The sequence below is a fragment of the Schistocerca serialis genome, chromosome 10, assembly GCF_023864345.2.
Source record: "Schistocerca serialis cubense isolate TAMUIC-IGC-003099 chromosome 10, iqSchSeri2.2, whole genome shotgun sequence".
NCBI lineage: Eukaryota > Metazoa > Arthropoda > Insecta > Orthoptera > Acrididae > Schistocerca > Schistocerca serialis.
This window is the reverse complement of record NC_064647.1, coordinates 142,140,543-142,594,906: the sequence shown is the minus strand read 5'-3', so window position 1 is coordinate 142,594,906 and position 454,364 is coordinate 142,140,543. Positions and strand designations below refer to the sequence as shown.

The 454,364-nt window shown below is 40.4% G+C and overlaps 1 protein-coding gene across 3 annotated transcripts; it reads right to left on the bottom strand.

Moving 5' to 3' along the window:
* Positions 1-45,245: 45,245 nt before the first annotated feature.
* On the bottom strand, positions 45,246-435,249 carry LOC126425288 (uncharacterized). 3 transcript variants are annotated; one of them, XM_050088259.1, is made up of 28 exons: positions 434,731-435,249; positions 419,891-420,036; positions 394,193-394,254; positions 333,253-333,331; positions 331,425-331,561; positions 320,868-321,073; positions 309,474-309,615; positions 307,529-307,790; positions 286,501-286,610; positions 279,197-279,378; positions 236,110-236,260; positions 229,201-229,510; positions 227,138-227,310; positions 219,192-219,317; positions 211,440-211,647; positions 206,761-206,994; positions 194,386-194,516; positions 182,232-182,419; positions 166,838-166,994; positions 157,895-158,142; positions 144,627-144,858; positions 139,893-140,211; positions 123,202-123,595; positions 99,066-99,191; positions 84,737-85,001; positions 74,738-74,841; positions 51,474-51,766; positions 45,246-47,477 (listed from the first exon to the last, which is right to left on the bottom strand). In XM_050088259.1, exons 5-28 carry the CDS (start codon positions 331,533-331,535, stop codon positions 47,320-47,322), a joined length of 4,830 nt encoding a protein of 1,609 aa, XP_049944216.1. In that variant the 5' UTR covers positions 331,536-331,561; positions 333,253-333,331; positions 394,193-394,254; positions 419,891-420,036; positions 434,731-435,249; the 3' UTR covers positions 45,246-47,319. The 3 variants fall into 3 exon arrangements, with proteins under 3 accessions (XP_049944216.1, XP_049944217.1, XP_049944218.1); XM_050088260.1 differs by lacking the exon at positions 394,193-394,254; XM_050088261.1 differs by lacking the exons at positions 320,868-321,073; positions 331,425-331,561; positions 333,253-333,331; ... (1 more) ...; positions 419,891-420,036; positions 434,731-435,249 and adding an exon at positions 310,521-310,682.
* Positions 435,250-454,364: the final 19,115 nt, after the last annotated feature.

Genomic DNA, 454,364 nt, shown 5'->3' with positions numbered 1-454,364 from the left:
CAATCCATTCAAAATTATGAAGTTGTGCGAGTTGTTTCCTGTTGACCTGCCAGCAACAGAGACCTTTGCTTCAAAATTTCTTGCTCGCTTGGAAGTGGACAATAATTGGTCGTGGAAAATTTTTTGGACAGACGAAGCCCACTTCCATGTGACAGGATATGTCAGTACACTGAATTGTCGAATATGGGCAATGGAAAATCCACACGCAAATCAACCAGTACCATTTCATCCTGAAAAGTCACTGTGTGGTGTGGGTTTACTGCATCATTTATCATTAGGGCCATATTTCTTCGAAGAGACTGGTGCTTCTGGTCCTGTTACCTGTACCGTCACTGGTAAGTGTTATGAGTGTCCTTTGCACAACCACATCGTTCCAGCTCTCCGACAGTGTGGATGAGATCATTTTTATGCAAGATGGCACACCTCCACACATTGAAAATCCAGTTGAGCAGCTACTGAAGCACCATTTCAGAAATGCTAGAATTATCAGCCACCATTTCCTTACAGCCTGGCCATCCTGATCACCTGCCTTAATCCATGTGACTTCTGGCTGTGGGGCCATCTGAAAGATGTTGTGTTCAGTTTTCTGACTACAAACTTAGCTGCTTCGAATGTGACCCCGGAAACACTTTGATCAGTTGTGGAAAATGTTGTTTCTTGATTTCAACTTGTTGCAGAAGATGATTGGCAGCATATTGAACACGTTTTGCACCAGTCACATGGAAATTAATAATCTGATTTGATTTTGATTGATGCTTTTATGTAGCTATTGGGCTCAGGACAATTAAAAACCAACATGATTGATGCTTTTTATGTTGTTTTTGGCCTCAGGAAAATTAAAAACCGATTTGATTGATGCTTTTTATGTGATTTTTGGCCTCAGGACGATTAAAAACTGATGTGAGTGATGCTTTTTATGCGGTTTGTGGTCTCAGGACAATTGAAAACCAATTTTTCCCATCTGATGTGATATGACCTTGCCATGGTGGATGAACTTACAGAACTAACAGTATCACACCTGTACACCCATGCACACTGAGTAATACAGTTTGTTTAATGTATATCTTAGGCATTGTTGTGTGATTCACTTGTCATATGTAATTGACCACTATTAAATTATGATGCTTACAGTGCCATCTATTGCCACATTTTGTAACTATTTATTTTTATTTTGCCTTATGTTTTCCCCTTCTCAGATAATATTTCATTGCAATTTGATGTCATTCTCAGCAGAGGTGCTATTTCTACAGTGGATGAAAGTATAACTTTAAGTATAATCACCCTGTATTTTGATATATAATACGTACATATATTGTACATAAACTACGAATAATGCAAGGTGTCCACTATGTAACTATTACCCTATTTTAGCTTAAGTTTAACTGAGACAGACAGATATCAGTTGATGTATACTAATAACTGTAACCGGTCACAATTCTTTATCTTTACAAGATGGGTTTTGGATAATTATTCTTCCATCCTGGTAAACGTTCTGGAGCACAACTGAAAGGTTGATAAAAGTGACTGGTTGTGGTTATTTGTGTGTTTCAAATTACATTACATAATTTTTGTTTGAAGGCATCATATGCTTCACATTGCCAGCTGCTTTTACATAAGTCTGTGGGAAGGTTGAGGCATTCACATGATTGGTGGTTCCATATTTAGGGATATTGACATTACATAATGTTCTTGTGTTGGGCACTTGGAAATGATGGCAGCCTGTGGTTACTTATAGTAGTATTTTTGAAGTGAAGATCGGGGTTTTTCCCATGCTATTTGATATAAACAAATATCGGCTGCGACAAATACATCTACATCTGTGTCTACATATGTACTCCAAAGCCTTGAGAGTACCAAGCACTAGTAGTTATTTCCTTTACTGCTCCACTTGCAAATCGAGCAAGGGAGAAATGAGCCAATGTACAAGCTCTAATTTCTCTCATCTTAGTATATTTGTGGCAGTAGAATCGATGTGCAGTTGGCCCCAAATGTTGTTCCCTAAGTATTTGCAAAAGTGCCTTGCGAAAAGAGCTGCACCTTCCATTCAGCATTTCCCATTTGAGATCACGAAGCGTTTCCAAAATACTTGTGTGCTGGTTGAATCCACTAGTAACAAAACTAGCAGCCTGCCTGTGAATGTCTTCCATTACTCTGATGTGGTGGGGTCTCAAACTCTGGAGCAGCACTCAACAGTGGGTTGCAGTAGCATTCTGTATGCTGTCTCATTGATATATGAGCTACACGTCCCCAAAATTCTCCAATAAAACTAAGTCAAGTTTTCAGCTTCCCGACAACCAGTCTGATGCGATCATTCCATTTCATATTACTTTTCAACATTACAATGATGTGAATGTTTCCTACAGCACACTATTACTGCTGCATTTGTACATTACAGGATTGTTTATCCTACTCATCCTCATTAACTTACTTTTTTTTTGCTACACTTAGAGCAAGCTGCCATTCAGCATACCAACTAGAAATTCTGCCTAAGTCCTGTTGTACTACATACTGACACTCAACGATGACATCTTCCCATACACCACAGCATCAGCAGCAAACAGCCGTAAATTGCTGTGCCTATTCTCCAGATCATTTATTTATATAGAGAATAAGAGTAGTCTATCACACTTCCCAGGGGCACTCCTAACAGTACCCTTATCTGTGATGAACACTCACCATCGAGGACAATATACTGGGTTCTATTACCTAAAACGTCTTTGAGTGACTCTCACCTCTGGGAACATAATCAATATACTTGGCCTTTCATCAACAGTGTACTCCCATAACGGCGTAAGGTATCAGCACAGGTATTTTGATGTTTAGGGTAAGACTTATAAGGCCACTTTTGTATAGATATTAGGACCGCAACAAACAAAAACTTCAAAGTCCTGTTCAGATGCACGGCCATAGGGCATCTAGATAATGGCATCTTGGGTAGAGAGACCTCCCAATCAGTGTGGAAAGTATAGAGTTTCATTCAGGCTTGAGAAAGAAAAGTATGCAAACCATCAACTCTTAGCTGCTATCTCATTTCACTCCCATTTCGATTCACACAGAAATATTTCACAAAAATATGTGCTATCAGCACCTATAAAACTCTCACCTATGTGGTCCTTTGAAAACAAAACAATGAAGATTGTCAGTTATTGGATGTCTGTCTTAAACTTACTGCAATTAAGAGTTTTGCACCAGACAGTTTTGTTTTTATTTGTAAAGCATCTTGTGTGGTCATTCTGGATATGTGAATATGTAATATGTTCCTACATTTTCGCTTTTATAGATTAAAAATAGTTTTTCCTTATAAAATTGGTGTACAGTTTACTGACAGGATTTGTGCACCTTGTTCACACTTTCTGCAAACCACTGCTTTATCCCTCATTGTTAGCGGAGATTGAGGTCAAAAGAAACTTGGTTGCAGATTCACTTTGACATTTTTGTCTCCCCCCTCCCAACCTCACTTCACTTCTTTAAAACATCAAAAGAGAAGTAGTATAGCAATTTTGCATGTTACACTTGAGCAACCAATTTTCTTCCAATCTCGACCTCTGCCAACAACATAGGAAAAAGCAGTGGTTTGTAGAATATGTAAACAGGAAGTGAAAACACTGTAAGTAAATTGTACTCTGATTTTATAAGGAAATACTGTTTTTAATTTATGAATACCAACATGTAGACACAGATTATGTATCCATATTTCCATAATGGTCATAGAAAATGCTTGATAAACAAAAGCAAAACACATATTGCAAAAAATATTCTAATTCCAGCAATCTTAAGATGGAAAAACCAGTAATAATTGATTATAGTAGCTGCTGTGGAAGATTGCCATGAAAAAAGGGGGGGGGGGGGCAACATATTACTTTCATATGTCCAAAGTGACCATTGCATTGTCACAACCTGTAGTTAAAACTCACACCTCAAAAATAAATTGAATTATAAATCAAGTTGTGTTCTCATAAATTATTGTCTTTCCTGTCTGTCAACGTCTACGAGGCTCCTCTCCCACACTTCCCAAAACTGATAACTCACCCACGACATTATTTACCATCTCAGCAAAACCATACATCATCAAATAAGAGTGCATCAGTGCTACTAATATACTGTACCTTAGATGTACACCTGATAGCACAAAAAAAAAAAAAAAAAAAAAAAAAAAAAAAAAAAAAAAAAAAAAAATTGGTGTGGCTGAAAGATGTTACGCAGGCCCAATCCCATTATGAGTTGTACAGATCTGCTCATAAAAGTGAAGAATACATGTAGCTGTGCATGTAGTTAAAGATTTAACATCTTTTTGACACACTAGTATGAGACACCCTCAAAAATCCTAAAAGAAAACTGTGCCACAACATTCGTAGTATTACAGATCTAGTAAAGGCACTGCATTTTGAGATGTGAAGTTGAGAGTAGTAAGAGGAATCCAAATGTTAGCAGCTGTAGTGTAATGTATTCATAGCTCAGTGGAATAGTCGGTGATTTAGTAAGCTGCTGCCTGGCACAAGGTTTAATTCTTGTCTGGCTTGTGCAATTTTTTTTTCAGTACTGCATTAATTTGTTTAGTAATGAAATTAATAGAACAAATAGTTCAAGGTACTTGAAATATTTTTGGTCCTCAAAAAGACACAGCATATGACTGCTTTACCACTTTATATCCCTTCCTAAGACATTCAACTTCAGTGACTGACTGCAATCTGGGAGGAAGGGAGCATTTGAGGTGGGTAATAAATCCCTCATTTTCTGCCCTGCCAGCTCTTCCCTAGCAGCTAGGATGATATTCCAAAGCTCATCACATGTTCTTGGTGCGGAGCCCATTGTTTTCAATTGGGATTTAATGCAGGAGGAGGCCAATCGAGAAATCTCATTCTGTTCTGCAAACCACTCTTGCACCAGCCATGACGTGTAGGTCTATAGGAGACTGGTCTCCTGGAAACAGATTACTGCTTCAGGATATAGTTGTTGAACTAATGAGACCATAATATTACTCATAATATGGATACATGGGGCTGCACCCAGTCAACCATCTATTCTGTGAAGCATTCCAAGTCCATGGGAACACATCCAGCCCACTGCCACTGACACAGGGTAATGTGAGATGACACAGATGTATTTGGGATCAAAACGGAAACCTTGCAGTTTGTAACTCATTCTAAACAATCATTTATTGATTTATCAGGAAAAATCACTCTACCAGCCACAATTGACATTGTCCTTAGCCTATACTAACCAGTACCTGATGATCATCAAAAATCATCTCTGTGATGGCCACATATTTGCAAAGTAGTCCGACAACCAGAAGCCAGTGCTGAACCATGTCCACCAACCCGAGAAACGTAATAGTATGTTTCCAATGCACCATGTTTAAAAAAGAATTTTGCAGTGATGTGTGGGCAATTTCATTATAATGGCCTGGTGTTGTTACATGCCAAAGTGCAGTTCCTGCACACTTATTGGATTCTCTAGTATCTCAATAACATTTTATCCATTGTCGTGCAGTGCAGTCAGGTATGCCATACCATGTCCTGCCCTCTGGCACCGTCAAATTAAGTTCATCCACAACAGCAATGACACAGTCATGAATAGCTAATTGATAATGAGACATGCCACACAAATAACATGACTTGACTGAAAGTGATGTGGTGGATGTTTTTGAACTTGCTAATATACTGTCATTGGCTATTACAGAGCGAATGATACCGTCGCAGACCTAACTTGCAACAGACTGTCAGTCTGATACTGTGTAATAATAATGAAGCTGTGTGAATTTATTCTCACTTGTTATGCCAAATAAAAGTAGTAAATTCAAGTATTAAACTACAGGAAGGTCATTCTCCACCAAAAGTGACTCTTTATTTTATACCCAAAATTCTGTTGCATCTTCTTTGGAAAATTAGCAGTTCATCATCTAAATGTGTTTCATATAACACAATGGAGGGCTTCATGGACAACAAATGATTGAAGCAGAAGAATGTGTCTCTTAAGGCAGTGGAAAAAAGAAATTCACATGGATTTGAATATGAGATACTTGATGTATAAAGCGTGCATGTTGTTTATTGAGCTGCAGTGAGCATTTACAAACTTATATCTATAGATAATACCAGCATATTCTATTTGCAGAAAATATTTTGTGCCTTCGTGCAACAGATCTGGAATACGGACAAGATCAGTTTCTTGTAATTTTTGAAGTAATATTTCCTTGTCTTCATGTTACCAAGATAAACAGAAAAATATGGCATATTGCTTTTCATTCATGTCAATGTCACACACACACACACACACACACACACAACACACACACACACACAAGACTGCCATCACCAGGCAGAATGCAACAGAAATGCATGGACATCTGGAGTGGGGTGGGAAAGGAGATGAAGAACATAAGAGCAGAGAAGACTGTGATACGAAGTCAGCCAATAGCCTGCTGACTAGGACTGCACCATGACAGGAGCGGCCTCTATACGGAGAGAATATAAGCACTGCTCCTGCCAGCCTCGGCCGCACAGGAGTAGACCTGCACTATCAGACCAGCAAAGTAGAAGATGCACACTAGTAGCGTCGACATACTAACTGTTATACTGAGACTTGTGCCTTATATTAATTGCTTGTATGGACATTGTCTATAGCAAAGAACATTGATTATTTGCATGTTGTCCATCACTTGTAACAACTCATTGTAAGCCAAAGTTAAATATTGTCAATCTACTTTATTATAATAAAAACCATTAATATGATTTGCTTGAATTGTTGTATAGCTATCCGAGAAAGCAGCATCCTTTAGGCCCCTTATAAGAGACAAGGACCCCATAGAAGGAATCAGTGCTGCCTGGTGGAGCGTGTAGGGAATAGAGCTGGCAGGACAGGGTTCTCCGATGCAGTGTCAGGAGGCTGTGGGGGAGGCAACGAAGGGAAAAAATGGAGCAGAATGAGAGGAGCAGTGAAGAGGAAAATATGGGTGGGTGTACTGGTAGAGAGTAGCACACAATGAGGGCTAGGGGAGGCTAATTGTGAGGAGGTGACAGGGCAGAGGGTGCAGAAACAGTTGGGTGGGGTGTGGGGGCAATGAGTTACTGTAGGTTCAGGCTGGGATGAATTCAGGAGTGGAGAATATCTTGCAAGCATAACTCCCATCTGCACTGCCCAGAGAAGCTGGTGGTGGAGGGGAGGATCCAGGTGGTCCAGTTTGTGAAGCAGCCATTGAAATCAAGCATTTTATATACAGCTGCAAGTTTTATTACAGGATGGTCCACTTTGTTCTTGGCTATAGTCTGCTGGTGGCCATTCATCCTGGTGGACAGCAGGTTGGTAGTCATACCAACATAAGCAGTTACAGGTGTAGACAGGGCACAACAAACTTTCAGCAGCAAATTGAAAAGTAAGAATGTAGGGAAATCAGTAAAGAGAAAGAAAGTGTTGTTGTTAGGTAGTTCCCATGGAAGAGGTGTTGGCCAACTCTTGCAGGATGAACTAGGATCAGAATACCAGGTCACCAATTTTTTTAAACCTAGTGCTGGTCTGGAGCATGTGACAGAGGATTTAGGATCACTTTGCAAAGATTTCACTAAGGAAGACACCGTGGTTATAGTGGGTGGGGCAGGTAACAGTATTGACAGAGATCCTGGGTACAGCATAGAGTGTGACCTGGCGAAGATTGCATCAGCATCGAGGCATACCAGTGTTGAGTTTGTATCTGTTCTTGGGCGCCATGACCGACCTCATTTGAACTCTTCTGTCAAGAGAGTTAATTTGGAGCTGGAACGGCTGCTCATGTCGGGTGCGGGGTCACACATTGGTGTGGTTCATGTTGATTCTGTCAGTAGGTGGGATTATACTAGGCATGGCCTTCACCTCAACAGGAAGGGGAAGGGTAAATTGGCTGGGGAAATAGCAGGAAAGTTAAAGGGGGGAGGCACTGTCATGAGTGGTAAAATACCAGTGGTTATAGGATTCAGAAAAGACCCTTTTTTAGGGTAGGGAGGACAGAAAGAAAACAAATTTTAAGAGAGGTTAGAACTGAGACAAACCTTCAGTTTGAGAAAGAAATCAAAAAACATAATTCCAGCTTATTTCATCAACATAAACAGCCATTGGTTAAGAATTTTCAACTGTCAGCAGATATTTTAACTCCATCCAATTTTAAGTCAGTCAATGTGAAATGTCAGCTATCTTTATTGCATCAAAATATTCGAGGACTGAGAAATAAAATTAATGAATTAACTATCTGCATAGATGAATTAGAGTCTTCAAACCCAGCTGACATAATCTGCCTCTCTGAACATCATGTGACCACTGGTATAGAACTTTTAAGTGTTACAGGGTTTAGGTTAGCATCTCACTATTGTAGATCAGAAATGGAGAAAGGAGGAGTTGCCACATTCATCAGGAACTGTCATAAATTTAAGAACATAGACATTCATAAATTTTGCCTAGAACAGCATATGGAAGCATGTGCAACAGAATTAGATTTTCACAAAAAATCTTTCATAATATTAAGTGTATATCGAGCACCTGCAGGTAACTTTAATCTGTTTGTAAACCACCTTGAAGCTGTACTGGCCCATTTAACAACCAAAAACAAAGAAATAGTGGTTGCTGGTGATTTCAATGTAGATTTCCTTAAAGACTCTCCCAATAAGAACCTATTTGAGTTAGTAACACTATCATTCAACTTAATTCCCACAGTAAAGTTCCCCACTAGGATAACCACTTGCTCACAAACAGCCATTGATAATATCTTTATAGAAAAGTCAAATGAACAAAATTATATTACAAAACCAATAGTCAATGGCCTCTCAGACCATGACATGCAGTTCCTTCTGTTAAATGTTAATACTGAACAGGATATAAAATCTGTTAAATCTGAGCTCAAGAGGGTAATCAGTAAGCCAAAAATTGATTATTTTAGGACACTCCTCAGAGACATTCACTGGACTGATGTTTACAGTGCTCATGGCATGAATGAAAAATATAACATTTTTGCTAATAAAGTGCTTACCTTATTTGAACACTGCTTTCCCCCAAAACTTACCAAGGTTAGAGCAAAGTCTACAAAGAAGTCATGGATTACTCGAGGAATAGGGGTATCTTGTAAAACAAAAAGAAAACTGTATCTGTCAATCCGAAACATTTCCAATGTTGATGCTATAGCACATTATAAGAAATACTGCAAAATATTAAAGACTGTAATACGGATGTCAAAGCAAATATATTACAAGGAAAAGATAGTCATATCAGATAACAAAATAAAGACAATATGGGATATAGTGAAGGAGGAGACCGGTAGAACCAGACATGAAGAGGAACAAATAGCATTAAGAGTAAATGATGCATTGGTGACAGATGTGTATAGTGTTGCAGAACTTTTTAACAAACATTTTATAACCGTTACTGAAAAGATGGGGTTGTCAGGTTCGGTAGATGCTGCTATGGATTACCTTAGACCAGACATTTCAAGTAACTTCCATAATATGAATTTGACCCTCACTACCCCAACAGAAATAATGTCCATCATAAAATCTTTAAAATCAAAAACATCTAGTGGGTATGATGAAATATCAACAAAGTTAATTAAAGAATGTGATTCTGAGCTAAGTAACATATTAAGCTATCTGTGTAACCAGTCGTTTATCAGTGGAATATTTCCCGAATGGCTGAAATATGCTGAAGTTAAGCCACTGTTTAAGAAGGGAGATAAAGAAATAGCATCAAATTTCCGTCCAATTTCACTGTTGCCAGCATTCTCAAAAATTTTCGAAAAAGTAATGTACAGTCGTCTTTATAACCATCTTATCTCAAATAACATACTGTCAAAGTCACAGTTTGGATTTCTAAAAGGTTCTGATATTGAGAAGGCTATCTACACTTACAGTGAAAATGTACTTAATTCATTAGACAAAAAATTGCAGGCAACTGGTATATTTTGTGATCTGTCAAAGGCATTTGACTGTGTAAATCACAATATCCTTTTAAGTAAACTAGAATATTATAGTGTAACAGGAAATGCTGCAAAATGGTTCAAATCTTATATCTCTGGCAGGAAACAAAGGGTGTTATTAGGAAAGAGACATGTATCAAGCTATCAGGCATCATCCAACTGGGAACTAATTACATGTGGGGTCCCACAAGGTTCCATTTTGGGGCCCTTACTTTTTCTTGTGTATATCAATGACCTTTCATCAGTAACATTACCAGATGCCAAGTTTGTTTTGTTTGCTGATGATACAAACATTGCAATAAATAGCAAATCAAGTGTAGTCTTAGAAAGATCAGCCAATAAAATATTTGTAGACATTAATCACTGGTTCCTAGCCAATTCTTTGTCACTAAACTTTGAAAAAACACACTACATGCAGTTCAGAACTTGTAAGGGGTGTCCCAAGAGTATATGTCTAACATATGATGACAAGAAGATAGAAGAAGTGGACGGTGTTAAATTCTTGGGATTACAGCTTGATAATAAATTCAACTGGGAGGAGCACACCACAGAACTGCTGAAGCGTCTTAACAAATCTCTGTTTGCAATGCGAATTTTGTCAGACATAGGGGATATAAAAATGAAAAAGCTGGCATACTATGCTTACTTTCATTCCATAATGTCATATGGGATTATTTTCTGGGGTAATTCATCAAGCCAAGCTAAAGTTTTCCGGGCACAAAAACGTGCAGTAAGAATTATATGTGGTGTGAACTCAAGAACATCCTGCAGAAGCCTGTTTAGGGAACTAGGGATACTAACTACAGCTTCCCAATATATTTATTCCTTAATGAAATTTGTCATTAAAAATATATCACTTTTTCAAACCAACAGCTCAATTCATGGAATCAATACTAGAAATAAGAATAATCTTCACAAGGATTTAAAGTCACTTAGTCTTGTACAAAAAGGTGTGCATTATTCAGGAACACACATTTTCAATAACTTGCCAGCAGCCATAAAAAGCTTAACAACCAATGAAATTCAGTTTAAGAGAAGCCTAAAGGATTTATTGGTGGCCAACTCCTTCTACTCCATTGATGAATTTCTGAGGAAAACCAACTGATTTGTATATAAGTACAACATAACTTCTGCACAATTTCAGTGCAGTAATGTGTTCACTGAAAATTTGTGTGTGTGTGTGTGTGTGTGTGTGTGTGTGTGTGTGTGTGTGTGTGTGTGTGTAAGTATAATCTAACTTCTGCACCATTTCAGTGCAGTAATGTGTTCATTGTAAATAAGTATTACAGTAGTTGTATTACATGTTTCTTACCTTATAAATAAATATAAAATTTTTTTATTTTAAATTCAGTGCAATAGTATTTGTAAAATGACTCTTAGTGTTCATTAAAAAATGACGATCATTCCACTTGGGACCAGTGGAATGGTACATTAGCTTATTTGTTTTAGTTTAAATATTTGTCATGTATTGTTGTTTTTCTGACATGTTCCACATCCTGGAGGACCTCCTCACTACGGATCAATTGGAATGAAAGTAAATCTAATCTAATCTAATCTAAAAAAAAAAAACTGTACAGGGTGCATTCAAGTTCTAAGGCCTCCGATATTTTTTCTCCGGGCTGGAAAGAGATAGAAACATGCGCATTGTTTTAAAATGAGGCCGCGTTCATTGTCAATATGTCCCAGAGATGGCAGCACCATACGGCAGATGGAATTTTACCGCCAGCGGCGAGAATGAGAACTGTTTTAAATACTTAAAATGGTGACGTTTTCCTTACTTGAACAGCGTGCAATCATTCGTTTTCTGAATTTGTGTGGTGTGAAACCAATTGAAATTCATCGACAGTTGAAGGAGACCTGTGGTGATGGAGTTATGGATGTGTTGAAAGTGCATTCGTGGGTGCAACAGTTTAATGAAGGCAGAACATCGTGTAACAACAAACCGAAACAACCTCGAGCTCGCACAAGCCGGTCTCAAAACATGATCAAGAAAGTGGAGAGAATTGTTTTGGGGGATCGTCGAATGACTGTTGAACAGATTGCCTCCAGAGTTGGCATTTCTGTGGGTTCTGTGCACACAATCCTGCATGACGACCTGAAAATGCGAAAAGTGTCATCCAGGTGGGTGCCACGAATGCTGACGGACGACCACATGGCTGCCCGTGTGGCATGTTGCCGAGCAATGTTGACACGCAACGACAGCATGAATGGGACTTTCTTTTCGTCGGTTGTGACAATGGATGAGACGTGGATGCCATTTTTCAATCCAGAAACAAAGCGCCAGTCAGCTCAATGGAAGCACGCAGATTCACCGCCACCAAAAAAATTTCGGGTAACCGCCAGTGCTGAAAAAATGATGGTGTCCATGTTCTGGGACAGCGAGGGAGTAATCCTTACCCATTGCATTCCAAAGGGCACTACGGTAACAGGTGCATCCTACGAAAATGTTTTGAAGAACAAATTCCTTCCTGCACTGCAACAAAAACGTCCGGGAAGGGCTGCGCGTGTGCTGTTTCACGAAGACAACGCACCCGCACATCGAGCTAACGTTACGCAACAGTTTCTTCGTGATAACAACTTTGAAGTGATTCCTCATCCTCCCTACTCACCTGACCTGGCTCCTAGTGACTTTTGGCTTTTTCCAACAATGAAAGACACTCTCCGTGGCCGCACATTCAGCAGCCGTGCTGCTATTGCCTCAGCGATTTTCCAGTGGTCAAAACAGACTCCTAAAGAAGCCTTCGCCGCTGCCATGGAATCATGGCATCAGCGTTGTGAAAAATGTGTACGTCTGCAGGCAATTACGTCGAGAAGTAATGCCAGTTTCATCGATTTCGGGTGAGTAGTTAATTAGAAAAAAAATCGGAGGCCTTAGAACTTGAATGCACCTCATACAATGATTGCAGAGCAGAGCTGGTACATGACATGGCTGCTTTTAAAGGTGGGCCAGCCTCTAATAGGGTGGGATAAGCTTACGGCAGGACTGGAATAGGAAGTGCTGGGTGGGTGGATTGGGCAGGTCTTATACAGGGCCGTGATCCCTTTGGCAAGGGGATGTTGTCGAGGTTGGGTGGGCAATGGAAGACCACCTTAGGAGGTATGGGAAGGATCTTGGGAGGAAGTCAATGTCCAGGAAGGCAACATGCTGGGTTGAGGAGGAAGAAGTGAAGTAAATGAGAGGAAGGTGTTGGGGTTTTGAAGGAATGAGGATTGACTCTCCTGGCCCCAGAGATCAGATCATGAAGATACTATGAATGAATCTGAACCAGACCATTGGTTTGGCATTTTGGGAGGCAAGGAAGGTTTCATCTAGATGGCACATAAACAGGTTGGCATAGGAGGGTGCCTTGTGGGAGTCCTTGTCTGTTCCCCATATTACTTTGTATACCTTCCCTTCAAAGGAGAAGTAGTTGTGCGTTAGGATATTGTTAACAATGTGTATGAGGAACAAAGTAGTGGGTTTGAAGGACATTGGGTGAGGTAATGTTTAATACCGGCAAAACCATGGACACAAGGGTTGCTGGTGTACAGAGAAGTGGTGCCAATAGTGACAAGTATGGATCCAGGAAGTAAAGGGTTGGAGATGGTAGAGAGTCAATGAAGGAAGGGTTGGTATATTTGATCTGAGAGGCTAGATTTCGAGCAGTAGATTGAAGGTGTTGGTCTGACAGCCGAAATCCCTTCATTGGGAATGCAATAACCAATTACCATGGAGCATGCAAGCTTCGCTTTTGGGCTCGGGGAGCATGTAGAAGGTGGATGTGCATAGTGTCGTAGGATGAAAAGGGAAATGGATTCAGGGAAGGACCTAAGGCTTTAAGCAGGGATTTAAGGCTATGTTGGACATCTGGGACAGGGTCACTCTGGCAGATTTTATAGGTGAGGAGTGAGACAACTGGCGAAGGCCTTCGCCCAGTAGTCCCTGCGATTCATAACGACAGTGAGGGAAGCTGTGGCTAAACTACATCATCAGGTAAGAACAGAACTTCGTTGCCCATGGAATGACAGGTGACACAAAGCAGAAAGCTTTTCTGCTTGCACATACTGGTGCAGACATTTAAAGATTTATATGGAAACCTAATCCAGAAGTAGACTTTAGTTCATTAACATGTACTCAATTGATTAAGAAGTAAGCAGAATATTATCACTCACTAATTCATGTAGCTGTTCAAGGCACAAATTTTTCAGTTCCTTTAAGAAAAGGGGGCATTGTTAAAGAACATCAATTGCTCATTTGCAAGGATTGACATGTGATTCCAAATTTCAGTACTTTAATGATGAATGTAAACAATTTTATGAAACAATGGAAAATCCAGGATGGAATGTAACAATATTATGAAAAGGATAACTGCTACTAGCACTGAACAGATATTTGAATGTTGTGCAGAGGTAGTTGAATTTAGTGGAACTAAACTTCTAATTGTTGTTGTTTAGAGGTCCCCTAACTACGACTTAAGAGCATTTCTGCTCAAGCTAGAGAGGGCTCTTGATTCACTTTGTAGGAAGTACAAGAAATTAGTTATATGTGGTGACTTCAATATAAATTTTGTGTATGATGGTGCAAGAAAAAGGATGTTGGTAGATCTCCTAAATTGATATGATCGTAGCACAGCCATAGACAATATTTTTATTCATTCTTCATTATTAGATGGGCATTCTGTTAGTAATAGCGTGAATGGCCTTTCAGACTGTGATGCACAAATTTTAACACTAAAAAGCTTTGTACTCAAAGAAGTGTCACATGTAATTACGGACTATGTAGGAAAGTTAATCCAAAGGCAATAGAAAGTTTTTTTAAAATCTTGTCAAGGAACAAGAATGGCAGGATGTTTATAGTGCCGATAACATAGATGATAAATATAATGCTTTCTTTAACACATTTCTCATGCTCTTTGAGATTTGCTTTTTCTTAGAACATTCTAAATGGGGTACTAGCAGTAATAGGCAGCCCAGGTGGCTGACCAGTGGGATAAGGATATCATGTAGAACAAAGCGGGAATTATATCAAAATGTTAGAAGTAGTCACAATCAAGCTACAGTAGCCCATTACAAACAGTATTGTAAGGTACTTAAAAATTTTAGGAGGACAACAAGTATGTGGTATGCAAATAGAATAGCTAATTCACAGGATAAAATTAAAACCATATGCTCAGTTGTGAAGGAAGTATCTGGTCAGCAGCACAATGTCGACAATATAGTCAGTTTGCAGTAAAAATATTTCTGTTACTGATAAATCAGATATATGTATAGTATTTAACAATCAATTTCTGGGCATTGCTGGTGAATTAAATAAAAATTTAGCTTCTACAGGGAATCATGTAACTTCCATGGCAAATGCCTTTCAGAGATCGATGTTTGAAATACTCCTCTGTGATACAGAGAAGGGGGAGATTGAGTCAATAATTAAATTACTGAAGACCAAGGACTCTCATGGTCATGATGGAGTCCCTAGCATAATATTAAAGTACTGTGCTGCACATGTTAGCTCTGTATTTAGCCATACTTGTAATTTTTCCTTTGGGAATGGTCAGTTTCCTGAACGATTAAAGTACTCAGTAGTAAAGCTGCTTTATAAAAAGAGAGAAAGGGATAATATAGACAATTTTAGACCTATTTCTATGCCATTAGTGTTCGATAAAGTTATTGAAAAGGCTGTGTATGTAAGGATAATTGATCATTTTATATCACATGATTTGTTATCAAATGTACAATTTAGCTTTAGACATTGCTTAACAACTGAAAGTGCTATATTATCTGTGAGGTACTGGATGGGTTAAACAAAAGGTTTCGAATGCTAGGCATATTTTTTGATTTAATGAAGGTGGTTGATTGTGTTGATCACAAGATATTGCTCCAGAAATTGAACCATTACGGAATATGGGGAGTAGCTCACAATTGGTTCACCTCTTACTTTAGCAACAGACAGCAGAAGGTCATTATTCACAATGTTGCGAATGGCTGCGATGTGGGGTCTGAGTGGGGTATGGTCAAGTAGGGGGTGCCCCAGGGATCAGTGTTGGGGCCACTCCTCTTCCTTATTTATATAAATGATGTGCCCTCTAGTATTATGGGTAAATCTAAAATGTTTCTGTTTGCTGATGACACTAGCTTGGTAGTAAAGGATGTTGTATGCAACATTGGCTCAGTTTCAAATAGTGCAGTTCATGACATAAGCTCATGGCTTGTAGAAAATAAATTAATGCTAAATCACAGTAAGACTCAGTTTTTACAGTTTCTAACAAACAATTCAACAAAACCTCACATTTCATTTTCACAGAATGGGCATATGATTAGTGAAACTGAACAGTTCAAATTTCTACGTGTTCAGATAGATAGTAAGCTATTGTGCAAAGCCCACTTCAGGATCTTGTTCAAAGGATTAATGCTGCCATTGTTACTATTTGAATGGGATCTGAAGTGAGTGATCATTCAACATGAAAATGAGTCTACTTTGCTTATTTTCATTCACTTATGTTATATTGGAACACGTGAGGCAATACTGACCTTATGAGGTATCTTAGAAGCTAGATTAAGGAAAGGCAAACCTACATTTCTAGCATTTGTAGACTTAGAGAAAGCTTTTGACAATGTTGACTGGAATACTCTCTTTCAAATTCTGAAGGTGGCAGGGGTAAAATATAGGGAGCGAAAGGCTATTTACAATTTGTATAGAAACCAAATGGCAGTTATAAGAGTTGAGGGGCATGAAAGGGAAGCAGTGGTTGGGAAGGCAGTGAGACAGGGTTGTAGCCTCTCCCCAATGTTATTCAATCTGTATATTGAGCAAGCAGTGAAGGAAACAAAAGAAAAATTCGGAGTAGGTATTAAAATCCATGGAGAAGAAATAAAAACTTTGAGGTTCGCCGATGACATTGTAATTCTGACATAGACAGCAAAGGACTTGGAAGAGCAGTTGAATGGAATGGATAGTGTCTTGAAAGGAGGATATAAGATGAACATCAACAAAAGCAAAACGAATTAATGGAATGTAGTCGAATCTAGTCAGGTGATGCTGAGGGTATTAGATTAGGAAATGAGACACTTAAAGTAGTAAAGGAGTTTTGCTATTTGGGGAGCAAAATAACTGATGATGGTCGAAGTAGAGAGGATATAAAATGTAGACTGGCAATGGGAAGGAAAGCGTTCCTGAAGAAGAGAAATTTGTTAACATCGAGTATAGATTTAAGTGTCAGGAAGTCGTTTCTGAAAGTATTTGTATGGAGTGTAGCCATGTATGGAAGTGAAACATGGACGATAAATAGTTTAGACAAGGAGAGAATAGAAACTTTCGAAATGTGGTGCTACAGAAGAATGCTGAAGATTAGATGGGTAGATCACATAACTAATGAGGAGGTGTTGAATAGGATTGGGGAGAAGAGAAGTGTGTGGCACAACTTGACTAGAAGAAGGGATCGGTTGGTACGACATGTTCTGAGGCATCAAGGGATCACCAATTTAGTATTGGAGGGCAGCGTGGAGGGTAAAAATCGTAGAGGGAGACCAAGAGATGAATACACCAAGCAGATTCAGAAGGATGTAGGTTGCAGTAGGTACTGGGAGATGAAGAAGCTTGCACAGGGTAGAGTAGCATGGAGAGCTGCATTGAACCAGTCTCAGGACTGAGGACTACAACAACAACAACAACATGTTATATGGTATTATATTCTGGGGTAACTCTTCCCATTCTACAAGGATATTTTTGGCTCAGAAACGGGCAGTTCTGGCAATAAGTGGTGTAAGTCCACGAACCTCTCGTCGACCCCTGTTCACGAGTTGGGTATTTTGACATTAGCCTCTCAATATACATATTCCTTACTGTTATGTCTTGTTAAGAATATTAGCGTATTCCCAAGAATAATCAGCTTTCACTCAGTTAATAATCGGCAGAAATCAAACCTGCATTTGGATCGGAGTTCCTTAACTCTTGTGCAGGAAGGTGTGCAGTATACTGCTGCATCCATTTTCAGTATGCTACCACTCGGATTCAAAAATCTTAGCAGTAATCTGCACACTTTAAAATCAAAATTGAAGAGTTTTCTCATGGGTCACTCCTATTCTGTCAAGAAGTTGCTTGAAAAAGAAAGCTGATTCTTGTTGTATTGTTGATTGCTCTTACTTAAACTTATAGATTGACTTTTTTGGGTTCATAAACATTTTATATCTGTTATTACCTTTATGTTTTAATTTCATGTACTGACATGTTCCATGACCTTGGAGATTTGCTACTCGATTTGGTCCTGTGGATGGTACCTGTTCTTTCAGTAACAGATACCATCTTCACATGGTCCTACGGTACTTGATGTGTAAATAAAAAAATAAAATAAACCATATAGTGGAGATGCTGAATCACAGATAGCCACAACAAAAAGACTGTCAGAAAGTGAGATTTTGGGCAATAAGGCATTTGTTGGGACACACACACACACACACACACACACACACACACACACACACACACACACAATCACAGTCTCTGGCTGTTGAGGCCAGATTGCAAGCAGCAGCGCATGATGGGAAAGGCAGCCAGATGGGAGGGGGAGGGGGGGGAGGGAGAAGGAGGAGGCTAGGGTGGGGAGAGGATAGATAGTTAGCAGGGTAAGGGTGGGGGACAGTAAAGTGCTGCTTGTGGGAGCGTACAGGGACAATGTGGAGAGAGGGTAGGGCAGCTAGGTGCAGTCGGGAGGTTAGACAGAGGGCAAGAGGGGTCCAGGGAAGGGGGGTAGCGGGAAAACAGAGAAATAAAAAGAGTGTGGGTGCGTTGGTGGAACAGAAGACTGTGTAGTTTTGGAATGGAAACAGGAAAGGGGCTAGATGGGTAAGAACAATGGAATGACTAACGAAGGTTGAGGTGAGGAGGGCTACGGGAACATAGGATATATCGCAAGGAGAGTTCCCACGTGCACAATTCAAAAAGGCTAGTGTTGGTGGGAAGGTGCCAAATGATACAGGCTGTGAAACTGTCATTGAAATGAAGAACATCATGTTGGGTGGTGTGCTCAGCAACAGGGTGGTGCAGCAATTTCTTTGCCACAGTTTGTCGGTGGTCATTCATGCGGACAGACAGCTTGTTGGTTGTCATGCCCACATAGAGTATAACACACTGGTTGCAGCTTAGCTTGTAGATCACATGACTGGTTTCACAGACAGCCCTGCCTTTGGTGGGATAGGTGATGCTTGTGACCAGACTGGAGTAGGTGGTGGTGGTGATGGGAGGATGTATGGGACAGGTCTTGAATCTTTGTCTATTACAGGGATATAAGCCATGAGGCAAGGTGTTGGGAGCAGGGGTTGTGTATGGATGGATGAGGATATTGTGTAGCTTGGTTGGGTGGTGGAATACCATGGTGGGAGGGATGGGAAGGCTAGTGGGTAGGACATTCCTCATTTCAGGGCACCACAAGAGGTATTCGAAATCCTGACAGAGAATGTGATTGCTCCTCTTTGGCTGGATGGTGGGACTTTGGGAGGTGGTGGTTGACTGGAGACACAAGGCATGGGAGATCTGTTTGGGTACAATTTTGGGAGGATAATTACGGTCTGTGAAGGCTTCAGTGAGACCCTTAGCATATTTTAAGAGGGACCACTTATCACTAAAGATGCGACAGCCACAAGTGGCTAGGCTGTAGGGAAGGAGCTTGTTGATGTGGAATGAGTGGCAGCTGTTGAAGTGAGAGGTAAACGTCTCATGTGAAACCACCTTCCATTGTAAATAGTCTTTTATTTATATATGTTTCCAATAGCTTCATACTAACTGTCCAATATTCAGTGAAAAATTTATAGAATACAGTGATCATTAATGCTGTAAGAAAATCTTAGTCATGCTATGTGGAAAAAGCACAGAAGCTTTTCAGTGTAAATAAACTAATAATGGGAAGTCTTTGGTACAACAGAAATAATGGAAGGTGTAAAGGAAACAAATCACAACCAAGTCATATTATATTAAACAAGAATAGATGTACTTTTTGTTCCATAGATCTGTAGCGAAAGACTTACCTTAGGGGGAAAAAAGGACAGGTATACACTCGCGCACACACACACACACACATATCCATCTGCACATACACAGACAGAAGCAGACATTCGTAAAGGCAAAGAGTTTGGGCAGAGATGTCAGTCGAGGCGGAAGTACAGAGGCAAAGATGTTGTTGAATGACAGGTGAGGTATGAGCGGCGGCAACTTGAAATTAGCGGAGGTTGAGGCCTGGTGGGTAAAGGGAAGAGAGGATATACTGAAAGGCAAGTTCCCATCTCCAGAGTTCTGATAGGTTGGTGTTAGTGGGAAGTATCCAGATAACCTGAATGGTGTAACACTGTGCCAAGATGTGCTGGCCGTGCACCAAGGCATGTTTAGCCACAGGGCTACCAACAAACAATGTCTGCCTGTGTCCATTCATGTGAATGGACAGTTTGTTGCTGGTCATTCCCACATAGAAAGCTTCACAGTGTAGCCAGGTCAGTTGGTAAATCACGTGGGTGCTTTCACCTACGTGGCTCTGCCTTTGATTGTGTGCACCTTCTGGGTTACAGGACTGGAGTAGATCGTGGTGGGAGGGTGCATGGGACAGGTTTTACACCGGGGGCGGTTACAAGGGTAGGAGCCAGAGGGTAGGGAAGGTGGTTTGGGGATTTCATAGTGATGAACCAAGAGGTTACGAAGGTTAGGTAGACGGCGGAAAGACACTCTTGGTGGAGTGGGGAGGATTTCATGAGGGATGGATCTCATTTCAGGGCAGTATTTGAGGAATTCCTATCCCTGCTGGAGAGCCACATTCAAAGTCTGATCCAGTCCCGGAATGTATCCTGTCACAAGTGGGGCGCTTTTGGGGTTCTTCTGTGGGAGGTTCTGGGTTTGAGGGGATGAGGAAGTGGCTTTGGTAACTTGCTTCTGTACCAGGTCGGGAGGGTAGTTGCAGGATGCGAAAGCTGTTTTCAGGTTGTTGGTGTAATGGTTCAGGGATTCTGGACTGGAGCAGATTCATTTGCCACGAAGACCTAGGCTGTAGGGAAGGGACCGTTTGATGTGGAATGGGTGGCAGCTGTCATAATGGAGGTACTGTTGCTTATTGGTGGGTTTGATGTGGACGGATGTGTGAAGCTGGCCATTTGACAGATGGAGGTCAACATCAAGGAAAGTGTCATGGGATTTGGAGTAGGACCAGGTGAATCTGATGGAACCAAAGGAGTTGAGGTTGGAGAGGAAATTCTGGAGTTATTCTTCACTGTGAGTCCAGATCATGAAGATGTCATCAATAAATCTGTACCAAACTTTGGGTTGGCAGGCCTGGGTAACCAAGAAGGCTTCCTCTAAGCGACTCAAAAATGGGTTGGCGTATGAGGGGGCCATCCTGGTACCCATGGCTGTTCCCTTTAATAGTTGGTATGTCTGGCCTTCGAAAGTGAAGAAGTTGTGAGTCAGGATGAAGCTGGCTAAGGTAATGAGGAAAGAGGTTTTAGGTAGGTTGGCAGGTGATCGGCGTGAAAGGAAGTGCTCCATCGCAGCGAGGCCCTGGACGTACGGAATATTTGTGTATAAGGGACATGCCAGCGCTTTTGTTTGGTAAGTTACATCATCTTTGTTTTTAAATAAATTTTTCCCATGTGGAATGTTTCCCTCTATTATATTCATATCATTAATTTGAACCCAACAATTACGTTTGTTATTGTCACTGTTGCATTTCGAAATCTTTTCTGTCATCTTACTTTCTCTTTCTGTTTTTGCAAGTAGTTTCACTTTGTATTCACCTTCTCCTTTTTACTGTAATCTACCATACAATTTCATTCCATCTATATATACTCAATAATAGTAACCCACTTCCAAACCATAACCAAAAAATTTTTTTTACGATTTCAACACTACCGCTGCTATAAAATCGACTGTTTCCAGTTCACAAACAGTTCCTTTCACCTATTAAACAACCATTTCGGCTAGTTCTAATAACTTTTGCTTTATTTCCATTTCCCAAGATTTTAAACATGGCTGCAGCAGCAACTGTTAAAATTCTTCACAATAAAGGATGGCAGCCAAAAACAGTTGCAGGATAGAATTTTTTTATTAAAATTCTTGACCAAGGTTTCGGTACATATAAATATACATTCATCAGAAGTAAAACTTCCTGAACAGAAAGACACATTCATTAGAAAAGCCATATCAAAGAAAGTGAAAGCTTAAATAACGGTGAAATTGCTAAAGTAATACAGGCACACAATCTTTAGTACTTACTAAAAATTACATCATGCACTGGAGAATAATAAAACAATTATGCCAAAGGCGTCGTCAGTAATTAAAATATCATCTCCATTTGTACAACATGTGTAATGGGCACAGGATCAAAGCGAACAGTTTAACAATGTTACTTCGCCTATGAACTATTGAGACACGAGTGTGAAGGCACTAAGGCAGATTGTTTCGCCGAGAGAGGGCCCTTGCATGTGCCAGACTCGCGCATATTACAATCCATAAATACATACATAAGCGCATAAAAAATTATTAAAGGTTGTGTTAATTCAAACTTTGTCTTAATAAATAAAGCGTATCACGCCAATTAAAGACATTTATGTAAACTAGAAATATAGAACCAAATTTACCTGTGTCCTAGTGTCAAACGGATAAAGCTTGCGCTTCCATTTCCGTTTTTCCCACATCACTGATCATTTTTAGCCGCTTCCCACATGTTTTAACGTCATTATTTCTTCGTCAGACAATTGTTAGCCTCATTTTTATAATCTGCCACCACATAACCACTCCTTTTAATACATTTACACGCAGTTTTTTCGAAATTTTCCCAAATTTCTCCACCCTTTAACGTGTTTTGGCGGCAACACAACCACCTAACCTTTGCGCACATTGCTGTTTACCAACCCAAGTTCACCACAGGATCAACATAGCTCAGCTTTAACCAACATTTTTTCGACTTTTTTCACACCAGATCTCCAGTTGCTTTCTAGTTCACCTTTATCTCTCCCCATATATTTTTATTTTCATTTTCATGTCAGCCTCATGTTACACTTTCCACCTTGTAATACCATGTGACCCTCACAACATCCCCAGAACGACCCCATTAAGTTTTATTTACATTCCCTCCGCAAACATGCCTTCGCACTAGCCAAATTACGCTCCCATATTTTATTTACTCAGGCTTGTCTGACATTTGGCATACCCCCAAAGGCCTCACACTTAAAGTTCCCATCTCTGGCTGTAACCCTTCTTTCCATCAGTCCCTATACCAGTTCCAAACTGAACAATCCATTGCTCTCACCCACCTAATCCTTCACCTACACATCAACTCAGCCAATGAACACACCCATCAACCCCTATCCTTAATAAAAGTCCTCAATTTTTCCGCTCCCACATCCACACCAGCTGTTCAGAGCATCCTCCAAACCTCTCTCCCAATCCGAAACCTCTGTCCTATCCAAAGACCTACTCCCAGATTCAACCAAACAGCCCTCGTCAAAGATTTACTGTTGTACACTCGTACTCTCTGCTGGAAATATCACTTTGCCACGAAGGAAAATGATCCTAATCCTATTCCTAATGATCCAACTCCCCAAGACACTATCCAAATTGAACCCTGTCTGGAACAGTTCTGTCCTCCGTCACAGCGGGACCCACCTCCTCTTCCTCAAAATCACCCTCTCCAAACCTTCCACGAATTTCTCACTTCCAGCTTTGCCTCTCAATCCTTCTAAAAAAACCTTAATTCTACTCCCAACATCACCACTGCTGAAGCCCAGGCTATCCGTGATCTGAAGGCTGACCGATCCATCGTCATTCTTCCGGCGGACAAGGGTTCCACGACCGTGGTACGTGATCGTCGGGAGTATGTGGCTAAGGGACTGCGTCAGCTTTCAGACAACACTACATACAAAGTTTGCCAAGGTAATCCCATTCCTGAGGTCCAGGCGGAGCTTCAAGGAATCTTAGGCCCCCTACAAAACCTTTCACCTGACTCCATCAACCTCCTGACCCCACCGACACCCCTCACTCCTACCTTCTACCTACTTCCTAAAATTCACAAACCCAATCATCCTGGCCGCCCCATTGTAGCTGGTTACCAAGCCCCCACAGAACGTATCTCTGCCTACGTAGATTAACACCTTCAACCTATTACATGCAGTCTCCCATCCTCCATCAAAGACACCAACCACTTTCTCGAACGCCTGGAATCCTTACCCAATCTGTTACCCCCGGAAACCATCCTTGTAACCACACTTCCTTATACACAAATATTCCACATACCCAGGGCCTCACTGCGATGGAGCACTTCCTTTCACGTCGATCACCTGCCACCCTACCTAAAACCTCTTTCCTCATTACCTTAGCCAGCTTCATCCTGACTCACAACTTCTTCACTTTCGAAGGCCAGACATACCAACTACACTCCTGGAAATGGAAAAAAGAACACATTGACACCGGTGTGTCATACCCACCATACTTGCTCCGGACACTGCGAGAGGGCTGTACAAGCAATGATCACACGCACGGCACAGTGGACACACCAGGAACCGCGGTGTTGGCCGTCGAATGGCGCTAGCTGCGCAGCATTTGTGCACCGCCGCCGTCAGTGTCAGCCAGTTTGCCGTGGCATACGGAGCTCCATCGCAGTCTTTAACACTGGTAGCATGTCGCGACAGCGTGGACGTGAACCGTATGTGCAGTTGACGGACTTTGAGCGAGGGCGTATAGTGGGCATGCGGGAGGCCGGGTGGACGTACCGCCGAATTGCTCAACACGTGGGGCGTGAGGTCTCCACAGTACATCGATGTTGTCGCCAGTGGTCGGCGGAAGGTGCACGTGCCCGTCGACCTGGGACCGGACCGCAGCGACGCACGGATGCACGCCAAGAGCGTAGGATCCTACGCAGTGCCGTAGGGGACCGCACCGCCACTTCCCAGCAAATTAGGGACACTGTTGCTCCTGGGGTATCGGCGAGGACCATTCTCAACTGTCTCCATGAAGCTGGGCTACGGTCCCGCACACCGTTAGGCCGTTTTCCGCTCACGCCTCAACATCGTGCAACCCGCCTCCAGTGGTGTCGCGACAGGCGTGAATGGAGGGACGAATGGAGACATGTCATCTTCAGCGATGAGAGTCGCTTCTGCCTTGGTGCCAATGATGGTCGTATGCGTGTTTGGCGCCGTGCAGGTGAGCGCCACAATCAGGACTGCGTACGTCCGAGGCACACAGGGCCAACACCCGGCATCATGGTGTGGGGAGCGATCTCCAACACTGGCCGTACACCACTGGTGATCGTCGAGGGGACACTGAATAGTGCACGGTACATCCAAACCGTCATCGAACCCATCGTTCTACCATTCCTAGACCGGCAAGGGAACTTGCTGTTCCAACAGGACAATGCACGTCCGCATGTATCCCGTGCCACCCAACGTGCTCTAGAAGGTGTAAGTCAACTACCCTGGCCAGCAAGATCTCCGGATCTGTCCCCCATTGAGCATGTTTGGGACTGGATGAAGCGTCGTCTCACGTGGTCTGCACGTCCAGCACGAACGCTGGTCCAACTGAGGCGCCAGGTGGAAATGGCATGGCAAGCCGTTCCACAGGACTACATCCAGCATCTCTACGATCGTCTCCATGGGAGAATAGCAGCCTGCATTGCTGCGAAAGGTGGCTATACACTGTACTAGTGCCGACATTGTGCATGCTCTGTTGCCTGTGTCTATGTGCCTGTGGTTCTGTCAGTGTGATCATGTGATGTATCTGACCCCAGGAATGTGTCAATAAAGTTTCCCCTTCCTGGGACAATGAATTCATGGTGTTCTTATTTCAATTTCCAGGAGTGTATTAAAGGGAACAGCCATGGGTACCAGGATGGCCCCCTCATACGCCAACCTATTTATGGGTCGCTTAGGGGAAGCCTTCTTGGTTACCCAGGCCTGCCAACCCAAAGTTTGGTACAGATTTATTGATGACATCTTAATGATCTGGACTCACAGTGAAGAATAACTCCAGAATTTCCTCTCCAACCTCAACTCCTTTGGTTCCATCAGAGTCACCTGGTCCTACTCCATATCCCATGACACTTTCCTTGATGTTGACCTCCATCTGTCCAATGACCAGCTTCACACATCCGTCCACATCAAACCCACCAACAAGCAACAGTACCTCCATTATGACAGCTGCCACCCATTCCACATCAAACGGTCCCTTCCCTACAGCCTAGGTCCTTGTGGCAAATGAATCTGCTCCAGTCCGGAATCCCTGAACCATTACACCAACAACCTGAAAACAGCTTTCGCATCCTGCAACTACCCTCCCGACCTGGTACAGAAGCAAATTACCAGAGCCACTTCCTCATCCCCTCAAACCCAGAACCTCCCACAGAAGAACCCCAAAAGTGCCCCACTTGTGACAGGATACTTTCCGGGACTGGATCAGACTTTGAATGTGGCTCTCCAGCAGGGATAGGACTTCCTCAAATACTGCAATGAAATGAGATCCATCCTTCATGAAATCCTCTCCACTCCACCAAGAGTGTCTTTCCGCCGTCCACCTAACCTTCGTAACCTCTTGGTTCATCCCTATGAAATCCCCAAACCACCTTCCCTACCCTCTGGCTCCTACCCTTGTAACTGCCCCCAGTGTAAAACCTGTCCCATGCACCCCCCCACCACCACCTACTCCAGTCCTGTAACCCGGAAGGTGTACACGATCAAAGGCAGAGCCACGTGTGAAAGCACCCATGTGATTTACCAACTGACCTGGCTACACTGTGAAGCTTTCTATGTGAGAATGATGAGCAACGAACTGTCCATTCGCATGAATGGACACAGGCAGACATTGTTTGTTGGTAATGAGGATCACCCTGTGGCTAAACATACCTTGGTGCACGGCCAGCACGTCTTGGCATAGTGTTACACCATTCAGGTTATCTGGATACTTCCCACTAACACCAACCTGTCAGAACTCCGGAGATGGGAACTTGCCCTTCAGTATATCCTCTCTTCCCTTTACCCACCAGGCCTCAACCTCTGCTAATTTCAAGTTGCTGCCGTCATACCTCACCTGTCATTCAACAACATCTTTGCCTCTGTACTTCCGCCTCGACTGACATCTCTGCCCAAACTCTTCGCCTTTACAAATGTCTGCTTGTGTCTGTGTATGTGCAGATGGATATGTGTGTGTGTGCCAGTGTATACCTGTCCTTTTTTCCCCCTAAGGTAAGTCTTTCCGCTCCCGGGATTGGAATGACTCCTTACCCTCTCCTTTGAAACCCACATCCTTTCGTCTTTCCCTCTCCTTCCCTCTTTCCTGATGAAGCAACCGTTGGTTTCGAAAGCTTGAATTTTGTGTGTATGTTTGTGTTTGTTTGTGTAAATAAACAATGGAAACTCCAGCTAGGCATATGAATGATGTATGAAAATATAGCTTGCTACTTAATGTGTCATCTTTATGGTAAGTATCAATGTATCTTTTCCTACATTGTTGTTGTCTTTTAATGTAAGAAGAAATAACAAACTTGTCACAAAACATGTTAATTTACAATACATTGAGATGCTTATGATAATTTTTAGTTCACAGTAACCACACAGCATCAAAGAGAAAATTAGTGTATAACATATTATGTAGGTTGAAGGAAGACGGGGGAGAAAGGAAAGGAAAGTGAAGGAACTGTTGATATCAGCTGCATCAGGACTTTGTATGGCATCAGTGGCAAGAAGGGAAAATGTGGGCCATACTGGAATTCAAACCCTAGATCTTCTGCTTACTAGGCAGTTGTGATAATTACCGTGCCACCCAGATACAGTGTTTACTGGTACTCCATGGACTATCTCAGCATGCCTCTTGCCCCCCTGTGGGTCCGGGGGCTAGAATTGGCCTGAGGTATTCCTGCCTGTCATATGAGGCAAGTAAAAGGAGATTCACACATTTCGGCCTTTATGTGATGGTCCCCTGTAGGGTTTGATCTCCATTCTTCAAAATTTTCCCAAAGAGCCAGCCAATTGGGGAATGGCACCTTACAAGGTGCATCATGTCCATTGTGCATTGAGATCTTTAGCCCACTTTCTTGTCGTTGCATTGCATTCCTGCCCATTCTCCATCTCCTGGGTGAGGACACCTTCCTGGGTGCGTTTTCCACCATGCACTATGCAGTGTCGATTTCTGAGTCGACGATGACCTTGGACTTCTTTGCACCTGATATGCAGCACGGTAGCCAGTCCATTGTGGTGGGGCCGCCATGTACCCTTTTGGTTGTAGCCCCCTGACCGCACAGGGATTGCTCTGCTGACACCTGCGCCGTTTACTCCTCATGTATACGAAGGGGTAGATGTCCATACCCCTGGAGCATCAGGATTCCCGGTAGTGGCCATCCTGTCAGGTGGCCTTTGCTGCGGCTGGGTGGCACCCGTGGGGAGGCCCCCTGGTCGGAGGGGTGGCATCAGGACAGATGACGTGCGATGAAGTGTAGTCCATCATCTCTTGCTGGTGGTGAAACACTAGCAGTCTCTAAGCGATCACGAGCTAAATTCAACGCACAGAAGTACGACCAAAAATTGTTCCCCTCCCTGGCCACACTATGGGAGGAACATCAGGCTAAGGATGGCAGTGGATCTTACTTGCACTGGTACCTTGTATGTTTGAGAGCTGATGGGGAATCTTTCATAATGGTGAAGCCTCAGTTTTTTGTTGAGAATTTAGAGGGCAAGTTTGGGGAGGTGGAGGGCTTGTCCAAAATGATATCTGGGTCAGTCTTGATCAAAACAGCATCCTCTGCCCAGTCATGGGAGTTACTCGCTTGTGACAAGCTGGGGGATGTTTCTGTAACCATCAAGCCCCATAAGAGCTTAAATATGGTCTAGGGTATCATATTTCACAGAGACCTTCTTTTGCAGTCCGACGATGAGCTGTACACCAATTTAGAGTGGCGAGGTGTACATTTTGTCCGGCGTGTCCATCGGCATCCTAAGGTTGGTCAGGTTACCACTGGTACCTTCATCTTGGCCTTTGAGGGTGATGCATTGACCGAGAAGGTCAAGGTGATGGTATACTGGTGTGATGTAACGCCCTATATCCCTCCTCCGATGCGGTGCTTTAAGTGCTGGAAGTTCGGCCATATGTCTTCCTGCTGTACTTCCAGCGTCACATGCTGAGGTTGCAAACACCCATCACATCCCAACACTCCATGTCCCCTGCCTCCTATCTGTGTCAACTGCGGAGAGCACCATTCACCTTGCTCACCTGACTGCAGGATTCTCCAGAAAGAAAGGAAAAATCATGGAGTACAAGACCCTGGACAGAGTGACATACACTGAGACTAAGAGAAAATTTGATTGCCTGCATCTTGTGTGTATGACATTGTCTTACGCCTCCGCTAAAACATTTCTGTCACCATCAGCTCCGCCAACTGAGGTCACCTCTCAGAGCCAGAAGACTACATCTGCCCCCTTGATGGTGGGGGGCATTTCCCTCCCTGTTGCTCCTGCACCACCTACTTCAGGAGCCCCCCCCCCCCCCCCCCCCGCCCCCAACCCTCGGGGACGTGCGTCCCCACTTCTAAGCCGAAGAAGCGTAAGTCTTCTTCAGCTTCTCTCACTAGGAAGGGGTCCGTTGGGTCACTCCCATCCCAGGTTTCTTCTAGTGGGAAAGACGACACCCACCAGTGGCTGTAGAGCCAAAAGCAGCTGGTCGTAGGGCTTCACACTCATCCTCAGTCCCAGAGACTGAGCCAGTGAAGTCCTCCCAGCCAGGGAGACCCAAGGAGCAGCGAGAGAAATCCAAAAAGAAAACCCCTAAGGCCAAGGCAATTGCGGTGACACCCACACCACTGCTACCTACAAGCTCTGCAGCTGAGGATGGGGTGGAGAATTTGGCATCCACTGAGGACCTAGATCTCGCCAGACCCTCAGACTCAATGGATATAGACTGCTCAGGCAATAAATTGGTGGCAGCAGGTGACTCCGAGGCGTAAACTGCCTCATTGAATGTTCCATGCCTTCCCAGTCTCACGATGTCATCCTCCAGTGGAATTGTGGCTGAGCTACTGCAACTGTTAAGCTTTACACCTGCTATCTACATTGCCCTCCAGGAAACCTGGTTCCCAGCAATGTGGACCCCTGCCCTCCACAGCTATAAGGGATATTACAGGAACCGTAGCGACTATAATTGAGTGTCAGATGGAGTTTGCGTTTATGCCCTAAACTTGGTGTGCAGTGAACATGTGCCCCTTCAAACCCCTCTTGAAGCTGTGGCTGTCAGGATAAGGACAATGCAGAAAATAACTGTCTGCAATGTATATCTTCCTCCAGATGGTCCAGTACCCCTGAATGTATTAGCTGCACTGATTGATCAACTCCCTAAACTTCTCCTACTCCTGGGAGATTTTAATGCCCATAACCCCTTGTGGGGTGGTACCATGCTTACTGGCGGAGGCAGAGATGTCGAAACTTTACTGTCGCAATTTGACCTCTGCCTCTTAAATACTGGGGCCGCCACACATTTCAGTGTGGCTCATGGTAGTTACTCGGCCATTGATTTATCAATTTGCAGCCCAGTACTTCTCCCATCTATCCACTGGAGAGCACATGATGACCTGTGTGGTAGTGACCACTTCCCCATCTTCCTGTCACTGCCCCAGCATCAGGCACATGGACACCTGCCCAGATAGGCTTTGAACAAGGCAGACTGGGGAACTTTCACCTCTGCTGTTGCCACTGAATCTCCCCCACACAGTAACATCGATGTGATGGTTGAGCATGTGGCTAGCACAATTGTTTGTACAGCAGAAAATGTGATCCCTCGCTCTTTAGGGTGCCCGAGGCGTAAGGCAGTCCCTTGGTGGTAGCCAGAAGTTGCTGGAGCAATTAAGGAGTGTCGGCTAGCTCTACAACACCATAAGTTGCTCCCTTTCCTGGAGCACCTCATAGCCTTTAAACGGCTCTGTGCCCGCGTTTGCTACCTTATCAAACAACAGAAGAAGGAGTGTTGGGAGAGATAAGTCTCCACCATTGGGTGCCACACGTCACCTTCCCAAGTCTAGGCAACGATCAAACGTCCTTTCGGGTACCAGGCCCCATAAATGGCATATTATGTACTGATGCAAATGCGATTGCCGAGCACTTTGCTCGAGCCTCTGCGTCGGGGAGAATTACCCCCCAGCCTTCGCACACCCAAACAGTGGCTGGAAGAAAACATCCTCTCATTCACTACACACTACAGTGAATTCTATAATGCCCCATTTACAGAGTGGGAGCTCCTCAGTGCCCTTGCACATTGCCTCGACACAACTCCTAGGCCTGATCGCATCCACAGCCTGATGATTAAACATCTCTTATCTGACTACAAGCGACATCTTCTCATCATCTTCAATCGGATGTGGTGTGATGGCGTCTTTCTGTCGCAATGGTGGGAGAGCACCATCATTCCGGTGCGCAAACCCAGTAAAAACCCGCCTGATGTGGATAGCTATCAGCCTCACCAACATTCTTTGTAAGCTGCTGGAACGTATGGTATGTCGGCAGTTGGGATGTGTCCTGGAGTCACGTGGCTTGCTGGCTCCATGTGAGGGCGGCTTCCGCCAGGATCACTGTACCACTGATAATCTTGTGTCCATCAAGTCTGCCACCCGAACAGCCTTTACCAGACATTGCGGTTAGCGCGCGGTCCCATCTCTCCGAACTGGAGTCATTCCCTTTACCACCTCTACTTGCGGTCTGTTCACATACACCTCCATGGTGTACGCCTCGGTTGCAGCTTTGTCTGGACCTTTCACATGGTCCTAAGGACTTTTTTAACCCAGCGGCTCCCCACTGACACTTCCTCTTGATTCTTTAAGTGTTCCGGGGCTCTGAAGTGGTTTACACTGATGGCTCAATGGCTAATGATCACGTAGGCTTCACATACATTCATGGAGGACATATTGATCAGCACTCCTTGCTAGTTGGCTGCAGCGTTTTCACTGCAGAGCTGGTGGCCATCTGGAGATAGGCATCTCTGAAGCTGACCTCCCTGCCGCCGTTGGATAAGCAGCTGAGCAGCAAGTCGTATACTCCTAGCTCAGTCGTTTGTTACATAGTTTAATTCTTAATTTCTTTGCGTGTTTTTGGTACTTGCATTGTTTAATTCATAAATTTCGGGCGTATTATAGTATTTGAGAGTTGTAGCATCGCGGTTTAGTACCTGAATAGTGTAAATTCGCGTAGTCGTTTGTCTACTGTTTTTGTTTTGAACGGCCAGTGTCGGTTGGTCACAGTCAGTGCGCTCCCTGCCGCCGTTGGATAAGCAGCTGAGCAGCAAGTCGTATACTCCTAGCTCACTCGTTTGTTACATAGTTTAATTCTTAATTTCTTTGCGTGTTTTTGGTACTTGCATTGTGTAATTCATAAATTTCGGGCGTATTATAGTATTTGAGAGTTGTAGCATCGCGTTTTAGTACCTGAATAGTGTAAATTCGCGTAGTCGTTTGTCTACTGTTTTTGTTTTGAACGGCCAGTGTCGGTTGGTCACAGTCAGTGTGCTCCCTGCCGCCGTTGGATAAGCAGCTGAGCAGCAAGTCGTATACTCCTAGCTCACTCATTTGTTACATAGTTTAACTCTTAATTTCTTTGCGTGTTTTTGGTACTTGCATTGTTTAATTCATAAATTTCGGGCGTATTATAGTATTTGAGAGTGTAGCATCGCGTTTTAGTACCTGAATAGTGTAATTTCGCTTAGTCTCCTTCCGCCGCCGAGCAGTGTCAGCAGTGCGCAAGTAGCAGCATTACTGCATTTACTAGGCAATCTTGTATTTTAATAACCGTTTAAATTTTGTCGATTTGTTTGCGCTCTCTGTAGATTAGTTCAGACGTTCTTTGCAAAACAGTTTTTAGCATGGATAGGGACTGCAACTGCTGTGTTCGGATGCAGGCTGAGTTGGCATCCCTTCGCTCCCAGCTTCAGGCAGTGTTGGCTTCGGTCACACAGCTTGAGGCTGCTGCCAATGGGCATCACTGTGGGGGTCCGGATGGGGGTTTGTCGGGGACGGCCAGCTCGTCCCACGCATCCCCTGATCGGACTACGACTGTGGTTGCCCGGGATACTGTCCGCATTGAGGCTGATCCCTCACCTGTGGTAGAGTGGGAGGTCGTTTCAAGGTGTGGCAGGGGGCGAAAGACATTCCGGAGGGCTGAACGGAAAGCCTCTCCAGTTTGTCTGACGAACCGGTTTCAGGCTCTGTCTCAGGCTGATACTGATCTTCGGCCTGACATGGCTGCTTGTCCTGTTCCAGAGGTTGCCCCTCAGTCTGCAAGATTCGGGCAGTTGCAGAGGGTGGGCTTACTGGTAGTTGGGAGCTCCAACGTCAGACGCGTAATGGGGCCCCTTAGGGAAATGGCAGCAAGAGAGGGGAAGAAAACCAATGTGCACTCCGTGTGCATACCGGAGGGAGTCATTCCAGATGTGGAAAGGGTCCTTCCGGATGCCATGAAGGGTACAGGGTGCACCCATCTGCAGGTGGTCGCTCATGTCGGCACCAATGATGTGTGTCGCTATGGATCGGAGGAAATCCTCTCTGGCTTCCGGCGGCTATGTGATTTGGTGAAGACTGCCAGTCTCGCTAGCGGGATGAAAGCAGAGCTCACCATCTGCAGCATCGTCGACAGGACTGACTGCGGACTTTTGGTACAGAGCCGAGTGGAGGGTCTGAATCAGAGGCTGAGACGGTTCTGCGACTATGTGGGCTGCAGATTCCTCGACTTGCGCCATAGGGTGGTGGGGTTTCGGGTTCCGCTGGATAGGTCAGGAGTCCACTACACGCAACAAGCGGCTACACGGGTAGCGGGGGTTGTGTGGCGTGGGCTGGGCGGTTTTTTAGGTTAGATGGCCTTGGGCAAGTACAGAAAGGGCAACAGCCTCAACGGGTGCGGGGAAAAGTCAGGACATGCGGGGACCAAGCAGCAATCGGTATTGTAATTGTCAACTGTCGAAGCTGCGTTGGTAAAGTACCGGAACTTCAAGCGCTGATAGAAAGCACCGAAGCTGAAATCGTTATAGGTACAGAAAGCTGGCTTAAGCCAGAGATAAATTCTGCCGATATTTTTACAAAGGTACAGACGGTGTTTAGAAAGGATAGATTGCATGCAACCGGTGGTGGAGTGTTCATCGCTGTTAGTAGTAGTTTATCCTGTAGTGAAGTAGAAGTGGATAGTTCCTGTGAATTATTATGGGTGGAGGTTACACTAAACAACCGAACTAGGTTAATAATTGGCTCCTTTTACCGACCTCCCGACTCAGCAGCATTAGTGGCAGAACAACTGAGAGAAAATTTGGAATACATTTCACATAAATTTTCTCAGCATGTTATAGTCTTAGGTGGAGATTTCAATTTACCAGATATAGACTGGGACACTCAGATGTTTAGGACGGGTGGTAGGGACAGAGCATCGAGTGACATTATACTGAGTGCACTATCCGAAAATTACCTCGAGCAATTAAACAGAGAACTGACTCGTGGAGATAACATCTTGGACCTACTGATAACAAACAGACCCGAACTGTTCGACTCTGTATGTACAGAACAGGGAATCAGTGATCATAAGGCCATTGCAGCATCCCTGAATATGGAAGTTAATAGGAATATAAAAAAAGGGAGGAAGGTTTATCTGTTTAGCAAGAGTAATAGAAGGCAGATTTCAGACTACCTAACAGATCAAAACGAAAATTTCTGTTCTGACACTGACAATGTTGAGTGTTTATGGAAAAAGTTCAAGGCAATCGTAAAATGCGTTTTAGACAGGTACGTGCCGAGTAAAACTGTGAGGGACGGGAAAAACCCACTGTGGTACAACAACAAAATTAGGAAACTACTGCAAAAGCAAAGAGAGCTCCACTCCAAGTTTAAACGCAGCCAAAACCTCTCAGACAAACAGAAGCTAAACGATGTCAAAGTTAGTGTAAGGAGGGCCATGCGTGAAGCGTTCATTGAATTCGAAAGTAAAATTCTATGTACCGTCTTGACAGAAAATCCTAGGAAGTTCTGGTCTTACGTTAAATCAGTAAGTGGCTCGAAACAGCATATCCAGACACTACGGGATGATGATGGCATTGAAACAGAGGATGACACGCGTAAAGCTGAAATACTAAACACCTTTTTCCAAAGCTGTTTCACAGAGGAAGACCGCACTGCAGTTCCTTCTCTAAATCCTCGCACAAACGAAAAAATGGCTGACATCGAAATAAGTGTCCAAGGAATAGAAAAGCAACTGGAATCACTCAATAGAGGAAAGTCCACTGGACCTGACGGGATACCAATTCGATTCTACACAGAGTACGCGAAAGAACTTGCCCCCCTTCTAACAGCCGTGTACCGCAAGTCTCTAGAGGAACGGAGGGTTCCAAATGATTGGAAAAGAGCACAGATAGTCCCAGTCTTCAAGAAGGGTCGTCGAACAGATGCGCAAAACTATAGACCTATATCTCTTACGTCGATCTCTTGTAGAATTTTAGAACATGTTTTGTGCTCACGTATCATGTCATTTCTGGAAACCCAGAATCTACTATGTAGGAATCAACATGGATTCCGGAAACAGCGATCGTGTGAGACCCAACTCGCCTTATTTGTTCATGAGACCCAGAAAATATTAGATACAGGCTCCCAGGTAGATGCTATTTTTCTTGACTTCCGGAAGGCGTTCGATACAGTTCCGCACTGTCGCCTGATAAACAAAGTAAGAGCCTAAGGAATATCAGACCAGCTGTGTGGCTGGATTGAAGAGTATTTAGCAAACAGAACACAGCATGTTGTTATCAATGGAGAGACGTCTACAGACGTTAAAGTAACCTCTGGCGTGCCACATGGGAGTGTTATGGGACCATTGCTTTTCACAATATATATAAATGACTTAGTAGATAGTGTCGGAAGTTCCATGCGGCTTTTCGTGGATGATGCTGTAGTATACAGAGAAGTTGCAGCATTAGAAAATTGTAGCGAAATGCAGGAAGATCTGCAGCGGATAGGCACTTGGTGCAGGGAGTGGCAACTGACCCTTAACATAGACAAATGTAATGTATTGCGAATACATAGAAAGAAGGATCCTTTATTGTATGATTATATGATAGCGGAACAAACACTGGTAGCTGTTACGTCTGTAAAATATCTGGGAGTATGCGTGCGGAACGATTTGAAGTGGAATGATCATATAAAATTAATTGTTGGTAAGGCGGGTACCAGGTTGAGATTCATTGGGAGAGTGCTTAGAAAATGTAGTCCATCAACAAAGGAGGTGGCTTACAAAACACTCGTTCGACCTATACTTGAGTACTGCTCATCAGTGTGGGATCCGTACCAGGTCGGGTTGACGGAGGAGATAGAGAAGATCCAAAGAAGAGCGGCGCGTTTCGTCACCGGGTTATTTGGTAACTGTGATAGCGTTACGGAGATGTTTAATAAACTCAAGTGGCAGACTCTGCAAGAGAGGCGCTCTGCATCGCGGCGTAGCTTGCTCACCAGGTTTCGAGAGGGTGCGTTTCTGGATGAGGTATCGAATATATTGCTTCCCCCTACTTATACCTCCCGAGGAGATCACGAATGTAAAATTAGAGAGATTAGAGCGCGCACGGAGGCTTTCAGACAGTCGTTCTTCCCGCGAACCATACGCGACTGGAACAGGAAAGGGAGGTAATGACAGTGGCACGTAAAGTGCCCTCCGCCACACACCGTTGGGTGGCTTGCGGAGTATCAATGTAGATGTAGATGTAGATGTAGACCTGCGCTCTGTCTTACATGGCAGTGTTTTCCAGCTTTGGGAGATGGAACAACATAACAGCATGCACAACAAACTGTGTGTCATTAAGGAGACTATGAATGTGTGGAAGTCTTCCATGCAGGCCTCTCGCAGGGAATCAGTTGTCCTCTGCCAGCTCCGCATTGGCCATACGTGGCTAATGCACGGTTACCTACTGCGTCGCGAGGACCCATCTCAGTGTTACTGTGACTCCCAAATGACAGTCGTCCACCTCTTGCTGGACTGCCCACTTTTAGCTGCTCTGCGGCAGACTTTTAACTTCCCCAGCACCCTGCCTTGGTGTTGGGCAACAGCACCTCCACAGCAGCTTTAGTTTTATGTTTTATCCATGAGAGTGGGTTTTATACTTCTATGTAGGTTTTAGCGCATGTCCTTTGTCCCTCTGTGTCCTCCACTGTAGTGCTTTTAGGATGGAGGTTTTAATGTATTGCAAAGTGGCTGGCTTTTCCTTTTTATTCTCGAGGTTGGCCAGCCACTGTTATCTGCTTTCATGTTTTACTCTCTTCTGTCTCTAGCATCTCTCTGTTGTTTTCTTGTCCTCTTTTGTTCCTTTTAGTGTTCGCTGCCTTCCCTTCGTTCTTGTGGCTTTTCCTTTCTTTCCGTTTTATATGTTTCGTCCGTTTTATTCTCACACTTGTGGCATTGTTTTATTAGGAACAAGGGACTGATGACCTCGTAGTTTGGTCCCTTCTACCACCTTCAAACCAACCAACCAACCATGCCTCTTGGCCGACCCACATCCCCACATAGCCCAACTTAACTGCAGTCCCTGTCCATGTCCTCAACGCTCGCCACTTTGAGATTCCAGCTGGAGGGTGGATTAATTGCACATCCACAGTGAATGTGGTGGATTCATTGCCCATCAAGGGGAATGAATTACTGTATCAGAAATTTTAGGCCCAGATGGTAACCCCAAAAAATTGCGTGTCCATGTGAAAAAGGTGGTGTATGTCGGTTTTGATGCTTGAAGTTACCTTAGTGGATCTTTTCTGGGCTGTTACAAATTATTACTGCTTACTGGTGTTTTTATGCCAGTAAGCTGGTGATTCTGTTATATAAGGTGGTTTGCAAATGTGTTGTATGTTTTGCTACTTCTCAGTGGTTTAGGCAGCGATATTCCACACATTATGCAACTAATAAGTGATTCAGTATTTAAAATGTAGAATCTTGTGTGAAGGAGGCAAGGGAGAGGAGACTGTTATGGGTGTCTGGTATCCTCTTTCTACGACATAAATGCACACGAAGATTAACGTGGTTCTTTATTTACATGAACAAATGGCTGCTACTTAACTTTAATAGAGTCCATCTGTTGTGGTGCAAACTCATCCGTAATAGTCCTCTTGCAGACAATATCGGTAATCTTGCTATAATCCGACGTTATGTACTGTCGTAACTTGAGACGTGACCAGAGCCCACACTGCAAATGAATGAAGCTAGGCTGCAGCGTGGCTTAGTTGATCAGTGACTGAGCGAGTCGGACATTATGGTCAGCAGTGGTAGTCTAAATACTTGCAGCCAAGAGGGTGTTGATGGTGTGTTGTTTGCAAGCCTGTCTCTGGCCTCTCTTGTGATAGGCATGCTTGGTCGATTCCCTGCTATCGATCTTCATGCTACATCTTTGCTGACCGGTGTGCTGTCAACAGCTTATGCCAGCACATAAGTACTAAATTCAAGTGACAAACCTTTTTAACAGCTAGTCCTATGTGTGAACAGGTTCTGTAAATAATGTAGACAACGCCAGGCAGGAAACTAACTTTTTTGGCATTTATTACAGACACTTCTTCGCACAGAACAAAATATGAATTCACAAAGACGTAATAAAAATACAAGTTTTAGTGACATGGACCCTAAGTACCTTTTGATGTGCATGCAGCAGCCAATTGACTGAGTGACTGGCAGGTGCAGCCACTGCCTGTAAGCGCATAAAGACAATCACTGTTTTTTATTACACTTTTTGGACATGATCAAAATTGAAATTACAGTTGACATTTATAGAACATTGGCAAATTCTGCAAAACTTTTGTTGCTGCAAAATACAATAATAAGTTTTTTTGGCCAGAATTTAAGTGGAAGTATATTTTGATGTTAAAAGTGATAAAATATATTTTGTATTTTGCAAACAATGATGTGAAAATAATTTTAATTTATATTAATTACATATTTCATTTATTTACTGACTTCAAACAGACACCCCCCCACCCCACCCCCCCAGCCAATGAACCATGGACCTTGCTGTTGGTGGGGAGGCTTGCGTGCCTCAACGATACAGATAGCCGTACCGTAGGTGCAACCACAATGGAGGGGTATCTGTTGAGAGGCCAGACAAACATGTGGTTCCTGAAGAGGGGCAGCAGCTTTTTCAGTAGTTGCAGGGGCAACAGTCTGGATGATTGATCCGGCCTTGTAACACTAACCAAAACGGTCTTGCTGTGCTGGTACTGCGAACGGCTGAAAGCAAGGGGAAACTACAGCCATAATTTTTCCTGAGGGCATGCAGCTTTTCTGTATGGTTAAATGATGATGGTGTTTTCTTGGGTAAAATATTCCGGAGGTAAAATAGTCCCCCATTCGGATCTCTGGGCGGGGACTACTCAGGAGGGCGTCGTTATCAGGAGAAAGAAAACTGGCATTCTACGGGTCGGAGAGTGGAATGTCAGATCCCTTAATTGGGCAAGTAGGTTAGAAAATTGAAAAAGGGAAATGGATAGGTTAAAGTTAGATATAGTGGGAATTAGTGAAGTTCAGTGGCAGGAGGTACAAGACTTCTGGTCAGGTGAATACAGGTTTGTAAATACAAAATCAAATAGGGGTAATGCAGGAGTAGGTTTAATAATGAACAAAAAAATAGGAGTGCGGGTAAGCTACTACAAACAGCATAGTGAACGCATTATTGTGGCCAAGACAGATATGAAGCCCACACCTACCACAGTAGTACAAGTTTATATGCCGACTAGCTCCACAGATGACAAAGAGGTTGATGAAATGTATGATGAGATAAAAGAAATTATTTAGGTAGTGAAGGGAGACAAAAATTTAATAGTCATGGGTGACTGGAATTCGATCATAGGAAAAGGAAGAGAAGGAAACGTAGTAGGTGAATATGGAGTGGGGGTAAGGAAAGAAAGAGGAAGCCACCCGGTAGAATTTTGCACAGAGCATAACTTAATCATTGCTAACACTTGGTTCAAGAATCATAAAAGACGGTTGTATACATGGAGAATCCTGGAGATACTGACAGGTTTCGGATAGATTGTATAATGGTAAGACAGAGATTTAGGAACCAGGTTTTAAATTGTAAGACATTTCCAGGGGCAGATGTGGACTCTGACCACAATCTATTGGTTATGAACTGTAGATTAAAACTAAGAAAACTGCAAAAAGTTGGGGATTTAAGGAGATGGGACATGGATAAACTGACAGAACCAGAGGTTGTAGAGAGTTTCAGGGAGAGCATTAGGGAACGATTGACAGGAATGGGGGAAAGAAATACAGTAGAAGAAGAATGGGTAGCTTTGAGAGATGAAATAGTGAAGGCAGTAGGTAAAAAGACAAGAGCTAATAGAAATCCTTGGGTAACAGAAGAGATACTGAATTTAATTTATGAAAGGAGAAAATACAAAAATGCAATAAATGAAGCAGGAAAAAAGGAATACAAGAGTCCCAAAAATGAGACTGACAGGAAGTGCAAATTGGCTAAGCAGGGATGGCTAGAGGACAAATGTAAGGACGTAGAGGTAAGATAGATACTGCCTCAGGAAAATTAAAGAGACCTTTGGAGAAAAGAGAACCACCTGCATGAATATCAAGAGCCCAGATGGAAACCCAGTTCTAAGCAAAGAAGGGAAAGCAGAAAGGTGGAAGAAGTATATAGAGGGTCAATACAAGGGCGATGTTCTTGAGGACAATATTATGGTAATGGAAGAGGATGTAGATGAAGATGGAATGGGAGATACGATACTGCGTGAAGAGTTTGACAGAGCACTGAAAGTCCTAAGTCAAAACAAGGTCCCGGGAGTAGACAACATTCCATTATAACTACGGATAGCCTTGGGAGAGCCAGCCCTGACAAAACTCTACCATCTGGTGAGCAAGATGTATGAGACAGGCGAAATACCCTCAGACTTCAAGAAGATGATAATAATTCCAATCCCAAAGAAAGCAGGTGTTGACAGATGTGAAAATTACTGAAGTATTAGTTTAATAAGCAACGGCTGCATCACACTAACACGAATTCTTTACAGACGAATGGAAAAACTGGTAGAAGCCGACCTCGGGGAAGATCAATTTGGATTCCACAGAAATGTTGGAACACGTGAGGCAATACTGACCCTATGACATATCTTAGAAAATAGATTAAAAAAGGCAAACCTATGTTTCTAGCATACTTAGACTTAGAGAAAGCTTTTGACAGTGTTGAGTGGAATACTCTCTTTCAAATTCTGAAGGTGTCAGGGGTAAAATACAGGGAGCAAAAGGCTATTTACAATTTGTACAGAAACCAGATGGCAGTTATAAGGGTCAAGGGGCATGAAAGGGAAGCAGTGGTAGGGAAAGGAGTGAGACAGGGTTGTAGCCTATCCCCGATGTCATTCAATCTGTAGATTGAGCAAGCAGTAAAGGAAACAAAAGAAAAATTCGGAGTAGGAATTAAAATCCATGGAGAAGAAATTAAAACCTTGAGGTTCGCCGATGACATTTTAATTCTGTCAGAGACAGCAAAGGACTTGGAAGAGCAGTTGAACAGAATGGACAGTGTCATGAAAGGAGGGTATAAGATGAACATCAACAAAAGCAAAACGAGGATAATGGAATGTAGTCGAATTAAGTTGGGTGATGCTGAGGAATTTAGTTTACGAAATGAGACACTTAAAGTAGTAAAGGAGTTTTGCTATTTGGGGAGCAAAATAACTGATGATGGTCGAAGTAGAGAGGATATAATATGTAGACTGGCATTGGCAAGGAAAGCGTTTCTGAAGAAGAGAAATTTGTTAACATCGATTTAAGTGTCAGAAAGTCGTTTCTGAAAGTTTTTGTATGGAGTGTAGCCATGTATGGAAGTGAAACATGGATGATAAATAGTTTAGACAAAAAGAGAATAGAAGTTTTCGAAGTGTGGTGCTACAGAAGAATGCTGAAGATTAGATGGGTAGATCACGTAACTAATGAGGAGGTACTGAATAGAATTGGGGAGAAGAGAAATTTGTGGTACTAGAAGAAGGGATCAATTGGTATTACATATTCTGAGGCATCAAGGGATCACCAGTTTAGTATTGGAGGGCAGCACGTAGCATAAAAATTGTAGACAGAGACCAAGGGTTGAATACACTAAACAGATTCAGAAGGATGTAGGTTGCAGTAGGTACTGGGAGATGAAGAAGCTTGCACAGGATAGAGTAGCATGGAGAGCTGCATCAAACCAGTCTCTGGACTGAAGACCACAACAATAACAATTCAAACATGTTGCTGCTCTAGATATGAGTAAACTGAGTAGTTACTTTTTGATAGCATAATTTTAAGTAAAAGATTTTTGTGAATATGGGTGTTTGTTTACACAATTTTGAACTTGACAGTGCCAAGTACATACACTCTTGACTTTTACAATTCTTGATGATTTTATACTGCACAACCTAGCTTAGAGAATCTGGTATTGATCTAGCTACTAGAATGTTGCATTGCACCATTCATTGTATCCAACTTGGCCCGTCATGTTACTGGGCATTCAGTGTATTGTATTCTAAAATTTATGTTTGTCTTTCACACATATGATGAATGGCAGTCATTGGAGGTTAATTGATACAGCCTATGTCTGTCTTGCTGAGTTGGTTCGACATAGTGCAGTTTCTGTAATTTTGGTTTTGTATGTCACCACAAACCACCTCGAATATGCAGTAGACTGTTTCTCTCTTCCTCTTATATAATTGTAAGCCTTGTCTGGTTATTTCAGTAACTGAGGAAAGAGTGTACAGTATTCATCATGTTACAACAGATTCCGAACTCCTTGATCCTGGCACACACTGATGAAGTGTGGGCACACTGTGACCAGCTGTTGGTTGATGTTATTGGGTGACCTTTGGCATTGGTGTATGGTGACTGTTGCGACAACTGTGACTGTAGCCTTAGCAACAGGTGGGCAGCCCAACCAGCCAAGGTTGTCTCACCCTGAGAATCTTAATCTGTTGACTGCTGTAGTCCTCAATACAAAGAAATTTTAGTTTACAAGGAAAAGCTAGGTTGTACTTACACTCAAGAGAGAAGTTGTCTACAACTTACATGATTATTGTAGGTTACTGCCAAAATGGTTTATACAACAAAATCACAGCCAATTTCCTTCACCATCTAGGTCAACTTAGTCCATGCTCTCCATCCAGTGGGCTTAATGTGAATAGGATGTTAGAACTGTAATATTCCTTCTTCTTTTATACTGATAAAGTTCTTGTTGTAGGTTACATTCTAACAACAAAGCCATGTGCTTGAGTACTGTCATTAGAATACCTTACTCTTCTAGTCTCGATTGTATGATTCTATCACACTTCCTTGGAAATTAAATCTATGTGATGGACCAGGACATGAACCTGGGACTTTTGCCATTTGCAGAGAAGTGCTCTACTGACTGATCTGTCTGACTACAACTTTTGACACTCCCTTACAGCCTTACATCCACCAGTACAGCTCTCCTGGAAGAAGTGATACTTTGGAAACATGGTGTAGCCATAGCCTAGGGTAGGTCACAAGTCATACTTGGACAATCCTGTTGGTAGAACACTTGCCTGTAAAAGGCACAGGTTGCACGTTTAAGTCGCAGTCTGACATGCAGTTTTAATCTTTCAGGAAGTCTCAAATTGGTGCACACTCTGCTTAAGAATGAAAATACATTATGGAAGCAATGCACTTAAGCTGTGGCTAAGCTTCATTTCCATAGTATTCTTTCTTCCAGGAGTGCTGGTCATGCAAGGTATACAGGTGATTTTTTGTGAAGTTTGGAAGGTAGGGGTGAGGTATTGGCGGATGTAAAGTTGTGACGGGGTGTCATAAATTGTGCCTGGACAGCTCAGCTGGTAGAGCACTTGCTGACAAAAATCAAATATCCCACATTTAGAAGTTTAAACTCCATGCAAACTACGGAGCAGAGTGAAAATTCATTCTGGAATGATTCCATCATTGCACCCATGAGATATTATCTGGTTTGATATCTACCTCAATTTCCTCTTTTTTCAAATCAGTCTATTTCTCAAGTACCCTTTTAAAGTTTGCTACCCTGACTCCTTTGGGTTCTTCTTCTGCTGCTACTGCTGTGATCGCATAATTTTGTCATATTCACAACTGGAAATTTATTTTCTGAGCTCTTCGCCTGTTCAAGGCTCAGTTTTTATATAGGGCTCTACCTTCTTGCACTGTAGGTTCCAATGGCCGCATGTCTTTGTATGGTCTCTTGCTTCTTAACTGCTGATGTAAACTGAAACAGCCTTTCTCATTGCAGTAGGTACTGCATGTGTAGTGATGACTTTATTTCTACCTGAGACCACCACAGTCTCAGCACTGTAACAAGATGAAGGTCTTTTACACTAGGTAGAGTATACACAGTATCCACCAGAGTAAGTATAAAATAATTTCGTTTCTGTTGCTGAGATTCAGTCCTCTCTAGACAAAGCAAGCCCACAGAATCATGAAGAGTCACTGTAAAGTTTGTAACGAGTGTAAAGTATGGTGTCACGTATTGATACTACCCCACGGGCATCGAAGGTGGCAACACAATTGCACCATTCCATCAGACACTGACAGCAATCGTGGAGGATCCGGTGGACTGATTGGAGCACACCCGCTGAGTGGCCAGATGGCCCTCTCGCAATTGGAATCAGTTCACTACACGATGCTATGCAGACGCCACCTAGACACGGCTCTGACGTCATTGTTTGTGCTTTAATTCAGAAAGTCTCATTCTTGTTGCCATTGTATGAACTGGACTCCAATTCTTGCTGTATTATTTTTAATGAGTGTTTGTACAATTGGAGAAATACAAGTTAAGAATATATTCTGTTTACTGTGTTACCTTGTTTGCTAATCATTTGTGCTCCTGTCCACTTCCATATGATGACATTTGCAGCAGCATTTTGTAGCTCATCTCTCCCTTCCATTATGTATGAAGTTGCATACAACATAAAGAAGGCAGTGATTAGCTGAAGCCCATAGTTTGTCTGTGATGTGTACTTGGATGCTGCAGTTGGAATAATACAGCCCAGAAAGACAAGTATATATGCTCCAGTCCTGGTCAGGCACATTATTTTCATTTGTTACACAAATGATGGATACAATGTATACTGGACCAAAAGTTGAACTCACTCTCGTTCAAGAAGAAGGAATACATTATAAAACTTGGAATTCACCACATATTTAAGCTGTCTTCCTTACCAAAAGCAGAAAAAGACTTTACCCATCATTTGGAACTTGCACGTTTTTCCGACAAAGAGGATAAAGAAGACTTTGGAAAGGAGGCAGGGCACACATTGGCAGGGGCACAAAGTAGCCAAAGATCCAATTACAAACAAGTTTACCAAAATCCTTTTTATTTATGGAATGCATTACAAATAATTTACTACCAGAGATACAAATTAGTTGAAAACATGTTCTGGTCAGTTACAGTACTTTCACTTTACTTGCTTATAAAAGAATTTAATCAAATTGAGGAAAAGATGCTTCAAATTACTAGGACACAAAAACAAATGTACATTTCCTTTTTATGCAGATGTGCTTTTGAAATATATAGCACTTCCTTTTTTCAAAAACAAATCAAAACAAAACTGGCTGATGAGTAAACATCATTACAACTGCTCACTGACTTAAAGGAACAGAACGTGCAAGTTAAAAATGTTGACATAGTGTGACACCGCAATTGGGCCCTCTTCTTGAGGGTGAGATTTAGAGAAGCTTCATCTTACTTGCTCATGAAATTCAAAGCACCTTAATTTATAAAAGTACCAGCAATGGTCCTGTGTTTTGAGAAAATATGAGTGTCTTTCGGAGAAACTTCGCTCCATAATGCAGTGTCAGTTTACTAAATAATAAACTAGAAGCCACTCACGAAAAGCTCTAGCATTGCCCTTTCAATAAAATTCTTTTCTTGCAGATACAAAAACACTTGGTGATTACCATTCTGACAGCTTATGGAATGTTGTAAAATTAATGAAAAAGTAATTTTTAAATGGTGTAACATTGTAAAGTTGAACATGAAACTGTGAAAAACATAACAAACGTACATTTACATAAAAGGAGCTGCTTTAAATGCTTGGGAGAGGAGAAATAATAAAAAGATTGAAAATACAGTGCGTATAGGTAATATGTTCTAAGAAGTTACTAAAATCCTACTGCAGTGTTGACAATAAGCAACAGTAGCATCAAAGGAAGACTGTTGAGTCTGTTGGTCTGTATGTTAATACTAAAGCAAACAAATTTAACATCAATAAACAATACGTAAAATAAGGGAAAGGCAACCACTCCCCTATGGTAGATTGATGTGTGATGCACAGACGCACATAAAAGAAAACAGTGTTCACTAACTTTCAAGTTGTATCTCTTTTTTGGCATGCACGCGCGCGTGATCGTTTTTTTTTTTTTTTTTTTTTTTTTTCTTTTTTGTGTGTGTGTGTGTGTGTGTGTGTGGGTGTGTGTATTCCAGTTTTCCCAGCTGTCTGATGAGTAATGGCCTTTTCTCATATGCATATTTATACTGTTATTATCCAGTTATTTAAAGTTTTAAGCTGTGTAATTAAAAACAATGTCCCTCTAAGGACAGACATTTAGGACACTGTTCTGTACATTTTCACAAAAGGTCAGTTATTCCATAATAAAATCATTACATGAGTTTACATTCCTTGTTTGGATTTTATTCAGAATCTGAATATAACATGCCTTTAATGACTCAACATTGTTTTTTCAATGTTTTGTCCACATGTACATTCTTTTAAATGTGAGTCTAATGCAAATTCTGATCATATTTAAGAAATGTTAACATTTCATGTTCCTTGTCTCCCATTATGTTGAAACATAATAACAGCATGAAAAGGAAATATTACCATTCACCACATAAAGGAGGCATTGAGTCACTGGTGTGCACAATGAGAAAGAATGCTAGAAATATTTAAGATTTTGGACAAATTCCTTCTTCAGAAGTAGAAAAAACCTGACACACACACAGCCACTGTCTGCAGTCTGTTTTGGGTCTTAGCACCCAGATACAATGGCTTTGTATATGTGAGCTGTGGTTGTGTGAATGTCTGTGAGTTTTCAGCTTCTGAAGATGGGCTTTGTCTGAAAGCTAAAATGTTTCCAGCATTATTTTTCATTTTGTCTGTCTGTGACTCAGCACCTACTCTATGTTGTGAGAAGCAACCTACCCTTTTGATATTGTTGTTTATTCCATCCCAGACTTTCCATTGTTTGATTATGTTAAAATGTACACAGTTCACGAGCATACGTATACAAGTTTATACATTGCACAACCACAAAGATTAATCTCAGTAAGACATTGATACAAAATCGAATGTGCTCTCGAAGAAAAATATTCACCAGCAAGATGAACAGTATTTCTTATCACCTAAGAGAACTGTTTGTGGAGATTAATGTTTACAATAGGCGAGAACACCAGGAACTAACTGATGCTGCTATACATTTGTTGGCAGAAGCAGCTGCCTGACACTCTGACTCAGTTCCAGTAATGGTTCCAGTTCCACACTGTCACATCCCATCTGCCACAGTGCACTGGCCAGGGCTTCCAGTTTATTTGCTATAGCTGCCAATGCGATTGACTGTACCTCAGGGACTGCATGCAAAATAATAAGACAAACAATTAAACGTGATATAGGAGACTTATACCGACATCTGTTTTAAGGGGATCAGGTAAACATGTGACGATAAAATAAATGGTGGAAGGAGTAAACATAAGAAATCACTGTGTAGTTGAGTCATTGAGAGGTACATAAATCAGATTGAGAACACTGCAACTTTCAGATAAATCTTTATCAGCATTAACTGAAACACGTAAACTTGCACAATGAGGTATTATGGTATAAGAGATCTCATTGATCAAATGATAACAGGATTGGAAAGGTTATAATGGAAAGGATACAAAAAGAAAACAGAGCTTAATTTTGAAATCCTAAACTCTTCAGAAACAGCCTTCTTATGAGAAGACCGAAACTCTTTGTATGCAGGATGAACCAAAACTCTACAGACAAACTTCCAGAAGTGGTAGTCTGGTAAACATGGACTCTTAAATGCACACTATAAGATCTATGAGCTCTTGTTCAGTGGAAGAGATGTCGTTCACAGTAGCAAAGGTGAACAAGTGCCCATAGCTCTTAAGGTATGCACTTTAGAGCCCATGTTTACTGGACATTTTTCCTTGATTTGGTCCATACTATCACCACTGAAAGTGTATTCGTGGAGTTCTGTCTCGCCCTGTATAACTGCCCAGTTCATCCAGTTTCACGTATGAATCAGAGGTATGGACATTGACAAATAACGACAAAAATAGTTTAAGAAACGTTGCTCAAAAAGTACACTGTACTGCAAGCATTATTACAAGGAAAAGATATAGTACAACTTTTTCAAATTGCAACAAATATAATGGATAGGAGATATGAAGAGAATAGTAGAGGACAGAATATAAAAGAAAATGCTGGAAAGTGTGATCCATGCTACTAGACATAAGGGGATAACTAGAAGAAGATAAATTGATGACAGGTGATGTAATATAAGATCTCATTCGTGTGGGCTCTGGAGAAGGAAAAGAGCTGCAAAAAACTGACAAGCATGGCGGAAAATACCGTAGCTGAAGAAGTCAAGGCTAACCAAGGGCTGTAGCACTACAGAAGATGATCTCACTGATAACAGATTTCCATTCTATTTAACTAAAAGAATATCGACTGTCATATTAAGAAACCGAAGAGAGTGTACACAATGAATGAACATCTCCAGATGGGGGAGTAATTCAAATTCAAATGGCTCTGAGCACTATGGGACTTAACATCTGAGGTCATCAGTCCCCTAGAACTTAAAACTACTTAAACCTAACCAAGCTAAGGGCATCACACACATCCATGCCAGAGGCAGGATTCGAACCTGCGACCGTAGCAGTCGCGCGGTTCCGGACTGAAGCGCCTAAAACCGCTCAGCCACCACAGCCAGCGGGGAGTAATTGATAATGCTGTACCACAGAGATTGATATTGAACTCATCTTGTTCTTGTTGTATAGGGTGTTTCTGCAAAGTTGTTCACTTCAAGCATTTTTGTAACCATTTTCCACCCAGATGAATTGTGAAAAAGAACTCACTAAAGGAAGTATGTCCTGGGTTCATGTAGCTGCATTAATTAAAGAGATCTTGGTGCCAACTTCAGTTTTTTAAATTGGAAATTAGTAATTTGTGCTGGTAATACCATAGTTTTAAAAGAGAAAAAAGTCGACAGTGTTTCACTGTTCAAAATTTGATTACTAGTTTCAGAGCAATTAAAATATTCAGAAGTTAGGATTTATCTGTTTTCCACATAAAATTGATTGCTGTCTTATGTGGAAGTTCATGATTTCATAGCAAAATACATCACGTCGGATAATTAGGAAACAGTGAATTGCACCACTGCACTACCAGCATAAAGGGGGCACAGAGGAAATGTAGCTTTCATTGTCTCCACTGTTTACATGTGTTCAGCAGTGATTTGTTTAAAAAGTAAACTTATTTCACAAACTGGGGGAAACTAGATATGCTACTTACTTATGGAGAATGTATCCCAACAGATGGTGCCCAGTGAGAACGGCAATTCAGTGAATGTGCAAAAAACTGATATTGGAATGGCACTAGAAAACTGCACAGAGGGTAAGGAAAAAGCCTGGAATAATCATAATGAATGTTCTGTCAGTTGTTGCTCATAATCCACATGTTAGCTCAAGAGAAATTGCGAGTCCCACTGGAATAAGTCAGCCTAGTGCTGTTGTCGCAGAATTCTGGCACTCGGTTCCGATGCAACATTAGGACTATATGTTCTTTCTTTGAAGAATTCTCTTTGTTGATAAAGCCACTTTTAACAGTCATGAAAAGCTGAATGTACGAAATATGCATTATTGGGACACTGAAAATCTATGGCAGATTGAGTGTAAATATGAATGTTTGGTGTAGGATTATTTAAGACTACGAGATTAGTCCTTACTTTATTGAAGAAACCTTAACGTGTAAAATATTTGTACAATTTCCTACCAAAGTGCTACCAGTTCTCCTAGAGAGAGCACCACATCAGATATGTAAATGTTATGTTTTACCATCATAATGTGTGCTCTCGCATGTGGCTATGAAGGTGTTCACAGAGTTCTTTTCTGGTCAGATTGGATGTAAAGGCATAATCAGTTGGTCCATATGTTCACTCAGTTTGATGCCGATGTATCTTATCCTCAAGGGTAAATTCAATCATGAAGTTTATGTAGAAGTTCCAACAACCAAATAGCATTTAAAGCACAGCCATATTGCAGCGTTTACAATGAGATCAGAGGAGTCTCTTCAGTTCACACATAAGTCCTTGAACGAGTGAGAGCAAATGTGTATTGAAGTAGGTGGTGGGTATTTTGAATACTTGATGATATAGATGGAATTTAGGGAAGTGTTTATGACCACATGCCTTTTGATTTTCATATTACTGTTACTGGTTTAATTTTGCAATGTAAGTGTGTATCTCAACATTAAAGTGATGACACAAAGTTATTATTTAATAATATTTATACTGAAATCCTGTGTTTTGCAGATACATTCAATTTCTGATGTACACCTTTCTTTCAAAATTCTGGCAGAAATAAGACCAGAATTGTTGCTGTGGTTAATTGCTGAATGATCCTTAGATGCCACCTCCATTGCCTTCCAGTTTTTGTGTTAGTTCAGGCACATGTAGTCAAGTATGATTAGTATCAGTTTCCAATTAAACTTATTTGCACTATTCTATTTTTGTAAGCAGAATTTCTTAACTTTGTCAAGTTGGAGAGCTCTGTCAGCCTGACGCAACTGTTCTGTATAACAACATGAACTTCCACATAACACAGTAATTGGTTTCATATTCAAGACAGATAAATCCTAATCATATTTTGAAGAGTGAAATGCTGTTGAATTTGTTTCTTTTATAACTATGATACTAGCAAGAGAAATCACTATTATTTCATTTGAAAAAGTGAAGTTGATACTGATACCTCTGTAATTAATGTAACTATGAAAACAGACTATACATCGTTTAATGAGGACTGTTTCAAAATTACTTTGGGTGAAAATGGAGTTATGATATTTAAACAGATGGGGAAATGTCTGAAGGAAACAGGGAATCTGAATCATCCTGTACCTAAAAATATCTGCCATCATACACCCAAGAAGCTGGAATAGTTCTCTTTTGCTGATGCATTCTACAAAATTGTGTGATAAAGATAATATATGACTTCCACACTAGGTCCTCTTGTACATAGTGCATAATACAGTTGGGCATACTAGAAAGAGACTCACAGTATATTTACTCTTTCATGAAGTTAATTTTCAACGATCAGTCACAGAATTTCAAACACAGTTTGATGGGAAAATGTATCATAATTGTAAACTAACTGACTTGTTCCTCATCATAGTGAAAGAATACAGTTTTAACCTGTGGAACAATCACATGTGCAGTAACCCTTCAAAATTCAACAGCTGCAATTAAATTAAATGAGAAAAGCAATTTGAACTAATATCGATACACACAATAAATAAAACATTTAACATCAATGAGAGTTTTTAGTGGTGATTCTGAAAGCACTTACCTGAATTTTCTTTCAGTTTGGACAGAGCATTTTCAGAGATCTCCTGTATGTTAATTTTGTGTCTAATAGCTTCCAGATCACTTTGTTCACAGCATATTACGAAGTCATTACTAGCTTGTTCCAGTTGTCTGATGACAACTGAAGGCTCTTCAAACATATCTGCTGCTGCCTCAAGAAAAGGGTTTCTTACTGTTGTCAATGGAGGAATGAAATAATTGTCATCAAAGCAGCATAACCAATCCAACACCTTTGTGTATGCTACTAGGGCTGAGCCAAATGTATTTGTCAGAAAGCTGTAAAATATTTTAATATTTTCCATTAAGGCACAGCTATGGAAATATCACAGAGAGCAGGAAGCTTTTTATTTACTATCTGTTCCTACATGTAATTTTACATGCATGGCATTGCTAACAATGTATAAACTCTTTGCGATCACAAATATTTTACAATATCTTATAATTACTATAAATGTTTCTACTACATGATTGTTTCTTACAACACTATTCTTGTTAAATCCAAGCTATATGGGCATTCTTGGATAAACTGTTGTTTGAGTCACTTTTTAAAAGTATCCCCTGACAACATCTTAACTTAATCTGGTTACAAATTATAAAAAACAGTTCCTTTGACATAGGGGTTTCTGCTGTTAAAGTTAATGTTCTCTTAACCATGTGAAAGTCAGTTTTGTGCCTTGTATCATGGTTGTGAATTTCCATACTTCTTGTTCTTTCACTAGCATGATGGTTTCCAGCTTATACATGGCAATTACTGTGAGACAATTTAATCTAGAGAATAGGCTTGTGCAGTATGTTCATTGTTTTACCTTTGCTTTGATTCTCGAGGCCCTCTTCTGCCTTACAAAAACCCTTTTCATATTAGTGTAGCAAGACACAGTACTATTCCATTACACAAGAAAGCGTACAGTAATCCAAAATATACAGACCTTAGGGTGTCAGAATTAAAGTATGGTGATAATCTCCTTAATATATATAGACTGGATTTTTTTTATGACATACTCAACTTGCTGCTTCCACAAAAGTCAGTCATCTGTGTATAAACCCAAAAATTTACATACAAATGGGTTTTTGATATAATTTTATTGATCACAACATTTTGCCTATTTGGAAAACGGTTTAAAGTGAATAACATTTGTTTTTCCTATATTGACTTTTAAGTTGTCTCTCTGAAAGTGAGCTCTAGCCATTTCAATAAAGGTTTGAATCTCTTCAATTAGGTTGAGCTCACTGCCTGCGAAACAGACACCAGATATCCCATCAGTATGCATATTATCTAGAGAACTTGGGAAATCATTTACATAACATATAAATAGAAATTGACCTAAAATTGAGCCCTGAGGAACACCAACATGTATATTTCTTATTCTTGACCATTTCCTCTCCAGTATTTATCCTTACCATGTATAATTTCTGTTCGCTGTTGTCTACCTTTTCAAATATGTTTCCAGCAACTGCACAAGTTTTTCAGTGACTCCACTCATCACAATTTTTGATAAGAGGATATCATGTTGTGCTTTGGAGAGTTCCAGGAATACTCCCACTGCTTGGGACTTTTCATTTATTTTTTAAGTATATAATGGACAAATTGTACAGTTGCTGACTTGGTACTTCGACCTCTTCTGAAACCACGCTGGAAATCACTGAAGTGACAAAAGTTATGAGACACATCCTAATATCCTGTTCGACCTCCTTTTGCCCAGCATATTGCAGCACCTTGATGCGGCATGGACTCAACAAGTCACTGGAAATTTCGTTCAAAAATATTGAGGAATGCTACCTCTATAACCATCCATAATTGCTAAAGTGTTGCAGATGCAGGATGTTGTGCACGAACTGAACTTTCGATATTGTTGGGGTTCATGTCAGGTAATCTGGATAGCCAAATAATTCACTCCAATGGTTCAGAATTCTTTGAAGGAACTGTGAACAACTTTGACCTGGTGACTTGGCATATTGCCATCCATAAAAATTCAATCATTGCTTGGGAACATGATGTCTATGAATGGCTTGTCTCCAAGTAGTTGAACATCCAGAGAACCCAGTCCATTCATGTAAACACAGCACACAAAATTATGGAGCCACCACCACCTTGCACAATACCTTGTTGACAATGTGGGTGCATTGTTTCATATGGTCTGAACCACACTCAAACCCTACTGTCACCTCATAATAACTAAAATTGGGACTCATCTGACCAGGCCACGGTTTTACAGTCATGTAGGGTCCAACTGTGGTCACGAGCCCAGGAGAGGTACTACAGGTGATGCCATGCTGTTAGCAAAGGCACTAGTGTCAGTTGCCTGCTGATGTAATCCACTAATGCCTAATTTCATCACACTGTCCTAATGGGTACATTTGGCATATGTCCCACATTGATTTCTGTGGTTACATCATGCAGTGTTGCTTGTCTGTTAGCACAGACAAATCTATGCAAATGCCACTGCTCCCAGTTGTTACATGAAGGCATTTGGCCACTGCATTCCATTTTAAGAATGTTACTTCTTATTTTAGTTATGTTGGTGGATAACTGCTACAATGTTAAGGATAAGCTGGGCCTTGAATCTTTCAATGCCTGTGACATGCTTATGGCACATTTCAAACATCAGAAGTTTTTAATAGGGACTTTTGAATGCCATACTTCAGTTCTAGTATGCCACTAGCTGTAAGGACTTGTAATCTTTGTAAGCCTAATGAGACTGAGTCTATTTTTGTATGGGTTAAAGGTGATGGTTGTTGTGCAAAAGTAAAAACTGTAGCTGATTTTACAAAGTAGTATAAGAATTAATAAAGTTCTCTCTCATGAAAATATAGTGTAGATACATGAAAAAAAAAATCTACACACTGATCTTGCCAAAAGCTGACAAGCGATTCTTCTTGATGTTGTAGCTCTCAAGGGCATCCTGGGTGTGCTCTCTCCATGAGGCACCTCAGGGCTGCTCTGCGAGTTGTTCTGGCACTAGTGACGTCATGGTCCAGGAAGCGGTGAAATGTGTTTTATTCATCTTATAACGTACACAATTTCAGAACATATGTCTGATGTGCAGGAGACATGTCAAGATTACAATTTGCTTATTTAAAATTTTGTCACACTTACAATAATACTTTGTGGAGAGTTTACTTACTTGAAATTTGTCAGACTTACAGTATGTACATCTTCTATAACTATCATAAATTTTTATTCCATTTTAGAGATCCAGCGCAAAGTATCACTTTTGTCCTTCATGAAATCTTCCACTGAGTGATAACATCGTTCAATTAGAAAATCATGTAACTTGCTTTTTAAAATATTTATCTTCATGTTATGTCACACCCTTCTATTGTATTGTGAATTTTCATGGCTATATACTGAGGAGTCTGAGCATGCAGTTTTAAGCAGTGAGGGGGAAGCATAAAGTTCTCTTTATGTCTTGTGTCATATGAGTGTTCAAAATGATATTTTTTTGAATAGCTCAGCTCTGCTGCGTAGGAAAAGAACCACCTCAAAGATATATAAAGAGGGGACAGTTAATATTTTTTCGTCTTTAGATTGCACAAGACTGCAGCTCTCTACTGGAAGTGGTTACATGTAAGCCACAGCTATATAAGTAATGAATTTGGAAAGATGGCTGCAGTCGTCGTGCAGCTGCATGTGCAACACCATTGGAGGACTTGCAGAGATGCCATGTTGTTACAGGAGGAGAAGGCGGTCATGTAGAACCCTTTATAAGTCAGTTGACAAGATATCAATTACTACTCAGGGTCAATTGGGGTCCCAACATGCTCTTCATGGGCCATCTGTTTTTGTTGGAGGAATTTTGAACTTTATGTTTACAAAGACTGTTTAAGAATGTTACTTTTGTTCAAAAGAAAAGATGAATAATTTCATCAATGATCTAACTGATGCTGTGAATACTAGGAATTTAGTATGAGATAATATTCCTGAAGGTGATATGCATCCCAGTGTACTCTCAGGTCACCTATTTGACAAATCTGTTGGAGATAATGGTCTGCATGCTAATGCTTGTGAGTGTGTGTGTAATAATGTTGGCAACACTGATAGTGGTAAAGAATCTTTGCCTTGTGGGCAAAGAGTTATGGAAGAAACCAGTACAAGGAGCTCTGAAATACGCAACTCTTCTGCTATGTTTAGGAGCTCTGGCACCAGTGATGTCATGGCGCAGGAGGTGATTGTGCACTTAAAAGGAAAGTAAAAAGTCGGTGAGCCGTGTATCGACTCGTGCTACACCTAGTGTTTAGATTGCATTGGTTTTCCTTTTCTTCCCCTGACATGTTTGTTTGATATGTTGTCTGTCATTAAGTGGCTGCTTGGTTATCTTTTCCCTCTGTTATCGATATCTGCGTTTTTGCTTCTGGGAAACTGCTATGGAGGAAGTGAGATCTTTGACCGGTGGTAACCTCGTGTGGTGGCGTGGAAGTAGGGGATTGCGCCCAGAGAGTGTGGCGGACACGGGAGGGCAGTGTGGCTCTCCAGCATGAAGCAGGCGTGGTCGGTTGTACCGAGTCACAACGTGATGCATGTCGGTTGTGTATAAAGAGCGGATTGAGTTGACGGAAGAGCTCCCTGCGTGTTGGTTGTATACAGAATTGCCCCACGAGTAGTTACTGTTCATTTCACCTTGGTGGGACATTAACAAGCTTATTTAAATGCTCCACTTCAACACTAGAGTTAAAAGGAGACACCTAACATGAAGGAGTGGTCACTACCCGTCAACGTTGCAGAGAAGACGTGAACTCCGGTGACGGAGCATGTTGTCACGTGATTGTGGCGTGTTCGGTTCGCTGGCGACGCGTCCGTGGTCTGATGTGTGGATCCTTGCCATTGGAGGTCGTGTACTGACTGTTTGAGCATAATTGCAAGTTAAATTCATGGAAGGTTTAGTCATTAAGTAATAATTTGTGTAACCAGTGTCTCTTCTGCCTTGTGGCCTCCAGCAACCGGGTTTCCTGTCCCTGGCACCGGTGTAATTGAAGACAGTGATCTTTCCTCCTCCTATAGTTACTGTCTGATGGGAGGTGTAGTTTTGGCAGTTTAATTGTTTCGCTATTCTGTCGTGGGTTATGAGTAAATTCATGCTTCTTGTTAGTTGATCATGTGGTCACTCATTCAGGATTGTGTCGTGTAATGTTTCCTTGCACGAGGTTAGCTCTAATTCTGTCAGCAAGTTAAGCCATCTTATAACAAGTTTTCGCTGGCTAAAAGTCAGTGCAGTGACCAGCCTGAGAGTGGCAAATGTGTTTATGGGCATATTTAAATTGGTCAGTATTCTGTCTAGCCTGAGCATCCCTGAGTGGTTGATTTGTGGCCACCTTACACGGGTCCGTCATATCTGTGATGTTCTAATGATATTCCAGGACACTTTTGTTTAAAATTTTTTAAAATTCCTCAAAGTTTGTAAATTCCTTTTATTGCCATTAATCGTGTTTGCTGAGACCTGTTTAATTTTTTTAATGGCAGTGTTGGTAGCTTCACTACCTCACCGTACTTTATTAACAAAGTTCTGTATTTACTTCAGTAGCCTGTTTACTAATGTTCTTTAAATTTTTTTAAATTGTTGTATTGCTATAAATTACTTTGACTGGCATTAGCGGTGTGTTTTAAAAGGTAGTTTATTGCTGTACTGCTAGCTTCTGTGTTTTTTAAAAAAAATTTTTTAACTGTTGTATTGCTATAAATTACTTGATTGCCATTAGTGGTGTGTTTTAAAAGGTTGTTTATTGCCGTACTGCTAGCTTCTGTGTTTTTTTAAAAATTTTTTAAAAATTGTTGTATTGCTATAAATTACTTCATTGCTGTTAGCGGCGTGTTTAAAAGGCTGTTTACTGCCGTACTGCTAGTTTCTGTAAGATACGAATAAAACATTTGTGAAAATCTTAACTCGACAGTAAACTACTAGAAATTTGGCCCCATTTCCCAACTTGTGGTGTGGCTTGTAGTAACCATAACCACTGTGGGTGTCAGCACTGGTAGCGGAGCGTGGTTACGGTCTCTTGGTCAGTTGCTTACTGTCGAGTTCGAGAAATTGTTTCACTGTCTGATATCTTTGTGTGGTGCAAAGCTGATTAGTTTTTTCTGTTTTGGCGTCCTAGTAATTATGGAACCGCGAAAGTGCCTGGGAATAAACTTGTTGAAGAGGGAACATTTTTTGTATGAATTGGCCAGCAGCCCACAGAAGGAAGTGTGTCATAGCTGTCAGCGCGTTTACAGTCTGCACTTTTGTCTCCGGTGGTCATCACGCTGGAAGTGATTGGTGAGTGTAAGGCAGCAGCAAAATTCTTGGGTGAGGCGCTTGATCATCTCAGAGATACTACATTCTTCTTCGAGGATGCTCAGCCAGTGGTAGGCAATTAGATAGGGTGTGGGCGCAGTTAGCTCACCTCGGTAATCGGGTACGTGATTTAGGGTCAGTTGAATTAAGAGGCTCAGATAAGCACTCGTGGGTGGTGTTGCAGGAGAGAATAAGTGCATTGAAACTTGATCTTGCTTGTTTGGAACTAAGAAAGGGACTCCCTGAGGGAAGAGAGGAATCAGAGTTTCGCGATGGGATGAGTCGTGAGGGTGGTTGTGACTCTGTGAGTGCAGGTCAGGCGGTGTATTCCAAGTTAGCTAATCCGATCATGTATTTGTTTAAGGATATCAGGGAGTTAAGTATAGATCATCTTGAACAAGTAGAAGATTTCTTGTAGTTGTTGGTTCGGCTCGAACAGCATGCACAAGCATTTAGAGTTTCTCATCAGCTGATTTTGGGGCTCTTGTATCCGTTAGTGGGAGATGAGTTAAGGTAATTTATCTCACAAGCAATGGAAGGAGGTTTGTCTTTAACTCAGTTAAGGCAGCGGGTCATTGATAAAAAATTAACCAGCGGACTCCGGCAACAGCTAGAGTGTAATTATATTTGGCATATGTAACGGAAGGATGAGGGGTTGCGATAGTATGTTGATGGAGTCAGATTAGCATCATCGGCGTTGTTAATAGGGCTTCCGGAGGAAGAACTGGTTTTGATAGTTTTAAGAGGCATGCGAGTGGTGGATAAATCTGATTTTGTCTTCAGGCAGCATGCTGTCAATTGGCAGGAGTCGGAGGAGGCAGTGGGTAGTATCTGTGCATTGTCTCTTGAGAACCGGCTGCCCGATGAGGGTTGGAAGCAGTTATCTCAAACTGATCTACAGGTTAAGGAGAGACGGGGAACTTCCAGTGGTGTGAATAAGCAGGAGGATCGATGATGTTTCAGATGTGGAAGCGTGGGGCATTTTGTTAGGGAATCTAGTGCTCCTCGAATGCTGAGAGCTAACAGATGACATCAGGTTGTTGGTAAAAGAGGAACTCGGAGTTATCGAGCCAGGTGTGCCCGAGTGATTGCCGCCCCGATCTCCTCGTTGCCATATATTTGCTGTAGTGTGGGAGGTGAGCCTGTCTGTGGGATGTTGGATTCCGGAAGTTCCATTTCCTTGTTGAATTTAGATTGGTACTTGGAGTTTGCACATATTACTCGCCTTAGATCGATTCCATCCATGGTTCAGTGATGTCGTTTGGCTGATGGGCAGCTGTTACCTCTGCAAGGATGGGTTCGTGGGGTTTTGTCCGTGGGAGAATTTTCTTGGCCCATATGTTTTGCCTCGGTGAAAGGATTGGCGGCTAACTTGGTTCTGGGGTGTGACTTTATTAATAAAACTTGTTTGGTTTTGGATAGTGCGGGGCATACCTTTTTCTTTAAGTTTAAGCCTGAACTGATGTTTGGTTTTTGTGAATGTAAGCAGTGAGTGCAATGTGCGGGTCCTAAGACATTGGCGGTCGAAGCAGGCAAGTTTGATCTGCGGCATCTCTCGGTGGAGCAGGCTTCTCGTCTTGGTAGGTTGTTAGCTGATTTTCCCCAGCTTGTCTGTGATCGCCTAGGAGTTACCAAAGTTCTTCAGTATAAGATTCACCTTAGTGACCCAATTCCTGTTAGTCAGTCTCCTAATCGTTTGTCACCACCTAAGGTCAAGGTTTTGAGGTCTAAAATATCTAAAATGCTAGAAGAGGGAGACATTAGACCCTCGACTTTGTCCTACATGTCTCCGGTGTTCCTCGTGCCCGAGGATCAAGGGGGGGGACTTCAGAGTTGTTGTTGGTTATCGTTGCCTGAATAACAAGGTGGTGTTGGAGTCAGTTCCTCTTCCTGACCTTCATAATTCGTTCACTTGGTTTGTGGGTGCAAATTGGTTCACGGTCCTTAATCTTAATCAGGCGTATTACCAAATTCCTCTAATGGAGTACTGTAAGCATGTTACCGCCTTTTGCACATATTGGAATCTGAAACTTCCTGGTGGATTAAAATTGTGTGCCGGACTGAGACTCGAACTCGGGACCCCGAGTTCGAGTCTCGGTCCGGCACACAGTTTTAATCTGCCAGGAAGTTTCATATCAGCACACACTCCGCTGTAGAGTGAAAATTTCATTCGAGATTGGAATCTGTTTGAATTTAATAGGGTTCCCTTTGGTCTCGCTACCGGGGGAGCTGTATTGACGCGATTGTTGGACAATGTCTTAGGTGATTTGAAGTTGGTTTGTGTGTATAACTATTTAGACGACTTGGTCATCTAAAGTAAGTCATTTGAAGAACATCTTGAACATTGTTGTTGTTGTTGTGGTCTTCAGTCCTGAGACTGGTTTGATGCAGCTCTTCATGCTACTCTATCCTGTGCAAGCTTTTTCATCTCCCAGTACCTACTGCAACCTACATCCTTCTGAATCTGCTTAGTGTATTCATCTCTTGGTCTCCCTCTACGATTTTTACCCTCCACGCTGCCCTCCAATACTAAATTGGTGATCCCTTGATGCCTCAGAACATGTCCTACCAACCGATCCCTTCTTCTGGTCAAGTTGTGCCACAAACTTCTCTTCTCCCCAATCCTATTCAATACTTCCTCATTAGTTATGTGATCTACCCATCTAATCTTTAGCATTCTTCTGTAGCACCACATTTCGAAAGCTTCTATTCTCTTCTTGTCCAAACTATTTATCGTCCATGTTTCACTTCCATACATGGCTACACTCCATACGAATACTTTGAGAAATGACTTCCTGACACTTAAATCAATACTGGATGTTAACAAATTTCTCTTCTTCAGAAACGCTTTCCTTGCCATTGCCAGCCTACATTTTATATCCTCTCTACTTCGACCATCATCAGTTATTTTGCTCCCCAAATAGCAAAACTCCTTTACTACTTTAAGTGCCTCATTTCCTAATCTAATTCCCTCAGCATCACCCGACTTAATTAGACTACATTCCATTATCCTTGTTTTGCTTTTGTTGATGTTCATCTTATATCCTCCTTTCAAGACACTGTTGATTCCATTCAACTGCTCTTCCAAGTCCTTTGCTGTCTCTGACAGAATTACAATGTCATCAGCGAACCTCAAAGTTTTATTTCTTCTCCATGAATTTTAATACCTACTCCGAATTTTTCTTTTGTTTCCTTTACTGCTTGCTCAATATACAGATTGAACAACATCGGGGAGAGGCTACAACCCTGTCTTACTCCCTTCCCAACCACTGCTTCCCTTTCATGCCCCTCGACTCTTATAACTGCCATCTGGTTTCTGTAAAAATTGTAAATAGCCTTTCGCTCCCTGTATTTTACCCCTGCCACCTTTAGAATTTGAAAGAGAGTATTCCAGTCAACATTGTCAAAAGCTTTCTCTAAGTCTACAAATGCTAGAAACGTAGGTTTGCCTTTCCTTAATCATTCTTCTAAGATAAGTCGTAAGGTCAGTATTGCCTCACGTGTTCCAGTGTTTCTACGGAATCCAAACTGATCTTCCCCGAGGTTGGCTTCTACTAGTTTTTCCATTCGTCTGTAAAGAATTCGTGTTAGTATTTTGCAGCTGTGACTTATTAAGCTGATAGTTCGGTAATTTTCACATCTGTCAACACCTGCTTTCTTTGGGATTGGAATTATTATATTCTTCTTGAAGTCTGAGGGTATTTCGCCTGTTTCATACATCTTGCTCACCAGATGGTAGAGTTTTGTCAGGAATGGCTCTCCCACGGCCGTCAGTAGTTCCAATGGAATATTGTCTACTCCGGGGGCCTTGTTTCGACTCAGGTCTTTCAGTGCTCTGTCAAACTCTTCACGCAGTATCATATCTCCCATTTCATCTTCATCTACATCCTCTTCCATTTCCATAATATTGTCCTCAAGTACATCGCCCTTGTATAGACCCTCTATATACTCCTTCCACCTTTCTGCTTTCCCTTCTTTGCTTAGAACTGGGTTTCCATCTGAGCTCTTGATATTCATACAAGTCGTTCTCTTATCTCCAAAGGTCTCTTTAATTCTCCTGTAGGCGGTATCTATCTTATCCCTAGTGAGATAGACCTCTACATCCTTACATTTGTCCTTTAGCCATCCCTGCTTAGCCATTTTGCACTTCCTGTCGATCTCATTTTTGAGGCGTTTGTATTCCTTTTTGCCTGTTTCACTTACTGCATTTTTATATTTTCTCCTTTCATCAATTAAATTCAATATTTCTTCTGTTACCCAAGGATTTCTACTAGCCCTCGTCTTTTTACCTACTTGATCCTCTGCTGCCTTCACTACTTCATCCCTCAAAGCTACCCATTCTTCTTCTACTGTATTTATTTCCCCCATTCCAGTCAATTGCTCCCTTATGCTCTCCCTGAATCTCTGTACAACCTCTGGTTCTTTTAGTTTATCCAGATCCCATCTCCTTAAATTCCCACCTTTTTGCAGTTTCTTCAGTTTTAATCTACAGGTCATAACCAATAGATTGTGGTCAGAGTCCACATCTGCCCCTGGAAATGTCTTACAATTTAAAACCTGGTTCCTAAATCTCTGTCTTACCATTATATAATCTATCTGATACCTTTTAGTATCTCCAGGGTTCTTCCATGTATACAACCTTCTTTCATGATTCTTAAACCAAGTGTTAGTTATGATTATGTTGTGCTCTGTGCAAAATTCTACCAGGCGGCTTCCTCTTTCATTTCTGTCCCCCAATCCATATTCACCTACTATGTTTCCTTCTCTCCCTTTTCCTACACTCGAATTCCAGTCACCCATGACTATTAAATTTTCGTCTCCCTTCACAATCTGAATAATTTCTTTTATTTCATCATACATTTCTTCAATTTCTTCGTCATCTGCAGAGCTAGTTGGCATATAAACTTGTACTACTGTAGTAGGTGTGGGCTTCGTATCTATCTTGGCCACAATAATGCGTTCACTATGCTGTTTGTAGTAGCTTACCCGCATTCCTATTTTCCTATTCATTATTAAACCTACTCCTGCATTACCCCTATTTGATTTTGTGTTTATAACCCTGTAGTCACCTGACCAGAAGTCTTGTTCCTCCTGCCACCGAACTTCACTAATTCCCACTATATCTAACTTCAACCTATCCATTTCCCTTTTTAAATTTTCTAACCTACCTGCCCGATTAAGGGATCGGACATTCCACGCTCCGATCCGTAGAACGCCAGTTTTCTTTCTCCTGATAATGACATCCTCTTGAGTAGTCCCCGCCCGGAGATTTGAATGGGGGACTATTTTACCTCCGGAATATTTTACCCAAGAGGACGCCATCATCATGTAATCATACAGTAAAGCTGCATGCCCTCGGGAAAAATTACGGCTGTAGTTTCCCCTTGCTTTCAGCCGTTCGCAGTACCAGCACAGCAAGGCCATTTTGGTTATTGTTACAAGGCCAGATCAGTCAATCATCCAGACTGTTGCCCTTGCAACTACTGAAAAGGCTGCTGCCCCTCTTCAGGAACCACACGTTTGTCTGGCCTCTCAACAGATACCCCTCCGTTGTGGTTGCACCTACGGTACGGCTATCTGTATCGCTGAGGCACGCAAGCCTCCCCACCAACGGCAAGGTCCATGGTTCATGGGGGGGATCTTGAACATATCCGGCCGGTATTCATTAGGCTGCAAAATGCCGGTTTGACAGTCAAACCCAAAAAGGTCACCTTCGCTCGTCCGCAGGTCTCGTTTTTGGGACACCTGGTATCGGGCCGAAGTATATGTATTGAGCAGGACCATACAAAGGCCTTAAGAACACTACTGCCCCCTAGAGATAAAAGGGGAATTGCCAAATTTATTGGCATGGCTAATTATTTTAGGCGCTTTGTCCCCCACTTCGCTCAATTGGCGGCACTCCTTAATGAACTTCGTTGGAAGGGAGTTAAGTTTGAATAGGGAACCGCACACCAAGGAACCGCACACCAGGCGGCCTTTGACCAGATCAAAGAAGCCATTGCCAATCCTCCAGTATTGGGCGTTCCTGATTTTAGTAAAAGGTTTATTGTGCAATCTGATGCTTCTAACTCCGGAGTTTCTGCGGTTCTTCTCCAAGAAGGGGATGGGCAGAGGCAGTCGCTAGCGTATGCGTCTCGCCGGTTAACGAATGCCGAACTCAAGTATTCGGTGTATGAGTGCGAGGTGCTGGCGGTCCTCTTTGCTTTAGAAAAGTATCGATTCTATTTGGAGCATCGACCCTTTGATCGTGAAACTGATAATCAGGCCCTGAGTTGGGTTTTGGCTCGCCCACGTAAAACAGGGAGAATCGCGAGGTGGGCTGTATGAATTTCTGCCTTTCAATTTACTATTAAACATATCAGGGGAACTGACAGTGTCATGGCCGACGTGCTAAGTCGGATGTTTGCTAGTTCACCCAGAGTTGATCACAATCAGGAGAGTGGGGAAGACGATTTTATTTGTACGGCGTTAGGAGAGATTCCCCAGCTTTTTGTTGATCTACATATGCAACAGGAAGAGGACCCTAACCTTGGTCACAGTAGGAGAAGGCTGAAATTGGGCGAGGAGGTAGGCCCCTATGTTGTGAACAAACGGGTTCTGTGTAAAAAAGTGGGAGACGGTCGGAAACTTAGAATTTGTTTACCAGCAACCTTAGTACGACCAGTGTTTCAGTATTTTCATCAATCTGTTCTCGGGGGACATTTAGGCACCTATAAGACATTACAGAAAGTGAAGGAATTTCTCACTTGGCCTCGTATGGAGCGAGATATAAGACGGATGGTAGCACAGTGTCGGGAATGCTGTATTGCTAAGCCTAGTAATTCATTGGGGCAAGGGTTGCTCAGTTCGGAGCATGAGGCTTACCCTATGGACAAATTGTACATCGATTATGTGGGTCTGTTACCCCGGACTAAGCAGGGTAATCAGTATATTCTGGTAGTGATCGATGCCTTTTCTAGGTTTACTTGGCTTATACCAAGTCGAAATGTAAATGCTGTCACTACCATTGTCAATTTACTCAACATCTTCAGTGTATTCGGACCGCCTAAACAATTGGTTAGCGATAACGCTCCCGCTTTTCGTTCGGTTCAGTTTAGAACATTTACCTTCCAGAACGGGATAAAGCATATTACCACAACTCCATATTATCCTCAGGGATCTTTTGCGCAAAGGGTGAACCGCAATTTGAAATCCGCTCTTATTATTTACCATCAGGATTCTCGTAGGAAGTGGGATTCAAATATCTGGTGGATTAGTTTCGCCTTTAACACCGCGTGTCATGAATCCATCAAGGCAGGGGTTGCTTCTCTGATGTTTACTTTTCCTGTTAATTCTCCCCTTACTAATTTGTGGAAGATTCAAGACCTAATTCCGGCAGTTATTACTCCCCACCTTATTAAAGAAAACTGGGGTAGGGCCAGGCATAATATTCTCACTGCTCATAACAGACAAGCCGTTCGTTATAACCGGGGTTGGTGTCAGTTTCAGGGCAGGCCTGGTGATCAAGTTTATATTCGTAATTACCCGGGGAGAGACGCACGAGTCGACAGGCTGGGAAAATTGACTCCTCATTTTATTGGGCCGTGTACCATTGAGAGACAATTGGGTCCAGTGAATCTCTTAGTTCGGGACAATCAAGCAGGAAAGTAGTATCGAGTTCATCTGAGTCAGGTTAAGTTGAGGTGAACATTTCTCTTGTAGGGTTTGGGAAGCTATGCTTCCAGTTTAAAGAGGGGGAGGTTGAGCCATGTATCGACTCGTGCTACACCTTGTGTTTGGATTGCATTGGTTTTCATTTTCTTCCCCTGACATGTTTGCTTGATATGTTGTCTGTCATTAAGTGGCTGCTTGGTTGTCTTTTCCCTCTGCTATCGGTATCTGCGTGATGTATGTCGGTTGTGTGTAACGAGTGGGTTGAGTTGACGGAAGAGCTCCCTGAGTGTTGGTTGTATACAGAACTGCCCCACGAGTAGTTGCTGTCCATTTCGCCTTGGTGGGACATTAACAAGCTTCTTTAAATCCTCTATTTCAACACTGGAGTTAAAAGGAGACACCTAACATGAAGGAGTGGTCACTACCCGTCAACGTTGCAGAGAAGACATGAACTCCGGTGACAGAGCGTGTTGTCACGCGACCATGGCGTGTTCGGTTCGCTGGCGACGCGTCCGTGGTCTGATGTGTGGATCCTTGCCATCGGAGGTCGTGTACTGCCTGTTTGAGCATAATTGCAAGTTAAGTTCATGGAAGGTTTAATCATTAAGTAATAATTTGTGTAACCAGCGTCTCTTCTGCCTTGTGGCCTCCAGCGACCGGGTTTCCTGTCCCTGGCACCGGTGTAATTGAAGACAGTGATCTTTCCTCCTCCTCTAGTTGCTGTCTGATGGGAGGTGTAGTTTTTGCAGTTTAATTGTTTCACTATTCTGTTGTGGGTTATGAGTAAATTCATGATTCTTGTTGGTTGATCATGTGGTTGCTCATTCAGGACTGTGTGGTGTAATGTTTCCTTGCATGAGGTTAGCTCTAATTCTGTCAGCAAGTTAAGCCATCTCATAACAAGTTTTGCTGGCTAGAAGTTGGTGTAGTGACCAGCCTGACAGTGGCAAATGTGTTTATGGGCATATTTAAATTGGTCAGTATTCTGTCTAGCCTGAGCATCCCTGAGTGGTTGATTTGTGGCCACCTTACACGGGTCCGTCATATCTGTGATGTTCTAATGATATTCCAGGACACTTTTGTTTAAAATTTTTTAAAATTCCTCAAAGTTTGTAAATTCCTTTTATTGCCATTAATCGTGTTTGCTGAGACCTGTTTAATTTTTTTAATGGCAGTGTTGGTAGCTTCACTACCTCACCGTACTTTATTAACAAAGTTCTGTATTTACTTTAGTAGCCTGTTTACTAATGTTCTTTAAATTTTTTAAAATTATTGTATTGCTATAAATTACTTGATTGCTGTTAGCGGCGTGTTTGAGAGGCTGTTTATTGCTGTACTGCTAGTTTCTGTAAGATATGAATAAAACATTTGTGAAAATCTCAACTCGACAGTAAACTGCTAGAAATTTGGCCCCATTTCCCAACTTGTGGTGTGGCTTGTAGTAACCGTAACTGCTGTGTGTGTCAGTCAGAGAGTAACAGTCAATGTTAAGAATAAACCAGGCATGGACATAGAACATTGTGGACTCGTAACATTTGTGTCTAATTAGTTCAAAATTCGTGTGTGTGTATGGTAATGATGCAGGTGTTAGGAGTACTGTTGGGTACAAAGAGAGCTAAAGCATTGGGAAGTGCAGAAACTGAGCTCCACAATATGCCATGTTTGGGACTCCTGTCATAGGCATTGATCCCCATACAGTGAATCATGCAGGTGCCATTATTTGTGCAGACCTATGCATCACGACTGGAGAACTGGCTCTACAACTACTGGAATGATACCACCTTCAATCACCAAAAAAGGAGAAATGTGAGGCAACTCTCTCTGCTGCCAAAGCCACAATCACAGTTTTTTTGGATAGCATTTGCACCACTGTCTTGGATGTGGTGCCAGATGGGTTGACCATTAATTCACAGGCATGTGAGAAGACTCTAAACAAACTCAAGAACTGTTTCCAACTTGTTCCATTTGATAGTAATCTAAAAGAAATTTTGATCCAACACCATAATGCGTGACTGGGATGCAGGAACACATTGTTAGATTGGGTCGGATGTCACTGCCTCACCCACCATATAGCTCAACCAGGTGGCCTTGGGGCACTTAAGAATTCTCCACTCAGGCACACTTTGAAGATAATGAGAGTGTATTTCCTGCAGTGAAAACATGGCTACAAGCACAGAACAAGAGAATTTACCAGCAGGGGAAATACGCTCTCACAACATGCTGGCAAACAGCCATAGAACATGAAAGTGACAGTGTAGAAAAATAGTGTGTGTAAAAGAAATGTTGATTGACATTGTCACCAGATTCTAACCCTTAAGAATAATCATTTTCTGAGAAAAAAAATTGTGGGGCATTATTTATTGATCAGCCTGCATAAAAATCTCTCAGGTCTTATTTTGTGTCGAACAGCCATGAATCCTGGCTAATAGCTAGCCTCAAATTGACTACATATTTTCTTGAGGCACCATCAAAATCAAAGAAGCTTAGCCAAGCCAGACCTAAACCCGAGCAGCATCAAGATTACCTAGCAGTAGTAACAACACTTTGAAAGTGTTCCACATTTGGAATTTGAGGACTTTCACATCACAGAAAAATTGTGATTTGACACAGACACATGAACTCAAGTTCTACAGTGTCAAAGATACCATTAGTAGCAAGATAAAACATACAAAAGCAAAATCATTCTACTTTTGATATGGTCTGACTCATGTTACAGTTCCTTTTTCTGTTTCTCCTCCCCATTTTTGATGAACTGAGAGCCTGGATGTCCATTTTACAAAAAACACAAATCAATGAGGGATAATTAATTGAAAGATCAGAAAACTGCTTTCCAGTAAGGTGTAGGTTTCAGACTGGGCCATAATGGTGTGTAGGTATCTCTAGACCTAATGGTGGCAACATCTTTTGGTGCCACAGAGAAGTACAGGGAATATGAGGTTACACTCGAATTCTATGCCTCCACATAGGCGTCAGCACGTAGATTCTGTGGAAGAAAAAAATCACCAATTGCCTAATGTTGGCACTTAGATCAATTAGCTTTTTGACTCTAAAAATTATATCAAGTGTATGTAAAGGCATATTTCATGTTGAAATGTTTAAAAAATAATGTTATTAGAAAGAACAGAATTGTATAATATATTGGAGACATTTCACGATTCGTGCTAAGTTTGATGTTTATTTGTATAGACTTTTTGATTGAAAGACCTGTCTCCAAGAGGAGCCACAAGCAAGTAAGTCAATTTCCTTTCTGATGTGTCTACAGTGCATATTTGATTGAAGAACGACATATTACATAAATTCTTACAAGTTTTTGCTGCTGTTTTACTGATACTTTATTAATTCATTGTGTGTCCGTCACAACATGCCTGTTTCAGCATTTTTGCAATTTTCAAGTGATCCTGCAATTATGGTACAATTTTCTGTAAAATGTATTCAAAAGTATGTTGCTTATATCTATATTATTATAGAATTTTATGGCCTACATATATGTTAGTAGTTACTTGTTCTGTGTCTCAAATGATATGATGTATATTATGTATTGTGTGCTGGACCATCTTGATCACTTTTATAATAACATTTATACATTGTGATTCAAAAATAACTGTACACACTTTGTAAGCGTAAAGTGTGCATCAAAATAAGTGTCAAATGTTAAATAAAGTTTTGTCTCAAATTGCTTTATTTCAGAGTTGTGCAGTACCAGTAGAGTATGAATCACAAGTGCAGCACAAACAATCTGAATGTAATTATTCTCAGAAAGCAATAACACAAAGGGATCCAAAATTCAACACAGCTATGTATATACATTTATCTGATAATATGTTCAAAATGGTGTCCATGTAGACAAAGACAGTGACATGCTCAATGTCTTTCCACTCTCAGAATGTTGTAGGCTCTATTCATCTCATTCTGCACAGCCATTTTTACTTTGCTGCTGTGTGATATGTTCTCAATTGAACACCTTACATGAGCTTCTTGAGACAGCCCCAAAAGTAGAAGTCTATGCCCGCATGTACATGTTACAAGCACTCATGACAACTGCATGGGTAAAGAGGCTCTCATCCATAAACAGTACACAATGCCCAAACAGTGGATCAGCAGCACAGAGCTTCAATAACCACTGACAGGAATTATGATGTCTAGGGTCGTCTACAGGTGTCAGCTCCTGGACCTCCTGCAGGTAAAATGAGTGGAATTGCTGTTTCTGAAGCAGGTACCATACAGTTGTTTGAGTACTCTTACAGTGGAACTTATATGGTGAGTACTTATAGTCGGATCTTCATCTACCATTTCCGTACAATTGATGCCAACCTAACCATGGTGCACCACAAATGCCATATACCCTTAAACACCTGTTCACAGCTGTGAGAGTCTGATGGTTTGGTATTCTTCTGTTTGGAGATACTTCCATATACTCCTGTCTTGCTGCTCGATCATTTCTTTCTCCTGTGCCGTAAAGCAGGTGCGTACTCGTGTATTCAATGTATGAGTATGTCACTATACCATACACAACGACTGCAGTCTGTGGACAATTGACAGCAGGTTTGGTGCCACTACACTACAACAGTGCCATAGAGTACAATGGACCACACAGAAGTCAAGTAAACAAAGGCACTTCATTCCAGAATCAACTGAGCCGTGTAGAGGGGTGTACAAAGCAACATCAGTTGATATACAGGCAAACACAACACACCAAAAACCTGTACTGGGCCATGATGTAATGCTTGCCACAACTGACATTATACATGATAACTAAGAAATAAAGGAATTGCAGACAAACTTAATTTAACATTTTACTCTTATTTTGATGTATACGTTACATCCATGAAGTGCATGCAGTTACTTTTGTATCATCTTGTATAGCACTTATGTATGTTTGACAGTTTTCTCCAGTAATGCTTATACGTTTCAAAAAGGAATTTTACTTGCAGAAAATTAGCAGTAGTAAGTAAGTCACATCATATATCTATAATTTTCTCATACAAAGAAATTTGTGTTGACTGTTCTATTGTCTCTTATGTATCATGAAGTGCTGAACTTTTTTTTTCTTTTATGATGTCATTAAAGTTTGCTAGACATTTTTATGCTTTAATTTTGTTTGTTCATTTAGGATTTGGTTTGGATACGCATTTGCCTGGGTGTAAATATCTAGTTCTTCCAGGACATTGATTGTGTATTCTTTGGGTACCCTATCTAAAATTTTTATAGCATTTTAAACAATGGAAAATCCAGGCTGGAATGTAACAATATTATGAGAAGGAAAGTTGCTACTCACCATATAGTGGAGATGCTGAGTCACAGATAGGCACAACAAAAAGAGAATCTCACAATTTTAGTTTTCAGCCATTAAGGCCTTCTTCAACAATAGACACTCTCTCTCTCTCTGACACACACACACACACACACACACACACACACACACACACACACACACACACACACTTGACTCAGCTGGTAACCCGAGAAGACTTTATCATCGAAATTCACCATGAAAGCCTGCATCCCCATATAGGCTGTTCAGTTTACCCAAAATTTGGCCAATGTTTGGTGCTGTGACATAAGCTAGTTTATTTGTGATTCCTTCGTCCTTTTCTAGCATTATTTATCTATGAATAAGGGGGCGATCAAGAAGCTTCTGTTTAAGGATGTTGCTGCAGGATATATGCAACATAGCACAACTCAAATGTGCCTAATAAGCACTGACATGTAAGCGAGGAATTATAGTGGAGTTTGTGTCTTTCCAACATGCATGCAGTAAATGCAGAAATGGGAACTATGGTGACATTATTACAAAATGCACCCAAACATTATTGGCATGCTGTTATTCTTTTCTTGGCTCCTAAAGGACAAACACTTGTAGACATTCACTGGAGAATGAAGAATGAGTATGGGGCAGCATGTCAGTCAAAACAAATGTCGTGGAATGGTGCACTAAGTTCTGTGCGATGGGGGTGCTGTTGTTTCGTGATAAAGTGTGTCCCCAATCGGAAATGTCGTAACGCAGAAGTTAAGCCAACTAAAGTGGGAGATACTTGAGCATCTGTCCAATAGCATGGATCTCTACCCATGTGGTTAACATGCCTTCGGTCCCTTAAAAAAGGCCTTGACTGGTTGACAATTCCTGCTGAATGAACATGTGCAGCAGGCAGTTATGGACTTCTTCCTGCAGCAGGACACTGTGTTTTACCAAGTAGGTTTCTTCAGCATGGGGTATCAGTAGGATGATTTCCTCAATGGTCATGGAGATTTTTCCTAATAGGCATATTGATTCTGGACTATACAGACTCTGAATGGAAACTTTTTGATCACCCCTTATATTTTGTGAGTTTTTGGCTTGGCTGCTCGTATGGTCTGAGCACCATTGTGGGGTAGAAAGCATTGAGCTGGTGCTCAGACAATATGAACAGCCAAAAAAAAAAAAAAAAAAAAAAAAAAAAAAAAAAAAAAAAAAAAAAAAAAAAAAAAAAAAAAAAAAAAACCAATCCATGTCACAGCTCCATATGTTGGCCAGATTTCAAGAAACCTGAACAGTCCATATAAAAAAAAGGTAAAACTAGCACTCATACCAATAATAACTTGAAAATAATAGTTACCATCATGAAAAGCAAGAAACCCTAATATCTAAAATCTAGAAATATAAAAAACCTCTTGCAATGATTGCAGCACACTCTACATTGGACAAAGAGGTAGAAATGTCAGAATAAGGTTCAAGGAACATATAAGGTACCCAAAGGACATACAATGAATATCATAGGAGAACAGGAAACTTGCAACAACACAGGTGCACACCCAAACCAAATTCTGAATGAACAAAAAGAACTACAGCATACAAAATATCTAGGAAACTTTATTGACACTCTAAAAGAAAGACGGTAAATTTTTGGCATTTCATAACAAGTAAAAGAAAATGGAATACTCAACACAAATATCTTTGTACAAGAAACAAAAAGTTATAGTTATACTATTCTTGTAATTTACTTATTGTTGCTGATTTTCTGCAAGTAAAATTCATTGTAAATGTATAAACATTACAAGAGAAAACTGTCAAACATACATAACTGCTACATAAATGCTATTATAAATGTTACCAATAGCACTGAGAGATAATCAAAAAGACACTCCAGGATATAACAGTTGATATACACCCTAATATCTGAGATGTAAAACAAGTAACTACTTCCACATAAAAAAGACGTATAATTCTGTATTACAATATAGAAGTAAGCAACATACTTCTAGCATACATTTTTATTAAAAGGTGCATCATTGCAGGATCACCTGAAAATTGCAAAACACCTACACAAGTTTGTCTTGATAAGACATATAATGAATTAATTAAGTATCAATAGAAAATCAGCAAGAATTTGGAAGAAATTGTGTGGGATAAGTCCGTGCTGCATGAAAGCCAACTCATACACCACTGTGAGTCATAAACATCCTATAAAGACGTCTGACATAGTCCCACACTGAAGAGGTGTCACAACTGAATGATGAAAGGGACACTAACAATGAGGCAGAGAAAGACATTTTTCAGAAGGGAGGGAATACATTCCTTCTTCTAACCTTTTAGGTCAACATTTATATCTGTTTTAACAGAAATACTGGTTGCCTCATTGTAGGTGAACACTGATGACCCAGAACATCATGACCACTGCCTTTCTCGAGGTCAAAAGCCACTTGCTGTTGATGTGGGCATGCGACATGGTAAAGAAAGTAAACAAGTGTATCAGGAAATCAGTCTACTGACAAAAGCGCCACAAATGGAGCAACAGAAATGTGTCACTTGGTCAGATGAATCACATTTCTGATTACATCAAATGGTTCAAATGGCTCTGAACACTATGGGACTTAACTTCTGAGGTCATCAGTCGCCTAGAACTTAGAACTACTTAAACCTAACTAACATAAGGACATCACACATATCCATACCCAATGCAGGATTCGAACCCGTGACTGTAACAGTCGCGCGGTTCCAGACTGAAGTGCCTAGAACCGCTCGGCCACTGCGGCCGGCTCTGATTACATCAGGTTGATAGTCGTGCCAGGATATACCATCATTGAGACGATTGGCTGCTCGAGACATGCACAGCTACACAGATGCAGGCAGGTGAGGTAGTACTATACTCTGAAGGACATTAACCTGGGCTTCCACAGGATTGTTGTGTTTATAATTTTAAGTTTATTGGTTCAAATGGATCTAAGCACTATGGGACTTAACATCTGAGGTCATCAGTCCCCTAGACTTAGAACTACTTAAACTTAACTAACCTAAGGAATCACACACATCTATGCCCGAGGCAGGATTCGAACCTGCAACTGTAGTAGCCGCATGGTTCTGGACTGATGCACCTAGAACCACTCGGCCTCAGCAGCCAGATTTTAAGTTTAACTGAGCTTTTTGTACCAAGATGAAGGATGAATCGTTACATGAGTTCCGATTCTAACACTTTGCATCATTCTCCTACCATACATGACCTCCCATTGTCTTATCACTTAATTTTTAGATATATTTTTATACATCATCCATACCCACCATTTTAGTTATATTTTTATCTTGTATCTCTTTAATCTGATGCACTCTGTCAAGTTGGCTTTTAGGCATTTTTGTCAATTCTCCACATTCATATGTTATTTTATTATTCTTATATTTGTATTTTTAGTGTGTACTGATATCATGAACCACAATTATGTAAGTGAATGGAACAGTCAACCCCAGTTGCCCACTCTTTTGTGGCTATTTACTGAAGTTTCCCACCTCGGTGGGTCCTACATCAGCGGCTTGCACCACCACGATCAGCCGGCTTCTGGGCCATTTGTACCAGTCACTTCTGTGTCATGCTGTCCAGGAGGGCGCTGTGGTTGCTGGCCCTCAGCTTGAGTTCAGTTACCTATTTATTTATGTTATTATTTTCATTTCTGTCCAAAATCCTCTCCAAAGTTAGCATTTTTGTTCCAGTCCCGTGCATTTGTTTGATGTGGGTGTGACTGGCCCATCTGACCACCACACATTTATGTTCTCATAATTTTGTGAGTACACCACTTTCCACAACAGTGGCTTTCATTTTAGTATGTCAGCCCCACGGCACTTGTACATTTGTAGCCCCTCCTCTTGTTCACAGTTGGTGGCACCTGAAGATGAAGCTTTAAGCTTCAAAACCACTCATGTAATAAATTAAGAAAATTACTGGCAACTGAAGTCAATTTTTATTCTATAAATACGTTTCCCAGCTGCAGATGTGCATCTGTGCAAATACTTTGTAATACTTTAGTTTAAGAGCCTACACAAAAATAATTAATTATTAAACAACTGCAGTTGTCACTCACAAACCTTGATGAGAGTATATTCTGGAGTGCAGTGTAAGCAGTTGCATTAGGAAAAATATTAGCTGCAGCCAAACGAACATCTGGATCTTCATCCTGGAGAAGTTTCACCTGCCAAATACAATACAGTTATACACCTGTCTGACATAAAATATTCAGTAACACAGAGGAAGCTATATTTTAATATCATGTAACAATGAAAAATGTTTTTGGTCAAAAACCCTTAAAAGTGCTGCAGAACGTTATACTGTGAGAGAAGGTGGCAGTGAAAAATCTGTTCAACTGATAGCCCTGACAACAAAAGCCTGTGTCAGTATCTAGCAGTTATGGCTTATTCACAACATCCTGGATTAAGGCTACCTACTTCTGAATCAGCTGAATCTGGTAGAAGTCAGTTGACTTCATAGACCAGTATTTCACATTCAGTTGCAGCCGACATTGGCAATCTGGCATTACAGTACTCGTGTGTACTGTACCAATTATGAACCGATTGTCGTGCTGTGCCAAACCAGTAAGTACATGCATAGTGCCAGCACTGCACGAGGAAAATGCTGCACATTTCCCCAGCGCTGTCACTCTGCCCGCATCTGTCTACGTGTTGGGCTTTGGTCAGCAGAGTCCGGTTCCTCTGCTTCCTCCAACCCAATGAAAACTCATCCAGGATGTCATGAAAAAACTATATGTAGTGTGCTGAACAAAAGTAGTTACTCAATGAGCATCAGACATACACTATCCAATCAGAAGTATCCAGACACTCATATCAAATGTGGGGTATGGACCACTAAATATCAGGAGAGATGGACATGCCAGTATAAAAAGAGGTGGGGAGTACAGTGTTGTCAGTAGAGAAGCAGAATAGCACAACAGGTTGGCCACCAGAGCTCACTGACTTTCAGAGTCATATGTAGTACGACAGTCATATGTAGACACCAAATGATGCAGGAAGCCTATGGTGATGAGGGCTTAAGCTGTATTCAGTGTTAAAAATCGTTCATACAGTTTAAAAATTGCTGGACGGAAGTTAATGGTGACTCTCGTTCAGGATGCCCTTCGACGTCTACCGACACACTTCAACCATTCTATAGCTGCCAAAGTCAACTGTCTATGACGTGACTATGAAGTGAAAACATGAAGGAACAACCAAAGCTAAACCATATCCAGGCAGACTTTGTATGCGACAGACAGGGACCACTGAGCACTGTGGAGGGTGGTTGTAAAGAATCACTTGAAATCAGTGCAAGAAGTCACTCGTGGGTAGTGCTACCAAAACTACAGCTTGCACAATAACTACAGTTAGGGTGTCAGAAAGAATGAGGAAGAATGGTCGAACAGCTTATTGTAAACCGTGTACGAGGTCTGTTAAAAAAATTCTGGAACATTCATAATTTTGTGTCAATCGTGTGTTGGAGCAAAAGGTTTGGCATGCCTACACACACATATGTTTAATGTGTAACAGCCAGAAGTTTTATTGTCATATGTCTGTTAGTCATTTTTCAGTGCTGTATCGAGTAGAATGTTGTGTCACACAGTTTGGGAATTTCGGATGGCAAAGTTCGAGGAGCAATGTGTCTGCATTAAATTTTGTGTGAATCTCAAGAAAACCTTTACAGATACACACAAAATGATGCAGGAAGCCTATGGTGATAAGTGCTTAAGTTGTATTCAATGTTACAAATTGTTCATACGGTTTGAAAATGGCTGGACAGAAGTTAATGATGACTCTCATTCAGGACGCCCTTCGACGTCTACTGACAACACTCGTGTCAGGAAGATTAGTAAAACTGTGCATGCCAACTGAAGACTGACTGTCATAGAAATTGCAGAAGAATGTAGCACTTCTGTTTGATCATGTCATGAAAACCTGACACAGCATCTTGGAATGCATCGTGTTGCAACCAAGTACGTCCCATGACTCGTGAGTCAAAACTAGAAAGACCTTCACCTCGTAATCTGTGAAGAGCTTTTGAATCGCACAAATGAGAACGAGATGTTCCTTAAGAGAATCATAATGGTGATGAGATTTGGGTCTACAGTAATGATGCTGAGACCAAGTTCAATCTTCACAATGGGGCGGGAGAGGTTCTCCAAGATCAAAAAAGGCTCACTAGGTTAGATCAAATGTCAGAGCCATGCTGATAGTTCTCTTTAACTTTGAAGAATTAGTTCATCATGAACTGATGCCGCAGGGACAAACTGTTACTCAGTGATACCATCAGGACGAGTTGTGATGCCTGCAAGAAAATGAGAGAAGGAAACGGTCTGAAATGTCGCAAGAAAATCATGGCTCTTGCATCATGATAATGCACCTGCCTATTCCTCCCTCTTGGTGTGTGATTATTGCACAAAAAACAAAATCACTGTGCTGCATCATCCCCCATACTCTCCAGACCTGGCCCCTACAGACTTTTTTTATTTCCAAAGTTGAAAATCCGAATGAAAGGATGAAGATTTGCAATGATAGATGAGATAAAGGAAAATTCGCGCGATCCAGCGAGAGCTGTACTGAGACTGCTTCCGAAAGTGGAAACAGCATTGGGAGAGGTGAATCAATTGTTGAGGAGAGTGTTTCAAAGGAGATCATGCACAATAAATAAAAGATTAGCGTAGAAAAATTTTGTGGGCAAAGTTCCAGAATTTTTTGAACAGACCTCATATTTCTGTAGTCAGTGCTAACTGATGCTTGAGGTGGTGTAAAGAATGATGCCACTGGACAGTGAATGACAGGAAATGAGTCATTTGGAGTGATGAATCACACTATACTGTGGGGCAATCTGATTGAACAATTTGGGTCTGGAAAATGCCAGGAGAACACTACCTCCCATCACGTAGTGCCAGCAGTGAAGTGCGGAGCAGATGGCAGTATGGTGTAGCGGGACTTTGAATTTTGCCGCACTACACTCGTTCCGTCAGATATAAATTATTCCGTCGCAGCTGTATGAGTGCTCGACAGCAGAGAAAATATTTATAAGAAAATGACGGTACCAAAATTGCAACTCTTTTTGTTTTCTACCGGCTATTGTCTCTTGAGAGCGAAAGCTTAACTTCACTTATTCACTAATCTTGGTACGATTCAGACGTAAAAGCTTATTTGTTAGTCTTGGTCTGATTAAGACGTAAAAACTTATTGATGTGCAGACATATAGTATTGTGGAAGCTTGTGTGAAATGTGGAAGATGGAAACAGCCGTAAAATACATTGCATTCAATATCAAGATGGTATTCATTCGTAGACATTAGTAATTCCTGGACGATGAAATTTACTGCAAGATTTTGGAGCAGCTACGACTTTTTCATGCACAAATGAAGCAGGAGATTGTTGAATAACAAGACCTGGACGCCGCACGAGAGAAGACATATTAAATTGGTAATGAATGAACTCTTATGTACGCCATTTCCCCCTGTTAATCACATTTTGTTATTCTCTGTTCTCTTTCAAATAATATTTGTAGTGGAAATTGGTTTCACTCTTGCTCAGAAACGCCACAAGGACCACCCCAACAATAGCTTTCCGAATCATGAAGTCCGATAGCTTTTCTGTAATACGAAGTTGGATTTGCGTTTCATTCTTTCCCTTTTTCACGATCATTAACGATTTTAAAACCCCCTTTTTATTCACCATTTCTTCCCACATTTTCAACCTTTTCTTTTCTTTTCTTCTCTTTTTCTTTTTTATTAACCACTACAATGGTATGGGGGTGTTTTACTTGGTTAGGTTATGGTCCCATTACTGTGCTTAAGAAGACACTAAGCGTAGAAGGTCACAAACACATTTTACAGCAATGAGTACTATGTACAGTAGAGAAACAATTTGGAGCAATGTTTGTCTGTATGCACCCTGTCATAAAGCAGCATCTGTGAGGTAGTGCTTTGTGGATAATAACATTCCTGAAATTGATTGTCCTGTCTAGAATCTCAACCTGAACCCAATGGAACACCTTTGGGAAGAATTAGAACATTGGCTTCACTCCAGACCCCACCATATAGCACCACTACATTCTCTGGTTTCAGGTGTTGAGGAAGAACAGACTACCATTCCTCCACACACATTCAGGCAAATCACTGAAAGTGTTTACAGCAGAATAAAAACTATCATAAAGGTGAAGGGGTGGACACACCCCATATTAAAGTGCACTAATAGGTGACTGGCTACTTTTGATCAGATAGCAAATAACTTTAACTTGCTATCACTGTTGGTATATGCTTTGGAATGATTTTTTTTTCAAACCTTAAGCAAATCAGCCATTCAGTAAACTGTATTTTATCTGTCACTTGCTACACTGTGTGATCAAAAGTATCTGGACACCCCTAAAAACATACGTTTTTCATATCAGGTGCACTGTGCTGCAACCTACAGCCGGGTACCCCATATCAGCAACCACAGTGGTCATTAGACATCGTGAGAGAGCAGAATGGGGAGCTCTGCAGAACTCGTGGACTTCGAACGTGGTCTGCTAATTGGGTGTCACTTGTGTCATATGTCTGTATGCAAGATCTCTACACTCCTAAACATCCCTAGGTCCACTGTTTCTGATGTGATAGTGAAGTGGAAACGTGAAGGGGACATGTACAGCACAAGAGTGTACAGGCTGACCTTGTCTGTTGACTGACAGAGACTACTGACAGTTGAAGAGGGTCCTTAATGTGTAATAGGCAGACGTCTATCCAGAACATCACACAGGAATTATTAACTGCATCAGAATCCACTGCAATTACTATGACAGTTAGGTGGAACTGAGAAAACTTGGATTTCATGGTCGAGCAGTTGCTCGTAAGCCACACATCATGCCAGTAAATTCCAAATGATGCCTCGCTTGGTGTAAGGAGCACAAACATTGGACAACTGAACAGTGGAAAAACGTTGTGTAGAGTGATGACTCACGGTACAATGGTACACAGTGTGGCAATCCGATGGCAAGGTGTGGGTATGGTGAACGTCATCTGCCCGTGTGTGTAGTGCCAACAGTAAAATTCAGAAGCGGTGGTGTTATGCCCCCTTGGGGCACTATCACAACACAGGCCCGCAATGATGTTTCAAGCACCTTCTTGCTTCCGAATGTTGAAGAGCAGTTTGGGGATGGCGATTGCATCTTTCAACATGATCGAGCACCTATTCATAATGCATGGCCTGTGGCAGAGTGGTTACATGACAATAACTTCCCTGTAATGGACTGGCTTGCACAGAGTTCTGACCTGAATCTTATAGAACACCTTGGATATGTTTTGGAATGCCAACTTTCCTAAGTTCAGCACTCCGTGAAGAATGAGCTGCCATTCCCGAACAAACCTTCCAGCACCCGACTGAACGTATGCATGTGAGAATGGAAGCTGTCATCAAGGCTAAGGGTGGGCTAACACCATATTGAATTCCAGCATTACTGATGGAGGGCACCACGAACTTGTAAGTCATTTCTGTCAAGTGTCCAAATACTTTTGATCACATAGTGTACATTTCCAAATGGTTAGAAATGATAACAACTGCATAATTATGAGATAGAATTGCTGACCTATACTTAAACGGAGAGGGTGGAACATCAGAAGTGGGAATAGGCACACCTAAATGTACATGACACCATCCTAGGTTTTGGAGCCATTAGTTACTTCCTCAGAGAGAGAAGAGAGGCAGACTGTGAAAGGTTAAAAAGGAATGCCAAATCACTCAGACCACAGACCAGAGAGAGCCATAAAACTGTGTGCTGCACTGAGACTCAAACTCGGGATCTTTGTGTTTTGAAATGCAAAGGTCTCGAGTTCGAGTCTTAGTCCGGCACACAGTTTAATCTGCCAGGAAGTTTCACGTCAGTGCACACTCCACTGCAGAGTGAAAATCTCATTCTGGAAACATCCCTGAGGCTATGGCTAAGCCATGTCTCCACAATATCCTTTCTTTCAGGAGTGGTAGTTCTGCAAGGTTCACAGGAGAGCTTCTGTAAAATTTGGAAGGTAAGAGATGAGATACTGGCAGAAGTAAAGCTGTGAGGATGGGGCGTGAGTTGTGCTTGGGTAGTTCAGATGGTAGAGCACTTGCCCGTGAAAGGCAAAGGTCCCGAGTTCAAGTCTCGGTCCAGAAGTTTCATGTCAGTGCACACTCCATTGCAGAGTGAAAATCACATTCTGCATTATAGGTTACTTTATACATCCCCAGGATATATGAAGTAACATCATGTATGCGAAGTCTATACAAGGACCAGAACTAGCTACAAATCATAAGCTATTGGTGATGAAAACTAGGTTCAGGAAACAAGCTAAACTTAAAACCAAGAAACTCAAGTCGATTAAACTGAAGGAATTTCAGAAGGAAGAGAAAATAACCTTAATATGCAGACTTGGTGAATTGATGAGGATGACGATATGAATGTCATTTGGATTTGATGGAAATCAATATTTCTACGGTCAGCAGAAGACATATGTGGGAATGTAGCAGCAGATACAAGGAAGAATAGAACAAATTGGTGGAATGAGGAAGCGAAGTGGGTGGCAGACAAATTGCAGATTTGTGGTTTATGCAGCTCATGATGTGCATTTGTAATGCATTTGGTTTGTGTAAAGGAGACATGTCAAAAATGTATAATACAGTTACAATGAATTCGACACTAATAAATAATAGCACTAAAATAAATAATAACACTGTACTGATATTTCTTAGAGTATGAAACACATAGTATGCAGCTCAAATTTCCAGTTCATCCTGCTTGAATTCATCCACTGAAAATTAACATTTTAGTGTAAGTACTTCATATAGCTTTGTTTTAAGGGGCCTAAATTCGTCTGCATTAAATTGTTCCCTTTTAATTTATTACAAGTTTTCATTCCCATGTATTGAGGTCCCTGGGCATGTAGTTTCTTCTATATCTTGGTCATTGTGAACAATCTTAATCTGTTCACATTTTGACTGTTTGGTTTTGAATTGTATCAAGTGAGTCTTAGATATGTTTAGATTCAACCCATTTACATGAAACCAAGTTTCTAAGGTACTGAGGGTACTGATCACAGATTTGGGAATTTTTTTACGAATCCTGATTTTCAACTACAACAGAAGCATCATCTGCAAATGGAACTGATGAGGAGCTGATATTTAATGGCATCTGTGAACGGAACTGATATTTAATGGTAAGTTATCAACATAGAAGAGAAATAGGACTGGGCCTAATATTGAACCTTGTGGAATACCCTGAGATACTTTTTTCAAGTCAGAAAAAAAACTTGCGTCATTTAAAGAGATGCTAACTCTTTGTTTTCTGTTTGGTAACTAAGATTCAAGCCTTTGTAGGGCACTGGTGCTAATGCTGTACTTTCGAAGTTTGTAAGTAAGCAACGCATGTTTTACAGAATCCAATGTCTTTGTTAGGTCGCAGAAAATTCCTGCCACTTTATTTCTCTTGTTTAATGATGTACTTATTTTCTCAATGAAACTGTTCACTTTATCCCTACTAAAACCAGTTGATTGTTTAGATTAATAGAATATTTTGCAATCCCGTTTTAGATTTGGACAACAACAAGTTTTTCAGATATTTTAGATATGACTGGGACAACTGGGATAGGATGATAATTTCCCATGATCTCTCTTGATCCCTTCTTGAATAGTGGTTTGACTTAAACACATTTCCGTACCTCGGGGAAACAGCCCTCTTCAAAACATTGCTTTATTATTTGAGCTATTTGGGTTTGCAATTTTATTGTGTACCACTTTAACAACTTGGATGGATATTCCATCCCAACCTGCAGATGTCTTGTTCTTTAATGTTAGTATAGCATTTTCTACATCTTCCACAGAAAATTTTTAAAAAAATTGTAAAGCTTTAAGAGTTTTCATTTGGGCCAAAGGGATTTACTTGATTGTGATAATCTGTTACATCTACATCTATGAAGAATTTGACCACATAGTCTTTGTCTTATTTTTATGGTTTCAAACTAGCCCGTTATTTGCCAGCTGTTTTGTTGCATTGACAACTCTTTTACATATGGTTTCATAGAGAATAACATATCCAATGGAATCAATATCTTTATTACACTTTAATTCTCTGTGCAGTTGCCATTTCCTTACACTGAAAATTTTTATGCGCTGGGTAATCCACTTTAATTTATTTGTAATTTTATTGCTGCAGAGGTGGAAATGTTTCATCAACATGCAAGTATTGCAGAGATGCTTCATGAAGTAAAGTGTGAATCCCTGAAAGGAAAATGACATTCTTTTCGAGGAACATTATTGAGAGAATTTAGTGTGTCAGTATTTGAAGCTAACGGAAGAATGATTCAACTGCCACCAACATTCATTTTTTGTGGGACACACAGAGATGAGATGTGCAAAGTTAGGGCTTGTACGGAGGCCTACAGTCGTGTTTCCCTCACTCTATTTGCGAGTGGAACAGGAAAGGAAATGGCTTGTAGTAGTACAAAGTAGCCTCTGCCATGCACCATATGGTGGCTTGTGGAGTGTGAATGCAGATGTAGATGCAGACACAATAATAGGACACTACTTTTCTCCATTTTGTGCAGAGCACAGTTTTACATTCCTGAAAATTTAAAACCATTTGCAAAGCTTTGCATCACTTCGAACTCTTGTCTAGAACTGGCTGGATATTTGTGCAGCTTTTTTCAGAGTGTACTTCACTTCATATAACAGCAACATCCCCAAAACATCTTAGGTTATTGGTACCATTAATATTGCCTGCCATGTCATTAATACAACATGAACAACAAGGGCCCCAGCGAACTTGTCTGGTCTGCAGCTCGTGTTCTTGCAGTCGCGTTCTTGCTTCCCGAGCGCGGGGTCCCGGGTTCGATTCCCGGTGGGATCAGGTATTTTCACCTGCCTCATCATGTCATCATCATTCATGAAAGTGGCGAGTTTGGAGTGAGCAAAGGTTGGGAATTTGTACGGGTGCCGATAAGCGTGCAGTTGAGCACCCCACAGACCAAACATCACCATCATCACATCATCGTACTTGTCTGGGACACACCTTAAGTTACTTGTACTTCTGTCAATGACTCTCTATCTGAGATAGCATGTTCTATTCTACTTACCAAGAGAAACTCAAACCAGTCACATATTTTTTATGATACCAAATGTAGCTGTACTTTTGTCAATAACGGTTGGTCTGGTACCAAGTCGAATGCTTTTTGGAAATTAAAAATACTGCATCTACCTCATGGACTTGATGTGGGACTTTTTAGGATGTCATGTGAGAAAAATGGAAGTTCGGTTTCAAACAACTGATGTTTTCAGAATATGTTGTGGTTGGCATGGGGGAAGTCACTCTGTTCAAGATAACTCATTATGTTTGAGTTCAGAACATGTTCTAGAATTCTACAACCAATGACCATCAATGACAAAGGATGGCAGTTTTGTGGATCACTTCTACTACCCTTCTTGTAGACGTGTGACCTGTGCTTTCTTCTAATCATTGGGCACCATTTTTTTCTCAACTGATCTATAGTATATTATTGTTAAAATGGGAGCTAACCAGCTGCACATTCTGTACAGCATCTGACAGGAATACACTGGACTCTGGAGCATTGTTTGCTACTTTGCACTTGGTTTACTTATGAAATATAGATGTGTATATAAACACAAAACTAGGAAATTGTAACCTTTTAATTACATATATTCTACACTTTCTGCAATCTAGTGCCAGAACAAGCTAAAGAAGGACTACACAAAAACAATTGTTTAATATATTTTATTGGATGTAATAGTCTCCTGACACAATGAATTTTTATTTTCTGTTGTGAACATCTTTTACATTGAAATGGCAGATAATGTTTCAAACAAAACATGTCTGCTTCATGAAATAAGTTGTTGAAATGACCAACATAGATAAAATAAATAATTAAAAATAAAGAAATAGCTGAAGTGTTTATCTTTCAGAATTAGAGCCCTATTTCCAAACATTTTATAGGACTAAAGTACAAAAACCTACACCAGGAGGAGAGGATGGAGATTGGTGTGTGTTCCAAGTACAAGGTAAGTGATTATACCACACAACAGACAGAGAGAAAAATATACATACTTGTGAATGTAGAAGCACGTATTTTGCATCTGTACAGGATATGCTGAATAACGGTAACACTGGCACAAGCAAACAAAGTCCATCAGCGACTCCTTTCCGCAATTCTTCATTGCTGGTAGGATTGCTGACAATTTGTGACACAACATTTGCTACCGTGAGTAGCTCCTGAAGTCTTTGACTCCCTGGTCCACTGTGTTTTGCAGAAGCAGCCAGTACACAACTTAGGAGGTGTATTGCAGCTGCCTGCATTCCACTGCTTGTACACCTACAAGAATTTTAATATAAGAACAACCTCTACACGAGACACAATATGAGGGTCATTCAATAAATAATGCAACATTTATTTATTTATTTTCTGAAAGTAGTTTGGTTTCATTCAGGATTCCAATACATCATATTATTCTCCATTATTTGGCTACAAAATCCTATTTCTCAACATAATCTCCATTCAATGCAACAGCCCTATGCCACCATATTGGGAGGGTCTATGTTCTACATGGTACGACTCTGCTGCTACATGTCAGAGCCAGTGTATTACTCCATCAATAAGATTCCCACCATCCAGGAGTGCATCCTTCATTGGGTCAAACAGGTGGAAGTCGGAAAGTGTGAGATGCAGGCTGTAGGGTGGGTCAGCAACAACAGTCCAATGAAGTTTTGTGAGCTCCTCTTAGGAGGCCTTGTGATGTGATGGAGAAGGTGAAGTTTGTTTGCATTTTTGTTGTGACAAACATGCGGAAGTAATTTCTTCAATTTCCTGAGGCTACATAATACACTCGAGAGATGATTGTTGCATCATGAAGGAGGACATATCACAGAAGCCCTTCAGACTTCCAGAAAACCATCGCCTTGACTTTACTGGCTTTTAATTATTTCTTTGGAGGAGAGGTGGTGTAGCAGCACTCCATGAATTCCATTTTGTTTCTGATTCAAAGTGATGAATCTCTCTTTCACCAGCGGTGATGAAGTTTGACAAAAAATGGTCATGATCAACCACATAACATGTTAGCAATTCCACATAGCTGGTCCTTCATTGTTCTTTATGGGGTTTTGTTAAGTGGCAAAGAGCCTAGTGGGCACACACCTTTCAGAAGCCTAACTGGTGGACAAGCACGTCAGTACTACCAACAGAGATATCCAGCTGAGAAACAAGGTAATTGATTGTCGTCTGTTGATCACCACAAATGAGAGTGTTCTCACATTCCAACATTGTAGGAATCACAGCTATGTGTGGTTGGGCGGCACGTGAGAGATTGGACAGGTCTGTGTGACCTTGTGGCAAAAATGACAGACATCTTGCCCAATGACTGACTGTGCTTTTGTTCACTGTCAGGTCTCTGTAGACATTCTGAAAGTGCTTATGAATATCTGTGCTGCTCTAATTTCTGCCAAAAGAAACTTAATGACAACTCTCTGTTTGGAATGCATCTCTGTTACAGATGCCGTTTTGAAGGCTACATATAGTGCTACCACCTATTGGAACTTCATGAAATTATAGGGGCTGAAGTGGGAATATTCCACGATGCTACACAACAAATTCCACATTTTTTAATCTGAAATTGGATGAGAAAAAGACGTATTGCATTACTTATTGTGAGCCCTTCATAATTCACTCGTTCATTCATTGTGTTAAATAGATTCTTTCAAGAAGAAGAACCTTCAGCAATGTGGAAACTAGTCAAGGTATATGTTAACAAATGACAAGCAAAGGACAGGAATTTAATCTGTAAACTGTATTAAGAGCAAACTATTACTGTGATGTTTCATGCTATTCATTTTTAAGACAGCTAAATTTAGTTAAGTAAATTAAAGCTACTGCCTCCTCAGTTATACTAGATAGCTGCTGTTAACCTGCTATTGGTGACTTAATATTACTTGATTGATTGATTTCTTTATTAATCCATGTAACAATTTACATTGTGTGGGTTTCGTCAGCAAAATCATATACAATACAATATACCTACAATTATACATATAAAATTAGTATTTACACACATTTTTGATGTATCTTAAATTAGTTTTATATCCTTATGTAATTTGTAATTTTCTTATAGTACTGTACAATTCTGGATTTCATATTATAATTATTTCCTCATGTATTACAATGCAGGCTACTTTAATTACACTACATGTTTTAATTCAGATAGTCCGTTACTGCGTAATAACTTTTATTTGATAAAAAATTGTTTAGTTTTGTTTTGAACTGTCCGATTGTGTCAATATCTTTTATTTTTTGGGGTAATTTATTATATAGTTTAACGGCATTGTACAACAAGCTCTGCTGAGTTTTAACTTTATTTTTCCTCTCTAGATGCAGATTGTATTGGTTTCTAGTTTCATAGCTGTGTACTTAAGAATTTTTTACACTGCTACTTTTCTAAGACAGTCCTATTTACAGTACATTACCACTTGCCATGTAGATACCAGAACTGATCAATCCATGAATTTAGATATTGATATAATTTGTAGAAATAGTGACTAATGAGGAATGTTTTTAATTTTCTTTTGAAGTAGTACGGATGCCCAATTCTTACTTTATGTGAGATGGGTAATTGTTGAATTTCTTTTGATGGTTCTGAACCCTAAACAATGAGGCAAGCTGTACGTGAAAATTGTATTGTGAGTGTGGGTCCCAGCCCTGCTGAAAATGATTTTTATCATCAACAACAAAAGCCATTAAGGAGTAAATGCATTGGGAAGTGCGTGTAAGAATTCCAATATCCTTACAAATGCTTCTGCAATATCCTCACTGCTCACTTCTGCTAAACAAGTACTTTGTGTACTTTACGTGCACTGTCCCAAATGACAAGCCACACACCGTCAGGTGGCTTGCGGAGTATGGATGTAGATGTAGATAATTGCATAAAACAAGTAGCGGAAATAGGCAAAATAAGCCACTACTCTTTTCATTAAGATGCTTTTAAGGACATAAGATGCTGAAATGAGATTCTTGATAAGTTTATCTGGTTGTGGATTTCCTTTTAACTCACCCAATCGGACTCTGCAGAAATTTTACACATTTCACTTAATGCATGACTATTTATGTCTGTTTCTGGTGCTGAAATATTATTATTGCCTCATAACCCTACAGCATGAGTGTGCATAATCAAACAGTGCATGATGCAAGTGCCTCCACGGCTGGCCTAACAATGTTGTCTCAAAACTGGACAGACGGCACAGCAAGTGCCGTGCTGTCTGCACAACAGCCCAGTACAAGCTCAGTGCATGGGGCCCTTGGTCTCATATGTTTTCCTGCTTCTTATATGCTCTCCTACAAGACTGTGCATTGGTGTGTTCTATAGTTATCAGACTTTGTACTAATCTGTACTTCACTCACTATGACTATGAATCTTTTCATGTGGAAGCAGAACAAAACTTGGTTGGTATTATTTCTGATATTGTGTCTGTACAACATTGCAAGATACTTGGCAACAAGTGTGGTACTCTACTTTACGTGTTTTCTTCCTAGGTTCGATATACAGCCAATATGTCAGTGGAAGAAATTCTTCAGCCTCTTGTTGAACAACAGCGTTAACTATAGAGTTACAACACATTGCTTATTATGTAACTGCATAATATACGTCTTCATAAGATTAAGGCTTAACTGTTAGCTGCAAACCACAAGTAGACCTGATTAGATAACTTAAGCACTGAGAGTGTTAAGACTTCTCTGACAGAAAGTTTTAAGTGGCACCAAAAACAACCTAGTAATGACAGCTATTGAGTAAGTTAGCAATAAAAGTAATAGCTTGTGAACAGTCACTGATACATTTCACTCACCACAAGTAATCATTCAAAGTAATACAAAGTACCACTGTCATGTTTTCTATACAGTATGCATCACAAATTATAAAATCTGAACTTGTGCATATTGACAAGAAGTTTTTTTTTTCTACATAGCACATTTGTTATTTCTTTAATGATTTTATTTTGTGATCCACACCCACAATGTGAGAGTATCATTAGGATGTAGAGCTAGTCAGAAAAATGATTTTTACTTAATTTTATCCATTTCTGTCACTTTTCTTCCATGACTGTATTACTTTTGTAAAATAAAGAACAACTGCCTTTAGTCACAATTGTGATTTTATTTAATGTAAAATCCATTTCAAGCCCTGGGGGCTCATCTTCAGGTGCTTAGACAGTTTACATCGATTATTTTTTGACATTTAGGTTAATTCTGGTTTCTTTACAATGATGGATACCTGGTTCTTGAAGCACAGTATGAGTAAAAATGTTTATGTTGCAACTCACTATATAGCGGAGATGCCGAGTCGCAGATAGGCACAACAAAAAGACTCTCACAATTAAAGCTTTCGGCCATCAAGGCCTTCATCAACAATAAACACGCATACACATACACACACACACACACACACACACACACACACACACACACACACACACACACACACACATGAAAATGCAACTCACATACATGACTGCAAGCTCAGGCAATTGACACCAGGCTGTGAGCAGCAGCACCAGTGCATGATGGGAGTGGCGACTGGGTGGGGCTAAGGAGGAGGCTGTGGTGGGGAGGGGGAGGGATAGTATGGTGGGGTCGGTGAACAGTTAAGTGCTGCAGGCTAGGCGGATGGCACGGGAGAGATGGGGACCGGTGGGGGTGGGGGGTGGGGGCAGTACTGCAAAAGTAGAGAAATAAAAAGACTAGGGGTGGTGGTGGAGTGACAGCAATGTAGTGCTGGAATGGGAACAGGGAAGGGACTGGATGGCTGAGGACAGTGACTAACAAAGGTTGAGGCCAGGAGGGTTACGAGAACATAGGACGTATTGCAGGGAAAGTTCCCACCTGTGCAATTCAGAAAAGCTGGTGTTGGTGGGAAGGATCCATTTAGCACAGATTGTGAAGCAGTCATTGAAATGATATCAAGTTTGGCAGCATGTTCAGCAACAGTGTAGTCCACTAGTTTCTTGGCCACAGTTTGTCGCTGGCCATTCATGCGGATAGACAGCTTGATGGTTGTCATGTTTACATAGAATGCAGCACAGTGGTTGCAGCTTAGCTTGTAGATCACAGGACTGGTTTCACATGTACCCTGCCTTTGATGGGATAGATGATGTTAGTGACCTGACTGGAGTAGGTGGTGGTAGGAGTTTGTATGGGACAGGTCTAGCATCTAGGTCTGTTACAGGGGTATGAGCCATGAGATAAGGGATTCGAAGCAGGGGTTGTGTATGGATGGATGATTATATTGTGTAGGTTCATGGATGGCAGAATACCACTAGAGGGTGGGCTGTTTTCTTTTGTTACTATTTTCTTTTGCATCACTATACTCAATGTCTGTCCTTCTTTCTCCTCTTTCCTTTGTTTCTCTTGTCACCTTACCAACCACACTGCATGCTCTACTTATGAGCCACAGTGTATTAAAACATCTCGGATGCACACGACGGACGGCTACAAGACCACGCTGATTGGTGGTGCAGCATATTACATCCCACATTACTCCCGCCAATCCTATATTTCAATTTGATCACTCTCCCTGCATCATTTCCCACATTTTTGTGTGTTAACTCCTGCACCTTTCCGGTGCCACACAATCTTGTGTCTCATCTTATGAACCCTTCCGCACCAAATGGTTCAAATGGCTCTGAGCATTATGGGACCTAACATCTGAGGTCATCAGTCCCCTAGAACTTAGACCTACTTAAACCTAACTAACCTAAGGACATCACACACATCCATGCCCAAGGCAGGATTCGAACCTGTGACTGTAGCGGTCGTGCAGTTCCAGACTGAAGTGCCTAAAACCGCTTGGCCACAGCGGCTGGCCCTTCCCCACCCCCTACACTTTCTCAATTCTATCCAAGTTCACACCCACTAATTCTATCTCATCCAGTCACATCTGCCATCCCCCTTCTTCTCATCCACCCACATACCTGATACCCACAGTAATATACATATATTTTATTAGTTATCCTTTACTTTGATCCTTGCCAAATTTTTTGAGTTTTCGCCTTTTGCTATCGTCAACTCCATCAGATTTCATTTTGCTTCTACCTTTTTCATCCATTTCATCCTTTTCATGAATTTTCACATTTATTTGGGTGTATTTTTGCAAATTTTTCAAATGTAATTCTACATTATTTACGTAATTTTTCGCATTTTTTCAAGCACCATGGATCCTTGCTCCTTCCACCTGCATCAATACAGAAAAGATTCCTCATCCCTAGTCAGATCCCAATCCCATATACTGTTCCTGCACTGTTGCTTGGCTCATGGAATCCCCCTGATGGCCTTACGATCAAATTACCCATCTCTCACTGCCACCCCTCCTTCCACAGTGACCTCCACCTGTTAAGATTCCATCAATCCTTTGCCCTCACCTACATAGTCCTACAAAACCATATCAACCAAGCCTGAACCTCCTTGAAGTACCTTATCTCCATTCACAAAATTCTCTTGCTATGCAATCCCAAATTCCTGGAACTGATAACACACATTGAAACTCTTGCCCTGCAGGAACTTCGACAACATGCACAATGCCACTTCTAAAAGCACTGCATCCTGGTTACTTCCTGCTCCTGCCTTGGAATACCACTGTCCACCACCTCTACAAAAACTACCAAACCTCCCCCATGTCCTCTCACAGCTGACAAACCCTATCTTGCAGAAGTACTACATTTACCCCACCCCAAAAACTCTCTCCCACCATGATACAGAATCCAGAACCTAAACTGACCTGCAACACAGTCATGAACCTATTCTCCAGAAGCCTCATCTTTTGCCTCACTCCCAAATTCAATCACGCAGGACTTGTTGAAGACCTTCTCCCAGTCCCTACAGTGGAAACACTTTTTCGCCAACAACCCTACCAATCAGACTTAACCAAAGATGAATATTGAACCTTGCCTAACTCAGTTCACTCCTCCATCCAACCGTGATCCACCTGAAGTGCCCCTAAACCACCCCTGTAAACTTTCCAGGATTTCTTAACCTCAAACCTTGCCTCACCATCATTCCCCAAATCCCTCAACATGCAAACTAACCTTACATCCTCAGAAAGAAGCGCAGTCCACCATCTACGATCTGATCCTGGCCTTATAATCCTACCTGTGGACAAAGGCTCCACCACTGTTGTTTTGAACTGCAAGGATTACCCTGCAGAAGGACTCCACCAGCTGTCAGATACTTCCACCTACAAACCTTGCCACAGTGACCCTATCCCAGTAATCCAGCGGGATCTCCAGACACTACTCAAATCCTTAGGCCTATTCCAGAACCTCTCCCCAGAGTCCTTCTCTCTGCTCACCCCTACCACTCCTTATGCTCCTACCTTCCCATGCCTCCTAAAGTCCATAAACCTAACCACCCAGGACACACCATTGTGGCTGATTACTGTGACCCCACTGAGAGAATCTCTGCTCTCATAGACCAACACCTTCAACCTATTACTTGGAACCTACCCTTCTACATAAAGATACCAATTATTTCCTCCAACGACTCTCCACAGTTCCTGTTCCTTTACCACTTGGTGCCCTGCTCGTCACGCCTCAAAGATGGCTACATCTATACCACTGTCCATATCAAACCTACTAACCACTAGCAATACCTCCACTTCGACAGCTTCCACCCATTTCATACCAATAAGTCCCTTGTGTACAGCCTAGCCACAAGTGGTCATCGCATCTGCAGAGATGAGTGGTCCCTCTCAAAATATACCAAGGGTCTCACTGAAGCCTTCACAGATCGTAATTATCCTCCCTGTACACTAACATTCCTAATGCCCATTGTCTTACCACTATAGAACACTACCGTTCCCAACACATGACAGGTTCCAAACCAACAACCTCCTTCCTAGCTGCCATGACCAATTATATCCTTACCCACAATTACTTCTCCTTTGAAGGCATTACCTACAATCAAATCCTGCTATGGGCATCTGCATGGCACCATCCTATGCCAACCTATTCATGGGCCATCTAGATGAATCCTTCCTAAAAACCCAGAATCCTAAGCCCCTCACCTGGTTCAGATTCAATGGGGACATCTTTTTTATCTGGATTGAAGGTGAGGACACTCTATCCATATTCCTCCAGAACCTCAACAACTTCTCCCCCATTTGCTTCACCAGGTCCTACTCCACCCAACAAGCCACCTTCCCAGATGTTGACCTCCACCTCAGAGATGGCTATACCTATACCACTGTCCATATCAAACCTACTAGCCACCAGCAAAATACCTCCACTTCAACAGGTTCCACCCATTCCATACCAAGAAGTCCCTTCTGTGCAGCCTAGCCACAAGTGGTCATCACATCTGCAGAGATGAGTGGTCCCTCTCAAAATATACCAAGGATCTCACTGAAGCCTTCACATATCATAATTATCCTCCCAACCTTGTACAAAAACAAATCTCCTGTGCCTTATCTTTCCAGTCTTCCACCTCCCTCCAAAGTCCCACCGTCTGGTCACTGAGGAGCAATCCCCCAACTCAGTACCACCCAGGACTGGAGCAACTGAATTACATTCTCCGCCAGGGTTTCGATTACCTCTCGTCATGCCCTGAAATGAGAAATGTCCTGCCCACTATCCTTCTCGCCCTTCCCACAGTGGTATTCCACCATCCACCAAACCTACACAATATACTTGTCCATCCTTACACAACCCCTGCTACCAATCCCTTACCTCATGGCTCATACACCTGTAATATTTCTAGATGGCAGACCTGTCCCATACCTCCACCCACCACCACCTGCTCCAGTTTGGTCACTAACATCACCTATCCCATCAGAGACAGGGCTACCTGTGAAGCTGCAACCACTGTGCTGCATTCTATGTAGGCATGACAACCAACAAGCTGTCTGTCCACGTTAATGGCCACTGACAAACTGTGGCCAAGAAACAAGTGGACCACCCTGTTGCTGAACACTGCCAAACATGATATCCATCATTTCAATGCCTGCTTCACAGCCTGTGGCACATGCTTCCTTCCCACCAACACCAGCTTCTCTGAACTGCACAGGTGGGAACTTTCCCTGGAATTCATCCTACGTTCCCGTAACCCTCCTGGCCTCAACCTTCGTTAGCCACTGTCCTTAGCCATCCAGTCCCTTCCCTGTTCCCTTTCCAGCACTACACGGCCATCATTCCACCACCACACCCAGTCTTTTTATTTCTCTCCTTTCTGCCACTCCCTGCCTCTCTCCCCACCTCTCCCATGCCATCCCTCCAGCCTGCAGCACTTCCCTGTCCACCACCTCACCATAATAGCCCTCCCCCTCCCCACCCCAGCTTCCTCCTTACCCCCACCCAGACAAGTAGCTGATATTAATTATTTTGTTCTGTTCTTTTTTTTCTACATTATAATCTCTGCATATGTGTGTGTTCTACGAGGATCATCCACAAAGTAAGTTCTGTTTCTATTTCTATCCACGGCTGTGCTACAATCGCAGTTCCGAGCATGAGCGGCAGTTACTCTGACACAAGGAGTAGACATGTATGCCATTTTCAGATTGCTGCTGCCAACATAATGCTTTGTAGTGCTTCTTTATAATGTCAGCTGTAATTGAAAATGCCGCCATGTGTGAAATCAGATCTGTGATTCATTTTCTAAATGAAAAGAAAGTTAAACCAAAGGAAATTCATCAGCAAATCTGCGAGGTTTACGGACAAAATGCTATGAGTGATTCAGTGGTTAGAAGATGAGTCAGACTGTTCAATGAAGGATGTGATCAAGTGTACAATGAAGAATGAAGTGGACACCTGTCTGTGGCTACTGATCAACTGGTTCACACAACTGAAGAGAAGACTAAGCACAACCATAAGTTTACACTTAGTGCCCTTCATGTGGAAGTTCCGCAAATCTCACGATCACTTATTCATGAAATTGTTACTGAAAAATGAAAATTTTCGAAAACTATGCTCACATAGGGTACCCAAAATTAATACTGAACAACACAAAAAACAATGGATAGGCAGTGCACTTCAGTTTTTGACACTCTACAATGAAGGAGGCAATGGGTTTCTTTCTCGGATAGTCACGGGGGATGAAACTTGGGTATCGTATGACACCCCTGAAACAAAACGACAATCAATGGAATGGAGGCACACTTCATCCCCTGTGAAGGTTAAGCCTAAGCAAATCTTAACACCTCCAAAATTCATGTGCACCATTTTTTTGCGCCAGGAAAGGCATTTTGCTGGTTGATTCCTTACCACGAGGCCAAACAATCACTGTACATGTTTACTGTGAGACCAGTAAGAAATTGCACTGCGCAATACAGAACAAGTGCCGAGGATTACTGTCAAAAGGTGTTGTTTCTTTCCACAATAATGCCCAACCTCAGATGGCGAATGTGACCAAACAACTCTTACGGGAATTTCACTGGGATGCATTTGATCATCTTTCGTACGGCCCAAACGTCGCTCCTAGCGACTTTCATCTCTTCTTACACCTAAAATCTGACAACACTTCAACGATGATGACAAGCTGAAAGAACATGTTACCGCATGGGTGAATACACAGGTGGCAACCTTCTACGAAGAAGGAATGCAAAAACTTGTGCCATGCTATGACAAGTACCTACAAAATTTCAGAAGCTATGTAGAAAAGTAATTTAACAGTTGTAGATTTTTGTACCAAAAATTTTTTTCTGTATCTGTACACATTTGTTTTATATAATCAAATGAAACTTACTTTGTGGATGTACATTGTATTTTAATGGAGGTATGTGTTATTATTATGTATCTCCATATTTAGGTACGATAGAAACAGAAAATGAAAAATATTTAGGAAGAAAACAGTGTGGAAAAATTTAAGAAAGAGGAATGAATGCAATGTGTATTTAGCTTGCATGCACTTTCTTTTAATATATGATGTTTTTGTGTACACCTTCGTAGACATACAACTGTATTCATTGATGAGTCACCAATGTTTCAATCCAATGATTGTATACGACATGCCATGTGACAGTAAAGATTCTGTTCTATTCTATTCCTCCTCCCTGTTGCTGCATTCTCTCTCTCTCTCCATCTCTCTCTCTCTCTCTCTCTCTCTCTCTCTCTCTCTCTCTCTGCCCCCCCCCCCCCCCCCTCATTCTCACTCTCCATCATCCTCTGCTTTCCTCCCCTCACTTCCCTTTCTCTCTCTCTCTACCTCTTATATGCTCTACCTTCTAACTCCTTTCATATTGTTGTGGAGCCACTGAGTCATCTATGGAAAGACCTGCCTTGGTCTATCCCACTTGCCCCTCCTCACTTCCTGCTTCCTTCCTTACCCCTTCCCACCTCCATCAGACCAGGCAACAGCTTTTAATAACCAAAAATCAGTCTCACCACGGTCACAGCAATATGTTTTTAGGTGTCTGTGTGGTTGTGTGTGTGAATGTGTGTACTTCTACACAAAGGGTGCCCTTATGGTAGTGTGTGTGTGTGTGTGTGTGTGTGTGTGTGAGGGGGGGGGGGGGGGGTCCTAGAGCTGAAATATGGTGCATTTTTAATACATTGGAAGATGAATATTCACTCATAAGTAGGCATAAAACAGTTCCAGTTCCAACATCATTAAAAAACTACATAACAGCAGCTTTTAAATCATTTTTTTAAAGAAAAACATTCAAATATACATTTTTTTTCCTTTCCTGGGAGCTAGCAGGGGAGTGGGTGGCTGCCCCTTGCCCCTAGATATAGGAACTCTTGCTTCTACTAGAGAAAGAGCACAAGCTTGAAAGATATTATAAATAGTTTTCTCTTGCATGTTTCTATATGCCACACATGTCACCTGTAAGTGAGTTCTTGCCTTTCCCTTATTTTGCGCAAATTTTCAGATACTATGTTCATATCACCAGCATTTTCATCATCCAGTGCAGGCTTTCACAGCCAATGTTTCTGTTCTTGATGATTTTTGTTAGATGTGTGTTACATCATCGTCCGTGGCATGTTTCTGTGGCAAATGTTTTGTCTCCTAATGTCCTAATGCAGGAGACATCATTAGAGGCTATAAAGACCATGGCCTAATGCCCATAAAACAAAGGTCACTGTCATCATTGACATTTGTTCTGTTCCATGGCCAAGTCTTTCATGGCAAATTCTGGGTCTTAAATTCTTTCCCCTTCCATATCATCCTTTTCATTTTGCGGTATGCTGAATATATCCTGATGTCATCTATTGGTCAATATCTTCTCCATTCTATGACCCTTTTCCATTCATGTAGTACACTTCAAATGCATCACAATTCAAAAGTATTATACAATATTACAAAAATTCTGTAAAGATAACAGTGAGTTACGCAAAAGTTTAAGATGTTTAAGTTAGTAAAGATACCAATACCAATCAGAAATGAACTAGTAGTGTGTTATATGCCTTTATGTTTACATACTGTGCTCCTTTATGTACTGTCTTGATATATTTTGTTTTTTTAACATACATCTGTTTCATCTCATAAATAACAGAACCAGACTGTATTTTAAAAAAATGCACTGCACACAGGATTGAGGTTCGCCAATGCATTGCTGAGTTCGATCACACCTCTCACCAGTGCAAAATTTATTATTTAACATAATCACTTAACATTCAATTTTTGTTCTTTGTGGCAGGTAGAACAAACACCAAAGTGCATTTGTCTTGTTCCTGTTTAGTGTTGTTACCAGACCGGGTAGGGTCATGAACAGCATCAGATGTTGAGTGATTACTGCAAAGGCCAAGGAGATGCTATATACATGTGTGAGACAGCATTATCAGCACCTGACAGAGTTTGAAAGAGGCCTCATTGTGAGCCTCAATCTGGCTGATGGGTCAAATTGTGCAATATCAAGTTTTGTGTGGTGTTTGGATGTAACAGTGACTTAATGTTGGACTGCATGGGAAGACACAATGGTCGTCTAGGTTCAAGTTCACCAATTCTGGCCATCACAAGGGAAGAATGTCATACTGTGCACCAAGCACATTGTAACCCATTCACATGTGCACCTGCCATCCGAAAACAAGTAATGGACTCCCTACAACAGGACTAGGCAGCCTTTAGTGACCCATGGGCCTGATTCACATATTTACTTAAGTTTGCACACTGGCTCAACGAGTGACGTGATGTGACAGCAGTACTCTTAGTGCACATAGTCAAAACTACAGTGACTCTGACATTAATGCATATAATGTAACATACCGATTTGAATGGCAGCCATTTCCCAACATGCCACACCAAGAAACTATTGTCTTTGAGAACATATTCATTTCTTTTTCATTGTACTTTCAGATGTTTACATTTATTTATGAATCAAGAAGATTGTTTCTTTACTTACAATGTTTTACAATATTTGTCTTAAAATCTTCCACTGCGAAATGCTCCAATGCTATTAATAACGAAAAATGTTCATGGCATGTAAACAAATTAAATCATCTGAAGATGGAATGCCAGAAACCTTGAAATGTCATCATGGAAAAATAAATATCTATAAAAGCAACTGGCTGCAGCAAATTCATAATAAATTACCTTCAGTTTCAACAGGTGCAATGTTCTAATACATCTACAATGGACAAGAATTATTTACTAATGCTAATAAAAGAAAGAAGAGAAAAACGAAATATGGTAATGAGATAGACAGTTCCAGTCAGCAAACACTTAAAAGTAACTTTGCAATTTTTGGCCGCACACAGATCATTATAATTTTCTTTTTTTAATTTAGTGTGTTAATATAAAAAAAACACAATTAGCAAACATTTTTTTAAAAATATTGGTACAAAAATACTTTTAATGGATGGTCACATAGGCATGAGACTAAATAAATTAAGCTATCCTTTTTCCATCTTAAAAAGTTTAAAGGTCTAAATCACTTGAATTTAGCATGTATTGGCTGTATTACATGCATCGAAAACTAGGAACAATAGAATGGTGAATATCCAAAAATGCAGTGTGGCCTCAGCGTCCAGAGACTATGATCACGTGTGTGTGTGTGTGTGTGTGTGTGTGTGTGTGTGTGTGTATGTGTGTGTGTGTACACACTTTCTATCTCTGACAAAGGCCTTGTTGGCTGACAGCTAACTTTCAGACAGTTTTTTTGTTGCGCCTATCTGTGATTCGGCCTCTCCACTATATGGTGAGTAGCAACTATCCTTTTCATAATACTGTTACAGTCCATCCTGGATTTTCCATTGTTGAAAAAATATGTTGATGTGACATTATGAGTAACCACTCTTGTGTGAACACAGTTCCTATGATAGTATGTAACAACATGACACGCAAACACATGTCATCTTCATTCCAACTTATTTATGAAAATCTTCTCTCAAACGTATTTTTCCCTCACATATTCACCAGATTTCCACCTACATTTATCTACAGTGAACAATATGTGGTGCTTTGCGTCTTACTTACTGCAAATCTCTTAGAATTCCTGTTGAGTCGAACTGATTAAAATAGTCATGCCTGATGATGTGTTTCCTGTAGGGGGGACATCTACCAGCTGATAATCCCAAGACAATCAGCTTGTACAAAGCATATCTGAAAAATACCACCAGTTGCTACATTTATGAGAAATGTTAAGAAAACTATAATATAGGTAAAACAAATGACAGCCATTTGCCATGCTAAGCAATGGATAGACACATACAAAAGATTTTGATTATTGTGTAGCTCAGTTATCAAAATTTTTCTTTTTATTAAAGTTCTGGTGAAACTGGACATGAAATATTTTCTGTATTAAGAGAGTAAGTAATGTAAGTACAATTATGAAGTCACTGTAGTAAAAATCACACTTTTTCTTGAACAAAATTGATCATAATACTATATGGTAAGCTAGATTGCAAACTGAATGTAATCAAAATTATTTTATTTCTGTAAAAACATTGATACTGGCACCAACAACGATAAATATAAAGTTTTTCATAATATATTGTACAAATATAAAAGTACTTGTGTTTAAATAGATTATACTAAAAATGTGCTTGATGTTTAATGAAAGTTGTGTTAAGAAGTTAATTATAACATGAGTCATTTAGTGACTCACAATATCATCTTCGGGCACTCACCATATGGCTTTTTGTTGACAAGTAGTATGTTTAGAGATGTGCGTGTGATTGACTTGAGCTACTGTTGACAATATAATTTGTTACAATCTGAAATGTATTAATGATGGAAAATGTAAGGTATGTCAATTGAAGAATTGTAGAAGCAGAAATGAAACTCTTCATTTAATCAAATATGTATTGTATTGTATTTATTTATTTATCCTGTGGATCACATATTGTACAAAGTACACATGATATAGGACAAGTCATTTTTCTTAACAAATATGTAGTTTGGAGAAAAAAAATAGGCAATGGACTGCCATTTAAAAAAATGTACACAAAATTGTTCATTGATGAATATAGTAACTTCACATACAGAGACTAAGAAACATGTAGGCAATGTAGTGCTACTTTAAATTTACACAAATAATCACTGAGATTACAGAATAGTGAAAATGTCAACTGGAAACACAACAGAAACATGTGGGCAATGTAGTGCTACTTTAAATTTACACAAATAATGACTGAGATTACAGAATAGTGAAAATGTCAACTGGGAACACAACAGAAGGACAATGTCATTTAAAAACTACATTAAACATGAAATTAACATTGAGATTTCACAGACAATTAAGTTTTAATACTAATAGAATGTGTACTTGTACATTCAAAAAGTGAGTTAAAAAACTTTGGGAAGTGAAACTGAAAAATAGTTGTGTATAGTAGAAATTAGGTTATTATTTTGCCTACAGAATGTTTTACTCTAATCACAGTATTTTACAAAGGAACTTTATAATTTTTCATTTCCAGGAATTCTTGTACTGAATAGAAACAGTGCTTTGTCAGAAATGCCTTTAGTTTATTTTTAAATATTGGATCTGGAGCAGTTTTTATTTGTTCTGGAATTTTATTGTGTAATACGACACCAAGATGAGTTATATATTTTTGGTATGATGATGTCCTTGAAAAAATTTGATGGATATTAGATTGCCCTCTGGTATAATGAGCGCGTATATCATTATTTTGGATTAATTTGCCTGTTCTTGAGAGGTATTCCCTGGTGAATAGGATTGTTTCTTGAATGAATAGGGATGGGATGCTTAGAACATTAAGTTTTATAAATTGACATTAACAGGATTCCAGCTTTTTGAGGCCACAGATTATCCTCAGTGCTCTTTTTTGTAGTTTAAATATATTTGTGCTGTGAGTTGAATTTCCCCAAAAGATGATTCCATAGCGGAGCAATGAGTGGAACTGCGTGCGCATGGTATGCTTGCATTAGTGTGGATTTACTTGTAGTAGATTTTAGTATTCTTAGTCCATAGCACAAAGATGAGAGTTTCTTTGATAAGTTGTTTATATGTGTGTCCCATTTTAAATTTTGTTGGACCCATGGACCCAAAAATTTTGTTGCATTTACATTTTCAATTTTATCATTATTTAACTTTACTTGGATAGTTTTTTGTTTGGATGTGGGAATTAGGATGAAGTTGATACATACAGTTTTCCCACTATTAACAATTAGGCCATTTTTGTTAAACCACTCAGAAAGTTTTTTCATAGAGTTATCAGATATTGTCTGAAGGGATTCAGGGCTAGATCCAGTCAACACTATGCTTGTATCATCAGCAAACAGGATAGTTTTTTGTGGGCTCATACGTTCAACAAGATCATCTATGTAAATGAGGAAAAGTAATGGCCCTAGAACAGAACCCTGGGGAACACCATATCTTATTGTTCTTTCCTCTGAGAGGAAAACTGTGTTATTTATTTTATTCTGTACATTAATATCGTATTGAAGTGACACCTTCTGTCTGCGGTTTTGTAGGTAAGAGCATAGCCAGTTGTGAGCCACACTTCTTATTCCTCTTCTTTCCAATTTAGCAAGCAGTATTTTATGATCTAGTACGTCAAAGGCTTTAGAGAGATCTAAGAAGATATGTGAAAGGCTTTAGAGAGATCTAAGAAGATATGTGAAGAGACAAGAACCTGGAAATCCACTTGCAGCAGTAATCATCAACCTACTCAACTAAGCAGAGTTTTACAAAAATGAGTGATAAAAAACTTAAGAGAACAAAAGATAAGTAAAAACTGAAAATAATGAGAATATCATAAATATTTCTAACTAGTCCACTTCTTTCTTTTTGACATTTAAGATAATAACCAGCAATATACCTCATGAAGAGTCAATATGAGGTTTGGTGAATAAATCAGTACAGTATGTTAACTAGAGATTGTTCAGAACAATACACACACTGTCTCATGTGCACACATGCATGTGTGCACTATGTCATTTTGAGGGTTATAGATAAGGACCGTATGTTTTGATTGGACATGTATAGAGAAGAAAATTAGTTCATTCATCCAATGATAGTGTTTTGCACATCTCATCAAGAAGGAGAACCTTCACTGAAACATCAAGATGTACATTTAAAATAGACAAAAAGCCTGTACTGTATTAATCACAATCAATCACCATGTGGTCATAAAAATGATATTGAATAACTTCACAAATATACCAAAACCAACGTTGTAATGAAATAAATATTATCACAGAAAAATAACAAAGACTCAGTAGTCAATTAATATGATCTGTGAATGTAACTGCAATCTCTGTTCTTTTGGGGAAAAAAATCTCTCTCTCTCTCTCTCTTCCCTTTTGTTTCTGTGTAGTGTAAGAAGCCATTTTGTGATGAGGAACAAAAACGTTTAAGTTTCATGTACTATTTAGTCTAAATATAATCAATTATTACTTACAAGTGTCGCTAATGTTTTTCTGTAACAGCTCCTATTTTCATGAAGTGATAAACTTCAATACTTTATGCAAATTTTATAGGGGAACATTGGTGCAGAGGTCAGCGCCATTTTTCTAAATGATAATGGCACAGAGTTGTAATAAATATCCTAGTATTCACTAATATATCTAAAAACAAAGATGATGTGACTTACCAAACGAAAGCGCTGGCACGTCGATAGACACACAAACAAACACAAACATACACACAAAATTCAAGCTTTCGCAACAAACCGTTGCCTCATCAGGAAAGAGGGAAGGAGAGGGAAAGACGAAAGGATGTGGCTATTAAGGGAGAGGGTAAGGAGTCATTCCAATCCCGGGAGCGGAAAGACTTACCTTAGGGGGAAAAAAGGACGGGTATACACTCGCACACACACACATATCCATCCACACATATACAGACACAAGCAGACATATTTACAGACAAAGAGTTTGGGCAGAGATGTCAGTCGAGGCAGAAGTGCAGAGGCAAAGATGTTGTTGAATGACAGGTGAGGTATGAGTGGCGGCAACTTGAAATTAGCGGAGATTGAGGCCTGGTGGATAACGGGAAGAGAGGATATATTGAAGAGCAAGTTCCCATCTCCGGAGTTCGGATAGGTTGGTGTCAGTGGTAAGTATCCAGATAACCTGGATGGTGTAACACTGTGCCAAGATGTGCTGGCCATGCACAAAGGCATGTTTAGCCACAGGGTGATCCTCATTACCAACAAACACTGTCTGCCTGTGTCCATTCATGCGAATGGACAGTTTGTTGCTGGTCATTCCCACATAGAATGTGTCACAGCGTAGGCAGGTCAGTTGGTAAATCACGTGGGTGCTTTCACATGTGGCTCTGCCTTTGATCGTGTACACCTTCCGGGTTACAGGACTGGAGTAGGTGGTGGTGGGAGGGTGCATGGGACAGGTTTTACACCGGGGGCAGTTACAAGGGTAGGAGCCAGAGGGTAGGGAAGGTGGTTTGGGGATTTCATAGGGATGAATTAAGAGGTTACGAAGGTTAGGTGGACGGTGGAAACACACTCTTGGTGGAGTGGGGAGGATTTCATGAAAGATGGAACTCATTTCAGGGCAGGATTTGAGGAAGTCGTATCCCTGCTGGAGAGCCACATTCAGAGCCTGATCCAGTCCCGGAAAGTATCCTGTCACAACTGGGGCACTTTTGTGTTTCTTCTGTGGGGGGGTCTGGGTTTGAGAGGATGAGGAAGTGGCTCTGGTTATTTGCTTCTGTACCAGGTCGGGAGGGTAGTTGCGGGATGCGAAAGCTGTTGTCAGGTTGTTGGTGTAATGGTTCAGGGGTTCCGGACTGGAGCAGATTCGTTTGCCATGAAGACCTAGGCTGTAGGGAAGGGACCGTTTGATGTGGAATGGGTGGCAGCTGTCATAATGGAGGTACTGTTGCTTGTTGGTGGGTTTGATGTGGACGGACGTGTGAAGCTGGCCACTGGACAGGTGGAGGTCAACATCAAGGAAAGTGGCATGGGATTTGGAGTAGGACCAGGTGAATCTGATGGAACCAAAGGAGTTGAGGTTGGAGAGGAAATTCTGGAGTTCTTCTTCACTGTGAGTCCAGATCATGAAGATGTCATCAATAAATCTGTACCAAACTTTGGGTTGGCAGGCTTGGGTAACCAAGAAGGCTTCCTCTAAGCGACCCATGAATAGGTTGGCGTATGAGGGGGCAATCCTGGTACCCATGGCTGTTCCCTTTAATTGTTGGTATGTCTGGCCTTCAAGAGTGAAGAAGTTGTGGGTCAGGATGAAGCTGGTTAAGGTAATGAGGAAAGAGGTTTTAGGTAGGGTGGCAGGTGATCGGCGTGAAAGGAAGTGCTCCATCGCAGCGAGGCCCTAGACGTGCGGGAAGTGGCATCAGTGGTTACAAGGATGGTTTCTGGGGGTAACGGATTGGGTAAGGATTCCAGTCGTTCGAGGAAGTGGTTGGTGTCTTTGATGAACGATGGGTGACTGCATGTAATGGGTTAAAGGTGTTGATCTACGTAGGCGGAGATACGTTCTGTGGGGGCTTGGTAACCAGCTACAATGGGGTGGTCGGGATGATTGGGTTTGTGAATTTTAGGAAGAAGGTAGAAGGTAGGGGTGCGGGGTGTCGGTGGGGTCAGGAGGTTGATGGAGTCAGGTGAAAGGTTTTGTAGGGGGCCTAAGGTTCTGAGGATTCCTTGAAGCTCCGCCTGGACATCAGGAATGGGATTACCATGGCAAACTTTGTATGTGGTGTTGTCTGAAAGCTGACGCAGTCCCTCAGCCACATACTCCCAACGATCAAGTACCACGGTCGTGGAACCCGAGTCCGCCGGAAGGATGACGATGACGATGGACCTTCAGATCACGGATAGCCTGGGCTTCAGCAGTGGTGATGTTGGGAGTAGGATTAAGGTTTTTTAAGAAGGATTGAGAGGCAAGGCTGGAAGTGAGAAATTACTGGAAGGTTTGGAGAGGGTGATTTTGAGGAAGAGGAGGTGGGTCCCGCTGTGACGGAGGACGGAACTGTTCCAGGCAGAGTTCAATTTGGATAGTGTCTTGGGGAGTTGGATCATTAGGAGTAGGATTAGGATCATTTTTTTCGTGGCAAAGTGATACTTCCAGCAGAGCTGACAACAGCTTTCGCATCCCGCAACTACCCTCCCGACCTGGTACAGAAGCAAATTACCAGAGCCACTTCCTCATCCTCTCAAACCCAGTACCCCCCACAGAAAAAACACAAAAGTGCCCCACTTGTGACAGGATACTTTCCGGGACTGGATCAGACTCTGAATGTGGCTCTCCAGCAGGAATATGACTTCCTCAAATCCTGCCCTGAAATGAGTTCCATCCTTCATCAAATCCTCCCCACTCCACCAAGAGTGTCTTTCCACCGTCCACCTAACCTACGTAACCTCTTAGTTCATCCCTATGAAATCCCCAAACCACCTTCCCTACCCTCTGGCTCCTACCCTTGTAACCGCCCCCGGTGTAAAACCTGTCCCATGCACCCTCCCACCACCACCTACTCCAGTCCTGTAACCCGGAAGGTGTACACGATCAAAGGCAGAGCCACGTGTGAAAGCACCCACGTGATTTACCAACTGACCTGCCTACACTGTGACACATTCTATGTGGGAATGACCAGCAACAAACTGTCCATTCGCATGAATGGACACAGGCAGACAGTGTTTGTTGGTAATGAGGATCACCCTGTGGCTAAACATGCCTTTGTGCATGGCCAGCACATCTTGGCACAGTGTTACACCGTCCGAGTTATCTGGATACTTACCACTAACACCAACCTATCCGAACTCCGGAGATGGGAACTTGCTCTTCAATATATCCTCTCTTCCCGTTATCCACCAGGCCTCAATCTCCGCTAATTTCAAGTTGCCGCCACTCATACCTCACCTGTCATTCAACAACATCTTTGCCTCCGCACTTCTGCCTCGACTGACATCTCTGCCCAAACTCTTTGTCTGTAAATATGTCTGCTTGTGTCTGTATATGTGTGGATGGATATGTGTGTGTGTGCGAGTGTATACCCGTCCTTTTTTCCCCCTAAGGTAAGTCTTTCCGCTCCCGGGATTGGAATGACTCCTTACCCTCTCCCTTAAAAGCCACATCCTTTCGTCTTTCCCTCTCCTTCCCTCTTTCCTGATGAGGCAACAGTTTGTTGTGAAAGCTTGAATTTTGTGTGTATGTTTGTGTTTGTTTGTGTGTCTATCGACGTGCCAGCGCTTTTGTTTGGTAAGTCACATCATCTTTGTTTTTAGATATATTTTTCCCACGTGGAATGTTTCCCTATTAATTTATATCTCTAGTATTCACTAATTTTGACAAGTAAAAATAAATGTAAATGTAGGAGAATTCTCTTGATTAGTTGTTCTTCCTTTGAAACAGTAAAGGTGGTGAGTTTTTCCAGTACTGAATCATATTTGAGTAAAGTGAGGTTAGTAAATTTGATCGATCCCCGCTTAGTGAAATTGCAAGAATCTCCTTAGCATTGCATTTTCATAAAAAAAAAAAAAAAAAAATACAAAAATTACTTTAATTTAGTGATATACAGTTATATATCTGGAATGTTTGTGTTGGCGGTGTATTTAATATAAAAAACATCATGTCGGGCAAACTAACTGTGAGAAGTACCACAACTGAGTCACTGACGTATTTAATTTTCCAGTAGTGAAGCACGCTGAATAACACTAATTCCAAATTTTCATAACATATAGATACCAATACATAAAGAACCACCACAACTATACTGCTTAATGCTGTTCACACTTATACCATCTAAATTTAATCCAGTATATTGTTAATAAAGCATCTAATTTGAAGAAAAGCAGTTTTAATTTACAGCTGCTGTTTATCTGTTATTACTGGATTAATATTTACTTAATTACACTGACCATTTTCAATGAAAATATTTTTTTACATCTGTGTATACAAGGACTGTTTATAATACACAACTACTTATCACAAAGCTTTAAAACAAGACTCTGCTACTTGTCATGTATCTAATGAGAAATATTTTAATTGTATTTTGAATTGGCAGGGATTCCCAATTTCTTTCTTTATATGAGGTGAGGACTTGTTGAGTATCTTACCAGCAAGGTACATATTGAAAAATTATTTTTGTGTCTTGTGCTGTGGCTGTGTAAATCACTGTTCAGTTGACACTGATATTTGTTAGCAGAAGTAAATGTATTGGGAAGTGAGTGTACAAATTCCAAGATCCTCAAAAACACTTCTGCATGTTGTGTGACTATTTTGCATAATATTCTGACTGCTCACTTCTGCTGAATAAACATGTTATGTACTGTTAGTATTCCGTATTTCTGGAAGGCTTTTGACATTGTACCACACAAGCAGCTCAGAGCAAAATTGTGTGCTTATAGAATATCATCTCAGTTGTTTGACTGGATTCATGATTTCCTGTCAGAGAAGTCACAGTTTGTAGTAACTGATGGAAAGTCATCAAGTAAAACAGAAGTGATTTCTGGCTTTCCCCAGGGTAGTGTTATAGGCCCTTTGCTGTTCCTTAACTATATAAACGATTTTGGAGACAATCTGAGCAGCCCTCTTCAGTTGTTTGCAGATGACACTGTCATTTATCGACTAATAATGTCATCAGAAGATCAAAACAAATTGCAAAACAATTTAGAAAAGATATCTGAATGGTGCAAAAAGTGGCAGCTGACCCTAAATAAGGAAAAGTGCGAGGTAATCCACATGAGTGCTAAAAAGAACTCGTTAAACTTCAGTTACACAATAAATCAGTCTAATCTAAAAGCCGTAAATTCAACTAAATACCTAGGTATTACAATTACAAACAACTTAATTGGAAGAAACACATAGAAAATATTGTGGAGAAGGCTAACCAAAAACTGTGTTTTATTGGCAGGACACTTAGAAAATGTAAGAGACCTACTAAGGAGACTGTCTACACTATGCTTGTCCATCCTCTTTTAGAATAGTGCTGCGCGGTGTGGTATCCTTAACAGATAGGACTGACGGAGTACATCAAAAAAATTCAAAGAAAGGCAGCACATTTTGTATTATTGTGAAATATGGTAGAGAGTGTCACAGAAATGATACAGGATTTGTGCTGGACATCATTAAAAGAAAGGCGTTTTTCATTGCAACGGAATCTTCTCATGAAATTCCAATCACCAACTTTCTCCTCCAAATGCAAAAATATTTTGTTGACACTGACCTACATAGGGAGGAACTATCACCATGATAAAATAAGGGAAATCAGAGGTCATAGAGAAAGATATAGGTGTTCATTCTTTCTGCACACTATACGAGATTGGAATAACAAAAAATTGTGAAGGTGGTTCAATGAACCCTCTGCCAGGCACTTAAATGTGATTTGCAGAGTATCCATGTAGATGTAGATACACTGCCCAGAATATAATTCTGTAAAGCAATAGAGAATGATAATAATCCTTCTTAAAGAGGAAACCTCATGACAACTACAAGCAACATATATAGATGTAAATGACTGGCTGGAGGAGATAAGCTAATAATAAATATATCTTTTCTGGACTTCAGTTTGAAGGAGGAAATCTCTGACACTTCTGTGACAATGAACTCCAGAGGAACTACACTCTCCCTGGAAACAAAATTTTAGTATATGGCTTCAATGTGATTTTAAATAGCAGACATACACATAACAGAAACAAATCTGACACTGAGGAATGTATGTTGCAACCTATGTTTACTTGCACACAAAGCAAGCTCCAAGACTCTTTGAATAGTATACTTTGCCCAGTTCTCCAGCACTCTACAGCATGGGATTATAATCTGGGGTAGAACATGTAAATGCATGAGAAAGAATTTAAAGGACATAAATAAAAACTTTCAATGAAGTACATGAATGGTTTCCAAGTGGCCTCCAAGTAGCTGAACATACTCATTTCCAATCAATTATTGGTTCAGTTGGACCAGAGGACCCAGTCCATTCCACATAAACACAGTCCACATCATTATGAGGTCACCATCAGCTTGCACAGTTTCTGGTTGTCAACCTGGGTCCTTAGCTTTGTGAGGTCTGCACCACACTTGAATCCTACAAACAGCTCTTATCACCTGAAATCAGGACTCGTCTGAGCAGGCCACAGTTTTCCAGTCATCTAGCAAAGGTACTCGTGTCACTCATCTGCTTTAGCCCATTAATACCAGATTCAACCACATTACCCTAATGGATATGTTCGCTGTACATCCCACAATCATTTCTGCAGTTATTTCATGCAGTGTTGCTTGTCCATAAGCACTGACAACTGTACAGAAATATTGCTACCCTCAATCGTTAAGTGAAGGCCGTCAGTCACTGCATTGTCTGCAGTGAGAGGTAATGCCTGAAATTTGGTATTCTTCTCTCAGCACTGTGGACCTTGTAATATTGGATTCCCTGACAATTTCCAAAATGGAACATGCCAAGTGGCTAGCTCAAACTACCATTCCATGTTCAAAGTCTGTTAATTCCCTTTGTGAGGTCATAAGCATATCAGAAACCTTTTGACCTGGATCATCTGAGTATCAGTGACATCTCTGCCAATGCACTGCCCTTTTATACATTCTCTATAGACAACCATATGTATATTGCTATACCGTAACTTTTGTACCAAACGACGTGGTGCACGGGTTAGTTCACTGGACTTCCATTCTGGAGGATGACAGTTCAAATCCGTGTCCATCCATCCTGATTTAGGTTTCCCGTGATTTCCCTAAATCACTTCAGGCAAATGTCAGGATGGGTCCTTTGAAAGGGCACACCCTTCCCCATCCCTTCCTAATCTGTAATCTGATTGGTTCCCCCCCCCCCCCCCCCCTCGCTTCCTCCCAAATCGGTCAACCATGAGTTTTGTCATGTCGATGTAATGCATAATGTAAGAGTCTCAGGGAGGCTATTTGGCTCATGTTTATAGGACAGTTGCAATGCCGGAAGACTGTAGCAAAATGCACAAAGACCTACAGAGAATCGATGATCACTCCAGGAACTGGCAGTTGACCCTGAATGTAAAAAAAATGTAACTTACTGTGCATAAACATGTGAAGATATTCAATACTGTTTAGTTACACAGTGGTCAGCAAATCTCTGGGAACAGTAACTGTTGTAAAATACCTAGCAGTAGCCTCCTAAAATGGAATGACCGCTTGAAACAAAAAGTAAGAAAAGCAGAAATTCATTCATGAAACGAGTGCCTTACAAAACACTTGTTCAACTAATTCTTGAGTGTCATTCATCAGTACGGGACCATTGCCAGGTAGGATTAATAGAAGAGATAGAGAAGATCAAATAAACATCCACACAAGACTGTGGAACGCAATCGTGACTTATCCAAAGTTAATGTCCTATATGCCCTAATCTCTTCAAAAGTTAGTGGGTCATTTTTCTTTGCAGAGGAAACTGTGACTACCTTCTTATAACTGGACATGCTGCCACAATGCCTTGGGTCACAGTTACAGTATGATAGTGGGGACTTCATATTGCGACATGGAAGCGGTACACTGTACTTGCTTCAGATTTTCATGGTTATCTCGATGCCGAACTGCCTCAGTATACCTGTTGTGACTCTCCTCTTTTTCAGTGGCCCCCAAGTTCACCTGACTTAACACTGTGATTGTAGTAGGGAAGTTCTGGTAGAATTTAAATACTTTTGGAGTAAAGGATACCACTGCCCAGAATATAATTCTGTAAAGCAATAGAGAATGATAATAATCCTTCTTAAAGAGGAAACCTCATGACAACTACAAGCAACATATATAGATGTAAATGACTGGCTGAAGGAAATAAGCTAATAATAAATATATCTTTTCTGGACTTCAGTTTGAAGGAGGAAATCTCTGACACTTCTGTGACAATGAACTCCAGAGGAACTACACTCTCCCTGTGACACTCTGAAAAGCAGAAGCAATGAGTTGTTGACAGACACACACATAAAAGAGAAGGAAAACTTGCTAGCTTTAATAAAGAATCATTTCTTGAGTTAGGTACAAATGTTGAACAGGTGGGGAGCAGTGCATGATGAAGGTGAAGTGGAGATGTGAATTGGGAGGGGGTGATAGGACAGAGCAAGAGGAAATTTTTCATTGGAATGTGCCAATTTTGTAATCACGTTTTCTGAATTCATATCAGATGGCATGGAAGAGGACATTCTGTTCAATGTACCTCATTAAGTTTGAGCTCGGGGTATGATGATTCCTTCAATTTCACAACCATTGTGATTAAAATTGTCAGTTGTCCTCGTCTTCCAAGTGCCTTCGTCCATCCTTTGCCATGGTTTCATCTTCTCCTTCCCCTTCTTAAATTTGTAGGTCTTCTCTCCTTTTACCATAATTATAATTTTTGTCCTCAGTTTCCACCCTTTGTTAATATTCCAGATCATTTCTCTCACTCACACTCCTGCACATCCCTTCCTCCTGCTCTGTTCCTCCCCTCCAACCCCCCCCCCCCTCCCCCACACCCCCACCCCCCACCCCCCACCTGCCCACCCTTCCCATATGAGTGTTCCCATCACATTTCACTGAGTTAAGTGGTGTAATAGTTGAGCATCGGATTTTCATTCTGGAGGGGCAAAGAATTCAAATTTATGTTCTGTTATTTAGTTTTAGTATTTAAGTTTTCTGTTCCATTCTTAAATCTCATATGGCAAATGCTACAATTGTGCTTTTGAAAATGACAGTTATTTTGCATACTCGAATTCAAATACTTTATTCATCCAGTAAATCTATACAGATTGTAGGATGTCAACGTAGATGACATTGAGACAAGTAAGTTAATATAAGACTCGTGTGGCTTCACAAATGTTGGGTAATATTCCAAAAGTCAATGACAGATGTAGAATACATCACATCATATGATGACATACCTCATCGCATGTGCAGTGGTTATGCCTGTCGGTCTGACACACATGATATTCCCAAGCCAAGTCAAGTATTCACATTAGTATGGCGCTATGCTTATCTGCACGACTTAAGCACTCGGGGCTCAGGGTTCGAGTCATGCTTCTAGCATGAGGCAAGTATGTTTTTACACTGAGGTATTAATTTATTTACTGTACTCATGTTTTCTTTTACTGCAAAGAACAGTACAACAAAAACCTGCCATATTGTGTCACAAATAAATAAGGATAAACTTGTGACTTGTGTCGCTACCAGTAAATGACCTATGTTTTCTCTAGTTTGTAATGTCTGCAAATAAAAAAAATAAGGGAGAAAAGGAGAAAGAAACAAAAGTAAGAACATATTTTACTTGGTTGCAGTGAGAAGAATAATTTTGGGCACAGGTAAACTCCCTTTTATAAGAGAAGAAGATACTTGTCTTTAACAGTGTACAGTCAACTGTGGAAGCCACAATATCCTGAAGGAGATCCCAATAGAGGAATCAAAACATTGGTTGTATACAAGAAATGCGATGCAGCCCAACAACTCAAAGAATTACACATTCAATAGTATAAATGAAAATGAAATGTTGTGTGGCTATGGCCTCCCATCGAGTAGACCAGTCACCTGGTGCACGTCTTTTGAGTTGACACCACTTCAGCGACTTGCGTGTCGATGGTGACGAGATGTTGATAATAAATACAACACGACTCCCAACCCCTGAGTGGAGAAAATCTCCAACCCAGCCGAAAATCAAAACTGGGACCCTTAGCACGGCATCCCATCACACTGACCTCTCAGCTGTCGAGGCGGACTATAGTATAAATAGTTCACAAAGAAATATTTTGTTTAAAGAAATATTCTAAATTTACAGTATCTGTAAACCTTGAGCACATCAAACTTCAATCCTGCTAAAAACTGTTTTGTTTTTCAATTGACACATCCTATTCTTCACACAATTTTGAAATCCCAAAGCACATTACAACATCAATGTCATAAAACAGTACCTATAATTAGTTATCAATCAGTGCACATCCAGTACTCAGTATATGGTTTTCATCACATAATTTTCTGTCATCATCTGGCACTCATTAAGCAAACATCAATGATAGTTAGTCTTTGGCACTACTGAATTTGTGGGACCACTCATAATCCACATAGGCTGCCTATTATACATAAAGTACGGGAAAGGCAACTGCTCGCCCTCTAGCAGACAGATCTGTGCAGCACAGAGACATGTAAGAGGAAACAGCATTCACACTAGCGTTCAAGCTCTTGCTCTTTTTCTATCACACATTCATATACACAACTGCATACATTTCCAAATGTGCACTGCCGTGGGCAGTCACACCACAGTCACAGGAGTGTGAATTTGGGAGTGTATATGGTTGTGTGTATGAATATGTGCACTTTTACTAGAAAAAGAGAAAGAGCTTGAAATCTAGTGTGAATGCTGTTTCCTGTTACGCATCTCTGGTGCTCCATGCATCATTCTGCTGTAGATGAGTGGTCGCCTTTTGCTTATTTTATGTATTGTTCCATCCAGGAATATCCATTAGTGTGTTAAAAAATTTATGTTAATAAGGGGGCAATATAGAAAGCTGTGAACAACCCAATGTTAAAATTCCAGTTCTAACAATGCAACAAAAATGACCTGCAGACTTTACATTTCGTGTCACTTATTATGATATCATTAGCCTCTGTCACCGACCACAGTTAGTACTGCCAAAACAAACGAAACCAATGTTTCATTTCAATAGCGACCAGTCACTGAATTCTCTGTTAAAGAAGGAAAATTTGGTTCTGAAATTCACCTCAGCCTTTACTGTTCCTATGTGGATATTTGAATGGGCACCAGCTGTGTTACAAGATGGGTGAAACATTTCAAAGATGGAAACACAAGTATCAAAGATATGGCTTGCAGTGGTTGTCATTGAACTGCCTTCAGGGAAGGCATCAAGGAAACTGTTGATGAGCTCATAAGAGAAGACAGGTGTGTCACAGTGAATGAAAACATAGCAGAACTTGCAGCAGGACACAGAGGAGCCCAAGAAATGATTCAAAGTTTATGTTATCAAAATTTTTGTACTCAATGGGTCCCACATCTATTGACCAAAGACTACAAACTTGAGAAAAGAACAATCACTCAAAACCTTCATCAGAGATTTCAAAATGAAGGTGATGGTTTTTTTATGAACATTGACACAGGTGACGAAAAGTGGTTCCATCGTTACAAGCCTGAAACAAAATGCCAGAGAAAAGGATGGCAGCATTCGGATTCACTAAGCTAGGACAGTCTCATCTGCTGGAAAAATTCTGCTGGGATGCACAGGGTTGCATTCTGATTGATTTTTTGAACCTGGACAAACCATAAATTCTGCAAACTATACTCACATGTCTGAGCTCCTTTACGCATTACAAATTTTTTAGGAATAAAGGAGAGGAATCACCAAAAGGCAGAAACAGTGCATGCATGCATGCATGCATGCACGCACGCACACGCGCACACACACACACACACACACACACACACACACACACACACACACACACACACACACACACACACACCTGTCTCCCTACATTGTGCTCAGTCAACTGCCACCTCTTTCCTGGTCCACAATGAGTGTACCGTGTGAAGTGGGGTGTGGGGGTGGGGCGAGTGATGGAGAGAAGCGGGAGGCAGGGAGGGGGTTGGGGGAAGTATTTACCGGCTCAAAGGAGAGTACTTTCACGGGTGGTCCACCCTCTCATGGGGCAGGATAGCTGCCATGATACACACCAGCTCTGCTGCAACTATTGCACAGTATTTTACATTGGTATGACAACCAACCAACTGTCAACTAGAATGAATGACCACTGTCAAACTGTTGCCAAAAATAAGGTGGACCACCCAGTGGTACAACATGCAGCACAGCACAACATCACGACTCTCCACATCAGCTAGTTGTGTGCTGTTATCTCACACCCTAGTCTATGAAATCGTATGCCCAGCCATCTGCCACCTGCCCCCTCTACCTGTACCCCTAGCTAGCCCACAGACAGCTCCCCACCCTCTCGCAAGTCACTAGATGCGGCCCCCAACCCTCTCCCTGCTGCCTGCTTCTCTCCATCTGTCACTCCCCCCACCCTCCTCCGGCAAACATCCTCACCTCAACCCAGTACATTCACTATGGGTCAGAGAAGACGTGGCACAATGTAGGGAAACAGGTATGTGCATATGTGTGTGTGTGTGTGTGTGTGTGTGTGTGTGTGTGTGTGTGTGTGTGTGTTTGTGTATGTGTGTGTTTTCCCTACAAGCTTGAAACAGGAAATGCATTGCGAGAGCCAGCAAATCTCTGCACCTTTTGTTTGTGTACCTATTGACAAAGCGGTGCTTCTGCCTTTCAGTGAGTCATCTCCTTTATTCCTCAATAATTCTTAATTCTCAACTACAACTACCCACACATTATTATACCTACATTGTGCATTCCTTCATAAACCCTATGGGAAGAAGATCATCATCCTGCAACAGGATAACACATGTTCTCACACTGCTTGTGTCACCATAGAGAAGTTCAGGCAAGGTTACAGTCCTAACTGGGCCCATCTAACTACCATCTTTCTGGTTATGTTTAGGAACAGATGCAATGACAAATTTATGAGATGGTGGAAGACGTACAGCAAGCAGTGCATCATTGTCTTCCGGAAGCTGCAATGGAGTTCTATCATAAGGGTACTTTCAGACTCGCAGAATGCTGTGAAAAATATTTGTGAAGAAATGAAGACTATGTTGAAAAGTGACAGAAAGTATTTAGATTAAGTTGAGGTACCCAGTTTGTCTAAATAATGAGGAATACTTAAAAAAACTGTTCCTTATTACTTTCAGTATGGCTCTCGTACATTTCTATATTGCTGATCATTGAAATTAAATTTAGTGTTGATAAATGTGAAGGGAATAAAAAGCCAATCTACAGTCCTGTGAACATTTACTCAGTAACTGTTTACCATATGAAATAATCAACAGGAGATTGAGTAAAGAATAAGAATATCCAGGAAACTTGTGAGGTATCGGACAGGTCAATAACACTCCACACTATATTACACACCCTTCTAGACAATTAATTCTGCCCTCTCCCCCTAGATACTGCAATTGTCACAACTGTCAGTGTTGCTGATAAACCTTTTGGAGCATAAGGTTGTAGTGCATGAAACTCATCCGGTCATGAAAGCCTTCATTCTGACAACTGTCAGCGTTCATAAACTAAAAAAAAAAAAAAAAAAAAAAAAAAAAAAAAAAAAAAAAAAAAAAAAAAAAAAAAAAAAAAATCCTACTCAGAATCAGTGTAATGACATAGCAGGATGCAGTGTGTGACTTAAATATACACTGATAGATGTTACCTGATTGGATAGGTTAATTAAGAGTAAGCCCTGGAGTTGGTGAAAAAATTATGTACGAGGGAAAGTCCTTATGCAATGAAACCCAGCACATGACATAATGCTATTATAAACATATATAAAAATACCCGATCAGTCTAAAAAGTTCTGAGGCTGGATTAACAGAAAATACAAAAAAATAGATAGTGATTTTAATGCTTCAGGTATTCTACATAGACTCCCCACACTTACGCACAATGCACAGAATGTTCATGCAGCCTGATGAAACTGCCAGAAAAATTCTTCTTTGGGGTGTTGTTAAGCTTGTATATCATGTTGCCTTGAATGTCAGTTATGTCATCAAAGTGTTGACTTTTCTATGAATTTCTGCTCTTTATCTTTTTGTGCAAAATCTCAACACCCATACTGAATTTTTTTCCAAAAATGAACTGTCCATATCTTGCATGTTAACCAAGTTCTAACAGGTAACCTTGGGTTGCTGTTTTTGTTTGGTTGTCACGATATTCAGAACAAACTTTGCACAAACTTTTCTCCTCTTTAAAACAATTTGGAGACTGTCTTGAACACTTGATTCTGAGTTCTTCCTTTGCTACAATTTATGACAATGAAAACACTGACACACTATCATGGAATATCCACTACTTATCCATCTCTGCCCACAAATGTCTGGTGGAATGCATATCTGTTGTTTACAGTAAGCAATATTACGAAAATGATAGATGCTGCTCACCACAAACATGACACATTGCATTGCAGACAGGCACAATGAAAAGAGGGTACTTCGAGTACCTCTATCGGTTCTCCCTTCTATTCCAGTCTCGTATTGTTTGTGGAAAGAAAAATTGTCAGTATGCCTCTGTGTGGGCTCTAATCTCTCTGATTTTATTCTGATGGTCTCTTCATGAGATATATATGTAGGAGGAAGCAATATACTGCTTGACTCCTTGGTGAAGGTATGTTCTCAAAACTTCAACAAAAGCCCATACCAAGCTACTGAACATCTCTCCTGCAGAGTCTTCCACTGGAGTTTATCTATCATCTCCATAACTCTTTTGTGATTACTAAATGATCCAGTAATGAAGCGTGCTGCTCTCCATTGGATCTTCTCTATCTCTTCTATCAACCCTATCTGGTACGGATCCCACACTAGTGAGCAATGTTCAAGCAGTGGGTGAACAAGTGTACTGTAGCCTACTTCCTTTGTTTTCAGATTGCATTTCCTTAGGATTCTTCCAATGAATCTGTCTGGCATCTGCTTTACCAATGATCAACTTTATATGATCATTCAATTTTAAATCACTCCTAATGCCTACTCCCAGATAATTTATGGAATTAACTGCTTCCAGTTGCTGACCTATTACATTGTAGCTAAATGATAAAGGATCTTTCTTTATATGTATTCACAGCACATTACACTTGACTACATTGAGATTCAATTGCCATTTCCTGCACCATGCGTCAATTCGTTGCAGATCCTCCTGCATTTTAGTACAATTTTCCATTGTTACAACCTCTCGATATACTACAGCATCATCCGCAAAAAGCCTCAGTGAACTTCTGATGTTATCCACAAGGTCATTTATGTATATTGTGAATAGCAAAGGTCCTACGGCACTCCCCTGTGGCACACCTGAAATCACTCTTACTTCGGAAGACTTTTCTCCATTGAGAATGACATGCTGCATTCTGTTATAAGGAACTCTTCAATCCAATTACACAATTGGTCTGATAGTCCATATGCTCTTACTTTGTTCATTAAACAACCGTGGGAACTGTATCGAACACCTTGCAGAAGTCAAGAAACACGGCATCTACCTGGGAACCCGTGTATATGGCCCTCTGAGTCTCGTGGACGAATAGCATGAACTGGGTTTCACACATTCGTCTTTTTTGAAACCCATGCTGATTCCTACAGAGTAGATTTCTAGTCTCCAGAAAAGTCATTATACTCGAACATAATACATGTTCCAAAATTCTACAACTGATCGAGGTTAGAGATATAGGTTTATAGTTCTGCACATCTGTTCGACGTCCCTTCTTGAAAATGGGGATGACCTGTGCCCTTTTCCAATCCTTCGGAATGCTACACTCTTTTAGAGACCTACAGTACACCGCTGCAAGAAGGGGGGCAAGTTCCTTCACGTACTCTGTGTAAAATAGAACTGGTATCCCATCAGGTCCAGCCGGCTTTCCTCTTTTGAAGAATTTTATTGTTTCTCTATCCTTCTGTCATCTATATTGATATCTACCATTTCATCATCTGTGCGACAATCTAGAGAAGGAACTACAGTGCAGTCTTCCTCTGTGAAACAGCTTTGGAAAAAGACATTTAGTATTTTGGACTTTAGTCTGTTGTCCTCTGTTTCAGTACCATTTTGGTCACAGAGTGTCTGGACATTTTGTTTTGATCCACCTACTACTTTGACATAAGACCAAAATTTCTTAGGATTTTCTGCCAAGTCAACTTTACTTTACTTTACTTTAGTGCCAAATTTACTTTCGAATTCATTGAGAGCCTCTCACATAGCCCTCCTCATACTACATTTCGCTTTGTGTAATTTTTGTTTGTCTGCAAGGCTTTGGCTATGTTTATGTTTGCTGTGATGTTCCCTTTGCTTCTGCAGCAGTTTTCTAACTCGGTTGTTGTATCCCAGTGGCTCTTTCCCATCTCTTATGATCTTGCTTGGCACATACTCATCTAATGCATATTGTAAATAGTTTTGAACTTTGTCCACTGATCCTCAACACTATCTGTACTTGAGACGAAACTTTTATGTTGAGCCATCAGATACTCTGAAATCTGCTTTTTGTCACTTTTGCTAATCAGAAAAATCTTCCTACCTTTTTTAATGTTTCTATTTATGACTGAAATCATCGATGCAGTAATCACTTTATGATCACTGGTTCCCTGTTCTGTGTTAACTGTTTCAAATAGTTCGGGTCTGTCACCAGAAGGTCTAATACGTTTTCATCACGAGTCAATTCCCTGTTTAACTGCTCAAGGTAGTTTTCAGATAACGCACTTAAAAAAATTTCACTGGATTCTTTGTCCCTGCCACCTGTTATAAATGTTTGAGTCTCCCAGTCTATATCTGGCAAATTAAAATCTCCACCCAGAACTATAACATGGTAGGGAAATTTACTCAAAATACTTTACAAATTTTCCTTCAGGTGCTCTGCCACAACAGCTGCTGAGCCAGGGGGCCTATAGAGACATCCAATCACCATGTTGGAGCCTGCTTTAACCATGACCTTCACCCAAATTATTTCACATTTCGGATCTCCGTCAATTTCCTTCGATACTACTGCACTTTTTATCACTATAAACACACCTCCCCCTTCACTATCCTGCCTGTCCCTGCGGTATACATTCCAATCTGAGTTTAGAATTTCATTACTGTTTACATCTGGTTTCAGCCAACTTTCTGTCCATAGTACTATATGGGCATTGTGACCGTTTATTAATGAGAGCAGTTCTGGGACCTTTCTATAGACGCTCCTGCAGTTTACTATTACTATATTAATATTGTTATTCCCTGTTGCGTTTTGCTTACTACTACCTTGTCGCATCTCAGGAGGTGTCTTGTCGGGCCTAGGGAGGGAATTCTCTAACCTAAAAAACCCACATGTGCACTCCACACATACTCCACTGCACTTGTAGCTGCTTCCTGTGTGTAGTGCACACCTGTCCAGTTCAGGGGGACCCTACATTTCTCCACCCGATAGCGGAGGTCGAGAAATTTGCACACCAGATACGCGCAGAATCGTCTGAGCCTCTGGTTTAAGCCTTCCACTCGGCTGCAATCAGTTCTGGGAATGATACTACAAATAGTTAGCTCAGATTCCACCCCACAAGCAAGGCTTTCCACCGTCATCCACTCCGCCAGCCACCTATATGAACTGAGGATGACCTCTGAACCCAGACGGCAGGAGTCATTGGTGCCAACATGAGCAACATTTTGCAGTTGGGTGCACCCAGTGCTCTCTATCGCTGATGGAAGGGCCTCCTCCATATCTCGGATAAGACCCCCCGGTAAGCACACAGAGTGAATACTGGCCTTCTTCCCCAACCTTTCCACTATTTCCCTAAGGGGCTCTCTCACCCGCCTATCATTGGAGCTCCCAATCACTAATAAAACCTTCCCACTGTGTGCCTGCTGGGACCTTGCTGAAGGAGCGGCAACATGTCAACTCACAGGCACAGCACGCAATGCCACACGGCCAGCCTCCACATTGACCCTCTGCCGCGAACGCCGCTGAACCTGCCACTCCCCTTGGGGAGAGGGTAGCCCAATCGCGCCTGGTACCCATGAAGATGTCTCGACAGCAGGGACTGTGGGTGAAGCATGTGACACCTGGGGTGTACCATGCGATGCACCAGACTCCAGCAGCCTGAAGACGGCTGACCGCAGCCATCAACACGTTCAGCTGTTCGCGAACAGCGGCCAGCTCCTCCTGCATCCATACACAGCAGTCACACATCCTATCCATCCTAAGAAGTCAACAATTTACTGTAGAGAGTTAATCAACTTTGAACTAGACTGCTAATTCACTAAAGGCAGCTGATAGCTGACTAAACTGTGGTTACTAGACGCTTCTTGTTGAAAACAATGAAAATAAGCACACCCTGTCTCTGGACTGTATTCAAAACAAACACTAGTGCTACTGGCACTACAGCTGACTAAAGGGACTCTGACTATATTCAAAACAAACACAAAATCTATGGAACACTATTATTAGTACTCGAAAATTAAAGCTTCCTGAAAGCAAAATCACACGGAAGAAGAAGTGACAAGTAAGAAAAATACGTTAATACTTAAATGGCTCTGAGCACTATGGGACTTAACATCTGTGGTCATCAGTCCCATTAATACTTAAATTAACGTAGCTCGCTGCACAGCGATGTGAAGCAGATGGCAGTTACGACGACACTGGCTTTTGGCCAGAACCTTCTTCAGTAGGGAAACAACATGTACAGTCACACAAGCAAGCACATCTCAGCACACATGATCACTGTCTTAAGCCACTCCAGCTAGAATCTATCTCCAGAATGAGTGGAGATAGCAGTCATGTGTGCTGAGGTGTGCTTGCTTGTGTGCATATGTGTGTTTTTTCCTTTCTGAAGAAGGATTTGGCCAAATACTGCAAAGTGTAACAGTCTTTCAACTATGCCTGTCTGCAACTCAACAGTGATCAGCAAACTATCCTTTTCATAATATTTTTGATATTACAACCTAGACCTCCCACTGTTTGATTTTGTTGTTGTTTGTAATTGTTAGTTCAAGCTGCCATGGTTGTCACTGTGCTGACATCGCTTATACACCAGGAATAAAATCAGTCTCACAACTTTTTGGACAGATAGTGTAAGGTAAAGTTGTTCACAACCCAACATTCGGGTTCAACACCATTGCTTCACTAGGCATGGTGCTATTGGAAGTGGTACACTCTTGGCTTCCTCCAACCACTGAGTTGACATATCCAGCCACTTACAGGTGGATCTACAGTTTCATGAGTGTTCAGAACTGTGGTACAAATCAACAGTTTTCATTTTGATACACACAGTGAGAATAGTAATGTTAAAGCTCTGCTACCAAATTGATTTGTTCACTACATTATGTATTTCAGGAGACTGTTTACCATCACTAAGTGTACAAGAAAATGTAACATTTGTCAAAAGCTTGATGGAAGGTCATGAGTAAGGTGATCCATTTCTACCACTAGGTTATGTTGGACCATTTACACAAGTTTAAGTGTTCTCTGGGGGCTCACTCAGCTTGAATAATTAATAGTGTGCTTCCAGATGTTGTGCCAAGCTGTTGTTTGCATTTTATCCACAATATTTCAACAACTGATTCAGCCATCTCTTTTAAATTCTACGAGATTTGCAGTTGTTCGTCTCCTGAACTCAAGCTTAGCCTGGTTGGAGTCCAAGCAGTGAGTATCCATAACAGCAAAACTTGTAGCATTTGATGAAGATGGCTGGATAGATAGTCAAAATATTGTGCATAAAATGGAAATAACAACTCAGCAAAACACCCAGAAGCACTCTATTACACGAGTTTATTTTGAGCTGTACATGTCATTAGGCACACGGAATGCATAAAATCTGGCTTGCTCATACATGGATTATGTTTTCTTCTTCTGTTTCAATGTAAGGTTCTAAAAATTGTCACTGTTGACCTATCTTGATTATGAATTTACAGTATGTGTTTAATTATTCACCTCACCATACGTGATGATGGGGTCCAGCCTTCTGAAAAATTTAATGCAGTGAATGGGTTAATTCAGTGGCACAGACTGCACATTTCTTTTACCTCTTCTTATTTTCAGGCTGCCATGGTCATCACTGTTCCACTTTCTCAATATAGACAGTATTAAATAGGAAATAGTTTCCTGATATTTTCTAAAATACTATTTATATGGTCACAAACTGGCTTTTGCCTTTCATAGGCCACTGTCATGGCACAGCAGAATGTTGCAACAACAGACAAAATGACATGCAGCTTACAAAGATGTTATTCATACAGAAGATACATAAAAGGTTGACATACAGATTGTTTACAAAATTATTATATTTTTATTTAATACAGAAATTGTCACAAGTATCAAAAAATGGAAAGCAATCTTTGCATCTAACAGCAGTTTAAAAATAAAATTTCCTTTTTCCCATCTGTTCAATTAATATCTCACCGTTTTGTGTATCTTTGGTGTTAGTATAAGTAATATCTGTCAAAGCAGCATGTCATTTTATCATTGTTGTGACATTCAGTTGTCACCTGATGTTGGCCTGCTAAACTGAAAGCCATTTTGTGACAAAATGAATAATATTTTGGAGAAAATCAGGAGAGTGTTTTCTATTTAATATTGTTGCACATTCTGAAAAATGCTGACAGAAAATTAAGTTAATGTCAAATGAATAACTACAAACAGGAACAACTTATTAGAAACCTTATCGTACCTCATTTCTTCCTCAGCTGAATCCAGGAGAGAAGTGACTTGCATAACTAGCTCATTCATTACACTTTCATACTCAAATTCAACCAGTCTACACCCCATGCTACAAATAGCATCTCCAAATATTTCATTCAAACCCCATGTACCATATTTTTGCGCTTTCCACATTAAGTATATCAACTCCCTCATTTCCGAGAGGTCGGTACAACTGCAGGATTGTGTAAGTCTTGACTTTGCCCACGCATGCAGACCAATCTGTGGTCTGTGCTGTAGTTCTGTTTTCAGCATGTTTAGTGTCTCCTCTGTTATGCAGGTGGCATGTTTGCAAATTTCAGGCGGAGACACTTGCTGCCATATTTCTTCACAAATCTGACGGCAAGGCCACGGTACAGTCTTATCTGTAGAAACATACCACACAAACAACATTTATGCAACATTCATTAAAGTACAATGTTTTTAAAATATAAAATACTCTGCCTGACAAAAAAAGTGAAGCACCCGGAAGGAGAGGAGGAAACAAATGGAAACTTCATGGTTTGAGAGCTTGTATGATGTCATTTCAGTGATTAAAAAATTGTGTCAAATTTACAAAAAAACTGGCAGTATGGGCATACTTATCAGTATTACATTGCACCAACTCTGGCCGAGATGCATGCACTGATTCAGTCAGGAAGGGTGTTACAAGGCTTTCGTACTTCTCCCGAGGCAAGCTGTCCCACAACTATTCTAACTGTCCTCGATATCTCGAATAGCAGCACTCGGACAGACTTTACAACTCAGCTGGTCTACACACATTCTATCGGCAAAAGTATGGAGATCTTGCTGGGCACAGGAATATGTCAATAAAATCCATACAGTTCAAAGAGACACATGCCAAATGTGGACAAAAATTGTCTTGTTGAAAAATGGCACCATAGTACTGTTGCATGAGAGTGCAGGACATCTGTGACATATGAGGGGGTACCCAAAGAAAACTGGAATAACATTGCCATGGGCGGAGCTCATGTAGTACACATTTCTGCCACTAGACATGTATAGCATATTTCATTGCCAGTTCAGAGCCGCCTCTGTTGTCGACCTGGCTCGTTCTGTTCATCTACAGTGACTGTTTCTGCTAGCACTGTTTTGTTCTTGTTTTCTTTTTGTTATGGTGGGTTTAAGTGAACCACATGCAGCTGTGAAATTTTGTTAACTGGTCAGTAAAAGAGATGCTGAAACTGTTTTAGTGTTGAAAACAGCTAACCAACATGATGCTATGGGAAAAACTCAAGGGTACAAATGCTTTGCTCGATTTAAAAATGTCGACATGTGCACTGATGACATACCTCATTCTAGATGTCCACCAACTACTCGTATCGACAAAAATATTGAAAAAAATCAAGAGCTTGTACTCACAGACTATCGACAGACAATTGATCAAGTATCAGAGATTAGAGGGTTATTTCAGAGCTTGGTTTAGCGAGTTTTAATGGAAGATTTGGGAATGAAAAGTGTTATTGCCAAGTTTTTTCCTTGGGTTCTGACAATCAGAGGGAACATCGAGTTTAAACACATTGTGTTTTGACAGAAAATCTGCATCAGTTACAGCAGATTTTTTTTTTTTTTTTTCCTTCAAAGGTATGAAGAGTCTGAAGAGTCATGGTGCTATGGTTACGACCCAGAAACAAAGCAACAGTAAAACCAATGGAAGACATCATTGTCACCCTGTCCAGAAAAATGTCAGGTCAAATCAAACATCAAAACAATGCTGATTTGCTTTTCTGATGCCAAGGGCATAGTTTGTTCAGAGTTTGTTCCCCCAATCCAGATTGTTAATAAAACCTTTTGTTTGGAAGTTTTAAGAAGATTGCGCAACAATCTTTGTCAAAAGAGACCCAATTTGTGGCAGACAGAAGACTGGTTCTTCCACTATGACAATGCACCTGCATGCACAGCCATCTCTGTTAGACAGTTTTCGGCTAAAAATGGCACACTTCCACTGTCCCATGCACATTACTTGCCTGACCTGGATCCGTGCATCTTTTTCTTACTTCCACTCATGAAAAGGGACAATAAAGGACACCGATTTAACAACATTGAAGAAGTCCAGAAAAAATGAGGGAGGAGTTGTCAGCCATTTCTAAAGATGATGAAAGCACTGGTGGGACAAATGTATTAGTTGTAATGGAGAGTATTTTAAAGGGGGTAAGCTTGTTTTGTAAACAGCTTGAAAATATATAACTTTAAGAAAAAAGAAAATTTATTTATTTATTTATTTTATTTTATTTTTGCTGGGGGTGGGTGGGGGGGGGGGGGGGGAGGGGTGGAGGTACACTCTCGTACTGTTGTGGCATCAGAGTTCCCTCAATCACTAACAGCTGTCCTCTTACCTCAATCACTACCCACCAAGATCTGAGCCATCCCAATGGCTCACAATACCATGACGCCAGCATAACATTGCTGTGCCTCTTCAAAACATTGGAAGAATGAGTCCTCCCAATATGTCACCACCATACTCACTGATGACCATCATCTGCAGTAGTGCAGAACTGTGATTCATTGCTGAGCACAATGTGATTGCATTCATCAGTATTCCATGCTTCCCAGTTATAGCACGACTCCAAATGGAGCCATTTGTGTTATGTTGTTGACAGCAGTCTACACATGGGACAGTAATTCCCTAGTCCACCTGCTGCTAGTCTCTGACCACCAGTCTGGGATGATGCAGAGTGTTGCAGGGCTCCATTACTTGCTCTCAGATGGCAGGTGTTTGGTGCACGATATGGCGATCTTCTGTCATGGTGGCCAGACACGGTCGACAGAAACCATGATAACAAGTATGGGTACCTTAATGTTCACGTGCAGTCCAATGATGGGCCACTGTTAAATCTGTATGCACTGTGACTCTACATATTGCATGATTCGACAAGCTGGCCAATTGGGAATATACAGTGGTGCGCCTTTCAAACTCTGTCAGCTGCTGATAATGCTTTTTCACATGAGAATGCAGCATCTCTGTGTCCTTCACAGTTATCACTGAACATCTGACACTGCTTATCCCCTTATATACCCTATCGGGCCTTCTAATAACACTAAACATGAAGGGGACTGATGACCATAGATGTTAAGTCCCATAGTGCTCAGAGCCATTTGAACCATTTGAACTAAACATGAACACATTTAATGCACTTTAATGGCCATTCCACCTGTTGCAGAGAATTGCAATTCTAATCATTTAAATTAAGAACTGCATTATGCAATACATAGATCAATCAATATATGTTATTAGAAATCAAACAATGGAAAATGCAGGATGTAACGTAACAGTATAATGAAAAGGACAGTTGCTACTCACTATATAGTGAAGATAACCAGTTGCAGAAAGGCACAACAAGATGACTGTCTGAAAGTCAGCTTTCAGCCAACAATGCCTCTGTCAAAAGTAGACGACATGCGCACGTGCACACACTCATGTGAATGTAACTTATGTACACATGACCACAGCTAGAGCCAGCTCTGACAGACAGACACTGTGGTCATATGCCTGGAGTTGCATTTGCAGGAGTGTGTGCATGTGTGTATGTTGTCTACTTTTGACAAAGGACTTCTTGACCAAAAGTTAACTTTCAGACAGTCTTTTTGTTGTGCCTTTCAGCGACTCAGCATCTCCACTCCATAGTGAGTAACAACTATCATTTTCATTATATATTTTATTAGAGATTATTGGTTTCAGTCTAGAATCGGACCATCATAAAGTCTGCTGTATCAAAGAAAAAAAAATACACATAACCAAGTATAATGTAATTGGATAGACAAAAACGTCTACTCATCAAGCAGTGGCAGGAGAAAACACACACAAACGCGCACACGCACGTGCCCCCCTGCCCCCCCCCCCCCCCCCCCCCCCCTCCACACACACAAGTTTAACTTATGCAAGCTTTTGGAGCCAGCTGCTCCTTCTGTCAGCAAAAGAGTTGAAGGGGAAGGAAGAGGACTGCAGAGATTTAAGAAAATTACCCATCTCTGGTTGCCACCCTTCCTTCCACAATGACCTTCACCTGTTCAGATTCCACCAATCCTTAGCCCTCACCAACACAGTCCTGCAAAACTGTATCAACCAAGCCCAATCCTCGTTGCAGTACCTTCTCTCCATTCGCAAAATTCTCCTGCTATATAATCCCAAATTCCTGGAACCCATAACACACACCAAAATTCTTGCCCTGCAGGAACTTGAGCAACACACACAACACCACCTCAAAAAGCTCTCCATCCTGCTCACTTCCTATTCCCACCTTGGAGTACCACTGTCCACCACTTCTAAAACAACCTCCAAACCTCCCCCTTGCCCCCTCATAGCTGAAAAACTCTGTCTCACAGATCTACTACACTTACCCCACCCTCCAAGACTCCCTCCTCCCACCACCACACAGAACCCAGAACCTAAACAGATCCACAACACAATTATGAACCTTTTCTCCAGAAGCCTTAGTCCCACAGAAATATCAGTCCTTTCTAAAGGCCTCACCCTTTGCCCCACTCCCAAATTCAACCATGCAGGACTATTTAAAGACCTTCTCCCAGTCCCTACAGTGGAAACACTTTTCCGCTACCAACCCGACAAATCAGATTCAACCACAGACCAATATTGAACCTTGCCTAACTCAGTTCACTCCTCTGCCCAATCCTGATCCATCCCCACTGCCTCCAAACCACCCCCTGTTAACTTTCCAGAATGTCTTAACCTCGAACCTTGCCTCACCATCATTCCCCAAATCCCTCAACATGCAAACTAACCTTACATCCGCAGAAAGAACTGCAGTCCACCATCTAAAAACTGATTCTGACCTTATAATCCTAACTGCAGACAAAGGCTCCACCACCGTTGTTTTGAACCGCAATGATTACGTGACAGAAGGACTCCATCAGCTGTCACATACTTCCACCTACAAACCATGCCACAGTGATCCCATTCCAGTAATCCAGCATCTCTTGTCACTATTCAAATCCTTAGGCCCATCCCAGAACCTCTCCCCAGAGTCCATCTCTCTACTTACCCCTACCACTCCCCGTACTCCCACCTCTACACGCTTCCTAAAGTCCGTAAACCCAACCACCCAGGATGCCCCACTGTGGCCGGTTACTGTGCCCCCACTGAAAGAATCTCTGCTCTCATGGACAAACATCTTCAACCTATTACCTGGAGCCTATCCTCCTATATAAGAGATACCAACCATTTCCTTGACCGACTCTCCACAGTTCCTGTCACTTTACCACACGGTGCACTGCTCGTCACTATTGATGCCACCTCCCTGTACATTAACATTCCTAATGCCCATGGCCTTACTGCTATTGAATACTAACCTTTCCAGATGCCCTATGGATTCCAAACCAACAACCTCCTTCCTAGTCTCCATGACCAACTATATCCTAACCCACAATTACTTTTCCTTTCAAGGAATTACCTACAAACAAATCCGCAGTACGGCTATGGGCACCCGCATGGCACCATCCTATGCTAACCTATTCATGGGCCATCTAGAGGAATCCTTCCTAAAAACCCAGAATCCTAAACCTCTCACCTGGTTCAGGTTCATTGATGACATCTTTGTTATCTGGATTGAAGGTGAGGACACCTTATTCACATTCCTCCGGAACCTCAACAACTTCTCCCCCATTTGCTTCACCTGGTCCTACTCAAACCAAAAAGCCACCTTCCTAGATGTTGAGCTCCACCTCAAAGATGGTTACAACAGTACCTCCGTCCATATCAAACCTACTAAGCACCAGCAATACCTCCACTTCAATTGCCATCCAGTCCATACCAAGAAGTCTCTTCCATACAGCCTAGCCACCCGTGGTCATCACATCTGCAGTGACAAGCAGTCCCTCTCAAAATATACTGAGGGTATCACTGAAGCCTTCACTGGCCATAATTATCATCACATCCTTGTACAAAAACAAATCTCCAGTGCCTTATCTTTCCAGTCTCCCACCACCTCCCAAAGTCCCACAGTCTGGCCACAGAGGAGCATTCCCATCATAACTCAGTACCATCCAGGACTGGAGCAACTGAATTACATCTCCGCCAGGGTTTCAATTACCTCTCGTTGTGCCCTGAAATGAGAAATGTCCTGCCCACTATCCTCCCACCCCTCCTACTGTGGTATTCCACTGTCCACTGAACTTACACAATATACTCGTCCATCCGTACGCAACCACTGCTCCTAGTCCCTTACCTCATGGCTCACACCCCTGTAATAGACCTAGATGCAAGACCTGTCCCATACATCCTCCTACCACCACCTACTCGAGTCCGGTCACTAACATCACCTACTTCATCAAAGGCAGGGCTACCTGTGAAACCAGTCATGTGATTTACAAGATAAGCTGCAACCACTGTGCTGCATTCTATGTAGGCATGACAACCAACAAGCTGTCTGTCCACATGAACGACCACCGACAAACTGTGGCCAAAAAACAAGTGGACCACCCTGTTGCTGAACATACTGCCAAACATGGTATCCCTCATCTCAATGACTGCTTCACAGCCTGTGCCATGTGGATCCTTCCCACAAACACCAGCTTTTCCGAATTGCGCGGGTGGGAACTTTCCCTGAAAATACATCCTACGTTCCTGTAACCCTCCTAGCCTCAACCTTAGTTAGTCACTGTCCTCACCCATCCAGCCCCTTTCCTGTTCCCATTCCAGCATTACACAGCCGTCATTTCACCACCACACCCAGTCTTTTAATTTCTATTTCTCTCCTTTCCACTACTTACCCCCTCCACACCTTCTCACTTGCCCTCCACCTGAACTGCAACACTTCACTGTCCGCCACTACCTCCATACTATCCCTCCCCCTTCCTGCTCCGGATGTGTGTCTACTGCTGACAAAGGCCTTAATGGCTGAAAGCTATAATTGTGTGAATCTTTTTGTTGTGCCTATCGTGACTCAGCATCTCTGCTATATGGTGAGTATCAACTTTCCTTCTCTGGTATTGTTACATTCCATCCTGGATTTTCCATTGTTTAATCAAAGTACATAGCTGTTACATGAAAAGACACTAAGTGCTAAATGCATCACATCTCCTATTAATGTTAAAAAGTAGTATAAAAACGTCTCAGCTATGCCTATGCATAATTGGAAAAACAATTATCATGTATAATTGTTCCATTATTGTTATTCTAATTATGGAAATGCTCAGCTGAATTTTTTTTGCAAATACTTTCTAACATTAATATGAGACATGGTGCATTTAATGTCCTTTCATGTAACAACTACAAACCTTAATGTTTCACACTTTATTATATGTATTTTTGTTCTTATTTGGTACTATGGACCTAATGATGGACAGATCCTAACCAGAATCAATTGTCTCTAATAAAATTATCTGATACAGCATTGTATCAGTAAAGCTGTACAATACCGTCTCCATAAAACATTTGTGATCATTTACATACCATTCAATGGAACATACATGTATGAAGTTACACTGACATCCAATCTGGGTGCTTTACTTTTTTTGTCAGGCAGTGTTTTATAGCCTCACACTCATACACAAACTTACTAGATTATGTATATTGTACCAAAAATGTTTGGTATAATTAAAATCATATAACTGCAAGTAGCTAAGTATAGCTGATGTTAGTAAAATGGTTTTGAAGGATTATGCCCAAGTACAGATTTACAGGTAAATGACACAACAAAAGATTCTGAACTGTCTGATACCAACATACTATGAACTGTAAGGTTACTCAGATTTACATATTACTGTACATTGCTTTCCGCACCTTCCTTGGAAAGTAGATGCTCATTTCTGTTTTTGTATGCAACTACCATGCACATCATTTTAAAATGTGGACATTAGTAATTAAATTTGATATGAAATTATGAAGCATATAAAAGACATACTAATAATATATAGATCACTATTTGAAAACATAATTTTCTATTAGACTTAGAGAAAGCTTTTGACAATGTTGACTGGAATACTCTCTTTCAAATTCTAAAGGTGGCAGGGGTAAAATACAGGGAGCGAAAGGCTATTTACAATTTGTACAGAAACCAGATGGCAGTTATAAGAGTCGAGGGACATGAAAGGGAAGCAGTGGTTGGGAAGGGAGTAAGACAGGGTTGTAGCCTCTCCCCGATGTTGTTCAATCTGTATATTGAGCAAGCAGTAAAGGAAACAAAAGAAAAATTCGGAGTAGGTATTAAAATTCATGGAGAAGAAATAAAAACTTTGAGGTTCGCCGATGACATTGTAATTCTGTCAGAGACAGCAAAGGACTTGGAAGAGCAGTTGAATGGAATGGACAGTGTCTTGAAAGGAGGATATAAGATGAACATCAACAAAAGCAAAACAAGGATAATGGAATGTAGTCTAATTAAGTAGGGTGATGCTGAGGGAATTAGATTAGGAAATGAGGCACTTAAAGTAGTAAAGGAGTTTTGCTATTTGGGGAGCAAAATAACTGATGATGGTCGAAGTAGAGAGGATATAAAATGTAGGCTGGCAATGGCAAGGAAAGCGTTTCTGAAGAAGAGAAATTTGTTAACATCCAGTATAGATTTAAGTGTCAGGAAGTCATTTCTGAAAGTATTCGTATGGAGTGTAGCCATGTATGGAAGTGAAACATGGACGATAAATAGTTTGGACAAGAAGAGAATAGAAGCTTTCGAAATGTGGTGCTACAGAAGAATGCTGAAGATTAGATGGGTAGATCACATAACTAATGAGGAAGTATTGAATAGGATTGGGGAGAAGAGAAGTTTGTGGCACAACTTGACCAGAAGAAGGGATCGGTTGGTAGGACATGTTCTGAGGCATCAAGGGATCACCAATTTAGTATTGGAGGGCAGCGTGGAGGGTAAAAATCGTAGAGGGAGACCAAGAGATGAATACACTAAGCAGATTCAGAAGGATGTAGGTTGCAGTAGGTACTGGGAGATGAAAAAGCTTGCACAGGATAGAGTAGCATGGAGAGCTGCATCAAACCAGTCTCAGGACTGAAGACCACAACAACAACAACAATTTTCTATATTTAAGTACATCAAGTAAGTTGTAATTAAAGTTGAGGGAGAAGAAATAAAAACTTTGAGGTTCACAGATCACACCGTAATTCTGTCATCGACAGCAAGGGCACTGGAGGAGCAGTTGATTGACACTGATTCATTCATTCATTCATCCATTGTGTTCTGCAAATCTCATCAAGGGGAAAAAGCTCTTAGGATATGGAATGAGTCAAGGTATACAGTAACACAAGAGAAAGATCTCACAGAAACTTAACCTGTATTCTGTATCTATATAAATAAAAATGTAAATGTTTGTTTGTTCAAAATCTTAAATCTCTGAAATTTCTTCACCAATTGTTTTGAAATTTTGATACAACATTGCATTTGAATATGCACTTGTTTTTATATACCTACTGAAGTTCCATCTTATAGAAACTCTCTAAAAGTACTTGAACAATTTATTCCAAATTTTTACTAAATACTCTAATGAACAGCCAAATAAACATATGCTATATAGGGGAAATGTTGTCACCAGAAATCTCAAGAAGTTCTTGACCAATTTACAAAAGTACTTTGCCAATTTACTTTAACTTTTTACATGTTACTTTAATAAGCATTCAGATGAACATAAGCTACATATTTTTAAATACACTCCTGGAAATTGAAATAAGAACACCGTGAATTCATTGTCCCAGGAAGGGGAAACTTTATTGACACATTCCTGGGGTCAGATACATCACATGATCACACTGACAGAACCACAGGCACATAGACACAGGCAACAGAGCATGCACAATGTCAGCACTAGTACAGTGTATATCCACCTTTTGCAGCAATGCAGGCTGCTATTCTCCCATGGAGACGATTGTAGAGATGCTGGATGTAGTCCTGTGGAACGGCTTGCCATGCCATTTCCACCTGGTGCCTCAGTTGGACCAGCGTTCGTGCTGGACGTGCAGACCGCGTGAGACGACGCTTCATCCAGTCCCAAACATGCTCAATGGGGGACAGATCTGGAGATCTTGCTGGCCAGGGTAGTTGACTTACACCTTCTAGAGCACGTTGGGTGGCACGGGATACATGTGGACGTGCATTGTCCTGTTGGAACAGCAAGTTCCCTTGCCGGTCTAGGAATGGTAGAACGATGGGTTCGATGACAGTTTGGATGTACCGTGCACTATTCAGTGTCCCCTCGACGATCACCAGTGGTGTACGGCCAGTGTAGGAGATCGCTCCCCACACCATGATGCCGGGTGTTGGCCCTGTGTGCCTCGGTCGTATGCAGTCCTGATTGTGGCGCTCACCTGCACGGCGCCAAACACGCATACAACCATCATTGGCACCAAGGCAGAAGCGACTCTCATCGCTGAAGACGACACGTCTCCATTCGTCCCTCCATTCACGCCTGTCGCGACACCACTGGAGGCGGGCTGCACGATGTTGGGGCGTGAGCGGAAGACGGCCTAACGGTGTGCGGGACCGTAGTCCAGCTTCATGGAAACGATTGCGAATGGTCTTCGCCGATACCCCAGGAGCAACAGTGTCCCTAATTTGCTGGGAAGTGGCGGTGCGGTCCCTTACGGCACTGCGTAGGATCCTACGGTCTTGGCGTGCATCCGTGCGTCGCTGCGGTCCGGTCCCAGGTCGACGGGCACGTGCACCTTCCGCCGACCACTGGCGACAACATCGATGTACTGTGGAGACCTCACGCCCCACGTGTTGAGCAATTCGGCGGTACGTCCACCCGACCTCCCGCATGCCCACTATATGCCCTCGCTCAAAGTCCGTCAACTGCACATACGGTTCACATCCACACTGTCGCGGCATGCTACCAGTGTTAAAGACTGCGATGGAGCTCCGTATGCCACGGCAAACTGGCTGACACCGACGGCGGCGGTGAACAAATGCTGCGCAGCTAGCGCCATTCGACGGCCAACACCGCGGTTCCTGGTGTGTCCGCTGTGCTGTGCGTGTGATCATTGCTTGTACAGCCCTCTCGCAGTGTCCGGAGCAAGTATGGTGGGTCTGACACACCGGTGTCAATGTGTTCTTTTTTCCATTTCCAGGAGTGTATATATAACATATAACAGGGAAGTGTTAGCAAAAATCTTGGAAGTTCTTGATCAATTTACTTCTAATTTTTACAAGACACTGTAATAAACATTCATATGGACACAGCCTACATATTCTTTAAACAACAATGTATAGGTTTTCTGTTAAAACTGACTGCAAGAAAGAAAATTCTGTGATTTCTCTGCTGTAAAAATGTATGGATTCATTTTCTTTTTCACAATCAGTTTTAACTACAGCAGAAGAGCATTTAAACTGTTAGAAGAATTGGTTCTCACAGACATATTTTTTCTCATCATATATATTTTTAAGGAAAAATTGTATACAAAACACTGTGCTGTTGTGTTTCCTTCCTCACAGTAAATTATCACAGAAAACATGCAAGTTGTATTTCTGGCTTATCAGCTTATGATTTTGCAATAACAATACACATGGCACAAGATCAGAGAGAGGGGGGGAGTAGATGGAAAGAGAAAGGGAAAGAGAAAATGGACAAAGAGAAAAGGAAGGAAGAGACAGACAGAGAAAGGGGGAGGAGAAGATGGTGAGAGAGGGAGGAAGAGGAGATGATGAGAGAGGGAGGAGGAGGAGATGGTTAGAGAGAGGGGGGAGGATTAGAAAATGGACAAAGTGGGGGGAGGAGATGGATAGATAGGGGTGATGAGGAGATGGACACAGATAAGGGGGATAAGGAGATTGGGGCATTTATTGAATTCCAATACATATTTGGTAATAGTGAAGCATTGCTGAGTTCACTAGTTAACAATGAACTATCACTGTATTGCTTCATACTATTCATGTTTATGCTGCTTAACTTTCATCAAGTAAATTATTAAAAAAGCTGTCAATTGGAAAAAAGTTGTTGCCCCTCTATTTATAGCCGTTGTTTACCTGCTACTACAAGCTTAATATTTACTTGATTACAACGAATTTTTCGATGAAAATATTTTTATATGTCTGTAAATACTGGGTCCTGTTTGCAGCACATTACTACTTTTCATGCAGCTTTATGGTGAGCAGTGTTGCTTACCATGTAGCTAACACAACTATTCAGTCTCTGACTCTAGATATTCGATTTGTAGAAACAGTGGTTGATGAGGTATGCTTTTGATTGTCTTTGAAATGATAGGGGTTCTGAATTTCTGGTTTTACATTAGATGGGAGCTTATTGTCTATCTTTCCACCAGATTTCATAATTCCATTTTGAACCCTAGACAAGGAGGCAAGGCTTACATGAAAATTATTTTTGTGTCTCATATTGTGACAGTGTACACGACAGTTCAGATGATTTTCTCTCTCTTTCTCTCTTTTCCTTCTTTTTAAATCAACTACACAAATCATTAAGGAGTAAATGTATTGGAAAATAAGGGTAAGTATTCCAATATCCTTCTAGGTTTCTGCTAGATGTACAGTTATCTACTTTCCACAGCATCCTTACATCTCATCTCTGCTGAATGAACACTTTATTTACTTTAGATGAACTGCCACAGAATATGTGAGGTATGACCAAAAAGCGATGGGAATTCTTGTTTTTCTTACAGAATCTTTATTTATTCATCAATGTCAGCTTTGTCCCCTTCAAAGTAATCCCCCTCAGATATAATACAGTTGTGAAAGCACTTTTTCCAATCTTGCAAGTACTTCTGAAACTCACTTTCCATTATGGCATTAAACTCCTTCGGCAATTCCATTTTTATCTCATCAGTGGTGGCAAAATGAAACTCTTTCATGATTCTTTTCTCGTCAGGAGTAGGAAGAAGTTGCTGGGGGCCATGTCCGGTTAATATGATGACTGAAACAACATGGTGGTTTTGTTTTTTGACAAAAAAATCATGAACAAACATTGAGGTGTGAGCTGAAGCATTATTGAGATGCAATTTCCATGAGAAGTTTTGCCACAGTTCTGGACACTTTCTTCAGATTGTTTCACACAAAAGCACATTACTTCCAGGTAGCATTCCTTATTGACCATACAACCTTAAGGCAGGAACTTATGATGCACTATCCTGTTGGAATTGAAAAAAAACAGTGAGAAGAACCTTCACACGTGATTGAACTTATTGAATTTTTTTCGGCCTTTGCTCTTCAGGCAATTTCCATTGGTGCGATTGGGCCTCAGTTTTGATGTCATACTCTTATACTCATGTTATGTCACCTTTTATAACCTTCTTTAGAAGATCTGTATTGTTGTCAAGTTCATTCAGCAACTTCTGAGTAGTGTCTAAGCAATGTCATTTTTCGTCAAAATTGAACAATTTCAAAACAAACTTTGCAGCTACACATTTCATGCCCAAAAAATCCAAAAAGATTGCTAGGCATGACCAAAAGAGATGCCAGCATCACCATCAATCTCTCTCATAGTGATTTGGTGATCTTGCAGGACAATTTTCTTTACTTCTTCCACAGTAATCATTGTGCTGGGGTGTCCGGGATGTTCATCATCTTCAACATCTTCTCAACCCTCTTTGAAATGTTTAGATCACATGTAAACTCTTGTCGTATTCATTAAGTTCACTAAAAGCTGCAATCAACATTTCAAATGTGGTGCTGAATTTCATTCCATTTTTCAAGCTTCCTGGCAGATTAAAACTGTGTGCCTGACCGAGACTCTCCTAGAGGAGATGAGATACTGGCAGAAGTAAAGCTGTGAGGACCGGGTGTGAATCGTGCTTCGGTAGCTCAGATGGTAGAGCACTTGTCCCCGAAAGACAAAGGTCCCGAGTTCGAGTCTCGGTCTGGCACACAGTTTTAATCTGCCAGGAAGTTTCATATCAGCGTGCACTCCGCTGCAGAGTGAAAATCTCATTCTGGAAACATCCCCCAGGCTGTGGCTAACCCATGTCTCCGCAGTATCCTTTCTTTCAGGAGTGCTAGTTCTGCAAGTTTCGCAGGAGAGCTTCTGTAAAGTTTGGAAGGTAGGAGACGAGATACTGGCATAAGTAAAGCTGTGAGGACCGGGCGTGAGTCATGATTTGGTAGCTTAGATGGTAGAGCACTTGCCCGCGAAAGACAAAGGTCCTGAGTTCGAGTCTCAGTCGGGCACACAGTTTTAATCTGCCAGGAAGTTTCAGGATATCTGTCTCTAAAAAAAATATTGGTGGGTTTTAAAAAGGCAGTGCACACTGAAACTGCCACCTGAAGAAACAGAATGTTCATTTGTACCAATTTAAGGGCATACTGCTAACTATTAATTGAAAAACTGTCTGTATCCAATGTGTATCTATATTCTACAGTTTTTCTGTTTTCCAAGTTCCTAACCATAATGTAATGACTGTTTGCTGGACTGTGACTCAAACTTGGTCCTTGTCTTTCACAGACTAATGCTCTACAAACTGAGCTATCCAAGCATGATTCACAACCCAGCCTCACAGCTTTACTTCTGCTAGTACCTCATCTCCTACCTTCTAATATCCACAGAAATTCTCCTGCGTACCTGGTGGGACTAGCACTCCTGGAAGAAAGGATCCTCCAGAGACATGGCTTAGGCACAGCCTGTGGGATTTTTTCCAGAATGGATTTTCACTAGCAGTGGAGTGTGTGCTGATCTGAAACTTCCTGGGAGTTTAAAACTGTGTCCCAGTTTTGGACTTGAACCTGATGCCTTTGCCTCTTGTGGGCAAGTGCAGTACCAACAGAGCTATCCAAGCATAAACTGGCAGAAGCAAAGCTGTGAGGGCAGGTTAAGAGTCATGTTTGGATAGCTCAGTTGGTAGATCACTTGCCCGAGAAAGACAAAGATCCCAGATTCGAGTCATGGTCTGGCACGCAGTTTTAATCTGCCAGGAAGTTTCAAATCATTACACACTCCACTGCAGGATAAAAATTTATTCAGATAAAAAGTAGTAGCTTTGGATTCTGACAATATTATGGAAAGGATAGATTGCTACTCACCATATAAAGGAGACAATGATTTGCAAACAGGTACAACAAAAAGACTGCTCTATCTTCGAGCTTTCGGGTACAAAGCCATCTCGTTAATCAGAAAACATACACAGATCCACTGTCTCTGGCTGCTGTGACCTCAGTGACCAGAGACATTGGTCATGTGTGAGAGAGTTGTGTTTGTGTTAATCTGTATGTGTTTTTCACTTTTGAAGATGGCCTCGTGACCAAAAGCTCAATTGCATAGTCAGTCTTTTTGTTGTGCATGTCTGCAACTCAGCATCTCCTCTACATGGTGAGTAGCAATCTATCCTTTCCATAATACTGTCATTATTGCAACCTTTATTTTCCATTGTTTAACTTTGTAATTTAACATTTTGTGATAAATGTGCTATGTGAGTCTTTAAACATGTATTGCACACAAAGCCACAGTCTGTGGCATGGATACACTGCATGTGTTGAGCATGACATGTGTACACATAAAAATATACATCTTTACATGCATTGAAAGCTAAAGTTCTGTGTACTGATTCTAATGGGATTAATTACTGACAGGCTGTCATGTTATCCTCTACTAATAACATAATTTAGATGTTGTATGGAGGGGCACGGGATCAGCACACCATTCTCCTAGCTGTTGTCAGTTTCCCAGACCTTGCAGTCTCTATTTCTTACTCATGATAAACATATTAGGCTTTCATATTTTTCTCTGTGACATAGTTCCTGTCTCTCAGTTCTGACAAAGATTTTCAAGAGGTTTCATTTACTTGTAAATCAAACACAGGAACTGGAACCCCCCTCCCAAGATATATATACATTAGGCCCGGTTCGCTACAAAATTCCTGACCCTCTAATGGGCCAGCCTGCAGTACCCTTAAGGGTAATGGATGTAAACTACTAAAATCACAGTCAATCCATGGTTAGCATTCAACAAGCACCAACACTATGTCAGTCAGCATTATATTTACAGTGAGTCAGCACCCCACACCCATCTTGTAAAGTTCAGTGGTGAGCTACAGCAGTGTATAAATGCAACTGCCACTTGTATGTGAGTTTACGGATCTGCTGTATTCAATTTATGAAGATTAATGGTCAGCTAATCATCATTGTGTTTGATAATGATAAAAAACATATAAACATGAAAATCAAGTCCCAAAACAGTGTGAGTGATTATTTTAAAAATCACTAAAACATACTTAATAATGGCAAAATGGTCCTTAGAAAGAGAATGCTACAAAGGAAGATAATTGGCAGTTCAGTAAATTAGTTACAGGATTAATGATAAGCACCGCTGTGGTTTCAGAAGATGACTGCACGAAGATGACTGGCATACAGAAAAGTGTTGTATTGTAGTCACAGAGTGCTCGATTAGGGGGCAGGAATGTCAGAACATGTAGACAAAGCATTACCTTCATAAAGTCTCATCAAATTATTTTGTGCTTGCAGATAGGCAGCCCAATGAATACATTACCAAAGCAAACTTCCGTTTTTGTGCCTCCCAGGTAGGAGCAACAGTGACATTAATGAGTTACACGCACGTATTGACATTTACTGCATCACAAATGGAGTCCATATTGAGCACCGTGGAGACAGTCTCTGTCCACTGATATGTGCTGTCTTCTGAAACCCCACAGGTATTTACAAATAACCCGGTAGTGTATGGTCATTAATACCTATGTCTGGTGCTAAAAGGTGTCAGTACACATCCAAAGATACAGAAAATAATGATTCTGTTTCAGTAACTTACCTTCAGACAGCTTCCCCACAATGTGCACTAATTCAGTTTTTATTCTACCTGTGCAATCATTCTCTGCCCATTTTGGTGTTCTCAGTAGGCCTTGCAGGACCAGTAACAGGCCGTGCAACTGGTTATTTGTGTCGTACGCGCCACCAGTTTGCCGGTCTTTATGCTGTATCTCCAGCTGCTTCACTATTTGGCCCACATGACACACAACATCCTCTATTGGTGTAAGGTTTGTGTAAGCCTTGGCTGCCACACGGCGCACTGCGTGCACTCGACTACTGGTCACCACTCTGAACAGAGCGTGGCAGAACTCCTCTGCTACCTGCAACACAAGTGTAAGTCACATTTAGTAAACAGCTATAGATGAGGCAACAGCCTCTAGTGCACAACGGCTATAAAGTACAACTTTAATCTAGCCTTCACCTACATCTATGTATGAAATTGCTGTAGTATGTGGGACTTGTACCAAATAGGACTTGTATGGGATATTGCATGTGTACAAAGAAGGGCAGCATGAATGGTCACAGGTTTGTTCACCAATGGGAGAGTGTCATGGAAATGTTGAGGAAACTGAACTGGAAGATGTATATCTGCATCCACACTCCACAAACCACTGTGAAGTGTGTGGCAGAGGGAAATCATGATTGTACTAGTTATTATGACTTCTTCCTGTTCCATTTATGTATGGAGTGTGTGAATAATGATTGATTAAACACCTCTGTGACCACTGTACTTAGACAAATCTTGTTCTCATGATCTCTATTAATTGTAATACTTGTATATTTCTAAAGTACATTTAAAGCTGGCTCTTGAAACTCTGTCAGATGGCTTTCTCAGGTTTGTTTGCATTTGTCTTCAAGCATCTGCCAGTTCACCTTCATCAGCATCTGTGTGATACTCTCTCATGGGCAAAACAAACTGGAGTCCATTGTGCTGCTCTTGTCTGTTATACCCCCTGTTAGTCCTACCTGGTATGGGTCCACACACTTGAGCAATACTCTAGGATGGTCACATAAGTGTGCCATAAGCAATTTCCTTTGTAGGCAGAATGCATTTTTCCAGTATCCCTACCAATGAACTGAAGTCTCCCACCCACATTACCTAGGAGTTAGCCTATGTGATTGTTCCATTTAGTATCCTCACAAATTGTTACTCCATGTATTTGTATCAGTTGACCAATTCCAGTTGTGATTCATTGATATTGTAATCATAGGATATTACATTTTTTCCAATTTCTGAAGTGCACAGTTTTACATAGTTCAAAAGTTAAAGTGCCACTTTGAAATTTTATAAAGATCCAACTGAATATTTGTGCAGCTTTTTCGAGGCAGTGCTTTTCTGTTGACAACAGCAACATCGGCAAGAAGTTTGAGGTTACTACTATTATTGCATGCAAAGTGATGAATATACAATATGAACAGCAAGGGACCCAATACATTTCCCTGCGTCACATGTGACGTAACTTTTATAAATGGCAATGACTCTACATCCGCTGATGACTGTCATCCAAGATAATGCTGCATCCTCCCTCCTCTCTGTATAAAGTAATTACCAGGAAAATTAGACACTATAATGAAATGGCCCAGTGATACACTATCAGTCTTTATTGAAGAACATGATACACCTGCACTCATAAACAACATGCTCCAATAAAACTTCTGATACAGCAACCTTTTTCACATCTGTATTTACAATGTAAATATTTTTTAATGACATTCACATGTGTGTCAACATAAAATGCACATATAAAAATTATTTTCACTCAAATGATATTATTTCAAGATTGCTGTACATATTTTGTGTATTTTTGTAACAAGATACAATGACTATTATTATTAGTATTAATAATGATTATTGAAACAATCTGAAGTTACAAATTAAAAATGAGTTGTAAGTGAAATTCTTTTCTCTCAAAATGTAAACATTATAACCACTGGAGTAACTTTATAATGTAATATCTCTGAAGTCAGTTACTTGGTGGGAAAGAGTGTTATGTCGGACATGCACTTGTAAAAGTAGTAAGTCTGAAGTTGCTGTTGTCGTCCTGAGAGAAGAACTGTATAGATTGTGGTAATGGAATGTGGAAAGTTGAATTCTAAAATATGAAAAGAAATTTGTAAGCACGAATATCATCCCATCAAACTAAAACCTGCACCAAATATTATGCTACAATTGAATGGACTATGAGCAGAAGTTAAGTTAAACTGACATGCATTTTAACCCTTTCACTGCTCCAGACGTAAATATACGCTAATTTTTTCAGTGCTCCAGATGTATATATACTATTTGCTATAAAAAATACTTACAGCGGTTCCCTGCTACAGTTGTATAGTTACGTATAACGCCGACAATCGGGCCAGCGAGTCGGAGGTAATTGTTGCGCCAGTATGCAATTTAATTGTTGGAATACTAGGAAATACCTGAACAACTATTGAATGCTGAATTCTCTTTCTGCTGAGTTCATTCGTATCGCTATTTTACCTAGTTTGTATGCGGCCATTTCCACGTTACCAAATCAAATGACGCGATGTTACCGTCCATTTACAGACGATGAGCTGCTGAGTATTCGAAACCAAAGTAACGACAAGGACATCATCATGCCCAATCCAGCTGATTATGGGTGGACAGATAATGACGATGACGAGCTGGCAGATAAATCTGTCACCACAAATATAAAAAATATTTGTGAACCAACAAACGTTGAACCAGTAAATACAGATCCAGATTTTGATGTTATCGTCGATTCTTTCTCTGACTCTGAAGAAGAGCCTGAGCATATGCCTGAAAAATCTCCTAAGAGAGTCAAAACAGTTGATTTTAGATGAAAAGACTCTGATTTGGACTCTAAAGTGTATAATTTTGATAACAGTGGTTCCAGTTGCAAAATTGTCAATTTAGATGATTTATGTACTGTATACGACTGCTTCCAAGTTTGTTTTTAGCCACGAAATTGTGAGCTACATAGCTGAGAAATGTAATTTATATTATGAACACCTTTGCAATGATGCCAGTGAAAAATCAAGACTGCGATGTTTGAAAAACACAAACAGTGATGAAGTTTATTGTTTCCTTGCTGTAAATTTTCTGATGGCTCAAGTGATAAAAAATGAAATAAACAGTTTTTGGACCAATGATCAGTTAATGTCTACTCCAATGTTTGCACAAATCATGCCGAGAGATAGATATCTTCTGTTACTTAGAATGTTACTTTTTGCTGATAACAGTAAGGACCCTGGAGATGACAAAATCTGGAAATTACGTCGAATTGTGGATCACTTGGGAAAAGTATTTCCAGGTGCTTTCTATCCTTTTAAAAATTTGTGCATTGATGAAAGTATAGTTCTCTTCAAAGGTCGTGTCTTCTTCAAGCAGTACATTCCTTCCAAACACCACAGATTTGATGTAAAATTTTTTGTGTTATGTGATTGTGGAACTGGTTATATTCTTGACTTTATTATTTATGTGAATGCAACAACAGACATAAAAAAAGAAACTGACTTTGGTGTAAATGTTGGAATACCTGGAAGCATTGTTCTTACTTTACTTGAACATTATCTTGGTAAAGGTCACACATTATATGTTGACAATTGGTACACTAGCCCAACGTTATTTTCTTATTTGCATGACAGAACTGTGAGAACAAACCACAAAGGCATGCCTGCTTTATCAAAAAGAATTTAGAAAAGGTGAGATTGAGCTTATGTCAACAGATAAACTTCTTGCTCTGAAGTGGCAGGACAAGCGGGAAGTGACAATGCTTTCAACGCTTCATACAAGTGAAATTATAGCGACTGACAAAATTGACAGAACCATGAATGAACCAAAAACAAAACCAGCTTGCATCGTAAGCTACACTGAAAATATGGGGGCCGTCGACAGGAGCGACATGATACTAAGTTTAGTAGAATGTGTACGAAAAACTGTAAAATGGTATAAAAAGTATTTTTTCATTTGGTGGACCTGTCTCTGCTCAATGCGCACACATTATATACAACTCAAATGGGATGAAATATTTCAGTATCTGATTTTCAACAGAAACTTATCAAGGAGATCCTAGAGATTCACCACCAACCACAAACAGAGGGACGATGTGGAAGGAGATCGGCTAATGGTGACAATCCCTTACACCTAACCGAGTGCCACTTTATCTCGCTAATCCCAGAAACTTCAAAGAAGAAGGCCACCCAGAGAAGGTGTATTGTATGTGCAAAACATGATAAATGAAGTGACACAAATTACATTTGTGCAAAATGTAATGTGCCTTTATGTTTGAATTTTTGTTTCGAGAGATATCACACTTTGAAGTATTACTAATGTAATATGTTTCGTATTTTTTTCTCCTAACAAAGTACCTTTTTTGAACAAAATAAGACTATCTGAACAAATATTTAAAAAAAAGGAAACGATTTCACCAACAATACTGGATTTTGCATCTCATTTTTATATCAATAATAACGGTAGATAGCTACAGTCGTATCTATACGTACCGGGTGAAAATAATGCGCACAGGGCGGGAGCCACTGAGGGTAAATGCGCAGTGACAGGATTAATAAATGTCACGGATATTCTAACGATTTCTTCTTATTTGTTGCTAATGTTTGACAAAATACCGTGCAGACATAAACACAGAAGATACATGTGAAGTTTGTTAACTAGAAATACTTTTTATGGACTGTAACTTTTGATTGAATAAAATTATACGTCGGTTGCACTGTGACAGTGTGAATGAGAACCGACCTGCATTTTTCCGAGGCTGTAGGGACAGGTGCCGTGAGCAGAGACCTGCAGGAGGAGCATGAGGGCAGGTAGGAGGGCTGCTTGCTGTGGGAGGCTCTGCCAGTCTCCCCTGAGGGTATCCAGGATACGGAGCCCCAGGCTGGGGTACTGCCGAACCAGGGACTCGAGGCTACTGCCACTGGCTGGAGCGATCTTGGAGCTGATGGCAGTCAGCAGCTGCTGGCACGCATTCCTGTAGTGATAGCACATGCATTCTCAGTGTTGCTGTTGCAGAAACTATTGATGTTCATTATGTCTAAATGTTTTCATCCTAGCATTTCCCCATTATAGAGTCACGTCTTAAGGTTGAGAGTCCCTCTTTTAATTTCAAATATGTATGGGGTATAACACATATCAGTAGAAATATTTTTATATGTTGTACTTTAATATGTACACATATCAGCATGTGAGTTGTTTTTTCCCTACAATAAACAGTCTTCCCACAAACAGGTCACAAACTTTATGGCCTGATGTTTTCCATGCAATTGTAACTACACCAGTAAGTGGACTATGGTTGTCAGTATAGACTAAACTTTTTGTGACCATGTGTCTACATGTAAACACCTTACCTGCTGCCCGGGGAAGAGTGGACATTAATGGCTTGCCCTTGCCATATGTACCTGGAGGTAATAAACAACCTAAAAACATACTGCTCCTAATAGTTACAATTATTAGCCTGCACATGAATTAAAAACTGAAGTAATATTGTACACTACACTGTCCTCAGTCACCAGTAAAAATATCTGCACTTATACCATTAAACTCTGTATATTATGTTGATAAATGTTTAGCAAATGGATGAGTCAAGTGGTTCATTACATCAGAAACGTAGGTGGCTTTGCAATAAAAATGCATATCTACAACTCTGCACTGTGCACCATGTAATTTGTGTGGCAGCCCTCATGTTAAAGCCAACAAACATTTATTGAAGATGAATTAGCATTCTATAATAAAATATGAAATTGTTCACATTACAAAGCCAATGGGAACTTTTAATAAGTTCCCATTGAAATCGATGTAAGTCTGAGCACAACTACTTAGTGGTGCATGCGTATTCCAATTATAATATTAAGTGTAGTTCAAAAGAAGTCTTAAACTGATGGAAGCCGCATGGTCATCAAATAGAGAAATGTTATATCAGCTTGAGAAGTGCAAATAACAGCCCCATGACTCTGGTCATGCAGTAAATCAGAAATCACGACAGCCACTGTCCGTAGACAAGCCCAATTTGGTGCAAGTTAACTACAGCAGCAGTCAAAGTAGGATGATAGCAGCTAGTGAAGGAAATTCTGAGTGTGAGCCAGCTACAGGATTGCCTTCTATTCACCCACTATGAAATTTCATGTGATGGGTGTAAGAAGTACTGTTATCTTTGATGTTGTGATGTATCAATATTGCACTCCTTATTTATCACTGGTTTCTGGAACTTTCAAAGTGGATCATGCTTTTACTCTGATTTGCTGTACTATGGCAACAGTGCTAGTGGTCATGTGCTGATCTGGTGAACACAAGGAGAATTGTTGGGCTTTCACACAGAGTAGTCCCACCCAGCCACATCACAGATAAATTGTATGAAGAATTTGGTAGAAAGATAATTAAGAGGTGAAAGTGTTATGTTTCATCACAGAAGAAAAGTGTTTACGTAATTCAGTCATTTCATGGAAAGTTGCACAGGAATAATAATGAGAGTTAAGGTTGAAATAGTATCATCTTTGTGAATCAGTAATCGTTATGGAGGATCATATGGATACTAGAATATAAATGTAAAGGGTTCTGTGATCAGTGATTATCTATTTTATTAATTGGGAAATGCAATGTGACAATGGTCACTTCATTGTGAATATAAAACAAACATAACTGTTAACATGAGAATGGATGAGCTTTGGCATTGTTAGGGAAGAGTTTTACGTGCTAAAGGGACAATAAAACAAAGTGATTTGACTTGTACAGTTATTATTTCAAAGCGACTTTTTCCATTTTCAACTGACTATCATTGATATTTGAAAAGTCTAAGGGAAGATAGATTTCTGCTTACTGTAAAGATGACACGCGAAGTTGCAGATGCTTACACATACGCTTTCGGCCATTGCCTTGGTCGAATAAAGAGAAAAACACACCATTCATTCACACAATCAAGCACACCTCACACACACATGACTGCCAACTGGCCCGACCCACCAGAGTTTAAAGTGTGCTTACGTGTAAGTGTCTTTTAATTGTGCCTGTGTGCAACTTAGCATGTCATCTTTATGGTAAGTAGCAAGCTATCTTCTCCTACACTATTAATATTTCTACTGGAGTTTCCATTGTTTGAAAAGTATGAGAGACATGTATTTATATTAGAGACATAGCCAGGTTTATTTCATAATGGACCATGTTCTCTATGTAAAGCCCCCATACTCAACTCTGATAGTCTGATAGCTGCAAAAATAATCTAAAAATAAACTGAAAAGAAATTGATGGAAATATACTCCTCTTTCCCTGAATTACTTTCTTTTATTGTCCTTTTAGCACATAATACATTTCTCTAACAAGGCTGAAACTCGCCCAGTCTTGTTTTGACAGTTAAGCTTGTTTCACATGCATATTGAAGTAAATACTGCTAAGTAGCATTTGCACATTATTTAAACAGGTAATCCCTGATCACAGAAGTCTTTTTATTTATGTTCTACTGTCAATATGTTTCTCCACAAGAATTACTGATTCACAAACGTGTTACTATTTCAGCCATATGTCTCACAACTAATCTCATGTGTCTTTCCACAAAATAACTGAATTACTCAAACACCTTTCTCCTATGAACTGCCATAACACTATCTGCTCTTAATTATACTTTTTAGCAGATTTCTTCAAATAGTTCTCTCCTTACTGAAGCCCAACAACTCTCCTGCCACATTGAGATGGTGCGTGGCTTCTAACGCTAGGATATTGTTGCCATCATACAACAAGATGTGCTCCCTAGAGAAAAGCCATGCTCTGATACGAAAGTTTCAGAAGTAAGCAATTAGTAAAGAATACAATATCAATATATTACAATGTCAAACACAGCTGTACTCCTTACAGCAGTCTGTGATATCAGGTGACCTTGTCAGTCATGGCGACGTTACACATATTGATACGTTTGTATCTTCTATTTACAAGCCCGTTTGGGTTATTAATAGATAACTATATTTAATAACTATTCAATAAAAGTAATTCAAATGTTTATTTTAATGAGAGCAATTACATGAGCCCTAATTAGTCTCATTCATTTCAACAGAAACTTGCTGCAGAGCGATGCAGATCAGTTTATCTCAATAAGTTTGCATTGGAAAAATATTAATAACTTTATTGCTTCATACTACTGTGTATAAGAATTGTTTTGACTACAAGATTTTATACATGGAAATTATTTGTCCATGTATTACAAATGGATGCCATACACACATCATCCCAAGGTCTTCAGCTGACAGTATATTGTAATTCTTCACAATTATTTTAGAAAAAATACTTTCAATGAATTCCATATTATCTCCTTGGCACCTGATTCTTTTACTTATTATTATTGTTATTATTATTTGTTAACTGTTCCATTCTTTAAAAATTGTCTTTTTACCCAGGCACCTGGATCATAGCCTGATCATCGTATTTGACCACTCACCACCGACTCCCTCACTAAAGATGCACACGGCCTACTAGTGAATCCCCAACTATTGGCAGGAATACTCTAATGTTGACAACCTTCTAGAATACCAGTAAAATTCCAGATGCCAGAAATAAGCTGTTAACATCAGTGTCAATAGTGGTATCCTTACAAGAATTTGTAATGGCACTTTGTATGGATCACAAAATTCTACTTACTAAACTAAAGTGTTGTGGCATTAATGGTATCTCTTGCATCTCTGGAATCTTGCCATCATGACAGAAGACAGGCATGACACTTATCTCATAGTGACATAGGCATTCCTTCAAGGCTCAGTAGTGTGCCCACTTCACATCTACATCTACATCTATATTCTGCAAAACACCATGAGGTGCATGGCAGAGGGTAGATCCAATTGTATCCATTATTATGGTTTCTTCCTGTTCCATTCATGTATGGAGTGCAGGAAGAATCATTGTCTGAATGCCTCTGTCCATACAGTAATTATTCTGATCTTATCCTCACGATCCCTAAGTGAGTGATGTGTCAGGGGTTATAGTATGTCCCTAGAGCAATCATTTAAAGCCAGGTTTTGAAACTTTATTAACAGACTTTCTCAGGATAGGTTATGTCTGTTTTCAAGAGTCTGCCAGAACAGTTCCTTCTGTATCTCTGTGACACTCCCCTGTGGGTTAAACAAACATGTGACTGTTCATGCTGCCCTTCTCTTTATACATCCAATATCCCCTGTTAATGCATCACTCTTGAGCAATATTCTAGAACCAGTCTCATGAGTGATTTGCAAGCAATCTCTTTTGAGCATTGATTGCACTTGCCCAGTATTCCACCAATAAACTGAAATCTACCACCTGCTCTACCCATGACTGAACCTATGTCGTCATTCCATTACGGATTCCTACACAGTGTTATGCCCAGGTATTTGTATGAGTTATGACTCATTGATATTATAGTCATAGGATACAATGTTTTTCCATGTTGTGAAGTGCAAAATTTTACATTTATGACCATTTAGAGTAAGTTGCCAATCTCTGAACCATGTTTAAATCTTACCAAGAGATAGTTGAATATTTATGCAGCTTCTTTCAGATAGTATTTAATTATAGATAACTGCATTACCTGCAAAAGCTTGACTTACTATTAACATTGTCTGCAAGATCATTAATGTACAACACGAACAGCAAGGGTCCCAACACACTTCCCTGGAGCACAGCCTAAGTTAATTGTACAGCTGATGATGACTCTCCATCCAAGATAACATGCTGTGTCCTCCTTAGCAATAAGTTCTCGATCCAGTCACAGATTTCACTTGGTACCCCATATGATCGTACTTTTGACAATAAGCATAGGTGTGGTACTGAGCCAAATGCTTTACAGAAATCAAGAAACACTGCACCTACCTAGTTTCCTTGATCCAAAGCTTTCAGATTGCCATGTGCTGGTTGGCACTGAGAATGTCATTCTGCTCAAGATACCTCATATGTTTGAGCTTTTGTTTCTAATGTACATAAATGACCTTCCACTACTAACTTTAAAGGACAGTTCCAAACATGTAAGGTAATGTTTACTAATGACATAGACATACTCAAAGGCAAAATGAAAGCTTACCAGACACAGTTCAGATGATAACTGAACAAGACTGCAACAGTTTCACAGCAACAGTTTAACTCATAATCTCACAAAGGCACAGATTATTCAATTTCAGTCAAGAAATAATGACCAGTTATCAGCTAATGTAAACTTTACTGGTTGTACACTGATTGAAACAAACTTTTTAAAGTTCTTTGGGGTCCTGCTGAATAACAAATTAAAGTGGATTCAACACATGGACAAACTAAAAAATAAGTGCAGTTCAGTGTGTTGTTTCCTCAGCAGCATCTGTCATTGTGCTGACCAAAATAAAACAGTGTTGGTTTATTTTCCATATCTTCATTTCCTGTTCTCATATGGAATTATATTACTGGACAGTGCAAGTAAAACAAATGAAGGGCATTATTTGTGCTGACTTCAACATACATATAAGAGCTGATCAAGGTTTGCCATTTCACTGAAGGGCTTGTTATCTACAAATGGCCAAATACTAAATTTTAGCAAATTCCCTAGAGTAACAGAGTTTTCTACAAGCTGTGCAGATAATATTGTAGCAGCATAATTTATGGTACTACAAAAAGTTGATTTTAGGCTTGGGGATACCTGACCATGCATCCATTTCTGTTTAAATGCCAGTTTGAGATAAAACGTATAAAGTGAAAAGAGTCAGGAACACCAGCTAATGAAATGTGGATTTATGAAACTTCTTGGTCACTCAGAGATCAGTGTTCAATAAGTACAGTGATGGAAAAAAAAAATCCGCTACACCAAGAAGGAGTTGTGTGACATAAACAAAAGTTGACAGCCATGTTTCTACATCTGAAAGATATCTATCCGAATTTCACACTAGACACTTAAGTGTGGCACTGGTAGCACCAGATTTGCTTTAAATACATGCTGTAGCAGTCACTAGCATTATTTACTGTTGAGACTGGGTGGGTTGAGTTAAAGTTATTCAACAGTGCCTTTAAGGTGACAAAGAAGAAGCTGGATGTTCCTTCTGTGATACTGCAGAAAGTCTTGCCAGGAATGTAACCACTGTACACGACTGCTGCCAGTTGTGCCACAAGAATGTCTGGTCGCAATAAGACGGAGCTCCAGATGGTCATGTGGCACTACCGAGAAGGAAGACCATTGTGTTTGGTGTATGGTTTTGGTGCATTGTACTGCATCTGCAGCAGTTAGCACCACAGAGGCATAACATGCTGTTACAAATCAGTTACTTCAAGAACGTCTTTGACTCAGACACCCTGTAGCAAGCATTCCACTGACCCCAAACCACTGCCATTTGCGACTTCAGTGGTGTCAAGTGAGAGCTCATTGGAGGGTAGGTTGGAAGTCTGTTGTGTTTCCTGATGAAAGCTGGTTCTACCTCACTGCCAGTGATGGCTGTGAATTGGTTAGAAGGAGGACAGTTGAGGGCCAGCAACCAACCTGTCTGCATGCTAGACACACTGGACCTACGCCTGGAGTTATGGTCCAGGGCGTGATTTTTGCAGGGAAGCAGGAGCACTATTATCATTACCCCACATACCCTGACTGCAAATTTGCACATCAGTTGGGTGATTTGGCCAGTTGAGCTGTCATTCATGAACAGCATTCCAGAGGGTGTTTTCCAAGAGGATAATGCTTGCCCACATATTGCTGTTGTAACCCAACATGCTGTACAGAATGTCGACATGTTACCTTGGCCTACTTCATCACCAGATCTGTCCCCTAGCGAGCACATCATCGGATGACCACTACAGCATCATCCACAACTAACATTAACCATCCTTGTATTCACTGACCAAGTGCAACAGGCATTAAACTGCATAATAATAATAATACAAAAAGATTTTATTGTCTTTAGGCCATGAAAGCAATTGACAACATCAAAATGAAGATACAATTTATAATACAGTGTGATAAGGTATCGACTACTGAAATATTTTAGCTTATATTACAATAAATGTACAGTGGGTCATCTGTTGGATTACTGCATTTTACAGTTGAAGAATTCAGTGATATCATAGAATGGGTGGGCAATAAACCATTCATGCAGTCTTTGGTGGTGGTTAGTGTTTAACATCCTGTCGACAACGAGGTCATTAGAGACGGAGCGCAAGCTCGGGTTAGGGAAGGATTAGGAAGGAAATCGGCCGTGCCCTTTCAAAGGAACCATCCCGGCATTTGCCTGAAACGATTTAGGGAAATCACGGAAAACCTAAATCAGGATGGCTGGAGACGCGATTGAACCGTCGTTCTCCCGAATGCGAATCCAGTGTGCTAACCACTGCGCCACCTCGCTCGGTCATGCAGTCTTTCTTTGAATGTATGTTCAGGAAGATCCTGTATAGCATGTGGCAGCTTATTAAATAGTTTGTGCCCTGTGACTTCATAGCTATTTATTGATTTTGATAATCTGTGGTATGGCATGTATATGTGTTTGATGCTTCTTGTGTTGTAACAATGTACATTTTCTCTAAGTTTCACATCTTGTAGGTTCTTCTTCATAAAGATTAAGACATTATATATATATGTATATATATATATATAGAGGTTTATTACTGTCATAATTTTTTGTTTAGTAAATAAGGGTTTGCAGTGAGCCTTATGTGAAGAATTTGTAATTATCCTAATGGCTTTCTTCTGCAATAATAGGATGTCATGTATATGACTACAGTTACCCCACAAGATAATGCCATAGGATATTATACTTTGGAAAAATGCAAAATAAGATGATCTGATGTATGATTCAGGTACACAATTTCTGAGTTGTCTTAATAAATTAATTACTCTAGATAGCTTACTACTTTTCGTCTAAATAAACTCCCAGGAATTTAACAGAACTAGAGTCATCAGATAGTGGCTTGTCTCTTAGAGTGAAGATTATCTGCTGAGTTTTATTTTCACTTAGCAGGAAACCATTTGCTCTGAACCAATATGCTGCATGAGTGAGTGTATTTTCAGCACAGGTTTTAAGATTATTAAGATTTTTACTGCTATGAAGAAAAGTCGTATCATCTGTATGCAATACAGTGGTGGATCTAATAAACGAGGGGAGGTCATTGATCATTATCAGAAACAGGAAGGGGCCCAGTACAGATCCCTGAGGCACACCTACATTTACATTTTCTATGTTTGACATTTCCTGACATGTGGCACCTGTACAACACAATGCACACATGTCTGCATTCAACATTCTTGTGGTTACACATTTGCAATGGCTTATGTTGTGCTTACATTGACTTGTGATCTTGCAATGTTAATCACTTAAATAGGTTACCTCGACAAATGTACTCCCAATATTTCATTACTCTACATCAATTATTTTTTGGTCTATGATTCTTTTCTGTCACTGTACTAACTACAATGCTTTTGTATCAGTATTCATAAGTATATTCAATGGAAATTACCACTTCATAACAGCACATCATAGATCCGTTAAAACAAACTCACGAATAACTGAAGGCATAAAGATCTCTAGCAATAGAAAGAGGAAACTGCACATGGACGCAAAGAACGACCATGATGCAGAGTTTCTCACGTATGTTAACAGTTACAAAAGAACATCTGAAAGTGTTGTTAAATAGGAAAAAAATGGTGAACAGTACATTCATCTCAAATGCCACAAACAATTCCAAAGCTGTACAGCAAATTGTCAAGACTGCTGTAGGTGCTGAGAAAAAATAATCATTTTAACTCTACATTAGAAAGTGATGGAGAAACTGTTACAAGCTCCACCCAGATCTGTGAAGAATTCAACAGGTACCTTACAACTTGAAATAACGTGGATGACTTCTCTCCTCCCAACATAATGCAACACAGGTATGGAGAATTTCAATTTACTCATGTCATGAGGTGGCAGCACTATAAGATTCATTTTAAATAATCTTAAATCTGTGGGTGTGCGATGAAATTCAAACAAAAATAATAAAACCATAATGATATAATATAGCATCTAAACTCTGCCTTATAGTAAATCTGTCATTTGCTGAAGGCTGGAGGGCTGCTTCTATACAACAGGGTGAAATTCACAGGAATGTTACTCATGCACAGAAGGGGCAGACAAGATGAGATATGAAATTTCTTCCTGGTATCAATACCATTAAGTCTTTTTTCTAAAATATTTGAGTGAACAGTTTGTAATGAATTAGAAATGTATAACAAAACTCATAACATTATTCTGAATAATCAGTATGGATTTAGTAAGGAGCTAAGTACTGTGCAAAATGAACTAAAACTTCCTGGCAGATTAAAACTGTGAGCTGGACCAAAACTCAAACTCGGAACCTTTGTCTTTCCTGGGGAAGTGCTCTACCAATTGAGGTACCAAGCACAACACACATCCCATCCTCACAGCTTTACTCCTGCCAGTACCTTGTCTCCTACCTTCCAAACTTCACAGAAGCTCTCCTGTGAACTTTACAGAAGTAGCACTCCTGGAAGAAAGGATATTGCAGAGACATGGCTTAGCCACAGCCAGGGGGATGTTTTCTGAATGAGATTTTCACTCTGCAGTGGAGTGTGCGCTGATATTAAATTTCCCGGCAGATTAAAACTGTGGGTTGGACCGAGACTTGAACTCGGGACCTTTGCCTCTACCTGTAGAGCACTTGCCCATGAAAGACAAAGATCCCAAGTTTGAATTTCAGTCTGGCACACAGTTTTTATCTGCCAGGAAGTTTCATACCAGTGCACACTCTGCTGCAGAGTGAAAATCTTATTCTATTAATGAAATAACCACTAAAATAAGCAAAAGTCTTGATAACAAGCTGTATGAGTCTGGTATCTTTTGTTACTTCACTAAAGCATTTGACTGCTGCTTCACAAGATGCCTGCTTATGGTTTTCATGGAAAATCTTTCAGCTGGTTCTCATTCTATCTCAAAAATAGGAAACATACAGTAGTTATACAACAAAAGGTGAGAGAGCCTGTTCTAATCGGAAGGAGACACAAACAGGCATATCCCAAGGATTCATACTAGGTCCATTACTGCTCCTGTATTATGAATGGCATTCAGAAATGGTTTAAAATCACATTGTTTTACAAATACCTTGCAAACTATGGGTATGTCCTAGCATAGGACAATGATCTGATTCTACTACACCAAACAGACACTAGATGCAGTTATGAACAGTGTGTATAGTGAAAGCACAGTGCTCATTTGATGTTAAGCAGAGAAAGCTATGGACAAGATGGGAGGTGACTATCATGGACAAAGATGGACCACATGGTTTTTGTGAAAAGAAAGAGCCAAAAAATAGATATTTGTGAACAGCTAACTGAGGTGTACGGCCAAGGAGCTTCTACACAAAAGGCTGTTTATAACTGGATTGCTGGGTTCGCTATTAGAATGGAATTCGCATACAGTAATGTAAGTACTGGTCATCTGACTCCAGGGAACATTGATTATGGCTGATAGGTGCATAACCTTTGATGAACTGGAATAGGCCTTGACTGTGCAACCCTGCACTCCATTATTTGTGACAACTTGGATACCAGTACGTAAAAGGTGTGTGTACACTGGGTTCAATGGGACTTGACCCAGGCCCAGAAGGAGAACAGAACTGAAGTATGTTGTCAACAATTGAAAATGAAGAAGGAACATCCAGATTTTTTTTGGAGAAACTGGTGGTGAGTCATGGTGTTGCTACCATACACCTGAGAAGAAATTCCAGTCCATGTGACGGAAACATCCTGAGAGTTTAAATCTGCAGGCAACCAGATGATCTCTATCTCTCTTGACACTTGTGGACTGGCTTCCACAAAGAACAACAGTCAACAGCAAGATGTTCTGCAATGCCTTTACACAATTTAGACACAAGATTCAGCAAAGGAGACAGGCTAACTGGTCAAAAGGAGTGCTCCTTCAGCACAACAATTTGTGGCCCCACACTAGCAATGCCGTGACTGCAGAGCTGACATCACTGGTCTTCACTGTTGTGCCACAGCCACCATATTGGGTCTCGCTCCATCTGATTATGCTTTATCAATAACGTGAAGGAAACATTGCAAGGTAAGAGGTTCGGCAACAATGAAGAAATGCAAGCAGCTGTCCACAAGTGGATGCTTAGCACCTCCATACAACAGTTCTGTGATACAATACTGAAGCTGCCAGAAAGCTGGCAGCATTGTATTAACATGAATAGGGAGTATAATAAGAGATCCCATGTGTATTCACTTATGTTCATTGATAAATAAGGTACAAAAACTTACTACTGTAAATAATTTCTGATTGTTCCTCATACATAAATGCCATTTACAATAACCTCAGAAAGAATTCTGCATACAGATGACTCAAAAGCAGTAGTTTTCTACAAGACCAACAAAGAACTAGCACACAATAATAAACAAGCTCTTAAAGAATTTGAAACCTGTATAAATATTAATGCTATGGAACTGAACCTTACAGAACACAAATTGTACACTTCAGGACCAAACAAGCTGCTGAATATACATCAGAGTTAAATTATTTGGACAAAGAGGTGATTGCTGCAGACACTATTAAAATAATTAGAGTTATTTTAAGCAAAACCTTGTTATAGACTGATTGTATTCATTGCTTAGTGAAGCAATAAAACAGTTTTATATAAACAATAAGAGTTCTAAATAATGTAACTGATTTAACTGTTGCCGGCCGGAGTGGCCGAGCGGTTCTAGCCGCTAGGTCTGGAACCGCGAGACCGCTACGGTCACAGGTTCGAATCCTGCCTTGGGCATGGATGTGTGTGACGTCCTTAGGTTAGTTAGGTTTAAGTAGTTCTAAGTTCTAAGGGACTGATGACCTCAGAAGTTAAGTCCCATAGTGCTCAGAGCCATTTAACTATTAAGAAAATTTATATAATGCATATTTTGTATCTTTGGGGTCTTGAAAACACAAACCTGCTCAGAGTGTACAAGCTACAGTATAAATCATCAGAGTTATGAAGGGAATAAACAACAAGCAAGCTCGTAAACCATTATTGAAAAGCCTTGGCCTAATGACAATTCCTTGAGTGTTCATTTATGAAATACTACTCTTTGAGCTAAGAAACCAACAACTTTTCAAAGTAAATTCTTTTACACATGTTTATGAAACATCAGAATACATGATGCCTTGTCACAGACTTAGCTTGTGTAAAATGGCTTTGAAGTGTAGCAATAAACTTGATCCAAATTCAAGGGCAACAAACTAAAAACTGCAGAGAATAACACTGAAAAGTACTTAAAAAGCAAATGTTATTATAGTGTAGATTTTATGGTTGAGGAAGGTAAGCATCAGACACTGAAAGCTTCCATTGCAAACTCCCAGTCTCCGTCTGTCTGTGTATGTGTCTGCCTCTCTCTCTCTCTCTCTCTGTGTGTGTGTGTGTGTGTGTGTGTGTGTGTGTGTGTGTGTGTGTGTGTGTGTGTGTATTTTTGGGCTTGCATACATGTGTGTGTGCATACTAGAAAGAACTATAAAAATGAAAAGAACTCGAGAGGACATAGTGACTGGTTCAAAAGTATGGTGGAAACTAATAATAAGGTATAAGAAGGCCCATGGATTGCTACAACAAATGCTTAAATGCATAGAAAAATAGCTAAGATATCAAAATATGTTGTAAAATAAATTTTCTTTCATTATCTCAAACAAAATGATCTCAAGAAACAAATGTTTTTTACATTTAGAATGACCCTTATATAAAAAGTGAATCTGAACCCAAAAATACTTTCTGCAGTGAAGAATCACCACTTAAGACCACAGGTCAACAACAAAAATCATGACTTATGGAAACATAGTTGTAGACACCAGGCAGAAAGAATATTCATTTATTATAACACAAATGTTAATATAATTTCTAACTTTTCCTCTTATTTCATCTCAATGTGAGTGGGAACTGATCACAAAGCATTTCAAAGGAGGTAGTTGTGAAGTTTACAAATTAATAACATAATGGTTATTGTTTATAGCAAAGATAAGAGGGAGTTTAGAATATCCAAGCTGCAATCGTAAGCCAAACAAAGTCATCAACTGAAATAATAAAGGCTGTACCTGATAGGCCATGCAGAGCAGTCAGTAATTCTGGTAATGCAAAGGAAAGTGATGGGCTCTATGTAAGGGGTCATGCCAATCCACAGTCCAGCATCTCTTATCAGAGCGGCCAAGCACAAAATAGCTCTCATCTGTGGCAGGTCAAATGCATCAGGAACCGCCAGTTGCTTCTCTCCAGATAATGAATAATTTGGCAGCTCCTGGGATGCTATCTCAGTAAGCCTGGAAGCTGCCAACTGCAGGAGCGGCTGAAAAGAAAATCTACAAATGTATCTCCTCTCTCTCTCTCTCTCTCTCTCTCTCTTTCTCTCACTCACTCACTCACACACACACACACACACACACACACACACACACACACACACACACACACACAGATTTACATATGCTGCAAACCAAAAATTTATGACCACCAGTTTAACATCAAATTGAGCCACCTCGGAATGATGCAACATAGCAGCACTGCTGCTGATGGTATGTATTTAGCAAGTCCTTGTTAGGCTTGTGGAGGTATGTTGTGCACAGAGGTCATCCAACTACTGTAAATTACAGATTGGTGGTTTGAGGCTATGGAGCTGGCACCAAATAGCGTTCCATTGGGTTTCTATCAGGTGAATTTTGGTAGCCAAGGCACGAATGTGAGCTCCCTATCAAGCTCCCGAGTCACTGTAACATGATCCTGTCCTAGGGACACAGGCAGTTATACTGCTGGAAGATGGTACTGCCATTGGGGAAGACTTGAAACAAGACAGGATGTCCCTGGTTTGCAAAAATGATCACATAGTCCACAGCTGTCTTTGTGCCTTTGATTGCTACCACAGGTCTCACTGAAGTACATAGCATAACCCTGCCCCACCAGCCTATGTTCATTGCACTATGCACATTTTGAGCAGCTGTTTGCCTGGAAGATGGCGTATCTATGCACAACCATCAATCTGATATAACAAGAAGTGTGATTCATCTGAGAAGGCACCACATTTCCATTTATCCACTGTTCAACCTCAATGATTCCGTGCCTACTGTAATTGTAATTGACAATGTTTTTGGCTCAGCACAGTGTAATGGCACCGTGTTGTGTTGACCACTACACTGAGAGTAGTGTTGCGAGGTGGCCCCTTCTGCCCCAAGAACAGAATGCACTGGACGCTGTTGGGATGAGATCTTTCATTATCCTGGTGTGCACAGAGTCAAGAATGCTGGCCAAATCAATTTTCTTTATTATTTAATGGTTACCATATACATGCTAGGTGGACAGGGTGTGGCCCAGGAGCTGACCATGGTTAGAGGCAGTGAGTGAGCCTGATGAGGCAGCACAGTGGCGAAACAGCATAACAGTGGCTGACACCATTGGGAACCTTGCTTACACTAGACCCGTGTCTGTTCCAGAGCACACGGTGCTTACAGCTAGACTGGCATACTCTATCCACAGCCCAAAGTGGCTGGCAAGGGTGCGCAAATGCTCCGAGTCAAACGCAGGACTCTCGAAGGCTGAACGCTGGCTAGTGTGTCAGGTGGTGGCACCTGCTGTGTATGAGGCATACTCAAAAGTAAGTGTACTGTGGGTGATTTTATTTTTTTAAAGAAGTTGCCATGACTGAGTGCTACAGTATGTCCCCTGACCAGAGTGAGCATTATAGGAACTCAATAGTATGTAAACCCACGTTGTAGTGTCCCGTTGCGTGAAAGATGTCAGTAAGAAATCACACCAAGTGTAAGGCAGGTGCTTTGATCAGCTTCCGTCTTGTGGAAGAAATAACACCTACCAAACTTTTTTCATGAATCAAAATGGTTTCCAGTGAAGGTGTTACGAATAGAACTAATGTGTTTAAGTGGTGTAGACAGTTTATTGGAGGCAGAACAAATGTTCATGATGAACAGAGGAGTGGAAGACCTTTCATTTTGCATGAAGGGTTGCTGAAAAAATTGAGGAAATTGTTAGTGAAGACAGTCGATCGACAGTTGATGAAATTTCTGTGATATTCCCACAATTCTCCATAACTCTCTTACACAAGACAATCACAGAAATGCTGGGATACTGGAAACTGTGCACAACCTGGGTCCCAAAGTAGCTGACAGTGCAGAATAAGAGAAATCAGATCCATAGCACACATGAATTTCTTGAGCAACTTGAATTGGAAGATGAGGATTTTCTGAGCTCTATTGTGACTGGAGATGAAAGGTGAGTGGCTCATTATGTACCTGAAGTGAAAACGCAGTTCACAGTGTCTCCACACCATTTCCCCATCTGCCAAAAACTTCAAAACCACAATTATGGATGGAAAAAAATAGTGACTCAGTGTTTTGGGACAGAGAAAATGTTTTGGCTGAATTTCTGCTTCAGGTAGCGACCACAAGTGCACAACGATATAGTGATAAAAGACTCGAAAGGAGCATTCAAAACAAAAGGAGAGGAATGCTGACAAGAGAAGTGTACTTGTTGCACGATAACAGCTGTCCTCACACAGCCTCAGCCACCAGGGCACTCTTGGACTCATTTGGTTCGGATGTTCTAACCTCCCACCATATTTCCCTGACTTGGTGCCTTCAGATTGTCATCTGTTTACCTCCCTGAAGGTACACATGAGTGGAATTAAATTTTCAACCAATGAGCAGATGCAGAAAGAGGTTCTGAAGTGGGGAAGGAGCAGGCAGGAGAGTTCTTTGAGGAGGGGATAAAGAAGCTTGTGCCATGGTTCACTACATGCATTGAACAAAATGGTGATTATCTGGAAAAATAGTCAATAAGTATACAGCAATATCCCATAATTCTTTTTCAAATACACATTTTCTAAAAAAAAATAAAAATAAAAATCTAGTACACTTACTTTCTGAAGATGCCCTGTACATGGCAAGAGGTACACAGCAATACCACAAAATATCTACATCCATATCTACATGATTATTCTCCAATTTACAATTAAGCTCCTGGCAGAGAGTTCATGAACCTACCTTCAAGATATTTCCCCACCATTCCACTCTCAAACAGCACACAGGAAAAACAAACACTTAAATCTTTCCATGCAAGCTTTGGTTTCTATTATTTTATTGTGGTGACCATTCCTCCACAAGTAAGTGGATGCTAACAAAATAATTTCACACTTTTAAGGCAAAATTGGTGATTGAAACCTGAGAAGATACTGCCTCAACAAAAATGCCTTTGTTTTAATTATCACCACATCAATTTGTGTATCATATCTGTGGACTCTGTCCCTTATTTAGTGATAATGCAAAACTTTTTGATGTCCTTCACCATTCCTATCTGATGCAGATCCCACACTGTACAGCAATACTCCAGAAGAGGGTGCAGATGCATACTGCAAGCAGCCTTTTTAGTAGACATGTTGCCACCAAATCACAGGCTTCTGGTTTGCTGACCCCACATTACTTACATGTTCATTCTAGTTTAATTTATTTGTAATAGTAATCCCTACATATTTAGTTGAATTTACAGCCATTAGATTTCTGTTTTTTATCCTGTAACTGAAATATAGCGAATTTCTGCTAGTACTCATGTGGATGACTTCACACTTTTCATTATGTAAAGTCAATTGCCAGTTTTCACACCATACAGATGTTTCATCTAATTCATTTTGCAATTTATAACTCTACAAGAAGGTAAGTGACTGCATCATCAGCAAACAATCTAAAAGGGCTGCTCAGATTGTCTACTACAATATTTATGTAGGACCCATAACACTTCCTTGGGGATGCCAGATATTACTTCTGTTTTACTTGATGACTTTCTATCAATAACTGTGAAGTATGACCTTTCTAACAGGAAATTTTTAATGCAGTTGCAGCCCTGAGACAATACTTTATAAGCACACAATCTGATTAGAAGTCAGTAATAAGGAAAGGTCTCAAAAGCCTGATGGAAGTCTAAAAACATGGAATCAATTTGACATCCCCTGTCGATAGCACTCATTCCTTCGTGAGGATAAAGAGCTACTTGTGTTTCATGATGATGTTTACTGAATTCACATTGGCTGTTTATAGTAAATCATTTCCTTTGAGGTCATCCATAATGTTCAACCACAATATATGGCTCAAAATCCTACTGCAAATCGCTGTTAGTGATATGAATCTTGAATCTGTAATAATTCAGCAGATTACTCCTATTTCCTTTCTTGAGTACTGGTGTGACTTGAGCAAAAAAAAAAAAAAAAAAAAAAAAAAAAAAAAAAAAAAAAAAAAAAAAAAAAAAAAATATATATATATATATATATATATATATATATATATATATATATATAAAAAACAAGGATGATGTGACTTACCATATGAAAGCGCTGGCAGGTCGATAGACACACAAACATACAGACAAAATTCAAGCTTTCGCAACAAACTGTTGCCTCATCAGGAAAGAGGGAAGGAGAGGGAAAGACGAAAGGATTTGGGTTTTAAGGGAGAGGGTAAGGAGTCATTACAATCACGGGAGTGGAAGGACTTACCTTAGGGGAAAAAAATGACGGGTATACACTCGCACGCACACACACACGTATCCATCCACACATATACAGACACAATCAGACACATTTAAGGACAAAGAGCGAAACTCTTATGCCTGCAGACAAAATGTCTGCTTGTGTCTGTGTATGTGCGGATGGATATATATATATATAAAAGCAAAGATGATAAGACTTACCAAACAAAAGCGCTGGCAGGTCGATAGACACACAAACAAACACAAACACACACACAAAATTCTAGCTTTCGCAACCAACGGTTGCTTCATCAGGAAAGAGGGAAGGAGAGGGAAAGACGAAAGGATGTGGGTTTTAAGTGCACGGCCAGCACATCTTGGCACAGTGTTACACCGTCCGCGTTATCTGGATGCTTCCCACTAACACCAACCTGTCAGAACTCCGGAGATGGGAACTTGCCCTTCAGTATATCCTCTCTTCTCGTTACCTGCCAGGCCTCAACCTCCGCTAATTTCAAGTTGCCGCCACTCATACCTCACCTGTCTTTCAACAACATCTTTGCCTCTTTGCTTCCGCCTCGACTGACATCTCTGCCCATACTCTTTGCCTTTACAAATGTCTGCTTGTGTCTGTGTATGTGCGGATGGATATGTATGTGTATGCGAGTGTATACCTGTCCTTTCTTCCCCCTAAGGTAAGTCTTTCCGCTCCCGGGATTGGAATGACTCCTACCCTCTCCCTTAAAACCCACATCCTTTCGTCTTTCCCTCTCCTTCCCTCTTTCCTGATGAAGCAACCGTTGGTTGCGAAAGCTAGAATTTTGTGTGTATGTTTGTGTTTGTTTGTGTGTCTATTGACCTGCCAGCGCTTTTGTTTGGTAAGTCTCATTAGCTTTGTTTTTAGATATATTTTTCCCACAGGGAAACATTCCACGTGGGAAATATATATATATATATATATGTAGGGAAACATTCCACGTGGGAAAAATATATCTAAAAACAAAGCGGGTTGGTAGACAACGATGTGCACAAAGGTTAGGTGGTTGTGTTGCCGCCAAAACTCGTTAAACGGTGGAGCAATTCGGGAATTTATTTATTTATTTTTTTTTTCCCCATTCCTTTCAGCTATTAATCAGCCATTTCAGGTAGTTCTAATAACTTTCGCTTTTTTCCATTTCCGTTTTTCCCAAATCACTGATCTTTTTTAGTCGCTTCCCACAGGTTTTAACGTCATTATTTCTTCGTCAGACAATTGTTATCCTCATTTTCACAATCTGACACCACAAAACCACTCCTTTTAATACATTTACACGCAGTTTTTTCGAAATTATCCCGAATTGCTCCACCGTTTAACGTGTTTTGGCGGCAACACAACCAACTAACCTTTGTGCACATCGTTGTGTGTGTGTGTGTGTGTGTGTGTGTGTGTGTGTGTGTGTGTGTGTGTCTATATATATATATATATATATATATATATATATATATAAAATAGAGGGAAACATTCCACGTAGGAAAAATATATCTAAAAACAAAGATGATGTGACTTACCAAATGAAAGTGCTGGCAGGTCGACAGACACACAAACATACACACAAAATTCAAGCTTTTGCAACAAACTGTTGCCTCATCAGGAAAGAAGGAAGGAGAGGGAAAGGCGAAAGGATGTGGGTTTTAAGGGAGAGGGTAAGGAGTCATTCCAATCCCGGGAGCGGAAAGACCTACCTTAGGGGGAAAAAAGGACGGGTATACACTCGCACACACACACATATCCATCCACACATATACAGACACAAGCAGACATCTTTAAATATCTTATCCTCTCCCTTAAAACCCAAAGCCTTTCGTCTTTCCCTCTCCTTCCCTCTTTCCTGATGAGGCAACAGTTTGTTGCGAAAGCTTGAATTTTGTGTGTATGTTTGTGTTCGTTTGTGTGTCTGTCGACCTGCCAGCACTTTCATTTGGTAAGTCACATCATCTTTGTTTTTAGATATATTTTTCCTAAGTGGAATGTTTCCCTCTATTTTATATATATATATATAATAGAGGGAAACATTCCACGCAGGAAAAATATGTCTGCTTGTGTCTGTATATGTGTGGATGGATATGTGTGTGTGTGCAAGTGTATGCCTGTCCTTTTTTCCCCCTAAGGTAAGTCTTTCCGCTCCCGGGATTGGAAAGACTCCTTACCCTCTCCCTTAAAACCCACTTCCTTTCGTCTTTCCCTCTCCTTCCCTATTTCCTGATGAGGCAACAGTTTGTTGCGAAAGCTTGAATTTTGTGTGTATGTTTGTGTGTCTATCGACGTGCCAGCGCTTTCGTTTGATAAGTCACATCATCTTTGTTTTTTTAATATATATATATGAAAATGAGGAGGTATTGAATAGGATGAGGGAGAAGAGAAGTTTGTGGCACAACTTGACTAGAAGAAGGGATCGGTTGGTAGGACATGTTTTGAGGCATCAAGGGATCACAAATTTAGCATTGGAGGGCAGCGTGGAGGGTAAAAATCGTAGAGGGAGACCAAGAGATCAATACACTAAGCAGATTCAGAAGGATGTAGGTTGCAGTAGGTACTGGGAGATGAAGAAGCTTGCACAGGATAGAGTAGCATGGAGAGCTGCATCAAACCAGTCTCAGGACTGAACACCACAACAACAACATATATAGTGACAATACTGATCACGTCTTTCTGCTGGTGTATGACCAGAATCTCTTTGGATTTAAAAAGCATCTCACATTGAAGTTCATGCTGAATTTCAAGTTTCTGTAAAATTTTGCCAGTTTTGGGGGTTGTGAGTTCTTTTCAACTTGGCATGATTTTTTCTTTGCTTCCACAACAAGATTCTCAATTGTTTTATGTACCATGCAGGATCAGTACCGTGTCTTATTAGTTTGTTTGGTATACATCTCTCAACTGCCATTGATACCTTGAACCACATCAACTCTACAGTTACACAGTCAGATTGGAAGGACTGGAGACTGTAACTGGAGACTGTAGCTCTTAGGAAGGTATCAAGCAAATTTTTATCTGCTTATTTAAATAGATGTGTTTCGTGTTTACTTTTGGTGGATTTTGATGTTATGGTATTTAGACTCACTACAACAACCTTGTGGTTACTAATCCCTGTTTGCTCAGGATAATATGTTGCAAAGAGGTCAAGTATGTTTTTGCAACCATTTACACTTAGAGTGGGCTCCTGACTAGTTATTCAAAATAATTTTCTGAGAATTCATTCCAATAACATTTTATGCCTACCACCAGCTTTAAACATGTTTTTTGCTGACATATTTGATGATAGACTGGTGTCACCACAAACTACACTGAAGAGCCAAAGCGAGGTGGCATGGACTCGACTAATATTTGAAGTAGTGTTGGGGGAATTGACACCATGAATCCTGCAGCACTGTTCACAAATCTGTAAGAGTTCGAGGGGGTGGAGATTTCTTCTGAACACCACATTCCAAGGCATCCAGATGTGCTCAATAATGTTCATGTCTGGGGAGTTTGGTGGCCATCAAAGTGTTTAAACTCAGAAGAGTTTTCCAGTGTTGGTGTTGATGGTCTCAGGCGAGGGGTAAAGGTACACGAGTGGGCCTTCAGCTCCAAAAGCCCATATCAATGATGTTTTGTTGAATGGTTCACAAACTGACACTTGTTGGTGTCCCAGCATTGAAATCTGCAGAAATTTGCAGAAGGGTTGCACTTCTGTCAAGCTGAACGATTCTCTTCAGTTGCTGTTGGTCCCGTTCTTGCAAGATATTTTTCTGACCACAGCGATGTCAGAGATTTGATATTTTACTGGATTCCTGATATTCATGGTACAATTGTGAAATGGTTGAATGGGAAAATCCCCACTTCATTGCTACTCATAGATGCTGTGTTCCATCACTCATACATGGACTGTAACACCACATTCAAATTCACTTAAATCTTGTAGCAGCAGTAAGTGATTTAACAACTGCTGCAGGTACTTGTTGTCTTTTATAGGTGTTGCCTGTTTACATATCTCTGTATTTGAATACGCATGCCTATACCAGTTTCTTTGGCACTTCAGTGTATAACTATATTAGTGAGGTACCTATTTCCAATGAGATTCATGCTTTCTTTGAACTGTTCAGCAACTGTATCATCTGAGGTGGGAGTTGGTAAAATTAAACAATTGTTAATGTATTCAAGTTTTCAAGTATAATTTCTCCCCATATGAAGTTACAGAAGCTATCTACTTCAATAATTTGCAGTGGTAGATAATTTGCCTGGCCTGAATCCAATGGACCACATCTTAGATACTATTGGGCAGCAATTCTGCATCCACAAACTACTGGCGCATAATCTACAGGAATTGTGTGATCTTTGTGTAGACATATAATTCCACGTACCTCCAGACAGATGCTGAGGACTTGTTGATCCATATCACACAGAATCATTGCTGTCTAGTTTACCAAAGGTGGACCAAAACACTATTAAATATGTAGACTTAATCTTTTGGATCATCAGTGTAAGCACCAGCATTGTTACTCACCTTATCTGGACGGCAATCTGCAACAGCAACTTTATTGATCACGAGGGGCAGCCCAGGTGAGCGACGTGTTGCTGTTATTTTGGAGTTTTGAAGTAAATCCAGACATTGCAGTAACTGTTTCCTAACTGCCTGTTCCACATTTGGCCTTCGACAATTCCTATTAACAAGTAAAAAAGTAAATAACACTGTATTTAAATGACATTATTTGATCTCAACATTACTATTAAAATCTATGATATAATATAACAAAGGACACATCCAACTCAAAATAAACCTATGCTATGAGAAATCAGTCAGTTATTTCACTTTTCTGCAGCTGCAAGGGTAATTATATATCATAAAATGTATCATATTTTACATTCCTCCAGATGAGATATATCATAGAATGTATCAAAATGCACACAATATTTTATAGAAAGAAAGAAAACTGAATAATAAAAAAAGGAAACATGACCTGTCTGAATGAAAATAATACTGAAAATAATGATAATGCAATATGGTGTAATAATATACAAGATTTGGCTTATTTTAATAATAGGCTGCAAGGAGAGATGGAGGTAAGGCCACTTAAGGAAACTGTATTTCTTATTGAGGAGACTCTGAAGCAAATGAATCTGATACATTTGTTGATAAGTCCTCACTTTAAAAGGATATTTAGTGAGCAAGCTGATAAGAAATATACTGAAGCATCAAAGAAACTAGTATAGGCATCCATTTTCAAATACAAAGATATGTAAACTGGGCAAATATGGTGCTGTGATGAAGTGGCATTTTTTGTACAACCATTTCGTGAGTGTACCATGAATATCAGGAATCAGGTAAAACATCAAATCTTCAACATCACTGCGCACAGGACCAATGATGACTCAAGAGAATTGTTCAACATGGCAGAACTGCAACCCTTCTGCAAATTGCTGCAGATTTCAGTGCTGGGCTATCAACAAGTGCCAGCGTGCAAACCATTCAATGAAACATCATCAATATGGGCTTTTGGAGATGAAGGCCCACTCGTGTACCCTTGATGACTGCATGACACAAAGCTTTACACCTCACCTGGGCCCATCAAAACTGACATTGGACTGTGGATGACTGGAAATATGTTGCCTGGTTGGATGAGTCTCGTTTCTAATTGTATCGAGCAGATGGATGTGTGCAGGTATGGAGACAACCTCATGATTTCATGAACCCTACATGTCAGCAGGGGACTTTTCAAGCTGGTGGAGGCTCTGTAATGGTGTGGGGCATATGTAGTTGGACCCCTGATATGTCTAGATATGATTCTGACAGGTGACACTTACAAAAGCATTCTGTCTGCTCACCTACATCCATTCATGTCCATTGTGCATTCTGATGGATTTGGGCAATTCTATCAGGACAAGCGACACCCCAAATGTCCAGAATTGCTACAGAGTGGTTCCAGGAACACTCTTCTGAGTTTAAATACTCCCACTGGCCACCAAACTACCCAGACAAGAACATTTTTGAGTATATGTGGGATGTCTTGCAACATGCTGTTCAAAAGAGATATTCACCCCCTTGTACTCTTACAGATTTATGGACAGCCCTGCAGGATTCATGGTTGGTTGGTTGGTTTGGGGAAGGAGACCAGACAGCGAGGTCATCGGTCTCATCGGCTTAGGGAAGGACGGGGAAGGAAGTCGGCCGTGCCCTTTCAAAGGAACCATCCCGGCATTTGCCTGGAGCGATATAGGGAAATCACGGAAAACCTAAATCAGGATGGCCGGACGCGGGATTGAACCGTCGTCCTCCCGAATGCGAGTCCAGTGTCTAACCACTGCGCCACCCCGCTCGGTCAGGATTCATGGTGTCAATTTACTCCAACACTACCTCAGACATTAATCGAGTCCATGCCATGTCATGCTGCAGCACTTCTGTGTGCTCATGGGGGCCCTACACAATATTAGGCAGGTGTACCAGTGTCTGTGGCTGTACAGTGTATTATCTGCATGTGAATACACATGATAGTGAACTAATGTACTTCTTGTAAACTGCAGCTATTAATTGCACAAATGCTAGTTCTGTTTTTATCATGTATTTTATTTACTTTAAGTGCATAATTCTTCCGGAATTTTTTAAATGGAAAAGTGTCAAACTACAAAACAAAATGCTCAGCACTAGGGGAGTACTAGCATTTTTTCCTGGTGCTTACAGTTTCTTTTACCTAAAAAAAGGGGTTGTGTGTATCAAGTCTCACAGTGTTGTTCATTTTACCTGTATAACCAACCTCCCCCCTTTCTTTTTTACACCTGACCCCACCCCATAACTGGCTGGATTGATTGGTTAAGTGTATAGTAAAACTGGACGTCACTTTAATGAAGAACCCAATACACTGTTTTAATGAAAACATGACACTTTATGTCAGATTTTTGTCACTTGAAACTAGCATTTATATTAAGACTATATGATTATAGTTACAACACATTTTTAAAACTTTGCTTGTCTTCATATATTATTTACTCATGAACTTTTGAATCAATTCTCGACATATTCTGAGGACAATTTATTTAAGGATGTCATCTTTCCACTGTTCACTGCAATTTTGGCATTTAGACTGTTGTCATGTGCTTCTGCACTGTTGTTACAACTGCTAAGTTTTTGATAAGATGTAACAATTGCAACATCACATATAATGCTTGAAAAAATACATAAAAACTTAGAAAAAAGTGTTTGGCCTAAGTCAAAGCCATCCAGTCATTATACAAATATTGAGATTTTCAAAGCTGTTACCAAGAAAGCCTGGATTGCAATTTTTTTGAAAATCCTAGTATAATACATTTAATCTAGGGGAGGCTATCATTTATATAAATTTTGTCTTATAATTATAATTTTTTGGTAACTAGATTTAGTCAGTATGTTATAATTAAAATATTTTTTTAAATTTTTAATTTGGAATATTTTCTTATAAACTATCCAGGATTATGCTGTTATTGATACCACACAAGTCATAAAGGTACCTATTGCACTTGATATCAGCTACACTAAAAATTTACATTGGAAGTAGCAAAATTGATACAGACATAATTATTATTATTATTGATTTAAGCCTACTAAGGAGCACTTATGACTCATTCTTATTTGATGCTCTCTTCCGTTCCAAATATCTCTTGAGCACTGCTGATAATTTCTCCTCTCTCTCCTGAGAAAGGAGCTTCCGATGTTCAGGGACTCTAGGTGGTAGGGTCCATGAGTCTACCATAGCACAAAATTGGGAACAATCTTCTACCTCCAGATCAGAGGTCCCAGCCGAATCCAACTCCTTTAGTACTTCATTAAGCCACAGGCTTCCAGTCTTGGAGCTTTTAACCAATGAGAAGATCTTTTTGGTAAGCCTATTGTTCATTTGTTGTAGGTACCCCAAAAAATTTAGTGACTCATAAGTGTCATCCCTGGGCTCTCATCATATACAGCTTTTTTTTTTAAATTTATACGTAATCTTGTGATAGTTCTTCCTAGAATTGATTGGACTATGACATGTAATGCAGTATTGGTTAATGTGTACAATGTAGTGTCCACATATTAATGAATATGGAAATTACAATATTCACAGAAGTATTGAATCAAGCAGAATAAGATTGTTCATTTAATCAAATACATGATTTTGCAGAACCTTAAACCTTTTTGTTACAAGGATCATCAAAAGAGTTGTTTGAGTCATTATTCGACAAAGACCGATAATAGAAATGCTGCAGCAAAATAAAGAAAAAAGAATGATCACTTATCTTGATGAGGATAAAACATACATACAATGTCTAACCAATTTTCATATTTTACAAGGTATGAGGAGATTTTCAGCAAACAGTCTTTGATGTGTGTATATGAGGTTTACAAAATAATTAATTAATTATTGATCTACATGCTGTTGTAAGGATGAGGTAAGAGATGGCTGGAGGCAATAAAGAGCATACCACTTGCAATGGGAGTATTCTTATTGAAGAATTTTTGTGTTCTAGCCTATCTTCAGGTTGATGACAACTCTAATTAATGTTGAACCGATACATACTATCTGTAATCACAGAGGCTAAATTAAATATAGTAAAATTATCAGCAAAGCAATTACTTTGAAAAAAAGTTGCTGTTTCTTCTATTATACAAAATAGTTATCTCTTACAAACTACTGCTTGATTATTATTTGTATAAGTACACTGGTGTTTCTGATGGATGGCAGTCAATATGTTAAAGAATAGAAATTTGTTTATACTAAGCATTGCTGGTTATGATGCTCCCAACAGAAATCTTCAGTCCTTAAACCTCCACAACCATGTAATTTGAAGAAAGAATGGTGATATTCTTTTAATTTTATTTTGAAGCTATGGGCATTCTCATTTGCTTCCTTTACTTCAGACAAGAGCTCATTTAGAACTTTGCACCAGAATACAGAATCTCACTTGCATCCTGGTGAAGGGGGCAAAGTTTACATGGAAATTAATTTTTGTCTTTTATTGTGATTTGATAAATTACAGCCCTTTACAGACTTATTTTTACTATTAGTAACAAGTGTTGCTAAGGAATACATGTACTGCAGTATGAGTGTAAAAACTTCAAACTTTTGGAGAGGTCTTTGCAAGATGTAGCAGTTACCTAGTTTATAGAAAATTTTTACTGTTCGTATTTGTCAAATAAAAACTTTATTTGCTTTAGCAGCATTGTCCCAGAAGATAACTGCATAAGGCAACAGTGAGTGAAACTATGGGAAAAGTGATACTTATGTACATTAAGAACAGGAGTAGAACCAGTGCTGAACCTTGTGGAATCCCAGAGTGAAAGGTTATAACACATGCACAATTCTCAGCTACATTCATCTAGAATTCAGAGAATTCCCCCCCCCCCCCCCCCCCCCCCCCCTCTCCCCACCCTCCGCTTGTATGTCAAACAGTTAAAATACTATAACACATGGAACACAGTGTACATGATTCAAAGACAGGCGATACATACTGCTCCCCTGCCTGACAACCGTAATGACAGGAAGTGCATCTGGTTACAAAGTTAAATAAAATGAGTTCGCAAAATCATGAGTATGGCAGACACATAACCAAAAATAGCAGTCACTCTCTTTGTAAAGATCTGCTCCAGACACTGCAGATTTTAACTACACCATCTGAGTAAATTTACAAATCAGCTGTACAAACAAAGAATAACATCAAAACAAGGGTTGTACGAAGAGTAAGGTTCCCAATGAGCTACTGCCTTGAGGGAAGGTGCTAGGCTAAATCCGACAACAGTGCTGTGCACAGTGGTACCCCACACTCGAGCCCGCCCATCTGCAATTTGCTATGTCACTCAGTGTTGGCTTGGGAGCCTTCAGAGATGGAAGTGTTGATCACCGCTACCGCCAAGTGCGAGATTTGAGCAGTACTCCGGTTTCTCCACACAAGGAAGTTATTGCCCATGGAGATTCATTGGCAACTGACTGAGGTTTATGGTGAAGAGTGCATGGTGCAGGGCTTTTGCTGAGGGTCACACGGAAGTTCACGGTGAAGAATGGAGTGGAAGACCGCCGGTTTTGGATGCGATTGTCCATAAGATCAACAGTGAGCTGCTCAAATATCAGAGTGTCACTGTCCATGAACTTGCTGGAAGAATTCCTGAAGCTTCCATGGCACAATTGAAAGAACTTTAACAGAAAAATTGGGTTATCGCAAGGTGTGTCCTCACTGGTTGCCCGAGATTCTGACTGACGGACACAAGGAGCATGCCTCAACTGTGCTCGCAAGTTTCTTCAGCAATGTGAGGGAGGAGGCAACAAGGAGAAATTGTTGGACTTCATTGTCATGGGAGATGAAATGTGGGAGTTTCATTACACCCCTGAAACAAAACAACAATCTCATCAGTGGTGTCACTCCAGTTCACCGCCATCAAAGAAATTCAAACAAATGCAGTCGGCAGGAAAGGTTATGTCGACCGTGTTTTGGGATCAGAAGGGGGTACTCCTTCTGGTACCGTGCGCTGTGGAATTTGAATCCACAACAGATGTCATGGACGTCAAAGACCCATAGAGGTCTCTGCACCATCGTGCTGTAAGCTGTGGCGGCTCGCGCCTCCTGGCCCGCTTTTAGTATGGGGGCGCCACAGTGGAACACGTGGTCCCAGCGGCCAATAGCAGCACTCCCGATAGTGTACTTAAGCACCGGCCTCTCGCTCTGCCAGTTAGTCTAATCTCGCTTACATTGGTTTACACCTCGCCTTGCGCTAGACTGCTTACTTCCTGGTTCGTGTACAAGTGGAAGTGTTAGTTTCCTTGTGACTCTTTTGTTCGGTCTTGTTGTATCCTTTCTGTCCTTCGTTGGTTGTGTCCATCCTCTTCTGTATTGATGTTGTTCACGTGCCTCTCCGCGGGTTCTACCGCACCTTCCGTCATTGCTACCCCGCGACCATCCTGGTCGCAGTTATAACACTCCTCATAATTTTTATTCAACCTGGGATGACAATAAACTCAGACAGATATAGTCAAACATTGACCAAAATCCGGCAAGCAATCCAGAATCATCAGAGAGGACAAATGACAGAGGGAATAGTACTTCTTCATTAAAATGCTCGACCCTACGTCGTTCATCAAACACAGGAGCTTTTGAAGAAATATGGGTGGACTGTTATGCCCAAACCCCCATACAGCCTGGACTTAACCCCCAGCAATTGTTACCTCTTCCCCGAGCTAAAGGAACACTTAGGAGGCAAGTCTGATCAGAGGTCACATGCTTCCTCAACGGGTTGGTGGGAGACTTCTTCAACTTAGGAATACAAAAGCTGGAGCTCCGTCTTCAAAAGTGTGTTGAAAAAAATGAAAACTCTGTTGAAAACAAGAGAAAAGTGTAAACTTTTCAATGATGTATAAATTAATAACAATAAACAATGTCTTCTATTTGTTAAAAATATGGGAACCTTACTCTTGGTACAACCCTCGTTAGTGCTGACTAACTGCTCTGCCCGTGACCCTGCAATGAGAGCTACACAGAACTTCCATTTACCAAGAAAGAATAAACATATGACTCAAAACAGCATTTTCTAACAAGGACTAAGACTGTACAGTAAATTGCTTAAAGAGATTAGGGAGATTACTAAAACAAACTTATTTAAAAAGACAGTTACAATGTACCTGTTAAGCAATACATTCTATACATTCAAGGGTTACTTAGACAATAGAGAGTAGGGATTTGGTAAAAAATGTAACAAATACAAATAATAATGACAATAATACAACATATATCATTTCATATAATGCCTTCAAACTATGTATTTTTCCTTCTCTTTCTTTATTTTGTGGAGAAACTGTCTTCCAAAGTGATGCAAGGCATAATAGTAAAACCTTACTCTTGTTTTCCTGACACCTCATTTATTACAGAGGGATAGCAACTCAGTTTTCCCAGTTAGTGAATGGGAAGTTGTAATACACAGGACAGACACCAGCCATCATCACTACGGTCCTGAGTGAGCTGTTAGTGTGTGTAGAGCCACATTATGAAACAATGCGTACGTAGACTGTGTAGCGTGCGCAGTGACTGGGAGTGGGAAATGAATTGACAGTGTAACACTAGTATTACATTATTAAATAACTTCTTTGCAAAACACTACTGCACAGGATGTTTATAATTAAACTTCTGCTACTTGAATCAGTGTAGATGGAAAACTATTTATTATACAGGTACTGAACTTCATAGGAATGACATCCAGGCTGTGTGCTTCAGGATTTGGTTGCTAGCAGATGAGCTGCCATCAAGTACCAGTACTGGTGTGTCAGTGTGCATTATAGTTGCAGACTGTCAACATGGACCTGGACTAGGTGAACAGGACTTTAATAGTAAGGCTGTTTTTTGAAAACAACAGCAATAGTGCTGTGCTCTTCATGAGTACTGATGTGTTAAAGGAAAACAGAGAGGTCCTCTTTCCACACTGGGGTCAAAGAACACAATTTGGAAGTTTGAGTTAACTGGTGATTTGGGAATTGCTCCTGAGAGAGACCAACGCCTAATTGCAGGACAAACTGTTGAATTAGTTACTGTTATCATGACAGAATGCTGGATGCAATGTGTGATCTTCAAGCAGTGCACAAGCTGTGTTACAACAGCTGAATATTCCATGACCTACCATTTGAAAAGTGTTGCTGTTGTGGATGCAGATGATCATCACATTGAGCAACATCTGTGACCTGCAGTGTAAACATGGTACCTAATTAATAAATGTTATCCTCTCAGGTGGCATTCAAAATGAGTTTCTTTGGGTGGTTTATTTGTTATTTATCTTCCACATGTCCTTATATATGTTTCCACAAAGATTCATTGTCCTACCATCACTCGTTTTTCATGGGGGCTGTCTCAAGTAGTGAAAGTTTAATTACACTACTGGTCATTAAAACTGCTACACCACAAAGATGACGTGCTACAGACGCAAAATTTAATTGACAGGAAGAAGATGCTGTAATATACAAATGATTAGCTTTTCAGAGCATTCACACAAGGTTGGTGCCGGTGGCGACACCTACAATGTGCTGATATGAGGAAAGTTTCCAACCGATTTCTCATACACAAACAACAGTTGACTGGCGTTGCCTGGTGAAACGTTGTTGTGATGCCCCGTGTAAGGAGGAGAAATGCGTAACATCATTTTTCCGACTTTGATAATGGTCAGATTGTAGTCTATTGTGATTGCGGTTTATCCTATCGCAACATTGCTGCTCGTGTTGGTCAAGATCCAATGACTGTTAGCAGAATATGGAATCAGTGGGTTCAGGAGGGTAATACAGAACGCCGTGCTGGATCCCAACGGCCTCGTATCACTAGCAGTCGAGATGACAGGCATCTTATCAACATGGCTGTAATGGATCGTGCAGCCGTGTTTTGATCCCTGAGTCAACAGATGGGGACGTTTGCAAGACAACAACCATCTGCATGAACAGTTTGACGACATTTTCAGCAGCATGGACTATCAGCTCAGAGACCATGGCTGCAGTTACCCTTGATTCTGCATCACAGACAGGAGCACCCGTGATGGTGTAGTCAACGACGAACCTGGGTGCACAAATGGCAAAACGTCATTTTTTCGGATGAATTCAGGTTCTGTTTACAGCATCATGTTGGTTGCATCCATGTTTGGTGATATAGCGGTGAACGTACATTGGAGGTGTGTATTCGTCATTGCCATACTGGTGTATCACCCGGCGTGATGGTATGGGGTGCCACTGGTTACACGTCTCGGTCACCTCTTGTTCTCATTGACGGCACTTTGAACAGTGGACGTTACATTTCAGATGTGTTACAACCCTTGGCTCTACCCTTCATTAGATCCCTGTGAAACCCTACATTTCAGCAGGATAATGCACAACCGCATGTTGCAGGTCCTGTGCGGGCCTTTCTGGATACAGAAAATGTTCGACTGCTGCCCTGGCCAGCACATTCTCCAGATCTCTCACTAACAGAAAACTTCTGTTCAACAGTTGCCGAGCCACTGGCTTGTCACAATACGCCAGTCACTACTCTTGATGAAGTATGCAAATTCCCGTACATGTGAATTAAGTTATTTTGTCAGCCTAAAAAGTACTACGTCAGGTTCAGTATCCTTGAAAAGTGATCTACGGATGAATAAAATTACTGCTGTTACTACTACTACTACTACTACTACTACTACTACTTCTACTGTTATTATTGCTGCTATTACACTACCAAATCATGGGATGAATGGTGGAAGAGAGAGAAAGAGAGAGAGAGAGACAGAGAAAGAGAGAGAGGGATTAAGAGAAGTTACCCTAGAAGAAATATGTTCACATGAGGTACTCAGTACATTCACTCACCATTAGAATGAAAGAGGACTACACTGTTGTACTTGAAACAGATAATTTTCTTCTGTTAGAGCAAACAGTTATAATATTTTGGTGGCTAATTTTTTATCCACATAACTACAAATTCTCTCGAGACAATAAATAAATTATGAGACAGAATTGTTGATTAGTATTTACCTTTCAGAGATCAAATATGTAGTACTATGTACTAACAATAGACAAATAAAAGCAAAAGTGATCACGATGAAAGAACTAATAATTCCAAAAGGTAGGATAGTGTATGCACTTATATATGTGTCATTCATCATTCACACATTGTGTTCCATCAATTCCAACATGAGGGATGTAGAATGATTCAAGTTATACGTTCACAGGCAGAAGACAGCACTGCTGGCTGCATCTGTAAAGTACACTAACCACAAACTGTGACCAGAACTAATCAACTCAAATGGATAATTCTGGTAATTACTGCTAGATTGCTTCACACATGTATGTTAGCTGAAGAACACCTTTATAAAACGCCATTGCTATTCCACCTATACTACTCAGTTGTTGTTGTTATCTAATACTTCAAACACAGCGTTTCAACTTTAGACAAACCACCATTAGCTGTCTACACACTGACAAAGTCAAGACCGATCTTATACAAATACACTACCTGAGCAAAAGTTGTTGTATCTGCGGACCCAACCAAATAGTGCGCGTGCCCTGCCGTTGCATCGCTTGCCACTATTTCCCGTCGAGACCGCCGGCGGTGCATGGCATTGCTGCCGACTGAAAACGTTGCGCCATTGCTGAGCTGGGGCCTACAGCACCCTCTGGCTACATGATATAACAGGAGCGCTGGCCCTGAGTCAGGGAGTCTTGCAGACAGCTCGTTGCAGTAGTCAGTGCCGTCGTTCATTGTCTGGTTAGCTAGTTCGCTGTGTGGTTCAGTATTGTATAATGACCAGGCCACGAATCAGGAATATTCTTTGGACACTAATTGGAATTGTATCTATGGTACACTCTTTGCTGTCAATAAAGCTAAGTAACTGTTTTATACTAGCTGGTGCTTAATTGTCACTAATCGTTTTCCTTCAACCAGATTTTAGTCACAACCTGGTCACATCCTACTACATATCCAAATTATGGTTGCCACGCCTGGGCAGCCATAAAAGTGGCGACGAGGATGGGATTGCTCATCTCACAAGTGCTCCTTACCACCCTCAGTCCAATGGTGAGGCTGAGCAGTTTGTCCATACTTTTAAACAACAGATAAGCACACTTTGTGCCACCTACAAGAGACCAAGCTTTGCTCGCATTCCTTTCATCTTATCATTCGCAGCCTTGCGACGGCCCGTCACTGGCAGAGTTGTTTCATGGCCATCGCAACAGAACTTTGCTCACCCTGCTGCACGCGCCACCGCATACGCCAGCACTGCTGCGGCCGCATGATTGATTTGCGCCTAACACTCCTGTGTATTGCAGGTTGTTTGTCGGCTGCCACCGCTGGGGGGCAGGGTACCATTGTCCGGCAGTTGGGTTCCCATATATTTCTTGTTTCCACCCATGTCGGCTTGCAGTGCCACCACCACAATCAGCTACGGCTTTGCCGTGCTAGCGACACTTCCGCAGGCTTCCCGGTTGCAGACCCACAGGTGGACTTGCCCCGGTGCCTGGATGGCGGGCGTCCCTCATCGACCCCGCCCTCGCAGCTGTCGTCGCTGCAGGAGCCTTCCCCGATGGAAGTCGATACAGTTGTCTGGGCTGGTCCAGCCCGCCCTACGGCTCTTCCTAGCCGGGACTCCATCACTGCCTCTTCTCCTGGGTCATCTTCGCCACCGCCCAAGGCTTCATCATCGTCCTCGAGCATCCAGGCGCATTAAGTGTTGGGTCCATCGTGGCTGCTGTGCGTTGTGTCCTTGGGGTCGTTTTGGCTGATTCCGGCTTCAGCGCGGGGTGAATGCCAGGACACGGGAGTCGACGCCACCCAGCCTTGGTCCGTTGGCTCCCCGTCGTCTCACAGTAGCCACACCCCCCCTTCGTCGTCAGACCCTGGCAGCACCTGACGTCTCGGTGGCCTTTCAAGGAGGGAGGAATGTTGTATCCACAGACCCAACTGAATACTGTGCACGTCCTGCCGTCACATTGCTTGCCACAGTTTCCCATCGCGACCGCTGGTGGCATGTGGCGTTGATGCCGACTGAAGACGTCACGCCATTGCTGAGCTGGGGCCTACAGTGCCCTCTGGCTACACGATATAACAGGAGCACTGGCCCTGGGTCAGGAAGTGTTGCCGACAGCTCATTGCAGTTGACAGTGCCATCGTTCATTGTCTGGCTAGCTAGCTCGTTGTGGGATTCAGTATTGTATACCACGAATCAGGAATATTCTTTGGACACTAATTGCAACTGTATCTACGGTACACTCTTCGCTGTCAATAAAGCTAAGTAACTGTTTTATACTAGCTGGTGCTTATTTGTCACTAATTGTTTTCCTGCCACCAGATTTTAGTCACAATCTGGTCACGTCCTACTCCATATCCAAATTATGGTTGCCACACTCGGGCAGCCATAAAAAAGTGTGTGGACACCCGTATGTAATGTGGAAGTGGCCACCAGATGATGTGAGAGATGGATTCACCAGAGTGAGACGTGGAGTATGTGTTGCCAGTAGAGAAGCAATAAGAGCAGAACGGATTGGTCAGCAGAGCTCAATGACTTCGAATGTGGACCAGACATGTCACCCCAGGAACAAATCTGTCAGGGACATTTCAAATCTTCTATAGGTGCTGTAATTTGACTGTGAAGTGAGAATGCAAAGGAACAAGCTCAGCTAAACTGAGACCAGGTAGACCTCATGTACTAACATATAGGGACTGTCAACCACTGAAGAGAAGTATTGGAAAGAATTGAATGAAATCGGTGGAAGGAATCACTAGTGAGTTCCAAAGAGTTACTAGCAGTCAGGCTATGGCAATGACTATGGGTAATGAGTTGAACACAATGTGATACAGTGGTAGAGCAGCTCCTCATAAGCCACAGGTTTTTGTAGTCAGTGCTAAGTGATGCTTGAGGTGATGTAAAGTGTGATGCCACTGGATAGTGGATGACTGGAAACAAGTGAGTGATTTGGAGTGATGAACATTTTATACCCATGGCAATACAATGGAAGTGTTTAGGTGGGATATACCAGGAGAATGTTACTTGTGATCACTGTGAAGTACGCAGGATGTGGTGTTACGTTACGGGAGTGTTTTTCATGGTTATGGTGTGGTCCCCTTATTGCACTTATGAAAACACTAAATTTTGAAGGATTTCAACACATTTTACAGCATTGCGAACTGCATACAGTAGAGGAACGGTTCAGAGAGATGACTGTATCAGCTCTCTCATAAAACAGCATCTGTGAGGCAAGTTTTGTAGGCAATAACATTCCTGAAATGGACTGGCCAACTCAGAGTCCTGAACAACTGTGGAATGAGTTAGAATGTCAACTGTGCTCCACAGTTCCAGCGTCATTACTTTCTTCAGGTTTGGTTCTCGAGGAAAAAATGGGTAGCCATTCTTCCACAGACATTCAGACGCCTCACTGAAAGTGTCCCCAGTACAATTCAAGCTGTCATAAAGGTGAAGGAGTGACATACACCACATTACTGTTCACTAATAGGTGTCTGAATACTTTTGATCAGATAATGCATTACAGCTGCCCTGACTTCACATTTTGAGTCCAAGTAATCTGATGAACTGTACAAAGAGTAACTAATAATGTAGTATTTTACTTTACGTTTAAATATTCTGAGATTTTAAACCCAATGCATCCATCAAAGGAGTGGCTTACAAAACACTAAATACTGTTCATTAGCATCAGGACATTACCAGCTAGATTAATAGACGAGATAAGGGGGATTTAACAAAGAGCATCTTGTTTCATTACGGGATTCTTTAATCTGTGTGAAAGCATTACAAAATGCTCAACAAAAACCTGTGGCAGACACTACAAGAGAGGCGTGCATTGCAGAGTTTACTTTAGCTGTTCTAAATGTGTTAAATTTAAGAAGAATTAGGGCAACTTATTTCTTCTTCACATACATGTCCCTCAAAGTGAACACAATGAGAAAATCAGAAAAATTTTACTGGCCATCATTCTCCACACATGACGTTTGTGAATGGAACAGTAAAGGAGCGTAAATAGAGTGGTGCCAGAAGTAACCTCCCCCACGCACTGTAAGGTGACTTGCAACGTACACGTGTAGATGAACATGCACACTGAAGTGACAAAAGTCATTGGATAACTCCTAACATCGTGTCAGACCTCCTTTTGCCTCGCATAGTACAGCAACTGAATGTGACATGGACTCAACTATGTATTGGAAGTCCCCTGAATAAATATTGAGCCATGCTGCCTTTATAGTTGTCCCTAACTGCTAAAGTGTGCCTAGTGCAGAATTTTATGCACAAACTGACCTCTCAACTGTGTCCCATAAATGTTTGATGTCATTATGGCATTCACATTGGGCAATCTGAGTGGGCAAATGATTCACTCATATTGTCCAGAATGTTTTTCAAACAAATTGCAAACAGTTGTGGATTGGTGATATGGTGCATAATCATCCATAAAAATTTGGTCATTGTTCAGGTACGTGAAGTCCATGAGTGACTGCAGATGGTCTCTAAGTACCCAACCATTACCTTTTCCACTCAAAGAGCAGTTCAGCTGGACCAGAGGATGCAACCCATTTCATGTAAACACAGCCCATGCCATTATGGAAGCACCACCAGCTTGCAAAGTGCCTTGTTAACAACCTGGATCCATGGCTTCGTGGGGTCTGCACCACACTTGAACCCAGCTATCAGCCCTTAGCAACTGAAATCGGAGCTCATCTGATCATGCCACGGTTTTCCAATCATCTAGGATCCAAGCAATACGGTCACAAGTCGCCACACACCGTCAGGTGGCGTGTGGAGTATGGATGTAGACGTAGATGTAGATGTAGATGTAGAAGCACTGCAGATGGTGTCATGCTGTTACAATGGCGCTGACATCGACCATCTGCTGCCGTAGCCCATTAACACCAAATTTTGCCACCTGTCCAAATGGATACATTCGCCATATGACACACATCGATTTCTGCAATGTTGCTTCTCTGGTAGCAATGACAACTCTAACAGCTCTAGACTGTCACGTCCAGGCTGTTGGTCACTGTGTTGTCACTGGTGAGAGGTAATGCCTGAAATGTGGTATTCTCAGCACACTCTTCACACTGTGGATCTCAGAATATTGAATGTGTTAATGATTTCCAAAACGGAATGTCAAATGTATTTAGCCCCATCTACCATTCTGCTTTCAAAGTCTGTTAATTCCCACAGTGCGGGCATAATCATATCAGAAAATTTTACACACAAACCACCTGAGTACAGATGACAGCTCTGCCAATGCACTGACCTTTTATACCCTGTGTACACAATACTTCTGCCAATGCACTTCCCTTTTATACCATGTGTACGTGATTCTACTGCCATGTTTATTTGTACAACTGCTATCCCATTACTTTTGTCACCTCAGTGTAGGTCACGATATGAGAATTTATGTTTTGTGGCATGTACAAATCATAGAGATGCTTACCCATTTCTTTGGAGCTGTGTGGAAACTCGCACCATCTGACCGAGGGCTGCCGCTGCAGTCTCTTCGACTCCGGCATTGCTGCACCTCAACAGGATATCCACGACTACAGACACACAGCGATCTGATGCGTCACTGCTCGATGATACTGCCTCAGTTTCACTGAGTTTGAGTGCAAGATCACAGAAAGCCTGCAGTCAGGGTAATCATTTTAAGTTTATTCATTTATTATTATCATCACTATTATCATCAACATTATTTAGATATAAATTATCCATTTGATGGAAGGATCTTGGAATTCTCACACTTACTTCCGAACAGATTTATTTCTTATTGGTTTTTGTTGCTGATAAAAATCATTCAGGTGAACTGTGATTTGCACAATGACAATATAAGACCCAAAAATAATTTTCATGTAGACTTTGCCTCTTGTTCAAGTTTCAAATTTGAGTCATATACTCTGGTGATAAGATATTCAACAAGCTCCCATCTCACAAATTAAAAGATTGAAAATCCATACCAATTCAAAAGAAAATTGAAAATGTACTTCATTAGCCACTATTTCTCAAATTAACTTAATACATGGTGTACATAAAGTCTGGGAACGCTTTCAATTATTTATTGCACAGGAACTAAACATTGTACAGATGTCATACATATTGCACTTTGAAGAGAAACTCTGAAAGTTTCTTTTACAAACATTTGATATGCAAACCATGAGTGACCCAGCAGATGTCAATATGGTAATTGAATTCTTGCCATACCCGTCCCAACATGGCATCATCATATGTGGCAGTCGTGTCCCGTATTCTCTCCTGGAGCTCTGCTACATCACATGGTAGGGGCAGTACATACACCAAATCTTTAATGTGTCCTCACGGAAAAAAGTCACACGGAGTGAGATCTGATGATCGGGGAAGCCATTTCATGAAACAGCTGTCCCCTTATGAAGCACAGCCAATTGATCGATGTGGCAGCTCTGTGTTCAGGTATCCACAAACTTCATGATGCAAATGGGGTGGAGCCCCATCCTGCTGAAAGATGAATGGAAAGTCTGATTGCATTTGAGGCATCAGCCATTGCTGCAACATGTTCAAGTAGGAATAGTCAGTGACAGTGCTCTCAGCAAAGAAGAATCGCCTGTACAGTTTTCAACATGACAATGCACAAAAATCATTTACCTTTGGGGAATCATGCTCAAATTCAGTGCATTTGTGTGGATGCTTTGTACCTCAGATTCGACAATTATGCCTGTTTACTTTCCCATTAGTGTGAAAAGTGGCTTCATCACTAAAAATTAAGCGATCAAAAATGCCATCCCCATCCTCATTCAATTGTTGCAACTGCGAACAAAACTCAAAATGCTTGTCTTTGTCATCGTAATTGAGCTTCTGCACTAGCTCCAATTTGAATGGTTTTATAGACAGGTTCTGTTCCAGGACTTTCCACACTGTCATTGGAGCCACTTCGAGTTCACAGGATGCACGGCGCACCGATTTCTTTGGACTCCTTATGAATGTCTCTCATACTTGCTTCACATTCACTTCACTCACACTGGGATGTCCGCTTCTCTTTGTCAGGCACAAACAACCCATTGTAATGAATTTGTTGTGCCAGTGGTAAATGGCCTTCCTTTTTGGTGGCTTCTTACTGGACTCAATTCCAAACATCAGTTGAACAGTGGTAGCACAATTGTTTTCGTTGAACTCCAACACCCAGAAAGCTCACTCCGCACCTGAACTCGTCACGTTTGTGACTAGTGCTGAGTATCGACAAAATACCAAACCATGCTGTGGCAGTATACATGAAACAAAAGATTGCAGGGTTTCTCTTCTAAATGACATATGTATGATATCTGTACACTGTTTGGTTCTTATGCAATAAATAATTGAAAGTGTTCCCAGACTTTTTGTACACCCAGTATATAGATTGAGGTATTGAAAGTACTGTTATCTACATGGCAAGAAATAGTATTTGTTACAGGGCATCATGTCAAACAGTAAAGTGTAGCCAGTGAGATGTAGCACGATCTATGACATCAACATGCACAGTGGCCACATGTTTGTTTTGTATAGTGGTTGAAAGAGTTGGCTCTGACTTCCAGTAACTGCCTGTTAGGGATCAGAGTATGGGTTTAATGTTGCAGGCTGCATACTTTATAAATCAAGACGCCGCTATAACATCAGTTCTGTACTGCCTTGATGCCTCCCCGCCATAGTTCCGCAAGTATGATGAGTCTGAGAACTGTGGCGCTGTGGTTGCTTCCTTCTCAACCACTCATTTTCTCTTACTGAAATGCACTGAAAGATAAGTCTAGTCATGGCTTGCAAGCCAACATCCCCACCTTGACCTCATATTTTAAGGAGAAAATAGCACACTTAGAAGATATCAGACCCAGCAATTGATCCCACATGAAAATTTGGGCCATAATTGTGATAATACACAGTTATGACCTTCTGAATATATATACACATTGTATGAATAAACATCAGCAACTGAAGAAATTGTGTTGATGATTTTTGATTATCAATTTAATCACGACAGTCAAGTTGAAGAACAGTGCAATTCCTGCAAATGTACTTCAGTTTTACAATTTCAGCTTTTTATCCAAACAAAATAATACACAATAGTGATATTAGTAATTAAATAACATTATCCTTTAATGAAATACTGTCATTTCATTAATATACACTGCATTTGTGAATCATCACATAAAATTTTCAAAGCAGAATGATCTCTGTCTCCAACTACAGGTTACAAACCACATACTTTGATACAATAAACAAAGTACTACCACTTGTATCTTTGCTAACATTATGAACACTGGCATCTGCAGTGGGGTGGAGCAAGTGAAAGCAGCCAGTGCACACAAAGTTTAAGAGCTCTCCATGCAGCCAGTCATAACTGTGTGTCTTCAATATTATGGCCCAAATTTTCAAGCGGAATTGATTGCTGAGGATGATATCTTGCAAGTGAGCTTTTGATATTTCCTTGTCAGTATATAAGTTGAGTACATGATCTTGCTGTTGTAAAGTACCATTCACAGAGGGAAATGGTCAATTATTGGGATCAGATGATCTTTAACAAAGCTGTGTTTCATGACACTGTGGCAGGTGTAAGACAAAAATTTAGGGATGTAGTGTATACAATTGCAAATGTCTTCCGATGGAGGTGGAGTGATTTCTGGAAGAAGTTCCAGGCCATAGTCCACACTTCAGACAAAAAACATGTAAATTTTGTTCAGTGCAAACAAATATATATCTGCATGTTGTGTGTGTGTTTTTGTGAAGTAACAGAATGAAACAACACATAAAGAGTGAAATGCAGACCATATTGCAGTATCCGATACTAACTCCTGATGCATATGTGAACTTATGTAACTTAATGAGCAAACATTGTAATGACATTTATTTACTAAATTAATGGAATTGAGGTATCGGAAACATAATAATAATGAAATACAGTTAAAGTAAGATAAAATATAACCATATACTTTGAAGTCTTATTGAGAGTGCATACTTGTGCATCCTTCTTTGGATAGCAATTTATCGTAGATAATTACATAATTTGGAAAAAGATCTACATTACTAATATTGTCTGCCAGGTCATTAACACAAAACATGAACAGCAAGGTTTCCAACACACTTCCTTCTAGTTCACCTGAAAATTACTTATAATTCTGTCTATGGTTTTAATCCTACTTTTGTTAATAAATTTTGTTGAGTTCTCAAGAAATTATTAATCATGTTCCTTTCTTTAATTTAATTTCATCTATGGCGTCTTTACCAGTGCATCTTGGAATAACATTCCATACTGATTAAATTTTATTGGCTGGGCTAGCAGCTACAAATGAGATGTGCATGTACCTGGATTCCATAATATGTTACAGTGCTTTTTGTAATAAAGATGACACTACTTCCAGACAATTGCGTATATACTCATTTTTCTACATATCGATCATTTGATATCCACTGCTGGATAAATACCTCTATCCTGTCCATGCACTACATTATTTATCAATCCACAGCAATATTCCTCACATGTTTCCTAATGTCACCTATTCACATCCTATTGGAACCCAACAAAAGAACTTCCTCAGTGCATCGACAACCCTGATTCCCCTCCCTGTGTTATTCATTCATTCGTTCATTCATCAAGCTCCCCCCTTCAGTAATGTGGAATGCATCAAGGTATACATTAATACAAGACAAGGAAATCATAGAAAATTAATCTGTAAAATGAATTACCAATGAACATTGACTGTACTGCTTAACACTATCTGTCCTTTCATCAGCTGAATGTAAGCAAGTACATTGCAAGGAAAGACACTACTTTGACATCTACATCCACACCTACATCTGCTTCCTCAGTTATACTAAATCTTTGCTGTTTATAACATATTTGTAGCTAAATTTGTATTTTCCAAGGAAATTATTCCTCTACACCTGTAACAATGGATGTTTGTTTACAAGCCACTTCTATATGTCATTTAGCTTTACAATAAGCCCTGATATCTGCCTTGTAGTTGACAAACTCAACCTCGGCAGGCACAGTGTAAATGATAGTTGAAGAGGCCTACATGTTATTCATAGCTAAAAGGTAAAGCGTTACTCTTACAAAGAAACAAACTACACAGTTTCAAACATGCAGTAATGATCATTTAACACCAGAAGTAGACATTAATTTTCATACACTCCATGAAGCACAGTCCTTGATATGCAGCTACATAACAAAGTAAAATGAAATGAACTAATCATGAAGTTCAGTTCATCATGTTAAGTCCTTTGAAGCATCTCTCACTGTGTTGACCTAAAGACAGGACTGTTGTTTGAAAAAAGCATATCTGTGTCATTAGCTGTACAATGGTATGTTTATTCTTGAGCATTTTCAATTAATACAATCATCTCCATAGGAGAAAAACAAGGTACATCAATAGTTCAAACATATATTTGATGTATATTGTTTTTATCAACCAGTTTTGATTACTACAATCATCTACACAGGACAAAAACAGCATACATCAGTGGTTCAAACATACATTTGCAGTATACTGTTTTTCTCCTGTGAAGATGATTGTAATAATCAAAACCGGTAGAGAATAAACATACAGTTGTACAGCTGATGGATAAAGTATGCTTTTTCTTCCAAATTATCTAACAGCTCTAGACATAGTTACCTCCAGAAAGTTCTACAGAATGTTGGCTTATTTTGCATATTTTCATTCCTTGTTATCTTATGCAATTGTCTCCTGGGGCAGCGAACCTCAAACAAATGGTACTTTTGTTCAGCAGAAGCAAGCAGTAAGAATATTGTGTAAAGGAGGCAAGTGCACGTCTCACGCCTTTTTATGGATGTTGGAATTCTTACACTCATTTCTGAATGCATTTAACCCTACATGGTTTTTGCTGGTGATAATAAAAATCAGTATCAGCTAAACTGTGGTTTACACGGCCACAAGACAACACACAAAAATAATTTTCAAGTGGACTTTGCCTCCTACTCCAAGTTTCAGAATGGAGTTCCGTACTTTGATGGCAAGCTATTCTACAAGTACTTGTCTGATATAAAACAAGAAAATGGGAAACCTACCAGCTCAAAAGAAAATTAAAAAATATACCTTATTAGCCACTGTTTCAATAGTTATATGAATATTGAGATTCACAGATGTTGAAAGGTTCCGTTAACCACGTGCCAACTAATAGTTTTTGTTACAAAGCTGTACGACAAGTAATAATGTTCTAAAAAAAATACCATTGTGTATTTATGTCAGCCTGGGAGCTCCTCCCAAATCTTTCGATCAATTTCAACCATATTTGGTACACGAACAGCAAACTTCATGAGCATCAGCACTGTGTCATTTATGATCTCCAATAGGAGCAGTGATTTTGGTGAATGTGTTTTTCCAGCACCTGCCATGTAGGCTGCCCTGCACAATAGGCATGTTTTGTAGGAATAGTGTAGGCTTGCATTATCGAGCTGCTTTGCAGGGCGACCTACACTTCAGGGGCGAGAAAGGTTTTTCCAGCCCCCAGCGTGTAGGTTACCCTTTATAACAGGTGTGATATTGGACTGCCTTATCGACTTGAATTGCTGGGCAGCCTACACACCAGGGGAAAACAAATGATTTAGGCTGCCAGCACGACTGGCGTGTTGTGGGAGTAGAACTGACCTGCACTATCAACTTGTTTCGCAGCAAGGTTAGCTTACTGGCACAGCTGGGGGAAGGTTGGGATGGATAGAGAGGGAATGGAGAAAGCAGGGGTGGGGGGCAGTTTGGGATAGATAGAGAAAGAGGGGTCAGAAGGGGATGGTCAAAGAGAGAGGTGGCAGCAGGGGAGGGACAGATAGAGTGTGGGGCAAGGTGATGGACAGACAGGAGGAGGTGTGTGTGTGTGTGTGTGTGTGTGTGTGTGTGTGTGTGTGTGTGTGTGTGTGTTTGAAGCTTATCGGTGCTCAGCAGCATGGTTATCAGCACCCTTACACACACGAAAAGAAATTGATGTGGATGTATACATATATACATAGACAGTGTGGAGGATATGAGATGGACAGAGGGAGCAGAGGAGTAAGGAGGATATGGATACAGAGTAGTTGGGGGGGGGGGGGGGAGGGGAGATGACAGAGAGTGGGAGAAGATGGGCAGAGAGAGAGAGAGAACAGGTATTAGCATGCCTCACAGGGGCTACACGTGCAATGGCCATGGCTGAGCAGAGAGAGGAGAGAGGGGGGGCCGGGGGAGATAGATAATGAGACTGGCGGGAGGGGATGGGGAAGAATGAGATAGAGGTAGGAGATATGAGGAGAGGGACAGATAGAGATAGGGGAGAAGGTGATGGACAGAGAGGGAAGGATGCAAGAGGTATGTGGAAGGCGTGTAGGTTTAGATGCAAAATGAATAAGAGGAAGGTGAGATGGACATAGAGAGATGGAGGTGAATATGGAGAGATGGAGGCGTGGAAGATATAGTGAGAATTAGGGGAAGGAAGAAATAGACAGAGAGAGGAGATGATAATATGGAAAGGCAGATAGAGTGGGATGGAGGAGATGGAGTGATAAAGGTGGGAGAACAAGATGGAAGGAGGGACAGGAGAGGAAGAAATAGACAAAGAGAGGGGGGAGGAGATGGAGTGTGCAATATAGGTGTGGAATGTGTACATGAGCAAAGTCACTGGAAAAAGGCTAGTAATAGATAAACAGGACGTATGTTGTGTAATGCAGTAGGCAGCATATGTTTTCGAGGTAGCAGCTTCCTTTCTAATTTACTTGATCAGATTTAAATGGCACAAATGTGAATAGCAGTAAACAGTAGATCAGTTTGGTTGGATGCAAACAGACACGCAGCATGATTTTCAAATGCTCTGTTTATGTTATCAGTTTTTCAGTCATTCATGCCCTCAACACACCTCCTCATATATCACATACCTTTCATCATTCCACAACTCTAGTACGAAACTAGATACACCCAGCATCATGGCTATATCTTTGCTTGAGACTAGCTCCAGTATCCCTCTCCCTTTCAACCATATGATTATTGAACACTTTAGCCTGTATGAAATGTACACTCTGCAGTGGAGTGTGCACTGATATGAAACTTCCTGGCAGATTAAAACTGTGTGAAAACTGAGAAAAGTTGTGAGAATGGGTGGTGAGTTGCAGTTTGGTAGCTCAGTCAATAGAGCAATTGCCTGTGAAAGGCAAATGTCCCAAGTCTGAGTCTTCGTCTGGCACACAGTTTCAGTCTTCCAATTTAGGCAATGATTCCAATGGCTCTAAGCACTATGGGACTTAACTTCTGAGGTCATCAGTCCCCTAGAACTACTTAAACCTAACTAACCTAGGGACATCACACACATCCATGCCCGAGGCAGGATTCGAACCTGCAACCGTAGTGGTCGCGCAGTTCCAGACTGTAGCACCTAGAACCGCTCGGCCACCCTGGCTGGCCAATTTAGCCTGTAAGCTGCGTCCTACCAAAATCCATGCTGCATTCAAGAGTAGATTAAAGCTTTATCTTTTATCATTTTCAAAGCTTCCCTCTCTATACTTTTATCTTGTCTTTCTATTTCACTTTTCTTCTCTCTGCCTTATCTGCTATTCTTACCCTATTATCTCTTGTTCTTCCTCTGATCAGACAACTTCTGCAGTTGATTACTTCTGTACTCTTGTCATAGGTTTCTGTTAGATGTGCCTACTCGCATACAAGAAGAATATAATGGGGAAATTGCTTATTGTTAATGAGACTAATAGTTCTTAAATTCCACATATTATTATTACTATTATTATTATTATTATTACTGTTATTATTGATATTATACATGGCTCATGTACCACACACATTCTAAGATTTACTCACTGAGGAAGTCTGGTTACATGTAAGAAGTACCTGAAGGCATAATCTTGTCCAGTTAAATCCACACATATAAAACCACCAGACAGATTTTAACCAAACTAGGTACACATATCACTTGCTATATGGAAAGAATTGCTGTGCTGATAAGAACCATCTACCTCTCAAAGGGTTGGGGGAGTGAAATGAAGTGCAGATCATGATGTGCAGACACCCAGATTTTATACGCACAATATTTGACATTGAGAGTACTTAGTGACTTGCAAAACTTTACACATTATTTCAAAACTTTACAAAACTTTTTCTTGGTGACAAGCCCTACAAATTAATGAAAGGAAGAAAGTTTATCATTTACTAGGTTTTCACTGTTCATGCAGTAAAACAGCCACATCAAGCATGATGTTTTAATTTATTGCTCCTTTACGACTAACTGTATTCACAACACATTTTTCATACAGTATTTACAAATGCCACTGAATGTATCTGAAAAATTATGTCATTCTATGAGACATAATTCAGGAGATTTGACATTGTACATAATTGCATGAAAAATTGCTGCATCATTCATGACATTTAAATTTATTACTTCTTTGCACCAAACTCTATTCACAACATATTTTGCAGACAGCATCCACATATGCTACTGAATGCACCTGCAAAAGTATACTATTGTACTGCACATATACCAGGAGCTATGACATAATAAACATGGAGCTGCACGAAAATGAAAGTGCACAGTGGAAGTCTCCAGAGATATAGGTAAAATTTGTGCACAAATCTGCACAAAAAGTATTAAATATATGTGGCAGGTACATATGCAGACATAGCCACGAGTAGAAGGAAACCTCCGAAGCCTCTTGACTGATTTCAACCAAACTTGTTACACACTTTATTTACTATCTGGAAAGAAATATTGTGGAGGTAAGAACCACAAGCCTCCTATTTGTGGTTGGAGTGAGAACATGGAGAGAAACGGTAGGAAGAGATGGACAGAGAGAGACAGGAGGAAGGGGAATGGAGGACAAGGATAGACATGGACCCAAACAATTGAATCTCAATGTAGACAAGTGTAATGAGCTGCGAATACATAGAAAGAAAGATCCCTTAGCATTTAGCTACAATATAACAGGTCAGCAACTGGAAGCAGTTAATTCCATAAATTATCTGGGACAACGCATTAGGAGTGATTTAAAATGGAATGATCATATAAAGTTGATCGTTGGTAAAGCAGATGCCAGACTGAGATTCATTGGAAGAAACCTAAGGAAAAGCAATCTGAAAACAAAGGAAGTAGGTTACAGTACGCTTGTTTGCCCACTGCTTGAATACTGCTCAGCAGTGTGGGATCCGTACCAGATAGGGTTGATAGAAGAGATAGAGAAGATCCAATGGAGAGCAGCACACTTCATTACAGGATCATTTAGTAATCACGAAAGTGTTACGGAGATGATAGATAAACTCCAGTGGAAGACTCTGCAGGAGAGATGCTCAGTAGCTCGATACGGGCTTTTGTTGAAGTTTCGAGAACATACCTTCGCCAAGGAGTCAAGCAGTATATTGCTCCCTCCTACGTATATCTTGCGGAGAGACCATGAGGATAAAATCAGAGAGATTAGAGCCCACACAGAGGCATACCGACAATCCTTCTTTCCACAAACAATACAAGACTGGAATAGAAGGGAGAACCGATAGAGGTACTCAAGGTACCCTCCGCCACACACCGTCAGGTGACTTGCGGAGTATGGATGTAGATGTAGATGTAGAACATGTGGGAAAGGAGATGGGCAGATAGAGAGAGAGAAGAAAAGGGATGGAGAAAGAGAAAAGGAGGAGATGGGCAGTGAGAGGAGGGAGGAGGATATGTATTTTAAAAGTGGGAGGAGGAGATGAATTTTGGTAGGAGGGAAGAGGAAATGGACAGAGATGGAGAACAGGAGGTGCACAGAGACAGGGAAGAGAAGAGGGACAGACACAGTTGGAGAAGGAGGAAATGAGGGAGGAGGACATGGACAAGAGAGGGATAGGGGAGTAGATAGATGGGTTGAGAAGGCGATAGGGGGCAGTAGGAGATGGACTCGTAGGGGACAGGAGTTGATGGATTGAGAGGGGAGGAGAAGATGGACTGAGGGGGGAGGAGGAGGGGGACAGAGGGGTGGAGGGAAGGGCAGATGGCCAGAGTAAGGAGGGAGTAACAGGTGGACAGGAAGAGACGCATGAGGAAATGGACAGAGAGTGGTTGGTGGAGGGTATGGATAGCGAGAAGGGAGAAGAAGATGGACTAAAAGAATTGGAATAAATAAATCTACATCTACATTCATACTCCGCAAGCCACCTGACAATGTGTGGCGGAGGGTACCTTGAGTACCTCTATCGGTTCTCCCTTCTATTCCAATCCCGTATTGTTCGTGGAAAGAAGGATTGTCGGTATGCCTCTGATGGGCTCTAATCTCTCTGATTTTATCCTCGTGGTCTCTTCGTGAGATATATGTAGGAGGGAGCAATATACTGCTTGACTCCTTGGTGAAGGTATGTTCTCGAAACTTCAACAAAAGCCTGTACCGAGCTACTGAGCATCTCTCCTGCAGAGTCTTCCACTGGAGTTTATCTATCATCTCCATAACGCTTTCGTGATTACTAAATGATCCTGTAACGAAGCACCGCTCTCCGTTGGATCTTCTCTATCTCTTCTATCAACCCTATCTGATACGGATCCCACAATGATGGGCAGTATTCAAGCAGTGGGCGAACAAGCGTACTGTAACCTACTTCCTTTCTTTTTGGATTGCATTTACTTATGATTCATCCAATGTATCTCAGTCTGGCATCTGCTTTACCGACGATCAACTTTATATGATCATTCCATTTTAAATCACTCCTAATGCGTACTCCCAGATAATTTATGGAATTAACTGCTTCCAGTTGCTGACCTGCTTTATTGTAGCTAAATGATATGGGATCTTTCTTTCTATGAATTCACAGCACATTACAGTTGTCTACATCGAGATTCAATTGCCATTCCCTGCACCATGCGTCAATTTGCTGCAGATCCTCCTGCATTTCAGTACAATTTTCCATTATTACAGCCTCTCGATATACCACAGCATCATCCGCAAAAAGCCTCAGTGAACTTCTGAAGTCATCCACAAGGTCATTTATGTACATTGTGAATAGCAACGGTCCTACGACACTCCCCTGTGGCGCACCTGAAATCACTCTTACTTTGGAAGACTTCTCTCCATTGAGAATGACATGTTGCGCTCTGTTATCTAGGAACTCTTCAATCCAATCACACAATTGATCTGATAGTCCGTATGCTCTTACTTTGTTCATTAAACTACTGTGGGGAACTGTATTGAATGCCTTGCGGAAGTCAAGAAACACGGCATCTACCTGGGAACCCGTGTCTATGGCCCTCTGAGTCTCGTGGACGAATAGCGCACTGCAGGGTACTCAACTAGCAAACTCATAAAATAATAAATAATATTGCATTCATATTGAAAAATCCACTATAAAACACTATACGGTGGACCAAGTAAGCTGATAAACAATGTATGTGGTTTTGCAAGCTGCTAGGATGTACTGGTGGTGGGTCTGAAGTACATGGTAGTGGATGGGTCCATGAGATGGGTTGTACAGTAGGGCAGTTCCACAGATAGGAACCTGAGTGTAGGCTCAGTGGTGTGTGAATGTCATAAGAATTGACTAGGATGTTACAGAGATTGATGCATTCGAGGCCAGGTGATGAGGAGGTTCTTCTGAGTTTTTCTGAAAGTGGGAACTGTATTAATCAGATGTGCAAAATTACAATACCTTGAGATTCAGCCACACACAGTGTATTGCATATTGCATGTCCTCTGCTAGATGCTGGCTCTCTACATACAGTTCATCAGGAGATGTGCACAATACAGCATCCATGGTGTTGGGAGAGGATGATATTTTGCCTGTAACACCAATGAGCAGACATATTCAGCTGCAATAACCCAGTTTATAAGTAATTTTCTTTGCTTAACTAGCAGCCACATTAATTTTCTCTAAATATTTATTCATTTTAATATATACAATGTCAAATAAAAATGGGAAATAATCTATGATAACAGGTAAAGGCCCTGAGTTCGAGTTTTGGTCTGGCATGCAGTTTTTACCTGGCAGGAAGTTTCAATCAATCATAATGTTTAGTGTGGTTTTAGTTGCCTCAGATTCCAATCATGTATGTGAGTTGCATTTGCTTGAGTGTGTGTGTGTATGTATGTATGTCTATTGTTGACAAAGGCCATTGGCCGAAAGCTTTAAGTGTGAAAATCTTTTTGTTGTGCCTATCTGTGACTAAGCATTTTTGCTATATGGTGAGTAGCAACTTTCCTTCTCAGAATATTGTTATAATGTTTACAGAACTGGATCTGATTTTTCTAATTTGACACATTGCTTTAGTGTAATATGAAAGTCAGAAATGAATATTAGCACTCGCAGAGATGGGAGATAAGTGTCCAGTTACCAGTCTTTCAGAACTTCTAAGCAATTCTTTTCCATGAGTTCATCTTATGTGATAATGGTGATTATTGCAGTTTTAGTGTGATTTATCCAGAACCATAAGGGAGTCTGCAGAAACTGTAATGTTGCTGAGGACACAACTATATCAGTTAAGGGCCCAAACACAATGACAACATACACAGCCACAAGAATACTGGAACAGGCCTAAAACTGGCTCACAGCTAATATATTAACCCTTACACTTATAAAAACTCATATTTATCAAGTCCAAATAAACAAAAATGGCTCACAGTATGAAAAGGAGGTATCAATGCATATACACTGACAAACTGTGGGAAATGATTCCTGAGAGGAAAAGGAGCAGAAAAGATTATATGGACATATGGCTGGAAATATGTTCCACAGCTGGTACACCCACTTGAAGGTGGAGATCTTGACAGTGCAGACTTCAAGGTAACACATTCACTAAGCAGGAATGTTCTGTCTGTACTAGTGTTTCAGCTGCAAACTCAAGAGGGCAGTGATCTGGAGCTCCATCATGTAGTAGCTTTGTACCACCAAAGGCATGTCTTCCAGCAGCAGAGGCACAATCACCCACAGGAACTGCAGGTATGCTTCATCTGTGAGGCTTTCTGCGAGCACGACTGCTACCATGAGCTGATCATCAATAATATCTGTCCACATGCTGAAACTGAACAGGTGTTGATGGTTCACTGCCTCCATACACCTAAGACACAAGTACAGGCAGAATATTACTATTTGCCTGGTGTGTTCTCAAGTGTGCTTTCAATCACTGAAACCTACATTATCAAAGATCTTATGGGTGTACCTCCTTTGGAATGCCTTTCTGGAAATGTGTCCATGATAGCTTTTCTGATCCTTATCTCCTCAGGGATTGGTTCCTGCAATTTGCATCCATTCTGCAAAACCACCCTTTGTAGTGACATTTCTGGGTATCAAAATGAAACTGGTAAATTGTGTGCTCCTGTTGTTTGGTAACATGATACACTTATTACATTATATTGTCAGATAATAAAGCTTCTTGCAGAATGACATATTTTAGACCTATATTTATAATGCAGATATTATTAATACTTGAAATACCTACATGCAACTGTTTTCATTCAAATTACATATTTCAAAACTGTCGTGCAAATTTTGTGTATTTGTGTTACTGTACATTATTATTACTAGTACTATTATTATTATTATTATTATTATCAGTATTGGTATTGATTTGAAAGTTCCTGACAAATTAAAACTGTGCACTCGATCAGGACTCAAAACCCACCTTCACTTGTAGATTATCTCCTACCCACACTTGATTTCCGGTCCAGTACATTGTTTTAATCTGTCATAAAATTTCAAATCAGAGCACATTCTTCAGTGGAGAGAAAATTCATTCCAGAAACAATCCCTCAGACTGTGGCTAAGCCATGTTTCTGTGGTATCTTTTACTCCTGGATTGCTAATCCCTTAAGGTATGCAGAAGTTCTGTCTTGACTTGTGCCTGGATAGCTCAAGTGGTAGAGGAATTTCCCACAAAAAACAAAGGTGCCAGGCTCAAGTTCCCATCCAGTACATAGTTTTAATCTTCCAGGAAGTTTCAAATTACAGCACACACTGCTGCAGAGGGAAAAAATCATTCCTGATATTGATTATTGACACAATCTGAAATAGTAAATCAAAAATAAGTTGTACATGAAATATGTATTACATGTTTTTGTCTGTGATGTGACTGATAACTATACATTTGGAGTCAGTTGTTGTGGTCTTGCCAGGAAGAAATGAGATTGTGTCAGACCTGTTTTTGATGTACTAGTATTGTGTAGAGCATGATGTTATGGTGTTCTACTCTGGAACTTGTTTTAACTGGATGTGGTAATCATAGAGGACTACTAACAAAAATATGTAAAAGAATACAAAACAGCCTGTAAGATTTCATTTAACAAATTTCTATTGAAAAGTTGAAATCCTCAAATCTGTTTTGGAAGCAGGATCTTACCACTGGTTAAACTGTGCCAACAACAAAATTGACCGAGTCAACAATGAACAGAAGCTAGGTAATTTCAGTTTCTTTCAATCACAGTTTCAAACTATGAGCAGTGCTAACTTCAATCTTTTATTTCTCCACAAAGTAAGTATTCATGCTAAGTCATGCAAAATATTGTTATAATTTTGATAATTTCAATATAATACTAATAAGAGAAATGTTAGAGTATCCAGATTTATAATAGACTGAGATGGAACCAGTGCACAGACTAGTTAACCAAAAGGCTGAATTCTGCCTGTTTTGCACCCAGAAATCTCTCTCATTGTGTTGACCTGCAGAAAAAATAGCTAGCATAGTTTCACTCAGTTCTGTCTTGTGGTACAACCTTCTGCAGAATTACAGGTAATGTCAAAAAAGTATTAATTCCACACAACTGTGCAATAAGAATATTATATAACATTGATAACCACACATCTTGCAGAAGATACTTCAGGGAACTAAGGATTCTTGCATTTGTATGTCAGTACACGTTGTGAATTGTGGTTTATTAGTATCATAACACTCATAATCTAAATGCAAAACAATAGAAAATCCAGGATGTAATGTAACAATATTAGAGAAGGAAAGTTGCTACTCACCATATAGTGGAGATGCTAAGTCACGATAGGCACAGCAAACGGATTCACACAATTATAGCTGTTAGCCAATAATGCCTTTGCCAGCAATAGACGCACACACACACACACACACACACACACACACACACACACACACACACGCAAATGCAACTTGCACACACATCTGCAGTCTCAGACAGATGAAACCACACTGCGAGCAGCAGCACCAGTGCATGATGGGAGTGACGACTGGGTGGGGTTAAGGAGGAGGCGGAATGGGGAGGGATAGATTGGTGGGGGTGAGGGGGTTGCGAACAGTGAAGTGCTGCAGTTTAGATGGAGGGCAGGAGAGAAGGAGGGGAGGGGAGGAGGTGGGGCTAAGTAGTGGAAAGGAGAGAAATAAAAAGTCATTAAAAGACTGGGTGTGGTGGTGAAATGACGGCTGTGTAATGCTGGATTTGGAATAGGAAGGGGGCTGGATGGGAGTGGACAGTGACTAACGAAGATTAAGACCAGGAGGAATACGGGAATGTAGGATATATTGCAGGGAAAGTTCTCACCTCCGCAATTCAAAAAAGCTGGAGTTGGTGTGAAGGATCCATAGGGCACAGGCTGTGAAGCAGTCACTGAGATGAGGGATACCATATTTAGCAGCGTGTTCAGCAACAGGGTGGTCCACTTGTTTTTTAGCCACAGTTTGCTGATGGCCATTCATGTGGACAGACAGCTTGTTGGTTGTCATGGCTGCATAGAATGCAGCACAGTGGTTAAGCTTAGCTTGCAAATCACATGACTGGTTTCACAGCTAGGCCTGCCTTTGATGGGACAGGTGATGTTAGTGACCGGACTGCAGTAGGTGGTGGTAGGAGGATGTATGGGACAGGTCTTGCAGCTAGGTCTATTACAGGGGTATGAGCCATGAAGTAAGGGATAGGGAGCAGGGGTTGTGTAAGGATGGACGAGTATATTGTGTAGGTTCGGTGGACGGCGGAATACCAGTGTAGGAGAGGTGGGAAGGATAATGGGCAGGAAATTTTTCATTTCAGGGCATGACGAGAGGTAATCAAAACACTGGCGGAGAATGTAATTCAGTTGGATGGCGGAATACCAGTGTAGGAGAGGTGGGAAGGATAGTGGGCAGGAAATTTTTCATTCCAGGGCATGACGAGAGGTAATCAAAACACTGGCGGAGAATGTAATTCAGTTGCTCCAGTAACAGATGGTACTGAGTTACGAGGGGAATGCTCCTCTGTGGCTGGACTGTGGGACTTTGGGAAGTGGTGGGAGACGGGAAAGATAAAGCATGGGAGATTTGTTTTTGTACAAGGTTGGGAGGATAATTACGGTCAGTGAAGGCTTCAATGAGACCCGCGGTATATTTTGAGAGGGACTGCTCATCAATGCAGATACGATGACCATGGGTGGCTAGGCTGTATAGAAGGGACTTCTTGGTATGGAATGGGTGGCAGCTGTCGAAGTGGGGGGTATTGCTGGTGGTTAATAGGTTTGATATGGGCAGAGGTACTGATGTAGCCTTCTCTGAGGTGGAGGTCAACATCTAGGAAGGTAGCTTGTTGGGTTGAGTAGGACAAGGTGAAGCAAATGGGGGAGAAGTTCTTGAGGTTCTGGAGGAATGTGAATAGGATTTCCTTACCTTCAATCCAGACAGCAAAGATGTTATCAATGAATCTGAACCATGTGAGGGGTTTAGGATTCTGGGTTTTTAGGAAGGATTCCTCTAGATGGCCCATGAATAGGTTGGCATAGGATGGTGCTATGCGGGTGCCCATAGCCATACCCTGGATTTGTTTGTAGGTAATGGCTGTCGGTCAGGGTTAGAACAGAGTTGTGTGTAGTTGCGACTGCATTATTTTGGAGCTAAGTGGATTTGAACTTGGGCAAACTGTTGGTGCTCATATGACGGTTGCTTCTGTAACCAAGGCACCCAAAGTGTTAAGCATTTTGAGAGGTTTCAAGAGGCACCATATCAAAGATTTACATCACATACGAGGAAAGCAGAATAGCACCACCCACTAAGTTAGCACAAAGACGAAAAGTGTGTTTCAAATGATCATGATGGACAGTCACTGAAGAGGACTTTGATGAAAAATAAGAGGATGACAGGAGCAAAAGTTGCTTCAGAACTGAATGTTGCACTCCGGAACCCAGTAAGTACTGAGACAACATGATAGTAACTACATAAGCAGGGAATTCCAAAATGAACTGGTGTTTCAGAACCACTGATAAATGGAGCAAGTGCCCATAACAGGTAAACACAGAGCCAAAGTCATAAAAATTAGATTATGGAGCAATGGAAGGATGTCATATGGTTGGATGAGTCTTTTTTCACACTGTTTCCACCTTCTGGCCGATTTTATGCCCCAAGAGTGAAATATGGCAGGGGTTTGGTGATGATTTGGGCAGTCATATTGTGGTATTTCATAGTTCTGTGGCTGCTCTGTGAAGATGGGTTACTGCCAATAATTACACAACCATTCTGGCTCATCAGGTCCATCCCATGGTACTATGTTTGTTCCCTAATGGTGATACTGTTTTCCAAGATGATAGATCCCCTGTTCATACAGCTCACATCATCTGGGACTGGTCTTGTGAGCCGAGGATGAATTTTTTCATCTCCCCTCGCCACCACAGTCACCAGATCTCAATGTTATTGAGCCTTTGTGGTCTACTTTAGAGAGAAGGGTTTGTGATCACTATCCACTTCCATCATTGTTACAATAACTTGGTGTTACTTTGCAGGAAGAATGTTATAAGAATCCACTGAAAATCATACAGGACCTGTATTTATCCATTCTGAGATGACTGGAAGCTGTTTAGAATCCCAATGGACTTCCTACGCCATATCAAGCATGGTAATGTGTTGTGCTTGGTTTCCACATTTTGTCCATGCCCTCTACATATTCTGAAAACCACTGTGATGATGATGATGATGATTTTGGTTTCAGGGTGCTCAATGGCATGGCCTTCAGCACCCATACAAATTCCCAATTTTTTCACTTTCCAATCTCCCCAGTTCTTGAATGACAATGAAATGATGAGGACTACACAAACACCCAATTCCCACGTAGAGAAAATCCCCAACCCAGCTGGTAAACCACTGTGAAGTGCATGGCAAAAGGTACCAGTATAGTAAAACATCTTTCGGTTTCCTACAGTCTGATCGTTTATGGAATGAGAAAAGAGCGGCTACTTCATTGTCTCTGTATGTACCATAATTAGTCTACAGCCCCTACAGGAATGATCTGTGTGAGGCTGAAGAATATCTCCATATTCTTCATTTAATACTGCTTCCTGAAGTTGGCACTCAGGGAATAATATGCATTTATTTCCAAGTGTCTGCCAATTATAGTTATTCAGAATTCTGTGACACCATCCTATGAGTTAAAACAAACCTGTGATTGTTCATGTCCCCCTTCCTTATATATGTTCAGTATCTCCTGTTAGTCCTATATGGTATGGATCCCACACACTTGAGCAATGTTCTACAACAGGACACGCAAGTGGTTTGTAAGCACTCTCGTTTTGTGGGCTGACTCTACTTCTGCAGCATCCTGCCAATGACCTGAAGTCTGCCACCTGTTTTACCTATGACTGAGCTTAACTGAGCATTCTATTTCATATCCCTATAAACAGTTACGCACCGCTATTGGAAAGAGCTGGCAGACTCCGAATGTGACACATTGATATTATAATCATGGGATACTACTTTCTGCATTTTGTGAAGGGCACAGTTTCACATTTCTGAACATTCCTGTAAATAAGAAGGGCAAAAGAATGGACAGACCCACATTCTTAACATCAGTATGCTAATTCTTGAACATATTATTTATAAGTTTTAATGCAATAAATTTCGTTGAGATAGAAAACTTTTTGTCCACAAATCAGCACATATTTAGAATGCATCACTCTTGCAAAACTCAGCTTGCCCTTTTCTCACACAATATCTTGAAAATTATGAATGAAGGGCAAAAGGCCGCTCCCATATTCCTACATTTCCAGAAAGTGTTTGACATGGCGCACTGATGCAAACTGTTAACAAATATGTGAGTGGCTTGAAGGCTTCTGAAGTAATAGAACTTCATGGTGAGTGTGCATGAGGGACTAGGGTATCATCAGGAGTGCTCAGGCAAATGTGATAAGAGTGTTCTTATTCTCTATGTAATTGAATGATCTGAGGGACAGGTTAGGCAACAATGTGTGACTGTTTGCTGATGACACTGTAGTATACAGCAAAGTATCATCATTGAGTAACTGTAAATGAACACAGGACAACCTATGCAGAATTTCTGTTCAGTGTAATGAATGGCAGCTTGCTTTATGTGTAGAAAAATGTAAGTTAATGCAGAAGATTATGAAAACCAATCCCATAATGTTTGAATATAGTACTAGTGGTGTTCTGCTTTACACAGTCACATTGATTAAATATTTAGTTGTAGCACTGCAAAGCAACATGGAATGGAGATAGCACATAAGAATGGTGGTAGGGAAGGCAGTTGGTCTACTTCAGTGGACTGGGAGTGTTTCAGGAAAGTGTAGCTCATCTACAAAGGCATTCGATTACAGAATGCTATTGTGACCCATTCTTGAGCACTGCTCAAGTGTTATGAACCCCACAAGGTCATCAAAACAATTCAGAAGGCTGCTGTTAGACTTGTTACCAGTAGGTTTCATCAACACACAAGTTTCGTGCAAGTGCTTTGTCAACTCAAATGAGAATCCATGGAGGGAAGATGTTCTTTTCATGCAACACTATTGAGAAAAATTACAGAACAGGCATCTGGAGCTGACTGCAGAATGATTCAAATACAGTCAATGTACATTTTGCATAAGGGTCACAAAGGCACAATAAGGGAAATTAGGGCTTGTATGGAGGCATATAGATAATGATTTTTCCCTGACTCCATTTATGAGTGGAATATGTAAGGAAATGATTAGTAGTAGTACATGGCACCCATGATTATACATTACATAGCAGCTTGCGGACATGTATGTCGATGTAGCTGTAGAATCAGCCCAGAACATTTCAAAGTCTCCAAACAGAATTTTCTTAATTTGCTGTCACCCTTCTACATACCTAGTAGGAGTAATGTTTCAGTAAGAAAGAGTGTGACTTTTCTAATTAGTTTATAATTAATCTTGTCTCCTTTAACTCTTTCTTCTATTTTGCCAGATGAAAAAATTTCTGGTTCCAAAAACTCAGAGTGTTACATGATTGATTGTGCATTCTTGTCACTGATGCTGGATGGTGAGTAGAAAAGTGTATGCCTGTCTTCAATTGTAGATTTGTTTTTATAACAATTTTTCTTTTTTAGCCTACATATATGTAGGATGAACTGAACTCCACAAACAGAATTTTGTAGATTGTAGATGGATATTTTCCGAGTACACTGGTGCAAGGGACCTATGGTATCTAGTGGCTGATTACAGAGTAATTGCATTTGATTTGATTTCTTATCACCATTTATCTCTGTATCTGTATTGTGCTCAAGATATCTGCACATCACTAAAAACATTGGTGGTAAGGGCTGTATGCCTTGCTTGGAAACAAACTTATTCCATTCACTCACGGTACTTACCATTGACAACAGCAAAGCCCATTTTGTGATTTAAATAATAAGACTCTGCACTTGTTACATTTTTAATGCATGTTTTGAGAATTTGTTCCCATTAGCATGTGCAAACATTCACATTGGTATTTATGTAAAGTCTATGTGTGTGGTGTTCTGCCTCTTTTGGCCTGCATTTGCCTTTTTGTGATTTTACTGTACTTGGAAAATCAGAAAATATAAATCTTGTGACCTTTTTTTATGTTCTTATGTTATAAAATATTTTTTTCTCTGTGTACATACAGGTACTGTACCTCCTTTGTTGTTCCCACTTTACTCTTTGCCATCAAACTTGCACTCAGTACTGCTCAGTTCTATCTTGTGTTTGTTTTTCTGGCACAGTTAGTTACATGTGAACACAGCATACAGATAGGGTTACTGGTGAAAAGTTGGCAGACATGCACCTCATGTACAGGTTCACTGAATGCAATAGAAGAGCAGCACCACAATGCTATGCAGAGCAGTTTCAGTAGTGACGGCAACCACATCCAAATATATTTGTATCTGTATATAGGCTCTAATGAGAAACTGGAGTCTTCCATGTTGTACATTTTGTTGGTTGCACTTTACAGGCTTTACAGCTGTATTTTTTTAAAAAATGTACACAACATTTTCCCAACTAAGCTGTACTTATTTACACTTCATCTTCATTCCACAACCAGTTTTCACTTTTACGCTGAAAGGTGGAAGGAGTATATATATAGAATCTATACAAGGGAGTTGAACTTGAAGGCAATATTACAGAAATGGAAGAGGATGTAGATGAAAATTGGATGGGAGATATGATACTGCGACAAGAATTTGACAGAGCTCTGAAGGAGCTAAATTGAAACAAGTAGATGACATTCCATCATAACTAGTGATAGCCTTGGGAGAGCCAGCCATGACAAAACTCTTCCACCTGGTGCACATGATATATGAGACAGGAAAAATACCCTCAGACTTCAAGAAGATTGTAGTAATTGCAATTCCAAAGAAAGCAATTGCTGGCAGATGTGAAAATTACTGAACCATCATTTAATAAGGCATGGGTGGAATATACTAACCTGTATTCTTTACAGACAAATGGTAGAACTGGTAGAACCAACCTGAGGGGGAAGATTAGTTTGGATTCCATAGAAATGTTGGAAAACATGAGGCAGTACTAACCCTATGACTTATCTTAGAAGATAGATTGAGAAAAGGCAGACCTAGTTTATAGCATCTATAGACGAAGAGAAAGCTTTTGACAATGTTAACTAGAGCAAAAGCCTATTTACAAGTTGTATAGAAATCAGATGGCATTTTTACGAGTCAGGTGGCATGACAGGGAAGCAGTGGGTGAGAAGGGAGTGGGATTGGGTTATAGTCTCTGCCTGATGCTATTCAATCTGTACACTGAGCAAGCAGTAAAGAAAACCAAAGAAAAATTTTGAGTTGGAATTGAAAGTCCAGGGAGAAGAAATAAAATCCTTGAGGTTTGCTAAGGACAAGGTAATTTTGTCAGAGACAGCAAAAGACATGGATGAGTGACTGAATGGAATGGAGAGTGTCTTGAAAGGAGGATAAAAGAAGAACATCAACAAAAGCAAAATGGGGATAATGGAATGGAGTCGAATTAAATCAGTGGATTATATGGAAACTACATTAGGGAATGAGACACTTAAAATAGTGGATGAGTTTTACTATTTGGGGAGCAAAGTAACTGATGATGGCCAAAGTAGAGAGGATATCAAGTGTAGGCTGGCAATGGCAAGAACATCATTTCTCAAAAAGAGAAATTTGTTAACATCAAATATAGATTAAAGTGTTAGGAATTCTTTTGTGTGTAGAATGCAGTCATATATGTCAGTGAAATGTTGGACAATAAACAAGAAGATAATAGAAGCTTTTTAACTGTGGTGCTACAGATGAATGCTGAAGATTAAGTACATAGATCACCTAACTAAAGAGGAGGTGTACTGAACAGAATTGGGGAGAAAAGAAATTTGTGGCACAAGCAGACTAGAAGACAGGATTGGTTGATATCTGAGACATCATCGGATCACCAATTTAGTACCAGAAGGAAGTAGGAGGGATAAAAATTGTGACCAAGAGATGAATACAGTAAGCAGATTCAGGAGGATGTAGAGTGCAGTAGTTATTCAGTGATGAAGAGGCTCGCACAGGATAGAGTAGATGAACAGTGGCAGCAACAAACCATTATCAAGCTTTTTGACAGGATAAGGTGCCATGCGCATATAAAAGGCTGTGTGTTCATGCGATGTGCTTATGTTCATTTTTGTTTGCAAATTTTATTCTTTTCAATGGTTTGACATATAGTTGGTGCACATATAGTACAGTATGTGCAAAACTAGCTGTGGCATGAAGAAGGAATCTAAATAGATACAGCTTAAGTGGGAAATAATGCATCCATTTTACAAGATTTTCTTGTTCAAGTTCACCCAGTAGATACTCTCAATACGAAAATATACAACTACATTCTACTACTTCAGTGTGTGATGATTTTAGTGCTAACCTGTTTAACAATGTGTTCCTAGTTGTAATATAACGGACTACTGAAACTACCGATACCACCGGCTGGCAAGGTGTGCGGTGCCGTCAATCAACTTCAAGGAGCAAGTGAACTTTAACTACGTAAACATAAAGTGAAATATTATTATTTTGTTACAAAACTGTTAATATGATGATGATAATGAGGTATATTGCCACAGAACTATATTATAAACACTTTTCATTTTTCATACTATGTTTTTCATATACGTATACGTGTGATGTGTAAAATATCAATATACAACCAAGGCTGGCAGTACTGCACAGTTTGTAAGCTCTGTGAACAGGAGCTGGTTGTTGGCGGGTGTAGAGACAATGGGCAGTTGGTGTTGAGACGTCTTGTAATACGCATGCTATGAGAAGGTCAAGGATAGAGGGAACGAAATGATGTATTGGAAAAGCTGTTACATTGAAAATTATTGAATATCGTCATGATCAGCATTTATAAAATAGAAGTTGGAAGTTTAACTATGTGTCAGTTTTTATGCAGCAAAATATACACCCTAAACCTCAAATTGATTTAACAAACAGCGGATGGCGAGATTCATCACTGGACAACAAGCGTGCAACAATGACCAATAAAGGTAAGAAAGTTATATTACTCTAAATTCAAATTGTGATGATACCTATCTTTCTCCATGTCTTCAACCCTGTATGTACTCTGTTGTTAGAACGAACAGCATGATGGGGATGTGTGGTCGACTAGGCACACAGGGAGACCACAGCAGGTTTAAAATGATAATTTGTAGCTTAATATACTACTACTGATAATAATTAATATTTGTCCCCTGGAGAAAGAGGTGCATTACATAGTGTATTGTGACTTAAGTTGTCAGACTGTTTAAGAGCAATCTGTTTGCACAAGACAAATCTGAAATTATGTATTGGATGCTTAGAGTAGAGGAAAATAACATTCTAGGGAACTGACCTAGAGATTCTGATTCCAGAACGTGCAGCATGTGGTCTTTTGCCATTTCTATGAATAAGAGCATTTCTAGTGCATCTTCAGGACCGAGGAGGTGTGAATCTGTCGCCACTGAAGTAAGCACACTGTGTACTAGGTGTCCACTCTTTGCTCCTGTAATGAAATCTGTAAGTAAATTTTTCCACTGGAAAATTGCTTCTTGTTTCAGCAGTGATATCAACTGCCAGGTGTCCTCTCCTGCAAAGAATTAAACAGATAATTTCCATAATTGCTGGTAATAATACATAGTTATTTTTCAAATCACTTACAGTAACAACTAAAACAATGAAATATACACTACAGATTATGAGATTTAAACTCTAAAATGTCAATAAAAATAACCAAGGCATCTGAAGTGTATCTGCCTTGGCTAGGTTATAATGTAGTATGAGATATATGAAATTAGTTTAAGGCTTCATACATGTTTATTTTTTGATTTATTGCTTGTATTTTCAGGTTTTTAGCATTGGCATATGGTTTTGACTGGATAATGGATACTTGTCATTGTTCTTCTTCTTCTCTTTCTTCCTCTTCTGCTGTAAATGCTGTCCTCCAAGAACAATGACAATCAGTAACATGGTATGTTGTTAGCCCATGACTTTTATGACCTGCTTTCTGTGTTCAGTCTGAGCCAGTGGCTTAAGTTCTTTAACCAGGATAATCTTCTATGTCGCAGACTATGTCTGCTATCAATATTTCCTTGAAGTATTTGTTGAAACAAGTTGTATGTGTTATTGTGAATTACAACATATTTGTATTTTCTTTTCTTGCTTGGTATTGAGGATTTATAAATCTTCATTCATATGCCACAGTACTGCCACATTTGTGGATTTATTTGTCCACGGTATTCTTAATTATCTTTTGAGATGCCAACATTTCAAATGTCACCAATTTCTTACCTAATATTACAGTAAGTGTCTATGACTCAACTCCATAGAGTAGCATACTTAACACGTAGCTTCAAAGCAGTCATGTGTAAAATTTAATACTTATGTCATGGCTAGTCAGAACTTTCTTCATTACCTGAAAGAACTGCTAGACTGTTCAATTCTGCAGTGAATTTCTTGAGAGAGGACTCTGATACCATTCATTTGACACCTCAAATATTTACATGATGAAACCCTTTCAATCTTACCATTACCAAATATGAGAGGACTCTGACTTCCACTTCGGATTCTGCTGACAACCATCCACTATGTCTTACTGACATTTAAACAAAACCTCAGGTCATAATTCTCTTCTGTCCCAGCATTTAGTAGTTCTTGCAGATCATCCAACCTGGCTGCAAGTAAGACAGTGTCATCAGCATATCTAATGTTATTGATGATAACTTCATTAACCACCATTCCTCGACTTTTTCCAGAAAGAGCATCTTGGAAAATATTTTCAGAACAGATGTTGAAAAGAAATGAGAAGAGAATGCTGCCATGGTGATCTTCTACCATAATCAATATTGTTTCTGACAGCTAACCATCAACACACACACTAGCAGTTTGCTACCAGTACAGATTTCCAGGAAATCAGATGTCACAACCATCCAGCCTGTCACCTAAGATGTGGATAAGTTGTCATGCTGAACAGTCTCAAAAGCTTTTTCATAATCAATGAAACAAGCATAAAATTTGACATAAATATCACGACATCACTGTATTGATATTAAAGGATTTTTATTTAATTTTGTAATAGGCAATATTATCAATGTCTAATAAAAATAGGGAAGTATGGAGAAGCTCATTGTTTCCAGACTGAAAAATTCTAAAATTTTACATGAACTGTGACTTCTACACAAAACTAAAATTGATTATGAATTTATCTCCACATTGAACTCCCAAATTTATGTGGGTGAGTGTTGAAATTTCATATTAGCAGACTAATTAATGACATTTCAGAAAATGAAAACCAGTGTACTCAATTTGAATTTTAAGTAGTGTTACTGTAATTATGAAACAGAAAATATAATGTTGAAGTTAAAAAGGGGAACCCAAGAAATATTCTATGTTAAATAAATGTAAAATTTTTGCAGTAAGAACAGGTTGTAAATGAACTAGACAACTTGTATCAACTGGAATGCTATGGGAGCCATGTGGGCTTTCTTGTGGTTTCAGACTGAAATGGTGATGGATGACTGTATTTTTTTCTCTGGTATAACAATCTCAAACTGAAACCATCTGATGTAATTTTGTCTTACAAAAGATCCTAGAACATCACTATTTGCTATGAAAGCTACATATTACAGTTTAATCACTAACATTGCTACCTCTATCCCTGGCATGTGGTGACATGGTATAGCTTTTATGCTCCAAGACACACCTTGTTGAGTTATTTATTTCTAAAATTATTAATTCTGAAATTTTTTTTTGGATAGTGAACTTGTAGATAAGTCTCATAAATCGCCCCCTCTTTTCTGTTTGCTACCGGAGAATGTTGAAAAGTATATGGGTAGATCAAATAACTAATGAGGAGATATTGAATGAAATTGGGAGAAATGAAAATTAATGACAGCAAACAAGCTATAGTTTTCTGAGTTCAAAAACATGTAATAAGAATTATTTATAGTGTGAACTCAAGCAGGATGAGGAGATCAGTGTTTAATGTGCTGTCAATAACGAGGTCATTAGAGACAGAGCACAATTTTGGATTAGGGAAGGATGGGAAAGGAAATCAGCCATCCACTTTCAAAGGAACCATCCCAGCATTTGCCTGAAGTGATTTAGGGAAATCCTAAATCAGGATGGCCAGGCACAAGTTTGAAACATCATCCTCCTGAATGCAAGTCCAGTGAAATCAAAAACATCTTGTGGAGGCCTGTTTAGGGACCTGGGGATACTAGTTACTTTTTCCCAATACATTTATTCCTTAATGAAATTTGTCACTAAAAATATTATTTTTCCAGCCCAGCAGCTCATTTCATGGAATCAATACTAGAAATAAGAACAATCTTCAGAAAGCTTTAAAGAAACTTATTTTGGCCCATAAAGTCTTCCATCATTGAGGAGCAAATATATTCTCTAACTTTCAGGCAGCCACACAATGAAATCAGGAAGATCAATCTCAAAAAATATGCCAATGCCATTACTATTACAAGATGTTTAACAGAAGTCCACAAAAATCATTGTGTTAAGGATAGCACTAGTAACAGATGGGTTTTTTGGAGGGAGAGCTTACACTCAATTTCAATTTGAGCCAACAAGGTCCTCCAATTGAATAGAGAGCAAGGGAATTTCAAACATCTGGCCACTGTGTTCTTGGGGTAGCATGGCTTCCTCAAACCCCACATTTAAGGTGAGGCATCTACTTCACTTTAGATACTTTTTGATATGATACACGTATGTATGATCTACAGAATCATTGAAGTGTGCATGGCTATTTGTTGACATACTGGATTTTGCTTCTTGATCTTCAGCCAACATTAGTTTAACGACTTTTCTGACATTTTGGGAAAACATGTCACTGGCATTGTCAAAGATTCACACAATACTGCTGTTGGCAGTTTGAGCTCAAAGCAATGGAGGCTGAATGTTTGACAATGCCAGCCACTCTTGACAACGAAACACCACAAAAATTATCAAACAAACATTGGCCAGAGATCCTGAGATGAAATCCAGCAATGTATATGACACATATAATGATCAATTTTCACTTTGATGAACAGTCTCAATGGAATCATAAAAGAAGCTATTATTATAACATTATTGAGTACTGAGATACAGGTACCAAACTCATTTTTACAAATGAACCTATGCAAATTTTTGGATACAGACCAGTAATTTTACATGAGTTCTGCTGCATTTTATGAATTTTCCTTGAGGTAGTACATTGCCATTCATTTTTTCATTAACAAAAACTATCACAGACATAAAAAATATTTAGAAATTAATAATTCTATGACACTAAATATTTTACAAACAGCATAAGTTAAATGAACCATGTTATATGGGTCCATACCCCCGATCTATGCACACTTCGATTCAATGGTGCTTCATTCAAATGTTCAGAAAGACAATATACACTGAAGCATTTACTGTTGAGAGAAGCACAAGATTCTGTATGGAATTCAGCCCAACAAAAGAAAATCAGGAAGAAAGCTCACAGCATCTAGCAATGTACTGTCTCTGACTTACCCTCTCTGACAGCTCACCATTCATTATCAGCTACCCTCGTTCTCACTACAGGTGAGTCTGAGTGAACTAACATTCCTTTTTAATTTTCCCCTTCTTGTCTCTCTCTCTCTCTCTCTTTCTCTCCTCCCTGAAGAAGGAACTTACTTCAAAAACCTGGGATTGCCTCATGAAGGCAACACTGACCATAAATTCTGTGTCATAATTGATTAATTTTCTTTGCTGAATTTTCCTTTGATACAAATAATTAAGTATACATGCCTTGTTCATTCAAACGTCCTCTTGCAAAAGTGATTAAAGGTGGCTCATATACAGAAGTTTTTGTGCACTTATTTAATTCAACTCCATACAATTTTAGTGCTTTGCTTATCCAGACACGATTTGTGTGTCAGATCAGACACGTTTGTATTTGATCTCAAGTCTTCAGACAACAAACACACACCTAGGAATCTCACTCTTTTCGGATGGAACTGCCTGCAAGTCTCTAGTCTAACTGAATCTAACAGACACTGGGCTGTCTCATACCTGTTAGATGTTTGTTGCCATATTCTGAACAAAGGCAATTCTTGCAGATTGTACCAGTTACTCCAAGCCAGGAAGCAACCACAGAGAAGGCCACAGGTGCATTCTGTGTGCGGTGGAAAAGTACGCTCCTCGTACAGCTCAGGGCGGCACAGGTCAGGTGGCAGGGGCGGTGTTGTGAGTTCACTGTACCAGGGCGAAACTGGGATTTCTGCAAATGAAAATGCATTTTTTATTTTTACAAAATTTAGTGGAATTTTTGTGCTATATTTCCACACACTCTTTCAAATGAAAACATGACTATAATCACCCAAAATGAAAAATACAGCAATATGTATGAATGGTTCATCAAAGAGAAATTCAGAATGCACTCACGAGTAATTGATCGGGTAACGGAAACTGTGAGAATGTAAATAATTTGAGGAGTGAAGGCAACAACTCACCAAATAGTGGAGGTCCCGAGTAATCACAAGGCATATAAATAAAACTGAGACCTTTGTATTTTTTGGAGAAATTATTTTTTGAGCTATGAGTAGATGCAGATACACAGCTGCATGCCGGTACTGCAGCTCTACAGTTCAACTGCAGTGAGGCTTTGTGGCAGGTGGAGTGGACAAGGGAGAAAGTAATTGGAGAGAGGGAGTAAGGGTGTGGGAGAATGGCTGATAGCTCAGAGGGAGAGGCAGCAGTCTTGTAATAGACTTGACTTATGAGACCAGCCACATCATACAGTCAGTTAACAATAGCCACACGATACCTTCTTATATGATGTCAGACCTCCTTTTGCATGGCATTGTACAGCAACTTGACATGGCATGGAGTAAACAAGTTGCTGGAAGTTCCCTACAGAAATACTGAACCATACTGCCATAATCACAAAAGTATTGCCAATGCAGGATTTTGTGTATGAACTGACCTCTCCATTCTTGTTGTGGTCTTCAGTCCTGAGACTGGTTTGATGCAGCTCTCCATGCTACTCCATCCTGTGCAAGCTACTTCATCTCCCAGTACCTACTGCAGCCTACATCCTTCTGAATTTGCTTAGTGTAGTCATCTCTTGGTCTCCCTCTACGATTTTTACCCTCCACGCTGCCCTCCAATACTAAATTGGTGATCCCTTTATGCCTCAGAACATCTCCTACCAACCGATCCCTTCTTCTAGTCAAGTTGTGCCACAAACTTCTCTTCTCCCCAATTCTATTCAATACCTCCTCATTAGTTATGTGATCTACCCATCTAATCTTCAGCATTCTTCTGTAGCACCACATTTTGAAAGCTTCTATTCTCTTCTTGTCTAAACTATTTATCATCCATGTTTCACTTCCGTACATGGCTACACTCCATACAAATACTTTCAGAAACGACTTCCTGACAATTAAATCTATACTCGATGTTAACAAATTTCTCTTCTTCAGAAATGCTTTCCTTGCCATTGCCAGTCTTCATTTTATATCCTCTCTACTTCGACCATCATCAGTTATTTTGCTCCCTAAATAGCAAAACTCCTTTACTACTTTAAGTGTCTCATTTCCTAATCTAATTCCCTCAGCATCACCTGACTTAATTTGACTACATTCCATTATCTTCGTTTTGCTTTTGTTGATGTTCATCTTATAACCTCCTTTCAAGACACTGTCCATTCCGTTCAACTGCTCTTCCAAGTCCTTTGCTGTCTCTGACAGAATTACAATGTCATTGGCGAACCTCAAAGTTTTTATTTCTTCTCCATGGATTTTAATACCTACTCCGAATTTTTCTTTTGCTTCCTTTACTGCTTGCTCAATATACATATTGAATAGCATCGGGGAGAGGCTACAACCCTATCTCACTCCCTTCCCAACCACTGCTTCCCTTTCATGTCCCTCGACTCTTATAACTGCCATCTGCTTTTTGTACAAATTGTAAATAGCCTTTTGCTCCCTGTATTTTACCCCTGCCACCTTCAGAATTTGAACAAGAGTATTCCAGTCAACATTGTCAAAAGCTTTCTCTAAGTCTACAAATGCTAGAAACTTAGGTTTGCCTTTCCTTCATCTTTCTTCTAAGATAAATCGTACGGTCAGTATTGCCTCACATGTTCCAACATTTCTACGGAATCCAAACTGATCTTCCTCGAGGTCAGCTTCTACCAGTTTTTCCATTCATCTGTAAAGAATTCGCGTTAGTATTTTGCAGCTGTGACTTATTAAACTGATAGTTCGGTAATTTTCACATCTGTCAACACCCGCTTTCTTTGGGATTGGAATTATTATATTCTTCTTGAAGTCTGAGGGAATTTTGCCTATCTCATACATCTTGCTCACCAGATGGTAGAGTTTTGTCAGGACTGGCTCTCCCAAGGCTGTCAGTAGTTCTAATGGAATGTAGTCTACTCCTGGGGCCTTGTTTCGACTCAGGTCTTTCAGTGTTCTGTCAAATTCTTCACTTAGTATCATATCTCCCATTTCATCTTCATCTACATCCTCTTCCATTTCCATAATATTGTCCTCAAGAACATCGCCCATGTATAGACCCTCTACATACTCCTTCCACCTTTCTGCTTTCCCTTCTTTGCTTAGAACTGGGTTTCCATCTGAGCTCTTGATATTCATGCAAGTGGTTCTCTTTTGTCCAAAGGTCTCTTTAATTTCCCTGTAGGCAGTATCTATCTTACCCCTAGTGAGATAAGCCTCTACATCCTTACATTTGTCCTCTAGCCATCCCTGCTTATTTTATGAAGGCTTTCACGACCGGATGACATATCTTCTGGTAAACCTTCCGGGATGTAAGGTCCCTGCTTAGCCATTTTGCACTTCCTATCGATCTCATTTTTGTATTCCTTTTTGCCTGCTGCATTATGTCCCATAAATGTTCAATGGGATTCATGTTGGGCAGTCTGGGTGGTGAAATCATTCCCTTGAATTGTTCTGAATGTTCTTCAAACCAGTTGTGATTAACTGTAGCCTTGTAACATGGCACAATGTCATCCACAAAAATTTCATCATTGTTTGGGAATATGAAGTCCATGAATGGTTGAAAATGGTCTCCAAGTACCAGAACATAACCATTTCGAGTCAATGATTGGTTCAGATGGACCAGAGGCTCCAGTGCATTCCACATAAACACAGCCCAGATCGCTGTGGAACTACTGCCAGCTTGCACAATGTCTTGTTGACAGCTTGGGTCCACAGCTTCATGGGGTCTGCACCTCACTCAAAACCTACCCTCAGCTCTTACCAACTGAAATTGGGACTCATCTGTCAAGGCCACATTTTTGCCAGTCACATAGGGTCCAACAGATGTACTCATGAGCTCAGGAGAGGCAATGCAAGCGATGTCATGCTGTCAGCAAAGGCACTCACGTTATTTGTCTGCAGCCATAGCAGATTAATACCAAATTTCACCACGTTGTCCTAACAGATACATTCATTGTCTGTCCCATACTGGTTTCTGTGGTTATTTCATGCAGTATTGCTTGTCTATTAGCAGTGACAACTCTACACAAATACTGTTGCTCTCGGTCAGTGAAAGCCATCGACCACTTCGCTGTCTGTTGTGGAGATAATACCTGAAATTTGGTATTCTTGGCAGACTCTTGGTGCTGTGGATCTTGGAATATTGAATTCCCTAACAATTTCAAAAATAGAATGTCCCATGTGTCTAGCTCCAACTACCATTCAGCATTCCAAGCCTGTTAATTCTCATTGTGCAGCCCAATCACATAAGAAACCTTTTCACACAAATCACCTGAGTACTAGAGCACTCCCCTCTTATTACTACCATCTTTATATGGACACATGGCTATCCTATGACTTTTGTCACCTCAGTGTATACCAGCTCTGCTGGAATTTCTTAGGACAACCACTGACCAGTTGTCCAGCCAAACAAATGGACACTGCCAAACAGTGGCCAAGAGCAGAGTTAGCCACCCAGCAGCATAATACACTGCTGAAAACAACATGCTCTGTTTCAATATTTACTTCACAACTCATGATATATGGATCCTCTGGCACAACATCAACTTCCCTGAACTACTGATGGGAGTTATCCTCAGAACATGGCCTCTGATCTTGTAATCCTCCTTGTCTCACCATCTGTTAGCCCTTGCCCCACACATATCTCCTCCCCTACCCCACAACCCAGCTTCATGCATCCTACAGCAACACTTTCTTCTCCATAATCTCCCATGCCTCTATTCTGTCTCCCCCTCCTGAATGCATTTTCCATGTCACTGTCCTCATGCACTGCACAAACTCACTGATGCCACTGCCTGAGCAGCATTTCTGGTTTTGGTCAAAGATCATTTTGCAGCAAATATTTCTGATGACAGCAAGAGTTACAAACACATGGACACAAGATGCATGTTGGCTCCTGGTCACTTTTTTGTTTGTGTGTGTGTGTGTGTGTGTGTGTGTGTGTGTGTGTGTGTGTGTGTGTGTCAGAGGGAGGGGGGAAGGGGGTGGCGGAACAGTTCTTGTACCTGTCCTCAACCTTACACCCAAAATAAAATTCTTAGCACTTCTTCATAAGAGGATTAAGTTTTTGCAATTTCAGAGCTATCTACAGATATAACAATAAAAAACTACACTTTTTACACAGGTATGGAGTATTTCCACTTCTGTCCTCTTCTGAATTAACACAAACCACAAATTTTCATTAATTTAGTGGAATAAGGAGTCACTTCCAACAATTGTCAGAATTCTTGATGCTGAGATGCAAGTGGAAACAAACACAACATGAGTTTATGTGTTTAAGAATCACTCATTGGCAGTGCTGTCAAACCATCTTCATTTCCTGGATGTAGATTTATGAAGTGACTGTCTGTGTGGTAATTCCCTGTAAATATTTCAGTAAGTCTGCAGAATGTTTAAGTTAAGCCACAGTAGAAAAACTAATATGCAACGTTTTCAAAGATTCCAATAGGCAGAGGGTAGTGTGTCATAAGAAAACTGAGCCAATAACCACAAACTGATTTCATTTCTAAGTTCAGCATCCACAGCATAGAAAAAACAGCACTTGCATTCTTTCAGTCTTTGTAACAAAAATATTGTTGATGAGAGTAACCTGCACCCATTTATTCACCCACAGCACACCACAAGTGATCTGTATCTTCAGCAAATGAGGTTCTATGTAACTGCTAGTAAATTATGGCAGAATGCTTTGAGTATCTCCTAAAATATAAGAGTGATTGTGGAGGCCCCATGTTATCTGACCATAATTTTACTGAGGACGTCTGTATATTGTATCCAGCTTACACCAATCTTGACAGAGTTGTGGGAGGTGGTTTGAGTGGTCCTTGATAAGAATATTTTCACATTTCCTGAAGGCCATGCTATGACACACTGAAACTGTCAACAAACAATGTAAAGTCAATTTGCAGAAGGACACTATGAAAAAACTACTATACATCTTTCAGCCGAAAGGCCTCCACACACACACACACACACACACACACACACACACACACACACACACACACACACACACACAGAGTTATGGCCGGGACTATAGACTGCAATTGTGCCTCATGGGAGAAGTCATCTGCAATTTTCGTTGTGCCTGTCCACTTCTTAATGGCTCCTCTACATTGTGAGTAGCAGTCTGACCTTTTCATAATACTCTTGATACTGTCAGCAAGAAATTCAATTGCTCTTTTGTGTATCTGATCCAGTTAATTCAAGAAGAGATATGCATGGAGCTCAAAATATATGTTATACATTATTATTGCGAGGCAAGTAGTTTTTATCGAATGGCGCACTACACTTCCAGATGACATAGTTACATGACACTACCGTACAACATAGTCACCAAGTCTCTGTAAACAACAAATCATTCAGTTCCTTGACAGCAGAAATCAGCTGTGCAAACGTTCTTGTCATCAGAAAAGCTGAGACTGGTGTGTATCAGTTCCTAGACTGCCTGGACATTGTCACCTGTGTTCGATGTAGATGGCTTCCTAATCAACATTATGTTGGTGTGGCCTCAGCTGAATTGTTGGCACCATTTCACGTTGACTAGATGTAACATTGTATTTAATCCATACACTGCCAGAATTTTACAGTGAATCTGTGTGCAATTTAGAATTGTACTGTCCAATGTACTTCAACAATGGAGTACATTTCCAGCTGCCACATCATTTCACATCAAAACTGTGATGTACCTGTTATCCAAACACTGGCAATGCACCACTCTTGTTGTGCAAACATCTTTGTATGGGACCACGAGTGTAACTTACTTTTTGAAGTCCAGTCATACATAAGATTAAATGTAACTGCGTCAGCCAGGTTATAATGCAGTATGTGCTACAAAGAATTACTGCAGCACATGTTACATGCCTGATTTCCCATTTCTTGCATGTCTTTTCCCGATTTTGGCATTGTCTTATGGTTCTGAGTTTAGATAATGAGTACTATTGTTCCTAAATACAGAATTTTGCTACATTTTATAACTAGATTTTTTTCCATTGTTGGGAGGACTGGAACAGGGTATTTTCAGACTTATGATGCCAGCTGAGAACCTATTGAGTGAGAAGTAGTGGCTCCAAGGTCAAGAAAGCTGAAAACAGTTCGAAGATGATGCGGTTAATCCATGCCCCCAACCTCATCCCCATACTAAACCCAAAAGATGCCACATGACAGGGGATAACATGGTTGTTGGTTGGTACAGAATGTTGCTCTAGGCATGACTGCCTGGTGTGTGTGTGTGTTTGTGTGTGTGTGTGTGTGTGTGTGTGTGTGTTTTCGCCTATCCCCTCCCACTCAGGTTCACAATGTCTTAGTCACACTAATGAAATTAACTGAATTACATATACATTAGGAATTACTGAGCTGTGTGTGTTTTTAATTGTGCACAGTAACCAATTTTGGTATTATTCTGGACACTCCTGAGTGGAATACAAATTATGGAAGCAGTAAAGATAGCAACTTAGCATACAGCTGTTGATAACTTTTGTAATTTTTTAAATATGAAACATAGATGTATGTGTTGGCCAAATTTAACACAAACACACACACAAAATTCAAGCTTTTGCAACCAACAGTTGCTGCATCAGGAAAGAGGGAAGGAGAGGGAAAGACAAAAGGATGTGGGTTTTAAGGGAGAGGGTAAGGAGTCATTCTAATCCCGGGAGCGGAAAGACTTACCTTAGGGGGAGAAAAGGACAGGTATACACTCGCACACACGCACATATCCATCCGCACATATACAATATATATGTCTGTATATGTGCGGATGGATATGTGTGTGTGTGCGAGTGTATACCTGTCCTTTTCTCCCCCTAAGGTAAGTCTTTCCGCTCCCGGGATTAGAATGACTCCTTACCCTCTCCCTTAAAACCCACATCCTTTTGTCTTTCCCTCTCCTTCCCTCTTTCCTGACGAAGCAACCATTGGTTGTGAAAGCTTGAATTTTGTGTGTGTGTTTGTGTTTGTTTATGTGTCTATCAACATGCCAATGCTTTCGTTTGGTAAGTTACATCATTCCACGTGGGAAAAATATATCTAAAAACAAAGATGATGTGACTTACCAAACGAAAGCACTGGCATGTTGATAGACACAAAAACAAGCACAAACGTGTGTATATGTGTGTGTGTGTGTGTGTGTGTGTGTGTGTGTGTGTGTGTGCGTGCACGCACGTGCACCCCCAATCCTTCATCTGTAAGTAATTTGTTGTTTTCCCTATTTTTCTTTGTTTCTTCAACTCTGGAATTTCCATTTTTGTAGTACAGAAAAGTGAAGTTGGAGAATAGTACTGGTATAGTTTCACCGCACACTTACCAAAATCTCAGCAGATGCTTCAGTGATATCACTAGAGACATCCTCACACAGAATATAAGCTAAAAGATTGCAGACATCCAGCGAACTAAATTTCCAGTTTCCTTCCTCTTTTAGCCTTGACAAGACCTGAAACAAACAAACCAAAGCCACATTTTTAAGAAGACAGAAAACCTGACTTTTGAATGTGAAGAAAATTTGTTATGAGAATGATGTTTAACACACACCTGTTACCAGCTTTCTATGAAAAAGTATCTTGGAGTTCATATATGTTTCACTGTGCCTAATATTAAGAAAAGGAGCATTACCATCATTTTAGACCACTTACATTCCTACATATTTCAGGAATCACATGTGTGGAGAAATTACAGTGAAGCAAGGCTACACGGTGTTTCTTTACCCCTGACTGATTAAAAGTGCAAAACTCAGGTCTGCATTCTGATAAAATTTAATAAACGGAGCTAACAGATGAGTCTATGTATTCATGTGTATTTCATATGGTTTGTTTCATATAAAACAAAATCGAGTATAATACTGTGATGTCCATAGCAAACTGTGGTGGCTGCACCTACTGGATGCCAAGTTTGCTGTTTGGCCCATTTATGTCCATAAAGACAGGACATTATACGAACAAAAGGGTATGGTCCCAAAATATTTTGTGGAATGATTATTGTGAACAGATCTTCAGAAAGCAACAACGTGTTCAAAAATGTACATCCAGGATGGAATAACAATACAAATTAGGATAATCTACTAGTCAGCACATAAAGGAGGTGTTGAGTAGCAGACAGGCACATTTAAAAGTACACACACACACTCATGCAAAAGCAACTCACATAGACGACTCCTTACTGGCTGAAAGCTTTATTTGTGACAGTCTTTTTGTTAGCCTATCTGCAACTCAGCACCTCCACTATATGGTGAGTGGCAACTTTTCTTTTCATAATATTGATATGTATATCCTTTGTATCCCATAATTAATTTACTTACAAGTGTGTTTTTGCTTAAAAAATTCTAATTGATTGATTGATGAGTAGAAATATTATTTTAATGTAGTCAATTCTAGCAGTGGATTGGTTTTCTGTATGGAATGTTTAAAGTATTTTAAATTTATTATGATCTACTGTGACAGTCTCATTATGTCCAAAACATTTATACATTTATGAGTCATGATACATTGTTGCTCACCAGATAGAGGAGGCATTGGACAACAAAATATTAATATAATTTAAAGGGCTAATGTATACTGTAGAAATAATACCTCAGACTGAGCAGTAAACACAGCCTAAACTTTATTATATCAAAATATAAATTTTTTTTTGAAATTATGTAAGTGTTACCTAATCAAAATTACAGTAGTTGTGGTGAATGTCTAATGAAAGAAGACGCAGTCAGTTTTAGCTAGGAACAAAATGTAACACCTCAAACTTCATACAGTGGTATGATAGAAAATTATTTTTGAGGTGGTATAAAAGAAATGAAGACTGGGAGTTAATGTTCTGTCAATGATAAGGCCATGAGAGATAGAATGCAAGCTCAGGCTGGGGAAAGAAACTTCAAATGTTCAAATGTGTGTGAAATCTTATGGGATTTAACTGCTAAGGTCATCAGTCCCTAAACTTACACACTACTTAACCTAAATTATCCTAAGGACAAATACATACACCCATGCCCGAGGGAGGACTCAAACCTCCGCCGGGACCAGTCGCACAGTCCATGTCTGCAGCGCCTTAAACTGCTTGGCTAATCCCGTGCAGCAGGGAAAGAAAGAAACTGATTGCATCCTTTTCAAAGGCACCACCCTGCCGTTAGCATTAAGCTGCACTGTCTGGTAAAAATAGTGAGGCACCCAGAACAGGAGGAGGAAAAGAAACTTAATAGGTTGAGATAGTAAGTGATGTTATTACAGTGGTTATGATAAGGATTCCAATTTACAAAGAACTTGTCTGTCTGAGCCCACTTATCAGTATGGCACAGTACCCTCTCTGGTCTGGATGCATGCACTAATTCAGTTTGGAAGGTTGTTGTAATCTCATATCCTGGATACTGACAATGGGACAGAATTGGGATCTGAGGTAGGCACACACATATTCTGTTGAACATATATGGGGATGTTGCTGCCCATGTGTGTACTGCAGCATCATGCAGACAGTTCATAGACACACATGTGATATGTGGTGAACACTGCCCTGTTGAAACATGGCACTCCAGTACCATCGTATAACAAGTAAAACTTGACACAGGATGTCGGTGACATACTGCTGCACTGTCAGAGATCCCTCAATCACTACCAGATGTGTCGTAAATTCATACCCATGGCTCCACACACCATGGTGCCAGAAGTAATACTGCAGTGCCTATAAAAACATTGGAAGAACGAGACCTCTTCCCAGGTTGCCACATTACTCGTTGACAATCCAGCATTTAGTATCTGCACAGGCATACTTCACAGGTCAGCAGTGGCTAGGTAACAACCGGAAAAGAGAACCCCAAGAGAGGAAATGAACTCTACACATATGTCGAGCTACAGCAAGTAGAGCATCCGAAACCATGTAGAGATGTGTGTGGCAATAACTCAGCATGCATCTAGTGCAGGCAGCTAATGACTAAGCACAAAGTGAAAGCTGACACCCACAGTGGATGAATGCAGTGTGAGTGCTGGCCTGCTCTACTTATGTATACCCACATGTAAAAACTTACATCAGTGGATCTGCCTATACTACTCGATGCATGCACACTCTGTGGCAGGTTTCTGGCCTACTCTGCTGTGCTACCCTTGCCAGTTCATCTGCCTCCATCTTGATGTCTGCTAGTGGGGTACTAAATCCCTTGCCCCTGAAAAGGCCATGCAGGGCCAAAAAATGGCCAGGACTGGGCCACAGCCTCTGGCAGAAAAAGAGAGAGAGTGCCGGAGAACACAGCAGCAGAGGCAATGTCAACACCGCCGGATCCCCCAGAAGGCTCGAAGTACATGGAGGCTGTGGCTATGACCTGCCTTTTGGGGGCAGTGGGGAGGAGACCACCTCCGTTAATGAAGGGAGCAAGGATTTAGAAGGGGAGGGGATGAGTTGAAATGAAAAGGCTCCACCTCAGCAGACAGACGCATGAGCCTCACTGGAGTATGAGGCTGCAGAAGGCATGGATGGATTGCAACAGGATGCACTGTGGCAATTGGGAACTCCCCCTCTGGAACAGCATCATGATTTACCCTGTTGTTCACCTAAACAAAAAGCCACAACAGAAATTCCCCAACAGGTGTAGTCCCATCTGATTGGCATAGAGAGTCAACTGCTCCCCTACAATACCAACCATAAAAAAATGCCAACCTTTGTGGCTCACCATGACATCTGGCAGCCACCCCTGCTGCCAGTCAAAACACAAAACATTGAGCAAAAATGGCAGCCCTGGGGAAAATGCGGTGGCCCATAGTCATTCGTGGCATGCACTCATGCTACAACATATCCAGGAGACTCTGTGGCTGGCACCCATGCAAATGTTCTGTCAGGCTGAACCTGATGACTGATGTTGCCTGGTATGTAGCCACAAAACTCGACAACACATCGTGGGAAGAGGCAGACAAAGACTTCTTCATTTGAATCCTGAATGTACACATAAAGAAGTCCACCTCTGAGTTTTAACCCCGGTGAAACATGATGGTAATCAGATCCTGGATGCCACTGTGGATGCAAAAGTCTTCAAACTCACATGGTAAAAACTACCTGCTGTTATCAGACATGGGGGTCTGAGGGGATCCCTCTATGGAAAAAATAATCAACAATGCATGAACAGTGACAGTCTATAACATGGAGGATAGCTTCACTATGTACAGAAAATTGGACAACAGCCTGGCTAGGTGAGGAAAACTGGACAATGCATCGAACACCAACAACCACATGCTGCCCATAAATGGACCACTGAAATTGACATGCACCCTGTCTCAAGGGTGTTCTGGGAGTGGTCTAGGAGACAACTGGTGCAATCTGGTTCTGTTCACAGGACCCACAAGGTCACTCCAGATGTTACAAGTCACAACCGTTCAGTAGATGTGACATAACGCCAACATCTTCGTATAAGTTGTACTCCAGTACGTATGTAGCAACTGCAGTACATGAGGCTGCAACACCAGGGAGACAACCATTTGACAGCATTGTTCCTTTGTGGCAAGCAGGAGGACCTCCAGGACAACAGTGAGACAATCACATTGGAGAAAAAACATATGATTTGCCTGAACCACACCTGAGGAGACCAGCTTGAGCAAGCCCAATTGGACAGCCAAAATGTTTTTCCCAAAAAGAGGGTCAGTGGACAATGTGGTCACGACTCTGCATGCTGTCAATGGAAAATCAAACAGGGCTTGCTTCCAGCATCATCCAACATGGTAACACTAGTTACTGGGGAAGAGGATCCATCACTCTGACCAGTGGAGGAGTTGTATCTGGCAGCTTGGAATGAGGTTGAAATAAGGAAAGCAACAGCTTGTGGTCAGTGATGAGAAGCAACCTCACTCCATAAAGGAACCTGTGAAACTTTCTGACTCCAAAAATAATAGCATCTCCTTTCCCACCTATGAATAATTATGCTACACAGTGGAAAATGTCTTTGAGGACAAGTGATGGGCTGTTCAGTGTTGTCTACGTTCCAATGGGACAGGAGTGCACCAATGCCACAGGACACATCATATGCAAGGGTTAAAGGCTTTCCCAGTGTAAATGATGCCAGACAGGGAGCAGAGTAAAAACATTGCCTGAGGGAGTGAATAGCCCATTGACAATCCATAGACCAGACACACTTAAAGCCTTTTTGGCAAAATCAGTTAAGAGACTTGCAGAAGAGCATGGCCTGGGGAATGAACTGAGCATACTAAAAACTCTCACTCTAAAAATAATTGAGATCTTTCAGGGTCTTGGGTGCTGGCAAACTGATGATGATATGTTCGTCTGTGGGGAAGAGACCATCTTTACTAAGCACATGACCTAAAAAATGCATCTTTTGAAAGGAAAAAACTGAGCATTTCCAGCTTGCAACGAAGGCCAATCTCTAGATGCATTGGAAAACTGACTTAAGGTCTGTAAATTCTCCTCCTAAGTAGGGTCTACAACCCAAATGTCATCAAGATAAATTACAGACATCAAAGATATCAACCATTCCTTAGATTGTCTGAAGTCCTTCCCTGACCCACTCCCACCACACACCTTGTTTGTCACCATTGATGCCACCTCCCTCTATACCAACATCCTCCACATACGTGGTCGGTCTGCTGCTGAACATTTCCTCAGTCAGCACCCACCTGATTCCAAACCTATCATATCCTTCCTACTCACCTTAATCAACTTTATACTTACCAACAACTACTTCACCTTTGAGGGGCAGACATACAAACAGATCTGGGGTATGGCCATGGGAACCAGGATGGCTCCTTCTTATACCAACCTTTTCAAGGCTCACTTGGAAGGGGCTTTCCTGGGATCCATAAGTTTTCAGCCTCTGGTTTGGTTTAGATACATTGATGACATCTTTACCATATGGACTCACTAGAATTCCTGGAATCTCTGAATACCTTCTCCAAATTAAATTTCACATGGTCCTATTCCAAATCCCAAGCCACTTTCCTTGATGTTAATCTCGTGCTCACCAAAGGCCAGCCACACACTTCTGTCCACATTAAACCTAACAACAAACAACAATACTCACATTTTGACAGTTTTCATCCTTTCCATGTCAAATGTTCCCTCCCATACAGCCTTGGCATCTGAGGCAAATGTATTTGTTTGGATGCAGATTCTTTATACAGCAGTATACCACCATTCTCACTACAGCCTTCACTGCACATAATTACCCCACCAACATAGATAAAAAGCAGATTTTCCAGGGCATCACATATAATCCTGGTACTGCTGATCCTGCCACAAAACAGCTTCGGAGTACACCATTGGTGGCTCAGTATTATCTTGGTCTGGAATGTGTTAATCAGCTACTTCGACAAGACCATGACTTCCTAAAATCGTGCCCTGAAATGAGATCCATTCTGACTGAAATTTTGCCCACTACACCTAGAATAACATTCCATCGCCCTCCCAATCTCCGCAATATTCTTCTCAGATCCTATGCTCCTTCTGCATCCATCTCTGTACCCTAAGGTCCTACGCCTGTAACTGTTCCTGCAGCAAGACTCACCCTATGCATCCTCCTACCACTGCCTATAATAGACCTGTAACTGGGTGCAAAACATCTTCCACTTGTGCAAAACATATGCCACCTGTTAAATGACACATGTCACATACCAGCTGTTATGTAAACACTGTTCAGCCTTCTACATCAACATGACTATCACCAAATTATCAATTAGGATGAATGGGCATAAGCAGAGGGTGTATACTGGCAACTCACAATATCCTGTTGCAGAGCATGCTCTGCAACATGACATTCATGACCTCAGCACCTGTTTCACCACAAGCACCATCTGGATCTTCCCCCAGACATCAGTTTCTCAGAATTCCGCAGGTGGGGACTAGCATTACAATATGTCCCTGGTTCTTGTCACCCACCTGGCCTTAATTTACGTTGATTTCTTTCATCTCAGCCTTTCTTCACTGTAACTGCTCTTTGCTTCACCCCATTTTAGTTTTCTACATCTTTCATTGTCTTTCTCGCCTATTTTTCACTGCCCCCCCTCCCCCCCCCCCCCCACTTCTGTTACATACAATGCACTTAGCTTCTCACTCTTATTAACTCATGCATGTTTTAGTAGTAATCTCTCTCTTGCAAATTACCCTGCCTTCCCCCTTTAAGCTCTAGGTTTTCAAATATCATCCAATGCAGTCCCTAGCAATCAGTCTTTCCTTCTCACCTTGCATGGTAAGTCTCCCATGACTAGCGGTTCTGGGTGACTTTCCCAAAATCCGCCCCTTTTCCTAGACCTCTCCAGTCCTTTCCCTTCACCCTTCTTCCTTCCCCTTCAGCCTTTCTGTCTGAAGAAGGAGCCACTGCCTCCGAAAGCTTGCTAATCACAATAGTGTCTTATGCATGTGTTCTGCTACAGCTTGGTGAGTCGATTTTTATTTAAACAATTAAATAATTATACGAGTTTTTGTAGAATTAAGGATTAAGTTGTTCACTATAAACCAACTGCACACCTATTCCACTATTCTCCTGGGTGTGTTTGTTACAGATATGACTGTGCCCTTTATCAGTGTACTTGTGTTATCAGCAAACAGTTTTTGAGAATACCTCCACTGTTTCCATTAAATCATTTATGTATGCAAAGAACAGGAGCCAGCTAAGCACTGCACCTTTAATGTTTAATGCACTACACTCTCAGTAGAGAAGCATCTGCGGAATGCAAACGTGACCTGCAGTTTAGAGATTATTCTCAGAAAGCCAATTCAGTATTCTGTTGTAAACTATTTTCTCAAAAGTTTTTGAGAATAAAGGAAGGAGGGAGACTGGCCTATAGAGATCAGTTGCTTATCTTCTATTCTGTATATTGTTATTATAATCACATACAGCAGTCTTTCAAGAAATACATGTTGAATAGTCAATGGGTGAAAACTACAAAATATTCAGCAGACAATCACTAAGACAATAAGAGTGTTCTACGATCAGTTATTAAGATATAAAAGACGCCACTTATACTGGTTTCTGTTAAAAGTTCACTTAAAAGATTATATAGAACAACATTATCAGCTGCAAGAAAAGTCTTAGCACTTGTGGACAGTGGATGTCTCAATTTCACAATTTCCAATAATAGGTCAATAGTTTCCTGTTGATGAAGTTTCTATCAAAGTAATAGATTATTCGAATTTTCAATCAGTGTTGCAGCTGGAGATGTGGTGATTTAAGATCAATACTGCTAAAATCACTTATGTTTAACATCTGGTGAGACTGTCTCAGAAAACTGGAAAAGTTCAGAGAAAACTTACACATTTTTAGATGTGTTTATGTGTCATTACCTCACTTGATTTTTCATCAAAAGCTGATGCAAACACATTGAAAATGGCAGACAGGAGTCTTATGCATAGTATTCTTCGTTGATAGTTCCCTTCACCAGGTGCTAGGCCCAATATAATGAAAGAGTGCAAGTCACTCAGAAACTTTCCAGTATACTTCCAAATGAGAGCATCACCTGCAACAACATAAGTCGTAAGTTATTTTGAATGTTACTTTAAGCCAGAAACATTACCACACCCACAGAAAAGAAATACCAATCTCTTAATTTATTTTTTATTTTCTCACCATTAAAATCTCAAACACTGTTGATAATTACTACTGACTTTTTTTGACACTTCATTTTCCAAATTTTAAAGCTAATACACTCACTATTCACATTTTTCAAAATCACACCACATATGTTACAAGAACATAGGTGGTCATGTGATATGACCGAAACCGGTCACCTATGTTCTTGTAACGTACGTGGTGTGATCAAGACTGAATTTTAAAAAGAAATATTTCTTCCACATTTGCAGACATGTGTTACTACTGCATACTTCAGTGGAAAGCTTGGCTGAGTCATGCCACATATAGGGTGAAGAAAAATTTGTGCACTCTGACTCTGTGGCATGATTCCTCACATACTGGCAATGCAAAAATGTCTCTCACAAAATTTCGTCCTGTGCATATTTCGGGCAACAGATGGACATTAAAAATTGGCAATCTGCCAACACTGTAATCATGTGTACGGTAATTGCCTCTGTCACACTGTAGTGTCTTGTCTTCAACAAAATATTCGCAGGTACATACTACGAACACAGAAATGGAAATACAATCATTTTCATTGGCCAGCTTTTAAAGAAACCTTTTGTACATCGTGGATATGAATTGTTCTGCACCACTGCATCTACTAGATTCCAACTTGTTTTGTCGATACCCTCCCCCAATGGTCCCATTGACTAATACCAAATATTATTCTTGCCACGTTCAGACCCACTACATTTAGTTAGGGTCTTACACCACCAGTAGGGCTAGCAACAAGCTTTCAAATAATTTTGATGGGACCATTGGGAGAGGATATGCAGAAAACAGGTTTGTAATCTAGTAGATGCAGTGGCATGAAACAATTCACATTCATGATATGCAAACGGCTTTCTTAAAAACTAACCATTTCTGTGTTTGAGTGTGTAACTGCAAACCATTAAAAACTTGGTTTCAGATAAAGAATGGTTTAAATAGAGTTTGAATGACTTTTTGATAGGCAACTCCTTCTACTCTATAGATGAATATCTTATCAGAAACTGTTAAGCAAGCTTAAGTAAAAATATCTTTTAGATTTCAGTTCTGACAGAACTTGGTCACAACAGTCAAGATTAGTATTTTGTGTATGATAAATTTATTAATAGTGCGTAACAATGTTTCATTCTGACAGTGTGTTAATTCTGTAAATATTAGCTGTTCCAGTTTACCACATTGTCTTCACCTATTTTGACAATCTCCTGAGAAATGATCAGGGTAGTAAGTATTATATTCAAATGGTTTATGTTTTTATGTTATACTCTCTGACATGTTCCACACCCACGAGAATCATCTCATTTTTTGGGTCTATGGAACAAAAACTGAATCTAATCTAATCTAAAATATGTTGCAGAAGACCCATTGTAATTGCTGTATGATGATTAAGATGCCAGATACCACATCACATAGACTACTTTTAGCAAATAAAAACAAATAAGTCTTGATCCAGAATCAAACACTCGACCTCCCGGACACTAACCCAAAACACTATCCATTGCACCAACTTCACAGCACTACTCTGCTTGCAGACAGAGATAGTTACTACAGACGTGATTACCGTGTTGCCAGACTGCCAATATTTAATGACCATTTACTTCCCAAAATATGCACAAGATGAAATTTTGTGTGAGACATTTTCGTATTGGAACTGCACTGCGAAGTCCGAGTGAATAAATTCTTCGCCACTCTGCATAATGAACAATGGTGCTTGAACACAAGCAACTGAGGTTTTGCTCCAGCAACTCAACAATGGTGAAAGCTTACATATTAATTTTTGTACACAAACCTCTCTTCTTCCTAACACTGTCAACACAAGCTAATTGCAAGCCTTCCAACAATGTCCCCACACCAGCCAGGATTGCTTCCCTGAGAGGCCCACAGTCACAACAGGAGTTTGATATGAGGAATGACATTACAGCTGCCTCCCTCCGCTCCAATTCGAGCAAGAGGTGTGCCGAAGATACGGGATTCTTGCGAGGCCGGCCCACGTAGCAGACTGCCGAGATGGCATCTGAGCGGATGGTAGGATTGCTGTTATTGAGGGCATCCTCCACAATGCTAATTGTTGGCTCATTCCACAAGTTATCCAGCATCATCTAGAAACCAGAGAAACAAGTCTAACACTTGAACATCGCATGAGCTTTAGATTTGCTATGGGTACCCAATGTGGGAGCCAAACAAAGTAGGTTAATACATAAATTATTTTGTATAAAACTTAATTAGATAATGCATCATCATGTTTGTAGTTTGGAAAGTCCTTATGAAATGCAAATAATTTAAGCATAAAAGTAACAACTCCATGAATAGTAGAGGTATTAAGTCATCATGAATAAGATTGAGAGCTTTGTACCTTTTGAAGGAATTCTGCACCGAGCTACAGGCTACACTTAACACACATTTACGGCAACCTTTTGGCACCTGAATACATTATGTCAGCCCAACAGTTCTGCTTTTTGACTATAGTGAGGGGTTCTATTGGATGGAGTGGGGAAGGGAAAAAAATAGTTGGGGAGCAGGAGGGAAAGTTGTAGACAGCTGACTGATGACTGGCAGTGATGTAGAAGCTGCATAGGATAGGGATGTGACATGGGCACTGATGAGTTAGTGCAGTGAATGATGATGTTGACATGGGGGGGTGGATTGGGAGGGGGAGGCAGAACAGAGTGAGCGATGATTGCAGGGAAAAGGTGCAGGCACATGATGAGTGAAGTTGGGGTACTGGGCTAGAGGTGGAGATAGGTATAGGGCAGGGTGTTAGCAGCAAGGAAGATTAGAACTGTCAACCAGGTCATTAGAGGTCCAGCACAAGCTCAGGATGGGGAAGGAAATTGACAGTGCCCATTTCAAAGTAACTATCCCAGTATTTTCCTTGACCAATTTAGGAAAATTACGACAAATCAAAATCTTGATGACTGGACAAGGATTTGAACTGCTGTCCTCCCGAATCTGAGTCAAGTGTGTTAGCAGTGCGCCATCTTGCTTGGTATGAAGGATATGTTCAATTACAACTACCACCTACGTAGATCAGAAAAGCTGGTGTTTGGCGGAAGGATCCAGATGACATGGATTGTGAAGCAGCCACTGAAACTGAGCAAAGTTGTTCTCAGCAATGTGTTCTGCCGACTAAGTAGTCAACTCTCCTCTTGACCAGTTTGGCAGTGGCCATTCATTTGGTGAAAAGCTGGTCAGAGGTCATGCCCACATAAAATGCTGTGAAGAAATTGCAGCAGAACTGGTATATGCCACGAGTGCTTTCACAGGTGGGATAGCATAAGCCTGTGATGGGAATGGAGTAGGACATACTGGGTGCGTGTATCAGACAGGTTTTGCACCTGGGTGTTCCACAGGGTTGTGACCCCAGGGGGTGACAGAGAGTGAAGCATAAAGATGATCTAGGCTGCTTTGTAGATTGAATGGTCATCAAATGCCATTTAGGGAGGCATGGAAAGAATTGTTCTGGGATTACAAACATTCATCATGTTTCATATATCTGATCACAAATGGAAAATCTTCATAGGTCTGGAACAGATTGAGATATAAATTACACCACTTTTACTTTTACTTTCATGCAATTGGGCCCAATGGACTACTCCCTGTCACAAGTTTCCTTCTCCATTGTCTTCTATCCATCGCTGCCACCCACCATCCAACCAGTTGCACATCTTCAAGGAGGCCATACCTTGACCTCTTTCTTCCTTCTTCCCATCAGTTTCCTGCCGATGAGGATGACATCCAGGAGTTTCCATGGCTACCTGTTGTCTTCCATTTGAGCCACACGTCCAGTCAACTGCAGTCACTTCCAGCTTATGATTCCTGCTATATACTGGCATCTTGGTACAGTTTGTTTAGCTCATGATAGTCTCTGATACCCCATTCACCAATGTTTGCAGCCAACAGCAGACCAAAGACCTTCTCCAGCACTTTCTCTCAAATACAAGGAGTTCATGAAAGTCTTTCTTTCAGATATTCCATGTTTCACAGTCATACAATACCGTGGGTTGGATCAGGGTTTTTTACAGCTGAATTTTGAACTGCATCAAGAGGCATCTGTACAAAAGCAGCTGTGTTGTGCTGTAGAAGCATCAGTTTTCTGCTCATATACTGGTGTTGATTCCTACTTCATACGGTGAGTCCTCCATGAAAAGCAGTTTCAGGTATTTAAATTTGTCAACTCTCGTGTACAACTAGTCTCCCACTTGCAGTGACAGTAGCTGTTCAGTGTTCTGACCTTGTAAATGAGTCATAACAAGGTAATTTGTTTTGGTTTTGTTTATGAGTAGCCTAAATTTTGTGGCAGCCATGTCCAGTGCTTTGCTCATTTGTTTCAATTCCTCTTCTGATCTGCTGATTAAGCAGATATCACCCACACAGATTACATAAGCCAGATTCTTCCCTTCAATTTGCATCCCTTAAAAGTTCTGTTTAAAAGTCTCATGCATGATCTTCCCAAAGAGAAAACTCAAGAAAATAGGAAATAAGCCATATCATTGCCTAAGACTAATCAAATTTCAAAGTCACCTGGAAGTCAGTGTCCCATCATCCTCAGTACTGTGTGTTTCACTGAGGCAGATTTTTACTGTGTTGATGAGCTTCTGTCACATTCAAAATCTTTTAGACAGAGGAACAGCCTCTTGCAACATATGTGATTGTAAGTTTTCTTGACATCTACAAAGTATGTAATTCTTTACTGTGTTTTCTCAGTTTTTCAGCAAGCTGTCAAAGAATGAAGATGCGAACTACTGTTGACTGCCCTGACTGAAAACCTTAAGGTTTACATTAACAGAGATAAATCACTGTTATAAATTCCAGTAATAATTAACAGTCATAAACTGGTTTTTATTAATAATAACAGTTATCTATGCATTGAACTAGTAAAAACTTGATTACAATAAATATTATTGCCCATAATTTAGCTAACATGAAACTTCACTCTCAATATTTAGTTTCAGAACACAAAAGATTTTAAATGGCAAGTAATAAAAGATTGTGGATTTACACTACTGTTTAATTTTTGCTATGTACAAATGTCAGAAGCTTCATTAGGCTTTGTCTGGATAATGATGCTGAATAAAGAGTAGTTTGTGTTTTATAAAAGTGTAGTAAACAGCAGATAGACCTGCATAGAACTGATACTAGGTACAAGGTTTGAAAGACCTCTTATTGTTTGGTTACATTATTATCAAACTATCCCTGGAAACATAGCCTTTTAATATCTGGCAATATGCACACAGGGATATTTAAAGTGGGACAGCCACATAAAAATAATTGTTTAAAAGGAATATCCCAGGCTGAGATTTATTGGAAGAATCCTTAGGAAGTGTAGTCCAGCTACCAATGCGGTAGCTTACAAAACTCTTGTTGTTAATACATGAGTATTGTTTCTCAGTTTGGAACTGTTATTAGATAGGATTAATAGAGGAAAGAGAAAAGATACAAAGAACAGCAGCATGTTTCATCACTTGGCATGTGTGAAAGCATCATACAGATGCTGTACAGATGCTACAAGAGAAATGTTGTGCATCATGGTGCAGTTTACTGTTGAAATTTCAAATGGATGCATTGCAAGAAGTGTTGACCAGTATATTGCATCCTCCTATATACATCTCATGAAAGGAATATGAAGGTAAAATCAGGGAGATTTAAGCTTATGTGAAGGCTCACCAACACTAATTTTCACATGCAAAATATGTGACACATTCAAGAAAGAGGGTAGTTATGAAGGTATAAAGATAAAAAATAACCTCTGCAACCAGCTGCACAGTGATTTGCAAAGTAAGGATGTATATGTATTCACAAGCAGGAGTGTCACTGGATTCTTGAAAATCCATGATATGCTGTAGCTGAATGTGAAAAATAACAATGAAACAAATTTAGGTAACAGTTTCTCATCACTGATGAAGTTGTTAGAGATGGAAGAGGCACAAGAATGATGAATAACTTATTTTTTCTTGTATCCAGATTGATCATATCATTATACATTCAACAAATAGGCATGAGTGTCTCAAGTTGGGGACAAAAGAAAAGAAAATAGCTGTGAAATGTCAATAGACTAATACACATCTGCTTTCTTCCACCTATCACATGAATTTCACAACTCCTGCCAGGGAAAATATCCATCAAAATCTAAATGAGCAAACTACTTTTGTGTTAAAAATGTTATTTCCAAGTACTGTACAAGAGTAAGTTACTCAATAATTGAGGTGCTTGGTAACAATAAGGGAATTGTCAGATTTTGATACCTGTTTGTACCTAGGGCACTTTTTGGCAATTAAAATTACTTTCGTTTGAGGATAATTTGTGTACATACATATTAAAGTGGCTGTGTGGCTCAAATGCCCTTTTAATCCTCACTTCTGCTTGTAATTGTTTTGGTGAGCTAGCTCCTGGGCCCAGTGAAATCACTCTTACAAACTGTATTGAATTTGCAGCTGAGTTAGTCCCTCTTTTAACCATAATCTAATGTAGATCCCTCAAACAAAAAGCTGTGCCCAGTGGTCAGAAGAAAGAAAAGATCACTTGTGCTGTGGGGAAACAGCTGAAATCATTAAACTGAACAAAGCTCCAGAGCAGTGGAATCCCTATCAGTCTTTACACTGAATGTACAGCTGTGTTAGCCCCTCATTTAACTATAATCCACCATAGATCCCTTGAGCAAAAAACCATGCCAAGTAATTTGAAGAAATACAGTCTGCAAGAAGGATAGCAGAAGTGCTCCACAAAACTTACTTACAATACTCTTAGCATCCATTTGTTGTAGAATCTCAGACCATATTATGAGTTGAAATATAATGGTGTATCTTGAACAAAATGACCTCTTTCATGCAACTAGCATGGATTCCAAAAACATCGATCATGTGAAATCCAATTCGCATGTTTCTCTTCTGACATACTGAAAGCTTTCGTTCAAGACAGTCAGGTAGATGCAGTACTGCACCACATCTATGCTTATTAGCAACAGTCCTTTTTTGCCCCTAAGGTAAGTCTTTCCACTCCCGGGATTGGAATGACTCCTTACCCTCTCCCTTAAAACCCACATCCTTTCATCTTTCCCTCTCCTTCCCTCTTTCCTGATGAAGCAACCTTGGGTTGCAAAAGCTTGAATATTTGTGTGTGTGTTTTTTATTGTGTCTATCAACATATCAGCGCTTTCTCATTTGGTAATCCTAGAGAAATGCTCTACAAAGAAGATTGGTTAAAAATCACTTGTGAGAACTGCCTAGAGCATTGGTCAAGTCTGTGGAACCTGTGCCACATAAGACTAATAGAGGATATTGAATTTATACAGAGAAGGACAGCAAAAATGGTCACTGGTTTGTTTGACCTGTGGGAAAGAGACATAGAGATGCTGGAAAAAATAATACTGAAATGGCAGACTCTTTAAGATAGGTGCAAACTACCCCGAGAAAACCTACCTACAAAGTGTCAAGAACAGGCTTAACATGATGACTGTAGGATATACTACAAGACAACATTAAATTAATTACAATACACAAAGAGCCATTTAAACAGTCATTATTCCCACACTCTATACATGAATGAAGCAGGAAGAAACCCTATTAGCTGTTACGGTGGGACGCATCCCCTTCCACACATCTCACAGTGGTTCACAGAGCATGGATGTATGTGTAGGCTGTAGATGTGATCCACAAAACTATCATCCAATAGTGTTGACATCCATTTGTTTTAGAATTTTAGAACACATTGTGAGCACAAATGCAAGGCGGTATCTTGAACAGAATGACCTGCTCCATGCCAACCAGCATGGAATCTGAAAATACTGATCATGTGAAATCCAACTTGCACTTTTCTCACATGACATACTGAAAGCGAAGAATTGAGGCAGTCAGGGAGGTACAGAAAATTAAAAACATACCTCATTAGCCACTCATTCTACAAATTACCTCGTTATCTAATTCAAAGATTGAAAAGTTTTATTAGCTACATGGCAAGTAGCAATGTTCACTGTAAAGCTACGTGATAAGTAGTAACGCATTGTAACCATGACTCAGTGTTTACATACAATTTACAGACGTGATCAATGTTTCCTTTATATCATTGTAAGTGAGTAAATATTAAGTTGAAACTTTGTTGCAGAGTGAAAATTTCATTCTTAAAATATTAAGTTACTAATAGTAGATAAACAGCAGTCGTGCATTAAAACTGAGGAGGCAGCAGACGTTTTCAAAGTAACAACTTTTTATTCTAATCTCCTGGATTAAATTTAGTTGACATTAGCACACTAGTACACTGACTGTTTATTGTTAATATGGTACACAGGTGAGGTTTCCATGATTTCCTTGTCGTTTGTTGACGAAAAGCCTTGTTTTTTCTGAATCCCTGAAGGTTCTCCTGATGAATGATGGAATGAATGAATGAATCAATGACTATTCAGACAGTATGGCTGTCCTGTAGTCACCACATCAAAGACTAGCTTTGAAATTAACTGCTGAATATGAATAACTGTCAGCCAAGTGTAGTGTGCCTAGAAATATACCCTTAACTCAGTTGCATAACCAGCAATTTGGTAATTATGTCATATCAAGAAATATTAAAAGAGTGTGTAGATACTGTTACTTGTTTACATACATGATCCTTACCTTACAGAATTAAATAGTTCTTTACCCACTTTAACATTTATAAACTCATCTTTCCTAAAACGAAAAATGAGGCAGTAATATAGATAATAAATACTCACATTTCCCTCTCTTAACGCAATCCGTATCATTCCAACTGCTCCTCTTAGGGAAAGTTTGTGTGTTTCTGGATAATAGATTTTATCAAAAAGCCCAGGAAAAGCTCGTAGACTCAGAGGAAGCCAATGGACTAAGAGGTTTCGCAGCCCAGTACTGCAACAAAATAGAAATCCAAATAAAGAACTCATACACAAAACAGTTCACTTCTTATTCAAACAAAATTATTATTTTAATATTACAGGAAGCCACACTGATGTGAGATCAGTTGGATGAGGTCAGAGACACTGTGGAAAAATGGGCACTCAGAGACATTTTTTCTATGCCTAGTTTTTAAATGGGTGGATTCAAATAAATTTGGGATGTTGAATTAAGATGTGTAACAAGATTTCTTCTATCTCATCACATTTCTGAGATTCAGAATAATAACAACATTGTATCAATTTTTTTCTAATGTGTGGTGAATATTAATAAAACCAAATAATTGGATACATAAAAAATCTACTCACCAAGCAGAGGCAGGACAACACACATACAAAAACAGGTTTTAGGTATGCAAGCTTTTAGAGCCAGTGGCTTCTTCTTATGGCGCAAGGGTTGAAGGGTAAGAAAGAGAGGTGAAGTAAAAGGACTGGAGAAGTTTAGGACAAGGGACAAAGTTCAGGAAAGTCACCCAGAATCCCAGGTCAGAGGAGCCAAAACAATAACCATAATTCGAATTACCACCCAAATTTTGCAGGATTTCTTTTTTAACGTGAGTTTCTCTCCTGTTTCCGAAAAACAGTCAACAATGGATTTGAAAAAAATTCAAACATGTAATTCAAAAGTCGTGAGTGAGTGGCCTGAAGACTTCTTGAGTAATAAAACTAAGTACCGTATTTACTGGAATCTAAGGCGCACTCGAATCTAAGCCACACCTGAAAAATGAGACTCGAAATCAAGGAAAAAAAAATTTCCCGAATCTAAGCCGCACCTGAAATTTGAGACTCTAAATTCAAGGGAAGAGAAAAGTTCTAGGCCGCACCACCAAATCGAAACAAAGTTGGTCCACTGTAATTTGAGAAACAACTTAGGTCAAATGAACCACGATACAGCTACAGTAGTTTGGTTCAAGTCGTAAGCTTAGCAGTTAAGCTTTACCAAGTAGCCACTGCTACACGTCAGGTGCTCTGTCCATATTTATACAGGCACCCTTCCTTTTTCACGTGCTTCTTCTGGTTTGAATTGATTGCTTATTTTTCTTTGACCTGATAAGTGCTGTTCTCTTTGTTATAGGTGTCTACGTCACTCTTAAGCTGAAAATGCATTACTGTACTGTGTCATGCATTGTTTGTCGCATTCTGATAATGGGTGTTTACGACCTGTCGCCGCTTGTGGCATGGCTTGCTTTTGTGCGCGCTAGAGAGAGAGAGAGAGAGAGAGAGAGAGAGAGAGAGAGAGAGAGAGAGGAATCGTCTCATTAGCAAGACAATGGCAAGAGACTGCTATTTGTTGTTACTTACACTGCTGCTTTCTTTGATAATGATCAACAAGAACCAAATAATAGACTGCTTATGATAGAAGATGTTCTGAATGAGAGTTCAGCGAAAATTTTTCTCTGTTTGAAAATCTTTGCAGACGCCTCTTTAGTACATTACATTCTGCACAGAAAGGAGTCAGCTTAGATTTAAAAATCTAGTCAATTGCCGTGCTTCATTTTGACTGTATCACTATTAGGCATAAGAATAATACGAATATAAACATGATATAATATGTATATTCTTCCGCGTTTGCTGTTGTCTCATTCTAGTTTTGTAGTTTATTAGGCAGACAGGATTTCAATGAGATAGCAGCAAACACAAAGGAATACATGGCAAAATGTTTATATTCATATTATTCTTATGGTGAAGAGAATACTGTATGTGATTCACAATTCATAAAAGTTCCTATTAGCAACCAACTCTTCTCACAGGTGGGAAAAAATTCTGAACATAGAGTTGGCCATATTGACAAACATCCCAAACAGTCATGCCAGTCGGATTTTTGTAGTATATTGAAATGCTGCTACATTCAAAGATGAACAATATGGAATTTATATTTACTTCGTTGGATAATGTATAAAAATACAGTGGCCGAAACTCGGGGCAGAGGAAAAACGGCCCGTCTTCCACCATTTTCTTTTTTTTTTAAATTTATTTACTGACACAGAGGTTTTGGTGCCAGTATTTAACTTTGTGCCTGCAAAGCATGCCTGTGTAGTGCTACATATATTCGATGGCAGAAGTTAGTTGTGGCGGCACCTACCAACATTTTCCAGAACTTCCGCTTACTTTGCACTCGATTCTAAGCCGCAGGCGGTTTTTTGGATTACAAAAACCAGAAAAAAAGTGTGGCTTAGATTCGAGTAAATACGATATGTTGTTCTGGACAAGAAATGTTCATGGCAGAAAAGACTGTTGTCATGAGTGGCACAGGGATACATGGCAAGACTAATCTTGTTCTCGATACACATAAATAATCTGACAGAATGGATGACAGCATTCTGCTACTGTTTGCTGATGATGCTGTAACTGTAGGAGGATACAGAATGGCTTAAACAGAATTGCAGCTTGCTCAGTTAAAGTAGACGAGTAGCAGAAACAATACTGTAATGTTCTAGGACAATATCAGTGGTGCGCAGCTTGACAAATTCACATAAGTAAAATATCTAAATGTAATGTATGAAAATGACATGAAATGGAACAAGCACATGAGGTCAATAGTAGGGAGGTTATTGCAAGAATTCTAGGAAAATGCACCTTATTTGTAAAGGAGACTGAATATAGAACACTAATGTGACACATTCTTGAATCCTGCTTGAGTGTTTGGGATCCACAAGACATCAAATCAATTCAGAGCCATGCTGCTAGATTTCTTTCTGATAGGTTTGGTTAACATGTGAGTATTATGGAGGCACTTCATGATCTCAAATGGAAATCCTTGGAAGGAAGATTATGTTGTTTTCACAAAACACTATTGAGAAAATTTAGAGATTCAGCATTTCTGGCTGACTGCAGAATACATAATGTACATTTTGTGTAAGGACCAAGCAGACAAGATAAGAGAGGCTCTGCCATGTGCCATATGGTAGCTTGGAGAGTACGTATGCAGATGTAGATGTAGTATCAAGGGTCTCATTGATCAACAATTATCTAATTTTTGGCCCAATAAACACATTTTCTCTCAATATGGCTTCACTGATCTTAGGAAAAAGTCTTTCAAATGTTGGAAAGCCATCCCATTTTTTTCAAGAGACTTAGCAAAACTCTCCAAGAGTCTTAACTTAATATTAGGCAGAGAACTTATGACTTTATTTAATGTAACATAATGTTAACACTATTCAAGTATTATGTCTTTGGCTTGTTCTGACCAGCCAACTCCTGTCCCCAAGGCTGTACAAGGAGCGATCTATGATTGTGGGACTTGTCACAAATTCCTTCAGCTGTTTTTTCAATAGACGAATCCTGATGATGACATTGCCACTGTTTCTCATTTTGCCTCATGAGGCGGAGTGAACACCATTCCGGATCTCCCTACCTCAGAAAAAATCTGGAGAGCTACCAGGAATTGAACCCAGGTTGTACTGCGGGCAAAGGGATCCATTCTAACCCACAATGGGAAATCCAGGATGGATCAATAGCAATACAAAGAGGATAGATTGCTACTCACACCACAGAGGAGGTGTTGACCAGCAGACAGGCACATTTTGAAGTAGCAAAGCTATCAGACAAGAGTCCTTCTTCAGATGTAGAAAACACACACACGACCACTGTCATCTTTGGGTACTGATGCCTGATAGGATAGCAGGCACATATGAGGCTGGAATGGGAACAGACGCTAGTGAAGGTTGGGGCAAGGGATGTTACAAGAATGGTGCATACATTTTAGGAAGAGATACCATCTGTGCAATTCAGAAAACTTGGTGTGTGTGGGAAGAGTCCAAATGACACAGGCTGTCAAGTAGACATTGAAGTCAAGCACAATGTGCTATGTTGTACATTTGATAACCTGGTGGTCTAGCTGTCTTTCGGCCCCAATTTGGCAGTGGCCATTAATGCAAGACAGACTCTGTGGAGAGGTTCTGGTATGGGTAATGGGATTTGAGAAGGTACTGGAGATCATGCTGGAACTCCATCAGTTATACTCTACCCAAAACCAATATTGTGGCCTATTTTACTCAGTTAATTCCTTCATCTAACTGTGATCCACTTTCTTTCCTCATACTTCACTGCCAGACAACTTTCACAAACTTACTAACCTCCAACATTGCCTCATCAATTTCCCCAAATCCCTCAACAAGGAAACCAACCTCACATCCACAGAAAGAACAGCAAACCAACACTTGAAGACTGAACCTAACCTTATAATCCTACCTGTCAGCCAAAGGCTTTACCCCTGGGGTTATGTGCTGCGGGAATTACCTGGTGGAGAGACTCCAATAGCTATCAGATATGTTCACCAACAAGCCTGCCCACAATGAGCCCATTCTTGAAATCCAGTTTAATGTCCAGTCCCTCCTTAAATCCCTAGGTCCATCCCAGAACCTCTCTCTGAGTCTATCTCCATTCTCTCTCCACCACTCCTGCCTTCTTAATCCTTCCTAAAACACACAGACCAAACCACCCATGATGCCTCATTCTCACTGGATGCTGCACCCCCATAGGGAGAATCTCCACCTTTGTGGTCCAACACCTTCAGCCTATTACCTGTAACCTGTCCTATATAAAAGACACCAACCATTTCCTCCATCAACTCTGCACATTTCCTTTTCCTTTGGCACTCAGTGCCCTGCTAATCAGTGTTGACAGCACTTCCCTTTACACTAAAATCCCCAATGCCAATGGCCTGCCTACCACTGAACATAACCTTCCCAACACTCAACTGATTCTAAAGTTACAATCTTTTTCCTGGTCACCATGATCAACTGTATCCTCCCCTCCCCCCCACTCCCCCAACTACTTCACGCTTTGAAGACATAAACTAGAAACAAATCCATAGTACAACCACAGGCATCCACAGGGCACTAATTTATTTGTGGGTCATCTGGAGGAGTCCTTTCTAGTAACTCTTTCTAGTCTGTGCCACACCTCAATATCTGGTTCATATTCAACAGTTATATTTTCACGATCTGGATCACAGATTAGGATCCCATATCCACATTCCTTTGGAAACTCAGCACTTTTCCCCAGTCACTTTGTGTAGTCCTGTTCAGCCTAACAAGCAACCTTCCTTGATGTTGACCTCCACCTCAAGGATGGCTCCATCAGTACCTCTATCCACATCAAACATGCTACTCGCTAACAATACTTTCATATCAGGAACTGCCACCTATTCAACACCAAGAAGACTCTTCCATACATCCTAGCCACCTCTGGTTGTCACATTTGCTGTAACTAGTGGTCCCTCTCGAAATATGCTGAAGGTCTCACTAAGGCCTTCACAGACTGAAATTGCACTCCATACTTTGTCCAGAATCAATCTCCCATGTGATATCTCTCTAGTCACTTACCCTCCACCACATACCTGCTGAACAGTCACAAAAAACTGACACCCTCATGACTCAGTACCAGCAAGGCATAGAGCAAGTGAATAATATGCTCCATCAGGATGTTGACCAGCTCTTGTACATTGAAACAAGAAATTTTCTCCCCACTGTCCATTTCATCTCTCCCCCAATGGTATTCAGCCTTCGAAGCTGGCAATATTCTTGTCCCTCTCTATTCCAACCCTGCTCCCAACACTTTGCTCCACGATCCATATCCCTGCAGCAGATGTATATGCAAGATCTATTAAATACATCTTCCCACTACCACCTACTACAGTCCTGTCACGGCCATCTCCTACCCATTGAAGGAAGGACTAACTGTGAAAGCTGCCCTGGGGTCTACCAACTTCGATGCAACCACTACGCACACTATATGTGGGCATGACTGCAATTAAGCTGTCTTCCCACACAAATGGGCACAGTCAAATCCCTGGAAGAGAGACACATACGCCACCCAGTTGCTGAGCAAGGTGTGCAAAAAATGGTATGTTTGACTTCATCAACTGCTTTGCAGACTGTGTCATCTGGATTCACCCCACCAGATTTTCTGAATTTTGTGAGCGGAAACGCTCCTTACAACATATCCTTTTTGCTTAACCTTCATGAGTTCCTACCTCCACCTGTCTCTCATTCCCTTCTGCACTATCACCCCAGCCTCACACTTGCCTTCTATGCCCCAAATGCACCTGCATAGTCCTTTTACCTTCTCTGCTTCTCCCTTCTCTCCCTTTGCATCTCCCCCCCCCCCCCCCCCCCCCAAACATGTACGCAGCTGTCTGATGCTGCGCCTAGCAGCTGTCTCACCCTGTCTGTGCCACACCTCTGCACACTCCCACTGGTAGCACTAAAGCATCATCCGCCACCCCTACCCAACTATCCGTCCTCCCCACCCCAACCCCTTCTGTATCAGCATTACCCATCCTAGCCAAAACCACTACCCACTGAAATTGGGCCTCAGTGCCCATAGATGACAATGGTCATGTGTGTCTGAGTTGTGTGTGTATCAACATATGTGTGTCTTTCTAAATCTGAAGGAGTGTTTTATCTGATAGCTCTCTCTACATATACCGCTGCCTGTCTTCTGCTCAGTGCTTCATCTACGTGGTGTTGTTAAATCCTAGATTATACTCAGCTTCTAAAGGTACCAAGATCACATAGGTATCAATATCTAATGCACCAGATTCAAAATAATATTAGACCATGGTTATTATTCAGTCTAAGAGTACTACTCTCATTATACCATTTTCTGCTGCTGCTGTTGGTATTAACCTATATTGACACTCCACAAATTCTTATATTCTTTCCATTTCAATTCACTGGTCCCCCACTGTATCTAGATTAAGTATCTGAATTTTTCTTTTTTGATTTTCTAGGTTCCCTACCACATTCAAACTTCTGTCATTCCATGCTACAACTTGTAAAATGCTACCCTTGTACTGGTTATTCAATTCTTTTTCTCATGGTTACCTCCGTCTTGGCAGTCCTGTCCCAAAGATCTGAATGGCGGATGGAAACTTTTTCCAATGGAGAGATCATCATCAAACTTTTTTCATTAAGGTCATATGTCCAGTGGATAGCCAGTGGCTTCCATTGTCTTCTACATCCTCATGCCATTGGCCATTTCTGATTCCTCCTCCTTTTAGAGGCAGTTTCCCACCCATAGGGCAAGAGGATGCCTTGAAACTCTGTCTCCTCCTTTATCTTCTTGGTCAAGGCTACTGGCAGAATGAGAATGACTGCTTGTACCAGGTATCTTTACCTGCCATTGCTGACAATCATGAGTTATAGTTCAAGCATCTGCTCAAAACAAACATGGGGTTCAGGGCATTATGATTAGTACCAAAAGACACCATTCTTAGACCACATTGACTTTATTCATGTTATAACATTTTCACTCTAACATGGTATGTCATTGCAACAGTGATACATGTGTGAAACGGTAGATAGATATGCCACAGTATATGTGTTTGGACTATGCAATGAGAACACAGTTCAGGTAGGCATAGCAGACAATTCACTGCTCTTCACAGTGTTGGTGTGGTTTGAAAGCATTGCAATGTTGGTATAGAAATGGGGTTAATAATCATGATGTCATTGCAACTATGGTTATGAAAGCATGCCAAATTTAAAAGAATGCAAAATCCCCAAGATTGGAAAAGTTTTACAGAAGTTTGAAATATAGCGCATACTTCAATGCGAGATGCTTTTAATAATTTCCACAATGAAATTCTGACTCGAAATCTGGCAGAAAACCCAAAGAGATTCTGGTCATACATAAAGCACACCAGTGGCAAGACACAATCAATACCTTCACTGCGTGATAAGAATGGTGAAGTCACTGATGACAGTGCCATTAAAGCAGATTTATTAAACACAGTTTTCCGAAACTCCTTCACCAAAGAAGACGAAGTAAATATTCCTGAATTCCAATCAAGAACAGCTGCCAAGATGAGAAACATGTAAGTAGATATCCTTGGTGTAACAAAGCAGCTTAAATCACTTAATAAAAGCAAGGCCTCCGGTCCAGATTGTATACCAGCCAGGTTCCTCTCAGAGTATGCTGATAAAATAGCTCCATATTTAGCAATTATATACAACCACTCGCTCACAGAAAGATCCGTACCTAAAGATTGGAAAATTGCTCAAATCACACCAATACCCAAAAAGGGAAGTAGGAGTAATCCGCTGAATTACAGGTCTATATCACTAATGTCAATTTGCAGTAGGGTTTTAGAACATAAACTGTATTTGAACATTATGAAGTACCTTGAGGAAAACGATTTATTGACACATAGTCAGCACGGTTTCAGAAAATTTTGTTCTTGTCAAACACAACTAGCTCTTTATACTCATGAAGCAATAATTGCTATCGACAGAGGATGTCAAATTGATTATATATTTTTAGATTTCCAGAAGGCTTTCAACACCATTCCTCACAAGAGTCTTCTAACCAAACTGCGTGCCTATGGAGTATCGCCTCAGTTGTGCGACTGGATTCATGGTTTCCTGTCAGAAAGGTCACAGTTCGTAGTAATAGATGAAAAGTCTTTGAGTAAAACAGAAGTAATATCCAGCGTTCCACAAGGAAGTGTTATAGGCTCTCTATTGTTCCTGATCTATATTAACGACAGAGGAGACAAAATCAGTAGCCATCTTAGATTGTTTGCAGATGATGCCATCATCTACCATCTTGTAAAGTCATCACATGATCAAAACGACTTGCAAAATGATTTAGATAAGATATCTGTATGGCGCAAAAAGTGGCAATTGACCCTGAATAAAGAAAAGTGTGAAGTTATTCACAAGAGTACTAAAAGAAATCAGGTAAATTTTGATTACGTAATAAGCCACACAAATCTGAGGGCTGTAAATTCAACTAAATACTTAGGAATTACAATTACAAATAACCTAAATTGGAACGATCACATAGATAATATTGTGGGTAAAGCGAACCAAAGACTGCGATTGATTGGCAGAACACTTAGAAGGTGCAACATGTATACCAAAGAGACTGCTTACACTACGCGTGTCTGCCCTATTCTGGAGTATTGTTGAGCGGTGTGGGATCCGCATCAGGTGGGACTGACGGATGACATCAAAAAAGTACAAAGAAGGGCAGCCAGTTTTGTATTATTATGAAATAGAGGAGATAGTGTCAAAGACATGATACGTGAATTGGAGTGGCAATCATTAAAACAAAGGCGATTTTTGTTGTGACGGGATCTCACGAAATTTCAATCAACAGTTTTCTCCTCCGATAGCGAAAACATTCTGTTGACACCCACCTACATAGGGAGAAATGATCATCACAATAAAATAAGAGAAACCTGGGCTCACACAGAAAAATTTAAGTGCTCATTTTTCTCGCGTGCCGTTCGAGAGTGGAACGGTAGAGAGACAGCATGAAGGTGGTCTACTGAACCCTCTGCCAGGCACTTTATTGTGAAAATCAGAGTAATCACGTAGATGTAGATGTAATAAATCAGTTAAGATGACTAGGAGAGTATTTCTGCTAGAAAGAGCAGATAAGTAGTTGTTAGCATCTCACTTAGGTAGTGAAATGACATCACTTATTTCCAGTAGGACTGACATAAAGGAATTATGTGCAAAGTTTAACCACATTGTAAATTGTGGTCTGTAGAATTGATTGCCTTAGTAAGTGGATTAAGAATGAAAAAGACCCGCCATGGTTTAACAAAAAGACTTGGAGAATGCTGAGGAAGCAGAATCTGTTGAGCCCTTGGTTCAAAAGAGAATGCGCAAATGATAACAAGCAAACGTTAGGAGAGAGGTAACCATCTGTGAAAATATCTATGCATGAAGCATACAACAACTACCACTGTCACACCTTAGCAAAAGATCTTACAGAGAACTCGAGGAAATTATGGTCCTATGTAAAATCGCTAATTGGCTCTAGGGCTTCCATCCAGTCACTTGTTGACCTGTATGGTGTGGCAGTTCAAGACCTCAAAACAAAAGCCAGAGTATTAAATTTCACATTCAAGACATTGTTCATTCAGGAGAATCAAACAAACATACAGTTGTTTGACCATCAAACAGATTCCCATATGGATGACATAGTAACAAGCATCCCTGTGTAGAGAAACTACTGAAGAAGTTGAAAACGATAAGTCAGCAGTCCAGATGGAATCCCAATTCAGTTTTTCAAAGAGTACACTATGGCACTGGCCCCTTACTTAGCTTGCATTTATCATAAATCTCTTTCCCAGCACAAAGTCCCAAGTGAATGGAAAAACTTGTTGGTGACCACTGTGTACAAGAATGGAAAAAGGATGGACCTGCAAAATTACAGACCAATAACCCTAACAATGATTTGCTCAAGAATCCTTGAACATATTCTCAGTTAAAATATAATAAATTACATCCACAGATCAACATGGTTTTAGAAAGCATCACTCATGTGAAATTCAGCTTGCCCTTTTCTCATGAAATATACTGCAAACTTTGGATGAAGGGCAACAGGCAGATTCCAAATTTCTATATTTCCAAAAAGCATTTGACACGGTATCTCACTGGAGATTGTTAATGAAGGTATGAGCACACAGAATAGGTTCCTAGATATCAGAGTGGCTCGAAGACTTCTTAAGTAATAGAGCCCAGTACGTTGTTCTCGATGGCAAGTCTTCATCAGAGACAACGTTATCATCAGGAGTGCCCCACGGAGGTGTGACAGGATCACTATTATTTCTTGTTTACATAAATGATCTGGCAGAGAGGGTGGGCAGCAATCTGCAGTTGTTTACTGATGATGCTCTGATGTACGGGAAGATGTCAAAGTTTAGTGACTTTAGTGGATACAAGATGACTTAGACATAATTTGTAGTTGGTGTGAAAAAAGGCACCTACCTCTAAATGTAGAAAAATGTAAGTTAATGCAGATGGGCAGGAAAAACAAACCCATAATGTTTGGATACAGCATTAGTAGTGTCCTGCTTGACACAGCCAAGTCATTTAAATATCTGGGCATAACATTTCAAAGTGATATGAAATGGAATATGTGTATGAAGATTGAGGTAGGAAAGGTGAATGGTCAACTTTATTGGGAGAATTCTGAGAAAGTACGGTCCATCTGTAAAGGAGACCACATGTAGGATGTTGGTGCAACTTACTCTTGAGTCTGCTTGAGTGTTTGGTATCTGTACCAGGTTGGATTAAAGTAAGGTAAGGTATCACACCAATTCAGGGATGGGCTGCTAGGTTTGTTAATGGTAGGTTTGAATAACATGAAAGTGTCACACAGAAGCTTCGGGAAATCAAATGGGAATCCCTGGAGGGAAGATGACATTCTTTCTGAGGAACAGTACTGAGAAAATTTGAAGAACTGGCATTTGAAGTTGATTGCAGAAAAATTATCCAACATACATTGCATGTAGGGACCATTCTGTTTGTGAGTGGAAGAGGAAAGGAAATTACTAGTAGTGGTATGGGGTACCCTCCACTGCACAACTTGAGGTCCACTGCAGAGTGTTGATGTACGTGTAGAGAAAAGGTGCTCCTCTCCATGACAATCATTTGATGCTGTCTGCCATGAACTGGGGTGGTGGCAAATAGGCAAATGTAGTGTGATGAAACTGAACATTGTGACATAGGTTTACTCAAGAACCACATACCCAGGATCAAGGTTTTGTTGCTTGTCAGTAGCAGGTCATTTGTATTGAGTATACATGTGTATAGACACAAAATACTATGTGATAAATTGTGTTGTAAACTGAAAAGAGTTTCTCATATAATGAACTACATGAAAGTTAATATGAAATTACTGTACAAATTATAAATTGTTGCACATTTGTAACTATTATTATTGATTACTGAAACATTGAGACCTGTTTAATAATGTCAATAATTTGATATAATTAAATTTCTTTCATTTTTGTAAGAATGTTGGTATTGGTACCACTAAAGTCATATACAAGATCTTTCATAATATACTGTACAAATATACAATTACTTGCATGTAAAAGTTTAAATTCAAACTCAAATAGATTACCTTTATAAGGTAAACAATGTTTAATGAAACTTTATCATGCAACAGTTATTCAATGATTCAAAAGTGTCATAGCACAACAGTTGCCATGAATGGTCAGTCTGTTTTAAAGTGTATTAAGCATGAAAATGGCAATAAATTTCAACTGAAGAATTGGAGAAGATAAAATGAAACTATCTGTTCAGTCCAATACATGAAGATACAAAAGCCTAGAAATCACTTAGCAGTAGTGGCTTTTGGGGTGCCACTGGACACAAAGTGGAATCTCAATGCTTAAAATGCTGTGAGCAATCTGAACGTTTACCGATTCTCCCTCTTTCCTAGCTAGTGTTTCACACTGATGATTCCTTGGTTGTGAAATGTATCTTGCAAAAGATGTACTACATTTTACCTTTTATTAATCATAATGAAATAAGTACTTTATCTTAGAACCACCTAATTGAAAACGAATATAATGTTACGTATAACAGAACTAATATTGGTTGTAACCCACAGACTGTGTACACGAGAAAGTCAAGAATAATTTTTTTCTAAATTAGAAGTTATGAAGCAAAGACTTCCTCCTCTGATAGTCACTTCATATTCTCTTGCAAAGAAATCAAAGATATGTGTATTGGGCTCCATGTACTTTCTCATTTGTTGAATAACAATTATCATTTCTCTGCTCAATAAGCCTACAATCATTTGTAGATTCCCTTTAACAAGGATACATTAATTCCATTGTATGAGTCTTATGTCCCAGAAATATGTATCATGATGGTAGACTTATTATTCGGGAGCAGAATGACTATTAGCTTATCATGTCACATACATAAGAGGTCTGTTCAAAAAATTCCAGAACATTTGTAATTTCACACCAATGGTGTGTTGGAGCAAAATGTGGTTGGCATCCCTGCTCAAGCCTGTGTTTAATGTGTAACTGCTGGAAGTTTCGCTGTTGTATGTCTGTTAGCTATCATTCAGTGCAGTAGTGAGTAGAAAATTGTGTTGTACAGTCTGCGAATTTCGAGATGGCAACATTACGGGAGCAAGGCATCTGCATTAACTTTTGAGTGAAACTCAAGAAAATCTTTACAGAGGCACACCAAATGATGCAGAAAGCCTACAGTGATGAGTTCTTAAGCCATACTTGGTGTTACAGATGGTTCACATGGTTTAAAAATGGACGGACGGAAGTTAATGATAACCCTCGTTCAGGACACCCTTCGGCGTCTACAGACAACATTCATGTCAAGAACGTCAACAAAACTGTGCCTATCACTCGAAGAATGACTGACAGAGAGATTGCGGACAATGTAACATTTCAGTTGGACCATGTCATGAAATCCTGACACAGCATCTGGGAACGCATTGTGTTGCTTCCAAGTTGGTCCTATGGCTTATGAATCAAGATCACGAAGACCTTCGATTTGCAATCTGTGAAGAGCTTTTCAATCATGCAAATGAAAACAAGATGTTCCTTAAGAGAAGCATAACTGGTGATGAGACATGGGTCTATGGTTGTGATGTTGAATTGAGGAGGATTTACAATGATAAATGACATAAAAGAAAATTTGCAGATGGCAATTCATGTGAACCAGCAAAAGGTGTACCAAGACTGCTTCTGGAAGTGGAAACAGCTTTGAGAGTGGTGTATCAATTGTGGAGGAGAGCATTATAAAGGAGACCATGCACATTAAGTAAAAGGTAAGCAGAGAAAAATTTTGTGGACAAAGTCCCGGGATTTTTTGAACAGGCCACAGACAAAGTTGAACCTGTACATTCTCTACAAAGTCTAATTTAATAATCATTATCACCTTTTATGTGGAAATCATCTTCAAGTTTCATGGTCAAAATGCTTTCAAACAATGATGATGTACAATAGTCATCAGGGCCCAATAACCAAAAAGCAAAGCTAAAGAGGAATGGCTCATGGAGAGTAATGAAGGTGATGACACACAATACGATAATCAATCTCAATTTGGTGTGTGTTAAAGTAGTAACCACACTGTGCCACTGGAGTTGTAATGTGTCCTTCCTGAAGCAAATCTTTCTTAACACATTGTGTCATTTTTGTCTTATTTAGATGTTTCTTTCACCTTTTGTTGTGTCAGTAAGGAATGTTACATTATAGTTGCTTTTCACCACATCTTTCTGACAAGCACTTCCTTTGAAGGCTGTTACTTGCACGTTCTCCTTGAGAGCTCATCTTGCTATTGCTTGTTTGGATGGTCACAGGACCGACTTCCTCTCAGGCCATAATGGGACAGCAGTTTTTGCCACTGGTAATGTGCCCATACCACCTTATCCATCTTCTCTTTACTTGTTGGTGGTTGCAGTCATTCTCATCTGTTCCTTTGCTCATTATTTTTCTCATTGTTTAGCTTTGTGAGACCCATAGACCAGTGCAGTATTTTCATTTCCATTCCACGGAGTGCTTCATGTTTTGTCACTGTTACCCAACATTCTGAGATGTATAGCAGATGACAAATCTATAAACTTTCCCCTTAAGATAGTCAATACTATTTTGTCACAAAGTACTCTAGTGGTTTTGCACCATTTGAGCGGTGCCACATCAACTTCTACTCGAGCATCTCCACCATCTGAAGTAGTAAGAGGCCTGAGCTATTTAAACTGTGCAGTTTTGGTGAATGATGGTTTCTTTGTGATGCTGCTAGTCTGAGGTTCACATATCACAGATTCAGTTTTCTCAGTGTTTATCTTAAGTCATTATAATTTATGAATTTCTTGCAGTTCAGGATCCAGGGTTTGAAACAATGGCAGCTTCAGTTGGTGAGGAATGCATCACCAACATATAATATCACCCAGGAATCTGTTGTCTTAATATCTGAACACTAAACGCTACATCATGAAAATGTTACAGCTTGTAATACTGAGGATACAGGGCAAAATCTCAACTGAATGATGGAGAAACTTGTGGCTGAAAGACATTTGAAAATGGTTCAATTGTACACTGTCTGATCGAAAGTATCCAAATACTCATTAGTGGACATTACTGCGGGGTGTGTCCAATTTACTTTTATTACAGTTTCAACTCTGCTGGGGACACATTCAGTGAGGTGCCTGAATGTCTGTGGAGGAATGGCAGGCCATTCTTGCTCAAGAGCCAAAACCAAAGAAGTAGTGATTTTGGACACTAAGGTCCAGAGTGAAGTTGACACTTTAACTCATCTGAAAGGCATTCCATTGGGTTCAGGTCAGGACCCCGCGTGGCCAGTCCATTTCACGAATGTTACTGTCGATAAAGATTGTCTGCTTTGTCACAGTGTGCTTTGTCATGCTGATACAAAGAATCAATGTCTCTGAATTATTCTTCCATTCTAAGCAGCACACAGTGTTGCTGAATATGTTCACGCCATTTTGCATTTAAAGTTTTCTTAAGCTCAAAAAAGGGACCACACACAAACCACAAAAAAGACCTGCCACCACCTCCTGTGTATGTCACCGTCGGCAGTAAACATAGTCGCAGGTAACTTTTCCCAGACATAAATTACACCCAAAGCCTTTCATTAGATTGCTACAGGGTACAGTATGATTTATTGCTCCAAAGCACTCATTTCTAGCCATCCACTAACCACTGTCCACTGTCCACCAGCTGAAGTGTCGCCTATCGTCAACTACAGAAATATGTGGCTTACGAGAAGTAGCTTGACCACTGCGTGCCATTCTTTATAACTACCTATGCACAGTCATTGTGCTAGCTGGTCTGCTTGCAGCATGTTGGAACTCACAAGTGATTCCTTCTGTTGATATCATTTTTTACAATCACCATCCACAACGCTTGATGATCCCTGTCCGTCAGTACGTGAGGTCTGCTTGATTTCAGTTTAGCCATGGTTGTTCCTTCATGTCACATTTCCATTTCACTTTCACGTCACCAAGAGTTGATTTGGACACCTTTAGAAGGGCTGAAATGTCTCTTATGTACACACATCAAAAAATGTTTTGCATCATCCCGGTTACCAGAACTCCTGAAGATAAACGTTGACGGTGGATATTGTATCACAGACGCAGTCCATTTGTCTGTTCAGAGATGTCACTAAACCTTCCCAAAGATGTAAACGACCATGTATGAGCAGTGCCTATTAGACGGAGAGAGTCTGAGAGCTGATCAGTTCCAGTCATTCCACCAGGAAGGAAATACACGGCTCATGTTGTCTGTAGTTCAACTGTGCCTAGACGGTAAATACCGCGGTTCGATCACGTTTGCATTGTTACTTTTTGCCAGGAAGGCCTCTCAACATGGAAAGCATCCAGGTATCTCAGAGTGAACAAAGTGGGATGTTGTTTGGACATGGAGGCGATACAGAGAGACAGGAACTATCGATGACTTGCCTCGCTCAGGCCCTCGAGGGCTACTACTGCAGTGGATGACCACTACCTACGGATTGTGGCTCAGAGGGACCCTGACAGCAACACCACCATGTTGAATCGTGCTTTTCGAGCAGCCACAGGACGTCGTGTTATGACTCAAACTGTGCACAATAGGATGCATGATGCGCAACTTCACTCCTGACACCCGTGGCAAGGTCCATCTTCACAGCAACGACACCATGCAGCACAGTACAGATGGGCCAACAACACAACAAAATGCTGAATGGACTGCTCAGGATTGGTATCATGTTCTCATCACTGATGAGTGTCGCATATGCCTTCAACCAGACAATCGTTTGAGACGTTTGGAGGCAACCCTGTCAGGCTGAATGCTGCACTATCCAGCGTGGACAGCAAGGTGGAGGTTCCCAGATTTTTCGCGGGGCATTATGTGGGGCTGACGTATGCCACTGGAGGTCACGGCAGGTGCCGTAACAGCTGTAGGATATGTGAATGCCATCCTCCAACTGATAGTGCAGCCATATCTGCAGCATAATGGTGAGGCATTCATCTTCGTGGATGGCAATTCATTTCCCCATCGTGCACATCTTGTGAATGACTTCCTTCAGGATAACGACATCACTCAACTAGAGTGGCCAGCACATTCTCCATACATGGAACCCTATCGAACATGCCTGGGATAGATTGAAAAGGGCTGTTTATGGATGATGTGACCCACCAACCTCTCTGAGGGATCTACGCCAAACTGCTATTGAGGAGTGGGACAATCTGGACCAACAGTGCCTCGATGAACTTGTGGATAGTATGCCACGATGAATACAGCCATGCATCAGTGCAAGAGGATGTGCTACTGGGTATTGATGTACCGATGTGTACAGTAATCTGGACCACCACGTCTGAAGGTCTCACTGTATGGTGGCACAACATGCAATGTGTGGTTTTCATGAGCAATAAAAATGGTGGAAATGATGTTTATGTTGATCTCTATTCCAATTTTTCTATACAGGTTCCAGAACTCTCGGAAACATGGTGATGCAAAACTTTTTTTGATGTGTGTATTGCTTACTCATGTGATGTCGAGGGACTAGATCACATTCAAAGTCACTGACCACACCATTCTCCTGTTACTACTTCTATATGGACAACACACCACTCCACGCCTTCTTTTATACTGGTGGGTGTGCCTCTTGTGACATCTAGTCATCAGTTCAACATTACACTAGAGTATGCAGACGCTTCTGATCATACATTTTATATCAGCTTTGCATATTGCAAGTCAAGATCAGAGCTAGCTTTGTAGTTCATCAAGCTTCGCGAGGAGGTGGCGGCTTAAGAAGAAGTTCTGGAAAGGAAGAAACTGTAAGCACTTGAAACATTGTGCTATTGAAGAATATTAACAGTTAACAATATTATGAAAAGGAAAGTTGCTAAACACACACACGCACACACACACACACACACACACACACACACACACACACACACACGATTGCAGCCTCTGGCAGCTGAACCCACATTGGCAGTGGCAGTCAGCTGCCAGAGGCCGCAGTCGTGTGTGTGTGTCAGTTGCATTTGTTGGCCAAAAACTTATAGTGTGACAGGCTTTTTGTTGTGCCTATCTGCAAACACAGCAACTCTGCTATATGGTGGGTAGCAACTTTCCTTTTTATAATACTCTGCCATTCCATCCTGGATTTTCCATTCTTTGATATTAACAGTTCAGTGAGAGATACAGCATGAAACAAAAATGATTTAAAAAGGATAGGTAAGAAAACAAGCCTATGAAAGAACCTTCCTAGAAATGGGGCAGTGGGACATTCACTACCATTGGAGGAAGCGACAGAGGTGAGAAACAGTACAGGCAGACATAGACCAGAGTCTATAAGATTATAAATGCAGTTTGATGTAGTAGTTACATAGAGATAAAAAAACTAGCAGAAGATAGGAAAGATGGAGGAGAGCATCAAACAAATTAAAAGATTAATAACTTAATCCTGGCCCTGAGTGGTCCCATGCTAGAGCACTGAACTCTATATGGTGAACCCACTTGAGTGGCATTTGTTCCTAATCACTCGCTTTGCATGCAGTGCAGATGCTTGTGACCAGCAATTTACTCATTCGCCATCCCAAGGGTGTGCATTCGCTGTAGCAGGCCAACAGGCAAGTGGCCCTATTATGTGGCTAAGGAAACACAGAGAATATACAGCTCCATCACAGTGCAGTGGCACTAAAGCAGCTAGCAAGCTTTGAATGTATTTAGAATTTCTTTTTAATGGTTGTTTTCAATGTTTTCTAAGGAGAAAGTCTACACTATATGCTTGAGATTAACCATGTATTACCACAGTGACTGAATATGAATATTTATAATGGAAATTAAAGTGATAATCACATACGAGGCTCGTCTGTGTTTTGAAAGCAATATATGAAGACTTTCCTACTGGCTTGCTACGCCTAAGCAAGAAAGGACTTTCTGTTGGGGTTGTCTCCCTTAGCCTTTGGAGTTTCTCCTGCACCACAAGGCAGTGGTTCCCTTCTCATTTAATCCCCAGAAAGGAGGGTTGCCGCATCTGCCAGCTACGCCATTCTGAAGTCTTCCTTCTCCAATGTCGCTGCCATTAAGGTCTTTACCTGTAACCCTGGGCGTGGGTTCCGTGTTATACCCCACGGGATTGGGTCCCTGCCTGAACTCAGCCATCCTAGCACTCCGGCCTACTGAAGTGTAGGATGGCAACCCCCGCGATGTGGACACGCCAGACAGGAATTACCCCAGTGGAGTAATAAGGAAGGGGACCCTACCTCCCTGGAGCCGGATTAATGATTGTGTACGGTGCCACAATCGAGATGGGAAAAGACCTAGAGGGCGCCCAAGAACACGGTGGAAAATGGGAGTGAGAATATCTGTAGAAAGGAGAGGTGTGACCTGGCAGCAAGTGGGGGAAGAAAAGTGGTGGGAGGACCGAGCCAAATGGAGAGGACTCGTCAACACCCAGACTCGGCAGTAGCTGGAGTGGGATTCTAATATAGATAGAATCGTATATGAAATGTTGTTGAAAATCATTGATTTAGCTGTAGAACTGTAAGTTTGTGTGAATGAATAGCCGATTTAATAATGTTCGTATTCAGTCTGCAGGTGAAATTGCTGTGACAATGAGACATATATTGGGCAGAATAAATATAAACATTTATGCCCAGGAAAATGAAATTGATTATAGCTGTCAACACAGTTAATAATTATCAAAAACACTTCTGTCCATCTATACCATAGGATCTTGTGAGCAAATAAAGCAAATGATCGGATAGGTTACAGCTGATAAAATTGACCAACACCTCCAAAATATTTTCTGTAATCTAGCCTTCCACATCAAAGACCCCAACCACTTCCTTCACTGACTCTCAATCATTCCCATCCCTTTACCTCCTGGATTCCTACTCATCACTGTTGATCCCACCTCCCTATATACTAACATCCCACATGCCCATGGTCTTGCAGCTATTGAACACTACCTTTCCTGACATCCTTCAGACTCCAAGCCCACTACCTCACTCCTTATACACCTTACTAACTTTATCATAGCCCACAAATACTTCTCATTTGAAGGGAAGGTATAAACAAATCTGAGGCACAGCCATGGGTAGCCATATAGCACGCTCCTATGCCAACCTTTTTATGGGCCATCTAGATAAGACCTTTCTAACCTCCCAAAACACCAAACCCCTAGTCTGGTTCAGATTCATGGATGATAGTTTCATGATCTGGACTCAGGGCCCAGACATCTTATCTTTATTCCTTCACAACCTCCACACCTTCTCTCCCATCCACTTCACATGGTCTGCCTCAACACAGCATGCCACCTTCCTAGATGTTGACCTCCTCCTCTCATCCGCGCCTCCGTCCACATTAAATCCACCAACCACCAACAGTACCTGCATTTTGACAGCTCTAATCCCTTTCACACCAAAAAATCACTCCCATAAATCCAGGCCACCTGAGGATGGCATATCTGTAGTGACAAATGTTCCCTTGCTCAGTACGCCAAGGGTCTCAACAAGGCCTTCACAGACACTACCCCCCAGACCTAGTCCACAAACAGATCTCCATGCTATTTCCCCTCACACCCCCAATCTTCCCACCATCCCCAAGAACCAGCCACAAAGGAGTGTCCCCTACATCACTCAGTACCATCCCAGATTGGAACAAATGAACCACATCCTTTGTCATGGCTTTGATTACCTATTATCATGCCCTGAAATGAGGGACATCCTACCAAAGATACTGTCCCCCTTCCTAAAATGGTGTTCAGTCACCCATCCAACCTCTACAACATCCTAGTATATCCCTATGCCACTCCCAATCCCAATTCCTTGCCACAAGGACTGTATCCTTGTGGAAGACCCAAGGACAGAACCTGTCCAATGCACCCACTCATCACTTCTTATTCCAATCCTGTCACAAGTCCACCCTACCCCATCAGGGGCCAGGCCACCAGTGAAAGCAGCTGGGTCGTTTACCAGCTGGAATCATTGCACAGCTTTTTATTTTGGTATGACTATCAACCAGCTGTCCTCCAGGATGAAAGACCATCACCAAACTGTGGCCAAGAACAAAGTAGGGCCCCCTGTGCTGCTACATGCAGCTGAGCACAGCCCACTGGATTTCAACGGGTGTTTCACTACCTGAGCCATCTGGATGCTTCCCTCCACCACCAGCTTTTCTGAACTGTGCAGATGGGAGTTATCCTTATCATATATTCTCCACCCTTAATTATTCCGGCCTCAACCTGTGGTAACATATTGTCTCCACACCCTCCACCCAACAGTTTCCACCCTCTCTGTCCTACCACATCCTCCCCATTCTCATCTCCCACACTGTTTATTTTTAGCCCTCTGCCAATGCATCTCCCCGTCTTTCACCATTGCTCTCCTTTTTTGCTCCTTTTTTCCCACCTCCCAAACCCACAACCTCCTGATGTTGTGCCTGTTGGCGTTCTAGTGTCTGCGCACTCTACCAGACTGTGTTCATCTCTCTCCCCACCCCTACACCATCCCTTCCTCTTCCCCTTCCCTTTCCCCTTCCCCTTCCCCTTCCCGGCCCCTCCAGATTGCTGCTTGCATCCCAAATGATGTTCCATTCTGGTGCAAGATGTTGGAGTTGGTTGTCATGTGTGCATAAGGTGTACTTGCTTGAACGTGTGTGAATGGTGTGTGTCTCTCTTTTACTAATGGAGGTTGTAACTTGATGTGACTTCTTTATGGTTAGTAGAACTCTGTCTTTTCCCACTGTTGATATTCCTACCTGGAGGTTCCATTGTTTGAAAACTTGCTAATTATCAGATTTGTCCTTTTACAAGCTAGAGAAAAATACACAAACACAAATACCCACTCACCCAGCCACACACACACACACACACACACACACACCACACACACACACACACACACACACACACACACACACACACACACACATAAACCTATGCCCCTACATGGTTGCCCACAAGTGTAACAGTGCAAATGCTCTTTTGCAGCAGTTGGTTGTAATGTGGGTAGTGACGGGTGGGGTGGTTAGAGGAGAGAGAGGTAGGAGGCTGGGAGAGGCGCTGGGGGCGTGTGGCTTGCAACTCAGAGGGAGGTAAGGGAGTTCTCACCACTGCAGGTACATTGTCCGCAGGTGGCTAGGCTGTATGGGATGGATATTTTTGGTGTGGAAGCCATAGCAGCTGTCAAAGTGCGGGTATTGGTGGTGATTCAATAGTTGGCATTCCTTCCACACCAAAAAATCCCTCCCATACAGCCTAGCCTCACATGGACGATATATCTGCAGTGATGAAAACTCCATTGCCCAGTGTGCTGAAGGCCTTACAAAAGTCTCCACACACAGGCAATTACCCCCAAATATAGTCCACAAACAAATTTCTCATACCATATCCTCAAATAACACCAATCCTCCCACCACAGCCAAGAATATTCTGCAAAGGAGTGGCCCCCCTCATCAACCCAGATTGGAACAACTAAACCATATCCTTCACCAAGACTTTGATTCTCTCTCATCCTGACCTGAAATGAGGGACATCCTGCCCAAGATCCCTCCTACTTCTCCTGGAGTGGTGTTCTATTGCCCACTCAACCTACACAACTTCATAGTCCATATCTATGCCACTCACACCCTCAACTTCTTGCCACAGGGATTATATCCCCATGGCAGAGTCAGGTGCAAGACCTGCCCAGTCCACCCACCCAGCACCTTCTACTCTAGCCCTGCCATAGGCTTTCCTAGCCCGTCAGAGGCCAGGTCACCTGTGGAGGCAGACATGTCATATACCAACTCTGCTGCAACAACTGCACAGCCTTTCATGTCACTATGACTATCAAACTGAGTGAGGTGGCGCAATGGTTAGCACACTGGATTTGCATTTTGGAGGATCACAGTTCAAATCTGCATCTGGCCATCCTGATTCAGGTTTTCCATGATTTTCCAAAATCACTTCAGGCAAATGCCAGTATGGTTCCTTTGAAAGGGCGTGGATGACTTCCTTCACTAATCTGATGGCCTCACTGTTTGATCAACCAAGCAACTATGGCTACCAACCAGCTGTTGGCCAGGACGAATGGCCACAGTCAAACTGTTGTCAAGAACAAATTGAGTGCCAGGTGGCACAACATGCAGCTGATAGGATCCTTCTCTTCACCACCAGCTTCTCTGAACTATGCAGATGTGAATTATTCTTACAGCACATCCTCTTCTGAAATTATTGTGTTCTTCTTGAAGTCTGAGTGTAAGTCACCTGTCTCATCTATATTGCACACCAGGTAAAACAGTTTTATCACTGCTGACATTCCCAAGGATCTTAACTGTTTTGAGGGAATGTCGTCTACTTCAGGGACCTTGTTTTGGTTTAGGTTTTTCAGTGTTCTCTTTTGTATTCTTCTCGTAGTACGTAAATACTTTTTTTTTGAAGGAGAAAAAACACACACTCAGCTATGCCTCTACATGGAGCCAGTTGGATGCAAAATTCTGCATTTCAGTAGGAGGTCTAGGTTGTGGTGGTGGTGGTGGTGGTGGTGGTGGTGGTGGAGAGAGGGGGGGGGGGCAATGGGTAGAGGGAGTGAGAAACAGGAGGTAGGGTGATGGAATGGGGGTGAGTACCAAATGGCTTGGCAGGAGGAGCCAGTTGCTGACTAGATATAAGAGAAAGAGGGATGGTTTGAACATGGGCTAGGCATGTGATGCATGGTTGTTAGAGCCAGTGGGGAGTGGTGCACACTGAAGAGGGTGAGAGGACAGAGAAGGGAAGACTCTTGGGTGGAGGGCATAGGGTTGTGGGTTACTGGAGATTGAGGCCAGGATAATTACAGGAGCAAAGGTTGTTGTTGTGGTCTGCCTAGTTCAGAGAATGTGGTGGTGGAGGGAAGGATACAGATGGCCTTGGTTGTAGTATCATATCTCCCCTCTCATCTTCATCTACTTCCCCTTCTCTTTCTATAATACTATATTTAATTTCATTTCCCTTGTATAGCTGTTCTACATATTCCTTCCAGCTTTCAGTTTTCCCTTATTTGTGTCATATACAAAAATTATGTGTCTGATAAGGTAAGCAGCAATCAAGGCTACTGAAGATGCTGTTTTGCACAGAGATTCTCAATGTCAAGTAATTGTAGGATCATTCAGGATAACATTGGTGGAATTTCTGTTTGGTATGATGATCGGAGCGTGGAATGTCAGATCCCTTAATCGAGCAGGTATGTTAGAAAATTTAAAAAGGGAAATGGATAAGTTAAAGTTAGATATAGTGGGAATTAGTTAAGTTCAGTGGCAGGAGGAAAAAGACTTTTGGTCAGGTGAATACAGGGTTATAAACACAAAATCAAATAGAGGTAATGCAGGAGTAGGTTTAATAATGAATAAAAAAATAGGAGTGCGGGTAAGCTACTACAAACAGCATAGTGAACACATTATTGCGGCTAAGATAGACACGAAGCCCATGCCTACTACAGTAATACAAGTTTATATGCCTACTAGCTCTGCAGAGGATGGAGAAATTGATGAAATGTATGATGAGATAAAAGAAATTATTCAGGTAGTGAAGGGAGACGAAAATTTAATAGTCATGGGTGACTGGAACTTGACAGTAGGAAAAGGGAGAGAAGGAAACATAGTAGGTGAATATGGACTGGGGTTAAGAAATGAAAGAGCAAGTCGTCTGGCAGAATTTTGCACAGAGCATAACTTAATCACAGCTAACACTTGGTTCAAGAATCATAAAAGAAGGTTGTATACATGGAAGAATCCTGGAGGTATCAGATAGATTATATAATGGTAAGACAGAGATTTAGGAAACAGGTTTTAAATTGTAAGACATTTCCAGGGCAGATGTGGACTCAGACCACAATCTATTGGTTATGAACTGTAGATTAAAACTGAAAAAACTGCAAACAGGTGGAAATTTGAGGAGATGGGACCTGGATAAACTGACTAAACCAGAGGTTGTACAGAGTTTCAGGGAGAGCATAAGGGAACAATTGACAGGAATGGGGGAAAGAAATACAGTAGAAGAAGAATGGGTAGCTCTGAGGGATGAAGTAGTGAAGGCAGCAGAGGATCAAATAGGTAAAAAGACGAGGGCTAGTAGAAATCCTTGGGTAACAGAAGAAATATTGAATTTAATTGATGAAAGGAGAAAATATAAAAATGCACTAAATGAAACAGGCAAAAAGGAATACAAACATCTCAAAAATGAGATCAATAGGAAGTGCAAAATGGCTAAGCAGGGTTGGCTAGAGGACAAATGTAAGGATGTAGGGGCTTATCTCACAAGGGGCAAGATAGATACTGCCAACAGGAAAATTAAAGAGACGTTTGGAGAAAAGAGAGCCACTTGTATGAATATCAAGAGCTCAGATGGAAACCCAGTTCTAAGCAAAGAAGGGAATGCAGATAGGTGGAAGGAGTATGTAGAGGGTCTATACAGGGGCAATGTTCTTGAGGACAATATTATGGAAATGGAAGAGGATGTAGATGAAGATGAAATGGGAGATAAGATACTGCATGAAAAGTTTGACAGAGCACTGAAAGACCTGAGCCAAAATAAGGCCCCAGGAGTAGACAACATTCCATTAGAACTACTGATGGCCTTGGGAGAGCCAGTCCTGACAAAACTCTACCATCTGGTGAGCAAGATGTATGAGACAGGCGAAATACCCTCAGACTTCAAGAAGAAGATAATAATTCCAAAGAAAGCAGGTGCTGACAGATGTGAAAATTACCGAACTATCAGTTTAATAAGTCACAGCTGCAAAACACTAACACGAATTCTTTACAGACAAATGGAAAAACTGGTAGAAGCTGACCTCTGGGAAGATCAGTTTGGATTCCGTAGAAATGTTGGAACACGTGAGGCAATACTGACCCTATGACTTATCTTAGAAGAAAGATTAAGGAAAGGCAAACCTAAGTTTCTAGCATTTGTAGACTTAGAGAAAGCTTTTGACAATGTTGACTGGAATACTCTCTTTCAAATTCTAAAGGTGGCAGGTGTAAAATACAGGGAGCGAAAGGCTATTTACAATTTGTACAGAAACCAGATGGCAGTTATAAGGGTGGAGGGACATGAAAGGAAAGCAGTGGTTGGGAAGGGAGTGAGACAGGGTTGTAGCCTCTCCCCGATGTTATTCAATCTGTATATTGAGTAAGCAGTAAAGGAAACAAAAGAAAAATTTGGTGTAGGTATTAAAATCCATTGAGAAGAAATAAAAACTTTGAGGTTCGTCGGTGACATTGTAATTCTGTCAGAGACAGCAAAGGACTTGGAAGAGCAGTTGAATGGAATGGACAGTGTCTTGAAAGGAGGATATAAGATGAACATCAACAAAAGCAAAACGAGGATAATGGAATGTAGTCAAATTAAATCGGGTGATGCTGAGGGAATTAGATTTTGGAAATGAGACACTTAAAGTTGGAAAGGAGTTTTGCTATTTGGGGAGCAAAATAACTGATGATGGTCGAAGTAGAGAGGATATAAAATGAAGACTGGCAATGGCAAGGAAACCGTTTATGAAGAAGAGAAATTTGTTAACATTGAGCATAGATATAAGTGTCAGGAAGTCGTTTCTGAAAGCATTTGTATGGAGTGTAGCCATGTATGGAAGTGAAACAGGGACAATAAACAGTTTGGACAAGAAGAGAATAGAAGCTTTCGAAATGTGGTGCTACAGAAGAATGCTGAAGATTAGTTGGGTAGATCACATAACTAATGAGGAGGTATTGAACAGGATTGGGGAGAAGAGAAGTTTGTGGCACAACTTGACTAGAAGAAGGGATTGGTTGGTAGGACATGTTCTGAGGCATCAAGGGATCACCAATTTAGTATTGGAGGGCAGTGTGGAGGGTAAAAATTGTAGAGGGAAACCAAGAGATGAATACACTAAGCAGATTCAGAAGGATGTAAGTTGCAGTAAGTACTGGGAGATGAAGAAGCTTGCACAGGATAGAGTAGCACGGAGAGCTGCATCAAACCAGTCTAAGGACTGAAGACCACAACAACAATAATAACATGATGAACAGCAGTGTGCTTCCAATGTCGATAAATGTAAGTTAGTGTGGCTAAATGTCTAAGTGTCAAATACACATACAAAATTACAAGGTCTCTATATGTGTCTTGATTATATCAGTTTTTGAAATGGATAACATAAAATGGATCATAACAGCAACAGATTACATACTATTCTCAGAATTATAAAATAATATTGGCAAAAGCATAAAATAATGTTACCAATTCCATATAAGAAACTAGTGCATGGAGGCGCTGTGTTTTTAACAAGTAGTACCAGTTACCGACTGCTCCCTGATGATTACTGGTATCAGTTACATCACAATCATCATCAGACAAATTTCCTAAATACATAATACAAAATGGGTCATAATACACTTGGTAAAAACATGATGGTTTCACATGTTAACTTGGTAAGGTTATTTTAGTCTTTTGCTAAGGGGTGATACAAGGATGTAGTTTATTCCCTATCCTACCACATATCTATATTTATGATGATGTACAGAGACAGCATTTTACAGTAAGCAGTGGGGCACTGTTGTTGATATGTCAGCATTAAAAGCACTACTTCACAAATTTCAAAACAAGCTGCAGAGAGAAAATTCATTCTGAAAGCATTGCTTCATGCTGACAACCTTACACTGATTCTGAGGAAAGAAATTACTTGTAGATGATTTTTTGTGCATTGACTAAAATATCATACAAACCTGAGAAATTTAGTTCAGAAAACTAAAATCATGGATTCTATAGTTAACATTGCTTGTGGACTAAAATTGTTAGTAAAAAACACAAACAGAAAAAAATCAGATACTTTAAATATCTTAGGTGCGACAAAGATTTGAATGTGATAAAGATACTCAAAATACAGCTCATAGGCTTAGCAATACCTGTGGGATGACCGGCTGATATGTGAACATATTTTGGCCTGCTGAAGGTAAGTATTGTGCACTAACAGTGTCTCATTGTTTCATAGTTTTGTTGAATGACTTTTCCTTCTGACATAAATAAAGCCTCAAACATATGTGATTAATGTTTCACAAGACTGTTGCTTTACCAACAATGATATATAGAAGTGAATTGTGGGTGGTAAATATGAAGCAAACAATGCACAAATGCAGATTATATATACTACAAGGTATCAAAAGATGTAAAAGAACACACAGAATGAGACATGTTGATAACAAAAATGAGCTATTTTTCAAATTTTTTCAATATTTTTTAAAATTCTAAATTCTCAGCTAAAGCTACGCTACCCAACAGAGACGTAGGAAGATTTGTGACGGACTGGGACTCGAGCCCAGATTTCCCGCTTACTGTAAGCGGTCAGTTTAAGGACCCTACTGCACCGGGGCACTGTGGCAGGTCTGCTGGTTTCTTCAGGTCTGGCAGTACAAGATGCCAGCAGATATGCCAGGGGAATGCCTTCAGTCTCCACTCTGCAGAAGGCTACAAGTTTTGTGTGCAAGTTTGAAATAAAAAGGGAATTCAGAAAAAGAAGTTCTGGGCACATCCCTTCACTGTTTATCGTGACATTCACAGGTTATTTGACATGCTTTGTAACGATTTAAGAAACTACAATGCTAAATTTTCCAGTATCCAGAGATCCAGAGAATGTCATTCTGTTCATTTGATGAGGTAATGGAGCTCTCTCGAGATTAACTGATGGAAAAAGTCACTGTTTTAAGGAAATTAATCTCACCAAAAGAAAAATATTTCCACGACCCATATAGTCAGTAACTAATTATTTGTTGTCTGCAGTGATATTTACAGTTTTAGTTGGCATCTCTGGCAGCAGACATGCCGCGGCACCCCTGTGCGGTAGGGCTCTAATAACTCAAGCTATCTGTGCGCACCTCTAGTGACCCAAACTTCCACATGTCATGCTGTCACATCACAGTCTAATCTGTTCACCTCTTAAACTCACAACTTTACTTGTATTTCCACACCAGGGAGAATTGAAACTATGAGAAATCGAGACTGTTGTTATTATTGTCATTGTATGCCTTCCCTAAGACTTATGATACTTTTTTTTGACAATCCTACAGCTGTTAAAATATTTTTCAAAATATATTCACTGAATTGTGAGTTCTTTTAGCATCAGCTGTTTTGAGTGTAGGTATACTACCCATGTGCGACATAGGAAAATTTCTGCCAGAAAAATATTTCGACAGGTGTAGATTGTCAAGAAAAATATTAACAAAACATATGGAGTGTAAAAAAAAAAGTTAGTAGGAAATACAAGAAGGTGAATTGAACCCCTATGAATGTGTGATCCAAAAAGGTTACCAGTAAAAATACAGAAACGTGAACAGAGAGGAAATACTTTAAATTAAAATGCAATACTTTCTCACAATATCTGGTTACCGGATAAAATTATCTCAAGCTTCAAGAGTTCAATAATTTGCATCTGGCAACAGTAAATACAAGCATATTGGGCCCTGGTTTGGATGAAATGATGTATGAAAGAAGCAAACTCACTTAAAATTGCCATAATTCAACTACTAATTTTTTGTAATAGCGTTGATGATTTTGCCACCTGATATGCCATGCAATCAACCAAGCATCACTGGGAATTTTACAAAGGGAAGAGAATGCTGATTTAATTCACTTTAGCTAGCAACTGAAAAATTCAGCTGAAAGAAGTTTGTATAAAAAATTACATATATTTCTTTATAACAAAGTGATTTTTCAATTTTTGAGGTGCAGGCCCCAACACAGCAACCTAGATAGCATGCCCGTAAATACGACCCAGCTAGGAAAATATGTATTATGCCATATTACTGAAAATCATTCTTTTCCAAATCTGAGCTGTATTCTGACACGAAGAAATGGGTAATTTCCAGGAACGTTTGCCTATCAAAGCCGCGGGCTCCAAATGATAGATACGAAATGTGCAATTGTAAATTGATCACATGACTGTGGTGGTGAGCATTATGATAAATTATTTGTGTGCTGTTGCCAGGTAAACTCAAATGGTTTATGTTGATAGTGAGTAGGATGTCTGGTATTGCAGACATTTCTTTGGTTCATTGCCTCAGGTGGAAGAATCTAATTCCACACTTATGCAATGTAGAAAATTGTGTGAATTTTTGTCAGAAATATAGACTAATGCTGGATGATGAATGGAGGGACTGTGTAGACTGTGGTGGGGTGAAGTGTATAAAAATTCATAAGAAGAGTTCTGATAGTGAAATATCTTTACAATTTCATTGTATTAAACGAATTTCACTGTGGTAAATGAACAACTGTCAGGAAGAGTACATGGTTTGACTATTCCAAATTATCAATCCAGACCAGCGTAATTCTTGTATCTTGCTGAATTAGGGACTACACCTTGCAAGCAGCAGCATCGAAACTGACTTACCTGCTAATATCGTGTGTGACTATTTTGGGTTTTGCAGGGAAGGGTGTTATGTAATAGTGATTGAATGACATTGTACCAATTGGTGGACCGAATAAAGTTGTTGAACTGGATAAATCGCACATAGTGAGAAGGAAAAACCAGAGAGGATGACCTTTAAAGAACAAAATCAAACATATTTGGGTATTCGATGGTATAGAATGAGAGTCCCAGAAGTGCTTTGTGGTAAGAGGGTTGCCCAGAGGCAAGGTAACTTTAGTCGGTTTGATAAAGCACTTTATACTGCCTGGTAGCAAAGTGATTACAGACGGCTTTCAGTCCTACAAGACACTGAAAGCAGAAGGATTCAACCACAAGTTTGTCACCACTCTGTAGTGTTCATGACTTCTGACGATCCCAGTGTGCACAGGTAGAACATTGTGAGGCTGTGGAAATCAGTGAAATCTTCCATTAAAAGAAAAGGGTGTCCAGGAGAAAGAGAGGAACTGTGCTTGTTTCAGTATCTGTATTTCCATAATTTGAGGTTGCAAGGAAAAGTTGACACATGACACACTACCCATATTTTTGTGTGACACTGGCAGAGTCTACCCAGGTTACAGGAAAAATGGAATGCTTCCTGTAGCATACACATTAAATGGACTTTCTTATGATGACATCATCGACAATGAGTGAGGTAAGTCATTTCATTTCTAATTACAAGTATTTTAGCAATGCTCTTCTTTTGTGATTGCTGTAGTGACGACTATAAACATGCTCATAATGTCCACCACCACAGTTTCGTGATTGACTTGCAATCGCACGTTCTATATCTATCGTTTGGAGTCCAGGGCTTCGATAGGCAAACATTCTTCGAAATTACCAAGAAAAGTATCATAAACACTTATTAACTTTGTGACCATGGGTGACCATGTCAGGATTGTCACATATCTGGTTTGCTACGACAGTGCAATTTTTTGAGCTAAACAAATATGTTCAGTTAGTTACAGGCACATTCACAGTAGCATCCATTTTAGACCTCACAAATCAGCATTTATTCCTTCCACTGTTAGAAATGTTTCTATGAGAATACACAAGAGCTACACTATTATTGCTTTCTGGCTGTGTGTAACTACATGTCTACAGTAAACTGCACATCCAATTCTACTGAGTTCACTGATTTTGAGTAAGCTTTGTAATGAAAGTGGACACTGCACCACACTCATTCTAATGTAGAACCTGATCCACCATTTCAATGAACAACACAATCCACTTATTTGGATCTGGATGTATACGTGCAATTTCTTATTACTGTGACTCTCTCTATATATATGTATATTATTTTGTTACTGTCCTTTATTCACTCATAGAGTAGCTATTCATTTAACAGCAAAATTATACCAAAATGATGATTTACCATTACATCCGTCAAAAATTTTATATATACTATTTTTTAGAGAGAATTACATTTTCTGCAAATTTTAAGATTGTTTGAACCTGAATGTGCTAGTTATTATCTTCTTCATCAATGACATTTGTTCAGTATTCCATATTTAATATCTTGTATTATTAAAAAAATTAACTGCCTATTGTCAATTTCTCATAAACTTAAAAAAAACATAGTTTAACAAATTAATGGAAAATAACATTATCACTGTTGTTTATAGTCATATTAGCTATTCTTTGTAGTCATTATGGTAGTTATTATGGCTAGTTTACAGTTTGTAAAACAAAATAAATGTAGGTATACTAAAGAAAATTACATGAAAAGACATTGGTACTAGAGCCATTTGAGTGAAAACTTGTAGACTTATCTTTTATGACAGTTGTATTCAAATTCTGAGAATGAAAATAATTTAGTCTTTACTTAAACACAACATATAAAAAATAATTTATTGTCATAACAAATTTGTATGAAACAACAGTAGTTTGCAACAGGTGAAATTATTAGTGAATTATGTCATGAAAGCAGTGTAATGTTTGAATTCTGTTGGTGTCTGAGAGGTAGGATGTGCTGACAAAAAGTGCACGATTGTCAACTGGTCAAAGTAGTTAGTACTGTTATTACGTTATACACAAAACTGTAACAGTTATTAATACAGCTACTGAAACAGCAACAGAAAAAGTGATTTATTAATGAGTGGGTGTTAGAGATTGTTGAATCTTAGCAATATTTACAGGAAACAGTGAATCACTAGATGACAACAGAAGAAAATATTTAAGACTAAGATAAGTATATTTGAACACTATTATTATTATTATTATTTGTTTTCAAATGATTCGTTCTGCAAGAATATTGCAAATATGGATAGAAAAATGCTATCTCAGTTAAAGAACACAAGATTGCATTTCAAAACTGATGAAAATCTAAATTAATCATTGACAGTGTGCCTGTCTGCAACTTTGTGTGTCTTCTTTATGGTAAGTAGCTACCTATCTTTTCGTACATTGTTGATATTCCTACCTTGAGTTTCCTTTGTTAGATAGGAAGCAGGTTCATTTATGCACACCTGATGAACTTTTTCCCATTGTTTAAATTAATCATCAAATATATTATTCTTCATATCTGTTGCAAACTTATATTGATATACGAGGGTCATTCAATAATTAAAGAGACAAATTGGTCTGGAGAAAAAAGCATTTATTTTTACAAAAGAATACTTTTTCTACTTTTCAACATAATCCCCTTGAACATTTATGCACTTGTTCCAATGGGCTACAAGCTTTTCCATTCCAGTTGCAGAGAGCTCTTTATCTTGATGTTTGAACCAATTTCCCACAAACTTTTTCACGTCTGTGTTGTCCTGGAACCTCTTCCCATGCAACGCCTCCCTCAGTGCACTAAACAAATGGAGTGCTAAGCCAGGTCTGTAAGGGGGATGAGACAGTACTTCCCAGCCCATTTTATCAATGGTTTTATGGGTTAGTTGAGCAATATGAGACATGGGTTGTCTTGCTAGAGAATCACACGTCTCCTCTGAGATTCACAAAGTCTCTCTCTCATGGCTGGCTTCAGTTTGTTTAAAAGCAAATCCGGGAAGTACTGGCTCTTCATTGTATGCTGATCTTTGAGATAATCACAAAAAACTAGACTTTCAGCATCTCACAACACCGTTAACATGACTTTTCCTGCTGATACTTGGTTTCTGAATTTTTTTTTGACAGGTGAGTTGGTGTGCTTCCACTCCATGTTTTGTCTTTTTGATTCTGACTCATAATAGTGAACCCAAGTTTCATCACAAGATAAAATTTTGTGTAGAAAGTGCTCATCTTCTCTTTCAAAGCATCTGTTTATCTCTGTGCACACTCTCAACCTTGTTTCCTTGTGCAGCTGCGTCAACTCCATTGGGACCCATCCTACATGTGTTTTGCGGTACTTCAGCTTGTTACAGATAATGTTATGAACTGTACCAGTACTCACTTGAACCTTATCAACTATTGTTTCCACAGTCACATGACAGTCGGCAAGAATAATGTCATCAATTCGATGTTAAATTGAGGCAGTTAAAACTGCAGTTGGTCAGCCACTGAGTGGTGACCATTTTTGAACCTCTCTACCCACTTGGAAAAATTTGCACGATTCATACAACCTTCACCATAAAAGACATTCTACAGTATATATTCACTGGTTTCTCACCTTCCGCAAGTAAAAAACAAATAACAGAATGTTGTTCAACTAATGTGGACATTTCAAGTGGACTTGCCATCTTGAAATGTATATTTGAGGTTATAAACAAAACAATGTTGATACATCAGCTGATCAGGGCTCATCCCAGTGATGCCAACTTAAAGCCATAAAAGTAACAAACTTGCCCTACTAACAGCTTTTTCTGTGGACCAATTTGTCTCTTTAATTATTGAATGATCCTCGTAGTAAGCCAGGAGCTTGCCCCAGTGTAATGACATGATCCAATATGTATTACCTATTGGCTTTAATATCAGGACCTTTGACCAAGATTTGTTTAGTGATTTACAGTATCTGACATTTCATTAGCACAAGTGGATGGCACTGTCAAAAATTCAGCCTCCACAGCTGGTGGTGGACAGGAGATGAGACAACAGCTGGAGATGTACATGCTGCGTGAGCATCTGAGGCCTTTTCCCTGGTCATTACAGCTGTGGTACCTCGTTATTTCCTGCAATGGTCATTCACTGTACCATACGAGCACCATATCTATTTATCTTGAAGTTTTCTCCTCTCTTGTTACAACCTGGACTGCATTCTGGCGAACAGGTACATAAAAAATATGATAAAACCTAACACTCATGAAGTGACACACTGAAAGAATAAATGTCAGGTTTGGCCTTTCAGCAATACAATCCCAAGGATGACCTTGCGGACAGTATTAATAGTAATCTCAGACTTTTTGCAGATGATGCAGTTATCTATAATGCAGTACTGCTTGAAAGACACTGCATAAATATTCAGTCAGATCTTGTAAAGATTTCAAAGTAATGCAAAGATTGGCAACTTGCTTTAAATGTTCAGAAATGTAAGATTGTGCACTTCACAAAATGAAAAAAACACAGCAGCCTATGATTATAATATCAATGAGTTGCAATTCAAATTGGCTAGTTAATACAAATACCTGGGTGTAACACTTAACAGGGATATGAAATGGAATGATTATACAGACTCAGTCTTGGATAAACCAGGTGGTAGACTGGTTTATTGGTAGAATACTAGACAAGTGCAATCAGTCTACAAAGGAGTTTGCTCATAAATCACCCGTGTGACCCTGTTAATAAAGTTTTGAGAACCAGCTTTAAATGAGGTCTCTAGGAATATACTATAGCTTACATAGGAATCATGAGGACAAGATTACAATAATTGCAACTTACACAGAGGCATTCAAACAATCATTCTTCCCATGCTCTATACTTGAATGGAAAGGGAAGAAACCTTAATAACTGGTACAATGGGGTATACCCTCTCCCATGCACTTTATGGCAGTTTGCACAATGTAGATGTAGAAGTAGATGTAGGTGACATACAGAATTGGCTGTATATTGTGCAAACACAGCATACAGACTATATGCAAACCAACCTAAAACATCACAAAATGTCTCAGATCAGCAAAGGACAAAAGGAAAAGCATTCGTAGCATTGGGAGTATACTACATATCATGGACATGTGGAAAAGTGTCTGTTGGAATGACTGTACGATCCATCAATATCGGGATTACTGAACATAAACAGTATTGGGGCCGAGACAGGTGGAGAAATTGGCTGTGGCAAAGTACTCACTATGTGTGAGCGACCACGGAATAAAATTCATTGACATGTGGGTTCTCACACTGGAGAAGAGCCACCTTGCCTGTTTGCTCAAGGGTGTCATAGAAATTCACAAACTTGACAATAATTTTAACAAGAAAGGACTTCAAAATTAATTCAATGGCTGTGAATTCCTTGACATCAGCTGTATTAGGTGCAGACAGGGGCAGGAAGAATTTATTTTATTTTATGGCCAAGCCTGGTGTTGTTTTTTGCCAAACTCGGTGTTATTTTTTGCCAAATGTGATGTTATTATTTGCGAAAGTCAGTTTTATTTTTTGGCAGATTTGTTGTAATATTTACCAAATTAGTTGCTATTTTTGATAAATTCATTATCTTTTTGCCAAATTTGCATTTTTTTTCCTCCGCATTCAGTGTTACTCTTGTTCCAAAGTCGGTGTTGTTTTTTGCCAAATTTGGAGTCTATTCTTGGCAGAATCAATGTTATTTGATGCCAAATTTGATGTTACCAATTTTGCCAAATTCAGTGTTATTATTGGGCAGAGTCATTGTTATTTTATAAAATTAGTTCTAATTTTGCAAATTCTTTGTTATTTTTGCCACATTCTGTGCGATTTTTTATGCCAAATTCAATGGTTTTTGGTGTTTTTGTCAAATTCTGTGTTTCTTGCCAAATTTGGTATTTTTTGGTGTTTTTTCCAGTTTCTCCAGATTCGGTGGTACTTTTCTTTCCACAATTCTCTGGCTTTTTGTCCAAATTTGATGTTATTTTATGTCAAATTTGATGTTATTTTTTACTGTTTCAGTGTACGCAATTTTAACATTCTACAACTATCATTTATGTTAGTAAAATGCCGTTCTCAGATTTGTAACATTTTTATACAGTAAAATTACAAAGTTCATGATATATTGCAAAAATCAGCGATTTCACATTAGTTCCCTAAAAACTGTTAATTTCATCTTATTGTTGATATTATCGCTATCACAAAATTTACCTGTCACTATGTCTAGATCTAGTATCCTATGTGTAGTAGATTTATAGATGATACAGCTTGAAATCAGCTCTATTAAGTGTAGATTTAGAACCCAACGGGGAGCAGATCTATACCAAATACAGCTAATGCCAAGTAATTAATTTTGAAGCATTTTGTATAGCTGTGGATTGTCAACATTGTCTGCTCTTTCAGACATACACTTGAGAAAGAACAAAGCCTCAATGAAAGTGGATCCTAGATTCCCATGCTGCAGTGAACAACTGTTGCTAGTAACAAGAGGGGATTCACAGTGATAATTACCAGGAAAATGCTCTTAGATGTTGGCTCAACTTCAGTCTCCCACCAGCAATAGTGGGTGAATCTTTAACAATGCCAGCCCCCCCTGCTGGTGAAACATCAGAAGAATCATTACAAAAATGTTGGCTGCAGAACCAAAGACAGGAGACAACATGCAATATGTCAACAAGTAGCCATGAAAGCCTCAATAATTATGTGCACAATTCAAAATTGAAAAACAGTCATCAACTAATATTCCATGACATCAAACTGGCCACTTTAAAGCAATCAGTTTTGCTCCTTCTGTGTAGAGGCAGCACTGAGGGTTGCACATATACAGGCATACAATTTACTTGATAACAGGGCACTGGTTACTATGCAGTGTTTGCATTATTAAATACAGGAATCAAAATACGAGAGAGAGAATACAACACAGTATATTACTTTTAAGAAGAAGATTTCAGCAGAATTCCCATGGCTAACATCCCCATAGAGGCAAATAATTTTCATCACAGTATTGTATTAACTGTTTCTACTATACTGTAGGGTTCTTTGAAATTTAACACTAGGTAGTCATAAGAAGCTACATAAAATTTCCTTTACTATCCTTTCTTATCAGGTTTTTCATCATGTGCATATGAACTGACAATTTATGACCCACTGTGATCCACCATCACCAATAACCATAATTTGGTGACAGCAGCCAAGGAACAAGGGGAACATATGATAAAAATCAAGTTTTAGGAAAGACGAATACACAAGGAAAAGAAAAGAACTATAGACATTGAAACAGCTTTCAATTTTATTATAAATACAATATAACTGAAATAAAAACTAAATATCACATATTTTCACTGCATTACAAATAACTGATTCTTTGTAATACAACTTTCAACAAAAATTTCAATACAGTTTCTGACCTAGAATTGTATGTTCATGTAAACCACATTTAGAGCTGGTGGCCATGGAATACAGATTACAACTGCTGTCAAGTAGAGACATGTGATGTGCTGCACATCAAGATGGCATAATCAACACATTTGAGAAACCATCATTTAAAAGTTCACAAACCTCTGCAGAAATGTTGTCAGTCACTAAAAGCCATCCGAAAAAAATTACGGCTCTTGTAGTTGAGAATGGTAAGATACATGTACGTACCTGAAAATAATGTAATTGCTGAAAAAGAAACAATATAACCAAGGGTAACAGGTATGCATGTTGAAATCAAGAACAATTTTTTGGCCTGCTGTGTGTCTCTCCTGATTCAGGGTATCGACAAATATTTCCTTCAATTCAGTCATAAAATCTGTTGCCACCTGAATATGGATATAAATACGAGAGAGATTTGTTACATATGATCCTATTGGAGATGGTAAGCTCTAGCATTTCTCTCACCTCTCACTTGACTTTCGTGGTCAGTTATAGGGGGATTAGATTAGATGTTCCTTTTGTTCCATTGACCAATAGTGAGCAGATCGTTAAGGATTTAGAACATGTCGCAAAACAGCAGTACGTAAGACATACATAGAATGAGTGTGTGTGTGTGTGTGTGTGTGTGTGTGTGTGTGTGTGTGTGTGTGTGTGAGGGAGGGGGGGGGGGGGGGGAAGAGAGAGAGAGAGAGAGAGAGAGAGAGAGAGAGAGAGAGAGAGAGATAGATAGATAGATATAGAGATCCTTAACACATATACTAACTGCAATGGTCCTCATGGATGTGGAATAAGTCAAAACACTTATTACAGGTATAGAATTTCATTTAAGAGGTGATAACAAACTTGTTATAAAACATGAAACTAACAATATACTGAGATGTATATGATTATTCTTAGGCTATTGTACTCATCCATCATCATACAGAAAACCGCTTTACAACACTTAATTACACTGATAACTTTAATGTGTTGAAGATATATAGATGTCAGATTTTATGTAATACTAATGTTAATTGAAATTGCTAATAATATACACAAATCAATTGATTTTACTATGAAACTCATCAATGAAGTAGAAGAGTTGGCCACCAATAAATCCTCAAGTTGCCTCTTAAACTGAATTTTATTGGTAGTTTAACTTTTTATGGCTGCTGGAAAGTTATTGAAAGTGTGTTTTCCTAAATAATGGACATTTTTCTGCACCAAAGGAACTTTAAATCATTGTGAATGTTATTCTTATACCCAGTATTGATTCTGTGAACTGAGCAGCTGGTCTGAAGAAGAGATATATTATGCCACATTATTACTACTACTACTATTATTATTATTATTATTATTAGTATTTTCATCATCATCATCATAATAAATTCATTTAGGGGGTAAAAACTCTGCCTGAAGTAAAAAAATGAAGTACTCATACCAATTTACAAAGAACTTGGCAGTTTGAGCACACTTATGAGCATGACATAGCACATGTGTGGCCAGGATGCATGATCTGATTTGGCTGTGAAGGTTGTCATAAAGCCATTGTATTCTCTGCTGATACAAGATGGCCTGCAACCATTGTAACTGGTTGTTGATATCCTGGATATTGGCTCTGAGACAGAGTTGACATCTGAGCTGGTCTCACACATGTACTATCGGAGGACAGAGCAACATCACGCAAACACGTGTCGAGTGTGGATGAGCATTGTCCTGTTGAAAAATGGCACCACGATACCATTACACAAGAGGTAACTCGTAATGCGCATGACATACCATTCTGGCATTCTGGCCTAAACTGCCAGAGCTGGCAGTCATGTGTGTGTGAGGTGTGCTAGCTTGTGTTAATCAATTGTGTATGTTTCTCTTTTTCTGATAAAGGCTGTGCCTGAAAGCTTATGTGTAAGCGTCTTTTAATTGTGCATGTCTGCAGCTTAACATGTCATGTTTACAGTAAGTAGCAATCTATCTTTTCCCACATTCTTGATGTAGCATTTTGTATAAGAGTTCCCTCACTCACTACCAGCCATGAGCTGAAGTCATACATACCCAATAGCTTCTTCCACTCCAGGAGCAATGCCGCTGCGCCCCTCAGACGCACTGGAGGGACGGGATATCTCCCCAGATCTTCCCAGGTTGTCACTACACAGAGCGACGGTGATCGTCTGGGATAGTGCAGAGCTGTGATTCATCCCTTAACATATTGCAATGACATTCATAGGTAGTCCATGACTCCCAGTCACCACACCACTCCAAATACAGTGGTTTCCACTGTGGTGTCAACTGCAGCCTACACATGGGACAGTAATTCCCTACTCCATCTGTTTCTAGTCTCCATATGACACAGTATTTTGCAGGGACACCATTATTAGTAGTCATATGACAGATGTAGACATGAAGAGCTTACAGTATTCTTGGTTCATAGTATAGTGATCTTCCTATGTGTGGTCAGACTGGGTCATCCAGAACATTCACAACAAGTACACCTGTATTCGTTTACCCATGCAGTGCATCATTGGCCATGGTCATATCTAAATGCTCCACAAAATTATTATGTCACAATTTGACCAGCCATTTAAATAGGGATTGACAATGAGATCCCTTCCAAACTCTGTCAGGTGCCAATAACACTGACTCACATAGGTACATGGCATCTCTGGTCCTTTACAACGGTCATTCAGCTTTTGATGCTATTCGTGCCTCTTACATAGTCTACTGGCCCTGGTAATGACACTAAACATGAACAACACTAACACACACTAGTGGCCATCTTACCTGTCACAGAGAATGGCAACTGTAATCACTTACATACCACTGACATTGGGTACTCATATGAAGTTACATTGACTTCTGACCGTGACACTGTGGTGCTTCACTTTTACATTGGGAAGCAGTATATAGTATCCCCAGTTCTTTGAAGAGGCCTCTACCTAGTGTTATTGAGTTCACACTACAAATAATTCATGTGGACTCAGAAGGGGGGGCCACGACATTGGGATCACATATTTACTTCAAGCTTTGTACGCTTTCAATAGGCCATTAAAATAATATAATGTACAAGTAGTAAGGTGCACTACTCTACCGATTCCAAGAAAATCACAAGAGAAATATTGTGCATCTGTTATGTGCCTTATGCATCTGTGTGTAAGCACCAAACATCCAAGTTCATGGTGGTCAAGTAATTAGTGTTCGAGCTTCATAAGATGAACATGTAGGAACTGACAGTTCGACTCCTGCTCAAACATAATTATTAATCTTTTTTTTTCTTTATCACAGGTCATATTATTTAATTTCTAAGAAATTTCAGTTATAGTACAATGAAAACAACATGTGCATTTGCATCAAGTTTCAATTTATGTTTTCCAAGTCTGTATGACAAATACCATCCTGCAATGTGTGATGTTAAGGGCACATCCTATGAATAATTGCACATTATTACTCTTGTGGTCTGGCACATTGTGACTTACTATATTACTGATTGTGAATAACATCATTTACATCATTATTTATCAAGGTTTGAGTTGGGCTTTCCAAGTCTGTCCCTCATCCTTGGAAATTTAATTACTAATAGTAAATAGTCAAATCACATATGAAATTAACTACTTCATGAAAATGCATGTGGTTTTTTTTCCATTACATTACCTCTCAAGTGTCATATAAATTAAATAATGTGACCAGTGAAGAAAAAAGAATGTAGATTGAAAATCAGAAGATAGCTGGATTCAAACCACCTTATTGTCTATGACCCAATTGCCCACAGTGACTGCTTACAATTGGCAACTTTGCACAGATATGTAAGTTACATAATAGACGTGTAAACTTTTCTTGTGTTTTTCTCAGAATTTCCAGAGTATTGCATCTTACTGCTTGTTCATTATGTTAGTTTAATGACCTACTAAAGATGTATAAAGTTAGAAGTATATCTGTGATCCCAATTTCACAGCCTCCCTTGTCAGAAAACTTAAGCTTGCCTTGATGAGTTATTCCAAAAATGATCCCATAACACATTATGAAGTGAATGTAGTTGAAGTGTGCTAGATTTTTTATTTTTACATCATAAAGATGTAGTGCATCTTGAACAGCTACCAGTTGGATGACTATGTAAGCATTTGTTTACTGCTTCTCACGTCAAGTAACAATAAGCTATTCTTTCCTAATCTTTCTTTCGATCTCTCAAATTAAGCAATACTATGTAAAGGAGTTTTTGCAGATCAGACATGGGTGTGTGCTTTACCATCACAGACTTCTTTGTTCATTCCGTGCAACATTGGCTTCAAGGCTTGTTTAACCATGTATGAAACTTCTTCCTGGTAATGTAACACAGAGCTGAATCCAGCCACAAAGAACTTTAATGAACAACATCTGTACTGTACATAAGAGCACAGACAGATAGCATGGGAAAGCTTCTGAATATGTAGAAGATATAAACTGTGCACACACTAATAACAAACGTTAAATCGGAAACTGTCGTATATGATACACAGGTTCCATTAGACACAGTGGCACTGAAAAAAAATTTGAAATGTTAAAGCTAGACAAGGTTCTGAGGCCTGATGGGATCCATGTCAGTTTTTACATAGAATTTGCAGGCGAGTTAGCTCCCATTTTAAACATAATATACCACAATTCACCTAACTAAAAACAGTTCCCCGTGATTGGAGAAAAAGTGCACATCACAACTGTCTACAAGAAGGGTAACAGGCATTATCCACAATACTACTGTCCTATCACATTAACATTCATTATTTTTAGATTTCTAGAATTTATTCTGAGCTCAAATCAAATGAGGTATCTTGCACCCCAACACTATAATTCCATTCAGCTAGTCTTGCTGTCTCTGACAAAATTACAATGTTATCAGCAAACCACAATGATTTTATTTCTTCTCCCTCAACTTTAATTCCCTTTTGAATTTTTGACACCATTTCCTTTACCATTTGCTTCATGTACACACTGAATAACATTGGGGATAGGCTACAACCCAGTCTCACTCACTCATCAACTACTGCCTCCCTTTCACAGGATGCGACTCTTATAACTGTAGTATGGTTTCGGTAAAAGCTATTTATAACCATTTGCTTTCTGTATTTCATCCCTGCTACCATAAAAAATATGAAGAGTTAAGAGCAGGGAGACAAGTTGCAATGACAATTTGATAATGCATTACTACCTGTCAAAACAATTTCCACATAGTGATCAGAAAGGTGACATAACAAGAAATACAGTGTCAACATCTTTATGATCATTGGCACCATTAATCAAACATGAACATTATAAAACATTTAGTTCTGTAAGACTGTAATGGATCCCTTTTTATAGTCTGTAATATTGTTTTGTTCATTATACAAGAGCTATATGGTGAGGAATGTCACTTGGAAATAACACGTACTTCTCTGGATCGGGGTTCTGCAATATCCGTAAAACGTACAGAGAGAACTGCTCCCACCACAGTTCCACACCTAGCAGCAGGCCAACATAGGCTCGATAAGCGTCAGCACCGGCAGACGCAAGCGTCGGGCTGTCGAGAGACGACAACAACATCTCGACAATCTTTGCACTGCTTTCTGAAACCTGAAAAATAAGATGTACATTTATAACAGTTTGTCAGGTTATTACTTTATCAATTCAATGGAAATAAAATATTAATACCCAAAAGGTATGCTATAAAATAGATACATCAAAAAACTTTTGCATCACCTTGGTTCCCAGAGTTCCTAACCTGTACAGAAAATTTGAACAGAGATCAACAGGAACATCATTTCTGCCCTTTTTGTTGCTCATGAAACCCACCTATTGCATGTTGTACCACCATACAGAGAGACTTTACAGAGGTGATGGTCCAGACTGCTGAACACACCAGTACCTCTAGTACCGAGTAGCACGTCCTCTTGCATTGATGCATGCCTGTATTCGTCGTGGCATACTATCCACAAGTTCATCAAGGCACTGTTGGTCCATATTGTCCCACTCCTCAACAGCGATTTGGCATAGATCCCTCAGAGTGGTTGGTGGGTCACATCGTCCCTAAACAGCCCTTTTCAGTCTATCCCAGGCATGTTCTATAGGGTTCATGTCTGGAGAACATGCTGACCCCTACAATCGAGCAATATCGTTGTCATTAGATGCGGATGATGGTGGCAGGAATTGTCATCCATGAAGATGAAGGCTTCACCAATATGCTGTCAATATGGCTGCACTATCAATCGAAGAATGGCATTCCAGTATCGAACAGCCATTAAGGCACCTTCCATGACCACCAGCGGCGTACGTCGGCCCCACATAGTGCCACCCCAAAACAGAAGGGAACCTCCACCTTGCTGCACTCACTGGACATTGTGCCTAAGGAATTCAGTCTGACTGGGTTACCGCCAAACACATCTCCGATTACTGTCTCGTTGAAGCCATATGCGATACTCAATGGTGAAGAGAACATGATGCCAATCCTGAGCGGTCCATTCAGCATGCTGTTGGGCCCATCTGTACTGCACTGCGTAGCGTCATGGTTGCAAAGGTGGACCTTGCCATGGACGTCAGGAGTGAAGTTGCGCATCATGCAGCCTATTGCTCACAGTTTGAACCATAACATGATGTCCTGTGGCAGCACAAAAAGCATTATTCAACAGGGTGGCACTGCTGTCAGGGTTCCTCTGAGCCATAATCCATTGGTAGCAGTCATCCACTGCAGTAGTAGCCCTTGGGCAGCCTGACCAAGGCATGTCATTGACAGTTCCTGTCTCTCTGTATCTCCTCCATGTCCGAACAACATCACTTTGATTCACTCCGAGATGCCTGAACACTTCCCTTGTTGAGAGCCCTTCCTGGCATAAAGTAACAATGTGGAAATAATCGAACTGCAGTATTGACCATCTAGTCATGGTTGAACTACAGACAACATGAGCCGTGTACCTCCTTCCTGGTGGAATGACTGGAACTTCTTGGCTGTCAGACCTCCTTCGTCTAACAGGCACTGCTCACGCATGGCTGTTTACATCTTTGGGCAGGTTTAGTGACATCTCTGAACAGTCAAAGGGACTGTGTCTGTGATACAACATCCACAGTCAATGTCTATCATCAGGAGTTCTGGGAACTGGAGTGATGCAAAACTTTTTTGACTTGTGTACAATGTCTGACAAACACAGTGGAGTAGCCTGAATGGAAGGAGGCAATGAAATGAAACTTAATGGATCAAGAGGGTGTGTGATATTATTTCAGTAATAATAATATAGTGTCAGATTTACAAAGAACTTGACAGTAGGAGCACACTTATCAGTATGACACTGTATGTCCTCTGGTCTGGAAGCAAGCACTGGTTCAGTTGTGAAGGATGTCATACAGCCACTATATCCTCTCCCGAGGTAAGCCAGTCCAAAACTGTTGTAATTGGTCCTCGATATCCTGAATACTCGCACTGGGATGAAGTTGATGTCTGAGCTGGTCCCACATGTGTTCTATCAGGAACAGAGCTGGGGATCTTGCTGGCCATGAGGGTACCTCAACATCACGCAACAGTTCATAGAGAAAAGTGCCATATGTGGGTGAACATTTTCCTGTTGTAAACTGGCAACATGATTCTATCACATGAGAAATAACAAATGAAGACACACAATGTTTGTGACATACCATTTTGCTGTCATAGTTCCCTCAATCACTAACAGATGTGGCCTTAAGTCATACCGTGTAGCTCCCCACACTGTGGCAAGAGTAATACTGCTGTGCCTTTCCAGAACATAGTGAGAATGGGGCTTCCCCCCAGGTCATCACTATACTTAGCAACAATGGTCATCCAGGATAGTGCAGAACTGCGATTCACTGGTGAACACGATGCAGCGACATTCATCAGTACACCACACTTCCCAGTCACACAGTGAAAGATGGCGGTGCCTTCCGGGCAGGCCAATGTTGTGGTATTACCCGACAGGCATTTCCCCTCTCATTCTGTCATTTATTATCTTCCAATTTCATTTGCCTTTGGTTTATCTAAATTTTCCCTGACTGATCTCACAGTACTTGCATGACTCGAGTAGCAGTAGTAGAAATAAACTCGGCTATAGAGACAAGAGTTTTGGATGCTGGAAGCGACCATTGCATTAGGGGCTGCTTTAGAACTTTCTCTGAGCAGCAAGCCAGTTCACAGATTCCTTTGGAGTCACTGAAATGGGCTGTGGGCCTGGCAGGGTAGTGGATTACGGGCCGCCATTCTGGCGGCCAGCCTCGTTCCGCTAGCGACCAAGCGAGAGGGTGGGAACACCATAGCTGAATGCGAAATGACACTTCTTTAGAAACTAGCAGCACTGGGCATCCTGGCAGCAGCGTAACCACTTATCGGGTGGACATGGTGTGGGAGTCTAGTCCCCTTATTCCATGTTCAGGTCCAGGTAAAGCGGCACAGGCAGGCACCTGGCTAATGTGTAATGAGAACAGCGTACCTTGGGACGACGAATGTCTCCGGATGCGTGTTTCTTAGATGCCGCCGCGCCCTGCCAAAACGGCACCCACTAAATACTTTTTTGGATGAGATGGAGCTTGTTTTCACCAGGAAGCTTCCCTCATCTTGTGAAATGTGCCAGGGGTTTGGCTGCACGACCTCCAGGTATTGTGTGCTATTTTCTTGGAGAACAGAATGTGTACTGCACTGCAGTGATTGGTTGAGGAAGATAGGGTCTCCTTGCTAGAAAATATGATTGGCACGGTAACGACTGCTGGGCCACAATAGGTTTATTCAAGAACATTAGGATGAACAACTGTTTTTCAGAAGGTTTTGAGCAAAAGGGAGAGGGGGACTTGCTTCTCGACCATCGCGGAGTACAGTCACTAGAGCTCTTCCGATTCTACAAAGAGAGCAGTTCGTTGTAACGACGTCAGGACACCCAGGTGAAACTTTACATTTTCACAGATGTGAGACAATCACTGGTGGACGTGGGGCCATCTCCCACAGTACAATACTTCAGAAGCAACCACACCCAGATGACAGCGTCTCATCTTTCGCTGGCTATATCAGTAACATTGCGCAGCTTTGGCAAATTCAGAAGTCTATCAATCGTTTTCATGACTGTATTTTGTCAGAACAGCCTTGTACACACAGTAGTCACTCCTAGTGTCCATTGCATGCTTTAATTGTGTCTTGATGTGAGAGACCAATCATTGGAGTGATACAGCAGAGTGTACTTGCCTAGAATGACATCCTTCCACTCACAGTAGCCAATCTGATTTACACATAAATTCCAGTTAGGTTCCCCATGTCTATTGCCAATTGACCTGAGTTCGTGTTAATGAAATGTTACACAATTGAAGTTTGTACTTATATGTTTGTTCTCTCTTTACCTTCATATTAGTTAATAAATCTGTTGGTGATACCGAAGGTCCTTGTTATTAATTTTTCAAAGACACCCATTCTCATTCCCTACAATGTCATTTGTTTTGTTGTGGGTTTCAAGGAATTAAATTAATGTTATGTCAAGTTAGCCAACTCAGGGGTGATCCACAATGGGGCCCTAGTCAGATTTCCTTGTGCTATTGATAGATGTGCCACCTCTCGGGTTTGGTGGTTGCGACTTTTTAGTCATTTGGCAGACGGAGAACTGCTGCTACCATAGGCTAGTTTGCAACAGCAGCCTTCCAAACGCAGTCGTCTGTGTTGAAGTGCAACGGTAGCTTATGCGTGGGATGGTAATTCCCTAGTACAGCTGCTGCTAGTCTCCAAATGACACAGAATTTTGCAAGGAGTCCATTATCTGTTCTCAGATGGCAGGCACAGATGGGGAGGGGCTACATCACACTTGGTGCACAATATAGTCATTTTCTCTTGTGGTGGTGAGACATGGTCGACCGGAACATTTGCAACGAGCGTGCCTGCCCACACATTTGCGTGGAGTTCATTGTTGAGCCACAGTCACATTTAAATGCCTCACATATCTACATATTTCAAAATCTGGCCAGCCAATCAAATGGTGACTGAGAGTGAGGTCCCTTAGAAACTCTGTCAGGTGGTGGTAACAGTGTCTCACACGAGTATGCAGCATCTGTGTGTCCTTCACGATGGTCACTCGACATCTGACACTGTTCACACTCGTTATATACTCTACCAGGCATGGTAACAATGCCAAATGTGAACAATACCAATGCAATCTAGTGGCCATCCTACCTGTCAGAGAGAGCTGCAACTCTAAATCATTTAGATGCCCACTGATGGTGTGTATTTGGATAGAGTTACAATGACATCCGATCGTGTCTTCTAGGAACTTCACTTTTTTTTTGTCAGGCAGTGTAGTAATTTTAGAGACTTCTTATCACAAACCAGTAACAAAATATTTTCTTAAACAGTACTGAACAGCTTCAATGTATTTAAAGAACAACATCATAAAACCACCAAAAGATGTTGAAATGAGCAACCAACAAAGTCGGTCAAGACCATATTAAAGACACACATAGCTTTATACATGTGACATAAAGTACACAATGAGCACTGATCACAATTATACAGGATGATTCATCTGCCCCTACTGATGTCATTTTATGCAACCCACAATGTTATTTCTGGCCTTCAAAAACTGTGAACGAGGTTTTCATATTCTCTCGGTCACCATGCTCAAACTATTAGTCTTACAGAAAAAATGAATGGGACATTTTTGTAGCAAATTTAATGTAGTTAAATTTTGTACTGAGATATGTTTTCACTGGAGGCCACGGTTTTTGAGTTATTTGAGAAAAATATATGAAAGTGACCTCGAAATGCAACCCCCCCTCCCAATGCTCATCCAACTAGTCAGGATTTCTAGCTTGTTCATGATGCTCCATTTTATCGTTGTACAAAAATTTTAAGCTACACAAACTATTTACAATATTTTACCTATCTGGGTCACTGTTGATTGGGCTATTATGCTATCAGTGTAATAGGCTATTAGCATTATTAATTTAAATGTAATCATGAGGGTAATGAAAGAAAAACAACTTTTGTAAATTATGTTGACAATTAGGTCCAAACTTAACTTTTACAAACACAATAGCTTCATAGTCAGAAGGCCTGATAAATACAGTGATGTAATTGTTTATTTTACACTGTTAAAATTCACAAAATTGTTAGGTAAAATTTACACCAACATAAATTTTACAGTGTGTAATTGCTCAACTAAGCCGGTTGTTTAAAACCAAAAACACAATGTATGACATTCAGTAACACCAGCCTATTTTGAAATAAGAAACAATGTGAAACAGGTTTGGCAGTCCAAGTCACATGCACACATGTGGACTGTATGGGTGGCTTGGGAAAACAGTTATGAAATGTTGACAAGCAAATGACTGCATAAAGAACTAGATTTCAGAAATAATGGAATGGATGCCACTGTCAATAACAACCAGCTTCTGTACGTAACCAGCAAGTCAACAGAATCATTCACAACCATCTAGAATCTAGGAATGCCTGTCTGGAACAATTAAGGTGGAATGTCAGGTAAGTGTAGCCGTATTAAAGAACTGTAACTCTCCCGCAAAGGAATCCCTTGCAAATTCCTTGTTCAATCTATTCTCGGATATTGTTCACCAATTAAAATATCAAGAGGACAGTGTAAAAGGTATAAAGATATCCTGAAATGCAACATGCAAAAAAGCCTGATAGAAGTCTGCGAGGCTACTGTACATAATCGACAAACAAGGCATAAACCCATTTGTGAAGACCTGGACACTTAGAACACCCGTGCCAAAAAAATTAGGCTCAGAAGAAAAGAATGGCTACTCAAATAAACACCTGCTCTAGCAGTAGTTTGCCAATAATTATGGAAGAGTTTCCATTGCCACAATTGCTTTATATACCCATCAGAAGACACACAGCCAGAGAGCTCCTGAGATCCAAGAAGAAGAACAACACAGATCTTTCAGAATGAATTTTCACTCTGCCATGGAGTACGTGCTGATTTGAAACTTCTTCATGACTGATTAAAACTGTGCAAGACTGGGGTATGAACCTGGTGCCACTGCATTTCATGGGCAAATGCTCTATTGACTGAATAACCCAAGCAAAACTCAACGATCTGCCATTATCACTTTACATCCACTGGTATCTCTCCTAGCTTCCAAACTTCACAGTTCTCCTGCATACCTTGCAGGACTAGCACACCTAGAAGAAAGGAAACTGGAAATAAATAGTTTAGCTTCAGTCTGGTGGATCATTTCCAGAACGAATTTCTTCACAATATTTCTTCCACATACGCTAGTCCCACCACAAGGTATACTAGAGAACTTCAGAGTAGTTTGGATGATAACAGAGGCACACTGTCAGAAGTATGAGTAGGAATGTGAGTCATGTAATGTGCTCAGATAGCTCTGTCAGTAGAGAACTTACCTACAAAAGTGAAAGGTCCCTGGTTCAAGTCCCAATCAGGGACACAGTTTTAATCTGCCACAAAGATCTTGTTTGTCCTTATATTCACAACACGTAGGTCACTTTCATGTAGGGGTTTTGAGTGAACTGCCCTTGTTTTTAACCTTCCACATCTTATTACTCTCTCCTCACCAAGGAAGGAACTGTTAGTTCCAAAATTCAGGAATAATTTCCTAGGTTTTATGCATGTGTGTTGGCAGTACTGGAATTTTACCTCTCGAATGATGATATGGGTAGTTTGTAACTGTGCTAGCCAGTAACATGGTTGCTAAAATCAATCCAACATGTTCTAAAACAACAGTCACATGGTTTATACTGACCACATCTTTGGTGCACAGAGGCAGCAAAGCAGCAACTGTGAGCAGTGTAGCACGGTAGCCCCAGTGTGCATTCAGTGCTTCACACAGCAGCTTATCTGCATTCAAGTCACCTGGAACAAGAACAAAATTATCATAATTCTAGCAATCATCATACAGGCACTGACTTTTACTATGGGTTTGGCATCTGGCTGCAAAGAGTGGTAGTTCTGCAATGGACCAGATCTCAAACAGACCTCGGAGAGGAGATGGGAGGGGAAGGAAGGGGAAGGAAATAATAATAATAATAATTACTACACCAGAATCTCAATACATCTTCTCCTTAACAGATTACAGTGATGTGACAAAAATCATGGGATAACAATGTGCACATACACAGATCGGGGTAGTATCATGCATGCACGGTATAAAATAGCAGTGCATTGGCGGAGCTGACATTTATATTCAGGTTATTCATGTGAAAAGGTTTTCGACATGATTATGGGCACATGATAGGAATTAACAGACTTTGAATGTAGAATGGTAGTCAGAGATAGACACATTGAATATTCCATTTCAGAAATCAATAGGGAATTCGATATTTCATGATACACAGTGTCAAAAGTGTGTCAAGAATACCAAATTTCAAGCATTACCTCTTACCAAGGACAATGCAGTGGCTGACAGCCTTCACTTAACAACTGAGAGCAGTGGTGTTTGTGTAGAGATGTCAGTGCTAACAGAGAAGCAACATTGCATGAAATAACCATAGAAATAGATGTGGGACATACCATGAATGTATGTTAATGGGCTGTGGCAGCAGACAACTGATATGAGTGCCTTTGATGACAGCATGATGTCACTGCATCACCTCTCCTCAGCTCATGAACATAATGGATGGATTCACACATTGCAGTGAAGGAAATATGGATAAGATATAAAAAATTTATTTAAAATTGAGAGCAGAACACTATCTCATTTTGTTCTCAAGTTAATGGGTTTCATATCCAAAAATCAGTCTCGCGCAATCCGCCCATTCCCGTCCTTTCAAATCACAAATCATGTGGTCATAACAATCATCACATCTCATAAATGATTCGAGATATCAAAATGAGGTTCTATGCAAATGATAGCATGCAATGAGGCACATATGGTGTATGATAAATACTCAAAACATTTTTATTCGGTGAGACATGGAAGTAATTTGTCTGCAGCAATGAGAGTCAGTGGCTTAGGATGCATTTGGACATCCACAGAACTGCAGGAAAATCCAAGCGGCAGCAAAAGGGTTTACTAGTATGACCATCATCCAGAATATTTTGAAGTAAATAATTTTACATTATAATATACAAATTGCCAATCCCTGCACTACTTTGAAAGCACATCAAGATCTGGTTGCACATTTGTACAGCTTTTTTTCAGATAGCATTTCATTACAGACAATTGCATAATCTGCAGAATGTCTGAGGCTACTATTAATATTATGACTATGTGGAATTTCCCAACACTGCAACTGCTACTTGAAGTTGTGCATGAGGTTAATCCAATAAACATAAATGTATACATGAGTAACTAGAAGTACATATCCTTGGAGTAGTGAAGCAACTTAAATCACTTAATAAAAGCAAGTCTTCTGGTCCAGACTGTATATAGATTATGTTACATTCAGAGTGTACTGGTGCAATAGCTCCATACTTAGCACTCATGTACAACTGTTCAGTATCAAAGAAAGGCAATAGGAATAATCCACTAAATTACAGACTAATAACACTAACATTGATATTCAGCAGGATTTTGGAACATATATTGTGTTCAAACATTATTAATTACCTTGAAGAGAACGGTCTGTTGACACACAGTCAACATGAATACAGAAAACACTGTTCTTCTGAAACATAACAAGCTCTTTATTCACATGAAGTGTTGAGTGCTATTGACAACAGATTTCAAACTGATTCCATTTTCTAGATTTCCATAAGGCCTTTGATACTGTACTTTACAAGTGGCTTGTAGTGAAATTACATGCTTGTGGAATATCATCCCAGTTGTGTGACTGGATTTGTGATTTCCTGCCAGAGAGGTCACTGTTCGCAGTAATTGATGGAAAGTCATCGAATACAACAGAAGTAATTTCTGGCATTCCCCAAGATTGTGTTATAGGTCCATGAAACAGAGGAGAGTGTGTCACTGATGTGATACAGGATTTGGGGGGACATCATTAAAACAAAAGCATTTTTCTTTGTGGTGGAATCTTCTCACAAAATTTCAATCACAAACTTTCTCCTCTGAATGCAAAAATATTTTGTTGGCACCAACCTACATGGTGAGAAATGATCATCATGCAAAAATAAGGGAAATCAAAGCTCGCACAGAAAGCTATAGGTGTTCATTTTTTCTGCATGCTGTTTGAGACTAACAACAGAGAAACATTGTGAAAATGGTTTGATGAATCAACTGCCAGGCACTTAAGTATGATTTATAGAGTATCTGTTTAAATATAGATGTAGATGTAGAATGTAAAATACATACTTCATGTGACTAAAATATTTCATGACCCACACAGTAAAGCAAAATAAGTGACAGACGAATTTACAGAATACATACCAATGTACATAACAAAGAAAAGTAAAAAGGAAGTCCATAACAAGGTTTAGAGAGCACACATACAGAAGTTACAATAGTGCACTCAGCTGACATTTAAAAACAAAAGGCTATGTTCTACCATCAACGAATGAAGATTCAAAAATCATACACCCACCTAAGGGTAGGAAACTTGATAGCCTTAAGGAACTCTAAGTGTATTTTGTTGTTGTTGTGGTCTTCAGTCCTGAGACTGGTTTGATGCAGCTCTCCATGCTACTCTATCCTGTGCAAGCTTTTTCATTTCCCAGTACCTACTGCAACCTACATCCTTCTGAATCTGCTTAGTGTATTCATCTCTTGGTCTCCCTCTATGATTTTTATCCTTCACGCTGCCCTCCAATACTAAATTGGTGATCCCTTGATGCCTCAGAACATGTCCTACCAACCGATCCCTTCTTCTGGTCAAGTTGTGCCACAAATTTCTCTTCTCCCCAATCCTATTCAATACTTCCTCATTAGTTATGTGATCTACCCATCTAATCTTCAGCATTCTTCTGTAGCACCACATTTCGAAAGCTTCTATTCTCTTCTTGTCCAAACTATTTATCATCCATGTTTCACTTCCATACATGGCTACACTCCATACAAATACTTTCAGAAAAGACTTCCTGATACTTAAATCTATACTCGATGTTAACAAATTTCTCTTCTTCAGAAATGCTTTCCTTGCCATTGCCAGTCTACATTTTATATCCTCTCTACTTCGACCATCATCAGTTATTTTGCTCCCCAAATAGCAAAACTCCTTTACTACTTTAAGTGCCTCATTTCCTAATCTAATTCCCTCAGCATCACCCGACTTAGACTACATTCCAATATCCTTGTTTTGCTTTTGTTGATGTTCATCTTATATCCTCCTTTCAAGACACTGTCCATTCCATGAAACTGCTCTTCCAAGTCCTTTGCTGTCTCTGACAGAATTACAATGTCATCGGCGAACCTCAAAGTTTTTATTTCTTCTCCATGAATTTTAATACCTACACTGAATTTTTCTTTTGTTTCCTTCAGCATCACCCGACTTAGACTACATTCCATTATCCTTGTTTTGCTTTTGTTGATGTTCATCTTATATCCTCCTTTCAAGACACTGTCCATTCCATTAAACTGCTCTTCCAAGTCCTTTGCTGTCTCTGATAGAATTACAATGTCATCGGCGAACCTCAAAGTTTTTATTTCTTCTCCATGAATTTTAATACCTACACTGAATTTTTCTTTTGTTTCCTTCACTGCTTGCTCAATATACAGATTGAATAACATCGGCAAGAGGCTACAACCCTGTCTCACTCCCTTCCCAACCACTGCTTCCCCTTCATGTCCTTCGACTCTTATAACTGCCATCTGGTTTCTGTACAAATTGTAAATAGCCTTTCGCTCCCTGTATTTTACCCCTGCCACCTTTAGAATTTGAAAGAGAGTATTCCTGTTAACATTGTCAAAAGCTTTCTCTAAGTCTACAAATGCTAGAAACGTAGGTTTGCCTTTCCTTAATCTTCTTCTAAGATAAGTCGTAAGGTCAGTATTGCCTCACGTGTTCCAGTGTTTCTACGGAATCCAAACTGATCTTCCCCGAGGTTGGCTTCTACTAGTTTTTCCATTCGTCTGTAAAGAACTCGTGTTAGTATTTTGCAGCTGACTTATTAAGCTGATAGTTCGGTAATTTTCACATCTGTCAACACCTGGTTTCTTTGGGATTGGAATTATTATATTCTTCTTGAAGTCTGAGGGTATTTCGCCTGTTTCATACATCTTGCTCACCAGATGGTAGAGTTTTGTCAGGACTGGCTCTCCCACGGCCGTCAGTAGTTCCAATGGAATATTGTCTACTCCGGGGGCCTTGTTTCGACTCAGGTCTTTCAGTGCTCTGTCAATCTCTTCACGCAGTATCATATCTCCCATTTCATCTTCATCTACATCGTCTTCCATTTCCATAATATTGTCCTCAAGTACATCGCCCTTGTATAGACCCTCTATATACTCCTTCCACCTTTCTGCTTTCCCTTCTTTGCTTAGAACTGGGTTTCCATCTGAGCTCTTGATATTCATACAAGTCATTCTCTTATCTCCAAAGGTCTCTTTAATTTTCCTGTAGGCGGTATCTATCTTACCCCTAGTGAGATAGGCCTCTACATCCTTACATTTGTCCTCTAACCATCCCTGCTTAGCCATTTTGCACTTCCTGTCGATCTCATTTTTGAGACGTTTGTATTCCTTTTTGCCTGTTTCACTTACTGCATTTTTATATTTTCTCCTTTCATCAATTAAATTCAGTATTTCTTCTGTTACCCAAGGATTTCTACTAGCCCTCGTCTTTTTACCTACTTGATCCTCTGCTGCCTTCACTATTTCATCCCTCAAAGCTGCCCATTCTTCTTCTACTGTATTTATTTCCCCCATTCCTGTCAATTGCTCCCTTATGCTCTCCCTGAATCTCTGTACAACCTCTGGTTCTTTTAGTTTATCCAGGTCCCATCTCCTTAAATTCCCACCTTTTTGCAGTTTCTTCAGTTTTAATCTACAGGTCATAACCAATAGATTGTGGTCAGAGTCCACATCTGCCCCTGGAAATGTCTTACAATTTAAAACCTGGTTCCTAAATCTCTGTCTTACCATTATATAATCTATCTGATACCTTTTAGTATCTCCAGGGTTCTTCCATGTATGCAACCTTCTTTCATGATTCTTAAACCAAGTGTTAGTTATGATTATGTTGTGCTCTGTGCAAAATTCTACAAGGCGGCTTCCTCTTTCATTTCTGTCCCCCAATCCATATTCACCTACTATGTTTCCTTCTCTCCCTTTTCCTACACTCGAATTCCAGTCACCCATGACTATTAAATTATCATCTCCCTTCACAATCTGAATAATCTCTTTTATTTCATCATACATTTCTTCAATTTCTTCATCATCTGCAGAGCTAGTTGGCATATAAACTTGTACTACTGTAGTAGGCATGGGCTTTGTGTCTATCTTGGCCACAATAATGCATTCACTATGCCGTTTGTAGTAGCTTACCCACATTCCTATTTTCCTATTCATCATTAAACCTACTCCTGCATTACCCCTATTTGATTTTGTGTTTATAACCCTGTAGTCACATGACCAGAAGTCTTGTTCCTCCTGCCACTGAACTTCACTAATTCCCACTATATCTAACTTCAACCTATCCATTTCCCTTTTTAAATTTTCTAACCTACCTGCCCGATTAAGGGATCTGACATTCCACGCTCCGATCCGTAGAACGCCAGTTTTCTTTCTCCTGATAACGACATCCTCTTGAGTAGTCCCCGCCCGGAGATCGGAAGGGGGGACTATTTTACCTCCGGAATATTTTACCCTAGAGGACGCCATCATCATGTAATCATACAGTAAAGCTGCATGCCCTCGGGAAAAATTACGGCTGTAGTTTCCCCTTGCTTTCAGCCGTTCGCAGTACCAGCACAGCAAGGCCGTTTTGGTTATTGTTACAAGGCCAGATCAGTCAATCATCCAGACTGTTGCCCTTGCAACTACTGAAAAGGCTGCTGCCCCTCTTCAGGAACCACACGTTTGTCTGGCCTCTCAACAGATACCCCTCCGTTGTGATTGCACCTACGGTACGGCTATCTGTATCGCTGAGGCACACAAGCCTCCCCACCAACGGCAAGGTCCATGGTTCATGGTTCTAAGTGTATGTGCACCACAAATTAGATCCCAGCACTATAATTAACTAGGAGACTGTGAGCAACACAAATTGTTTTTTTAATATCTTTGATGATGTGTTACTTTAATGATCTCACTTAGGGCTGCTGCCTTCACGTCTCTCATTTATCACACTTCTGTTTGTTTCATTGAATTACACTCCTGGAAATGGAAAAAAGAACACATCGACACCGGTGTGTCAGACCCACCATACTTGCTCCGGACACTGCGAGAGGGCTGTACAAGCAATGATCACACGCGCGGCACAGCGCACACACCAGGAACCGCGGTGTTGGCCGTCGAATGGCGCTAGCTGCGCAGCATTTGTGCACCGCCGCCGTCAGTGTCAGCCAGTTTGCCGTGGCATACGGAGTTCCATCACAGTCTTTAACACTGGTAGCATGCCGCGACAGCGTGGACGTGAACCGTATGTGCAGTTGACGGACTTTGAGCGAGGGCGTATAGTGGGCATGCGGGAGGCCGGGTGGACGTACCGCCGAATTGCTCAACACGTGGGGCGTGAGGTCTCCACAGTACATCGATGTTGTCGCAAGTGGTCGGTGGAAGGTGCACGTGCCCGTCGACCTGGGACCGGAACGCAGCGACGCACGGATGCACGCCAAGACCGTAGGATCCTACGCAGTGCCGTAGGGGACCGCACTGCCACTTCCCAGCAAATTAGGGACACTGTTGCTCCTGGGGTATCGGCGAGGACCATTCGCAACCGTCTCCATGAAGCTGGGCTACGGTCCCGCACACCGTTAGGCCGTCTTCCGCTCATGCCCCAACATCGTGCAGCCCGCCTCCAGTGGTGTCGCGACAGGCGTGAATGGAGGGACGAATGGAGACGTGTCGTCTTCAGCGATGAGAGTCGCTTCTGCCTTGGTACCAATGATGGTCGTATGCGTGTTTGGCGCCGTGCAGGTAAGCGCCACAATCAGGACTACATACGACCGAGGCACACAGGGCCAACACCCGGCATCATGGTGTGGGGAGCGATCTCCTACACTGGCCGTACACCACTGGTGATCGTCGAGGAGACACTGAATAGTGCACGGTACATCCAAACCGTCATCGAACCCATCGTTATACCATTCCTAGACCGGCAAGGGAACTTGCTGTTCCAACAGGACAATGCACGTCCGCATGTATCCCGTGCCACCCAACGTGCTCTAGAAGGTGTAAGTCAACTACCCTGGCCAGCAAGATCTCCGGATCTGTCCCCCACTGAGCATGTTTGGGACTGGATGAAGCGTCGTCTCACGCGGTCTGCACGTCCAGCACGAACGCTGGTCCAACTGAGGCGCCAGGTGGAAATGGCATGGCAAGCCGTTCCACAGGACTACATCCAGCATCTCTACGATCGTCTCCATGGGAGAATAGCAGCCTGCATTGCTGCGAAAGGTGGATATACACCGTACTAGTGCCGACATTGTGCATGCTCTGTTGCCTGTGTCTATGTGCCTGTGGTTCTGTCAGTGTGATCATGTGATGTATCTGACCCCAGGAATGTGTCAATAAAGTTTCCCCTTCCTGGGACAATGAATTCACGGTGTTCTTATTTCAATTTCCAGGAGTGTATTTCTACATGAATGGATACTGCTTTTTGGGGTGCCCATATGACCCTTCATAAAAAAATGTGTCTAGCTTTCCTAGTTTGCCTGACAGAATTTTATTGGCTGAAGTGTGTCTCATGTTATTATGCATAAATATAACTGATGACTGGGTATTGCCAATCTGAGCACAGTGCTCCTTCTTTTGGTGCTTTTTAACAAAGATTTGATGGTTTGATAATAATTCTTTTAATTGCTGTCCTTGTAATTTTTGCTCGCAATGATTTTATATGCAAGGAGATCCTACTGAGATTGCTATTTGCCCATGTACTTTCATCAGTTTTGATTATCTTGTGAAATATATTTTGGTTTTTCATTCTAAAAAATGAGGCCAAGGACTGCAGTCATGCTACTCTGAATGCAGCATGCTCCTGTGTAGCAGCTTTTTCACTAATTGTTTTATGATTAATTCATATAGTTTTATTGTATGACTTCAAATTTGAATCTTTGTGCTTGTGTTAAAATATTTTTTTTATAAAATAACTTCTTCCCTCCACACATTGTATCCCTGACTATAGTTTGAATTGCATAGCCTGTATAAGTTACTATTATGATTTGTTAATGCCTTTTAATACATATGTATTTAATGTATTACACTGTACTATGTAGTTTGTCCTATTAATGCTTTGAAGTTTGATGATATTTGTTGTCATACATGGCTAATTGTAGCCTTTTTGTTACTATCTGTAATTTTTCTTGTATTTGACATTGTCTGGTGTGTTAAGTTCAGCACACCGTCTGGTGGGATTTTAGTTTACTTCACTCTGGTTAGCATGATTTGTTCAATGTAGTTTTCATGTTCAACCATTACACTTGACTTCATTTCTCCATGAAATGTTATGCACTATATGCCAGTGCTTACACAACTTTTTTATAGTACACTGTTATGTATTCTGTAAATTTGTCTGTCACTTATTTTGCCTTAATGTGTGGGTCTTGAAATATTTTTTGCTCACAATGTATGTATTTTTTAGCAGACGTTCTGGTGATGGGCCGCACCTGAAATGCATAATAAAGAGTTTGGATTCAATACAGCATTTCTATGGAACTCCCAAGATCTGTTATTAGCAACCAGTCAGCGTAGCATATGTTAATTGGATCTTTCCCAGCATATTAACTCATAATATTCTTCTCAAGCCTGTAGCTGGACCATGCAATCATCTGGACACAATATAAATCAGTTCTGGTGAGATCAGCAAACAGCATTCTCACCTGAAGATGGCAGAGAGGTAAGACAGTGGAAATATTTTCTAGATGATTGCACAGTCTGGCTGCAAAAATGAGAAAAATATCACCACACTATTGTCTGCAAAGTCATTAATATACAAAGGGAACAGCATGCACACCATGCTTCTTCTCATCCTATGACAGACTATGCAGTGAGTCAACTTTTTCCTTCCATTTTTGACATACTCAAGGGAACATGTGCATACTTTATGCAGTAGCCACCAGAAAGATCGCGGGAGGTGCACATCGGCACGGCGCGTCATGGACAGTAGTTGCCGCAAGTAAAGTCCCATCCACCAGAGGGCATGCGAGAATTTGGCCGCGCCCTCTGCCGGCGGAACAACAACAACTCAGGCAGCATGGGCTGTGCCCAGTCAGTTCACATGGGGCATGCCTAGCAGGCAGTTCCCCGGTCTACACTATGTGAAGTGCGACGGAAAACGTGAATCGTGTTACAACACTTTACATTTGGCTTTAGTCTTAAACCACTTCTACATCAACACCTACATACACACTCCATAAGACACCATACGGTGCATGGCAAAGCTTACCTTATGCCACTACTAGTCATTTCCTTTCCTATTCCACTCACACATAGAGCAAGGGAAAAACGACTGCCTATATCCTTACATATGAGCCCTAATTTTTCTTACCTCTGTTTCATGATCATTATGTGAAATGTAAATTGGCAGCAGTAGAATCAGTCTACAGTCACCTTCAAATGCTGGTTCTCTAAGTTTTCTCAATCATGTTTCCACAAAAAGAGCATTGTCTTCCATCCAGAGATTCTTACTTGACTTCATGAAGCATTTCGATAATACTCAAATGTTGACTGAATGTAACAGTAATAATTCTAACAGCCTGCCTAGGAATTGCTTCAATGTCTTTCTTTAATTCAACTCTCTATTAACCTTGATGTCAACGGGATGTTAAATCCCTCTTTAATCCAACCAGTTTGGGATCCCAAACACTCGAGCAGTATTCAAGAATGGACCAAACTAGTGTTCTATATGCAGTCACCTTTATAGATGGGCTACACTTTCCTCAAATTCTCCCAACAAACCTAAGTTAACCATTCACGTTCCCTACTACTGTCCTTACTTGCTCATTTCATTTCACATCACTTTGCAATTAAACACAGATATGTCATGCACAAGAGTGTTATGAACAGTTCACTGTTGAAGCTGTATTTGAACATTACAGGATTGTTTTTCCTGTTCATACACATTAACTAACTATTTTCTGCTTCTAGAGCTAGCTACCGTTCTGCACACCGACAAGAAATTTTGTCAAGTCATCTTTTATTCTCTTGCAGTCTCCCAATGATGAACCTCCCCATACATCACAGTTTCATCAGAAAATGGTTGCGGATTGCTGCTCACCCTGTCCTTCAGATCATTTTTGTATAAGTGGAAATAAAAAAGCTTCCATTTAAAGGCCATACAGACCAGATCAGTATGCCAATCAGGCAAAATTGTCATGAGCATTGAGGCACACCAGGTTGAAGATATCTGTTTGGAACACCACTGTGTCTTGCTGTTTGAAGAAGTCTATAACTGCCTGCTGGCCACCCTTGTCTGTCAGGAACTGTGAACACTTTGAGGCCTTTTTTAAGGGACGAAAGATACCATAATCATATTGGGAGACATGAGGACTATAGGGAAAGTGCTGAAGTGTCCCCCACTTGAGTTGGCATAATTTCTGCATTTGTGATGTGGGGACTTGCATTAACAGGAAGCAGTAGCCCCCCACGTCGCAGTTGGTTTTCGACAGACATGCTGTCCTATACACGTTCTTCATTCTCTGATGGACGTCTATCGGTGGTTGTACTTCAGCAGTCAAGAAAAGATTAACAGCAGGTTGCTCCTTTTTGGACACATTTAGTAAGAATGTCACCATAGTTCACATTTCTCCAATTACTGCACATACCGGGTGATCAAAAAGTCAGTATAAATTTGAAAACTGAATAAATCACGGAATAATGTAGATGGAGAGGTACAAATTGAGACACATGCTTGTAATGACATGGAGTTTTATTAGAACCAAAAAAATACAAAAGTTCAAAAAATGTCTGACAGATGGCGCTTCATCGGATTGGATAGCAATAATTAGCATAACAAAGTAAGACAAAGCAAAGACGATGTTCTTTACAGGAAATGCTCAATATGTCCACCATCATTCCTCAACAATAGCTGTAGTTGAGGAATAATAATGTGAACAGCACTGTAAAGCGTGTCCGGAGTTATGGTGAGGCATTGGCATAGGATGTTGTCTTTCAGCATCCCTACAGATGTTGGTCGATCACGATACACTTGCGACTTCAGATAACCCCAAAGCCAATAATCGCACGGTCTGAGGTCTGGGGACCTGGGAGGCCAAGCATGACAAAAGTGGCGGCTGAGCACACGATCATCATCAAACGACACGCACAAGAGATCTTTCACGCATCTATCAATATAGGGTGGAGCGCCATCCTGCATAAACATCGTACGTTCCAGCAGGTGTTTATCAGCCAGGCTGGGGATGATGCGATTCTGTAACATATCGGCGTACCTCTCACCCATCACAGTAGCAGTTACAAAACCAGAATTGCGCAATTCCTTGAAGAAAAAAGGTCCGATAACGGTAGATTTGGTAAATCCAACCCATACCATGACTTTCTCATCATGCAATGGAGTTTCGATGGCAGTTCTAGGATTTTCGGTAGCCCAAATTCTGCAGTTGTGGGTGTTGACAGACCCTCGGAGCATGAAATGAGCTTTGTCGGTCCACAAAACGTTACTCAACCAATCGTCATCTTCCGCCATCTTTTGAAACACCCACACCACAAATGCCCTCCACTTCACTAAATTGCCAGGTAACAGTTCATGATGCCGATGGATTTTGTATGGATAGCATCGGAGGGTACGCCTAAGTGCCAACCAAACAGTAGTGTATGAAATGCCAGTTTGACGTGCGACTGCACGAGCATTGACTTCCCTGTGCACAGACGAACCTGCTACAGTCTCCATTTCTTCCTGAACTGTCTCAGCAGCATTATGCCTTGTGCCCGGTCGGCCACTACGGGTCTATCATCTAAACAATCCGTGGCTTCCAACTTTGAAATCATTCTCGCCACAGCTGCATTTGTCAATGGACCTTTACCTGTTCGAATCCCCTTCCTATGGTGATAGGATCGTGATGCTGAACTAGCACATTCCCCATTCTGATAATACAGCTTCACTAAAAGCGCCTTTTCAGGTAACGTCAACATGCTATGACTGCTGGTGTATCTGATTCTCTCTCTCCTTCATCACAGGTCATTTTATACACGATTGTCACGCGCAGTCACTGATGTTTTGCTGTCCAGCGCCATCTGTCGGACATTTTGTGAACTTAGGGGTTTTTTTTTTTTTTTACCTCTCTGTCTACGTTATTCCGTGGTTTATTAAGTTTTCAAATTTATACTGACTTTCTGATCACCCGGTACATTGGGAAGACACGAATACCACACCAATCCATTATCTACATGTTTGTGCTTATATACCAACATTGGAGTTGCGCTACAGTGGATATTGTGTATGACTTCATATGCAACAGTAAGGAGAGGTGGGCTACAATTGTTGTTGTAGGAGAGCTGGATAGGAGCAGAAATGATTAATGAACAAGTTAACACAACAAACACAAGATTTACTTATTTTGTGTTTCTCCAAGTGAAAGAAGACTCATTACAAATAAAGCAACAAGAGGCAGAGTCCAGCTCATCTAAAGCAACAAGGATGAGGCTCTCTGAACATAATCATGAACAATGGTGTCAGAGTCACAGCTAGGAGATATCTTCATGGCATCACATAGTGAAGAAGCTCCAAGCAGGAGTGGGCCGGGTGATTACTGCCGGCCATCCTGTATTGTGGTTGCAGAGGGCACTAGTGATACAGAGGTACGGCTCAGCGGGCATGCACCATTGGGTCTGCCAGATCCCTGACAGAAACTTGCAATTCTATTGCCAACTTCGTGACGCCTGTGGTGTGGCATCAATATGTGATATTGTACATTCACTAATAAGCCAAAACATTATGACCACTGTCTATTGGGGCATTGGGTGCCACCTTTTGGTGTTACAGGCACATGACGTGGTAACAAAGGTATGTAAGCGGAGCAGACACAGATGAGGTATCACCCTAGTGAAGATGTGGGGCTGCAAATGCGAAAATCCATTGAGGTAAGCGATTTTGACAATGGGCAGATTATTATTATGCTGAGCCTGTGAACAAGTATCTCAAAAATGGTAAATCTGGTCAAATGTTCACTTGCTACTGTTGTGAGCATCTACTAAAAATGTAGATGGACAGTGTAAATGCCACTAGATGCTAAATGGCTGGACATCCACAACTTGTCACAGAACATATGGTTTCAAGGCACATCTGCTCTCTACAGTAGGATATATGGTGATCTGTGGCACCTCTGCCAATAGAGTACAATTCTTGTGCACGCACATGTGTTTTGGAGCACATTGTTCATCATATGTTGTTGAAAAAGGAACTTTGCAGCAGATCATCCTTATGTGTTCACACGTTGACCAAAAAACATCATCAATTACAATTCAAGAGGGAATGAGACCATCTGGATTCGACCAATGATCAATTGAAATGTGTCTGCTCTTCGGGTGAATCACCTTTTTGCTACACTAGGTCAATAGTCGTCTCCACAAATGCCGTCACTGGGTGAACAGTGGCTCGAAACGTGCAGCATGCCATGGAGAAAGGCTGGTGTGAGCAGTATTATGCCTTGGGAGACATTCTCCTGCACTTGCATGGGACTTGTGGTAGTAATTGAAGACACACTGAGAGCTGCAAACCACCTGCATCCCTTCATGCTTTATGTCTTTCCTACAGTGATGTCATCTTTCCGCAGTATAACTGTCTGTGTCTTGGAGTCAGAACAGTGCTACAGTGGTTTCAGGAGCATTATAGTGAACTTACACTGATGTCTCGGTGACCAAATTTACCTCATATAAATCCTACGGAATCCATCTGAGTTGTTATCGGATGCCGTCACCACATATACAAATCAGTGTGTAGATAACTCATGCCACATACTTCCACAAACCTACCAGCAAACTGTCGGATCTCTGATATGCAGAATCATTTTTGTATCTTGTTTCAAAGATACACAAAGAAGCTATTAAACAGCTGATCATAATGTTTTGGATCATCAGTGTATACGAGGTGCAACAATAAAGTAATGAGACTGATTTTTTTTTTTGCAAGATGTGGCAACCCTGTAGGCTTGCGTAGGCACAATATCTTTGTCCTTGGTCTATAAGCTGTTTCTAGTCCAAGTGGCACATCGATGCAACTCCTCAGTCATGAGTTGTGCTGTAATAAGTTAACATGTGTTTGTGTCTCTCGTTACGGAAATGGAGCTGCAGAATATTGCACAACAGTATGCCATTTCTTTTTGCGTTAAATTGGGTGAAAACATGACAACAACTTATGGGAAGCTTCAGAAGGCTTTTGGAGAGGAGGTTATCTCAAGAGCTCAAGTTTTTTGTTGACATAAAATGTTTAGTGAAGGCAGAATGAATGTTGAAGATGAAGACCGCAGTGGACGACCATCAACCTCACGACGGATGTCAACTTGGCCAGGGTGCATGAACTCGTACGATCTGAGCAAAGATTATCTGTGAAAATGACTGCAGAAGAACTGAACATCAACTGAGAAACAGTTCGTCTAATAATAACTGAAGATCTTGGTATGAGAAAGATTTGTGCAAAAATGGTCCCCAAAAACCTCACACCACAAAAGCGAGAAACACAGCAAAATGTGGCAGTCGATCTGTTAGAACAAATGGAAATCAATCCAGAATAGTTGAGCTGTGTTATCACTGGTGATGAAAGTTGGTTTATTCAGTACGATCCAGAGACAAAATGCCAAAGTTTGCAATGATGCTCAAAGGGATAACCCAAACCAAAAAAAGCTCGCATGTCAAAGTCAAAAGTGAAATGCGTGCTTGTGTGCTTCTTTGATTCCAAGGGAATTGTTCATAAAGAGTGGGTGCCTCCTGGACAAACAGTTAACCAATATTACTACAAAGAAATTTTAGAAAGACTTCATAAAAGAGTTCGTGTCCGTGCCAACATTGCTGATAATTGGATTCTGCATCACGATAATGCGCCATTCCATACTGCTCTGTTAGTACAGCAATTTTTAAACTCAAAACAAATTTCAGTACTACCACAGCCACCTTATTCACCAGATGTCGCTCCGTGCAACCTTTTTCTATTTCCAGGAGTCAAAACGGCGGTCAAGGGACACCATTTTCGAACAACACAAGATGTCCAAAAAGCAGTGACGAGGTTCTTGGAGGATATTACAGAAGATGAGTTCCAGAAACATTACCATCAATGGCAGAAGTGCTGGAAAAAAAGTGTGCAATCAGAAGGGAACTAATTTGACAGAGACAACACTAAACTTGACTAAAATGGTAAGCAACATTTTTCTCACATCAGTCTCATTACTTTATTGTCGCACCTCGTATGCTGCAGCAATGCCCTTACACACATATAGAAAATAAGGGCAGTCCTATCACCCTTCCCTCGGGCACTCTCAACTATACCCTTATGTCTGATGAACACTTGCTATAGAGAACAATGTATTGCATTCTATTACATCTGAAGTCTTTAGAACCATTCACATATCTGGGAATCTATTCTGTATGCTCATAACTTCATTAACAGACTGTAGTGGGGCATTGTGTCAAACAACTTCTGGAAATTTGATGAATATGGAATCTGCCTATTGTCCTTTACCCGTGGTTCACAGAATATTGTGTGAGAAAAGGGTAAGGCGAGTTTGGCATGAGTGATGCGTTTTAAATTAGTGCTGATTTGTGGACAGGAACTTTTCTATCTCAAGGAAATTTATTACACTCAGACAGAGAATACCTTCAAGAATTATGTAACAAACTAATGTTAAGATATTGGTCTGCAATTTAGGGAGCCATTCTTTTACCCTTCTTATATACAGGACCCACCTGCACTTTTCCAGCTGCTTGGGACTTTGTGCAGGACAACAGATTCATGATAAATTCAAGTTAAGTAATGGCCCAAAGCTGCACAGGTCTCTCTGTAAAACTGAATTGGAATTCCATCCAGATCTAGTAACTTGTATGTTGTCAAATCTTTCAGTTACTTCTCTACACTAGAGATGCCTAGTACTATGTCCTCAATATCTGTAAACTTTGACCTTCCTTCCGCTGCCTTCTATTGACTCATCAGATTGGTCAATTAATTATTGGATAGAAACTTTACATAGGACCAGAATGTTCTGGGTTCTAGGCAAGATCTCTTGCTAGGGTACGATAGTAGTCATTATTGTATGCTTGGCAGATCAGTCTTTTTATAGACACACGAATTTCTACTAACTTTTCCCCATCATCATTTGCGTGTTCTTTTACAAACAGAGAGTGCAACGGTCTCTGCTTCCTCAGCAATCAAATTGTTTCATATCTTGTATTAAGGACACTCAAACAGAATATGGTTTTTATGTAAAAGAGCAATAAGTAGGCCATAGAGAACCATGTTATTGTGCATCCATTAAATTTTGGGACTGCAGCTATGTAAACTCTATTTCTTCTTCTTCTAATATTTCAGCCATACAAATTCCAGCAATCTTCTGAGTGAACCAACAGACTGAAGCTATATTACACATTCTACCATTCTACACAACTGATAAAAAGGTGCCAGTGACATTGACTGATGGCAAAGAGTATGCATCTGTGGTATACAATATTATGAATACCGAGAAGAAGGGGCGTAGGTTAGACGTCTTCGAGGAATTGGAGATTTTCAAACATCTCTCTTGTCATGATGGCTTATTCTTAACAAACAGCTGCAGCTGCGAAATAAAAACTTTTTCGACTGTGTAAAGCCATTGCTTGATCTTTGATACAGATTTCCTCATGCAGATTACCGAAATGTTGTTTTCCTGTCACATCTTTGCTGTTTTCTTGTATGTCATAACTAACGTTTCTTACATTACAAAATGTATCTTTATTTAAAGCATATAAATATGTAACTTCATCCTATTATTATTAGTGTTACGTTATGCCTGAATCAGCTGCATCACAATTTCATGTGTCTAATTTTGAATGTTACAGTAGCCTAGTCGTTTCTGCGGCTACTAGATGGTGCTCATAGCAACACCACGTTTACTTGCCCACACTTTCTAAAGTGGGACCTCAGTCTTGTTGCAACCCTTGTTCACAGTACGAGCAGCCCTTAGCGGCTCACCATCTCACAACTATTCCTGACGTCGCATCTCCAGCTTAGATCTTTTTAAATATGTGACTTGTAAGTACTGCATCTTTTCCAGTCAGTACAAACTTTAATTTTATTAACGTATTATATACCTAATATGTTTTAGAACAGTTAGTCTAATTCTGAAGGTGACGCTCATAGTAGCATCGAAACCTGGTCAATTTTGACTTAATATTTCTGACCGAGGGCTTATTTGTTCTAATATACTAATGTAAACAGTTGTGAAGCAGTTCGTTGTTACGAAGCATTGCATAGTCTTCATCCTAAGGCCTTTGGCACATTTTGCTGTTGGTAGACATTTGCGTGTGCACGGTGTTGTGGTGTTGTAAATGGTGCATTTCCTTTGCAGCTCAAGTTTTATTTTGGTACTTATCTCTCGTTTATTTTTTTATTGCTGCAGTATTATTCTGCAGTAGTGGGATATAGTAATATTCTTTGTTAGAATATCTGTTGTTACCAGTCAACATCCAAAAATTTAACTGAAATATAAAATAATGAAACATTCCCAGAAATCCGAAAAATTCCCAGGTTTTTCCCAGTTTTCTCCTGGATGAAAAAATTGTTGGGTTTTTCTCGGTTGTCCCAGGGGGTATACACCCTCATATGGCCAAAACATTACAACAAATAAAGTTTGTACGGTTGCACACCCAAAATTTAATGGATGATGTCATGACATGTTTGTGCACCATGACAATATATTCTTTATATCTTTTTAAATTAATCACATGTTTTGAGTCACAACAAAATGAAGGAAGTAAATGTGGTGATGTACACAAGTACATCAGCACAAAATAGAACTACTTTGAACAAATAAGAAAATTAGTAATGACACATTGGAGTTCATTTTTCATCTACATCTACATCTACATGATTACTCTGCAATTCACATTTAAGTGCTTGGCAGAGGGTTCATCGAACCACAATCATACTATTTCTCTACAATTCCCCTCCCGAACAGCACGCGGGAAAAACGAACACCTAAACCTTTCTGTTCGAGCTCTGATTTCTCTTATTTTATTTTGATGATCGTTCCTACCTATGTAGGTTGGGCTCAACAAAATATTTTCGCATTCAGAAGAGAAAGTTGGTGACTAAAATTTCGTAAATAGATCTCGCCGCGACGAAAAACGTCTTTGCTTTAATGACTTCCATCCCAACTTGCATATCATATCTGCCACACTCTCTCCCCCATTACGTGATAATACAAAACGAGCTGCCCTTTTTTTGCACCCTTTCGATGTCCTCTGTCAACCCCACCTGGTAAGGATCCCACACCGCACAGAAATATTCTAACAGAGGACGAACGAGTGTGGTGTAAGCTGTCTCTTTAGTGGACTTGTTGCATCTTCTAAGTGTCCTGCCAATGAAACGCAGCCTTTGGCTCGCCTTCCCCCCAATATTATCTAAGTGGTCTTTCCAACTGAAGTTGTTCGTAATTTTAACACCCAGGTACGTAGTTGAATTGACAGCCTTGAGAATTGTACTATTTATAGAGTAATCAAATTCCAACAGATTTCTTTTGGAACTCATGTGGATCACCTCCCACTTTTCGTTATTTAGCATCAACTGCCACCTGCCACACCATACAGCAATCTTTTCTAAATCGCTTCGCAACTGGTATTGGTCTTCGGATGACCTTACTAGATGGTAAATTACAGCATCATCTGCGAACAACCTAAGAGAACTGCTCAGATTGTCACCCAGGTCATTTATATAGATCAGGAACAGCAGAGGTCTCAGGACGCTTCCCTGGGGAACACCTGAAATCACTTCAGTTCTACTCGATGATTTGCTGTCTATTACTACGAACTGCGACCTTCCTGACAGGAAATCACGAATCCAGTCACACAACTGAGACGATACCCCATAGACCCGCAGCTTGATTAGAAGTCGCTTGTGAGGAATGGTGTCAAAAGTTTTCCGGAAATCTCGAAATACGGAATCAACTTGAGATCCCCTGTCGATAGCAGCCATTACTTCGTGCGAATAAAGAGCTAGCTGCATTGCACAAGAACGATGTTTTCTGAAACCATGCTGATTACGTATCAATAGATTGTTCCCTTCAAGGTGCTTAATAATGTTTGAATACAGTATATGCTCCAAAACCCTACTGCAAACCGACGTCAATGATATAGGTCTGTAGTTCGATGGATTACTCCTACTACCCTTCTTAAACACTGGTGCGACCTGTGCAATTTTCCAATCTGTACGTACAGATCTATCGGTGAGCGAGTGGTTGTATATGATTGCTAAGTAGGGAGCTATTGTATCAGCGTAATCTGAAAGGAACCTTATTGGTATACAATCTGGACCTGAAGAATTACCCATATCAAGCGATTTGAGTTGCTTCACAACCCCCAAGGTATCTACTCCTAAGAAACTCATGCTAGCAGCTGTTCATGTTTCAAATTCTGGAATATTCCATTTGTCTTCCCTGGTGAAGAAATTTCGGAAAACTGTGTTCAATAACTCCGCTTTAGCGGCACAGTCGTCGGTAACAGTACCATCGGCACTGCGCAGTGAAGGTATTGACTGCGTCTTGCCATTTGTGTACTTTGCATACGACCAGAATTTCTTCGGATTTTCTACCAAATTTCGAGACAATGTTTCGTTGTGGAACATATTAAAGGTATCTCGAATTGAAGTCTGTGCCAAATTTCGCGCGTCTGTAAATTTTAGCCAATCTTCACTGGTTTGATGCAGAAAGGGTCAAACTGAGAAAGGGTGTGCAACAGGGATGATTTAAACCCATTTACCTTCTTTAAATTTTTTATTACATATGCATACAACCATGATTATATGCTTTCAAATAATTTTAAGTGGAAAGTCTAATACATTATATAATATAGCTTGTGTTGTGGATCATTTTAAGCAGCAGCATAGTTACTATAATGTAATAAAAATATAATTTAAGGAGTGAAGGTAACTGAACAGTGGAGGCACTGTATGGTTACCCTACACTGTCCCAGCTGACCACACAGTGCTGACAATGCAGCTATGCTGTCCAAATGGTGTGAGGGGTCACACTAGGTGGAGCGGGCGAAGAGAGGCCGGAGGCAGGGGGCAAGTGGGATGGTTGAAGGAGGGTTGGGTTGTTTTGGGGAAGGAGACCAGACAGCGAGGCCATCGGTCTCATCGGATTAGGGAAGGACGGGGAAGGAAGTCGGCCATGCCCTTTGAAAGGAACCATCCCGGCATTTGCCTGGAGCGATTTAGGGAAATCACAGAAAACCTAAATCAGGATGGCCAGACGCAGGATTGAACCGTCGTCCTCCCGAATGCGAGTACAGTGTCTAACCACTGCGCCACCTTGCTCGGTGGTCAAAGGAGGCAGGTGACGGCTAGAGGGAGTGAGGCAGGGGCACAGGACGTGCAGGAGTGTGCTGGGAGGCGGAGGTGCAACAGAGGAAGGGGAGACGAGTGGGGGAGGGCACAGGTGTGGGTGCAGCTGCACGGATGAAGGGGGTCCTGGCCCCAGGCTAGGCTACCAAAGTGCAATTTCACTTTTGTGACAATGTAGTTGAGGATTTATTGCCATATGTTAACTTATAAATAAACAGGTACAAAGTCCAGAGATGGAGAAAGCCACACCTGCTCGTATTACAGCTACCAAGAGTTCTGCGTTGTCCCTCGGAGAATGTGCGGGAGCTGCCCAGACCTGTGCTGCCAGTTTTGCAAAGTCATTTATTTTATTCTTCACTAGTGATGAGTGGTTCTGCACACGCAGATCTTTGTACACTGTTAAAAATTTTGTCACTGTCCGCACAGCCATTCTGGTTAAAGATGACGGGTACATGCATATCTGCTCCAAGAATGTCAATGCTAATGCAATCACATCTTCACTCAAGGATGGCTGAAACAGGAAAAAAAGTATGTTGAAAATGCTACATGTTGAAATGTAATACCCAAGCCTAGTTATAATGCAATATATGACACAAATAATTAGAATGGCATCTGATACATGCATTTCGATTTATAGTTTGTCTTTTTTGGATTTAGTCATTGTTGTATGGTGTTGAGTAGATAAAGGACACTTACGACTGCTTTTTAAAGGATTTTGCTTCATTTTATAGTTAGATTTTGTAATTTGTGAAATTAATAACACCTAATTAAATTATGCAAGTTTGGGCACTCTGTTGTTTACATAATATAAATTCTAAAACTGAACATAAATTGTGACTTTTATATAAAATCAAAATTCATTGTAAATTTCATGGATTATTAAATCATTTTATGCATGTTGATGATTACTGAAGCCCGATATTAACAGAATAATTGATGACATTTCAGAAAATGAGAACCAATATACCATATTTGAATTTTAAGCAGTCTTTTTGATGACTGTAATAAAAAATATGAATTTTCAAGGAAGTATGATGAATCAGGCAATGTGCAAAGAAAATATTAATGTAAAATTATTGAAAAAATAAAAAGTTTAATTTTACATAAACTAAACAGCAATGTTATGTTTCGAGCTCATTGTAATACTTTTATAAATATGAATGTGCCAGAGGCTGTGTGACTTTTTTTGTGACATTGGACTGAAATGGTGATGACTGACTAGAATCCAGGACCATTACATACTGCCACCAAAGTGTAGAATTTCAGTTTTATCTCTGGCATTGCCGCTTCCAACACTGGAATGTGGTGATGTTATACAGCACTTGTCTTATGAAAACAATCACAATGCTGTGTTAATTGTATCTAGAATTATGAATGCTGAATATACTTTAATGAGAAAACATACAGGATCACATATTTTCACAATGAAATATACTTTGCCAACAGTACAGCCATATTTTTCAAGGGGCAGTCCTAGTAGTGCTGATGCTCATGTACTTCATGTCAAATGGAAGTAAGAAAAGAGCAAAACTAAGAAAATATTTACCAGTTCTGTGTCTAATAAAATACAGGCAAATAATAATACAAAACATGAGAGTTAAATGAATGGAAAGGCACTATGTGACAATAAAAAGCCATAGCTGCTCACCAGAAACAAAGACTATTTGCACCAAGGGTTCATTTGACAAGCATGCCAAAAAGAAAACTATCTTTCAGTCTAAAATTTCTGGAAATAAAGAACAGTTTCTTCCTGAGAGAAAGAAAAGATTCAAATACAACAACAGAAGAGTGTAGATGAAAGCACTAAAAACCACTGATTACGAAAAAGTCAATGGGGAAACTGAAGCAATAATGAGATTCAGCACCCATTTCTGTCATTTTATCTTTTACTTCATTCAGGAACCTGTGATTTATTTCCTGATTTTTATTGACCTATTGGTCCCCTCAGTATCATTGTTGAGACTATAAAAATAGAATCTAACTGTTATATCCCCCATTATTTCACCTTCTTGTGTCTCCCACGAAGTGACTATCCTGCTCCTATTTTAGCTATACTCTCACTAATTGTCTTTCTCTAGCTTCTGTCAGCCCCCGCTGCCCCCCTCCCCCCCCCCCCCTCCCACAACAATTGAACAATTTTATAGTTACAAGAGCTTGAGATTTTATTTGTTATTCTGAGTATATTTGTACTTACAACAAGGCCACTCTGCACAACTCCATGACACAACATCAGCCTAAAATTGTCTATGTCATTTACACTGATTGCAGCATTATCAGAACCCTTAATAAGCTCATCTGTGGGTATGGTTCTGCCATCCCATGTTGGCAGCAGACACCTGAAAGAGAGATTTGAGTAACTAAACACCATTACTTCATTTACAATATTTTAAATGTATATGACATATACCAATACACAACTAATTCAGAGACAGCTGTCATAATAATAATAATAATAATATTTATTTGTCCATGTTAACTTTACAGTCTTGGACATCGTTATTTTTTGTACAATTATATCAATATCATGTCATTCCAAGAATGAATATATACATCAAGTAGCACATTGTATATCACTCCCTGCAATAATGTTGTAAACACATGGGCACATTATATATCACTCCATACATATAATGATTATATACATAAAATTAGCCAATTATAACAATACCTCCACTAATATACTGCATGTAAAAGAATAAACTAGCAGTACTACAGCTCAGAATTCTTTTAATGAGTATAAACATCTTTCTATTAACATATTTTTCAATTTGTCCTTGAAAAGATTGCCTTGGAGTTGCTTTATATTTTTTGGCAACTTATTATAGAATTGTCTCCCAGTTACAATTGGACTGTGGGCTGTAGCTTTCTTGTTAGTCTGTATCCTATGATATTCACTTTTGGCTCAAGTATTGTAATTATGGGTGTCACTGTTCTTTACACTATTTTCCTCGTTCTCTTTTACAGACATTATGGTCTTAAATACATATAATGAGTACACTGTCAGTAATTTATAATTTTTGAAATAGCCCCTACAGGACTGGCGTTTGCTTGTATCAGCAATTATCCTAACTGCTCTCTTTTGAAGCCTGAAAATGGGATCCATATAGACAGTGGGTGCCCCAACCCAGCCCTCGATCCCATATCGCAGGTGTGAGTGTATTAACCCATAATACACTTGTTTAAGGACAAGGGGAGCTATTATATTTGCAAGGCATTTTAGTGAGTAAATATTACTAGAAACCTTTTTACAGGTGGAGCCGATATGCTCTTTCCAAGTGAGATGTTCATTTCATTTCATTTCATTTCATTTCATTATCTTCCTGTAAATCATTTACATGATGCAGGAATTGTCACAACAAAGTTATCATACTAGTACAAGTACTACAGACATAATAATGGAATATCACTTTCAAGGCATTTTTTAAAAGTACAAATTTAGACATATAAATTAAAATTTTTGGCAATAAATTTACACACAATCAGAGTACTCATCTACGTCATAGAAAGTTTTGCTTAAAAGGTAATTTTTAAGCTCAGTCTTAAATTTTACTTCATCTATTATTTCCTTCATGTACACTGGCAGAGCATTGTAAAGTTTTATTCCAAAATAACTTACATGCTTTTGGGTTTGTGTGTCCTTACCCATTCTACATACAAATTCTTATGTGTTCTAGTATTTATTTATTTATTTATTTATTTATTTTATTTATTTATTTATTCATCCGTGGAACAATAAATATTGTATGGATGTCGTCAGATTACAACACATGAGCACACATTTACATTTACAGTTAAACAGGTTTCTCATATTTTGTGTAGTATTTATAACTAGTCATACACATATTTATAATTACATAATATTTTGGTGATAATGTCATATGTTGCTAATAATCTACATCTATGTTAAATATTCTTTTACAGTATAACAACTTCTACTTACTAAAAAGGTTTTAAGCTTTTGTCTAAAAGTGAGGGGCTCATTTATTTCTTTAATTTCTTGTGGTAATTTGTTGTACAGTTTTATCCCATTGTAAAATATACTTTTTTGCGTCTTTGCCTTGTTCTTTCTATCTAGATGGAGGTGGTGACAAGCTCTTGTTTCATGGTCATGTATTAGGCTGTTTGTGTTGTACATCTCTATACTATCTATCATTTCTAAAATAATAGAAATACTAGTCAAAAAGAGACTGCTAAATTACCTGAATAAATATAATCTTCTTTCCAATGACCAATTTGGTTTTAGGCCCGGAAAAGGCACACAATATGCTATAGCACAGTTCATTAAAGTAATTTTAGAAGCACTGGACAAAGGTGAAAATGTAAGTGGTATCTTTTAGACTTGTCCAAGGCCTTTGATACAGTTGACCACAAAATCTTACTTCATAAATTAGGGCAAATAGGAATAAGAGGTGTGACAAAGAAGTGGTTCAAATCATACTTGGAAAACAGAGTTCAAAGAGTTGAGATATCACAAGTTTCAAACAATTCCCTTATAAAAAAACCTGTCTGACCCAGAAAATGTGAATATAGGCGTCCCACAGGGAAGTGTATTAGGCCCAATATTGTTTCTTATATACATTAACGACTTCCCACAAAGTATCAGACATGGCAAAAAAATACTTTTTGCTGATGACAGCAACATAGTAATAACAGGTGAAAATCCAACACAACTGTCAGAAAGAGCAAACGAGGCTCTCAGTGATGTCCACAACTGGTCATTAAAAAATAAAGTAACCCTAAATGTAAAGAAAACTAACTATATTAACTTCCAATTGAACAAAAAACACAATTCCACTAGAATAAAAGTTAATAATAATGAATTAGAATGTGTAACAAGTACCAAATTCTTAGGGATGAATGTAGACAGCCAACTGATTTCAGTGTGTTTTGTGATCTTGATCATAAGTATGTAGTAAAGTTCCCGGTGCAGCAGGGTTCTTCTCCAACTTATAATGAAAGAGTACATTGTATCACATTCATTTAAATGAAGAACAATACACCATTTTAGTATATAGTATGATCCCTCTAGTCAGTTCTCCATTACGTAACACTAGCTGGCAATTTAATCTAATCGACACATGAGTAGCTACAAAGTATTTTTAGACTTTGCTTGCATTGTATATTTATTCATTTATAAAATATGATTTGTTTCATTTACTTTTCGCAAACATAAAATACATGTTTGATCATTTTCTTCCTACATACTTAATGAGTAGAATAGCATTTCCTGTATTAACTGACAGTTCACTCTGTCACAGTAATAATTGTCGATTTTCGAAGTCAAATTTAATTATTATGTTTACATGTGAAAGATCCTGTCATTCTGTTACATTCTTGAAGTTCTACTCAGATTTTATATAATAAAATCTAAAGTATATCACATACACATTCATTTTCAATAATTATTGAAAGATTTGCAAAATAATTACTATCAGTAACTGGACATAACTAAAATTCTATTGTTCTCAAAAACTGTTCATGAAAATGTTGGTGCTGTATCACTAAGGTCAAATTAAAGTCTTTTACAATTAATGGCATGTACCTGAAAATGATCTCCATGTAAAAATTTAGATCATAGTATAAACAGATTCTACTTATGAAGTGGCTGATGTTGGACAGAAATTGGGTCGGTTGGTTGACTGGTTTGGGGAAGCAGACCAAACAGTGAGGTCATCTGACCCATCGGATCAGGGAAGGATGGGGAGGGAAGTCCAACACGCCCTTTCAAAAGAGCCATCCCAACATTTGCCTGAGGCAATTTAGGGAAATCACGGAAAAACTAAATCAGGATGGCTGGATGCAGGTTTGAACCACTGCCCTCCCGAATGCGCGTCCAGTGTGCTAACAACTGCGCCACCTCACTCAGTAAGATTTTGAGAGTAGAGTCTGGTCACCTAGTGCAATGTGCAGCATGCTAGCTGGTGACACAGGAAGGTAAGCCAGATCCAGGTTGAATCTGTGTAGTGGATTAAAAATGGTGAGCTGGTACACTGATCAACTTGAATGTGGGTTACAGGCAGTCTCACATGCTTATTTAAGCAAATTCTGGGCTGGTCACCAAATTCCACCTCAGAGAAAACAGTACACAAACAGTTAAAATATGATGGTACTCAGAAAAAAGTCTACATGATTCATAGAGAGTAGGGGGACATGACTTCCCTTCCTCAGGTTACCTTGATAACTGTGACATCAGGAAAGGCATCTCGTCAAAGAGGTAAATAACAAAATATAACATTAGCCAAATCTTGAAAAGCGGACTCCATATTAGATGCGACAAATGTTAGGTAAAATAAAGATTATTTGGAAAGGAATTAATAGCTTGAGAGTGACATTGCTGTTCCTTTGCCTTCAGTAATTCTTTGTGGTGGCAGGTCCAGGTTGGACTCCTTAAAGTATGGTTATCATTAAAAATGTGGTCTGTCAACTACACTGAAATGATGATAAAAACATTAAAGGATTAAAAGCTGTAAAAGAACAAATCAAATGATCAATGACATGAGTACATGGGTAGAATTGGAATCCTAGACTCCTTTTGCACACAGGAATCATTCACTAGACTTCTGTGCCCAGAATGAAAATGGCAGCTGATAGAAACATGATGGCAGATACTTAGAAGTAAAATTCACTTATCACAATGTGTATTTGAAAATAACTGCTAACTATTTGTGGTGTGTGTACTGTAAGACCTTCAGTACACACACCATCAGATTATTTGACTGATCGCTCTAACGAAGTAGACGAGTGTCAGCAATATGTCTCGTGGTCTTATCGTGGCGTGTTTATCTTCTGCTGTTAGGTCAAACGATAGAAATGCCACTTGCACCCTTAGAGTAGCAGATTGATGGTGACCCACTTTAAACAGAACTTGATTAATTTTAACACACATTTATTAACATAATAAAAAATATAGACATTACGTAACTTGATTCTGGATGCTGTTTACAATTCACAATCTGAAATTCCTTTGGTCTTGGTACGTTAATCTTATTCTCACATATCTCTGATACTTGACCAAGTGTCTATTCATTTATCTTCATGGCTATGTACAGGAATATGGTAATCTTATTAGGCGCAGACTGAAACTTGACTATAGACTGGTACAGACAAATGCAGACTAATGCAGACTGATGCAGACTGACAAATCGGAGGTCTGTACACTCATTATAATGCCTTGAGCATTCAGGTATCACTGCGTGAGTGTGATTCGCGAGGAGAAAAGGTTCTACGTTAGCAGCAGTCTCATTGGCTGCGTTACATATTAATACGCGGATCGGCGGACGCATAATTTGGTCCGTCTCTAAGACAGCGCCATCTAGCAGTGCGGAGATGGACGAGCACTGCGCCTGCGCTGTTGTGCTTAGCGGGGCGCGCTCCAGTGGGAAAGTTGTGTATGTGCTGACTACGCGGAACTATGTACACAACACTATTCCTTTTATTTCATCTGAATGTGTGACAGAATGTACTGCAAATGATGTCACAGCAGATATTTGTAACATTTGCATAATAACTTATCCCATCATTCTTTGCAAACCCTCTTTTTAACTACATTGATGGAACACAGCACCAAAAAATAATTAATGTAGTCTTCTCTCAGTTTCAGTAATCAGATTATTTAAGAAGGGCAGGTGATTGGCCCACCACTTCCAATTGCCTTGGTGGGGCTGCCACCTTATTGCCCAAGCAGTGACGATGTGCCAGATGTTCAGCATGTGGGCTTGGCCTTTCCTCCGCACCCCTATATGTGGTTTAACTGCCAGCACCGGTTAAGTGGGGATAAATGGGAAAGAAAAGAAAAAGGATGGGCTAGGGATAGGAAAAGGATAGGAGGCAGGTTCTTGATAGGTCGTTGAGGGACACACTTGGTCTGGCTCTCCCCCTTCGGCCTGTCCGGCATGGGTGACCCTGCCGGTAGCTACACTACCACCAGCATAGCCCTCTGGATCCAGAGCACGCAAAGCTCCTCACCCGCACAGACAGTGCTACGTTAAGGCGGTGTCCTCTGAGTCGAGTAATGAAATTTTGGGAATAAATTTGTCTAGGTAACATATTTAAATGACCAACATTGCAAGATCACAGGTTATTGTAAACATGATAAGAGATTGTACCACTATCAGAATGCTGAATGCAAGCATGCCTATATGCAAGCATTGTGTTGTGGAGGTGCTGGGTGTCAGTTTATGGAATGGAGTTCCATGCCTGCCCCTCTCAGTCGTTCAATTTATTTTATTTTATTTATTTATTTATTGTTCCGTGGGACCAAATTAAGGAGAAGTCTTCATGGTCATGGAACGAGTCAATACATGAAATTATAAAACGATAGTAGAAACAGATAAAATGAAATACAAGAAACGTATTCAGGCGACAATTCGTACATTTAAATAAAGAAGATCAACAATGTAACACTGGAATTTGCTTAATTTTTCAGTTCTTCCAGGAGCTCCTCAACAGAATAGAAGGAATGAGCCATGAGGAAACTCTTCAGTTTAGACTTAAAAGCATTTGGGCTACTGCTAAGATTTTTGAGTTCTTGTGGTAGCTTATTGAAAATGGATGCAGCAGAATAGCGCACTCCTTTCTGCACAAGAGTCAAAGAAGTGCATTCCACATGCAGATTTGATTTCTGCCTAGTATTAACTGAGTGAAAGCTGCTAACTCTTGGGAATAAGCTAATATTGCTAACAACAAACGACATTAAAGAAAACATATACTGTGAGGGCAATGTCAAAATTCCCAACTATTGAATAGGGGTCGACAAGAGGTTCTCAAACTTACACCACATATAGCTCGAACAGCCCATTTTTGAGCCAAAAATACCCTTTTTGAATCAGAAGAATTACCCCAAAAAAAATACCATATGACATAAGCGTATGAAAATATGCGAAGTAGACTACTCGTCGTGTTGAACTGTCACTTATTTCAGATACTGTTCTAATGGTAAATATAGCAGCATTTAGTTTCTGAACAAGATCCTGAACACGGGCTTTCTACAACAGCTTACTATCTATCCGAACACCTAGGAACTTGAACTGTTCCGTCTCGCTTGTAATATGCCCATTCTGTCTGATCAAAATATCAGTTCTTGTTGAATTGTGAGTTAGAAACTGTAAAAACTGAGTTTTACTGTGATGATTAATTCTGGCTGTCCCTCATGTGCTCAAATGTAGACAGACCTGGTGATTGAGCAGGCCAAGGCATCAAGTTGAAACTCTGTAGACCTGTTGGGTTACAACAGTGGTATGTGGGCAAGTGTTAGCCTGCTGGAAAACACCTCTTGGAATGTTCATGAATAGCAGAACAGCAAGTTGAATCACCAGACTGACATACAAATCTGCTATCAGGATACATGGGATAGCCATGAGAGTGCTCCTGCTGTCATAGAAAATCACATCACAGACCATAACTCCAGTTGTAGGTGCAGTGTGTCTAGCAAGCAGACAGGCTGGCTGCAGGCCCTCAATTGGCCTCCTTATAATCAACACTAATCAACAACTAATTCTTCCCGAGGGCACGCAGCTTTACTGTATGGTTAAATGATGATGGCGTCCTCTTGGGTAAAATATTCCGGAGGTGAAATAGTCCCCCACACAGATCTCCGGGCGGGGACTACTCAGGAGGACGTCGTTATCAGGAGAAAGAAAACTGGCATTCTACGTATCAGAGTGTTGAATGTCAGATCCCTTAATTGGGCAGGTAGGCTAGAAAATTTAAAAAGGGAAATGGATAGGTTAAAGTTAGATATAATGGGAATTAGTGAAGTTCGGTGGCAGGAGGAACAAGACTTTTGGTCAGGAGAATACAGGGTTATAAATACAAAATCAAATAGGGGTAATGGAGGAGTAGGTTTCATAATGAATAAAAAAATAGGAGTGCAGGTAAGCTACTACAAACAGCATAGTGAATGCATTATTGTGGCCAAGATAGACACAAAGCCCACGTCTACTACAGTAGTACAAGTTTATATGCAAAATAGCTCTGCAGATGACGAAGAAATTGAAGAAATGTATGATGAAATAAGAGAAATTATTCAGATAGTGAAGGGAGATGAAAATTTAATAGTCATGGGTGACTGGAATTTGGTAGTAGCAAAAGGGAGAGAAGGAAATGTAGTAGGTGAATATGGATTGGGGGTAAGAAATGAAAGAGGAAGCCGCCTGGTAGAATTTTGCACAGAGCACAACTTAATCATAGCTTACACTTGGTTCAAGAATCATAAAAGAAAGTTGTATACATGGAAGAATCCTGGCAGGTTTTAGGTAGATTATATAATGGTAAGACAGAAATTTAGGAAAAATGTTTTAAATTGTAAGACATTTCCAGGGGCAGATGTGGACTCTGACCACAATCTATTGGTTATGAACTGTAGATTAAAACTGAAGAAACTGCAAAAAGGTGGGAAGTTAAGGAGATGGAACCTGGATAAACTGACTAAACCAGAGGTTGTACAGAGTTTCAGGGAGAGCATAAGGGAACAACTGACAGGGATGGGGGAAAGAAATACAGTAGAAGAAGAATGGGTAGCTTTGAGGGATGTAGTAGTGAAGGCAGCAGAGGATAAAGTAGGCAAAAAGACGAGGGCTATTAGAAATCCTTGGGTAACAGAAGATATATTGAATTTAAATGATGAAAGGAGAAAATATAAAAATGCAGTAAATGAAGCAGGAAAAAGGAATACAAACATCTCAAAAATGAGATCGACAGGAAGTGCAAAATGGATAAGCAGGGAAGGCTAAAGGACAAATGTAAGGATGTAGAGGCTTATCTCACTAGGGGTAAGACAGATACTGCCTACAGGAAAATTAAGCAGACCTTTGGAGAAAAGAGAACCACTTGTATGAATATCAAGAGCTCAGATGGAAACCCAGTTCTAAGCAAAGAAGGGAAAGCAGAAAGGTGGAAGTATATAGAGGGTCTATACAAGGGCGATGTACTTGAGGACAGTATTATGGAAATGGAAGAGGATGTAGATGAAGATGAAATGGGAGATATGATACTGCGTGAAGAGTTTGACAGAGCACTGAAAGATCTGAGTCGAAACAAGGCCCCGGGAGTAGACAACATTCCATTAGAACAACTGATAGCCTTGGGAGAGCCAGTCCTGACAAAACTCTACCATCTGGTAGAGGCAAAATACCCTCAGACTTCAAGAAGAATATAATAATTCCAATCCCAAAGAAAGCAGGTGTTGACAGATGTGAAAATTACCGAACTATCAGTTTAATAAGTCACGGTTGCAAAATACTAATGCGAATTCTTTACAGACGAATGGAAAAACTAGTAGAAGCCGACCTCAGGGAAGATCAGTTTGGATTCCATAGAAATATTGGAACACGTGAGGCAATACTGACATTACAACTTATCTTAGAAGCTAGATTAAGGAAAGGCAAAACTACATTTCTAGCATTTGTAGACTTAGAGAAAGCTTTTGACAATGTTGTCTGGAATACTCTCTTTCAAATTCTGAAGGTGGCAGGGGTAAAATACAGGGAGCGAAAGGCTATTTACAATTTGTACAGAAACCAGATGCCAGTTATAAGAGTCGAGGGGCATGAAAGGGAAGCAGTGGTTGGGAAGGGAGTGAGACAGGGTTGTAGCCTCTCACCGATGTTATTCAATCTGTATATTGAGCAAGCAGTGAAGGAAACAAAAGAAAAATTCAGAGTAGGTATTAAAATCCATGGAGAAGAAATAAAAACTTTGAGGTTTGCCGATGACATTGTAATCTTGAACAGAATGATCTCCTCCATGCCAACCAGCATGAATTCTGAAAACATCAACTGGGTGAAACCTAACTTGATTTTTGGATAAGTTGCAAGTTATCTCAGATGGACATTGCTCAACAGACGTAGAAGTAACTTTGGTTGTCCCCTAGGAAAGTGTGTTGGAACCTTTGCTGTTCATGATGCACAATAATGACCGTGCAGGCAATATTAATTGTAACATCAGATTTTTTGCAGATGATGCAGTTATCTGTAATGAAGTACTGACTAAGAAGAAGCTGTACAAATATTCAGCCAGGTCTTGATTCACTGGTGCAAAGGTTGGCTATTTCCTTTTAATGTTCCGAAATGTAAAACTGTGCACTTTACAAAATGAAAAAGTAGTATGCTGAGAGTGTAATATCAATGACTCACAGTTAATCAACCCATACAAATAACTTGGTGTAACAAATTGTAGGGAAATGAAATGGGATGATGACGTAGAAAGTGGTAGATTGCAGTTCACAGAAGAATACCAGGGAAATACATTCATCATTAACTACTCCTTCTATAACTATATTTGATTTGTCACTTATTGCAAACTTTATACCACCTGCAAACAGAGCAATCTTGGCATCTAGTAATGTTACTGATAAAAGCTCACTAATATGTACTAGAAAAAGTAAATACCCTAAGATAAATCATGCGAGAAACCACATGCTATTAGTTCCCATTTGGATGCTGACTACTAGATTAATACAGGACTCATTCCTATCAACAGTCTTCGTCTCCTGTCTCCAGTTCACCATAATATTCTTATTAACTTAAAAGAATATTGTGAATCACATAGTCAAATGCCTTTGACAGATCCTGGAATATACAGTGGCCTGCAATTCATTGTCTAACGAATTAAGTACATTCTCATGGTATGGTTAAGTAGCCTGCTTAGTTTTTATCCCGGTTCCAAAAATGAAATACAGAACATCAACTGGATTTGCTGTTACTAACAACCATAATATTAACTTCTGTAAGAGGATGTCAAAAGTAAAAAAGTCTCTCATGTGCTGAGACTGATACATTAAGGTTTATAAACATAGACGAGAACTGGCGACATTAATGAATGACTGCAGAATGTACTAAATGAAGTCATACAACCACAGCCCCATAAAGCAGAAAATATATATAACGAGATGTAGGATGAATGTAAGTTTGATCTACAATGTAGTTGATGCTTAGTACATTGTTATTACTACCCATGTGGCCATATCAATAAATTAACATAAACAACAAGACTCACAATTTCCATTACATGTTTGGTATTTTTTATCAATTATCTTCCATTTATTTCAGCATTTAACCTATCACCAGTCTTCAAAGCAAGTTTGTGTCTGCTATTAGTGCCACTGGGGTTCAGTTGCATAATCATTAAAATGCCAAACTCAGACAATCTTTCACACGCTAATGATCATAAACATTATTTTGTCTCAGTGTGATTTTGTCTGTCTGTAATAAGAAGTTTATTTAATATACAAAATAACTGTCTCAAATTACTGCAGATAAAGAGGAAATGAATTATGCCTACTAAATTAGTGTATCTGTGTGTGTGTTTTTGAATGTTACCATACTATTTTTGAAATATTAGGTTTCTTACTTCTTGGGAACAGCTAAGAGTTTTTTACTACTAATTTAATTTTTTCTATTGGAATAACACATTTTTAGAGGTTTTTTGATAGTTTATACATGTATACTTCAGTCCTAATGTTACAAGAAGCTCATTTCGTAAATTGTTGGACTAGGAAATCAACAGTGTTACTTGACAAGAAGAAATATATAGTTATAAAAATCTACAGTGGCAATTTCACATCCACACCACTACTTTTAACCAAAATTACCTTTCTAGTATTTTCGAAGCACAGTCTTTAAATTGCTGCAGTTCCTGCAGTTTATGAAGTGTGGAACACAAAGCAGTTGATATTTGCAGGCGTACTTCTATTGCATCAACTTTGGGGTTTGCGGCCAACCGTGCCAGCAGATGATGTGAAACTTCTACCAGTTCTGGAGGGGAACACCCATCTGAACACCTAACAGCCAATATTTTCTGAAAAGAAAAGAACATTCATTGATAAATGTAGCATCTCTTGCACTCACAACAGCCATATTATATCAGAAAGAAGCATTCTGCTAACTCGCATTGTGCAATACTGCATCAACTTCTTTCTACTCCCTTGGTAATGAAACAAGTAATTTTTGTCATATTTGCTTCAGTATACAACAAGTGCCTTCAAGTCAGATCTATATTGCTAACACAAGTCGAAATTTTACTAAAACCACACATGTGCTATTTACCTTTAGAATTTTGCCTGCATTTGTACATTTATTCATTAAAAAAATATGGATTGTTTCACTTACTATAAAAATATACAATATATCTCCTCTGCTCAGGGTTCAGAACAGAAATACTGCAGAAATGTTACATGTAGTGAGAGCTCAGCAATTTCGCTCTCAATTCATTGAATATTTAATAAAATAATAATTTTTCTTCATACAATTTGCCTTCACCACCAACCACTTCATTAGTGTAATTTTCTCTTTATGTATTTAAAGCAAAGACTAACATTTCCTGTATTACTAAACAGTACTGATATAATTATGTCCTAATAAATATTATTCGTAAATGTCGGCATCGGTGCATCAAAGCCAAATTAAAGTCTTTTGCAATTCATGGCATGTACATTAAAATTACCTGTATGTAAAAGTTTAAATCCCAACAAAAAATTACACTAATGAGATGGTTGATGATGAAAACAAATTTTATGGGGAAGTATTACTATTTTATAAAATATCCAGTGTCTTGAGAGGGACATTGCCGAGCTCTCACTACATGTGATTTTTTTGTGGCAATTCTGTTCTGAACCCTGAGCAGAGGAGATGTATTTTTGTGTAAAACTAAAAGTTATTAAAAAGTACCAGTGTCAAGAAGAATAAAAGATAAGATATAGATGAGGAATGGCATTGAAACATTTTGTTGATGAAAGTATCTGTGAACTCTATAATCTCTTGTAGTGAGGAATCAGCGACTCGATAATTGTGCCACTAAGAAGAATGACATCATATGGGAAGACGACAAATTCACATATGCAGAAAACTATTCTTCTCATTTAATTGAGAATACTTATCTATAGTAACTACCCTTCACGTGTTCAATTATTATTATTATTTTTCCCCAGTGTCACAGCTGGCGCGTGTGATAACTGTAGAGCATGTTAGGACAAGAATTAACTGAGTTTAAGAAAGCAGGTGAGGTTAGACACTCTGAAGCAAATCTGTCAATCCATTGTGCTTCTTGAAGTATGAGGAATGAAGAGGCGAAAGTTTGATGATAGAGACAAGAAAAGAAGTATAAGCACATGCCTGCCAGTCACTTAATACTTGTGAAGAGCAGAAATGAAAATGATCTAAGGGAAATTGTTTCACAAAATGGGTTTTCAGTGTTATTGTGTTCTCGGTACTCTGTTGCAAATGCCAAACCATGGAGAAAATCTTTCAAACATGTGTTGGTAGATGGCACATGGTCTTTCTGCCAAGATGTGCTTCCCTCAGGAGTTCCAAAATTTAAAATATAAAAATTTAAAATATAAGAGAAGTGGCTTTTGTTCACTATACCACTAGTTAAAAATATAATGCTTCATTTCTGTATTTGTACTATGACAAATAAAATGTTATGCCTCAGTATATATGGCACTTGGAACTTCCTTCCAGCTGTTTTTTAGACTGTGGTTGTGTACAAAATACAAGCTGTACTTCCAGAATAAGATTTTCACTGTGCAGCGGAATGTGCACTGATATGAAACTTCCTGGCAGATAAAAACTGTGTGCCGCACCAAGACTTGAACTCAGGACCTTTGCCTTTCGTGCGCAAGTGCTCTACCATCTGAGCTACCCAAGCACGACCCATCCTCACAGCTTCACTTCTACCATATCTCGTCTCCTACCTTCCAAACTTCACAGAAGCTCTCCTGCAAATGCTGCAGAACTAGCACTCCTGGCAGAAAGGATATTGTGGAGACATGGCTTAGTCGCAGTCTGGGGGATGTCCCGAGTTCGAGTCTCAGTTCAGCACACAGTTTTAATCTGCCAGGAAGTATCACATGCTGTACTTGCAAAGAAGAAAATAGCAACCAGCCACAGTTAATAATGCTATTGATTCACACAAATAATGGCATTACTGGTTTCGAATTGACAGCTTCATCTTCAGACAGCTGTTCACATTCGTATTACATTTATTGGTGTTTATGATAGTTGCTGGTAAAAACAGATCACAGATAATGTAAACAACAACAAATGTAGTACACATGTGAAGAGCTTTCTGAAGATACACCAGTCAGCTCTAACCATATTTCTGTAAATAAACAGCATTATTAACAGTGGCTGACAGCTGTTTTATTATTTGCAAGATTCAACTAGTAAAAACTTTCTTATTGACACTTAGAACCATTCAGTTTCCTGGCATGACATTTGGAACATTCTTACTAACATGTTTATTTTCTAATTTGTCTCGTTATTTTTGTGGTGATGCAGTGGGCAGAATTCACTTGGAAAATTTTTATTTCCACTCTACGCATGTCTGCTGCTCAAGATACATTGTAGTGTTTATTTTATTGTGTGCACATCTGCTGCTTTGTGCATAGTTCCTCATCTCTCTTGCTATCTATACCTATATTGGTACCCCGGAAACTACTTTTAAGTGCAGAGGGTACTCATCATGGTACAATACGTAAGGGATCCTTCCCTTTCCAACTGCATATGGAACGCCTCTGCTTGTTTGCTGTATTTAGTCTAATTTTGTCTTCACAGTCCCTACAGGAGGAATACACATGAGATGAAAAATATCTCTAGATTCTTTATTTAATATCAGTTATTCAAACTTCATAAGCAGGCTTTTGTAAAATAATCAGCATATATCTTCAACAGTTTCCAATCCCGGTTTTCCAGCATTTTCATGATGCTGCCTTCTGACAGTCTGTCACCCTTCTTTGTATACATTTAATTCTTCTGTTAATCCTATTTGGTATTGGTTCCACACACTTGTATTTGATACTCTAAGATGGGACACACAGGTAACTTTGTAAGCAGTCTCCTTTGAACCCGGACTGCATTTTCCCAGTATCCTGACAATGAACCAAAGCCTACCACCTGCCTTACCTATGACTTAGCTTTGTTATCATCCCATTTCACATGTCTACACATTGTTACATCCACATATTTGTATAATCTGACCGATTCCGATTGTGACTCATTGATGACATAGTCATAGGATACTAATTTTCTGTGCTTTATGAAATGCACATGTTTACATTTTTGAACATTTGAAACAAGTTGCCAATATTTGCACTATTTTGAAATCTTAATAAGATCTGACTGGGTATTTGTGCAGCTTTTCTCAGATAGTAATTCATTACCGATAACTGCACCATCTGCAAAAAGACTGAAGATATTATTAATATTGTCTGTAGGTTCATAGTCCACTTGAGACAACTTTAAGTTGTGACTGAAATAATGAGAAAAGAGTTTCAACAATTTTCTTGGATCTTATAATGACAGTAGTGACAACTAAGGGAAAATGAGCTGGAGATATGAACTGAAGTTTGTATTGGGGAGGACACTCAGCTTGACTAGTTCGAGCAGCAATGTTGATCATTGTGTTGTGGTGGTGGAATGATTATCATTTCTGCCTAGCAAGCAAGAAGACCTGAGTATGAGTCCCGGCCACAGCACAAATTTTAATTAATTTCTTCTGCTTTGATCATTATCATAAGTTTCTTGAATTTATTAAATTGTGTAAATGTGCATTGCCAGGATTGAGTACATTTATCTTTCTAAGAGGGTGGCAGCAATTTGTCAACTGCACCAGCATATTTCAACAGATATAAGTCATTATCATCCCACATCGTTCCACCTCATTCAATGGGTCAGCAAAAGAGGCTTTTCCAATGATAACGGTCTTTAAACTTCTCTCCTTCTTTGATGCGGTTCCAGGTATGATGTGTCTGCTCAATGTCAGAGTCCATCATTTCCTTATACTTGAGTCTTGGTCTTCCTACCAGTCCTTCATCTCTGCGTTTCAAATCATACAGTACTCTCGGTAGCCTATAAGCATCCATGGGTTGCATATGTCTACAGCATCTCAGTCACTGCAAGGTTACTTTGTCTTGCTATCTTACAACTTGGGCTGTTTTTGATCATGCTCTGAACAAACCTCATCTCAGCTGCCTGGATTCTTATCATGTCTTCACTGCTAGTGGTTCATTTTTCACATGCATATGTCAAAATGGACATGCTACAGGTTTCGTAGAGGACTCTGTTACATTTTACCAGTATTTTCAACAGATGCAAGTCTGGAAGCAAACCTTACACTCATTCCAAACCCATTAATATGTGTGTGACACTCCTCTAAGACTAATGTTGTTTTTAACAGTACAATATTAAACTTCCTGTAAGGTGACTTGGTAGATGCATGCCAAATGTCACACCTACAAATACAGAGATCTGAAGTTCTGGTATCAGTTATTACTACTTTTTTGTCATATAATACCATTAAAGAGCTCTTTCCTTCTTTTATGTTTACCACCACTTTGTACCACATATTTACTCTTGTATGCTATGTTATAAGGAAACAGTATGAAAGCAATGCCAAAGTCAACATGAATAATACGACACATGAAAGAGATACATTATGATTTTAAAAAGTCTATTGTTTATGTAAATTGGAGTTAACTTCACTGGTACCATAATTTTCAATGCACAGAAGTTAAGTGATTTATGAAACAAGAATTCCATTTTCAAAACCAAAGGGTGACTGTTTCTGTCAGACATCACTTTCTTTCTATTCTGTTGATGGTTTGCAAAGGCGCATTTCTAAATAAATTATTGCCCTGAAGAGTTTCAATTGTGAATGTGGGTATTTCTATTTCAGATTGTTATCAATGTTGTAGCAAAGTTCTACTAGTAGAATGCAGCAACAATAAGGGTCTGAGAGCCAGTCAGGTCAGATTTTATTTTTAGGCAGTTTCCCACATCCAGGTAAGTGAATACAAGGCTGGTACCCACATCCACCTAAGTTACACAATTTGTAAACATTTCAAAGGGCTGGCGACATGAAGGGCATCTGGCCCCTTTACCACTAACACTGTCAAATACAGTTTAATGTGCCAGTACCGTGAAGACATGGGATAAGGACAGGAAAAAGAGGAACTGTTTGTTTCTGTGGCATAAATACTCTATACACTTTAGGTGCATTGCTCCACAAAATTATTCCATTACAGGAATGTTATGACACTGAAGGTAGGCAGGGGGAAGAAGAAAAAGGAGTAAGAAGAAGAAGAAGAAGAAGAAGAAGCTCCAGAAATAATTGTAGCTCCTTAATTGATTAGCATAACATATTACCAAATCATAACGCTTAACCTAAGTGTGCTACACAGTGGAAGGGTAACATGTGAACCACTGACACAAATTTACATACAAGGATATTACTTTAAAGCTGCTTATTATATTTGAAGATACAACCTTCACACAACATACTGAACTGCTATAATGTGAGAAATAAAGGAAAGACCACCACTCACCTATAGACTGATGTGTAGCATGTAGAAACATGCAATAGAAAACAGTATTCACCTTAATTTTTGAGCTCTTTCTCTATTACACACATATACACACACAATCACCCAGAAACCCAAATGCACAGGCTCAAGGATGCAGTGAGACTGTGCAGTCAGTCTTGCAGTAGCTGCAGGTGTGTGCATTTGGCTGTCTGTGTGGTTGTGTATACTTTTACTAGAGAAAGAGAAAGAGCTTGAAAGTCAGTACAAATGTTGTTTTCAGTGGCATGTTTCTATGTGCCACGCATCAGTCAGCTCTAGGTGAGTAGTTGCCTACTTATCTTTTATGTATTATTCCATCCAGGAATTTCATTGCTGTTATACTGTATAGTTATGCATGTTTCAGAGATGGCACACTTGCTTAACTGAACTATAATAACAGAAAGGATTTTATCAATCTGGAGGTTTTTTTCCATACACTTTTTGCAGAACTGAAAAACTTGTGATATACGAGGGCAGTTCAATAAGTAATGCAACACATTTTTTTTCTGAAACAGGGGTTGTTTTATTCAGCATTGAAATACACCAGGTTATTCCCCAATCTTTTAGCTACACAACACTATTTTTCAACGTAATCTCCATTCAATGCTATGGCCTTACGCCACCTTGAAATGAGGGCCTGTATGCCTGCACGGTACCATTCCGCTGGTCGATGTTGGAGCCTACGTCGTACTGCATCAATAACTTCTTCATCATCCACGTAGTGCCTCCCACGGATTGCGTCCTTCATTGGGCCAAACATATGGAAATCCGACGGTACGAGATCAGGGCTGTAGGGTGCATGAGGAAGAACAGTCCACTGAAGTTTTGTGAGCTCCTCTCAGGTGCGAAGACTTGTGTGAGGTCTTGCGTTGTCATGAAGAAGGAGAAGTTCGTTCAGATTTTTGTGCCTACGAACACGCTGAAGTCGTTTCTTCAATTTCTGAAGAGTAGCACAATACACTTCAGAGTTGATCGTTTGACCATGGGGAAGGACATCAAACAGAATAACCCGTTCAGTGTCCCAGAAGACTGTAACCATGACTTTACCGGCTGAGGGTATGGCTTTAAACTTTTTCTTGGTAGGGGAGTGGGTGTGGCGCCACTCCATTGATTGCCGTTTTGTTTCAGGTTCGAAGTGATGAACCCATGTTTCATCGCCTGTAACAATCTTTGAAAAGAAATTGTCACCCTCAGCCACATGACGAGCAAGCAATTCCGCACAGATGGTTCTCCTTTGCTCTTTATGGTGTTCGGTTAGACAACGAGGGACCCAGCAGGAACAAACCTTTGAATATCCCAACTGGTGAACAATTGTGACAGTACTACCAACAGAGATGTCAAGTTGACCACTGAGTTGTTTGATGGTGATCCGTCGATCATCTCGAACGAGTGTGTTCGCACGCTCCGCCATTGCAACAGTCACAGCTGTGCACGGCCGGCCCGCACGTGGGAGATCAGACAGTCTTGCTTGACCTTGTGGCGATGATGACGCACGCTTTGCCCAATGACTTACCGTGCTTTTGTCCACTGCCAGATCACCGTAGACATTCTGCAAGCGCCTAAGAATATCTGAGATGCCCTGGTTTTCCGCCAAAAGAAACTCGATCACTGCCCATTGTTTGCAACGCACATCCGTCACAGACGCCATTTTAACAGCTCTGTACAGTGCTGCCACCTGTCGGAAGTCAATGAAACTATACGAGACGAAGCGGGAATATTTGAAAATATTCCACAAGAAATTTCCAGTTTTTTCAACCAAAATTGGCGAGAAAAAAAGTGTGTTGCACTACTTATTGAACTGCCCTCGTACATCCCAGATTTTCAAATTTATGTTGAAAGGCTGCCTTTTAGCATACTTGTTTTATTTTGTACAGGATTTCCACATAGCCCTTCTCTGTAATACTTTATTCATTTTTATGTTCTACTGCAAATCTTTCTTTTAATTTTTCGTATTTCTGTTTCCAATTTTTATCACAAAAAATGGTTCAAATGGCTCTGAGCACTATGGGACTTAACTGTTGTGGTCATCAGTCCCCTAGAACTTAGAACTACTTAAACCTAACTAACCTAAGGACATCACACACATCCATGCCTGAGACAGGATTCGAACCTGCGACCGTAGCGGTTGCACAGTGCTAGACTGTAGCGCTTAGAACCGCTTGGCCGCTCCAGTCGGCTTTTTATCACAGTATTACAAGTTATGTAATGTAGTGACTCCTTCCATGACTGAGAAGATTTGGTTCAAATGGCTCCATACAAGCTGAGACACACAAAAAATATTGTTGTTGTTGTGGTCTTCAGTCCTGAGACTGGTTTGATGCAACTCTCCATGCTACTCTATCCTATGCAAGCTTCTTCATCTCCCAGTACCTACTGCAACCTACATCCTTCTGAATCTGTTTGATGTATTCATCTCATCGTCTCCCTCTACGATTTTTACCCTCCATGCTGCCCTCCAAATAAGTTGTGCCGCAAACTTTACTGTATGGTTAAAAAATATTGATATCTATATAAATACAAATGTAAGTGTTCGTTTGTTCAAAATTTTGGGTCTCTGAAAGTTCTTGACCAATTGTTTTGAAATTTTGCCACAACATTGCATTCTAATAGAGGTGTGTTTCTATGTATCTATTTCTTTTACATAGAGAAATAACTTTTGAGATTTTTTTGTAACATTTCCCTATTATCAAATTTATAAAAAATCGTGTATTATATATATTAAAAAATAGGTATATAAAAACACATGCATATTCCAGTGCAATGTTGTGTCAAAATTTCAAAGCATTCACTCAAAAACTTCCAGAGATTTGCAATTATAAAAATTTACAGTACCCATATAAGTAAAAACCTAGATGTTTGCTACTTCAAAATCACAAATCTCCATTGACCAGAAGCTGAATTTGCAATAACAATAAACCGCCTCAAGGTCAGAGCGAGAGGGGATGAGGAGATGGTCAGATGAGTGGGAAGAAATGGAGACAGAGAACGGAAGGAAGGAAGGAAGAGAGGAAGGAAGGAAGGAAGGAAGGAAGGAAGGGAGGAGGGGCAGTTGGGTATACAATTCGGGAAGGAAGAGATGGACGGGGAGAGGGGGGCAGGAAGGGGGGGGGGGGGAGAGGGTAGCAAGAGCAAACGGACAAAGAAAGGAGCAGGGAGAGAGGGACAGAGACTGGGGAGAGAATAAGATTAGGACGTGTATCCAATTTCCACACACATTATAAAAGTGTGCTTTCTCTTTTCTTTCTTTTCCATTTAAGCAGATGTGAGCAACAGCTAAGTGTGAATGAGCACAGCTGGTATGTTTATAAGAATTAATAGGTTTGTGTGTGTAGTTAACCATACTGTCAAAACTAAACGCAGTCAATCAATGATTTTTATGGCTGACACTACCCTCAGTTTCCCTGTTATCCGTTACAATGGTTGTTGCCACTGTGGAGACACCAATGTCTGAAGAGGTCACCATCACATTGTCATTGCCACCAGGACATTTTCTTTTTCTTTTGGCTCAACTTATTTTTAGAGAGAAAAGATTCAAGATTATTCTGCATTTTTCTCAAGCTCTTATGCATATTTTTAAGTGTTACCAAAGGTTTTCCAAGCTTCTAGAACATTCCTGAATGTTCTACAACCCAACTTGTATATGACCCACATTGTATTGACCAGCACTCTGGCAAAACTGGCTTAACCAAGGGGCTGTGCAGCATAATAATGGCAAAGGACTAGTGCACCTACTTCCAGACAGAAATGCAAGAGAGAGCAAACATTTACAACAAAAAATACTAATTCACTCAAATATTAAGTGAAACATTGTTTAAACCTTCTGATAAAATGTTGAACCAAGACAAAAGTGTAAATTTCTCAACTGAAGTCCTGAATTTGCTTATTGTTCACAGTATGTCACACGAAACAGCTCCAAAACAAAATAATAGAAGTAGACATATTAACAGTAAAGTAAAATGGCAAGTCAGTATTCACATCACCAATTCCACTCATCTGAATTAATTTCAACTTCAAAAGTCTCCATTTTCTGGCAAAATCTGCTTACTGTATGACTATCAATAAAGTGCAAGGGCAAACATTCTAATATTGTGGGGTGGATTTAAAAGAACCATGTTTTTCACACACACTACTATATGCAGTTTGTTTGTTTGTTGGACAACCGCAAAACATGTTCATCTTTGAACCCAAATACAAAACACCAAATTTACCCCCTAACAATCTACTTTGAGTATGTTAGATGTTATGCAAATAGGCTGATTATTTTCACTTTTTTCCCAATTCAGAAAACAAATGGAAAAGAAAGAAGTGGTTACTTACAGCTAGTTAATAAATAAATATAGCTAGCATTCTTGGTCCATGAAAAAGTGGTTAAGAATTTAATAGATATGTATCACATTTGCTGGAATATGTAGTAGCTACATAATTCAGCTTCAAAGTTTCTTTGATAAATTTTCAGTTCTTCTAGCAGAGTGAGCTTTTTTCTCTACACTGTGGTGCACAGGACATTGAGGGTTATCTATTTCATGTATTTTGTGAACTGAGTCCTATATGTCTGTGGCTATGGACATTTTGTCACAGTGGTATTGTCTAAATGCAATAGTATGTTCTCAAAAGTGTTTTTGAAAACTGTTTTGGTCTGACTTATATAACATGCACAACCATTTTCACAGGAAACTTTGACAACCACAGTTGTTTTTCTTTATCTATAGGTACCCTGGTACCACAGTTTGCCATATCCTTGAAGATTAACAGTTATATGGGAATTTGTGGAGTAGAATATGTGTGACTAAATGAATGAGTTGTTCTTACCATAAGAATTTCTGATGGAATAGGAGTGCAGCCTCTAGAAACACCATGCTCACGAAACCATAGGAGTGGTTTCTGCACAGCATCCACCCTTGACACTGAGGCAGTCATCATGCTCGATCAGTTCGCTGCCACAATAGCTGGAACCAATAGCAGTCCATAATTATCAAACCATGCACACACTATCTTATTTGTCTTTCAATGTAGAAAAACCTACCTTTACAGGATTTATCAACTCAGACAAAGTTTTTGACAATTTTTGACTAGTATACACTCTTCGAAATTCTGTAGATAGCATGAATAAAATGCAGGGAACCAAAGGTTACACACAAACTGTGCAAAAACAAGACTGCAGTTATAAGAGTCAAAGGACATGAAAGGCAAACATTATTGCAAAGGGAATAGGACAAATTGTAGTCCATCCCAGATATTACTTCTTCTGGACATTGAGCAAGCTAGGAAGTAGACATTTGAAAAACAGATCAAAATTGTGGGAGAAGATAGAAGAACTTTGAGGTTTGGTGATACTATTGTAATTTTGTCATGAATCAGAAGAGTAACTGAATTAAAGGGACAATGTTGAAAAGAGGTTACAAATGGACATCTACAAAAGTAGAATGAGAGAAATGGAGTTTATACCAATTAAATTAGATGATCTAAGTCAACTACATTACAAAACATGAGACACAAAAAGTTGTAGATGGGTTTTGCTGTTTGTGCAGAAAAATAATTGACAATGGCCAAACTAAAGAGGATATAACACAAATGGCACATGGCTTCCAGGTGGTATTCCATATTAACCATATGATCATAAGGCAAGAACTCATGATGCACTAGCCCACTGTAATCTAACAAAACGGTGAGAAAAACCTACACATGTGATCAAAATTGTAAATTTTTTTTCAGTATTGGCTTCTCCAGTAGTTCCCATTGGGATGGTTGAGCCTTGGTTTCAATGCTGTGCTTATTTTGTTACCTGTTATAAACTTCTTTAGAAATTCTGGATCATTGTTGACTTCATTCAGCAATTCCTCAGCGATGTCTACATAATACTGTTTCGGTCAAATTTCAACAGTATCACAACAAACTTTGCTGCTACATGTTTCGTGCCCAAAAAATAAAAAAATAAAAAATAAAAAATTGCTTGACACAAGCCAGAGGATACATCCACATCATCAGCAACGTCTCTGATGATGAATTGGGGATTTTCCAGTACCATTTTCTTTACTTCTTTCACACTGTCTTGGTACCTGGTGCTACGGCATCCAGGGTGGCCATCATCTTTACGTCTCCTTGACCCTCTATAACATATTTATACCCTTAGGAAACCCTTGTGTTACTCATACCCATTTTTCAAGGAGAATTTAATGCAAATTCTTTGATCCATTTTCTTTTGAAACTAAGAGTTTGTCAAGCACCTGACAACATGTATAACCTTTCCAACTGTTAACAACTAATTAAATATTCAAAACAACTGAAAATGCAAGCATTCAATAGGAACATGTGTACCAACAAGACAAAAAATATGGAAAAGCCTGTAAAATTTAAAAAATTCTCATTACTTTCTTATCACACCTTGTACAAATCTCTGAATACCCAGAGATAAAAACCATGCCCAAATGACTTAAATTTGGTAGGCTAATCAGTTGTATTTAGCAGCATTACTATCTGTTTTACTTCATAAATGAGTTAATATGGTCTGTGCTGTAATTATTAGATTTGAAAGCAAGTTTTAAAATATTGTTAATAACTGTTTGCTTCACATAAATCAGTTTTTCATATTACAGTGCTTTGGAAGTTACTTACGGAACCAATAGTTTTATAAGCTCACCAATTGTTTATAGATCCTGTGGGTCTGCACAGTCTGTGAGTGAGAGGAGACAGCTACTGTTGGGGCACTGGGTGTAATCCTGAAACATGAGTCAGTTTAAAACTTAAATAGATTTTTTTTCCAAATGTTGACATTATAATGTGATTTAGCATAAGAATGTGACTGTTTCCCTTTTCTATATGAAACTACTCTAAGGAGTTCACAAAAATAAAGTAGTCTGTATTTTGGTTAGAAGCTACACTGAAGTGCCAAAGGAACTGATATAGGTATGCATATTCAAATACAGAGATATGTAAACTGGCAGAAGACAATGCTGCAGTCGGCAATGCCTATATAAGACAACAAGTGTCTGACACAATTGTTAGATGGTTACTGCTGCTACAATGGCAGGTTATCAAGATTTAAGTGAGTTTGAATGTGGTGTTATAGTCAGCGCACAAGCGATGGGACACAGCATCTCTGAGGTAGTGAAGAAGTGGGGATTTCTCTGTACAACCATTTCACAAATGTACCATGAACATCAGAAATCAGGTAAAACATCAAATCTTTGACATAACTGCAGCCAGAAAAAGATTCTGCAAGAATGGGACCAACGATGACTGCTGAGGATCAGTCAACATGACAGAAGCAACGCTTCTGCAAATTGCTGCATATTTCACTGCTGGGCCATCAACAAGTGTCAGCACCTGAATCATTCAACGAAACATCATTGATACGGGCTTTCAGAGCCGTAGGCCCACTCGTGTACCATTGATGACTGCATGACACAAAGCTTTACGCCTCACCTGGGCCTGCCGGCACTGACACTGGACTGTTGATGACTGAAAACATGTCGCCTGGTCAAAGAGGCTCATTTCAAATTGTATTGAGTGAATGGATGTGTACGGGTATGGAGACAACCTCATGAATCCATGGATCTTACAAGTCAGCAGGGAACTGTTCAAGCTGGTGGAGGCACTGTAATGATGTGGGGCATGTGCAGCTGGAGTGATATGGGACTCCTGATAGGACTAGATACATCTCTGACAGGTGGCACGTGCATAAGCATCCTGTCTGATCACCTGCATCCCTTTGTGTCCATTGTGCATTCCGACAGACTTGGGCAATTCCGGCAGGAAAATGCGACACCCCCACACGACCAGAATTGCTACAGAGTAGCTCCAGGAACACCCTTCTGAGTTTAAACACTTCTGCTGGCCACCAAACTCCCCAGACATGAACATTATTGAACATATCTGGGAAGTCTTGCAACATGCTGTTCAGAAGAGATCTCCACCCCCTTGTACTCTTAACAGATCTGTGGACAGCCCTGCAGGATTTATGGTGTCAATTCCCTCCAGCACTTCAGACATTAGTCAAGTCCATGCCACATCGTGATGCAGCACCTCTTTGTGCTCGCAGGTGCCCTGCACCATATTAGGCAGGTGTACCCGTCTCCTTGGCTCTTCAGTGTAGATATCACTATAGTTCAACACATACCCATAACCCATTCTGCTGTTTCTGTACCAGTATGTAAACTAGCTGGGCAGGCTTAACTTATTTCACTTCTGCTTACTGTATTTTTTCATGGAGGGTTCAGTGACTGTTTGCAAATGATGTCATCCTGATTGGATTACTAACTGAATTCAAAAGGGCATCAAAAAGAAATAGTTATGGTGTGGTTAAAGGAATCCCACTTAGCACTGGTCTTAATTCATTTATGGAAACCACAGTAACTGTAATAAGGATAATCTAGAATAGTTTCAAATCCAAACATGGATCCCGTGTTTGACTAAAGGTTTACTTTCTTTATTTAAGCCAGACTATTATCAAAATGACAGATCAGGTGTAAAGGGGACAACTCACCAAATAGTAGGAGGGAGGGAGGTAGGGAGAGAGAGAGAGAGAGAGAGAGAGAGAGAGAGAGAGAGAATACTCTAGCTCATTAAAGGATATGTCTGTGTCTGAAAGCTAGTTCAGTTTTGTCGGTGACTCAATGGTCCTATTATCCGGTGAATTGTCTCCTTTACTCATAAATTATTTATATTCTGCTAGCACTTACTTCACTGAAATACCAAATAAGAATGTGACATCTTCTGCACTGATAAATTACAGTTTAATGCAGACTTTGAGTCTTTCTCTCTTTTCATCGAAAACTGCCTTCAGACAGGTAGTAATGGCTTTGGGAATTTATTTGTTTTTCTGACTTTGTAGTAGACTAAAGACACTTTATGGTAGAAAATAAAAATTATTGATCTATATCTACATCTACACACCTACCAAGTAAACGATTGTGAAGTGCAATGCAAATACCACATATTACGATTTTTTTACCATTCCAATCACATAAGGAGCACAGGAAGAATGGGTGCTTAAATTACTCTGTGCGTGACGTAATTAGTCTAATTTTCTTTTCACGTTTCTTACTGGATTTATATGTAAGGAGCTGAAAACAAATATCTATATTTTTCAATTCATGTTGGTTCTTGAAATTTTGTAAGGAGGCTCTGGTGGGATAGTTTGCGTCTGTCTTCAAGAGTCTCCCAACTCAAGTTGTTCAGCATTTGTGTGACACTCAGCCATCAGTCAGACAAATCCATGACTGTCCTCCTCTTTGAAGACTGACTGCATTTCCCAGTACACTGACAATGAACTGAAGTGTCATCTATTTTATGTAGGACTGTGCCTATGTCATTCCATTTACATCTCTAAAAAATGTTACACGCAAGATTTTTAAGAATATTCCAATGTGACTGACATTCTGGTCATTGGATAGTACTTCTTTGTTTTGTGAAGTGCACAATTTTACATTTCTGAACATCTAAAGCAAGTAACCAATTGTAGTATCCCTTTGAACACTTAGCCAGATCTGACTAAATATTTGCACATTTTTTATGGACAGTATGTCATTGTTAGCACCTGTGGTCTAGGGGTGGCATCCTTGATTTTAATCACATGTGTCCTCTGCTTCAGATCTGAACCCTGCCACTGCTTAAATTTTGAATTTAAAAAAATCATCGGTAATGGTAGCTGAAGATTTCCGGCATAATAAGTCATCTTTGTTCTGCCAAGGATCTTGACAAAGGGGGCAGAGGAGAAGACAGAGGTTCAGGGGACACTTGAGGTGGGAGCAACAGTGATCAATGGCCTGAGGATGCAGGAGACAACATAAACCACTACATTAAAGTCACATAATATGTATCGACAGGAGATGTAGCCTGTAACTGAAAAGTGTCAATATGATCTCTCCATTGGCAAGAGATCCTGGAATAGTCACCTATTCGCATCTCTGGGAGGGGACTGCCAAGAAGAAGGTGACCATGAGAAGAAGATTGAATAACCAATGAAAGGATAACATTCTATAAGTCAGGGTGCAGAATGTCAGAAGTTTGAATATAATAGGGAAGCTAGAATATCTGAAAAGGGAATTACTAAGACTCACTCTATAAATTGTGGGAGTCAGGGAAATGAAATGGAAAGAAGACAAGGATTTATCATCAGATGAGTAATAGGCTAATATCAACAGCAGCAAAAAATGGTATAATGGTAGCAGGGTTCGTTATGAATAGGAAGGGAGGGCAGAGATTGAGTTACTGCAAACAGTTCCACGATAGGGTTGTTCTCATCAGAATCCACAGCAAACCAACACCGACAATGATAGCAAAGGTATACATGCTGAAGTTGGAAGCAGAAGATGAAGAGACAGAGAAAATATATGAGGATATTGAATGGGTAATTCAGTACATTAAGAAATATGGAAATCTAACAGTCACGGGGGCTGGAAAGCGGTTGTAGGGGGAGGTGTAGATGGTAAGGTTACTGGACAATATGGGTGTGGTACTAGGAAAGAGAAAGGAAAAAGACTAATTGAATTCTGCAATAAACTTCAGCTAGTAAAAGTCAATAATCTGTTCAAGAATCACAAGAGGAGGAGGTATTCTTGGCAAAGGCCAGGAGACATGGGAAGATTTCAGGTAGATTACGTCATTGTCAGGCAGAGATTCTGAAATCAGATACTGGATTGTAAGGCATACCCAGTAGCAGATATAGACTCAGATCACAATTTTGTAGTGATGAAGAGCAGGCTGAAGTTTAAGAGACTAGTCAGGAAGAATCAATGCACAAAAAAGTGGGACATGAAAGTACTAAGGAATGAAAAGATACACTTGAACTTCTCCATGGCTATGCATACTGCCTCAAGGAATAGCTCAGTACACAGTTCAGTTGAAGAGGAATGGACATCTCAAAAGAGGGCAATCACAGAAGCTGGGGATATAAACATAGGTACAAAGAAGGTAACTGTGAAGAAACCATGGGTAACAGAAGAAATACTTCACCATATAGTGCAGACGTTGAGTTGGAGGTAGGCACAACAAAAAGACTGTCAAGCAAACTTTCAGCCAAAAAGACCTTCTTCCAACTTAGATAACATACACAAAAGCACTCACACAAATGTAACTCACACACACATGAGCACAGTGTCTGGTTACTGAAGCTAGGTTGTGAGCAGCTGCATATGATGGGAGAAGCAATTTGGGTGGCAGGAGTAAGGAGGAGGCTGGAGCAGGGAGGGGGGGGGGTGGGGGGGAGAGAGCAGGATAGGGGTGCGGGAGGGTGTAGTGCTCCTTCTGGAAGCGTACAGGGATGAGATGGAGAGAGGGTATGGCAGCTAGGTGCAGTTGGGAGGTTAGACGGAGGCAGGGGGAGGGGGGGGGGGGGGGGGGGGAGAGTGGTGGCAGTGGAACAGAAGAGAAGTAAAAAGACTGTGGGTGAATTAGTGGAATAGGAGGCTGTTTAGTGCTGAAGTGAGAAGAGAGAAGGGGATAGGTGGGTGAAGAACACTGACTAATGAAGATTGAGGCCAGGAGGGTTATGGGAATGTATGATATATTGTAGATAGATTTCCCACCTGTGCAATTCAGAAAAGTTGGTATTGGTAGGAAGGATCCAGATGGCACAGGCTGTCAAGCAGTCATTGAAATGAAGAATGTTGTGTTGCACAGCATGCTCAGCAGCAGGGTGGTACAGCTATTTCTTGGCCACAGGTTGTTGATGGCCAGTCATGTGGATAGACTGCGTGTTAGTTGTCATGCCCATGTAGAATGAAGCACAGTGTTTGCAGCCTAGCTTGTAGAGCACGTGATTTGTTTTACAGATATCCCTGCCTTTGATGGGATAGATGATGCCTGTGACCGGAGTTGAGTAGGTGGTGGTGGGAAAATGTATGGGGCAGGTCTTCCACCTAGGTCTATTACATGGTTATGAAACACGAGACAAAAGGTTGGTAGCAGGGGTCGAGTAGGAACAGACGAGGATATTGGGTAGGTTTGTTGGGTGGCAGAATACTGCTGTGGGAGAGGTGGGAAGGAAAGTGAAGCAGACTTTCCTCATTTCAGGGCATGACGAGAGGTAGTTGAGACCCTGGCACAGAATGTGATTCAGTTGCTCCAGTCATGGTTGGTACTGAGTCATGAAAAAAATGCTCCTTTGTGGCCAGACTATGGAACTTTGGGAGCTGGTGGGTGACTGGAGAGATAAGGCACACAAAATCTGTTTCTGTACAAGGTTGGGTAATTTCAGTCTGTGAAGACCTCAGTGAGACCCTGGTATGTTTTGAGAGGGACTGCTTGTCACTACAGACATAGTCATCATGGGTGGCTATGTTTTATGGAAGGTATTTCTTGATATAGATTGGGTAGCAGCTGTCAAAGGGCAGGAGTTGCTAGTGGTGGATAAGTTCGATATGAATGGAGGTACTGATGTAATCGTCTTTGAATTGGAGGTCAACATCAAGGGTGGTGGCTTGTTTGGTCGAGGAGGACCAGGTGAAGCAAATGGGGGAGAAGGTGTGCCTGTCTGCAACTCAACATCTCCAGTATGTGGTGAGTAGCAATCCATCCTTTTCACAATATTTCCAGTATTCAATCCTGAATTTTCAAATACAAATTTTGTTTGATACCCCGTACAACTGTATTTTGTTGTTAAACATTGATGTGCTACCATATCAAAAGCTTTTTGATAGACAAGAAATATTGCACTTACTTCGATCCATGGTGTTCAATAAGTCACCTGACAGAAGCACTAGTAATATTTGTAATACCTGCTGAGTATGTGAAGGCTGATAAAATACAATGGACAGACAAAATAAAGCTAACCAAAGAACTTCTATGGTATTAATTAAATTTCATATATACAAAAAATGCTAGCAATAAGATTAAGCCCCTCAAGGCAATTAAATACACAAAAATAATGATTTGGCATCAAACTGGTATTACAGTATAACAATGCGGCACCTAAGAGTTTGCATAGGGGAAAAAAAAGCAATGTGATAAACATAGATTAAACAGGAAGATAAACTTTTACAGGGACTGAAATCAAAGCCTGCAACACCTGAAACTAACAAGTAACCCGCTCCCTCCCTTCCCCCTCAACATTAATAAACCCCAAATCTACTGTAGAGAGTACATAAAGGGTTGCACTTACTTAGCAACACATTTATTCTACATCTACTTCTTTATCTAGACTCTGCAAACGTCTGTGAGGTGCTTGGCAGAGGGTACATCCCATTGTACCAGTCATTAGAGTTTCTTCCTTATCCATTCAAACATGGAGTGCAGGAAGAATGATCATTTTAATGCCTCTGTGTCTGCAATAATTATTCTAATCTTATCCTCACAATCCATAAGTGAGCGATACATGGCGGGGTCATAGCATATTCCATGAGTAATCATTTACAGCTGGTTCTTGAAACTTTGTTATAGACTTTCTCAGGATAGCTTACACCTATCTTCAAGAGTCTCCCAGTTCAGTTCCTTCAGTACCTCTGTGACACTCTCACAGAGATTAAATAAACCTGTAACCATCTGCATTGCTCATCTCTGTATACATTCAATATCCCCTGTTAGTCCTATCTAGTATGGGTCCCACACAATCAAGCAATATTCTAAAACCAATCATATTCCAACAGTGACTCATTGATATTATAGTCATAGGATGCTAGGTTTTTTCATTTTGTGAAGTGCACAATTTTGCATTTCTGAACATTTAGAGCAAGTTGCCAAGCTCTGCGCCGCTTTGAAATCTCATCAAGATCTTACTGAATATTTATGCAGCTTCTTTCAGACAGTACTTCATTATAGATAACTGTATTATCTGCAAAAAGCCTGATTTTACTATTAATATTGTCTACAAGTTCTTTAATGTACAACATAAACAGCAAGTGTCCCAACACACTCCCCTGGGGCACACACAAGGTTACTTCTATATCTGAAGATGACTCTCCATCCAAGATAACATGCTGTGTCCTCCCTATTCATGTGTCAGATTCTCTGTTGTTTCCAATTACTAAGTAACTTTTTCATGGTTTGTAAAATCTATCTCACTTCTGTTTATCTACCTCTCTTACAATTTTTGGTTCTCATCATGTAGGATACTGTTTCTGAGAAATCAGATTCACTATCACATGTTGGAAACATAAGCATTCATTCATCCATTTACGCATCCTGTTCTGCAAACCTCATCGTGAAGGAAAGTCTTCAGGGATGTGGACAGAGTCAAGTTGTACACTAACAGGCAGCAGCAGCCACTGCAGTCTACTAACAGCACCGAGCAAGATGGCACAGCGGTTAGCACATTGGATTCGCATTTTGGAGGATGACAGTTCAAATCCACTTTTGGCCAACCTGATTTAGGTTTTCTGTGATTTCCCCAAATCACTTCAGGCAAATGTCGGGATGGTTCCCTTGAAAGGGCATGGTTGGTTTTGTTCTCCATCCTTCCCTAATCTGATGGGACTGATGACCTCAATGATTGGTCCCCTACCCGCAAACCAACCAATCAACCAACTTCTGTACAGTCTATTAACAACAAACTTTGATTAACAGTAATCTACTCACACTGCATTTATGGTAAGAATGTAGAGTCTCATTGCAGTAACATGGTAAAAATGTTGATACTATAAGTGATATCCCAGCTGGCAGCTAGAGTACATACAGGTACACCAGCAGCACATCAGCAGTCATTTCATTTGGCAATGGCCCAGGATTATTTGTTCAAAATCTCATGTCATTTAATCACTTGACATGGCTAGAAGCTCAATATACAGGTTTAAGGCCAGAACTTGCTCGTAACAGCTATGCCCTGCACAGAACCCTGCTTGGTAGGAAGGGACAGCCTTATTGGTATGTTTGTAAATTAGAGCAATGGCTTGTTCGGCCATCCTGCGGTTTTCCTCAATTTGGAATGGCAAGTATTTCGGAAATCTTTAACAGGCTATAAACTTGGCCAGTGTTCAAAATATTTATGTAGGGCTGTTGCAACCAGTTTCTAGCACATTATCCCAGGTGGTTTATGAAAGCTGGGAATGTCCCATCAAGTGAAGCAGCCATTCTCACTTTAAGTCTTGTATAGCCTTTTATAGTCCAGTCTCTAACAATGGAATAGAGAGACTAGCATCTTCTTTGGTTTGAGTATTTAACTCACTTATTTGTCACTTTAGCTCTTCTTTAACATAGTGTCCTTAGTGTCCAATATCTTTAGCCTGAGGCTTGGTAGGTGTGCTGCTGTTTTGTTCCTGTTGTTCGCTCTGTAGTTCTCAACTTGAGAGAAGCAATACCTAGTACAGAATTCATTTGTGTAGACTTTTAACCATTTTGCTTGCACGACTATTGGCTGTGAACTGTTTCGGCTGTAGACAGCCATTTTCTCTGATCACTGTAGACAGTTGTTATTAATTTTGAACTATCAGCTTTAAATATTGTAATCCAAATATCATACACAGGTGTATAGTGAATGGCATGTGATGATAACTGCATTGTGGTCAAAGCTGTTTTACGGCAACCTAATGATGAAGACTCTGGAAATGTCTGGGTCCAAACAAGCCCTTTCATAATGTGATAGACAATGTTTTTGTCCCTGTCCTTACTAAAGAGTAATTGGGGGGGGAGTGGTTAGAAGTTTAACATCAATGTACTGATACGATTACTGCAATTATTACAGTAATTAAAACACTAGGATGAAAACAAAAAATCAGAAATCTGCATCCAAACTCTCACTCCATGGCAGGAGTATGGTTGTATGGCATGATGGGATGGGAGATGGGGAATATAACTGTGCCAACAAGTGGCACAATGTGTGTTAATATGGTAATGGTAAAAAACACAAACTTGAGGGAGGGGTGGGGCGTGTGTGTGTGTGTGTGTGTGTGTGTGTGTGTGAGAGAGAGAGAGAGAGAGAGAGAGAGAGAGAGAGAGAGAGAGAGAGAGAGAGAGAGAGAGAGAGAGGTCACTAAAAATACAAGAAAATTAAGAAGTAATGGACATTTCTAGGCCTTAAATTCACACAATTGCTATCCAATGTTTATCTGTAGATGAGTGGCTGACTGTCCTCATTTTTTGCTTGATGCTAAAATCTTAATTATAGTTCACAAAACCCTCATGAACAATGAACTTCATGAAGCTGGGGTGGCTTGCATGCCTCACTGATACAAATAAGCTGTACGTTAAGTGCAACCACATTGGAGGGGTATCTGTGCAGAGGGCGGTCTAATCTGTGGTCCCTCAAGAGGAGCAGTAGCATTTTCAGTAGTTGCTGGAGCAACAGTCTGTATAATTGATTGCTCTGCCCTTGTGACACTAGACAACATTGTTTTTCTGTGTTGGTACTGTGAACATCTGAAAGCAAGGGCAAACTACAGCTATTGTATTTCGAAATGATATGCAGCTCCACTGTATGGCTTAATGATAATGACATCCTCTTTGGCAAAACAGTCTCCAATTCACAGTTCTCAGAGCCATCAGGAAAGACAAATATGGAAGTATACAGGTCAGAACATGGAATAGTAGATTCCTTAATGTGTAGGTAGGTGCAAGAAATGAGAAATGAATTGTTTGAAGTTAGATACACTGAGAATTAGTGAAGTGCAATAGCATAAAAAACAAGACTTCTAGTCAATTGAGACAGGTTTGTAAATACAAAATCAAATAGGTGTAATGCACAAGATGGTCTAATAATGAACAAGAAAACTGGAATCCAGATGAGCTACTATGAATAGCATAGTGAAAAATTACAGTAGCCAACATATACATAAAGCCAACACTCACTGTAATATAATGTAACTGGATAGATAAAAAAAATCTATTTACCCAGCGGCAACAAGAGAACACACACATAAAAGAATGTTATACTTGTGCAAGCTTTTGGAGCCAATGGCTCCTTCTTATGGCAGAAGGGTTGAATGAGAAGGAAGAGGGGTGAGGGGAAAGGACTGGACAACCTTATGAAAAGGGGTGGATTTTGAAACAGTCATGCAGAACTGCATGTCAGGGGAGACTTATTGGATGGGATGAGAAGGAAAGACTGATTGTTGGAGACTTCAATGGACAAGATTTGAAAACCTGAGAGCTTAAAGGAGAAAGACAGGATTAATATGCAAGACAGAAATTACCGCTAAAACATCGTGCACGAGATTATAAGAGTGAAAAGCAAAGTGCATTGTACATAACAGAGGTGGGAGGGAGACGCTGAAAAATAGGCAGGTCAGAAAATGAAAGATGTAGAGAATTACAATGGAGTGAAGAACGGAGCAGTTACTGTGAAGAAATGCTGAGATGGAAGAAATCAACGTAAACTAAGGCCAGGCGGTTGGCAAGAACCAAAGGTATGTTGTGGTGCTAGCCCCCACCTGTGGAGTTCTGAGAAACTGGTGTCTGGGGAAAGAATCTTGATGGCACATGTGGTGAAACAGGCACTGAGGTCATGACTGTCATGTTGTAGAGCACAGTCTGCAACAGGATACTATACCCTCTGCCTATGTGATTCATCCTAACTGATAACTTGGTGGTAGTCATACTGATGTAAAAGGCTGAGCAGTGTTTACACCTGGTATATGACATGTCATTTCACAGGTGTCTTTCTGTTTGATAGATTATGGTTTGCCAGTTACAGGGCTCATATAGGTGATTGGAGGAGTCACTGGCTCTGAAAACTTGCATAATTATAATCTTCTTTTATGTGTGTGTTCTCCTGCCACCACTTGATGAGTAGAGTTGTTTACCTATCCAAATACATTATACTGTCAAAAATTGATTATTTTCATTGCAACTCTCTCTACAGTAGTACAAGATTATGTGCCTGTTAGCTCCAAATATGAAGAAATTGAAAAGAAGTCTGACAAGATAAAATAAATTATTCAGATGGTTAATTGAGAAAATAATTTAATTATGTATAGTCCATTATAGTTCAGGCATGCAGCCATGCAAATAAAATTTCTTCCACTGAATTTAATTATGGTGGGGGACTGGAATTTGATAGTGGAGAAAATGAGAGAATGAAAAATCTCAGGACAATACTGATTACAAAGTAATGAAAGGGACAAGCCATCTAGTAGCATTTTGTACAAAGCAAAATTGAACTATTGCATCTGATTTAAGAAACATGAAAGGCAAATGTGAAATAGTCCTGGAGACACTGCAACATTTCAGATAGGCGATATTATTGCATCCCCCGGGTAGTCAATTCCTCCGCACACCAGGCAGGCTGTGCAATCAGTCGCCCTGCCAGTAGAACATTAGTAAATTGCTCTCATAAACACCAAGATACTTTCCTCATATGGCCTGGGCTGTTACCTTGGTGTTACATGTCACCTCCATAGTGTCTGGGGGCACCAACCCCACCTACGAGCAGCATTCCTGTTGGCAGGGTACTAGTTTGCTACGCCAAGTCACGTGCCCTCATACTGCCACGCAGATACCCATCTGCGCCCTACTATTTGGGCCACTGCCAGACCGTGCCAAGTCAGTTATGCCCTGCACTTCAAGTTGGCAGTACTAGCAGCTCTGTCCGGCCATGTGAGCAATTAATTCTCAAGTGTTACAAGTCGACAATGCCGGCGGCTTTGTCTCAGCACTCCACAGGGGCAGAGTCCAGTGCATCTTGGTAAGCACTGGCTGTAAGTCAGCCATCACATGCTGGCAGCAGCGGCCCACTAACATCCCAGGACTTCATGCCGCCACCGGCCAAGGCTCTGAGGTTTGTCGTGTGGCACGTCACAGTTGTCACAAGGGAGGCATTTCTGTTGTATTTAGTTGTGTGGGTATTCGTCCAAAGACATCATAACTGAGTTTTGGTTTTGTTAATGAACAGTTACTCTTATAAAGTGTCTTTGATCATTCCTCAGTATGAGCAATTTGTGAATGGCGATGAGATCAAAAGTCTTTTCAGTGTTATTCTATATTTGCCAGTCTTCATTGGCAAGACATCTGTCTCTCCCGTGTGGGACACGTGTTGACCTCATTTTCTCTCCCCTCATCTACCATATGTCAGTGATGATGAGTGTATGTGCACATGTATTAAAGTATGTTTTTTCTGTTGTCTTCTCTCCTCCCACCTGTCATACTTCAATGGCAATAAAGTAAAAGTGCAGTCTGTCATTATCGTCTCTCAAAGGTTTGTGTTTCAGCATTCTTTCTTTGTTTGGTTTTAGAGTTTTTTTTGTGTATTGGATTGTTTGCCAGAGCAGCTTATGTTTTGATGATGTTCAAAGTGTGCTAGTTAGTGTTGCTGAGACAGTACCTTTTTTTCCGCCTGTCCTGTTCCCCCAGTCAGAGTGCAATGTTCTTCACATTCATGATTCTTCCACCTGGGAACATTTTAATGTCAGATGCAGTCCTTTCTGCATAGTTCACATAATTACCATATGTACCAGTGTGAATTCTGATGCCCGCTGCTGATCTACATCGTTTTCATTTTTGAAGAGTTAAAGTTTCTCAATTGCTGGAGGTGTTCTCACACACGGTTTATGATTTCAAGTGTATCATAATGTCTGGCTCATTGTCAGAGCTGTTAGTATCTCAAGTTGTTCACTGGCAGGACCAGCAAACTCAGAAGTTGTTAAAGAGTGTAACTCAGCTCACTCAGGTTTTGGCTACTACAGCCACATCTTGTCACACTACTCCCACATCTACACTACCTTTTAGAGTGTTTGACAGGCAGAAAGAAGACTGAGACCGGTACTGTGAACAACTGGAGTTGCATTTCACGGCTTACGGCATCAAAGTTATGCAACGCAATGCTCATTTTCTTGCCAGCACAGGTACAGGAATTGTTTGTATTTGTTGTCAGTTTTTCCCTGATTCACACATGGAGAACTAGACTATGATTTATTGGTGGAATGGTTAAATGTACATTTTTGTCATGTCAGTCACCTCTGGGTGAGCAATATGCGTGCCACATCCTTGTGTAATGTTGGTCAGTCTTTTTCATAATGTTCAAGTGAGCTTGTTCAAAAACAGAGTCCAAACAGAGCATCAATAAGTCATGTGCATGGCAAGCTGGGCCCCTTCAGTCAGGTTGTTAAGAATGTTGATGTTGTGCCATGTGGCACTCCATGTATAGTTCTCAGAGTTCTATGGCAGCACTACCACTACTCTCGACCCAGCCCACGACTGTGATGGCATCAGCAACTGACTCTCTTATAGCCAGTGACACTCCTGTCAGCACTGTCCCTGTCGTGGCCAACCCTAGTGTTGTTGCCAAGCCTGTCTGCGGTGCCGTCAGCCCTGCCTGTGGTCTGAATGTCACTGGCCCTGTCCTGTCTGGCCCTCTCATTGCCACCAAGTCTGTCTGCATGACATCCATCTTGTCATTTGGCTGTTCATCCATCGTCGAGCCTGTCCTGACCGACTCCTGTGCCATTTCCAACACTGTTCCAGCCAGACCTGTCGATGCTAATGCCAGTTGTTTTGTCAGATTGTTCAATGCTGGCACTGCCATGGCCAGTCCTCTCGCTGCCGTTGCCACTGTCGTTGTGGTCAGGCCAGTCGTTCCCGATAGTGTCGATGCGGACACTCTGGTTCTTGTCATTGCCAGACCGACCACCAGTTTCACTGGCCACGCTGGCACCACCGATTCCACTGTGTGTTGCACCGGGTTCCGGAATACACCTTCTTAGAAGTTTTGCCGCAAGCCCCACCGACGCCATACCCTTCCCCGTCATTGCCTGCAGTGGAGAGAAGTCACCATTTCCCTAAATGGCCATGGCATGCTTGTTTTGTTGGGATCATTTCTTGTGTCAATTATTGGTTTACCTCAGTAGTTTCATGTGCCTGTTACTGAGCTTTCGCAAAGTTTCCCTACTATTCTCACAGGTCCCACACAGCACGTTCAGCAGTTTTGGTAGTTGTCTCTTGCTTTCTTATTCAGTGGGTATGTACTTTCCAATATTCTTATATACACATAGTGTTTTTGGTTCAGTTCTGTGTGCAAGGAATGCACAGTTCTGATATTGTATTTCTTTGGTTGATTCCCAAACACATATTTTATTTTTGCTTACTGTGTTGTTGATGGTTCCAGTTTCCCGGATAGTCAGTGCTGGCGGTAAATGGCCTTCCCCATTAATATGCCGTATCTTTGAGGTGACAGAACCATTTTTTTTAAAGGAGGAGGGACATCCTATCCTATTTTCTCCACACTGCACTGCCCGTCAGACACGGGCTTCATCAACACTGAGATATTGACTTGTATGGAATTACACATTGCCTCACATGTCTGGTGGTGCCAATCTTGCTGACTGGTAGTGTGCCTATCACAGCTGAGAGTGCTGTTGGGAGGGCTCTATTTTGCTACATTAGGTCACGTGCCCTCACAACATCACGCGGATATCCACCCGCATGATTATTTAGCCCATTGCTAGACAATGCGAAGTCTAGTAACGCTCTATGCCTCAAATCAGCAGTACCAGCAGTTCTGTACAGCCACATCAGCAGTTCATCCCAGCGCCGTCAGTTGGAAGTACCAGTCATTTTGTCCCAGCACTCCACTTCGGCAGACCTGGCCCAGTTCGTCCTGGTATTCACCCGTTACAAGCCAGCAGTACAGGCCCAGTAACATCCCAGGTCTTCACGCTGCCATCTACCACAACTCTTGAATCATGTAGGCACATCACGGACAACGTCATAGGTCCGATATTTCTGTTCTATGTAGTTGTGTGGATATTCATCCAAGGACACTATGACAGAGTTTTGGTTTTGTTAATAAAAAGTGACTCTTTTGAAATGTCTTCAAACAGTCCTCAGTACAAGCCCAGCATGATGGTAAGACAGAGGTAAATGTAGCCTGTGACCACAGCTTAGAGGTTATGAGTGAAAGAATAAAACTAAAAAAACTGCACAATGGTAGGAAACTAAGGAGATTGTACCTGGATACATTGAAAAAACCACTGGTTGCTGAGAGTTTCAGAAGAAGCATTATGTCAATATGTTAGAAGATGAATGGGCTGGTTTTAGAGATGAAATCGTTATTGCAGCACAGGATTAAATAGATAAAACGACAAATCCAAGTAGAAATCGTTGGATAACACACAAGAACATTCACGGATGTGAAAGAGTCACAATATACATTAACAATAGACAAGGAAATCATAAAAAAGAAAATATGAAAATCCAGCAACTCAAGCAGATAAAAGAAAATAAAAAGTAGCGTTGAATGACAAGACAGGAATGGCTTGAAAGAATGCATTGCTGTGGAAGCATGCATGACTACTGGTAAGATAGATATAGTGTAAAATAAAATTAAAGAAAGGTTTTGAGAAAGGAGAAGCAGCTGTAAGAATGTCAAGAGGTGAGGTGAGAAGCTAGTGTTAAGTACACAAGGGTAGGCAGTAGGATGAAAGGGGTTATAGGTAAGATATATACAAAGGAAACAAACTTGAAGACATTGTTGTGGAAAGGGAGGAACATTTAGACAAAGACGAGAAAGAAACAATTTGAAACAAGGAACCAGAGCATGAGATATCTCTCAGAATTACTGACATCCTTGGTATAACATATTATGACAAAGTATTCCATCTGGTGTTTAAGATATTTGAGAAAGGTGAAATTTACTCAGACTTCAAGTGGAACATCATAATTCCAATTCCAAACAAAATGTTTATGATATTACTGAGCATTAGTTTAACAAGTCATGGTTGTAAAATGCTAACATTAATTATTTACAGAATGAAGGACTCAGATTTGAAAACGAGACACTAAAAATAGTAGATGAGTTTTACTATTTGAGGAGCAAAATAACAGATGATGGCTGAGGCAGAGTGTGTACTAAAAGTAGACTCATGATAAAAGAAAAAGCATTTCACAAAAAGAGAAATTTGTAAACACATGTAATATAAATTTCAGTTTTGGGAAGTTTCTTCAGAAGGTATCTGTTGGGAATGTAGCCTCGCACTTGTTAAGAAATGAAATGTGGACTATCTGCAGTTCAGGCAAGAAGAGAATAAAAGTTTTTGAAATGTGGTGCTACTGAAGAATGCTAAAGATTATGTGGGTGGATCAAATAGCTCATGAGGAGGAACTGAATTGAATTGGGGATAAAAAAAGAGGTACACCACAACTTCATTAAAAGAAAGTACCAATTGATAGGACACATTCTGCAGCATCAAGGAATTATCTTCATAGGTGATGAGAGGGGGCGAGGAGGAAAAACTGTAGTAAAGAGAGACTATGGTGAATACAGCAAGGAGGTTCAAATGGACGTAGGCTGTAATAGTAATGCAAAGATGAAGAGGCTTGACGAGGATAGACTAGCATGGAGAGATGTACTCATTCATCATGTTCCACATATCTTATCAGGAAAGAGAACATTCAGTGATGTGGAAGAGTCAAATTACACATTAAAAATAGACAAGGAAACCATAAAAACGTAACCTGGACACTGTATTAACAATGCTGTTCATGTTTATGTTATGTGAATGTACTTGAGCAAATTAGAAAGAAAGCTACAACATGGAATATAGATCATCTACATCTACATCTACATGGATACTCTGCAAATCACACTTAAGTACCTGGCAGAGGGTTCTCCAAACCACCTTCACTATAATTCTCTACTATTCCACTCTTGAACAATGCATGGAAAAAATGAACACCTACCCCTTTCTGTTCGAGCTCTGATTTCCCTTATTTTATTATGATGATCATTTCTCCCTATGTAGGTCAGCATCAACAAAATATTTTCGCACTCGAAGGAGAAAGTTGGTGATTGAAATTTCGTGACAAAATTCTGCTGCAACGAAAAATGATGTCTTAATAGTGTCCATCCCAAATCCTGTGTTATGTCCATGACTCTCTGCCCTATCTCGTGATAATACAGAACATGCTGCTCTTTTTTGAACTTTCTTGATATACTTTGTTAATCCTATCTGGTAAGGATCCCAGACCATGAAGCAGGACTTTTAAAGAGGATGGACAAGCATAGTGTAGGCAGTCACTTCAGTAGATCTGTTGCATTTTTTAAGTGTTCTGTCAATAAAATGCAGTCTTTGGTTTATCTTCCCCACAGAATTTTCTGTGTGTTCTTTCCAATTTAAATTGTTCATAATTGTGTTTAGTTGAATTTATAGGCTTTAGATTAGACTGATTTATCCTGTAACCAAAGTTTAATGGATTCCTTTTAGTATTCTTGTGCATGACCTCACATTTTTCATCATTTAGAGTCCAGTAACAATTTTTGCACCATTCAGATATCTTTCCTAAATTGTTTTGCAATTTGTTTTGATATTCTTATGAGTTTACTAGTCAATAATTGATAGCCCCATCAGAAAACAACCTAAGATAGCTGCTCAGATTGTCTCCTAAATTGTTTATCTAGATAAGGAACAGCAGAGGGCCTATAACACTACCTCTGGGAATGCCAGAAATCACTTCTGTTTTACTCAATGGCTTTCCATCACTTACTAAGAACTGTGATCTCTCTGACAGGGAATCATGAATCCAGTAACATAACTGAGACAATATTCCATAAGTACGCAATTTCAGTATAAGTGTTGTGACCTGCCGATCTTTCAAAGTGTGCAGTTGCGCGCGTCCTCTACATGCGGCACTGTCTGCCAGCCGTGCAGCAGCAGCGCCACCTAAGCGGCCAGCCAGCCAGCGGCCGCTAGGCTCGGACTCAGTTATGATTGGACTGTCAAAGTGTACACACATCTTACTCTGTTTACTTGTTCTGTGACTTTCATGTATTGCGTTGTCCTTGAAATATATTTGTTCAACTTGAAGTTACAACAATAAGCCTTTTGGAAACCTAGAAATATGGAATCAATTTGAAATCCATTGTCAATAGCACTCAACACTTTGTGTGTGTAAAGAGCTTGTTGGGTTTCACAAGAACGATGTTTTCTATGTCCATGTTGACTGTGTGTCAATAGACCATTCTCTTTGAGATAATTCATAATGTTCGAACACAATACATGTTCCAAAATCCTGCTGCATACTGATGATAATGATATGGGTCTATAATTTATTAGATTACTCCTACTACCTTTCTTGAATATTGGTGTGACCTGTGTAGCTTTCCAGTCTTTGGGTATGGACTTTCATCGAGCAAGTGGTTGTATACGATTGTTAAGTATGGAGCTATTTCAACAGCATACTCTGAAAGAAACCTAAATGGTAAACAGTCTGGACCAAAACACTTGCTTTTATTGAGTGATTTAAGTTGCTTCACTACTGCAACTATATCTACTTATAAGTTACTCATATTGGCAGCTGTTCTCAATGTGAATTCCTAAATATTTACTTTGTCTTCTTTGGTGAAGGAACTCTGAAAGACCATATTTAGTAACTCTGCTTTTGCAGCACTGCCATCGACGGTATTTCCATTGCTATTGCACAGAGAAGGCATTGACTGTGTCTTGCTGCTAACATACTTTACATACGCCCAGAATCTGTTTGAATTTTCTGCCAGATTTCAAGATAACATTTCATTGTGGAAACTGTTAAAATCATATCACTTTGATGTCTGTGGTAAATTTTGAGTTGACATGGTATCATCAATGTCTGCACCATGATGCCTGCCACCAGGTGCCCGCAGTCACACACCACACAGCTGATGGCCAGCTGTCTCCAGTTCACTTGCATGCTGCCCAGCTGGACAGTGCAGGCACGGCCCCCATGCATAGTTGCCTCTGCAGTACTGTAGCAAAACTGGCTGGCATACGCTCATGAAATAGTTACGTGTCGATGCTGCTCCAATTATGTTTGCTACGCCAAAGCAGACTCGCTGACGGCAGGCAAGTTCGAGCACCACTGGGGATCTGTAAGTGCACTTGGCACCACAGTCCAGCAGTCTCGGTTCGAACTGCGCTATCGTTGCTCCCTCCGTGTTTCACCACTCAGATCGACCTCGTCTTGACTTCTACTCTAGATTTGTCCACAGACTTTGTTACACACAGTCCTAGCTGCAGCACTTAGCTCAGCCACCAAAGTTATGTATATTTTTCTTCTATCTTTGCCTGTGGAAAAATAAGCTGTGCTGCTTACTTGTGCCTTCTATTACTTGTTGTACCTCCATTCATGGATACAACAAATTAGAGGCAACAGAGACTAGTTCTTGTACTGGTTTCAGTTCCCTCATACTGTTGTACTTCCACATGCGCAAGTATATAGCCGGAGGGGCAGTGCCACACACTCAATTTCCATTTCTGTGTCTTATAGCCTCCGATGGGGGAGAGGGGGCGGGGGGGCTTTCATAAATTCTTTTTGGCTTCAGAAATGGACGGCATTTTAAGTTTTTGGGGAGCTCCTGTATAATTATCTTACTTTTGTGCATCTCATCATAACTTGAAGCTTATTCTTTTTCAACATGTCTACTGTCCAGCATGAGGAATCTCTATTGTTAGACAATCTTCTTCAGTTTGAGTCAGTGCAATTCACAAACTGATGGACACAGTGGAACTGCTGTTGGAGGACCAACGACTCCCACAGCTAACCCTGGTTTGACATGTAACTGAGGCTGATGACAATAGCAGCAGTGGGTCAAATACAAACTGCAACTGTTTCAGCACTTCGTGCCCTGCAAAATTTTGAGTGATGATCAAAAATCACATTTTTTGCCTTGGGTCAGTCTAGTACATTTGCCTCAAGCTCCCCCCCCCCCCCCCCCCCCCCCTCCCCGGCCCCTAGTCAGCCTGAATCAGTTCCTTTCCCTGACATCATTGCAGCTCTAGATAAGTATTTTGACAACCAGGTGTCAACTGCCACTGTGCATTATAAGTTCTCTTGAATGAAGTACCAACATACCCTATCCTGTAGGCAGAGGCTCATAGAGTTATGAGAGATGACTCGCGCCTGCAAATCTGAATATACCTGCGGTCAGTCAAACACGGATGCAATGTTCCAGGATGTTATAGTTCAAAATGTTACTGATTCGAGACTTAGGATAGACGTCCTCAGACTGTTGGAACCCACAGTTGACGACAACATTCATATAATCGAGGTGCAGGAATTGTTTGATGCCGCAGAGCTGGAAATGTCACCACCTACAGTAGTTGCTCTCAACACCTGTCAGTCTTTTCAGCACAGGGCCACAAGTGCTACAGGGCACCGCTACAACCTACGGCACACTCCCAAAAGCCACGTATTGGCAGCAAATTGCATTACTACCCTAAGAGCTACATCTATCATGATAGAGACACTTTTCACTTTTACCAAACCTATTATTTCTTTTTTAGAAAAAGATTGTAACAATACCAGAGAAGGAAAGTTGCCACACAACAAAAAGATTCACACAATAATAGCTTTATAGCTTTACACACACACACACACACACACACACACACACACACACACACACACACACACACACACACACACACACCTGCAGTCTCAGAGAACTGAAACCACACTGCGAGCAGCAGCACCAGTGCATGACGGGAGTGGCGACTGGGTGGGAGTAAGGAGGAGGCTGGGGTGGGGAGGGGGGGGGGGGATAGTATGGTGGGAGTGGCAGACAGTGAAGTGTTGCAGTTTAGATGGAGGGCAGGAGAGAAGGTGTGGAGGGGGGAGGGGGTGAGTAGCAGAAAGGAGAGAAATAAAAAGAAATTAAAAGACTGGGTGTGGCGGAGAAAAGATGGCTGTGTAGTGCTGGAATGGGAACAGGGAGGGGGCTGAATGGGTGAGGACTGTGACTACTGGCTGTAATTCTTAATCTAATGTCTTTCAGTGATGCATCTGGTGTCAAAAAAGTCAGACTAATGTTTATTACTGAGTGCAGTTTTTGCTGGCACTGTGATGAAGTAATTATGGAATTTGGTGACCAATGATTTGAAAGTGCTACTATTTCTCCAGAGCTATTTTCTGGGGCCTCCGTTTCATTTAGCTCACTGTTTTTGTTGGCTTTTGCCTTATTCTTGGAGTTTATCTTCTATTTTTTAGGCAAAATAAATGAGTTTTGCCTGCTTAACGACAGGCTGGAGGCTTTCACAATACTGCTGACAATGGAATTTGAATCTTGGTTTGTCCTTGTCCTTTGAATTAGATAGAGCTCTCTCTTCTTAGCACGAGATACTTTAATTTCATAAGTTATAGATCACTTATCCTTGCTTCTGTTCAATTTTGTCCTTATTTATTTGAGGGGAAGCGAGTCTCAAAGTGCTGTAGGAACATGATTTAAAAAAGAGTTAAGTTATCCAGCAGTACGGTCGGCTTTACAAATTTCACTCTGAGTCCTTAACATGATTGCTCTTTAAATATTGTGATTCAGTCATTGTTTACAATTCTGTGATATAACGCTTTTCTTCTAAGATCTGTTACTTAACTGGTCAGTATACATCATTGTTAACATTTGACTATCATTATCAAATAACCCACTGACTATTGGTTTTACAGCTAAATCACTACAGTTTGTTGTGAACAAAAACAAATTGTCAATAGCTGTTTCACAATGTCCTTCAATCATCGTCAGAAATTTTACTGCGCAAAAGAATCCAAAGCTGGACATAAACTACTCTAGGTGCCCTCAATCAATACTATCTGACATTAAATCAACATTAATGTCTCCATGAACATTTATTGTCCAAATAAGAATGTATAACATTATCAAACTGTTTCCAGCTGTGTTATAAACCTGAAGATACTTCCTGCCAGTGGTCCGTAAACTGTCAGTGGGCCGACAACAAGCTTGTGCATTCCCTAATCCTATACTGTGGCATAGCATTCAGAAAGCTGGCCATCACATTTGTTATCCTGAAGGGCCTGGGACTTTATTTTCTTGGATGTATAGCCACCCCCCTTTTCTTCATGTGGATTCTGTAGTAGAATAGTATTAGTGTATGTCTATCAAGACAAATTTGTTCTGTTCCAGCAATTTCCATGTGATGTTCTGATATGCTCAAGAAATCTGTTAAAAATTCATCCATCCTTTCATTTTCTGATACGGATATGGGAGCTTCTGATGCACTGAAGGAAGACGCTAAATGCATTTCATTTAATATCTGTAGCTTTGTCTAAGCTGCAGTATTCTGTTATGCTAGTAGATGTTTTAAATGCATCTATATTTATGCAACAGCTTTGTTTTCCCACCAAATTTACTCTAAACAGATCTAGTCTTACTCACACTGCCTATTTTATTGCATGATGTTTTTCCCAAAATTCCTCTCCACGTAGCATAAACTGCAGGCAATGTGACTAAGCCCTGCCCCTGAGTTACCAATACTAGTTAGCTGGTAATCACCTCTTGAAGGGTTCTGTACTATTTCTGACATTTCCATCCCATGACTAGTACACAGCAATAATTTGATATGTCAGAAAATATGTCCATTTCTGTGAAACATCCTATCATATCTAGGAAAAATATTACAGTTAAGCTTTGACAAAATGTATGCTCTGTGCACTTATTATGTCTCAAGGAAGGAAGGAAGATTAGGGTATAACATGCCATTGACAATGAGAGCAAATGCCTGGATTGGGGAAGGATGGAGATGGAAATTGGCTGTGCCCTTCTGAACGAACCATCCCATCATTCATTTCAAGTGATTTAAAAAATTTCAGAAACTGAAATCAGGATGACCTGTCGGGGATTCGAATAGTCATCTTCTCGAATATGTGGTCAGGTCCTATCACTGTGCCACCTCACTTAGCGGAATATTTTCAAAAAGTATTAGTGTTTGAAAAAAAAAAAATGGATTAAGGTTATGACCGTGATCGTCATCAATGGTCATGTTGAGAAACAGTCAGAATCAAAATTAAATAAGGTTCCACAGCAACAGAATCTGTCTGAGATGCTATACAGATCTTGCAACAGAGTTAGACCTTATTTTAACTGTCCATATTGTCAATGCCTTGAACAGAGAATTGTGTCCAATACAGATCACAGCTGTCTACAAGAAAGGTAGCAGAAAGTGATCTACTAAACAACCAAGCAATTTCATTGACATCCATCTGTTCTAGAATCATAAAACTTACACTAAGGGAAAAAAATTGAAGCACCAAGCAGGAGCTGTGCAACATAAACGTAAGTTGGTAGGCGTGGTTTCTACATCTGAAAGATGATGTCTATTCAGATTTTGAGCCAGTGGCATAACAGTGATGCTAGCATTGCCACTATGAGAATGCAAATTAGATTTGCTATAAATAAATGCTGTAATGGTCATGAGCATTAGTTACCTTTGAGATTGGATGATGAGTCAGTATCAGTCAAGACTGTCTTAAGACGAGAAAGGCACCATTATTGACACCTGACCGAGTTAGAATGAGGTCGTGTAACAGGGCTACAGAAGGTAGATGTTCCTCCTGTGATATTACAGAAACACTTGGCAGGGATGTATCCACTGTACACAATTGCTGACAGTGGTGGTTGCAAGAAGACAGGGCTCAGACAGCCGTGTGGCACTACCGAGAGGGAAGATTGTCGGGGTCGGTGTACAGCTCTGTTGCATAGTGCTGCACCTGCAGCAGCAATCTGAGTAGTAGTCAGCACCGCAGTGACATAATGAACTGTTACAGATCGGTTACTTTGAGGACAGCTCTGAGGCGGATGTCCTGTAGTGTGCATCCCAAACCACTGCCACAGGTGATGTCACTCGTGTCATGCCAGTGATCATTGGAGGGAAGTATGGAACTCTGTTGTATTTTCTGGTGAATGCCAGTGCTGCCACAGTGCCAGTAGTGGCAGTGTGTCGGTTAGAAGCAGGACAGTCGAAGGCCTGCAACTGACTTGTCTGTGTGCTAGACACATTGAACCTACACCTAGATTTATGGTATGGGGTACAATTTAGTAGGACAGCAGAAGCAGTCTCACGGTTATCCCACAAACCTTGTCTGGAAATTTGTATGTCAACCTGGTGATTCAATCTGTTATGATGTCATTCGTGAACAGAATTCCAGCGGAGGTTTTCAACAGGATAACGCTCTCTCACTACTGCTGTAACCCAACATCTACAGAGTGTCAACGTGTTGCCTCAGCCTGCTCGATCACCAAATCTGTCTCTAGTTGAGCACATATGAGGTGCTATCCAAACTTTTCGGGACTGGTGCTGCCGTCTGTTGAAAACCTTACCTTTGGACTAACGATCACCGTCACCCTCGAAGTAGTTCCCATCTGCACGTACACACCAGTCCCAGCAATTCTGCTACTGGTCAAACATTTTCTGGAAGTCCTGTTCTTTTACGGTATCTATCACCGCCAGCAATGCTTCTCAAATCCTCTCTAGACTGTCGAACTGACGGCCTCGAGTTTCAGTTTTGGGAATAGCGCAAAGTCGCAAGGTGCCAAATCTGGCGAGTACTGTGGGTGGAGTACACCCGCCATGTTGTTTTTTGCCAAAAAGGTCCTGGTGAGTAAGGACGTGTAACAGGGCACGTTGTCGTGATGCGGCAGCCAGTTCCCTCGATGCCAAAGTTCGGGCTGTTATCGCCGCACGTTTTCACGGAGCCGTCGCAAAATGTCACAGTAGTACGTGGAATTCACTGATATGTTGGGTGGGATGAATTATTTGTGCACAATTCCCTTGGCATCAAAGAAAACAATGGTCACGCTCTTCACTTTGCTCTTCACCTGTCTCACTTTTTTGGGTCTTGGACAGCCCGGCCTCTTCCCCTGGGACAATTGCTGGTTTGTATCTGGGTCATATCCAGCTCTCGTCACTGGTGGACAAGAAGGTCAGATCATCAGATGCGGTCTGATGGAGGTCCGTGCACACTTCGGCAGTCGAGATCCTTGGCACAAATATTGCAGTGACATAATGCACGTCATCGTGTTGCTCTTTTATGGCATGCACATTGGTCGACACTTCCCAATAATAAATTACAGGACGTGAAAGACCTTCCCTGTGCTTGGACCTCTTCCTCCCGAACTTGTCGTCGGGAGGAGGTAATTTTAACTAGACTCTGGATAGGGCACTGTCTTTTTAGCCATCGACATCTTTTAAGCGGCGATCCTCCCCCACTCTGTCCGCACTGCTCTCAACTGTGGTCGGTGAGACACCTTTTACTTGAGTGCCCATATTTTACTCCATTACGTGCCCAACTACAGCTGTTGCCTGATATATCCTCCATTTTAGCAGATGACACGCAATCAGCTGATCATGTTCTCGAGTTCATTAGTGCCAGTGAGATGACGTCAGTCATTTGAAGCTCTTTTTGGGGACAAACAACCCCCTTCTATAGTGGTTTTTTAAGCTTTCCTTCTGTTTTTGGTTTCCCCACTTTTTTTAGTTTTGCTCCCATTGCTGCTGGTTTCCAGTTTCGTTTTTTTAGCTTTTCCTAAGTCACAGACTGGGTGCTAATGACCGTAGCAGTTTTGCACCCTAAAACCATTAAAAACAATGCCCAATTCATCAGTCAACATTCGTTGACATGTCCCATACCCAATACCCACTTCATCCGCAAGGTCTCTAATGCTTCGATGTTGATCCACATGAACCAATTGTTGAAGTTTGGCAACAATGTCTGGTGTTGTGCGGCTAACAGCCCTTCCAGTGGGAGCATCATCTTTGTCATCTGTGCGGCTGGCCATGGCAGCACCAGACCTGAAAATTTTGGATTCCACCTTGTGTGGGACAACATCAGATGACAACTCCAGTGTCATCCACAGACAGCATTAATCATCTCTGTATTGACCAACAAATTGCAACAGACATGGTATTTCATCCCACAAACTGAGATCCGGCACCCATACAACACAATGCATGCATGTTTTTGTGCTTGCATTCAACATTCTGGTGGTTACACGGGTTAGTAATGTACCAGCAGTTCACTTTTCCAATGACTTATCTAGTGCCTATATTAACCTGCTGGCCATTGTGGCCGAGCGGTTCTAGGCGCTTCAGTCTGGAACCGTGTGATTGCTATGGTCGCAGGTTCGAATCCTGCCTCAGGCGTGGATGTGTGTGATGCCCTTAGGTTAATTAGGTTTAAGTAGTTCTAAGATCTAAGGGACTGATGACCTCAGATGTTAAGTCCCATAGTGCTCAGAGCCATTTGAGCCATATTAACCTGTGATATTTTAATGTTAATCACTTAAATATATTACCCAGACGAATGTATCCCTAAAATTTCATTACTCTGGATTACTTATCTTTCAATGATGCAATTTTTTTCTCTTGGATTAGTCTGAGATCAAACATAATGAGGTATCTCCCTCCATTCCAACCAGCACGGATTTAAAAAAACAGTGATTATGGAGCTGTTGCTGTTCATGTTGTATATTAATGAGCTGGCATCCCATATTAAAAGCAACCTCAGACTTTTTGCAGATGACAGAGTTACCTATAACTAAGTACTATCTGGAAAACCTGCAGAAATATTCAATCAGATCTTGACAAGATTTCAAAGTGGTCCATGGTCTGACAATTTGCTTTAAACATACAGAAATGTACTTATTATGCACTTTGCAAAACAAAAAATAATACAGTAACTGATGACTACAGTAACAGAGAATCACTGTTAGAATCAGTCTACTCACACAAGTACCTTCGTGTAGCACTTTGTAGCGATAGGAAATGTAATGACAATATAGGCTCACTCATAGGTAAAGCAGGTGACAGAGTTCAGTTCATTGGCAGGGTACTGGGAAAATACAGCCAGTCTACAAAGCACACTGCTGTCAAATCACTTGAGTGTCCTATCTTAAAATACTACTCAAGTGTGTGGCATTTGTACGAAATATGATTGATAGGGGACATTAAATGTTTACAAAGAATGGTGGCAACAGGTATGTTCATTCCATGACAGTGTGTCACAGGAACATGAAGAAACCTATTTTGGGGAACCTCTGAAGACAGATTCAAATTGTCCCATGAAAGTGTACATATAAAATTTCATGAAGCTGCATTAAATGAGGGATATAGAGAAATTTTTCAGTCCTCTATGCATCAGTCCCATAGGGACAGTGAAAATACAATATTAGACTAATAATGGTATGCACAGAGGCATATAAGCAGACAATCTTCCAGTGCTCCATACACAACTAGCCGGTAGGTGGTACCATGTCAGGTACCCTCCTCCATACACTTCACAGGGGTTTGCAAAGTGTGTATGTAGAAGTCGAAGCCAGGTCTACTAAATTTCCTATGGTTATGAGTGTTAACTATCTGCAAGAACAAAAAAAAAAAAAAATTAGGAAAGTTTTGATAGAATGTAAATAATTTAGAACTAAAGGACACCGCTCGCCAAATGCAGAAACATTTAGTCATTGACATGCATTCACAAAAGAGAAAGAAAACTTGGTATCTATTAGAACAAATCCTTTCTTGAGCTAGTGTATAAATACGTGCACTTGCATACAAGCATGCATATATTGCCTTTCACATCCTTTTTGTAATATCTTCAACTACTTTCTTCAAATCTTTCTCATTACACAGAAAAATAATTAAATTTTGTGGTTTTTCTCGTATCTTCAAAACATTTTCTTCAACACTATTTTTATTTAACTTGTTACCCTTACTTTTATTTGTAAATATGAATTTGAACACTGAGAAATTTTTATTTGTGGAAGATTGGATACTATCATTGGATCAAAATGAATCCTTAAGATAACATCGTGCTTGCTTAGTATTAATATTCATGTCTAGCAAAGATTATTTTGCAGTTTACAGAATGACTCAGTTTTCCCATTACCACTTCCTGTTAACCCATCTCATTTGAGTTTCAACTTCAAGCAAGAGTGTCCATACAATAGTTTGTAGATGGGGGAGGGGGAGTGCTAGACCTGGGGACATGGAGTACCATTGATATTTTGGAGGACAAATAGTACATTATGTGATCAAAAGTATCCGGACACATGGATGAAAATCACTTACAAGTTCGTGGCACCCACCATCGGTAATGCTGGGATTCAATATGGTGTTGGCCCACCCTTAGCCTCGATCGCAGCTTCCATTCTCACAGGCATACGTTCAGTCAGGTGCTGGAAGGTTTCTTGGGGAATGGCAGCCCATTCTTCAAGGAGTGCTGCACTGAGGAGAGGTATCGATGTCGGTCGATGAGGCCTAGCATGAAGTCGGCGTCCAAAACATCCCAAAAGTATTCTATGCGATTCAGGTCAGGACTCTGTGCAGGCCAGTCCATTAAGGGATGTTATTGTCATGTAACCACTCCGCCACAGGTGGCGCATTACGAACAGGTGCTCTATTGTGTTGAAAGATGCAGTCACCATCCCCGAATTGCTCTTCAACAGTGCGAAGCAAGAAGGTGCTTAAAACATCAATGTAGGCCTGTGCTGTGATAGTGCCATGCAAAACAACAAGGGGTGTAAGCGCCCTCAATGAAAAACACGACCACACCGTAACACCACAGCCTCTGAATTTTACTGTTGGCACTACACACACTGGCAGATGACGTTCACCGGGCATTCACCATACTTACATCATGCCATCGGATCACTACATTATGTACCACGATTCATCACTCCACACAACATTTTTCCACTGTTCAGTTGTTTAGTGTTTACACTCCTTACACCAAGCGAGGCATCGTATGGCATTTCCCAGTGTGATGTGTGACTTATGAGGAACCACTTGACCATAAAATCCAAGTTATCTCACCTTCCGCCTAACTGTCATAGTTCTTGCAGTGGATCCTGATGCAGTTTGGAATTCCTGTGTGATGGTCTGGATAGATGTCTGCCTATTACACATTCTGACCCTCTTCAACTGTCAGCAGTCTCTGTCAGTCAACAGACAAGCTCACTTTCTGACAGTCTTTTTGTTGTGTATCTCTGCTACTCAGCATCTCTGCTATATGGTGAGTAGCAATTATCTTTTCATAATATTGTGAAAAAAATTTTCTTTGACAGTCCTTCTATTCTGTAGATGAATTTCTATTACTGTAATGTGTAAAAAATGATGGGCAGAAATTACTATCTCACATCTGTATACTTAAAAAAAGATTATAGATGTTCAGCATGTAGCCACATTTTAAATATTTTTGCAATGAGAATGTAAAATGACTCATTCCACATCATCACAATTTATCATGCAAAATGATTCATGGGATGTGAACACTAAGTAACCAACTAATTACCTTATTTCTTAGAGTACCTGCCAAATCAGATTTTTTAACATTTCTGTGACATTTCTCTAAGGGTCAAGTAAACCTGTAACCAACTGTGCTTTAATTGAGTGTACATGTGCAATAAACTAACTTTCATGCAATAAAAACGACAAGAGTTTACCCGTGAACAAAATGTAACTGTATCTCCCTCCCTCCAAAATAAAAGTATAATATCAAGTACATCCACAATGGACTCTGGTGTGAGAAGTGCACTGCTTAATCAGAATTCTGCTGCTTTCAATGTTCTGAAGTACTGTGACTTTCAGTTCAGGTCCTTATCACTAAAAACTTCAGAAAATTGTTTCATTTATTTATTTAACTAACATCGTGCACTATTTTAATGGTGTAGTCAAGCCTTGTGCAAATAAAATAAGAGAGATAAGGGCACAAGCAGAGACATATAAGTCATCTCTAAAACTGATATGAAGCACAACAGTTTGCTAAGAATATATGTACGAGGGTGGTTTGAAAAGTTCTCGGAATCACCATGAGAGGTCGGCGCTAGCGCAACGAGTTGTTCACGTGATATTCATTGGACTGTTGTCTGTAAACACATGCCACATCAGTGCTCTCGGAAGAGAACTGTGGCGGTGATGTGGCTCTGTTGTTGTTCTCGCATAGTGATTTGCGAAGATGGGAAAAAATCAAGATTTGAGCAGTGGTTAAATACTTTGTAAAGAGAGGTATGAAAGCAAAGGACATTCATGCTGATTTTCAGAATATAGTGAGGGACTCTGCTCCTTCATATTCAGCTGTTGCCAAGTGGACAAATGAATTTAAATTTGGTCAAGAGAGCTCGGATGATGATATGGGCAGTGATTGGTCAAGACGTGTCACTACTCCAGAAATCATTGCAAAAGTGCACAAAATGGTCACGGAAGACCACCGACTGAAAGTGCGTGAAATTGCTCACACTTACCAGATGTCACCTGAAAGGGTATATTACATTTTAACTGAAGAATTATAAATGAAAAAATTATCTGCAAGACGGTGCCGCGACTCTCGGTGAGCGCCCGCACACATGTGCCGTCGCTATGGCAAAATTACACAAAGGTAGGTATGAACTGTTGCCACACCCACCTTATTCACCTGATATGGCTTCGTCAGACTTCCATATCTTATCAAAATTAAAAATTTTTCTTCGTGGATGAAGATTCACTTCAAACGAAGAATTGACAGTCAGAGTTGACAACTATTTTGCAGGCCTGGAGAAATCTCATTTACAATATGGGATCAAGGTACTGGAACATCGTTGGACCAAGTGCATTAATCTACAAGGAGACTACACTGAAAAATAAAAATGTTCCAGTGATGTAAGTACTTTCTTTCTATTCCGTTCCCAGATCTTTTCAAACCACCCTCGTACATACGAACACTGTCTGATCAAAAGTATCACGGCATCCCTATGTAAAGTGGATGGGACCACTATTGGTCATGAGAGATGGGCCCACCAGTATAAAAGAAGGCAGAGAGTATTGAATTGTCAGCACAGAAATAGTAACGACAGAAGCTCAATGACTTCCAACATTGACCAGTCATTGGATGTCACCTGACTAACAAATCTATCAGAGAAATTTTAGCCTTTCTACAGCTGTCTAAGATGACTATTGGTGATGTGACAGTGGAGTGGAAATGCTAAGGAACAACCACAGATAAACCAAGAGATGGAGACCTCATTTACTGACAGAGGGGCTTTCGAGCATTGTGGAAGGTGGTTGTAAATAATTATACAAAATCAGCAGGAGAGCCCACTTGTAAGTTCCTATGCTACCAGCAATCCAGCCAGCACAATGACTGTGTGTACAGAATTAAAAGGAACAGTGTACAATGGTTGTGCAGCTCCTCATAAGCCTCACATTTCTGAAGCCAGTGCTAAGTGACGCCACTGGACAGTGCATAACTGGAAATGAGTGTTTTGGACTGATTAATCATGCTGTCCACTGTAGCAATCCGATGGAAGGGTTTGGGTTAGGCAAACCCCTGGAGAATGTTACCTGCCATCACGTGTAGTGGCAACGGTGAAGTACGGATTAGGTGGTATTATGGTACTAGCTTATTATTCACGGTTAGGGTGTGGTCTCCTCGTTGCACTTAAGAAAATGCTAAATGCGGAAGGATGGGCCATATTTTACAGAATTGTGTACCTTGTATGTAGAAGAACAGTTTGGAGATGATGATTGTTTGTATCAGCATGACAACACACCCTATCATAAGGCAGCATCTGTGGGGTATTGTTTGTGGACAATAACATTCCAGAAATAAACTGTCCTGCCTACAATCTGAATGGAATACTTTGGGATGAGTCAGAACATTTACTTTGTTCCAGATCGTGGCAGAATGAATGTGCTGCCATTTCACTACATAAACTATCTGATCAAAAGTATCCGGACACCTGGCTGAAAATGACTTAGAGGTTCATGGCACCCTAAATTGGTAAGGCTGGAATTCAATATGGTACTGGCCCACCCTCAGCCTTGATGACAGCTTCCACTCTTGCAGGCATGCATGGTAGCCCATACTTCACAGATTGCTGCACTGAGGAGAGGTATCGATGTTGGTCGGTGAGGCCTGGCATGAAGTTGGCCTTCCAAAACACCCCAAAGACATTCTGTAGGATTCAGGTCAGGACTCTGTGCAGGCCAGTCCATTACAGGGATGTTATTGTCGTACACCCACACCGCCACAGGCCGTGCATTATGAACAGGTGCTCGATTGTGTTGAAAGATGCAGTTGCCATCCCTGAATTGCTCTTCAGCAGTGGAAAGCAAGAAGGTGCTTAAAACAACAATGTAGGCCTGTGCTGTGATAGTTCCATGCCAAACAACAAGGAGTGCAAGCCTCCCCCATGAAAAACACGACCACACCATAACACCACCACCTCCAAATTTTACTGTTGGCACTACACACGCTGGCAGATGATGTTCATCCGGCATTTGCTGTACCCACACCCTGCCATCGGATTGCCACATTGTGTACCGTGATTCATCAGTCCACACATTTTTCCACTGTTCAGTCGTCCAATGTTTATCCTCCTTACACCAAGTAAGGCATCGTTTGGCATATACTGGCATGATGTGTGGCTTATGAGCAGCCGCTCGACCATGAAATCCAAGTTTTCTCACCTCCTGCCTAACTGTCATAGTACTTGCACTGGATCCTGATGCAGTTTGGAATTCCTGTGTGATGGTCTAGATAGATTACACATTCTGACCCTCTTCAACTGTCAGTGATCTCTTTCAGTCAACAGACGATGTTGACCTGGGATGTTTAGAACAGTGGAAATCTCACATACAGATGTGTGACACAAGTGACACCCAATCACCTGACCACATACGAAGTCCATGAGTTCCACGGAGTGCCCCATTCTGCCCTCTCACAATGGTCTAATGACTACTGAGGTTACTGATTTGGAGTACCTGGCAGTAGGTGGCAGCACAATGAACCTAATATGAAAAATGTATGTTTTTGGGGATGTCTGGATGCTTTTGATCACATAGTGAACATTCAGACACCTCATTGAAAAGTGTCCCGAGCAGAGCAGGTGAAGGGTGGATGCTCCCTACATTAACGTTCACTAATAAGTGTCTGTATACTTTTCAACAGATTGTGAAGATGTAGGTCTTTCACCAACGAACAAGAGAGGAAACTACTGTCGAATCAGACTGCATGTAGCCCATGCTTTCAGCATGACAAGGCACCACCCTTTCACTACTGAAGTGTTCCAGTGTCTATGTCACATTTATGTGCAGGCAGCCTAGGCTTCAGCCTAGAGGTCACACCACAAAAATTAAAAAGAAAAGATAAAGTCTCTGCTTTAATAGTGTGGCACAGACCTTCTAATAATCATAAAAGAAGTTGACAAAATTATTTTGTATTCACTTTTCACATTATATTACCAGTGGTGCCCGGCCAACATGTGGCACTTAAGTTGGCAAGAGTGCAAAGAGAGTTGAAAGAATCATTAACGGAATTTTGGAGGCTTGAATTGAGTCAGATTTCATGGAAAGGCAATTTCTTCCATACTTTGTTTCATCCAAACCAGGACTCATAAAAAAAAGAAACTGTTGTTTTTTCTCTCTTTCTTTTTCTTTAAAAAATATGCAGTAGTTGAGAAAGGTCATTTTCAAAATTGAAGTAGACATAAACAAGCTTTGGACCCCCATGCTAGAAGACAAACAAACACTTTTGGCTTCACTCATTACTGAAAGTGATATTATAAGACTACTAAGTTACGAAGATATTATAAACATTTTCATCAGCAATAAGTGTCAATGCAAACATGTTATGCAATAAGATTAACTGAAACTTTCACGTTTAGGTTGATTGTTTGGCAAAATATTGTATTTAATTCATTTGCTTGATTATTATCTTGCATTTGCCCAAGAAACATGCTTGCTTCCAGTTACAGTATGTGTGTTTAAAATTCAATTACTGAGAATGCCTGGGCTGACACTGTACACCCTAGATCCCACTCTGACAAATCTTCGATCTTTGGGCAATCTTTGACTGGTCCCGGACCAGAATGGCTTCTCATCACTTGGGTGTCTTACGGAATTCGTTACATGGCACAGCACCAGCATCAATTGTAGATGTGTGTATTTCAGTTTCTCGTGAGTTATATTATTAAAGTAAAACAAAAGGTCTGTTTAGTAACTAGATTGACTACTAATACCTAGTAATATTAAATGAGTTCCCTAGTTTTTTTCACTTGTTTCATAATTTTAACTTAATGGTACTTATTGTCACACTCAATTTAGTCGCTGAGTCATGATATGCCGTAGGCATAAAATGTGCTTTTGGTATTTGCAATTCCTTCATTGGGAAGAGAGGGCAATGAGGAAAACAGGAACTGGTAAAGAAATATGTGTAACTGTTCAAAGTTATGCAGAAATCAAACTTATGTGTTATTCTGCACTAAGTGTATCTATTGTAACTTCTCCTTTCTTACATAACTTTTAAATCATTCCTTTAACTGTTCTCATATCTGTCATTTCCTCAAAGAGTAGGAAAATTTTCTCTAAAAAAACTGAAATTTGATTTTGTTCCACTATTTATATCTCACAGATTTTTCCAATATTGACATCTAGTAATCATTCTTTTGCCACACATAGTGTATACTGTTACTTAGAAGTTAACTATTTTAAGCATCAGTGCATAGTATAAACTTAATTTTAATAAACAATGGTAGCATAGCAACTATAAAAACCACTTGGTATGGCTTTAAACAATTTCCTGGTTACAGAGATGATTTTTCTTTTATTGTTTTATTCTTTGCCCAGCTGTCTTCTGCAATGATCAATTACGACAGGTTTAAAACTGTTTGTCCAAAGTGGATAATAACAACTGTCTTTCACAGGCAGTGTTCTTTCAATTCAGCCATTCATATACACCTCAAGAACAGTTTAAAATTTTTACTTACATTTGTGCCACTGGCTCCTTTCCAACACCAAAGATGCTCTCCTTTCATGTACATATGAACTTACAATGAAACGAAGAAACTAAACAGAGTTGTGGCGTTAAGAAAAATAGGACTTTCGTCAAAAAAAAAAAAAAAAAAAAAAAAAAAAAAAAAAAAAAAAAAAAAAAAAAAAAAAAAAAAAAAAAGTGTTCCTTTCTAAAGACGACAATCCCTCTGCAATACTAATTTTTTCCTATTATATCCTAACTTTGAATCTCTCAGCTTTAGAACTGATTCATTTTAGTATAGTACATTATGGTTATTTATAAGATTAAATTACTAAATCTGAAACTGGTAAATTCCTTCACTCTGAAACATACAACAAACATGGTCATTTAAGCTACTATTGTTTGCATTTTAAAGCATATAGTATTAGGGCTGTATCCACCACCACATCTGGTAGCCTTCTAAGTGGTATTTCAGCTGATACAAGAGAAATCTACTTTGTCTCTCTGGGCTGTTATCTCGCATCTTATACATATTCAGTACAATGTCAACCTTTATTTGTACTCCTCTCATTTTTCTGTTTGTCACACCATCCATTTTTCAGTAAATTGGGAACTGTAATATTTATAGAACTCCTTCTATGTGAAAGAATGATCCCTCTCGAGAACCGTACTTTGGCTAATTTATTTGACAGTAAGCCTTGAACACTGTGCTCCATAGGAATGGAGAGAATAGACAAACACTAGACAGGAAATTAAAAATAATCCAAAGTGGAAGAGAGACAGGGAAAGATTCAGATGGTAATATTCTTTTAGTGAACAGTAGAAATTTAAATTAACTTCAGGACATTATCATTTCTCAGTTTAATGTCCCCTCAACAAATTACGATAACTCATATCAGAAGAAGAGTGCAGCGAGCTTCTGCTGCAAAGTTGCGAAAGTGCTGATGTGGGATCTTTCCATATTGAAAGGGTCTCTTTCACAATTTATAGGCAAATGTGTTATTGCCAGAATAATCTGTTTGGGAATAATGTGATGTGCTTCCATGAAAAGACCTCAGTCCGTCACTCATAAAGCAGAGAAATCGATCAATATATTTTGTAACTTCAACAGAAAAAGTGTCTCAGTCTGTGACTGAGGCCTTTCCTGTGTATGCTGGTGGCAACTCTGAAGACAGCTGACACACATAATCACTTCTTCCCTTCCCACTGATCATTATTTCAAAGACTGCAAGTGGGTGGATTACTGCTTTTTTTCCGGTGTTGTTGGGAACTGACATAGACTATGTATATGAATAACACTCAAAGAAAGGAAAGTCCAGGATGGAATAACAACAATATTATGAAAAGGACAGATTGCTTCTCATCATAGTTATAGAGAATACATTGAGAAGCAGACAGGCACAATGAAAACATCGCTATACATTTAGACTTTCTGCCAAAAAACCACCTGCTGAAGTAGAAAGCAGATACACATTCACACAAGCACAACTCACATGCACATGACCACTGTCTCTGTTTGCTGTGACTGGAATGAGTCATAAATGCACCTGACAGGAGCAGCAGTCCTGTGGTGGGGGGTAAGGAAGAGACCTCCAGTGGGGACAGAGGTGATAGAAAGGTGTGGGAAGGTGTAATGTTGCTTGTGAGAGAATGCAGGGATCAGGGATCAGGCGGGGACAGGGTAGGGCTGCTATGTGCTATCAGGAGGTTAGAAACAGGAGGGTGGAGTGGAAAAGGAAAGAGGTAGAAAGGTGAATAGGACTAGCAGGAGTATTGGTGGAATAGAAGACTGTGGAGCATATATTTCAGGGAGAGTTCAGAAAAGCAGATATTATTAGGAAGGATCCAGATGGTACAGGCTGTGAAGCAGTCATTGGAGTGAATTACATTGTGTTGGGCAGCATTTTCAGTCGCTGGGTGGTCCAGTAGTCCCCTTGTCACACTTTCTCACTGGCCATTCATGTTGACAGACAGCTTCTTAGTCGTCATGCCCATGTACAAAGCACCACAGTGATTGCAACTTAAATTGGAGATTACATGACTGTTTCCACAGGTGGCTCTGCCTTTGATGGGATGGGAGATGCCTGTGACTGGACAGCAGAATGTGGTTATGGGAGGATTTATGGGACAGGTCTTGCATCTAGGTTTACGGCAGGGATATGAATCATGAAGCAAGAGGTTGAGGGTAGGGGTAGAGTAGGGATGGACAGCGTAGGTTTGGTGGGCAGAGGAGAACCATAGTGGGGGAAAAGGTGGGGGGATAGTGGGTAGGATAATACTCATTTCAGGACATGTCAAGATATAGCCAAAACCCTGCCAGAGACTGTGATTCAGTTGCTCCAGTCTTGAGTGGTACTGACGCCCAAGGGAGGTGCTTCTTTGTGGCTGGAAACTGGGTATGTGGGGTGTGGCAGGTGACTGGAGAGACAAGGAAGGGAGATATGGTTCTGTACAAGGTTGGGAGGATAATTTCTGTCTTTGAAGGCCTCAGTGAGACCCTCGATATATGGGAGAGGGACTTCTCGTCAGTGCAGATTAGAGTTGGGCAACGCGATTCTTTTTCCCGATTCGATTCCTACGATTCAATCTCACATTGCGAATCGATTCCTACGATTTGTTCACGATTCATTCTAGTCTGCGATGGCACGATTCTTACGGAATGCAAAAAGTTCTACATCTTACTCACAGATGGCAGGACATGTCTGAAATTGTCAATGGGGTTAGAATCGAACTGTGTCATGATATGGCAGAAATAGTTTATTTATGAGTAAACATGCATATGACGTTACAAGTGTGATTCTCGATTTATACCTATGCCTAATTGATGAAAGGTCACGTTTGATTTGATTGCATCTATTGTTTTATTTCAGTATGCCAGGACAGAGGAGTCGATTTGTGCGAAAGGTGGTGCAAAATTATGTGGTATGCCAGTTTCGTTGTGTGGCTTGAACGTATTTAACTACAGACGTCTGTTTTATAGTAACAAAATCTAGCAGTGAGGCAGACGTGGTTTGGCTCATATCATCCTATGTTTTTCTGTGCTAAGATGTCTTTCCAAGTTCACATCACCCTTGTAATTCATAACGCAGCTGACAGCCCTCCCACACAGCAAATTTAGCTTAACTTTCATTTCTTCTAAATACAAAGCATAGGTATTTTGCTTTTAATTTGTCTGAGAACTTGCCGCTGTCACTATTATTTGCGTGAGAAGATGTACTTCTAAACAGTAGGATTCAATCGTATACAGCGACATTACTTCAGTAAAAATTAATGTGAATCTGAACACGATAACATTCGAAAACTCGAACTTGAAATTATTAATTAAAAAGCTATTGTTTAAAGACGGTATTACTTCGTTTGTTCGTTCCGAGCTTCCTTTGTTCACACGCATCCTCCATCTGACTGCCATCTGGCGGTCGTAATCATTCGGCATGACTCGGCGTGATTCGGAAGTTGCATTCGAAGCATAGCGTACTAAGAATCGATGAATCGTTGGAACTTGGAATCGTCACGACTCGGAAACACGCAATCGTTCTTACGATTCTTTTGAACGACGATTCATCCGTATCACGATTCGATTCTTACGATTCTTTATTTAGAGTCATTCAAATGAACGACTCATTCACGAATCGCCACAACTCTAGTGCAGATGTGTTCACCATGGATGGTTGGCTGTATAGAAGGGACTCATGCTATAAAATGGACTGCAGCTCTTGAAGTGGAGGTACTGCTGCAGGTTGGGAGGTTTGATATCATGGAGGTACTGATGTAGCCCTCTTGGTGAGTTGGTGAACATAGTGGAAGGTGGCTTGTTGGGTTGAGGAGGAACAGGTGAAGCAAATGGGGGCAAAGGCATTGAAGTTCTGGAGGAATGTGGATAGTGTGTCCTCACCCTTAGTCCAGATTACTAAGGTGTCGTCAGTTAATCTAAGCCAGGTGAGAGGTTTCAGATACTGGGTGGTTAGGAAGGATTCCTCTAGATGGTCCATCAGTAGGTTGGCATAGGATGGTGTCCTGTGGGTGACCACTGCTGTGTCACAGATTTGTTCGTATGTGATGCCTTCAAAGGAGAGTTGTGGGTGAGGATATAGTTGGTCGTAGTGACCAGGAAGAAGGTTATAAATTTGGAGTCAGTTAGGCATTGGGAAAGTTAGTGTTCATTTGTGGTAAGGCCATGGGCATTGAGGATGTCAGTGTGGAGGGAGGTGGCATCAATAGTGGTGAGCAGAGCACCGTGTGGTAAAGGAACATTAACTGTGGAGAAAATGGGTGGTGTCTTTTATATATGAAAATAGGTTACGGGAGCAAGTTGAATGTGCTGGTCCACAAAAGCATTGATTCTCTCAGTGGGGACACAGTAACCAGCCCCAACTGGGTGTCCTGCGTGGTTGGATTTATTGACTTTTGAGAGCTGATGGAATTCCTTTGCCAGATAATCCCTCTGTTCAGAACCACGGTGGTGGAGCCTTTGTTGGCAGGTAGGAGTGTAAGGTTCGGATCAGTTTTTGGGTGGTGGATTGTGGTTCTTTCTGCAGAAAGATAGATTTGGGGAATGATGGCAAGGCAAGATTCCAGTTAAGAAATTCTTGCTAGATAATGGGGTGATTATGGAGCAGGGGTGGGTCATGGTTGTGTGGAAGAGTGAACTGAATCAGGCAGGATTCAATATTCATTTTGGGTTGAGTCTCATTAGTAGGGTTGAGGGCAAAAAAGGTGTTTCCACTGTAGGGTCTGGGAGAAGAAAAAAGGTCTTTAAAAAGTACAGCACAATTAAATTTGACAGTGAGACAAAAGGTAAGGCCTCTGGGAAAGACTGATACATCTGTGGAACTAAGTCTTTTGGAGGAATGGATCATGATTGTGTTTCAGGTCTGTTTAGATCCTAGGTTCTGTATGGTGATGGTGGGAGTTTCTGAGGGTGTGGTAAATGTAGCAGTCTACAAGACAGTGTCTCTCGGCTATGAGAGAATGTGGAAGAGTTTAGATGCTCTTGTAGATGTGGTGGATAGTGGCAGTCCAAGGTGGATAGTTTTCTGGAGTTGCATTATTTATGCTACCCTAATTCCAACTTGAGAGATGGGATGAAGGAATTTTGGACTGCAGAGCAGGAGAATGTTACAGATAGACAGGAGGTATTGCAAGAAGGTTTAGGCCTGATTTTGATGGTTTGCAGGAGTAGGTTGGTGAGGCCTATTGACTGATTGAATTTGAATAGACTGTTATTGCGGAAGGAGGGGTTTTCAGCTAGAGACAGGTAATATGATGGTCAGGCCATTTGCGGGGATTTCACAAGCTAGCTGGAACATTATGTCAGGCTGGGTTCTGGCTGGGATAGGGAAACTTTTCTGTATTGTTATAGATGTAAGGAGCAAGGATCCACAGTGGAGGATAAAAAAAAATACATAAACATGAGGGAAACTCTTAAAATACATAAAAGTATGTGGGAAAAACTAAAAAATGGAATGGAATAGATGAAGTATGGGGAAAAAAGGTGAAACCTGAGGGAGCAGGGCCGATAGTGAATGGTAAAAATGAACAAACATCAAAACACAATAATGAGATCGAGGAGAAAAATAAATAAAATGACAATAATAGTGAGAAGCAGGTCGGTGGATGAATATGTCTGAAGAGAGGACACAGGACACAGCAGATGTATATGGATTAGCTGAGATCAGTGTGTGTGTTCTGGAATAAGGAAAGAGACAGGGGGGAGGGGGGGGGGGGACAACACAGAAAGGGGGGAAGGGATGCATTGGTGAGGTCATGATCAAAGAGCAGGAAAATTGATTGTGATCTTATAATTCCACTTACTGACAAAGGCTCCATGATTATGTTTTTCAACCACAGGGATTACCTGTCAGAGAGACTCCGCCAACTGTCTGTCACATTTTTCCCCCTACAAATCTTGCCACAGTGGCCCAATTCCAGACATCCAACAAGATCTCCAATCTCTCCTTAAATCCTTAGGTCCACCCCAGGGCACCTCCCCAGAATCTCTCTATCTCTCTCTCTCTCCTCTCCCCTACCACTTACTGCACTCCTTTCTATATGCTTCCTAAAGTTCATAAATCTGTCCACTCAGGACACCTCATTATGGACAGTTACTGTGGCCCCACTGAGAGAAACAGTGCTCTTGTGGACCAACACCTCCAACCTATTACCTGCAACCTATCCTCCTATATAAAAAGGCGCCAACCATTCCTTCCACCAACTCTCCACAGTTCCTGTTCCTTTACCATAAGGCACCTGCTTGTCACTGTTGATGCCGCCTCTCTCTACACTAACATCCCTAACGCCCACGTCCTTGCCACTGTTGAACACTACCTTTCCCACTGTCCTACTGGTTTCAAACCTACACACTCCTTCCTGGTCATCATGATCAGCAATATCTTAACCCAAAATTAATTCTTCTTTGAAGGCAAACAAATCTATGATAAAGCAGTGGACACCTGCATGGCATGCTATTCGTGGACCATCCAGAGGAATCCTTCCTAAGCACCCAGAATCCCAAACCCCTCACCTGGTTCATCCCTGCAATACACTTAGATGCAAGACCTGTCCCATACATCTTCCCCCCGTACTGCCTATCCCAGTCACGTCACAGGTATCTCCTATTCCATGAAAGACAGGGCCACCTGTGAAAGCAGCTATGTGATCTGCATACTAAGCTACAATCACTGTATTGCTTTCTATGTGAGCACAATGGCTATCAACCCATCTATCAGCATGAATGGCCACTGACAAAGTGTGGCCAGGAGACAGCTGGACTACCCAGTTGCTGAACATTCTATACAATACAATGTGCAGCACTCAATGACTGCTTCACAGCCTGCATCATCTGGATCCTTCTTACCAGTACCCACTTTTCCGAATTGTGCAGGTGGAAACTCTCGCTGCAAATATATCCTATGTTCCCGTAACTCCCCTGGTGTTACAGGAACGTAAGCTGAATTAAATTCATGATGTTCCTCATAACCATTAGAGGTGCTTCACCATCATTATTATATGAGCAAGTGTGTGTGTACAACTGATACATGTTCAAATATTGTTGTGCTTTGCATTTTGTTATTTGTTTGTCATTCACCTTGGCCGGCAGATGAATTTGACACCAGAAATTCCTACATCACAGAAACTGCTGAAAGGAGCTACAAACACTGTACAGAGCACTAAGGACTATCTCAGAGTGTCTTCATGATATACTTCTGAAGACACAAGACAATGATACTAACCAAAAATATATGTTATATGTAAAACTGCTAGCTTAGTATGAGTTTCACTACTGCTAGTACCCATTGTATGTATTTAAATATATGTAATAAATGTTCAACAATATCCAGAAATAGAAGAATGATTTTATTTAGGGAAGTTAGAAGATAAAACACTACTTTGTTTCCATTAAAGGAGAAAGTAAGTACTGAAATGTTGAAAATCAAAGTGGTAATAAACAGAAAAAAGAAGTAATAGAGGAAGTCCAGTTTTGATGTATGATATATGGTTGTTGTTTTTGAAAATCCAAGAAGGAAAAGTGTGTTATTGAAAACCAAGTATTAATTATTTTCATTTGACTCTGATCCTGGAGAATTTCACCTTTCGCAGGGATTTCATTAAACCTCTTGTTTAGCCATTTGTAGCATTACATTAGCTTATTTCTTGTGGCATGACATGTCTTGGAGGTGCCCAATTCCTTTACACCAACAATAGCAAACTTAAGAGTTGTGCCCCCATCCCTCATGCCCCAGATAAATTTCTGCAGGCGTACAAGAAAAGAAAGTTATAGTTTACAAATCCCATTAATGATGTGGTCATGGAGGCAAAGCATATGCTCAAACTGGACAAACCTGGGGAAGGAAGTCAGCTGGACTATTTGCAACTGAACCATTTTTTAATTTGCCTCAAATGATTTCAGGAAACCGCATCTGGGTGGCTGTGTGGTGATTTCCAGAAAGTGAACCCAAGATTGTGCCACATCAATTAGTTTCAGTTTGCATAGTCACAGCTGTCACACCTGCTTGAGGCTGACATATGCTGCCTGACACACTAACAGAAGTGTGAGTGAAACAGATGACAGATATTGCAGATGCGCCAATAAATATACTCCCTGATGGTATTTGCAGTTAAAAACCATGGTGAATTTTGGAAGAGCTCAGCAATTCGCGACTACAATACTAGAAGTAGAAATAATTTCCATATAGATTATGATGTCTCTCTAGATTCCAGAATGGAATTTTTTGTTCTGGTGCAAAAATCTAAGCCTTTTGCCAGTAGACATCAGGCTCCAATCTGAAAATTCCCAAATATTTAAAAATAAAGAAAAAAAAAAAAACCTCACTACCCACTTCTCTTACAATACACCTGAATACTTCAGCTCAGGAATGTAAATGCTAAATATATCTATTACTGGCATTAGACACATCCTGATTTTGCCAGCATTTAGGCAGCTGTTAGTGGTCTGTGTAATGTTACATAAATGCTTTGTTGGAGTATGGGAGTAGTGGAGGAGGAGGAGGAGGAGGAGGAGGACAGTGGTAATTTCATAGAAGCTATTTTTTCCTAACATATATAAAGTAATTTAGAAGTACTTAGTTTGAGTAATTTGTGGACGATCATCCCACATTTGCCAAAGAAAAAGATAATCTAGAATAGAAGACATGAAAACCACAGGAACAGTGTAAATGATGGCGCTTAGGACTTAACATCCAGAAAACAAAATATCTTCCAATAACGGTAGATATATCTAGCAACCAACTTGATACAGAGGAAGTTACAGCTTGCAGTAATTACATGTATCTAGGAGCAGAATTTGACACCACAGGTAAATTGATCAAGATATTAAAAAATAAATAACTCAGGCTACAAGACTGAACTCGTGTATAAAAGGAGTACTTTGGAGAAGTGATATAGGAAAGAAAGTCTACTTCAAAGTTCCTTGTTGTATGGGGCAAACACACGAAGAGTTGCAGAGAATAAAATGAGGATGTGTTCAGATAGTGATTGGGAATATCCAGAAGAGATAATATAAGTACCACAGATGTTCGATTATGAATGGGCATAGAAAAGTCATTAACAACTGACATTGAACGGAAGCAATTAATAAGGCTACCTCTGAAGATTATGCTGTGGATACCACCGAAACACAGAAAACATGGAAGGCCAAGGAAAACTTGGAAAAAGAGAAATGGTATGAGCATTGAGATGATGAGAGTTAAGTGAGGATCAATGGGACAAAAGAGAAACATTGAAATTGGGCACTCAACAATGCCAGAAGATGTCTAATACTAATTATTATTATTATTATTACAGCCATCAGTCTGAGTAGACTAGCCCTAGTAAAAACTTGTTTTAAAATCTTGAAAATAGCTATGAAGAGCAAATGTACAGCAACAGTCTGGAAATGGATGAAGGAATCAGCCAGCCAGATGTGTAAAACAGGTTTATTGGAGTCCGTTGCCTAGGTTTTGATACTTATAAAATATCTTCTTCAGAAGGAGATTGATATACTTGTTACAAACTGGTTGAAAAGGCAGCTTAGAATAAAGCAATTTGGCTCTTGTCAAGTTGTAGTTCACTTCGAGTTGGCAAGTTTTACCTGTGAAGTTCACACTATTTTTATTTGTTGACCATGATTTGTTATTTTATTGTTTTTAAGGTGAACTACAACTTCAGAAGAGCCAAGTGGCTTTATTCTAGCATACCTTTTCAACACAATATGTAACAAGTGTTACTATCTTCTTCTGAAGAAGACAATTTTATAATTATCAAAACCCAGCTCAAGTTCTATTAAACCTGTGTTATGCAACCGGTTGGCTGATTCTTTCATCGTCTCCTAGTGATAATCTCTTATTAGTATACTTTACAGAAGTAGCCAGCAATGGCAGTTTCTGCCTGTTCATGTGTACCATTACTTAATCCATGCTTAATGTAAAACATTACTTGATCCATATCCCTGAAGGTTCTTTTTTACAATTGGATATATGGAATGTGATATGTGAAATAATGAATGAATGGAACATTACATGTGCTGAATATGCCAAGATGGTATTAGGTGATGTCATTTGGGACAGAAATGTTCTCAACTACTTGTGAAGAATAACATAGACAGTTTTATAACTGCAGAGAACTGGGTGGAAGAGTATTTACTCGTGTTTGCAACATACTCTGAGAAGTTGGAGCAGTTACCAGAATATATTTTTTTAAGCATGGAGCTGAACCAAATGTGGATGGAGTAGAAGCCATTCCTGACAGTAGGACATACTCCTATCACAAGAATGCAAATAACTCAACAGGCATCACTGTTCCACATGCAAAAGTACAAAGAATATTATGTTACACCACTATGAATTGTGTTTGTTTTGTGGGCAAGGGCAACACTTTCATACAATTGGTCAAGCTCAGAGACTGGAATTTTGTCCCTGGATAACTTGTAACCACTGATTAATTCCATTAAAAAAGTGACTGATGAGGCAACTTCCATGAGTGACAGAATCAATAACACCTAGTAACATGATGAAATTCACACATAATTGTGGAGAGAAATTACCTACATTTCTTCCCTATACACCCATGGTGCAGTCTGTGAAAAATCAGTTAAATGGGTCTAATGAATTATGGAAACTTTGTAAATGATACATACAAAGAGGTGCCACACTAATTTTAGACCTTGCCACAGATACATAGCTGGACAAGTTCTTTCATTTTTGTAACAGAACACCACATTTAAATCTAACATTCTCTGACTGATGGATCAGTCTCACTGGTGCATTCACTGGTCTAACAACCTTACTCCACTAAGTAAACACAAGATACAAACTGGTCTTTTTCATTATGTACTGGGCTACCTTCATTAAAGTAAACAATAATTTTCCAAAAGATGCACATACAGTTCAGCAAAAGAAGAGATGGAAATTGTTTTAAAATTGGTGATGAAACTTCAGAAATGTTTATGTAAAACATTTTTTACATCACTGTACTACTTCAGGAAGTTAACTATGCATTTTGGAACATTTTATGAGATATTTTTAACATATAACTGTCAGACAGCTCTAATTTCAAATCCACCAAAATCGGTCCTCAAGTTTGTACGGCTTCTTAAACCAAAACTGTCCATACTGTAACCATCTGAAACAATTACCAATCCTCTTGAAATGTCTTGTGCATTATTACCTAAAAAGTTTCATCTTTCACAAAGGGCAACAGTTTGTGCCTGCTACTGCACTGAAGTGTTGCTGGTTTTCAATAACTGGTGTGTGCTGAGGCACATATACTATGTGTCCGAAGTCTTCTAACTTTTGCTGATTGGGAGCTAAGGAACTGAGATTTGCCATCCCTTACGAAGTTGCTGTTTTGGCAATGTTCTTCTAAAAGAAATAGTGTTGACATTCAGATTTTTAGAACAGTTTTAGAATGATTAACAAGTATTTGTGTGTCTCAATATTGGTTGTTATATCTTTACTATATTCAGCACCTGTTATATTTCTATTGGTGAGAACTCTGAATGTCTTGTCTCATAATTATGCCCAGGATTCTGTAGAATTTTCTTCTAGCTGTAGCACATTATGTAGGAGAAACCAGTATATAAACTCAATATTGGCCATCCTACCTTTTGTTTACACTGATCAGCCAGAACATTATGACCATCTACGTAATAGCCAGTATGTCCACCTTTGGCACAGATAACATCAGGAACGTGTCATGGCATGGAAGCAATGAGGCCTTGGTAGGTTGCTGGAGCGAGTTGGCACCACATCTGAACACGCAAGTCATCTAATTCTTGTAAATTCTGGGGAGGGGAGCAATGAGTTCTGATGTCATGTTCAATCACATCCCACATGTGTTCGATTGGGTTCAGATCTGGCAAGTTGGAGGGACAACACTTCAACGGAAATGCCGTGTGGCTAGGCCCTCCCGTCGGGTAGACCGTTCATCTGGTGCAAGTCTTTTGAGTTGACGCCACATCGGCAACTTGCATGTTGATGGGGATGAAATGATGATGAAGAGGACAACACAACACCCAGTCCCTGAGCGGAGAAAAACTCCGACCCGGCCGGGAATCGAACCCGGGCCGTTAGGCATGACATTCCGTTGCGCTGACCACTCAGCTACCAGGAGCGGACAAACACACCAATTGGAACTAGCCATTGTGTTGCTTGAAGCACTCCATCACGGTCCTGGCCTTGTGATGTGGTGCATTATCTTGCTGAAAAATGCTTGTCATGGAAGGGTGTTCATGGTCTGAAACCAGTGTACAATACTTCTTGGCCATCGTGGTGCCTTGCATGAGCTCTAATGGACCCATGGATGTCCATGTGAATGTTCCCACAGTAAAGTTGTCAAGAAGCTGTTCCCATAGAAGATGAGTGATTTGCGCCCTCCCATCAGCATTATGAAGAAGGTATCAGGATTCATCAAACCATGCAACACTCTGCCAGTGTGCTAATGTCCAGTGCCAATGGTCACATGCCTATTTCAGTTGTAGTTTCCCTCACAATGTTAACATTGGCACATGACGCAAAGGCCCTTCGTTAGGAGTGTTCGGTGCACTGTGTGTTCAGCTACACTTGTACTCACGTCTGATGTTAGTTCCACCACAGTTCACTGCCTGTCCTGTTTTACCAGTCTGCCCAGCCTACAATATCTGACATCCATAATGAGGGGTGACACCCCCACCTCTTGGTTTTCCTATGTGCTGAAGACACTCACCACAGCACTCCTCGAACATCCGACACATTGTACAATTTCTGAAGTGCTCATGCTGATCGTCCAGGCCATCACAATGTGCCCCCGGTCAAACTCAGATAGATCTCGCACCTTCCCCATTCGACATACAGACAGCACACTCACTGATACTGCATGCACCGTGCATGTGTCTGACTAGCAGTAATTCCTAGCCAGGTGATGCTGCTATTGTGTGGATGGGTTTATATCGATAGTAGGTCAATGGTCCTAATGCTCTGGCTGATCAGCTTATTGCCAATAGCCACTCACATCTTTTGCTGTTAAGTGTGTGGTTACAATCACTATGAGTACACTAAAAATGTAGTTTCATGCTATTCTGTTATGACTGTGTATCTGACCCACTTCTGTCACAGGACAGCAGGGATGATGTGTACAACCTATTCTAGCAGACACAATGCACATTTTATCAAATAGTTTTTTCTCGGTCATTAAATAAAACATTAATTGGTATCTTAAAATGTTAAATTAATCCCTGATAAATATCTATCTATATCCGGATTCCGCTCCAGCTACTGCCAGGTCTGGGTGCTGACGAGTCCTCTCCACTTGGCTCAGTCCTCCCACCACTTTTCTTCCTCCACTTGCTGCCAGATCACACCTCTCCTTTCCACAGATATTCTCACTCCCATTTTCCACCGTGTTCTTGGGCACCCTCTAGGTCTTTTTCCATCCATCTTTAGTTCTTCCATAATTTTGGGGAGTCTGCCCATGCATCCTCTTAACATGCCCATACCATCTTAATCTCTTTTTTCCACTTTCTTCTCTCATACTTTCTTGTTTAAGGTCCTTTCTAATCTCTACATTCCTTACTCTGTCCATTCTTGTTTTTCTCTTAACTGCTCTGAGAAATTTCATTTTCCCTGCTTGCAGTCTGCTCCAGTCCCTTTCTGTCATTGTCCATGTTTCTCCACCAAAGGTGACAATAGGGAAGTAATAATTCTTATACATAAGGAGTTTTGCTTTTTCTGAAACTTCCTTATTCCAAATCAGGCGTTTTATTGTTTGGTAGAAATTGCCTCCCTTCTGTAACCTCCTATTAATTTCGTTGGTTATTCTTCCAGCCTTAGATATTTCACTCCCTAAATAAGTGAAACTTTCTACCACTTTGAGGGGTCCTCCATTCAAGGTAATATTTCCGTCGATCCCTTTCTCTCTTCCAAATACCATTACTTCACTCTTATCTTTATTTATTTTTAATCCATACCTTTTCATTATTTCCTTCCATACATCAAGTTGTAGCTGTACATCTACCTCTTTATCACCCCATATTACCATAGCATCTGCAAAAATCATCATTTTGTCTTTTTCTTTTACTATATCTGTAACTGCCCTAGTCATTCCCTCCATCACAACATTAAAAAGTGCAGGAGATAGAATACTTCCTTGCTTAAGTCCTTGTCTTATTTCAAAGTATTCGGAGTTCGCTAATGGTGTTCTAATTCTACAATTGTGTCCTCTATACATTGTCTTTATTACATTAATGTATCCATCTTCTATATCTATCTTCTTCATTTCTTCCCAGAGTTTTTTCCCTGTTAACTGAGTCATATGCCTTTTCTATGTCTATAAAAACCATTATCACCCTTTTGTTATACTCCCAACTTCTTTCCAACAGTTGTCGGATAGAAAATATCAGGTCGATCGTGCTTCTTCCTTTCCTAAGCCCATGCTGTTCTTCACTCAGCTCCTTTTCTATCTTTCAAAAATCTTGGCTGTACGGCTCATAAGGGTTGTTCCTCTGTAGTTTTTACAAAGTCTTTTATTGCCTGATAAATATCTCACTCTAAAAAAAGTGCGAAAGTTTTCTGATGGATTAAAACTGCAAGTTAAATCAAAACGGACAGCGCATAAACTCAGGTTTTGGAGATTAGGTGGAAGAGCTTCCACAAATCAAATTTCTGCGTTCACTTCCCAGAACATCTCAAAACTGCAGTCTGCTAGTACCTCTTGCCTATTTCCCTAAACTCAGTAAACTATATTCTATGGACTCTTGGGGATTAATGATGCTGGAAGAGCACTTGATGTTATTTATCACCAAATTATTTTCCTAAAAAATTTCCTTTTCACCGTGTCTAATGTATCAGGCATGCATTGTGGCTTTGTAATGCTTTAGTTTTTGCATTTTCTCTCTCTCTCTCTCACACACACACACGCACGCGCGCGCGCACACACACACACACACACACACACACACACACACACATACACATTTCTTCTTCTTGTAAATATTCTAAGTCACACCACATATACTTCCCAACTTTTGGAACTCTTAATCCGTTTTATTTACCCTAAACAGTCCCTTAAATTTCTACTACATATTTGATCTTATTTTCTACCTTTATTGGTTATTTAAAGTGTGAATGAATTTTGGTGATTAACAAAATGTCTTATTTTAGGCAGAGTCGCAGATAGGCACAACAAAACGGAAACAAGTAAGCTTTCAGTCAAACGGCTTTCTTCTGAAGTAGATAACACACATGCAAGCACACTCCTCCCTCCACACACACACACACACACACACACACACACACACACACAAACCACCATCTCCAGCCACCAAGGCCAGACCTCTGCAACCAGAGATGGTGGTGGACAGTGTGTGTGTGTGTGTGTGTGTGTGTGTGTGTGTGTGTTTTTGTCTATTTCAGGAGGCAGCCTTCTGGCCGAAATCTTACTTGTTTAGCAGTCTCCTAGTTGCACCTATCTGTGACTCAACAAGTCCTCTGTATAGTGAGTAGCAATCTATCCTTTTTCTAATGCTGCCGTAATTCCATCCTGGATTTTCCATTGTTTTATTTTATGCAAAAGTTCTTAAGACATTAAGCTCAATCTCTCACTCATTCACTCTTTCTGCTTCTTAAAGTTGTGTGTGTTCTGTTGTCTGTAAAGAAAATGCAACAAAGTTCTCTTCATATACTATGCAACTTTTTTTGCGTGTGCTTTAATTTTTTTACAATCTTAATATTGCTTTACTTATTTAATTTTGCACTGTAAATTTGGTTTTTATTGGGAATAGATGAAAATTACTGGATGTAAATAATTATCTTGCCACATATCTTTATACACTGCCACTTCAATAATCTGTGGTGGATTGGTGACTCCAAACTTAATGGACATCCTCAAAAGCATCTGTCCCTTGTAAGCCCAGTGATGTTTGCACATCTATTTAAGATTTTCTTCAACTCAGTCTGCCAAATTTCCACAAATGTATTTACAACAGATAGGAGAGATATTTTTCTGTACCTGTATTTGCCTTGTCATTTATTATTGATGAATGTATTAGTCTACCTTTCATTCTTCAGCAATTACTTTTGGTTTTTATATTTCTTTGACAGCATGTTTCAGTTTTTTTAAGTAGTTAGTGGTCTTTTGCCATTTCAAGTTTCACATGTCTGAGAGTTCATGTTTATTACATGGCCCTGGGTAATTTATAAACATTTCACAAGTTCAAATATTATGACTCTTGATCCACAATGGTCTTACCACTACAGACATATGACAGCCAACAACAGCCTTCTGTAATATGAGTCCCACATTGACAACATGGAGTGTCAACTTCAGTGTGCCACTTCTCCACTAACTGCAATATGGTGGGCTAACAGCAGCTTTCATTCATACACAGATCGTGTAGTGTCACATCATTCTATACATAGATCGCGTAGTGTCACGTCATCTACTTTAAGTGCTCATATTTTGATGACAGAAAACACTATGGACCACATATAGATTATTATTATTATTATTGTTGTTGTTATCAGTCTGAAAAACGGTTTGATGCCACACACTATGTCAATCTCTTCATCTTTGCATTACTTCTGCAACCTTTATCCAATTGAAGTTGCTTACTGTATTTAAACCTTGGTCTTCCTCCACAATTTTCAACCCCCCTCCTCCTCTCCCACACACAGTTGCCTCCATTACTAAACTGACAATTCCTCGATGAACTAACAACTGCTCCCTTCTTTTAATAAAGTTGTGCCACAAATTTATTTTTTCTTTAGTTAAATTCCTCCATATTACTTATTTTATCTATTTGTGTTATCGCCAAACAATGAATCTTCTCTTCCACTGCTGCTATCTGCCATCCGTCCACATCTATTGATGCTTGGTTTAAGTCTTCATGGAGGCCATCCCTCCAATGCTTCTCTGGTCTCCCTGGGGGCCTCTTTCTTGTAGGTGTGAAATCCAGGAGCTTCCGAGGCCATCTGTGATCTTCCATCCAGGCCATATGGCCAGCCCGCTGCATTCATTTGGTTTTGACAGCTCCTGCTAAGTTGAGCTGCTGGTAGAGTTCCTCAAGCTCTTGGTTGTGTCTGATCCCCCCATTCCCGTGTCTGCATCCAGAAACAGATAGAACATCTTCCGAAATACTTTTCTCTCAAAAAGGAGGAGCTTATGGAAGTCCTGTTTCCGGATACTCAATGTCTCACAGCCACATAGAACAACAGGCTGGATCAGGGTTTTGTGTAGTCGAAACTTGAACTGTCTGGTGAGATATCTGGACTGAAGCAGTTGTGCTAGACCGTGGTAAGATTGGTTTCCTGCTTGTATTCTGGCATTGATCTCTGCTTCACACGACGAGTTCTCAGTGAAAAGTGCCCCTAGGTATTTAAATTCAAGCACTGTCTTGTAGGACTGGTCTCCCACCTGCAGTGATTGTAGATGACCTGCAATCTGACTTTGACCACACATGATAACGAGGTACTCTCTCTTGGTTTCATTTATATTTAGCCCAGTCTCCTTCAGTGCTCTGGTCATTTGCTCCAACTCCTCTTCAGAGTATAGAGTAAACATATGTCGTCTGCATAGGCTAAGTAAACCAGTGTCTTTCCTCTGATTTCAGTCCCTTTGTTCTATGATGGAATAAGGACAATAGTATGAAAAGGATAGACTGCTACTCACCATACAGTGGAGATATTAAGTTGCAGACAGGCACAACAAAAAGACTGCTAAACAAGTAAGCTTGTGGCCAAAATGTCTCCTTCTGAAGTAGAGAAAAACACACACACACACACACACACACACACACACACAAGTGCGACCACAGTCTCTGGTCACTATGGCCAGACTGCGAGCAACAATACACGATGGGAGAAGCATTCTGGGTGGTATGGATCAGGAGCAGGCTGAGGTGGGGATGGGGAGGGATAGCAGTGTAGGGGTGAGGTATGTTAAAGAGCTGCGTATGGGAGCGTACTAGGACATGGTGGGGAGAGGGCAGGGCAGCTAGTTGCAGAGAATAGGTTAGACTGACCTCTCTTCTGCATCTAGCTGCCCTACCCTCTCCCCTTAATGTCCCTCCATGCTCCCACAAGCAGCACTTTTCTGTCCTCCACTCCTACCCTGCTATCCGTCCCCATCCAGCCCCAGCCTCCTCCATACTCCCTCCACCCAGATTACTTCTCCCTTCATACACCGCTTCTCGCAGTCTGGCCTTGGTAGCAGACATACTGGTTGTGTGTGTGTGTGTGTATGTGTGTGTGTGCGCGTGTGTATGTGTGTGTGTGTGTGTGTGTGTGTTAGTTTACTTCAGAATGAGGCATCTTGGCTGAAACCTTACTTGTTTAGCAATCTTTTTGTTGTGCCTGTCTGCGACTCAAACACCTCCACCATGAGGTGAGTAGCAATTTACCCTTTTCATAATATTGTCATTCTATCGTCAGTATTTTGTCATCTTTGTTTATTGATTCGTTCATGTCTACCATCCTGGTACACAGTGAAATCCCTGTACCACAAAACAGTAGCACACTTTTACTGTAGCCAAAGTAAATTGGCACACACCCTTGGTAACCCGAAGATGTGCGGCAGAAATTTTATTTGGCCTTCTCTGGCAGCAGGATACTGTATCTTGCTCCCATGGGTACCTGTATAGCAGGAATGTACCAGCAAACAAACAAAAGTTAGTTACATAATTTTATTTTTTGGGTAGTAATTAATACTTTACAACTACCCTTCGTATTCCATCCACCTTCCAACATTCTCTTCCGTGCTGGCTTGCCATCTGAGCTCTTGATATTCATGTAGGTGTTTATCTTTTCTCCAAATGTCTGTCTAATTTTCCTGCAGTTTACGGCATTTCTCCTCTTTCCATTCTTGCTTAGCCATTTTGTACTTCCTGTCAGTCTCATTTTTTATGCATCTGCATTCTATCTGCTATCTTCTTACTTTTTCTTCTTCTGTCAATCAAAATCAGTATCTTGTATATTATCTAAGGATTTCTATTGCACTTTTTCCTTTTAACTATTTGATCCTTTATTGATTTCACTATTTAATCTCTCAAAGCTACTCGTTTGTCTCCCCTGTATCAGTGACTTGTTTCCTAATTCTCCTGTTGAAATCTTCCACAAACAGTGGTTCCTTTACTTTATCAAGGTTTCAATCCCTTAACTTCCTCTTTCTGTATTATTTTTTCAAGTTGTAAGCTGCAGTTCAAATCCAGTCAACTATGGCCAGAATCTACAACTGCTAATGGACATGTTTGGCTATTTAAAACATGGTTTCAAAATCCCGTTCTACCATTATATACCTAATCTGGAACCTTTCAGTACCTCCACATTTCTCCACTATATACAACCTTCTTTCATGACCCCTAAAACCAAATATTTGCAATGATTAAACTGTGCTCTATTCAGAACTCTAGCACACAGCTTTCCCTTTAATTCTATTCTCCTAGTCCATGTTCTTCCTGAAGGCTGAAAGGTGTCAGGAATATGTAGACAGGCTAACTAAAATAAACAAACTAGAAAGACTATATATGGAAATGGAAACAGATGAAGATGGAAAAAATAATTTGACAAAGCACTGAAAGAAATCATGTCAAAAGAAGGTGCCTGGAATAGATGACATTTCTTCAGAATTTCTAAAGTCCTTGGAAGAACCATCCATCAATAAACTATGGTACTCTATGTGATTTACAAGATATACGAGAGGCAAAATACCAAGACTCCAAGGAGATTATAATGATCCCAATGCCAAAACAGGTAAGTCTTGATGTGTGAATATTAGTCATAGTTGAAACAAACTGAAACAAATAATTTACAGGTGACTGATAGAAACCTATGGCAACCTATGGCAGAGAAGATAATATCTGTTTGGATCCAGAGAAATGTAGAAATACGCGTAACGATATTGACCCTACAATGCAGACTGAAAATATTGAAAGATGATTATAGCATTTACTGATTTAGAGAAAACTTCTGATAATGTTGACTGGACTACACACTTTGAAATTCTGAAGGTAGCAAGAATAAAACTCAGAGAGTGAAATATTATCTACAACTTGTACAGAAAACTACAGGTATAAGAGTCCAAGGACATGAAAGGAAAGGAGGCAGGGTTGTAGCCTGTCCCCAATGGCATTCAATCTGTCCACTAATAACATGAAAGGGAAGGACTAATTCCGACGTAAGTGGACATGGTTGTAGCCTACTGCTAACAGCATTCAATCTGTAGACTGAGCAAGCAATAAAGGAAACTAGTGAGAAATTTGAAAAGGAAATTAAAATTCTGGGAGAACAAACAAAAAGTTTGTGGTTTGCCAATGAAACTGGAATTCGGTTGGAGATGGCAAACAAACTTGGAAGAGCAGCTGAATAGAACAGAGAGGAGATTATAAAATGAACATTAAAAAAGTAAAACAAGCGTAATAGAGGTGATGCTGACAGGATTCGATTAGGAAATCAGACATTAAAAATAGTAGATGAGTTTTGCTACTCGGGCACCAAAATAAGTGATGATCGCAGAAGTAGAAAGGATATAAAATGCTGACTGACAACAGCAAGAAAAAGGTTTCAGAAAAAGAGAAATTTGTTACCACTGAAAATAAATGCAAGTGTTAGAAAGTCTGTTGTGGATAACTCACATTTTTTTCTGCAATGTAACCTTGTACGGAAGGGAAATATGAATGATAAATGGTTTAGATAATGAGAGAATAGAAGCTTTTGAAATGTGCTATAGAAGAAGGCTGAAGATTACAGCCGTAGATTAGATGACTAATGAATATTTACTGAATTGAATTTAACAGACAATTTGAGTAAAAGAAGGTATCATTTGATAGGACACATCCTACAGCATCAACGTATAGTCAGCCGGGTGATTGACGGAATTGGAGGAGATCTATTGACAACAGTGAGCTTGTTATTTTGAATAGTGGTGGTCTTATTTACAATATTAATAATGTGGGAACCAGAGATGTACCGGGTAGCAATAATTCAACTTTTCCAATGTAACACTTTATTACACAGAAACAAATTACCGTACGAGTACCAAACTTGGTAGCATTAATTTCAAGGGCATGGGGGACAAGAAATAATCCAGAATCAATTCAATTGAAACTGTTTTAATGTGGTGCTATGATACATCATACCATTATGTACGGTACTATTCATTACTGCTACAAAAGGCGCTCAATATGGTGCCCATCAGTGTCCAGAAGAGTCTGAAAGCCCAGGATTGCATTCTGCACAGCAGAACGAAGAATGTCTGTAGGTATGCTGGCTACCTCTCTTGATATGCTCCATCTGGGATCAGCACATGTGTGAATCTTTCTAGGTAAAACCCTGTATTTCAGGTAGCCCCACATCCAGAAATCACAGGAAGTGAGATCAGGTGATCGTGCAGCCAAGTATTTGGAAACAATTCACTGATAATTCGATTGTTTCCAAATGTGTTTCGGAGACGCAGGTGAACTTCACTAGCGATGTGCAGTGGGGGCCCATCTAGCGCAAAAACTGTACGCGAGTTCAATGCGTCTCTCTCCTGCATAGCAGGTATGACATGCTGGCGAAGGATAACACAGTAATGCTAGCCAGTTACATTGTGTACCTTTGGCCCTTGAGTGCTAACCTGTTCAAAAAGAATGGGGCAATAATTTCACCACAAAGATGAACATCATGCACTGTGACTGGAAGTGAAGATCCCCACACTCTAAAATTCTGTGTATTCGCCTCAGCTGTCAGAGAAAAATGAGCTTTGTCTGTCCATAGGACAGTCCAGGGCCAGCTCTTGTCAACTTCAACCCTTGCGAGAAAGTGGAGAGCGAAGTCAACAGGTTGTTGTACATCCTATGACACAAGTTGCTGTACAATACAGATCTTGTACAGATACCATTTCAAAATCGTTCAAAGCACCTTCCGTACAGTGGACCACGTGATGTTCAACTGTCGTGACACAGCACACACCCTGTCTGATGATCGGAAATTGCAGTGAGTGTTTTCTGCCGTAGCAACAGCAATTTCATCAACCACCTGTGATGCAATCGGCCCTCAGTCTCTTCCTGGAGCGACGCCCAGTTCTCCAGTTCATATGAACTGCTTCATCAAGCTCCACACAGTAGGTGCAGTAAGAGGACCATTCCATAATTGTTTCAGCCAGTGATATTCTCGAAGTGCAGTGACAGTATTACTGTTGTTTTAATAGTAAAGCTTCACCAACAATGTCCTGCTCTTTTTGTCCAAGCTCATCTTGACACGTCAACAAGTGCACCAATTGCACTGCGACTGGTCAGGTGTGTGAGACTATGAATCATGACGACTTGATCACGGCACCTGGTGGCCATAGTTAGAACTGGACGGTGGCACTGTGATGCATGGAAATCGTGCACCCCATACTCTGGACATTAATGCTACCATGTTTGATGATCATACAGTAAAAGTTTCCATGTTAATAACGTGTTCACTCTGTGCACAGCTGTCTTCTGTAACATTAAAATATATCTTTGGTTCTTTATCACTGAGATTACTGACTAACTTTTGATTCTAGCAAAGAAGGATCAATTTGTTATTTGACTCTGCGTTTGTTACACTTTGTGATTTTATGTACAACATAATTACAGATATCAAGACCAACACTCAAATACAGTAAGTGGGTTCAAACAGGAACTTTGGACTGAAGACTGGAACAACATTAAAAATAGAGATCTATTGACAAGTATTTTGTATTGACATAAAAAGCAATAATTTAATAATGACTGCATTTTCTTAAAGAATTACCTCCAATTATGTTTTTGTTTAATCACTTTCCACAGAGCACTTATGAAATTCCTGCCTTTACATTTTAAATGACTCCAATGAAGCTGCAATTCATCCTAAATACAAATAATTTTTATTCATTTTTATTCTTCATTTTGGTAACTGTCTCCACATCTATACTCTCACAATGTGATGTACAACTGCTTGCTCTCCACTTGGATTTTACATGAAAATGTGATGTCTCCAAATTTTCTGCCATATACATTCATATTCCAAAATATTATCTGTTAGCCCCTACCTATTGATAAATATCTTTCATCAGTAATATTGGGCACTATAGTGCCTCTCTTCCGCTCCTCCCCCCCCCCCCCCCCCCTCCTTTTATAAAGTTGGGAGGATTGTATCTCTGTAAACTTTTCAACATGAGCGAAGAGTCAGTTCTTGTGCAGCCTTTTGCCTTTCCTTTTTTTTTTTTTTTTTATATATATATAGTTCAAGAATTTTTGGGTACCTGTTTCTCCATAAATTCTTGTTTCCTGTGCTGTATTGCATAAATAGCCCCAATCCAAAATCAACTCACTTTACCACCAGAAGACAATATGTGTGTGTTACAAAACTCATTTGCTAGCTATATCTGCATCAGAATAACGAAGTGACTGAAACAGAGTTGTTTACCTGGGACAGTTACCATAAAAAAGTAACCAAATGAGGTTAGTCGCATCTTCTATGCTACCCCAGGAATCAGTTGCCACAGTCAACTGCAGAAAACATTTATGGCTGGTAGTGTAATAATGGTGATTGTTTTTTGTTATATGCACTGTTTCTCTAAGCTGCACATTCATTTTACACAGCTGAATGTCTTAACTAGTTGTAAAAGTGTTCAGAAAAGTATAAGATTATTACCACCATGCAATGCAAAACAGTATTACAATGAAAGAAATGTGGATTTATCCAGAACGGAAATGCCCAGCTGTTGCTACCTAGTTAAATTGTGTACATAGACGTGTGAACTGGCAACATTGCCTCCTCCCATGTTCCACTGTCAATAGCTTTGTTATTTTGATTAAGGTATAGTGTATCGTACTTCTCATTGTGATCCAGTAGAATACACAAAAAGCCTTCTTAATTTAAGATTAAGAAGTCTAAAGTCAGCTACACTAACATGTAGTATACATAAGTTACATGATGTCTTTTAGTAAGCAAGAAAAGAAGTAAAAGCATACATTTCATTCAAAGCATATTAGTAACTGGCCATGAAGCTGAAAACCTGGTTATATCTTATGTATTTGATAAATTACATGACTTAGTAATAGATGACAGCATATAAAACCAGGAAATTGTAGATAGAGCTACACTAACTGCAAAATAAAAGATAAACATATTAAATGAGGAGGCATTAAGAAAGTAGCCACATGTACTCTTTATTAAGAAGAGCAACAATGTGCCATTAAGATGTGTGTTCTTCTTCAAGGTAAAAAATAAAACAAAAGAGCAACTAGAGAAGCAGTTTTATTCATGTTCTGGTTATACAGGAACTAATGATGTTTGTTTAGACAATGGCTGTTATCTAACATGTCTGCCATATTAACATGCAAATGACAGATGATAATTTTAGCAAAGAGCATCAGTATTAACAGATTTCCATGACTGAATGAAGTCCCAACACAACACAATACATTTTCTTCAAACTGCTCTGCCACAATGTAAAAAAATTTACTTTCTTGATATTACTTTATGATAAATCAATTTATACATAAACTTCTTTAGAATGTATATGTGTATGCTTTTCTGACAAAGCATACAGAATATTTGACATACATTTGCCATCACATTAGCATAAAAATGTTTACTAAAGTGAGATCCCTTTGATATTGCTTAAATAAATTCACTGTATATAAAGTTAACAATAGGTGCTCCTTGTGTTTTGAATTCTGACACAAACTTACACTATATATTCATGCACTGCCAATTCCACACCTTCCTTTACTAGCAGATTTCAGCCATATAAAGAAGAATTAACGTCACCTACATAAAAAATTGTGCTTAAATTACACATTTCACATAAGGGCTAACATTAAAAATTAAATGTGTGTGTAAAAAATATATTCCAAATGTTATCAGCTTTTTATTGTGGTTTAAAGAGTGCTGCAAGTTTCACTTGGCACAAAAGAAATAATGTACTTTCTTAAAAAGCTCAGTAACTACAGGGCAATTCAAAATGAGTATAGCGATTAATTGTCAAGAATTATAGAGAATGTAAAACTAGTTCAAAATTCCAATTTTTGGCCAAGTGCTGTGAACTGAAACCTGGTACATGCCTTGTGATATGTACTTGAAATTTTTTGTGTCGTAAGTGTAAATGGTGGGTCCTCTACGGAATGCATTCTACATGTTAGAATTTAACAACTCCCATTCAGTCATCACAGTGGAGAGAAGATTTCCCCTGATTAGATCCTTCAGCAAGATAGAGCACCACCACATCGTGGTATGGATTTCAAACATTTCTAAATTGTTTGATTGGTTGTACAGGACACAACAATGCTGTGTTCTGCTCTTGGTCACTTAGATCTCTGGACATGACATCCATGTATTTATTTTAATGGAGTTATGTTAAAGACCTCACGTATATACCTCTTTTTCCAAAAACAATTCCAGAACTGAAAATGCACGTATATACCTCTTTTCCCAAAAACAATTCCAGAACTGAAAATGCACATTTCAAATGTGCTCTCATTGGTGACTACAAATGCGCTTTGAATGTATGACTTGAAATGCATTATCACTTAAATATTGACCTTGTACCCAAAGGAAGACATATCAAATGTAATTATACAAAAACTTGAACATTTTTTTACATTCTCTGTAATTATTATTGACAAATTGCTACGCTTTAAAAAACTGTAACTGTTTGTAGTCACTATATTCATTTGAATTGCCCTGTACTGTCATCTCCCACAACAGCATGAAAAATGGCACTTGTTTCTGAAAAACCATCTCATTTTAACAAATAAATTGATCCTCACATTCCTAATGGACAAAACAAGCACACACTAACCAGACTAGAAATGACTAGTGACATAACAGTTTCATTTCAAATCTATCTCATGAATGTTTCTGTTACACCACTTCCCAACCAAGCATAAGTTGGTCCCATATTTACGTCTGAATGCTTTTTATGGCCTATCCTATCACTGTTCTATTTGCCAAGTAAGATCTAATATCTCCCAAATCAAAATGTTGTTCTCTTTCATTTCTATGTGTAGGCGGACCTTCACAAATTGAGTTTTGCTCACAATAGATGTAAAGTGGCACAGTCTTCCCTACGGGGACAACTACCAACCCCAACACCCTTCCCGATTTGATACGAGTACTATTTATCATACAGAACTAAGATGCTGGCAATGTTTCAGAACATAACTGATGAGCAAACTTGCCCTCCCTGATCTGTTTAACAGGACTGAACCAACATTTCAGATCACAACATCTAAGCAATTGCATTTACGATGTCAGCATCACTTTTCATTAACTGGTTCGTACCCTTCTTTCTCGATTCTCTCTTTGAACTTCAGGTAGTTGCGTTTTCTGTCAAAGTGTTGCACCTGAAACAGATTAAAAAACATGACTGTATCAACATTTTATAAACAACACAAAATTTTGAAGACATATTTGCAATTTTCTGCTGAGTGTTTATATGCTACTAGATTAAGGTACAAATAAAACAATGTACTGGCACTTTGAAGCACTTCTCTTCACTATGTGAAATGCATAGTACTGCCGATAGGTATAAAAGTGACACATTTTGTAGCTTTTGGAACTATTAGCTCTAGTCTCAAGAAGAAGAGAGGGATATGTTGGGGAGGTTAAAAATGAATGGGAGAACACTCAGGCATCATGATGAGAAGCACTCATCTGCAGTGAGGGCGAGGGTAGGCGAAGATGTAGGAGGATGTGCCAGAGAGAGTAGCTCAGACAGAGTTGGTCCATTGGTAGGAACTGTGCTGGGAATGATAAAGACAGAGTGAGAAGTAAAGACAGATAAGACAGATTAGCAGAAGAGAAATGAATACAGCAATTAAGAATTAGGACAAAAAAGGATAAAAATGGACAAGTGCAAGTAAGCCTAGCACTCTGAGGGTTCTGTACAAAATTAATTATGTATGTAGGTAGTTCATCTATAGATTTTGATGACTGGGTTTGCGAGTATCAAAATGTGTGACATAAATGGCAATTTCTTTGGATGCACTGACTTAGAAGCTCAATTTTTTTACACCACCACGGTACTGTGGACCTCAGTATTTGACATAAATACTTGATACCTCCATTCCTTCCTTAGAGAAAAGTGTCGTAACAGACAGGCCACAAAGTGACTCTACAGAGGTTCTGTTTTAACCAACTGAGGTATGGAACCCTAACAATATTAAAAAGTGTTATGAAAGAAGAAGGGGGGAGGGGCTGTGTTAATGGGGATTACCAAGTGTACAAATACGAAATGTGGATTTCAGACAACAATCTCACACAAATGCAGTTGGTGCTATAAAGATTTGACACTGTGCCATTTTGTTGTGTCATTAACAAGTGTGAGACGCACACGATTGAGAAATTGGAAAAGTGTGTGCATAGTGTTGTGGTGTTGTGTTCAGTATGTTGAAATTTATACCGAACAAGGAACATTTGTTGACAGCATTAATGTTTTGTTTTCATTTGAAGAAAACTGCTGCTGAATCATACCAATTACTTTGAGAAGCTTATGGTGCACATGCTCCATCACAAGATATATGTGAACTACGGATTTAGGATTTCAAAAATGGTGACTTTGATGTTGCAAAGAAGGAACATAAAAAAAAGAATGAAGATGTGGAAACGGAAGCACTGTTGAACGAAGATGATTGGTAAACACAAAAGCAAATTACCAAGCAATTGGTCGTTAAGTCAACAAGCTGTTTCCAATTGGCTACGAGTGATGGGAAAGATTCAGAAGACCAGTAGATGGGTACCACATGAGCTGAAAGATAGGCATATGGAAAAGCCAAAAACACATGAGACAGTTTGCTCACTCAGTACAAAAGGAAGTAATTTTTGCATTGTATAGTTACAGGGAATGAAAACAGGATTTATTTTGACAATTCCAAGCACAAAAATTCATGGGTAGACCCAAGCATACCATCCACCTCAACTGCAAGATCAAATCGCTTTGGCAGAAAAGGGATGCTCTGTGTTTGGTGGGACCACAGGGGCAATGTCTGTTATGAGCTGTGAAAACTTGGGCTGCCCACAACAACTGACCGATCTGAACAGTTAGCTGCTTGAATAAAGGCCACAATACCGAAAGAGACAACACAAAGTCATTTCTCTTCATGACAAATCTCCTTCACATACGGCAAAACCAGTTTGTGACACGTTGGAAGTACTTGGGGTTGGGAAGTTCTACCCCATGTGGCTTACTCACCAGATGTGGCTCCTTCTGATTACCATTGTTTGCATCGACAGGTCACACTTGCTGAGCAGCACTTTGATTATTACAAAGATGTGAAAAGTGACTCAATGAATGGTTCGCAGAAAAAGGGGAAAACTTTTATGGTGTGGCATCCACAAATTGCCCGAAAGATGGGAAAAATCTATAACAAATGATGGAGCATATTTTGAATACAGCACTATTTATTATTATTCTGAACTTAATATGTTTTTAGGCAAAAAAATCCAAATTTCACACTTGTACACATTTTAAGTCTAATAGGGTGTCACAATGCAAGGACTTGTTGGAGAGCAAGGTCCCATCTCTGGATTTCAAGGAAACTTAAGTTCAGGTAAGAGGCTCCTCATGACTCTGTAGTGTAGCATTAGCTGGCACTTTGTCTCTTTAGTCATGCTGTGAAGCATGCTGCTCAGCAACTGGAAACTTGGTGTCCCCAAGATGGACATTTCTTGTGTGTCCATTCATGTGCTCAGTCAATTTATTGGCAGTCATGCCTATATAGCCACTATGAAGTGAGCAAAGTTACTCAATAAACAACATGCATGCTTTCACAAGTTGCTCTGCCCTTGATTTTGTAGGATCTACCAATAGTTAGGATGGAATACGGCCATGTCCTACGTGAGCAACAGAAGCGACTGACAGCGAGTGACTTCTGGATACATGACATTCCAGTGACAAGCAGCAGAATCGGGCGAAAAACTCGGGTGTCCTGCATCCGAGCGACCAAGTCATGCTACAAGATGGCTGCTTAAAGCCAACCAGCTGTTTCTATAAAATGGCGCTCCTAAACTGTAGAATACCGTAGCTGGAGAGTAAGGCTACAAAATTAGGTTTACTTAAGAAAATAAAGCAAAAAGGAATGTTGTGCATGAAATATATAAAGGGTGGAATCTCAATGGACAATTTCATAAATATCACCAACTACGAAGATCACCAGACAAATTCTTCGAATACACATGAATGAACAGAGCAGCATTCAACTATCTCATCAATAAATTAAATACGAATGTTTTTTTACATGATCAAGAACTTCTAACAGCCAATAAATGCATAAGAATAACTGACTACATGACTAACTCTCCTAAATACACAGCTTGATATCAATATATAGCTAGTTGTGGTGTAGCAGTAGCATTTCAATATGTGATTACATGCATGTGAAAGGTCGTGGGTTCGAATCCAGGTTTTTCTTATATCTTAACTCACTCAGTTACAATTCTGTATACTAAGTTTTATGTATACTGTTTACACTGCATCGCTAAGTACATTTTTAAGGTTTTGCCAAAGAACTTGATCTTTATATGTGTACACACTTATCCCAGTATATCACACACATTAAATTCCTAATAAATTACAATTAACCATGAAATCTTACAGATATTTGATGTTGCGAGCGTAATTCATCAGCAGTCAGTGTTAAGGCCAAGCATTTCAAATGGTCTAAACAGTGTGTAAAAGTAAAGCATGGAAAATTTTTGATAAGAAAGTGAAACATTTTGTGTAATGATTTGTCTAAAAGTATGAAATAAAAAATATTAAGGAAATGTTTGGTACACCTCATTTTCTGTTAATGATTTTAAGCATCACTCAAAGGCACATAGAATGTTTCTCTGGTCTACTTATTTCTTTTACACAAATCATTTCATTTCATAGAATATTTGACTGATTTCTTTCAATTTTTATTTTCGAGTTTTATTCGGAAAGCATGATCTCACCGACTCCTCATTTGCCTTCCTAACGTACTTGATTGAAAGGAAGCCTTTTTGAAATTTCAATACCACACTAATGTATCTTTTTATGTGCAAAACAGTTAGATCTTGAACAGATGAAATTTTTGACACTTCATTTACATAGCTTGGCAGCAGCTTTTCGTGAAATATTTCGATTTTTCCTCAACTCATTAGTTTTCGTTAATTAGCCTGATTACTGTCAAGCAGTTAAATATTTTCAAGCAAAACTAGGCGTCACACTGGTCACTTTGATACCCGGTTTACCTGTTTCAGTCCCTTTGTTTGGCTATGAAAATTTGGACAAAACCTCATGGTGTCATTTATAGAGGATCTTGTTTTTGTTCAGCTCACGCGCTTACAAAAACGTATCAAGTGTTAATCACACGATAAAATATTCCTTTCTGCGTGCTGTCATTTCCAAAAATCATCGTTTCGATATCTTCAATCGCTTATGAGATACGACGATTTTTATGACCACTTGATTCCCAAAGCACAGGAAAGGTTTGGACGCGCTGCGAGCGACCCGTTCGCGGATATAACAACCAATATCTCAGGAATACAAAGAGATATCATTCCGGTCTCAACTTTAAATACTGTTTAGATATATTGGTTACATTTCATATGCAATAATGTATGGCCTTAAATGAACTACACAGAAAGTCTACACAATGTGATTTTACCACTAAAAATTCTTAAAAATTTCATGTAGACATGTACCCAATTTCATGCAGCACAGTAACTATGATGAATAATGAAAATAAATTCAGACCTTTATCGTTTAAAGATATCAACCTATAAGACATGGAAGAATCAAATTTTTTCACTCAACAGTTTACTTAAAATCGTAGAAGTATTTCATGGCTGCCATCAAATCCGCTCCACTGCTTTGCTGGAGGGGGGGGGGGGGGGGGGGGGGACATAACACGTGGCTGTCGCACTCTGTCACGCGTGCTGCAGTTACAAGCTTCAAACACGATTGAATTCAAATGTCGCCAGTTGCAGCAGGAGACAGGCAATGACACAGATGTCGCTCACGTCTATATCTGCGGATGTGTTTTGTTGCTTGAAGCTGTCATGCACTGTCGATCGCTTCTGTAATGGTGCATGCATAGGGTAGATTTTACAGCAGAGACAATTGCGCAGGTGGGTAGGGATAATGGTTTGGGAATGTTATAAAGTTTCACTCGGATATTACACAGTTTGTGAGGGCAGTGGAGGGTGACAAGTGAATGTTGGTGACGATTGGGGGTTGGGAGGGGAGTGAGTTTCATTGTCATTTTAGGGTTCAGGCTGAAGAAGTCATAGTTTTGGCAGAGTAAAAATTCAATTCAATTCAATTCAATTCAATTCAATTCAAGTTCAAGGCCTGGACTTAATCTCTGATAACACGTCCCCCGTTCTTCTTTCATTATAAATGGATTATTCTGATGACTTCTTTCTGTGCTATTGAGGCATTCAAGGCTTGGGTGGTACTAGGTGACAAGGGGGGTTGGGTTTGGTTGATTTAGGGGGAAGGGACCAAACAGCGAGGTCATCAGTCTTGTCGGATTAGGGAAGGATGGGGAAGGAATTCAGCTGGGCCCTGTCAAAGGAACCATCCCGGCATATACCTGAAGCAATTTAGGGAAATCAGCGAAAACCTAAATCAGGATGGTCGGACATGGGATTGCACCGTTTTCCTCCCGAATGCGAGTCCAATGAGCTAACCACTGTGCTGTCTCGCTCAGTGACAAGTGGGGTTTCCTGCTTTTTACTGAAATGGAACTGTATTAGTGAGAGGCCTAAAAGGGCAATACTATTGGCTGTACTACACAATTTGCTTGGTGAGGAACTCTGGCAATTACTTTTCTCAATTAAATTTCCCTTCAATACTATTAGTACACTCAAAAATCCTTAGTGGATTACAGACAATGGTACGAGTATGGACAACCACTCACATATACAGGATTTGCTAAATGGAACATATGTACATTAACAGGAAACTGAATTTTGAATAAAAACGCTATGCAGCGAACAAAAATTTACGTAGGAATGGTGTTATTTCTTTATGGAGTGCTACTGGCGAGCTAATTGCGTAAAACTCATTCACTAGAAAAACTCCAAATGGTTCAAATGGCTCTAAGCACTATGGGACTTAACATCTGATGTCATCAGTCCCCTAGACTTAGAACTAATTAAACCTAACTAACCTAAGGACCTCACACACATCCATGCCCGAGGCAGGATTCGAACCTGTGACCGTAGCAGCAGCGCAGTTCCGGACTGAAGTGCCTAGAACCGCTCAGCCACAGAGGTCGGCAAAAAACTGCAAGCCACATAATCTAAGACTACACTTTGCTAATAAAATGTTATTTTTTCCTTTTGTTTTGAGAATAATTAAAGGCTGCAAACTGAACTACTGTATGCAGAATGTAAACAAATTTTGGGCTTGATAGGGGCAGAGAGCAACAGATGAATTAAGCTACAATTAAATTACAGATAAACTGTACATAGATCTCCAAGGAAATTTTGACTAAAAGTAACAAAATACAAAGCAAAATAGAGGGTCATGGGTAGTGGCAAACAGCAACAAAGAGAATACAGTACAATGCACAATAACATTGTTAATAAGTAATGACCAGGAGCAACTGAAATGATGTGAAGAATGTACGGAACCAATGAAAGAGCCCTAAATTGTGTCAGTACAACTCATCAGTATAGCATTCTACAATTACTATTCTTTGCACAATTTGTCTACATATGTTATTTAATTAGGGTTATTGAGAAGCAATACATTTCTAGCAGCACCTTAACACCATACGCACAGGCTGCACTATATACAGTGTGGTTATAACTAAACATTTTCTCTGCTTGAGCCAGTGCAGAAGGAAAACTATACACACCAGTGGGTACCTTACATCACAGAAATGACAATCAGACAGCGTGCTGCACGATTTGCATTGTTAGTAGTCTTACTGTCGTGACTTGCCATTAGATCCAAGCACTGATACGCCAATGTAGGATTGAAATACAAGCATCATTATGCATTACAGTTGCAGACAGTCAACATGAGTCTGGACAATGTGAGTAGGGTTTGATCATAAAGCTGTTTCATCAAACCAACAGCAACGGTAGTGCTGCTCTCCACAAGTATCGATGCAACAATGGAATACGGATACGTCTTTTCTCCGTATCAATGTTGAAGAATATGATTTGGAAGTTAATTTTAACTGCTGATTTCGGAAATGCTCCTGTGAAAGGCCAACGCCCAATTGCACCACATATAATTGAAGAAGTTACCACTGCCAGAGCTGAGAATGCTGTATGCAATGTGCAATCTTTGAGCGGTGCACAAGATGTGTCACGACAACTGACCATTCCACTGTCCATCATTCGGAAAGCACTGCAAACAACTGGAAAATGGAATCTCTAGTGTGGTTTCTGATTGTCATGGATGCAGATAATCATCACATTCAGCAACATTAAAAATGTTACCCTCTCATGTGGAATTTAAAATGTGTGTATTTCAATGGTTTTTTCGTTATTTGTCTTCCACTTGTCCTTAGAAATGTTTCCACAAAGTTTCACTGTGCCTCAATCACTCATTTTTCATGGGGGCTGTCAAGTGGTGACAGTTTAATTATGGCCACCCTATATACGTGTCAATAAAAATCAACAGCAAGGACTCACGAAATGTATTACATAATAGTAACTATTCTAACACTTGCATCTGTAAGTTACATAATGAAAATCAAAGGTGGTAATCAGGTTAGAGGCTACAAAGTAAATGCAGCAAGCTCCTAATTACCCAGGTGCACATTATTCAGCTTCTAGATTACTCACACAGAGTTCGGCAATCTGGGGGTGGGGGTGGGGGGGAGGAAGCTGGAAGTAATGTGTTATAATTAAATCAACACCCTAATTTAGAATAAAAATTTCTGGTTGTGCATATGTGGTTCAACATCAATGCCTATGAACTGGGATTTGAATAGCTACCTGATGCATATATATTGTGAACCAGTGTGTTTGGTAGATGAAGAGAGCGAAGGCGAGGCAATCAAAGGACCTGTTATCGGGCACACTGAGGCACTGTAATACGATTTATTATAGTGCATAGCACAAAATTCATTTGACTATACCACTGTTCTTACTGCTTGAAACATGAGAGCTGACTTTAAGCAACAGTGAATGACAAACAGAAACACAAAAAAATTGGACGATTATTTTCCAAAAGTGAAATGAAAGAATACTGTGTATATAAAGCATAATTTTGTAAAAAACTGCCAGTTTCCTGGGAGTATTGTGTAAGTAATGAAGTGGGCTTTCATATGTGACATATAGCACCTTTTATGAAAAAAGTAAACAGAAGATTCCAATGAGAATAGGTGTATTTTTGATTATCTGTGCAGTCTCTGGTCTGAATTAACCCTGGTAATGGGGAGCTTGCTGTATTAAATATACTACAGCATAAGAACTAGCACTTACCTAAAGGCTGAACTGGCTGGCTGATTAGTAAAGAGCGCGGAAACTAGACAGTTTCTGTGCTGGTCAGTTGCAGCAAAGTATTAGTCCAGTGTCGCACAGAACAATTTTCTTCCTTGTTAGGACACTATTCTTCTTCGCTCTTCATCTCCTCTTATAACATCCGCCACAACAATGATGAGAGTTTGGTGAGACATACTACCAGCTCAGCCTCTAAGTAAGTAGCAGCCTCTTATAACTCTGTGGATTATCTTCTTGCATCACAAATTATGTCAGAATAGTAATGCTACTGTAGTACTACAGCACAAAAGGAGGGAAGAAAGGAAGGAAGATTAATGTTTAACATTCAACTGATAACAAGATAAGTAGACATGGAGCACAAGTTTGGATAAGAACGTTATGGGGAAGGAAACTGGGTATGTCAACTTCAATGGACACCTCTTGGTGTTCATCTTCACTTAAGTGAAGTAAACTCAAATCTGCATTTGACCCCTCTTCTACATGAATGAAAATCCAGTGCACCATAACCACATCACCACCTGGCTCAGTAATACAAAAGGAAAACTCAAAAGTCACCAACATTCAGCGACAAGAACATCCTTAGACAAGAGCAAGTCAAGGTCCAAACTTTTACCATCAATTGGAGTTGAAAACAATACAACCTAGCTGTTGCGTAGAGCCAAATACTCAGTTATCAATAATTGTTGTTGTTGTTGTTATATTCAGTCTGAAGACAGGTTTGATGCAACTCACCATGCTAGTCTGTTCTTTGTAAGCCTCTCCATCTCCCCATAATTACTGCAACCTACAGACATTTCAATCTACTTAGGCTTATTTCACATCTACCCGGCACCCAGCACCTGGCAGCCGGCACCGTCTAGCCAGCTGTGAGGGTGTGGCTCTTACGGGACGTTTCACACCTGGCCAACAGACGATGTGCCCGGCTGATCGACAGCCGACAGCCAGGACGAGGCTGAGGGATGCCGGCGGCCCCCACTGTGTCGGCTCGATGTCAGTGTCATGTGGAAATACCGGCGCAGGTGGTGGGACATGCAGAACAGTAAAGCGCTACACACATAACCAACAACTATCGTGTGCCGGCCAGTTGTTTTTTGCTTCGTTGGTCGTTCAATCTGTTGTGGAGATTTCTACTCAAGGCAGAAATTGCTATCGAAATCCTTATGACATTAGTTCAGGAACGACCAGTTTTGTGGGACAAGACTTTAGGTACTTATAAGAACAGAATACAAACACGGAATGCATGGATAGAAGTTTGCAAAGAACTGAACGAAGGCTATGAATGGATGTGTGACAAAGACAGAGACGACTATGGTAAGTACATTTTTTTTTTTTTTTTTTTTTACTTTCAATACAATAAAAAAATTACGTCAGTGGCACATTAAATTTTAGATAACCGTCATTTCACAGATCCCTCCAGTGTCATAAAATAATTCGTCATCATTTTTCGTACATTATTGGAAGAAATTCCCCCATGTACACATTCACTTCTTGTTATACTTTCAAGTCCAGTTATTGACAGAGCATCCTCGGGGCTGTACCTTTGTTTTTTAACAATGGCACTGTGCAAAACAACACACTCCTTGACATTATCAAGAGCAAAATCGGGTTTTAAATTTATAGCTCTGTGGAAAATCCTTAATTTATTAGCCAGTATTCAAAATGAACATTCTACGTACCTCTGGGCTCTTGACAGGGGATAACTGAACACTCTTTTAGTAACTGTTAATTTGTGCCCAGAGTATGGTTGTAGAAGGTGTTGATGCAGTCTAAACGCTTCATCACCAATAAAAAAATAAGGTACCTTTGGACTTACTGTAGTCTGAAGGCACCTGTCTTCAGGAATTAACAGTTATTTTCATCAGTGATTTCCACAAAGAACATTCTTTAAATAAAGTAGAGCCACTCTCTTTACCATAACAGCCGATATCTACGTTGATAAATCTATAGTCAAAGTCAGCCACAGCTGACAACACTACAGATGAATATCCTTTTTAACTGTAGTACAATGAGTTACATGGGTCATGGATGGACAATAAGAATGTACTTTCCATCTACAGCTCCAACACAGTGAGGAAAATTTGCTCTTTGCTCAAATTTTCCAGCAATGTTTTCAGACTTGTCTTTGGTGGGTAGAGGCACACATTCATAACGCAGAGACCAAATAGCTTGGCACACATATCTGACTACTTTACTGATTATGTAAATATTTAACCGATGTTTTGTTTAAGGTCATAGTAAAACTATACATCCTTTAGGATAATAACCTTTTTTTAAATTTTAGCTATTGTTTTCTTTCCCACTCACATGACTGTAACTGGAATTTGGAAATTTGTGGTAGTCTTATGGGACCAAATTGCTGAGGTCATCGGTCCCCAAGCCTACACACTACTTAATCTAACTTAAACTAACTTACGCTATGGACAACACACACACACACACACACACCCGAGGGAGGACTTGAACCTCCGACGGGAGTAGCACGGACCGTGAGAAGGTGCTTAGGACTGTGCGGCTACCCTGCGTGGCTGACTGTAATTGCCAACATTTGTATAGGCTGGATACATTCTCGGAAGGATGTATTAACGAGTTGAATGGATCTCTTCATTCGTGCATGTATATCGTCAAAAGTTCATAAACTCATCTGAAAATAATTAAAAAACTTATTTTCATCTCCCCTTAAGTTCTCAAAAAGAACAAAGAATGCATCCACTTCATCTCTTCTCATACTGAGTGGATGGACCCAATGCACTCTTCTTCTTCTACTGTTTTTCAAACGTCAGTACAAGAGATACCATGCTAATAGCTGGTCATGCTCAATTTGTTGTCGAGGTCAACTGAATATGCACAAGACATGAAAGAACGGTTAGGGTATGCCGTGCGGCTGCTGGCTATGTGTGAAGAGGCGGTAAGTCCCGTGTTGGCAAAAATACCAGCTTGTCGGCTGCCAGGTTGATGTGAAATAAGTCTTACTGTATGCATGCCTATGCCTCTCTCTACAATTTTTATTCCGCACACTTAACCCTATTACCAAATTGAGCGTTCTTTGATGTCTTAGACGTGTCCTATCAACCAATTCCTTCTTTTATATAATAGAGGGAAACATTCCACACGGGAAAAATATATTTAAAAACAAAGCTGATGTGACTTACCATACGAAAGCACTGGCAGGTCGATAGAAACACAAACAGACACATACATACATACACACAAAATTCAAGCTTTCGCAACAAACTGTTGCCTCATCAGGAAAGAGGGAAGGAGAGGGAAAGACGAAAGGAAGTGGGTTTTAAGGGAGAGGGTAAGGAGTCATTCCAATCCCGGGGAGTGGGGGTTTTCCGCTCCCGGGATTGGAATGACTCCTTACCCTCTCCCTTAAAACCCACTTCCTTTCGTCTTTCCCTCTCCTTCCCTCTTTCCTGATGAGGCAACAGTTTGTTGTGAAAGCTTGAATTTTGTGTGTATGTATGTGTCTGTTTGTGTTTCTATCGACCTGCCGGCACTTTCGTATGGTAAGTCACATCATCTTTGTTTTTAAATATAATTCCTTCTTTTAGTTAGATCGTGGCATACATTTCTTTTTTCTGCAGTTTGGATCAGTACCCCTTCATTAGTTACTCAACCTACCCAACTAATCTTCAGCATTCTCCTGTAGCACCACATCAAAACCTTCTATTCTCTTCTTGTCCACACTGTTTATAGATCACAAGGCTCACTCCAGACAAATACCTTTAGAAAAGAATTCCTAATGTGTAAATTTGTATTCAATGTTAACAAATCTCCCTTTTTAGAAATGTTTGTTTTGCTATTGCCATTCACATTTTATATCCTCTCAATTTCTGCAAACATCAGTTAATTTGCTGCCCAAATAGCACAATTCATCTATTAGCTTCAGTCCCTCATTTCCTACTCTACTTCCGTCAGCATTTCCTGATTCTATCTGACTACTTCATTACACTTGTTTTACTTTTGTTGATGTTCATTTTATAACTTGTTTTCAATCCATTATCCTTTCCATTCAGCTACTCTTCCAAGTCCTTTGCCATTTAAAATTATATAATCACAAACTGAATGAAATAAGCCTATTTAAATATCTCTTTTTAATCAAATTATTGGTATCAACCTGATTCAATTTAAGGTGACTTACCAAAAGCGCTGGCAGGTCGATAGACACACAAACAAACACAAACATACACACAAAATTCAAGCTTTCGCAACAAACTGTTGCCTCATCAGGAAACAGGGAAGGAGAGGGAAAGACGAAAGGAAGTGGGTTTTAAGGGAGAGGGTAAGGAGTCATTCCAATCCCGGGAGCGGAAAGACTTACCTTAGGGGGAAAAAAGGACAGGTATACACTCGCACACACACACATATCCATCCACACATACAGACACAAGCAGACATATTTAAAGACAAAGAGTTTGGGCAGAGATGTCAGTCGAGGCAGAAGTGTAGAGGCAAAGAAGTTGTTGAAAGACAGGTGAGGTATGAGTGGCGGCAACTTGAAATTAGCGGAGATTGAGGCCTGGCGGATAACGAGAAGAGAGGATATACTGAAGGGCAAGTTCCCATCTCCGGAGTTCGGATAGGTTGGTGTTTGTGGGAAGTATCCAGATAACCCGGACGGTGTAACACTGTGCCAAGATGTGCTGGCTGTGCACCAAGGCATGTTTAGCCACAGGGTGATCCTCATTACCAACAAACACTGTCTGCCTGTGTCCATTCATGCGAATGGACAGTTTTGATGTTCCAAGAGTGAAGGTCCGTTGAGATCTGTAGCAGATCGCAAAATCGTCCACAATGAGGGAGCTAGAGACATTGAGAAGGAGACAGTCCATAATTGGATTTCTGGCAATGGCGAACAGTACAACACTTAGCACAGAGCCCTGGGGTACCCCGTTTTCTTGGGAGAAAGTACGGGAGAAAGTAGTGTTCACACGCACTTTAAACGTGCGCTCTGCCATAAATTCACGAAGAAAAAGGGACAGCCGACCTCGAAAGCCCCAAGAGAACAGTGTGCGGAGGATGCCTGTTCTCCAACAGGTATCATACGCTCTCTCCAGATCAAAAAATATTGCTACGGTTTGGCGTTTCCTGAGAAAATTGTTCATGATATAAGTGGAGAGAGCAACAAAATTGTCAACGACAGAATGATGCTTTCGGAAACCGCATTGGGCAAGTGTTAAGAGACTTCGGGACTCCAACCACCAGGCTAAACGGCAATTCACCATACTCTCCAAAACCTTACACACACTACTCGTAAGAGAAATGGGGCGATAGCTAGAGGAGAGATGTTTGTCCTTTCCAGGTTTAGGAGCAGGAATGATGATAGCTTCCCGCCATCTTCTGGGAAAAGTACTGTCGGTCCAAATTATAAAAGCGAAGGAGGTAGCGCAGACTATGGTATGATAAATGCAGGAACCTTTGGATGTGGATACCATCCGGTCCTGGGGCGGAAGAGCGAGAAGAAGAGAGTGCATGTTGGAGTTCCCACACAGAGAAAATAGTATTATAGCTTCCATGATTTTGAGAGGAGAAAGCAAGAGGTTGCACTTCCACTGCACGTTTCTTCGGGAGAAAAGCTGGCAGGTAATTTGAAGAGCTTGAAATTTCAGCAAAATGTTGACCAATGAGTTAGAAATTGCGACAGGGTCCACTAAGGTATCATGCATGACAGTAAGCCCGGGGAGAAACTAGGCACGCCAGATAACCGTCGAATCCAACTCCAAACTTCCGAGGAGGGAGTGAAGGTGTTAAATGAGCTAGTAAAGAAGTCCCAGCTTGCCTTCTTGCTATCGTGGATGATGCGACGGCATCACGCACGTAACTGCTTATAGCAGATACAGTTGGCCAAAGTAGGATGGTGGCGGAAAACGCGAAGAGCATGTCGCCGCTCACGTATTGCGTCACGGCATGCCTCATTCCACCAAGGACCTGGGGGGTGCCGGGGCAAATCAGAGGTGCGAGATATTGAACGTTCCGCAGCTGTAAGAATAACTTCTGTAATATGAGTGACCTCATTGTTGACGCTAGGAAAGCGACTGTCATCGAATGTCGCTAGACATGAAAAAAGTGTCCAATCAGCTTGGGCAAACTTCCCGCGTCTCGGGCACATATACGGCAGTTGTGGCTGCAATCTAAGGACATATGGAAAGTGGTCACTTGATTGTGTATCAGCAAGAGCAAACCATTCAAAACGCCAAGCTAGCGGAACAGTACCGACCGAAAGGTCCAAATGAGAGAAATTTGTTGTGGAGGCAGACAAAAATGTAGGGTCCCCAGTGGTGAGGCAAACAAGATCCGCTTGGTGGAAGACGTCTATCAACAGTGAGCCACGCGGACAAGGACGCAAAGATCCCCAAAGCGGGTGGTGGGCATTGAAGTCCCAAACCAGCAAATAGGGGGGCAGTAGCTGACCAAGAAGATGAAGGAGACCAGCTCTTGCCATTTGTGTGGATTATGGAATGTATACAGTACAAAGAGAGAAGGTGTATCCAGAAAAGGAAAGACGGACAGCAACAGCTTGGAAGGAACTGTTTAAGGCAATTGGGTGATAATGAACAGTATCATGGAGAAGAATCACGAGTCCTCCATGTGCTGGAGTGCCATCAATAGAGGGGAGATCAAACGTACTGACTGAAAATGAGGAAAAACAAAGCGATTGTGGGGACGCAGGTTTGTTTCCTGAAGACAGAAGATGACCGGCCAGTAGGATCGTAAGAGGAGAGACAATTCATCCCGATTGGTGCAAATGCCGCGGATATTCCAATTGATAATGGACATAGGGTGGACAGAAATGGGAAGAATTGGGCCAAGGTTGCCTGCAACTCAACGACTGCTCGGAGCCGGCGGCTGACAGTGTGGAACAACATTCAGCCGAAGGCAGAAGATCCTGATCCACTGGTTGTTAGGGAGCTGTTCGCTGCCACCAGCGATTGGACGGTTGATCGGCCAATAGCTGTGCGCCTTGGCAACACAGAAGATGGCCGAGGGCGGTTACCACCAGGTGGTGCTGTAGATGAGACACGCCATGGCGGAGAAGGAAAGGAATTGGGTTTCTTATTAGCCTTCTTGGAAACAGGGTGTTGAGATGAGGGAGGAATCGATGGTTGTGAAGTCAGGATACATAAAAAATCTTCACGAGTAGGCTCTTTTTTGGAAGTCCAGGTGTCTGATTTTGGGCCTCGTGATTTAGCAGAACCCGATGAAGGGTGAGCCATAGAGTGAGCAGGTGATAGTGGGGAGGTTGAACGGGCGATCTTTGTGCTGGTCGATCTGAAGACTGTGGCATTAAAGGTGAGATCACAAGTCTGCCTGGCTGCCTCCTCTGTAGGCCGAGGAGTGGCAAGGGCAGTGCTGTAGTTACCTGCATGAGGCACAGTAGGCTTTCGACTGGCGAATAGCTTTCAAGCAGTAAAGGTCGAAACCTTTTCTGTCACTCTGATTTCCTGAATGAGCAGTTCGTCTTTGAAAATGGGGCAATCTCTAGAGGAAGCAGCGTGGTCACCCATACAGTTGATGCAACGAGGGGATGGAGGTGGACAAGCACCCTCATGGCCATCCTTGCCACAAGTAACGCATTTGGTCGGATTGGAACATGACTGGCTGGTATGACTGAACCGCTGACACTGATAGCAATGCGCAGGGTTTGGGATGTAAGGGCGAACAGAAATTATCTCATAGCCGGCTTTTATGTTCGATGGAAGTTGAACTCTGTCAAATGTCAAGAAGACAGTACGGGTTGGAACCCTTTTCATGACTCGATGAACAGCCGTTACGCCCTGGTCAGACAGGTAGTTTTGAATTTCCTCGTCAGACAATCCGTCGAGGGAGTGTGTATAAACCACCCCACGTGATGATTTTAAAGTGCGGTGCGCTTCCATCCCAATAGGAAAGGTTTGTAGCAGTGAAGTACGCAGCAATTTTTGTGCCTGTATGGCACTGACTGTTTCTAACAACAAGTTGCCATTTCGTAATCGGGAACAAGACTTTACAGGACCTGCCATTGTGTTGACACCTTTCTGAATAATGAAAGGGTTGACTGTGGAAAAATCTTGACCTTCGACCAACTGAGAAACAAGGAACTGTGGCACTGATTGAAGAACTGTCCGTGGCTGAGACTAATTTAACTTTCGCTTGTGAGCAGACATAGTAGATGATGAGGAAACCATTGCGGAAGTATCCCCCATGATTACCGGCGTCTCCGATGGCGTGCTCCTTCCTTGTGGGGGCCCTCTATGAGGGCACTCCCGCCTTAGGTGATTTTTCACACCTCAGGTCAAACCTCCAGAGAAACAGACGGAGGGACTAATCGGCACTTTCGGAGGGTACCAGCTCAGGTAACCACCCCTCCCTGGGCCTGGCCATTACCAGGGGGTACGTACGTGTCCTACCTGTCTACCTCGGGCAGGGAATTACGCGTTATCCCATCACCGGCTACGAGTGGGAATGAGTGGGTCGGCCTTCGGACATGCACAGGGAGGAAAAAAGAGAAAGGAAAGGAAAGAAGAGGAGTCTCAAACGCCGCAGCGGAGAAGAGGGTAAAGAGAAGAGGTAAGGAAAAGAGAAGGACAAAGGAAGGACAGACTTGCCAGGAGAGAAAGCGAAGAAGAGAGACTATTTTACAGTTTCAAGCGTCTGTTTCCGGACGTAGGCACTAAACATACTCCCAGAGGAGAAGAAGGGGTAGGGAAGAGGCGGAGGTGACGGGGGAGGGGGGAGGGTGGAGGTTGGGGGGGGGGGGGGGGGGGGAAGATGTGGAAAAGGAAGGTATGCAGCCTGGAAAAGAAAGAGGGCCACACTAGCTCGAGGTCCCGTGCTCACTACGCATGTATCCACAAAAGAGTTGTCAACCCCCTGGGGGGGAATAGTGATTTTGTTATTCATGAAAATCTTTACCACAAATACTGCATTCAGAATAATATAGCAGACTGGAACTCTACTCAATGATGATATTGTTTAAATTCACAGTATAAGCAATAAAGAGAAGAAGGTAAGAAATCATTATGTATGGAAATGATCCTACATGGTGCAATGAGAACTGGAGTGAAAACAGAACTCATTTAGACACTATTTCTTTCATCTGCTTCCCAGAAACACAAATGTTCCCCCACAACTGTAGGATATAAATAGGGTTCCCCAAGTGAAATTCACTGATATTTCCAGACGAGTTTTAGCATTTTTCCCTGACAAATTTTGAGATCTCAAGGGTAAGTAAAGATGTAAATTGGAAATCCATCTTTGCACCTACAGTACAAAAAACAATAATGTTGAATGAGAAAATATCCCAATAAAACTTGCAAGCAGACTGTTTCCTACTGTGAGCAAAAATCTTACATTATCTAAATAAAATCTGCAAGCACACAGCGTTTCCTAATGTGAGCAAAAATCTTACGTGCTAACATCAATATATTTTTTAATTAACTGTTTTTAGGTGGAGAAAGCAAGCCAATTGGTATGTGTGTTTCATTAAGACCACTGATATTATTTTATTTCAATACAACAACACACATTTGACAGCAAAAATACATATTTCCTTGTAGTCACAAGACAGATTTAAAATACTTTCAATAATTTCAGAAATAACTTCAGAGAGAAATTGGCCTCTTGAATAAAATGTATAAGGGAGGGAAGATTTGCGTAAACGAATGATATAGGTGACCACCAGTAAAATGTTGGTTCTGCTACATTCATTATTGTTGGTACAAACCGACAGCGACTGCCACAACTTTCTTCTTATTATCATCCATACTTTCTAATAGTAAACTACTTGTGAAGTGCCAAAATGAACCAGAAAAGATAAAATGTCTATAAAATGCTGCACTGTACAACATATTTGTGAAGAGAGAGCCACAGTTTCTGAAATCCACCGCACATGGCCTCTATCCTGCTGAGGAGCATTGCAGTCCAGGGTCTATGGATAAAACACAAAAACGTGCTTCATAGTGCCACACACAAAGAGGCCCGGCCAGCGAGCATTTCGGTGAGACTAGATCTGATGGGCAGGACCTGCATATTAGTGGGAAACAAAGGGCTTCAGATCAGCAGGCCTGATCTGTTAGATTCCTGCAGAAATGGCCTGCAGTTTCAGTCTGTAGCGGACATCCACTCGTATGGCCAGCTATTCAGGAGTCCCAGGCAGCATGTTGATGAAAAGGGACCGTGGTGATCAATGCAACAGATAACTTGTGCAAATATTTAGAGAATCAATATCAATATAATGAGGATAGGTAGCAACTCCAAATAAAGATGATTGCTGAGCTTCAAACAAGCACACAGAAAAGACAATCACACTCTCACAACTAAACTTTTGGCGATGGCCTTTACATTCACACAACCACTCAGACACAACTCATCTCTAGCCGCTGCATCTACAGTGTGAGAATCAGATCCAAACAAATGACTCCTCACACCTCCCTGCCTCTCTGGTGGCAAGAAGTGGTGGCAGCACTGACTGAAAGCTTAGGGGTGTGGTAGGAAGGGGAGAAGCAGTAGTAATGAGGAAGTAGAGAAAAAGAGCATGTGCTCGGCTGCACCCAACCAGTGACGATGCGCGACATCTCGGTAAACAAATCATTTCATCTACTGAGACAAAGACGAGATTTCTCCTTTTTTTTCCAAATTACCCTGATTTCTCTGACACGTTTGAAATTCCCTGATATTCCTTGATTTCCAGAACCTGTGGCAACCCTGAAAAATGAAGAGCAATACTGCATCACTTGTAAGTAGTTGTTTTAATCACTCGTGCCCAGGTATTTATTTATTTATTTTAAAAAATACTTTCAGCTATACAAAGGCCTCATCCAGAAACCATATTTTATTTTATTTGTGTTGATGAATTAATTTGGTAAGTGCCGATTAACTTTCTTCAAATCTTTTAATATGTATGTTCAAATTAATTGTGAGATGCTAAATAATAGTTTTCAGTTACTGGGTCATAAACACACACACTGTTTACTACTTCTTGAAACCCACATGCTGGCTGAAGTATTTTTAACAGTTCCAAGCACAAATTTTTGTGCAATTAATTTATTTCTGTATCACATTAGTCTTTTACTCTGATTTAAAGAAGAGTTTTGGACTATGTGTGACATTGTTTAAACTGTCAAACAATGGAAACTACAGGCTGAAATATCAACAATATTAGGAAAAGAACAGATTGCTACTTACCATAAAGACAACACATTGACTTGCAGACTGACAAAACGAAAAGACTGTTACACATAGCTTTCGGTCAAAGTCTTCTTCAGAAAGGCAAGCAAGCAAGCTAGCAAACACACACACACACACACACACACACACACACACACACACACACACACACACACACACACAAAAAACCACTACCTCTGGTCACTGATCCCGGACTCAGTGGCCAGAGACGTGTTTGTGCAAGTTGGGCTTGTGTGTGTGTGTGTGTGTGTGTGTGTGTGTGTGTGTGTGTGTGTGTGTGTGTGTTTTCTACCTTTTGGGCAAAAGACTTAAATGAATAGCAGCCTTTTTGTTCTGTCTGTCTTCAACTCAACATCTCCTCTATGTCAGAGAATTCTAAATATGCTGCAAGGCTTGGTACAATACTGAGTGCTGCGTTAGCAATCACGTGACATTTGAATTGCACAATATGACTGGAATTATGCAAGAACTATGAAGTAACAACAAAAACTAGCTATAGCTTCAATAAAATTTAACTATTTTGTGAAGCACAAGGAGAAATAGCATTTCATCCTACTGGTGCACAAACTTGTGAGGTATTTGAACAAATTTTCATTAAGAGTTCTCAAACTATATTAATGGATATATAAACCTCTAAGGCAATTTTTAAGTAAAACTAATAATCACAGGTGAAAACGCAGTCATAATATTACTTGACTTTGTACACAGTACAATATTTCATATGTTTATCAGAGAGCAGTGAACATTTCAGTCCCTGTAAACCTCTTGGGTAAAAAAGTTACTAGCTTTTAATTAGCTTTAGAACTGCAAGGAAATATTCAGGTGAAAGGAGAAAGAAAACTGATTTCAAATTAAGTGTCTAATAAACAAAATATATCATATTAAACTTACTCTAACTGACATCATGAGAATAAATTACAGCTGCAAGATATGATGTGGAGACAGTAATGGACAAATGTCACTAAATTGTGGGACTAGTGAAAGATTCACAATTAGACTGAATCTAATATTAATTTATTAGTTGCTGTTTTTACTTATGATGTGTACCATAGAACAGGTTATTCCAATGCTGCCCTATTATAGAGTGCAGGCTCCCTTCAGCTATGCAACCATGGACCAGTCAGCTATGCAACCTGGGGATCCTCAAGGCACACATTCTGCGCATACACGAGCCTCTCAGCCACCTCCGGCAGCGGATTCTCGACCAGTGCCATACATTCGCGTTAACTCCATCCTGACTGCCACACCGTACACACATCATCTGTTTGTCCATCCCCGCCTTTGGGCTGGTTGGTTGGTTTTGGGATTTGATAGGGGCTAAACATTGAGGTCATCAGTCCCCTGTTCCAAACAGACATATTTGTAAAAGGCCTATACAGTAAAAGCATAACTCTGTACCCAGAGGGAGAGTACACCAAGGGGTACAGAGCTAAAATGAACACTGCAATAACACAAAATAGAGGACACTCAAAAGGAGCAGAGCAAAGAGTTGACTAGAGTAAAACAGACTACAGTGGTTGATGGATCAGGTAAAAGGTCAACCACTCAACTAGAAATGAAGAACCTCCAGCTGGAAAGCATTTATAGAGGTACCAACACATAAAAGACACTATTTTGGTAACCACATCACAATTAAAGGTCGCTGGAGTGGGTGTAGCCTGAGAAATCATGCGAGAGCGCCCACACTAGAGCGAGTGATAAAACCCAGCTGCACGGATAACACGTAAAACTGAGTCAGCTATAGAGGCATCGTCACCTAGAATTAAAGGAAGTACAGATGGTAAATTAAAGGACTGCCGCAAGGGGGCTAAAAGGGGACAGTCCATCAGAAGATGGACCACTGTCAGCCCTGCATCACAGTGACACTTGGGCGGGTTCTCACGGCGAAGGAGATAGCTGTGGGTCAACCACGTATGTCCAATTCGGAGACGGCAGAGAACAACTGAGACCCTACGCGTGCTCCTCAAGGATGAGTTCCATACGGCCGTGGACGACTTTACCATGAGGAGCTTATTTGGCGTGTTCAAGACAGACCATTCAGAGCTCAAGACATCGCGGACCTTGCAATGTAGGCCTGACCGGAGGTCTCTTTCCACGAGACCACACTCCAGGGGTGGCGAAGTGGTGGCCTGCTTGGCCAACCGATTGACACATTCGTTTCCTGGAATGCCGATGTGGCCCGGGGTCCACACAAACGTCACTGAAAGACCACACTCGGCGAGAGCAAAAAAAAGCATCTTGAATACCGCACACCAAAGGGTCCCGAGAAAAACACTGGTCAAGTGCTTGCAATCCACTCAGGGAGTCACTGCATATGACAAATGACTCCGCAGGGCAGGAGGAAAGGTGGGCAAGTGCACGATAAAGAGCAACCAGCTCCGCAGTGAAAACACTGCTCCCACAAGGCAGGGTATGCTGCTCAACGTAGTCGCCGTGGATGAGAGCAAAGTCAGCGTGTCCATCAACCACAGAACCATCGGTGTAGACCACATCAGCATCACAAAACGAGGCAAGAAGAGCCATGAATTGTTGACGAAGACTGGCAGGTGGAACGGAGGACTTGGAGTCACAGGACAAATCCAAGCAATGCCGCAAGCAAGGGAGGGACCAAGGAGGGGTAGGAGAAGAGGGCCGGAAGGATGGAGGAAGGGTAAAGGACTCGAGTGACGAAAGAAGGGAATGAACGTGGACAGCGATCGGGAGACCCGACCTAGGCCGCCGTCGTGGGGAGGGGAGAGCAGAAGATGGAAAAAGGAGCCTGCGGTTTGGGTGGTTGGGCGAGGCATGGACGCGGCCGATGTATGACGCAAGCAACTGTTGTCGGCGGAATCGTAGAGGAGGGATTCCAGCTTCTACAAGAAGGCTAGTCACCGGACTAGTGCAGAAGGCACCTGTCGCCAGTCTGACGCCACAATGGAGAATTGTGTCGAGGCTCTGCAACGTTGAAGGTGCAGCTGAGTAATCGAGACGGGACGGGACGGGACTGGACTGGACTAAGGCCTTATAGAGCTGTAGGAGGGTTGTTCGTGCAGCCCCTCAAATGGTGTGGCTGAGGCACTGAAGGATGTTGAGGTGCCGCTAGGACCATTGTTTAAGCTCGCGAAGATGAGGTGTCGAAGTGAGCTGAGCATCAAACAGCATGCCAAGAAAGTGATGCGTCTCCTCAATACGAAGGAGTTCATTGGCAAGGTAGAGCTCTGGATGGAGGTGGACCGTTCGACAATGACAGAAATGCATCACTCGGGTCTTAGAGGCCGAGAACTGAAAACCATGGTTGGATGCCCAAAAATGTGCGAGAACCTATGGTGGCAACATATCGTTCCCAGCAGGCCTGCTTGCTCCGCCGGATTAACTGCCGAGCCCGGGCCTGCAGATGTTTAAAGGCAACCAGATTCTCTAGGGAAGGATGACGCTGGTGTCGTTGGAGGGCTCACCGGCAGTCCCGGATAGCTTCTGCAATCTCTGGTGTCCACGAAGGGACTGGCTTACGCCTTAGGGTACTTGAAGAACAGGGGACAGTTGCCTCGGCAGCAGAAACAATGGCCATAGTGACCTCGTCCACTGCCAAATCAATGTCACCAGGAAGCAGAACAATGGCCATAGTAGCTGAGGTGTAGGCTGCTCAATCAGCTCCACGAAGAGATCATCGTGGCAGCTGGTCAGGGGGTTGGGATTGAAGAAGAGAAACCAGGATAGGAAAGTGGTCGCTACCACAGAGGTCGTCGTGGACCCTCCAACTGGAGTATGGAAAAAGACCTGGGCTACTAAGAGAGAGGTCAATGGCCGAGTATGTGCTGTGAGTCAAGCTAAAATATATGGGAGCACCAGTGTTAAGGAGGCAAATGTCCTGCTGTGCCAAGAGAGCCTCAACGTTCCTACCCCTGCCTTTGGGTGGCTGGATGCATGTAGACAAGCATTTTGCCAACTATAGGGAACATTGCAGAACCTATTTAAGATTTTTAAAATCAAATTTTTAGCATTAAACTTCCTGCCAGGCTAAAACTGTGTACCAGACCAGGGCTCACACCTGAGGCCTATGCCTTTTGCAGAAAACGCTCTATCGACTATATTCAAACATGAACTGGGGAGACATGGCTTAGCCACAGCCATAGGGTTGTGTTTCGAAGTTTCAGATCAGCTCTGTTGTAGTCAAAATTCATGCTGGAATCTTCAGCACATTTATGGTGTAACAGCTACAGCTATACCACCATAAAGTGTGTGGAAGAGGGTATATCCCACTGTACCTGTTATTAGGGTTCCTTCCTCTTCCACTCATGTACGGAGCACAGGAAGAATGACTGACTGAATGTCACTGTGCATGCAATAATTATTCTATTCTTATCCCCACAATCCCTATGTAAGCGATACATAGGGTGTCCTATTATATTCCTAGAGTAATTAGTTAAAGCCAGTACTTGAAACGTGGTTAATAGATTTTCCATGACAGTTTACATCTATCTTCAAGAGTCTTCCAGTTCAGTTCCTTCAGTGTCACTGTGACATTTGCTCACGGATTAAACAAACCTGTGACCATTCGTGCTGCCCTTCTCTGTATACGTTCAATATCCCTTGTCAGTCCTATCTTGTATGGGTCCCACATACTTGAGCAATATTTTACAACCGTCACACGGGTGATTTGTAAGCAACCTCCTTTGTAGACTGACTGCACTTCCACAGTATTCTACCAATAAATCGAAGTCTACCACCTGCTTTACCCACAACTGAACCTATGAGACCATCCAATTTCATATCCCTATGAAGTGTTACACCCAGGTATTTTTATGAGTTGGCTGATTCTAACAGTGAGGGATTGATATTATAGCAACAGGATACATTTTTTCTTCTTCATTTTGTGAAGTGCACAATTTTACATTTCTGAACATTTAGAGTAATTTGCCAATCTCTGCACTACTTTGAAATCTTATCAAGATCTCACTGAATATTTATGCATCTTCTTTCAGATAGCACTTCATTATAGATAACTGCATCATTTAGAAAAATTCTGATTTTACTATTAATATTGTCTGCAAAGTCATTAATATACAACATGAACAGCAAGGGTCCCAACACATTTCCTTGGGGCACAATGTGTGATGACGGCTCTCCATTCAAGATAACGTGCTGTGTCCTCCCTACCTAAAAGTCCTCAACCCAGTCACAATTTTTACCTGATACAACATATGATTGTACTTTCGACAATAAATGTAGGTGTGGTATCAACTCAAATGCTTTTCAGAAATCAAGAAATACTGTATCTACCTGGTTGCCTTGGTCCAAAGATTTTAGTATGTCGTGTGAGAAAAGTGCGAGTTGGGTTTCACACGATCGATGTTTTTGAAATCCATGTTGGTTAGCATTGAAGAGGTCATTGTGTTCAAGATACCTAATTACATTTGAGCTTAGAATATGTTCTAAGATCCTACAACAAATCGATGTCAAGGACATTGAACAGTAATTTGGTGGATCACTTCTACTAGCGTTGTTGTAGACCGGTGTGACCTGTTATTTTTTCCACGGTTTCTACGATAGTTAGAAGATTCCTGAAAGGGATTCCACTGGGGCCTGGACCTTTGTTCAACTTTTAACGATTTCGGTTGTTTCTCAACACCACTGACACTAATACTTACTTCATTTATGGCACTTCTCCTGGGTTTTCCTCTTTAAAGGAACATTTGAAAATGGAGTTAAGCATTTCAGCTTTTGGTTTGCTATTCTCAATTTCAGTTCCTGTCTCATTCATTAGGGAGTGGACACTAACTTTGGTACATGTTAAACTATACAGATTCTCTCCACCCTCCCCCTCCTTTTTCCTGATTCTGGGTTATTTGTGTGTCGCACAACACCAAATTACAGGCCATATTATGTTTCTTTAATGCAGTGGTTTTCATTGCCTTCTGCATCCTCATACACCCTGATGCCATTGCCCATTGATGAGTTATCTGCCTTTAGGGGCAGTTTCCCACACAAAGGGCAAGAGGGTGGCCTGAATGTCTAACTGCTCTTCCAACCTCACTAAGAAGGCCACTGGCATAATGGGGGTATCTCCTAATACTTTAAGTCTTTGGTTTTTATTCAAAACTGAAGCAGGAACTGAGATTGGACCCAGGATGAAGAATGTATACATCAGTAGTCAAAGATGTTACCCTAAGACCACGGGAGCCTGTAGTAATATCAACTGAATACCTATTTCAAACCTTGTTGACAACTCTGCTCCTGCTATGCTGCACAGTCTTCATTTCGTAAAGTCCTTTATGCAGTATCAATAAATCTTACAACATGGAGTGCATGCACAATTCAGCTCTTGGCAGGAAAAAGCCAAGTACAGAACAGAGATCAACAGGCTACATGCGTTTGGGTACACAACTGTAATCATCTACTCACCCACTGTGCTGGGCAGCTCTTCTCGTAGAACTGTCTCTGCTTTATACACAGCTCCTTATCGTCCTTGTTCTCGTCGAGACACTCCCAGTAGCGGTCACGTGAATCCCAGCAGCGCTTTCGATCCTCTCTCGTTGGAAAAGACATTACTGAGAAGAAAAACATTACACATTTTAATCCGAGAGGCCAGTAATGATAGTAGAGTTTTGCAACCACTCTTCATCTAATTAAATTAGTGTTTGCAGTACTTTCATTTAGCGTGATAGTTCAGATAGTCAAATTAAAAAAAAAAAAAAAAAAAAAAAAAAAGATATCTTAACATAAATTAAAGGTGACAGGCAGCAATATTTTGACAAACATAACTACAGATATCATCATCATCATCATCATCATCATCATAACAGCATCAGTATCAACAACAATAATACATACTTCTACTACTTAGGCGAAATTACTGAGAACATTAACAATGACAAACAAAACTCAGGCACTGCCCAAAGCCTTCACGATCATCTGGAATGTTTATAGCAGGAAATCTCTATCCATCAAGCCCAACTATGCAATTATAAAACACACATACACCAAGGATCACACTATGCACCTGAGCAAACTTTAATAGAGGCACCAATTAATTACAAGTTATACGCAACAGATACAAACAATGGAAAATCCAGGATGGAATGTAATAATATTATGAAAAGGAAAGTTGCTACTCACCATATAGCCGAGATGCTGAGTCACAGACAGGCAGAACAAAAAGACTGTCACAAATAAAGCTTCAAGCCATTAAGGCTTTTGTCAACAATAGACGTGTACACACACACACACACACACACACACACACACACACACACAGTTTCAGATGCCTGAGACTGCAGTCATATATGTGAGTTGTGTGTGTGTGTGTGTGTGTGTGTGTGTGTGTGTGTACATCTATTGTTGACAAAGGCCTTCATGGATGAAAGCTTTATTGGTGTCAGTCTTTTTGCTGTGCTGTGCCTATCTGCAACTCAGCATCTCCGCTATATAATGAGCAGCAACTTTCCTTTTCATAATATTGTTACACGACAGACACATATTTACACGTTCCCCTGTCCTTCAGAATAGTCTCCAGCACTGTATATAATCTGTTTCCAGCATTGTGGAAGATGCTGGATATCCTCAGCAGCACAAGTTGTGTTGATAATTTGAATGGATTGATCTGTTGTCCGATGAATTTCTGTAACAGTTCTAAAGGGAATGAGATAAAGTGCTTATCGCTATTTATGAATCAAAGTCACCAGGGCTAAAGTCTGGGGAGTGTGGTGGATGGTACAGCACTTTCTAGCCCACCAATCAAACAAATCAGTCACAACTTGTGCCATAATCGCCTGAGCATTGTCCTGGAAAACAATGAGTGAGTCCTGCAGAAAGTACCGCTGTTTCCTTCTCGAAGCTGGTCACAGGCTGTGCCTTGGAAATGAACAGCTTAGAGAAAAAAGCGACAACATTTTCTGCAGAACCCACCCATCATTTTGCAACACAACAGTCGAGCACATATGGTGCAAGTTGTGACTGTGTCTGGAAAGTGGTTTACCACCTATCACACTACCCAGACGTAAGCCCTTGTGACTTCAATTTCATTCCTAAATAGAAAGAAGCACTTCATGGCACTTGCTCCAGAACTGTTACAGAGACTTATTGGGCATACACGACTCTGCTCAAACTATCAATACAACTGGCACTGCTACGGGTATCCTATGATTTCCACATTGCCAGCAATGGGCTGTCGTAAATTTGTCAGAAACTCTTGCTAGAGGTGTGTGACCATCACAATCACAAAAAGTATACAGAATTTTAAAAAGCTGGATGATGACAGAAAAAGAGATACTAGATCTTCTTTGGACTCATTTATTTTATTCCTCATTACACTTTTCGGGCTATGCCTATCTTCAGATGACAAACTAAAACTAAACTCTGCCCAAACAGGCCATGAAGGCCCAACTGTACTGATCAGTCCCCATGTTATCCTCAGCCCAGATGCATCACTGGATGTGGATGAGGAGGGCCATGTGGTCAGCACACCACTCTCCCTGCCATATGTCAGTTTATGAGACCGAAGCTGCTACTTCACAATAAAGTAGCTCCTTAGTTTGCCTCACAATGGCTGAATGCACCCTGCTTGCCAACAGCATTCGGCAGACCGATCACTCATGCCAGTGCTAGCCCAGCCCGACAGCGATTAATTTCTGTGATCTGATGGGAACTCTATGCATGACAATATGAAGTTCCCACTGAATTTGAAAAGGAGGGATTTCTCAACTTCCTAGATCTCATGATCACTAAAGGAGATTCAAAAATATGGTATGATGTCTTCCATAAGCCAACAGTATCAGATTTGATTATTCCAAATGATTCATGTCATTCAGATGTGCATAAACAAGCCTACTTTGTACCGAAAGATGGAAACTTGAGGTAGGAATATCAACAATGTAGGAAAAGGTAGATTGCTACTTACCTCAAAGAAAATACGTTAAGTTGCAGGCAGATGCAATTAAAAGACACTCACATAAAGTTTTCGGCCACCCAGCATCTCAGGTGGAATGCTTTGTATCTATGTTTTATGGGCTAGAAAAACTAGGCTTGGACAAAGAAACAGTAGAGAGGGAAGTTAGCACAATTATTCAAGTTGGGTTAGCAAATGACTTCGCAGAAACAGCAATCAGGTACTTGGGGAAAAATACTTTAAAAAGTAGAAAGAAACAAAGATGAAAATAAAATAGCAGTCAAACATATTTCACTACCACACATTGGCCCTGTTTCAGAAAAAAACATAGCCAATGCATTTAAAAAATTTAAGATCCAGGTTCGTTTTCAAATAAATAAACTATGGAAGCTACGGCATCACAGTCTACATGTGCCACAGCACAAATTTTGTAATGGAGGAGTCTACAAAATTAAATGTGGATCTTGCAAGAACTTCTACACTGGGCAAACTGAGAGAGTGTTTAAGATAAGGTTCAGAGAACACAGCTACATGAGTAAAAGTAGTATGCTGGGTTATCATTTGAAAGAGCAGAATCACCAACTCACGACAACCGAAAACAGGGTTTCCATACTACACTCTAAACAAAAAGGCTACATTTTAGATATTCTCAAGGACCTTGAAGTCTATACCAAAGGTCGGTCAGCTCCCAACCTTATAATTAACGAGCGAACCTTCGGAAGTTTTTTTTTTTTTAACTGCTTGTGAATAAAAGAAAATAAATAAATAAGCTGTGTTGCTGAACATCTACTACCCTACATCTCCACACAATTCTCCTGAATAAAAAAGAAAAAAAATTATCTACTTTAGTTACATATTTTACTATTTTGTTCTTATAACATTGTAAGGGACTGTAATAAACAGAAATACTTGTCCTGTTATTTTGCATTAATCACATTACGTGCAGATTTCTTCTGTTATCTATTTTACATAAAAAAACTAAGCTGTGTATAAATATATTTAAAAAGATCCTTCTACATATTGTTTTTTCCCCTAATAGGTTGGCATGACTAGCACTTAAAATTTGTAAATATATATTTTATTTCATGTAGGCCGTATCATCCATTATTATGGACAAATATGCAACTAATGATAACAATGAAATAGTAGCACCGCTATACTCATGCCATCTGTTGATAACAGGAACCTGAGACTGTTCCTCTCATTCCACTGTAAGTTTTGCCCATGTTAGCTCATCATACCTCGTTACTACTGCTATTTTGTTTAACTTTATGGTTTTCCTGACAATATGTGATGTACCTGTCAGAGTTACATTTAACACTTACATAAAATGGTATGTATTTTTCTATCAAAAATAATAGTTGTGCAAATACATAGCAACTAAATTGCTTATTAAAGAAACACTTGTTTTATGTACAACACATAATTTTATATTTATTACTGTACTTTTCCCAGGTCATCTGAAGATGGGCAGAGCCTGAAACATTTAATGGGGAATAAAATAAACGTGTCTAAAAAAACATCTAGTACTTGTTTTTCTGTGGATCATCCAGCTTCTTTAAATTCCCTATAGTTTTTAGCAATGGGTTATACACAATTCTGGTGACTACTTTGAAGCACAGTAAAACTTAGCAACATGTATCTGCTTTTTGTAAGTCGTAAATAAATTGTTGTCACAATTAAAGTTCCAGTTTTCATATTATAAATTAAAGTTCCCCCCACTAATAGACAGACTTGTTCACAAGGAAGGATCACTTGTATAATTCACACTAAAGAGCCAAAGAAACTGGTACACCTGACTGATATCTAGAAGTATCAGGGGTCCCATATCACTCCAAGTGCTCACGCGCACACCATTAAAGAGCCTCCACCAGCCTGAACAGTCCTCTGCTGACGCCCAGGGTCCATGGATTCACGAGGTTGTCTCCATACCCACACACGTCCATCTGCTCAATACAATTTGAAAGGCAACATGTTTCTAGTCATCAGCAGTCCAATGTCTGTGTTGACGTGCCCAGGTGAGGCATAAAGCTTGTATTGTGCAGTCATCAATGGTACAACAGTTGGCCTTCAGCTCCAAAAGCCCATAAAATGATGGGTTTGCACGCTGACACTTGTTGATGGCCCAGCACTGAAACTGCAAAAGTTTGCAGAAGAGTTGCACTTCTGTCATGCTGAACGATTCTCTTCTGGAGTCACTAGTCCCATTCTTGCAGGTTCTTTATCCAGCCACAACAATGTTGGAGATTTGATGTTTTACCAGATTCTTGATATTCACGGTGCTCTCGTGACATGGTCATACATGAAAATTCCCACTTCATCACTACCTCGGAGATGCTGTGTCCCATCACTTGAGTGGTGACTGTAACACAGTGTGCAAACTTGCGCTGTCTGTAACACTGCATTCAAACTCACTTAAATCTTGATAACCTACCATTGTAGCAGCAGTGACCAACCTAACAACTGTGCCAGACATTTGTTGTCTTATATAGGCATTGCCTACCACAGCACTTTATTCTGCCTGCTTACATACCTTTGTATGTGAATATGCATGCCTATACCAGCTTCTTTGGGGCTTCAGTGTATAACCTCTAGGTAATGACGAGTATGCAATATATATTCCACATTTAATTGGCATTTGGAGTGACATCTTTTCGCAATGATGGCACCTATCGGCCCGTCTGCTACAGACGAGGTGGTACCTAACGGGAACAGCAGTAAACAGCAACGCAACTCCAGGGAGCAGCGAAGCTCAACCAGAAGAATGGTGGTCTAGTAGCAAAGCACGTGTCTGGAAATCGGGAGGTCGCAGGTTTGAATACTGGTCTGAATACAGATGTTTCAGTTGCCTTTTAATCTAGCATTCATTTCTCAATGTTGTGGAGATTCGCCAGAGACAACACTTGTTTCAGATTCCACATTAAACTGTAAGTTAGGGACATGCAAATGGCCAAAAAGTGGTGTTCAACTGAAGGACTTGTACCAGGTCATTGGGCCACATGATTTTATTATTACCAGAATCTCTCACACCTACACTTCATCTTCTATACATATTATAAATTAAACCACTAACAAATTTTTCTGTCTGTGTGTGAAAGCTAAGTTTGGAAACTACAACAGTGATTTTGATACTGTTTTCATTAATATACAGGTTCGAGAAGAAGGTTTCTGTATATAATTTATTACTTGTATAGCAACAACTCATCTGGCTGTAGATACTTACTGCTACCTGTGCAAAGCTGGGACATGTCGCTAGTTAATAATGAATGTCAGATATTATGGAAAATATTCGGATACCTGGATGCACAAAAACTTCAGAAGAATTATGTTACCAGATGGAATGATTCAGTTTCACTGCAGAGAAAGGACACCTGAAATGTTAGGTGCATACAGCACGAATGGATGACTTATGATAAAACAAACGAAAATCTTTGACATCATAATCAGGACCCAAAAAATCGAAGTACGAAGCCAGCACACACCCAGAATGGTCTCAAGGAAGTCGCTGTTGACGAAAATACAACTATGCAGACGACATACAGACAGACCGACTCTGTTGTCACTACCAAAAAGTAATGCATACTTCTGTCGTATCCATCTTGGGGTACCTACAGCCCTTAGGTTGCATTCAAAGTGGCACTAACAGTGGTCAGCAGAGGTTGCCCGATAACAGTGGCTGATAGTTCTGTCACAGTGCATCCAATCTTCTTTGTCAGTTTTTGGTGAAGTCAAGGAAGTTAGAATATACTATATCAAGGAGGTTAGAATCTATTCTAAGATGGCAAGTATTGTACACTCTTTTCTCAGTTACTGAAATAATGAAACAAGTTTCACAAATACAAGAGATTAACTGAGAAATGTTCTGTCACATACTCAAGATGATTTGTAGGGGCAGTGAAAAGTAAGATTACAAACACTCTACACAACTCCAAATAAATTCAGCAAAACAGACATGTGTCAATTAACCTTCTACGACTGCCATTCCACATACATGACATGACATGACACACACACAAATTTTAGAATACTATACTCTGAGCACATAAAGAACTGAAAATTGGAAACACATACACCATATTTGCAAACCCCTGCATACAACAGAATCGCCACCGTATTCGTATAAAAATATCAGTAAGCAGAAGCAATAATTCTCAGACAGTTAATGCGTGCCTACCACAATCCAAGAAAGATCAACTACAATCCAAGAAAGATCAACTACAGTAACTTGAAGCATCAAAATGAACATATACCACCTTTCTCACTTGACTGAACAATTTGATCCTAGATCCTATCGAAGTAGCCCCTTGGCTAACTAAACACAGTTGTCAACGATTCTGGAGGTCTTGGAGCAAACAAGGAAATTTTCAGCTGTGATGCTTCATAGCTCATCTGTCACAGCCCACTGGATGTCTGCAATATCTTGACGAAGCTTTCCTTCCAGTCGCCTTTTCACTCACGAAAACAAGGAAAAAATCACAAGGCAAGAGGTTGGGCAAATATGGTGGATGTGGAATGGCGATAACAGAATGTCTGGCCAGGTACTCAGAAGCAGGTCAAGCAGTATGGGCTTCTGCATTGTCGTGCAGTAGAAACCAGTCTCGAGAATGCCCAAATCAAGGCGGCAACATCGAATTGTTTGTCGCAAACATTTTGAGACTTCGGTGTAAAGAGTTTGGTCCACTGTTTAACCTGGAGGAACATATTCGTGGTGAGCTAGTCCTTTACTATATAATAATGTGATCAACATTGTCTTTGTTCTCGAAGGTTGTCATTTGACTTTTTCCAAGGCTGGCAATCTACGACTCCGCCATTCAGCACTGACGCTTCGTATGAGGGTCATACTGGTAGCACCAACTTTTATTCCCAGCAATAACCTTTGACAGAAGTCTGGGATCACATCTGGCTCCATCCAGTAGTTCATCACAAATTCTTCATCTTTCCTCTTTCTGAACATCTGTTGGTGTGTGAGGGACTAGTTTTGCATTATGTTTCTGTTTCCCTAAATCTTTACATAACATTTTAAGACACACATCACGATTCAAATTAAGTTCTTCTGATATTACACGCACAGTTACATGACAGTCTTCTTGCAATAACAGCCTTATATGCTCCATGTTTGCATCGGTACATGCTGCAGATGCGCTACCAGCTCTGCGATCGTCTCACACCGAATGTCTGCCTTCGCAAAACCTACTGCGCCACTCAAAAGCCCAATTTCTTGAAAGTGCCTTGTTTCCATATGCTTGCTTAATCATCATCCACATTTCACTAGAGGTTTTCCTGAGCTTGATGCAGAACTTAACGTTCACTCTTTGCTCAACAATCAGCATTAATTGTGTCACCATAGCTAATGCGCCAAGAACCCAAGCAGTGAGTTGCTAAGCACAGCCATGCAATCTAGTGAGTTTGCACGGAAACATGGCCAATGTTATTTCAAGGATGCACACATACCAGGTAACACAAAGCAGTATTTGGTTCTTTTTAGTTTTTGCAAACCCAGAAAAAACTGTCCTGGAACTTTTCTGACAAAGGGAGTAATTTAGGCCTAAAATGACCGAAACAGATTTTTCATGCATGACATGCTGCAATTTAAGTACAAGCAAGAGGCTGAAATACCAAGACTGCCACAGAGCATACTTAATGTAATGTGACATTCAATTAATTATTAACAAATTTTTATTTTTAAGTTTTTCAAAACTTGTGGTTCCCAATAAAGTAGTGATTTCAGATCGTAGACTTCTAGACATATTGCTGATATTACATTTCTCATCCTAAGGTGCCACAAACTTGTTTCTTGTACTAAACTTAAACATTTCCTCCCAATCCAAGTTTTGGACGTGGGAAATGTCGCCCGATTCAACTGAATGGAGGGAGACGGAGAGGCGGGTTTGAATTCCTCTGACTGTCATCCAAGTCTGTAAGTTTGGGTACTGGGATCAGTTGCAGTGAGACTGTCCACATACTGGCATGCCAAATGCGCCAGTGTCAGACCACTACGACCACAGTCTGAATCTGAAGGTGGCAAGTGACCACTGCATGTCAGATCTTCAATGTTCTGTGCATCACAGGAGCAGTCGAATATTTGCACAGCATTACAGTGGTGTAAAATGGAAATGCATGCACGGTCTGAGCATTAATAACACAACAAGACATGTCAACTGACTGAACAGTGTATACAAGTTGCATTGCCTGATCCACAATTGAAAACACAGTGCATCCTATGCAATGCAATGGGAATAATTGTCTCACACACACACCACTCTGGAAGAGTGATACATATCCATACATATTCCTTGCTAACGAACGATACACGTGAACAAAAGAACAATGAAACAAATTATTATAAAGGAAACAACAGCTATTGTGTGGATTTATTGCTTACTAGCCTTTTCCTCAAAGTTTTGTCTGCACTTGTGTATGTCACATATGATGCACATGTCTCTTCCTCCTCCTCTCTTGGTCCATCTCCTCCTCCTCCATCTCTGCCCTTCTCCTCTACAGCTCACTCTCTACCCCTCTCCTCTTCTCCCCACCACTGCAAATCTTCTCGTCTCCCCTCTCTGCCCGTCTCCTACTTCCACATTCTTTCTGTCCATCTTCTCCTCCCCCTATGTCCATCTCCTACACCCCTCTCCCCCCCCCCCCCAATTTTCTCCCCCCCTCTCTTGTCTGCAGCCTACACTGCCCATCCCTCCACCCCATCTCCTTCTCAGCCTGTCTCCCCCTCCCCTCTCCTTGCCCATTTCATCCTCCCCTTCTCTCCCTGTCCGTCTCGCCCTCATCCCCCTCTCTATGTCCATCTCATCCTGCCCTCTCTTCCCCAGTCCCACTCCTCCTGCTCTCCTCTCCCAATCCATTCCCTCCTGCCCCTGACTCTATCCACCCCTTCTGCCCCTCTCCCAATCCATGCCCTCTTGCTCCCTTCTCTGTTCATCCCCTCCTCTATCCTTATTCTTCCCCTTGCCCCCTCACTTTGGCCAACCACACGTGTATCCCCTGCAAAAGAGAGTGATAATGGAAGCGTATACTACTCTGACAACATTCCTGCAATGCAGGGCAGCCTATATGGCAATGGCTAAAAATAGGTTTGTTGCCCGTATATCCATTCCAATTGGAGCTAGGAAGATATAAACAAGACAGTGCTGATACTCATGAAGTTTGCCATTTATATGCCAGATTTGGATGAAACTGATCCAGTAGTAAGGACGGTGCTGGACATACAGACATACATACAGTCTGCTTTATACTTATATATCGATTTGCGTATGGAGAACCAGGCCAATGGATGATGCGTCTCCAAAACTGCACAGGAATCACAGTAAGTTTGCGAAAGGAAATACCTGTATAGGCATGACAGGGAAGCTTCCTGTATTATTGGCCTACGCTGGAGTAGCATATTGTCATAAGAATAAACGAGCGCCAACATGACGTTGCCTGTAATCCTATTAAAACAAATGAATTAATCTGCCGTTCCCAATTCTGAGTTTGTACTTAGTGTTATCAAGTGAGATGTGATGACTGCAGTCTTCTGTCATTTTACAGACACTATAAATCTTTTTGAACAATTCATGGAGTATTTATACAAAAATTATCAAAATAGCTACTGAAGAATGTAGTGTATGATAAGGTCCTAAAAAGGATGATTATCTGTTGAGATAAACCAATTAATAACAAACTAGCTGGTGACATGAGTAATACCACAGCAACCAAATACACTTTTTCCACAATATGTTAGCCTTTTATCCTCAAATGGTTACATCTTCTATGGATTGTTTTCATACCTCTGAAATTTTACCCCATTTGTAAAACTGCATATCCAAACCACAATTTATTTACATCTAAATCCATACTTCACAAACCACAGTACACTGCACAAAGAAATTTCATAACACTGCTACGTCATTAACTTTCCTGTTCCACTCACAAGAGCAAGAAAAAAATAACTGTATACCTCTGTACTTACTGTCCTTGGTGATATACCCAAGGCAGTTTAATTTTTACAGTCTGTCACAAATATTAACTCATTGAATGATTTTTTATAATATTTCACCATAAGAATGTAGTCTTCCCTCCAGGAATCGCATACAAATTCACAGGGCATTTTTATAACATTACAATACCACAGCATATTTCTGAATTGCTTGCACACCTCTGAATACGTTATATGTCTTCTTTTAATCAAACTACATCAATCCATACCATCTTATGGGTGGAGAGGTTCTCTTCATTCTATGCGAAGACACCAAGATTTGAATGCCTATTTCAAATTCTTATTTAGTATTAGCCACCGTTCCTACTATGGACCAAGGGTTTTAGGAAGGAGCAATTAGCACATTCCTCAATATGACTATTTAATTCTGAGGATCTTTGCAAAGGATTTTAAGTAATATGTTTGTTTGCATGGACATCTTTCATCGGCGCCAACAGCCATACTCGTGGCCATCATCAGTCCAAACATTCAAACTTTCGTGATGTCAACTTCAAAACCACAGTATCCATTACATGTGAAATTTGCCATGGGGAAGTGCCGTGAAAATTAGAAGAAAAATTAATTTAGACAGTGAAGCATTCAGTAACTACAATGCACTTGCCACTTTTGGCAGAAAAACATAATATTTGCTACCAAAGTGCTTACTTATTCTGCTACAAACAGTAAAAGAAAGATTCTTACCAAGTATTAAACCACCAGGACCACCCATAATTGCAAGACACTTACGAGGGCAGTTCAATAAGTAATGCAACACATTTTTTTTCTCGGGCAATTTTGGTTGAAAAAACCGGAAATTTCTTGTGGAATATTTTCAAACATTCCCGCTTCGTCTCGTATAGTTTCATTGACTTCCGACAGGTGGCAGCGCTGTACGGAGCTGTTAAAATGGCGTCTGTAACGGATGTGCGTTGCAAACAACGGGCAGTGATCGAGTTTCTTTTGGCAGAAAACCAGGGCATCTCAGATATTCATAGGCGCTTGCAGAATGTCTATGGTGATCTGGCAGTGGACAAAAGCACGGTGAGTCGTTGGGCAAAGCGTGTGTCATCATCGCCGCAAGGTCAAGCAAGACTGTCTGATCTCCCGCGTGCGGGCCGGCCGTGCACAGCTGTGACTCCTGCAATGGCGGAGCATGCAAACACACTCGTTCGAGATGATCGATGGATCACCATCAAACAACTCAGTGCTCAACTTGACAATTGTTCACCAGTTGGGATATTCAAAGGTTTGTTCCCGCTGGGTCCCTCGTTGTCTAACCGAACACCGTAAAGAGCAAAGGAGAACCATCTGTGCGGAATTGCTTGCTCGTCATGTGGCTGAGGGTGACAATTTCTTATCAAAGATTGTTACAGGCGATGAAACATGGGTGTATCACTTCGAACCTGAAACAAAACGGCAATCAATGGAGTGGCGCCACACCCACTCCCCTACCAAGAAAAAGTTTAAAGCCATACCCTCAGCCGGTAAAGTCATGGTTACAGTCTTCTGGGACGCTGAAGGGGTTATTCTGTTCGATGTCCTACCCCATGGTCAAACGATCAACTCTGAAGTGTATTGTGCTACTCTTCAGAAATTGAAGAAACGACTTCAGCGTGTTCGTAGGCACAAAAATCTGAACGAACTTCTCCTTCTTCATGACAACGCAAGACCTCACACAAGTCTTCGCACCCGAGAGGAGCTCACAAAACTTCAGTGGACTGTTCTTCCTCATGCACCCTACAGCCCCGATCTCGCACCGTCGGATTTCCATTTGTTTGGCCCAATGAAGGACGCAATCCGTAGGAGGCACTACGCGGATGATGAAGAAGTTATTGATGCAGTACGACGTTGGCTCCGACATCGACCAGTGGAATGTTACCGTGCAGGCATACAGGCCCTCATTTCAAGGTGGCGTAAGGCTGTAGCATTGAATGGAGATTACATTGAAAAATAGTGTTGTGTAGCTAAAAGATTGGGGAATAACCTGGTGTATTTCAATGCTGAATAAAACAACCCCTGTTTCAGAAAAAAAATATGTTGCATTACTTATTGAACTGCCCTCGTAACTCTTACTGAGCAATGGCTAAGTCTAAAAATTTTGTTGATGCTTGTAAGAAAGCTGAATACTGTATCACAATCGTTTTAATGAAGAACAAAATACAATATTTTAATGAAGAAAAGGATCCACCAAGTTAGATTTAGGTTGTGTTTTGGCAATTTCTCAGTTCTCTAACACTGCTTACTCAGAAATGTTACTGCTTTACTGCCATTTACTCATGCATAGATTATTCATTTAATGCCAAAATTAGACAAAAATAGCAATTCACTTTGAATAATTTAATAATAATTATCATGTGAATAATGATTTCATTGAATTTGAATGGACTACTAACTATCTTCTTTCTTAATCATTTTTGTTTAATATCTTGTATTTTAAATTTTATACTATTCAAAAATTAATTCTCAACTGGAAATTTAACGTATATTTCAAATCAAAGTAATCTGTCAAATTAAAGCAAAATAACATAATAAATATTATTTTTCATAAATATTTGAAGCTATTATGACTAGTTACACTCTGTAAAACAAAATACATAACTACAATATGTGTAATTACGAAAATTTCTCAGAAAAAATATTGGAACTACAGCCACCTCAATCAAAACAAGTATACTTTTCTATGGCACTTCCATTAAAATACGTAGGCTATAGGTTTACTTAAACAAACCATTTTAAAAAGCCATTCAATGTCTTAAGAATTTTGTATGAAAAACTTATAGAATGTAAAATACAAAATCATTAGCGAGAGCTGCCACAAAAGTTCATGCCATGATGCTTGGAAGCACAACAAATAAGATGTGTTGGGTGTATGATGCAGAGTATTCTATATGACTGTGAACTAGCCAAGGTTATCACTAAGGTGTTGTTCTTACAACATGGACTGACTGTAGAAAACGAAAGCTGTAAAGCAGTAAATGTGATTTATTTGTCAATGGGTGCTGGACTCCTAAGTACCTCAGCAATATTTACAGTTAACAGTAATCCTCTAGACAGAAACAGAAAAAAATAGGGCAAACTTAAGTATATCTGAACAGTATTTTATTTTTTGTATCAAACCGATCAATTCTGAAGGCAGCTTCTAGTTGTAGGCAGGAAAATGCTAATATCTCAGTTACACAATGTGAGATCATATTTTGAACTTGCCAAAAATCTACATTAATGATCAAATTTATTTTTTGTTAAAAGCCATCTTGTTAACACCTTGAGCTACATGTAAAGTACTTAATTGCCAGGGTGGTATTTGGGCTTAGGACTTATCACCAGTGTTATATTATGTATCTCTATATCAAATGATGGGCATGCAAATTATAAAATCTCTATGATGTTGATCTCACTGTACAGAGGTCATAGTGCATACGTTACTGCTGTCATATGCTGTGGTTGTCGCTGTCGCAGCAATAAGCAATGGGCCTGTTAGACGCTCCTAATAGAAATTAAATAATTTTAATGTTCTTTTTGTTGTGCCTGTCTGCAGCTAAACAGGTCATCTTTACAATGAGTAGTAATATATCCTTTTGCTAACATGTTGATGTATCAACTGTGCACTTTCCATTGTTTGAAATAACTTTATATTTTCAGGACTGATCCATTAACAAAGCCACAACTATTTTCTTCCCACCCTTGTCTGCCACACTGTTCTATCACCATAAGGCACGAACTCATGTTAAACCATTTCATTGTAATCGAATAAAACAATGAGAAGTACCTCTACATGTGATCAAACTTGCTGAATTTTTTTGGTCTCAGTATCCATTGGGACGACTGGACCTCGGTTTTGACATCATACCCATGTTTCGTCACTTGCTACAACTTTCGTTATAAGATCTGGATCATTGTCATTCATTCAGCAATTCCTGAATGATGTCTATGAAACGCCGTTTTCGGTCAAAATTCAACAACTTCAGAACAAACTTTACTACTGTGTGTTTCATGTCCAAAACATCTGAAAAAACTGCTTGGCCTGACCAAAAGGATATGCTGGCATCATCAACAAACTCTCTGACACTGATTCAGCAATTTTACAGAACCATTTTCTTTACTTCTTCCTCATTGTTGTTAGTAATCTGTTTCCAAACAACATATACAATGCATAATTTCAACATTTTCACTGTTTTACAGATATTTTTGATGTGATATAGACACAGAGATAAACTGGGGCAACAGATCACAGGAAATGCAATAACTATGTAATAAGCCAGCAGAGATTAGGTGTTACTTATAGCAAAATACTCAGAAACTGTCCCTGAACAACCTCCAAAATTTTCTCAGCAGAGTTTGGGTTCATCCTGTAGTGTTTGTTAGCTTGTCACATTCTAAAGTCATACATACCTGCAATCAGACTGGAAGCTCCTCACTGAAATCTCGTGTAGAATAGCACTGATAAGTTTCAAAGTATCTGACAATGAAAACAGCTGTGGAACTTAATTCACAGAATATTAGGACACTGACTGAAGTGATTGACAGTAACTGGGAGAGTCTCTGTTGTGAGCATTGAGAACACACCACTTCCAGCTAATGTCATAACTGATTAGTACCAAAATCTCAAGTAATCAACAAGACACAGATATAGTACACACTGCTCTTCTGCACAAAAAAACGACTCTGGTGTCACAAATTCTAAAACAATTCAGAAAAAATGTTAGGAGCCTCTAAGAAATATAGAAGTACAAGAGTTGCCACACAGCTCCATAGAAGCACTGCATTACACAAAGGTATTTAAACTCATGCAAACAGAACTCCCACTGCATTTCTCCCACACACAACTCCTCCTACTCCTCCTCCTCCCCCCCATCTTTGCAATTCCTCCCACACTGTGGAACTAGTCTAGTCACAGCCAGCAATAGTATGAATGGGCTCTCAAGGTTAATAAACAGCCAAGAGCGTGGGAGTAAAGCCTATTCTGAGACTGACACTCCCCCTCTTCCCCCTCCTCCCTCTCTCTCTCTCTCTCTCTCTCTCTCTCTCTCTCTCTCTCTCTCTCACACACACACACACACACACACACACACACACACAAGATGAAGCACCTCTGGATAGCACATGTCAATGCAAAAACCAACATCGTTCACAGTTGTGCAAAAAACAGCCCTTGAATACAAGCCAACAGTGTGTCACTTATATGCCACGTGTTAGAAGGATGAGGAGTTCAATTAATTCTTGGCTCCAATAATAGCCTGAATATGTATTTTTAGAGGCCCGTGGAACACACTTGTGTATTTCTGTAGCAACCTGAACTCTTGGAACTGTGTGCTACATGTTAAAGCCAGGAGGCAGAATCTGCAACCAATCTTGTGTTAAACAAGTGTTACTTAAAATCAGCACTTTTCAGCTTTTTCTCAGAAGATACAACTTGTAAACTGAGTACTATCCAACTGACGATTTTTTTTAACAAATACTTTATATTTGTCACTAAATTATGTTAAATACAAGCATACAAGCATTTTGTTTGAACACACATATGCTATTTACTGATAGTGTTTTCAAATTAAATGTAGACATTGTCTATTATGATTATTGTGAACGCTTTTAAACTACCTCACCAGCTTAAACAAATTAAAAAAAATTAAAAAAAGAAAAAAAGTTACAAAACGATGCTATCCAGTTATTCCATTTCCCAGCAATCATCTACATTAAGTAAGGAAAGACAGAACATATGAACAGTGATGTCATTAAGGAAATGAAGTTCAAAGCTGAAAATTTCAGCAAAATAATTACATACTAGGAATCATTCTGAACACACACACACACACACACACACACACACACACACACACACACACACACACACACACACACACACACAGAGAGAGAGAGAGAGAGAGAGAGAGAGAGAGAGAGATGTAATTCTGAAACTACCGTAGACTCCAAACAGCAATTAGTAAAACACTAATAGGCATCCAAAATTCTAAAACCTATATGTGATGTACATTTATAGACAACAAATAAATGACTACAATTTCAGAAAATTTGGATGATTTATTCAACAGAAAGAGCTTCACAAATTGAGCAAGTCAATAACGCATTGGTCTGCCTCTGGTTCTTATGCAATCAGTTTTTCGGCTTTGCACCGATTGATAGCATCACTGGATGTCCTGAGGGATATTGTACCAAATTCTGTTCAATGTGCGCATTAGATTGGCAAACTCCCGAGCTGGTTAGAGGGATCTACCCATAACACTCCGAACATTCTCAACTGGGGAGAGATACGACAACCTTCCTGACCAAGGTAAGGTTTCGCATGCACAAAGACATGTAGTAGAAACTCTCACCATGTGCGGGTGGGCATTATCTTGCTGAAATATAAGTCCAGAATGGCTTGCCATGAAGGGTAACATAATGGGGTGCAGGATATTGTTGACATACCGCTGTGATGTAAGGGTGCTGCAGATGACAAACAAAGGGGTCCTGCTATGAAATGAAATGGCACTGCAAACCATCACTCCAGGCTGTCAGGCCGTACGGTGCACGACAGTCGGTCAGTATCCTACCGCTGTCTCGAGCATCTCCAGACATGTCTTCGGCCTGAAATCTCATTGACCAGAATACAATTGTGTCTAGTGATGAGTCCCATTTAGAACTGAGCGTCAATGATGGTTGAAGGCATGTCAGGAGAAACACCGGACAGCAGAGGGATATCAACTCGGTTGTCGACCACCGTAAGGCCCGACAACTGGCAGTGATGGCATGCAGTGCCATTTCTTTTCGTAGCAGGATCCATTTGGTAGTCATCCATTGCACACTTCAGCACAGCAGTATGTCAAGGATATTCACACCCTGTTATTTTAGCACGGCAACGCCCACCCACACAGGGCGAAAGTTTCTGCTGCTTGTCTTTGTGTTTCCCAAATCTTTCCTAGGCCAGCAAGGGAGCCAGAACCTACCCCAATTGAGAACGTTTGGAGCATTATGAGCAAGGCTCTCCAACCACCTCCGGATTCTGATGATCCAACATGTCAACGGAACAGAATTTGGCACAATATACCCAAGGCAGACATCCAACAACTCTATCATTCAATGCCCAGCTGAATAATTGCCTGCATAAGGGTCAGATGTGGACCAACACGATACTGACTTGCTCAGTTTGTGAAGCTCTTTCTCTTGAATAAATCATTCAGTTCTTCTGAAATTGTAATAATTTGTCTGTCTGTGCATGTACATCACATCTACAAATTTCCATCCTATTCGGATATTTCCTTTGTGGCGCATCTTCTCTCTCCTCCTCCTCTTTATTTTTATTTATTAGTAGAGTGTATTTAGGCAGAGACAAAGATTGGTTATGAAATCTGATATCAAAGAAAGGAAACAGCCTTCAAGCATACAAAACATATTTACAACAAAAAAAGTGCATCTCAAAGAACACAAAACTGAGACACAACAACACATTCATCAAACTAGAGTGTTTCTTTATGGTACTGAAACACACATTTGAAACAGAAAGACACCAAAGAAATTTGAAAGAGAAAATGGAAAGTAATAAAAAATCCTAGGTCCAAATTATTCTAAAGAAGGAACTCGCACACTAAGAGCACATAAAGAAACTGATTCAAATAAAAAACACCCACACATGGCTAAAATTCTATTGGAATATTAAAGGAATGGAACCAACCACATTAATTACTTAAGTCGTGGAATTCTATGGAAGTCACAGAGAGGCTAAAACTAAAGTAATAAAACAGATTGGTGCAATGAAACAAGACCAGAAGGAAGCAGGAATCACACAATTTCATACACCGGACTGAAATTTTTTTTCATATTAACAGAATCTTCTGTAATGTCGGTTCTTGGTAGAACAACATTATAATAAATATTCTACAACATTGTAGAACAAAAGCAAACTGGTGCTATTCATTTATTATATTGAAAAATTTTTAAGTCATAAAATTCATGACCGGGCAGTTGGCCTGTCAGAACAACCCACGGAAACTATACCAACTTGGTTTGATGATAGGAAAGAGAGATCAATCTCAGAAAATGCCCTTTTTCTTCATTGGGTGGTCCAGCAGGGATGAAACAATAGTATTATGTATCTATTATAAATGCAAAGTGAGTGTGTGTGTGTGTGTGTGTGTGTGTGTGTGTGTGTGTGTGCGCGCGCCCACACAAACTGCTGGATGGATATGGATTAAATTTGGAATGGAGGTAGCTTACATCCTGAATTAATACATAGGCAACCTTCATACACCTATCGAAAGGGGAAAGGTGAAAAAGAAGTGTGGCCCACGACATGCAAATGCCTGTACTTTATTCACCCAATATTTGAGAATGGGGACCACTCACTCACTCAGTGATTTGCAACAGACTTTACACTTAGTATGAAACCTACACAATTTTTTTTCTCACTGACAAGAAGATGAAAGGAAAAAAGTTTTATTGATTACTACATTTTCACCGTTCATGTAGTTAAACTGCTGCATGAAGCACGATGTTTTTATCTATTACTTGTTTACTACTAACTGTATTCGCAACATACTTTGCAGACAGTGTTCACTATACCACCAAATGTGCCAGCAAAATCGTATTCTACAGCACATAATTAAGGAGATGTGACATGATAAATACTGAGACGCATGGAGAACTCCTGCATCGTGTACGACATTTAAAATTGTTACTTCTTTGCTACTAACTCTATTCCCAACACAATTTTACAAACAGGATCCACATATGTTAGTCAATGTACCTTCAAAAAATATCACTGTACAATACATAGTTCAGGAGATATGACGTCAAATACTGAGATGGGGGAGAAACTGCCTCATGACATATCAATTTATTACTTCTTTAGTACCAACTCTACACACAACGCATAAGACACACAGTAGCCACATATGCCACTGGACGTACCACAAAATTATTTCATTGGATGATACACAATTCAGGAGGTAAGTCATCAAACATTGAGCTGTGACTACAGGATAAAATTTGCTAGTGACACAAGTGAAATATGTGAACAATCGTGTGTGAAATATGTTAAACACATGTGAAATATATCTGGCATGTGCACACATAGGGAAAGCCATGGATCAAAAGCTTCGCCTAAACCCCTGAAATTATTTCAAACGAATTTGATATCCATCTTAGTTATGAGATGAAAAGAAATACTGTGAGTAAACACCATCAGCATTCTATTGTTGTGGGGGTGATAAAATGCAAATAAAAGGGAAAGAGGAGATGCACAAGCAGAGAGGCGGAAGGACATGATGGAAACAGATGAAGGGGGAGGGGGTCGGAGCACATGGACACAGATGAGGGTGGGAGAGGAGATGGACAGAGAGAGAGGGGGGGGGGAGGACAGAGAAAGAGAGGGAGAGAGGAGCTGGACAGAGAGAGGGAAGGAAGGGGGTTATGTATTGTCAGAAGATTGGAATAAACACAGACCCTCAACTGTGGGGCACAGCTAGTAACAGTAACAAGAGTAAGACTAGTAGCAGTAGTAGTAGTAGTAGTAGCAGTAGTAGTAACAACAACAATGGGGTAAAAAGAAAAAGAAAGAAACAAAATTTTGATGTTTCAGCTGCTAGAGAGTATTCCAGGTCCATGAAACATTCCCATTCCAAGCATTCCATCCAGAGCTACATTGTACATCTTCAGATGTGCTCTTGGTTCTGTCGAGTATTGCAGACTGCCTTCGGGAAAAGAAGTAAACAGGACTCTACGACCAAAGAATAGTAGGCCACAGGGAAATGATAAAATACAAAAATGCAATAACTCAGTTTCTCTTCTCTTTTTTAAGTCACCAATAAAAAAAAAGGTAAGAAAATATAACCAACACTCCAACTTGCAAAGGATAAATGTCCTCCTCTGTCAGCACGCAGGGTACATAAAATTCTATGTACACTATCTTCAGTCAGGAAATCATGAAGTGAAATTTTCTGAATCCGAAATTTGATCTAGAATGATTATTATTCACAGCTATAGATTGTGTATCAGGAGGAATGGACAATATTCAGGAATAAGACAGGAACAATCAGCTGAAGCAGAAAGCCTTTTAAATGTGGGCTTTAAAATGCATACCTTAAGAGCTATGAGCACTTGCACAGCACAGGATGTGTTTCACAGAAGCGAAGATGAAGTGCTCATAGCTCTTAAGGATGTCTTGGAGCCCATGTTTACTTGTCTTTCTGGCTTCGCACAATCGTTCCAATCATACCAACGAAATACTGTCTATTTCTCCCGATACACCCCATATAGAGAGGCCATCGAAATATGTAAACAAGGGGATAATTTTGACAGAAAAGAAGAACTCGTGAAACTCAGCAACATAAATGGACAATGGAGCTACAGAATTGAGAGATAAGCTTTATCCTCAGAAGACAACAATCGATAGACATGTTTTATCTCTGACAGACAACAATTGATGCTTAAGTTTTATCTCTAACAAGGTTTCTCTCTTTTGGTCATATGTAAACTATGACTTCGCACTTTCCTGCAATACTTATGTAGCTCTGCAACACCAAAGCCATTAGTCAGCAAGACTCAGTGGAGCCAGGAGCACCTGAGATGATGTCCCATGCAGCTGTGGACAAAATATTTGAAATAGAAAAGTTTCATGGACCACAGCCGTACAACCCGAAATAGCTAAAACATTTGATTGCTAAACCCTTCACCACATGACTTTTTAGGTTTTCCTATGATGTAGTAATTCTGTGAGACATATGAAAAGACTTAGAGGATCAGTTGAATGGAAGGGATACTACCTTGAAACAACGTAAATATCAATAAAACTAAAGAATGGTAATGCAACTGTAGTGTATCATGTAATGTGATTAACTTTTCTATTGTCATGTATTTAACGAGTTGGTTTTGCTTCCTGTGGAAACAACAACAACATTTTTATCTAAAGAAGTATTTGTTCAACATATACTACAAACAATACTGATATAGCCCCCTCAGGAGACACCATCTTAACGAAACACTGTCCTTGAGGGCGAGAGGGTTTGCATGATCCAATGAAGTGGATACCGGCGGTAGTCTAACTACCGGCAGGGCCTCCCGGATAGGTCTCCATAGAGGATCCAGATGAAGTGTGTCTCACAAAGTCCCGTCTAGTGTCCTGCCCTGTCCTATCATATTCTATTCTATCCTTTACTCTCCGTTCCTTTTCTTCTCCTTTCTGAGATTGTGTGACAGCAGGCACAGTCTCCTAATGTGGACAGCGGAAGATCCTTGGAAACCAGGGCAACAGTGATGCACGTAGGCCTTATTGCAAAGGGGTGGATAGCATTCTGTAGTCGCGGTGAAGACAAACTATCTAAGGGGTAAGGCCCTGAAATAAAACCGTGGCAGGTGTCCAGGCCATGAGGTGGCAGCCCCACAAGGACACTCAAGGGCTGTGGGCTGATAACCTGCACAACCAACAAATATATATCACAGAAACTAAAAGGAGAAACAGACAGATGGATCTTAAGGATACAGGATGACTTATACATGATTTCTGCTTGGTGTGTCAAATGGCAGGTTACTCTAAATATAGAAAAAATGTAATTAATGAGTAGGAAGAGCAATTCTGTAATATTCTTATCCTGTATTAGTGGCTTGCTGCTTGACAATGCCATGTTGATTAAATATCTAGTGATAATGTCGCAAAGCAATATGAAATGGAACGAGCATGTGAGGATGGTATTAGGGAAGATGAACAGTTGACTTTGATTTACTGGGAGAGCTTTAGTGAAGTGTAGCTCATCTTCATAGGATACTACATATAGATCACTAGTGCAACCCATTTATATCCCCACCAGGATCGACAGAAGGAAGACACTGAAGCAATTCAAGAGCATTCTGCTACATTCGTTACTGGTAGGATTGCTCAATGTTACCTATAGGCTGCAGAATGATTCTATTGCCATCAATGTACATTCCAAGTCAGGACCACAAAGGTACAATAAGAGAAATTTGGGCTCGTACAAAGTCACAGACACAGTCATTTTTCCTTCTTTCCATAGGGAAGAAAATGACTAGTGGTGGTACAAGGTATCCTCCGCTACTTACCATACAGTAGCTTGCGAGGTATGTTTGTGGTTATAGATGTAGATGCTGCAATAAATAATACTAAAATAAACAGAATAATGGTAAAGGTTAATCTTATTATCAGTGTAAATGTCATTAGATTAACTACTAATGGTCTGTGTCTGAGTTCCTCAGCTCACCTAAAGTATGCCAGGGTAAGAAATCCTAAACCTTCTCAAACAAATGATTCTGTACTCCCATATATCAAGTTCAGAAGAATCATCTGCTGGAATGTTTTGTAGATGTGATGCAATGCAGTTTGCAATTACTCATACCCACTCTCTCTCTCTCTCTCTCTCTCTCTCTCTCTCTCTCTCTCATATAAGCTGGACAACAAGTGCTAGTTTTATTTAATTATTTCTGGAACTCTCATGATGCATATAGCCTACCGTCAGCAGTACCTGCATTACACAAGACAAAACTACATTTATATCCCGCTGAAAAGCAGCCCAAAGACCTGCAAATTAATTGCAAAACGGCTTAGAATTATGATGCTGTGTACAGACACAAATAGTGCTGAACCACGAAGGGTCACAATACTGCACACGCTGGCTAGGAAATGAGTGACAATTGATTGAATTGTGATCACTGCTTCTGAATTGGTACCCCATTGACACAGACCAATACATAAAATAAAGGAGTACTATTCTGATCTTGATAACAAATACTCCTACCCCACTTTCTGCCACCTTTTTGATATAACTTTGTAGATCCTGACTGCAGAAGCATAAGCTACTGTTTTACTGCAAAATTCGTTCAGCAACTGCTATTAACCCATGAAGGTTAACAGCAACTGATATGGAATGATATTCCGAAAACCAAGGAATCATGCTACTACTTAAAGAGATTCAAAATCTGCGACACACGAAATGATCAATGTGGATTGAAGAGGTGGGTGAAATACAGAAGAGATGAGGTAACATGTAAGAGGCAACAGAGACCAGTGGTAAAAATATACCTCACGATCGTCGGTGCATTAACGCAGGATGTTTATGAGACTGCAGGATGACACTGTTGATTTTATGAAGTGATGCTGTAGTAAACTACTGAAACTACCAGTTCAGTTATTTTTGTATACAAGAAAGCTGGGAACTCCACACACACACACACACACACACACACACACACACACACACACACTCTCTCTCTCTCTCTCTCTCTCTCTCTCTCTCTCTCTCTCTCTCTCAGGGGAGGGGCAGGCACGTGCATCAAGGAGCTGGCAAACATAAAGAACTTATGCTTGTTTCTGTTTATTTTCACTGGCGTGATGAACATTACATAAGAGATATTCATATTACAGCAAAATATGATTACTAGAGCTTGTGATATTTTCTTCTGCTGCAAATTATAAATATGCTACTGAAAAAGTTCTATGGTTAATCTATCTTACATTAAGGGTTTGGTTTAGTTATATAAACGTTATATCTAACAAATTATGAAATGATAGTGAAGAGCATAATCAGCCACAAATACTTTTTATTTCCATGCTACGAGTGGTTTTAGGCTATTGTGCTCCTCTGTGAATAGTTACACCTGCTGACAAATGTAATAATGTAGTTAAATAAGCATAGCCTTCTGAAGTTAGGTATGATAGCTCAAATCCAATTGTCGTATTGAAATAAAGCTTTTTAAAAGTTTCTGTGACTGGCTGCATCCTCTACCAACAATCTTTAACTGAAAATCAGTTGTGGAGTTCAACACATATCATCTTTAGAAGATAAAATATTAGAAATGGATCAAGAAGTAACTAAACATAGCGGGGGGGGGGGGGGGGGGGGGGGGGGGGGGGGGACATTATTTATTAGGAAGAAACACACACAAAATGTAAAAGACAAACTTTCAAGCAGGAGACCAGTCACTGACAGTAGAAAATGCTATAAAATATGATACTTTTTAAATGCTCAAATACTACACAACACAGTCCATGACGTTTGTTAAAAACAAAGGCCTGTTAACAATACACTTTTCATTCAGTCATCTTGTTTTGCAGACCCTGTTAAAACATGTAGTGCCTCATGGGCGACAAAAATTAAAGATTTCAAGCTTATTTTAGATTAGTTACCAAATTTATCAACTGGACTAACACCCTTGGAAGTATTAGGTAAACCCTTTGTACATGAACCACTTATTAAATGTTTTACTTGGGCAGAACAACCTATTACCGATTACCAACTGAATCGAACGATAGTTGCTAAGACCTTAATTAAGAGAGCACAACAGCGAGTAGGCAGGCATAACGAGCAGGCTATAGAACCTCAGTATAAGGTTGCTGACCTCGTCTTGGTAAAACAAAATCTTCAGAGCACTGCCCCGAAAAAAGAAACGCATAAATTTTTTCAAAAGTATGTGGGGCCTTACCGAGTACAATCGGTGATCCACCCAAAAACCTTATTTTTAGTGGACCCTACAACTGGAGAAGGAAAAGGGAAATATAATGTTAAGGACATAAAGTGGTATATACTCCAGGGATGTTAACATTCCACAATGTGTGGAGTGACGACCATCGGTTCCGGAGTTGGGTTCAGTGTTACTTCCACATAAGTTTTCCTAATTTGAATTCCCTTCAAATCTTCGACTATTCTGTAATCTATCCATAACCTCTTAAACTATCCAATCATATTAGTATTTAAGTGACTGAACATGACAACACGATTGTGACTAATTTAGGGAATCATGAATAACCAGTGATTTCCCGACATAATATGGATCAAACACAAAAATGATCTGGTGGTAAGCGGAGTGCTATCTCGATGACATAAAATGAAAAACAGTAGTTTCTCTAAGAACGATATAGTGTGAAGTGACTAGCTGAACAAGTATTTGATTATAGCGTATAATTTTCTATTTTTATAGAATACTTTATACCTTTTGGTGAGATAGGAGGAGGGTTTGTATCGATTTTGAAAGGGGTGGGTAGTGTAGGTACACAAGGTTAACACCACACACACACACACACACACACACACACACACACACACACACACACACACACACACACCACTCACCATTTGCCATTCCATAGGAATTGCTAAGATCTTTCTTCGGGGACTTCAATGGTGAAGGTGAGAATATCTTTTCTGCAGGAGACGTTTCACATCATACCTCCTCCGGCTTCTCACCAAGTACTGGCAAAGCGGGGATCCTGAGGAAGGCTGGTGGGAAGGGTTTCCTGTCATTGGGGCTATCTTCTTTCACTTCATCCATCTTAGCAACCATTTCTACTTTGTCCTTTTTTACTTCTCTTTTGAGTACCAGTCTATCTTTCCCTCTGTCCTTATGTATACACTTCTATTGCTGAAGTCCTTCTCAATTTCCGTGGTTTTCTATAACCTTCGACTTATTTTCAATAAGCTGGCCGAAGTATCAGGCTACATAACTACCCATACGCATACACACAATGAAAAACAAAGACACAAACAGGAAAGGTACAGTTTAAGATCATGTGGGAACAGTCACGTGTTGGAGGGAGAAAAGTGTGCACATAGTGATAGGTATGCACACCTGGTTATGTGAGGTGACAGTTCTACATCACGTAAAGTTATGTACAGGGATATACTTTTATATGTAAGAGCTAAGAGCTACCCCCATGAACCACGGACCTTGCTGTTGGTGGGTAGGCTTGCGTGCCTCAGCGATACAGATGGCCGTACCGTAGGTGCAACCACAACGGAGGGGTATCTGTTGAGAGGCCAGACAAACGTGTGGTTCCTGAAGAGGGGCAGCAGCCTTTTCGGTAGTTGCAGGGGCAAAAGTCTGGATGATTGACTGATCTGGCCTTGCAACACTAACCAAAACGGCCTTGCTGTGCTGGTACTGCGAACGGCTGAAAGCAAGGGGAAACTACAGCCGTAATTTTTCCCGAGGGCATGCAGCTTTACTGTATGGTTAATGATGATGGCGTCCTCTTGGGTAAAATATTCCGGAGGTAAAATAGTCCCCCATTCGGATCTCCGGGCGGGGACTACTCAGGAGGACGTCATTATCAGGAGAAAGAAAACTGGCGTTCTACGGATCGGAGCGTGGAATGTCAGATCCCTTAATCGGGCAGGTAGGTTAGAAAATTTAAAAAGGGAAATGGATAGGTTGAAGTTAGATATAGTGGGAATTAGTGAAGTTTGGTGGCAGGAGGAACAAGACTTTTGGTCAGGTGACTACAGGGTTATAAATACAAAATCAAATAGGGGTAATGCAGGAGTAGGTTTAATAATGAATAGGAAAATAGGAATGTGGGTAAGCTACTACAAACAGCATAGTGAACGCATTATTGTGGCCGAGATAGACACGAAGCCCATGCCTACTACAGTAGTACAAGTTTATATGCCAACTAGCTCTGCAGATGATGAAGAAATTGATGAAATGTATGATGAGATAAAAGAAATTATTCAGGTAGTCAAGGGAGACGAAAATTTAATAGTCATGGGTGACTGGAATTCGAGAGTAGGAAAAGGGAGAGAAGGAAACATAGTGGGTGAATATGGATTGGGGGAGAGAAATGAAAGAGGAAGCCATCTGGTAGAATTTTGCACAGAGCATAATTATAGCTAACACTTGGTTCAAGAATCATAAAAGAAGGTTGTATACGTGGAAGAATCCTGGAGATACTAGAAGGTATCAGATAGATTATATAATGGTAAGACAGAGATTTAGGAACCAGGTTTTAAATTGTAAGACATTTCCAGGGGCAGATGTGGACTCTGACCACAATCTATTGGTTATGAACTGTAGATTAAAACTGAAGAAACTGCAAAAAGGTGGGAATTTAAGGAGATGGGACCTGGATAAACTGAAAGAACCAGAGGTTGTACAGAGTTTCAGGGAGAGCATAAGGGAACAATTAACAGGAATGGGGGAAAGAAATACAGTAGAAGAAGAATCGGTAGCTCTGAGGGATGAAGTAGTGAAGGCAGCAGAGGATCAAGTAGGTAAAAAGACAAGGGCTAGTAGAAATCCTTGGGTAACAGAAGAAATATTGAATTTAATTGATGAAAGGAGAAAATATAAAAATGCAGTAAATGAAGCAGGCAAAAGGGAATACAAATGTCTCAAAAATGAGATCGACAGGAAGTGCAAAATGGCTAAGCAGGGATGGCTAGAGGACAAATGTAAGGATGTAGAGGCTTATCTCACTAGGGGTAAGATAGATACTGCCTACAGGAAAATTGAAGAGACCTTTGGAGAAAAGAGAGCCACTTGTATGAATATCAAGAGCTCAGATGGAAACCCAGTTCTAAGCAAAGAACGGAAACCAGAAAGATGGAAGGTGTATATAGAGGGTCTATACAAGGGCAATGTACTTGAGGGCAATATTATGGAAATGGAAGAGGATGTAGAAGAAGATGAAATGGGAGATACGATACTGCGTGAAGAGTTTGACACAGCACTGAAAGACCTGAGTCGAAACAAGGCCCCAGGAGTAGACAACATGCCATTGGAACTACTGATGGCCTTGGGAGAGCCACTCCTGACAAAACTCTACCATCTGGTGAGCAAGATGTATGAGACAGGCGAAATACCCGACTTCAAGAAGAATATAATAATTCCAATCCCAAAGAAAGCAGGTGTTGACAGATGTGAAAATTACCGAATTATCAGTTTAATAAGTCACAGCTGCAAAATACTAACGCGTATTCTTTACAGACGAATGGAAAAACTGGTAGAAGCCGACCTCGGCGAAGATCAGTTTGGATTCCGCAGAAATGTTGGAACACGTGAGGCAATACTGACCCTACGACTTATCTTCTTGTTGTTGTTGTTGTGGTCTTCAGTCCTGAGACTGGTTTGATGCAGCTCTCCATGCTACTCTATCCTGTGCAAGCTTTTTCATCTCCCAGTACCTACTGCAACCTACATCCTTCTGAATCTGCTTAGTGTATTCATCTCTTGGTCTCCCTCTACGATTTTTACCCTCCACACTGCCCTCCAATACTAAATTGGTGATCCCTTGATGCCTCAGAACATGTCCTACCAACCGATCCCTTCTTGTGGTCAAGTTGTGCCACAAACTTCTCTTCTCCCCAATCCTATTAAATACTTCCTCATTAGTTATGTGATCTACCCATCTAATCTTCAGCATTCTTCTGTAGCACCACATTTCGAAAGCTTCTATTCTCTTCTTGTCCAAACTGTTTATCGTCCATGTTTCACTTCCATACATGGCTACACTCCATACAAATACTTTCAGAAATGACTTCCTGACACTTAAATCAATACTGGATGTTAACAAATTTCTCTCCTTCAGAAACGCTTTCCTCGCCATTGCCAGCCTACATTTTATATCCTCTCTACTTCGACCATCATCAGTTATTTTGCTCCCCAAATAGCAAAACTCCTTTACTACTTTAAGTGCCTCATTTCCTAATCTAATTCCCTCAGCATCACCCGACTTAATTAGACTACATTCCATTATCCTTGTTTTGCTTTTGTTGATGTTCATCTTATATCCTCCTTTCAAGACACTGTCCATTCCATTCAACTGCTCTTCCAAGCCCTTTGCTGTCTCTGACAGAATTACAATGTCATCGGCGAACCTCAAAGTTTTTATTTCTTCTCCATGAATTTTAATACCTACTCCGAATTTTTCTTTTGTTTCCTTTACTGCTTGCTCAATATACAGATTGAACAACATCGGAGAGAGGCTACAACCCTGTCTCACTCCTTTCCCAACCACTGCTTCCCTTTCATGTCCCTCAACTCTTATAACTGCCATCTGGTTTCTGTACAAATTGTAAATTGCCTTTCGCTCCATGTATTTTACCCCTGCCACCCTTAGGATTTGAAAGAGAGTATTCCAGTCAACATTGTCAAAAGCTTTCTCTAAGTCTACAAATGCTAGAAACGTAGGTTTACCTTTCCTTAATCTTTCTTCTAAGATAAGTCGTAAGGTCAGTATTGCCCAATCTTAGAAAATAGATTAAGGAAAGGCAAACCTACATTTCTAGCATTTGTAGACTTGGAGAAAGCTTTTGACAGTGTTGACTGGAATACTCTCTTTCAAATTCTGAAGGTGGCAGGGGTAAAATACAGGGAGCGAAAGAATATTTACAATTTGTACAGAAACCAGATGGCAGTTATAAGAGTCGAGGGGCATGAAAGGGAAGCAGCGGTTGGGAAGGGAGTGAGACAGGGTTGTAGCCTGTCCTCGATGTTATTCAATCTATCTGTATATTGAGCAAGCAGTAAAGGAAACAAAAGAAAAATTCAGAGTGGGTATTAAAGTCCAGGGAGAAGAAATAAAAACTTTGAGGTTCGCCGATGACATTGTAATTCTGTCAGAGACAGCAAAGGACTTGGAAGAGCAGTTGAACGGAATGGACAGTGTCTTGAAAGGAGGATATAAGATGAACATCCACAAAAGCAAAACGAGGATAATGGAATGTAGTCTAATTTAGTCGGGTGATGCTGAGGGAATTAGATTAGGAAATGAGACGCTTAAAGTAGTAAAGGAGTTTTGCTATTTGGGAAGCAAAATAACTGATGATGGTCGAAGTAGAGAGGATATAAAATGTAGGCAGGCAATGGCAAGGAATGCGTTTCTTAAGAAGAGAAATTTGTTAACATCGAGTATAGATTTAAGTGTCAGGAAGTCGTTTCTGAAAGTATTTGTGTGGAGTGTAGCCATGTATGGAAGTGAAACACGGACGATAAATAGTTTGGACGAGAAGAGAATAGAAGCTTTCGAAATGTGGTGCTACAGAAGAATGCTGAAGATTAGATGGGTAGATCACATAACTAATGAGGAGGTATTGAATAGAATTGGGGAGAAGAGGAGTTTGTGGCACAACTTGACAAGAAGAAGGGACCGGTTGGTAGGACATGTTCTGAGGCATCAAGGGATCGCAAATTTAGCATTGGAGGGCAGCGTGGAGGGTAAAAATCGTAGAGGGAGACCAAGAGATGAATACACTAAGCAGTTTCAGAAGGATGTAGGTCGCAGTAAGTACTGGGAGATGAAAAAGCTTGCACGGGATAGAGTAGCATGGAGAGCTGCATCAAACCAGTCTCAGGACTGAAGACAACAACAACAACAACAACAACAACAACAACAACAACAACGAGAGTATTTATGGTGATGATGACAGTATTACACTGTACATGAGAGGAGGAGGAAGATATTGTGGCTCGTTATGCTACATCGTATACTTAGGATAATGGGTCAAGCAGAGAGTAAGTAGGAGGGTGGGAGAGTGTGTGAGTGTGTGTGTGTGTGAGAGGGAGAGAGATATTATATATAATATTTCCAAGTGTGGTGTCAATTGGGAACACAGGACTGGAAGAGTAATGGAGGACTCTAAAGGGTTAAAGAAAGTATTGAGAAGCGAGTGTAAGGAGTGAAGTAAGATGTTAATTTCTCTAAGAGGTATTTGAATTCTAGGGTAGATAAAGATGTATGCTAGGTCAATGGACTATGAAGCCTACTCAGGAAGGAGGAGGAGTGAGCACTCAGCATTGATTGGATGGAAAAGGGCAGGTAGGCAGACCCAAGAAAGGCTGACACACACTGTGTGAGGAGGGGCACCAAGAAGGGGATTGATCTGTACCATAGTATATTAGGCATTTGTTTAAAGGGATGTACCTACCAAAACAGAAGGAGGAAGTGCTTTCATAGCATCAACTCGTATGTGAGGTATAGGTACTGTGCATAAAGAAAAGGGGCACTATCATAAAAAAAAAATCACACATTTTGTAGAGATTATTCTAGTAGGTTTCAATTCTCATTTCCACTTGCATTGTTATGTTTGTGTGAAGTTAGATGTGTTGAAAAGAACACCTTTATTTACCCAGAGTTCCTCCAGATTGTAAAGGGTATTGAATAAATCCATACTTAGAAAAAGTAGTACACGAAGTAAGAGCAAACAACAGCATATGCTTGGGTAATGCACACTTAGAATTTACAATTGGAAAGGGAACAGAAAGATTCTTGTCCTTACAAAGTTTACATTGATTACAAGGTCCATGATTATAATGGTATTAACATGGAAAAGGAAAGAGCTATATATGAAGTACCCGATAGCTACAAAAATGTTATATAAATTAATGGAAACATAAATGAATATTATATGAATACAATATCGTGTGTTTGGGTTACAGGGAGGAATACGTAGGGCTTCGAGAATTTCGGGGTAAATTCTAGGGTCCTCACATATTTCCACTGTCTTGAACATGCGTTATTTTAGAGATGAGTGTGGTAAAGTAGAACTGTGTCTACTGCACCACAATTATGTGTGTGCAGGGTGGATTTGTATCGGACGGATGATCAGCGCGGGCAGGTAGTCGCCGGGCCTGCCTAAGAAGTTACATGTCCAGTACAAGGAATAATCGTGGCAGTGCGACGTCAAACATTATTGTGTGAACATTTGAACGGTGTTAAAAGCAGAGAAGAGATAATTAGGCTACTTAATCATTCATTCTTACTTTCGTAATGTCTGGACACTTGTCTTGTTAAACTTGGAGAGATCTGTACACTGTATTTAGGGAAAAATGAATGTGGTAGTTTCTGACGGACCAGAAGGTGTCGAGCTTATAAAAAATGTCTTAGTTGTATAAAAACAGTTGTGTGTGATGAAAATACAGTGAGACTGAGTGCAAAGTATTCTCGAGTGTAAGGAGTTATTTTAAAAGCATAAAAAATTCCTCCAAAGTAGCAGCTTATCTTCAGAGAAGAAGTTGTGCAGGACATCGGAGCCAGCTATCCTGAAAAGAAGATCGGCGAAGCAACTCCAAGTAAGTTCAATAGCCAAGGGGGAGTGTGAGTCTTGCACACCAGTTCCACACTGACACCCACCGGAAACCGCCAGAAACAGAGCATTTAGGAACTAGAACGAGTCAAGGTATACATTAAGAAAAGACAAAGAACTTTAATCTGTATGCTGTATTAGCAATAAACTATCGCCACATTTACACTACCTAAATTTAATCAAGTAAATTAGAACGAAAGCTACTATTTCGGGAAAAGGTTGAGAGTGCTGTGCCACTTTTGCCACCTCAGTATATGGCTGAGGTTTATCTGCAATTAGATGCTAATACTTACTCAATGACAATGGTAGTTTTCAAAGAAAATGATTTCCAAAACTGTCAATACTCAATTCGTTCACAGTATTAAACTACCTGTCACAAAGCTTTACACTGAAGCGATGAAAGTCATGAGATACTTCCTAATATCATGTCAGACCTCCCTTTTGCCCAGTGTAGTGCAGCAACTCAACATGGCATGAACTCAACAAGTCGTTGACAGTATCCGGAAGAAATATTGAGCCATGCTGCCTCTACCCACATGCATAGCTGTGAAAGTGTTGTCAGTGCAGGAGTTTACGCACAAACAGATCTCTCGATTATGTCCCATAAATGTTTGATGGGATTAATGTTGGGTGATCTGTGTGGCAAACTCATTTGCTCGACTTGTCCAGAATGTTCTTCAAACCAACTGTGAACAACTCTATCGCAGTGACAGGGTGCAATGACATCCATGAAAATTCCACCACTGTTTGGGAACATGCGAATCCTTGAATGGCATCATATGGTCTCCAAGTAGCCAAACACAAACGTTTTCAGTCAATGATTGGTTCACTTGGATCAAAGAACCCATTCCATTCCACATAAACACAGCCCACACCACTGTGGAGCCACCATCAGCTTGCACAGAAACTTGTTGAAAACTTGGGTCCATGGCTTCTTAGGGGTATGTGCCACATTCAAACCCCACCATCAGTTCTTACCAACTGAAATCAGGACTCATCCAATCAGGCTCTGGTTTTCCAGTTGTGTAGGGTCTAACCAACACGGTCACGAGCTCAGGAGAGGCACTGCAGGTGATGTCGTGCTGTTAGCAAGGACGCTCGTGTTGGTCATCTGCTGCCATAGCCATCAACGCCAAATTTCGTCGCACTGCCCTAATGGATACATTTGTTGTATACTCATTCTGTGGTTACTTCACGCAACATTGCTTGTCTGTTAGCACTGACAACTCCATACAAACACCATAGCTCTCGGTAATTAAGTGAAGGTCATCAGCCACTTCGTTGTCCGTGGTGAACACTAATGCCTGAAATTTTGTATTCTCGGCACATCCGTAACACTGTGGATCTCGTAATATCAGATGCCCTAACAATTTCCAAAAGGGAAGGTCCCATGTGTCTAGCTCTAGCTACTACTCCGCGTTAAAAGTACGTTAATTACTGTCATGTGTACATGAGTACAAATGACTGCTCAGCCAATGCACTGCTCTTTTATACCTCATATTTGTGATTCTACTGCCATCTGTATATGTGCATATTGCTATCCCATGACTTTTGTCACCTCAGTGCATACAAACACTGCTACTTGCCACGTAACTAACAAGAGCATAGCTAATCAGATATGTTTTCATTGTATTTTGAATTGGCTGATATTCCAAGCACTTGCTTTATATTAATAGGGTGCTTGTTGAATATCTTCCAATTCTGAAGCCTGAACCAGGAGACAAAATCCACACGAAAATTATTTTTTTGTCTCTTATTGTGACAGTCAATCAAAGTTCGCTTCAAACTGATTTTTATAATGGGTAAACGAGTAGATGTTTAGGGAAGTGGGTGCATGAATTCTACAATCCTTACAAAACTTCTACAAGATGTATGGTTACCTACTTTGCACAATATTCTCACTGCTCATTTCTGCTGAGTACACACTTTGTTGGAATTATGTTAGGTGCAGGCCCCAAACTATAATTCTCTAAAACAAAGAATGAAGATTGCAGAATGAGCCACCTCTCGTCTTTAGGCAAACGACAGATGCTTTCTCAGGGTGTAACACAGTGAAGTGATTAGTTTCATGAGACTAAGAATAACACTATTAACTGTGACACACTTGCATATCTGACCAGCTATAATCCCACTTTGTCAGCTAAAGTTGAGTTTGGACCCCGATACTACACTTATACCTTACTATGGCAACATTGAAAGGAGGACTGGAAAAAACTTTGAGTTCTC

What these genes read in the sequence shown, in the direction of transcription:
- LOC126425288 (XM_050088259.1), bottom strand. Translation starts at nt 331,535, where the DNA reads ATGATGACTGCCTCAGTGTCAAGGGTGGATGCTGTGCAGAAACCACTC. An exon ending in GGTAGCTGTAATACGAGCAG is followed by an intron (nt 286,611 to 307,528) that starts GTGTGGCTTTCT and finishes TTCTTGTTCCAG; the next exon opens with GTGACTTGAATGCAGATAAG. An exon ending in TCTGGAATCAGAATCTCTAG is followed by an intron (nt 194,517 to 206,760) that starts GTCAGTTCCCTA and finishes TTGGTGTTACAG; the next exon opens with GCAAAATATCATCCTCTCCC.